The following is a 576,716-nucleotide window of genomic DNA, read 5'->3' on the forward strand; positions in this document are numbered from 1 at the left end:
AGTATAAGCTACCGCTGATGCTTTTCAGGTTTGCTGGGAGCTGGAACCTATCCCAGCTGACTCTGCCATGGCAGACTACACCCCAGACTGGTCACCTATCAGTCGCAGGGCCACACATAGAGATCGAAGACCATTCACTTTTTCATTAACACTGTTACTGAACAGGAACTGAACCCATACTGGCAGCACAAAGATCAGGCAAATGTACCACTGCACAGTGACTTATGCCAAAACATTATATCTATATATCATACATCATGTATTACACAAAACGAATAGCATTTTAAACAGCGGTAGTAAGTACAGTGAGTGTGCAAAGCATAAAATAACAATGTTGTTACATGTTTACCTGTTTTGATATGTAACTTGGAGCCCTTGAGCACTGTATGTCTCTAAATGCCAAATATCGGGGTCAAACAAACAAAACTTTGTTTTTTTTAAATATTAAAGACAGGCAAATATCCACATTTTCAATGCCGTAACCAACTACAAATGCAATACTTGCATACTAAATTGTATGTGATGGATTAACAGGGGCAGCATGGTGTTGTAGTAGTGGTCTGCCTCACTGTCAAGAGGTCCCGGATCAGAATCTTGACTGAGGCGCAGTTTGCATGTTTTCCCCGTCTGGTTACTTCGGATTCCTCCCACATTTCTAAAAACATCCATCCAAGGTTAACCGAAGACTCTACATTGTGGATCGTTGTTTCTTATTGGAAATTGATGGATGCACGCTGCACTATTTGCATATCTGTTGTTGACCAATACTGGCCACTCATGCCAGAGTAGCATCTGCACCACTTGCACACTGACTGAGGAGTATCTGCAACATTTGCACAATCGACATTGTCCCAGATTATCGCGCTACTAGTCACTTTAAACTGCATACATTCCTTGAAGTCTCGGCGCCCTTTGCACAATGATCGTTGCACCGGACTATTGCTATATTAGTCATTCAAACTGCTCTACGTGCGACAGGACTTCTTTTTGCACAATTGTCAAAATAAATTCATAAATGTAAACAAAATTATTTGTACCGGCATTACCAGATAACTAGCAACCCTTTATTGCTCAGTGACTGTTTTTCTCAATGTCTTTATGTCTCAAAAGTGTTCTCTGTCAATTGACTGTCTGTTGTCGTACTAGAGCGGCTCCAACTCCCGTAGACAAATTCCTTGTGTGTTTTTTGGACATACTTGGCAAATAAAGATGATTCAGATTCGGATTCAGATTCTGATTCATTCACTAGTGTCAATGAAAGTGACCATCAAATTAGATGAGACTGAATAGTTCTTAACAATGTCCTTACAGATTGGTAAATCAAATGCATTATATAATATATAATCCAATTTCCACTTGGCACTAACTATAACTGTAGATCAAAATACGTCATTAGAGCGGTGTGTAGCCTTGAATCTGGAGCCTTATTAAATAGATTGTTTTGCTTCAACCTCAAAGCATTTATCCAAATACCATATAATATCAGAGGTTGGATTTACCGGTAGTCTGAATCGCAAGTCTGTTGCACAATTGAGACTCTGTTCTGTTCTGGTTTGGTTCACTTATTTCAACACTTGACCCTCTTCCTGAGGTCACTGAGTGGCATCAACTTTAACCCTGCGGGGAGCAAGGAAGACAGGAGGGCAGGAGAAGTGTCAGTATCATGCAGGGTGACTTGCCGTCTAACAACCAACAACATAACATCATTTAACCTTTACAACATGTGTATCGATCCATCTGGTTGTTATCATGCCGCGATCACAGCTCAGCTCGGGTGGCTCAGCTTCACGGGCTGGTTGAGCCGACCTTACAATATTACTGGGAGACGAAGAGATCAGGTGACCTTTTTCAGCTTGTCCTTCGATCATCCTTTATTGAAATGCTTTATTGCAAATGCTGTTACCATTACAGTTCCAAAATGTAGAGGATGCAAAACTGTACAATGTAAATATGCAGTACATACTAGTATGTGATCAAGACACTCATTTATGTTTAATGTTACTTCCTAGGTCTTCTTTTTAAGAATGTTTCAAACTCTTGATTTGGCCTCCCCCAAGGTTTTTGCTATCACTCTTGAAGATTTATGTTCTTTTTCAGTCTAATGATGGTTTACTGCACTTGCATTTGCTTGTTAGTCCTGATACCTTTTAACTGTGACTCGTATTTCTAGTGCTAAAAAAATATTCCTAGTTTGCGATACCTCAAACAGGATTTTACCCATAGATTGTTATACTTCAATGAAGAATAGGTCAGGTCACGATGAAACTTCTTTTATGACTGTTTAAAAGCAGCGCTATGTGCTTCCCTTGTGGCTAGCACATATTGCCATCTAACTATTGAGGTTTCGTTTCGAATCTGTGTGTAGTTTGCATGTTTTCCCCGTGCCTGCGTGGGTTTTCTCCGGCTACTCCAGATTCCTCCCACATTCCAAAAACATGAATGTTAGGTTAACTCGAGTCGCTAAACTGTCCATAGGTGTGAATGTGAAGGTGCGTGATCTGTAATTATGTGCCCTGCAATTAGCTGGAAACCAGTCCAGGGTATACCCCACCTCTCACCCAAAGACAGCTGGCATCGTCTCCAGCCGAATAATGCCACATGTTGACCATGCAAATGAGCTCCATAGCAGAAGCAATCTCATAGCAAATAGTGTTTCTGATAGTCTTGATACTTTTAATTGCATAATGCATATTGTAGAGTTGCATAGTAGAAAATAATTATGCACACTATATAATTTTCTTTTCAAACAAATGAGTATTAAAGTACTGCTGATATCACCTTTACTGGGAATGTGAGAAATGTAAAATGCTGCTTTAATAGAGTTTTTAACTGTAGATCTAGAACAGAAAATTGGACATACATTCTAATTGAATACCTGGTTGAAAATGCACCCTGCACACCATTATAAATCATCTGGAATCAGTTTTCCTGAACTCCTCTCTTCCTCTTGCCCACTTTGTGAACACAGAGCAAGGCTTTTTCAGCTTCTGATAAGTGTTAATAAATTACCTGAATTTGAAAATTAATGGCTAGCTGCCTGCTTGAGGGAGATATCATTGTGCTTCATGAATATTTTGATTTTGTGATTAGATCAAAATGTGGTGAATTCCTAAACAGCCCCCTTGTCCGGGCTTTCCTGATCATAAACTCTTCAATTCTTAAAAAAAAAAAAAAAAAAAAAAAAAAAAAAAACATTCCATGCAAATGTGCTGATATGGAATAATTAGAATGAGTTTTGCCTGTATTTCTTTGCAGAAATATTTGCATGTCTTTAGATCTTGCCTGACTGATCTGCTCCAAGCTGAGGAAAAATATGTTTTTGTGCAGCATACCCATAGCAATCCACCCCCAATCCCACCTCCATAAAAAAATTTACCTTGCCAGGCGAGATAATGGCTCATATTGTGATGTTAAAGAGGCTTGTATTTACAAAAAGAAACAAAGGCGAGGCATGTGCCAGCCCTGGAGAACATTGATTAGGCTCTTCCTGTCTCTTTCTATTCACACACTGTATCAGTGGCATTCCAGCTCTGTGTGCTGATGGGGATCAAATAGATTTCCACATTTTCTCACATTTACAGGTTTGACAAGGTGATGAAGGAAAAGCGTGAAAAGCTATGCAAACATTTATGACATTTACGAATGCATTTCTCTGTTAATTTCTGTAAAATCTCATTACTCGTGTCACCATTAGATTTAGAACATTCGTATTGTGAATATGCATAAATAAATGAATGAAACCCTCGAATAATGACAGAAGATGGACACGAATTTAATCAGCTGTTGGATTCAACCCCTTAGTTTCTCTTCAGTTTTAAGGCGAATGATGGTGAATGGTCTCCTCTCGATGTGAAGGAGCAACGGCTCTACTCTGAGATCCTCCCGGATGACTGAGCTTCTCACCTCATCTCTAAGGGAGAGCCCGGACACCCTGCGGAGGAAACTCGTTTCGGTCGCTTGTATCCTGGATCTTGTTCTTTCGATCACGACCCACAGCTCGTGACCATAGGTGAGGGTAGGAACGTAGATCGACCGGTAAATCGAGAGCTTCGCCTTTCGGCTTAGCTCCTTCTTTACCACAACGGATCGATACAAACTCCGCATCACTGCAGACGCTGCACCGATCCGCCTGTCTATCTCCCGTTCCATTTTTCCTTCACTCGTGAAGAAGACCCCAAGATACTTGAACTCCTCCACTTGGGGCAGGATCTCATCCCCGACCTGAAGAGGGCACGCCACCCTTTTCCGACTGAGTACCATGGTCTCAGATTTGGAGGTGCTGATTCTCATCCCAGCCGCTTCCCACTCGGCTGCGAACTGGAAGTCACGTCTTGATGAAGCCAACAGAACCACATCAACTGCAAAAAGCAGAGATGCAATACTGAGGCCACCAAACCGGACCCCCTCTACGCCTCGGCTGCGCCTAGAAATTCTGCCCATAAAAGTTATGAACAGAATCGGTGACAAAGGTAAGCCTTGGTGGAGTCCAACCCTCACCGGAAACGACTTACTGCCGGATATGCGGACCAAACTCTGACTCCGATCGCACAGGGACCGAACAGCCCATATCAGGGGGTTCGGTACCCCGTACTCCCGAAGCAACCCCCACAGGCGCTATTATATGGCGCTGTTAATGATTTTTAATAATTCCGTTGTGCTCCAAATTTTCTGTCCCATCATGATCGTACCCAAGTACATGAAGTAATTGTTGGATCAGTTTGGTGTGGAAGAACAGGACTGGCATCTAAGCACCGACCTCAAACCTATTAAACACCACCCATCCATTTTCGATCTTGCTTGTCCGCATTAGGGTCACGGGTCAGCTGGAGCCTATCCCAACTTACTTTGCATGAAAGACAGGCTACACCCTGGACTGGTCACTCGTCATTTGCAGGACACCTATTGTATAAAAAGACAACCATTCACACCCACATTCACACCTTTGGACGATTCCTCAATTAACATGCATGTTTTTGGAATGTTGGAAGTCAGAGAATACCCGGAGGAAAAGTAGCAGGTAAAAGTTGGGGGGTTGAGGCCACACTCCAATGTTAATAATACTAATACTAATACTTTTTTTGTTAGTTTCTGTAGGTATGGTGTTCGTGGACAAGTATTACTTTGCTTCCTTATTTACTACTCTTGTCGAATGGCACATGCATAATTTTGACGTGGAAGGAAATCAAAGAAGAAGAAACATCTGTATTGTCGGAACATATATGCATACAAGTATATTCAAGAAATCTGACCTCTGCTTTTAATCCATCATAGTAGTAAACACCGCAAATACACAGTTTGTGGCACACACTGGAACAAGGGGGCTACTTTAACATTCGGGGAGCAGTTTATGGTATAGATGTCTTGCGCATGGACACAATAGCGATTTTAACCACTTGGCCATAGTGTAAAAGATAATACAGTTTTCAAAACTATTTGTACTAATAAACATTCGAAAAGCCTGGTGGTTATGTCTGGGTGCCATGTGATTTTGAATGCTAGTTTGTGGATATATCTGCCATGCTATGCCCACTGTCAGTTGGGCTAGGCTCCAGCTCACCCGCGACCCTAATGAGGGCAAGCGGCAGGGGCAATTCTAGGATCAGAGCTTTCGGAGGGCTGAGCTCCCCGCCAGGCCAGATAAGATAAAACTTCACTGTTTAGTACATTTCAATGCCATTTCATTTCCTAATTTATGAAAGAAAAGTGCAATACCTTTTGGATAAAGTCAAATCTGATAATGGTTATTTAAATGGGCAACAGCAAAAGAGCTTTGGAATCATAAAATCAACATATTGTAGCCTTAATTTCTGAGCGAAGACAACTCATTTTGATACATCAGTTCCTCTAAATATACAGTTTGCATTTTTATCCTAAAGTAAACCAAATATGGTCCATGGATTTCTATTTTTGAGGACTATTTTTTGTCATGTGGAACAAATTGAGTAATTGAGAATGGATTGAAATTGAGAATGATGACTACTTGGAAAATAGTATGTGAACGCTTCTCTCTCTGTCCAATAAGGAGTAATAATGTTAATGGACTTGTTAAAATTAAATTAAATTCCTAATTCCAATTCAAATAGAGAACAGTGTTACTGTCTGACCACCTGAATAATTTCCTAACTAGGAAAGACGTCAGCTAACTCCATCCTTACTAACAAACACTTATCTACAATTAAATGCAGCAAAAATGAGGGCTGGTAATGATAATAGTGTGTTGGTATTGAGTGGGTGAAATTAAGAAATGTGCCACATATTGTGGTTTGAGCCGTGTATTTACATCATATATTTGGAAGGTAGCATATTGTCCTGTGCGGGTAGAGCACTCAACAGCAAAGGGTCTGAATACTTGATATTTCAGTTTTTCTTTTTTAATAAATCAGCAAAAATGTCAACAATTCTCTTTTTTGTCTGTCAATACGGGGTGCTGTGTGTACATTCATGAGGGGGGGGGGGGGGGGGAATAACTTAAATGACTTTAACAAATGGCTGCAATATAACAAAGAGTGAAAAATGTAAGGGGGCCTGAAAACCTTCCGTACCCACTGTATATCCAGCCATCCCTTTGGTGTAGTGCAGGGGTGGCCAACCCGCGGCGAGCGAGCCTCATGCGGCTCTTTAACGAGTTTCATGCGGCTCTTCAGGAGCTGTCACATGACATGCGTCAAAAATGAACTGAGAGTTTGTGTGTGTGAGACAGTGCACACAATGTTAACTGTTGAAAATTACTGATATTATCATGTCTAATTTTCATTAGATCTGGCTGAGCAGAGGTCTGTGTATGCGTGCATACATGATTAAAAGATGATGTTCATGTGTACCCATGTGTATGATGTGGCTCTTTGCAGTAACACAGAAAAAAAAGTGGCTCTTAGTCTCTGACTAGTTGGCCACCCCTGGTGTAGTGGTTCCCTTGCTTGACTTCCGTGCAGGCAGGGAGAGCGCAGTTCCCACTCTGTGATGATGTGAGTGTGAATGGTTATCTCGTTCTTTATGTGGCATGCGATTCACTAGTGTCCAGTCGAGGGTGTAGTCTGCCTTTTGCCCAGAGTCATCTGGGATAGGCTCTTGCTCCCTGCAACCTTGAACAGAGTATGTCGCATAGAAAATGGATGGATGAATGGATAGTCAGAAGTTATAATATATTGAAAACATGAAAAAAACATAATGCCAGTGTGACTTTTATGCACTCCAATCATGTTTTGGGCAGCCATGCTACAGTATATGTTCTCAGATGTATTCAAATCCATTTATTATGTGATTTTAGGCTTTTTTCTTCTTCCACACTAATGTTGGCACTGCTGCATTCGACACGCAGGACATTATGTGGTACAAGAGGATGGCAGATTCTCAATGGGAAGTTTTGTGATTTCAGATCTTACAGTAGTATTCCTTCAAACGTAGTTTGAAGCTGGGCGCTGTGTGTGCCCACATATGCGGGTGCCCGGCAGCTGTATGGGGCTCAAGGGACCGGCCTGTGTAGATTGGGTCTCCTTACTCCACAGCTCATTAGTGGAGAGTGAAAGGAATCCGCACAGATGGCTGTCAATGTTCCAAAAAAAAAAACGTCAGCTCCGTGAGGCGTGTCAGTTGAGGTTTAAATTCCTTCTGCACATTTCTGTGACATTGCAGAATTCTAACAATAAAAAAACCATAAAAACCCGAAAGCACGGTGACATCTGTTTTTTTAATAAACGCTCAGCCTACTGAACAGTAGCCTGCACTTGTCAGTCATCACCATAAATTACTCTTACCAGTCTGACATTTGTTCAGTGCTACAGATGATGGGCTTGTCTGTTCAGCAGAATGGCGGACTGGAAATACGGCGTGGAACAATCTGCTGAGTTCAATTAGATTGTTTACCTGTCAAAGTTGGAACGGAGGCCAGCTACTGTCACGGCTGCTCGTGATTTTCACTTCAATACTGTCAGCAGCTCCTGTTACTGTTATTAATGCAACTGAAGGCCCACTTACAACAGTATAGCCACACAACTAGGATATACTGTACAGTATTTATCTTGGCTTGTTCTCATTATATGCTACACTGTAATTGTATACAAATGGTCTTGACCTCATGAAATATTTAAACACACACGATGAAAGTACTTTAAAACATATAATGTTATGTTTTGACTGCAGGGCGATTACGTATTTTAATAATGCATTTTTTTGAAGACTGATATGGGCATGATATAATTTATCCAATTAACAACAGAAACAAAACATTTCAACAAACCGCAGCAATAAATGATGCATGAGATACAGAACTGCATTGGAGTGATTGACACTACCAAAGGGATATTTATTTAGCAAAGTGTTCATAATTACGCCAGAGAATCGGCACAACATCATACAGTGACTGCCATACGTTTATTTTGGGAGCGGCCAGTGAATATAGGCAATGCCGCCGTACCTAATTAAGTGGCCATTGGGTTTTGTGTGCTAACTACAGTGTATAAAATGGAGGTGGGACAATAATAAAATGTACCTGTATTGGGTAAAAGCAACAACACAAGAGTGTACATCAAACTCCTTGTGGATTAAAAGCGGTTGTTTTAAATTAGTAGGAGAGGAACCGACTCCTTCAGTCACTCCAGCATGGATTAAAAGTTGCTCTGGTCCAGAGATGCTACTTTTCAGTCATTGTACATAACAGCAATGTGAATGCCACTTGAGCTGACCTACTTATGGGGCTCAGAAACTTTCTATCCTGCAGCCAAGTCTAAAAATAACCCTGTGGCCAGTTTTAGATTCATCTCAATGGAAACCCTGACGGTTTTACAGAGTGCCAGCGACAGAGTCCTGCTAAGCAGCAGTGGTCCGCGACATCTTACACACTCTTCACTTCGTTGTTAGAGTCGTTCCTGAATTTTTGAGGAATTACATTGTCATAAACTTGTATTTTTAATGTGCATGTGAATTCGTTTTTTCTAATGAAGTGAAGATCTAGGGCTGTTTAAAACACCTCAGTACAGTTAAAAGGATCATTTCCGTTTTGAGTTACAGTTGTGCTTCTTGTTGTGATGTAACACTTCCGTGTTCCTTTAGTGTGAATAGCAGTAAAATGATTGTGGAAATAAATGAGTTTCACGTCCAGGCATGTTTTGGGATGGCTTTACTCTCCCCATCCATTTCTTTTTGTGGGTGTGACTCTCATTGAATCGGAATCTTCTCTTGTTGTACGCATGGCTCCTTTAAGATGATTGAGAATTAAAGGCTTTTTATATAGCCCATGTTATGTGGCTTGGTGGCACTCTTCAGTATTAGTCGGAATCAAAGAGGACAGCATTCCATGGAGCCACACAATGATGTGACAGCATGCGTTTTGACAAATACTGTTGATAGCAAATCCACCACTAACTGCACCAGCCAGTGCAAAAGGTAATGGGAGGATAATAGAGGGATAGATGTCTTCTTCGCAGCTTGTTCAGGCTTTTTCTTGACATTATGTGACTTTCATTCGAATAATTACAATAATAGTATTATATATTATGTGTTTTCCTAATCTTTAATCATATGGACTGTATATGTATATATACTGTAGAAAACTGTGTGTGTTTGTTGAATAAAGCGGAATCAGGACCAAATATTGCCCATGCGTAGCGCCCACCTTTTTAAAAAAAAAAAACATGTTTTGAAAATAAAATCTGTGTTCTCCTTCCGTCCCTCTTGCAACTTCCTCTCCTCTAGTGTTCCTTCTCTCAGAGCATCTTGGGAGCTTTGAGCTCAGACAGCAGGATTAGTCAAGGATCCATCTTGAGACGCAGATAATGTTTTGCACACAGACTTCCATTCCCTCCATTGCAGCGTCTGCGGCACTGATTAGAACTCTAAACTACCAGAAATTACTATTTGTTCTTAAGCTGTTTTTTCCCCTCCCTTTGTTGTGCTGGTTTTGTCAGCCATCCTTCCAATTCAGTGCAATAACAAATTACTAGTAGGTCAAGACAATGGAAGCAGCCAGCATTTGCTGGTCTCACAGTGGACTGACAACAACATGGAAGAGCCACAGGGCTGTTTAAATATGCTCTTGGCCCCCCTCGCACTTGTTAAATGGCTGCAAGTGGGTCGCATTGCTACAAGGTTTTTTTTTTTTTCTTCCAAGATTCAATTATTCAGATTATATCTATTGGGGGGCTTTGTTTGAGTTCATAGTATAAGAGCCGAAAAGTTCCATACCGAGTTTGTTTTATCATTTTAACACACATATTTACACAGCAGTGTACGCAAAGAATTCTGCAAAGAACTGTCGCCTCACCTGCCTGTCAATGTGAGTGACAGGCGATTAGTGGAGTTGTTTTGGGGGAGTCTCACACACGCACAAACACACGCTTGGAAAGGGTGCACTGACAGTCGCATAAAGGTACACTGTACTCATCATTTATTTGGTTCACTCTTGTGTCGAGATATACCTCTAGCAATTTGCTGTTAAAATTATTTGCATTCCAAAAAGATGGAATAGAAATGTACCCCCAAAACAATATCGTGTATAACATTGACATTGACATGTCTCTGCACACCATTATTTGAGGTAAAGCAGCAAAGATAAAAGACACAATAAATACAAAAAAGAAAAAAGAAGAGGTCTTGAACCCTGAAAAGGCTGTTTAGTGCCAATTTAAACCTCACAATTACTGAAATCAAACAAGCTGACATTTAAATATTAATAGTCTCCATTTATGCACATGAAACTATTAAATGTTTTGTGTAATTGTCAAGAGGGGTGAAAAGCGCTTCAGTTTCAATCACACACAATGCAACACTGAGGCTGAGCGTGTGCGAATTTAATTTAGAGACAGTCTCTCCTTCCCTCCATATCATGGGCTTTTAAGACACTGAAGTGACTGTTCTTCTTTGCCCGTAAAAGAAAAAAAAAAAAGAAGCCCATTATCAAAGCATTAAGATATGATTAAACTGACATTTTCTTAAGGAAAATGAAAAGAGTTGGAAATAAAGGGAAGGAAAGAACTACATACTCCAGATCTTATCAGTGGAGAGGTGGGAGGGGTTGAGGGGCGGCATAAAGGCTGATCTCTGAAGGGGCTTATTACCGAGCAAGTTAAGAAGACAAGCACAGTGGTGTACAGATCACAGGTATGCAAGCCAAATGCACCTGCTAGATTTCACTATCATTCACAGTGTCAGTCAGTGCTGAGGCCCCCAACGGCAGCTCGCGCAAGCCGCTGAGGTCGTACTACAAAAAAATTGTCCAGCTTCTGAAACCATTTTTACAAATATAGATTTTGGTCAGCAAAACGTCTCACACGAAGTCGCACAAGGACATCCCCTCTTTTTGTAAACAACATGTCAACTTAGGAAACAAGAAAAAAATATGTCTTCCCAATCATATTTATGGTAAACGTCGGACAAAGATAACCCAAGTCAACAAAATCCAATTTTTAAATGGTGATTTTATTTATTAGGGGAGAAAAAGTTCAAAGCTACCTTGCCTTGTGTGAAGAAGTCATTGCCCCCTAAACCTAATTACTGGTTGGGCCATCCTTACCAGAAACAACTGAAATCAGATGTTTTCTACAGGTATAACTGGCAATGAGTCTTTTACATTTCTATGGAGATATTTTGGTCCACTCTTCCTTGCAGAATTTTTTAATACAGCAACAATGCAGCGTTTTCAAGCTTCAACGTTTTTTTTTGTTTTTGTTTTTTTTTTAAAAACAGCATTTTAATCAGATTTGAGTCTAGACATTGACTAGGCCATTCCAAAATCTTCATTATGTTTTTTTCCCACCAGAACATAGTTAAACAACAGGAACGAAAATAATACTCACTAAATCGTTGAAGTTCTTTATCAGCTACAGATGGTAATGTTATCTGCTGCAAATCAATTTGAAATGAACAAAACAGTCAACAAAACCTTTGCTGAAAAAGCTACTTCAACACAATACTGCCAACCCCTCAGTAAGGAAAATAGTTATTGGGTAATAGTTATAATAGTGCTGTCTTTCTACCATCCACATTCATAATATGGTCACGGAATAAATTACAATAGTTTCCAATAACAGCATAGAAAATGTAAAGATTAATTTAAAAAAAGAAAGATTTGCTGGACGGGCCCGAATAGTGACTAAGTTGCAAACACTAAACAGCAACTTTTGAGTTAAATGTCTTGACTCAGTAACATTCAGCACATAAACTCTACTTTCATTTTCATTATGTTTTCTTTTTCTGGTTGTTTTATGCTTTCATTTGATATATTTAAGATGTTATTTCCTGGACAAAAGTACACAAGTTTAAGCAAATGTGGGAAGCACTTCGTTACTATACTTAAGTAGAGTTTTCAGGTATCTGGACTTAACTTGAATGTTTATTTTTCGAGCGACTTTTCACTTTTACTGCATCCATCCATCCATTTTCTGTACTGCTTATCCTCAATAGGGTTGCGGGTATGCTGGAGCTTATCCCAGCTATCTTCGGGCGAGAGGCGCAGTACACCCTGAACTGGTCGGCAGCCAATCGCAGGGCACATAGAAACAAACAACCGTTCGCACTCACATTCACACCTACGGCCAATTTAGAGTCTTCAATCAACCTACCACGTATGTGGGAGGAAACCGGAGTATCCGGAGAAAACCCACGCAGGCACGGGGAGAACATACAAACTCCACACAGGCGGGGCCGGATTTGAAACTCAGCCCTCAGAACTGTGAGGCAGATGTGCTAACCAGTCTTCCACCGTGCTGCCTACTTTTACTCCTTACTTTTTAAACACAAGTATCTGTACTTTCTACTCCTTAAAACGAGCGTGTTACTTTTAAAACTTTCTCAAATTAGACACAACATAAAGAGCAGAACGCCAAAAAACTGGAAGTAAGCCAGTCAAGCACATTAATCTTAGACATTGTAGATACGACCCTCCCCTTTGAGCCGTGTGCCTATGGCGACACTAAGCTAGTGGGGGCAAAGTGTCGCCGTATTCCATGTTCGTGGACGGACGACATGGTCGGAAACCAAAATAACAAGGAGGCCTGCACATTGTGCTGCATACGGTTGCACACACATTATACAAACACAACAAGGGAACTCACAACTGGGAATAACCTTTCATACGTAAGAATATTTTTGGGCTGTTTTTGCAAAACTGCAAACAATCGTCACCAAAATGTATGTGGACATCACAAATTATGACCCCTCCCCCATCTGGACATATCAGAACAAAATTTATATTATTTTTTTATTTTATGGACGTTGAGTATTTTCCTAACCATAGACGGTCACTATACGATAAAAGCTTAACGTCGCTTATTGTCACAAAACTGCAACGAATTGTCGCCAAAATTTATGTGGGCATCTCTAATTATGCCCTCTTTAACCTCTGAAAATAGCAGAATGAAATCCCACACACTTTGGACACACATTTTATATCAATATGGGCCTGCGAGCAGGCTAAGCTTCTCGGGTAAGCAGCAAAAATGTGCTGTAAGACAGTATATATATATTTTTAACATGAGACATTACATATCATATTGGAATGAAAACAAATTCTTTTTCACAGCCCCTAGGTACCGGTATAGGTTTATACAATGTGGAAGATTTAATTTTTTTTTTAACATGTTCCTTATACCTATGTATAATGTGCTTTATCGAATTTTCATGAACTTCTGGTGAAAGAAAATGCGCAATATACCCGATAAATTACAATAGTTGGTTTATTATGTTTGTTTTATTTGTGCCATATATACTATGTTAAAATAATAAGATACGACATAATATACAAATTATTTTGAGGACCCCTGAGCAACGGGTCGTGAACTGGTGGGGGTACCCAGACCTTAGTGTGAGAATCACTCTTCTCGAAGACATCATCCTCCCAACTTGAATGAAGTCCTGCCACTTGCAAGAAAGACCCATATTTCACAGCAGCACAACTTTTTTTTTATGGGAAAGGTCTTCGCTGCTAGTTCGACCTTATTTGTGGTGTTTTTTGATTTAGATCTGTGCTATCCAAGAGAGCATTTTAAATTGAATCTTTCTGCGGTACACTTGATTTTGATCCAATGCCAAGTTGCAAGCAGCATTCTGTCAAAAGATCTGAATGGAGATATTAGAGGCACATTTTGATTTATAGTCTGGTCAATTTGGTCTTTCTCCTGTGTGAGCTGCTTGATACTTGGCGTTAATTATACCTTCCTCTTTGTCTCTCAGAGTTCACATACTTATCCGAGAGGATGGTCTCATCTAAGGTCACGAGGTGAATCAGTGACCAACAAACAACATCAACAAACAAATCTTCCCTTCCCAGTGTTGTGACATCATGAATGAATTGGTGGGTGGAGTGGAGTTGCACAAAGTGTTGCATTGTTACAGTTTTCCACAGTTCTGACACACTCCTGCTGAGTTAATAAATCTGACCTCTGCTTAATTAGAATAACAGAGCATCCTCCACTGAGGAAAAAAATCAGCATGAGAATATTTTGAACTAATCACTAATTAAGATTATACATACAGAAAAAAAACATGTCAATTAAGATGCTAAATTTTGCAATGGGAGAAGAACCTCCACATGGAGCTTCGAAAATGTCTGCCTGCGGAGGAGAAATATATTCACAGTGAATCACTGAGCAGAAAATCAAGCATACCATTTTATAACACATCATTTTCTAAATACAGTGTAGCTTTGCTTCTTTAATTGCTAATTTTGTAGCATTGCTCTTTTGACCAAATGAGGTGAACAGGGCCAGAAACACAGCCACAACATCATAATTGTGCTGTAATAACTGTGGTTCCACTCTAGTCTTGAATCTTGGCCCCTGCTGCTGTGAGGGCTGTAATTCTGCAGCAAGGAGTGTTAAGAGGATATCATTATCATGTGTTTTCACCAGTAAGCTACAGATTTAGTTAAATATAGTAGGCATTTTTGTTTCCTCTCCTTTTCAGTTTTGCATTAAAGCTGGGTCAAGCCGACCCCTCCCATGGCAATTCTTTGCAAACAGAGCTGCCAAAGCGCCTCTTCTGCCACAAATGTAGCCAATATCGATGCCATGCTCGAAAACTGATTGAAAGGAGACTTACATGTTTCAAAGCATGCTGGGAGCTGGGGGCCAGGCGAAAGCCCAAAGTATTAAAGCAGAGATAGGCACTAGTACAGCTATAAAAAGGGGACATACAGTATGCCCATATGTCCGAGAGTGCACTTTATAGTAGTCGACATAATTTTTTTCAATTCTAATACTGCTCAGTGATTATTTTTTTTAATGTAAATGTTAAATTTTGAAAATTATTGTTTTTATATGCTTAAATATTTATCAATAAGTCATACAGTCAAGCATGATTTCATTTGTACCCCCCAAAAAACAGGTAATTAAGTCCTGATGATCATATATATATATTCGAGGGACAGATGGTGGTAGACTTTGCAAAAAGGATGCAAATGGCTAGTAGTGAACACTTTTTTCCCCAGAAGAGGCAGGAAACATAGGGTGACCTACAAGAGCGGAGGTAGAAGCACGCAGGTGGATTACATCTTCTGCAGACGATGTAATCTGAAGGAGGTTACCGACTGTAAGGTTGTGGTAGGGGAGAGTGTGGCTAGACAGCATAGGATGGTGGTGTGTAACATGATTCTGGTGGTAGGGAGGAAGATTAGGAAGACAAAGGCAGTGCAGAGAACCATGTGGTGGAAGTTGAGACAGGACGAATGTTGTGCAGCTTTTCGGGAAGAGGTGAGACAGGCTCTCGGTGGACGGGAGGAGCTTCCAGAAGACTGGACCACTACAGCCAAGGTGATCAGAGAGGCAGGCAGGAGAGTACTTGGTGTATCTTCTGGCAGGAAAGGAAAGAAGGCGACTTGGTGGTGGAACCTCACAGTACAGGAAATCATAGAAGGAAAGAGGTTAGCTAAGAAGAAGTGGGACACCGAGAGGACCGAGGAGAGGCGAAAGGAATACATTGAGATGCGACACAGGGCAAAGGTAGAGGTGGCAAAGGCCAAACAAGAGGCATATGATGACATGTATGGCAGGTTGGACACTAAAGAAAGACAAAAGGATCTCTACAGGTTGGCCAGACAGAGGGATAGAGAAATGAAGGATGTGCACCAGGTTAGGGTGATTAAGGAGAGAGATGGAAATATGTTGACTGGTGCCAGTAATGTGCTCCATAGATGGAAAGAATACTTCGAGGAGTTGATGAATGAGGAAAATGAGAGAGAAGGGAGAGTAGAAGAGGCAAGTGTGGTGGAGCCAGGAAGTGGCAATGATTAGTAAGTTAGAAAGGCATTAAAGAGAATGAAAAATGGAAAGGCAGTTGGTCCTGATGACATTCCTGTGGAGGTATGGAAGCATCTAGGAGAGGTGGCTGTGGAGTTTTTGACCAGCTTGTTCAATAGAATTCTAGCGCGTGAGAAGATCCCTGAGAAATTGAGTAAAAGTGTGCTGGTGCCCATTTTTAAGAACAAGGGTGATGTGCAGAGCTGTGGGAACTACAGAATAAAGTGATGGGAAAGAGTAGTGGAGGCTAGACTCAGGACAGAAGTGAGTATTTGCAAGCAACAGTATGGTTTCATGCCTAGAAAGAGTACCACAGATGCATTATTTGCCTTGAGGATGTTGATGGAAAAGTACAGAGAAGGTCAGAAGGATCTACATTGTGTAGGAGGAACGAAGGATGAGGCTACAGGGAGAAGAGATAGCAAGGGTGGAGGAATTTAAATACTTGGGGTCAACAGTGCAGAGCAATGGTGAGTGTGGTCAGGAAGTGAGGAAACGGGTCCAAGCAGGTTGCAACGGGTGGAGGATGGTGTCAGGTGTGTTATATGACAGAAGAGTCTCTGCTAGGATGAAGGGCAAAGTTTATAAAACAGTGGTGAGGCCAGCCATGATGTATGGATTAGAGACAGTGGCACTGAAGAGACAACCGGAAGCAGAGCTGGAGGTGGCGGAAATTAAGATGTTGAGGTTCTCTAGGAGTGACCATGTTGGATAGGATTAGAAATGAGCTCATCAGAGGGACAGCCAAGATTCGATGTTTTGGAGACAAAGTTAGAGAGAGCAGACTGAGATGGTTTGGACACATCCAGGGAGAAATAGTGAGTATATTGGTAGAAGGATGATGAGGATGGAGCTGACAGGCAAGAGAGCTCGAGGAAGACCAAAGAGAAGGTTGATGGATGTCGTGAGAGAAGAAATGAGGGCAGTTGGTGTTCGAGAGGAGGATGCAGGAGATAGGCTTACATGGAACAGGATGACGCGCTGTGGCGACCCCTAAAGGGACAAACCGAAAGGAAAAGAAGAAGAAGATATATAGTATTATATATATTAGCGGTGCAACAATACATGTGTCTATATTGAGTCGTTCAATACAGTGGTCACGGTTCGGTACGCACTAAATGACAATACGTCATTTTATATTTACTGTACAAACCCTCTGAGGATGAGCAGAGGGTTTCATAACATGATGCATGGACACTTGAGCCCCGTTATAAGAACATGCTGCTTTGACCTCAGAAGGCTGAACGTCGAGAGCTACGTACAGTTACTTGACTTAATTATGGAACGATATTACTGCGGAATGTAAGATGAAAAGCAACGCTCTTCAGACACGCCCCCTCGACAGTCATGCTTCTGATGATTTAACCAAAGGTCTGACAGAAGATGTGGAGGATTGGAAGTTCGTGCGACCAAATGTACAAAGGTACATCTCAATAAATTAGACTATTGTAGGAAAGTCTACTTATTTCAGTATGCACACATTAGATTTATAGATTTATTTCACACTTGGGCAAATACTTTTCAGAGTGCAAATTCCTGCCTACATTTTCGACATTCATTTTCATTGTTTCTTGATGTATTGTTACGTAAAATTCTAGTTTCTAGAGATACTGAATTTGGGGTTTTTGTTTGCTGTAAGCTATAAGCATCAAAATTATACTGTACGTATAATATGAAAAAGAAAAATTATGAAATATTTCACTCTTTCACCAAAGTAAATTAAGCTTTTGACACGATTTTAATTCTTGAGCTGTACTTGTAACCATAGCTGCGACAATTGACAATGCCAGGAATATAGATCATGCTGTCACTGCTGCTGGGCTAATTATGGTATAACTTTTATTTTCTAAGGAGCTATTTATTGGCAAAATATGCTCTGTTGCTAAGAATGCACAGAAGATACAGATGTTTTTTTTCCATATTATTTTTACATTTTGGTAATTTCATTGAGAATGTATTTTTTTTTTTGTTAAAAAGGCAAGAAAATTCTTCTTTTGTAATCGACAAAAATATCGAACCGTGACACGTAAGTATGCGCAACATTGCTCCCCTAATGTACTGTTCGCTTGTAAATCCCCAAGCATAATAGAAATTCCGTGGTGCCATGTTGAGGTGCACGCCGTCTTTGCATATTCATTCAACTGCCTTATCTATCAGTGCAGATTATCAGAGGAGATAAACTAGCAAGATGAGGCAATAAAAGAACTTGCTGATAGGCTGCCACTGATACGGGTGTGTTCTTGAAAACACCAGAACATAGTTAAACAACAGCAACAAAAATAATACTCACTAAATGCTTGAAGTTCTATACGAGCTACAGATGATAATGTAATCTGCTGCAAATCAAATTTAAATTATCCAAACATTCAACAAATCCTGAAAAATCTACTTCAACGCAATGCTGCCAACCCCTCGGTAAGGAAAATAGTTATTGGGTAAGTAGTTATGATAGTGCTGTTTTTCTACCATCCACGTTCATAATATGGTCACGGAATAAATTAGAAACATTTCGAATAACAGCATAGAAAATTTATAGATTAATAAAACAAAAAAATACTTGCTGGAGGTGTCTGAATAGTCACTAAGGGTTAATGTTCTTGTCTCAGTAACGTTCTGCACATAAACTCACTAAATTGGCTCCACTTACAGACTTCCATCGAATGACGACACGATCAAAAATTGTGACTTGACAAGATGGCCAGTTATGATCAACACTATTACGCCCACTGCTACTACAAAAGGTATTCTGTATTCATTTAATATATTTATTACATGGGGTTGTAATTTGCAGGGAGGTGGGGGGGGGGGGGGGGGGGGTAGATTTGTACATTTTTGGTAGTCAATGTTTATAATATTTATCGCCTTATGGTGGGGCAAAATAATTGAAAATACCTCTCATAATATGCAATACAGTCCTACACCAATACAAACTAATAACGTGTATATTGTTGAATTCATAACAATTAGCATACTGTACTGTACAGTCTTTATAAAGACATATAATTGTTGTGGCTATGAATGTACAGTACATTATTCGTGCAATTCCAACACACATATATGAAGGCTGCACACTCGTAAACGTAACTAATAAAATATTATTGAAATGACTTCTCTCATAAAAGCAACAATGTCAGAAGACAGGCAGGATGCTATAAATCCAGCAGGCGCCCTCATGGGAAAGTACAATCCGTGACATTTTGTGAAAGAAGCCTCTCTCAGGTCACTGTTGATACCTGTTGTGGAGGGGGGGGGGGGGGGGGGGGGGGGAACACACGCACAAAAAAATGAATCATTATCACGGGAGCGGGGAGATTGGAAAATGGCTCCTTTTGATTGACACCGGGCACATGCAAATAGCAATAGCTTTTTCCAACAGCATCCTCCTTGTACTTGTTGAAAACATCCTGACCTTTTATTTCACCGCAGTAACACTTAGAAGACATTCATCTACACGTGAGGGTATCATGGAGCTCCGCGTGTCATCTATTCCTCAAATGCACGTGCAGCCTCTCCGCGAGGACACTGAAGGACAGTTAATTGAACAATATTGAGGCCAGAATGGCAGGCGTGAGGAGAAACTCTGCTCAATGGTGCCACCTAGTGTACATTTCAATAACAGCCAGTGGTCCAGTAACGTTGCCCCCTGTTACTGCTGAGGAAGTTTGAATAACAATGATCTGTTGTATTTGCATGAATGTGATTACTCTGCGCGCAGATTCATCTGCAATTATAAAGAGCAGCATTAAAGCACGAATTCATTAACTCAATTGCGACAAGATAGATTAATTCTTGACAAATATGAGATCCCAACAAGTAAATGAGCTCTGGAGTGCCGATGCATGCGGGAGTGCTGCCGCAGAAGTCATTTTGATTAGCTGCCAGAGACATGTAGTTGCAAATCTTTTAATTAACAAAGGCACTATGTGGGTTACTTGGGCGGCCGTCCTCTTTATTACTTGGACTAAGAATGTGGTCAATTTAAAAAAACAAACAAACAAAAAAAACGAAGGACTTTGAGACAGTGATTGAGAGGCATCTCAGTTCTAAATTAGTCCACGGCTTTGTTATTGGAGCAGAGGTTGTTCGCAATTCTTGAGTACGCGTGCTTGCAACAAAAAAAAAAAAAGAGGTTTGACACTAGAACATCACGCACACACACACACACACGCGCACACACACACACACGCACACACACACACAAAGAGACAACCAAATTAGGATGAAAACAAAGCAGGTGGTCGCATAAATCATCATCATGTGGTGTTGGACTGACGCCTTCGTTGCAGAACAATCAACATTCACGAGGTGCTATTTAAAAAAAAAAAATTAAAAATGCTGTCGCAAGAGAAAAAGCTCATAATTGCGCTGCTGGCGAGATCATATGATTTGTCATATATATATATATATATATATATATATATATATATATATATATATATATGACAAATCAGCTATATGACAAAAAGCCATGTCTCCTCGGTATTAATAATATATATATATATATTAATACTGAGGAGACATGGCTTTCAAACATTTGCAGGTGCTTGTGTTCGGTTGTTTTGTTTTGACCCCTCTTATTAGAAATACATTTCCGATCTTTATCAAGACCCCTGCGTTAAATGTAAGGTGAATTATTAAAAGCTTGCTTTTTTTTTCTTTCTTTCTTTCTTTCTTTCCATTGTGCTGTCTTGCATCTGAATATGCGGGAAAGCTTAATCAGAGATACTATTAATACTTCAGCGATGTAATGCCGTTTTTAATTGGATAGAAGCCCATTATTTTCAATACAGAAGGGGCACTGAGGCACATAAAGCTCTTGAATCTTTTGCAAGTCATGTTCAACGGCATAATGGTTTTAGCACAGCACTATAAATTTGCCTCACCAAATCAAACGCAAACTTCACCCAAAGCATCATTGAATTGTTTCCCTTCCCCTTCTCTGCCTTCGATTGTGGGAAGCTTCACATTTTTTCATTTTTTTTTGTTTTTTTTTTTTGCTGCTGCCTTCTGACGCTTGAGCTGCAACAAAATGACTGACACGTTCAGATTATGTCACATTTGAAGGCTATAAATGCTCAGTATTTATTCAAGTACTGGAAACCGCCACTAAATACGACATATAACTGTACATTCGGTATACATAACTTTGGATTAAAAATTAAAAACCTTTCATTAGAAGTTACAACATCATTCTTTAATGATCAATTTGATTTAAATATTGCTCGGATGAAATTCTGGCATAGGTGCGTTGATATGAATCAATATAAATATATTATGCGCACCATTTCCAAATACAGCACCGTACAAATAAATAATGGGTGCTTTTTTTTTTTTTTTTTTTATTGAGAGCTCGTTGTGTTGACAGAAACCTGAAGGGAACACTGCCATCTGGGTGTCGATCGCTGGTAATGCAACCAGTAACCATTTCTTGCATGATGGCAATCATCATCTTACCATTGTAAAGAAAATACACTCACATGTGTTTATTTGAAAATGTACCCGTGGTGACCTAATGGATGAGGCGTGTGTTCAGCCAAAGGTCGTCACAAATGCAATGACATCCTTTCTTTTTGTGTGTTTGTTTGTTTGTTTTCCGGCCTGCAACTGTGTGTGACGAGACAAGAGCTCCGAATTACTATATTAGAGAGTGGGAGGGGGGGAAAAAAACAAAAAACTACACTAAATCAAGTCAAGGAAGGATGCGATACAGATCATCTGATGACTTTTCTGATGTTTGTTTCTTCTGGTTTTCACTCCGCATCAAGGTGACAGACTTGTAATGAAGAATTGATGATATGCAGTATGCTCATGAAAGAAGACATTGTTTCTCATAGCTTCGCAGAAAACGATAGAAATGTGATTCACTGAAAAAACTATCACTGCAGCAGTCAGCGACGGACGTCTTTGTGAAGTGTTGCCCTTCCAGTGCCAGAACCGAGCATATTCGCGGCCATGCTCAGTAACTTTCATAATGCTGCTGGAAGAAATGAAATGATAACACGTGCCTGCTTTTAAATCCTGCGGAATCATAACTTTTCTCTTTCAGCAACACAACACGGATACTTTTGAGGAGATGCCATTGCTGCCTCATTGCTTTTTCACTCCCTCTGATTACTCCTCTCATCTTATGTAAATCCTCTTAAGTCACATGTTATTGTTTATTGCAGCTGTGAAGGTTAGGTGTTCCTAAGCCCCATGCGTGCGCTTATCTCACCAACACATGCATCTTTGTCTCTCCAATGTGTGTTGCTTTGCTAATACACTAATGGATGAGGAAAGTTGTCTCTCTTGATGCGGCGTAGACAACCAATCTACTGCAGTAAAAAGCTAATCTCTCCCATTGGCTAACAACTCCTCATGAAAGGGAGGAAGACGCATGCAGCAGGGATATCTCAGCATTATCAGGGCCCTATTGTTTGGAGGGGGGGGGGGGGATTTGAAAAGAATGTCACGTTATGAACAAAACCAAAACAGACAAGTGAATTTTGAAGACACGCTGCTCGCCTTACACAGCTAGACTGAAGTAATATTTAGCTTGCTCAAACGATCAACTCTCTTTTTTTTTTTTTTTTTTTTTTTTTTTTTTTGTTGAACTACTCTACTTTCACTACCGGAATGTAACCGTATTTACAGTTTAAACCTGCAGATTTGATGATATATGGATTTTTTGAGTACACCCGCAGTCTGTGCCGATCAAAGTACATAGCTTGCTTTCACACAAATTGTACTGTCACACACCAGCCTAAAACCGCCATCCGCTTAAATGGAGAGTTATTGATTGAATAATGTTCATCACACATGCAGTGATGTCGAGTTGCACTGTATCATGCAGACAGGCAGGAAGGTAGACGTATGAGAAGGGCTTTCTCATCTGCATGATGCAGTGCAGTTCTACATACACCACGACAAACAACAATCACAGTCATAATTGGTATCATCTTAAAGGATTACTTCCCGTAAACTCAACATTATTTTCTTTGTAAATGCAAATATTTGGATACGCCTGTGCCTAATGAAGTGGTCAGTGGGAATACATTTCAGGATTTTCTTGGCCTTTGCAGACGTACAAGAAACAGTCGAATGAACACAATCAAATCGTTATTTTTTTTTTTTTTTTTTGTTACACTATCATTTGATCAAATTATGACATGGTGATGATTCCATTCACCTGCAACTAGAACAAAGTCACCAAATAGCTTCAGTCCTGTGTCTGGATGCACACATTTGGAGTCAAACTGCATATCATGGGGATTTATTCAGCAACTATTGGATTGGAGGACAGATTGAAAGAATGAAAAGCTGCTTAATATGGCAATAACACCCATATGAATATGAAAGGCATTTCTTTAAGCAAATGATCGTTCGCGTGCCAAAAATGATAACTTGAACTGCTTGCAGTAAAAATCAGATTGAACCGTTCCCCATTTGGCTGGATTAAGTGATAGCAAATTGCAGAAACACTGTGTGCTGCCTGCAGATACCAAAATCATCAAAGTCACTGCCAAGAAGGTGGATCCATCTTTCCAATATTTCCTGAAAAAAAGAAAAATCACTCCCAGTTCGGTGGACCTGCGTACTTTGCGAAAATTTGGAGGTTATGTGTTTTCTAGATAAAGAAATACTGCAAGGGATATGAATGTGTTAAATAAAGTAGAAATTTGAGGTAACTATACTTCACTGGAGTGTTGACTTTTCAGCCCTACTTTTTACTTCTACTCCTTACATTTTCACGCAAATATCTGTACCTTACATTCTACTCCATACACTAAAAAAAAAAAAAAAAAAAAAAAGCCTCATTCTATTTCATTTTGCTTTGTGTTCATTCCGGCTTGTCGCGATTTGAAAAACACATACAGAAAATGTATCGGGATCAATCGCGCCATGGAGTTAGAGATATAAACAACATACAGTCATGCCATTTCAAAACCCTGTTGGTTGGTACGTGAAGGTATTGCTCAGCGTTGAGTTTTGAATTTGTGTTTTATTTTTTATTCTCAATCACTTGGATTAATCGCTCACTTTGACAGCACTTATGTCTACTTATGTCTTAGTGCGCAATACGTCCCTGTGATGATCCCTTTTACACTTTAGGTAGTTATGAAAACATTACTTTTCGACTTGAGAAAAAAGAGATAAAATGCAACAAATTATCATTTTGAGAAGTCATGCTGTGTGCTGTTCAAGAAAAGATTAGCGAACGAGGCATTTTTCTTGAAAAGTGAGTGAGTGAGTGAGTGAGTCTCTGCAAAGTGAAAATAAATGTCTTTTAAATTTGACACACCACAGAGAAGTGTTGTTAACAAACCTGCCAAATTGGAATGATTACAAACAACTGACAAGTATAGAAAATGAGGCTTCAAAGTCATGAAAAATCTAGCTCATCACTGAGCTCTCAGACACTCGGGGCGTGTCTGCCGAATGTGCTGAAAGCACAATCAAATTCCATTTCTACAACCTGGAAAAATGCTTGCAACTATGTCGAGCGTCTTTCTAATGTCTACATGTAACCACGTTTGAACCGCGAAAATATATCCGCTTAAAACCACCGGTGGCTGGATTATATCCCACCGGGTCGTCACAGGGGTTTTCCATGCCGCAACAACGAGGCGCTCTACAGCGGCAACACCAAAGCGAAGTCCCTATCCACACGCTGGCTGTCACGTCTGACTTCCCTCCCCCTCGCTCTTCCGCCTTCTCTCTGTGACTTGCGGGCACTCACGGCCAACCAATAGGCACTCTAAAGTGTCCACGCCAGCCTGAAGCCCTGCTCCATACACTAGCTTGTCATGTCAGACTTTTTTCTTCCTTGCTTTTCTTGTCTTTCTCAGCGTGACATGCCCACACTCGTGCCAGACAGCGAGGCGTTCTAAACATCTTTCTCCATCTTTCCTTTTCGGGGTGTAGGCATAGCCAGTAAAGTTCTTACAGTACATAGTGGGAGAGCCGGGACTCGTGCTCGAGCCGAAGTGCGTCCCACAGCGGTGTTTTAGTCGCACCCAAAACAATCAGCAAAAACTGAAATTGCAGAAAAACGTTTCACGCTATAGCTCCGCTGTTAAGTCGCTCATAGTTCTCAGTCTTTGCACGTTTTCAGCAATTATTGTATCTTTAAACATGTACAATGTATTTGGAAACAAACCTCTGAATCCAATTTACGGGGTCTATAACGAATTGTGAATGAGCGCCTTTGTATCCAATTGCATTCAAGAAAATGTACCGGATAAAGCAAAGCAAAGTAAGAGACAATAGGTAAAGGTCACAGAATAGGTAAGGTCACATAACTTTTACTGTAAAGTATACAGCGGGCTAATTTGCTTTGAATCCGTTCAAAACAGAGGAATGGTCTTTGTGGATCATTAAACAATTCAATCAATGAACAATTATAAAGATGAATTATCTTCTAAAGCACTGGATGCACTCATGAAGCTAATTACTAAAAACAGTGAGTAAAAGTATATAAAGCTCACTAAAAATAATGACCATTACATTATTAAATACACTAATTGTTAATAACAGTATGTAATGCTTAAATCCATCCATCCATTTGTCCTCATTAGGGTTACGGGTGGACTGGAGTCTATCATAACTGTGGCGAGAGGCGGGGTACACTCTGGACTGGACACTGAAAGCAATATCCATATTTTTGGCATATTCAACAATGATCCAGTTTGTGTGCAGTTTATTTGCACTCTTTCATCAACAATTCGTCTTGAACCTGAAGAATCGTAGTATAATGATTGATATAGGTCGGCTCTATCCCTTGATTTACTTGCGCCTGCAGCATCGAACTTGTGGTGACTGAGTCAAACGCTTTTCATAGTCGATGAAGGCCATACACGGAGGCATTTCATACTCGTTGTGTCGTTCGATTATACGTTGAATTGTCTGTATGTGGTCCATAGTATTAAAACCGCTACGAAAACCCGCTTGTTCTCTCGGCTGTGCTTCACTGAGTTTGTTTCCAATTCGTTTGTCCAATATCTTTGCAAAGACTTTGTAAATCGTTGCGCGCAGGCTTGTTGGGCGACAATTCCTCAGGTCCATTTTATCGCCTGATTTATGTAGCCAAATGATTTCTGTGTCGAATAGCATTTTCAACCTCTTCATTCAGGATACATGGAACTGGGTCTGCTTCGAGCTTTTCACTGTATAGGTTTGTATCAAATTATTTAACTCGTTGTACGATTTCTTGGCAGCTGTGACATATCGTTCCATCTTCCATTTTCAAATCAAAGATTCTTTTCTAGTGACGAATTAATGCACGTTTTACGTTTTTTTATTCCACGTCCCGTGGTCTTGTGGATGATAGAGTCAATGTTAAATCAATGTTTCAACGAAGATGATGCAAGATAGTTATCCATCCTCCTAAAATATATATACTGATATATCTTTTGACCTCAGCTACCTTAAACATATTGAATGAATATCAGCAACGTGACCCCGGCCTAAAAAAAAAACATGCTATGTTTCAAATGGCATAATGTATCTGTAAAATATGTCCATATTTGTATATAGCTAAACGAATACTGTATGCTGTGAAAGACCCGCACACTCACAATACGGCAAGTGAAGAAGGACACTTTTGGAAAGGCGAGCCACAAAACGGTCCAAGTCAGTCATTGTCGGTAGTATGGGAAATTTGCGCCCTCTGGCGGAGTCGTCCTATATTGCTCTCACGCTTGCAGTCAGAGTGGATCAATATTTATTTCATGTTTCTACGTCACATCCTACCTCTGCTATTTTAATCCACGGACTATGAGACTATAAATGTCCATATATATGTCCACATATGTTACTTATGGGGATAATGTTTTCTAAAATTGTTTTCTGCCCCTATAATCGTTTTTTTTTTTTTTTAGGTTATCATTGTGCTTCCGGTTTTATTAGCTGTAGTTTGAGCCAGTTCAAAGCTGGTACACAACATGTAGCAGTCAGAATCAGAACTGAAAGAATAGACATTAATTTAGACACATTGTATAATATTCCATACCTTTGCATTCTGTATACACTTATACTTATAGAGAGAGAGCCAATTTATTTTATAATCCCATGAATAAATTTGGATGTTATTTTCTTTCCCCCCAATATATGGCAAAAGGGGGAGGACCGTGATGTGCCAGCCCACACTGCTATGAGCAAAGATGAGGAGGAAGACGACAATCGGGATTCGGGTTTTGGGGAATCATTGAGGGGCCCCGCACAGGGCATCCTTCAAGCTTGCACCGCCCCTGGCCCGGTTGTCCAACTTTTGGACCTAATATTACTGCGGCAAAGGTATTTGATGACGCAGTAACAAAGTCATACTTTCCAATAAATACGTGTATGAAAAACACCTCTTGGCAGTAAATATTAAACAATCAAATAAACAACCGTAAACTAAACATGCCTTCTTGCACTAAGCTTGACGACGTATTTCTACATTCATTTTATTTATTTATTTATTTGTTTGTTTATTCATACAGTAATGAAAATAATGAAACGTGGCATAATTGTGTTCTGGCAAAAACGTGGAAAGCGAGCTATTTTGGGAAATGTTGATTTGGCTCCCTCTAGTGGCTGGGTTTATCTATAACGTGTAGTCAAAGCCTGCTAAATGTGAACTTCATTGGCCTTCATGTCGCCCAAAGTCAGTCCTCGAACTCTTCGCCAAATGGGACAGTTTGTTGAGTTCACGGCCACAAGGGTTGTATAAGGACAGGCGTATTTGCTTGGGGTCCTATGACCTTTGGAACAGACACAAGTTGTTACTTATTGCAGACAGCTATCGTGTGTGTATGCGCTCTGCAAACCCTCTCTTTCGTCATTCTCGTACAGACGTTCATCAGTCCTACAGCAGGATGGCGGAGCCCCGTGGAATCCTGATAAAAGGAGGCAAAGTTGTGAACGAAGACTTCTCTGTGATCTGTGACGTCTATATTGAACATGGGAAAATAGTGGACGTTGGGCTGAATCTTCACATTCCAGAGGGAGTGAGAATTATTGATGCCGGTGGTAAACTGGTGATCCCGGGCGGCATTGACACGCACACACACATGGAGCTGGCGTTCATGGGCACAAAGACTGTGGATGACTTCCATATTGGAACGAAGGTAAACGCATCAGGCGCTTCAATCTGATAGCTTTCTTACAGCGCATTCATGCCCAATTATTGTATGAATATCATTCTTGAGACGAGTTATGACTTCAATCAGGGTAGCATGGTGAAATAGTGGTAAACATCTGCCTCACAGTCGAGGTGCTCTGGGTTTGAAACCTGTGTGGAGTTTACATTTTCTCCATTTTCTATAATGCATGTCCTCACAAGGGTTGTGGGTGTGCCGGAGCCTATCCCAGCTGACTTTGGGCAGGAGGTGGAGTACGCCATGGACTAGTTGCCAGCTAATCACAGGGCCATCAACACTCACATTCGCACCTATGGGCAATTTACAGTCTTCAATTAACCTACTGTATTATGTGTGTTTTTGCAATGTGGAAGGAAGCCGGAGTAACTGGAGAAAACCCACACAGGCACAAGAACAGGCAAACCCACACAAGGGGGCCTAGCTGAGATTTACTGTACATTATTTCGCAAGTAATATTAAAAAGATGGGAAAATATGTACTGCCCTGAATGTCCCTAATGCAGAGTACCCACTGAAAACTGAAACTGACCATTTGCATCCATCCGTTTTTTATAGCGCTTGTCTTCATGAGAAAAAAACCCTGCTTATAATAGGGTGTCTTTGGTCTACTGCATATATTAGCGCTTCTCTATTCCATTCAACAGTAATTGGCTGGCGATGTACGATGCCAATTAGCTCAGAATGCCACTCGGCTTTGGTTTAGATCCCATTGGTTAAGGCGCATTGCTTCTCTACTGTCGTCCTTGCACTCTCTGCAATGTTTTAAAGCTAAACTATGTAACTATTTTTTTGGGGGGGTTTAAAAAAAAGACCAAGCCACTACTAGAGGAGATGACAAAATGCCGATTAAGCCTGTCCGCTCCTAACATCTCTTTTTTCTTTCAGTATTTGATTTTTTTATACTTAGTGTCAGGCAGCACAGCGGACGACTGGTTAGCACATCTGCCTCACAGGTCTGAGGTCCAGAGTTCAATCCGCGGCCTCGCCTGTGTGGAGTTTGTATGATCCCCCCGTGCCTGCGTGGGTTTTAATTTTCAACTTGGCACGTCGTGATCATGTGTATCTGAGCAGGCTGCTCTAGCAGGAGGGACCACGATGATCGTGGACTTTGTCATCCCCCAAAAAGGCAAGTCTCTTCTGGAGGCCTACAACTCTTGGCGCAAGACGGCGGACAGCAAAGTGTGCTGTGACTACTCATTGCATGTCGCTGTCACGTGGTGGAGTGACCAGGTGCTTACTCACGCAAAACTATGACACTACAGAGATGTGGACATGGCTGACAATTTGGTTATTATTTTTGTGTGTGTGTCGAGTCCATTTTCATTAGGCTTCTAATCTACTTGACATTTGGACAAATATATAAAGGTGTATGGAGGAACAACTTCTTTCAAAGCCTGAGGTTTTAGCCATGTTTGAAATTAACATCAAAGTGGTATCCTGTTCCGTGCCAGATCTAGCTTTGTTATTACAATAATCTTTAGTTATTTTGACGTAGTAAAAGGTAAACTAGCAGGACGGATAGCATCATGGTCCTAAAAATGGTCTTCATGAAACCGATCCCCTCCGGTATGATAACACCCATTAGTTCATCATCCTTCATGTACTAAGAAGTAGCCTGCTAAAACCTGCACAAATGGACAAACAAATATAAATATGAGACCCGTTGAATTTGTTTTACTTTGTTAATAGTTAAATGTTTGACCTTGGCGGATATTTTTGCTCTAGTGACATTGTTGTACACTACATAATCATTATTGCGTTGCCAAAACAATGACTATATTGTTACCAGTATGTATTATTTATTAGACTTTACACCAATTTAATCGGCCTTATCGGTATCGGCCGATAATTAGCATTTAAATGCTGATCGACCGATCGGCTTGAATGTCATAATTCTCCGATCAATGATGCCATTGCTCTGCAAAAGACATTTACTCCGCGTCGTCATCGTGCAAAGTATGTTTGAATCCAAAAGCTGGTTTATTTTTAGCCTTGTCGCGTGTCTTTTGTATCTTTTTTGTCTTTTGTTGCAGCCATAAAATTCCAAGTTAATGATTATTTGCTAAAAACAATCAAATTGATCACTTTGAACATTAAATATCTTGTCTTTGTAGTGTATTCAATTAAATATAGGTTGAACATGGTTTGCAAATCATTGTATTCTGTTTTTATTTATATTTAACACAACGTCCCAACTTCATTGGAATTGGGGTTGTACATACAAACATACAGGAATCTCGTCCTGCATCTGAGACACACAAAATTGAGCAGGGAAGCATAAGGTAAGATCAGTATGCAATGCTTTGGCTTAGTATACCGGCTTGGTGGCTGAAAACCAGTGTATGGATCATTATTATTATTTTTTTCATATAAGACAGGGCTAAATAAAATAATGTTTGCCCAGCCATATGAGGAAGAAAACAAAATCCACGACTTGAAAACAGACACATGAAACCCATCTGGTCTCTAAACCAATCAGCCATAGTGAAGGGCAGAAGGAACCCTCCCCTCTCCCTCTTATTGGCTGTGTGCGCTCTTGCACGTACGTGTGTGCGCACGTGTGTGTGCTTTTTAAATGCAGGCACTTGCGTACTCAAACCAAGGTTTTCTGACGGCGAGCCGGCAGCGGCACAGTTCCAGAAAGTTGAGCGGCAGAAATGGAATTAGTTCCAAAACCTCACGCCACCGCGATGATCGCGGCCTAACATCGAGATGGTATGTCGAATTTGGATGAAGTCGCTATAAAGTCGCTTTATAAGTGACAAAATCCATTTTAAACACAACCATGCCACCCAATTTCTTGAGCTGGGAACAACAAAGCACGATAGGACAGTTGCCGTTTCCCGTCAGCTTGCTATTATGGAACCCTTTTGCCCAACATTGCAAATACAAACGTGACAGCGTATACGGCGCACGTATGCTCACATTGTATACAGTATAGCGTGACTCACCATAGTAAGAGATGTAGCCACTTAACATGTCGTCCAAGCAGTGTTTAAAGAAAGGCTGAAGACTTTTAAAAAGTAGTACAAAACTTGACTCAAAACAGGTTGGTTTGATCTACTTGTTGTGCTGTTATTAATGTTGCTATACTTGGCACTTTTTCCGAACCAACTGGAAACTTGCTTCCCGCCCGAAGATAGCTGGGAGAGGCTCCCGCAGCCCACGACCCTAGTGAGGATAAGCTGTAAAAAAAAAAAAAAAAATGGATGGATATTTTATTTTTTGTTCTACATTACAATGCCAATGCTCAATATATTCTTTGAGTTAATTGTTCTTTAAAAGGATGTACTTGAATTATTATGCGCTAATATCATTGTATTTGTGGTGATAGTTTGTGGGAAAAGAAATTGTCCTTAAAACATTCATACTAAAAAAACTAAACACGTAATGCATTGAGAGAGAGAGAGAGAGAGAGCGAGAGAGAGCATTGGATTTTGTACAAACAACATAAAAAATAGAAGAACAACTGTATTAAAAAAATATATAGTGCGACAGCGAAGCAAGAACCGTAATGCCTGTTAGTTTTTCTACTGTTTTTTTATTGAAATGCAATTACATAAATTTTTCCAAGGTTAAACATATTCCTGTCTGTGTCAATTGATTTGACCTCAGTCGTCCACAAAAGTCAGTTGAGATTAAAGCAAGTTGCTTTTTAGGGCAAATATTGTTATACGATTAAAGATAGATCAAGCCTCTAATTTATTAGATACATTATACCATTCACCTTAAGGTTTACACCTATGGACAATTTAGAGTATTCAGTTAACATGCATGTTTTTGAAAAGGGGGAGGAAGCCGGAGTACCTGGAGAAAAACCCACGCAGACACGCACGGCGAGAAGATGCCAACTTCACACTTACTTTCTTCAGAACTGCAACAATGAAGTTGTTATTTTTCTCCTTCTTAGGTGAAGAAAGAAATGGAGATTATTGCCAAAGAAAGAGGGGTGAATTCCTTCAAGATGTTTATGGCCTATAGAGACGTGTTCATGCTGCGGGATTCGGAACTTTACGCTGCCTTTTCGCAATGTAAGACCATTGGTGCAATAGCTCAAGTGCATGCTGAGAATGGAGACCTGATTGCTGAGGTTGGTGGGACAAATTAAACATAGACACGTGCACAAACTAAAGTTTAGATCAGATATCTAGTAGCACTGTATACATCTTTTTATACTGATGCTATAGTGGGAAACACCACTAGAAGGCAGCAGATCTTTAAAATACAGAACAGTAACTTGAACAGTGGGGCAATTTGGCGCTTGACGAGTGTTTTGAGGCTTTATGAAAGTTCATGTTCTTAATGCTTCCAGCAATATGTGTAAGGTCACAGTTTTATGTGATTGGAATTGGTGATTTTCAGCTCTTTTTTTTTTAGGGCATTTGTGGGGCTAGTTGATTTATAGACATTGTGGTTGTTGCCCAGTTGTTCTCCATCCATCACCATGGTCCCGTTTGTTGTTCTCCACTCCATCGGGACACAACAGGGGGCTCAGAAGATGCTGTCCATGGGCATCACAGGGCCTGAGGGTCACGAACTGTGTCGGCCGGAGGAGGTCGAGGCTGAGGCCACCCAGAGAGCCATCACCATTGCCAGTGCTGTCAACTGCCCTCTCTATGTGGTCCATGTCATGAGCAAATCTGCCGCCAAGGTGGTGTCCAATGCACGCAGAGACGGTGGGTGACACATCGACAATTTGCGTGAGAAGAAATTTTACAATTCTCTTACACATATGTATAAAATGTATCGAATCCTTTCATGTGGTATTTGTTGTCTTAGGAGGAAAGCTACTGTATTACTCTTCTCTAAAGAATGATGCCTAAAACTCTTCCGTCAAGCTGAAGTGAAGTCTTTCATCTCCTACCAGGGCGAGTAGTGTTTGGAGAGCCCATTGCAGCCGGACTGGGAACCGACGGGAGTCACTACTGGCACAAGGACTGGGCCCATGCGGCTTCATTCGTCATGGGTCCTCCCCTTAGACCTGACCCCAGCACTCCTGGCTACCTCATGGATCTGCTGGCCAAGTAGGTGGTGCTAAAAACTGGAAGTAACTGGAATTATGCAGCTGTGATGCTTTCACTAGGGCAGCTCGGTGGGTAGGTGGGTTATGTGTGATAATATGGATTTTTTTTTTTTGCTTTGTAATATAAGAGTAGCTATAAAACATTTTGTTAATATAGTCAGCCAGAGCTGCGAGGAATGCAAAGGTATCAATGTCTAAGACTAAGTACTACAGTCCTGTTTTTGTTTTAATTCCTCATTTAAAAAAAAAAACACCATTCAACAAACACGTGTGCTGGCTACTAGTGTGGACTAAATGGGTGGCAACAATGGAGAAATTAAATGCCAGTATTTTGTAGGGCAATAGCCCGTCAGCGATTTACAATATTAAAAAATAATAATCATAATAACTGAACAAGTACATTTTTGGACTGGTGAACTTAGTTAAAAATGTTGAATTATAAACTATGAGCTGAACTGCTTCATTTTTGGAATTGTGAACTGAACTTCAAACTAGTTCGTGTAGAAAATGAACTTTCCCAACACTGTTTCTCTGTTATTTCGCAATACATATCGCAGGTTTGAACAAAAAAAAATAAAAATCAGAATGTCATTTTTTCCTAATATCATGCAGCCCTAGAATGGATTCAAACAGACTGGTGGATGGATATACTCTCAAAGCTCTGTCTTGGTGTATCCACCAACATGTTTATGTGACCTTTTGAACCCTCAACACTATTACTGTAACATCTGAAAGGGAAAATCAATACAATGATTAAAATCATGACTATAACACATCATACGATTCCCATTAAAACGGAGACATCCTTGAATTGACAAGTGAAGAACCTCATTTGAATGATCTTATTATCATTCTACACACCTATTCGGTCATTCATTCATATATTTGTCCCCTAATTGTGTCGTTAGCGATGACCTCAGTGTGACGGGGACCGACAACTGTACTTTCTCAGTGTGTCAAAAGGCCCTCGGAAAAGACGACTTCACCAAGATCCCCAACGGGGTGAATGGCGTGGAGGATAGGATGTCCGTCATTTGGGAGAAGGGAGTGGTATGTCCACATCACATGCCCACACTTATACTCACTGACTCATATCGTCAGACAGTGTACAACAAAAGAACACATTTTAACCTCTGAAGTCCACTTTTTACGGGTGTCCAGCTGCACTCCCTCATGATTCAGTGTATTTCTCCACAACTATCAAAAACACTTTTGTGCGCACAATTTAGACAAAATATTAGTTACAGTATAAACCTTAATCAGAAGAAAGATGTGATGATTTGATGAATTTAAACAAATGAAGAATTTATATTATGTCTGTGAACCTGTACTACTACAAACACTCATTATTTGAATGTCTCTGTGGTTTTCCTCCAAAGTAACACAGCACATAATCATTTACTTCTTTGTCATATTGCTTATTCTTTTCACAAGACATTTGACTAGTGAACACAAAATGATTGACTAAATAGTTCTACTTTCTCCTGCCAGGTTATACTGTATTGTCATATATTAAACAAACAGATAGTGTTGTGTCATTGAAAAATGTGCACATTCATTTAACAGTACAGTATACTTATTATTGTGATTGTATTTTGCTGTCTAGAATTGGTTCATGGTGTCAAACTTCGGTTAGGAGGGTGGTGGTTGAGAGGGGGGTTTGTAGGATTTTACTTACTTTTTTTTTGCATATATGAAATAGGTTGTGATACATGAGCATAAACATTTCTATTCACACATTTAAGCACTGATTCCCAACCAGGTATGCATGAGATCTCATCAGCGGTGCCGGAGGAAATTATCCAATTTCACTTCCAGAATTGATCAGAAAACAATTAAATGCTCTTCCATTAGATGTCAAAAGATACAATAACCTGTGTATCCAGCTGTTGCCATTCACACAAAAGAATAAGTCATGGCACTGTGTTCAATTAAACCGGCTCACATTTCACACTGTGTAAGTACATTCAGGAGTCAAGATCTTCATTATTTCAATATTCATACTTTTTGTGACATTTTAGTTTGGTAGTGTGCCATAAGAGTTTTCTAATGTATAGATAGGCACATGTTCAACTATTAACAATGCATTAAAGTAAAAACACAACAAAACATGAAATGTGTATTAAAGCCACTTGTGAAATCAATCTCTCATCTATACCCTGAGCTGGATTAAGACGGCCCACGGGCAACACCCCATTAAAACCGCATCATCCCGAAATTGACATCATCATGGCATCCATCCAAATATGACGCAATCACGTTTTAATACGATCAAATAAAAAAAAATTTCCATGGCCATATTGGGGCCATACAGTTTGTGTGGACCCCAAGCTTCAGATAGTGCAAACCTGTGGATTAACCCATTGCTTATTCATGAAAGCTATCCCTTATCCTTTTAACGTATATTCAACTGAATATACTACAAAGACAAGATAGTTATTGTTCAAACTGGTGAACCTTTTCACATTTTTTGCAAATATTCTCTCATTTTGAGTTTGATACTTTTGAATTTGAACTTGATCAAAGCCCCCAAAAAAGATGGGACAGATGTAACAAGAGACTGGGAAAGTTGAGGAATGCTCAAAAAACAGCTGTTTGGAAAATTCCACAGGTGATCAGTGTTAATTGGAAGTCGGTGAGTTTCCTGATTGGGTAAAAAAGAAGCATCCCTGAAAGGCTCAGTTTTTCATAAGCAAGTACTTTGTGCACAACTGCACAAGCAAATAGTCCGGCAGTTTAAGAGTTTCAGTTTGTCAATGTACAGTTGCCAGGAATGTATGGATTTCATCATCTACGGTCCATAATATCATCAAAAGATTCAGAGAATTTGGAGAAATCCCTGCACGTAAGCGGCAAGGCCGAAAACCAACATTGAATGCCCGTGACCTTCAATTCCACAGGCGGCACTGCATTAAAAACCGGCATCATTGTCTAAAGGATATTGCCACGTGAGCTCAGGACCACTTCAGAAAACCCTCAGTTTACACAGTTTGTCGCTACATCTACAAATGCAAGTTAAAACTCTACCATGAAAAGCAAAAGCAATATATCATCCAGAAATGCCACTGGCCGGCTTCTCTAGGCCCGAGTTCATGGACTGAGATGGACTGACATAAAAGTCAGGAAAAGTGAAAAAAGTGTGCTGTAGTCTGACGAGTCCACATTTCAAATTGTATCTGGAAATAATGGACTTTGTGTCCTCCGGGCCAAAGACGAAAAGGACTGGCTGGATTTTTATCAGCCCAAAGTTCAAAGGCCAACATCTGTGAACTTCAAAAGCCAACATCTGTGATGGTATGGGATTGTGTTAGTGCCCTTGGCATGGGTGACTTGCACATCTGTGAAGGGACCAATAATGCTAAATGGTACGTACAGGTTTTGACGCAACCTATGATGCCATCCAAACAATGTATTTTTCAGGGATGTCTCAGCTTCTTTCAGCAAGACAATGCCAAGCCACATTCTGCATGTCTTACAAGAGCATGGCTTCGTAGCAAAAAAGTACAAGTATTAGACTAGCCTGCCAGCAGTCCAGACCTGTCTCCCATTAAAAATGTATGCCACATTATAAAGTGCAAAATTGGACAACGGGGACCCAGGACTGTTGAGCAACTGAAGTTGTACATCAAACAAGAATGGAAAAGAATTCCACCTCCAAAACTTCAACAATTAGTGTCATCATTTCCCTCCCAAATGCTTATTGAGTGTTGTTAAAAGGAAAGGTCATGTAACACAGTGTTAAATATGCTGCTGTCACACAGCTTTTTTGGAACGTGTTGCTGTCATCAAATTCAAAATGAGTGAATATTTGCCAAAAAAAAACAAAGTTTCTCAGTTTGAACATGAAATAGCTTGTCTTTGTAGCGTATTCAATTGAATATGGGTTGAGAAAGATTTGCAAATAATTGTATTCTCTTTTTATTTATGTTTAACACAATATCCCAACTTCATTGGAATTGGCGTTTGTATGTTTTACACAAGGTCCCGACATCATTGGAATTGGGGTTTGTATGTACAGTATGTATGTAGAATTGTAGAGCACAGGTCACCATTTGATTTTAAACATTTATAACTGTACTACCAGTACTTCATTCCAACATGGGTCAAAAATGTTGTTTTACTTTGACATATGTTTGACATTTTTGCTGTGTATCAAACATTTTGTGAAACTGCATATTTTTCAACTTGGTACAGCAATGATAGTATACATTTTGCATTTCTCCACTTACAATAAAAAACAATTATTGTGGTCGACATATACGTAGGCCATTGATTCTGATTCACTTGCAACATTTCAACACCTCTTCCATTAAATGTAGGTGCAAATGAGGCACTGTTTCCGCAAACAGTAAAGAGCGCAAACAGAGATAAAAATATAAATTTACAGAATTGACAATGCTTTTTCTTGGTGTAGATGCCAACAATTTACTTTGTAGTGCTTTCAAATCACATATTGTCTTGCCTCACATTGACTTCTGTCTGTTAATTGTATATAGTGCTATCAACTGTGCTCTCTCACTCAGATTTGTGTATTTCTAACTTCCCAGCACAGCGGCAAAATGGACGAGAATCGATTCGTAGCTGTCACCAGCAGCAACGCAGCGAAAATCTTCAACTTCTACCCTCAAAAAGGCCGGATCGCCAAGAACTCAGATGCTGATGTGGTTATTTGGGATCCCAAGTCATCAAGGTGAGGGCCATTCAGCATTCAAGAGAGAGCTGTGAGAAGCAGCAAAATGAAGTATGTGTGTGTGTGTGTCTGTTTGTGTTTGTGTGTCTCTGTCTGTGCGTTTGTTTGTGTAAATTCAAAATACATCGAGTGCTATTTTTAAACCATCATCTTTCATGGAGACATGTCTCGCACATCATCACTCTTAACTGCACGTGGTCTTAGAAGAGTGAGCATACATATACAGTACATGAACTCAGACTGTCGACGCTGGCAGCTGAAAACGGGATGTGCCGCCTTTTTTTCTTTTTGCCACCCAGAAGATGCCATGTAGTTACTACGTAAGCTGATTTTGTCTATTGCAACTGTGCAATATGTCACTTTTCTGCAGCTATAAAGGGTGACACTAATAACAAATAACATTCATCAGATCTTCAGAAAAGATCTTTTTAAATGTTAGAGGATTTTATATTTTAAATCCCAATGACTTAAACGTTTATATAAGCTTGACACCGTCAAACCTGCTGGGATGTCAGTGATGAGTCATGTTGAGGATTTTAAGACTGAGGAAGCATTCACATGGGAGCTCATCCCATTTTCTTAAGAGAGAATTAACTTTTATTAAAGCTCTTTTCAGGAAATGCCTCAGAATTTGCACTTTGTTGTTTGGCAAAATATGACAGTTGTGCATTGCAGAGTAAACTGGCGAATGAGCAAAAGATATTTCTTCTCCCCAAAAGTAACACAAACAATACCATGAACATTGTTGTGTTCCAATGTGCTAATTATCATTCAAATTCAACAGATATGACGTCACGGCATCATGTAAAAAAAGAGCAAATTCAATCTGATTTTGGTATTGTCTCCTTAAGTAAAGGCAATCCGAACACATGGGTTTCTTCATAAGGAGCAAGTTGAGATCAAACACACGCACACGCTTATGTAATCCAAATTAGACTGTGCTGTTCTACTTGCAAGAGAATCTGGGCTGAGGCCCTGAGGGAGGTCGCTATGCACTGATGTGATTTGGAGAAGAACTCATTCTGAACCAATGTCCTGAAATTTACTGTAAGTCAATATGCTCATGTCTGTGGTTTGCGTGGTTGTTACAGTGGACTGTTTTGCAGTTAGACAGGCTTCTTGTAAATTACTCTCTCTATAGATAGAGTGTACTATTTCCTTATTTAAGCACAGGGGTGCGTCGTGTTTAATTGCTGCTCCCATGAATTCATCTGTAAAACTGCGTAATTAATTGCTCTCAGTGCAAGTGTCACTCCGTAACATCCGGCGCCAGAGGCTACACGCCGTTGCATAACGCGGAGCAAACTCAGTCAATGGCCTCATGTCGCATAAATAGGCTTCTTGGATGATGGCGATTCAACTGTTTGTCTCAGTTTTAGCGAAATTTTATAACCAGAACAGTTGAGATGCAATCGATTCAAAGAATGAGAATATTCACAGGCTAGCAAAATATGAATTTCATTATTCTTTTTTTTTTTAATCAGCAGCTGATTCACTTGAGTTATTGCGGTGATATGCAATCTGTACGGACTTGACTAAGGGAGCAGAGGGTTGAAACTTCAAGTTGGGCTGTGGAATAATGTGGTATAACACAGTACAGACCTGTATATATGAGGCTGTTTGTTAGAGAGACGGTTCATCTGTAGTGTAAGGTGCTATCCTATCATTCTCATTTCATTTGCAAGTTTTGCCACACTCACATAAATGTAAATTGCTGGGCGGCTGTGGGATGCAGGGGGCGGGGCATAGGTACAGATATTAGAAGATGTCTGGAGTGACAGCAGGATGTGATGTCTGTTCTTGTTTTTTTTGTTCGTTTATTTTTGTATGAGTCCTTTGTGCATAAAATCATTGCGTGTATGAATGGTTATTGGCGTTTTCGTCTGTATGTTTCTGTATCATTCCCAGAGGCCATGAACCTAGACAAGGTGAGTTTCTACAATCTGAAAAATGAGGATGGATATTATGCTCAAGACTGTTGCCTTGACAGTGGAAACATAAATTGTAAACAATATGCACCTGAGCAAATGAACTCCCTAAACACAGAGACCTAGTTTTCCCTCAGTTATCTAAATATTAGAAGCTTATCTAAACACAGTGATGATCTTGCTTCTTTACTTACAACTACTGGGTGTAAATATGACATTAGGATGCTGTGAAACTTGGTTAAACGACTAGACATATATTGATATTCTCAAATTAAAGGGTTACAAGAATAGAATCTGGAAATTAGTTGGAGGAGTGTGTCTTAATGTGAACTTCAGACTACTACCAAATATGATATTAATGTGATGATAAAATGTCTAAATGGTAAAAAAAAAAAAAACTATAGTTGGAATAATTTATCGCTCCCCTGATTCTAACATGGATGTCTTCAGGGATAAATTAGAAGATCTTTTATATTCCATAATCAAAAAATATCACAACTGTATTCTAATTGGTGATTTTAACATCCAGTCGATACCGTAGCTCCAAAGAAGATACAACCAAAAATGATGTTATCAACACATGACATTCCTTCTCCTTCTTTCCAATGATAAACATCTACATAGGAGTAACACAATTGTCCAAGTCAATCATTGATATTTCAATTTTCAAAACACCAAGCTGGAGTCTGGAGTGGTACAATCTGATATAGCTGACCATTTTCCCATAATGCGGTAAAAAATTGTAAATTTTAGTCAGAGAATTATCCGATTCTATTCGTTATACTATCCCCGAAAAGACTGCCGCATGCAGAGCCAAAGTTCGTAACCCTTGCCTCACAAAAGGGATACTAACTTCCATAAAACAGAAAAACAAACTTTATAAACAGTACATCAAAAACCCCACCATCTTTAACAAAAATAAATATAATGCATACAGATAAGGATAGCTAAGGGTGACTCTAAGAAGACTTAGTAAGTCCTGAACAATGTCTTCAACAGGGATAAAAAAAAAAGAAAAAAAAAACATCAGTTCTTCCTGTTTATAAAAACTGTTTTGACCGAAATTTGCCAATCGATTTAATAATTACTTCGTCTCCATTGGAAATACCTGGCAAATGAAATCCGTCCTCCTCAAGGCATGTTTTAGAACCAGTATCTTACAGGAGACTATCCTAACTCTTTTTTCATGACCCCAACCAATCATGATGAAGTTTATGAAAACATCTTGAATCTTAACAACTCTCATACAGCTGGCGCGGACGGTCTTTGTAGCAAAATCTTGAACGCTATTGGTCCTACTGTAGCAAAAACCACATGCACATTGCATAAATTTACCTTTACTCTCTTACTCTCTAAAGATGACCAGAATTGCAAGAATAACACCAATTTACAAATCTGGTGATAAAAATAATAACACCAATTATCATCCGATATCTCTTTTGCCTGTTATTTTAAAGATTTTAGAGGGAGTTGTTTTTCCATCCATCCATCCATTTTCCGAGCCGCTTCTCCTCACTAGGGTCGCGGGAGTGCTGCAGCCTATCACAGCTATTGTCGGGCAGGAGGCGGGGTACACCCTGAACTGGTTGCCAGGCAATCGCAGGGGAGTTGTTTTTAAAAGACTGTAAATATCTTGAGTAGCTTAACATATTCACTAGGGGGTTGGGGGCGTGCGTCTTGCTCTTCTGGGGTTGGAGGGGTGGGGTGTGGGGTGGCTGGGGGGGTGGCATGGGGTCCCTGCGGCCCCCACCTGGTAGACGGTTGTCAGTGCGCCTCGGTGGGGCCGGCGGACCGCCCTGGGTCCCTCGGTGTGGGACGTGAAATGTCTCTTGCATGTAGGGCAGGGTGATATGGCCTTGAAATAAAATCTCTCATTTTTTCCCCCACTTCACTTGTTATAAACCAGTTTTGATCCCTTCCTCTGTTGTGATTTTCTTTATTTCTCCGGATAGAATTTTTTTCCAGCATTAGCTTGCATTAACTTACAAAAACATAATGGAATTAAAAAAAATAATAATAAATTCCAGATAATGTGCAAATAAATGTTTCCTCTTGGGGAAACAAAATATTTGTTTCAGCTGTCAGCAAACCTGTGCTTGCACCTTTGTGTCTTGACAGGAAAATATCAGCCAAGACGCACCACCAGGCTGTGGACTACAACATCTTTGAGGGCATGGAGTGTCATGGAGTGCCGGTGATCACCATTTCCAGGGGCAAAGTGGTCTACGAGGATGGACAATTGAAGACGACACCTGGCTGGGGCAGATTCATCCACAGAAAACCCTTCTCTGAATTTGTCTATAAAAGAATCAAGCAGAGGGACCAGGTCAGTCAAGATTTGTTTTTGTTTTTTAAAGAAAAATACATGCGCTAATAACAGTACTTGGTGCACACTCATTTATAGGCAGGCATTAACATGCCGAAGCAAACTTGCAAGTCCATATTATTTAACTAGTTTTAATTCTCCCGATCCTTGTTCAACCGCAGTACACTTGAGACAGGTGTGATTTGGCATGGTGGTTGATAATGCACAAGCACAGGCATGCAACGTAGTTCAATTATTAGAGTTATAAACTCATGAATAACAGCCATCACTTTGCATAGTCAAGATAGAAACTTAAAATAAACAACAAAGCCAGGAAAGTTGCAGTATTGCTTTAACTTACTCCAATATTACACCTGAAATTACTGTATAGTATATAAAATCGGCATTTTGACATTCAGACGAACTGACCATTCGCTTACATTGACATTATGTTATTAAAAACACAGAGTGTAGTCGAGAGCTTCTAAGTTTGAATCTTGGCTCAGGAATTGGCATGTTCTCACCATGCTTTTCGTGTGTTTTCTGTTTCCAAAAACATACTGTATGGTAGGTTAATTTAAGACTACATTCTTTATCATTTTGTGAATGTGAGTGTTTCATAGTTGTTTGCCAAATGTGCCCTGCAATAGGCTGGCGGGCCAGTCCAGGCTGTATCCAACCTAGGGGTGCTCAAAAGTATAAGATATGGCTTTGAATGTTTGTAAAGGTTTTGAACAAATGACGAAAAAGTATAAAAATGTGTTCACAGGGCATTGAATCAATCGCAAATGGATTGCTCTCTTTGTCTTAGAAGACATTTCGCTCTCATCCGAGCAGGCTTCATTAGTTCATGCAACAAGGCTTAGTTAGGATGCACTATCTAGTGTTTGTGTGGAAAAGTCAACTGTACGTGGTGTGGGGCATGCCTCTAAGTTGGAGCATAAATAGTTGAGTTTTCCACACAAGCACTGAGACAAGACAAGACAAAAAGAACAGTCTAGTTCCAATCGATTCAATGCCATGAGAATGAAATGACCTGGGTGAATGAGAATATTCACATGCATATAAACGTGAAACAAATGCGTTTGTGACATTTGCCACGTTTGAGTTACAGCAGGCAACTATAAACATAAATATCGAAAAGGCTTAGGCCCAGGTACACACATAAAGAAGAATCGGGCTGTGTTTGCCCTGATTTTGCCCCTACCTGACGAAGGATGCCAAGCGCCAGACTATTTTATGTCTTATAAGATTATCCTGAGGTCTGAGATGCGTGAATAATGAATTTGTCCCGATAATACGGGGCCGACAATTCTTAAGAATTAAACATGTTTGATATTAATGACCCAAAATCTTCATGTGTGTTGGGAAAGCCGATGACTCCCAAGTCATGACGACATGAATTGTGACACGAAATGGAATGGAGCCCATTAAGAAGCAACCTGACTGAGGAACAAGGAAGCGGTCGTAAATAAAAACAAACCCATGTCCTACCATGTCCGTGTCCTACCCGATCTCGTATTTTGTATAAACGGGTCCACTAGGGGCAAGAAGTGTTTTCCAAAGCCAGTCTTTAACGACGACATCATCATTCTACAACATTCCCACCTCCTGTCCTTTCGGCAACACTCGTCGCTACAGAGCCAGTACTGTTTCTTCTTCTTTGTTTTGTTAGATCACGTTTGATCGTGCGAGAGGCCTGTCTTGGAGGTCTGGATTCTAGATCTGTGGTGGAACAGAATATTTATGTGTATGGTGTTCTGTGTTTAGTTTATCAGAGCACACCACACACAGTACGACCAAAACTATTAAATACCTGATTTTTTTCATCGATATGTGTGGTTTGTAACTGAAAAAATTAACCTTTAAGAGTTGACAAATCCTTATATGTGTACCAGATCTAAAAAGTGCTGCGCAGCAAACATAGGGTTGTCTGGTGACCACATTGCCACCTGTCATTTAGATTACGTGTAATCTTTCTCTCTTCTTTGGCTTTTGTCTGCAGGTGGGCCAACCTATCGCTGTGATCAGACAGCCGTATGACGGAAAAGTCATTTCAGTGTGAGCAAGTGAAAGCTACTACATGAAAGCTCGTTGGAGTCTGTCTTGATGTCCTTGCACACACACCGCCGTCAGCGCCTGAACAAGTCAACAATTTTTCTCCAATACAAATAGCAATACCTACACATTTTAGATACAGTACTGTACATCAACATTTGTGCAATTTGTTGTTATTTTAATACATCTATCAAGCTAGGAGCAGATGGATTTAGGTCAATTCAGCATCAAGGTAAACAGTTTTATAAAATTAAAATGATCACTATCTTTATTATATTTGCAAAAAAATAAAAGTGGAAGTGGCTAACAGGAAACTGTTGTTTAATCCTTTATACAGCACTACTATTGTTGTACCCAATGAACACTTGCCTGAAATGGTTGTTGTAGTCTCAACCTTTATATTTAATGGAAGAGTCATTTCATAGACTTGGAGAAACAGTTCATCGACTGACAGTAATTAGATTTTCGTTGAGCCACAATGACTCTGCATTTGCATATTCAGCAGGATGGCACATTATCATATCCACTCCATCTATGCCCATAAATGGAGCGCAGTCCTTCCCTCCCGTGGTAAAAAAAAAGTCTGCGGCTGTCTGCGAGCATCATGTGGGAGCTTGCTGTCGGGCTGGCATGCTGACGTGGTTTTCTGCCACGGGGCCCGCTGAGACATAATGTGAGTTTATCAGGTTGCCTTATGGGTCAGTGGCAGCGTGTGACTCACACAAGGCCTATGCTTTCTTCAGCTATACCACTTCCTCTTACGGTTGACTATGGAAATGATAGTGCCACTCGGGAAAGAAGGATTCTGAAGCTTCTTCGTAGCTTCAGAATAGATTCTGAAGCTACCGTATGCGATTTACAGTACCGTGAAAGTATGAGACACTATACATTATACAGCATGTGTTCATTAAACATTTGCTAAAACAACAAATATGCTGTACTCCAGTATTTCAGATTTACTGTAGATGTACTATAGTCTTGCACACGACTGTACGATGTAATACATGTGCATGTATAATTTAACATACTGCAAATAGGTCCTGTTTACAGTTTAATGTAGTCAATGATAAATGAAACAAAAACTTCATAAAAGTATTTTGGGCGACTTTGCGTATCATGAAAAGCGCTATTTCATGGTCTGTGTTTTGGTTTGGGTTGTTTCATGTTTTCCTGTGTTCCATGTTTATCTTGTGTGCTCCTTTAGTTATCGTATCCACTTGTTCTCATCAACTTTCGACCTTGTGTCGACCAATCAGCTCCCTCCAGCCACTCGTGTCTTGTCCAGGTGTTCCTCATTGCCTCGTCAATCTGTTTGTGTTTAGTTGCCTGGTTTCGTTTCAGTTCTTGTCGCTTCATTGTTGTTGTCAGGTGTCTTTGTCTCTGTCTGTGCCACGTCTTATTTACCAGTCATGTTTTTTTTCCAGTTTTAGGTTTATTCAAGTGTTTCTTTGTTACTTTGGTTATCTGTTGTGGGACCTTGTTGAGTTTGCTTTATCCATGTTCCTTGTTTGCCCTTTTTCTGGAAATTAAATACAATTTTTGAGACTGCTGCACTCCTGCCTTGCCTCCCTGCTTCCCTGCACTTGGGCCCTCCACGTTTTCTTTAGCCTTGCCTTCCTCGCCTTCCAAAAACAATTGTGACATCCCCTCTATTATTATTCTCATTAATTTAATGTACTGTGTTACTTCAGGTACGAGTTGCAACCAATGCATACTGTATTTATGAATGGGTACTATGAAAGTCAAAAACAAAGCAAAAGGATCATTCTCAGTTATCTGAAGAATGCAAGGGTCTAAGTGCCACTGTTCTCTGAAACACCTGCACGCTGTGACAATGCATAGTGACAGTACTGTACAAGAGGAAGGAGGAGTGTGCTGTTGTGCTGTTCACTGCACATGCAAGGGACATCTGTCTTGAATTATGTAAGTACAGAGTCCTTGTCTATGCAAACACGCACAGAAGGCGTCTTTATTTTGGCTTATTAAAGCTTGTTCTGTGCTTTTGGTATGCGAAGAGTCACAAGAAGAAATTGCTGATTATGTAAAGATGAGGAAGATGATGTGTGCGTAATTCCTCTTGCAGGAAATGTGACAGTTTTATTTGCTGTATCATTGCTCACACTAACTTATCAATTCATGTTCTTCTCAGTTATTATCAGCAAGAGTATGTCTCTTCTATAAACCGGATATTTCTTGTGTAGACAGGTAATAAGTTAAATCGTAATGTTTTGGGCTAGACACTAGAAATGCATGGTCATAGACGACTGCAATGTACACCACAGGGCATTCATTATTTTATTACATATTCATTACGTGTTACCAATTTATGCAGAAATGCGGGAAAGGGTTCCTTGCAACTGCGTGTATAAAATAAACACCAATTGTTCCTGCCATTATAAAAAGTATACACATTGTTTAAATGCCATCTTTTTGTAATCTAAAAGAAAAATCTATCAACAATCAAACAGCAATCCAGCCCCTTGTCAGTGAAAATGAATATCAGCTGGTTCAGTCCTAATTGATGGCCTACAAAAAGGTCTCATTGCCAAGGTGGGAGTCAAGACACATCTCATGATGGGTAAGAGCAGAGAGCTGTCTCAAGAACATCGCAAAGTAATTGTTGCAAAACATAACTATGGCATTGGTTACAGGCGCATATCTAAGCTTCTGAATGCTCAAGTGAGCACGGATGGGGCCATAATACGCAAGTGGAAAGCCAATCGTACCACCATAAATTTGCCTCGATCAGGTGCTACCCGCAAGATTACTGAGAGCGGTGCAAAGAATAATCAGAAGGGTTGTCCAAGAGCCAAGGACCACCTGTGGAGAGCTTCAGAAAGACTTGGAATTAGCAGGTACAGTTGTCACAAGGAAAACAGTGAGTAATGCACTCCGCCGCCATGGCCTGTATGCACGCTCACCACGCAAGACCTCATTGCTGGAAAACAAAAACTTGAAAGTTTTCTGAACATTTGGACAAGCCAGTTAAATACTGGGGCTGATAGTCTGGTCTGATGAGAGCAAAATTGAACTGTTTGGATGCCATAATGCACACCACATTTGGAGGAGAAATGGCACTGCACATCACTCTAAAAAAAACCATACCAACAGTGGAGTTCGGAGGTGGGAACATGATGGTGTGGGGCTGCTTTTCACCAAATGGTACTGGTAAACTTGCATTATTGAAGGATGAATGGGCAAGTGTACCGAGACATTCTTGACAAAATCTGCTGCCATCTACAAGGATGATGAAAATGAAACGAGGGTGGACATTTCAGCAGGATAATGATCCAAAACATACTGCCAAGGAAACTCTTAATTTGTTTTAAAAAAAAAAAAAAAAAAAAAAGAGAATGTCCCAGCCAATCACCTAACTTGAATCCAATTGAAAATCTATGGAAAGAAGTGAAACTCAAGGTCCATAAAAGAAGCCCACAGAACCGTCACGATTTCAAGACTGCTTGTGTGGAGGAAAGGGCCAAAATATATTTAGTGAGAAAAATGGTGACATGTTAAATATTTATTTCAGCCGCTGTATAGCCACTGTAAAAAACCAACAACACAACAATCATGTTACAATGAGGTCAGCTACAAATATGTTGTTCTGTGAATGATGTTTAATCTATAAAGGGGAAAAAAATGTCCGTCATAACATTAAATAGTTAAATAAAGACATACAATTGTTGATCCAAGTTGACATTAGTATTGTAACAAACTATAATACAAATACAATGTCTGAAAAATATACATTATATAAAATGTTTTATGTCAGTCAGTGATGTGCAGTTGTTGCACATATTTTTGTCAGAATTATTATGTAACAAGTTTCAACCATCCATCCATCCATCCATTTTCTGAGCCGCTACTCCTCACTCGGGTCGCGGGCGTGCTGCAGCCTATCCCAGCCATCATCGGGCAGGAGGCGGGGTACATCCTGAACTGGTTGCCATCCAATCGCAGAAGTTTCAACCAGTTTAAACCAATTCCCATAAAGACGATTGCAAGAGACATTTGAGTAAAAAAAAAGAAGAAAAAAAAGGCAACTTTTGAGCTTTGAAATTAAAGGAATTAATAATAATAATAATTATTATTATTATTATTATAATAAATTATCTCTTTGTAAATTGACCAACTTCAGCTAATGTAAGTTAAGAAGTCACCAACAGAACATCATGGATTCTGTATGAAGAAAACTTCACACAACGTTGACCTCTTCTGGGAAAACCAATGGACACCAGAAATGTGGCTGTTGTGTGAAGAGAGAGAGAAAAAAAGGTTTAACAATCAACATCACCGTTTCATTTTATTTTATTTGAACAATTATGCATTATTATGTGACCCATACCTTAGTGATGAGTGCTGTAAAACTATTGCTGTTTTCTTTCTCCCTCGTCCTTTTTAACCTCTTCCTCAAAATTTTGGCGTGCAAGTACTTGATCCTCTCCTCTGCAGCAGTGGAGTAGAATCTCTCACACACCATGAGCCTGATCTGGACTACCTTGGCCGCCACTGGGGCCATAATAAGCAAGGTCAGCAGGATTCCAGCCAGTGGGATGACAGAGTTGTTGAGCAGCAGTTTGGGTTTGGGGAGGCACTGCTTCTCAAACAGTGTCACAGAATAAGAAAAGTCCTTTTGGTGGTTCTCCTCACCCAACTGTACACCAATTAAGGTCACAACACCCTGAAAAAAGCAACTCATATTTAGTAACTTTATTGCTTACATTTTTTTATATTATTTACACTACTGTACTGTATATATGTGTTATTGTTTAATCTTTATATGTAACTAAATCGATATCACAATTTATTCTGCTGGCTGTCTGAAAGAACTCAGACAGTTGCTGCTATTGCATCATTGTGAGGCGTGGAGGTTGCGTGATCGCCCATGCAGCTTTTAGTAGGAAATGGAATCATATTTGGTTACCCGAGTGGGTGTTTCAATGCATCACTATGAGGCGGCTGAATTGTCATCCAATCAGCATAAAATTGTAATCATAATTTTGAAAACTATAAATTAAATAGTGTGTTATTGTATATGACTATATTTTCATGAAATGACTTACTTTGAGGCTCAAAAGCAGAGGGACGTGGAATGGTTCCATCTCTGATAGCTTGGTTGTTATTATAGCAACAAAACAGTACAACAAGGCATCCACAGTTATAAATATGACCCAAGCAACCAAATGGGAGATGATGGGAAAGCCGAATTTGAACAGCGCTTTTCCTTCCTGCGCAATGGGACGGAGGGAAGGGAGAGAGGGGTAAAGCTTCTCCTCCTCTGACGTGAGCGGAAGCACATGTTGCTTTCCTTCCTCCTTTTGCTTCTTGTCAAAATGAATGAATTTGTTGCTGATAAAATGATTTTTGTACTTCGTGTCGCTGCAGTAATTTCTTACGTGTGAGGCTATAAAGATCACGAGCACCAGGAAGCTGATGGTCGGATAAACACGTTCCTTCACAGAGGAGACTGTGTTTATAAAGGTCACTGCATATTTTACACTTTGATTAAGCTTTAGTTCTGCTTGGGTGAGTCGATCCCTAAAATGTTCCAAGTCCACCTTGGGTGAAATGTTGAGCTGGGAGTCCAGGTTGACCACTCCGAAGTCCGTCACCCCTTGCAATATGTTAGCCAGCCATTTCAACATGTCCACGTAATTTCTGAAGGGCGCAATGACCGATGCCTTCTTGGCCCTCAGGTTACAAATCATGCTCCTGACCAAGCCTGTGAGGTTCTCCAAAGTGTTGTGAATATTCCCAAGGACAACTACACTTGTCCCAGCGGTGAGCAGCAGACTGCGAGTCTTCTTGGTGAAAATAGATACGACAAATAGTGTGAACAAGCATCGTACTCTCTGCGAAAAGAAGAGGGCAAATGTCAACACCACCCCATGGAGGGCAGCGATCCCCCCAGACACTGCGGGGTCACAAGTCAGAGTATAGAGGAGATACAGGAGAAGCAAGGCACTGACGAAGAGGCTTGGGAAGACACATATGAGGAGGAGGATGGTGGTTCTCTTCAAGCCCTCTCTGTTACCACTGATGAAAACATCCACAGCCAAAATCCTCATGTCAAGCAAGCCCTTGGTGATCATTGTCCACACTTCCAAAGAAGAGCTCTGGAGTAAGATGAATCAGATGGCTCTGCCGTATATTAAGTACTAACCTGATACGTGGACCCAGCATCTATTATTATGTGTGTTGTTAGCCTCCGCCTTAAATAATGTTGGAACAGGATGTGGCTGCAAACCTCAGTCATTCGTCATGGTACTGTACAGTCATCTGCATTTTATTTTTTTTTTTCTCAAATGAAAAAGAAGAAGGAAGCAACAAGTATGAGGAGGACATGGGGGTTTGGACATGTGTGGAATGACGCTTTTGTTCATTTGTTTTAAAAAGGTGTGCATCATTTTAAAGGCAGGATGCATGAAACTGATTTGAACAACTGTCAATCGTTGCAAATGTTTCATAGTAAACTAATAATAAAACTGTACTGTAACCAAATCTAATCATCTCTCCAAACATCAATAGCACAAATTGCACAAACAATGATGGTATGCCAGTATTATTGCTGCTGATACGACCACCATTACTACTTCTACGAGCACTACTATTAGTACTACTACTCACGCACGTGCCTCATTCAAGTCCGCTTATGTGTAATTCACCTATGTATACGCCACAGAAATTTACACACTTGTAAAAGTAATTATATGTATATATATATATATATATATATATATATATATATATATTATATATATACTCTTATATTACAAAACAAAATAAATTCCCTTATTTTCATTTCTGAAAGGTGGCAACCTAATTATGGTAGCAAATGTCTCCCAACAACTCAAATGCTTGTGAAAGAGGAAGGCAGCCAAAACCACTCATACAGTAACAGATGGGAGCGCAGTGTCCTCGTGAGATATTAATTTAATCCAGCGGTGCCTGCCTGCTCACGTGCAGCAGAATTAAGGACCAGCTGAGTCTATCAGGAGACTCTTTGCAGCAGCCTGTTGCTGAGGAATGTAGTAATCTTGCCAGCAGGTAACAAATCATGCTATTTAACTCTCTAAACTTTGTCTTGGAGAAATGGATGGAACATGGATGTGGACAGATTTACAATGTCTTCTGTGGCTTTTGTAACACTGAGGAATTCATTCAGCATAATTATTTTCTCTAATGTCTCCAAACTGACATCATTTTGGCTTCTTGCACACAACGAATTTGCTACAGGAGCTTCCCAAAGCTGGGTACGAGGCCTGAATGACACGAGGCTGGCCATGTGAGGAGGCTACGTCCAACAACACAAGTTTGTGTTGCATTGTGGGAAATTTCAGGAAGCCAAACCAAACAATTCATATATTGCTAAACACAACGCTTAAGGACTAGCATTTACTTTTTAATTCTTTGTATACAAATAGTTGGGTCTATCGAGTGCCTGCCCACCCATCAAGTTTGAAATAAAAAAATCTGGCTATATCTGAAAATGTTTCCGCGATTGAATTATTCTGCACTACCCAACTGCTTTGTAACCGTGGGGCTTATTTACATCGTAAGCGAGTTGCTCCTCTCCTCACATACAAAACTGAATTGCCTTTCTGGGACGAATAAAGTCTTCTGAATCTGATACACATAAGAGTAGAAGAGAACAGGGTATGAACTTCTGCATCCACAAATTGGAATGCTAATATTGTATTTACGAGCACTCACTTTTCTTTTCTTTCTAAAGTCAACTAGAAAAGGCTCCAGCTCACTTATGATCATAATAATGAGAAGCAGTACAGAAAATGGAAAGATCCCCCACTTTAAATTTAATTTCTGAGGAAACCAAAAAGTTAAGAGAGTGTATGGTCTATGTGTGTTTGTGCTCACACCTAGAGTCACACAACAATCAGCATTAATGTAATATCATTTTTTTATTTTTAATTTGAAAAATAACTTACATAAATCTCTGTACTCAACCATACTTACCAAGACATAGCCTTGGCATTAACACATTGCACAAAAAAAAGAGAAAATTAAAAGGCATTCCAAAAGGATAAAATAACGTCTTTTTCCTCGTGAGGCATTTTTCCTGCTCCAGAAGAGTGTCATGAAGGTATTGTGTTTATTTAAATTCTGACATCTATGTATGTATGTACAATGGAAATCAAAAAGTAAAATATATACTGCAGCTTGTTACAGCGACAAAAAAATCCTTGGACATTAAAATTCATCATCTCCATGTGGAAAAGGAATAATGCCCCAGTTCAATTTCATTCAGACATACTGCGGCTATACGATTCATATGCCTCCCAGACATGAGACGTTTTTATAATTACTAAAATTAGAAAATAAAAAATAATCAGGTCTTGGCTTTTAAAAGAAAACTAACAAAAATATAGTAAATCAGTCATTTTCAGTAAAACAAGACAAAAAAAAAAGACAAAAAAAATTCTGTGGCAATATTCCATGATATTTGAACTCGTGATTAGCTCATCTCATAAACAGTGCTTGTATTGAATGCCAGCAAATCATCTTCTTTTTGTCGGTTTGCTGCCTCTTGATTTCATAGAGACCTTTTGCTGTACCAATACAGAATATTTTTGCATGTTTGTCAACAATGCTGAAATAAAATACACTTCTCACCCCCTATTAAGTAGAAAATATTGTCCTTGTCTCTTTTTTTCCCCACAATATCCTCAAAGAAAATATGACCCTGTGAGTGGAATGTTTGTTAAAAAACGTCAATAATTGGTCATTGGACGACTGAAAACAAATTTAGTGAAGTGCTGACATGAGGGAGAGAAATGAATGACGTTGACATGCACTGTACAAGAAACTGCAAAAATTCCAAATATCATCTTATATCAAAACATGCTGAGTTACTTTAAGGTGTGCCCAAGCCATGTTGCAGAGAATCCTTTTCAACATGCTTGTTAAAGAAATCAAATTTGAACTAAAATGCATATCAAAAACAATTTAGAACTGTAAAATAACCAGATCGAGACCAGACCAAATCTGGACCCTATCAGGGGACAATGATAGAAATGAACCGTACAATGTGAAGTACCCTGGGAGAAGGAATAAAAAGAGAAACATGTACAATGTTCACATAATCTTTATCTGAGCCTTTTTACAATGAAATAAATCATTTACATTTATTGTCATTATCACTTGTTTTGTCATAAAACATTATCTGTTAAATACTCCAAAAGGTTCCTTTAGTTTTCCTTATCTTACTGACTCATGAATGGTCTAAAGACTGATAAACAATGCCTTTTATCTTAATCATGATGTTGCATTCACTCTCCTTGGAAACCATGCATTGGTGAAATGTATTTTTAAAAACAATAAATTGTTGGAAATAGCTGATTTGTTTTATTTTTCTTCATCTCTTTGCAAGTTACAGCCTCAAGAAAACAATGCATTTTTTTTTGTATTCAGCTAAATTTGTATTCATGCAAATTAACTAAAAAGGGAAAGGATAATTTTCATACACTACTGTATATCAAAAGAGAAAGAATGAAACAAAGATGGTAGATCTTTTGACTGGGGTTTTGATTACTCATTATTGGTGATTTGTAGCCACTGCAATATTGCGTCTGATTACTGCTGTCTGGTGAGTTTCCAGCAGTTTGGTTGAGCACATAAACTGAGAGTCTGCAGGTGATTTTCTTGCAGGATGTGGGGGAGTGTGGATTGAAGCTGAAACAAACCTATGTCATGGTCTCCAAAACCCTCACCTACAGCTAGACCTGTTGGTGGGACATGACCAAGCATCAGGTGAAGAAATCCACTGTCACCCCTCCCCCCCCCTCCCCCCCTCGGCATAAAAAACAACAACAGGAAAAAGAAACAAATGAAACCAAATGAAATCAAAGCTAAACATTTATTTTTCATTCGAAAAAGGGTTTCTGTAGAACTCGTTTAGCGGTTCCCAGTACTGACCCCCATGGCTTCGAATTGGATGAAAACCTGGAAATGACAGATTCCTCGTGCTAAGGAGTTCATTCCAGTTTCCTCCCAGCAACAACAACAACATCGCCTGGCAATCCTGGCAGCCAGGCGCTTGCGATGCGCTTCACCACGTGCACTGTGTGTGCGCAACGTTTTTGCTCAAAATACAGGCTCACATTTGCTCCCCTAGAAACAGGCTCAGAAGACACAACATCAAGCATGCAGTGTAACAGGGGGGCGTGACCTTTCATCGCAACACCGGCTGCTACAACAACGCTATCAGTCCGCACGCTGCTATGACCGTGAGAAACTGTCCAGTGAGGACTGGGAAGCTCTTCTTGTCAGGGGGGCGAGAGTCGGGTCCACTAGCGAGGACGGAGGAAAGAGCTTGAACCAGCCAATCACCATGTTGGACAGGTCCAGCTCGTCTAACAGTATCTGAACTGCTCCCATGAAAGATTTATGGTCCATGCGTCCATAGTCGCCCCACACAATCACCTACAAAGAAGCCATGAAAAATGAGTGAGTCAAACAGACGGGACAAGGTAAGGTTATCGACTTGTACTTTTCTCTTGTGTTTTTCTCACCTGTAAAACTTTCCCTCCGGGGCTCTCCTCAAACGGCAGTTGCTGCTGGTACAGAGGGTCTAAGGTCTTTCTTGCTACTTTTGTTTTCTTTTTGGCAATGCAGACTCCGTTTTCCAAAAGGTAGACCTTAACATATGGTGCTGGGAGGAAAGGAACAGATAACGTGCGTCACTTTCAGAGTCCAAGAGAATTGTCATCATTATTTGTCAACATTACACGTTAGGGGCCCTATTTTCATGACTGGCATAAATCAGAAGCCAGAAGCGGGTCAGAACGGGGTTTGGTCATTTTGCCGACAAGCGCACGTCCGGCGGATCTAAAAGAGGGAGCTTTACGCCGCTGTGGGAGTGAAACACTTCAATAAGTCCAATCAAAGCGGCTCCTCTCATTCCCTTTAAATGTGGCACTGCACTTGTCACGCACTGACAGGTCTCTACATTGCGCAGACAACTGACTTTTTCTCAAGAAGAAACTGATCTGCTCGAGTCAAAGTGCACAAAGTATGTTTATATGGAGCTGCAAGCAGACCTCCACGGGCGGATGATGCAAAGTTGGCTCGGGAGGAGGTCACAGAAGCTGCTACTGGGAGACGGCCTCCCATCCCCGATTGTTTGTGTGCACCCCCAATTGCTGTGACGGTCGGTGGGATGATTTAAAAAAATATAATAGTGATAATAATAATGCGTTCATTGATTTCTCCAGTGATTCAGGGGTTTCACATATTTATGAATGGAATATGTCTACCAGACATCTCCACAGAGCTCAGAATCTGTCTGCCTGTGCCCTGATCAAATTGACCAAAGGTCCACCAGGATTTAGACTGTTTAGTCGTACATTGAGAGTGACTTTCTACCACCAAATTGTCACTCCGCTGGGCGCATCTCCAAGGACACACCCTCGCTGCGCCGGAACGCCCACTTTGTTGCAAATAGGTCTACCAAATTTATGAACACGCGCAGCGAGCTTTGCGCTTGCATGAAAATAAGGATACTTGGGCATTTGCACCCCTGCGCACATGCGCTGTCTACGAGAAGAGCCTGTTATTACCTGGCAGTGCCTTGGAACTTGGTTTTCCAACAAGGCCGCGAGCTCGAATGATTTCCACCTCCAGTGCTCCTTTCTTCTCCACCATGCCGATTTGGATGTCGCCTAAATAACGAGAAATATTTTTATTTCAAAGACTGACAAAAGAAACAGGTGCAGAGAGCTACTCAAAATGTTCCTAAGCTTCTGAAGAAGGAGGATTTTTATGTTTACCCATTGGCGGTGTAGCCAGGGTCTGTCGTCCGACTAGCTGGGCGGGCCCGAGTCCATCCAGGAAGTCACTAAACTGGGCTTCTGAGGACAGCCTCACCCCAGGGAAAATGAGACTACAACACAAATACACACTTATTACCATGGAGATAAACAGATATCCATGTCAAATAACATGAGGTAAACAGCTTGCTTCATTTAAAATTGAAGATTTTAAAAAAAAATTAAAAAAAATTAAAAAACCTCCAATAAAAGGCTTGGTCTGCTTACTTTCCCTCGGAGCTGTAGCTGTTCATGCTGCCGTCTGTGGATTCTCGGCTGGCCTGACGAGTCATCCTGCTCCTCATTTCCACTGCCAGGCCCGTCTCTGTGCTCCTCTGGATAGTGCTGCGCAACTTCTTGCCTCCCGCTTCTGGACACACAAAAAAAGACCGCACAAGAGAAAAGCATTTTTGGCATTGAACACTGCAGTGATGCCAAACTAAACACCAAACACACTCACCCCTCCATCAAGGCAAATTTGACACTTGGACAAACACACCAACAATTATTTAAAAAAAATAAATAAATAAATAACCTGTGGCTGCAAGTTGTAGCGGACAATCGCGACACTTCTCCACATACAAACATCCAGCATTTGCCTCGTCTGGCTGATCTAACATGACAGCTGACTGCTTCTGTCAGCCTGCCAACTCTCATTTGTTCAGATCTCCCAGTCTGCATGGATGCACCTGTGTTAGATGTACCTAAACTACATACATTACAAATGATCCACTAAAAGATGCCTGAGATGCAGTATGCATCAGAGCAATGTTCCACACGTTTGAGCTCCCCTGCAAAAGCTAAGTGTTTTGATTAGACATACTGGAGCTACATATTTAGCTCTGTGTGTATGCCAGCAAATGATAATACTGCATGTCACATGGCTATGGATGAATTAAATACTAATATAAGCATTGTAAAACCCACTGTGTCTCAGTGTATATGGAGTTAAATCAATACACACACATACATGGTGTTGTGTTAGTCCACAAAAGAACAACCAAGACAAAAGTTGTCGCAAAAATTCTGCCTTTACAAAGACAATACTGCAGTGGTGTTGAAATGCATTGCAGTATACTGAGAGCTGTTCCTAATGCTTAGGTTATCGAATTTGCAACATGACAAACAAAATATTAGAAACCGCCACGGTATGTTTTTACATTAACGTCCACTTTGTATAGCCAGAGTGGATTGTGCAAGTGTAGCAGTAAAGTGTATATTCAATCATTGATTCACGTAAATGAATATCATCAAGACTGCCTCAGAATGGGCTTACTATCTAGCAAGTCCTACATGATGTATTACACAGTTGCGGAAACAGATACTATACTATAGGAGGAACAGTGACAGAGACTGACTGACGTCTGGCTGGATTTTATCAATGAAGGCTATTTTGAAATAGAAGTATTCTTGCTGCGACAACTCTTATGAAAACACTAATGTCTGCGTTTATTGAAGCAACAGATCATATGCGGATATTTTTTGGCCAATCTGCTTCGTTAGATTCCTTTTCTGAATTACGTTGCAGCACATCAATGTTTCACAAACTATTTACTTTGTTTAGGAAACACAAGCAAAGACTAAAGACTATAAACACAATACCAGACCAATTTCCAGTGCTCCAGAGGAGATTGGGAGGTTGAAACATATTCATACTCATATGGGTGTGCAACACAACAATGTGAATCGCTTTCAAATTGTTGCTTGCAAATACTGCAGAATCACTATGACCATACAAATCAAATTTAGGGTCAACAACGTAGAGCATTCAGAAGTCTTCTTTGCCATAAAATTGTAAATATTAATGAAGTGAAGGAATTCAACAGTCAAAATTAGCGACAGGGGAGAGGGCCAAGCCTTTGGCAGATCCTCTGCATGCAAATCCGACTCCATAACTGATTGCGCTTCTTTGTAGTGTGAATATACTGCATGTAGCCCGTGAATTGAGATGAACAGTCATATTATCGTACCACATAAAGACCACATTAAAAATATTTACAGAACAAGCTAATGTGGGTTGCTTTGATTTTGAGAGCCTAGGTTGGCTTTGTTTTGTACTTTGTGTCAGCCTCGCGGCTTGATTCCAGTCACAGGCCAGCTACCCACCACAGCATATGCATCGTGTATTTTTAATAAAACCCCAATTCCAATGAAGTTGGGACGTGTTAAACATAAATAAACACAGAAGACAATGATTTGGACATCATGTTAACCCAACCTATATTTAATTGAATACACTACAAAGACAAGATATTCAATGTTCAAAACGGATAAACTTTATTGTTTTGAGCAAATAATCATTAACTTAGAATTTTATGGCTGCAACACATTCCAAAAATGTTGGGACAGGGTCATGTTTACCACTGTGTTACATCACCTTTTCTTTTAACAACATTCAACAAACGTTTGGGAACTGAGGACACTAATTGTTGAAGCTTTGTAGGTGGAATTCTTTCCCATTCTTGCTTGATGTACAGCTTCAGCCGTTCAACAGTATTTTACACTTCATAATGCGCCACAGATTTTCAATGGGAGACAGGTCTGGACTGCAGTCAGGCTAGTCTAGTACCCGCACTCTTTTACTAAGAAGCCACGCTGTTATAACACGTGCAGAATGTGGTTTGGCATTGTCTTGCTGAAATAAGCAGGGGCGTCCATGAAAAAGACGTTGCTTGGATGGCAGCATAGGTTTCTCCAAAACCTGTATGTACCTTTCAGCATTAATGGTGCCTTGACAGATGTCTAAGTTACCCATGCCATTGGCACTAACAAAGCCCCATACCATCACAGATGGTGGCTTTTGAACTTTGCGTCCTTAAAAGTCCGGATGGTTCTTTTCCTCTTTGGCCCGGAGGACACGACGTCCACAATTTCCAAAACTTCAAAGACTCGTCGGACCACAAAACACTTTTCCACTTTGCATCAGTCCATCTTAGATGAGATCGGGCCAAGAGAAGCCGGCAGCGTTTCTGGGTGTTGTTGATAAATGGCTTTTGCTTTGCCTCGTTTCAAGTTGCACTTACGGATGTAGCGCCTAACTGTATTTACTGACATTGGTTTTCTGAAGTGTTCCTGAGTCCATGTGGTGATATCCTTTACACATTGATGTCGGTTTTTGATGCAGTGAGGGATCGAAGGTCACAGGCATTCAATGTTGGTTTTCGGCCTTGCCGCTTACATGCAGTGATTTCTCCAGATTCTCTGAACCTTTTGATGATATTATGGCCCTTCGATGATGAAATCCCTAAATTCCTTGCAATTGTATGTTGAGGAACATTGTCCTTAAACTGTTCGACTATTTCCTCACCCACTTGTTCACAAAGAGGTGAACCTCGCCCCATCTTTGCTTGTGAATGACTAAGCAATTCAGGGAAGCTCCTTTTATACCCAATCATGGCACCCACCTGTTCCCAATTAGCCTGTTCACCTGTGGGATGTTCCAAACAGGTGTTTGATGAGCATTCATCAACTTTTTCAGTCTTTTTTGCCGCCTGTCCCATCTTTTTTGGAATGTGTTGCAGCCATAAAATTCTAAGTTAATGATTATTTGCTAAAAACAATAAAGCTTATCAGTTTGAACATTAAATATATTGTCTTTGTAGTGTATTCAATTAAATATAGGTTGAACATGATTTGCAAATCATTGTATTCTGTTTTTATTTATGTTGAACACAATGTCCCAACTTCATTGGAATTGGGGTTGTACATGCTTGAAAAGGGCCCCAGTAATTTGTAGGAATTATATTGCTTTTAACTATTTATGTGTACTCGACAACAAACAAGCCATGGTAACCTGAAATACTGGCGCTAAACTGAAGCTTAAATCAAAGAGCTTTAGTTATAAAGATTTTGAAAGTCACGGCAAGACATTTCTGGAGCATGTTTCAAGATTGAATAGTTTAGCCTCGTGAAAAAAAGTGAGCATTAGTTAATATGGATACTTAAATCACAATTCTTCATTGCATTCTGTAGCGCAGTTGAAAGGGAGAGTGGAGTCAAAACTGTCATGAGAGTCCTGGGCATGGCTGGGAATGGAAATGTACCCTATCATAAATGTAAGAATAATTTGACGAATAACAGTACGTAAAGTGGATGAAAATAAAATGACAGAAAACTTGTCTACTTTCTGCATTATAAGTACTTAAAATGGGAACCGTTTTTAAATAAATACTGTAATCTGTGTTCTGCGCCAATCAAATCTCAAATGCACAACTGTAAAAACCATGTGCTTTGGTAGGATCTCTACTGCACAGTACATTCTAGGCAGTCACTCATTCCAAACACTAAATGTTTGTCTTCCACTAGGTGAGTATTTCACTACAATTTGATAGCCTGGACGACGAACAGAATTGCACGTTGGCACAGGGACCGCACAATGTTAACTGAAGCACAACCGACTGACCTCACATGCGTCTCCCCTAAAGCACAGCATCCCTCAGTGTCGTCTTACCTCCATCGTCTTCATCAAAGGAGTTCATGCAGGGGAAGTAGACTGCCAGCGCTTCAAACGACGCAGACAAGCTCATCTTACTCTGGGAGCGTTGTATGCGCATCCCAGCAGAGGTTTCATGCCCCTGCCTGCCCATGGCGACTAGCAGTCGTCTTCAATGCAGTGAAGCGATCGATCGACAGGTCAAGCTTCAAAATTCAACCGAAATCTAATTTGCTTAACTAAGAATATTTGTTTGGCGATTCGATCTAGGCTGTCGGCTAATCTGTCTGTAGGTGCATCTCAGGGTGAGATCTGGATGTTTCCTCAGTGGCTGAGACTTGTGTTGCAGTGTGCCTGATGCTGCCTGCAGCACCTCTTTTTTCTAGGGGGGAGGGAAGAGAGCTGAGTCGCACTCCACCAATCAGAGGGCCAGGCTTCTTAAACCTCAGCTGACAGTATGGGTGAAGAAGCTCTACCCAGAGATAGGTATTGACGCCCCCTTTAATTCCAATGTTATCAATAAATTACCTTGCTTTCTCCATTTACTTGTACTTAGTCTTGTACTGTTCACCTTTTTGCTTCTTTGCACTATTCAACATTAGTATTTTCATTCATATTCATCAGTATTTCTTTCCATCCCTGGTATCACAATCCCCTCACCTCTCCAGCCTACCCACAGGGGCCAGTAAAAATAAGCTGTCGTTCCGTCTGCCAGCTGCCTTGCTGCGTGCGAGACGGCTTCAGCCACATAGCAGCCACTCCAATTGCACGTGCCAGATTCGGCTCCTTTATTGTTCCCCCTACCAATACTACCATAACACAGCTGTGTTGACTTGGGACGAATTCTGTTTGCACAAAAAGAGAAATCCAGAAGATGATCACAATCACATGCTCAACCTAAAAATGTCATCTACCATCCATCAATAGCCTCTTGTTCACTTTCCCTTGATCAATTGCATACCACGTGCCCACAAAAACAAAGAGTATTTTTTTCTCTGTTTAGATTACTGTGAAACTTATCCAAAAGTTATCCCTTTTTGATACACTTCTATCTTGAGGACATCTGAAGGTGACCCATTTAAATAGATTTTCCTGGTGGTCTGTTAAACATACTAGTCTGCATTCGCACAGCTTTAACTCAAATAAAACATGTCTTCATTTTTGGTCATGTACAGTAACGTAAATGGCTGACACTTGATGACAAAGCATCAGAAGCAGCTAGGGGTTCAATATTTTGCTCAGTGTTACTTCAACATGAGGGTTCAGGTGTCATACTATCAAGCTTCAGCACTTGCTTAATAGCCTTAACACATGAGCCCAAAAAAATCACAATGCAGTGCTGCAGGAGAAAACACCACTTATTTTTTGGGGTGGGGGGGCTTTGAATATATGGTACAATAACACATACTATAGCTCCTTGCAGTGTGAGCATTAATGCAAAAGTTGTCATCTCTGAGATGCAGCAACCTATTTCCACAAGTGAGACACTAAAAGTTTCATCTGAGTCAGCACAGCCAACAACTCTACACTTTCACATCTGTGCTAAGTTGGACAAAACACAGTAACGTTACAACGAGAGTAAGTGGGTCATATTTAATGACTCCTCTTCTTGTGCTTCTTTGCGAAGGCATATCCATTTGCACCCTAGGTCTAGACTGCTTACTGTAAGAACAACACTGTACACTTTAATTGGTTTTCAGCTTCTCCTGCGGCTGGAAAGAGTCAGTCTGATAGTCCCCCATTTCTGTCCACACTGAGATACTTTGTCAAACTGGCTGGAGTTTTGAATTGACTATAACTATTCATCATGTGGTGAAAGGTGAAAGATTCTTCTGGAATTCTTGCCATCCAATTTCTTCACTCATTCATGTTCCTTTCAAAATGAGATATTGTGATGTCTTTAATTTTCCAAGTTTGATTGGTATTTGCTTGTTCACCTACTCTCCCCTCCAACTTTATTGGGACAGTAAGACCAACATCTTTGGTGTTTGACATCAAAAGATGAATATGAGACCAAAGATACAGTAAACATCCATCCATCCATCCATTTTCTGAGCCGCTTCTCCTCATTAGGGTCGCAGGCATGCTGGAGCCTATCCCTGCTATCATCGGGCAGGAGGCGGGATACACCCTGAACTGATTGCCAGCCAATCGCAGGGCACATACAAACAAAGAACCAGTCACACTCACAGTCACACCTACGGGCAATTTAGAGTCTCCAATTAATGCATGTTTTTGGGATGTGGGAGGAAACCGGAGTGCCCGGAGAAAACCCACGCAGGCACGGGGAGAACATGCAAACTCCACACAGGCGGGGCCGGGGATTGACCCCAGCTGCTCAGAACTGTGAGGCTGACGCTCTAACCAGTCGTCCACCGTGACGCCTACAGTAAACATTTCAAGCTTTTATTTCCAGATATCAAACACCAAAATTTTAGGTGAGCAAAAGTATTGGAAAATACAAACTTCAAATACACTGTGAATAAGTGAATAAGACTTAATACAGGATACAGGCAAACCATTTCCTTGCAATAGCTGCACCAAACCTGTGAGGTAATGCCATCACCAAACCTTTGCCTTCTTCTTTGCAATGCTTTGAAAGGCTTTCATTGCAGCCTGAGGTTGGTGTTGTTGTTTTGGGTGGTTGTATTTTTGGGATAATAATCTTGTTGCATGATGGAAGACCTCCCAATCATGATTGTTGGATATTTCTCTAAATTAGTAGACAAAATGTTTCTGTACATTTTTAAGTTCCTTTTGCTGCTGCCGTCATGTGTTGTCATCAATGAAAATTATCTCCACTGAGATTACCTCCACCGTGCTTCACAAATGAGCTTGTATATTTAGGATCATAGGCACCCTTTGCGTTCTCCAAACTTCTGTCACTTTGGTAAAGGCTAATCTCCATCTCATCATCTTTGTCACAGCAATTTTTAGGCTTGTCTCGCTATATACTTTTGGCAAACTCCAGCTTGGCCTTCCTGCTCCTCTTGTTGATGAAAGTTTTGCATATTGTACAGCAACAGTATATTTGTTTATGGTCTGATGTTGATATCAATAGCAGCTGTTTTAGGGTCTTTGTTTACAGCTCTCAACATGTTTCCGTTGTCAACAGATGTTTTCCTCGGTTGGTGCTTTCTTTCTTCCTGACATTCCAAATGGTTGTATTGACCGTGCTCTGCTTGATATTCCTTCTTTTCTCAGCTAGACAATTACTTGATTTTCATCCATGGACAGCTGTCTGATTTTCATGTTGGTTACACATCAAACTGTTATAAATGTAGTCTTTCCACGCAAAACCCAAATCTAAAATTGAGAATAGACATTACAACATTATATATTGTTTAGATAGCAAATGTGACACACCAGGGCAAAGAAACACAACTTTTAGTCAGGTGTTAATACTTTTGCTCACATGAAAAATGAGTGGGTCCAAGCAATCTTTATCCAAGTTGTGACTAATTCAGATGGAAATGCAAAGTTGAACTGTTGATCACCTGTTTCATATAAATTTTTTGATATCAAACAAATATTTTCAGTCTACAGCAAAAATAGTAGGAATTTGGCTCACAGTTCCAATACTTTTGGATGTGGAGTTTATTTTCCCTGTTACTAAAGTTCCCACTATTTTGTTTCCCATAATTTTGACACACTCGCTGTGAGTGAGTAGTGAAAAAAAAGTAATTTAAATGTAACTGTCAAATCATTTACATCACAAATCTTAGCTGTTTTGACTCAAATTCATCACAAATGAATGAATGTAGACCATTAAACTGGTCCTTTTCCATTGTTTTACATAGTTTGTTCTGTAGAGGTTCCTTCTTCTGATTATTGGGGTTAAGGTATATGATGTCGTACATTTGATTAGAATTAAATAGAATTATAGTCATTGACATTAGGCAGTGAAAGAAAGAGGGGCAATATGCTATTCTCACAACAGCGAGAACAGAGTAATGATCCGAGTCAAGCAAGAAAGATACAATAATTAGTCTCCCATCTGCCTCGGTCTCCCCCGCCAAGTGCGTCAAAGGACACGTGGCAACAGTAGATGGCATTCAGTCAGACAACACATTCAGCACGTGATGTTTCAACTTTTGCACTTCTGAAGTTTATTCTTACCCATCTACCTACTGCACATGTGCACATGGACAGAAGAGGAAATGGGCTTTACAAGATTTCCAGTAATACAAACATGGCACAAAATATTTACTGATAATAGATGTGTTTACCTCACTAAGGGTGGTTACAATGAACTATTATTTTGCCTACTACTGTTGTTTTTGAAGCATTCAGTGTTTTTGAGGTTACTCACCAGTTCATTTATAACAGAGGCAGAAGGTGAATTGATGTCTTGATGAAAGCCCATCTATTAGTTAGTTTTAGGGTATGTTTTTTTAGACCAGCTAAATTAGGTTTTAAGTTCTTTAATTGCGGTTGAATTCCAGTTTCGCAAAAGCATGTCTAATAGAGGTCACCGTAAAAGCATAGCGTGTGACGTGTTCCCAGTCCAGACCAAAAGGACAGCAACGACTTAACTGGAAATCATAAGCACCTCACAGGACAGGAATCTGAAGAATTCTGTCCGTTCTACCACAACAGGAGAAGAGCGTAATATCCCAGAAGTGCGGTGCGGAAATCATCCTGATTGATGAGGCCAGGGACTAGGCTGAGCGTCACAAAGGAACTCATGTCCCAGGCACTTTAAACACAACTTAAGGGAGTGATATCAGCCAGACACACCAAGTTGTACGCTCACAAACACATTTACAACATTACACTTACTATTGCCGATCTTGATGTGAAGCCAGTTTTACAAGCTACAGCCCCTCCTTTATACCTCCTTCTAATTGCATTGCAAAATGAAATAATTTTATTCACAGCATGAAGATAAGTTTGTTTAAGTACCAGTTATCAAAGTTTAAAAACAAGTTCATGTTGACTATATTTTTTAGATCTGGACTGTTCTATTTAATGTTGACCTACATAGTATTAAATGTGTTAAAATCTCAAAGCGCTATAGTAAATAATGAAAGAAGACCATATTATATTATGACATCCAATGAATGAGTATTATTTTTTTTTTGCATAGGGATGGATGGATGAAAATCATGCCATGCCTTCCCATACCAAAAAAAGGAAATAGACCCAACTTACCACTGTCTTTTGTTCATTTGTCATCAAGCTTCCTCACTGACTGAAAGCTTTTGGAAGACAAGGTAGTATGAGGAAGTCTATTTTTGGGTCTGTGGTTAGAAGTCTAAAAATATAAAATTGGAAGTTCATATTTAGTCACACACAAGCATGGTGGTTCTGGTAGTCAGGGTATAAACTGACCCTTTAGAACTCTATTTAACGACACAATGCTAGTTACTATTTGTAAGGAGTCTATGTATGTTATGTTGTTATTGTAAATATTGTTAAGAATGTCTAACGCAGGGAAGCACGGTGGGATAGTGGTTAGCACGCCTACCTCACCGTCAAGAGGTTCTATGATCTTGGCTTAGGACCTCGTGTGTGGAGTTTGCATGTTCTCCCCGTGGTTGCATGGGTTAGTGGTTGAAACCTAGACTTTTTTGGCGCAGTATACGTGTGTATCCTGTGCTTGTGTGAGTTGCCCCAAAGTAATCATGTTTCCCAAGTGCATAGTTGATAGGAAAATTAAGGGTGTAAATGGGATTGTGAATAGCTCAGGGGTTGAACCGAATAGTAGACTCCACATCGTTTAAACCCTGAAGTCAAATAATCGCTAATCATGAGTTGGAGAATTTTGTCTTCCAATCGGCCAATTTACAGAGGACTTTGGACTTGCCCGTAACACTTGTCACAGTATAGTATATGCCCGTACTATGCTATAACCATGTGGAAATATTTGACATAAAATGAGGCCCGTAGCATGATCACTTGAAAAATATGCACGTATACACTCAAATACGATAAATGCAAAGGTGAAATACAAACAGTGAAACAGCGAATGCTTATTTTTTTGGGAGCCTGGCTGCGATGTCCCATCTTACAACACGCTATGCTATGGAACACAAAATGAGACTGGTTGGGGAAAAAAAAGAGTTAAACAGAGCTTCGACGAAATTACAACAACTACATTCAGTGTAATGGTGAGTTGTATTTTATAATCATTTGTTTTTATTTGCTTCTATGCCACGGCGGTCATTTGAAATCAGGGATCTACTGGGCCCACAATTCAGCCCAGGAATTTAGACGGAGAGGCCCCCAGTGAACACAACCAAAGACCAAATATTTTGTTCCTCCGGTCCCTGAATACTAACCAATGAGCGGTGACCGTGATGTTAGGTCTCATCATTTTTGCTGTATACACTGTATGCATATTACAATTGCCTACCCACTACGGCAGCCTTACACACGACATCTCTACCTGTCTGATTATTGCTGCTTCCTGTTCCATTCTCTTCCTTCTCCCCCAATAAGACCATCAGATCGTCCTCCTCCTCCTCGTTCACCAAGATCAGCACCACCACTGTCACCATAGGGTCACCCAGTCCCTCAATAACACCTCTGTTAGTGACCTTCACCCCTGATGATGATGTTGCTAATAAGAATAATAACAACAACAATAATAATCATAACAAGACTTATGTTCTTCATACACAAAGGAAATCCATGAAAGAAAATGCCATATATCACACACACACACGGACACGCAGGCATGCATGCACACATACACAACTGCATGTGAGCACATGCTAACTTATTTCTTCTCCATCCCAAATTATACAAGTAGCTCATGTCATATTTGAGGGTTTACACTATTTCATATCAGAGTAATCCAGCTCATTTTTTTACATATCAAATAATATGTAAGTATCCCTTCATTGCTTAAAGTGTAAATCACAAAGTCAGGTCACAGAGACTTGATCATTTTCTGATGGCGAGCAACAACAACAATCAATGAAACTTGGAATACATGAGGACTAAAGTATTTAACAATTTTGTATCCCAAATCATTTACATAACAAATGCACGGTCTGCTAGGTCTAATATTTTGCTATTTTCCCACTGTGCCCACCTGTAGTCGTCCTGCTGGATCCCTCGACCACTGAAAAGATCTGTCAGCTTTGCACATTTTGGTTCACGTCTGGTGTGGGGGTAGGGTCGCAGAGATGACCCGCTTAGGGATTCTCCGCCGCTTAACAACAATTGTTGGTCGCACCGCGCACAGCACAACAGCTAGGGTCCTATGAAGTCACGAATCATAAATACATGCTGCAGCCTGCAGGCTATAATCTATACCGGTACTCTACTTTGGCTTTAAAGTGTCCGGGACACTGGGCTTGCGTGCAAGGCGCACATGGTGTACACGGCTTTGTTGACACATAAGGCTACCCCGTATGTCGTCTTGTATTTGTTGAATAGCAGTCTATAATTATGTTTTGTCAAACGATAGCTGGGTGTCCATCCATCCATCCATTTTCATAAGAGCTTATCCTCACTAGGGTCGTGGGCTGCTGAAGCCTATCCCAGCTATCTTCGGGCGGGAGGCGGGGTACACCCTGAACCGGTCGGCAGCCAATCGCAGGGCACATAGAAACAAACAGTCGCACTCACATTCAGAAGTCAGGCGAATGCACCACTACAGCATGAGTGACTGGTTGAAACATTGCAAAGTAAAATAGTCCGTAGTGCAAAAAAGGTAACCGTGCTGAAAAAGTATCAGTGATGTCATCTATTAATCGACTTCGACTCAACTTTCATCACATTAGATACAAATTCTTTAGTCATTCAACACCTAGAATGGCTTCCTTTCTCTCTGTATCAACTCTGTATTTGACTGGAAGCAAGTCAGGTTCTAAACCTCTCCATCCTGAATAGGATAAGCAGTGTCATGTGGAAGGAGTTTGGAATCGAAGGTTCTGTTGCCGCTGGAGAAAAATTGTTGGAGAGATGTTAGTCTGCTTCTTGACTACTGTTGAAGGACCAATCTCCTCCTAAACTCGGGGCACAGCACAGTTTGCACGCCCCATCACTCTGACATTTCCAGAGGTGGGTAGTAACACTACATTTAGTCCATTACATTTACACAAGTATCATTTTGGATAAATTGTACTTAATTGTAGTTTTAATACTGCATACTATTTACTTTTACTCAAGTATTTATGTTAAATGCCATTCGCTACTGTTATTCATCAATTATTTCTTATTTAGCAACTATTTCGTGCGCGACCTATCTGTTTAGACAATGACTTCGACTTCCGCATTGGCCGCTGTTTGCTCCAATCCAATTTAAGCGCTAGTGACGTTTAAGTTTAGTTCACCAATTAAACGACACAATGAAGTCTCATGACTGCACACATCTACTATTGGGCTTCCCGAGCAAAGGTATTAACACTAGATATGCCAGCCCGGCTAATCGAAGCGCCTACGTGGTGACCATGTTGGGAAGGTCGTCGTTACCACTGAAAGCAACGGCGCGCGACTCGTGTTTACATTTAGACAAAGAAAATCAACAGCTTTCATGTATTTTAGTATTTGTCTGGCACTGTCTGGCCAAATGTGGATATTTCAGCCCACTTCTAACTTGAGAAAATAACTTGCGGTAAATTGCAAATGTTTAGTTGTTGTTTTGGCTGTGGATATTAGCCCACATGAGCCCTATTTTATCACAAGTGACTGTAAAACATGCCTCACTTGGGCTACGTGCTAATCTCACTCACAATGTACACACGCACACACATACACACACACACAGCAATATCAGAATTTGCACATTCACATTTTATTTTCATCCATCCATTTTCTGTACCGGTTCTCCTCACTAGGGTCGCGGGCGTGCTGGAGCCTATCCCAGCTATCTTTGGGCGAGAGGCAGGGTACGCCCTGAACTGGTCACCAGCCAATCCACATTTGATTTTGTTATTTTTATTTCATTGATGTTAATGCGGCGGCAGGGTGGACGACTGGTTAGAGCGTCAGCCTCACAGTTCTGAGGACCGGGGTTCAATCCCCGGCCCCGCCTGTGTGGAGTTTGCATGTTCTCCCCGTGCCTGCGTGGGTTTTCTCCGGGCACTCCGGTTTCCTCCCACATCCCAAAAACATGCATTAATTGAAGACTCTAAATTGCCCGTAGGCATGACTGTGAGTGCGAATGGTTGTTTGTTTCTATGTGCCCTGCGATTGGCTGGCAACCAGTTCAGGGTGTACCCCGCCTCCTGCCCGATGACACCTGGGATAGGCTCCAGCACGCCCGCGACCCTAGTGAGGAGAAGCGGCTCAGAAAATGGATGGATGGATGGATGATGTTAATGCTCTGTTTAATTTTTTTTTTTTTTTTTTTACCAAAGTTACCATTTACTCAGTACTTGAGTAGTTTTTTCACTGTGCACACAACTTTTTACTTCACAGTCACATTATTGTCAAGTAACAGTACTGTTACTTGAGTACAATATGTGACTACTCTACCCACCTCTGGACATATCTCCCTGCATGCCTGTATGTGTGGGGTCTGGTTCTCCGTGTGGTATGAAAAAATATAATATAAATAATGTAAATTGAATTTCCCTTTGAGGGATTACAAATAAATAAATGGATGACAAATGGATGTTTGTATACTGGTCTAGTTAAAATGTCAAAACTAAAGGTCATCAAATGTTTTTCTTTAATGGTTGGGCACAAGAAGACGCATACATAACCTTGACTGCTAGCAAAGAGCGCAGTTGGTGAAGTATGACACGGTAGATAACAAACATCTGCAGCTCATTAGTCAATATTTATTGACTACAATAGATACAGTGGTAGTATAATACTGTATTTTCTTAACATACAGTATCTTATTGTGGGCCATTAGATGACTGTTTGTAAGCTTGTGCCTCCACCCTTCATTGATCCCCTTTGCACTAACTGTACAAATATACCTATAGCATAAATAAACTATATTTATTACTTACCATATAGCAGTGCTTCTCAACTGGTGAGTACGGATCAGAAAGTGGGTCGCAGATCAGTATGGGTTGGTCACGGACAGAGAGTAAAGAACTGCAAGGGATTCTCAGTTTACAAAATACGAAACCTAGATAATGTTTTGAATTAATAAAAATAAATATAAAAGTATTTAAAGTTGTTGTGTCAGTTTTTCTTCCACTGTTTTTCCTGTTGTTTTGGATTTTTGCCGTGGTATCGTTTCATTACCAGTATCGAAGTACTTTATGCAGGCAGAGTATCGACGTCAGAATTTTGGTATTGTCACACTACTAGGTGGGATACTTGTATGGGCTGGTATTGTTAAAGATGAGCCGGTTGGACCTTTTTGGGTTGAAGATGGGCTCAAAATGAACTTCCAAACATTGTGTCCGTTTTTAGAAGGCACTTTCTTCAGGCAGTGGTACAGGAAGTCTGCATATTTCAAAAAGACAATGATTTTTATGGAGGACAATTCCCCATCCCATGCATCCAAGAACTCATCTGCATGGCTGACCAGTAAAGGCTTGAGAGACAAAAAAACGATGACATGGCCCCCTTCCTCACCTGACCTGAATACAGTTGAGAACTTGTGAGCAGTGCTTAAACGGGAGATAAACGTACACCTCTCGGAACAATGTATGGGAGGCAGTGCTTTCTACTGCACAAAAACATGATCAATACAAATCAAGAAACTGAAAGAATCCATGGATGGAAGGCTGATGTCACGGTTTCTATAATCAGTTTCTATCCATTTCTGTAGGAAAGTTTTGTTTTTTGTTTATAAACAAATGAAAATAAAGTGAGATGATAAAGTGTTTTTCATTTAGTTAGCAAAATAATTCTGCACACCAATAGTTTCCTAATAATTGTCCACATATTGATATTCTCAAGAAAGCCTAAACCTCACTTTTAATTTCTTAAACATTCTTGTTTGAGGTTTATTAACGTTTTGTATTAAAAGAGATAAATAGATTCTCCACATGGTATAGTAAAGCTATCATTCGTCCTTCCTCTATCTATACCTGTTTACATTCATATACAGTACTGGTCATGTGTATCGCTAACCTCTCCATCCCCTTGTAATAGGTGCTCCTGCTTCCAGCGCCGTAATCAACAACACTGCTACAACATTCGTGTTTTGTAGTCTGAGTAAATATTAAAATAGCAATAGTCCAGTTGGGTAGAGCACACTGCTTGTACGAACATCAAGGTGAAAGCGATCAATATGTGAACTGATCTCTCAAACCCGTTATGTAGTAAACGCTGACATCATAATGCCGCATGTGTTGTTGATGCGCACATATTTACATGCCGACCGTCACCATTCTATTTAAAATGGTCCTTGAACAACACCTTCGTCTCTTGCTGTTTACGTACTCTTTTGAATTATTCAGCAGCCATTTAGGCAGCACACCCTTGTTGGTTGCTGCCAAGTCATGAAATCCATTCTGCCACATTGCTTGACGAAAACAAAACTAACCTCATTGATATGAATTTTACATTAATATAATTCAACAGGAACACAATGTTAATGAGGTTTGATACAAACGCCCTCATTTTATTCCTGTGAGGCAACAGTGCTAGCCACTATTCCATTGTTATACCCTGACGTTTTATTAATACAGAATAGCACTGACTCAGGCAACTTAACGCATGTAAAACGAGATGAGAGCAAGGAGGCCCAAAGTGAAAAAAAAAAGCAAAGGCTGTAACTACTGCAGGATTCAATTATATAGCCTAATATAAAGACATATTTCTCATCTAAAAATTGAAAACCAAAAACATTCCAAGCAATCTCAATTTAAAAAAATGGTGTTTGAAATAACACCACATAACACATTTACACCGAGACAACCAGCAATATGAGGCAGCTTTTATAAATACCAATGGCATATTCAAATGAGCGTCAGAAGACTGACAGCAACGTCAAGAACTTGGCAAGAAGAACAAAGTGCAAACAGCTGTGACACATATTCCAAAATAAAATGACCAATGATTACTGTAGAAGGAGCAGGCATTATCAGCATAATTCATGAAGACTCTACAGCAGTAATGGAATAAGACATATAACAATAAGCAATGAGGAAGCAGCAGAGGAGTTTCCAGGAGTTGACATAGCCTAGAGGAAAGAAGAAGACATGAGGAAAAGGTCACATTGTTGGCTTCAACTCCAGCAAACAAACGCCTTTGCCAAGTCCAAAGCCTGTCTATGTAAAAAGTTGTGCAAAGGAAGTGCTGGATAAAATATCAGTGTACACATCACTGCAAGAGACGCACAGTAACAACAAAAGAGGACCGCAGGACAAATGCACATAGACACAAAGGGATAAGTGAGTGAGGATGATTGGTGATGCCCTACCTGTTTGGCTGAGTTGAGAGGTGCTCCGGCTCTTGCGTGAGATGCCAACCATGGCCTGCATTTTGGCACCGATGCTGGAGCGCCTCTTCTTGTCGTCAGTGCCTACCGTGCCGACCGCCGTGTCTGACTGGCTGCCGTCTGTCTTTTCCAGGTTACACATGTCACCGCTGATGCTGGTGCTCTTCGTCATATTCACGCCGCCCGACGAGCCCATCTGCCTGTTTTTCATTTTGGATGCAAAGTCACTGTCAGCCACCACCATTGAGAGGGGGAGGCAGGAGAGAACAGAGAAGAGAGAACAGGCCAAAGGACAGGATGAGGCCAGCGGAAAGGATGTAATGAGAGAAAAGAGGGAGACAGAAAGTGAAGGAAAAGATGAAAGCAGAAGGGCAGATGACAGGAGAGTGAAAGGAGATGGGGAGGTGTGGGGTAAAAAGGAGAAAAGGACAGAGTTCAGGTACAGGAATTCATGACTTACAGTATAGATGATTACGGGCTCAGAGTGTACCTGCATGCTAAAAGTGTGCCTGTGTATAATGAATTTTACATGCATCACCCTTTCCAACTAAGACTACACATTGTAAGTAGGACATTTGGTAGGATGCCGGTTTACTTTAAAAGCGAAGATTAAAAAAGAATCAAAGCATAGAAAGTATGTGAATATCAATATTCAGTGTTTTTCGTCTCGCTCCAAAGTAATTACTGCAGTAATTACGTGGTAAATTCTGGGATATGAATGATTCAAGACAACCACTAAATACTTGTATGGTAAATTTGTGGTTGGTTGTTTTTGTCAGCTGCTGTTTCCAAACTCAGTGGAGAGCTTTTAAAAACCTCCGATGTCCTCACAGCATTTAGAAAAATCTCTATCACCTCTAATCATGTGGATTACCTGATTGACAGTTTTCAGTTTACATGATCACCGCTTTATCCACATGCCATAAAGGTAACAACTAATAGTGGATGCCAAGTCATACATTATATCTCTAGTATTTCTTGGTCATAGATTTATATCTGTTTTCATATCTTACACTGATCTACAATTTGGTCTGCCTTGAGAGTTAATTCTCAAGTCAAGTGCTTCTTATCTAGGCCACAACCCAAATTAAGATCTTATTTTAGCTCATCCGGTTATGTTACGTCAAAGAGACAAATTATATTTTGTGGCATGGGGATTTGCATCGCTGATGAGAAGAATTACACGAAGAATCCTTGATCCTAGTGATCACAACTCATAATGTTTAACCTTAACCATGTTTTGAAGAGAATTCAAGGTGTCACATGCAGTTTGATAGTCCATTCTATCAACTACTTGAATTGGATCTGCAAAATCACGTACAGATCATTTAAACTGGAAAAAGGCTAATCCCTATCATTCTGCCTGTCTTTGGAACTGTATGGACTGGCATGTTTGGATCCCAACAAAATATTCCATTGAGGTTTGGTTATTTCTAAATCTCATTTTGGTTGCCTGCTGCTGGTGAAATAAGACAGATGACCACACTGCAGACAACACAGCGCCTTGCTCTGCATTTTAAAACTGTTTATGTCAGTGCCCGTGCCGATGGGCTCTGCTATGGATCAGTCTGGGCTCCCTCTGTACATAGAGTGCCGTGGAAAAGGATTGGCCCCCTTCTCAAATTCTTATATTTTTGCATCGTTTCCCCACTGTAACGTTCAAGATCATCAAACAAATGGAAATATCAGACAAATGTAACCCAAGTGAACTTAAAATGCTGTTTTTAAAAGTGATTTCATTCATTAAGGTAAAAACTAAAGAGGCTCTAAACAGATATGTAACAGTAACAGTAACTTTGAATAGTCTTTGTTCCTTAGTAAATGAAATCATTTAAAAACAGCATTTTAAGTGGTGTTATATTAGTCTATCCACATTTGTTTGATTATCTTAAACAAAGTGGGGAAACTACGCAAAAATATAAGAATTTGAGAAGGTGGCCAATACCTTTTCACGGCGCTGTATTTAATATTAATATACTTTTAACCTTATGCCCCTGTTCTCAGGTGGATATTCAGTGACATACTAATTCGTCACTGTGTGGCATCCTGTGTCGCTGTGTGTCATTTTCTCTCCAGTTAATTTGCCTCCTGTTTTGCTGTTCAAATCTGGTTACTCTCCGCGAAAACGCGGTTGTAGCCGGACCTATGTGACAAGTGTACTGTATCGCCCAATCACTTATTTAGGTGTTTTACGATAACATGTCACAATAGCTTAGCAATTAGCATGGCCTCCCCAGCTTCTCCTGTTAATTACTCATTCGTACTCCCTGGGTGATAACGATACTTTCAGAAGTGTTGCTTATTCGCTGCCATGGAGGTGATGATTAGTGACTTCTGCTGCGTTGACATGAAGCAAACTTTCGCCTCTGCAGCCTAGTCGGCGTTAAATAATGTGCACCAAGCATTCTCAATTGATTTATAAAAATATCTTTGGGAGAGGAAGTAAAAATAAATACAAAAATAGTCCCAAAAAAATAATGCCACCATGTTTCAGTGTAGCTATGGTGTTGTTTTGGTGCCGAGTGGTGTTGTGTTTGCGCTAAACATGCCCTTTGTAAATTATGGCCCAAAAAGTTCAAACTTTGATTCATCAGACCATAACTCATTGTGCCACGCGTTTGGAAGAATATAAGTATTCCAGTTGTCTATTTTTACTTCCCCTCTTGAAAATATATATTTTAAAAAAATCAATAAATCAATTGAGTTGTTTTTACAATGCATTGACAGTGGAGGCAAAGACAACTTTCGCCTCCACGACTTGGCAGCTGTGGGGTTTAATAAAAAAGCGTGCACCAAGCAGCTGCTCAATGTGGATGCGACAGTAATGTCAGATGCTTAATTTCCCCCCCAATATCCGGAACAATCAGTGATACAGCCGCAACGAGTCAACGTTCAGTGATTTCTGTCATAAAATACGGACGTTCCGTAACATTTGACAGTGCTGCATAAATTATGCAAAAAGTGTACATAAGAAATAAAGTCTAATTAAAGTCTATAATTCTTTTTTAAATGACTCACCCCAGAACCATAACTTCTTCTAGGTTCATTGGACCAGTTGTTGTTGAAATGGCATGGATAGACCAGGGTTTAAAGTAAACATTACGTCCTTTTAGTAATGATAAGCCCCTGTCCTTGAACACACTGGCCGTTACGCTTACTCACATAAATGAGCCGTTACGAAGGCAACAATATTGGCAAAACAGATTCGAAGAAGGGGAGATGGGAGATCTAAAAGCACTAATGGAAACCGTATGTCATCTCAGAGGCAAATGGTCACAGACTGTGTGAGTGGATATGTCGATGAGCAAGTGTGTCGGTGTTTTGCGTCTCCGTGAAACAGAAGTTCTCATAAGACTAAAACCACATTTGGCTCTTATGGTGTTTACACACCGAGCCAATGTGAGCAGGCCCATTTAATGTGTAGTAGATGTATATTTACACTGTGGCCTGAATACATAGGGGATGAGTCACAAGCAAATGTACCTTGTAGCGATGTTTCTGTTGAATCACTTTGCTTCAGTGCTTTCATGGTTTGAGCATGGCTGAGCAATGAACAAACATTTTATAAATTGAGGGAAGCTGTATCTTCCTTTCAATATACAGATCTGGCTGAATTCAGTAATTAAAATGTTGATCTTAAGGCTCTCAATGAGGTATCATTTTGTGCATACAGTAAGTTAGTTCATTGTGTAGGCGAATGTGAGTTTTGTAATATTGCAGACCACTCAACTTCTAACACACTTGCTTTTCTACATTGCGGAGAGTTGGAAATAAATACTAAAATAGAATCATAAATCTAAATGCAGTTTAACAAATGGATTAAAATGCTTAAAACATGTCTGCTTGTTGTTGTTGTTGTTTTTTTTAATCAGTGTCAAACTGAAGAGTTTCTTAAGTTTGGTTACGGGCCGCACGGTGGCCGACTGGTTAGCACATCTGCCACACTTTTCTGAGGGCCCGGATTCAAATCCGGCCTCGCCTGTGTGGAGGTTGCATGTTTTCCCTGTGCCTGCGTGGGTTTTCGCCGGATACTCCGGTTTCCTCCCACATCCCCAAAACATGCGTGGTTGGTTAATTGAAGACTTTAATTTGCCCCTAAGTGTGAATGGTTGTTTGTTTAAATGTGCCCTGCGTTTGGCTGTTGACCAGTTCAGGGTGTACCCCGCCTCTCACCCAGAGTCAGCTGGGATAGGCTCCAGCATCCCCACGATCCTAGTGAGGATAAGCGGTACGGAAAATGGATGGATGGATGGAAGTTTGGTGTTTGCATGTACGAACATTAACAAAATTGTACGTAAACTTCCATTAAATAAACAAAACCCTAGAATAGTTACTGAAATAAATTTGAATGAATCAGGCAATGCTTTATTTTTATGTCAAAAATAAGGATGGTACCTTTATCATGATCATGATCATATATCATCATATTTGGTTGCACAAACTATTGAGGCAATTACAACGCCAATTCCAATGAAGTTGGGATGTTGTGTTAAAGAATGTACTGTGCAGTAGAGATCCTACCAAAACACATTGCTTTTACAGTTGTGCATTTGAGATTTGATTGGCGCAGAACACAGATTACAGTATTTATTTAAAAACGGTTCCCATTTTAAGTACTTATAATGCAGAAAGTAGACACATTTTCTGTCATTCTATTTTCATCCACTTTACGTATTGTTATTCGTCAAATTATTCTTACATTTATGATAGGTCCCAGGACTCTCATGACAGTTTTGACTCCACTCTCCCTTTCAACTGAGCTACAGAATGCAATGAAGAATTGTGATTTAAGTATCCATATTAACACACCAACTAATGCTCACTTTTTTTTCACGAGGCTAAACTATTCAATCTTGAAACATGCTCCAGAAATGTCTTGCCGTGACTTTCAAAATCTTTATAACTAAAGGTCTGTGATTTAAGCTTCAGTTTAGCGCCAGTACTTCAGGTTACCATGTCTTGTTTGTTGTCTAGTACACATAAATAGTTAAAAGCAATATTATTCCTACAAATTACTGGGGCCCTTTTCAAGCATGTACAACCCCAATTCCAATGAAGTTGGGACGTTGTGTTCAACATAAATAAAAACAGAATACAATGATTTGCAAATCATGTTCAACCTATATTTAATTGAATACACTACAAAGACAATATATTTAATGTTCAAACTGATAAGCTTTATTGTTTTTAGCAAATAATCATTAACTTAGAATTTTATGGCTGCAACACGTTCCAAAAAAGATGGGACAGGCGGCAAAAAAGACTGAAAAAGTTGATGAATGCTCATCAAACACCTGTTTGGAACATCCCACAGGTGAACAGGCTAATTGGGAACAGGTGAGTGCCATGATTGGGGATAAAAGGAGCTTCCCTGAATTGCTCAGTCATTCACAAGCAAAGATGGGGCGAGGTTCACCTCTTTGTGAACAAGTGCGTGAGAAAATAATCGAACAGTTTAAGGACAATGTTCCTCAATGTACAATTGCAAGGAATTTAGGGATTTCATCATTTACGGTCCATAATATCATCAAAAGATTCAGAGAATCTGGAGAAATCACTGCATGTAAGCGGCAAGGCCGAAAACCAACATTGAATGCCCGTGACCTTCGAGCCCTCAGGCGATCCTGCATCAAAAAGCGACAACAATGTGTAAAGGATATCACCACATGGGCTCAAGAACATTTCAGAAAACCAATGTCAGTAAATACAATTCAGCGCTACATCCGGAAGTGCAACTTGAAACTCGACTATGCAAAACAAAAGCCATTTATCAACAACACCCAGAAACGCCACTGGCTTCTCTGGGCCCAAGCTCATCTAAGATGGACTGATGCAAAGTGGAAAAGTGTTCTGTGGTCCGACGAGTCTTGGAAGTTTTGGAAATTGTGGCCGTCGTGTCCTCCGGTCCAAAGAGGAAAAGAACCATCCGGACTGTTATGGACGCAAAGTTCAAAAGCCAGCATCTGTGATGGTATGGGTGTGTGTTAGCGCTGATGCCATGGGTAACTTACACATCTGTGAAGGCACCATTAATGCTGAAAGGTACATACAGGTTTTGGAGAAACATATGCTGCTATCCAAGCAACATCTTTGTCATGGACGCCCCTGCTTATTTCAGCAAGACAATGCCAAACCACATTCTGCACGTGTTACAACAGCGTGGCTTCGTAGTAAAAGAGTGCGGGTACTAGACTGGCCTGCCTGCAGTCCAGACCTGTCTCCCATTGAAAATGTGTGGCGCATTATAAACCGTAATATATGACAACGGAGACCCCGGACTGTTGAACAGCTGAAGCTGTACATCAAGCAAGAATGGGAAAGAATTCCACCTACAAAGCTTCAACAATTAGTGTCCTCAGTTCCCAAACGTTTATTGAATGTTATTAAAAGAAAAGGTGATGTAACACATTGGTAAACATGACCCTGTCACAGCTTTTTTGGAACGTGTTGCAGCCATAAAATTCTAAGTTAATGATTATTTGCTAAAAACCATAAAGTTTACCAGTTTGAATATTAGGGTTAGGGTCGAACATGATTTACAAATCATTGTATTCTGTTTTTATAAATGTTTAACACAACGTCCCAACTTCTCTGGAATTTGGGTTGTATATTCATACCAATAATCTAACAGAGTTACTGTGTAATGATTAAAGATGGATTATTGTGTGATTTTGAACAAAAAGCACAAATTGCAGCAATTTGTGGCCCGAATTTATACTGTTGCTGTCATGAATGACACTGTTTTCAGTCTGTTAAAAGCGAGAGAGATTCATCCAGCTCACTTTCAGTCAGGTCTTAAAATTCTGCTTGAAAACAGAATGACTAAGGATGTTGAGTTAATTTGCTCATGTGTTATTTAAAATGTGTCTTCACAAACTTCTTGCTCTTTCCTGAAAGTGAACTGACAGACAATAATCATGGCTGTAGCATTGCTGGAAAATAAGTTGGTGTGATTTGGGGGAATGTTGGGGAGTATTTTGAACAATGGAAGTGGCAGGCATACAGTCAACAATGAGGGATTAAGACACATTTTTGACACTACACAGTCAACGTACAACACTGAGCAGCACAGATAAACAGGGAAGCAACACACAGAGTACAGCCATAAAAGTAAAACAAGGGACAACGGTCTCTATATTCCAGGGTGATCATTTACGTTTAACCTGTAAATAGCAAAACATTGCATCTACTTTGCTCATTTCACTAGGTCTGCATCTTTCTTTCTGAAATGTGTTTTTGCGGTCAGCCTGTCAGACACTGGTGCCATCTAAAGCCCATAAAAGGGGGCACTGATTTTATCTTAATTTGTTTTGCTCAAGTCCAAGGAGATACTGCGCATTACTTGTGTTGAAAAGTAGAACTAATGTGGCTCCTGCTGTGAATTCTACTTGATAGTTGGGACAGCGTAGTCTTTCTCCAGAACTATAAATACATTTGTTCTGGTTTGGTCTTGGCATACTTTTTCTGTCAAACATGAATACTCTCTTGTGGCCACAGTATAGAGGCCATCACTGAATATACTGTACCCAAAATAACTAGGGTCTTGCGCTGACACACAAAACAAAAATCTCGAGGATATTGTTTGAGAAGTGGTGAAATGTCCCCATTTGAACTTTGACCGTAGCCAATTTGGATCAGTTTAAATTGCAACCTGCACAGAGCTGACAAACCTACACACATATGTACAGTACAGTATATAGATGTGGAGCGCTGCGGTTGCATTGTGGGGTCTTCCAGTAACACCAAAGTCAGATCTGAGATCTCTCTCTTGGTTTCTCGTTAAACACCACAAGCACCGTGTTTAAATCACTCATAGAGTCAAATATCTGGTTGACTTATAACGGGGCATTTTTCTTAAATGTCGGATAATATTGATAATATTTGGTAATATTTATTTGGCTGTTTTGTCCTCCGTGTCTCCACTCGAGCTTCAACATCATTAGGTAAGCATCCACATTGGTGATGCTTAACCGAAAAGTAAGTGGGCAACACAGCGAATGGAGGTTTATATTGATGAGTGGTAGTCTGCAGTTCGAGGCTGCCACGCTTGTTACCTGAGGTCAGTCTCTGAGATACTCCTCTGGTGCAAGTCGTCTTCTTTCATCAGCATTTCTTCATGAGGCTGCTTGTCTTTGTCTACTTTGTCCCCTGATCCCTTTCTCTCTCCCTGCATGATCCCCACTCTATTGACCCTTGTACCTCTCCTGCCTGTCCCTTCCTCTTCTTCAACTAAATGCTCATCCCCCTCCCGCGACTGGCTCCTTGATCGCAAATGGCTGTAGATGGAGACAGAAGCATGACAGCAGCACATGCACAGCAGAAAGAAAACCAAACAAGAGCATGAGAAGTGGCAAGTGACAAAAATAAAGCCAAACACAGAAATATTGCAGCCAAGATCAAAAGCATACAGAAAAAAAAACAAAAGACAGAATTGCAGACCTACTGCTAAGTGTCATGCAAGATGTTTTTTTTTTGGTTTTTGTTTATGATGCAATGTGTTTTGATTTTTTTTTCCAGCAATTGTGACCAGTTGTGGACAAGCTTCTCCCACAGCTTGAAAGCAGCAGAGTTCAACCATTTGGTTCGAGATTTTTCTACAACAGAGCCAAACCTGAACTCATTGGGGTGAGAAAATGACACAGTATGCTATCTGGTGCATTTTCCTCTTGAGGCTCAACCAGGTGCAAACAATTTCAGTGTGGAAAATGTCTGGACGTGGGAACATCTACAGGAATAAAACAATTCAGTTGTGGGGAATTTGTCCACTTGTGAAAACAATAGGTTGGGTTTATAGTGAAAACAAGTTCACTGCTCACGAAAGCGGCGGTCAACCTACCGGATCTTGCGGTTTCCTTGAGGCCTTTCAGACTGGACAGACATGTAGCTCGTGCTGCTGAACCGAGAGGCACTACTGGTTCTCGACACAGCGGACACGTCGCTAACATCACTGTCTGAGGACTTGGCGGACAGGTTATCTGAACCCCGTGGATCCCTGCCGGAATGCTGAAATGAGGAGAAAACAGGTTACTCTCTTTCTGTTGTTTGGATTGACCACAACATCTGATTCATGGTGGTCAAAGTGGACGGATGAGCAGTTTCAAGTACCAGTCAGTGTTAGTTAGCACAAAACCATTAGGCTACTCCTGGAAAGCAATAAATAAATAAATACATATGTCAGGAAAAGCCTACTAGACCATCTGAACTTCATTTGGGTTATTCAGTGGCACTTTAAATGGTGGCAAGTGTGTACTGACTCCCATTTAACGTGAGTTTGAAAGTGATTCGTTAATTCTGAACACAGCCACATTTTCATTTATGAGAGGGTGTCCACACCTCTGCAACCACATTATCTCAGTTGATTATTTTTACTCCCCCTCTGTAAAATATTTTTTTTCTTAATTGAGTTGTATAGGTTATACTGTAGGTGACAACCGTTACATGAATGATGGAAAAATCTCTGTTCTGGCATTTGAACAGGGGTGTGAAAACTTTTTGTAGCCACGATAGTGTGTGTGTGTGCGTGTGTGTGTGTGTGTGTGTGTGTGTGCGTGTGAGGATGTTCATCGTTGGTAGTTGTACTCATTAGAATGAACTGGAGCCTTTGCCAGCTGACCTTGAGTGAGAGGCCAATCACAGGGCACATTCAATCATTTGAATTCTCATTCACACCTATGGGCAAATTAGAGTCTTTATTTAACCAAACAGACATCCATCCATCCATTTTCTGTACCGCTTCTCCTCACTAGGGTCGCGGGCGTGCTGGAGCCTATCCCAGCTGTCATCGGGCAGGAGGCGGGGTACACCCTGAACTGGTCGTCAGCCAATCGCAGGGCACATAGAAACGAACAACCATTCCTCAGAACTGTGAGGCAGACGTGCTAACAAGTCGACCACCGTGCCGCCTACCTAACAGACATGTTTTTGGAATTTGGAAGGAAGCTGGAGTGCGCAGAGAAAACCCACGTAAGCGGGAGAAGAACATGTAAGCTCGAATACAGTACGTAGGAAGGCCCTAGCTGACGGCCTTGATGGTAAAGCTGCTGTGTTCCCCGAGTGTCTGGATGTGCAAATTGTGAATAATATCAATGACAAAGTCTTTGAGGAATGTTTATTATTGAATTGAATGTTGTGTGTGACTAAGAGTAGGTACTCACAAGTCTTCTTTGGGAATTTGGAATGTTGTTTTGTCAGTGAAGCTTTCCGTGAAGGATATTATTCAACAAGACAACAGACAACTCATAAACTGGTCTGCTTTTTACAGCATGCTGAGCACACTGCTTCTAAAGTGAGAGTGTTCATAACACAGACATAAAAGGAAAGCTGGGCAGCGACTCTTGAGTTTATCCCAAACACTTGGGAGACAGCAGGATGTGGCCAAGCTTTCTAAACATGTCCGTGATCACTTTAGAGAGTAGTAAACGGCTTGACTCTGCAAACTGTCAAAGCCACGTTTCCTTCACTTTACAATAGTAAAACCTCTGTACCTAGAGAAAGTGCATTTCATTCAAATAATTGTGTTATCACTTTCCTTTGAACTGTGTATGTTGGAAAAACACAATTTGTGCAGGTATTGACTCCCATTTTCACATACTTTTCGCAACTGTTAACATCCATCCATTTGTCAGTGTTGCCGCAGTTACCTTGAAAAGGTGTTTTGATTACTGAGTAATCCTTTGAAAAAGTGACATAGTTACTTTACTAATTATTAGATTTTGAAAGTAACTAAGTTAGATTACAAGTTCATTTATTAGTTGCACTCAGCAGCTGCTGACAACAACCCCCACTGCCTCAACGATGGATGGATGGGTACACAATCATGACACTCAAATGTGAATGCCGCATTCTTCTTTAAAAGTACTGGAGTGGGAGTAAAGAACACATTTGTTCTGAGGAAAGATTTGTTTAAATTGTCTGATATGATGCTATTGTATGGTATAGTACTATTGCAGGACTGATTACGTGTGTCATATGGCAGTAAAGCAGAGGTGTATGGTATTACCATGAATCTCATGTACAGGTGGATACATACAGTGCATGTATGGACATCTTTTCACCTTGTGGTAGTCTTGCTCTAGCCTTGAGTCGGAGCCAGCTCCCTGCTTGTACTTGTTTATCTTCATCTTCATCTGCCTTGTCCTCTCCTCCATGTCAATACCTGAGCAGAGAATGACAGTTGTCAGTTGACATATTAACAATGAGTAAAAAGCATGGCGGTGGGAAACACTGCAGTGATGGGAGACAAAGCTTCTGCTGTGCTATGAGTCATGAGCTATGACAAGGACCGATAAAATGGGAGCTGAGTGGTCTGCTTGGAAATCATCAACATACTGAGGAAAGAAAGAAGTTTTGTAACACATTTAACAGTTGTAATTCTTCAATATCCTTCAATCCCAGTGTTCATGGAAAACAAGGATTTACAGTACTGCATGTTTTCATGACATACCAGATAAACAGCACTCTTACTTAACCAACTCATATCGAACATTTCGGTGCTAAATTGCATTTTCGGATTACCAACATTTTCGCTTAAATGCACCTCGTCTGCAGTCACCACTGAAAGGAGACTGCACCACCCCACCCCGCCCACCACCTCTCCTTCTTCTCACCCATAATCACAGCTGACCTCTTTGAAATTCTCTCTAGCATGAAAACAGCCACCTGCCCACTGGACCCCATCTCCTTCACCCTGTCTCACTTCTCTTGCCCCACTCCTCACTAACACCAGCAACTCCTCCCTTACCTCTGGCACTGTTGTCCAACTGCTTAAGCTAGCTGCCATAACTCCTCTCCTCAAAAAAGACCCCGACGACCCCTTCTCCAGACTCCTGTTCCTCGCAAGAATCTTGGAAAGAGCTGTCGCAACAAAACTCAAGAGATATCCACTCTCAAACAACCTTTATGAAACATTCCAATCTGTTTCCCGATGCCACTATAGCACTGAAACAGCCCTATTCAAACTCACCAATGACCTAATTCTCCTCCTCTGACACCTCACTGTTCTCTTCCAACTTGACCTCACTGACGCTTACGATTCCATCAATCACTCTATCGTCATACGCCGCCTGCAATCCAATGGAATCACCAACTCTGCACGCTCTTAGTTCACGTCACACCTCTGACAGATCCACTACATCTCCATCAATAAAAAAAACATCCAACAGCACCACAGTCTTAAACGGAGTGCCTCAAGGCTTGGTGCTCGGTCTCATTCAATACATTTTCTTACTCAGTCACCACATCACTGTGGAATATATATCTACACCCAAACCATCACCCCTATCATTCTCTCTGCCCTCAACTACTGCCTCACCGACATAAAACCTGAATGGCCAACAACTTTCTGAAACTAAACCGCAATAAAAATGGAAACCATCTTAAGCCCAAAATCCCTCCTTCCACAACATCTCACACTGTATCGACAATCACTCAATCACTCGCTACTGCCTGGTCGAAACATTGGCATCATCATGGAGCCTACCCTCTTGCTTCAAGTCGCACATCAACCACCTCACCAAAAAAATGTCTTTCTTCCCCCTCTGTAATATAGCATGCCTCCACCCCACCATTTCCACCTCAGATACAGACAGTCACCCCCTGCCTTCATCACTGTCATCCAAAAGAGTCAATATGTTCACAACTGAGCTGCTCTGTTACTCACCCACTGCTGCCCCAGAGAACACTACCCTATAATCCCTATCCTCTGTCACCTTCACTTTCTCCCAATAAGCAATGTATAAAGAAGATCTTCCTCATCACCTACAAATCTCTGAACAACCTCGCCCCTCATAACTGAGTGATCTCCTCCATCGCCATACCCCCATTTGTCGCCTCCATTCAGCTGACACCAACCTTCTTACCCCCATCACCAAGACAAAGTACCGCACTGTGGGACACAGGGCCTATGCCAACGCTGCCCAAAGGTCCTGGAACTCGCTGCCCCTTGATTTTCAGAACTCACACACACCCACAAACTCACCTCATTTAAAAGTCCACTCACATCCCACACCTATTCAAGATCACCCACAACATCTGAGGATCCTCCTGCACCCCCCCCCACCCCCCCTTAATGTTAGCATTAACTGTTTTTTGCCTCTTTGTTTGTTGTAAAGCGTCTTCGAGTATTAAGAAAAGCGCTATGCAAATCTGAACCACAAGTGGAACTGGTGGTCTCATGGCTCATCAGGTGACAGCTAACGATCGCACTCAATGTACTACTGTAGTCATTACATGGCACGTTCATGTTCTGCTTGTACATGCTTTTAAAAGCTTTTATGTTTTTCACATCCATTATTATTATTAGTAGTAGTAGTAGTAGTAGTAGTAGTGGTGGTAGTATCAAATCCATCCATCCATTTTCAAAACTGCTTGTCTTCATTAGCGCTTTGGGTGAGCTGGAGCCTACCCCAGCTAATTTTGGGCGAGAGGCGGGGTACACCCTGGATTTGTTGCCAGCCAACTCCAGGCAGTCAAACAAAATAGAAATGCAATTATAAAGCTCATGTAAAATCCCCTCTGCTCTCTCCAATGATAATGCCAGGATGAATAAAGTGTCATGCACACACACACACCAGGCTTAGTTTTACACACACATACGCGCATACGCACGTGTGCGCACACACAAGCGAACAATGACAGAGAAAGGTGAGCAAATTATTACTATTAAATTATAACTACTTTTAGCAAGAATTTTCTTTCTGTTTACTGGTACCACAGTCCAAATCAACAAGATTTTTCTTTTCATAACACAGAGGCAGCGTTATTGTATATGTATATTATATATACTCTGTAGCAATCTGATTTGTGAACAATATTGCTTAAGTTAAATTTATAATCTAATTGGAGACATTGCTGTTTTTTAAACAAACTTTGTAACTGCAGCCCTGCAACTGTGTCTGACACTATCACTATCTATCATTTATGTGTTGCTGCTTATTACTGGGTAATAATCTATAATATGGTTTTGCTAAATAACTTCAGTACTGAGTTACATTTTTGGTAAACACATTAAGGTGGAGACAGTACTGTATTTCTCCACAAGATATTTTTCTTGGATGTTCCTTTTTTTTTTTTTTCCTAAAAAGAATGGTGTATGGCAAGCTCTGCAACAAGGCTGCAGTAAGATGATTTTTTGCTGAAGTCACACAGTCAGAATGTAAAAACATACATAAATAAATGAAGGAATGGATGACCAATAAAGTGTGCAAATGTCGAGCAAAGCGAAAAAGATGACTGAGTTCAGTGGATGTGGGTGGCAAGGGCAAGCCAGGGGGATCCATGGGGTGGGGCAAGCAGAATTAAAGAAGGAAGAAGATGATAAAGAAAAAGGCAGACCTGAGTTCGTCCAACTTGGTGAGGCCGTGTCTTCCGGGATCACATCCAGAATGGACAGACACAGACAGAGGAGAGGAAGATGGATGTGAGAGGATGCAAGAAGGGGTTGGGGTGAAGACGGAAAGAGGGTGACACCACCACTGTTATCACAGAAACGGCCACTGTATGGAGGGTCAGGGTGAGAGGATGAAGGCTCGGGGAAGGGCGGGACACAACACAACAATACTACACAACAATGACGGGACAATGGTCAACAGCGAACATAGAACACTGAGGCTGAGGTAGAAGCTGAGTTTTTCATTAGAGATAACTGGAGAGGAGTTGTAATTGGGGAAGGCTCTGTGCTTTCAAGGAAAACAAGCTGTAATAATAAATACATGTTAATGCACCGAAACAGACAGAAACTTGAGCCGTCTGGAGTTGGAGGAGTGAAACGAGGGTCGGTAAGAGGGGAGGGAGCGGTCAATTGAGCCTGTATAAGTCAAGTCTGGAAAAGAGCTGTAAAATTGGAAATAAAAGACACACAAGCATTGACCTACAATCAGGTAAGCACAAAAAGGAAAGAGCACAGGAAAATATACCAGGAGTAAGTTGACGGATCAACACACACAGAGGCATTGACTAGTGAAAGAAAGTGATTCGACACATCTGCTGCCTGCTTTCAGGTTGTTCTTTTTTTCCCATTCCATTTTTCTCCCTTTCTTCATTTCAGCCAACTTCAAATGAAGCCTGAAATATTCTGGCAAATATTTGCTGTCTCTTCAGTGAATAAATGTTTTTGAATCAAAACGTAACGCGTGACTTAATTCCCACAGGTTTTGTTTAACTTTTGTCTCCTTCCTTTGTGTCGCAAAATGAAAACGTAGCTAATGACCGCAGATAGCTAAAAAAACAAAAAAGTCTTATCCAGACCAAATCCTTTTGGATGGCTTGAATTAAGCTCATGAGTTCAAAATTCAGGTCAATAGTGTCACATTTATTAAAATACTTTGTTAGACTTGTGAAGTGGCTGATCCGCTTTCATCTCTTTGTGCATGCTAATGGCGTTAGAGTTAAAATTAAAAAAAATAAATAAATAACAAAAAATTGCCTCAGTGACTGAAATTTTAGGTCACTTCATTAAACCTCATGTAATTGAGCTTAGGATGCTATGATTTAAACGCAGTATATCCAAACATAAAGTACTGTATTGATATTAAGATTAACAGATAGTGAAAATATGATCTACGACTGCTATTACTACTATTACTACTACTACTATTACTGTGAGTTTTACCAAAGGTTTGATTCACCAACACTCCGACTACTACTACTACTACTAGTATATCGAACCTTGAAGACAATGACAAAGGCTTTCTTTACAGCTTGGTGATGAGTGTTATGGCATGAATCAATTAATTATGAAAGCTGGCGACCTCATGGGATGTTTGATTCAGTGAAGGACCGGTGATCACGGGGCAAACTTTTTTTCAATCATGAAAAATGGTTTCCATCCTCTTCATGACACTCTGCAGCAGCAGAGGAGCTCTTTCTCCAACAGACTTATTCAGCTTCGCTGCCGGAAACACCGGTTCAAATCCTCTTTTACACGCTTCCCTATTCACTTATATAACAACTCTCAACTGTGTGTGAGACTTCTGGACAGTCCATACAGTCAATATTATTCATATTAAAATATATGCTCTTCATATTATTATCCATATTTATTCCTCTCAATTTGTACTCATTGTTCAAATATGACCTTTAATGTGCAATATTATGCATACATGTTATGCATATCAACAGTTTCACTGATATTGGGTGTAGTATAATTTATTTATTTTTTGTCATTGTTTCATATTTCAAGGTTCCGAATGGAGCACAAAGATGGTATGCATATCAAGAATACGAATACGTGGTATGTACCACGTAAGAATACGTGGTACATACAAGAAGGCATGCTCAGTTTCCCTTGTGCTATCTATGTATCTTTCCATCTGTCTACGTCTATCTAGCTAGCTATCTGTTGTGGCAACACATGACCATTATGTATTTACACTCTATATACATATATACAGTATGTGTATATATATATATATATATACACACACACACACACACACACACACACACACGATATATATATATATATATATATATATGGCAACCAGTTCAGGGTGTAGTCTATCTTTCACCCAAAGTCAGCTGGGCTAGGCTCCAGCACCCAACAGCCTTGAACAGGATAAGTGGTGTACTGGATGGATGGATATTTACTATTATCATCATCCATCCATCCTTTTTTTTTTACTCTGCTTGTTTTCATGAGTGTCAGGGATGAGCTGGAGCCTATCCCAGCTGACCTTGGGAGAAAGACAGGGTGCACCCTGGACTGGTCACCTGTCAACTGCAGGAAACAAATGTGTAGACGAACAACCATTCAAACTCACATTCACACATGTGGACAGGGCCTTCAATTAACCTTTCATGCATGTTTTTTTTTTTGTATGTGTGAGGAAGTCAGAGTCATCGGAGAAAAGCGGGGGCAGGACATGCAAACGCCACACAGGAGTGCTTGAGCTTGATATTTGAAACACAAACCTTAGAACTGTGAGGCAGACATGCTATACACTAGTTCACCATGCTGCCCTATTATTATTATTACCCAAATCTAACAACTCCATGCAGCACCGCAACACCACACAAAAACAAGAAAGCCAAACTAAAGGATGCCACCCAGAGGCTATATGTTCACATTTAAAACACAAGCCAATGGTTGTGCTACCTCAAAAAGGGTTAACATCTGATATAGAGCTGACATTACTAGATCTTTTGTTTCTTTGTTGGCAAGTGGATGGACGTGAATGGAGGCCAATCCTCCGTGAAACTGACACAGGGTGTTAAAAGAGGCAGAATTGCACAACCAGACCAACAAACCTGTGACAATGAGGGAGGGATGCATCCCTTCATCAGTCAGCGAGCCATTAAGCCCTCGCTGCTGGTCCTCCCAAGTTACTTCTACGGCGAGACATAAACAATACACAAAAAGACCTGAGGCAAGATGAAATAACAAGGACACATACCCACATTGATCCAAGTTCTAAAATAAGACGATTTCATATATCTTCTTAAAATGAGCCAAAGTGTACGGGTGTTAAAACGCTGAGCTAAAAACAAACAAGAGCGACGAAGCTCTTTTCCTCTTCAGCACCTACATAATGGACAGTTCCCCTGTGATGTATTTTTGCATTTATTAAGTAGGACATGCGCGCCATCTCCTGGTCACTTGCTGTAATGGGGTACAAGTATTTGCTTCTAAAACAAATAATTAAGAATTTGTCTCCTGTAATAAAAAAAAAGGAGCTGTTTTTGAGATAAATATTTTGCGATTATTTTAAATTTAATATTTCTCACTAAAATTTAAATGGTTTGCAATTTGCTATGTAGACGGTGTTTTTGAGGTGAAGGTGAGAATTAAGTCTTGGATGTCGTACGGGTGCAGCAAAAATCCAAATTACAGGGCTCTGTCAATATTAAATTTAAATTCAAGTAATAACCAACCACTCACGCATCTAATTTGATCGTATGACATATTGGTTACTGCACAATGGAATGCATAAAAAGGCAGAGTAGCAAAGTAAAGAACGCCACACACAAAGAACTTGATTAGACGACTGCCTTATTGAGAAAATCACACACAATCACACATGGCCAGACGACTTGCCTTTCCTCCCATTTAGCGGTGCACCTTGAATCGTTTCTGTACAAAATGCTATTGGTGGAAACACAGAAGGCGGCTCAGAGAGGGTCATAAATTGCAAACATTGAGAACATTTGACAAAACTACAATATTAAAGGAGTTCATACTTTTAGTGTAAATAAAATAGCTAAATCGATCTGCCAACAAATTTGCCTCCACAGGCGATACGTTGCATGGGCATGCTATCGACTCCTGACTCCAAGGTCAATATATCCAAAGGTCACTTGGCACTCCAGATGGCACTGTATTGTTGTACTGATACCACGTCACCAAAGGACAGATGCATGACATATAAACAGGCAGTACAATGTAGAAATGGAAAAATCACTTTAAAAAAATGCAAAAAGGAAATAAGCTGACCAGCACATTTGATTACATATTTCAAGAGAATGACGGATTAAACTGGGTCTGGGTCTGTTTCTCTTGGGATAAACACACCTGAGCCACTATCCTGAGGTCCAAGTGACCCAAATTCCTCTACTGTGTCTTCTAATGGAAAGAAGGAATTTTTCAGCAGAATTGTGATGGTTGACAAACACACACACGCGCGCACACACACACACACACACACACACACACACCAAGTTGCTGATGTCTCAAAATGTATGGTTGAGAGAAACACAAAGTAACAGACATGAAGAAAAGGTAGAGGGATAAGGACAGATGGAGTAAAAAATGAGAATTGAAAAGGGTAGGTAGGAGTGGTCCAGACAGCGGGAGTACTACTAAAAGTGCTTGGAAAGAATTACCGACGGAAGGCAGGACTCAGAGAGCAACAGAGAGAAGAGCTGTATAGAGAAGACAAGGAGAGCCCTAATCGACTCTGACAATGATGAAAGAGTTTTGCAAATGCTCTGACAAGTCCTACAGGACTGTCTGTGCTTTTTAATTCCTGCAAACTTTGTCCCAGTCCTACCCTCCAATCACTGTAAGCCACACCAACTCTTTCGTCTCAGAAAATTTGAATTGAAAAAACACACTTGCACATCAACGTTTGCAGCACATGACAAGAGTCAACACATATTTTAAAAGAGCGGTGACAATGTATGTTTATATATCTTACAAATGTCACTTTACAAGTGTAAGAATGATGCAGAAGCTGATGATAGGTTAGATAATTGTGTCTGAAGCACAAGTGGAAAATTCAAATTCATCCAAATCTTTAACATAAATCAATAAGACTGACTCGAGACAAAGACACACCATAAAGGAACATTAATAATGGGATCCAGACAGGCCAACACAGAGGAACAATATTATGACAAAACAGGAGTTCACACTACGCTACATACAGTACACGACTGTACATCAAACATATCTGCAAGCACCGTTGCAGACAGGGTTTTAGTGTTCAGCGTGAGGTGTGGCTCCAGCACTACTCACTCTGAAGACGTAACCCCGTGCACACAGGTACAGACCTTCACGAGGCTCGGTTCCTTCGTCTCCATCTTCTACGGGGGAAATAGGAAGGGAACCGAGTAGACATGTTATGAAACTTCCTTCATGTATGATTTCATTCCGACCACAAGAAAGAAGAACAAAGAAACATTTATTCTATCTTTCACCTACCCAAAGTGAAGTGTGGGAGTCAAAACAAAATCTGTGAGATATTGCGCAGCTAACCCACAATATGAAAGACTGTCACTTAAGGAACATAATTTGCACATACAGTACTAACAAAGCTAATGAACACGACTTACTTCTGTCCTTCCCACTTGATGGAATCTGGGGCAGTTGCCGTCCTCGTCTGTTGGACACTGGCGTACTGCTTGGGCTGGTCTGGACCGATCCACTATGAGGGTGCGCCCTGTATGACACAAAGTTGGAGAAAGCGTGGTAAGACACAAATCAGTGGTCATATGGATGCAGCTTGTGCTACATGGCGCACCCACCTAAAACTTTAGGCAGAAACCTGTTGGTTTACTTGAGTCTATGAATAATGATAATCCATAAAGTAAAGCTAAAAATGTGTAACACAAATTTATCATCCTCAATCTGACAATGTCAATGTGATCAATACATTAATTCAAATGCTTGCTTTGACCAAAATTAGGATCAGCGTGAGGTAGTTGACAACACAATCACGAGATCAATCTAGAATTCAGTGCATTTTGCATTCGAAAGAGGAGGCTCGCAACAATGACGTTTGGCACATGGCATGAGAGTGAAGGGACGCATCAACTGTTTGGAACTGAGCTGCAAAAAAAAAAAAAAAAAAAAAAAAAAAAAAAAATGGCGTTGAAACGCATGTGCAGTCGTCAAGCTGCAAGAAGAAAAAAGTTCAATGCAGAATCAGCAGACCATTGCGACCATGCGTTCGGACCGTCTCCAAAAGGGCTTGAACTCAAATCAGAAAGGAAAACAAAGGATGCGATCAAAGGGGTAAAAGCATCAGTCGATATTAGTAAGTAAACAAAAGAAAAGTTGGCTCAACACTGCTATACTCACAAAGGTGTATGAGCGGTGTTCCGAAATGAAAATGAAACAGCACTGTATCTGGTGCCAGGATTAGCGTGCTTTGGACATGTCAAGAAAATGCAGCATCAGTACTCTTGTGAACAAAACAGAAATAAATGGGCAAGGGGGGTTCATTGAGATGAAAAGGAAAGGGAGCAGGTATTGGGATTGGGTGTGTTGGGTGGTGGTGAAATGATCTCCCTCATTCAAGTTAGTTGGCTCAGGGTGAGTGGTAACTTCTGGGGTTAGTATTTGCGTTTAGTTTATTCAACAAATGTTTTAATCAGGCAAATATTTCAAAGAGGTGGAATTAACCTTCTTTGTTGACATTCCAGGGCTAAAGTAACATATTATTAACATTTTGGTATCTTACAAACCCCAATTCCAATAAAGTTGGGACATTGTGTAAAATGTCAATAAAAACAGAGAACAATAATTTGCAAATCCTATTCAACCTATTTTCAATTGAATACACTGCAAAAAACAAGATATTGTTCAAACTGATTAAGTTTAACTTATACTAATAATTTGATTCATCTATATGTAGTAGTCTGATAACTGTAAAAAAAAAAAAAAAAAAAAAAAAACCTGCTGTACCACAAACTGATGCTGTTTGTTTACATTCCCAGATAGCCGTATTCTGTATTATCTTCACTGTACGTTATTTAATATACAAATGCTAAAAATCCTAACTTAATTTTAGGTTTATTTTCCCAGTCTTTCAATTAAAATGCCTCAGGGAAGTCACTGTCTAACGAAGGCCAGAGTCTGAAATTGTAATGAGTTGGTTGATGACTCCAGTCTGGGTCACACCTCGTCATGGCAGGTGAGGGAGGGGCTGACCTCCCAGAAGGTAGCGACGGCATGGACCTCATCATCGATGAGTCGTGGGGGCGTTCAGTGGAGCGTGATCGGGATGCGGGGCGCTCTATTGTGGGCCGCTGGTCTGCAGATCGGGACCTGCTGTGATACTCGTGTCTATCCATGGCTCCGTGGTTCCTATAGAGGTTATTGAGAGATAGGCAGGAACTCAGTGGGGCCCCATGGGGCAGGGACAGTAGGATGGAAGGGAGGTCAGCGTGTATGCCAGCGGTTACCCTCCAATAGGTGCATTTGTTTACGGACCACACCGGTGGTTGGTCATGTGTTCAGTAAGGACCACACGTGCTTTTGTGTGCAGTTTTTACTTTACACTTTTCATTAGATTACAGGCACATGTTAAATGCATTCCAACCTGAGAACAGAGAATCGACATGAACATGAAGAGGGCTGCAGTAATTATCACATCGCTGTGTCTAGTAATTAGTCTTTTCATAACAGTATGAAAATATTCTTATAACAACACACTAGGCGCAGGGGTGTCAAACTCATTTTTGTTGTAGTTACGATTTCCCTCAGATGGGCGTTATGACTGTGAAACCATATAAATGGTTAATCGCCTCATATTATTGCATATACACAACAAATAGATGAATAACCAATTCTGAAATCAGAATTCAAGGATACTATGTTGTTCAGTTACTGTAAAAAAAAAAAAAAAAGGTTGGAGGGTAACAAAAAAATGCTTGCAATATTTTAACATTATTTATTGCATATAACAATTTCAAATTTCGGTACAGATTTTAGCAATAATCACAGATGTTGATGCACATGATTTGCTTTCGTGGGCCACATAAAATGATGTGGCGGGCCAGATCTGCCCCCCAGGCCTTGAGTTTGACACGTGCGCTAGCGGTCCACAGTATCGAATTATTTAAGTGTATATTTATTGTTCCATTATTCATTCTGCAGATGGACACCAAATGCTGTACTGTATTTCAATAAATAAGTAACTGAACATACAAAAATACAAGTGTGGTCCTTTAAGGGGGCAATTACAAAAATAAAATCAAATAAATAAATCAGATGATTCAGCAACTGAGAACAGTAACTAGGATTTAAATTTCTTATATGATTCCAATTACGGTACATGCAACAATTAAGCCTTGTCGACAATGCTCTCAGAGTAGTTGAATTACTAAATTAGGCGGATTAACTGTTTGCCTTACTATTCGATGCCTCTGTTTTGTTATGGGCAATATGTAGTGAAATAGCTGTACAGTGTGCCAGGTATAACACTCTGTGCTCATGCTAGTGGCTCAGTTTGAGGTACCAAAGTGCTCTGTGAGGTAAATGTAACGGTTATATTCATATTACATTCAGTTGTTATTCTCAGCAGAAAAAAAACATATTATTTCGGCAAACAGAGTACAAATACAATTTGAGGAGCTGTAAATAAAAACAATTAGTTACCAACAATAATGATACATACATTAAAAAAAAAGAAAGAAAGAAAAAACACACCCAAGTACGAAAATTAAGAATGAACACATCGTGGCACAATACTGGGTTTTTGAACATGCATAATCTTTAAAAAAAAAAAAAAAAAAGGTTTGTTGCTTGTTTAAATAATAATCTTTAAAACTGTCCGTAATCAGTTTTAAACATGTGATAACAAATATAAACTTTAATGAACTAATAAAAGCCATGTTAATACCTATTAACATATATGTAGATGTGTCTTCGTATTATGCAGGGAGATACCAAAATGATGAAAATATGTCCTGTAGAGAAAGTTTCAGTACAAAGTTAATCGGTTAGTAACCTTACAAAGGCTTTACACCTTTAAAAAATATTTACAGTAATGGCCACCATAATCATGAGCTGTTAGCATGGTAGAAAACAAGCTGTATTATGATTATATTCACTCTTGGGAATAGCACCTAATTATTTGTTTGATTGCCTGTTATAATGCTATACAACAGCTTTGTCCCGCTCAAGCTGCACTCTGTGGCAGCGCACTTCAACACGAGTACCATTTCCTCAATCCATGTCTTACGGCGATGTCGTCTCAATAAGCCTATCAAAAAGCAAAAAGTCCCCAAATGCTTGTATTTACTCACGTCTGTCTATATTACCCCATGACTTTTTCTCTTTCGTGTGCCTTCATCCAGCTTCAAGCCTTTAAGCTGATTTGCCTCTGACTGAATGCTAACAAACAAACCGTATCGAGATATGGAGTCAGGGGCATCGGATTCTTCAGCGAGTGAATGTTTTTCTTTCTATGCCGCGTTAAAAGATAATGTGACAAGGAGCTTTTGTTAATAATTATCTGTGCTGATTTTGAGTCCAGCTGAGCCTTGGGGAGATTTTTCGACACTTCAATAAAGTCATTCAAACGTTTTGAAAGAGTTCTGAGAACTCATCAGTTGTTGTTGTCGCCCCCCCCCCCCCCCCCCCCAACCCAGAGGAAGAACAGAAATGCACAAGTGCAATTCCTGACTGAAAGTCAGATGGCAGAAGATTGAGTGGTCATTTACAATGTTTCATGGAAAAGGAACATGAGAGAGAATTGATTTTATTTTTTCCACTGGGGCACTGGCATTGGTCCTGGGAGTATTGTACTGTTATCAGCCCAATATCACATTCTGGCCAGACACCAGAATTCAAAGGGCAAGTAGGACAGAAATCACAGAGTTACTTAGCTGTTCCAAGCAATGCAACCCAGATACCTAAGTATTGGTGTGCAAAAAGTAGCTGCCAATTCAATTTAAAGAAGTATATTAAGAATCATGCACAGCATGTATCGGCATACAGCTGCTTGCACAATGTAAATGGGAAACATAAACAAAGACATCAACAAAGCAACAGTCACGTGCTGGCCAGCAATTTACAGAAAAGTCATACAGCTGACAGCAGCAACATAAATAGCTCTGAGCCTCAGCCTACAAAGCACAGAGGCAGTTGTGTACAACTCATGTACATATACACAACTTCAGAGCAGTGATGTCTCCTCGGCAGAAACCGATATCCAGCAGGATATCATTTTCTGGCATCACAGTCACAGATAACCCAACAACGGAGACATGGCGGATGCACAGATGCAGTAGCACTGCATGTCAATACCTCTCAAAGTCATAGTCAGAAGAGTAGGTGCCCTCTGAAAAGGCACGGGATATCCTAGTGGAACGCAGTAACCTGACTGCTTCCTCACGGCAGATTGGGTACACACGGTGGTTTCGGCTGGGAAAAAATATCACAGCTGGTCAGAATTGGTTGTTTTTACACCCCCCGCCCCCCACCCACCCACACCCCCCGCGAGGGTTGGCAACAAAAGAGAGAAGGTGGAACTTCGTAGGGAACCGCTAAGGTACCAGATCATTTGCATACACTCCTTCATGTGACTTCATAATGAACTGAGGGCTATTCTGCAATCATGCATACCTGAAGGACTTCATGACCAATTTCGGGTGGGAAATAAGATGACTGTTTGTACGATAACAATTAAGATGATGAAAATACTGAATGTGCAAATTGCTGATGATGGATGGGAGGTGTTTGGTTGTTGATCTTTTCTATCCTGTTTAACTGAAAACTACAGTATGTGTTCAACCATTTGAAGACACAGTACACATACACTGTCAACATAAGATTGATGGCCCTCAAAATGTTCACTCCAAAAATATGCAAATGCTAATTTGGTTACACAATACTTTTATTTTAATCAAGTTACAGTATTAAAACGTATATACAACCCCAAGTCCAATGAAGTTGGGACGTTGTGTTAAACAAATAAAAACAGAATATAATGATTTGCAAATCATGTTCAACCTATATTTAATTGAATACACTACAAAGACAAGATATTTCATGTTCAAACTGATAAACTTTATTGTTTTTAGCAAATAATCATTAACTTAAAATGTTATGGCTGCAACACATTCCAAAAAGGTGGGGAGAGGTGGCAAAAAAGACTGAGAAAGTTGAGGAATGCTCATCAAACACCTGTTTGGAACATCCCACAGGTGAACAGGCTAATTGGGAACATCTGGGTGCCATGATTGGGTATAAAAGGAGCTTCCTTGAATTGCTCAGTCATTCACAAGCAAAGATGGGGCGAGGCTCACCTCTTTGTGAACAAGTGCGTGAGAAAAAAGTCGAACAGTTTAAGGACTATGTTCCTCAATGTACAATTGCAAGGAATTTGGGGATTTCTTCATCTACTGTCCATAATATCATCAAAGGGTTCAGAGAATCTGGAGAAATCACTGCATGTAAGCGGCAAGGCCGAAAACTAACATTGAATGCCCGTGACCTTCGATCCCTCAGGCGGTACTGCATCAAAAACGACATCAATGTGTAAAGGATATCACCACATGGACTCAGGAACACTTCAGAAAACCAATGTCAGTAAATACAGTTCAGCGCTACATCCGGAAGTGCGACTTAAAACACTACTATGCGAAGCAAAAGCCATTTATCAAAAACACCCAGAAATGCCGCCGGCTTCTCTGGGCCCGAGCTCATCTAAGACGAATTGATGCAAAGTGGAAAAGTGTTCTGTGGTCCGACGATTCCACATTTAAAATTGTTTTTGGAAATTTTGGACGTCGTGTCCTCCGGGCCAAAGACGAAAAGAACCATCCGGACTGTTATGGACGCAAATTTCAAAAGCCAGCATCTGTGATGGTATAGGGCTGTGTTAGTGCCAATGGCATGGGTAATTTACACATCCGTGAAGGCACCCTTAATGTTGAAAGGTACACAGGTTTTGGAGAAACATATGCTGCCATCTAAGCAACGTCTTTTTCATGGATGCCCTTGCTTATTTCAGCAAGACAATGCCAAACCACATTCTGCACGTCTTACAACAGCGTGGCTTCGTAGTAAAAGAGTGCGGGTACTAGACTGGCCTGCCTGCAGTCCAGACCTGTCTCCCATTGAAAATATGTGGTGCATTATGAAGCGTAAAATACGACAACAGAGACCCCGGACTGTTGAACAGCTGAAGCTGTACATCAAGCAAGAATGGGAAAGAATTCCACCTACAAAGCTTCAACAATTAGTGTCCTCAGTTCCCAAACGTTTCTTGAATGTTGTTAAAAGAAAAGGTGATGTAACACAGTGGTAAACATGATCCTGTCCCAGCTTTTTCGGAACGTGTTGCAGCCATAAAATTCTAAGTTAATGATTATTTGTTAAAAACAATCAAGTTTATCAGTTTGAACATAAAATATCTTGTCTTTCTAGTGTATTCAATTAAATATAGGTCAAACATGATTGACAAATCATTGTATTCTGTTTTTATTTATGTTTAACACAACGTCCTAACTTCATTGGAATTGGGGTTGTAATTTACATTTATGTGATGTAGGACAATCAAACAAGTCACAGTGTCAGCATAAAGTATTCCACACTCAGATGGGAGTTGTATTGGAGAAGTGAAAAAAAAGACTATAAATTGAAGGTTTGCAGTTGAATGGGTTGAAACATGTTTAGTGGGATTACATTCAAGTGTGGGTTATCATCTACATGGGTTCCTATTGAGAAGCAACACTAGTCTGAGTGTGTCTGGTTCGAGGAAGGGTGAGAAAATGGCTTGGACCACATGGATGGAGGAGAGAAGACAGAGATGGATCTGAGATGGTGTTAAAGAGGGAGCAGAGATGGACAATCGGAAGTAGAGGATGCTGGAGGTGCGCAAACCCACAGTGAAGCAGATGAGAAAATTATAGGGGAAAGTATATTTTTGTTCATTGAACACAATGGCCAGATTTTTTTCACATATACCAAAAAGGATGAATAAAATTTTTTTTGTCATTTACAAATTCTTAAACGGAATGTTGTTGGTAAAAGAAAATGATTTAGTATACTTCTCAACAATTTAGGTAAGTGTGTTTGCTCTGTCAGTGACACTGATTTAGAGCAAACCTCAGGAAAATACAAAACCATGATTGGACAAGAGGAAAGTAGCTATGGTCTGACGGTACCAAAGCTGTGACTGGACACTTCGAGAAACATATTCCAACGCTCAGAGCAAATAATAGAGTATCAAGGGTTACTGGTCACTTTTCCTCCCTTCCAAGATCTTGGTAGTGTGTGCTGTCTTTGCATGTTTTTAGCCTCTATAAAGATTTACCCCAACTTCCTTGTCAAACTGAAAAAAAAAAATTGTGTTCAGTTTTTATGGAATACACTGATTGAAATCAGGAACTCAGAGCAACAGATCATATCTGACGAAATTATCGGCTTTTTCTCAAAACATTCACATAAGCCAGAGAATCCTAAAGACATGATGAGGCGTACACAGATTGTATACGCTTGCTTCTATACACAGGCTAAACCGAAGTAATGATCTGAGATTTTTTTCACCATTCAATTGAAGTAAGAATGGATTAACTATGTATGATCACATACTGTAGGTAAGGTCACAAATGAACAACTAAAGACAGGCAGTAAAAACAAACAAGAAAATAAAGAGGTTATTCCAATCGTATATTAACTGATAGTTACCTGGCAGGCGGGGGAACGCTGGGGGAGCGTGAACGTGCTCTATGTATTTCAGCAGACCGGGAACAGTGGTTAGAAGACATCACCTGTTCTGGGACAGACAAAGTGGAGCTCTGGAAGTCTCTGCCATTTGGTCGGTAGTCTGTGAACATGCCCAAGAAAGAAGGGGCGACACAAATCCATTAGGAATTTGGATGTAGTGGTGTTTTTAAAGCATGTCGACTACACCAACAAAACCTAGCATGGTCTCCATTTTTAGCGATAAAGCTTTGTGGGCCGGCACGGTGGACGACTGGTAAGCACATCTGCCTCACAGTTCTGGGGACCGGGTTTCAAATCCCGGCCCCGCCTGTGTAAGTTTGCATGTTCTTCCCGTGCCTGGGTGGGTTTTCTCCGGGCGCTCCGGTTTCCTCCCACATCCCAAAAACATGCGTGGTAGGTTGATTGAAGACTCTAAATTGCCTGTAGGTGTGTGTGTGTGAGTGTGAATGGTTGTGATTGGCTGGCGACCAGTTCAGGGTATACCCCGCTTCCCGCCTGAAGATAGCTGGGAGGGGCTCCGGCAGCCCGCGACCCTAGTGAGGATAAGCGGTAAAGAAAATGGATGGATGGATGGAAGCTTTGTGGATTTGGTGGCTACAAATATCTATCTCTGACAGCCCAGTAACATCAAATTCTGAAACATCCCTTCATCAATGCGCCTTTTTATGGTACACCCCCAAATAGTGCAACTTTAAGGGCTCTATTTTCGTGACTGATTTTTCATGACTGGCGTAAATTCAGTGTGGCTCGTGGTGTAACTCTGCATGGAGGCGGGTTAGGGCCAGTGTTTCATGGAATTTCATGGACCGGCATACCCCAGTACATTTAAGCGAGGGACCTCTGTGCTGGTGTGGGCATGATCACAGCCGGCTTCCAACCTGTCCAATCGCAGCGGCCTCTCTCATTCCTTTACAGGTGGCGTGGAAGTGGCACATTGACAGTCTTTGACATAGCCGAAGAACAATCTAATTTGCCTGAGTCTGGGAGGTCGACGCGCGCAAGGTACATTTATATAGAACTGCCTACAGACCTCCACGGGAGGATGATGTAAAGTTGGCTATTGAGGAGATCACAGATCTGCACAGTGAAGTGAGCTCTTGGAGAGGTTGGTTCTTCACAGTAGGTCCTTTTTCAATCTATTATAGCAGAGCAGAGAGGGGCTAGTGGAGGAGTTCTGCTCTCCTTTGTCGAAGTAAATACACACAGTGCTGTTTTCGACAGCAGTCTTTCTGCACATTTAGACATTACACAATGTGGACAGCTGAATTTCCAAAGAAGTTGCGATATGTATCGAGCGGGTGGTTACTACATTATGACAAATCTACCATATGAACAGTTTTGCCGTCTGCAATATTACAAAATAAACCCAAGGTTGCTGCACTTCAAGTACAAATGTATTTCTCATAGGGACATTCTGTGGTTTTAGGCTCGCATTCTGATGTTGAGCATGGCTGTTCTGCTGGAGCCTTGGCGAGAACAGACAAACAGCAAGTTGCAGTGCAGAGGCAGACAAAAACTCACTGCTCCCTCTTGTTGCTGCTGTTGTGGCTGTTATTGGGTGCACAGTCTCAATCCACTCATCTTATTCATATTTCACTTTGTAAAATGCGGAGGCTAATCTTTCATGTTCGGGACAACTCAGGCAGAAGTATATAATATCAATATGAGCTGAGTATATTACCTGTTATTACCCCGACGCCATCTTCACAATCATAGTCTGAGATTTCGCCATCACTTAACCTCTGGGATCCTTTGAGATAGACAAAAGTGGAATAGGTGAGTCGGGAATGGGCAGCGCAAGTAAAGGATGAAAAAGGGTTGAATGTGTTTGAACTAAAGGCTTAAGTATAACATCACAGTGCACTAAATAAAGACACTGTCAGTGATGTTCGATCATTTACATAAGAAAATGAAAAAAAGCAGATGTTCAATGAGTTCAATTTCTGAGTTCAATGAGACTGTTAAGCATCACCACACTGGAAAATTCTACGCACCACACAGATAAACACATCCACACTGTGTTTTCAGTCGTCAGTCATAGCTGAGTCAGATCAAGTGGACATTTCCATTTTTCTTTTTTCTATTATTATAAATGACAAGGGCTGCACTTTGCAATGCTGCTCCCGACCTTTCACCCCAGTTTGTCACAAACTTTTCACAGCTGTCAGCATTTTCAACACTGTAGTAGTAGCTACCATCAGGTACCCACAAAATGCCTTTTGTGAAAAAACTGTCGAGACTACAGCATTTGTTGAAAGTAACAAAAACAGAGGAGGCAGAGGAGACGTAAGAAAAACAAATATAATTTCCATAAAGATTTTCACAAAGCTTTTAATAGGCTATACTCGCATCTAATGTATCTACTATATCCTCTGTCAGCTTAATGAACCATCACATTCAAAACACACAAATGCAAGCAGAGCAAAATGAGACAGTAATTGTGCTTTTCATTTTAAGGTACCTACTTGTAACGGACAACATCACAAAGGAAAAGCAAGTGGTTTTTATCAGTCAGGACTGTGAGATTGGGAGTTTATAGCATTTTTAGAGCACAACATTAAAATAAGTTTTCGCAGGGAAAAAGTTGTAGGTTGCAGGGTGAGACTGTTATATATTTAATAGGCGGAGACGTTTATGTTGACAGGGGTCCTATGTCTGCTTCCCTGTGTGGATTTCAAAAGCGGAGCACCAGTAACTAACACACCAGCTCGCAACTTTGCAACAGATGTGAGGGAGCAGAAGCATGCACCCTTCATGGGTGTGGGCTACAGAATCAAGCCACAAGAATGCATCATTCGAGAGGACAGCAGACACTCAAATGCATCACAGAAAGGTGCTGCCTAGGAGTGTAGGACCATTACCTGAGTATGAATATGATCCTTTGTCTGTAAAAGCAAAAGCAGTATGGTTGATGTGACACACAGGACACAAGTGCTCATCGTAAATTCGCAGGGCTTTATAACACGTGTGTGTGAAAGAGTTGGCACGTACTCTGAAGCCGCCGTGTCGGGCTTTCTCCATGAAGCTGCCTACGTTGCGTGTTAGGGGAGGCGCGGGGGAGTGGGATGGAGGACACGTCATGGGTCTGTAGCTTGTACCAGTGAGGCTCGTCATCCAGAAGCGCCGTCTCCAGTTCAATGAGTATCTAGCCATGTGAAAAGCCACAGTCGGGTTGGAGACTTTGTCAAACACTCATTGAGCAATTCATAATAATTAAATCAAAACCTTTCCTCTTGGCAAAGCATTTATCTTTCAATTATACAATTGTATTTCCAATGGACAAAGCTTTCGAACGCACAACATGTTGAGAAAGATACACGTCTTTTATCACGCAAAAAACAGAAAGTGAAAAGTGACAACAAAACAATTAGAAGCAGAATAAATTGGCGAGATGTAGAATTAAGATGTAGGGGTCTAACCCAACTCCTGATAATGAATAACGTGATAATGTAGAGTGTTCCAAAAAATGTGTCTGCATAGTGTAAGCACTGGTGAGATGTTTGTTTCTTTGTCTTTCTTACCTCTCCCAAGAATTCACTCTCTTCTTCCCTCACTCTGGCTTGGTCCCACAACGTGATCTCCAACATACGCTCCCGAAATTCCCGCCGATGTACCGGTGAATACATAAAGGTCTGATTCCATTTAGGCTCTAAGGATTTCTTGACTGTTTTTGTTCTCCTCTTGCTTTTGTCGCTGGGGGAACAACAATGCCAACAATTGTTTTACAATCGTAACACGAAAGAGCCACGAACACGACAGACACTGTGGTACGGTGCGTACAACTGTTGAATTAAGGGAGTGTGGCACTGAACGAGTCAGCAAATTTTAGCACCACATATTAACATGAAACGGAACGCTCACCTTCTATCAGGGAGGAAGTAGATTTTCACGTAAGGATTCCTGGGCCGACCATCTTCCCTGGGTGGCAGGTCTTTGGCTCCCAGTATGGTGACTATTAGTTGATGGCCGACTTTGTCGTACCAAAGTTTGACCTGCAAGTACAGAACAGAAACATAATTTAGTCACAGTGATCTGAGGCAGTAGTTGTGAAAATGCACAAGGTGAAAAAAATGTGGAGAAGACAACTTCACCCGGCTCAATTTAGTCTTGGCATGCACTATTATTTCCTCTATATAGGACAATTGTTGACTACAGTTTGGGGTCCTCTCCTGTATATACCTAAGATGACTATATGATAAAAGTCGCATTCTTAAAACTATTTAATTAGAATATACAGTGAGATCATTAAAACATGGATAGCGCTGGCATTTCCATATTACAAGATCTACAGATGCCTATTAACCTTATATTTTACTATTTTAAATTTAGGAGCCCCCAGTAAACAAATGTGTATGAATGTGACTGCTAATCAAACTATATAGTCGTATGGCTGTGTATGTTGAACTTGTGCGCATAAGTGTGATTGTTTGTGTCTGGTCTGATCATTCATCATGCAGTATTTCTCTTGGACGGATGAATAAATATTATGGAAAGGAAATTGGCTGTAATTCATCTGGATTTCATTTAACCAAAAGTGAAGAGAAATACTACAAGAAATATGCTCTACCATTGCTAGCAGGGAATAATGCGACCTAGCAGTGATGATGTTGTCTGTAATAATGTCTCCGATACTGGACAAAGGGCACTGATATTGACAAATCAATCATGCTCTTGCAAGAGTAATCAAAGGTGGTAAAAAGGAAGTATGGACGCCAAAAGCAGACACTTAGAAGGGGTAAAACTTGTAACAGTGGCCTTAAAGCAATTGGATGAAATGAAAAAAAAAGACATCTTCTAAGTTTTTGTCCATACTTCATCAAGAATATGATAATGGAGCGCCAGCAAGTAAATCTACCAGCTAACCATGCAGCATTGTAAAAGAATGTAGCCAAGACCAGTTTGTCGAGAAAATGTGAAAACAGACGGGAGCGTATGACCCAAAAGGTTGTTCAACCCACATAAATTGAATCATACTGCTATAAGAATACTACATGTTAATCAATATGACATGATCATATATTGAAGAGAAAATGTATTAGAAACCGATTAAACAGAATGAATAATAACAGAGTCAAAAGACAAGACATCAACAAACTATACAATGTCTCTGCGGCTATACATAAGAGTGTAACAGTCTGATTTAAACACTATGCTATTTGATAATGAAATGTACCAATTTTAGATTTTAATCTATCAATTAAAAATGCACATACCTTATTTAAAGGCGTCACAATACCGCTCTGTGCATCATAACAATTGGAAGCATTCACCAGCAGTTCTTAAAATGTTGTCAATAAGTTCTAATGTTGCACTTTTTTTAAGATTAGATAATACCAACACACATACATATAAGTGCTGACATGGTTGGGCAATATACCTGGTTATTCAGAATTCTACGTCTACAGTTGTACATATTTAGCTCTATATCCACTATTAAATAAATCTTACCTTTTACAAACCTTTATGGGTTCACTTAGAATTTGATCAATTCTTTTTCATTTTCATGAGCTTTCCATTGAAGTAGCTTCACGCTTTTTTAATCGTTCCCTTTAAGTTGTGTGTCTTACAAACAACCATGTTGTCTGATGTGATTCTATGGGGCATATTACTTGGGATCAACCAACACATGCTTGCAACTTTGCAGCAAATTAGTTGGATACAAAAAAATGTCCATGGGTCCCGTGAAAGGTTATTATTAATAATCTGATTATATACACATTTATGGAGTTTACAATTTTTTGTTTTGAAATCCCACACTGAATTTTCCAAAGGACTTATTGAGGGACTCTGATATTCTGTCAATGAGCTCAGTTGTCAGAGAGAATTTATACATATTTTTTGTGCAAAACGGTGGAACAAAATTAACAATCCAAATGTGTGAACCCCAAGTCCGTCAAATGTCATAGCATTATAGAAGTACATTACTGCTATCCGTGATAGCAGAGAGTAGCCCTTGATGTCAAGAACAGGCTCTACATCTTTGTTTTAGTGGAATTTAAAATAAATGTGCAATATTCTTGTGCACGGTACAGCTATCGTTTGGCTGTAAAACTAAACATTCAACTTTTTTTCGCTGCAAAATAATGCCACAAATAAGTTAAACAAAACTAGATTGATGATGATGATTTATACTTCTGCATCACGAGAACACAAAAAAGGAAGAGTTTTTCAGGAGATGTGTGTGATTATGGAGTTATGTACTGTCTAAAGGGAGGTTCATTTTGCATTGAAGTGGAAAATAAGTCCAGTCCTATGTCCTTAAAACGCCCTCCTTCAAAACCTTTGTCAAGATCCCATATGTATGACAAAATATTTCATATCAGCAACTTGAACAAGGCAATGGAAACTGTTTCTGATGTTGATTAGTTGGGCATGCGCTACCGAGGCAAACGGAAATGAATGGGTTAAAATGAGCAATACATAATAAGTCCAATCAAAATGGTGATAGCAAGAAATCATATGGAAGAATGTAACACAAGGCACTGCACTGACAGGGAAACATGAAGCTTTAATTTCCCTGAAAATGCAATTTCCCAAGTATGGAAACAGAAAAAGGCCAGTCAACAGTCAAAGAGCAAAGACCAAATAGAGGGTGCCCTTCAGACAGGGCCCATTACCTGGACCCTAGGGGGAATAGGCGGTGTTCTTCTACTAAGGCTTTGGCTCTGGATAAGCAAAATTAATAACAAGAAAGGAAATGCAATAAAACCAAAATTCACAATACACCCAAACACTAAAACAGATGTTTGCACTTTTAGGAGACTATTCTTTTTTTTTTTCTTTTTGCCTCTCATTTGTATCTTTAAGATTTTTTTTCCAGAGATAATTTGTCTCTTCACTGCTTATTTGATGTTACGGATACATAATTATTAACCTTATTTTAGTTCCAAGCCTGCCATCTTGTGTCATTAGCCCCACAAACTTTAAAAAGTTTGAAGACTGCTTAAAAATACTGTTGTAATATTGTTTTGGCCTTACCCAAATCTAGCATTTTTGTTACATGAAAATTTTTATTAATTTGTATTACTTAAAACACACACACACACACACACACACACACACACACATACACACATACATGCAGGCACGCACCCACAACTGCATGTTAGCACATGCTAATTTATTTATTCTACATCTCAAATTATATAAGTAGCTGATGTCATATTTCAGTACAATTGTTTAACCCATTCATCCCAGGAGGGTTTTGGTTCTTAAACTAGAAAATGGACACATCGCACCACTGATAATCCAGAGCGGGTATGGTAAAAAGGTCAGCGAAATAGAAGTGACTCTGTGACCGTTTTAACAAAGTCACACACCATTTTTTAGATTTGTGTCCATGTGCACATTGAAAATTATGCAAAAGAAAAAAAAAAAAGATATATCTACATTGTATATCGGTTGGATGTGGATCATGTGCATAACACATCTGGACACAGACAAGGCCATTTATCACTAAGGATAGCTCACAGTCCATATGTCACTGTAAGGTCACTTACTGAAAGCTGTCCTGACAAGTACTGGGGAGCATCCCTCAGCATGTTGGGACTCATGGGGGAGGTGACAGAAATGGACGGGCGCTCCATCTTTTGGGACTCAAAAGAACTTGAACCTGAAAGAAGACATGAAGCAACCATTTAGGAAATACTACTGTGGTTTTAGTGAAGAAAATGTATGATAACAGAGAAATGATAAGGAATTTAGGGAACGATGGAAACGCGAGGGAGGGAGAAAGGAGCAAGAAATTCAGAGAGGCAGTGTGAATGAAGAAATTCATTCAGATTTAGGCTTGGGTGATTAGTTGGACACAGTAGGATTATGTAATAGACAAGGATTGTTAAATGTTGAAGACTCACTTGATTCCAGTTGTGCATGTGTGCTGTCTGGTATCCTTGGAATATCTCTGTGGGGATGGAAGTGGGGGGGGGGGGGGGTAAGAAGTGTGAGGGTGAGAGAAAAGGATGAGGTCAAGTGAATCAATAACCTAATGCTGAATGTGCTGCGCTTCAGTGACTTCAAGTACATTAGTCTTCATTCACACAGCACTCCTTAGTACAAACCAGGAGAGAGAAATTGACTTATTTTGTGCCCGCGTTTCAAAGGCAGGCACGCACGCACGCACACACAAACCAGACAGACACGCACACGGCCAATCAGATGGAGGGTCCCCGCCCTTCACTATTGTCATGGGTGTGTGTTCTGGTTGTTGTTTTCCCCCATGTCTCGTACACACCTGCTCCTGAGAGCATCTTCCCCACCTGTGTCTCGCTTACCCTAATTACCCCATGCATTTAACCTCCTGTCTCATTCTTTCTGGTCGCCAGTTCGTTGTACCTTGTTGTCAGGTTCCAGCAATCCTTGTTTCCACGTCACCCACTCATAGTCAGACGACACCCTGTTCTGATTATTGACCTTGCCTTTTTGCCTCACGTTTTTTGGATATTGCCTGCCTGTGTACCAGCCTCTGCCCGTTTATTAAACCTCTCTTTTTTAAACTGTCCATTTGAATTGGAGTCGTGCACTTTGGGTCCTGTCCTTTGTTCCGTTCATGACAACTATCTCTGATTGCTTTAGAGACCACGATGGGTTTCATGTGTCTGCTTTCAGGTCGTGGAAATGTTTTTTTCTGCCTCAATTGATTGGCCACCTGTCAGTCCCCCCCACCCCCGGCACCATTCAGAAATTTGGGCCCATTTGCGACCAAATTAGTTGCACGTTAGAGTCCTGTCTCGTCGGGGGGGGGGGGAATTTTAAAAAATCATGCGCCGGCTTTCCAGCACCACGCCAGAGTCCTAAGCCATAGCTCTGCATCCTAAGACGCAGACTGATCTTACTTTATGCGTCCCTGCTATCCTGAATGAGATGCCTGCATTAATTTTTGACCTTACAGCAAACATTTGTCCTTGTGAGTGAGCATTGATTAGTGGTGGCCGAAATAAAGTGGTTGAATTTGCCATTAATCTATATAATTAAATATTGATCATTCTGTGATCTTAACAAATGTAATAATAATATTAATAATAATAATAAAAACAATAATAATAATCATACTAAGCGGCATGGTGTCTGACTGTTTAGCACATCTGCCTCACAGTTCTGAGGAACCGGGTTCAGATCCGGCCTCGCCTGTGTGGAGTTTGCATGTTCTTCCTGTGCCTTCGTGAGTTTTCTCCGGTTACTTCGGTTTCCACCCACATCCGAAAAACAAGCATGGTAGGTTAATTTAAGACTCTAAATTGCCCGTAGGTGTGAATGTGAGTGCGAATGGTTTATATGTGCCCTGCGATTGGCTGGCGACCAGTTCAAGGTGTATCCCGGCTCTCGCACAGAGTCGGCTGGGATAGGCTCCAGCACGCCCGCTAGCCTAATGAGAATAAGCGGTACGGAAAATGGATGGATGGATAATAATAATAATAATAATATTTGATGTGAAAATCATAAAAGCCTTTGAAAGCATGTACAAAAACACTCAGAACAAAGACCTGTCATGTGTGAGGACTATAGTACTACATTGAATGTGGTTGTGAGGTCTCACCCGATGGGCCGTGAGACCACGAGTTCCACTTGTGGTTCAGGCTTGGATTCTAGAATTATATTGTAAACTTCTTTAAATGTGGCTCCTTGTAAAAGCCTGCCATTCCATTCCAGCACCTGGTCACCTGTAAAATCATCAGTTTTTATTAAACACACATACAACATTTAGTTTAATAAGATCTTCATGTTTGAGGAATTATGAATACCTGGTCTGAGGTGCCCAACAGTATCTGCTAGACTTCCTTTTCTCACTTTAGTGATGAAAGCACAAAGCCTACCAGATTCTGTCATCTTGCCTCCGACCACCTGTGGTGAAGAAGAGAGGTGAATGTAAGAGCAACTACGCATTGATGGATATGAAACCACTTTCGAGGATAACCTGTGAGCAGTTTACCTCTATTTACAATACATACTCCTGTTTGTTTACAGCTGTAAATCTTTTTTTCTTACAGTTTACAGTTTTCAAGTATGATAATACAGTAAAGCTTTTCAAATGGAAAGTCTGAGATAAAAGTTTTTATTCTTTGTTTTCTTTCAGTTTTTAATGTCTAGGGTAATGCTTTAGTCCTATGTACTGTTACTGTGGTTCTGTAACAGTGCAAGCCTGTGGGCTAGAAGTGTCCTGTAGTCAAGATGCCATACTCCACCCTCATCATACAAATAAAATCCTGCTTAATGGAGGCTGAATGCCAACATACAAAGGAGCTTAGGGAAGTCTGCTAAATGAAATGGCTTTATGTAACCGGCTGAGGCCGAAGCGGGGGCCTCAAAGAAGAGAACAGAGAGGGATGGGCTGCGAGGGCAAAGCTGGCAGCCTGAATGATGGACTGACTGGCTGGACTACTGAGTGTATTTGCTGCTGCTGAGGAGACAGAAATGCACAAAGGCACTGAGCAAACACAAACGTGCATTTTTAGGAGGCTCATTTAATCAATAATGATTTTTTTCCCCCTCATGTTGCTGCTCTTTGTTCACTTTCCTTCTGGTCCTCTATCTGCCTGGACTTAAGTTGTTTTTGAGCCATATGGAATGATCTTATTCATGTATGCAAGGGACAACAATAGCACTTTACAGTATGTGGAGATGCTAGCAAAACATGTACTCCAACATGTAACTTAATCATTTTAGTGGTATTAGTTTCGAGCATGCTGATATTATACAATGGTATTGATTATGACCAGAGTCAAGTCCCATTGAATACTAATACAGAATCAGGTTGTGATGTAATGAGATATTGAGAGTAGCACAGGAAAATCACACAAAAAGTATATGATCAACCCATTACTACAGTAAGCTCACCTTAAGACCAAGCAGAGCTCCTGAGTCTCGAGGCACACTTCCATCTTTCATTCTCTTATTGAGCAAAATGCGCCCTATGAGGCGATCCCCGTCTTTGGACGGCTGCCACGTCACCGGATGCTATGAGGTCAGAGCAACAACACACTTCGTGTTTACAAACTTGAATGTGATCACTTCAGATAAGTTCAGTGAATGGGGGCATTTGGGGAAGTGTTCATTCACTTAGAGCAGGGGTGTCAAACTCATTTTTGTCACGGGCCACATTGTAGTTACGGTTTCCCTCAGAGGGCCGTTATTACTGTGAAACCATACAAATCTTTAATCACTTCATAATTTTTTTTATTTTTTTTTTGTCCTGTTTGGCTGTAGCAGCCTAACAGCTGAATCACCTCATCATATTATTATTACACCCAAAATTTATAAAATTGTTTTGCAATCAGAAATCAAGGGTTATGGGTTTTTCAACTATTGTTCATATTTGGTAACACAAAAATGCTTACAAAATCTCAATGTTATTTACAAAATAGGACAATTTGAAATCTTGGTACAGATTTGAACCAGAATCATGGAAGTTGACACGCATGATTTGCCTTCGCGGGCCACATAAAATCATGTGGCGGGCCGGATCTGGCCCCCGGGCCTCGAATTTGACACCCATGATTTACCGGGAGAACGTTCACACAAGCTCGCTACTCAAGTGGAGTGTAATAAAAAGATATTTTTAATGTTTAATTTGATTTTTAAAAATAGCATTTCCTCAGAAAATGAATACTTTGATATATTATGATAAATGTGAAATATAACAAATTCGCAATAGCATTGTTATTTCCAGAGCTTATGTGAACCTGCCAGAGTGAGGGGTGCCGTAAGCGTCATGCAGTGCCCTATGCAGAGTAAAGCAAGCAGCCCCAGTATTACTGAACCAGCGCATTGTGGGACAGAAAGTCAGTGTCTCATGCAAAAGATTCACGACACACATACAACCACTTTTTAATAGGAGTTGTTGAAGGGATAGCAGACTATGAAAAGGGTTAAAAGGGTCATTTTGGATAGAATAACCAAATTAGAGAAATGATTAAAAAAGATGAAAAGCAAAAGAAGCAGTGAGACACACACGGGGTGAAAACAGACACAGCAGTGGAAGGGAAAAAAGAAAAACATAAAAACACACACACACAAAAAAATTAAATCTTCTCTATTAGGTGTGCTGACAATTAGTTGGGGTTTTGTATAAACGTGGGTGGAATATTGGCCAGGGGAAGGTTTTATCTGGACTGGTTGCTGTGGGGGAGGGCAGCAGAGTGTGAGGGACGGCCTAAGGTTTGCCTGTCGCTCTAACAGGACCGCTGCAGAGGAACAACACAAAATACGAAAACGAGCATGCAACTAGGAGAGACACACATTCCTTTTTGCCATGACAAACAGAGAAGTTGAGTGTCAGTGGTCTGCTTTACTACTACAACTGTATGGTGTGGGTTTTTTCTATTGGGGAGGAAAACAGCAAGTACAAGTAGCAAGCAAAGAGGTTTTCCCTGCAAGTTTTTTTCCCAGCCACACCAAGCAAGGTGCAACCATAATTAACCCAAAACAAAAAGGAACAAAATCGTAAAAGAAATAGATTTCGACGTCATATAAAACGCAAAAAAAGAAACATCTCACCTATGTACACTTAGTGACACAGAGCAAACAAAGACGGGGAGGTCATAGATAGATTTGTTTTTTGAAATGCAGGCTACATTGTCTCAGTACCTTCTCACTATGGCTATGCTCCTCGTTTAGGGTAGTGCTACTGCACGTATCAACTCCTGAGTCTTTAACTTGCGGTTCACACCACGCCAAGTCCTCTTCAAATGAGTGTCCCCCAAAGCGCACCATTTTCTTTTGCCTCTCAGATAAGGTGTGTGCCGGCTCAGACATAAATGCGTGCTCAATTGTTTTTCTTTTTCCCCTTTGACTGTCCCCTAAAGGTGTGGGATAAAAACAGAAAGAAAACAGAAAAAGAACATGCAAAGGTGTAAATAAAACAAAGGAAATGTGAAATGACAATAGACTCTGGAATACAGGGAATGAGGGGAGGAGAAGGAGAAAGAGAAAGATAGAGGTTACGAGGCAGGAGGGAGGGGGCTCCACATGTCTCACCAAAGACATTGGGGAGGCCTCGCTGCTATGCCAAGATGCATGGTCCCACCAATGGCCATCCAAATCTCCTGTAAGGTTGGGGGAGGGTGTACGTACATAAGAGAGGACAGCAAGAGGGAGCAGTGAGGACATCACAAACCACAACATAGACACAACCTGACGAGTTCGTACGCACACAGACTCAAGTATATACAAAGACCCCAATGCACATACCGTAATTTCTCGCGTATAATGCCCATTTTTTCCCCAAAAAAATTGTCAAACGTCAATAGTGCGTATTATACAGAGGCAAATGGGGGGGGGGGGGGGGGGGGGAAATCATATTTTTTCATAAATGTATGCCGCCATCGAGAGGTTATGAAAAAGCTGCACACTTTCATTCCAAAATGTCACCGCGACCTAGAGGTTATGAGAAAGGTTTACACGTTCATTCTAATATGCCACCGCCACCTAGTGGTTATGAAAAATGTGTAGCCTACACTTTCATTCCAATATGACTGCATATATGTACAGTTGTGCTCATGAGTTTACATACCCTGGCAGAATTGGTGAAATATTATTATTATTTTTATTTTTTTTAAATATGACTGATGACTGAACAACAACCATCATTAATTATGTTTTTATTTGTTTTTGTCTCTATGGTTATGTTTTGTTTAATGATAATGCTTTTCTGAAATGCTTGACCGTTTAATTCGAATCCCATTAAAATAAAATGAAATGTGTTTCACATGGCCCTTCATGTTTTATTTCAAGAATTGTACCCATCTTACAAATTATGCCTGGGTAATCAAACATATAAGCACAACTGCGTGTTTTCTAATTTACTAAATAAAAGTAGGGCTGTGATTTTCAAAATAAGAGCAAGTAAATAAAAGAGAATTCCGTGTTCAAACAAAGTGCTTAACTTCAGAATACTTAGTTGAAAAAACTAATAAAATACAGATAAACCTTCATGTTTTGATCATATGGGTAGAAGCAAAATCATGCATTGTAAAAACGCATTATACATAGGTTGAAGGGTTTTCCAGAATTTTGAGGTCAACTTTGGGGGGTGCGTATAATACATGGGTGCGCATTATACACGTGAAATTACGGTATTCCACAAATTCTCAGAACCATATATGATCCCTATGGAAAAAGCAAAATGGCAGTTGTGGTTATAACAAAAAAGGTACTGACCAACATAAGGAAAACACACGCTCAGATCAAAGAACCATAAAAGCTAATTGTTATGAGACATGTTTGTCTTCCCCAGAGTTGTAACAAAGCATCATTATCATAATCATTACCACCATCAATATAACCATCAGATGTTAGTGTGAAAACAAATTATGCATTTTGATAAAACACTATGAGTGTCCCTTGACAGGCTTTAGCCCCGGTGACCCTCTAACAACAGCTGACAACAGTGATTATCCTCCCCAGCTGCTTTAGTGTCAGCAGCATAAACACTAGAGAGCATTTCAGCATGGTAGACAAACTCTATTTAACAAATCACTTGCCTAGGGCCAATTTTTTTTTAAACAACTTTATATTCAGGTTTTCCAGTTACAAAGACATTGAACAGTTGTTTTATATAAATATCTATATTTATCTATATCTATATCTAATATATCATAAATATTATGCAGATACCCCCGTAGGCTCAACCGAAAAGAAATCAAAAACCTAATAAAAGAATACACAGTATATTGCAACATATAATACAAAAATAAAAATAAATAAATACAAACATACATACATACAGTGGGTATGGAAAGTATTGCAGCAATTTGCTAAAATCATTTAAGTTATTTTTTTTCCTCAATGTGAACAGGCTAAGCGGTATAAAAAATGGATGACGGCTAAATCTTACAAGTTCTTCTGGATGAACAGACCAAAGAAAATCCTACAAACTCTCCAAAAACTTAAGTCTTTACAGAACAGTTGAAACTGTTATAATTACAAAGAAGAGATATACTCATCCATCTATCCATTTCCTTTACCACTTATCCTCATTAGGCAATAATATGATTTTTAATATTTAATTCTTGTTGGTGTATGTACAGTGTACGATATCTATACAGTATACCTCACAGTATACCGGTTTTCCAAGGCCATCCTCCACATTTGTTAAAACGAGTGGGCACAGGTGTCAGCATGCAGTATTCCTTTTCTGAGCTCTCAAGCTATATTAACAATGGCACTTCACAATTGGGCACTTATCCCCAACAAGGCACTGTGTGGTTTTTAAGGCAGGAGGAAACTCATCACGCTAGTGAATTGTGAGCATCAGAAGTCTATGCCCAGCCCTGCCTGTTCGCCTTGACTCCTAGGCCCCACAAAGTGATGATTCAGGATGGAGGCAGCATGCAGGCAGTGGTGGAGTTCACCACCAGCACTCTCTCCATCACTTTGACAGCTCAATAAAAAAACTGTGTAAACTATTAATTGGATCAATAATTATTGATGCTGGTTTTACTATAACTCAAGCAGTGCAGAAAAGAGGCATGTGTGAAACTGTGGACAGTATGTTACCAAGGTGATAGAGTCGCAGAAAGTGACATATAGGCCCATCCATCCATTTTCTTTACCGCTTATCCTCACTAGTGTCGCGGGCTGCTGGAGCCTATCCCAGCTATCTCCGGGCAGGAGGCAGGGTACACCCTAAACTGGTCCCCAGCCAATCGCAGGGCACATAGAAACAAACAACCATTCGCACACACATTCACTCCTACGGGCAGTTTCAATCAACCTACCACGCATGTTTTGGGGATGTGGGAGGAAACCAGAGAGCCCGGAGAAAACCCATGCAGGGACGGGGAGAACATGCAAACTCCACACAGGCGGGGCTGGGATTTGAACCCCTGTACCCAGAACTGTGAGGCAGATGTGCTAACCAGTCGTTCACTGTGCCGGCGACATATAGACCCTTTCCAAAAAAATAGAATATAAAGGAAAAGTTTATTTATTGATTTATTTTAAAGTAAGTGAGCCTTTCATTCGGGAATCAACGTCCAAGGGTTTGAAGGAAGACGGGTGAAGAACAGAACCCAAGCTGCTTCAGCTCCAGTGTGAAATATCCAAAGTCAGTCATGATTTGGGGTGCAATGTCCAGTGCAGGTGTCGGTAAACTCTGCTTTCTTAAATCTAAGGTCACCGCAACAGTCTATCAGACTGTTTTAGAGGACTTCATGATTCCTTCTGCTGAGGATGTATGGAGATGCAGATTTCCTCTTCCAGCAGGACCTGGCCCCTAACCATACCGCCAGAAGCACCAAAACCTGGTTTGATGCCCGTGCCATCACAGTGCTTGACTGGCTAGCCAACTCGCCGGATCTAAACCCCATTGAGAATCTATGGGGTATTATTAAGAGGAAAATGAGGGGCAGCAGACCCAAAAACAAAGAAGAACTGACAGAAAGTATGAAGGAAATCTGGGCTTCCATAACTCCCAGGCAATGCCACAGGCTGGTTGCCTCAATGCCATGGTGCATCGAGGCAGCGATTAAAGCAAAGGGATTCCCAACCAAGTAGTGAAGATTAACATCGTTTTGAAAGTACCATATTTTGATTGATTTAATGTGACCCTAATTTCTTTCTTTTTTCTCTCCAAAAACTGAGGAGTAAATGCTGAGTTCTTCACAGTATTCTAATTTTTTAAATTCCTGATACCGTTGGTTTTATGAGCTGGAAGCCCAAATGATGTAAAAGTAAAACAAATAAATAGTTGAAATTGTTTAAATTGTGGGCCCTGAATCTGTAATTTTAAAGTTTAACTTTTTGAATGGAATTATGGAAATAAAACTTTTCCATGATATCAATTTTTTTGGGAAAGGGTATGTGTTTGCAAGAGATCACATAGTTTAGCTATTAAAATACTCTGTAATGAATTTTTCTCATTAAGAGTTAATTAAGATGAGTAACTATCTCAGAGTTACTCCCATTAAACTGCACAGGCTCGCTCGAAGTGAGCTGGAGCCCAACCCAACTGACTTACAGCGCAAGGTGGACTTCACCCTGGATTGATTGCCATTCACTCATATAGACAGGCCACCATTCACACTTACATTCAACCGTCACTGAGTGGCACATGAACCCCCGCTGACTGCACAGACGTCAAGCAAATGAAACACGACACTATCAGCAACTAGTTGAATAAAATACTTTCAAGTTGTCTAATAGCTCCACAGGGTTGGAAAAACAGATTTCCACAGCGATGAATCATGAATGTTTGGCTCTCAGTGTACAACGCTCACCTCACTGCTGTAGTTAGTCATCCAGTCCCCTTTTCTGTCTGTTCGGCACGATTATGAGACTGCATGTCAGGGGAATCAATAGAGAGTAAAACACAGGGAGAGGTTCATAGCCGGAAATCAGTAACCTTCTCTCATAGGCACAAGCCAGACCCATTACAGCTGGCACACCCTCTTGCCTCCTAACTCCCCTTCTTCTCATTCCATCCAACCCTCCTCCCTCCAGGGGTACCCTTGGGGTTATGAAGGTTTGAGAGTATAAAAAGCACCCTGCCTAGCCTGCTATTACATCTCATCTCCTCACCCAGGCAAGCTGAGTACACAAACCCTGAGATGCTGACAGAACACATACGGCCAAAAGGTGCTTTGCGCCCTCTTTTCTGTCTCTTTGCCGATCTGGCCTTAGGTGCACGCAGGTCGATTGTTTTAGTTTTGCTTTGGCCACAGAACAGAAGAGAACAGTCGAGGTCAACTTTTTGAGCTTAACAGTGAATGATAATCATGGTCAATATCATTCTGGGGACAACTTAAAAACAGGTGTATCTATGGCTGGCTTTCCTGTCACCTTTACAATTTTTTATCTATTAGTGTTGTTACATAATTACACATTATTCTGAATTTAAATAATGTTAATGCATATTAATTTGTTAGCAAAATGATTCAGTGGGTCAGTTCACTATTTATTTGGGTCAATCACCAAACCCGCTGAAAGCATACATTTGCAACAGCTGTAATTGTCATCAGAAAGTAGAACAGTCAATTATAAAAATGAAATAAATCCATGTAAACTGGCTAAGAAAAATTGGTTTCTAAAACAGTCTAATTCAGTTCAAATCCTATACAGACTGGCATGTGGAAGTGGCAGACACATGCAAACAGAATCAACACAAACCCTGACCCGAAAACAGCCTGACTTCCTCCCTACTTGTGTTGAGGGGCTACCTGGAAAGCCTCACATCAATAATATATCACCAGCTGTGTTTCGCAGTGAGAAGAACAGTTAATAGAACAAAGCAAGATGAAGACGAAATATATCGGTCATGTGGCAGGTGTTCACAGAGGTGTGCGTGACACACAGAGACAATCTGCCTTGATTCTATTGGCCCGTTGCACCAAGCTGGTGTGGAAAAAGATGTGACACGGACCACCGACCCTGAGAGCAAGCTGAAAGACACTGTGCTTCTACATTAGTCTGCAAAGCCGCCGAGCCGAACGGTGTCGTCAACAAGTCGAGGTAACGTCAGACACGATTGTGACGCACTCAAACGACTTAACTTCAAATAGAAAGTTTAATGAGTGTGAATTATTTTGTGACAAGCAAGCTTGTTGCCCATTTGGTTGCATTAGCCTACATTTTAGACACACTATAACTATGTAAGTGTATTGTTTACCATCAATACGCTCAAACAGAGGAATCCCCCACACCATGATAAAGCTTTTATGGGCCAGTTACGTACCCAGGGTAAAACATTTATCAACGCACCATACAAGTGTTAACATTGAATTTGCATAACATTGAATTTGCATAACTGTCAAACGGTTGTACTTCATGTATTTCCTAACATTATTAGCTGTCCGTCCTGTGACTCAAATGAGGAGTTGGGCCAATCCACATTTTGAGTAGTTTCAATACATTAGAAATTACACAGGACATAACACGCAACATTTATACAACAAATAAAAATAAAGACTGAAAAATAACAGTAATATTAAAATGTATGGCATCTGATTTAAAAACCGTGACAAAGCCCAAATGCTTTCGACTATATAAAAGTTGTTTTTTTTATTCATTCAAATTTGGCAGGCAAGACATTCTTTGGGCCTCTTTAGTGGGTTAATGACTCTATACCTATGTGCCAAATGTTTAATATTTTTTAAGTACAGTTTTTGTGAACAGAGCCTGATTTATTTACTTATGTTTTATTTATCTAAGATATTGTGTTTATTCTTCTACATTCAATACCAATGTTCTTTAGAATTGAAGGTTAATTGCGCTTAAAAAGGATGTACTTGAATTATTATGTTCTGTATTATCATTATATCAGTGACATTACAAAAACCTTCAACGATACTATCGTTTATCGTGATAGTTTTTGGAAAAATATATCGTCCCAAAACAATTTGCTATCATAGCAGGATGAAACATAAAATATTGAGAGAGAGCGCAACACCAACGGATAATCCAAAAATACTGTACAAATTGTACAAATAGAAATCTGCAATGTAGCGGGACCACGAAGCAACAACCGCCATCTAGCGGAGGATTACTGTAATTATATTCCATGACAATCAATTGCAAGGATTCATTGTTCCAGGGCTGGGACTCACTGTTTCAAGACTTGTGCATCTTGTGACTCAAATAGCCTCAAGTGTAAAATAATCTGTGTATGAGTACTAAAATACCAGACGTGCAAAAACCAAAGGCACGAAAAAGGTGACCAAAAAAAAAAAAAAATTTTTAGGAGGGTTCTGGGGGGATCCGCCAAGCCCCATCAAATAATCTTTTTATTTTATTTTAATATAAATTAAGCAATCTGGAAGACTCTGAAGAGTACAATAAGGCAAAAAAAAAAAAAAAAAAAAATTCTTCACGCAGAAAAAAAATTATTTACAGCGCTCAAGTACATGTTGATGTACAAATTTAAGATTAAAATTAAATTTGCCTAATTTCTTTTCTTTTTTGTTCTGGCCTCCAATTTTAACCAGGCCCATCTCCACTTGCACCTGATGCCTGCTTCAAGCTGTGCCACATGAATAGCATCCTCCTCTTTAAGCACTCATTCTGGAAAAGAATTGACTATAATCATTGTTTGTTTCACTTCATTTTTCACTATTACCAACTTCAAAGGCTGATCCCAAATGCATCCTCCAGAAAATATTAAGTACAACATTTTTCAGTTTTTATTGGCCATTTCTGAATTTGAAGTGAGTTCATTCTGTGTTGTGAAATAATCCTTAACATCGCTCCGTCACTTAATACATTTAACATTAACATCCGTAAACTAATTAGATAATTGTAGCCGGGTTTCATAATTAATACAAGATTTACGAGGCGGCACGGTGGACGACTGGTTAGAGCGTCAGCCTCACAGTTCTGAGGACCCGGGTTCAATCTCCGGCCCCGTCTGTGTGGAGTTTGCATGTTCTCCCCGTGCCTGCGTGGGTTTTCTCCGGGCACTCCGGTTTCCTCCCACATCCCAAAAACATGCATTAATTGGAGACTCTAAAACTGCCCGTAGGTGTGAGTGTGAATGGTTGTTTGTTTGTATGTGCCCTGCGATTGGCTGGGGACCAGTTTAGCGTGTACCCTGCCTCCTGCCCGGAGATAGCTGGGATAGGTTCCAGCAGCCCGCGACACTAGTGAGGATAAGCGGTAAAGAAAATGGATGGATGGGCCTATATGTCACTTTCTGCGACTCTATCACCTTGGTAACATACTGTCCACAGTTTCACACATGCCTCTTTTCTGCACTGCTTGAGTTATAGTAAAACCAGCATCAATAATTATTGATCCAATTAATAGTTCACACATTTTTTTTATTGAGCTGTCAAAGTGATGGAGAGCGTGCTGGTGGTGAACTTTTTTTTATTTTTTTGAACTTTTTTTTAATTTTTATTTATTTATTATTATTATTATTTATTTATTTATTTATTTTTCCGTGGGGTGGGGGAGTGGATAGGTTCACAAAATCCGGGGTTCAGTTCGTATCTCAGTTTTGTGGTGACGGTATACGTTGATTCTTAACATATCTATCTTAAATTAAGATATCATAATTATTATGTCTTGAATATTTTATATTAATTTTATTAATCATAAATATATCTGTTCGTCTATCTATGCCAGCAGCGTTTAGTTAGAGGCAGGACAATCAATGCTCTTGAATTGGATGGCAAAAGGTACAAAAAAGCTGTGTAACCACTTGCTCTTCATATAACATACAACCCCAATTCCAATGAAGTTGGGACATTGTGTTAAACATAAATAAAAACAGAATACAATGATTTGTAAAGCATGTTCGACCTATATTTAATTGTATACACTACAAAGACAAGATATTTAATGATCAAACTGATAAACTTCATTGTTTTTAGCAAATAATCATTAACTTGGAATTTTATGGCTGCAACACGTTCCAAAAAAGCTGGAACAAGGTCATCTTTAGCACTGTGTTACATCACCTTTTCTTTTAACAACATTCAACAAACATTTGGAAACTGAGGACACTAATTGTTGAAGCTTTGTAGGTGGAATTCTTTCCCATTCTTGCTTGATGTACAGCTTCAGCTGTTCAACAGTCTGGGGTCTCTGTTGTCGTATTTTACACTTCATAATGCGCCACACATTTTCAATGGGAGACAGGTCTGGACTGCAGGCAGGCCAGTCTAGTACCTGCACTCTTTTACTACGAAGCCACGCTGTTGTAAAACGTCCAGAATGTGGTTTGGCATTGTCTTGCTGAAATAAGCAGGGGCGGCCATGAAAAAGACGTTGCTTGGATGGCAGCATATGTTTCCAAAACCTGTATGTACCTTTCAGCATTTATGGTGCCTTCACAGATGTGTAAGTTACCCATGCCATTGGCACAAACACAGCCCCATACCATCACAGATGCTGGCTTTTGACCTTTGCGTCCATAACAGTCCGGATGGTTCTTTTCCTCTTTGGCCCGGAGGACACGACGTCCAAAATTTCCAAAAACAATCAGAACACTTTTCCACTTTGCATCAGTCCGTCGTAGATGAGCTCGGGCCCAGAGAAGCCGGCGTCGTTTCTGGGTGTTGTTGATAAATGGCTTTTGCTTTGCATAGTAGAGTTTCAAGTTGCACTTACGGATGTAGCGCTGAACTATATTTACTGACAATGTTTTTATGAAGTGTTCCTGAGCACATGTGGTGATATCCTTTACACATTGTTGTCGCTTTTTGATGCAGTGCCGTCTGAGGGATCGAAGGTCACGGGCATTCCATGTTGGTTTTCGGCCTTGCCGCTTACATAGAGTGATTTCTCCAGATTCTCTGAACCTTTTGATGATATTATGGACCGTAGATAATGAAATCCCTAAATTCCTTGCAATTGTTCATTGAGGAACATTGTCCTTAAACTGTTCGACTATTTTCACACGCACTTGTTCACAAAGAGGTGAACCTCGCCCCATTTTTGCTTGTGAATGACTGAGCAATTCAGGGAAGCTCCTTTTATACCCAATCATGGCACCCACCTGTTCCCAATTAGCCTGTTCACCTGTGGGATGTCCCGAACAGGTGTTTGATGAGCATTCCTCAACTTTCTCAGTCTTTTTTGCCACCTGTCCCAGCTTTTTGGAACGTGTTGCAGCCATAAAATTCACAGTGATTATGATTATGTGCTAAAAACAATAAAGTTTATCAGTTTGAACATTAAATATCTTGTAAATTAAGTATCTTGTCTTTGTAGTGTATTCAATTAAATATAGGTTTAACATGATTTGAAAATCATTGTATTCTGTTTTTGTTTCACATAACGTCCCAACTTCATTGAAATTGGGGTTGTAATAGGTTGGCTTTGTATTCAACTAAACAAGCCCAGATTTCTCAGAGTAAAGTGCATTTGTGACTAAATTAGTCAAGATTTCAGTATTCATACATTTTATTTTAAAGTTCTCTCTATAAATTTCATCTTTATGTTACTAGCAGCATTGATTTGTGCTTCCAGTCAGGTCCATAAAAATTGGGACATGAACACAATTGTCATCATTTCGGATAAAACAGCACCGCAACGGATTTGAAATGAAAGAAACAAGATGTGCTTGCTGCAGACTTTCACCTTCAAATTGAGGCTATTTACATCCAAATCAGGTAAACGGTGTCAGACAGTTCTTGTTTATGCCTCCCACTTTTTAAAGGCTAGCTCGTTACATGTTACCATCGCATATCCTTGGTTGAAGCAAAGTTTCCGTGTTAATCAAAACACAAACATAGCGATATAACTTTGATATGATGATTCTTGGCTGAAGACACACACGCACGCACGCGCCCACACACACACACACACACACACACACACACACGCACACACAGACTCACTGTTTTCCATCTTAAGTGTTCATGGCAAGTTGCTATAGTGATAGAATCTTCAGTATAAAACGCATCCATCCATCCATTTTCTGAGCCGCTTCTCCTCACGAGGGTCGCGGGCGTGCTGGAGCCTATCCCAGCTGTCATCGGGCAGGAGGCGGGGTACACCTTGAACTGGTTGCCAGCCAATCGCAGGGCACATACAAACAAACAATTCACACTCACAGTCACAGTCACACCTACGGTCATTTTTTGGAGTCTCCAATCAATGCATGTTTTGGGGATGTGGGAGGAAACCGGAGTGCCCGGAGAAACCCCACGCAGGCACGGGGAGAACATGCAAACTCCACACAGGCGGGACCGGGTATTGAACCCGGGTCCTCAGAAATGTGAGGCTGACGCTCTAACCAGTCGGCCACCGTGCCGCCTATAAAACGCATATTAATGCAAATATACTGTTATGCAAAATCATTCTATAAAGAAAATCAAATAGTTTGTTTTTGTTTTTTGTAAAAAGGAAAACAATGAGCCATAAACATACAAGACATACAAGAGTAAAGGTGGAGCATAAAGAGAAAGCACATAGTAGACTGAAGGTTATACCTGACAGCTAAAGCTACATATACACAATCAATCAATATAAACATGAAACAACAGTAACCAAATCTGCCTTCTCTGAAAAAAAAAACATGATATTAATAGAATTAGAATTGAGGTTGAACAGGGGAAAAGGGGGAAAAATACATCGTAAATATGGAGAGAGTGACGCTAAAGGTGTGTGTGCGTACCTTTCTCACTGACTGACTCACTCTCTATCTCGACATCCTCACAGCTGGTGTACTCCGGCGTAGTTGCCAGCTCCTCCTCTGAGCTGCTCAGTGACACCTGCCGCATCTTCCCTCCCTTTTTGGTTTTGTGGGGCTTGGGTGGTGGAGGACGCACCGACTCTGATTGATCAGAGCTCAGAGAGTCATTCCTCAACATGCTTTCCATCTTCTCCCTCTTGGTCTTGCGGACAGCTGAGTTGGGGTCCAAGTGATGCTGTTGTCTCCTCATAGATTCCCCTCCTCCGCCCATGTCACCTCTCTGCAGATCCCCAGGTCGGTCACCCAGCACAGGGCTGCGGTGGGGTGTTGGGGGGCTGTGGTTTGATGTTCTGTGGCCTCCAAGGCCAGGACCCATGGGCCCTGCGGTGGAGCGGTCAACAGAGTAAGATCGCTGTCCCACCATAGGCGGACGGCGCTCAGTGAGATGTTGACGTGACAGCCGGATGGGAGCCGGTTCGTCCTGCTCGGTGTAAGCTAGCGAGACATCGCTATGACGTCGCTCATGCCTGAGGCGGCCCACCTCCGCATGCATTCTCATCTGCTCTTCGTAGGGCTGCGGCTTAACAGGATAGCGTGCCAGGTTGGGGTCGCTGCGATAGCGTGTCTGGAACTCCTCCTGTCGCTGTCTCTGGAGCTCATATTCATTGTGTGGCCCATCTAGCTCCTGGTCCAGAGGGTATTCCTGGGAGTGCCAGCGTCCAGGACCCTGTCGGTCTCTGTAGCCAATCCATGCTGCATTTACGTCTGGATACAAATGTGGGCCCCGCGGAGCCCGCCGAGGGTCCCCATCCCCATAGTCAGACGGTGATCTGGGCATGCTTCCGTCTGTCGGGGCATAATGTGAATGGTCACCCCCCTCCCTTTGGTCGTATTTTTGGTTTGGATCCCTGGATGCAGATGGACTTCGTTTCCTGTGGATCACAAGAGAAGAATTTATATTCAAATAATAAATGTAGTTTATTTTAATAGTTTCTTTTTTTTTTTTTAATAGTTTTCTTTTAATCTTATTTGTTCTAAAATACTTTTGGAAAAAAAAAATATTTTTGTCCAAACGTGACAATCTACATCAGTTTTTGAAGTGTTGGCTTTCAATACAAACTACCGAGAGTTTTTTTTTGAAATTGTTTTTATTTCATAGAATGACTCTGTTGACAAGGTGCTTCAGAGCTGTCAAATATTACGGAATGTCCGTATTTTGTTACGGAAATCACTGAACGCTGACTTGTTACGTCCGTAACACCGATTGATCTACACACACACACACACACACACACACACACACACACGCATAGATAGATAAACACTAAAATGGGTAAGTTAACTGTTTATAAACCATTACCACAGCGGCACACGTTATCAATATTCAAGCAGTAGTTGACTTCAGCAAACTAATTTTCAGCGTCATTTGACAGGTGCAGATCGCATAGTCCAGCAGCTTGAGCGTGGACCTTAGTTAACATTTTATTTATCATTTATTGAACCAGGTAAAAGCCTATTGAGAGTTTAATTTATTTTTCAAAAGCCAAGAGACAGCAGAAATTATACAGGCAGCAGAACTTATACAGTACGTATACAGTATGTAACACGACAACATTCATACAAGAAATAAAAATAAAGACTCAAAAAAATGATAGTAATATTAACATGTATGGCATGTGATTTAAAACAGTAAGAAATCCCAAATGCTTTTGAGTGCCTACATTGTTCATTCAAATTTGGCAGGCTTTAAGAATTTTTTTGGGGCCTGTTTTGTGGGTTAATAAGTCTGATTCTATGTGACAAATGTTTAATATTTGATTAAGTACAATTTTTGAGAACAGAGGCTGAGTCTGATTTTTTTTATCCATCCATCCATTTTCTGAGCCGCTTCTCCTCACTAGGGTCGCGGGCGTGCTGGAGCCTATCCCAGCTGTCATCGGGCAGGAGGCAGGGTACACCCTGAACTGGTTGCCAGCCAATCGCAGGGCACATAGGAACAAACAACCATTCGCACTCACAGTCATGCCTACGGGCAATTTAGAGTCTCCAATTCATGCATGTTTTTGGGATGTGGGAGGAAACCGGAGTGCCCGGAGAAAACCCACGCAGGCACGGGGAGAACATGCAAACTCCACACAGGCGGGGCCGGGGATTGAACCCGGGTCCTCAGAACTGTGAGGCTGACGCTCTAACCAGTCGGCCACCGTGCCGCCCTGATTTTTTTTAAATATTTAAATATTTTTAACTCAAAGTTAATTGTTCTTAAAAGAATGTACCTGAATTATTATGCTCTGTAATATCATGATATCAGTGGCATAAAAAAATAAAACAACGATACTATCGTTTATCATGATAGTTTTTGGGCAACTATATTGTCCTAAAAAAATGCTATCATGGCAGGATGGAACATAATACATTGACAGAGAGCAAGAGCAATGGATAACACAAAAATCCATCCATCCATTCTCCATATCGCTTATCCTCACTAGGGTCGCGGGCGTGCTAGAGCCTATCCCAGCTGACTCCAGGCGAGAGGCAGGATACACCCTGGACTGGTCGCCAGCCAATCGCAGGGCACAGATAGCAAAACAACCATTCGCATTCACATTCAGACCTACGGGCAATTTAGAGTCTTCAATTAAGATTTTTCAATTAAGATTATTTTTGGGAGATGGGAGGAAACTGGGGTACCCGGAGAAAACCCATGCAGGCACAGGGAGAACATGCAAACTCCACACAGGCGGGGGCGGGATTTGAACCCCGGTCCTCAGAAACTATAAGGCAGATGTGTTAACCAGTCGTACCACTGTGCCGCCCCAACACAAAAATATTACACAAATTGTACAAATAAAAATCCAACAACCATCATAGCGGAGAATTATTGTATCTGTATGCCATGATCATAGTGTTCATAAGTTGCAGGGACTCATTGTTCCAGGGCTGGGACTCATTGTTTTCAGATATGTGCATTCTGGAATTCACAGTCTCAACTGTAAAGTGATCTATGATTATGTATTAATATATATGTATACTACATGCATATTATGAAATATTGGCTCATCTTAGGGGTGCAGTGCGCGCGTGTGTATGATGAGTATTTGTTTTATGATTTTGATTTACCTTTAATTATTATTTTGTATGTTAGTGATTACACATACTGTAATTTCTCATGTATAATACGCATCCCCAAAGTTGATCTCTACATTCTGGAAAACCCTTCTCCCTATGTAGAATGGATTTTTACAATGCATAAGTTTGCTTCGACCCTTATTATCAAAACATGAAGTATTATCTGTATTTTGTTGTTTTTTTTTCAAAGAATTATTCTACAGTTAAGTACTTTATTTGAACACGTAATACTTTATTTTTATTTACTCTTATTTGCTCTTATTTTGAAAATTCACAGGCCAACTTTCATTTAGTAAATGAGAAAACATACAGTTCTGCTCATATGTTTGATTATGCAGGCAGAATTTGTAAGATGGGTACAATTCTTTAAAGAAAACATGAAGGGGCCAGTGGGCCATTTTGGGCCATTTTCGGAGGCCCGATCGGGCCAGTGTCTGTATGTAGGTGGTGGCCCGAGACAGCGGCGTAGTGGCCCCGCGCCACTGTTAATGTCGGACCTTTTTCTGTTTCGACTTTTGCGGAAAAGTAGCTCATAAGACAGATGGATATTGATTAATTGTATTTTCTCTGTGGAATTGAATTTGGTGGGAAAAACAAATCAATAATGTGACTTTAATTTAGTATTCAAATACCGAGTGTCCTCATGGCCAGCATAGTGCTACAATATACAGAACAAAAATATACGTTTTTATAAAGAAATAATCTGGTGATACAGTGGTTAAATCTCTGACTTGAATGAATGTATTGTCTGTCTCTACATGTAATCTGCGATTGACTGGCGACCAGTCCAGGGTGTAGTCTGCCTTTCGCCCGAGCCTAGTTATGATGAGCTCACTTGTGAACCTGAACAGGATAAGCAATATAGAAAATGGATGAATGGAGACGAGCAGGAGTGGCAGAAATACAGTACTGTATATGACTAATACACGAATACTAAATGACTTCATTGTAACACTAATACTAAAAAGGGGTTATTATAATAATAATAAAAAAAGATGAGTCACTTATTAACAGATGCTTCACTTATAATTATTTTGGAAGTGGGTCACTTTACTTTAAACTAAGACAACAAAAGGCCATTTACAGTATGTCACTTTAGTATCCAATGCCAAAAGCAGTCTCACTCGTTACTCAGATGAAGCTGGAGGAACAAATGAGTGGTTTGTTACATTATTCATGAATGGCTCCTGGTAAAAAAGTGAACTAAATTCATTCACAAATCCAAAGTCAAAAAGCAGCTGGAATAAAAACCATGGAACAGACTTTGGATTGAGAAACAGTGGTACCTGAGCGTGTGTAGCACATGGCGTGTGACTGATGATCTGACTCTTGAGATGTGTATTTATGTTGAGATGTCCATATGTATTTATGACGAAGGATTTATTCAACATATTTCATTTTGTTTGTTTAATTTGCTCCTTAATGGAATTATTCCATTGTGGGCCAACCAAGTCTTCGTAGCTTCCTGAATCCTTCCCAATAAGGTGATCTTGAAAACCCAGAGGACACACAGCTGTCGTACAAGCACAATACCTTCAACAACTTTAGCTTTGCATATCTTAAACACATCAAGGCAAACGTATTGTTTCTCTGCTCTCATTCAGCCTTGTGTGTCCATATTTTCTAAACAGAGACATCTCAACAGCAGCTAGCAAACAGGCTAACACTGTCCATCAGCATGCATGATGTTGATACTAACGGGCACTAAACCAGCTTTTGGCAAGTACGAAAGAGCAATGGCATGGCACAGTAGCAACTACTCAGCTATCAGTTGATATTTACTGAGACACATGCATCAGAACAGAGTCCAATCACACTGTAGGTACATTTGTAAGAATCTTTCAAAAGGAGCCAGCTAAAAATTGATTCACTGGCTATGGTTTGTGAGAGGTTTAGGCATGAAGCAGCAGGATGCCCAAAATGCAGCACTGAGGTTTGACTGCTGCAGCAATTGAATCACAACGCACACAGTGATGTTCTTCCTCAAATTCATACCCCCTTATAAGGAAAGATGCAGATGTGATGTCACCATAGGCTGAGACACAGGCCAGAGAATGAGGTGGGTTGTGTACAGCAGATCGGCCAGTAGTGAATCATCTGAACAGACGGACAACAGGCATATTTGCAGTCTGCATTTCAAAGAGTGAAAATGAAATCCTATGAAATTTATAGTTAATTACATAAATCCATCCTCTGCTGTGACATCCACATTGACCATGTGATTTCATTAATCGGTACACAAGGACAATGGCAACATATAGGGACTAGGAACGTGGCGCTCCTACATGACAGGCACCCAAGTCTACCAGGCATAGACATTCTTTTTTGTTTCGTTCCAAAGCAAACAATTTATAAAATATTAAATATTAAATATTACAAGACTTAGGCATCTTCTAAAGCAGTCTTTTAGGTGAGCTTTCCCAAAGATGGGCATATACATCCAATTGTCATGCACTGAGGATGAGTTAAATTCAACAAAACATGGCTTTTATGTGGTTGGTGGCTTTCCAAAATTATCAGAAGGATCCATTTGTTTATATTTGTAATTGATGTTTGTTTGCCTCTTCCAGTAACAATTTCAATTCCATCACTTCAAACTATGTTTTGCGCTTGTGGTGCTCTCCCTAATATTCCATGGTGAAAACCATTGGAGCTCCCAAAAGCGTGAAACTATCTTTTAAATACAGCGGTCTCTCCACTTTCACAACCTGTAGCTCACAGCGCACGTAATCTGTTAGTGAGTAAACGTGCAATTTAGCGCCAGCTATTTGGGATTTTACAAGCTAAATCAGGCTCTAAGGGGAGATGTTAAAGTTTGATAAAGGTGTTAAATGGTGTATGTGTCAACTATTATCATGAAGTAGGAGTTGAACTTTTTTTTGTCATCGATGCTGAGGTGATGATAGTCGAGTCGAAGGCGACTGATCGATAGCGTCATTGTTATTTTTCACCAACTCGCTGAGAATGCCAATGTTTAAAAAAAAAAGATCCCTGTCAAAACTCCAGTCATATGCCTGGATCAGACTACAACACAAATTTGATCCTTTACAATCCCACAATTTCACACTATTGCCATCGCCGTACCTCGGTCAGACAGTGGCAACACTATACAACATGTATTCCGATTCCACCGTTGCCTGTCTTTTACAATCACTGGGCTTTATCTTTCCAAATCACTGCCCGGGAGGCGTGACCAGAAAACGTGCCACCTTTCAACAAAACTGGATACCACCATTACCATGGTGACATTGTTGTCAAACAATGGATTGCTGCGGGAATGTTTGGAATGTTTTGGGCAATCCATTCAAGGATTGCTTGAGGTATATTCATGTGCTTTAACTACGACACGACACACAAGCAGGCAACAAAACATTATGGAGCCCAGCAAGCTAGGGGTAGCGCTAACGTTTGATGTATGCATGCCGACTTTCTGTCGAACATTTACTAAAACTTCAGTATACATTGGTTTGTGCGCATGAATAAATGTTGACAACGACAAGCACGGGAGGCAATGCACCAGTCATAATACGCAATCCTATTGGTTGACGTCAAAGTGCGCTGTTGGAGAGTTGTCGTTGATATGTCACACAATATAGATATCCCCAAAATCAAACATGCTAGACTTTTCATTTTGGCATCATAGGGCTATCATAGGGCCAAAGGGTCGTGGATTATGTCACACTACAAGACGTTCCTGACAAAATATGTCGGGCTCGATCTGGGAAACCGCCCGTGATAGCTAATCGGGGCAATATCTGAGCTAAAGCTAGAGCCTGCAGTCGGATATAGGCATTATCCTCCCTGCAAGGCTGCTGCTTTCTGTCTACTGAATGCACTCCCCAAGCTTGTTTATTGAGTCACATTCATCTACTTTCAAAGTACAGTTGGATTTTGTACAACTCTGACAACAATTGATTTGTTCATCAATCCAACACAACAACAGGATCACTACTTTCTACAGTATATAAGAATAGCAGGGAGTTTAAAAAAAGAGGAGACAATGGTTTTCAACAATGTATTTACTTTAGCAAAATGTCAGTTGTGTTCCAAAGATTTCTGCAAGAGCTTATAAATGTTTTTCAAGTTTTCAAGCCAGGGGAGGTCCCTGTGTGTGCATGCCGTGCTCACTCACTATGCTCACTCAGAAAGAGGGACAGCAACAGACTGCAAATACGAGGAGATGGCAGTTGACTGGTTTCTTTGACACATTAACCATTCATTTTGATAATAGAGAGGTTATCTATCGACCGTGGCTGACGTCCTTGTGTGCAGATGCTAATCTATTTTGTCCTTTTACTGTGAACAGGATGGGGTGTGCCAGTGGTGAAGCTGATCTTCAGCTAGCGTTAGTACGCGTAGATAGCAATTGTGCATTTCTTATATTTCAGAATGAACTTTCATATTTAACAGGTGACCTTCCTTACCAGTCTAATTTTGAGTCAAATATTGCCAAATGCTTGAAGCACTGCTGCTAGTTTGCTACGTGAATCCAACACCTGTTGATTTCAGCAAGGTGTCTTGTGTCCAAATCATGTGACTGGTGATTAATCGACCTCAAGCTAAAATCGCAGTGGCAAAGTCGATGTGTCGATTAGTCGACGAATTGGTTCAACCCCTATCAAGAAGCGAATATACATTACGAAGATAACTCTTTACTTTTGATCATTTAATTTTGCTGACACTAGTTTTCTTCAAAGTATTATTATTAACACAGTAGTTGCTAATGCCGAATTAAGGAACTGAACCTAGGAGTTCACCACTGCCACAGCTCTCAACTGAGTTGTACAACATTTTTAATGTTCACTCGCGTATCTTTCAATGCAATAATTAAACTGTAGGATAACCATGTGAACCTTTTGAGAAGATATAATATCATCATATAATTCATGAAATGTTGAATCGAGCAATGAAATTCAGCTCAAATCACCACACAAACACAAGAGCAGTGTTGATCACACCAGACAACTCAGGTTCACTATCCAGGGAAGAGAATCAGAATCAGAATCATTTTTATTTTGCCAAGTATGTCCAAAACACACAAGGAATTTGTCTCCGGTAGTTGGAGTCACTCTAGTACGACAACGGACAGTCAATTGGCAGAGAACACTTTGGAGACGTAAAGACATTGACAAAAACAGTCACTGAAGAACAAAGGGTTGCTAGTTATCTGGTAATGCTGGTACAATTTTTTTTTTTTTGTTTCTTTTTGTTTTTTTTTTACAATTGTGCAAAGGGTCCTGTAGCACTTAGAGCAGTTTGAATGACTAATATAGCAATAGTCCGGTACAATGACCATTGTGCAAAGGGCGCAGAGACTTCAAAGAGTGTATGCAGTTTAAAGTGACTAGTAGTACGATAGTCTGGGACAATGCTGATTGTGCAAATGTTGCAGATACTCCTCAGTGTGCAAGTGGGGCAGATGCTACTTTGGCATGAGTGGCCAGTATTGGTCAACAACAGATGTGCAAATAGTGCAGCATGGCGAGACTGCTCACTGTAGTAGTCATACGAGTAATGTATAATTGGCCCGACAGAAATGTGTTCTTCCAATCATCCTTCAAGTGGGCCCTATAAAGTGACTTTTTTTGTTGTTTTTGTCTATAGATGATAAGAACCCCAGCAGCAGCAAATGCATTAATCCAGTTTGACTCAATAGCCTGTGCGATGCAAGCTCTGTGCTCTTTGCTTATTCTGCTGCTGGAGACACTTGTTAAGTAAAAAAGGCAAAACTATTCATTGGGAAAAAGCAACACCAGTCCAATGGGTATAGTGCCACCTCTACTTTGTGTATAATGGAGAGAAGTCAAATGAAAACAAATGAGTGACACCATGGTGCAGAGCGCTTTCCTTGAGAGACAATCTGGTCTACTAATGACAACAATACCTCTTGGGAGGGTCACTATTAAAACAAGATAACCAAAAAGAAAAGAGCAACCTGGATGTGTTAGTGTGAGCTCAAGCATTAAAGACGAGAGAAGCAATAATGACTAATGGTCCATTGACATTTACGAATCATCATTTATTCCTTCAATAGTTCTCGCCACTGACTGTGTACCTGCGAGACCCCTCAAAATAAAAGAAATATAGCCAAGCATATTGGTGTTACCATATATGATAAAAAACATGCTATAGCATCAGCACGGTCTGCTTTTTTCTGCCAGTCTGCTGTACAGAAAGTTTCCTTCCCCTTACTGTATATAGCTAGAGAGCACAATTTATAACTGCTGCGGAAGGTCCTGGAGGTCGAAAGAGAGCTCACTTTCAAGATTAACACCATCATCATTTGACTGCTATGAATGGGTGGAGGTCAAGCAGCAATGATGCTCAACCTGCCAGAAAGAACAACATTCATCACCAAGCACAAGCAGAGGAAGTTGTGCAAGCTTATCTAATTCAGCATTAGGGCCTAATATTATATAGTTTATTTGGTTTTATACAGATAATGCATGCTTGGCAGAGAGGCAATAGAAAGGCGAAAGAGGAGGGGTAGACAGCGATTGGAAGTCCAGGTGGGTAAAAAATTCTCTACCTCATCATTTCTATGCATTATAATTATGCAAATACTCTACATGTCTCCCAGGCGTGGCACTTTGATGATGTAGCTGGTTTTCAGTGACTTGGTTTGAGTTTGATCTGGTCTATTCTGTGGGGATTTGTGCATGTGTGTTAAGATTGACTGCGTATAGTTGAGGCGTTACAATCCAATATTGATTTCACATCTGTTACTGCGATTGTCCAATCATGTTTCCCCATTGAGCTACAAAGGACAATTGTTGAGAGTGGATGTGACAGCAGACTGATGTGTGCAATCACATGATAGCAGGAGGGGTGGATTCAGCACACAAGGGTTGAGGTTAAGGTTAATAGAAAAGATCCTGTTTAGTTATGTTGATCACCATGAAAGGTATGACAATTAAAAAAAAAATCATAAATGCGGATGAAACCATGCTTTATTTGGTAGAGAGGGCCATGCAATGCATTATCCATTCCATCCATTTGCTTCACCGCTTATCCTCACTAGGTTCGCGGGTATACTGGATCCTATCCCAGCTAACTACGAGCAGGAACAGAAACAGCCTTCTTCGTCGATGAAAAAAAAAAACTTCTCTTAGTTGTTTCAAAGGGTGTTTGTCCTCCTCCTCCTCTGCCTCCTCCTCAGGTACAAACTGTCCTGTGAAGATTTGTTCTGTATTTCCACTCCTGCACATCAGGTCCACTTAGTGCCCAAACTTGACACTGACGCAGTTTAGGGACATCAGCTTCTGCTCCTTCAAGAGTCATGCCACTGATATTAATGGTGCAGGACTGCAAGACTAAAGCTGGACAAGAAACTTTGAGGACACTACGTACTTGGAGACTTGAATAATTTGGTGCTGCAAACACAGTAGTGAAGTTTTTGAAAACTACTAACAAACCTATCATTCCACGCTTATCTTTTAGTGTTGTAGAAATTTTACACAGACATTCAGGATCTGGGTTACGCTACACACAGGTTATTTAAATCAAATTAGCCTTTTATGGACTGATGAAAACCAAGATTAAACATTTACCAAAATGATGCCCTGAAGAACAAATAAACTACTGATGAACGAACAGATATCGAATGGGTCGATCAAGGAAAATAGGAGCAGTTGATGCCAAACGTGACAGCAGTAAATTGCGCCCGAAACCAATTGTTCATCTGCAACAACCATCAGTGGAGGGCCATCAGTGAAGGTATCACAATCTAATGTTTGCAGATGACGTCATGAACAGACGACACCAGAAGAGACAAACAACTCATTAGCATGAAGAATAGGAAGGCCAGGCTGGAATTTGTCTAAAAGTACAGAGATTAACCTAAAAGAACTCTGGGATAATGACAAAAAGATTCAACTTTACCAATAAAAGTTATAAAAGCGATAAAAGCAGAAGTTTAAGTAAAAAAAATAAAATAAAATAAAAAAGTTTATGATCTCAATATACACGCTCATCTGTGAAATTCAGTGGAGGAAATGTCATGGCTTTAAAACAAAACAACAATGAACTCGGAAGTCTACAGAAGAAAAAAAAGGCAATTTAAAGAAATCGGCAACTTAACTGAATGGGAAATCCTCCATCATTCGGCAAGCTAATGACTCAAAACATACAAGCCACAAAGAAGATCTATCCATTCCTTTTCTATACAGCTTATCTTCATTAGGGTCATTGGTGAGATGGAGCCTATCGCAACAGACAGATGGGCAAGATTGGACTCACCCACCAACCACAGGGAACATTCATATAGAGAAACAATCCTTCACATTCACACCCAAGGACCATTTATAACGGGGGTCTCCAAACATTTTCTTCTAGGGTCTGTATATAAAAACAAAGAATGCAAGGGCTACTTCACTTCACTTGACCTTTAATTTTGTTAATACCTCAAAAACAGTTTTGCATTCGCAAATACATTTGAAAAAAAAATAAAACTGCTTTAAGTCTATTTATCCCAATAATTTTGCTCACAAAAAATATATATATTCTAAATTGTGTAGACGATTCAGGTGCAAATACCTGGGAGGAAAAATGAACTGTTCACCTCTTATCCAATATCCATGTTGTAATGTCATACCCAAATGGTTTGAGAAAATGTCTCAAATAAAGGCCTTTATCAATTTAGTTGTATAGATTTGAATACTATCCATAGGTGGGCAGTCTAATTTGACGAAACACAGAGCCACAACCCATCTCCTTGTGCTGTTTTTTTTTTTTTTTTTTTTTTAAATAAATAAAAAACTGAATTTGGACTGAATGTAGTGAAAATATGAGTAATTGGCAAGCAGTAACACATCCTCCCTTCCATAAGCACACCGACCAGTGTGCCGTGTTTGTTCTTGCTGCTTATACTGTGTATGGTTAATACAGCCTCTGCACTGCACCGCCTGTTAGGTCTCCTTTTTAGGAAAAGGCACGGCTAGCATTCAATGTAGGCCAAGCCCCAACAGACTATGCCATCAAGATTACAGTAGATACAAGTCAGAACTACTACACTGCTGCTTCCTGTTCCTCTCTGCAGAAAAAAAGTTAAAAGAGCAAATAATGTACTGTATATTTTCTTTATCACACCAAAAAGGCTAGAATGCATGAAAAATTTCCTTACTGCTGGAACTTAATGCAACACCTCTAGAAGCACAGAGAGAGGCACAAATTATGTGTTTGCTTGATCTTAAAGGTAATACAGATGACTTTCAAAAAATGGGCTGGGTGTAATCTAAACAGCCTGCGTGTAATCAAAAAAACACCTCACCCAGCAAAGATTGGTAATGCGCAATTGAATACATAAAGAGATACATGCAATTGTAAATGATGTGTGACTTGACCTCACTGCAACATGACCACTTTGTAAGGCATCCTCATTGACACATCAAAAGAAAACACATTCCTACAAAATGCAGGTATTTGACTTTTATTTGACAATAACATCTGAAATGAATTAAGCCATGCCAGTTTCAGTGTCTGGGCTTGGTTTGTGCTGGCTCACTGTCATCCAACCATACCTTGTTTAGCCTGGAAAACAAAGCAGCCCACACACTCACCGCTACTTTTGGTCCCCCTCAACAGCTGCCCAGAAACAACGCAGTCATTTACAGCCAACAGGAGAACCACTGAGGGATTTTAATAAACATCTGAGATGGCTAACAGTTATGTCAAATTCAAGATTGTGACAATACTAAATACCATCAAATATTAACTGCTAAAGAAATAGACTTGGAGGCTGTTGATCAGAAGATGTAAATTTCGATTAAATGGTGTCAAGCTGAAAAGGGGAATGTAAGTTGATAAAATAAGATCTGTTTGGAAAATGAAGAGGTAACATCACCATTTTCTCTTGTGATTGCTTTGGGTCTGATGAAAAAAGATGCCTCTGATAACGTGGCGATTCCACTCAATTCTCTCATCTTTTATACCATCATCGGTGTCATATACTGCCCTGCAGTTCCATTATTGGTGCCGGGAGGGCGCTTTGTGTCCTCCCCCCCCCCTCTCTGTTTTCAGCAGCTGTCTTCAATCAGCCTCATCGCCACTGGTGTATATAAACCTGCCTGTTCCCGGAAATCCTCGCCAAAGTATTCCAGGCTCTCCTACAGGTACCACGGCCCACCTTATGTCAAGTAAGCTATACTGTTCCTCGCTTCCCTCGTTAACTCTTCTGTCTCCTCCTTCCCAGTGCTCCCCCGTGTTCCTGACCCACATCATTCCTGCCACCAAGCCAGCTGCCTGTTCTGTCCACTGCCTGCCACCTGTCCACGCCGCCGCCTGCCAACACATCCAGGACCACCTTCATAACCTTTCCTCAATAAACTGTCCATCATTATACATCTGCCTCCGCCTGCTCTTGGGTCCAGCTACTCCCCAACACGTGACAATAGGGTTTGCCTTTATTTAACAATGTAAAGCAATAAAGAACATAACATTATCTGTGCACATGTCTTAGTTCAAGTATGTAAATGGAATTTGCTAAAATATTTTGGTGTTCTTTATTTGTAATGTAAAACGACTTGCTAGCATGTGACGTGACTCACAACATGTCAGCAACAAAACCAAGTGCATGTGTAATGTGTGTAGTAGTAATCCTGAAATTACTTTTTTTTTCCCATATTAATACAAACTAATTGCATTATTGTGTTAGAGCGCTCTGACAGACCAGTTGTTTATTCTAAATTATGTAAATATTTCATAATATAATTGTATAAACAACTGACTTGAAACGAGACAACATATCCCCACCAAAATCTGTGCAGTACTTATTACAACATGAAAGTGTACAAGATGGAAATTTTAAATGCGCTATACAGTACATTTCTAAAGAATTATGGTCCGACAACAGCAAAGTATGAAAAGTTCAAACAAATAACCGTTGGTATGATGACTGTCCCAAATGTTGACTTTGTTGTCATAACACATTTCTATCCCATGCAGGATAAAATCAGTCACTTAATCAGTCCATCTCAAATGTATCGGTTGCAGTCACTTTAAGTAAGTGACCAGTTGACTGTATTCCCAACTCGGCAATGTATACCAGCAGACTGCATAGATGGCATATATTTTCATTTGCATAGATTTACATTAGCCTCTCATTACTCACTCAAAGCCACCATTTTTACACAACTTTTTTTTTTTTTTTTTATCTGAAATTCCACAATTTACCTAGAGACCCTCTTTTCATGCATGCTTCTTTGTCGACTGCATAGTACTTGCCATGTGTTTTCCTTTTGGTGTTACTGAGTTACCCTGAATAGTAAAATGTTTTATATTGAATTTTTGTTTTTGTCACTTCCTTGCAATAGAATTCAACTTCTGTCCTTTCTCTCCCTCACACAGAAACACACACAGGCACGCACCAACTCTTTTGGATTTGCTAAGTCTGCAGTTTTCATAACAATGAGCGTGCTGCATTAGAAATCAGAGGCAGTGACGCTGTCGGGCTCTCTGGTGATACAAGTGGGGAGGTAATGAAAAAGCTGAGGGGTGAGTCAGAGGAGGCTTTAATCATTCTTGCCGACCAAAATAACATCTCTCGGGTTGAACCTAGCGGCTGGGCTGGGCTGGACTCCTCACACCAATCCGTAAGCAAGGACTAAGCAAGGTGGCTGTGAATGCAGGAGCGGACAAGCTACAGGAAGTGAGATCCTGTCAGCGGTAGGTAGGGAGATGGAGGTGTTGTCAAGGTGAGCAGCGCTCCATTGTTTGTCCAATCATTGCTGACAAATGATGATGTGGTTCAGGTTAAACAGCTCTTCATGTGGGGTTGAAGGTTGTGGGGAGCAGCTGTCTCATATAACACCTCACCTTGTCTGCCTCCAAAGAAAGAATGAACCCATCGTCTGGGCTTACCAATGCCAGTCTCATATTTTTACACTGATCCTTCCCACTCACTTAACATTCTGAAGACATTCTTGACATTCTCACCTAATCCTGCTAATGCGCAGAACATTTATCTTTCAGGCAAAGAAAGCTATCATCGAAAAGTGCATGAAACTACAGCCAACTATTAATGGACAGTACATCCTGTGGCTGGGAACTAAAGCCATGGGAATCTTTCACAAACAATTCCTGACATTTTAGTTTCAAAACTACTGTAGATTCTGAAAGAGATATTTAAACAAATTGGTAATGAATACATGTTGATTGGTTGACTGCATAACACTTAGCCAGAGGTTGGTAGAGGAACTAAAAAATGTAGTCAAGTTCGGGTACTGTTACTTTAGAAAAACATGACGCGAGAAAAGTAAAAAGTAGTCCTCCAAAAAATTACTTAAGAATAAATAAGTACTCATGTAATAAGTAACTTATAAGTAACTTTTATTTTTTATTTTTTTTTTAAATCAGTGCAGGAAAGTCAAAAAGAAAAAATATCAAATGGAAATTTGAAACGGTATATTGCCGAACAATATCACTTTAACTAAATAAATAACATACATGAAGGCAAATTCAGCCACAAGAAATGGTCTTAAATACATTTTCTTTGTGTGCGCTCGTGAAACATCAACTCTTCGCGGAAGTCTTTTAGCTCCTCAACAGTGATGTCTAAAAATGGGTGTGTAGCAGCTGGATCGTACTCAGAGTAGGACTAATGAATTAAATAGTATAGTTCTGTTGCTTTTGTTATTCTTTGATTATTTTAGTTTAAACACTGTATACAGACAGTAATTCATTAAGCCTCTTTTATTTTGGGAATTTCATACCAAAATGTATTCATTATTTGAACACATGGTGACTAGGCAATAAAAGTCTAAGAATTAGGATGTAATTAATGTTAAATGCATTTTGTCCACATCAGGAAAATTAAGAACAAAGGGTTATATATATGTTTGTATTGCTAACAGCATAATAATAATCATGGAATAACTGATCCAACTTTCATTAACGACGCTTATCATTTGACTGTGCAGAACAAAATAACACAGATGGCGTTTATAGCTTAATTGTCTACCTGGGCAGAAAGTTAGAACTACATTAATTTTACATCGCTGTGTGCAGCCATGTAAACGAAATGCTCTGTTCTGCTTTGCCGAACACATCAAATGTAGAGAGGGAGTTGGTGGATACTGTCACTGAAAGATGAATATGTAAATTCCTAGATTTAGCTTAATGTTGGAGTAACTGCAGGTGCAATAACAGTTATTACAGTATATTTCAATTGGTAGTTAAACTTGAAAGTGAGTAGGTTTTATGTATTCTTGCTAACACAAAAAAAGGGGAGGGTTAGAAAGGTAAGTTTGGAGACCAGTGCAGGCCAGTGGGTAAGAGAGTGGGCGGGATGCACCACTGTGGGAGTGTTTATAGGCGACTTCATTCGCCATCAATCAAAGTAGCTCCTCTCATTCCCTTGAAATGTGACGCAATGACAGTCTCGACGGAGACATCTCTGTGCAGAAGAGGACGATGCGTAATCGCAGCGATTACGCATCATTGTCACTGCTCCTGGACGGTGTGGCAACAGACAATGTGAGCAGGTACCCGTATTTAAACACAGAATGAGCTGGTGATATCAGCTGGCAACTTCAATATGTCTGCGGATCTCAGTATCTGTCTGCCTGTGCCCAAATTCACCAAAATCGCATTTGACCAGCAGTCCAGCCTGTGCCGGCAGTTCGACTGCCTGGTCTGAGCAACCATAAATATATATTGACTTTCTGCGACCAAATTGTCACTCCATCAGGCACATGTCCAGGCTCACTCCCTTTGCTGTGCCAGAACGCCCAGCTCGGGTCAGAGTGGTCTGCCAAACTGGCAAACACACACGGCTTGCACGATCTGTGGCAGGGCGCAGATGTGCTGTGTATGAAAATAAGTCTGAAATCATTCATAAAAATCTTCTTATCATAATTACTGATAATGTCACAAGCACTAGACGGCCGTCATATTAGAAATATGATTCTGAGAAATAATATCGTTCTCAAAATGTACAGCAGAAAAAAAACCTCGTCACTCAGATGCAAAGATACAATTTTGTTCTTTTGTTCATCATTAACAAATGCACACTAACCTCCACTCGTCATGTCATGATAAAGCTATTTGCCGGCACCTGTGTGATCAGCATAGGGACCTTTTCGTCTGTGCTCAGCGGCACTGACAAGTTAACGTCTCAATCGAGCGGCACACAACCAGACATTTGGAGCGTAAAACTCAGACTAAAGGTCTCCATGGGTTAATTGTAATTGTACAGGACAGCATGTGTGACAAATGCCTGAAAGAAAAGACACTGGGGCATAATTCACCGACAATAGTGGTTATCTTCAAGCATCAAGAAAAACTCCTCATCTGTGTAGCAAGTAGATCGGTAATTAAATGATTTGATCGGTGATGATCCTTCAGGTTCATATATACAAATGTGAGAAAATGCAATGAAGAAGACGATGGAGATGGGATGAATGCAAGATTATTGATAGTCTTGTTACAAGAATGTGAAATGTCAATAAATTGACGAAAACACCACCAGTGGACAAAAGGAAATTGTGCAACTGAGCTTCTCTTTTGGGAGGCAGGGAGATCAACTACTATCCTAAAACCTAATGAACGAGTAAATACTGGCGATTAAATGCATATTACATGGTGCTTCATTAATACTAGCCACCAGACAGTCAAAAATAATGAAGGCATAAGAAGTGGATGTAGAAGGAGGTTACTGCAGCTTCTTCTTCTCTGTTTACTCAGCATCTGTATGCCAGAGTAGGAATCTTTTGATCAATCCTTGGCTGAGTTCTCTTCTCCGCTGTATGGCAGAAGAGGCCCAGTGAGACCGCCGAGTATCGCGAGGGCCGACTCATTTGCAACCCAAATGAACGGAGCTAATTGTACACGTTCAGGCAGACAGGGGAACCGCACACGGTGCAGTCTTTGCAAAATATGCAGATAATTAATCTCACTGAGTTTGTGGAATACCATTAGTGCGCCAAAAGAGGATTTGAGAACAAGCTAGGGATGAGATGGATGACGACAGCAATGGGCTGGATAGACGCAGATGTTAGATTAAGCTTTTTCATGATTCTGTTGTCACACGGCTTCTTAAAGTGTATTTTTGGTAATTTAATAAATTGGAGCATGAAATTGGTTTGCATTTTCTCCACGGCGACAGGATTACGTGAAAAGCAGCCTCCTAGCTATTTATGAAACAATGCAGAGAGATAATCAGAATAATGTAATGATATAAGGTACGTATATATAATTATATCAGGTCCATTTTGTATTCCTTATGAGAGGGAGAAATAGGAGCAGGATTTCTCATTTACTAAACAATAACTACAGCATACCGTATGCTAGACACTTTACATTGACCAACTCCAACATTATGATGACTTGCACAATCGAATGACATCCAATTTATTTAGATACAGTATATAACATCATTCAACTATCTTTTTAACTGAATTATTCCACGACATTCACATTATAAAAGGTATTTGTACCCCTTTAATGTAGGATTTCTGACACATTCTTAAAGGGAAGATGAGAAGGATTGGCTGAAGTATACATATATTGAAAATATGCAGAATTTTGATACGTAAATTACCATAGTCATCAGCCAGAATTACACTGAATTAGTCAAATCTTTGTCGGATTTTCGCTTTCAAATGTGCCGCCCTAAACGATGACGTTGCTTCTTCCGGTTTGACATGTGACGTCATCAGATGACAGGAAGTTGCATTGTTTACTAGCTCATCCCGTAGTAGTTCCGCAAAGCGAGTAGTTATGTTTCAGACAAGTTAAGATGCCGAAACGTTGCGTGGCTGCAGGATGTTCCAACGAGACTGGAGAAAACGTTAGCCTGTTTAAACTCCCAAAGGACCCCCGACTTAAGCAGGAATGGACAAGACAAGTCGAGAGAACGCCTACACCCTACCAGGTGCTGTGCAGTGCACATTTCACTCAGGACTGCTTCAAAACAGTACCTGCACTCCAAGAATCCCTTGGCTTTAACGTACAGCACAAGAGGAAGCTAACAAAAAAAGAATGAAAAAAGTCCTTAATTTGATCATGTACATCAGTTATACAGTACATGATTAAAATGTGGTAAACTTTTTTTCTTCAGTGTGACAGATAAAGAAAGATCTGTGCTCAAATGGAGGGAGTAAAAGAAAAAAGTACAAAATAAAATGAAATACTATATAATATACACTGGAATTTGTTATGTCTGATTACAAACATTTTGGACATATTTAAAATGTATTACTTTGAACAAAGGCAGTAGTGATGTGATGGGAAAAGGATCCAACACACACTGTGCCACGCTTGACTGCCGTACAGGTCAACAGACAATAATCCAATCGCGTGCAACTCAGCCCAAAAACAGTTCCACTAGTCAATCGGCAATAGCCGGATGTGATGTCGGCTCCATGATGGGAGGGTGCATTCCTCCGTAGGCGTTGGAAATGAACGCCTGACTATGCTTCGACTGAGAGCCCATGTGTGCGCAGATAAGCGAACATTTTTACTCACTGTATACTAGTATTTATCCTTTTCATCTGAAATATGATATACAATAAATATACTTTGAAATATTTTTGTTTCATTTTCACTATCTAATTTTTGTTTTTATTCATGGTGACGAAGCTAAGCCGTGGGGTCGCACCTTAGCGCCCTCTATTGACCAGACGCCAATGGTGATAATACTCACTTTTGATCAAAAAATGGACATTGGTAGTGTAAATGGTACATGTTACTCCCTTTTTGACGTTCAAGTTACTGTGTTTGGTTCTTGGCCAATACCCAAACACCCAGCCATTGGAGATCGACAGCGCGGGTCCCAAGCCCAGAAATCGGGAGGACGACATCTAAAAGGGCATCCGTCCTGCATAAAAACCGAGCCATTCAATTGATGCAATGTAGACAACCTCTGATGGGAGAACTGAAAGAGAAGAAGCAGTAATCTAACAATATCCTTAGCATTGTTGCTGCAGTTCACAGTGGTAGAGAACTGCAATGCATACCGAAAGCTGTTCTGATATTGTGCAATGTCATTAAACTAATTACCATACTAATTCATTGAGCATTGTTATTTTGTATGTGTATAATCCACCTGATTTCGTAAAGTAAATATGTAATCCCTTGCTCCATTGAGTCACCAATAGTGTCACATTTTGTGTATGCTACATGGGTCTCTAAGAAAACTCACTTAATCAATACATCTGAAGTGAAAACAAAATAATGACGTTATGTAACATATTTTAAGGTTAATAAGCAACATAGAGCAACGCCACAAGAGGATTTGTGAAATAACCTTTGTAGCTACCCTTCCACAAAGGCCCTACGCTGACAGCAGGCAATAAGAGCATCCATCCATCCATTTTCTGCACCGCTTATGCTCACTAGGGTCACGGGCGTGCTGGAGCCTATCCCAGCTATCTTCGGGCGTACACCCTGAACTGATCGCCAGCCAATCGCAGGGCGCATATAAACAAACAACCATTCGCACTCACATTCACACCTACGGGCAATTTAGAGTCTTCAATCAACTTACCACGCATGTTTTTGGGATGTGGGAGGAAACCGGAGTACCCAGAGAAACCCCACGCAGGCACAGGGAGGCCATGCAAACTCCACACAGGCGAGGCCAGGACCTGAACGCCGGTCCTCAGAACTGTTAGGCAAATGTGCTAACCAGTCGGCCACTGTGCCGCCGCAATAACAGCAAAGTCAGGCAAATTTAGGCCCGCTTCAAACTACTAAATACTTCCTGACATTGACAAATAATATCACACATTGGGGCATATGGTTGAAGGAAAAGCACCATCCATGCAGTTAATCTTCTCCCTTCTGGCTATCAAAAAACAAATGACATCAGACATCAGTGTGAGCAGAAAAAAAAGATGGATTTTCAGAAAGCAATAGAGCTCATAGGGATTGGACTGCAGATGCATGGCAAACCACTAGTGCTACCCTAAACACAAATGGAGGAACACACTTTTATGTCACACGTGTGTCCTCTCTTTAGTCCAGACAAGAGGAGGGTTGTTTAGGAAGTACCCTCTATGGTGAAATTGAAATGGTGTTTTACGTTGTGAACTCTACAGCTACTGTCACTCAACCGTGAATATTTATGGTCAAGGGTCACACACACACAAATGCACCCACATGTGCCTTTTCAACCTTTGATGTAATCAGTTTGGCACCATGGGCATGGAAAGGATCCAGATGTCAGAGCTCTGTAAGGGCCAACATTTCTGTTGAAATGTATCTATTGTATTTGTTGCTGCCTTTATGTGCCTTGCACATCTTGTTTCACTGCTGCACTGAGGCAACCTGCAACCACAGTTGCCAAAGATAATTTCGCCTACCTCGCAGGGCAACATGATTAGAATCCAGGAAAGCAAACCAGGGATTGAGGGCATCAGCAGGATCCTTATCTTACTACAAGTATATGGTCTACTTTGAGCTACCAAACATCGACCTTCTTTCAGATCTTCAATAGATCTCTGGAACTGTGCAAAGTACCATCCTGTTTCAAACGCTTCACCATCATTCCAGTCCCCAAGAAACCTACCATCTCGGGTCTAAATGACTACAGACCTGTCGCCTTGACATCTGTGGTCATTAAGTCATTTGAAGGTCTCGTGCTGGACCACCTCAAGAGCGTTCAGACATTCCAAAAGCTTCTTCCCTCTTGACATCAACTTCTTAAACAGCTAACCTACAATTTCATTTCAACATGCTGCCATTTTCTTTGAGTTTGTTGTCACATTTGGCACATTTTGAGTTTGTTGTCACATTTCTGTCGGGCCAATTATACATTACTCGTCCACTCACTGTAGTCGCCACGCTGCACTATTTGCATATCTGTTGTTGACCAATACTGGCCGCTCATGCCAGAGTAGCATCTGCACCACTTGCACACTGACTGAAGAGTATCTGCAACATTTGCACAATCAACATTGTCCCAGATTATCGCGCTACTCGTCACTTTAAACTGCATACACTCCTTGAAGTCTCGGCGCCCTTTGCACAATGGTCATTGCACCGGACTATTGCCATATTAGTCATTCGAACTGCTCTAAGTGCTACAGGACTCTGCATCTTTTTGCACAATTGTCAAAACAAAACAAAATAATCAATTAAATACAATTTGTACCGGCATTACCAGATAACTAGCAATCCTTTATTGCTCAGTGTCTGTTCTTCTCAATGTCTTTATGTCTCAAAAGTGTTCTCTGTCAATTGATTATATGTCGTCATACTGGAGCAGCTCCAACTATCGGAGACAAATTCCTTGTGTGTTTTTTGAACATACTTGGCAAAATAAAGATGATTCTGATTCTCTCTAACCGTTTCTTCCTCACTCTTTCGCTTTGTGTCTGATTGTGAGATATTCTTTTGTGAAAGCTGAAGAGCTGGGTGGACTCAAACATTTTGATTCACTATCTACACTTTCACTCATCGACTTTCTTCTGCACTGCAACCTTTTTTATTTTAGCTTTCTTCTTTATTGCGATCTTTAGCACTTTCTTTTTCCCTCTCCAGTGTGCAATCATCAAAACTCCTCTCGTAGATGCCCAGGCAATAAACCGGGGCCTCCCTTATTCCCGCATACATCTCCCGTGGCGAGGACAAAGCCAATAAAAGGCTGGTTTAATTACAGCAGCTGAGCGCTGCCAACACCCAGGTACAACACCACGGGGTTGAGGGGCACAGACATGGGCTGAATGTGGCGCAGTGTAACTGGATGGAAAGTCGTATCTAACAGAGAATAACGTACCTGTTGTCACTGTTGGTGTCAACGGAATCGAAATCTGTACCAGACACTTTCAGGAAACCGATCATAACCGAAGAAGCCGTTTGGATAAAAGGTAAAACGAATAAGTAAAATCGCTTTTATTCAACTTTTGCAACATGTCGTGGATGATTGAGGATCGATACACTCTGTTGGACGCATGAACTGTGTTGTAAATGCACACTTTATTGAGTGAGCATAAAAGTTATAAAAGCATGTGTTCCACCATTGGTACATGCCGAGACTGCAGATCTATGGTTTTCAGCATTCATAAGGAAACAATACACAATCTTTGCATTTTCAAGCTCCAACATCCAAAATACACACTTGTGGTACAGCCTTGAGATACTAGTTGAATTTCTTCTTTGACTATGCTGATGAGTCAAAACACCCATATCTCAATTATTGTCCTCAGTTCCCAAGCGTTTGTTGAATGTTGTTAAAAGAAAAGATGATGTAACACAGTGGTAAACATGACCCTGTCTCAGCTTTTTCGGGAACGTGTTGCAGCCATAAAATTCCAAGTTAATGGTTATTTTCTAAAAACAATCAAGTTTGTCCGTTTGAACATGAAATATCTCGTCTTTGTAGTGTATTCAATTGAATACTGGTTGAACATGATTTGCAAATCATTGTTTTCTGTTTTTATTTATGTTTAACACAACGTCCCAACTTCATTGGAATTGGGGTTGTAAATAATTTTTAGTTTTATTCAAAAGGGAACACCTGGTGAAATTAGGCAAAACTGCGGTACACTTATAAGACTACTTACGACATAATTGCAGTTGTTCTTGAATCACATGTCTTGTCATAAGGAAGTTATCCAATCCTTGGATATAGTGTATGTTTCCCCACAAAAAAACAAATGTACATTATTGTTGTTATTTCCTTCAAACACCTATCTTTGCAATCAGTCCCAAACACAAGGAAATAAAAGCCAGAAGCAATAATCACCAGTTAAAGTAGTATATTAGCCGATCACCACTGCAACACTATTGTTGTCAGGAAGAGAGGAAGTAGGGCTGAGGAAAATAGAAAAGTTGTCTTTTCCTCATGTCCTTAACTGTACATGTTGTAGTGCTCATAAAAGGTCAGAAGGCAGTGCACAGTTGCAAATATGCTTTCACTATGGAAAACAATATGATACTGGGAGCTGGAGTGAACAGCTGAGAGTAGGAGGATGAGTTATAAAAGCATACCAAAGATCACCGAGCTGGGTTTGAAGTGAAAAAAAGAGCAGCACTACAGATGTATTTGGTACGATTTGAAACACAGTACTGCATCCATTCCAGTGCACCTCAGATGTCACCATTTAAAGGTAACAGCACTAATCACTATACTTACAATACAAAATCATCTATGAAAAGAATAAAACCATGTGCATGTAAAGATCGACAGTCCCTTCAGTGAAGACGGAAAAAGTTGAAGTTGTGTTGCGTGTGTGTGTGTGTGTGTTAAATGTAGGGAGCACTCAATTCAGAATAATTGAAGCCTTCTAAGAACAGATCCCCACACCCCATTAGGACCTCGGCTGACACGCACATACATAATACATGGAAGCTGGACCTAAAAGCATGCAGCCCATTAGCAGGCATGTTATGGGCAAGCGAGTCACAAAAAAGAGAAAGAAAAGGAGACCTCGGACACAAACAGCCAAGCTGTGCAGCAAGTTATGTTGTTGTATGGTAATCACAGTCAAAATAATTCAGCGGGTATAAACAATTTGCTGGCTTCAGGGTCATCGAGTACACATTTTCGACGGTTGTTAGTTGAAGCAGTACACCGACTGTGGTGCCCGTGAAACAGGGGCGTCGCTAGGTTTTGACGCTAGGGGTTGCTTAGCCCCCCCAAAAAATTGTCGACAGGATGTTGATGGAAAAATATAGTGCCCCAAATTGTAATTGGCGACAGGTGGGGGTGTGTGGATTGGGGGGGGGGGGGGGGGTGATGGAAATAGATTTTTTCCCAAAATGTAATTGTCTCGTCAATTTGCGTGTATTTAGTTCCCTGGTCGCTTCCAGACTTTGTCAGTTCTTTATATACCACTTTAGATACCATGTTGACCTCATGACAAACGTGCACAACCCAGATTTGTGAATGTTTCATAATATTGTCCAAAATTATAAAGATGAGACTGTTCAAAAGTCAATGCTCTTTTCTGTCCAAAACTGTCTAAGTTTAACCTTTTCAAAAATCTCCGACAAACTAATAGATTTCACCACATGGCAGCGCTTCAAGGTCATCCATCCATCCATCCATTTTCTTACCACTTTGGAAAAATATGTCATGTTTGACGCTATACACAATACCACACGACCAGAGAGAGCCAATCACAAGCGTGGGCTCCAGAAGGAGGAAGTGATGTTGAAAAAAAAACAAAAGCTTTTGCAGCTATTTTTCAAATGTGACGAAAATTATACTCATGGACATTTCCAAAAGCCACTGTAATTATGAATGAAATATTTTCTCCCAGTAATGGAATGGTTTACATTTACATACATTTTGAGATTAAAGTACGTAATTTCGTTACATGTAATTAGTTACTCCCCAACACCGGTGATTAGATACATGGAAAGGACACATTTTGTGAAAATGCAGGAAATTACTGCCCATTGCAACTGGGTTCTTTTTCCTCAACTGCAAGCAAGTGTTAAATCTTGGGCAGTTGATTGAGATTGGAGTGTGAAAACGTGATGATTGAGTGAAGAAAAGAAAATGACTTTAATCTGTTAGACGAGATAATTTCTTGCAGATCTTTGTTTCCGAGCAAAGAGTGCCCGTTCAACTCTTCCATTTGTTGAGTGTTATGCTCATGTCGTGCGGCAGAGAGCCTAAGCAATCCTGTATATGACTGTATTACTAATTTTAGGGTCGGGGCAGGACCACAATGCGGGGATAAAGAATAAGATGAGGGAAAATAGTGTTCTTGGAACTCTGAGCCCCTTCCACAGCCTGTATAAAGTGTCTGTCATGGCAATCTTGCCAGAATGACCAGCGGCCTCACTGTGAGTGAAACAAGCATTTAGCAGGCTAATCATAACATGCTCCAGTGCATTGAAGCCAGATCCAGCTTCTCTTGACACACCACACAAGCAGCCTTCTCTCTAGCTATCATTTGACATGTTCAGGCGCTTAAATGTCTGTCGATTCCCACCAGAGCCATAGCAACTTGTTTAAAAGCCATCGAGTTGAATCCGGATGAAGAATATGCAATGAAGGAAACAAAATCCAAACAATCGAGGTGCCGGTATGATTTTCCAGGTATTACTATGCGTAGCAGTAGACTGTTTTTATTATTTTCCAATAAACACATTCATGTGGTTTCAGCTATCAATGTATTTAATAGTGAATGCATTTTTTTTTTTTTTTTTTTTTTATTTAGTGGACTTGTGCGGGATGCTTGTCAGTGTGCTCCTGTGACATACTGGAACGAGAGCACAATGTCATGCGGGAGGATGTGACTGTTTGGCTCTGCAGTGTATACTTCTTTCCTGGGTCGAACTACACCGGTCCTCGACTCCCTCATGTTCTCCTCTCAGCGAGCACAGCACAGCGGCTGCGAGGCGCGCACACACGCTGCAGCAGCGGTGCGCTGGAGCATGCACGCACCCGCAGGCACGAGGGCAATACGTCGCACCTCGTCGTGATGCACAACCCGCAAGCTGGTTACCATTTGAACCTGGAGGTGGTGATACACGCGCGCGCGCTCACGCACACGCTTCCAAGCACCGTGCGCACGTGCACACCCACAAGTATAGCGCACGGGAGCAGCGTGGCTGATATTAGCTGGCAGGAAAGAGCTGCAGCGGCGGCGGCGAGCTCATTTCTCTGCCGGCGGCGGCTGCTAATCAATAAACGCAATAATCCTCCCACCACCAACACCGGCTCGCCTCAGTAACGGGGAAGCCCTTCCTCGTAAATTAGGGCACGTCTTTGCTCAGGAAGCACTCACCCTATGTTGCTCAGCGCCTGCTCCAGCAGCTCGGTCTGCAAGATGTTCTGAGGCGCCGAGAAAGCCCCATTGAAATGGGATAGAACCGCGCTACAGAACTGACGCAACGTCTCAAACTGCATTTTCGCCTTCCTGCCTTCTTTCTTTTGTGTTCGACAGCAGCTCGCCTCTTTGCAGGGTTGTTGTTTTTGGTTTTTTGGGTTTTTTTTTGGGGGGGGGGGGGGGGGGGGGGGTTCACCCACAATACATCCCAAAGCCTCCGTCCGCTTCACATTCTCCTCGGTTTGTGTTGATGTTAATTTTCCGGGGCGCACTGAACGCGACGACGCCGATCAAGTTCCATATTTCTCCACGAGCAGCTCCTCGCCGAACGTGTCTTTAGACGAGACGCATTCCGGGTGGCATCCTTCGGTCATACTGTCATTCTTGGGACTTGCAGTCAGAGCGCGGCGCGGGTACGCGAAAGGCGTCCACCCGTGCACCAGCTGCCTCACCAACTCATATTTTTGCCGAAGAACGCCGTCTCGCTCGCACACGCACGCACGCACGGACGCTGCTGCACTGGGATGCAACCCACTCTATGTCATCCTGCGCGCTCCAGCAGCAGATAAATCGCAAAAAAGACCAGAGTCTGCATGGGGCCACACCACCAGCCCATCATTACAATGCAGTGACGTCCTGACAGCAACGCCTCACAAGTGGGAATGTGTGTTTTCGCGACACGAACGGACACGCGCGCGCGCGGTGGGTGGAGGGCGGGAAGCTCTGGAGATGAGGGGCACTATCCCTTACGGGAAAAAAAAAAAAAAAAAAAAAAAAAAGATTTCAATGAACTTGAAATTGGTCTGTCATAACGTACGTGGATTGGGTGAACATAATTCATTATGGTTGATTTAACTTAATTACTAGGATTGGGTCCAACTTAACTTACTTGGGTTGAATACAATTAATGTATTCAGGGTAGTACAGCTTGCTTATATAGGTTTGGTCAATTAAAGTTGAACTAAACTCATTGTCGTGGTTTGTTTCTAAATACATTAAAGATGTTTCAAGGTAAATGCTGAAAACATGCAAAGACTGACAACAATTTTGTTCTGAATTGTTGAGATATAGCTTCTTTCTTTTTTTTTTTTTTTTTTTTTTTTAAATCTTCTCAGTTGGCCTGAATTTTTGGGAGTGGCGGTGTATACTTTCTGGCATGAGGCCCTCCCCCACTATATAAACTCCGAGCCCCTTACTCAACGCAGTGGCCATTCGGCAGAATTCCCGCTTCCTCATTCATTATAACCTGACCCATTACTACCAGTCTAGCGTGCAATTGGCCATCCCCGTGGCCCCTTTCCAGCCCGACAGTGGTAAGCGTAGCCGCCGGAGGTCTGACACAACAGCGTAAGGGCAGTCAGCCCCACAATTGCTGGCCACACGCCGTGGGGCGAGGAGGAGGAGGAGGGAAAAAAGTCATCCAAGGGGACCGGTGCGTGTCGCGCTATATGGCCACTTATGTTCCACACTTCAGTGGCCACAGAATCCGCATTGTCCCGCTGAATTTCCAAGGAGGGAAAGTTGTCCCGGCGGCACGGCTGCTTCTCTGCGGCCTGTGAGAGGGTGTGTAATGTCCGTCAATGGGAATTCTACTCCCTGCCAGTGTTGCCACAGTTAACATGAAAAAGTAAATTGGTTACTTTAGTGATGACTTGATTTTAAAAGTAACAAAGTTAGATTACAAGTAACTTCATGAGTAACAATCAGCAGATGCCGACAACTCCGCCTCATCATAAAAATTATTATGGTTTTGCCAATACTTTATTGGAAGTGCATTTTCAACAATAATGTTTCATAAAGTTATTATATATATATATATATATATATATATATATATATATATATATATATATATATATATATATGTATAATTTTTTAAAATGTTAACATTTTCCTGCCGTTCACAAACATGGAATGCGCTGACACTTTGCCCCCACTAGCTTTGAGTCGTATTAGCCATGCAGCTACCTAAGGTCCACATCTACGGATGGGACTTTCTCTTTAAACTTCAATGTAAATGTGCAACTCGAAACGTTTCTTCAAAACTGGCGTAATGCTTTCCAAGCGATATCACACTTTGTCGACAGCACAGCGTGTACAATGAACTTCAATAATTTCATCTTTAGCTGAGACACAGTCAAAATAGTGACACCCTGAAAACACGAGCGTCTCCCCTTCGTCCAGTGTTGACTGACCGCTTGTCTGCAATCATATTATCGCTTGTCCCACAGAAGGGAGAACGTGACCTCCCAGAATGCCTCAAAGCGCCGTTTCTTTACCTCTCGCCTTTGTTTCATAATATACAGGTTTTTTGTTTGGCTTTGAGTGAGGAATAGTTAATAATAGTGTTTTATTATTTGTAAAGAAAAAAAAAGTCTGAGTCTATCTAAACATATGACATGCACTCTCAGTGAAAGATGTCTTGTTCCATTAGATGCCTCATGTTACTCTCTACTGCAACCTAGCGGCAACTGTCTGTATGTGTTAATTTTAAATTGAAACGTGTCACATCATTGACATGATACAGTAACTCTCTACTGCAACCTAGTGGCAACTGTCAGTATTTGTTAATTTTAAATTGAAACGTGTCACATCACTGATATACAGTAACGCCCAGTTGAATATACAAGTAACTGTAATCTGATTACTATGGTTTAAGGAGTAACGCATTACTTGGCTAGTGATGTCATAAAGGCACAAAAGATTACTGCAAGACTTCCCCCCACTTAGGAGCCATAAAAGAAGGCACCTCAGCATCTGGAAGCTGAAAGAACATCTCAATTATTGACCATTTTGAAGCCTGATTTCACATACTTTGCGATTTTTTTAAATTAATTCATTCATTGTCCGGCTTGTGAACAAGATTCTATTCTGTGATGTGTCAAATGTATAGGACATTTTTTAAATCTGTTTGGTTTTACTTTAACGATAATCCAGGTAAAATTCACACAACAGACAATTTAAGAGTCTTCAGTTTACCTACCATGCATGTTTTTGGAATGTCTTTTTGGAAGCTGGAGTAGCCAGAGATAACCCACACATGCAGGTTAGGGAGAAGATGTAAACTACACACAGGAAGACCGGAGCCTGGATTTGAACCCACAACCTCAGAACTGTGAGGCAGATGTGCTCACCAGAGGTTCACCGTGCCACAGTTATTCTTTTTAATGAAATGGAATTACTTTCCATGACCAAGTTCAACAAATGTAACCATGAAAAAGAAGTCTCCAGTCCGGTTTGTAGTCAAGGATGGAAATCTAACACAAAACAAACAGGAGATATTGAAATGAAATTGTATTGCAAGCACCAATATTGATACTATGGCCATTATAATTATTCCCAAAAAAAGGATTTGAAAAAAAAAAACTATTCAGTAAAAAGTCAACCTTTAACATTTGCACAACATATGATGGTGAGAAAAAAAACATGGTGAGATGATTCTCACTGACTGGGATTAAATTGCTCACGTGCAGGGGTGGTTTTTAATATGGACAATATTGTCTGGTGGTCGGCAATTGTTTCAAGATAGAAAAGGGGGTTATAATATATGTATATGTATATATATATATCCATCCATCCATTTTCTGAGCCGCTTCTCCTCACTAGGGTCGCGGGGGTGCTGGAGCCTATCCCAGCTATCATCGGGCAGGAGGCGGGGTACACCCTGAACTGGTTGCCAGCCAATCGCAGGGCACATACAAACAAACAACCATTCGCACTCGCACCTACGGGCAATTTAGAATCTCCAATTCATCCATGTTTTTGGGATGTGGGAGGAAACCGGAGTGCCCGGAGGAAGCCCACGCAACACGTGGGTTTTATATATGTATATATATGTATATATATATATATATATATATATATATATATATATATATATAGACACGCATACACACACTAACACATCTTACAACACCCCAATTCGAATGAAGTTGGAACATTGTGTTGAAAATAAATAAAAACAGAATACAATGATTTGCAAATCATGTTCAACCTATATTTAATTGAATACACTACAAAGACAAGATATTTAATGTTCAAACTGATAAACTTTTTTGTTTTTAGCAAATAATCATTAACTCTGAATTATATGACTGCAACACGTTCCAAAAACGCTGGGACAGGTGGCAAAAAAGACTGAGAACGTTGAGGAATGCTCATCAAGCACCTGTTTGGAACATCCCACAGGTGAACAGGCTAATTGGGAACAGGTGGGTGCCATGATTGGGTATAAAAGGAGCTTCCCTGAATTGCTCAGTCATTTAGAATTTAGGGTTTTCATCATCTACGGTCCATAATATCATCAAAAGGTTCAGAGAATCTGGAGAAATCACTGCATGTAAGCGGCAAGGCCCAAAACCAACATTGAATGCCTGTGACCTTTGATCCCTCAGGCGGCACTGTATCAAAAACCGACATAAATGTGTAAAGGATATCACCACATGGGCTCAGGAACACTTCAGAAAACCAATGTCAGTAAATACAGTTCGGCGCTTCATCCGGAAGTGCAACTTGAAACTCTACTATGCAAAGCAAAAGCCATTTATCAACAACACCCAGAAACGCCGCCAGCTTCTCTGGGCCCAAGCTCATCTAAGATGGACTGATGCAAAGTGGAAAAGTGTTCTGTGGTCCGACGAGTCATATGCTGCCATCCAAGCAACGTATTTTTCATGGACGCCCCTGCTTATTGCAGCAAGACAATGCCAGACCACATTCTGCATATGTTACAACAGCGTGGCTTCGTAGTAAAATAGTACGGGTTCTAGACTGGCCTGCCTGCAGTCCAGACCTGTCTCCCATTGAAAATGTGTGGCGCATTATGAAGCGTGAAATACAACAATGGAGACCCCGGACTGTTGAACAGCTGAAGCTGTACATCATGCAAGAATGGGAAAGCATTCCACCTACAAAGCTTCAACAATTAGTGTCCTCAGTTCCCAAACGTTTATTGAATGTCGTTAAAAGAAAAGGTGATGGTAAACATGAACCTGTCCCAGCTTTTTTGGAATGTGTTGCAGCCATAAAATTCTAAGTTCATGATTATTTGCTAAAAACAATAAAGTTTATCAGTTTGAACATTAAATATCTTGTCTTTGTAGTGTATTTAATTAAATATAGGTTGAACATGATTTGCAAATCATTCTATTCTGTTTTTATTGATGTTTAACACAACATCCCAACTTCATTGGAATTGGGGTTGTATATAGAGTCGTGTTCAATTACACTTTAATTTTTTTAATTTTTTTATGGAAATGTACCAAACTTAATAAATCCAAAGTAATTTAAAGAAGATACATATTTTTTTCAACTTACATATTGTAATTTCAAGGACAAAAAATGATAACGTGCAGCAATATTAGCACCCCTCAATCACTGCCAGCACTCCCAGTTAACATGGATATTTGATTTTTAAAGCCGTCAATGGCAGTGAATGTGTTAAATATATTTACAAAGATGCTATTGACATGAAAATTTCACCACATGTTGGGAACAACCCAAGTCATCCACACATAAAAAGAAAATAAACAAATACGATCAGAAATTAAGTTGTGTGTAATAATGTGAAATGACACAGGGAAAAGGTATTGAACGTGCCAACTGGTATTTATTTAATACTTTGTACAAAAGCCTTTGTTTGCAATGACTTCAGGACGCCTCCTGTGTGAAGAAAGTAGTCGCATGCATTGCTCTGGTGTGATTTTGGCCCAATCCTCCACACAAGCAGTCTTCAAATCTTGAAGGTTCCGTGGGCTTCTTCTATGGACCTTTAGTTTCAGTTCTTTCCATACATTTTCCATTGGATTCAAGTCAGGTGATTGACTGGGCCATTCTAGCAGCTTTATTTTTTTTCTTTGAAACCTATTGAGACTTTCCTTGGCAGTATGTTTTGGATCATGAGCCTGCTGAAATGTCCACCCTCGTTTCATTTTCATCCTCCTCGTCGATGGAAGCAGATTTTTGTCAAGAATGTTTCGGTACATTTGCCCATTCATCCTTCCTTCAACAATATGAAATTTACCAGTACCATTTGCTGAAAAGCAGCCCCACACCATCATGTTCCCACCTCTGAACTTCACTGTTCGTATGGTCTTTTTAGCGTGATGTGCAGTCCCATTTCTCCTCCAAACGTTAACCAGTTGTAGTTAAACATACTGTACTTTCATCATACTTTGTTTTTATGAACTTTTTATGAGCAGTGTGGTTTAATCACTGTATGTCATTTTTGCTGGACACAAAATACTAAACCACAATGGTGGATAGGAGAATGAATAAAGATAGTAATAAAGCCTGTATATATTTGTACAGGAGCTTCTCAGAAATGACTTGACCCGAGGAACCCGGCAGTTGTAGCCCACCTCCCGGAATGCGTCTGAATTTGGTGTTTTTCGATAATCCGCTGAAGCCCACGGTCATCTCTTTTTCTGGTGCATCTTTTTCCTGCCACAGTTTGTCCTTCCACGAGACTTTCCATTGATATGTTCACTCTGTGAACAGCCAGCCTGCTTTGCTCTGAACTTTTGTGGTTTACCCATCCTATGGAGGGTATCAATGATGGTCTTCTGGCCAGTCATCAAGTCTGCGTTCAAATGTTTTAAATTCCTGATTTCATGGGTTTAACAAGCTGGAAGCCCAAATTATGTAAAGATAAACAAATAAATACTTGAAATAGTTTAAATTGTGGGCCCTGATTTTATAATCTATGAAAGTTTAACTTTTTGAATAGAATTATGGAAATAAATGAACTTTTCCATGCTATACTAAGTTTTTTTGGAAAGGGTCTGTGTGTGTACGTCTGTGTGTGTGTGTGTGTGTGTGTGTGTGTGTGTGTGTGTGTGTGTGTGTGTATATATATATATATATATATATATATATATATATATATATATATATATGGCGGCACGGTGACCAACCGGTTAGAGTGTCTGCCTCACAGTTCTGCGGACCGGGGTACAATCCCCGGCCCCACCTGTGTGGAGTGGTGTGCCCCACCTGTGTGGAGTTTGCATGTCTTCCCCGTGCCTGCGTGGGTTTTCTCCGGGCACTCCGGTTTCCTCCCACATCCAAAAAACATGCACGGTAGGTTAATTGAAGACTCTAAATTGCCCGTAGGTGTGAATGTGAGTCCAAATGTGTCATCATAGTTGCTTGTTTGTATGTGCCCTGCGATTGGCTGGCAACGAATTCAGGGTGTACCCCGCCTCCTGCCTGATGATAGCTAGGATAGGCTCCAGCACCCTTGTGAGGATAAGCGGCTCAGAAATTGTGTGTGTGCGTGTGTGTGTGTGTGTGTGTGTGTATATATATATATATATATATATATATATATATATATATATATATATATATATATATATATATATATATATATATAGTGAACAAGTGGCACTCTCGATAACAGGTGTCAAACTCAAGGCCCGGGGGCCAAATCTGGCCCGCCAACTCATTTTATGTGGCCCACGAAAGCAAATCAAAGTTGACACAGATGATTCTTGCTCAAATTCTCATATATAGCAAATCGTATTGTTGAGCTATTGCAAGCATTTTCTGTTTACAGTAACTAAGTTGAACAAACTATTACCATTGAATTCTGATTTCAAAACTAGGTATCCATCAATTTGTTGTGTGTATGTAATAGTATTATGAGGTGGCTAAACAGTTATATGGTTTCACAGTCAACGGCCCTCTGAGGGAAACCATGACTAAAATGTGGACCGCGACAAAAATGAGTTGGACACACCTGCTCTAGAATGATATCTGACAGCAAATACAGTAAATCCCTTAGGGAGAAGAAAGAGTAAGGATCCACCATGTGGACATAAACTGCCTTACATGGTGCCAATATCAAGACATGAAACTAAATTACCATCCCTGCAAAGCACAGCATGGCAGCGTTTCTCTGGAAGGAATTATTTAGCGCACATGAAATAAGAAAAAGTATTCTGCACAGTCATCACACCGTTTCTCACTTTTATAGCCCCAAAAATTGCAATGAAGTATAATCCCTAAAGCCTTGTGAAAACTTAAACTGGCCAACATGGTTGAAACAGAAAAACGGGTAGATATCCGTGACCTTTCCGGAAGAAGAAAAAATAAAAATAAATAAATAAATCGACAGAAGACTTTCATACTTGTTCTGGCAGCAGCCCACCATAGCTGTTTTCCTACATATGTTTTCTGGTGTGGGTAAGTGGGTTGGGTGGATAGCTGTCGAAGAATTGCTGAGAGATATAGTATCTGTGTCTGTTTTGCCTTTGTTGGTCTCATGGGGTCCACGTACAAGCAGTTTTATATGTAGTGTCTTGACTGGCTTGCAAGGAGAGACAGCTTGAATAATTGCTCAGTGCCAACCTATACAACAGTCACACACCAGCGCTTGTGTTGAGACTTCTGTTCTTTCAGCCAGACAGATCCATGAAGCAGCTGTATAGTATAGTTTACCTTATTCATTTTGAATATATGTAACAAAAACAACTCTTAAACAGACCTTAAGGACATATTATATGGTACAACATGCATACTGTATGCACTTGTCATTCATCCATCCACTGCATTCAAAAACTAACCTGTCTATGGGTGCATCGCCATGTCCAGAGTGCCTCAGCGAGCCGTTGTCGAGGGACACCTGCCTGGGCAGGAGTCCGCCGTGACGTCTGCTTCTGTCTGATGTTGGTGTCAAGTCCCCTGAGGCTCCCTGGTAAGGGTACAACGACGGGTGCTGTAGTTTAGCCTTCTTCCCCTGTGGCCCACCTTCAAACACAGCCCGCACTTGAGCAGGCACCGAGCCATAAAACCATGCCCCCGATTTGGTGAGGATTTCTTGTTGTTTTCGGCACAAGTTGCATACCCACATCACCTACAGGACGGAAAAGGGTCAATGTTAGTGGCGTAGGAAATAATGGACAGTGGATATAAAAAGTCTACACACCCAAGTTCAAATGCAAGGTCTTTATCATGTAAAAATAATGAGAAGAAGACAATTAATTTCAAAGCTTTTTCCTGTACAACTTAATGGGAAAAAAAGTAAAGTAAGTAAAACAAAATATCTGCAATAAAGTGGTTGCACAAGTATGTACACCATCTTATAACTGCGGATGTGACTGTGTTGAGAATTAACCAATAACATTCAAATTCATGTTAAATGGGAGTCAGATCACACCTGCCACCATTTCAACTGCCTCTGAATTACCCCAAACAAATTTTCTTTGTTCTAGCAAGCTTTTCCTGACATTTTTTTTCTTTCTAGCATAAGCCTGAAGGTTTAACACTGACTGGCATTTGGAATTTTCATAATTCCCTCTATTTGACTAAGGCCCAGTCCCAGATGAAGAAAAACAGCTGGAAAAAACATGATTCTGCCACCACCATGCTTCACTGTTGGTATGGTGTTCTTTTGGTGATGAGCCATGTGTTAGGCCTGAATATACCTTTTGGAATCATGGCCAAAAAGTACAACCTTGGCTTCATCAGATCATAAACACATTTCTGCACATACATTTGGGAGATTTCAAGTGTGTTTTGGTGAAATGTAGCCCAGCTTGGATATTTTTCTTCGTAAGCTAAGGCTTACTACCCTACCCGAAAGCCCAGATATATGAAGAAGACGGGAGATTGTTGTCACATGTACTAAACAGCCACCAGTTGCCTAGAATTCCTGCAACTCCTTCAATGTAGCTGTCAGATTTTTGTCAGACCAGTTTTGTTCTCATCTTTTTCATAAATTATGAGAAAACATCTAGTTCTTGGTAATGTCACTGTTGTGTCATATTTTCTCCACTTGAAGACATTGTCATTGTGTTCCACGGTGGTATAGTTAATACCTTGGAAATTCTTGTGTATTCTTATCCTGACTGATATCTTTGAACAATGAGATCCTTCTGATGTCGTGGACCATGGCTTGTGCAGTCAGAGGTGACTACAAAAATGTCAAGAAAAGCCTGACAAAAAAAAGAAAAGCTTGACAAAAATGTCAAGAAAAAATGTCAAGAACATCAAAACTTTATTGGGGGTTAATCAGAGAACATTCCCAGTGATAGGAGGGTGTGCACACTTTTGTAATCATATCTCGGTTGCTTATTTTTACTTCACCTCAATGCATTTTTTCCAGTTGAGTTTTTCAGGTTACACAGTGCATTAATGGTGGAATGATGAATGATACATCTTGGTCTATTTTTTTTTGTATCACATACTGTAAACTTGGCATTTGAACAAGACTGTATAATTTTTATATTCACTCACTGTATTTTATATTGTCGATGATGAGGTGTCATGGAGTAATTTGTGAATGTCCATCCATCCATCCATCCATTTTCTGAGCCCCCTATCCTTACAAGAGTCGCGGAAGTGCTGGAGCCTATCCCAGCTATCATCGGGCAAGAGGTAGGGTACACGCTGAACTGGTTGCCAGCCAATCGCAGGGCACATAGAAACAAAGAGCCACTTGCACTCACATTCACACTTACGGTCAATTTAGAGTCTTCAATTAACCTACCATGCATGTTTTGGGGATGTGGAAGGAAACCGGAGTGCCCGGAGAAAACCCACGCAGGCACGGGGAGAACATGCAAACTCCACACAGGCGGGGCCGGGGATTGAACCCCGGTCCTCAGAACTGTGAGGCAGACGCTCTAAACAGTCGACCACTGGGCCGCTAATTTGGGAATGTATGCTAAGTAAATAGTTCAAAAAACAAAGGCATACCATGGGTGAAAAACTTTTCAAATCCAAAATATCATTGACTAAAGTCACATGTGACTTAATTACTTTTAAAATCTAAATCCAAGGTTTTCACTCCACAGAAACAAAATTCAGGTATTGACAGTTTGTGTTGATGAGGTGACAGATGATTTATTGTACACATGCAGCAGCCTTACACACAATTGAAAAGCTTTCTTTTTATTAGTTTTTGACATTTTGCGTTTGTGAGTCTTCTGTACATCTCTCACCATAGCTTAACCTTGCTTGATCGGCATGTGGCTAAGGCTGTTTCTCTCTCTCTCTCTCTCTCTCTCTCTCTCTCTCTCTCTCTCTATCAAGTTATTATTAAACTCACTTTTCTGATTCACATACTGCATCAGCAAAGAACCTGAACATGAAAATTGATTGCAGAGATTAGTTAATAAAGGTGCAGTATACTGTATACATGCGGGGTGGCATGCAATGCAATTGCAGTTAATATTCTTTACTATGACAAATGGAAAAGAATAGAAACGTGTTCCTTTTGTTAAACGCTCCAAAGACTAGAGAGATGGAGGTTTTTACTACAGTGTGATGCCGTGCCTTTATCTGCTCTACTTTGCAGCCGCAGCAGCCAGCTCACCACATTAGCCTCATAAATCCAAGAGCAGACAGCTGCCCTGATCACTATGCACACACACACACACACACACACACACACGCACGCACGCACGCACGTACGCACGCACACACACACACAAGGCCTGTACCTTCTGGTACAGTGTAATGTGACTGTATGTCTGGTACAGGTGACCACATCTAGTCAACATTAACTTATTTTGAAGTGTGTCCGTAAAGACGAGGAGAAAGGCAAATCATTGACAGGCCAGTCGGCCAGTGAACTGCCCAACAGCTAGAATTCCACCACACAGACACACACGCGCAGGCACACACACACACACACACACACACACACACATACAAAGACTCGCAACCAAATCACCCGTCTTAAAAGTCTCAGTGCTGAGTCAGTGCATTACTGTTATTAGTGCGAGCCGGACTTGAATGCTGCCTCTCCCGCTATCTGAGCTGCCCATGTTTTAAAGCTGACTTGGCATCAGTGATCAAATAGCATCTGTATGTAATGTGCAGTGGTCTTCCCAGAGGATTCCTGTAATGCCCAAATACTGTGTGCCGGTACATCAACAATACAGGAAAGTATAATGTATGTTGTACACTCAGAAGATATTGGTGTTTTTTTTTTTTTCCTCAAGGAGACCACAGCCGTGGGTCCCGGGGAATGTTGAGGGTCAATGGTCCATTGCTGCACGCTGTCAAGATGACGGATTTTTTTTGTTTGTTTTGTTTTTTGATCACATTCTTCTGTTTGCCAGTAACTTGGTCCCCACGGTGGCAGGCAACGAGCCTAACCACTTGAACACGGCTGCCCATCTGTAAAAGCAGCTGTTTTTGCTTTAAATTCTTATAAATCCCACAAATTAAAAACTAGAGGGCTTCTAATTCGAGACTGAATGGCATCTCAAGAAAACATTTCAGAAAACCCCTTGCTTTTGTCAAACGAGTGTCCAGAAAAGGCCCCTCTGACAGCTACTTCTGTTTGACCCAGTTTTGTATCCGCTTTGTCCATATTTGGCTAAGACCGCCCCATTTCCTCTGCTTGGTTGCCTCCATGTAGAAGACCCACTTGTGAGAGCACATGTTTGTTATGTTGACAGTGCTGACTCAGGAGCCAAGAAGAAGGCGGGGATCTTCGCTAGTGACGCAGATAAGCTCCAGAAATGCGAACGACCTGATTTCAGCTTCTCGGCAGAAAGACGTCTGGAACTCAGTAATGCGTGGTTGATTTTATTTTATATTTCACATGTTTACTGAGGCCTCGTAGAGTTAATTTTACATCCCAAATACGAGAAAAAAAAAGTTGGTTTGGTAAAATATGCCACCTTTAACAGCAATTTGCCAGAGTGTGGTTGTTGTAGGATCGAAATTCACTAAGAACAATGGAATCAACGGCTTTAAATTTGCAGTTGTGCATGTGTATTTGGACTCATATCTCTAGGACTTTGGAACCTATCATGTACCAGTTATGCAAATTAAACCCAAATGAAAGCTATGGAAACATTGACAAAAATGTGCAGATAAAGGAAGAATACAGCAGGCTGGATGGATGGATGTGGCTACTTGTTTAATGGCAACTATCAACAAAAATGAACTATTTAAGTTGTATTTTCAATTCAGACACTCGCACACTAGCCTTTGTGATATCGACCCATGAGGCATCTATGACCAACTGTCAATGTTACAGATGGGACTATAACTGTACTGACACACAATGGAAGCTGAGAGGCTACAAATTGTCCCAGTGGAGTGTAGTCAGTGAGGCCATGAGTACGTCTTTAACCGAGGTCATGGTGAGAGCTCTTCAGTCAAACATTAGTCATCGGCTAACACCCACGAGTCACCCGGGCCAGTTTTCCTTGCTGATCAACCACATTCTACTTTTTCCAAAGCATGTACAAACTGAATAGTATAACTGAGAACATTAACTCAAATGAGGCAGTCTGTCTAAAAACAATTATTTTAATCTGTAAAATTGTGTCTCAGCAATTTCAATAGCACTGACACATCACTCACATTTAGAAAGAAATCTCTCAATATACAGTACCAGCCATGTTGTAATTACATCATACAGGGTGGAAATAATACCGAAGAAAGGGTGACAGACAAGTGGGTACGTTCACGTTTAACTTAAGTACAAACATAATTCTTATGTGTTATCTTGTTTTGATTTCACCCACGAATACATTCAATATCATCCGAGGATTCAGAAATTAGGACGAAACTAAGTTGCTGCAATTATATAATAAAAAAATCTTTCCATTTTGAAAAAAATATTCATATTAGGTATATTGAAGACTCTAAATTGCCCATAGGTGTGAAATAATTGTCTATATACCTTACGTGTATATGGAGACAAATGCAGGGTGCACCTGCTTCTTACCAAAGTTCACTGGGATAGGCTTCAGCTCAACCGCAACACTTATGAAAACAAGCAGAATAGAAAATGGATGGATGGGTGCATAATTTATGCTGCACAACATTCATTCATTCATTCATTCATTCATCTTCCGTTTCGCTTATCCCCATTTCCTCACTAGGGTCGCAGGCGAGCTGGAGCCTATCACAGCAATCTTCGGGCGAGAGGCGGGGTACACCCTGAAAACCCACGCAGGCACGAGGAGAACATGCAAACTCCACACAGGCGGGGCCGGGATTTGAACCCCGGACCTCAGAACTGTGAGACAGATGTGTTGACCAGTCTTCACCGTTCCACCGCTGCACAATGTGTATAATAATAATCAATCATAAACGTAAACAAAACAAAACAGGAAACAGCAGATTGGATTTTGCCCAAAAACATCCTACCTTAAGAAAGAAAACCAAATGTTTACAACAAATTTGTTTTTCTAGTAACATCTGAACTTTTGAAAATGGGGATAGCATATGAAAATTGTTGTTTATTTCCTAGATTTTTAAACCAATATTTCTGTTGTGCACCTTGAACTCAAGCTAAAACACGACACCTTTACACATTTCGTTCTTATCCACTGTGGTGGTGCACAGAAGCAAACATATGGTAATGGCATCACTGCCCCGACACTAATGGACATGACTGTATACATACACATATGGGCGCGTACATATGTGCACACACACATGCAGGCAGGCAGGCAGGCACACACGCACACGCACACACACACTCTCCTTCATCTTAACTCTTCATGGCTGAGTGCAGGAAGGGGGTTGGGGGCTGCAGGCCTCAGGGAGGGCCATTTCTCCTTGTGTTTGCACATTTCAGAGTCATTGAACCTGCAGCTAAAAATAGAAAGCTAAAAACCAAGCACTACCACACAAAACAACCGCTACAATTTATACTGTATACCCTACAAATGAGCTATAGAAGATTTAGTGAGGCACAGAACAACCACACACATCCTATGGCAAAATAATATTGAAACACGCTCCACTGTTGTTCAGGCTGTTTTAGGATTAAAGCATGTATGTAACAATGGCAAAAGTAGCTAATGCTGTTCTGAATGACAGATTCTTTAAGAACACTGATGTTTCAAATTGATATGAGCCCCACAACATACCCATATACTTGTCCAATGACAAAAGAAAGCTTGTTTGCAACCTACAACAAAGCTCCTTCTTTTATAGTCTTTAATATTTCACATTGAAGTTCGTTTTACTTGACTTTTTAGCATGAGAAGCAGCGGAGAGCAGTGAGCAACTCCTTGTGGCCAATAAACTGCACTACAACATTACTTCAAATGAGCTGAGGGTGAATCAGCAGTACTCATACAAGAAATTCACTGTGTGATCCGATTGAGAGCCAGTTGCAGTGTCAAATCAAATAACTAACATTCTTTTAGATGTATAAGGGAGCTTATGTATTCATTGCCCTTTTGATTAGTTTACTTTTGGCAAGATTTTGCAGAGGCACCGTCAGTTGCTTTATGGGACTACTGAAACAAAACAATATGGAAAAATATTATTTTATAACAATGATAAATTCATAAATATTTTAGACATAGTTGCATATTTACTTACTTATTTACAGAGCATAGTTTACTTGCATATACTGTAATCAAGCAATGCATCAATGGCCTTGGTGAAAATCTGTCTTTTGACATTTCTTACGTAAAAACCATTCATGCAACATTTTTTTGAAAGGACAATGTCGTAATTATCATCAGTCCTGAATTAATGTAACTTAAAAAGTGAAGGCGAGCTAGAATTTTCCAGAATAGGTATCACATAGTGAGAGAGAAATGTGATGAGCGACATCTTTGTGAGGAAGTCAAAAAATAATTAAACAAAGAAGTGAGGTCAAGAGTGGAGATGGCATATGCTGCAATATTGATGGGGCGTTAAATGAGCTGTCATAGGTATCATATTGCCTTGCCGTAACTCTCCTTCACCTGCACTGAGGTGAGCTGAGCGCTTCATTAAAAGTCTCATTGTTCAGGGAGTGGAGCCCTTCTCGGAACATTCCGGGCTGGACCACGCTCAGACTGAGCTGCAATCATCAATAAGGATAGTAGCTAATACACTCCAGAAAGAAAGAAAAAATACTGCCACAGCTGTGGGAACTGCAGTCACTTTATGGTGCTTGTTCAGCCAATGAATAATGAATTGAAAGGATTAGCATTGTATACAGATTCACAGAGCATTTTTGTTACAGGGCCTAGCTAGCTACATAAACACAAATACTACACTGTTTTAAGCTTAGTTTGTTATTTACTTATTTAATTTTTTTCTGCCAATAAATCAGGCTTTAGGGGCATTTTCAAGAGCACAAAGTCTTCATGACACTTGACTGTAGTGCGATGCATTGCATGTGCTGCTGATAAAAATAAGGCAGGCTGCTACATTCACATGCTCCTACGCTGGATGCACGTGGTGAATTACATTTTTATGAGTTTCTATTTTTAGAGTGCACGCCAGCAATAATAATAGACTTCATGAATATTTATGTCCCCTGTTTGAAGCTCAGAGACACGGCGAGGAGGAGGGGAATACAATTGCAACATTATTGTACATATATGTATAATATGTGGATTACCCACACTCCCCATGAGCAACCGTTTTTTTTTTTTTTTTCTTTTGGAGGGGGGATATTATTTAGGTTTACATGTTTCGACGGTTATAATAAGACATTAACATATGAACTGGCTGTTTTCAATGGGTGCATGCAACTATGCATGTATGCAGTAAATTGAATTCAGAGCATAAAATATTAACATAGTCACAGTCGCCAGCTTACCCATTGTGTTGCTGAGAGAAAAACGGAGCGTTCAATTCAGTCACGCCGTAAGGTGGGCTGTCTGCCGCTCTCCTGACAAACAAGCCAGCTACTCCGACCTTCAGAACCGCGGACAGCTCCAAGTCCAGACATCAGCGGCTGGGAGCAACGTGAAGGTTACACCGGAGACTCGATCGGCCACATTCGCTCAGATCAAACCACCAACAACAACGCAGTCTCTGCCCTAGTTTCTATCGCCAGTGTGATGTCAGAATCCGAATACTGAATGCGTTTGACTGAAAAACACAGATTTCCAGTTCCAGCCAATCCGAAAAGATTGTCAGGACCGCTCTAGGAGAGAGGCATTTGAATCAAGCAACAACCCGCCAAATGAGGTTATGCATCCCACCACCGCTGCATTAGTTCATCCATGACACACGGTCAGCCTGCCGTTTACATCAGAGAGCCTCATTTATATGCGGCAACCCCCTCCATCCAGCAATAAGAGAGAGCGACGCGGTAGCGCCGAATGCCGACTGAAAATGTTTCTGTTCCCGTTAAGCACACTTTGTCATTCGCTGTGTGCAGCGACCACTCTTGTTGGCACCAGATCACAGTGCATTTGGTCCTCACATAACCGCAAGAGAAGGATGTCACAGTGACAAAAATATGACGTAAAGTTACAGGAATAATGCTGCATTTACGTGTGGTAAAAATAATATTGTTCAATTCCCTTATACTCCCAGAATCAAACAAAATAAATCAGAGATTTCAGGGCACTTCCCCACATTATTCTATGTATTTTAAAACAATTAATTGCTTCCAGGCTCCCTATAAAGCTAAGTCAGTTGTTGTGTCAAGCTAACCTAGGTGAAAATACTTAAATATAATATTGGGACCCGCGACCCTTGTGAGGCTAAGCGGAACAGAAGATGGATGAATGAATGAATGATATTGGGAAGACATAGGTATTTTTGGGGCCTGATAAAATATGCCTGTTATTCTCTTCTTACGGAAGGCACAGCTTCTTTCAAATTTCTGTTAGTCATTCATCTTTCACCCATGAATGATTATATACATAACAAATATCAAATGTCCTAACTTCAAGTTGGAAGAAAATAAAGTCACAGAGGTAGGACAGAATCTAAAGATGCCAAGAAATGCAAACAGAAAAACGTTTTGTCTTGAAATATAAGGTTGAATGCTGACTCGGGAATGGTCTCAATTCTGGTCTTGTTGGATCTCAGTGTGGCTTTTGATACGGTAGATCATAATATACTGCTGAACAGGTTGGAAACGTGGCTAGGACTAAATGGAACAGTCCTTAAATGGTCCGACCTGGAGGAAAGGAGTTATTTTGTAATCATTGGAAGTGTTCAATCTCATCAACTGGCAATGACCTATGGGGTCCCAAGAGTCAGTTCTTGGACCCCTCCTGTTCAGTCTGTATATGCTACCCTTGGGTCAAAATTTTCAGAAGTTTAATTTTGACTATCATAGCGATGCAGATGACATACAGTTACATCTAGCAATGTCTCCAGATGACTACAGTTCAATTGAGGTGTTGTGTCACTGTCTAAAACAGAGAAATAACTGGATGAGCCAACATTTTCTTCACCTTGGCGTTCTGATAGATTCCGACCTGACTTTGAACAGTCATATCAAATCAATTACTAAAACTGCCTTCTACCATCTCAAGAACATATCCAGAGTTAAGGCTTGCATGTGTAAACCAGACCAGGAGAAGCTCATCCATGCTTTTATCTCAAGTAGACTTGACTATTGTAATGGTCTTCTGACTGTACTCCCTATAAAGAACATTAAACAGCTTCAGCTCATTCAGAATGTTGCCGCTCTGGTTCTGACCAGAACAAAGAGGTCAGAGCATATTACTCCAATTTTAAAGTCTTTACACTGGCTTCCAGTCAGCTTCAGAATAGATTTTAAAGTTCTGCTGCTGGTCTATGAATCAATAAATGGTCTAGGTCCTGAATACATGTAAGAAATGCTAATGGACTATAAACCCAGTAGGGCTCTGAGATCGGCAGACTCAGGTCGAATAGTGGAGCACAGAGTCCAAAGCAAAGATGCTGAAGCAGCATTTAGCTATTATGCTGCACACAAATGGAATAAGTTGCCAACAGAAGTGACGTCAGCCCCAAGTGTGAATGTTTTTAAGCCCAGGTTAAAAACTCTTCTTTTTTTCTCATGCTTTTTAGAGTATTTCCACTTTTAAATGATATTTCTTGCATTGTACGCTGTTTTAATTGTACTTTTATTTTGTTTTTTCTCTTTGTTTTAAATGTTTACAAGCTAATTTTTTTCTTTGTTTTTAAATGCTTTTAATCATGTAAAGCACATTGAGTTGCCTTGTGTATGAAATGCGCTATATAAATAAATTTGCTTTGCTTAAAAAGGGACAACATTGTTCATCCCAACAATTGGTATACAGTATGTTTTTTTTACAACACTGTATAATGTATGCGCTCAAAACAAGACTTTAATCAAAAATATGTTAGTTGATTTTGAATATGCTGAACAAAACAACACGGAAAAAATCCCCGGTGGCATTAGGAATGATATCTGTTCCTATGCTGTGTTCTAATGCATCAAATAGTTTCCGTGGGGATCTAAAATTCCACACTAAGTTCACTAAATGCTCTTTCAGATATAATCCTACAATGGGAGAAAGAAAAAACGAGGGGCAAGAAGCACATGTAGTGACTTCAAGAGTTGCTTTAATCACAAATGACTTTCTCCCTGGAGACTGTAGGTTCCTCAGGCTCTTTTGAAGCCACATTAGAGGAAGCATGAGGGGACTGGTGGTGAACTCCACCAGGACGTGACGGCATTCTGAGGTCTTCACAACACTGGCATATTGTAACATTACAGCAACTGTTTTTTGTTCATCCAAATGTCACTGCTTTATTCAAAAACTATGCATTTCAAGATTGATTCATCTGTGTTTTTAGTTTGACAAAATGTTGTAAGTCAAGTAACAAATGGCGACTGTTCACTGAAGGAGCCTTCAGATTTCAGACATACACTTAGACTCGTAAATATTCCACACTGTTTCACAGAACAAGATCTCTCTCCCCATGGTTGTCACCACTGTGAGTGAGAGAAAGAATAGACGGGTAGGGAAAAGTGCAAATTTCGCCAATGTTCCCTGTTTCACTGACACACAATACAAGTTAAATGGCCTGCCCAAGGTATGGCGGGGCAGAGCAATCAAAGCTGCTGTTCATCCCACAAAAGGAACACCGAAGTCAGCTATGTGAAACACACTTCCAACCTGAACTGACTAACTATGCAAGCTGAGAAAAAAGAGGTGGGAACTAAAACCAAGCTCAGCCATAGTGCCAGTCGTTGTACTGTTTGGTAGATCCTTTTCTAGATGGTGTATGCTATTATACAAAAACAACGGGCGTTTGCCTAAATAGAAGAATCGAGCTACAGTATATGTGTCATTTTCTGACATTATTTGATTCAGCCATTTTATATCCCTTTACAATGATGTCTGACTAAAATAGCACTGGAACCCTGTAAAACTGAGCACACTAATATATAAGTCGGACCTACTGAACAAAAACAAAATCTGAACATTTGTCACACATGAAATGCATTGGTTTCTAAACCGCACATATGAAAGAAACTGTGCTGCCCCCTCTGTTGTGCATGCCCTAGCACCCTGACAGTGACTGGAGTGCAGCAGAAGTAGAGTGGATTGACGATGTCAAGAAGAAATGGGCAATTTTATGCTCGTATAAAGCTTAATGCCAAAATACTCTAACACAAACCTCTCATTTGAGAACTGTTAGCTAGCTACCGAACTGAACACTGCATGATAAGGGTCTGTGCTTGAATGATGCGAATGCTTCCATGTGTGCTGATTTGATTTTAAAACATGAACGCTTAACACTTCAACATGGAGTTCTTTGAAAAACATGAATAGTACAGTAAATACGATATTGGTGAACGAAGGAGAAGCCAAGAATAGACGATCTGGGAATAAGCTACATCAATGAGCCACAGGGGTTAAAGCTTGGGGGAAATATTGCGGTTTGTGTCTGACCTTTACAGTATACAGTGGTGCCTTGAGATACGAGTTTAATTCGTTCCGTGACCATGTTTTTCTCTCAAAACGCTCGTATCTCCAAACATATTTCTCCGTTAGAATTAATGGAAATGCAATTAATCCAGTCCAGTCCCCCCAAAAAAACACCATCATTTTTTTCAACGTTTTTAAAAAAGACAAGGAGCAATATATTGTAAAAGTGTCGTATAGTATGTCTGGTATGTATAGTCACAAAAACATAGTAGAAGAAAATGTAAACATATTAAGTTGTTTTATGACGTGTAATCAAGCCAAAAGTCTCACATGCACATACACACCCTGAAGTTTAATTTGCGTGCTTCTGCCTTTAAATGTGGCTCTCTCTCTCTCTCTCTCTCTCTCTCTCTCTCTGTCTCTCTCTCTCTCTCTCTCTCTCTCTCTCTCTCTCTCTCTGTTTCTCTCACACACACACACATACAGAAAGTGCAGAAAATGTTCACTCAACAGTACGATATTGTTTACAAACCCGCAGTAACAACATTTGCACCCTACATGACATTTAGTTCTTCTTTAATAATGTTACGCGAGCCGATCTGCTTTTTGTGTGAATCCTCCACACCGATGTCTCACGTCTCCGTCGTAATAGATTTCTTGTCCACAGCTTCAAATTGTTTTAAAAATCCAAAATCGACGGCTTGTATCTTGAGGCACCACTGTATCATTTTCCCTTTACAATATAAATGGACTGTATGATCATAAAGCAATTATGTTATGTACAGTATAATGTGTAAAACAGCTAGAATAAAGAACTGTCCCATGTGTGCGTGTGTGTGTGTACCATACAAACGAATGCTTGAATGATGGTAAAATGTCAAGTCTTGTAATGCTTACGCATTTCCCAAGAGTTGTAGCTGTAGTTGTCTCTGTACACATCAACCCATTCATGAGATTCTATTTTGCACCACATCACATTAATATTTAACACCAGCATCCACAGTGTGTATAGATGGTTGACCTTGAAGGTAAAAAGACCATGGCACTAATTAGTGAGAGGTGTCTTTGCCTCTATTTACTAAGTGGCACTTCCTTCAGACCATTTGCCAACCCCTCCAACTAGCCATGGCCTGCCCGCCGATCTCCCAACGACTTTACCTCCTAAAAGCAACAAAACACCCTCGAGTGTTTTTCTTGTTGCTGCAGATTTTCTTTCCAGTACACCAAAACAGTTGGAGTACTCTTTACAGGCAAAAGGCAAATACAACCCAAAGGTTAGAAGGTTAGAAGTACGAATATTATCGGAATCTACAGTATGTTTCTCAGATGAATCTCCACCTGCACCTTGATGCTACATCTGCTCATACATACAAACAAAATGATCACACATCATATATTTCAAAACAAAATGATCACACATCATATATTTCCATTCTAATCTATGCTCTATGCTAATCACAGTTAGGACATCATATTAGCATTCAATTCTCATGTATTCTTTTTTTTTTTTTCATAACCACATGAGAGGTTAACTGTAGGTTTGATTTCAGTTTTATTCCATTTCAAACCTGAGCTGCATTTCTCCATGATGACACTTTTTACATCAGCTTTGGTGAGATAAATTACAATAAAATTGCATACAGTATATACCACTGATTGTTCTGATTGGGATGTGGTATTGATTCTAGCATTAGGTGATACACTCACAAGAGACTGCTGTTTAGTATTCTTGTTGTTGGTTTAAGATTGTTTTTGGCTGCTGTATGTGCAAGTGTACGTAACAGCAATGGAACAACAATGCTTCAAGCACACTCCCAGCAAATGCAAAAAAAGGATGTCGCTAACCACTTTGTCCTCCTGTTGCAATTCCATGAAATCAGGAATGCAGCAGAAAGAAAACAAAAGGGAAGAAGAAAGAGGGAAAGAGTGGGAGCAAGAACGATTGTGAGTGCCAACAATAGGTCCTGGCAGTACTGTCACATAATTTAACAGCAATTGGATTGCATAGAAACATTTAAGATCATGATTAAAATCTACACCAATCAGATACTAAAATCTTGGGTTTACTCAGTTTTTTATTTATTTATTTTTTATTTTTGGGGGGGGGGGGGGCGTTGGAGTGCATAGCAAAGCACAAAGATGCAGCGATGTAGTTCCCCGGTGGGGGGGGGGGGAAGGAAAAATTGTTCCCTCAAGTGGTGAAATACAGTAGAACAACTGTTGTTAAAGTCAACATGAATAATGAAAATCAACGCTGAAAAAGACTAACACATTGACTTAACAGTGAGCATTAATCACAACATAAATGTTGCACACAGTCTTTTGTAGAGGGCAAAATACTGAAAAACATGTTACTGTGAGAGACACCGCTGGCTCAATTCCCAGATTATGATTTCACTGTGTAGCGCAGGGAGAAATTTGCCTGAGGGCAGGACATCTGTATGTGTGTCCTTATAAATGGATAGTTCCAAGCATGCAAACCAGCATTACCTTATTTGACCGCAGAGACACTCGTCCTCCGCACCGAGCACAGAATTTCGTTTGGCAATATGAACAGAGGTGGCCACAGCCGTCAGCAAACTTGGTTTTGTGGCATATCCCGCAGGTTGGGGCTTCGCTCTTCTGTTCCTGAGCCTGCTTTGTCTCATCACCCATCTTTTTGACCTGGTCCTTGTATGACTCAAACTGCTGATGCAACTTCCTGTGGACAGATCGGAGGACACATGTTAAACAGGTGTTATAATGACTAAGACACCAGATTTAAAAATGACGTCATTGCATCCAGTGGTGTTGAGTTGGAGTCTTTTAGAAAATGTTCTCTTTTAGTTTCGTCATGCATTCAGAAGGGTTTTTAAATACAATATATATTTGAGTGAAAGAATCCCATTGTGAGCACAATCTACATTTATCACGGTTTAAAATAATTCACATAAATATCCTATTTTCAAGTCTCAAACTGGTATAACTTTGTATTAGTGACGATGATCTTTGTTGGGGGAATATAGTGTAAGTGTACACCACAAGATCAGAAGCTTGATCACAACCTCCCCACCACAAAAAACATCCAAGAGCCTTCACATAAAATACAAATGAGAGTAACGCGACAGTTTGGGTCATAGCGGGCAGACATGCATTCAGTGGGACACCTGGCTTCTGCCTAATTGCGGTACCATCACTGTCCCTTAGATGGCCTCCTACTGATGCACAACACGTGATCTTTTGCAGGTGATGCTAAACACGTCCTGAGAGGCTAGCGAAAACACACGGGCTCTTCACATGCATTTTGTATGACACATGTCAATTGAGCGTCTCCTTAGAAACTAAACACTGAGCTGACTTCATAAAATGGCGATTAGAATTGGTTTCGCCCCACATATCCCCTGCAACATTCATTAGTGCTTGTGAATTATTGAGTAGCGCTATCCTTTTACCACATAGAGGTTTGTGTTTGAGTGAAACGTGCTTTCTTTACCCTCAGCCAGTGCTTTGGACCCTATGTATATCAGCCATCCACACAACCTGATGAGTAACGTGTGTGTGCGCACTTTGTTTTCTGTGTGCATGTGGCATCAAAACATGACAGTGCGCCAACAGCGTGTCCCTCGTTGCACCGCGGGATTAGAAGTGCCGCAGCCTTTGTGTGATAACCAAGCAGAGATTAGTGTGTCGCCTTGTTCAACAGATCTCACTAAATCTCATTTGCTGACAGAAGGTCTGATAAAAGGGTGTAGAAAACTGTTATGCAAGTTAAATGGCCACTGTCAAAGAGGATCAGAGAAATAAGACTACAAACGACCCTCTTTAACTGTAACTCCATCTGCTATTTCAGTCAAATGCTTAAGCGGCCAGCCTTGTATCAATAGAAACGGTGGCTGGTGATTCAACACATTTAACACAGCCAATGACTACTATGCCCATCACTACGACTACACTGTCCTCCAATGGCAACACCAGACACTTCATCTACAAATTAGAATGCGATCGCCGAATATCATGCTCAGAAGAGATGCAGGCAACGTGGAATCAGTTCCCACTCAGTGACGGGTGAATTTCTGTGTGAATGAGTGTCTGTCTCTGTATGTGCCCTCTGATTAGGGTAGCAAAATTCAGGAAATTTTCAGAGTAGGGAACTTTCCATGGGAATAAGCGGGAATAAGTAAGTAAGTAAGTAAATAAATAAATACACACAGTGGCTGAAATAAACAACACATCACCATTTCTCCTCACTAAATATATTTCCAAAGGTGCTATTGACATGAAATTTTCACCAAATGTTGGGAACAACCCAAGTAATCCATACATACAAAGAAAGTAGAACAAATAAGATCAGAAATGAAGTTGTTATAATGTGAAATGACACAGGGAAAAAGTACTGAACACATGACGAAAGGGAGGTGGAAAAAGGCATGGAAAGCCAAGACAACACCTAAAATCTATCAATAATCAAACAGCAATCCAGCCCCTTGTCAGTGCAAATGAATATCAGATGGTTAATTAATGGTCTGCAAAAAGGTCTCATTGCCAAGATGTGAGTCAAGACACATCTCATGATGGACTAAGAGCAGAGAGCTGTCTCAAGACCATCGAAAAAGTAATGATTGCAAAACATAACGATGGCATTGGTTACAGACACGTATCTGAGCTTCTGAACATTCCAGTGAGCACGGTTGTGTCATGGTCTGTGTTTTGGTTTGGGTTGTGTTTAGTTTTGTTCCATGTTTTCCTGTGTTCCATGTTTGTCGTGTGCTCATTAGGTTGTTGTGTCCACCTGTTCTCGTCTACTTTGTGTCGGCCAATCAGCTCTCTCCAGCCACTCGTGTCTTGTCCAGGTGTTCCTCGTTGTCTCGTCAATCTGTTTGTATTTCGTTCCCTGGTTTCTTTCAGCTCTTGTCGGTCCATTGTCGTTGTCACATGTCTTTGCCATGTCATCGTCGGCCAGTTGTCTTTATCATTGTGGTATGTCATTGTCAGGTGTCATTCTCCCTTTCTATTCCACGTCTTACTCACAGGTCATTGTTTGTTTCCAGTTTTAGATATTTGAGTGTTTCTTTGTTACTTTGATTTGATTGGTATCTGTTGTGGGACTTTGTTCAGTTTTCCCTTTTTGAAGAATAAATATTTTGAGACTCCCTCACTCCTGCCTTGACTCTCTGCTTCCCTGCAATTGGGTCCACCATGTTCTTGCCTTGCGTTACTCGGCCTCGCCCCTAACCACGTACGTGACAGGTTGGGCCATAATACGCAAGTGGAAAGCCAATCCACCATAGATTTGCTTCGATCAGGTGCTCCTTGCAAGATTTCTGACAGAGGAGTGCAAAGATTAATCATAAGAGTTGTTCGAGAGCCAAGGACCACCGGTGGAGAACTTCAAAAAGACCTGGAATTAGCAGATACTGTTGTCACAAGGGAAACAGTGAGTAATGCACTCTGCCGCCATGCCCTGTCTGCACGCTCACCACGCCCCCATTGCTGAAACGAAAAAGCATGTCAAAGTTTGTTTAAAGTGAAAAATAAATACTGGGAGAATATAGTATGGTCTGATGAGAGCAAAATTTAGCTCTTTGGATCCCATAATACACGACGACGTTTGGCACTGCACATCACCCTAAAAACACCATACCAACAGCAAGGTTTGGAGGTGGGAACATGATAGTGTGGGGCTGCTTTTCAGCAAATGGTACTGGTAAACTTCACTTTATTGAAGGAAGGATGAATGGGCAAGAGACATTCTTGACAAAAATCTGCTGCCATTTATGAGGATGATGAAAATGAAACCATTTCAGCAGGATAATGATACAAAACATAATGCCAAATAAACTGTCAATTGGTTTCAAGAGAAAAAAAATAAAGCTGCTAGAATGGCCCAGCCAATCACCTGACTTGAATCCAATTGGAAATCAATGGAAAGAACTGAAACTCAAGGTCCATAAAAGAAGCCCACGCAGCCTTCAAGATTTGAAGACTGCTTGCATGGAGGACTGGGCCAAAATCACACCAGAGCAATGCATGCGACTAATTTCTCCATACAGGAGGCGTCTTGAAGCTGTCATTGCAAACAAAGGCTTTTGTACAAAGTATTAAATAAATACCAGTTGGCGTGCTCAAAACTTTTTCCCTGTGTCATTTCACATTATTACACACAACTTAATTGCTGATCTTATTTGTTGTACTTTCTTTGTATGTGTGGGTTACTTGGGTTGTTCCCAACATCTGGAGAAATGTTCATGTCAATAGCACCTTTGGAAATATATGTAGTGATCAAAATGGTGACGTGTTCAATACTTATTTCAGCCGCTGTGTGTGTGTATATATATATATATATATATATATATATATATATATATATATATAGTTGGTGAAATTATATTTCAGCACAGTTGGTGAAATTATATTCCAGCATGATTACCAGATTTCTTTCAAACACAGTTAACTGGACTTTGCTCCAATTTACAGGTTTTCGAGTTACGAGCAGCTGTTTGCTAGATTTGTTTTGTGTGTGTGTGTGTGTGTGTGTGTGTTGCAAGCCAAAATTGGAGTTTAGCCTCTCAAGGGTAGTGAAAAAAAAGAGCAAATAAAGATGGGCGATCTATCTATTTTGCACTAATGTTTATGACAAACAAAATGTTCATATTTATGCTTGAATGTGATACCTTTCCATTACCTTCAATTCGCATTAGTTCCAATAATTCCCATGGAAAGTTTACAATTTGGAGTAGTTCCAAAATCCCCCAGATTAACACAAAATTACACATGACTTCCCATAAAATTTCCAGCCCTTTGAAACCCTACCTGTGATTGACTGGCAACCAGTCTAGAGTGCAGGATGTACTAAAGGGATTACTATTAGGCTGCCTTTTGCCTGAAGTCAGCTGGGATAGGCTCTAGCTCCCTGCGACCCTGAACAGAACAAGTGTTATGGAAAATGGATGGACGGCTAGGTTTCTAATATGTTGAGGACCTTATTTAACTACAAGAGTGAAATAAAATACTGTATTAAACACACTTCTCATTATAATCCATTGGAGTTCTACACCACTGTGCAGTATACAACTGCACAATATGTCCATAGCCAGGGTGAACTACACACTACTATGAAGCTGATGTTCCCCAATGGGATTAATAAAGTATTAATAAAGTACTTTGTACTATTCGTCTACCCGTCATAATCATGATGGAACAGGAGCAATAAACTGGAATGGCTTAAATTGATCAAACACTACATAGAGTAGAGGAACATTTCTGTCTTTCAATGTCATGGACACAATAATCAGAATTATTATTCATTTTGTGTAAAGTGGGCTACACACATACCAACTGGCAACATTTGACAATTTTTCCATTCAACAGAGGCCCAATTGTCAAAGACAGAATGTCCTTCTTTTGTTAGGTGATTCCCCCCCGATCAATCGTAAACATCAAACCTGTTTAATATCTTATGATCGCAAATCGTTACATCACACGTGGTTAACAGCGTACGGTGGAGCCACGGATTCTGTGATTGGGATGTATAAGGAACAACCGCCAATTAGGAAGCGACCTGATGCTCTCGCTGTTGCCGGGCTCAAATGGAGAAGCAATTGGATGTTTTGAGTGCTAGAATTATGGGTCACCCGAGTCACTCACCACAATATAAATGACAAGGAGACGAGTTTGTGACAACAATCTAGTTACCAAATAAGCTAACAGTGAGCCTAGCCTTTTCTATTCCTTCTACCACTTGTACTACTACTAGTAGTCTTTCTTTTTCGTTGTATCTTTCTGCACTGTTTCAGTGTTTTATTGTTTTTATTTGTATTATATTGTTAGTAATTTGACCTATGTTTTACATGGTTTATTTGTATATAATGTACGGCACTTTGTGTGCAGCCGTGGCTGTTTTAAAGTGATCTACAAATAAAGCTGAGTTGAGCTGTGTTTGTATTTTTCGGCAGTATAAGATGGCCTGTGGCACCATGCTGCCTCTCACAGGTCAGTCCTGGTACTATGGCAGACATCTGGTTTGTGGATGATGACCCTTCGTTGTCCATCTTTGGAGTGTTTGCCTGCTCCCTGATTTGTTGTTGTTGCATATTTATCACATTTAAAACATTTCGGATGATCAAACCAAATTTAATACTAGCTTACAAAGACAACCCAAGTAAATACAAAATCCACTTCCAAACCTTTCTGATCCCATGTGCAAAAGGAATAGCCCCCTTGTAAAATCATGAGTTAAGCGCACTTAACCACAGTTTTAGGAAAGCTGAATTCCATTTGACTGGCCACATGATTCCTGCCTGATTTGTTGAGATCTAAAAAAGAAATTCATCATGACAGGATTCACCCCCAAAAAAAACAATGTGACTGAAGCCTAGAAAAGGTTACAAAAAAATAGAAACAGTGGTGAACCTTCCCAGGAGGGATCGGCCAACAAAGAAATAGTCCAAGAGTGCAACGACGACTCATCCAGGAGATTACAAAAGAACCCAGGCTGACAACTGCAGGCTTCACTATCCTCGGTTAAAATAAATGTTCATGACTCAACAATAAGAAAGACACTGGCAAAAAATGGCATGCATGGAATTGTTCCAAGAAAAAGGAGAACTTTTTGGAGGCTGTGCGGCCCGTTAAATTTGGTGTAATGGTAAAAATAACACTGTATTTGATAAAAACAATATTATGCCATATCGGTCATGGGTGTGTGTTCTGGTTGTTGTTTTCCCCGTGTCTCCATCCATCCATCCATCCATTTTCTGAGCCGCTTCTCCTCACTCGGGTCGCGGGCGTGCTGGAGCCTATCCCAGCTGTCATCGGGCAGGAGGCGGGATACACCCTGAAATGGTTGCCAGCCAATCGCAGGGCACATACAAACAACCAACCATTCGCACACACATTCACACCTACAGGGCAATTTAGAGTCTCCAATTAATGCATGTTTTTGGGATGTGGGAGAAAACCGGAGTGCCCGGAGAAAACCCACGCAGGCACGGGGAGAACATGCAAACTCCACACAGGCGGGGCCAGGGATTGAACCCCGGTCCTCAGAACTGTGAGGCTGACGCTCTAACCAGTCGGCCACCGTGCCGCTCACCTGTGCCTCGTTCACCCTAATTACCCCATGCATTTAACCTCGTGTCTCATTCTTTCTCATCGCCAGTTCGTTGTATCTTATCGTCGCGTTCCAGCAAGACTAGACCCTGTTCCGATTATCGACCTTGCCTTTTTGCCTCACATTTTTGGATACTGTTGCCTTTTCGGGTTGCCTGCCTGTGTACTGACCTCGGCCTGTATATTAAACCTCTCTTTTTGAAACTGTCCATTTGTAGTGGAGTCATGCATTTTTGGGTCCTATCCTCTGGTCCGTTCATGACAATATCAAACATGGTAGTGGCTGTGTGATGTGTCTGGGGTTGCTTCTCTTATTCAGGACCTGGATGACTTGCTGTGATTAATGGAACACTAACTCTGCTGTCTTCCAAAAAAAAATCCTGCAGGCAAACATGCCCTCAGGCTAAATCACTCTTGGGTCATGCAGCAGAATTCCTTTTTCATATACGGCCAGATAACCCTTAACAAAGAAAAAACTAACAAACAAAAACAACAACAAAAAAATCATCATTTAGAAACTACATTTTATATTTAATTGGGCTGCCTTTGTGAGATATTAAAATTGATTTGATGATCTGAAGCATTTAAGTGTGATAAATATGCAAAAAAAAATCTGAAATTTTCATGGTGTATGTATCATACATTATATGGCAAGAATAACAGTAAGCATATATAACTGTTCCTCCACTGCATAGCATGTCGTGTCACACCACAATCATTACGAGTTGAACATTTTTAAAAGTTTGCTTCACCAACACATGGAAAATGTGCAAATCACACTCACTCACGCAGTACTGTGCTGTGCTGTGCTGTGTAGGGTTGTATGGTTGTGACTGCTGGGAGAAGATCAAACTATGTTTGATCTATTACTTACGCGTCTGGCTCGGGCTCCTTGTCATTTTGGGACTTTTGCTGTGGCTGAAGAACATTATTTACCAGCTCAGTAATCCCACTAAAGGGAAACCACCTGTTCAAATAAGCAAATAAGCGTGACAGGTACAGCGCAGCGAGTCATCACGTGAGAAAACAATCTATCCTGTGAGGTATTTTGAGAAGCAGGGGTATGATTTCCAGAAAGTGAACAATACTTGGGTACATTCACTACAACCAGAGCAGAGAGAGAGAAGGCCAAGACATGGCAGAGAAGCAACTAGTGTCCTAAAGCTAGCAATAGTGGAATAGAAATCCAGAAACAGAGGGAAAGCTGAAGCAAGAAAGCTCTACAGCCAATGGAAATGAGAGCAGCCTCAAATGCTCAGCTGAGGAAAGGAGACACTATAGGGGTCAAGTTCGTCCAACAAGTACAGAAGATTTGGTTAAGGTGCATCCACAGTACAGAAACGTAGCATCTGGGTAGAACTAGTGATCGTATTTCAAGGCTACACAAGCCAGTCCAGGTGCAGACAACACACAGGGTGAGAAACATAGCCATAGATGGGGGGGGGGGGGGGGGGGGTTGTAGGACTTGGGTTTTAACAATAATGTTGGAAAGGAAAAGGCATTGTCATAAATGTCATGGAAGTCATCGCTTTAGCATCATTACAAAGTTCTTTTCGTACCACAGCTGCATGCCATGAATTTAGTGACAGTTCTTTCCTCCTCCTCTCAGACACAGAGGGAAGATTCACATGAAGCACATAACAACAAATGGCAGGAAGAAGTGTCAAAGCCTAAAGCACTCTGGGTAATGCAGTTTACTTACTGTGCTGACTGAGGCTTTGGTCCTTCTTTGATCCTAAAACATAAATCAAAAAAGGTGTGCAACTCAGTGCATAAAGAACACAAATGGATGAGGAAAACATAAGCAACAAAATACAAAAATCTAAAACTAGTATAAAAAGGTATGCATGACATATGAAAATAAAAATACATATGATGTTATAGATGGTGATTGAAAGAGACGATGATAATGGCAATTACAATACTGTATTGGGGTGAGGGTGATTTTAACAAGGATGAAAAACATGTTGATGTGAGCAGTACCCTTACAGTATATACGTTACTCACTACAGTGTAAATATATCAAATATCGGTGGACCCTATTAACCAAGAGTCCACCAATACAGGGAAAACAAGCCAAAGTATCCAGCAAGAACACTAGCTTAGTGACATCAGAGCACAGCACGCAATGACACAAATAGCAAACACAAACAAATTGAGAACAGAATAGAATGTGCGTATCTACTTCTTGTAAGAGCAAAAAATACAGTGATACCGGCTTCAAATTTGGAAGTGTCCTTGTGCATTTGTCATCATGCATCAAGCATAAAAGGATTACTGCTTTGGCCCCAGGTTAGTTATAAAAGATATGAGCTCAACAATAATGTTAAACTAAGCCTCACATTTGCAAATAATAATTCATAGCAGGTCATGGTGACACCGCAGGAACAGATATTTTTAAAAAATATGAAGAAATAGCTTGAACTGGCCAAATGTGGGTGAGCCCACTGTTGTAATTTATGTATAACTTTAACATGACCAAGAGTCAAATAAATTGCGTTTATAAAGAGGCATATGGGGCATTTCTAAAACCACGCTTCTCACGCATTTAAGAAAACAAACTGGACAATATTATTAAAGTAAAGCGAGATGAAAAAACAATCCGAATAGTAAAATAATAACCTACGACACAGCATCCAGTAAGCTGCCTCTAAATCACAAGTCAGCACGCAACATCTCCGGTAATATTCTTTTACAATGGTGAGAGAGAGAACACGCAAGAGAAGATATACTGTAGTCCTGTTTAGCCCTCAGTCTTGCTGCTCTGTTTCCGGATGAGCCAGTCCATATCTATCCTCTCGCTGTGTTCTCCCAGTGACCTACAACGTTGTTCTTTATTGATCCCATCAGCCTCGTCTCTCTGGCCGCATTACAAGCCTCATATTTATCTGATTGAGCCTTCTCATTGCCAGCATGTCAAATGGACAGAAAGTGTGAGAATCTCCTCCAAAGCACGAGCCTCTGTGGACCCAGATCCCACGTGTGCCATGTGCTCATATACTTTACTGAATGTGTGTACAGGCTCGTATGGGAGCAGTGTATTATTTGCCATGGGGCAGTAGAATGAGTGAGTGTAAAATGTCACAAGTGAAACAGTAGGTATCCTGCCTGCTGAGGAGGGCAGCGCAAAATATAGTATTTTTTTTTCTGTTTGTTTTCAGCCAGTTCTGACTATGTCTGATGCTACACTGCTCTCTAGTGGACATGTGACCTGCAAAATAAAATAAAATAACAAGATGTGCATATGTTAATGTGTTTATGTATACACAGAGTGCGGTACACTTGCACAGCCATGCATTCATCTATATTCTATATGGCTTAACCTTTACAACCCATCCCAGGGTGCTCCCTGGACTAATCACCAGTCGGGACCAATAAAGAGACAAAGACCCTTTCACACCAAGAGGCAATTTAGTCTTCAATTAAATCTTACATACATGTGTTGAATTGTGGGAGGAAGTGGAGAGAAAACCTAAACGAGGAGTTGAAGAAGATTCAAACCAAGAACCTTCTTGTGTGAGGTGGTACTCATCAGTGCACCACTGTGTTGAAATGATACAATAAAAGAGCTGGATAAAAAAAATACAAAATTTCCCTGATACGATTGTTGAATTTTGACTAACACTACAAGAGAGGTATTAATAACAATATGCTTCTTCTTCTTGTTGAATACTAAAGTGATATGTTTTTAACATAAGGCGTAATACTGTGTAGTACCAACGATTGGGGGGAAAAAAAGGATTCATCCCCAGTCCCTTACCAGTTTGACTTGACCAGCTGAATGAGCTGTAGAAATGTAAAAACACTATTTTTTTACCACAAAAATAATTACATTTACATTTTGGGCAGTCAAGGTTCAGGTTATTTTCATGAGATTAAAAATAATCTACAGGCTGTTCGGTCCCTGTACAACCGGTGTCAGAGTTTGGTCCGCATTGGCGGCAGTAAATCGAACTCGTTTCCGGTGAGGGTTGGACACCGCCAAGGCTGCCCTTTGTCACCGATTCTGTTCATAATTTCTACAGACAGAATTTCTAGGCCCAGCCAAGGCGTAAAGGGGGTCCGGTTTGGTGGCCTCAGTATTGTATCACTGCTTTTTTGCAGATGATGTGGTACTGTTGGCTTCATTAAGCCATGATCTCCAACTCCCACTGGAGCGGTTCGCAGGAGAGTGAAGCAGTTGGAATGAAAATCAGCACCTCCAAATCTGAGACCATGGTCCTCAGTTGGAAAAGGATGGAGTGCCCGCTCCATGTCGGGGATGAGATCCTGCCCCAAGTGGAGGAGATCAAGTATCTTGGGGTCTTGTTCACGAGTGAGGGAAGAATGGAAAGGGAGATCGACAGGTGGATCGGTGCAGCGTCTGCAGTGATGCAGACTTTGTATCGGTCCGCTGTGGTGATGAAAGAGCTAAGCCGAAAGGCGAAGCTTTCAATTTACCAGTCGATCTACGTTCCTACCCTCATTTACGGTCACGAGCTGTGGGTCGTGACCGAAAGAACAAGGTCTTCCGCAGGGTGTCTGGCCTCTCCCTTAGAGATAGTGAGAAACTGTGAGAGAAACTCGGTCATCCGGGATGGGCTCAGAGTAGAGCCGCCGCTCCTCCACATTGAGAGGAACCAGCTGAGGTGGCTCGGGGATCTGATTGGGATGCCTCCTGGACGCCTCCTTTGTGAGGTGTTCCGGGCATGTCCCACCGGGAGGAGACCCCAGGGACGACCCAGGAAACACTGGATAGACTATGTCTCCCGGCTAGCCTGGGAACGCCTCGGGATCCCCCCGGAAGAGCTGGATGAAGTGGCTGGGGAGAGGGAAGTCTGGACTTCCCTGCTAAAGCTACTGCCCCTGCAACCCGATCTCGGATAAGCAGAAGACAATGAATGGATGGATGGATAAGAATAATCTCACAAACTGTAAAATGTGGCTTGTCTAATAATTATACATTTTTGTTGGATATAAAGGCGGCATTAGAGCGTCAGCCTCACAGTTCTGAGGAGCGGGGTTCAATCCCCGGCCCCGCCTGTGTGGAGTTTGCATGTTCTCCCCGTGCCTGCGCGGTTTCCTCCCACTTTCCAAAAACAGGTTAATTGAGGTTGCTAGGTTAATTGAAAACTCTAAATTGCCCGTAGGTATGAATGTGACTGCGAATGGTTGTTTGTTCCTATGTGCCCTGCGATTGGCTGGCAACCAGTTCAGGGTGTACCCCGCCTCCTGCCCGCAGTTAGCTGGGATATGCTCCATCATACCCGCGTCTCTAGTGAGGATAGGTGGTGTAGAAAATGGATGGATGGATAAAATTCACCAGAGAGGAAAAAAAGTAGAAAGAGCAGTCACACATACTTTCCTCTTTAGTGGTATATATAATCTCTCCGCTACTCACCTATAAACCAGCTGCTTCAGAGGAACATTGATGTGACAGCTCTAAGAGCTGTGAATCATCACTTTTCCCCACTGCTGAGACAAGGTCAGCAACATGTCACATGCACATCAGCAGATCTAACAACTTCTGATTGGCAGTGCAAACAGAAGGAAGCTTGCTAGCCCGAGACCTGGCGCATGGGGCACTTTCACTATTAGAGGACATACATTTTTTTTTTTTTTTTTAAATCAGGGCTGGAATGAATGTGAAAATTTGTAGACCAACAAAAAACTGACCTACTCATATACTGAAGCTTTATATTAGAAACAAGTCTCAAGATAATGTAGTGTAGTTCTCCACCTCTGAAAAGTACAACCAGGCAAAATTTGTTATGCATCATTTTTGTACTGGATCTCATTGTGCAGGTGTACTTAATGTTGTGAGCGTTACGTTATTGTACTGTGAACTGACAAAAAAGATTAGCTGCAGCTAATTATTACAAAACCTCTAAAATCCCTTAGTTTCGAGTATTTTATTATGAACATTTTAAAACAAATACTGAGATGCAACTTCATCTTGTCATCTACAGCAGGCAGTCTGTAATAAAGGATCTCATGCCTAACTAAGGCAGAGAACCCTCAAAGCCCTCTGCGTCCACCACAGATCGAGTGATAATTGGATCATAAGGGAGTAATCTGGCTCAGTGGGTAAATACCAACTACATACATCATTAACACAGACCCAGCCAGACAGCTATGTCAGGAGATGAGGTTAATAATAGCCTGAAATCATTTCGAGGCCAGTGACCAACAGGGAAACGTGTCACTGAAGTCTGCTGGAATATGGGTGTAATGTTGACAAATATGAGATCAATATGCATGACATGAGGATACTTTTGCATCAATGTGCAAGAGTGGAAACAAAGTTTATTGTAAAACAGTCTTTAAAACATTGAAAATAAATGAAATACAAGTGAACCCCCCAAAATACAAACATCCCAATTGTCGTAGAATTCGAAATGGACCAAAATTTGGGGGGAAGAAATACACCTCTAAAGTGCAACAAAAACCTGGAAGTTGAAGCGGCATGATGTACACTTTCATGATGTCAGCATGTCTCTTAAGGCTTCAGAAAATCTGAAGATATCTCATCATGCTTCCTTAGACCTCACGTAACCCTACATTTGCACGTTTTCCTTTTTCTTTGGCTTTCTGCAACACTGATTCTAAAAGAAGACTCACACTCTAACCAAACACATGATTCGCAATGACGCATACAGCGGTTTCAAGTTTTCTTCTAGCGAGAGATGCTGTGACTTTCAATCAGAGTTGTTTACCAGTAGCCTCAGAGATAGGTTTGTAGAAGGAACAGAGTGAAAATACAGAACCTGTGAGCACTAGCCACCGACTGGTTAGTTGCTATACTGTCATCCCTTGGTAGAGTGTTTTATTGTTTTATGATTAGGCTGACTTCTTTTAATATGTCACTTTCCATAACTGCAAAATGGGTTGCCAAGATGAGTCGACTAGTCACGATTACGTGGTCGGGCAAAACTGTCCACAATTAATTTAATAATCCATGTCTTTGTTTATTTTTTTTAAGCTTTATGTCTTTTTGTTTGTCTAACCCGGGGCTCGGCAAACCGCGACTCTTTTGCGCCACCTTCGTGGCTTCCTGGAGCTTTTTCAAAAATGTATGGAAATGGAAAAACATGGGGGAGATGGTTTCTGTCGGAGGACAAACATGACACAAACATTCTTAACATTTTCCAATGCTGTAAAAATGTGTGGAACAAATATTGAATTTCAACATTTCTGTCAACAAAAATTTGAGTCATAGCCTGACGCGCGGTTCTTTGAGCTCGGCGTGGCATGTGGTTGTCGCAAACAAACCGGCGGGTGTGTGATGGGCCATGGATGGCAAAGGGAAAAAGAGAAAGACAGCTGAGGAGAACAGAGGATTCCACAGTTCCTGGACTGAATCATTTGCTTTCTTGCCAACGCGGAAGGTTTGTCTACATGTCTGCTTTGTAATGAGAAGTTAAAAAAAAGTTTGTCAAATAACAAAAAGATTAATATGGAAAGACATTTCCAGGGAAGGCATGTTACATTTGCAGCCGAGTACCCAGTTGGGAGTGAGAGAAAAAGTGCAATTGCTTTACTTCTGGAGAAATTAGAGGAGCGCAAAGATAGATTTAAGAAATGGATTGCATCTCCAAACTCCACTACAGCTGCTCGTTTTGTTGCAACCCGAGAGATAATAAAGCGTGGAAAACCGTTCACAGATGGCGACTCCATGAAGGATTCATTCATTAAAATATCAGAACACTTATTTTCAGACTTCAACAACAAAACCGAGAAAATACAGAAAATTAAAGACACGCCTCTCCATTTCCTGTTCCATTTTTGAATGCTCAAAATAAAAATGACATAAAAAAATCAGTTTTCTTTATTATATTTCTATAATTCCATCAATGCAACAAAACATAACACATCAATAATGGAAGTTAAACTTAAAACACCATCGTACAGCAGAGTCGTCACGTGGTGCGTCATTCTCTCCAGGATGCGCTGCAGGAAAAATAAACATTTAATGATGAATGCTCATTATGCCATTTGGATAGTAGGCTAAAATAGACACTTACAGCACGTGTTGCCTTCATTATAAGGCTTATATAAGGGTTTTATTTTTTTTGCAGCTCCAGACAGATTTGTTTTTCGTTTTTTTTGGTCCGATATGGCTCTTTCAACATTTTGGGTTGCCGACCCCTGGTCTAACCCCTTCTGGCTGTGATGCACATGCGCCGTAGTGGTACTACTCCAAGTCAGCTATGCAGTAGCCAGAAGAACTACAGCTAACCGGCGTTAGAAACGGCGCCCGAAGGTTTGAGCAGTTTGCCAAAAATACTCAAGAGGAATGCAATGCGATTGGCTGGCAACCAGTTCAGGGTGTACCCTGCCTCCTGCCCGCAGTTAGCTGGGATAGGCTCCAGTATACCTGCGACCCTAGTGAGGATAAGCGGTGTAGATAATGGATGGATGGAATGCAATGCAAAACTTGCAAGACAAAATGCGTCTTTCATGGCAGCACGACAGTGACACACGAGCATCGAAAAAGGAAGCACATTTCTGGCATGATTCAGTTTCTGTCGAAGAGGGACAGTCATCTCGGTAAGCTATATGGCTAGTTAGCGTTCTAATATTCGCGCCAACGGCAGTGAGCTACTTTCTTAAAGTTGTAAACGTTAACATTAGCTTAAACCTAACGATGAGCATTTCATTAGACTTAGCACACAGGTTATGTGTTTGATGTTACGTTTAACCACTGATATGAATAGAAGATAAATATACTGTAGCGGGCAGGCTTATCAACATGCCTACATGGCGGCTACATCGGCAGGGGTAACGTTCCCGTCAAAGCCAATGTTTGTACATTGAAAATAAATTAGAATGTGCACATTTCTCAACTGACTTTCATGAGTTTTACTTTTTTTGTCAATGTCAAAGCATGTCCTATTAATCCAGAATATTTGAAAAAGAAGAGCTCCCCAAAATCTTGCCTAGAAAGGTTCCCTCAGGCGGCACTGCATCAAAAACCGACATCAAGGTGTAAAGGATATCACCACATGGGCTCAGGAACACTTCAGAAAACCAATGTCAGTAAATACAGTTCAGCGCTACATCCGTAAGTGCAACTTGAAACTACTATGCAAAGCAAAAGCCATTTATCAACACCCGGAAACGCCGCCAGCTTCTCTGGGCCCGAGCTCATCTACGATGGACTGATGCAAAGTGGAAAAGTGTTCTGTGGTCCGACGAGTCCACATTTCAAATTGTTTTTGGAAATTGTGGACGTTCGTGTCCTCCGGGCCAAAGAGGAAAATAACCATCCGGACTGTTATGGACGCAAAGGTCAAAAGCCAGCATCTGTGATGGTATGGGGTGTGTTAGTGCCAATGGCATGGGTAACTTACACATCTGTAAAGGCACCATTGATGCTAAGCTAATGATGTTTGTATAAGAGCAGCTGCTTGCTGGTGCGATATCTGCAATTTAAATATGAACTGAATCTGACTAGTCGACAAATCGCAAAAATAATCGGTGACCAGTCGACTATAGAAATAATCATTTGTGGCAGCCCTAATATCAGCACAATAATTCCTTAGAAAATGTATCACATTTTGTAGTCAGCCACAGGATATATGGACAGAAATCCTTGATTTAACCCTCCTGTCCCTTTCCAGCAAATCCAAAAGAAAAGGAGTGCACTGAAAATAGCGACTCATTAAAAGACATAATTCATACATGCTCAATCTACTGTATGTACAGATAGTAGGCATAAGTGCTACTTTTCCTCTTCATACAGGCAGTGCTGTTGACTTCCTCTAGCACAGGGGGCTGTTAATAGCAAGAGTGGCAAGAGGCACCGTGGGGTGGTTATTGGCCTTAGAAAACACAGATAGAATTGAATCCACAGGGCAAACTCATCGGAACAGGTAACATAACACTACACAGGTCAGACCTCCTGACCAAGGACTAACATTCAGAATGTTGAACAGGAGCTGGCAATGCCAGGTTTTATGCACAACAGGGAAGTGGTTAATCTGTTGCCATATATAACTAAAATCCATCTGTTTCCTTAGATTACTTGCCAGGTTTCAAAACAGCTCCATCATGTCTCCTCTCTTTGATTCCTATCTGATTACCCGGCAGCTCACACATTCACAAGTTCATTTCCAAACCGAGACTTAGGAAACACTGACTAGGGAACTGATGCAAAATTAAATGGCTCACAGCTAGTTGATTTAAAAAATTCTGATGTAGCTCACTGTATCAGCTACAGATCCAATACATTAAAAAAATCTACCATACAGTTTAGTGTAGATGTAGATTTATTTTATTGTGTTTCACCTTTCTGACTCTCTGATGCACTGGCGACTAGTCCAAGGTGTAGTCTACCTTTTGCCCTCAGTTGGGAAAGGCTATAGAAAATGGTTCAGTCGATGTTTTACTTTTTTGTGGCATCATAATGAGATGTGTCTTTAATATTTTGTCCATCTCATAGAGCAATGCAAGGTGGCCAACATATTAGAAACATATTTACAACATTCGGCCACACAGCAAATTTGCAAAGAAATTTAACAACATCAGAGCTGAAATAGACACTCGCCCAGAGTTTACATAGCAACCACTGGTTCCAAGTTAAATCAACACTTTTAAAAGTGTTCACATTTATAACATGACACCCGCAGGTAGCTAGGATAGGCTCCAGCACAAGGATAAGCGGTGTGTGTGTGTATGCTACCCATATTCAAACAAAAGCACACCAAATAAATCTCCATGAGGCTGTTGTTTCTGGCTGGGTGCAGCAGGTGGTCTCTACTCACTCGGGGCTATGATAATAGCAGAGGCATTTCTAACAATTGAATTGTAATAGACACCCTGCCTATTGTTGTCCTAGTCTTCTCTACTCCTTCTTGTGCCATTTGATTATTACTCCCCATCAGGGGCAAAACTTTTTTTTAAAAATGAACCTTAGTAGTGCTCAGCCCTTAATCCAAATTTCAGACACATTTCAAGTAACAAATAATACAACAACACACAAAAAACATCTTAAACATGGCCGCATGAGCGATAACAAGTGACTGAACTGCCAAAGGAGAAGTAGGGGACAACACCAGCAACTGCAATGCAATTTGATATAATGACTGTCCAGCTCAAACAGATCATAATATAATGTGTTATCAAAATAAAAGCACACTGTGCTTGAGCATCCCAAAACAGGGTCTAAGTAGACCTTTGCTGGCCATCATTACTGGTCCGCTTAACGAATACAGTGTACACAGGCAGACAAGCAGAAGGGCTATTGAATACCTATGTACAAACTATATGGTGAAATCATCATATTGTTCATAGGCAATAGAAGGAGTGTTAAAGTTTGGGAAAAATATTAGTCAAAAGTATTCATACCAACCAATTGTGAGTTCTTTTATATGAGGAAAGACCAATGAAGTTCCAGGAGACCAAATGGACAGTTATCTGTCATTTATTGGCAAAGCGTAACAACGCGATGGAGACAAATAGTTGCACGAGTTGGGAGACTAAGTGTCTGCTTAAACAAAGGGGCGCTATCTATCTTATACTCTGAAAAGGGGGTAGAGTGGGAGGTGCCAGAAGGTTCCACTCCTTATAAGGAAAACAGATGTTACAACCTTCAGAAATAAGCCCAGACAAATGACTTTTCTGTTCCTTCTCCCAGGCTCCGCCTGTCTAGATCTCACACAACCTTTTTTATTTATTTCGATATGCAGGCATTCTATCGCTATAAAAATACTGTATATCAGGAGTTTTAGTCAAACACTGTGCCTTACAATAGAAAATAATTTGACCTTGATGGTTTTGAACATCTGTCTGGAGACAGAATGGCCTGTTGAACTTTGTTGTAGCAAAGTACCAAATCAAAGGATTCCCTTGCATTAGCTGTCATACTGCACAGATGGAAAGCTATGCGATTAACAGCAGTTAACCTGCTTAGTAAATTGCTAAACAATGTTAAACATGCCAGGAAATTCACCATAGATTGTATGTATCGTTCTGAGGTTTGCTGTCATTCTGTACCACTGCCACCCTGGCCTCATTTCACTTCAAAACAACCAGGCATCGCAATGTGTAGCTCAGTGGGACGAATAATATTAAGGGATTAGCGGGAGACCCTCCATCAGACTTTGGTCGTAGGGCGTGATCCTGAGATCACTGCATGAGCTCTCTCTGTCCCTCCAGCCAGATGATGGGAATGAAAAAAGGCCTCCTCAGTTATTTTCATACTGGCTCATGTAGACAAAACCACACATTTTAAGCATAGACACATGCAGACACTCCTTCTGTGGAATGGTGCATTTAATGCATCAACAAAGCTACCTTCACCCCTCAGCAGGGTGAGAAAGAGACCAGACTCAACAATGTGCAGTAGTATGTCTGAGTGAAGGTTCCATGCACCCGGTGCGTTTGTATGAAGTATATGAAGACTGACCCACGGCTACATTTGTCATGTCATGTGAATCGCTATTCTTTATCCTCCTTTATTTATGGCAATATTATTTATCCTCCATTATTTTATGGCAATCAGGAGCATCCATAATCTACCTAAAGCAAGCGGCATGTTCTCAACATGCACCAAAATACTGTAATGCGACTCAACATCAAACCCTAAGATCTTTGGTGGATGTAAAAGACCATTATCTCACTTGGATCAAGACTAGTTGGCGACCTAATCGTAACTTGAGTCTCCGCTGGTCGCAGAGATGTCTCTGTGACGTCTCCTAGAGAATAGCGGTGTAGCCAAGGAGTCGCGTTCGATTTCATTGGAGATGTTTTGGCAACTTTTCCAAGTCTCTAAAAAGTCTCAGTGACATCCCGCAAAGTAATCCTCTCTGCGACCGGGGAGATTGAAGTCCTAGGAAGTGGACTGTAAACGATGTGTGTACACCAAAGTGTATGTAACCGTTTATTGGGGAAGAAGCATATATTGATTACTACTTCAAATTGAACCCTGAATAGTACCCGGAGTACCCGGAGAAAACCCACGCAGGCAACGGGGAGAACATGAAAACTCCACACAGGCGAGGCCCGGATTTGAACGCGGGGCCTTAGAACTGTGAGACAGATGTGCTAACCAGTCGTCCACTGTGCCTCAAAAAATATTGGTTATAATAAAATATTTATACATACAAATTTTATTTTAATTTGGATAGAATACAATTTGGATAGAATTAAAAAATATATATAATTATAAAACATTTTGGAAAATGTCGTACACGTTAATTTGCTTATTAGAAGAGCTGAGTAGGTGGCAGCTATGTGTTTGAGTCACCAGTTTCCACCTGCTTCAAACAGCCTGAATGAGCAGAATGCGAAGAAGAATGCAAAGAGATTATACAGCCTTGTGTAAACTACCACTAGTAAACACAGCCCGACATTTGATTGTGTGTGTGTTTGCATATAATACCAAAACAAACATGTAGTGTCACACACACAAAACTATTTATTTCATACATAGTGAAAGAGTTTACAAGTTCATTGGGAAATTGTGTGTATTGACCTTCTAGCGTGCTGTCCGTGGGTGCCAGCTGACCCCTTGTGGGTGTCTTGTTCTGTCTTCTGGCTTGAGCAGCAATTTCCTTGAGGAGGGGCTTTTCTGTCACTCCTCGAGCCCTCCTCCTCCTCTTCCCACTACCCTTTGTGCTATGTTGCGGTTAGGGTTGGGCATCGAGAATCGAGAACCGATTGGAACAGGGACATTCCCGCTCTTCCGTAATCGTTCATATTAAAAACTTTCGGTTCCCAGTTTCGATGCCAACAGTCCGCCGACCCCGAAGAAGAAAGTGGCGAAAGCCAACGAAGAAGAACGCACACGAAGACGTTCTTGTGCCCAATGGCGGCGCCGAACATAAAGTGTCTTTAACTTTGTTAAAATTAATGACCAGTTGCCTCAGTGCAACACTTGGAATAAGATTATATTGTGCAAAGTAGGATTTCACGATGTGTAGAAGTCTGACGTGCTCCCTCCCGCTTCGAGCCTCAGCCTACACCGCGCAGAACTTCAGTCAAGTCAAATTGGGTGAGTGAAACAATAAAATACATCTATGCCAACATTGAGGCAGCTAACAAATTAAAAGGTGGGTTGCACTCTTTCACCGATGGCTTTTAGCCATCTTCAAACCAACGTAAGCGCTGATGACAGGAAAAAAAAAAAAAAAAAAAAGATTAACGCTGAGCTAAAACTTCGCCAAAGGTCAAACTAGCAACTTTACATCACAATGAATTGGGACAAAATTCACAAAAGCGTCTCACAGTATCATAAAGACTAACCTTGTGCCTCATCGGTGGTTAGGAAAAGGAATCATTTATAGCATTTTGTTCCATTCATTACTCTTTTTCTTGCCGTTTAGGTTTACTTTCGTATTCAAAATTCACCTGTGACGTGTGAAGTTACTTTTAGTGCCAAAATGCTGAGTTACGGTATGTTACCCTTCAAAATCAAAGGCTAAAAGCTTAGAACAGAAAATGAAGCTAAAACCTGCACATATAAACCATTTGATGTGATAAAACAGAAAAAAATAAAATAAAATAAATGATTTTTCATTCATTCATTCATCTTCCATTCCGCTTATCCTCACTCGGGTCACGGGCAATAACGATTTTAACAATACTATATTTAACTTTTAGCTGAAACATTAATTAATGAAGATTAAGTCAATTGGGTTAGTTCCACACACATTTCCTTTTAGTTCATAGGTTTGATATTGATACTGGTTATAAAGAACCCCAAGTCAAATGTTGATTTTAGTCGATGCTGCAGGCTGCTACGAAAATGGATATTCATAATTTGGACACCCTTTACTTAAACCATGCAAACTTTTTTAACCTAGCCCCCTAAAAGAATCGGAATCGAGAATTGTTTGGAAAAAGGAATCTTAATGATCGGACACCGGAATGGCTCAAATTCAAACCATGCCCAACCGTAGTTGCAGTATTGGGGTGTTGCTGCCCACGAGCCTTGTGACCTGTTTAGAGACTGGGGCTGTCCCATCCCTCCATGGTCGTCTGGCTGAAGTTGGGGCTCTTATATCACAAGTCACACTGAAATTATTCATCGCAAGGCACTTTTACTCCCGGAGGCCTGTTTTGGATGCTTCAATGGTGCTGCTAGTGGCACTGTATTGTGATGCTATCTGCATATATTGAGCCAGGTCCTACTGGATATTGATATCATAAGCTCTTGCCAAGTAGATGTTAACAAACGCACTGCTCTTGTGCCAAACAAATTGCTCCAGTATTCGTATCGGTTACTTGACATCCCATGTCTTTACTGATGACAAAATTCACAGAAAGGTCCTGTCAAAACATCTCGGGATATACAGCATTTAGCAATGGTGTGGCTTCCAAAACGCACTCACAAAGAAGTCACAGACTTCAAGGACTCCATTCAATACGCAACGCAAAGAAATCTACAACACTATTATACGTACATATTTAACTTAACTCAATAAATCAATCAACTAGTGTCAAAGTGCAATGGCAGAACATCAAGCAGTCCTTATGATTTTGTACATTGGATGAATGAATTATGGATACCACAAGCCTCATGTCATGTCTGGATTTAAATCCATCCATCCATCCATCCATCCATTATCCGTACTGCTTATCCTCACTAGGGCCGCAGGCGTGCTGGAGCCTATCCCAGCTATCTTCGGGCGAGAGGCGGGGTACATCCTGAACTGGTCGCCAGCCAATCGCAGGGCACGTATACACAAACAACCATTCACACTCACATTCACACCTATGGGCCATTTAGAGTCTTCAATTTACCTACCATGCATGTTTTTTGGGATGTGTGAGGAAACCGGAGTTTCTCACTCCAACGGGCGAGCCCAGATTTGAACCCGGGTCCTCAGGACTGTGAGGCAGATGTGCTAAACAGTCGCCGACCATGCCGCCCTGGATTTGAAGTGTTTATTTATTTATTTAAATGAGTGCTTCATAAAGGTTGAAGAGGGACATTTGGGGTAAATTTGACTTATTACTTGCTTGTATAATCTCTGGAGTGCCTCCTCACCCTTCAAGTGTGAAACTACATAAACCAAGAAAATTATTGGTGAATTGCCTATTTACAAAAAAACATATCTGTGGGCAAGTCCTTCTGAATTTTGCCAGATTGGGAACTAACAATGTTGCTAAATTACATTATACCACCGCAAAACCAAGTTTCTCCGCACATGACTTGGCACGTAGGCTGGGCAAAAAGCTGCTATTTTCCAACGGCAGGTGGACCACATGTACTGTAAAGACTATGACGTCAAAGTCAAAAACTAAGCAGAGCTGAAGTGAGTGTTGTTGGGAGCACAGATTAGCTAACAGCATTACCAGTCTTAGCTTTTTATAAGCTTGTCAAATGTTCTGACAAGCACATGTAAAACTTGCATTTTCTCAATCATTCCTTCATTCATTTTATATACTGATAAACTTGTCCTATTTGGCATAGGCAGTGCAGACTATAAACATTCTCATTAAGTACCATCATCTTGAGATGGCCTGGCACCATGATCCATCTTTAAAAACTGTCACTTTATCTTACTCTCATTTAAGACAAAAGGTTACAGCTGGAAACAACCTAGTGTCTTGAGTCTATTCCAATCTAACTGGTAAAATCTCATCATTGTAGTCTGGTTACAAGAAAGCCTGCAGAGATAACTATCTTTTCTCTGACCCTACAGACAATAAAACAAATATAAAACAAACACACAGGGCATTATCACAGATGATAAAGTGATACATCACCTGGCTCAGGCAAATCTTTGTCATAAAAAAAAAATGTAAAAAATCCCAAAAATTATATTTTTTAATTGTTGGGTCAAAAAAGAAAAAGTGTGTTACGTTGAATTAAATTCCAATGTTGGTCTTGGGAGCAGACAGCCCAGCTTCGTTCAGAGGTTCAGAACAGCTTTAAGAAGATCAATCTTCTTCTTAAGGCATTTCTCAGTCACCTTTTTAAACACAACTTAATTATATAGTACTAATAAAAACAGGACTCTAAATTGCCCATAGGTGTGAATGTGAGTGCAAATGGTTTTTTGTTTCTATGTGCCCTGCGATTGGCTGGCGACCAGTTCAGGGTGTACTCTGCCTCTCGCCCAGAGTTAGCTGGGATAGGCTCCAATACGCCCTTGACCCTAGTGAGGATAAGCAGTATGGAAAATGAATGTAATAAAAACAGTTAACTGCAGATAGTTAACTCATTTACTTATCTACTACGTTTCCTAGTCTTTGCCATTATTTAAAGTACAGCTGACGTCCTCTGATCGCTAAAAATGACACTCCGTGTCACGTGTTGATGCTTATCTCTGAATCAACAGCACATGTTGTGTGCAGAGTAGCACGTTCGCAAGTCAGCTCTAGATTAGGAGAAATTCACTACTCAGAACCTGAACGCTCACAAGTCCCTTCCTAATAATATAATCAAAATAATAGGGGGAAAAAAAACACCTCAGGTGCAGGCCTACAAATTACAACCACAATAATAAACATATTGATACCTCACCGACAGAACAAAACATGAGCATGGCCGCTTGTCCAAGGAAAGTGACACATTGCATCAAATTTTTATTTTCACTAATAGTCAAGATAAGCTGTTTTTATTTGCCGAAACTGCTTCAAGTCAGATTGAGGTCCACCTATGCATTCATCCATTTTCTATACATCTTATTCTGTTCAGGGTTGTGGAGAGGTGGAGACTATCGCAGCTGACTTCAGGCAAAAGGGACACTACACACTTTACTCCTCGGCAGTCAATCACAGGGAACATATAGAGACAGAAAACTACTCACACCGTCACACCACTACAGAGTTGGAACTGAACCCACTCTATCTGCAAGGAAGTCCGGGGAGTGAACCACTAACCACTACACTACGCTGTCAGTGACATGATGTTCTGTCAATCAATTAACAGACCATACACAGTAAACATCGTGCCCAGGATCAGAAAACACAATATATCATACAATGTGTCCATCTATTCTGTATCACAAATTACTTGTCAGGGTAAAATATTTTTTTGACAGTCATGTTTCGCCAAGGGCATTTCAAACTGCAGCACCAGGGACAGGAAAATCCCTTCAAACTTTGCTAGAGGGATAAGAGCCCAGAAGAGAATAAATTCTATGCTGACGAGTGCAGATGTTATTTAGAACAAAGCCTGCGAGACAATGGAGTCTGATGTGCCAAGCATGCTATGGGAGATGGCTGATGCTTGTCAGTGGGGACTGAGGCTGTCATATCAGCAACAAGACCTGATAGCATCTCAGACGTCAATGTCTCTCCTCTTGTTTTCTCTTCTCATTTCCTCTACTCGCTCCTATACTAACACTACCAAACTTTCCACTTGCTTTTCCCTCTTCTGTCCTTTCCTTATCTTCACACCCTCTGCTCCAACAAGGATAACTTGAGAGGCTCTTCATCAGAACAAACCATAATCAGTATGACACATCTGATAAATTATATATATATATATATATATATATATATATATATATATATTTATAAACACACACAGTGGGTACGGAAAGTATTCAGACGCTCTTAAAATGTTCACTATTATATTGCAGCTATTTGCTAAAATCATTTAAGTTAATTTCCCCCCCTCCTTAATGTATACACAGCACTCCATGTTGACAGAGAGAAATGGAATTGTTGACATTTTTGCAGAAAAAAAAAACAAAACAAAAAAAACTGAAATATCACACAGCCATAAGTATTCAGACCCTTTGCTGTGACACTCATACATTTAACTCGGGTGCTGTCCCATTTCTTCTGATCATCCTTGAGACGGTTCTACACCTTCATTGGAGTCCAGCTGTGTTTATACGGATTGGACTTGATTAGGAAAGCTACACACCTGTCTATATAAGACCTTAAAGCTCACAGTGCATGTCAGAGCAAATGAGAATAATGAGGTAAAAGGAACTGCCTGAGGCGGCACGGTGGGCGACTGGTTAGCGCGTCAGCCTCACAGTTCTGAGGTGCGGGGTTCAATCCCCGTCCCCGCCTGTGTGGAATTTGCATGTTCTCCCCGTGCCTGCGTGGGTTTTCTCCGGGCGCTTTTCTCCATCCATTTTCTTCACCACTTGTCCTCACTAGGGTCGCGGGTGTGCCTATCCCAGCTATCATCGAGCAGGAGGCGGGGTACACCCTGAACTGGTTGCCAGCCAATCGCAGGGCACATATAAACAAACAACCATTCACACTCACATTCAGACCTATGGGCAATTTAGAGTCTTCAATTAACCTATCAATATATACTAGAATATATAAAATAGATATATTTAAAGCACTGTCCTCATAAGGGTCATGGCTGAGCTGGAGCATAACACAACTAACTGACTTCATGCAGGAGGCAGGGTACATCTTGGACTGGTTGCCAGTCAATCGCAAGGCACATACAAACAACCATTCACACTCACCTTCACCCCTCTAGACAATTTAGTCTTCAGTGGCCCGAAGATGCATGTTCTTGGAATGTGGAAGGATAATACCTAGAAAAAACCTACACATATATGCAAATTCCACACGGTAGACCGCAGCCGAGATTCAAATCCCTGATCTCACAACTGTAAGACAGACATGCTAACCAGTAGGACACTGTGCTGCCCCTGTTCAAAAATATCCATCCATCCATCCACCCTGAACTGGTCGCCAGCCAATCACAGGGTACATATAAACAAACAACCATTCGTGCACACATTCACACCTACGAGCAATTTACAGTCTTGAATCAATCTACCACGCATGTTTTTGGGATGTGGGAGGAAACCGGAGTTCCCGGAGAAAACATGCAAACTCCAGACAGGTGGGGCCAGGTTTTGAACCCTGGTCCTCGGAACTGTGAGGCGGATGTGCTAACCAGCCGCTGTTCGAAAAACTATTATATTTAATTGTTTTAAGATAATTATAATTATGACATTTTTGCTGATTGGCAGAAATGGTGTTATCATGAGGCATGTAAAGCGTAAGCGACACAAAAATTATTTTGACAAATTGTCTCTACAGGGATTCAATTGTAGAGCTGAATGATCTTAAAGCTGACTGCCAGTCACAAATGACAAGAGTTCCTTTCAACTCTTTATTTCCTTGCGTCTGGATCATTTAAACACACTGTGATAACTGTTTGGTGCTGGCCTCTCCCAGAGCCGTTTTTCGGGTGTGCTGTCCAACATTTTAAATGCATGATGAGCACTCTGAAGGAATTAAATAATAATAATTTTAAAAAGAAAAACATGGTTAAGCGCTTGCTGGCATCACCAAAATGTATTTATTCCGTTAGTTATTATTAATATCCATCCATCCATCCATTTTCTTTACCACTTATTCTTACTAGGGGCGTGGGCTGCTGGAGCCTATCCCAGCTACCATGCCGGTATTATTATTATTATTATATATACAATTTTAAGGCGGCACGGTGGACGACTGGTCAGCACATACGTCTCACAGTTCTGAGGACCGGGGTTCAATCCCCGGCCCCGCCTGTGCGGAGTTTGCATGTTCTCCCCGTGCCTGTGTGAGTTTTCTCTGGGCACTTCGGTTTCCTCCCACATCCCAAAAACATGCATGGTAGGTTTATTGAAGACTCACCCGAAGATGGCCGGGATAGCATCCCAGGGTCCAGGATGCCCACGACCCTAGTGAGGATAAGCGGTTTGGAAAATGGATGGTGTATTTTAATATAACTCACTTTTACATTGTCAAAAGATGTCAGACGTATTCTACGTAAAGCACAAAACGCTCCTTACAGAGTTCGTCACCACTTTTGCACCTGTTGGCAACAGTGCATGCAATCTGTTAGAGAAAGTGAATACAAAATTTAGCCACAGCTATTTTGGATCTTCGTCAAAGATCGCAATATTGGTAAACCACGCGCAACAAATCCACCAACAGTGTGCGCAATCAGTTAGAGTCAACATGCAATTTAGCACCGGCTATTTGGGATCTTAATAAATTAGGTCCTAAGAGTCTTAAAGTCCAGGCTGTCTTTCCTGTGGAGTCATCATATGATAACCACTTGATTTGATCTGTTTGGGGCTAAAAGGCACTGTTTATTTGTTCAATGTAAATGGCAGATGAAGACAGACACTTGAGCCTCTGTAACATATCACTGGTGTCGGGCTGAAACCTCCTATGCCCAAATTTGGTCAATTTCTTATTTTTTCACAAATCAATACAATTGGTCAGTCCCCGTGTGGGTATTTTATTTTGACAAATTATGGACCACGCTAAAGTGTTGAAAATAACTTGCTCTCTTTGAAGATGCAATATTAATGCTTTAATTAATATTAATATTAATGCTTCAACAAACATGCCATTTTTTGGATTTCCTGAAAAGTAATGATTTTGGAATACAGGGATTCCACCCAGTGCCAGCGACACTTTAGCACTGCTCCTCTGAGATGTATGGTGTGCATGTGTAGCAGCCTCAAGGGAACATAGAGCTTCTGTCTCGCTCTGACCACAGCTGGTGGCACAGGTGTCAAGTAATGAAATAAAAGTACTTTATTACTGTACTCAAGTACATTTTTCAGCTATTTATTTATTTTTCTGGTGACTTTTTATTTTTAATCCTTACTTTTTAAAACAAATATCTGTACTTTCTACTCCTTACGTTTTAAGACTGAGGTCGTTACTTTCAAAACATTCTAAGGTTTGCGATAATAAGGCGTAAACTACAGCGGCGGGGTGGCGATTGGGAAAACAGCCAACTTGTGCCAACGTTTTTTGTTTCTTTGTTTGTTTTTAAATAGACCTCAATTCCTATAAAACGGGTATCTTCAAATGGCTGGCATCGTCACACAGCCGTTTTTCTCTCACATACGACCCTGTCACAGACTGTCGATATTGAGTATTATGGTAGTGTCGCGTTTATGGAATGAAAAAAGAATTGTACTTGATTTAGAAGGAAACGATGAGTTGGAAGCGGCGCCTGCGACACTTCCGGGTTATCGTAATTTTAAATTACAGCATTATAAATCAAGATATTTTATATATATGAGGGGCACCACGTCATATTTTTACAAGTTTAACTTGAGGCGAAATGACGACAAACCTTTGTAATCAGTCTCTTATCGGAAGGTGGCTACATTTTAGAAACTTTGAGTTCTAGACTTTCTAGAGGTTTCGTTCCAAACCAAAAAACACACATAATCAATGCAAGTGGTGAATTTTATAGAAAATTTAATAATAAAAAGGGGTTTCTACAGGATAAAACACTGACAAACACAAAACAAACAAGGTACAGACGAACATTGGCGAAGGAAGGGATTTGTGACGTGAGATGAGCAGAATGGGCGTGTAGTGAATGCGTATGGCTGAGGACTCCTGGTCTCGTTAATATAAACCTAAATATGCACTAATTTGTACTTTTAGTAGACCGCAATGTTGGACTTACGTGTCTGGAACACGTTTGAGGCAGGCGAGTCAGGCACCCGAGTGTTCGGCCGGTCCGGTCAGCACCGGGAACAGGTGTATTCGACGGAAAGGAGGAAGGAAAAAAAGGAGGAAAAGCAGGAGGCCAACGAGTTCCCAGGCAGGACGTCTTGTGGGTGTCTCTGTTTGCCACGACTTTCGGAGCGGTCGCATTGCGTCCGCCTCCGTTCCCTCGGACTGAGTTCGGGCCCCAAATCAGGGTGGCTCGGCGCGCTTGCAGGAGGCTCTGTAGCCGGGGATCATCCGATGCATCCTTGCCACCTAGGGTGAGGTGGGCGTCCTGCCTGGCCCGGTCGTCGGCGAGTTGATCGGGGTGAGACCAAAGGAAGACTTCTCCACCAAAACTCCCAAAGCTTATTTTTTGTCCCAGCTCCGGCCCCTTTTATCTGTCTTATGAACCCATGTCTGTAGTGTCATTCCGTCGCCCATGGGTATCGCTGTTCCAACTCCCACGTGGTGGTACTCAACAGAGTGGAGGTGCCTTTGTTGGTGCGATCCTTCGACTGGCGGGGAGTTAATTAACTTTGTGTCCGGGGCGTACTCGGCATCCTTGGGTCTCCGATTTGAAGGGCCAGGCAGCTGTGATTCACTTAGCGTCGGCATGGCAAAGCAAATGCCTGTGTCTTGTTGAAGATAGTTTATGGTGTTGATCCGTTTAGAGTCTGCGTGTGACTCTGGAGCTAACGTCTACCTCGGGGGGGGAGCGGCGGTAGTGCGAGGCTGGGGTGCCGGGTGGCATCTTTTGCTTGGCATGTCCGCTATAGTAGTTAGGTCCTGTTGTGATCATGTGACTATAAAAGGCCAATCAGGTTTTCCGGAAAAGATTTGCGTGATTGACACAGCCGGCCGGTATGGCTTGCTCAAAAGTTCTGAAAGCTGACTCAAAAAGAGTTTTTAAAAAGGAATTCTTCCATAAGCCAGCTCAAAACCGTTGTGTCATGTTGTGAGACCATTACTTTATTAAGACTAACCCACTCTCCAAATGAAAGACATATCCTCCAACCAAACAGCTAATGGCCAGACCTCCGAAGTGCAAATGAATGTCCCCTCCGGGTAGCGTGGATTTAGGGGCAACGACGAGCATTTAGCAAAGATTCGGTCATACAGGAATGTAAAGGAATGTGTCAATGCAGCTGCCATGGGCCGACTATTCGAAGGTAAACTAAATATATTTTTACTTGATATTGTGCATCAACTTGTTCCTATTTACTCGAGAGTTAGTCTTAATACCAGCAATCCTTTGGTGGGTGAACTATAACAGTTTTATTGTTATTTATTTATTCTAAGAAAGCTTACTTATTGAAGTCTTGCTTGCTGGCAGTAAATTATGTCACGTTTGAGCATTAACATAATATTTCAAACACATTCATTTCATTGGGAAAATGTCGAAAACATCCATCCATCCATCCAACCATTTTCCAAACCGCTTATCCTCACTAGGGTCGCGGATGTGCTGGAGCCTATCCCAGCTATCATCGGGCAGGAGGTGGGGTACACCATGAACTGGCCGCCAGCCAATCGCAGGGCACATGTAAACAAACAACCATTCACGTTCACATTCACACCGACAGGCAATTAAGAGTCTTCAATTAACCTACCGTGCATGTTTTTGGGATGAGGGAGGAAATCGGAGAACCCATGCAGGCACAGGGAGAACATGCAAACTCCACAAAGGCGAGGCCAGATTTTAACCCGGGTCCTCAGAACTGTGAGACGGATGTGCTAACCAGTCGCCCACCATGTCTGAAACAATGTAGCTTTTTTATTTTTAACAATTTATGTTATATATAACTTTATTTTTTATTCAACTTTAAAATACAAGCTTACCTGTTTTTATTATGTCAATTGTTGTCCCCAGAGAAAGCATGCCAATCATCAAGAGATACAAAAATACATATTTACAAAAATCTCTCTGAATGTATTTTATTATTGGGCTTGAAAATATCAATTTACTTTTCATTTTATTATTTTTTTACTTAAGTACATTTATAAGTGTGCAGTTTTGCACTTTTACTTAAGTAAGGGGGTGGGTTCAGTACTTTTACTTTTACCAGAGTAGTATCAGTACTTTTACTTACCGGTACGTATACCAGAATATCAGTAGTTTTGACACTTCTGGGTGGTACACCAAACTCTTTAGTACGATCAGATAAGTGAGTATACGAGTGTGGTTGAGTTATAGAGGGGTATACAGAAAAAGGAAATAGGATATGATAAATCAAAGCTAATTCTAGGCTCTCCATGGTGAACACACTTTCAAACAACAACCCCTTACATATCTCACAATGTGTTTACATGAGAAATTGGAAATATGATAAGGGACATCTAGAGTCATTATAAAAGCAGCTGATTTTATATTTTGACATGAAAACTCAGTGGAGGTCATCTCTTCATACTGTGATATCCTGGTTTTGATTGCGTGAAACACAGGCATGTCCGTCAGCCATATTCGATAGAGAACAAATGGAATGCTGATGAAATTGCATAATTTGAATGGTAGGATACAGCGGCTAGCTGAGAAATTCTCAGTAATTTATGGTACAAGTACACTGGGTTTTTATTTAATCGATAACAGACGTCCTAATGATTATGATGAGGTATGAGGAAAAACAAGATTAAATATGACACGTTAATCTCTCCAATGTTTGATTTGGATCCCTAAACATACCTTCTCATCCGTGTGTCTCTTGAGACAAATGAGACTGAGGAAGACCATGCAACTCGGTGACAGAATATGCGACACCTCAGAGCCCTAAAATAGATGCATCTCAGAGGGATTCGCTCCTATAAGACAGCCATAATAATTAACACCTCAAAGGAGGTCCCTGAGCAAATAATTTGAATCCCTATGATCGTTGAACAGCAGGGAGCGGGCACACTGAAAAAAGTATAACAAAACAGTCATTTGTTTTTTTTAGTCAAATTGATAAAAAAATATTTGTTTGTTCGTTTCCATCCATCCATCCATTTTCTTGCGCGTATCCAAGGCCGGGTCACGAGGGCAGTACATTTAGCAGGGAAGCCCAGACTTCTCTCTCACCAGCCACCTCATCCAGCTCTCCCGAGGGGATCCCGAGGCGTTCCCAGGGCAGCCGAACAACAGTCTCCCCAGCGTGTCCTTGGTCGTCCCTGGGGTCTCCTTCCGGAGAGCAGCGGCTCGACTCTGAGCACCTCCCAGATGACCGAGCTTCTCACCCTACCACTAAGGGAGAGCGCAGACACCCTGCGGAGGAAACTCATTTCGGTCGCTTGTATCCAGGATCTTGTTATTTCGTTTATGACCCACAACTCGTGACCATAGTTGAGGGTAGGAACGTAGATCGTCCGGCAAATTGAGAGCTTCGCCTTACGGCTTAGCTCCTTCACCACAACAACGGACAAAGTCTACATCACTGCAGATGCTGCACTGGTCCGCCTGTCAATCTCCCGTTCTAGTCTTCCCTCACTCATGAACAAGACCCCGAGATACTTGAAGTCCTCCACTGGGGGCAGTACCTCATTTCCATCCTGGAGAGAGCACTCCACCCTTTTCCAACGGAGGACCATGGTCTCAGATTTGGAGGTGCTGATTTTCATCCCCACCGCTTCCCACTCGGCTGTGAACTGCTCCAGTGAGAGTTGGAGAAGATGAAGCCAACAGAAACACATCATCTGCAAAAATCAGAGATGCAATAGTGAGGCCACCAAACCGGACCCCCTGTATACCTCGGCTGTGGCTAGAAATTCTGTCCATAAAAGTTATGAACAGAATCGGTGACAAGGGCAGCCTTGCCGGAGTCCAACCCTCACTGTAAACAAATCCAACTTACTGCCGGCACTGCGGACCAAACTCTGACACTGGTCATACAGGGACCAAACAGACCATATCAGGGGGTTCGGTACCCAATACTCCTGAAATACCCCCCACAGAACTCCCCGAGGTACACAATTGAATGCCTTCTCCAAGTCTACAAAACACATGTAGACTGGTTGGGCAAATTCCCATGTACCCTTGAGGACCTTGCCGAGGGTGTAGAGCTGGTCCACTGTTCCACGGCCAGGATGAAAACCACACTGCTCCCAACTTCCCAACTGACCCTCCTCTCCAGCACCCCTGAATAGACCTTATCAGGGAGGCTGAGGAGTGTGATCCTCCTGTAGTTGGAACACCAGCCCAGTCTGCCAATCCAGTGGCACTGTCCATGATGTCCACGCGATGTTGCAGAGGTGTGTCAACCAGGATAGCCCCACAACATCCAGTGCTATTAAGAACTCTGGGCAAATCACATCCACCCCGAGGCCTTGCCACAGAGGAGCTTTTTTACCACCTCGGTGTCCTCAACCCTGGCGATAGGAGAGCCCGCCTCAGAGATCCCAGACTCTCCTTCCTCATGGGAACGCAAGTCGGTGGAATTGAGGAGGTCTTCAAAGTATTCTCCCCACCGACTCACAATGTCCCGAGTCGAGGTCAGCAGCGCCCCGTCCCCACTATACACAGTGTTAATGGTGCAATGCTTCGCGCCCACCTGAAACGCCGGCTGGTGGACCAGAATTTCCTCAAAGCCATCTGGAAGTCTTTCTCCATGGCCTCACTGAACTCCTCCCATGGTCGGGTTTTTGCCTCAGCGACCACCAAAGCTGCATTCTGCTTGGCCAGCCGGTACCCATCAGTTGCCTCAGGAGTCCCACAGGCTAAAAATGCCCTAAAGGACTCCTTCTTCAGCTTGACGGCATCCCTCACCGCTGGTGTCCACCAACAGGTTCAGGGGTTGCGGCCACGACAGGCACCGACTACCTTACCGCCACAGCTCCGGTCGCCGAATCAACAATGGAGGCATGGAACATGGTCCACTCGGACTCAATGTCCCCCGCCTCCCCCGGGACGTCAGTGAAGTTCTGCCGGAGGTGGAAGTTGAAACGCCTTCGGACAGAGGATTCTGCCAGACGTTCCCAGCAGACCCCCACAATACGTTTGGGCCTGCCAGGTCGGATCGGCATCTTCCCCCACCATCGGAGCCAAAACACCACCAGGTGGTGATAAGTTGACACCTACGCCCCTCTCTTCACTCGAGTGTCCAAGATATGCGGCCAAAAGTCCGATGACACGACCACCAAGTCGATGATCGAACTGCGCCCTTGGGTGTCCTGGTGCCAAGTCCACATATGGACAGCCTTATGCTTGAACATGGTGTTCGTTGAGGACAATCCGTGATAAGAACAGAAGTCCAATAACAGAACATCACTCGGGTTCTGATCGGGGGGGGGGCGTTCCTTCAAATCACGTCCTTCCAGGTCTCACTGTCATTGCCCACGTGAGGATTGAAGTCACCCAGCAAAATGACGTCCGCAGCGGGAGCACTCTCCAGCACCCCCTCCAAGAACTCTAAAAAGGGTGGGTACTCTGAACTTCTGTTTGGTGCATAGTGTTTGGTGCAACAGTTAGGACCCATCCCCCCACCTGAAAGCGGAGGGAGGCGACCCTCTCGCCCACTGGGGGTGAACCACAATATACAGGTGCAAAGCCGGGGAGCAATAAGTATACCCACCCCTGCTCGGCGCCTCTCACGGTGAGAGGCAACTCCAGAGTGGAACAGAGTCCACTCCTCTTGAGAGGACTGGTACCAGAGCCCAAGCTAAGCTGTGTGTAGAGGCAAGCCCGACTATGTCGAGTCAGAAGTTCTCGACCTCGCACACCAGCTCGGGCTCCTTCCCTGCCAGAGAGGTGACATTCCAAGTCCCTAGAGCCAGCTTCTGTAGCCAGGGATCGGATTGCCAAGGTTAAACATTATCTGTCTTTGACTGGACATAATATTTAGCCATCAAATCTGGCACACTATTGTCCAGAGAGTGCAGGCCAGGTATACGACGGTAGCCTACCAACACTGGGGACGGAAGGAGCTGCTGCTTAAACGTATTTCTCTCAGATACACCAGAAAGATGCCATAAAACATTGTTAAATAAAAACGGTAATAGCCTGTGCCTTGTGTGAAGCTTGTACTCGTATGAGTTTGTGAATGTGTATGAGCACTGAAACTCGCTGCTGTGTTTCTAAACTGAATTACGTTAGCAAGAGCTAACATTTTGGCTGACACAGGTAATGCTTGTGGCAACATTCAAACATGGTTTACATGAAATAAAAAAAAAATCAGGTTAAACTTTCAGGATATACCAAATTAATCATTTTTGATTGAATCAAGGCTAAAATATTAAATGTGACAGACTATTTCTCTCTTTTTTTCTTTTTTTTTTTAGTTATGCAGCTAAGAGAATCTTTTTACAATACATTCTAACAATATGTGGTGGATAAGTGAGCTTATTTATGATTGACTCAGAGGATAAACCACAGCTAATGTAACACTATGGAGAGAAAGGTAAATAGTGGAAGTGATATGATAGGGAGGTAAAGCAGGAAACTAGCCAAACTGTCTCTCCCTTTGTTCTTAGCTACCAAGCAGAAACAGGAAGTACCTATAGGTTAGAGGAAGAAAGAAGAAGTGGAGCCCGTGGCATTCTGTGGGTCACCCCATCACAGGCAGATGATGCTTGCTTCCATTACAAACCAGGTCTGGATGGGTGGGGGATGGGGGTCCTATGGCCATCATAACCATTCTCTCAGAGATGCACTGATGCATGGAATGCCGAGCTAGCTGATAGCTTCAGAAGATTTAATGGTGCAAACACTACTCGAGCCACGCTTCATAATTGCTTTGTTCACGTTTGTATGAGTAGCGCGTTCTACAAAAGGTATCTGCATGGCTGCATCCCTCTTTGGACATGCTCATACACAGGTCTGCTCAGAAGTAAGAACCTAGCAGATTCATGCAACTCAGCCCTGCAGCTGAAGGCTTTGCTCTCTGTCCTCCATCCCTTCATCCTACCAGGATTTCCTCTGTTGATTACACACTTGGATGTTCAAACAGCTACTTTCTTGAAATACCAACCAAGCTTCTGTGGGATTGGTCCGTGACTGTGCAGATGCACAAGCTGTAACAGTTGGCTACACAGTGGCGTCGGTGTTTGATTTGGAAACCGCTAGCAATGCGACGAATCATTCAAAGACAAGCTAATCGGTTGCAGCTCGAGCATATGAGCATATGAATGTTGCCTTAATATATGCATTAATCCATGCGAGTGTGATTCATGGGTAAAGAAAATGGTTATTTACTTATTTGATGACTCACGATGACTCCACTTGTCCACTTAGACAATGCAACTAGACCGACTGACTAGGTCTGACTGAATGACACACTAAATGAAAAAAAAATTTGACTATGAGAAATGTGTCTTGCCACAAACCAAAACAGCAGGTGAACTCTTAATGATTACCTGATATCTTTTATCAGGAGGTATGTATCTGCAGTATAGTATTAGCAGTAGTATACAAGAGTTAAGCTACACCAGTCACATCATTCTAGTGTTACCTGACATTATACTGAGACACTCATTAATGAGAAAGCTTGATCAAACCTTGAGCAACAAAAACTAATCCATTTTACGTCAGAGAAAGGTAAACGTGGCAAACACTCAATTAGTGGGGGTTTACTGTAATGGAGAGATGACAACGATAACAACAAAGGGTGGGTGGGGGGCCAGAGAAAAAAAACTGTGTGATTCACACAGTACACAGCACAGCAGCTGAGGTAGCTCTATCTTGGAGTAGATGAGTCATGTTTCTCATGCAGTTGCGCTAGGTACGGATTGCATGACTTTCTTTCCATTACGAAAGCTGCCTTAGTGCAAATATTTACCTGGTGATGGAAAACAACAGCTCTAATGCATCATAAAAGCTTACACGAAAGTCTCTGGGCAAGCTTTGAAGCAAACAGGAATAGAGCACAGGTGAGCCAGGCCACTATGGGGCAGTTATACTCATTTGGTTATCAGAGACAAAGTCCTCTCACTGGATATTTCATTAGGTACACCTGCACAGTCCGAGAACTTGTACAAGAGCTGTATCAAAATGCTGCCTTTGAAATGATTATACACTGTCATAGCAGTATTACTTTAACAATGTACTTATGCGCAGTGTTGAGGAGTAACTAATTACATATAACTAGATGATGCAATTTAATTTCAAGATTTATGTACCGTAATTTCTCGTGTACGTTGTATAATGCACATTTCCCCCCAAAAAAATGTCTCCCCCCCAAAAATGTAATTTCCCCCACCCAAAAATGTAAAAAGTCAGTGGTGCGCATTATACATAGGTATATGGGGGCAGTGGGGGGGAGGGAACTTTCCCAATTTATAAATGTATGCCGCCATCTAGAGGTTATGAAAAAGCGGTACATGTTCATTTCAATATGTCACTGCCACCTAGACGTTATGAGAAAAGTGCACACTTTCATTCTAATATGCCAGCACCACCTAGAGGCTATGAAAAAGGTATAGCATACACTTTCATTCCAATATGACAGGGGTATGCATAATATGTAAAGTTGGGCTCATAATTTTACATACCCTGGCAAAATTTGTGAAATATTGCTTTGTTTTTGATTTTTTAAACACGACTGATGACTGAACAACAACCTTCATTAATTTATTTATGGTTATGTTTTTTTAAGTGTACACATCTTACAAATTCTGCCTGGGTAATCAAACATATGAGCACAACTGTGTGTTTTATCATAAAAGTAGGGCTGTGAATTTCCAAATAAGAGCAAGAAAATACAAAGAAAGTATTATGTCTTTAAATAAAGTGTCTTTAAATAAAGTGTCTTTAAATAAAGTGCTTAACTTCAGAATAATTATTTGAAAAAAATAACAAAATACAGATAATACATGTTTTGATCATATGGGTAGAAGCAAAATCATGCATTGTAAAAATGCATTATACATAGATAGAAGGGTTTTCCAGAATTTAGAGATCAACTTTAGGGGTGCATGTTATACATGGGTGCGCATTATTCATTCATTCATTTCCCGAACCACTTATCCTCCCTAGGGTCGCGGCGTGCTGGAGCCTATCCCGGCTATCTTCGGGCGAGAGGCGGGGTACACCCTAAACTGCTCGCCAGCCAATCGCATGGCACATAGAAACAAACAACCATTCGCACTCACATTCACACCTACGGGCAATTTAGACTCTTCAATCAACCTACCATGCATGTTTTTGGGATGAGGGAGGAAACCAGAGTGCCCGGAGAAGGCACGGGGAGAACATGCAAACTCCACACAGGCGGGGCCGGGATTTGAACCCCAGACCTCAGAACTGTGAGGCAGGTGTGCTAACCAGTCGCCCACCGTGCCGCCGGGGTCGCATTATACACGAAAAATTATGGTAATTGTAATCATTACATTACTGTGAGAAAATATATTATTAAATTACAGTTGCTTTTGGAAACACAATATCCATCCATCCATCCATTTTCTGAGCCGCTTATCCTCAGAAGGGTCGCGGGGGTGCTGGAGGCTATCCCAGCTATCATCAGGAGGCGGGGTACACCCTGAACTGGTTGCCAGCCAATCACAGAGCACATAGAAACAAACAACCATTCGCACTCACATTCACACCTATGGGCAATTTAGGGTCTTCAATTAACCTACCACGCATGTTTTTGGGAAGTGGGAGGAAACCGGAGTGCCCGGAGAAAACCCACACAGGCACGGGGAGAATATGCAAACTCGGTCCTCAGAACTGTGAGGATTTGAACCCCGGTCCTCAAAACTGTGAGGCAGATGTGCTAACAAGTCGTCAACCTTGCCCAAACAGGACATATTTTTCCATACATGACCTCGAAGCGCCACCTTGTGGTACAATCTATTAGTTTGTCTTAAATTTTGAAAAGGTTTGACTTGTAGTTAAACTTTTGAACACGAAAAAACTTTTAAACCTTTTTGTCTTCACAATTTTGGAGTTTTTATGTATCTGGGTTGTCATCCATCCATCTTCTGTACCGCTTATCCTCACTAGGGTCGTCATATGATATGATATTGTCTAAATTGTGCACATTAGAGCAACATGGTATGGTATGGTGGTTTTCCACATAGTGTACACATAATGCAACAACCCTTTTTTTTTTATTATGTACGTATTTATATTTCAACTTGTTTTCTTATTATTTTACTATTTCTTGGAAGACCAAATGTGTGGTAAATTCCAAACTAACTAGAGGAAACATCCAAGGATCCTGTTAATGCATTATTTAAAATAGAAAATGCGATAAAATGTAACTACTTGTATTATTTGGAGAAAGTCATTGAAATAGTTACACTACCATTTCATTTTCAACAGGGTAACTTTAACGTTAATTTTAACGAACTACATTTCCAAAGTAATCTTCCCAACACTGCAGATTAGTGTGGTTACAGATCACAACTGTGGAGAGCTGCACTGCATCATACTCAGCGTTGTTTCTTATATTATGATCACCTTATACAGTAGTATAAGGAAACATCACACAATATGATGCAGTGCAAATAGCCATGATAAAAATAAACATATTGCTAATTTAACAACGCAACCAGTCAATTCTGACCAGTATTTTCTTTGTACATGTAGACTTTTGATATAACTCTTGAACTGCATCTCACATAGCATTCGGAGGTGTTTTTACCTATGAGCACAGTAAAAGTAATACCATACACTGGGACTCAGATCATATTAAGAAGGAAAACTAAAAGAAAAAAACAACAACCGGATGGAACATTTAAAACCGCAATATCCTGCATTATTCTTTTCTTTTATTTATTGTATTTGTTTTAATTTTGTTTAACAATGCATCAGCTGCATGTGTTTTTATAACCTAGACAAGATCAATAAGAGACAATATCCCACTATAAAGCAGACTTATGGCTCCCATGTAAAGGTTAACCGAATCAATGACGGAAATCCTCCTGGTCCACCTTAAAATTTTTTTTTTTTTTTTTTTTTTTTTTTTTTTTTTTTTTTAGAAAGAACAAAATACTACGAGCCGTCAACGGACAGCGCCTGGTGCTGAAAGGCTCTAAGCGACATCTGTGCACCGGAGGAGTGTCTGTCTGTGCTCTCATACACGCGTGCCTGGCCGCCACAGAGGACACCTTAAATGATCTTTCCGGTGACATATTGTGTAATGCCAATGACGTGACGGGTAAAGGTGAAGCAACTTGGCCTGTTTTGACGTGAAAATGGCGCCCGTTGCCGCCGCTCGCCCAACCCATTATAGTGTCATAGCATTTAATTTTATTTTATTTCTTTAAATAAAGAGTGAAGAACTGTTGAGGAAAATGCCGAGCACACGTCGACTATTTCAGCCGTGGCTTGGATGTCAAGAGGCAACATGACCCACGACACACCAACAAACTATAGCTAGCACCCACATCAGCAATGCGAATAATCACACTGAATGGCAATTTCCTTACTTTAACATGGACTGTTCCTTCGCCTCCTCCTTCTTTTGTCGGTCCATGACACCGAGGATGATCTTCCTCTCCTCCTCGGTGAGGTGGCTGAGGTCCGGCATCTCCGGCATGGCGCCGGCCGCTGAGGCAGCAGGGCCAGGACCGCCCCTGGGCCCTTGTGGCGCGGACATCTTTTACTCACAGCGGCTACAAACACCAGAAAAGAATTACCATCAAACAGAAGCTTTTTTCTTTGCTTGTTAGCTTTATTTATTTTTTTTTAATAACGATTATATTTCGTGTCGTGAACAAATTCTAAATATGCAGTTGGAGCCTGTCGAGGCTAACAGATAACACGACGGCTCATGCACATAATGGTGTGCTGCAGAATTAAAAGTCAAAATATTAGCTGTTTAGAGTAAAAGCTCCTGATGGGGTTTCGGTGGCCTCGTGTGACGTGAGTCGAGGCTTAAGGCGGAGGATTGGTTGCATTTTAGATATTGCAGGTTGAATTCAACACATAAACATTAGTGCTCTCGAGAAAGCACTCAGGATTAGAAATGGATGCTTTGAATAGAAGCGAACGCTGCAGGCTGAAGCCTCCATGTAGTGATCCAAATAGCCATCCGTTCACGGGGTGGCACAAAAGTTGAAACGAAAGGTGAAAATGAACGCATGTCTTGCCTTTTATTTTGCAGTCATGTTAAATCCTGTCTAACCCATCGCTGCCATCCCTCAGAAAGGTTTCACTCGCATGTTAGAATAAATTACGTTAGGTCCGTCCGCATTTGCTTTTGGGGTCCTACTGCCTCCTCTGTCACTATTTGGCTTGTTTTCATCCAGGTTGGTAATACATGGAGATTTCGTGAATGCACAAAAAATGGATGCAATGAGAGAGGGATGAAGAGGGGAGAGAGATGGGAGGCGGAGGGCAAAAGAGGCGGGGCGACGGGACCACGTAGAAGAATCAAACGGAGGACGCTTGGATGTTCATTGACAGCAGGCGTAAAGCAGCACGGGAAACACGGAACGGAGCCAGTGTGGATTGCAGTAGGAGCATGATAAAGCTTTATTCTCGCGGCATGATTATGACAAGTGGCGTAAACGCACATACATCTAGTAGCTATGTACAGTACATTGTACATGTAATATAAATATAACGTCTCCACATGAATTTTTAACAAGGATGTAGATTTTTATTTCAATTCCTTGTTTTATTACCAATAGTTTTTTTAAAACCACATAACTTCAGGTACGAAGTTAATCACTCTGGCCTCAGCTGTGCTCAGGTAGAGGTGCTGATGGGATTTAAACGACAGCTTTAAGAGGATAGAGTATATACATCACAAGGGCTGTAAGTAAATTAGTACAAAGTCAAACAACAGGTAGCTGAAGTGATTGAAATCAAACACTGACAGGTTGGCTCATGACATTTAAATAAAACATGGGAGAAAAAATTATACAGTGCTGTGAAAAATTACTGGCTCTGTTCTCAAATTCCTATATTTTTGCAGTTTCCCCACCAATGTTTAAGATCATCAAATAAATGTACATTTAAAAAAAAAACTGCTGTTTTTAAATGGTGATTTCATTTATTAAGAAAAAAAAAGTTACCTGGCTCTGTGTTAAAAAAAACCCACCATGTTAAATCATGATTTAACTGTGGCTAATCACAATTTTTGGTTAATTTTCACTGATCACACCGAAGCCTTATTACCTCCAGACCTGTTCAATCAAGCCCTAGAATATTATATGGACGAGATGAAAGTTGAGCTTTTTGGAAGGTGTGTGTCTCGTTACATCTGGCGTAAATGAAGCACAGCATTTCAGAAAAAGAAAATCATTGCAACAGTCAAACGTGGTGGTGATATTCTGATGATCTTTGGGCTGCTTTGCTCCTTCAGGTCCTGGACAACTCTGATTGATGGAACCATGAATTCTGCTCTTTAACAGAAAATCCTGAAGGAGAATGTTCCTCCACCAGTTTGTGACCTCAAGCTGAAGCACAATTGGGTCCTGAAGCAGGATAACGATCCAAAACACAACTGGAAGTCAACTTCTGAATGGCTTAAAAACACAAAATTGAGATTTTGTAGTGGCCTCGTCAAAGTCTGAATCTGATAGAAATGCAGTGACATGACCTTAAAAAGGCCGTTCATGCTCGAAAATCCTCTATTTTTGCTCAATTCAAACAATTCTACAAGGAAGAGTGGGCCAACATATCTCCAGATATGTGAATAACTCTTTGCTAGTTAAAGAAAACGGTTGATTTCAGTTGTTGCTACTGAGAATGGCCCAACCAGTTATGATTGTTGTTTTGATGATCTTAAATTGGTGAAACTATGCAAAAAATATAAGAATTTGAGACGGGGGGCCAATACACAATAATCACAGCACTGTATACACACACACCAGGAAATAATGAAAGTACAGATTTTGAGTTAATTTTAAGTGATTTTCCTTAACCAATTTAGGGATTTCTAAACCATTTCAAGAGAACAGACCAGACAAAATATGGTTGCATTACAAACCTCATAAAGCATAGTGGAAGTTAAATTCTGCGTGTTACACATGGGGACCTTCAAACCATCGTACAACAGCAGAAAGATTTGTGAACCTCATTGAGGGAAACAAAGCAATTGAGGGATTTTCTTTATTTTTGTTTAATTTAGACAAACAGGTCTTCAGCTCACCCCCCACCCCAAATGAGAACAAGCGCTGTGGAAAATGGATTGAGTCTCAAGGAATTGGTGATTCTCTACTCACATCCATTGGTTGACATTGACAGTATAGAGATTGTGATTGCTTTAAAGCAATGTGTCCCAACATATTTTGAGTCAAGGCAACCATTTGACATTGGAAAAATCTCAGGGAACACCACCAAACAATAATGTCTCAAGTAGTATAAACTGAACTGAACACAAAGTTGAGATACTCGCATGAAGCAATGAGTTATTCTGTCATGAATGGCAAAAGGTGGTACCTTCTGCCATGTAATGGAAAATTGTTCTGCCTGGCGTATAGAGATGAACAATTACAAATGTGTAATTAATAAATCATTATTTTCAGACAACTTGGGTGAAAGAAGATAATTTTCCACAGCACCCCTAATGATCTCTCACAGCAGACTAGTAGTGGGTCATGGCACCCTGGTTGGGAATCACTGCTTTAAAGGAAAAAAAATCAACGTCACTTCTGAAAAGGCATAATCAAATACGATTTGAAAGGTGCAAGATGAATGCTTTGACTTGTAAAAACATGCTCAGTGAGAAGGTGCTTGCAAGATTGGAAAGCAAGAGCAGTCTGATCAAACCCTGTATATGTGTGATGAATCTCCAGTGTTGTGTATTAATTCTCTTTTTTTATTTGACCACAGACACAACATGCTTCTCTTTCTCAGACAAGACAGGCACACTTCCTGGTTTGCTGTGCGTGCGAACGTTCTTCTCCCTGAAAGACAAGGATGAAAGATGATGAGAAAAACCTGATGGTGACAATATACTGTAAGGGATGGAAGATTAGGAGGTGCATAAACAGGAAAAAGGAAGAGAAGACATTGCTCAAACACCTAACTTACTGACAACTACACTAATGTTCTTTCAAAATATCACAAACCATACATAGTAAATCTACACACAAATCTGTTCTCTGAGGAAACTGTTGGTTTAAAAGAAAAAATGTACAGTATGCTATGGCTTTTGGCAGCAGGGTGAAGTGGAACAATTAATTCCCCATCCAAACAGTAAATGAGTATGTATGAGAACATATCACGGGGGGATTTTCCATGAGGTGGGTGGGACAACAAAAGGCATAACCTGGCATCAGCCCAAGGCACCATAAGCCACACAAGTGGACATCATGGCTATCCTGCAAAAATCAATATGGAACGAGATCTGAAATAAAAACTCACTTTCTGCGGCAAGCCTCCTTCATTGTCCTTAGCTCCATAGACTGGTGGTAAAGGGCCTTGGGGAGATGTCGATGCTGAGCAATGCGCCTGATCTGTGGGAAGTGCTTAAACTTCTCTCTCAGTTTATGTCGGTAGTTGGTGGCCTCCCTCTCTCGGGGTGCGAGCTACAAAACGTGGGAGACTGTTATGTTGGATTAGAGGCACAGCACAAAGATACAGGGTTTATACAGTACCAAGGGAGGAAAAATACAACCCAGTGAGTGACCTATGAAAGTAGGATGGCAAACATAAGACAACTGAAAGAAAAATAAATTGCAATAAAATTTAAGTTTGGAGACCTCTAAACAATGGACATGTTTGTGCATGACTAGAGAGAGAGACTGCCAGAGAGACTGCAAAATCTTAATATACAATGTGAATGTACTAGCATAATTTTTATTTGTGCATCAAAAGCATTTAAGCAATTCTAGACCAGTCTTGGCTTAATACAGTGTCATGTTACACGTTTTGTTGCAGAACTATTTATGAGCTCGACAAGACCCACATTACTGACCATTTGTACAATCAAACAGGATGCAGAAAAGCTGAGTTTAGATTGACACGGTGGGGGAGGTATTATTAAAGCAACAGGTTTATTATTGTGGTCGTAGTTTGCAGTAGTGTAGAACTGTACAGTACTTCATCATCCTGAGAGCTGTCGACAATATTTTGATTATATGGTAACCAAACTCTAGCAGTGCAGTTGTACACCACTTCTATTGGCCAAGGCTGCCATCCTTAAGATTTTATTCTAATTAAAAGCAATGATTTGTATATATTTAGTTTGTAAGAACTGTGATATGCTGATCCTTCTCGACTTCACTAATTCTTTATTTAGTCGGTTAGAATCTCACTAACGCACAGTGGTAGGATTTGTATATAAGACAATCATATTCAGTCAGGTGATGAACAAATATTTAAGAAGTCACGAAGAGTGATATCACTAGTAATTGGGAACATGCCGGCACAGGCAGTGAGTACCAGAGACTAAAGAAAATAGGCAACATTTTGGTCACTGAGCAATAAGATTCTGAACTGTAGTATACAGTGGGCAGATTCACGCTGAAGCACAAAAGTTTCCTTCAAAAATGGGAAGCATAGATTTTTCCAAAATGCCTTGGTAAATGAAGAATTCAGATTCAAGGGGAACTTGCTCTGAGCTAAACCCCTTAATAATTTACTAATTGATTTAGGGGTCTGTCTTAATGGTTTGGCATCTTAATGCTTAGCAATCGCAGCAGATTTCCCAGATCGAGCCCGACATATTTTGTCCGGAACAACAAAACGTCTTGTAGTCTGAGATAATCCACGACCAAAGATCTGCCTCGACAACAGCCCTATGACGCCAAAATGAAAAGTCTAGCATGTTTGAATATCTTCCATGTAGTGTGACATACCAACGTCAACTTTCCGACAACGGACCTTGACGTTGACCAATAGGATTGCATATTTTGACCAGCGCAACGCCTCCTGTTGCCGTTGTCAACGTACTTGCACACCGTAATCATCATTTATTCAACGCATAAAACAATGTTTACCAAAGCTTTAGAGCATTATTCAACAAAACGCCGGCATGTTTATGTATAACTGTTAGTGCTAGCACTAGCTTGTTAGGCTACATAACATTTTGTTCCCTGCTTGTGAGTTGTACCATATTAAAAGTACGTGAACATACTTTAAGAAATCATTAAATTAAAGTCCTCTCACCAATGACCACCACCTCATGTTTTTCCTCCACAGAATGTAACATCATTAGGACAGTTGGCATATTCTCATTCGTCAGTCCTAATAATTAAAAGACTATTCGTGGGCTTTATCATTTTCGGTCATGTACTATATCTAAAGGAAATCCATTCTACCCATTTGTTTATGAGCACACTTACATTGCACAGCATTGAATGCTAAATAAAGTTTTCAAACAAAAAAGTGAAATGTAGCAACTAAAAGAAGTAATCTGTGATGACTTGATTCAGCATTTCAGTATTTCTTTATAATGAACGACGCCCTTAGTCCAGCTTGATTGTTAATGCATCATTATGTTGCGAGCGGTCCGGTTTAAGTGATTGGCTGATTTAAACTGCTGATAGGAGCAGGCTCCGTCTGATCTCTTTAAGTGGAATACTTGCGGATAAATCTTCTCTTACACAGCAACAGTAAAACAACTGCCAAGTGAGGCAATTTTCCAAAAAGGAAGCAGCATAAAGAGAATAAGCAGAAGTGACTCTGATTTGGAATGAAAGATGGCTGCTTGAAATGGGGGCAAGACACCATTGATCATTATTATACAGCCATAACTGATATTTGGAACATTAGAACACTTGAACGGGCATTAAAGGAGCTTTTTTTCCAACAGTTGAGCACAACAACTATGGAACTTCTATGATAACAGACTGCACTAACTAACTGGGTAAATTTGTTTAAAAAAAAAAAAAAAACGCAACTCCTGAAGTTATATTATTCTTTAATATTTTGTCAAGGAACTGCACAGGTGAGTGACTTGCTTTTGGGCTTCCTCCTGCTGGTACATTTCACTTAATGAGAGTGATTCTGCCCTAAATCAGAATGTTTGGCATCTCCTGACAAAGACAAGGTGGGTGTGCCGTCAAAAGCAACCATCTAATGAGTCAGGTAATCAATCAGAAGGTTGTGGCACATATCTGACATATGAGGAAGATTGAACTGCTTAGTATAAAAGTGTGTAGTGTACTTTCTTGAGCATATGTCCCAACTTTCACCTAAGTAAAAAAGCCGTATTGGTGATGTTCTTGTTCTCATTGTTACTACAGTGGACAAGGATAAAACGTGGTACACTTACCACTCCTAATTTCTCTGAAGCATTCGCTTTCCAGAGACGGATATTCATTTCGTCTGACCCACTCAGAATGTAGCGGTTATCGGCTGACCACTTTACGCAGATGACATGCTGCATGCGTTTGGTGTGGTAGACTTCCCTTGTTGGAGAAGGACAAGTTAACACAGGTGCAAATAAAGTCAATGAGCAAATAAAGCAGTCAAACCCACAGAGTTTTCATCAAATCTGTGATTTTGACTTCTACTGGTCAACAGTTTGAGCTCAGGTGCATCTCAACATATATTTGATAAATTATTTTTTTCTATAAGTTTCTTTATCTTTAAATCTCAATTTGAAGTTATGTTACATGAAATTAATGCAGGCTGATACTGACCTACTACGGCCAGCACCCTTGCGGAAGATGCGGATGGTCTTGTCAAAACTGGCAGACACAAACTCTCTGCCAGTGGGGGAATAGTCAACATCCAGCACTGCAGACACGTGGTCAGTGTGTACAGTGACCGGCTGGTTCAAGCGTCTCATGTCATATGTGTAAAGACTGCAGAGACAGGGACACAAGGACATAATTTACTTGGAATAAGAAACATGTCAAAACATTGTGTCAAAGAACAATAGTGTGTGAATTCTCCGATGGTCTTATCTGTTCACTTACTTATAGTCTTCATTACAAGATGTGAAGTAATAAGCCTCCATTGGATTCCAACACAATGTGTTGCTCCTCATCGTCATGATAACCTAAGGACAAGAAAATAGCTAAAATACTCTTGCAGAGGGCAAAAAAAGATTGAAAACTGCAGCTAGGGAGGGTGTCACTACTTTTTTAAGCGGAGCTGCTTCTCTCATGTCATACAGTACGATGCTTCTGTCAGAGGCGCAGCTTGCAAGAAGTTCAGTCTGACAAAACAGTCACACATGGTCAACACAACAGTATCAACACAATTTCAAAGCCTGAGCTGTTTTTTCCTAAATGCTTCCCATCACCCAGTGGACCAGACTTAACTTAGGGAAACCTGTCTCACTTTTAAAGCATGAACCTAACCCAAACTCAGGCTGCATTTACACTGCATGGTTCAAGTGAGGCAATTTAATTCACTATTCAAATGTGGGTCATGGCACAAAAACATCAAATCATTGTCTGAATAACGAACTCTTCCAAAAGTTGATTAAAAATGTGACAGGAATGAGGAATTTGCTATTTTCTAATGCAACTGCACAGTAACCTAAAATACACCCCATCAATGCAAACGTTGCAACTGAAATACCGTACTGTGATCAGTGCTTTGAAAAAGTATTTGCCCCCTTCCTGAGTTCTGATTTTATATTTTTTGCATTCATCACTGAAATGTTTCAAACCATCGAGCAATTTTATCTCGCAAAGATAACCCAAATAAACACTAAATTGAGATTCTAAATGATGATTTGAATTATCAAGCATATAAAAAAATCCCCAACTTTCTGGTCTTATGTAAATAGGTAATTACCCCCAATTGTTAAACCATGAGTTAACTGTGATTAACAAGAGTTGTTTGGAAAGGCAAAAAATACTGCTGGCAAAAAAAAGAACACAAACAGTGATGCCGAAACTCCCAAATTCCGCCATTTTGAGAAACGAGCAAAGTAACGCGTTACTTTCCCCGGGACCGTAATCAGACTACAGTTACTTTTTCAAACCAGCAATAGTTACTTTTGAGTCATCAATGTCTCTGACCAAGTACTGATTTGGGGCTGGTGACCTGAAAAAAAAACGCAGTACAGCTATTCAATGCGATTTAACCATGAATGGAGACCGCTGATTTCTCAATAAGCGTAAGGAAGAAAGCGATTGGGAGGTGATTGTTGATACACCATAAAAGTGCAAAGAAATGCACGATTTCACTATCACCACACTATTTTTGTAATTTTCCTTTGTAAAAAAAAGTGTATTTGATTGTTGTTATTTTTTTATTTACACATTAAGAATACAATTTTACTGGTGTGTTAAGTGCACAATGAATTGTGGGTTAATTATTCATCAGAATTAGAATCATCTTTATCTGCCAAGTATGTCCAAAAAACACACAAGGAATTTGTCTCCGGTAATTGGAGCCGTACTCATACTGAGTGTGCGGTCACAAATCAGTCATGGAGGTTCAGGGCTGACTCAATGAAGGACTTACAATACTTAAATGATATCTACACTGAAAAGTGAGAAGTTTAAAGTTTGTCTGTAGACCGGACTGTGAGCTTGTGTAAGTAAGCGCTTTTCCCCTCCGTCAATCACCCACAGCTTTGCTAGTTAAACAGTTGCGTAATCTTGTCACCTTTTCTCGCTCTTCGTATCAAAATTACTATGGTAGGAGCAATGGTTTGTGTGCGTGTTTGTATGCCCCCAATATCAAACCGACACCCACTTTAACATTTACGTGCACGCACATACACACACAAACACGCACACGCTTCCATGGACCACAATCGGCATCTATCTATCTATCAGTTAAGAGTCTTGAGAGAAGTGTACTGAGAATGGTGTGCTTGTTTAGGTACTTACTGTTTCTGTGTTGCCATGTCAAGTCTGCCCAAAGTTGCTGATTTAATGTGGCTTCAACTACGCTAATATTTAAGTTATTGGTTCATGTTGATGACATCATTATGTAATTTGTGTGGCGTACATTACCAATGGGTACGGTTAAGTTAATGCTTTTTTGTACTGTGGATAAGTGATATTCCTGCCACTTGGCAGCTGCTGAAAGAAACTAAAAAGTTACTTTTTTCTTAGTTACTTTTGAAATCAAGTAACTGCCAACACTGAACGCAAAGGCTCGTTTCACATTTGCCAAGAAACATCTTGATGCCCAAGACTTGAGGAAAAGTATTCTCTGGACAGACGAGACTAAAGTTGAACTTTTGGGAAAGTGTTCAGCTGTTATATCTACCGTAAAAGATTTTGCATTGCATTTCATAAAAAGAACACCGATCATGTTATGCTTGAGACTGTAAGTCCCAGAATGCACATGTCATAGAAACAATGAGTCCTAGCCCTGTACAATGAGTCCCTGCAATTTAGAATCACAGAATACAGATACAGTAATCCTCCGCTAAATCGCGGTTCTTAATTCACGGTCCCACTATATTGCAGATTTTTATGACAGTTATTAACCTTGAATCTTTTATACTGTTTGTACAATATTTGTGTGATCTTTGATCTTGATCTCTGTCAATATATTATGTGTTTAGGCCTGCCACAATAGCAAATTTTTAAGAACAATATATTTTCCCAAAAGGTTTCAAGATAAACAATAGTACTGTTTAGTTTTTTTTCTATGCCACTGATATAATGATAGCGCATAATAAAGAATTGTACAAATCTTACAAATCATTTGTCCCCGAAGGGCAACTGGTTCTACAGCAGGACGACTTCTTTTCCTTTCAGCTTGTCCCGTTAGGGGTCGCCACAGTGTGTCATCCTTTTCCATGTAAGTTTATCTCCTGCATCCTCCTCTTTAACAGCAGCTGCCCTCCTGTCTTCTCTCACTACGACTTCCCTCACTCATTTCTAATACTATACAACCTGCTCACTCCTAGAGAGAACCTCAACATCTTCATTTCCGTCACTTCCTTACCACACTCACCATTGCTCTGGACTGCTGAATCTTTTAAAATCCTCCACCCTCGCTCTCTCTTCTCCCTGTAGCCTCACTCTCCCCCCTCTGCCCCTTTCATTTATGCAAATATATTCTGTCAGACCGTTCTCCTTTCTAGTGCATGCCTCCAAGTTTTTTACTGTTCCTACACCTGCTCCCTGCTTTCACTGCATATCACAATGTCATCTGCGAACATAATGGTCCACAGGGATTCCAGTCTAACCTCATCTGTCAGCCTATCCATCACCAATGCAAATAGGAAGGGGCTCAGGTCTGATCCCTGATGCAGTCCCACCTACACCTTACACTCCTTTTTCATAGCGGCTATGCCACACAGGTAGGATGTGACTTAGAGGTGAGCCTCATCACTCGTTCTGATACTCTTTCACCTCCAAGACATTCTTAGCTAACTCTTCCTTTAAAATAAACCCTACTTCATTTCTCTTCCCATCTACACCATGGTAAAATAATTTGAACCCTGCCCCTAAACGTCTAGGTTTACTGCCTTTCCACTTGCTTTCCTGGACACACAATATATCAATCTTTCTCCTAATCATCATGTCAACCAACGTCTGAGCTTTTCCTGTTTAAAAAAAAACAAAACAACAAAAACACCTCCAATATGACTGAGTTAAAACCATTCTTCGAATAAGAGTGGGCCAGAGTTCCTCCACAGCGATGCGAAGGACTCATCTCCAGTTATCGCAAACGGCCACAACCAGTTGTTAGCTTCAGGGGGCAATTACTTTTTCGCAAAGGACCAGATAGGTTTGGGTTTTCCTGTCCTCAATAAATCAATTAGAATGTGCATTTATGAGACATTAAATTTGGTTTGAGGATCTGAAACAGCGTGATAAATATGCATATAAAACAGTATGGTAGCACGGCAGAGTAGAGACATGCTTGTCTGCACAAACAATACAAATACAGTGGACCCCTGCTATTTGCGGGGAAAAGGGACTGCGCCGGACCGTGAATAGCGAAACTCTGTGGATAATCGACGACCATTAGAAATTACAAACTGCAAGTGTGCGGGGGTCCGCTGTAATGTAACGCACACGTCAATCAATCTGAGGTTAGAGCTCCACAATCTAATATTTGAGCATCGTCATTGCAATGTATGTGTACGCAATAGTCAGATCGCAGGGTCCTGTGCAATGTTGGGGTATTGATATGCAGTCAATCAACTGTAATATTAACAAATGACCAGCAGAGGGACCTTGTTGGACATGCTGATAAGATTGGTACCGATATTAAGTTAAATTATAACCCATCAAACAACACACATGGAGCAGCCCAGGGTGTCATACACTTATTTTTTTAAATTATAACTATTAATGAGGGCACGGTGAGCGACTGGTTAGCGCATTTGCCTCACAGTTCTGAGGACCGCCTGTGTGGAGTTTGCATGTTCTCCCCGTGCCTGGGTGGGTTTTCTCTGGGCACTCGGGTTTCCTCCGACATCCCCAAAACATGCGTGGTAGGTCGATTGAAGACTCTAAAATTGCCCGTAGGTGTGAATGTGAGTGCGAATGGTTGTTTGTTTATATATGCCCTGCGATTGGCTGTCGACCGCTTCAGGGTGTACACCGCCTCCCGCCCGAAGGTAGCTGGGATCGGTTCCAGCAGCCCGCAACCCTATTGAGGATAAGCTGTAAAGAAGATGGATGGATGAAACTATTAATGAGGACACAGGAAACAATTACACGCCTGCATTTACTGTATCTCTCTTCAAAATGTGACGAATTAATGCATGTCTGAACAGATTACACTTGGGGAAAGGGCTATCCCCATCTTAAAAAAAAGAAGAAAAAAGTTGCAATAAAACCTGATTAAACTTGTTTTTCACAGATTAAGAAGAATATATACATGTGAGTATTGTTATATTGTCTGTCCGTATGTGTTACTATGGCGTTTGTGTGTAAATATTCATTATTTGAATGTAAATCCCTTTTTGTGTTTTTCGTCCGTCTTTGGAGACTTACACAAGGGGAGACCTGCTAACCATCAAGGAGGCCACTCCGGACTTTCTGTCACCAACTTTCGCAAATCCGCTCAGTTTTTTCCCCGAGTTACTCACCGGAGCGGCGTCCGCGGTTTTCGGCACGTGGAGACGGAAGCGGCGCCACAGAGGGAAACGGGGCGGCATTCAGGTGAAACTCCGCAAGAGAGGACACAGATTGGCGTTCCCGTCGATCCACCTCGCGAATGTACGCTCCCTACCCAACAAAATGGACGAGCTTTATCTTCTGTTAAAGACCAGTAAAGACTTCGGACGTTCCGCGGCCATGTGCTTCACGGAGACCTGGCTTTGCGACGCTGTACCCGATGGCGCAGTGATGCTTCCCGGCTTCCACATTCATCGAGCGGACCGCGACATGGAATCATCGGGGATAACAAAGGGCGGCGGGATATGCCTCTATATAAACGAAAAATGGTGTACGGACGTCACGGAGCTCAGCACACACTGCAGCCCGCATTTGGAGTCGCTATTTTTAAACTGTAAACCATTCTACTTGCCACGTGAGTTCCCATCGTTCATACTGGCTGGAGTCTACATACCGCCTCAAGCTAACACGAACGCCGCACTGCTAACGCTCGCCGAACAAGTCAACGAAATTGAAAAAAAACACCCGGACTCACCCCTCATTATTCTCGGGGACTTTAACAAAGCGAAACCAGCTGACTAAAGAAATTAACATTGCAAAGAGGATCTATGCAGCAAAGTTGGAAAATCAGTTTAGCGCAAACGACTCTAAATCAGTCTGGCATGCGTTCCAATCGCTGACTAATTACAAGCGACGATCCCCCCAAGCTGAGAACAATAGCACACTAGCCAACGACTTGAATACCTTCTACTGCACATTTGAAAAGGACAGTTTCACAGTTTCAGTTTCCACCTGCGACCACAATCACACCTGACTTCTGCGTTAAACCATCCATGAACAGGATGTGAGACGCATCGTCAAACAACAAAAGATTAACAAAGCGGCAGGCCCGGACCATGTGTCCCCATCCTGCCTCAAAGTCTGCGCGGACCAGCTCGCTCCAGTCTTCACTCAGATCTTCAATAGATCTCTGGAAATGTGCGAAGTTCCATCCTGTTTCAAACGCTCCACCATCATTCCAGTCCCCAAGAAACCTGCAATCTCGGGTCTGAATGACTACAGGCCTGTCGCTTTGACATCTGTGGTCATGAAGTCCTTTGAACGTCTCGTGCTGGACCACCTCAAGAGTGTCACAGGTCCCCTGCTGGACCCCCTGCAGTTTGCTTACCAAGCGAACAGGTCTGCGGATGATGCAGTCAACATGGGAATGCACTTCATCCTAGAACACCTCGACAGTCCAGGGACCTACGCGAGGATCCTGTTCGTGGACTTCAGCTCAGCGTTCAACACCATCCTCCCTGAACTCCTTTCATCCAAGCTTCTCCAGCTCAGCGTCTCACCTGCCATCTGCCAGTGGATTTACACCTTTCTGACGGGCAGGACACAGCAGGTCAGGCTGGGGGAGGCCTCCTCATCCACACGCAGCATCAGCACAGGGGCGCCCCAAGGTTGTGTCCTCTCTCCGCTGCTCTTCTCTCTCTACACGAACGACTGCACCTCAGCGAACCCGACTGTCAAACTCCTGAAGTTTGCAGATGACACCACTGTCATCGGCCTCATCAAGGACGGTGACGAGTCTGCATATCGACAAGAAGCGGAGCGGCTGGAGCTGTGGTGCGGCCGACACAACCTGGAGCTGAACACGCTCAAGACTGTAGAGATGATCGTGGACTTCAGGAGGCATCCTTCGCCACAGCTGCCCCTCACGCTGTCCAGCTGCCTTGTGTCAACCGTCGAGACCTTCACGTTCCTGGGAATTACAATCTCTCAGGACCTGAAGTGGTCGACCAACATCAACTTCGTCCTCAAAAAGGCCCAGCAGAGGATGTACTTCCTTCCCACGGCCTGCCACCGGAGCTGCGGAGACAGTTCTACACAGCGGTCATCGAATCAGTCCTATGTTCTTCCATCACAGTCTGGTTTGGTGCTGCTACAAAAAAAGGACAAATTCCGACTGCAACGGACAATCAAAACTGCTGAAAGGATTGTCGGTACCCCCCTACCCACACTTGAGGACTTGCACGCTGCCAGAACTAAGACAAGGGCGTGCAAAATCCTCTCGGACCCTCCGTACCCCGGTCACCAGCTCTTCCAGCTCCTTCCCTCAGGTAGGCGCTACCGATCAATGCAAACTAGAACTAGAACCAACAGCTTCTTCCCTCTTGCAATCAACTTCTTAAACAGCTAACCTATAATTCCATCACAACAAGCTGGCAATTTTTTGACTTGTGTTCGTTGTCACATTTCTGTGGGGCCAATTATGCATTACTCGTGCACTCACTGTAGTTGTTTCGCCATGCTGCACTATTTGCATATACTGGCCACTCATGCCAGAGTAGCATCTGCTCCATAAGCACACTGATTGAGGAGTATCTGTAACATTTGCACAACCAACATTTTCCCAGATTAACGTACTACTCATCACTTTAAACCGCATACACTCCTTGAAGTCTCAGCGCCCTTTGCACAATGGTCATTGCACCAGACTATTGCAATATTAGTAATTCGAACTGCTCTAAGTTCTAGAGGACTCTGCATCTTTTTGCACAACTGTTTTTTGTCAATGTCTTTATGTCTCCAAAGTGTTCTGTAAATTGACTGTCTGTTGTACTAGAGCGGCTCCAACTACCGGAGACAAATTCCTTGTGTGTTTTGGACATACTTGGCAAATAAAGATGATTCTGATTTAATTATACAATGTGCGTAATAATTTTTGTTGTATGTTTAGTTTCACAGTTAACTCCAACTGGGGTCTCAATAAACAGCTTAAAGCACGCTCAAGGAGGGGAGAACAAAATGTGTCACACGCTTTCTACAAGCAACACAGGGGACTTTTCAGGAACTTGCAACTGGTGCTGCAGCACATTAATCGTTTCTCTTTGATTATGCACATTAATCGTCTCTCTTTGATTTTATGATCGTGAAAAGACAAAATCAAAATCCCGATTACATTTTGAACAAGCATGTAATGAGGCCAATTCTGTAAACCTTTTTTCTCTATGTGACAGAATTAAGCTCAAGTTGATATATTGTTTAGACTCACCTCCACTGGGTTAAAACGGACAGAGCTGAAGCTGTCCACACCCCAGGTAAAAGAACGGATGGGGCTGCTCCTTTTCTCATCCCAAATGTCCACCTGCTGGCCGCATGTTGCAAACACACCTTCTTTCTGATGATGGTCAAGCCCTGTGAATACTGTCTGCAATGGACAAGCACCTCTTTTCACTATGTAATTTTTCTCAACTTTATAGATTTGTATACATGTATACCTTTTCAGGACAGATTCGTCCGTTATTATAGAAAAACACAAGAAGTTCCTCCTCCACATACCTTGCCCAGAATTGTATTAAGTGGCTCCTCTGCCTCACCATAACCTGGGGCCTCCATTTTCCATTGTTTGATTGTTTTATCATCACCAACCTTTAACAGAGATTTTTTTTTCCTGTTAGAACTAAAATTAAAAAACTGTGGGGAAAATATTTAATAGCCATCTTTGGCATAATAAAAGCACAGGTCACCGTGAAGAACGAAGTTCCACAGAAGCGGACAGCGATTCCACGGACAAAACCTTCATGGGCTTGGAATGTGCGGAGGGATTCACGTTTGGAAAGATTCCATACTTTAACCTAAGGATACAATTAAACAAACGTTTGAGTGTTGCCACACAGCTCTGCATAACACACAACTATCTGGACAACATAAATACATATGTAAACAGCGAGTAAATTACCTCCCCATCACAAGAGCCAGACAGCAATGTGGAGAGGCTCTTGGTGTGCTTGGCCATGCAGTTCACTCCATCTCTGTGTCCATCCAATGAGGCCAGAAAAGGCTTTGCAAACACCCTATCCAGTTTAGTGGCATTAAGGGCCCGGGTGTATTCTCGGCACACCTCAAATGGATGAAGTGTAGGGTCATAGTTTCTGGGAACTGGCAGCAACAACAGAATGAGCAACAAAGTCAAATAATTTTATTTGACACGACTTTTCGCCCAATGCGTATACTTTTGGGACCAACAAAATACACAAGTGCAATTCACTTCAGATTTCAAACATTTTCCTTAGATTTCCTAACCCTAAATGTATATTATGCATTCACAAGTGTTAAAACTTACTATTTTGCTAATTTATTAATAGCTCGGGTCATTCAATATAATTAAAAATCTATGTTTAAGTGCAGTCTCAGTTAAGTGGTCTTTGTATGTCACGTCAAAACACAGAGCTGTGTCACAACCATTGTCCTCTTGTAAAGATTGGATTTAAAAAACATCAGTATGGTTAGCAACAATGGCTAGTAGCAGCTAGCTTAGCCCGGTTTACTTTACTTACCACGCTGAATATCAAGTTTGGTCTCCCGGACGTAGTCGTCTGGGTTTCTCGATAGGACTTTTACTTTCATCTTAAGGTGAAAAGAATAATACTGAAACACACTTACATTTGGTATGAAAATGAACAATATAAACAATCACTACTACAGCAGCCCATGTGTTAGGTGGGTTGAAAGTAAACGGAAACAGCGGTGCATTGTGGGACGTCGATCCCTGCTCTCCTGCCTACGTCAGAGGGAGTATGCCACAGTGGTAGTCGACAACTCGTCATCTCTGGCGACTATCGAAAGTGAACGTATGCGCCCATAGCATTTGTTTAGTATGCTTAGACAGGACCCACAGCTAAAACTTCAAAATCATACTTGGAGGAAGGTGTGAGAAATATATGACGACACAGACGTCACGAAAACACTGCCTCAAGTTCCTAAATTCAGAGCAAAATTAAGCAACGTGTTTTTCAAAGTAAATGTATTGTTGGTTAGGCCCCTGACTAAAACCAAATGTTTTGTTAAATATAATCAAAAGTATTAATTAAAATACATGGAGTGAATTTAAATTACGGGTTTGAATAGGATATACAGTAGTTGTATTTTATTTGTATGGTAAGTTTTAAATTGAAATTCAAACTCGGATGTACTACAATATTAAAATACGCTCATTTGAACCTCCGAGCAAGGTCGACCAGTGGTGGCTGCTTGACATTTTGGTCGGATATTGTCACGCAGTCGTTTTTGACACCGCATGTCAAAAACGTGGGTCACTCGCTAACATGGGTTCACAATGAGAGCATTACAAAGACGTTGTTTCGTGACGCCATTATACCTGCAACTATGACTTGTCTGGTAGATCTATTGAATACTTGTTATCACGTGTTGTAAACACTGTTAGCTTTTGCGAGCTACAGCTAAAGTTGGTAAACATGAGCACCGGCCCGGATTCCGGTGCCGTCGGCGTTAGTGATGGTAAACCGAGGTCTGCTGTGTCACTCGCCGGGCATGTCCAGGTTTTCAGACATGTCAAGGTAGAAAATCTGGTGGCGGGACTAAGCGGAGGAGTTGTGTCAACGCTGGTGCTTCATCCTCTCGACCTGGTCAAAATCAGGTTTGCAGGTGAGCCACGACACTCTCGTACTACCAAGACAATTCAGTCTACGAGTAGAACGACGTTTTCCCCACGAATGTACGACATTTTGGCCCCTCAGTAGGACAAATACAGGTAAATTACACGTTAGTAGTGACTAAACTGACAGCTCTACAAGTAGTACTTCATGTTAACAAGCAAAATGTGTTACTAGTAATACTAATAATGTAGCACGCAGTTGTCATCTAGTGCAAAGTTTATTCCTCACTAGGAATACAGTTGTTCTAATAGTATGCCAAAGGTTGTCCTCGCGTGCAGGAAGTCCATACATGTATGGACTACTGCAGTAGTGGAAAAAGAGCAAACTAGCACATGGACCTTAAGCTGGATATCAAATAAATGCTCAAACGGTTTTATGGAAAGTCGTTTGAGCCTTTATTAGACTTATTATGATCAATTCAATTTTGAAAGGGTTTTAATAAAAGCTGTTTATGTGCCTGTTCAATATCGAGGCTATTGAAACTGTTGAGCATTTATTTGATATCCTTTATGTCCACCTTAAGGTTGTATTAGTCGCCCTTCTACCAATATACTCACTCTCTCTCCTCTGGACGTGTCCAAACCATCTCAGTCTGCTCTCTCTAACTTTGTCTCCAAAACATGTAACCTTGGCTGTCCCTCTGATTAGCTCATTTCTAATTTTATCCAACCTGTTCACTCCGAGAGCGAACCTCAACATCTTCATTTCCGCCCCCTCCAGCTCTGCTTCCTGTTGTCTCTTCAGTGCCACTGTCTCTAATCCGTACATCATGGCTGGCCTCACCACTGTTTTATAAACTTTGTCCTTCATCCTAGCAGAGACTCTTCTGTCACATAACACCTGACACCTTCCTCCACCCGTTCCAACCTGCTTGGACCCGTTTCTTCACTTCCTGACTACACTCACCATTGCTCTGGACTGGACACTAGTGTGCCGTGGCACACTCTAGACCCACAAAGACACAATGACACTCCTTCTGACCTTCTCTGTACTTTTCCATCAACATGCTGAAGGCAAATAATGCATCTGAGGTACTCTTTCGACGCATTAAACCATATTGTTGCTCACAAATACTCACTTCTGTCCTGAGTCTAGCCTCCACTACTCTTTCCCATAACTAAATTGCGTGGCTCATCAACTTTATTCCTCTATAGTTCCCACAGCTCTGCAGATCACCCTTGTTCTTATAAATGGGCACCAGCACACTTTACCTCCATTCCGCAGGAATCTTCTCACCCAGTAGAATTATGCTGAACAAGCTGGTCAAAAACTCCACAGCCACCTCTCCTAGATACTTCCATACCTCCACAGGAATGTCATCAGGACCAACTGCCTTTCCATTTTTCATCCTCTTCAGTGCCTTTCTAACTTCCCCCTTACTAATCATTGCCACTTCCTGGTCCACCACACTTGCCTCTTCTACTCTTCCTTCTCTCTCATATTCCTCATTCATCAACTCTTCGAAGTATTCTTTCTATCTGCCCAGCACCCTATTGGCACCAGTCAACACATTCCCATCTCTATCCTTAATCACTCTAACCTGCTGCACATCCTTCCTTTCTCTATCCCTCTGTCTGGCCAACCTGTAGAGATCATGTTGTCCTTCTTTAGTGTGTAACCTGGCATACATGTCATCATATGGCTCTTGCTTGGCCTTTGCCACCTCTACCTTTGCCCTACGTCGCATCTCAATCTATTCCTTTCTCCTCTCTTTGGTCCGCTCAGTGTCCCACTTCTTCTTAGCTAACCTCTTTCCTTCTATGATTTCCTGTACTGTGAGGTTCCACCACCGAGTCTGCTTCTCTCCATTCCTGCCAGAAGATACACCAAGTACTCTCCTGCCTGTCTCTCTGATCACCTTGGCTGTAGTGGTCCAGTCTTCTGGAAGCTCCTCCTGTCTCAGCTCTTCTCAAAAAGCCACACAACAGTCTTCCTTTCTCTGCTTCCACCACATTGTTCTCTGCTCTGCCTTCTTAATCTTCCTCTCCACCAACAGGGTCATTTTACACACCACCATCCTATGCTGTGTAGCCACACTCTCCCCTACCACTACCTTACAGTCTGCAACCTCCTTCAGATTACATCGCCTGCACAAGATGTAATCCACCTGCATGCTTCTACCTCCGCTCTTGTAGGTCACCCTATGTTCCTGCCTCTTCTGGAAAAGGTGTTCACTACAGCCATTTCCATCCTTTTTGCAAAGTCTACCACCATCTGTCCCTCCAAGTTCCTTTCCCGGATGCCATACTTACCCATTCAGTTCTTCATTACCCCATGTTTCCTTCACCAACATGTCCATTACAATCTGCACCAATTACGACTCTCTCTCTGTCTGGGATGCTCAGAACTACTTTGTCTAGCTCCTTCCAGAATTTCTCTTTCACCTCTCGGTCACATCGTACCTGTAGGGCATAGTCGCTAATCACATTATACATAACGCCCTCAATTTCAAGTTTCAGCCTCATCATCGATCTGATACTCTTTTCACCTCCAAGACATTCTTGGCTAACTCTTCCCTTAAAATAACCCCTACTCCATTTCTCTTCCCATCTATACCATGGTAAAATAATTTAAACCCTGCCCCTAAACTTCTAGCCTTACTGCCTTTCCACTTGCTTTCCTGGACACACAATATACCAACCTTTCTCCTAATCATCATGTCAACCAACTCCTGAGATTTTCCTATCATAGTCCCAACATTCAAAGTCCATCCATCCATTTTCTGAGCCGCTTCTCCTCACAAGGGTCGCGGGAGTGCTAGAGCCAATCCCAGCTATCATCGGGCAGGAGGCGGGGTACACCCTGAACTGGTTGTTAGCCAACCGCAGGGCACATATAAACAGACAACCATTCGCACTCACATTCACACCTACGGGCAATTTAGAGTCTTCAATCAACCTACCATCCATGTTTTTGGGGTATGGGAGGAAACCGGAGTGCCCGGAGAAAACCCACGCAGGCACGGGAAGAACATGGAAACTCCACACAGGCGGGGCCGGGGATTGTATCCCGGTCCTCAGAACTGTGAGGCAGATGCACTAACCAGTCCCCCACCGTGGGACACACGGTGGGGGACTGGTTAGTGCATCTGCCTCACAGTTCAATTCTAGGCTCTGTGCTTTCCTCTTCTCTTTCTGCCGAAGAACCCGCTTTATACCTCTCTTTCAGCTTTATGATTATCAGCATAAAACATTAACAAACCCTTTATGGGTGTTATGATTGTTTTCTGTGATGGACCATGCATCTCTTGCAAAACAAGACTTAATGCACTTTAATGTGTTTTTACTGCAGTGAGTGATGGTCTGGAATTGAGACCCAAATATAATGGCATACTACATTGCATGAAGAGTGTGTGGCACCAGGAGGGAGTGAAGGGGCTCTATCAAGGAGTAACCCCCAACGTGTGGGGTGCTGGAGCCTCTTGGGGTCTTTACTTTTTCTTGTAAGTCTGTTTTTTGTTTTTTTTTTCCAGCATTTAAAAAAAAAAAGATTTTTTTTTTTCGGGTCCATGATACACTGTCTGATCCACAGCTACAATGCAATCAAAGCATATGTAAAGGAAGGCCGCCGGACAGAACTGAGTGCTACGGAACATCTGGTGTCTGCAGCCGAAGCAGGTTAGTTTGAACTATACTGTACGTGTTGGCACGCTACCTAGTTCGTAGCTTCAACAGTAATCACGTAGTAATGCTCTGTCATGACATCGTTCTGCCTTCATTAAGTTAGGCATCTCAAAATGTTCATGAATTTAAACTGCTGGAAAGAATGCTGAAATTGCTCGAACAATCTAATCTTTGTCCCTCTCTCTACAGGAATTCTAACGCTCACCATCACAAACCCCATCTGGGTGACCAAAACAAGGCTTGTACTGCAGTACAGCTCTGACCCAACCCATAAACAATACAAAGGGATGCTGGACGCCTTGTTCAAGATCTACCGCATGGAGGGGGTGTCAGGCCTCTACAAGGTCAGTATTTATTTGTTAAACACTTCAAAAATAAAAATGGAATAAGTTGCCAACAGAAGTGATGTCAGCCCCAAGTATGAATGTTTTTAAATCCAGGTTAAAAATTCTTCTTTTTTTCCCTCATGCTTTTTAGAGCATTTCCAGTTTTAAATGCTATTTCTTGCACTGTAAGCAGTTTTAATTGTACTTTGTTTTAAACTTTTTATCTTTGTTTTTAAATGCTTTTAATCATGTACAGCACATTGGGTTACCTTGTGTATGAAGTGCACTATACAAATAAAATTTCTTTGCTTTGTAGCTGTTAACAGCTAATACATTTAAGCAAACAGCATTGTGACTACAACTAAATTTGACTGCTCTTTCAACAATCACCACTAGAGGGAAACAATACGACACTTTTGTGGTGGCCCTTTTTTTGTTCTAATGTTATTTCCAAAAGGAAATTAAACGTTCACTCCACTGTACAGTGTGTCACATACTTTACACCACACAGAGAACCAAGCCACACAATAGCAGGCAAGGGAGAGATGGCATGGCAATTACCATACAGTATTTTGTCTCCATCTTTATATAATAATAGTAATACTATACCACACTACATAGTGTACATCTATCCATCCATTTTCAAGGCACATATTTTACATTAGAAAAAATCTCAGCACACTACTAAACAAAAATGTCACAGAAAGTGGATGCACAGGTTAATTATGTACCTCATGCTATCTAGTAGAAGAGCATTTAATTGTTTGTCACTATATGCCACTAGTACAGATAGATGAAAAAAGACACATTTATTGTTGTTAATAAATATTTTTGGGACCAATTAAAGGTGCCAAATTTGACCAGACCAACTTTTTCTACTATTTGGATTGTAATATTGGCTCTATGGTGCCTCAGTAAACATGAAATACAAATTTAAATCGTCAACACATTCCTGAGTTCCACACGTTTTTTCTGCAGGGAGGTCTAAAATCAGGTCCTTTGAATTTCTCCAGGTTATCTATGTGACTAGTGAAGATCTCCGCCTATCTCTCCGCTCCCGAGCCAGCGCTGTCAACAGAACAAACACGTGTGGTCTCACAATTCGGTCTTCGACATGGAGACGACCAATCAGAGAAAAAGGGGCGGTCTTAGCCAAATATGGACCACAAGAGTTTTGATTGGTGAATTAGACACGCGGCAAAGAAGACTGTTGTTTAACAAATTTTCCAAATTTTAATGATGAAAGGCGGCAAGGTGACCGACTGGTTAGAGCTTCAGCCTCACAGTTCTGTGGACCTGGGTTCAATCCCCGGCCCCGCCTGTGTGGAGTTTGCGTGTTCTCCCCGTGCCTGCGTCGGTTTTCTCCGGGCACTCCAGTTTCCTCCCACATCCCAAAAACATGCATTAATTGGAGAATAAATTGCCCGTAGGTGTGAATGTGAGTGTGAATGGTTGTTTGTTTGTATGTGCCCTGCGATTGGCTGGCAACCAGTTCAGGGTGTACCCCGCCTCCTGCCCAAAGATAGCTGGGATAGGCTCCAGCACGCCCACGACTCTAGTGAGGAGAAGCGGCTCAGAAAATCAATGGATGGATGAATGATGGGGAAAAAAAACTCACCAAGTGTAAAAAAATAAGCTTCAAAATGGTGAAAGATTATGTGGGTGTGTCCACTGAATGCGTTAAATCCCTGCACCGCTCAACTGATAACTGTCAATCAAATACCACTACTGTAGATACCAGTGTATACATGAAAAATGAAAACAATGGTACCTTACACAATGTAAAAGCACATTAAGAGGCTTACTTTAAAAGTTGAATTGTTACTGTGGACTGTAACTATGAAATAAGCACACAAGCCAACTTACACTCATTTCATTTTCTGAGCCGCTTCTCCTCACTAGGGTCGCGGGCGTGCTGGAGCCTATCCCAGCTGTCATCGGGCAGGAGGCGAGGTACACCCTGAACTGGTTGCCAGCCAATCGCAGGGCACATACAAACAACCATTTGCACTCACATTGACACCTACGGGCAATTTAGAGTCTCCAATTAATGCATGTTTTTGGGATGTGGGAGGAAACCGGAGTGCCCAGAGAAAACCCACGCAGGCACGGGGAGAACATGCAAACTCCACACAGTCGGGGCCGGGATTGAACCCGGGTCCTCAAAACTGTGAGGCTGACGCTCTAACCAGTCGGCCACTGCGCCGCCCCAACTTACACTCATTAGTGGAAATATAATGTGACTGATGACCGGTCACCTAACTCGGGGCGACTCATGCACCGGGTGTGTGCCAATTGTGACACTGGGCACCATTTTGCCAAACCCAAAAAAATCAGGAAAAACGAAATGGTGAAAAACTGTTTAATGCTATACCTCCACAATATAGTAATACATAGTTCTCAGTCTTTGCATATGTTTTCAACAATGGACCAAATGCGTACAAATACGTATTATTATTATTAGTAGGATTCAAATTGTTTAAATTCCCGATTTTTTTGGGTTTTATGAGCTGGAAGCCCAACTTATGTATAAATAAATAAATAATTGAAATTGTTTAAAGTGTGGGTCCTGAATCTATAATCTATGAAAGTTTAACTTTTGAATCGAATTATGGAAATCAACTTTTCCATGATATAATTTTTTTTTTATCTGTATATGCCTGTGGGTATTGTTATATTACCTGTCTGTACATGGTGGTACGGCATTTGTGTGTAAATATTCGTGTCATTGAATATTTTAAAGCACCCTAAGGGAGGGTAGAATAACATGCGTCACAGGCTTGCTGCAACCAACTCTGGGTGTGCGGTTATGGTCATGTAGCTTTGTGTGGCACAGAACATCCATTCATTCCCTGTGATTGTGTCTGATTCAGCCTTTAGCCATGTTTCATCCTCTCTTCCGCTCTCCTCGTGTAGTAGAACTAGCAGTATTAGCCTAGCCAGTAGCCACAGGTTTGATAACTTGGCTCACCAGAAAGGTAGTCCCATGACATGCGCTGGAGGAGGCTTGATGAAGAAATGCATCTTCAATCTTGTCTTAGGGTTTATTTCATTAACTTACGTAATAATAACAATAATAATAATTGTTCTTATTACTGTCATATGAATTGTGTTAGTGGCGGCACGGTGGTGACTGGTTAGCACATCTGCCTCACAGTTCATGTCCGGCCTCCCCTGCATGTTCTCCCCGTGCCTGCCTGGGTTTTCTCCGGGTACTCCGGTTTCCTCCCACATTCCAATAACATGCATTGGCAAGTTAATTGAAGACTCTAAATGGCCCATAGGTTTGAATGTGAGTCTGAATGATTGTTTGTCTATATGTGCCCTGCAATTGACTGGTGACTAGTTCAGGGAGTACCCCGCCTCTCGCTCAGTGTTAGCTGAGATAGGCGCCACCACGTCCACGACCCTAGTGAGGAAAAGCAGTACGGAAAAGGGATAAATAGAAGTTTGGAAGCAGTAAGCGCATATGGCTGTGTGTGGAGTGGATGTACACAGTTGAAGGGACGTGTCGGGGTTCTGCCATTTCAAAGACGACATGGGTTTGTGTATTTGAAAACAGCGATTTTTGGTTTCGATGCAAAGTCATTACAGCTATAGCAAATAGCGGGGTCCACTGTATTTTGGTATTAGATGAGTGTAATTTGCAGTGGTGTAGAACGGTACTGCATCTAACTGACAATTGTTGTATACCGTCTAAGTGAGTGAACTAAAGATTAGATTTGCAATTGGTCGTAATGTTGTGTTGTCGGTTGTTGTATTGTTGTATTCAGTGTTTCATCCACCACTGTATTTAGCTAATTACTATAGATTCCCCGGCGACTGTAAGTAGGCAACGATAAATATTGTATGTTGTGTTTTGCTTTTGAAGGATATTTGAGAAAGTCAATCAAATCACTTACAAGACATAATCTTTAAAGGGTTATGTTCCTGGTCTCTTTGGAACATCTCATGGTGCACTGCAGTTCATGGCCTACGAGGAGCTGAAGAGAGACTACAGTAAATACAAGAAAGTTCCTTCAGATGCAAAGCTGGTGAGTCATTTAACCCCATGAGCCGCAGACAGCCTCGAAAGAGTTTAATAGCACTCAGACCTTTCAGTTGAATCAGAGGCAGACCACTATGGATGGACTTATGTTGTATGCATCACTACTGTACCTGAGACATCGATCGCTCTGTCCATTCCACAGAATGCGTTGGAATACATCACAATGGCTGCACTATCCAAAATATTCGCTGTGGCTACTACATACCCATATCAAGTGGTGCGAGCGCGACTGCAAGACCAGCACAATAGATACAACGGTGTTGTCGATGTCATCAGACGGACTTGGAGGTATGGTAGTGGCTCGATACGATAATGGTCCACCAGTGATGCTTCCTACTAGTCTGACCTCGCGCTGAGTAGATTAGAAAGATTCTCTGTGTGTATGTGTGTGTGTGTGTGTGTGTGTGTGTGTGTGTATAATTGGTCCCTGCTCTCTCTGCAGGAATGAAGGTGCCACTGGGTTCTACAAAGGCATCATCCCCAACCTGATTCGTGTCACTCCAGCATGCTGCATTACATTTGTAGTTTATGAAAATGTCTCCCGCTTCCTACTTGGCTCAAGTTAACAAGGTCTAACAGAAAAAAAGGAAAAGGACACAATTACACTGATGTGCCAAGCACAGCAAGAGTGACTGAAAGGTCAGAGTGTCAGAATTGGAACCTCAGTGTATGTACTGAGTGTTACACTGAAAAGCATTGCAACAAGTCTCCTTGTTGAACCTGAGTGGTTGATTGATTCCTGGCCAGTGCTGCATGTTTGTACACCCTTAAAGATGCAAAACTGATGTAAAAGTTTTGTTTTTACACAGATGAATAAATGTATCCAAAGGACTTTCATAAATTAGAAATGTCATAGCTAAGTTTGCTTTTTGTACTTTCTGTCTGAAGGAGAAAAGTGCTGAACCTTTTTTTACATTAAGTTGTTAAAAATACACATCTGCTTGATATAACATTTGTATATTTATGTATAGAATGTCACATGTTGGCCACAAGGATTTTTTTGTTTTCTTACAAACTTGGAACTGCACACAAGCATGAATTATCTCGTTGAGTCTTCTGCACATTACAACAACAACAAACAACGTAAGACTGATAACCTCCAGATCCAAAACACACCAGTAAATCAACTTGCGAATGGCTGAATAAAACAAAATGAAGGTTTTGACATGGCCTAGTCAAAGTCCGGACTTTAATACGATTGAAATGCAGTGGCATGACCTTAAAAATGCCGTTCATGGTCAAAAACCCTCCATTTGTTTGCTGAATTAAAAAAATTCTGCAAGGAAGAGTGGGCCAAAATATCTCCACAGAGATGTGAAAGACTCATTGCCGGTTATAGAAAACGCTTGATTTCAGTTGTTGCTGCTGAGGATGGCCCAATCAGTTATTAGGGTTAGGGGGCCATTACGTTTTCCACACAGGACCAGGTAAATTTGATTATTTTTTTTTTTTAGCCCTTAATAAATGAAATCACCATTTTAAAAACAGCATTTTAAGTTCACTTGGGTTATATTTGATGTTTAATTTTGTTTGGTGATCTTAAACATTAAACTGGGCAAACTATGCAAAAATATAAGAATTTGACAAAGGGGCCAATACTTTTTGACAGCGCGGTATTTTATATAGTTAGTCTGCCTCAGTTGAAGTACTGGGTCCAAATTTCAGCTTGGGCTAGTATATCTTACTGAAATCCAAAATCAAGGAGAGTTTTGTGAAACTATGCACAAATGTGTTTGCAAGTATGCAAATACAGTTTGACTGATTGCAAAACTATATTTGAGAGCATGCATGGTCGCCTTTAGAAACCTTATAAAAGATTGCTTTATTAACAGTTGAAAAAAAGCATATAAAAAAAGTCAAACAAGCACTTATTGGCAATGACTGCCGACAGCACCAGCGAGCAGAAAAATTACAGTACAATACAGTTTTTTTCCTGGTAAAGTGAATGGCCTGTCAAATAGAGAATTGTGTCAACAAAACATTAAAAACAAAAGTTCCCATCCGTGATGTTGTGAGGCCTCAGCAAACTGTACCTGCTCATTTGGGAAGACCAGATAACATACTGTTATACTACCAGGGCTGACCTCATTCCTCTTATGTAACTATTTGGGAAGCTCTTCAATGATAATCCTGGAAACTGAATTCCACCCTGTGGATGCATCACCGCGGGGATAGTCGGCGCAGGTCCCCACCCATACGGCCACGTCCACCAACCCTGCTTTGACACCCTCACACAGTCCTTCAACTGAGACAGAAAAGAACACAAAGACAGGAAACATAAATTGTAGGGAACACCCAGAATGCATGGCCACAAAACTGTGTTTTGTTTTGTTTTTTTCCCCACGCTGTGTTGTTTGAACGCGGCATGCTCCTCCATGTGTACATTCTTCAGGTGCCCGATCAAATTAGTTGTGTTGAAGCATTTAGATGACGTTCCCCACGACGTACTTTAGTTGTGCACAGACTGCAAATAACCTGTTTGTCTGATACACCGCAAAATAGTCCCACAACCGATGACGTGTTTTTTCACCGACAAGATTGAAAAAACTTTATTGGCTGTCAGATAGTTACAGTCCTACGCCGCAAGACACGTGACGAGGCTAGAAATAAACTAGCTTTTGCATTCATACGTGACGACGACACGGAGTTAAATGTCTTGTGTGGAGCCGATCGATGACGTCATTGATCGGATCGGCGAATTATGACATCAAAGCCGATCAGCCGATGAGCGTAAAAGGCTAATTATCGGCCGATACCGATCAAACCGATCAGATCTGCGTAAAGTCTACTAGTCATTGCTGTTGAAGTCCAAGTCGGCTTGCAAGTCTTTTAACATATTGTCAAGTTGAGTCTAAGGTCATCCAATCCATGACTCGAGCCACATGACTTAGACCACTACTCTGATGCCTTGTTACATGTCAAGTCCACCAATGTTCTAAATGTCCATAATGTGTTATCAAATGTCTTTGCAATCATTACTTTCAAAGTCGGTTGCTCTCCTTTTTTGTACGCCATTGATATCGATAAACTGACCATTTTTCAAAATTTCACCGAATATAGTTGGCCGCTTAGCTCTCTTCCTGCTTCACTGTGCCTACGCTGCCCATTTAGGAGTCCCATTCCGACATCATGGCCGTTACCAGCTATGAGCTCTCCGAGGATGATGTGGTTTTGAGATGAATGAATGAACGAAGGTGTTTTGATGCCATTTGTAAACATCACTATGTTGGAAGAAATCATTTAAGCACATGAGACATTACAATACCGTAGTTATCGTCTATGTAGCCTGGTTGTTGCGTCATTTTTTGTATTTTTTATATTTTTTTCCCCTTTCATATTCCAATGTAACCTTTGTAATCATACCTGAAGACGTTCTGTGAATATTGATGGTTGAGTTGAGCTCTGGACTGCCTTGATCCAGGTATATGATGGACTCTATGGGCAGTGGCGCTGTGCACTCTGCTCCATTGAAGGTGAAGTACCACCTTTGGCAACATGCGTTCTTGCACTTAAGTCTGAGGGAGCCACTGAAGAGGACTCTGAGGGAACTGTCTGAGCGCAGTTTGGTGAATGTACAGTCCTACAAAACAGAATGGCATGTTTGAGGTCACTATCTCGCTAGCTCGCTATCTGTCTCCTGTATGAGGTAGTCTTCCACTTTCTGTGTCTGTCTGTCTGCCTGTCGCTCTCTCGCTCTCTGCTCCTGTTGTCTTGCTCTTGTACGTGAATTGTGCACATTTAAAAAGCATCTGAAGTAGAGTCGTGCATATTTGGTGTGCTATAGCCAGGTTGTGGGTGGCAAGACAGGAGGGGAGGTAGTGGACAGAGTTCAGCATTCTGACAGCCTGATCGGACTGTATAATGTGAAACTATGTACAGTGCTTCTATGTATTTGTCTGATATTTAACAGCCACGCCCAGAAAACATGTTGTCTTGTACATCATTGAACACAGACATCTATGCCTAACCATTATTAAAAAGCCTCACGTTCCATGAAGACATTTTAACGAAGCACACTCGACCAAATTAATAGCTTGAATATGACTAACAGCCAGACATGACCATTTAACTCATTTACAGAAGCCGGGTGTTCCGGCTCTGGTTTGACTGAATAGCTGCTGAGACTGAGGATGCTCTAACTTCCCTTCTAGGATCTTCATCCAGTCATTTCAATGTGTGCAGTTCTCATGTTCTACCTGCAACATTTTCCAGCTAATAACTGGAAAAGAATGTCAGCGTATCAAGTGCTTTCAAGACATTTTCATACTAATGTATACACTAAATGCATTTCACACATACATTTTGTCTTGCATGCAATTGTACTTACAGCTATTTTTCCCAGGTCGATCCCATAATTCAAGGAGTTCCAGGCACACTGCTTGTAGTTTGGCCTCCAGGGCTCCTCGAAGATCTCATTGATACATTCGCCCTTCTCACCTTTGAGTCCATCGCGTCCGGGGATGCCCGGCGTTCCCGGGATGCCGTTGGCCCCGGGGTTACCGTCTCTGCCGGGAGTTCCTGCTGGACCCTGCATGCAGCTGCCGTACTACAGGAACAAGCAAGTCGGGGGAAAATGTGGATGTTGAGAACGAAATCGGTAGAGTTCATTATGCAATGAATTCCTGCTTCCTGACTATTCAATGTTCATGCAGAGTAGTCACCTGAAATTAGCCAGCTGTTTTGTCATTAAGCAGCTAGAATATTTTAAATTCATGGAACCAAACAAACTACCACGATGCAAGGGGACCAACAACTATGAAGCAAGCAAATGAGATACAGTATTACCATGTTGTTAATGGGAACTGAAAGCTTGGTAATGATGTCTGTTCTTTGTCTGACCACGCATGTGTGTTTGATTCATGGTCCTGCTGTTTTATATAAACACATGCCACATCTTACTCAATCTGACTCAAATACATACACAGGCCTGCTAAAAACAGACATTGAAAATGAAAGCCCTGCATGCCTTTGTACAATTTCCCTTTGTCCTGAATATTGCAGAGTGCGCATCCATACAATACATGTACAGTACTGCATACAATTTTGGTCTTTTTAGCTGAAAGTTAAATGTTTACTGATATAGTCACAATATATGTATGATTTCCTTCCATAAGGAAAAGAAACACAAACTGACCTGTTGATATGGAACAGTTTTGGCCCAAGACCATATATCGATGCCTAAGGGACTTGGGCCATTAATGCATTTTTCTTCACAAGCAAATGTGTAACCATTAGGAGTACATGACCAAAAGACATTAAGTTAAAAAAAAAAAAATTATAATAATAAGCAGAACATGAGAACAAAGAGCTTTTACTCCACATTCAATGACATTTCTCAGTTTGAATCCCTCGGGTGGAGTCTGAAACTGTACTTCAGAAGATGAACATCTGAAAAAATGCCTTCATGTAAATGGATTTGTGGTGTTCTCATGTCAGCTGGGGAAACAGATGGCCCGGGTTCTGTTTTAGCCATTTGGATTGATCTGCTGATGTGCCATCAGTTCCGAAAGAAACTAGGAAGCCTGTGGTCAGAAGCAGCAGACTAAGTATTTGCTGGTCGGTACACCTGAAATTTGGACCCACTATTTGACTAAGTATGAGGTGGGTAAAATATTTCAGTGGTTGTTTGATTTACAACAAAATTAAGAAGGCATCTTAGAGTTTTCTGAGCAGACTAATGAAAGGATCCACTGTCTACTTGGCTACACAGCTGACTTTTATACCAGCTTCCAGCCGAAAGTTTGGTGCTGCCTGAATGAATCATACTGAATATTCCGAACACACAGCCAGTTACTGTACATGAAACATAAAGGCTTTCATGCTTAAGCGGAAACACAGTGAAGGGAGGACTGCAGCTTTCCAAAGTGAATAGAATGCTTGGCTTCTCAGGATGATGCAAAAAAAGGGATTTTATGATACCCATGGTTTTTTTAACGAAAAGATCGTCGTCCTCAGATAGTTGAGTGCAGTTTGGGTTTCCAATGGCACATTTTATTATGGAACAACATGCCGTTCATCCTATCCTTCCACTGTGGTGAGAAAAGTGCAGTACTGATGTACTAAATGTCTTTGGAAGATTGTCAAAGACAAATGGTGTCTGTAGGCCAGGGGTGGACAAACTACGGCCTCGGGGCCATTTGTGCCCCACTGTCCATTTTTGTAGTGGCCCGTAGCCGTGGCGATACAAAAAACTAAGTTTACACGGCCTTCAACACGATTGTGTGTGCGTGGTGGGGTTGGGGGGGTGGAGGGATGGGTGTGACGCCGCTGACAACTACTACGACTATCGTACTACTAATAATTGGTTTTATATACAGCTTTTCTGTATATGCAAAGAAACTATTTACAACTAAAACAGTAACAACATTTCTCTTTATAATGCGTCGTGAATAAAGATAATTCAGTTTCAGAAGCAAAATTGTTTTCCTGCACTTTCTGCTCTGTCCCAAGGTCTGATTTTTGAGATCACATTAATGATTAATTGTGCTCCTCAATCAAAGAGCTTAAACGATGTCAGTTTATTACGGATGGCTGCTGTTTTAGTTCGAATATGGAGATCTATTCTAGTGAGATATGGAGCTGCGGGCCACCCCTAAATAATGAAAAAATCCCAAACTATTTACCTGATCACCATTCACAGAAAACTGTGATGTAGCAGTTTCTCGAAATATATATAATTGCTCGATGGATTGGTTTTGGCATGTTAAAAAAAAGTCGAAGAATGTCAAAGTGCTCATCCTTCATTTTTTCTGTACGCGGCCCTCAAAGGAAAACGTTTGGACACCCTTGCTCCAGGCTTCTCAACATGAATGTAGCCTTCTAATGGGAACCTGAGTGAGGTCTGGAAAGTCTTAGCAAAATAAACAGTTTCACTTTCATTTGATGGATTCCCACGAGAGGACAGAGAATATGTGTGCATTCTATCCCACCAGTGGCCACCCACGACAGTAGTTACAAGTCGTGTTAATGCAAGGATTTAGCCAGACTCTGAGAGGTCCTAACAAATAAGAGAGATATACATATAAAGAATGTCTTTGTATTTTTGTCCTACTTATGACCTCAAAACATATATATTTAGACAAATACAATATAGACTAGATAGAAGCAGACCGTGTGCTTGCTGTTCGGCTTTATTCCTTCCACCAAACCTAGCTGGAATAATAATGGAAAACCCGCTTGACACTATTTCCAAAACTGCAGCGCATAATTCTAGAGGCCAGAAACAATTCAGTGCGGAGATGTGGATATTTTTACCCCATGGGCTTTTATATGTATCAGCAAAATGATCTCAAACATAAACGTGCGCTTTAATGACTGGCAACAAATAACATGTAAGACTCATCTGGGAAATAACAAGACTCGTCCACAAGGAAATGCCACATCGCTTTACTATGATGTGGCCAGAGTTCTTTGCAATCTGTCTTACCTTGTCAGCGTCAGGATCCTTTCGGTATCCTCTACTTCTCACCTTTTCCACGCCATACACGGGTAACGTCAAGCAGACGAGCAGCAGCAAAAGGCGCCGAGCTGGAAGAGACATCATACGCTGCAACTGGGCGCTCTGAACTGGGAACCTTAGAAGCGTCAATGCGCCTCCAAAACTTTCACTTTTTTTCAGTCCAGGGGAGGGCAGGACCAGCGGGAAGGAGCCAGTCAACGCGCAAGAATGAAAACCGTTCCAAAGCAAACAGCCCAACAACATTCATGCTGTTCTTGTCGGCACGACACTGATAAATCTAAGGACATGGAGCGTATATCAAATGTCGCGTCATCCTTGTTCAAAATTGACCTCCGTTTATTTGAACCTCTCCAACCAAAATACCTGTACATGCAAACAAAAACGTGGCCAGTTTAAAAAGTTGACCTGATTAAGCAAAACCAATGTGATATTTGGATTAATCACATCAGTCGTCCTCCATCAGCTAAAAGAAAAGAAAATGAGATAAAATAAACCAGCGTTATTGAATATAAGACAAAAGGGTATGTCTACGCATGCAGTACAATCTTTTATTCTCTCATCTTTTTTATATAAAAAATGTTGATATACAGTAATAAAAATGAGAAACGCTACATTCAAAACACAAAAGCAGCAGCATGACATAAAAAGCTATAGGCCACTGTCAGCATCCCTAACAGATTGTTACACAAGGGTTCCCTTTTAGACGAGATGACCCTGACACCTAAAGAGCAAGTTAAGGATATTTAAAAAAAAAAAAAAAAAAAAAAAAAAAATATATATATATATATATATATATATATATATATATATATATAGACACACACACACTCCTTGCACAGCAAATTTGAAAATAAATCAAAATATAGATCAGAAGTACTTTTAAAGTGTCATGGTTTAGAAATAACCCCCAAAAACAAATCTGCAAATGATAATTTTTCAATTCCATTTTAAAATAAGTAGCTTCTGGATGCAAAGTTTTGTCTCCACATACTGATTTTATGACAGTGATGCCAACGCTGAGATCACTGAACCACACATGTAAAACATCTGGGTTTACGTTTAAAAAGACATCCTTCTCAAATTAAAGACGCATTTAAAATAACATTCACAGGACCAACCAACAGCATAAGAGCCACACAACAGAAACCGGCAGGAAAAAAATACATTAAGAAAACTACAAACTAAACAAATTGAGCTAGCCTTCTTCTATCATGTCTTTTTAAAGTAGTAAAACTGTATGATACTTGGTTGATGAGAGAGACAAATACCCTCTGTAAAGGAACGGACAACAACAACAACAAAAACAGTGACACATCGCTCACGTTAAAGGCTTGGAAACATCATGACCTCACTTTAAAATGCCCAGTGTAGTGAGTAATGCAGTCAGTGAAGGGGGGGGGGGGAATAGACAATCACATTAAAAGTTCCATTGCGCTTGTCATATAAGAGAAGACGACTTCAGGTTTCAAGTCAGTCCACAAGTAATATACTAGTTGGCATAGAGCTGTATAGATAAAAATGGCTAAATGATTACATCTCTCACATTCTGTCTGCATGCAGATACAAAAATATTACACCGTAGCAGTGGACATGAAATAACTCACAACTAAATGATACAATCAGGGTCGAGTGAACCCAAGAGCCTGCTGTCAGTAGTTTGTCGACCTGTGTCTCAGCACTTGCTGTTCGTTGTGTCCTTTCTCTCCTCAGACACCTTGGGGTCCTGCTGGTGGGTGGAGTCTTCGACGCTCTGAGATGGGCTTAAAGCTGAATGCTGCGGTGCGATTGGAACTGGTCTGACCTCTGACTGCTCACTCTTCGGTGTCATCCTGGGACACACCCAAACAATGTAATAAATAAATAAAATAAAAAGTCCTTGGACGTGTAAGATTTCTTTATGTATAACAGGCAACAATAGAGAGTAACATGGTGGCTTCAATGCAGTGGCGTGTAAAGCTCCGCTGATGCTGGAGGCGCACTGGTGAAGTGTATGCCCTCGAAACCAATACGTTCGCCGATCGCCTACGCAACTTTTATGGTGCTGAAACCAACCCTCAAGGTGGAGATTGGGGGTATTTGGATGCTGCTGCCCCCCTCCCTTGCACACCGCTACTACAATATCCTGCGTACAGTTTAACTTTTAAAGTCGGACAATTTGTAATCGCAATAACTGTTTTATTGTGGTTAACGTCTTACGTGACACTTGTGTGATAAATACGACAGTTTAAAAAGTGTGTGAGAGGTGGATCTGGAATCTCATATGCATTTATCTTTAAAGTTAGGGTTTCATTGTTTTACATCATAAGAGCTACAGTAGTTAGTTAACTTATTTTCACATTTGTAAGGTTCGAATGTGACTTCAAATTGTGTCTGTATCACGAATAAAGGTCTCAGGATGGCAATGGTTTGGACATGGAATGGATTCATTAAATTTTCACGGCTTGTGTGAACCCAGAAAAGACAAAATAGTCTTTCAACAATTAAATTAACTTCTGTTACAATTGTGCCTTCAAAATAAATGCACTCATTGGAGGATAAATGTGAAAAAAATTAAAAAATACTTGCCTTGCATCCAGTACTCTGCTGTGTAAACTCCCCGACTGGCAGCTAACTTTACCGGAACTACCCTCTTTACTGCGTCTCTCTCTCCCTTCTCGGTCTCTCTCCCTGTCTTCACGTCTGGAGCTTCGGCTAGAATTGCCCTTGTCCAGCTGCTCCCTCACAGAGCCCTGGGTGTGGAGCTCATGATTTCCAAGAGGTGAGGTTCCGGCGCCAATGGAGGCATTGGTTGGTGTCGCGCCAGTGCTTGTGCCCATAGACTTTGAGATGACCTTGAGTTTGTGTGAGGTTGACTTGTAGTGCTTCTTCTTGTGTTGGACACGGCTGTTATGCTTGAGGAAGAACTCGCAGGACTCCTGGAGCACCCTGCGGCTCTCACTGATGGGACTGTGGATCACAAAGCGTAGAGAAGTGAGGAAAATCAACTAAAAATGTCCACCATCAATGCCAAAATAAAAAGGTAACCAAAATGTCCTTACTCTCTGTTGCGGGTCCTGTTGAAGAAGTAGGCCCACTCAGAGCATGTCTTTTTGCTGCTGACCCAGAACACTGCAGATATTCCTACAACCAGGGTCATCAAGTACTTTACCAGGAACAGAGAGAGGTCAGGACGCTCATGCTCGGTTGTCTGAGATGGGGGAAAGGGGAAAAAAAAAAAAAGGTATTCAACGAGCATGTGAACACGTAACATTTATACAGTGAAGTGTCAGGTTATGGCACTTGGCTAAAACTTAGTTTCCATCCAAAACATTTCTTAGAAAGAGTGGTCAGCACATCCGGCTCACAGTTCTGAGGTTGGGGGTTTGAAGCCGGGCTCCGGCATTCCTGTGTGGAGTTTGCATGTTCGCTCCGTGCTTGTGTGGTGTTCTCCGGGTACTCTGGCTTTCTCCCATCAATCAATCCATACATTTTCTGTACCGCTTATCCTCACTAGGATTGCGGGCGTGCTGGAGCCTATCCCAGCTAATTGCGGGCAGGAGGTGGGGTACACCATGAACTGGTTGTCAGTCAGTCGCAGGGCACATGTAAACAAACAACCATCCGCACTCACATTCATACCTACGGGCAATTTAGAGTCTTCAATTAACCTACCACGCAAGTTTTGGGGATGTGGGAAGAAACTGGAGTACCTGGAGAAAACCCACACAGGCACAGGGAGAACATGCAAACTCCGCATAGGCGAGGCCGGGATTTGAACCCCAGTCCTCAGAACTGTGAGGCAGACGTGCTAACCAGTTCGTCCACCGTGCCGCCTGGCTTTCTCCCACATTCCTAAAACATGCTTCTTAGGTTAACTGAAGACTGTCTTGTCCTTGTATGAATGGCTGTTTGTTCAGGGTGTACATCTCGCTGAAAGTCAGCTGGTAGCCAGCTCACCTGTGACCCTAGTGAGGCTAAGCAGTGAAACAAAATATTCTACAGTTAAATCAAGAGGATGCCTTCAAAAGCAGCAAGAAGAATTGCTATTGAGTTGGGCTCGCCACATTTCTATCAAGCAGCTCAGTTCAGATCTATTCCTTTAATTTTAATATAGGTTCAGCTTTCCATAATATATATACATATATATATATACACACACACACACTAAATATATTATTGTAACTGAGTACCAATAAAAGTTTGTGGAATTACAGTACAGTCAAATGTGTTGTGCATGTGCATGATCTTAACTCAGCTGAGTACGGCATGCACAGCAAACTAAATATTGATTGCATGCATTCAGTCAGCTAAATGGTGTGACACCATACCAGGACAGTATAATACACCAATGTTTTCAGCAAAGAACAGGAACACATAGCCTTCACAACCTTTGGCAAAGGAAACAAACTCAATCTCATTTATTTTCTTGCCTTCCTTTTCTTTTGAAAAAAGTGGCTTCCTGAAGTGAGGCAATGACCCTTTGAAGCAAAGATCTTTGTTGATTAGTCAAATTGACTCCAGCTTTTCTTCACTCCAAGAAATTTAGAAAAAGTAAAAAGAGCAGAATGCACCTCCAAAGAGTGCTACACTTACCTTGTATGAGCAAGGGATGCTGTATTCTTGGCAGCGGTCGTTGATCCATGTGTTGTCCCAGGTGCTGCGTTGATTCTGTTCATAGGTGTAGCATGCTAAGAGGGTGACCAGTGGGACCAGATAGAGGCAGCTGAACACACCGATGCGGATCATGAACTTCTTCAGTTTCTCCTGGTTGCGCTCGTCGTGCTGGATAACCTGCCGCACGTGGTTAAGAGAAATGATGCCCGCGAGAATGAGGAAGAGCCCGACTATGACGCCCACACACAGGGGAGCGATAACAAAGTAGCGCAGGGCCTCCAGATCGTACAGTCCCACGAAGCAAACCCCGCTAATGTTGTCCCCTTCAACCTTGTCCAGAGCTAGCAGCATGACAGTTAGCGCTCCAGGGATTCCCCATGCAACAGAGTGGAACCACACCTAAAAAACAGAGCACACAGGAGACCTTTGAACAGCATGCAGCATTACCCTTTAAGCATATTAAAGCCTCTCACTTCTGAGCAAATTTAAAGCCTCAAATTAATTTCAGTCTTGTCAGAACAGGGCCAAATCTTTTCATCTGTTCGCTTTTAGACAATCTTTTAATCTTACCGCTTTCTTCTCTATGGCTTCACAGCTCCATTTGGGTCCAGCTGCCAGGAACCAGGTGATGGTGAGTATGACCCACCAGATGATTCCAGCGATTGAGAAGAAGTAGAGAAGCATAAAAAGCAGAGTGCAGCCTTTGCTCTGCGAGCCCAAGACGACGGTGTCCACACTAGTAGGATGGACTGCCTTGCTACAGGCTGCACTGTTGCCCAGCAGGAAGCCAATAAAATATATGAGTGAAACAAAACTGTAGCAAACTGCATAGAAGATTATAGGTCGCTCAGGGTAGCGAAAGCGTTTGACATCGATGAGGAAAGTAAGGAAGGTAAAGAGCGTGGCACCCAAGCAGATGACTGAGCATACGCCAATAAAGCTCTTGGCAAATTCAATGTCGTGGGTTTTAAAATACATATTGGAACAAGGTGGAGCACAGTCCGGTGCTCCCAGGAATGATGCACCATGGCCAGGTTTGGCTTTCAACTGCAGTGGGCACCAAAAGCCCAAGTCCCTCTTGGCAGATGTGGAGGTCATTGGGGTGGTTGCAGGAAGCTTGGAATCATCTCGAAGGTCACATGAGTCAAGTCTAGAACAGAATAAATCTTTAAATGGACTGATATTACATGATTCCTTTGGATGTGTATTCCTTACTTGTCACACTGTAGCTCAGGAGGCCAGAGGATGCCAAAAATCCGAATGTTCTCCTGACAATCTGACATAACAGCCTCACATTCCTCTTGGCAAGGCTGGAGCACTGTGTTCTCCTCAGTGCAGGCTGGGAAAAAGGCCTGGCACAGGAAGTGGTGGACATTTGGGGAACAATGAAGACTTGCCAAGGGCATGAATGGCTGTAATGACAATGAAACAATGTTCAGAAAAACTGCTGCAGTAAATTGTTCAGACTAAAATAAAAATGTGTTTTGTCACAAATTTGGTTTCTACTCACTTAGTTCACAATGGCTTCTTTACCCTTGGATCAAAAGTTCCCCAGTAAAAAGCATAGTGGCACGCACACATACATTATCAATAAGTCCGGTCAGCAAACAGCTTCTTCATTCAGTCATTTAAGTGAATAAAGCAAATGTTTCTGTAGGGCCTAAGGTATGTGTTGTTGGTTTTTGGGCAGTTCAAAATTGAAACGGTAGCAGGTGTGAGTGGACTCCCATATATTACAATTATTCTTATTTTACCCCTCCTTGAGCCGTCACCTTATCGTGGTGGAGGAGTTTGTGTCCCCCAATTATCCTAGGAGCTAAGTTGTCTGGGGCTTCACGCCCCTGGTAGGGTCACCCATGGCAAACAGGTCGGAGGAGAAGGACTAGAAGTAGCATGGCTCCAAAAAAACCCGTCAGAAGAAGTTTCAACTCCCACCTCTGGCAGAACTTCACCCACGTCTCTGGGGAGGTTGGGGACATTGAGTCCGAGTTGACCATGTTCCGCGCCTCCATAGCAGAGGCGGCCGACCGGCGCTGGGGCCGTAAGGTAGTGGGTGCCTGTCCTGGTGGCAATCCTTGAACCCATTGGTGGACACCAACGGTGAGGGATGCCGTCAAGATGAAGAAGGAGTCCTACAGGGCCTTTTTGGCATGTGGCACTCCGGATGCCTGGAAATGGGAGGAGTTCGTTGAGGCCATGGAGAACAATTTCCGGACGGCTTGAAGGAAATTCTGGTCCACCATCTGGCTCTCAGGAGGGGGAAACAGTGTACCACCAACACTGTGTATAGTGACGATGGGGCACTGCTGAGTTGTTGTGAGTTGGTGGGGAAGACTACTGAGAATACTTCGAAGACCTCCTCAATTCCACCGACACGCCTTCCCAAGAGGAAGCAGAGTCTGGGGTCTCTGAGGCGGGCTCTCCTTTCTCTGGGGTTGAGATGACAGCGGTAGTTAAAAAGCTCCTCGGTGCCAGGGCCCCAGGAGTAGGGTGGTGTTATAGTGTTACTGGGGTGGTGGTCCCCCTTTTTAAAAAGGGGGACCGGAGGGTGTGTTCCAACTACAGGGGGGTCACACTCCTTAGTCTCCCTGGTAAGGTCTATTCAGGGGTGCTGGACAGGAGGGTCCGTCAGGAAGTTGAATCTCAGATTCAGGAGGAGCAGTGTGGTTTTCGTCCTGGCCGTGGAACAGTGGACCAGCTCTACACCCTCGGCAGGGTCCTCAAGGGTGCATGGGAGTTTGCCCAACCAGTCTACGTGCGTTTTGTGGACATGGCGAAGGCGTTCGACTGTGTCCTTCGGGGAATTCTGTGGGGGGTGCTTCGGGAGTATCAGGTACCGAACCCCCAGATATGGGGTGTTCGGGCCCTGTACGACCAGTGTCACAGTTTTGGTCAGCATTGCTGGCAGTAAGTTGGACTCGTTTCCAGTGAGGGTTCGACTCCACCAAGACTGCCCTTTGTTACGTATTCTGTTCATAACTTTTATGGACAGAAAATAGGCGCAGCCTGAGACGTAGAGGGGTCCAGTTTGGTGACCTTAGTATTCTCTGCTTCTTACAAATAATGTGGTTCTGTTTGACTTCATCAAGCCGTGATCTCCAACTCTCACTGGAGCGGTTCGCAGCAGAGTGTGAGGAGGTCAATTATCTTGGGGTCTTGTTCATGAGTGAGGGAAGAATGGAACGGGAGATCGAAAGGCAGATACTTCATATCGGTCTGCTGTGGTGAAGAAGGAGCTAAGCCAAAAGGCGAAGCCTTCAATTTACCGGTCAATCTACATTCCTACCCTCACCTATGGTCACGAGCTGTGGGTTGTGACCGAAAGAACAAGATCCCGGATACAAGCGGCCAAAATGAGTTTCCTCCACAGGGTGTCCTGGCTCTCCCTTAGAGATGGGGTGAGAAGCTCAGTCATACAGGAGAGGAGGGCCTCAGAGTAGCGCCGCTGCTCCTCCGCATTGAGAGGAGCCAGATGAGATGGCTCGGGCATCTGATTAGGATGCCTCCTGGACGCCTCCCTGGTGAAGTGTTCCGGGCAGATCCCACCGGAAGGAGACCCTGGGGACGACCCAGGACACCCTGGAGAGACTATGTCTCTCAGCTGGCCTGAGAACACCTTGGGATCCCCTCGGAAGAGCTAGAAGAAGTGGCTGGGGCGAGGGAAGTCTGGGCTTCTATCCTAAAGCTACTGCCCCCACGACCCGACCTCAGGTAAGCGGAAGAAAATGGATGGATGGATATTTTTATTTTGACGTTCATGCTAAGATTTTTTTTTTTTTTTTAAAGGCAGTTACTCATCACTATTGAGCAGTTTTTTTTTCACTGAGTACTTTCTTACTCATGTAAATATTTGGAGGACTACTTTTTACTTTTATTTGAGTTATATCATTCTAAAGTAACAGTACTCTTACATGAGTACAATGTTTGGCTACTCTACCCACCTCTGGTTATCACTATCCTAGTCCCTGCCCTGGTGCGTAATTCTAAAAATGCTCCATTATGCTGTGATGTATTAACTAGGGTTATGGTCCCCAATTTTGCTTTATTGACATTTCCGCTGAGTTAAAAAAAATTGCACACATTTTTTGACAGAATTGTAACGTTTAGTTTTCTGAAAATGTGCATACTGTCCAAATGAAAAGCTCTTCCTATAAATAAATTACTTTGAAAAGAAGGCCTCCAAGCAATCCAGCCCCTTGTCTGTGCAAGGCGTTAGCCTGTCTATGGAGTTTCAAATCACATGTAAGCAGGCAGACTTTTGTTAGATGAAATTAAATACTTTGTTTGAACAATTAGTGTTTAAACACAAAAGACAAAAAAATTCTCTTATGTGTCAGTTTTAGAGTGAACTGAGTGACAGCTTTGAAGCAAGCATGCTTTGCATCTTATTTAGAGAACTGTGTAAGTGAGAAGTGAGAACACGCACCAAGGAATAGTAGAGTGTGGTTTAATAAGTTTAGGCGTATTTTAATAAGAAATGCATTTAAGTCATGCAGGAGGGGTAAAACAACAAAATTACATAGTCTCTCCATCTCTAAATTGCAGGTAGGCCTGGAACACATCTACCATAACAATCAAGGGTTTATAGCATAAAATGAGGTTGGGACATAGCTCCAGATTTAAGTATTTACTAAGATTAAGCTGTTGTTCTCAACAGCACCTCACAAGGGGGTAACTTACTGTTTGGGATCTATATTTTTCTGTTACTGTATAGGTGGCAGGAAATGAGTTTACAGACTGTATGGCCAAGAGGTTCTTGGCTAGCACAGTGCTTGTAATGTATTTGACATCATGCACAGCACATCACCAGTTATACTGTTTTATCATAACAAATGGAATATTTAGAATAATTGGGAAATCATAAACTATTTACCCTAAGCCATTGCCAGTCCACTAATAATATTTGTAACCATAAAGACATCAACACAGACTGCTATTCAATATATATATTTTTTTCTTTGCTGAAATCCAGTCTGGCAGTCCACATCTCTGGGGCCTGTGGGCCCTTCTCACAGTAAGTGTCCTTGTTTCGCCCTAATTGAGCTTGAGGAATCCCTGTCAGTGAGCTCCTCTTGCAAAGTTAAGTACAAACTGTCCTTATGGGGTCAGCAGTTGGATTTTCTATTCTATTCTATTTTCTATTCACTCTTCGAATTTGAGGAGTCTCAAAGATCCCTCTTTGTTACAGTATGTCACCTGGCTGATTCAATCCCCTTTGTATTCTGATACTTCTCATTTTCAAATACAGTTGAATGCTGGTGGAATTTTGGGCCGTGGGCTAAACGAGGGAAGCTCTACTCTCGAAAATCCTTTGTGGTAGTCTGAGCTGGGCTCAGGCTGAATCTGAAGCCAGGTTGATTACACGTCCGTACTTTGATACGACGCTGCATACTTTCTTAGAAGAGGTATGACTGTGTACAGGAGATGAAGCCAGTGAGTGATGAAAAGAGAGCGAGTGTATTCATTGTGGTATGCAGCACAGGTTTTGTGTGACTCTGGGCGTGTCCATCCCCTTCCTAAACATATCAAAGGCTCCACACAACAAAGTCGATGATTAGTTGCCTATGGCTGAGCCTGATGTGAAATCAGAAGCCTTTACCTTTGCCAGATGACACACAAAAGATTCCCTCAGCATGTAACTGTTCATGTTTGCCACTCTAACGTGTGCAACCCAATCCTATAGCCTTTGGGAAGGTGACATGATGTAACTATTGGAGAAAATAAGTTCTACCAAGAGACAAGGCAACATATCACATCATTAGCACTCATACTGTAAAATGCAATGCACGTTCTAATTTCAGAGAAATTGAACAGGAGTGCATAAATGTACACAGATATACATATTATACACACACACACACATACACACAGAGCGGCTGAAATAAGTATTTAACGTCACAATTTTTCTGACTAAATATACTTCCAAAGGTGCTATTGACCTGAAGATTTCACCGGATGTTGGGAACAACCCAAGTAATGCATAAATATTGTACAAATAAAGTAGAACAAATAGGATCAGAAATTAAGTTGTGTAAAAATGTGAAATGACACAGTGAAAAAGTACTGAACACATGAAGGGAGGTGCAAAAAGGCATGGAAAGCCAAGACAACACGTAAAAATCTATCAATAATCAAACAGCAATTCAGCCCCTTGTCAGTGTAAATGAGTATCAGCTGGTTCAGTCCTAAGTGATGGTCTACAAAAAGGTCTGATTGCCAAGGTGTGAGTCAAGACACATCTCATGATGGGTAAGAGCAGAGAGCTTTCTCAAGACCATCGCAAACCAAACCAAAACATAACGATGGTATTAGTTACAGGAGCATATCTAAGCTTCTGAATGTTCCAGTCAGCATGGTTGGGGCCATAATGCATAAGTGGAAAGCCAATCATACCACCATAAATTTGCCTCGATCAGGTGCTCCTCGCAAGATTTCTGACAGAGGATTGCAAAGAATAATCAGAAGAGTTATCCAAGAGCCACGGACCATCTGTGGAGACCTTAAAAAAGACCTGTAATGTGCAGGTACTGTTGTCACAAAGACAGTGAGTAATGTACTCCACTGCCAAGGCCTGTATGCATGTTCACCATGCAAGACCCCTTTGCTGGGGAGAAAAAAAAAACAAAAAACTTGTCAAAGCTCATTTGAAGTTTGCTGAACAACATTTGGACAAGCGAGTTAAATACTGAGAGAATATAGTCTGGTCGGATGAGCGCAAAATTGGATGCCATAATGTACATCAAGTTTGGAAGAGAACTGGCACTGCACATCACCAACATATATATGCATTGCCTACGTCTGATTGAAGAGATGGCTCTGCTCTTTTTTTGTACTGCACAATTTGAGCTGAGGTGGGTGCCAAAGGTTACATGCTATAGCTTTAAGTGACAAATGGAAACAATTTCTGGACACATTGTTCAGTCCCAACGGTCCGTTTGATCCAATATCCGTTATACCGGAGTCCGTTTTATCGAGTTTCCACTGTATATATATTAGGGCTATCAATCGATTATTTTTTTATAATCAGATTAATCACACTTTCGAATTTTGATGAATTACGATTAGTCACAGGCGCCAAATATAGCACACACAATACCACATTTTGCTTTGACATGGTATTTTAAACTTGTGCTTCGATGAAAGCAATTCAGCGTTGCACTACATGCAAATTACCTTTGTGTGTTTTACCTTACGTGTGTTTGATTATACTGATTGGACTTGATTAGGAAACCCACACACCTGTCTATACAAGACCTTACAGCTCACAGTGCATGTCAGAGCAAATGAGAATCATTAGGTCAAAAGAACTGCCTGAAGAGCTCAGAGAGAGCATTGTGGCAAGGCACAGATCTGGCCAAGGTTACAAAAAAAATCTCTGCTGCACTTAAGGTTCCTAAGAGCACAGTGGCCTCCATAATCCTTAAATGGAAGACGTTTGGGACGACCAGAACCCTTTCTTGAGCTGGCCGTCCGGCCAAACTGAGCAATCTGGGCAGAAGAGCCTTGGTGAGAGAGGCAAAGAGGAACCCAAAGATCACTGTGGCTGAGCTCCAGAGATGCAGTCGGGAGATGGGAGAAAGTTCTAGAAAGTCAACCATCACTGCAGCCCTCCACCAGTCGGGGCTTTTTTTTTGGGGGGGGGGGCAGAGTGGCCCGATGAAAGCCTCTCCTCAGTGCAAGACACATGAAAGCCCACATAGAGTTTGCTAAAAAAAATACCAGAAAGACTCCAAGATGGTGAGAAATAAGATTCTATGGTCTGATGAGAAAGACTGAAGAGTACAAGATGGCAAAATAAAAAAATTTCTTCACGCAGAAAAACATTTTCAACAACACTGCTCAAGTACATGTTGATGTACAAACCCCTAATTCCAATTCCAATGAAGTTGGGACGTTGTGTTAAACATAAATAAAAACAGAATACGATGATTTGCAAATCATGTTCAACCTATATTTAATTGAATACACTACAAAGACAAGATATTTAATGTTGAAACTGATAAACTTGTTTTTAGCAAATAATCATTAACTTAGACTTTTATGGCTGCAACACGTTCCCAAAAAGCTGGGACAGGGTCATGTTGACCACTGTGTTACATCACCTTTTCTTTTAACAACGTTCAATAAATGTTTGGGAACTGAGGACACTAATTGTTGAAGCTCTGTAGGTGGAATTATTTACCATTCTTGCTTGATGTACAGCTTCAGCTGTTGAACAGCCCAGGGTCTCCGTTGTTGTATTTTACGCTTCATAATGTGCCACACATTTTCAATGGGAGACAGTTCTGGACTGCAGGCAGGCCAGTCTAGTACCCGCACTCTTTTACTACAAAGTCACGATTTTGTAACACGTGCAGAATGTGGTTTGGCATTGTCTTGCTGAAATAAGCAGGGGCGTCCACGAAAAAGACGTTGCTTGGATGGCAGCATATTTTTCTCCAAAATCTGTATGTACCGTTCAGCATTAATGGTGCCTTCACAGATGTGTAAGTTATCCATGCCATTGGCACTAACACAGCCCCATACCATCACAGATGCTGGCTTTTGAACTTTGCGTCCATAACAGTCCGGAAGGTTCTTTTCCTCTTTGGCCCGGAGGACACGACATCCACAATTTTCAAAAACAATTTGAAATGTGGACTCGTCGGACCACAGAACACTTTTCCACTTTGCATCAGTCCATTAGATGAGCTCGGGCCCAGAGAAGCCGGCGGCATTTCTGGGTGTTGTTGATAAATGACTTGCTTTCCATTGTAGAGTTTGAAGTTGCACTTCCGGATGTAGCGCCGAACTGTATTTACTGCAATTGGTTTTCTGAAGTGTTCCTGAGCCCATGTGGTGATATCCTTTACACATTGATGTGGTTTTTGATGCAGTGCCGTCTGAGGGATCGAAGGTCACTGGCATTCAATGTTGGTTTTCGGCCTTGCTGCTTACATGCAGTGATTTCTTCAGATTCTCTGAACCTTTTGATGATATTATGGAACGGAGATGATGAAATCCCTAAATTCCTTGCAATTGTACGTTGAGGAACATTGTCCTTAAACTGTTTGACTATTTTCTCACGCACTTGTTCCCAAAGAGGTGAACCTGGCCCCATCTTTGCTTGTGAATGACTGAGCAATTCAGGGAAGCTCCTTTTGTACCCAATCATGGCACCCACCTGTTTCCCCAATTAGCCTGTTCACCTGTGGGATGTTCCAAACAGGTGTTTGATGAGCATTCCTCAACTTTCTCAGTCTTTCTTGCCACCTGTCCCAGCTTTTTTGGAACGTGTTGCAGCCATAAAATTCTAAGTTAATGATTATTTGCTAAAAACAATAAGGTTTGTCAGTTTCGACATTAAATATCTTGTCTTTATAGTGTATTCAATGAACTATAGGTTGAACATGATTTGCAAATCATTGTATTCTGTTTTTATTTATGTTTGACACAACGTCCCAACTTCGTTGGAATTGGGGTTGTACAAATTTAAGATTACAATTCAATTTGCCTCATTTCTTTGCTTTTTTGTTAAGGGCCTCCAACTTAAGCCAGGCCCATCTCCACCTGCACCTGATGTCGGCTTCAACCTGTGCCAGATGAATAGTATCCTCCTCTTTAAGCACTCTCCTTCTGGAGAATAATTGACCAAAATCAGTGTCTCGCTCACTTTATTTTTTACTATTAACTTCAAAGGCTAATCCCAAATGCATCCTCCAGGAAAATATTAAGTACAATATTTTTCTGTTTTTATTGGCCATTTCTGAATTTGAAGTTAGTTAATTCTGTGTTGTGACATAATCCCTAACATCGCTCCGTCGCTTAATACATTTAACAATAACATCCATAAACTAATTAGATAACTGTACACGCGTTTCGGCAACGCGTGTACAGTTACAGTCGGCAACGAGAGCGGATCAGCTCTCGTTGCCGATGTTACGTGTGCTTCGCAGTTCCGTTGGGACCGCAACCAGGGCCACGACCCGCAGCACCTCAGCGCGAAAATACAAAAGACCAGTGCAACAAATACGACACTGGCTGATCTGATGAGCAAAAATGTTGTTTAAATGTAAGAGCATCAATAGAGGATCTCCGCTCCAGAGGTGGGTCGAGTAGCCCAATATTGTACTCAAGTAAGATTACTGTTACTTGACAATAATGGGACTCAAGTAATAGTCCTAAAGAAAAAAAATATATATATAATAATTACTGAAGTACTGGGTAAATAGCACAAAAAATTTAAATAAAACAAACAAAAACATTTGCAATTTACTGCACGGTGTTTTCTCAAGTTGTCAGCGAGCTGAAATACCCACGTTTGGGCAAACAGTACCAGACAAATACTACAATATATAAAAGCTGTTGATTTTGTTCGTCTAATGTAAAACAAGAGTAGCGCGCCATTGCCTTCACAGTAATGAAGACTTTCCCAAAATTGGCGCCGCGTTGGCACGACAATCAGCCGGGCTGGCTTATCTAGTGTTAATACCTATGCCCGGGAAGCCCAATAGAAGACGTTGTGTGAGGTCATGTGACTTTGTGTCGTTTGATTGGTGAACTAGATTTAAACGTCACTCGCGCTTAAATTAGAACAGCGCCCAATGCGGAAGTCGAAGATGTAGTCTAGCGCACGAAATAGTTGATAAGTAAGAAATAATTGATAAATAAAAGCGGCATTTAGATCATTGTAACGGAGTAAAAGCACCGTTACTTCTGAGCAGCAGAAGCAGAGGAAGGGTTTTTTCTGGTCTCGTCAACTCCTGTGACGGCGAACTCCACGCAGAAAGGCGACTGATTTGCATGTATGCTATGTGTGACAGTTATTAATGTTTTAAAAAAAATTGCATGAGGCCCATAGGTGATGCAATTCACCTTTGCTTGACACCTTTTTCACTCATTAAATTAAGAGAATGTCAGAATGTTTGGTTGTTTTGACAAAAAACACTCACCTCCATTTTATAGGCTGCAACATCCTGATCGTAGTGCTCCATGATGTTGGGAAAGAAAGTCATGTTGTAGGACAGCCCCATACACCGATGAACCTCGATTGGCTCGCAGGTGAAGAGGCTGTGAGCACTGCCGCGTTGCAGACAAAGTAGACCCAACCACACAAGCATCGTCATTGTGAGGACAAACTAGAAATTTCAGGATATTTGTTTTCCCGTTGTGAATAACTTGTTTCTTTTCGGGTCAATATTGAGGATATTCATTCAATTAGCCCAAATATTGAATTCCCCTGGCTCTCACTGTTCCACCTATCTTGGTGTCATCTCAGTGGAGGCAATGGCAGTAGGAGAGGGTGCAGCTTCTCCATCAGCCCGCTGCATGTGTTTTTACATTCGTGAGAGGTATCCAATAGGACTGAAATTAGAAGAAAATAGTGCAGGGGTTACACATCCAGCAGTATGCATTGTTGTTGTAGTTAATCAAAGTCATGCAAGCACACAACTTCAGGGCAGACGCATGTAGAAGGACTGTTATCTCACCAATCATACCCAATACCCTCATTGTGCTACCATCAATAAGATTAAACGTAACACCTCTTTTCTCTATCTGCAACACAAAGAACCTGCTTTGACAGATTAGATAGAATAGCACAATCATGTATGTTTCTCCGTACACCATTTGCAATTACGGTGGGAATTTTAAAAATCCACAGTGATTCAGTCGAATAAGTCGTAGCTTGTTTGGACACAGCGAACATGAACATTTCGAAATGAATGCACAACCATACTTGCAATATTAACCTGGAAAACTGAATGGTTGAGAATACTACTCTCGTAAATTTATGCAAAGTACACGCTATTAGTTAATTATTGTGACAAAGGTAATTTGACTGATCGGTTGATGTATAAATTACTACCATGTCTGCATCGTAAGAGTGGAGACTCTTTGATGCATTGATCCTCTTAGTACAGTACAATATATTTACAAAGGTGGTCGAATAAAGGATATTTATATCAAGGAAATATTTAAAACGCAGTTTCAAAATACGGTCTCCCGGAAATTCCGTCAATAAAGCACCAACTTGATGGGAGTGTGCAGTAAACATCGCTGCCTTGATTCGTTAACTATGGAAAGGGCTCCCAAAACAACTTGGGTAGGCACAGAAAAGTTGACAAAAGTCAAAAGGGAGGCATAAACAAACTTACCAACTGATATGAACCGAGTTTGTGCTGAAGCTGACTACATGTATAGAATTTGGAGAAAATTCCGAGTGAAATTCGATAGCGTGTTTCCTGAAAAGATTGAACGCCACTCCCACTGCTTTGTGCAATCTCGTGTTGCCTTTGGATACATGGGAAAGTTGTGCTTTCCAACATTACAATATTATACGTTCATGTTAAAAATACCATGGTTTAGCGTTTAAAAAGCACTTAAAAAGGGGAAAACACGTGGAAGTTTCCGTTGGAGGGCAAACGTCCACAGTACAACATTTTATCCACTCACAACATTGTGTCCTGGAACATGAGCGATGACCGCGAATACAACATGTTGACTGATGTGGATCGGTCGATCCGCTGCGGAAAGATACGGCAACGGGTTGTCACGAATGCAATTTTGGGTTTCCATGAACTTTTTGTCACAGGAACAAATGTAGCAGAAAACAAAAGGTTCCTAGTCATTTTGTTTTGTCAGGTGCAGCAGGGCATCTGAAATTTCGACAGGCAGTGATCCTTTTCGAAACCCCACGAGGACCCCTGTCGTCCAGAGTGCAGACGCTGCAATACCCTTATTCCCCACTTGGAGACGCTAGGTCCACATTCACGTGACCACCGGGGAGGCGGGGTTTTGTTGAAACATTTGAGGTGCTACACCGCCGCCAACACAGATCAAGTGTTGTTGACAGACGCGTATTTCCCCCCCCCCCCCCCCCACCGTCGTCGTGCTTCCTTCTTGATGGTGCAGAGGAGCTTCTATAGCGGCGGGCTCGGATAATCTCATTTGTAAATCAAAGAGGAGTCGGACGACGCCAGGACACTGACGTATGAGGTGCGTGAGCTGTGGAGCGCACGTCAGGCTGACAGCCATGCATTCCTGTTGTGCGAGTGTCTACAATGTATATCGTGTATGATGGGAGTAAGAGGCTTTACTCCGTGGAGCAAGGCGCTGGCCTGTTGCTAGGAAACCCCTTGACAGCTGCAAGCTTTTGGAAAGTGATAGTCAGTGCAACAGTGGTGTCTACTAACTGCCAACTCAAACCTTAACCATCATTGATCATTTCATGTTGTTTTCTAGTCTAAATCCGTATTGTGTATGGTCTGTGACATTTAGTATCTTTTCCGTGGTTGTTGTCAGTCAAGGGACTGTTATGGTTTGCAGAAAAATGGCGAACATCTTGTGATCATTTCCACCAAATGACTCAATGAAGTATCTGTATACAATTACAAAAAGACAGGACATGTCATCACATGGCGTGATGGCGATCTAAAAACCTGGATACTTTGTAGAATGGCACTGACCTTTGCCTCCTGCTGTTATTTAACTGAATTTATTTAATGTGACAATATTGGTCTTCATTGGAGATGCAAGTCGGCTCCTTTTCCACCTCATCTCTCAGATGCATTTGCCTGTGACCATGTATTTAAAGGTCCATCTTGAATGGATCGATAACTACATCTTGCCGGGAACTCCTCTCTCAAGGAAGATGAGACGCATACATATGTTTGCATATATGTAGTAAGCAGCTTTTGAATAGCCATGTTAAAAAGCCTTTGGTTTGGAATTATTCCAGCACAGTATTTAGATCACTGTGGGATAGAGTACAGCTGTGCAACGCAACAACTCTGTGGTTGTAGCTACTGATAATCAGAATTGATTTGTGTAATTTTGGCTCCCAGGTTTTCAAAGTGCTTATTTTTCCATTCTCAGGTCACACTTTTCATGAACACCCCCCACCCAGGAAAATTTAAGAAATATAATAGTTAAGGTGTGAGTGAAGTGAGAAGTTGGCACGATGCTTGATGTGCAGTTGCATCTTTTCACACGTCACGCAGAGGGTTGCCAGACTGCATTTGAGTGAATTAGATGGACTGACGAAAGCTGACACTCTGTTGTGTCCTATCAGGCTGATGTATGTTGCCGGCGAGGAGACTTCAGTCCTCAGGAGACCTCCACTCGCCCTCCACAAGAGTCCTTTCATCCTGCATCCAGGGGCATGCCTCCTGAACCCGGCCACAGGTAAATGACCTAGTCAGACTCACTCCACACATTCTGAACACTAAAAAGGAACATTCGTTTCAGTTTAAATCAATGTATGGGATGTGGTGTATGGTACTCACTGTGAAAGCAGGTGATTACTGGTTGTCACCTATAATATTAATTTAAGTTCAATTACGTTTTAATTTGTTATATTTTTATAATCCCTCAACGTATTAAATTTGGGCAGTCTTCTGAGGAGAACGTAAGCTACTATAATGACATTGTGGTTTAAGTAAAACCAATGTAAGTCTCAATTCAGCCCATTTACATTTTGCTAAGGCTTGCAGTCATGCGTAAAGCTAGCTCAGCCATCCCAAACCAATGTCACAGGTGCAAATGTTGCAGTGAGCTCACAAATGCATGAAGACTAATGACTGCCAAGCTACTTTGGATGATCCAGATCATGGATGGGTGGACCATGTCCCAACAAGGCTGTGCAAGGATGTGGCGGAGTAATGTTTTGCTCTGGAAAAATGGCCAGTGAGATGGTAGGCCTATTTATGGTGCCTGACTATGTGGATAATATGTGGAGTTTTTTACTGACCATTTCCTGCCATGTTATAAAAAAAAAAAAAAGAACTATGGCTTCCACAATGAAATTATTCTCATGCAAAACATCATAATATGCCATGCTGCATCTCCTGATCTTAACACTTTTGAGAGCATATGGATTTGTTTTTATTAAACCACGTAGGTCAATTGAGAAGCAGTTATCATTTACAATGATGGCCTGGCCAAAAGGCAGGACAAGAGGCAACTATATGAAAATGATCAAAACAAAACAACCTATACAACAACATTCATTCATCCATTCATCTTCCGTTCCACTTCTCCTCACTAGGGTCGCGGGCGTGCTGGAGCCTATCCCAGCAATCTTCGGGCGAGAGGCGGGGTACACCCTGAACTGGTCGCCAGTTTTTAGTCTTTCCACAAATTCTGCATCGTACACATCTCTCATTGGGGTTTTTAAATGCTTTCAATTCCTTTCACTTCAATGCAGCAAATCTCCTTGGGCTCTTCCAAACAGATGCCAATCTCCAAACACCCTGACTCATCAGTCATCTCACATACACACGCACACACACACACGCATTCAAACCCCCACACCCATTATTTTTTTGTCTTGCATCCCAACACTACAGAGTGTGTTGGCTGACTTGCTGCTGCATTCGAATGGACAGAGATGGATTTGGTTGGACAGTGTGGTATGCTGATGATGGAGGCATACAAGAGGACAGTCTCTGAGGATTTTAGAAAACATGGCCTGACTACTTAAGCCCATAGCACTCCCTGTCAGCCATTTAGACACTCAGTCACTCTGACACACTGAATTTCCCAAGGTAGTGTATAACCTTCATTAAATAATTTAACGGTGGAATATGGTTGCTAATGAGGGTCAAATAACATGGTCAAACAATGAATGACAAGACGTCAGCAAGATGTTATTTCGTTTCGTAATTGTGTTACTACCGAAGTAAATGCTGCTTGAATCATCCATCCAGTTTCCGCACCGCTTATCCTCATTAGGGTCGCAGGCGTACTGGAGCCTACACTGTAAAAAAACATCCATCCATCCATCCATTTTCTGTACCGCTTTATCCTCACCAGGGTCGCGGGCGTGCTGGAGCCTATCCCAGCTAACTTTGGGCGAGAGGCGGGATACACCCTGAACTGGTCGCCAGCCAATCACAGGGCACATATAAACAAACAACCATTCGCGCACACATTCAAACCTAAGGGCAATTTAGAGTCTTCAATCAACCTACCACGCATGCAAACTCCACACAGGCGGGGCCGCGATTTGAACCCCAGTCCTCAGAACTGTGAGGCAGATGTGCTAACCAGTCGAACACCGTGCCGCCCTGTAAATAATAATAATAATAAAAACCTAGAGAATTTACCCAATAAATGTAGGGAACAATTTGAAGCCACTTGAATTGGCTAAATGTAAACCACATATTTTGGGTGAAGAATACCTTAATTCAATTGCGATAAAATACTTACAAAACTTGGATAAAGTTTACCACACATTTCTGGTTACATTTCAACCACAGTGGCTGAGTTGAGGTGGGGCTAGTATACTTTGTGTTCCCTCTTAGTGTATTTATTTCACTAATGCAGGTCTGCCTATTTTCAAATGCCAATTGACATTTAGAGCACCTCAACTGTCCACTCAGTGAAATGCCTACACTGATACCTTGTACAGTTTTCATAAGGAAGGCCGAGAAATCATTGTTTTCCATACAATCCCCAGACACGGTTCTATGAAATGCAATACACATATAGCCTGTTAACCTTACCTGACACACTCATGATACAAGCAGGAACAAATGTAAGTAATGATCACCGTTTAGCTAACCTTATTTTACCAGCGAGTGCATTTTTATTTGTCGTTTTGTTTGCTTTTGTGCTGATTCGCTAGCTAACAACCAATCAGAGTGGTCAGCGATCACAGTGATCGGTGACGCCATTTTGTGTTGATGAGCCGATGACATGTCAGCCAATTAGTGCGGCATGAATATATCACGTGATGCATATTTTAGTAGCAATGGCTTTGAGGTGGATTTTAATTAACTTTTTATTGTTGTCAAATAGGTAGTGTAGGTAAAATTTACCTGCATTTTTAGGGTAAATCTAAAATAGTAATGTAAATTTTAGATGATTTTCATGGATTATATTTACCATTCTCCAAAATAATTTTTTACAGTGTATCCCAGCTATCTTTGGGCGAGAGGCAGGGTACACCCTGAACTGATCGCCAGCCAATCGCAGGGCACAAAGAAATAAACAACCGTTCACACTCACATTCATACCTACAGGCAATTTTGAGTCTTCAATTAACCTACCATGCATGTTTTTTGGGATGTGGGAGGAAACCGGAGTACCCGGAGAAAACCCATGCTTGGATGGGGAGAACATGCAAACTCCACACAGGCGGGGCCGGGTTTTGAACTCCGGTCCACATAACTGTGAGGCAGATGTGCTAACCAGTTGGTCACCACTGCTAGATTTTGTTTGATTATATTTTAACATTATGTATTCATCAAGTCTAATAAACAGCAAGAAGTGAAAAATACAAGTGCTTTGGTCTCTGGAGGTGAGGAAAAATTCCAAGAGCTTTGTCCTGAGTTTAAGTGTGTGTGTGCATACGTGTGTGTGCGTGCGTGTGTTTCCATCAGCAGGGAGATGCTGACAGGACATAGACTCTGCCAATCCAAGTCCCATCAGGACTCCGTCCTGTCTGCCCTCAACCAGCAGAGGAAAGATGGACTTCTGTGTGACGTCACCCTGGTGGCCGGGGAGGAAAAGTTCCATGCTCACAAAGCCATTCTGGCAGCATGCAGTGATTACTTCCGGGTGAGTGTAGAATATAATAAATACTGTATATCGTTAAAATAATGCAATGTTTGGCAAACTATATCTTCAAACAAAATGTCTCATAAATAAATAATGCTAAATAATGCTTTCTGGGGCATTATCTCGATCGGAGGGACAGCCACCAACATGTTCACCTTCTTAAGATCCAATCTTACTCAAAACGTTTTGATTAGATTTTTTTTTCTTTTTAGGTGTTTGTGGATCAAAACTTCAGTCACCTGCATTTCTTGCATTTCTTCACAGACACACACGTGATAGACTTACATACTTACAGTTGAACACACTCATGCATGCACAAGAATGGTGATGTCAGAATTAGGCTCAGTGCAAACCGTGTCGCAGTTCAATGGCTTGCTTAAGGGTAACAGATGTGGTTCCGCTTTGAAAACAACTTGCATCCAGCTACCAGGGTCCATTCTCAGTATTTTTGTGAATATGGCCGTCTTACGCTCTTAAGGGTTTTCTTTTCTTTTTTTCTGGCTATGGAGGCACACATACAATTTTCCACTACGGACGGATGCCCCAAAATGCCTGTGACAAATCCATCCCTTGCAATGTACAGTATGAATTGCACTGAGGGCGCATGCACCAACTCTTTGTCATTTCTTACCCATTTTTAGAAGTTTGTATTTTCAATCACAATGGGCCTCATTTACTAATAAATGTGTAGGAATGTTCTCACTCACTTGACGCAAAATCACCGTCAGATTCATGACCTGTTCGTACCACCGGCCAATTTTCTTTGCACCACCGTGTCTATGTTAATGAATCAGAATTCATTCTATGTGACGTGCTTGTGCACACGACCTGCAATCTGCATAAAGATGCTGCCATTTCCCTATAACGGGATGTCCGTCTGATGCATATAAGCCAATACGTGGAGGTAGGAGCGATAGCTGATGCAAATCTTTAATAACATTCTTAATCTTTATCCTATCTTCAAAACATTGGTATCATTAGAAAGCTTGCCAAACATAGAAACTGACAACATTTACCCCTATAATCATGTTAATCATTTTAATTACATAATTCCAAAGTTAAATTAGATAATCTATAGCAAGTACAAAACAAACTGACAACATTTACCCCAATAATCATCCATCCATCCATCCATTTTCTGAGCCGCTTCTCCTCACTAGGGTCGCGGGCGTGCTGGAGCCTATCCCAGTTGTCATCGGGCAGGAGGCGGGGTACACCCTGAACTGGTTGCCAGCCAATCGCAGGGCACATAGGAACAAACAACCATTCGCACTCACAGTCATGCCTACGGGCAATTTAGAGTCTCCAATTCATGCATGTTTTTGGGATGTGGGAGGAAACCGGAGTGCCCGGAGAAAACCCACGCAGGCACGGGGAGAACATACAAACTCCACACAGGCGGGGCCGGGGATTGAACCCGGGTCCTCAGAACTGTGAGGCTGACGCTCTAACCAGTCCCCCACCGTGCCGCCCCCCAATAATCATGTTAATAATTTTAATTACGTAATTACAAAGTTAAATTAGAGAATATGTTGCAAGTACAAAACATACTGTACATATAGGATATCTATACAAAAGAAAATATATAAGCCATTTGCCGATCGGAGTACACCACAATTCAACCATGCAAGCGGTGAGTGTGACTGTGAATTGATCAATTTATGTCAGATTTACACATGCAGAATCACAGAAAACTATATAAATCAGATAATCATAGGGATTAGAAAGAATACTGAAGCCTTGAAAAATCTAGGAAATACAAGCTGTCTGACCACTCCCCTGTTGAATGAAAACATCGGACTGCACGCAGACAGCGGGCAAGGGACATGCATATCCTACTGTACGAGGCGACGAGGGTAAAAGTGATCAGAAGTCTCCTTTTCATCATTATATAGGACAATCAACCCATTACCAAATCCCTGGTTTGAGTTATTATTGTCAAAGCTATTATAATTGTTTTTTTATGAATGACTGTAGTTCCAATACAGAGGTAAAGTGTGATGTTTGACAGTTTTTGGAAAGCTGATCTTGCATTATTTGTCCTTACGCATAGTCTGAGGTCGTTTCAAATTTGGTCACAGAGTACGCACACAAACAAGTACGAGCATATTGATAAAAACCAAGTTATTCACCGGGGGGCGGCTGCGGTCTGTGGCGCACGGAGACGTAGGCGACGAAGGGGGAAGCACGCCGCTATCCAAGTGAAGTTCCGCAAGAGAGGATACAGATTGATGCTCCTGTCAAGCCACCTGGCGAATCTTCGCTCCCTACCCAACAAAATGGATGAGCTTCATCTTCTGACAAAGACTTTGGACGTTTTTTCGCGGAGAAAAAGGTACCTTTGGAAAACTGGTATCGGTATCTACAGACGGGGCTCCTGCTATGATCGGCCGACATACGGGAGTGTTTGCTCTCTGAAAAGAGACACACAGTACCCAATGTTTCGGCATTACCACTACATCATTCAAAAGTGATCGGCTTTGAACACAGTATGACTCCTGTTGTGAAGATCACAAACAGAATCCACTCCAGAGCTAAACAGCACAGAATATTCAAGGTGCTTTTGAAGGAGCTATCAACTGAATATAACCTTTTACTACACACACACACACACACAAATCTGATGATTGCATGATGCATTTTGGTTCGTTTTTTTTTTTTTTTCACTTTTGAGAGACATCAAAGAGTTCATGAAATCCAAAGACACCTTGCTGCTGGAGGACACTGAGCGGAAACTTGACCTTGCATTTTTACCAGACATTACTTTACACACGCATACACTGGAGCCTATTGGATCAGGGTGAGGTTGAAGGGGTGCAAGGCTGACCCTGGTGCTCAGTCTAAATCTTCGTCTTCTATCTGGTGCAGTCCTCTTAGCTCTCTTAACATGAATGGTGGACCCATACAGGCATGTGGATTCAGACTAGCACTGTTCTTTTTCATGGTTGTAAGAACCACTAAAACTGATCAAGTATAATGACTGATAAGCAAAGTAGACCACAGGGGATTGTTATAACTAAAAAACTGTTATAACTGTAAAGTTTGACCTAAAGGTTTTTTGATGCTGCCACAAATCAAGAGAGAGATATTTAAGAAAGTACACTTTCCTGACCTTTCACTTGCTACAGTTTTCATTTACAGTAGTTATTGTACATAAACATTGGCAAATTCAAAGGTTACAACATGTTTCTGCAGCTGATTGGATCTCCATTGTTTCTTGCCAAGTTACAGTCAAGTTAAGGTTGAACTGATATCTGCTGTCAGGCAGCCAGATAGAGATGGACTGCACAAGAAAAGTGCCCCAATGAGACTTGCTTTAGAGAGGAGAGACAGAACAGCATTAGGAAATCAAAACTAATCCCCCTCAAAAATGAAAGGCAGATTGAATTCATCCAAGTTGCCCTGTAGGATTTCTCCTGTGTGAGTCCAGGTTATTTTTACCTCTCTCAGGACAAAGGGTGGATGAGTGAGTCAAATCCCTCTTCTCCTCCTTTCAACCCCATGCCGAGTACTATCAGAGGCAAATTGGTGTACTGGTCAGGACTTGGATTATTAGATTAACCCACTACAGTCAATAGTGACCGTGTTTTCACCTTCCCTCACCTACTTTCTGTCACCAGTCATCCCCCCCCCCCACACATACAGTTGACATAGTACTAAAGTGAACACAATATCCATGTCAAGAGTTTGCGTGTAAATGTTAAAGGATCCCAAGGCAGCCAACAAGATGGAGTAAGAATAAACATCCATCCATCCATTTTCTGAGCCGCTTCTCCTCACTAGGGTCGTGGGCATGCTGGAGCCTATCGCAGCTGTCATCGGATAGGAGGCGGGGTACACCCTGAACTGGTTGTCAGCCAATCGCAGAGCACATACAAACAAACAAACAACCATTCGCACTCACAGTCACACCTACGGCAATTTAGAGTCTCCAATTCATGCATGTTTTTGGGATGTGGGAGGAAACCGGAGTGCCTGGAGAAAGCCCACGCAGGCACGGGGAGAACATGCAAACTCCACACAGTCGGGGCCAGGGATTGAACCCGGGTCCTCAGAACTGTGAGGCTGACGCTCTAACCAGTCGTCCACCGTGCCGCCAAGAATAAACATAGTATTTTAATAAACAAAAGACACAATAAATGTGGATACAACAATACAAATGTACAACCAAAAGCGACAGCGAAGAAGGTACCTTATGAGGCGAGTTACACCACACAAAAAGAAACTAAGGGCACGCTGGTGGACAGAGCCACAGCGGAAAGGAGTGGTCTAATAAACAATAAATCCTACACAAGTATATAGGCAAACTACAATGGCAAAGTCACTCCTGGATGACATGCCACCTTGGAAGAGTGCCCCCACAGCAAAAGCTCCAGGCGTAACTCCACCGGAACAAACAACTTGTCTGTCGGGCATCCATCCAAAATCTGCGTCCCTCACTGCGCAGACCACCTTCCTCTACACCTCCCAATGGAGCACTACCACCACTCTACCCACAGATATTATAGTCTCTGGCACCGATGCGTCAGTGGGAGACTAATAAATCCGAGACAGAGCGTCGGGTTTGGCATTCTGGGACCCTGGACGATAAGTGATGGTAAAGTCAAAACTCGTCAGAAACAGGGCCCAACGTGCTTGACAGGAATTAAGCCTGCGAGCGGATAGAATATAGGCCAAGTTTTTATGATCTGTATAAACTTGGGAATTTTCCAGAGCGCCCTCCAGCCAGTGCTTCTACTCCTGAAGAGCCAACAAAATGGCCAGCAAATCCCTATTTCCAACATCATAATTATTCTCGGCCGAACTAAGGTGACGTGAGGAAACATGCGCAGGGGTGCAGCCGCTGGTCGACTAGGGAGCGCTGAGACAACCCCGCCCCCACTCCTGTATCCGATGCGTCCACTTATACAGCAAAAAGGAGATCGGTGTTAGAATGAATGAGGACAGGTGAACTAGACAACAATTTTTTTCAGCCAAACGAATGCAACTTCAGCTTCCAGAGTCCAAACAAACGGTAACTTACTGTATGTAAGCCTTGTCAGCTGTTCAGCCACCATGCTGAAATTACGGATGAACCATCTGTAAAAATAGGCAAAACCCAAGAAGCTCTGCAAGTGCTTCTTTGATATAGGAGAAGGGCAGTCAACCACAGCCTGTATTTAGGCTGGATCAGCTCTCAGTTTACCCTGCTCTATAATGAACCCCAAGAACTCAACAGAAGTGGAGTAACATTTCTCTGCTTTCACATAAAGCTGGTTTTCCAGCAGACGTTGTAACACAAGCCGGACATTTTGTTCAAATCAGAATATCATCAAGATGCACGAAACAGAATTGGTTTGTCATATCTCGCGGAACGTTGTTTATCAAAGTTCGAAACACTCCGGGTGCATTAGAAAGATGAAACAGCATGACTAGATATTCAAAATAGTGAACGCAGAATCCAATAAAGGCAACGGGTATTTGTTCTTCACAGTGATTTCGTTAAGCCCCCCAAAATCAATACACGGCCTCAGCGTCTTGTCCTTTTTGTCAATAAAAAAACAAACAAAATAAAAAAAAACCTGCCCCCACTGGTGAGGATGACGGACGAATGAGGCTTCCTCCAATGGATGTAGCGATATAGTCCCTGAGCGCTTCTTGTTCCGGCTTTGAAATCTGATACAGTTTAGCATTTGGTACTGGGGTGTTTGGAATCAGATCAATTGCACAATCATAGGGCCGGTGAGGAGGAAGAGACTCAGCACGATCTTTACTAAATACCAACCGCAAATCATGGTCAGTCAACTCAGTCATCCCCTCCATAAATTGGCACAATGACTGATCATGTAATCCTATAAATTATCTGTGGCTTGACCATGCCTGACGGACATGATCGGCGTCTGCGGGATCCATTTGGTCAGATTATTATGTCAAGAGTGTATGTGTAAATGGTAAAGGATCCCAAGGCAGACAACAAGCAAGAGTAAGAATAAATATGGTATTTTAATAAACAACAGACGGACAAGAAACCTGGATACAAACAATACAAATCATCAAGGGAACTGAAAGACGATGAAACCAAATGAACAGCAACACCAAGTAGGAACGTAACAATCTGACTCGGTGGTCAGTGATTGTAATGAAATATTTTACCTAACCAAGCGTGAGTTATTTATGTGTCACCTGCCTCTGCCAATGTTGTCACATTACTAAAACATCTAGAAAATAAATCAGTCATGCCATGATCACGCACACATGGATGGCCCCCCCCACACCCCCCCCAGACAAATGTGGAAGAGGGGCCAAATTTATGTATTACTCTTTTTATAACTCTTCGAAACACATTACACACAGTAAGTACTTTAGAATAGCAAAACAACTGGATATAAGAGGAACAAGACAAAACCCTCTACTTTTACCCTGGACTCGCTTCGGCCCTGGAACAATGAGGTTGCCTGGTAACAAGCAGATTGGCATGGAAATACTACTTAAACCATCATTAGTTTTTGTGTGTGCAGGTTAGTCAAACAAGATGCAATGATGTGCTCAAAACAAACTTTTATGTGAAACTTTTGGTTAAACGAAGCATTTCCAGACCTTATCCTAGAAGCAAAGCAAAGCAAATTTATTTATACAGCACATTTCCTACACAAGGTAACTCAATGTGCTTTACGTGATTAAATGCATTTAAAAACAAAGACAAAAACAGAAACATTTAAAACAGAGAAAAAAAATAACAGTACAATTAAAACAGCGTACAGTGCAAGAAATATAATTTAAAAGTGGAAATGCTCTAAAAAGCATGAGAAAAAAGAAGAGGTTTTTAACCTTGACTTGAAAACATTCACATTTGGGGCTGACGTTACTTCTGTTGGCAACTTATTCCATTTGTGCGCAGCATAATAGCTAAATGCTGCTTCACCATGTTTGCTTTAGGCTCTGTGCTCCACTATTTGACCTGAGTCTGTCGATCTCAGAGCCCTACTGGTTTTATATCCCATTAGCATTTCCTTCATGTTTTCAGGACCTAAAGGAAAACAAGATAATGTACAGTCAGAACAATAAAACTAGCTACAAGTCCTATTCCACACAGTGTTTTCCTTCCTTACATATCACTTATTTCTGGTAAGCAAGGTACCCCATATTGTATAATATAAAGAGATTTGAAGATACAACTAATGTTGTGTCTGGTGAGTCAATACTGTATCAGGCCTAAAGAATCCGGATTTGTCTGATGGTCAAATGAGGACTCATACAGTAAACTGTATGTGTATTTAACGACATGTCATCTGAAATTCAGACCACACTGAGTTGTAAGCAACACTTATTTCATTAGCGTTATTATTGGAACTTGTGGCTCCAGTTCGTGTCTGAGCATTGGTTTCGTCTGTACTTAGGAAGTTGGCACCTGTGGTCGTGTCGGTAGCGGATGTGGCTTTGGAGGCTGAGCCTATGGTGGAATAGTCATGGTCAGAAGTCACATGGTAAAGTGGGTGGGGGACGTGGTTGGTAAAATCTTTGTAGTTTTCGTTTATCTTCATCTCGTTGTGTCCTGGCCCTCTCGTATGTGTCTGTGCCATTCCAGGTTTTTCTTCTCCGAGCTGTTCTGTTGGTGGCAAGTTCTTCCCAAGGTCTCAGGTCAATACTAGTTTGCTTCAGCGAGCATTTTAGCTGGTTCTTGTCTTGCAGATTTGGCCTTCCGTGAGATCTTTTTCCTGTATCAAGTCATGAGTCGAGGTAATCTGGTGGGGTCCATCCGTATGACATGTCCTATCCAGTGAAGGCGGTATTGCAAGATGGTGGCTTCCACACTAGGCAGCAGAGCATGCTTGAGGATTTCATTGTATGAAACCCGATCCTCCCAGCGAATGCCAAGTATTTGTCTTAGCTTCCTCTGTTGGAAGCTTTCATGGCGCTTGACGTCGCTTCGGCACAAGGTCCAAGTTTCACAGGCGTGGAGAAGGATGGAAAGAACAACATGCTAGAAGACCATGAATCTGGACCAAGTACAAACAAAATGAGAAGGTTGTCAAAGGGAACCATCCTGGTAGACCAAGGAAGACCTCAAAGATAGAAAAGTTAAAGCAATGTCTTGAAATTAGAAAATGCACAACAAAATAAATGAGGTACAAATGGACAGAAACTGGAGTCAAAGGTCTGTGACTGAACTGTAAGAAACCGCTTAAAGGAAATGGGATTTACATACAGAAATGCCAAACGAAACCCATCCTTAACACCGAAACACAAAAAAAACCAAGGTGACAGTGGGCTAAAGAAAAGCAATCGCGGACTGTGGTTGACTGGATAAAAGTGATAGTAAATGATGAAACTTGAATCTGTATTGGGCAAGGTGATAATGCTGGAACTTTTGTTTGGTGCCGTTCCAATTAGAGTTATGAAGATGACTGCCTGAAGAAAACATGCACATTTCCACAGTCATTGTTGATATGGGGCTGCATGTTAGGTAAAGGCAGAGGGGAGATGGCAGTCATTACATCTTCAATAATTGCACAAGTTTACATAGAGATTTTCCACACTTCTGATTGGATCGATTGAACGGTTGTTATAGCGATGACAAAATTTTTCAAGATGATAATGTATCTTGCAATAGAGCAAAAACATCCTTAAATAAAGACATATAATGTCAATGTCATGGGCTGCAAATTCAATCAAAAAACTGTGGTGTAAATAAAAGAAAATGGTCAATGACAAGGCTCTAACCTGCAAAGCTGAGCTCGGAACAGCAATCAGAGGAATTTGGAGCCAGATTGATGAAGAATACTGTTTGTCACTGGTCAGGTCGATGTCTCAGAGACTGCAAACTGTTATAAAAGCCAAAGCTGGCGCAACAAAGTACAAGTGGTGTAGTAGTTGTTGTTTTTTTTCACCATGTTGCCCTGAGCTCATCTCAATTTACTTAAAAAAATATTTACTCAGTGTGCAATCTGGGCCTGTTTAGTTGAACACAAAGCTGATATACTGCACGCACAGAGATCTTAAATATTCATTTTCTGACCCAATTAAGTGAAATTGGATAATTTCCCATAGACACACCTGACACATTAGTTTGTGAATCACTGCTCTCTAAATAAAGTTGGGTGCTTATTGGATTCATGCGCTTTAATGGTCACACAAGCAGTCATATTTTGCCAGAACGTCAGGCTAAATGTAGCACTGCTCTCCTGCTGCAGCATCATGAGGAAAAGACTGCAGTGAGCAGGACTTAGGATTCTGTAGCCCAAATCGACAGAGCCATCCATCATAAGCACCTACATCAAGATCAGGAACAGTCATGCTAGGGACAGACAGCTCCGCAAACACTCTCAGTGCCCACAGTATTGAAACAATGGAGGGTCCTGCACAGTGTACCTTTTTCCTTTTCGCTCATCTGTGCAGGCAAACTACAGCAGTATTATCATGATTCCTCAGATTGTACCACATGACTCACTGTGCCTAATGGACCAGTGTATTTTTAATTGACTCAGTGGTAAATCAACTAGGTTGTGCAATCACTGGACAAAATTAGGCACAAATTCAAGTTGTTCCTACTCTCGAGTGGCCATTTGCCGAAGGAGACGGGGGTGATGCCGAGTTAAAGTTCATGTGCACCATGAATCATCAAAAACTAAATTGGAGTTTTGGCACGAATGCACTTTCTTTTTGTGACAGAAAGAAGATGCTTTAACTTCTCTGCCTTTGGGCCTTTGACGCGTATGAGGAGATTATGCACGCACACTGAAATTTTGTCGAATTATCATGTAGCTACAAAGGTACCTGAAATGTTAGAATCAACTGTCAATATAATGTAATGCAGGTCTATACCATTACAAACACAGTTAAAAACATTTTTTTAATTGACATCTCTCGCTCACTGTCAATTAAAACAGTGCCGTATTATTTGTGCTAAGGCAGAACTCTTGTTTTGAGTCCCTTAAATTAAATAGCCTCATTAGTAGATCACCAGAGAGAATGAATCAGAGGGGAAACAATTTACGTATATGAAATTAGGCGATATTTATTACGTCCTTGTTTGAAATATCACTGTTTCGTTCTTTACTGTCACACTGCAGCACTGGTCCCCTGATCAATGGGTGACATCCCATCATGGCATGACAGCAATCAATAGAGTCGATGAGCAGATGCAAATGTGACCTCAGCAGGGTCCGACTGCAGGCACCACGGCCACTGCTTTGATTTTGCAAAGATGTTGGTGTGCATGCTTTTGTGCACCCATTACAAGGAGAGAAAGACAAGAGGTGCTGCATATCACAATGTACTGATATGTGCTATATATACAATATTTATGCTGAGCTTTGGGGTTGAGGGAGGCAATCAATACCGAAAGTTTGTTCGCTGTTGTGTTTGGCAGGCTTTGATTAACTGTGTTGTTATGTTTTCAGCAGCTCTCCAACTCATTTTGCAGTGCAGCTACAACTCACATAAAATACTAATAAGTAGCCATTGATAGTTTGGAAAAATTCCAGTTGAAAAAAATAAAAAAGCAAAGTATGGAGTCCCTCATCTGACCTCCATGTTTTGTTGCATCATCAGGCCATGTTCAGCTTGTGCATGGTGGAGAGCGTGGCAGATGAAGTGACTCTTCAAGGAGTGACCAGTGTTGGACTGAAGCATGCCTTGGACTTTGCCTACACTGGACAGGTAACAAGAGACACACCCGTCAGCAAATGCAGTAGATAGACTTCTGTAAGGGATACTTAGATGAAAAAAGGAAAGAGCATTTTTTATAATTTTATTTATTTATTTGTTCAATTACTCATACATACAGAAAATAACACAGTGAAAGCACCCATTGTTTTGCCGCAATGGGGAATATGTTAGGTTTTCACTTTAATTGCACATTATCTTCATAGCTAACAATTAATGTTATATCCTTTTTCCTTAATTTTCAGTTTTAATCTCATACTATTCAATCCTTGTTTCTTCAATTATTTCTTCATTGTTCCCTATTTTCTCTTTAATACTTTTGTAATTGTCCTTTTGATGTTTTGAAAATTGCTGTAGAAATCAGAGATATTACGATTATTTCTGATGCATAGTGTACATGTACAGTATTTAGGTATTTTTAGCAGCCAGTGGGTTAAATGTCCTGAGCTGCAGCTTTCATTCATTTCATACCCCTTTCACTATTCACTTCTCCCTTTTTTACTAATACTGTTGTTAATTCTTTAATAATTTTTAATCCTGTTATGAGTGAATTTGCAAATTATTATTTTTTTAAATACAAAGACACATAGTGGAAATTATTTGGCATTACAGATGAGCCTTTTAAAATGGGCATTCCTCTTTGTGGTTTTGTAATGCAGCCAACTACATAATCGAGCTAAATCATAAAAAAAAAATTTCCGATTAGTACTTTAATCTCAACACGGTAAATTTATTCAGCAGCATGGTTATAGATCTGGTAGTGGAGATGATTGTGTTTTCAATCAGACTGGACCACAAATAATCACGTTTGTTGTCAACATCCTGGAGGTGGGGCTCGAAGGCGAGGGCCTTGTGCTGGGCCTGCACCCATGGGGCCCGAACGGGCACAGACCGAAAGGTTAACGTGAGTCCCCCTTCCCATGGGCTCACCACCTATGGGAGGGGCCATAGGGTCACGTGCAGCGTGAGCTGGGCAGTGGCCGAAGGCAGGGACCTTGGAGGTCTGTAAAGCTCTCACTTTACAGGTCGATCTACGTTCAGATCAGAAACAGAATCATCTTTATTTGCCAAGTATGTCCAAAAAAACCCACACAAGGAATTTGTCTCCGGTAGTTGCAGCCGCTCTAGTACGAAAACAGACAGTCAATTGACAGAGAACAGTTTTGTGACATAAAGACATTGACAAAAAGAAAAAAAACAGTTACTGATCAATAAAGGGTTGCTAGTTCCTACCTCACCTATGATCACGAGCTGTGGGTTGTGACCAAAAGAAAAAGATCCCGGATACAATATGAAATGATTTTCCTCCGCAAGGTGTCCAGGTTCTTCCTTAGAGATAGGGTGAGAAGCTTGGTCATCCTGGAGGGGCTCAGGGTAGAGCCGCTGCTCCTCCACATTGAGAGGAGCCAGATGAGGTGGCTCAGGCATCTGATTAGGATGCCTCCTGGACGCCACCCTTGGTGAGGTGTTCCGGGCACATCCCACCGGGAGGAGACCCCGTGGACGGCCCAGGACACGCTGGATAGACTCTGTCTCGTTGCTGGCCAGGGAACGTCTGGGGATCCTTCCTGAAGAACTGGATGTAGTGACTGGGGAGAGGGAAGTCTGGGCTTCCCATGCTAAAGCTACTGCCCCCACAACCCAACCTCGGATAAGCGGAAGAAAATGGATGAATGTTGTCAACACTGAGCGGAGCATTACTGTCAGATACACTTTATTAGTTTTTTGCTGTTCACATACTCTCACCAGTCACAATTGTCTGACCATGTCATTCGACCTTTACCCTTGTACCATCAGCAATTTTCAGTCCAACAAGCAACCGAGCGGCTTATATTGGATACCAAGAGGCCGTGAACTCAAATTGTAATTACTCTCTTATGGTATTTCCACAGTGGAAATGAGCAAGTAGTAGTTGGTTAGGGAGTGTAAGTAGGTCAACAGCAGGCTTGCAAGCCGCCTGCATCAGTTGGCTCAGCTATCCGTCTGCCCAGAGGAGATGATAGCAGATGAGATGAGGTCAATATGCTTATCCCCACACCGTAAATAATGACCCACTAAAATCCTTCAGCCACATGTCATACAGGCCTGCAGGTTGATGAGAAATGCTGTCACGGGATGTTTTTGCCATGACTATAAAATGTTGTTGCAACTCATGCTTTTGCTGTGTTTTAAGCTTTTTTTAAACAGTTGAACTTCAAAGCCAAAACACAATACAATACATTGCACACAGTAAAAACCTTCAATATTTGTATAGGCAATGCTCAAGTAAGAGTTGAACATTCTTAACCGTAATGCAAGTTAAATAATATTATTTTTAATTTAAAAACAATTAAACAATAGCTCTTCTTTAATTTTGATGATGCCTGACTAACAAGTTTGGGGAAATTCAGAGGGAGAAGCTCCAAAGTCAACCTCAGTCATTTTTGTCTTTTTTTTCTAATTTCAAAACAATATTTTTCATTTATTCAGTTCAAATTGTAATAATGTCTTATAGCGTCAAACTGTTAGCATCATAAACATCATCAGCATTTTTTTTCCCATTACCAAATCATCTATTCAACATTTTACCATAACTGTCATTGAAGTGTAACATAAATGGAACCACTTTATGTTAAGATTGAAATATAGGAAAATTAACTGCTAGAGGCTTGGTGAAGTAAGATGGCTTCAGACACACTAGACTCACTTTTTAAAATGTTTTAACTGTCACACAACTATATAAATGAGTATACCATGGTACAGTAGGGCTGTCACCATCAACGAATAACATTATTTTTTATATATATTTTTTGCATAATAGCAAAATCTTTTTTTTTTCAATTATTGTTTATTAACTTGCAATTGGCTGGCGACTGGTTCAGGGTGTACCCTGCCTCCCGCCCGAAGATAGCTGGGATAGGCTCCAGGTGCCCGCGACCCTAATGAGAAGTGGTAAAAGAAAATGGATGGATGGATAGATGTTTATTAACTGATTATTCTTTTTTTTACTTTTTTTTTTTTTTTTACTGAGTAAACAAAACAAAATGAACAATGATACAATATCACAATGTCATCATGGTCCATTGGGATTCCAGTCTAACCTCATCTGTCAGCCTGTCCATCACTAACAAACAGGAAGTTGCTTAGAGGTGGTCCCTGATGCAGTCCCACCTCCACCCGAAAAACCTAGGTCACACCCACAGCACACCTCACCACTGTTCTCTAGATCTTATACAAGTCCTGTACTATTTTAACATACTTCTATGTCGCTCCAGACTTCCTTGTGCAGCACCACAATTCCTCTCTAGATACCCTGTCATAGGCTTTCTTTACAGCTACAAAAACACAATGCTGCTCCTTCTGAACTTCTCTGTACTTCTCCATCAACACTCTGAAGGAAAAAGGTACATCTATGGCGGTCTATGAAACCATACTGCTGCTTACAAATACTCACTTCTGCCCTGAGTCTAGCCTCCACTACTCCTTCCCAAATTGTTGTCGCATGACTAAGTGCTAATTTTATACCTCTCAAATTCCCACAACTCTGCACAAGGCATTGTTCTTAAAATGGGCTCCAGCACACTTTTCTTTTATTCCTAAGGCATCATCTCGCTCCCTCAGATTCTACGGAACAACCTGGTCAAAATCTACACAGACGCCTCTCTTTTAGACACTTCCATACCTCCACAGGTATGACATCAGGACACACCGCCTTTCCGTTTTTTATCCCATTTAGCGACTTTCTAACATCCCTCTTACCAATCATTGCTACTTCTTGGTCCACAATAATCATCTCTCTTTTCTCTTTTCTTTCCTCTCTCATTTTCTTCATTCATCAGCTCCTCAAATTATTCTTATCTATCCAGCACAGTACTGCCACCAGTCAAAACATTTCCATCTTTATCCTTAATCACCCTAAGCTGCTGCACATCTTTCCCATCTCTCTCTCTCTCTCTCTCTTGCTCTCTCTCTCTCTCTGTCTGGTCAACCTGAATATGGATAGTTCTCTCCCTCTTTACTGTCTAACTTGGTCTACAATTAATCATAAAACTCATTTGGCTTTTGCCACGTCTACCCTCGCCTTACGTTGCATCTACTTTTTTATTGCCTCTCACCTCAGTCCTCTCAGTATTACACTTCTTTGCAAACCTCTTTCCCAGTATACTTTGCTTGACTTTCTGGTTCCACCACAATTTTTCTTTCTCCCTTTTTCTATACGAAGAAACCAAGTATCCTCCGGCCTGTCCCTCTGATCACCTTGGCTGTCGTGGTCCACCAACAGCCGATCTCAAGTCCTCCCTGAAAGCCACACAACACCTTTCCTTTCTCAGCTTCCACCACCTGGTTCTCTGATCTGCCTTTATAAATTTCTTCCTCACCACCACCAGAGTCATCTTACACACCAGCATCCTATGCTGTCTGGCTACACTCTCCCCTGTGAGTACCTTTCAGTCACTGATCTTCTACAGAATACATTGTCTGCACACGATATGGTCTACCTGTGTGCTTCTCCCTCAGCTCTTGTAGGTCACCCTATGTTGCTGCCTATTCTGGAAGAAAGTCTCGACTAAGTTCCTGTCCTAGATACCAAACCTACCTGTCACTTCTTCATCGCCCATTTCCTTCACCAACATGTCCATTAAAGTCTCCACCAATCACTACTCCCTTTCTGCCTGGAATACTCAGAACTACTTTGCTCCTTCCAGAATTTCTCTGTCTCTTCTAGTTCCAATCAGCCATTAATAAATAACACCCTTAATTTTAAGATTTAGCCTTTACCCTCACATAATCTGACTGCTCACCTCCAGACCATTTTTAACTAACTCTTCATTTCAGATAACCCCTACTTAATTTCTCTACCTATCTACACCATGGTAAAATAATTTGAACCATGCTCCTAAGCTTCTAGCCTTACTACCTTTCCACCTGCTCACCTGGACTTACTTACTTTCTGTTCACCTTCATGTCAACCAACCCCCTAGCGTTTCATGCCATAGTCCCAGCATTCAAAGTCCCTACAGGTTTCATGCTTTGTGCTTTCCTCTTCTCTTTCTTCCCGTGGAGAGACGTTCCTCCATTGGTATGACATTCTTAGGATCTTCTTGTTCCTTTAGACTAAAAAAATGGAGCACAAGGCAGCAACCACACCCCACCAATAAATTTGGTTTTGAGCAGTTTTTCTTCAGCTAGCTGAGCCCATGTTTGTCCGGTTTTCTTGGCTGCACTCTCTAATGATCTTCTCCAAGTTTGTCATGGCCACCCCACTTTCCACTTCCCTTTTGAATTCCAGTCAAGTGCCTGCCTTGTTATATTGTCTGTTGCTTTTCGTAAAATGTTTTCTATCCATGCCCACTTTCTTCTCATCACATCCTGACTGGTGGGCTTCTGGTCCGTTCTTTCCCGTAGGGGATCCTTTTCGGCCATCTGATGTTCAGGATGTGTCTTAGGCACTTGTTGATGAAAGTCTGTAGTTTGTTGGTGGTTGGAGTGGTCAGATCCATATAGGAAGACTGCCTTGACTTTGGTATTGAATATCTTGATCTTGTTATGAATGGAAAACGGAGTCCAAGATGGGTTGCAGTGTGTTATAGGCGTGTTTTGCCTTGTTTTTCCGGTTCTTGATGTCCTGGTCTGATCCACCATCTTGTCAGACTATGCTTCCTAGATATGTGAATTGGTTTCCTTGATGTTCTCTCCCTGTTGGTTGATCAGTGCTTCCTGCTTGTTGTTTATTTGCATATTTATTGTCTTTGTCTTGTTTATCTTCAGGCCCTTCTTAGCTCCCTCTTAACAGAATCATGTAACATTTTGATTGTATGTGTTGGTGCTGATGGGACAATAGACTGATCTGCATCATCTGCAAAATCTAGGTCTTCCATATGTTTTGTGAGCATCCAATGAATTCCTATCTTCTTTGTCATGGTTGTTTGTCTCATGATCCATTCGATGACCATTAAAAAGATTGTTGGAGACTATTCTTAAGGTGAATGCTAATAATTTTGTTTATTTTAAAGTTTTACTCCTGATGCCCTTCCTGATGCAACCCTTTGCATTTATCCGGGTTGATCTTTGCATTTATCTGGGTTGATTTTTGTGTGACTGTAAAACTTACAGTCTCACAAAAATCATAATTAATTTATCATAATTAATTAAACTATAATTTCTCTTCAGATATTAAGGTAAAATTCTGCGGTGTTTGACGAGCAATTTACCCAGAAAAATAAAAAACATTTGCAAATATTATGTAAATGTTGAGTGACGCACCTAGAACAAAAGTGTTTACAGTATCATTATTAATTTTTTTCCTCCCCAGTTGAAAGCTTGCAAGTACTTGCCGGAATAAAAAATAAAGAGCAAAAAGAGCTCTCTGCACTCCCACACTGAGCCAGCCAATATGTTGCAGAACACAGATTTTGGCTGTGTGTTTCAAGTGTTTTAAATGCAGCATGGCTGTGGAGTGGATAAGATATGAAGAACATTTGCATATATATATTTTTTATTATTATTATTTTGGGTTGCCTTCATTGCGTTTTCTGAAAAAAATAGCATTCATCATGGGCATCATTTCCAATTAAAAAAAAATAATAATTTAAATAAAAATTTAAAAAATCTTCTTAAAAAGGGGGACCACCACTCAGGTCTGCCAATCCAGAGGCACTGTCCCCGATTTCCTCGCGATGTTGTAGAGGCGTGTTAACCAGGTCAGCCCCACAACATCCAGAGGCTTTAGGGAGTCCGGGGGGCCTGCCACCGAGGAGCTCTTTAACTACCTCAGTGAGCCCGCCTCAGAGTCCCCAGACTTTGTTTCCTCATGGGAAGGCATGTCGGTGGAATTGAGGAGGTCTTCAAAGTATTCAGCCCACCGACTCACAATGCAAGTTGAGGTCAGCAGCGCCTCATCCCCACCATACACATTGTTGATGGTGCTCTGCTTCCCCCTCCTGAGACGGCAGACAGTGGATCAGATTTTCCTTATAGCCGTCCAGAAGTCGTCTCCCTGGCCTCACCAAACCTCTCCCACGTCTGAGTTTTTGCCACAGCGATTACCAAAGCTGCGTTCTGCTTGGCCAGCCAGTACCCATCAGCTGCCTCCGGAATCCCATAGGCCAAAAAAATCCAATAGGACTCGGTCAGCTTGATGACATCCCTTACTGCGAGGGGACTCTGCCAGACGTTTCCAACTGCTGGTGTCCACCAACGGATTCAAGGATTGCCGCCACGACAAGCACCAACCATCTCACAGCCACAGCCACGGTCAGCCGCCTCAATATTGGAGGTGCGGAATATGGTCCAGTTGGACCCAATGTCCCCTGCCTCTCCCGGGACATGGGCAAAGTTCTGCTGGAGGCAGGAGTTGAAGCGCCTTCTGACAGGGTACTCTGCCAGACGTGCACACCAGACCCTCACAATACGTTTGGGTCTGCCAGGTCGGACCAGCATCTTCCTCCACTTTTGGCGCCAACACACCACCAGGTGGTGATCAGTTGACAGCTCCACCCCTCTCTTCACCCGAGTGTTCAAGACACGGGGCCGCAAGTCAGATGACACGACCACAAAGTCTATTATCGAACTGCGGCCACGGGTGTCCTGGTTCTAAGTGCACAGATGAAAAACAACTTCCCCCTCTGCTACTCAGACTTATAAATCATGAGAAAAATTTAACAAAAAAATAATAACCATGTTTGTTGAACCACATACTGTAATGGAATAACGGCCCATAACGTAATGAATTTTGCCTCTTTTTTTTATTATAGGCCCATAAAGTAATAACTGGCCAATAACTTTATAAAAGTCCTGAACCTATAATGTCCCAACTTTTGGCCAGTAATGTAATAGCTTAATAGCATTGGCTGGTTATTACGTTATTGGACTGGTAAAAAGAAATTTGAAAAATTGCAAAGGTAATAACTAAGCTCATAATGTAATAATATACTAATATCACTTCATTTATTTTTGGAGATAACTCTGAACATGCATACTCTCACCATCTCTGTCTCTCTCACGCTTCATCTCTCTCTGGATTTGTCTATTTAACTTGATGGTTAGCATGATCTCTAGTCGTTTCTGCTGCTCCTTACCCTTTCAAACTACCTCCATACGTAGTGGACATTGTAGGCTCAGGACTTCGACTACGGCGGCTGTGGATCGGTAGGTAGAGCGGGTCGTCCAGTGACTGAAGGGTAGCTGGTTCGAGTCCCGGCTCCAACTGTTCGCATGTCGAAGTGTCCTTGGGCAAGACACTGAACCCTAATTTGCTCCCACTGGGCCTGGCAGGATGGCAGCAGTCGCCCATTGGTTTATGAATGTGTGTGTGAATGGGTGAATGTGAGGCTTTGTAAAGTTTGACAGTGTAGATAAAGCGCTATATACTGTAAATGCAGTCCTTTCACCTTTTACATAATTGGCCAGTTATGTCATGGGCCGATTGCATTATTTTTTTTAAAAGCTAATTCATTACGTTATGGGCTGTTATTACATTAAGGGCTGTTTTTACATTATTACACACTTTTAACGCTAACCCTAACCAATTAATAATGGCCCTTAATGAATTTTCCCCTTTTTAAATGTAGTTATATTGGCTGAAATTAAAATGTAATTAATTTGGAAAAAGATACAAAGGAAGGTAAACGCCTGTGTTCACTTCCGGGTTAGTCCGATTTACGCTTTAATCGTTAAAATCAAACTAATTTGTCTCGTAAAGGGGAATCACATCACTTTTTATATGTATAAAATTTAGGGAAAGTGACGAGAAACCTTTTTATCAGTCTCGTAATCTGAAGGTAGCTAAATTTTATGAAATACAAGTTCTAGATGACAGAGGCTTACTTAAAATTAGAACACACACAAAACACAACGAAGAGTGGAATTTTTAGTATATTTAATGACATCTACAAGGCATCTAGAGGGAAACACTCAAAGGGGTCTAAATAAATAAATAAATAAAATAACACTAATAATGCTAAAAAGAAGAAAAATAGGCATACGAAAAGGGAAATAGAACACCGTGTGTTGGACTAAAGTTGAAAACGCGAGTGTTTAATACGTCCAGTCTGGACAGGAGACAGAGAGGACAAAGTTAGGATTTGGTGTTAAGATAGTAATTTCCCCAAAATTATTAGGCACTAATATTTTACAGTCTGCAAACACTGGTGTTACTCACAAACGTAGATCAGCTGGTGTGTGGGTGGGGGTCGGGAAGCACGGAGACAGGTTTGGTCGAATGAGAAAAAGGATGCAGAATAATGAAACAAAACAAAAGAGGCAGAAGACAAAAATTGTTGTTTGGAGAATATGACCGTCTCTCTCCCCGCCTGCTTTTCGGAATCCGCTAGCAAGTTCAGAGAACTCTTGTTTGGCTGGGAGCGTATCTGGTAGCTCAGCAGCAACTTTTCTGGAGGCTTAGCAGCGGCGATATGCGAAGGCTAGGGAGCCTGGTTTCAATCACCAAGGCCCCCGGTTACCGAGCCGTGTGCCAGAACAAAGAAAGGGGAGTGGGGAGAGGTGGCCGAGGCGAAGAGAGAAAGAAAACACGAGAGGGCAAGAAGGAGGGAGTCAAGAGTTAAATACCCCGGGGGCGTGTCGAAGAGCACTGAGGACCAGACAAAACCACACCCATCAGCTTGAATCTAGTCTACAATTTTGACCCGGGCAGTACGGAGTCACTGTGTCACCTGATGTGGCGGGAGCGCGTCCGTTACATAAAATATAATAGTCCCATAACAGTTTGTAACTGCATTAGAATTGTTCTCTTGGATATGAATGTGCAGATCAAGTACAGCAGGAAGCAGAAGGAAGCTTTCAGCTGACATTTCCTGCTGCTGTTCATTCAACTAAATAGGATGAATTTGATTAACGAGTCACTGTCAAGAGAATGACCAGAATATGTGGTTATGCAAAGAGAACAATTTGGTTAGTTTATGGAAAATATAAAAATGATTATTTGAGATTATTTTTTTCAATCTTTTTTCTGTATCTGTCTCCACTTTTAAAATGATAGCTATATATAAGTATATTCATTCTTAATGAAGTCAAATTTGCAAATAATTCTTCAAATTGACCTCTAAGGCGATGTAAATTGTCACAAAATTACAGTTATTAATTTTCATACTGAAATTTTTTTTAACCACTATTAAACAAAACCTTCTGTCATTTGACCAAAGCAGAGCGATTAAGAAAACGGCTTGTAATTTACATTTCAACTGGTAAATTGATTAAAAAAATAGGCATATCCTGACCCAACTTTTTCATTTCCGATTCATTCATCCATCCATTTTCAACACCACTTAGCCTGGTTAGGGTCACGGAGCACTCGAACCTAACCCAGCTGACCTTGGGCGAAAGGCGGACTACACCCCGAACTGTTGGCCAGTCAGTCGCAGGGCACATATAGACACGGACAACCATTCGCACTCACATTCACACCGTCACTGAGTGGGAACTCAATCCACGCTTCCCACACCAAAGTCAGGCGAGTGTACCACTACACCATCACTGACCATTTCCAATCAGATACCAATATTGCAGCTAGGGTTGGGCATCGAGAATCGAGAACCGATTGGAACCGGAACGTTAGTTCCGGTTCTCCCAGAACCATCCATCCATCCATTTTCTGAGCCGCTTCTCCTCACTAGGGTCACGGGCGTGCTGGAGCCTATCCCAGCTGTCATCGGGCAGGAGGCGGGGTACACCCTGAACTGGTTCCCAGCCAATCACAGTTCTCCCAGAACCGTTACAATTAAAAAACTTCGGTTCCCAGTTTCGATGCATACACTCCGCCGATCCCGAAGAAGTGGTGAAAACCAACAAAGAAGAATGCGCACGAAGACATGCTTGTGCCCAACGGCGGCGACGCACAAAAAATTCAACAATTGGAATACGATTATATTTTGCAAAGGAAACTTTCACGAAGGCGGCACGATGGATGACTGGTTAGAGCGTCAGCCTCACAGTTCTGAGGACCCGGGTTCAATCCCCGGCCCCGCCTGTGTCCGGGCACTCCGGCTTCCTCCCACATCCCAAAAACATGCATGAATTGGAGACTCTAAATTGCCCGTAGGTGTGAATGTGAGTGCGAATGGTTGTTTGTTTGTGTGTGCCCTGCGATTGGCTGGCAACCAGTTCAGGGTGTACCCCGCCTCCTGCCCGATGGCAGCTGGGATTGGCTCCAGCACGCCCGCGACCCTAGTGAGGAGAAGCGGCTCAGAAAATGGATGGATGGATGGAAGCTCTCACGATGTGTAGAAGTCTGACGTGCTCTCTCCCACTCCGAGCCTCAGCTCACACCGCGCGGAGCTTCAGTGAAATCAACTCTCAGTCAATTGGGTGAGTGAAACAATAAAATGCATCTATGCCAACATTGAGATAGCTAACAAGGTAAACGCTTGGTTGCACTTTTCGACTGATAGATTTTAGCGTTAATTTTAGTCTTCAAACCAACGTAAGAGCCGATGACAGAAAAAAAACAACTTAACATTGAGCTAAAACTTCACCATAAGAACTTTACATCACAATGAATTGGGACAAAATTCACATAACGTTGTGTCACAGTATCACAAACACTAACCTTGTGCCTCATCGGTGGGTAGGGAAAGGAATCAGCCTTTTATAGCATTTGGTTCCATTCATTAAAAAAATGGCCTCCTTTTCAGATACCAGTTCCAGTTCCCACAGGGGCTCCTTATCAGACTGATTCTTGCCTGTTCTCAGCCTGAATGTTTTGAAAGCTTCAGTATGTCTGTAGTGCGTGTGTGTGCGTGTTTGTGTGTGTGTTCATAACATAGTGTGGTCAGTTTTAACAAACTAAAACTAGTGTAGGGCCCCTAGTGTCCTGTAAGTAGGAGCATAGAAACATATACTATGTCTGTTTAGTTTTACAGTGAATTTCAGCTGCAGTGTCAATAAACGACTCGATGCAAGCAAGATTCACTCTTACTCCTTGCTACTATGGTAGCACCTTAGCAACCTGTTGTTGTGATCACGCGTGATCGGCCATGCCATCCGGGCGCCGCTGGATAAAAGTGCTGGAGCAGAGCATAGAATGGATTGCTTGTATAAGTGTGGTAAAATCTGATCCGATTCGATCATTGTTGTTGTTTTTTTGCTGACATCGGACCGATATCAATGATCGGATCGGGACACCACTAAAAAAAAAAAATATAACAACTAAAACTAGACATAGCGGAAATTTAGACATAGTTAACATCATAATTGAAGGACTGGCTAATTAATTGACTTTTCTGTTGCTTGGATTAATAGCACAAATGTGCTCTTTTGAGGGCAAAATCAATAGCGTGCTGTGGCACTGATGTTAGCGAACAAGCTAGCCTTTATTTTTTGCTACATTACGCAAAGGCAATTTAAGCAAACATTTTATGTGTAAGAAAATTTGAGAAAATGTCTTCCACAAACCCAATGTTGGAGGTTTGGTTCCCGCAGAGTATTCGTACACCGCCGCTTGGCAGACGATCTTCTGTTTGCAACTATTTGCGACAATCACTTCATTCAATCATTTTAGGAAAAGAAATAGGAGAAGAAGAAAAAACAACCCTTTTGGGCTAAAATCTGGTGGTACAACCCCAAACACAAGTTTTTAGTCATCGGTCAGTCTTCAGTCGTCAGTTCAGTTCCAGTGGTAGTCACTCGCTTTCTGCCACCCAGAAGTACCCTGGCACTTTACATACAACCATTATAAAAAGGCCTTTAGCAAACTTATTCAAGTTCAACAGGCTCATTTGATGTTTTAAATGTGCTCTCAATTGCTAATTACTGTCACCCTTGAACTTTACAACACAAGCTTAAATATTTTGAATGCATATTTTCATGCTTCGGCACGGTGGAAGACTGGTTAGCACATCTGGGACCCGGGTTCAAATCCAGTCTCCCTGTGTGGAGTTTGCGTGTTCTCCCCTTGCCTGCGTGGGTTTTCTCCGGGTATTCCGGTTTCCTCCCACATCCCAAAAACATGTATGGTAGGTTAATTTAAGACTCTAAATTGCCCGTAGGTGTGAATGTGTGTGCGAATGATTGTTTGTTTATATATGCCCTGCGATTGGCTTGGGACCAGTTAAGGCTGTACCTTGCCTCTCGCCTAGACTCAGCTGGGATAGGCTCCAGCATGCCGTGACCCAAGTGAGGATCAGCAGTATGGAAAATGAATGGATGGATGTTTCATGCTTTATATTGAACACACGGTTGATGAAATTAAAATACTGCAGTTAATAATCTGTTGATACGATACTAACAAAATGCTAATTAATCAAAAAGAATCAGGGCATTTTATTAAACGTGAACAAGACACAGTCCAACCCAGTTAATGCAAACTCGAGCACTGACATAGTCCACCCTGACACTTGGAAAGCATAACGAGGCATCTTGAAATAGGACAAAACTGGTGTCATTTAAACACAGATGAACAATCATGAACGAAAAGAGCAGCAGGTGAAAAAACTAATAGGGCATGAAATAACTTGCACTTTATTAACAGAGCGAAAAACCACCAAAGAAGACAGCACACAAGTGTGTACAATAGTCTAATCCCCAAAGTCTGCATCCTATTTGAATTCTACCTCAGTGCTAAAGATGATTGAGTCCATTAGACATATCCATCATTGTTGTTCACTTTTACATTCCACATTTACTGTACGTATTATGTTAGAACAAAGCGGACACAGACATCATCAAAAATGTTTAGCTCAAGAAGGGCATCAGTAACTCTTATGTAAATGATGTCATGGTGAAACAGTAAGAAGAGGAGTCAGTCAGATTCATCGTCTCGTGTTAGAACTTTGTTTGGGACAAATTGCTACAATTCCTAAAAATGTGCATTCTGTTTCAACTAGAGCTGGGCGATTGATCAAGTTTTATTGTTAAATTCAACTTGACTGATCAAGTAAATTTTTTGTGATACAATTTTTTTCTTTGCGACTTCTATGGTTCAAAGCGCATCCTAAAGTGACGTGTTTCGCTTGCACTCACAATATGACTGAAAAGAGGAGAGCTAGTTTACAAAAGCAGTCAGTGTAGTGATGAAGATGGGTATGACTGAACATGCCTGGTTCATCACAGACACAATTAAAAAAAAATGTATTCAGTTAGGTGGGCATGGTGGGCGAGTGGTGAGCACGTTCATCTCACAGTTCTGTGGTTGAGGGTTTTCTTTGGGCACTCTGGCTTTCTCTCACATTCCAAAAACATTAGATTAGATTGTAATTGTAATTGAAGAGTCTAAATCGTCCTTAGGTGTACCGTAATTTCTCGTGTATAATGCGCACCCATGTATAATACGCACCCCCAAAGTTGACCTCAAAATTCTGGAAAACCCTTCTCCCTATCTATAATGCATTTTTACAATGCATGATTTGGCTTCTACCCATATGATCAAAACATGAAGTATGATCTGTTTTGTTTTTTTCAAATAATTATTCTGAAGTTAAGCACTTTACTGGAAGATGTAATACTTTTTTAAAATTTACTTTCTCTTATTTTGAAATTCACAGCCCTACTTTTATTTAGTAAATTAGAAAACACACAGTTGTGCTCTTATATTTGATTACCCAGGCAGAATTTGTAAGATGGGTACAATTCTTTAAAGAAAACATGAATGACCTGGCAAAATACATTTAATTTTATTTTAATGGAATTCAAATTAAACGGTCAAGCATTTCAGAAAACCATTATCATCAAACAAAACATAACCATAAATAAATTAATGATGGTTATTGTTCAGTTAGCAGTCATATTAAAAAAAAAAAAAACAACAGCAAAAATATTTCACAAATTCTGCCAGGGTATGTAAACTTATGAGCACAACTGTACATATATGCACTCATACATACCCCTGTCACATTGGAATGAAAGTGTAGGCTACACCTTTTTTATAACCACTAGGTGGCGGTGGCATACTAGAATGCAAGTGTACACCTTTCTCATAACCTCTAGGGGGCGGTGCCGTTTTGGAATGAACGTGTACAGCTTTTTTATAACCACTAGATGGCGGCATACATTTATAAAATGTGCAAGTTTTTTTCTATTTGCCCTATACCTATATTTTTCCATTTGCCCTATTGACTTTTGACAATTCTTTGGGCAAAAAAACTCGCATTATACACGAGAAATTATGGTAAATGTGAGTGTGAATAGTTGTTTGTCACCGCAAGTGCCGTCCCATTGACTGCCGACCATTTCATGGTGGGCTGGGAGAGGCTTCAGATCACTCGTAACCCTAATGAGCATACGCAATATATGGATGGCTGGCTATATTCAGCTAATTTCACATTTTGATGCTGTAAAAACAAAATCATGACAATTAGTTTTGATTGAATTATTAAACGACAACATTTTCTGTATTTCTAGTTGTTTTTTTCTTGCCAATAGACATACGGTAAATATTTGAAGTTTTATTATGGCACATATGACTAAAACAATCTTCTGTGTGGACAGATTGTGCTGGAGCCAGCAGTGATCCAGGATGTTTTGTCTGCTGGCAGCCACCTTCAGCTGCTGGAGCTCCTCAGCATCTGCTCCCACTACCTCATTCAGGTAGACAAACGTGGGCTATTTACAGTAATCCCCGTTATATCACGGTTCACGCTTCGCGGACCCGCTATATTGCAGATTTTTTTTTTTTTAAAAGTGTTGTTACAGTTTTTACTCTTTTTTAAACTGTACAATATTTTTGTGTTGTCTATTGCTTTTGTTCTCTTTCAATGGATGTTTAAATGTGTTTGTTATGTTTTAAAAGTGTGTTGAAAGACCTTAAAAGCATTTTAAGTACCATAAATGCTAAAGAAAAAATATAAGCCTCGGGTGTATTTAAAAGGGGTATTTCTCTACTTATTGCGGGTGTTTTCTGGAACGTAACCCCAGGGATGGAATGGGGATTACAGTAGATCAAAACAATTATGGGGGAAATTTATGACAGATAGGGTATTTTTTTTTTTCCTAAATCTTAATCAGTGAAGAAAAAAAATAGGCTCTAGCAGAAAGGACACTTTTCTCATTCAGGGCAAAAGGGCTGGTGCGGGTGCACCACTAGCGGTCTATTTGTGCATGAATGTGCTTGTGTGTATAATATTGCTTTTTGTTGTCCCTCCACACTGGGGCCCACGTTTCAATGACGCTTCTTCGCCGGATACGGTCATTCTGTCGGCCTGGCACACAGTTATTAAAATAATAGTACTACACGCCGAACTTGCATTGAATAAACCTTTAATTGACATAGCTTGACATCATACAGATTGCATTTTCCTCTTTCTAGTCTAATGCAATTATCAACAAAAAATGTAACGCTTTTCCCATCCCGGGCATTAAGTGATGGGACAAATTGTCCCGAGGCCTCGAAGCGTGTGTTGATAAATCCAGGAACTAATTTATGGAGGACGTATGATTGACGCGTGATTCGTCATATACCAACATGACATCAGTTGATGTCAAATGAAGCCTTGCTGTTTTGAGAAGTGGTTCATGTGTTGGCCCGAATAATGAACAAACCAGAAAAAAAGCGTAATGGATCCACGGTAATTTAGTGCGGTAGTTGTCATGTTGGAGCTTGGTCAATTTCCTGTAACATTTGTTCTTCATCGATTCTGCTTAAAAAAAAAAAAAATTTCCCATGTATGGCAACGCTTTGAGTACCGGTAGATCTCTCCAAATAACAGATCACCCATCATATGGCTGTATGTAGTGAAATATGCTACGACTATAATTTCGTTAAGTTTTAGTTTAGTTAAGTTTGTGTTATTCTCCAATTTGGTTTTGGAGTTATAACCTCATTTTTTAAAATTTAAATTAAAGATTTAGAAGTGCAGCGACACCTCACATAACCCAACATTGGCAAAATGCTTTATTATGAGTGTAATAAGTTAAAATTAAATTGGAAAAAAAAATAATAGGTGTATATATCCAAGCCAATACAAGCACAAAATAGGTTCTTCATTTTAAAAAAAGCATTCACCAGCACACAATTTCACATCTTTTATAAACCCTACAACTGTGATACAACTACAATAGTACATACAAATTGATAACATACATTTACCATGTCCTATTGGATTTGTTTATTTCGTACCATAGCATTAACCACAAATGAATTCTAAACAGATTACATGAATGAATCCCACAAGATCTAATTATAGTGTTCAATTTTGGTGAGTATCCATGTGGACAGTGTTGAAAGCCATTACACTTGTAGTATTTCAAATGGCAATCAAGGTTTTTGCCTGTAGGTGGGGTTTAGTGCACATGAAGCCTCGAGAAATGAACCTTTTTGTGAACCAGTTGGATGGAAAACGTTGTCTTCATAAGGCTTTATCTGGCCATCACTACCACTTTCTACCCTTGTGTGGTGGTGTCCTTGCCAGCTGTTCTAGCTGGACCGACTCCATCGACAGATCGCGACCAGACAAAGACGTTTCCCCCTCGGCCTCAGCACTGAATGACTGAACTGCACTAATACCTCCAGGTTGACTGATTCCATCAACAGGAAGCGAACTGACAGTGAGTCTTCAACTTGGCCTCAACCTCCACTTATTCTTCATCACTGTCAATAACCTTTTCTCTGGAAACATTTCTCAGTACAGCTTATTTGGGTGACCCAAAAACAAATATATTGTAAAAAAAAAAAAATTTAAATGACCCACTATCTGGAAGTATTTAAATTTGATCCAAGTTCTGGCCTTGAAACTTCGCTAATCATCCCTGTTCAAGTGCCATCAAAACTTAAATTGACTTTGGCAAGCTGCATGGGCTTCTCGGGGAGCCGATAGGTTTCTTGACAGGCTCTTACGTAATGCCCAAGGAAATTGGTCAGCTGGTCCATCTCATTGCAGTGAGTCTGAACCAAAGATAGGGGTCAATGCTCCTGGTCTTGCAAAGAGGTATTGGTTGTCTTGAAGTACACCACAGGACTGTTTCTGCTCCAAATGGAGCTGTAATGCACTCATCATTTTGGATGTCAGGCGAATTGGGGTAGGATGGCCACACTTCGCCCGACACAAGTGCCAGCAAAGCTTTCTCTCCACCTGCGAGAGCACCACGTCCAAGTCTGTGTGGGGATCAGCGGTGTCTTTGGCCAAAAATGCAGATAAAGGGCATGGCCGCAACCTCGCCTCCTGCCACAGGTTGAAGAGAGTCATCTGGCTGAGACACACCTGGCTGGACATCTTCAGTAAAATGCATTAGCGTGGGGATAGTTCACTCCTGGATGTTTCTCAGCGCTGTAGCCATAATCAACTCATTCCACATTTCCCGGTGGACTTCTTGAAATGCACTGGCATTATTAACAAGGTCTTCATTGTCCATGCTTAAACCTTGAGGCTTAACGAAAGGCGTGCCCAATTTTGTTGGCTAGTGTTGGGATAATGAATTCATTATCTCCTGTCTTACTGTCTTATGGTGTTGACAGTTTAAGCCACCTGCATGTACATCTGTGCGCCATTGAGGTCTTTCACACTATTTAACGAGGTGACCTTCGAACATGTCGCCACGAGGCCAACAAAATCTGCACAGTGCATGAATTCACTTTCTTAGGCGTCTTTAAACACTCTAAAGACATCCATGACATGGGAATTGTGAGCAAAATTCTCCCTGTCTTCATTAGCAAAGCAAAGCTAATTTATTTATATAGCGCATTTCATACATAAGGTAACTCAAATGTGCTTTACAGAATTAAAAGCATTTAAAAACAAAAACAAAACAAAAAACATCTTATGAACATTTAAAACAAAGAGAAAAATAAAAGTACAATTAGAACAGCATACAGGGCAAGAAATATCATTTATAAGGGGAAATGCTCTAAAAACCATGAGAAAAAAAGAAGAGGTTTTTAACCAGGGCTTAAAAACATTCACACTTGGGGCTGACGTCACTTCTGTTGGCAACTTCTTCAATTAGTGTGCATCGTAATAGCTAAATGCTGCTTCACCATGTTTGCTTTGGGCTCATTAGGACAAGTAATCAACCACAGGTGTGAGAAGTGGGGTGATGTGGTGATTTTATATGGGTGGGCGGAGCCCTACTGCACAGGTATGTCAAGAACAGTGGATCGATTAGTTTCAAATTGTTTCCCAAACGGGGACCTGATTTTTGGTCCCCACACCGCCAAAGGTACCCATGAGTGATGGTGGAAACCGATCTACGTATGTCCGCAAAACATGATGAATAGTAATACAAATGCACACCTGCTCCTCTTAATTGCGGGTACATGTCACCTACTGTACCTCAGTCCAGATTAGGTACTTATTCAGGACTTGTGTTTTATCACATAGGACGTTGTTACTCTCCTCATGTTAGAGCCATTCCTATGTGTATTGTAATGGCCTCTCAGATGCATAACACACATTTAAAAAAAAAAATCCCCCTCTTAAATACTTTCATGTGTGAGTACAAGGTCAGTGTATCCAGAAACACCGGTCACCCCATTAAAATACACAACTGTAGTTTATCATGCATGTTTTACTCTCGGTTAAATCCCGATGGCAAATATTGCTCTTGCGAGACATCTGGTGGTTTCGCAGTGTTATGGAGGGACACAGGAGCAGCACTTATCATTTTAAACCGACGCGCTGAAGTCCTTGTTTATTAATGTCAGTAACAATAAACGCACATACGCATACTTACATATGACTCAAGTTGCACCAGATGTTTCATTAGAGGTGTCGGTAGGAGGCAAGGTCGAATGATTACTATTGATTAGCGAGTGCGCATTGCATCAATACTGGCATTAAAAAATCCAATTGAGTAGGGTGTCACTCTGGCTCACCACCATAATTGTGAATAATGATACGCAGTGAATACTAAATCGATCAAAACCATTCTTGCTGTGTACAGTTTATTCACTTAATTAAAAGCACACCAGTCATAATAACTGTCATTTCATAAATTCAAATAAAATAAAATCCATATGATTAAAATGTGACTATAGTGCATCCTGTGAAGAATATATCCATGATTAGCAGGTACTACACAGCTACCCCGTACTGTATATGCAGTACTGTACAACATTCCGGATTTACACTGCTGTATTCACTGATTCCAGAAGGTGGCAGTCGTATCCCACATTTTCAAACTACTTTGATTTTTTTTTTTTTTTTTTTTTTTTTTTTTCCTCGCCCCAACACTTATTGCCTTTCTCCCTCACTGCTTTTTCATTACACTGTGAGATTGAAATCAGCTTATGCTTAATGTAAAAACTGCACATTTGTGGATAGTCTGATAAAGCACATGCGCTCTATAATAAATGTTTGGCAAATGGGAATGTGAAGTATTTGTTCTTAAATAGAACTCCGAGCATGTTGTACTGAATGGATGCTAATAGCACATTTTAGCATGGTAAGAGATGGCCATTCATTCCGCATACTTACCTTCAATTGTACAAAATAGTTTAGTCCATTATGTGTTTAAGAGCAGTGGACTCAGTTTTTCCTTGCGTGGCCATCAAAGGTCCCGGAATATAAACCCTCTCTCTGCGTGTCTGCAGGAAATGAGCAGTGCCAACTACTTAGAGCTCTACCGTGTGGCCGACCTCTTCCACCTTCCTTCCTTGGAGGAGGCTGCGGTGGACTTCTTGGTGGGTCACCTTTCTGAGCTGAGCCAGACGCGGCAGGAGGAGGCCCTGCAGCTGCCGTTTCGCCTTCTCAAGGAAGTCCTCAAGAGTGACCGTCTCACCTCGCTGAGTGAAGAAGAGATATGGAAGGTATGGAAATGTGTGTGGGTGTTCATGTACCTGTACTCGTAAAATCACAAATATAAATTTCAATCAGATACTTTGCTTCCTTATCATTTTTAAAAAATGACACTCATATATTCTGTTATTAATATAACAACAATAATTAATAAAATGCAACTCAACATTATGCAGAATCAGTGGGCGCCCTTGCCCGACATTCCCATCTGAGTGTGTTGGGACTCTCAAGTTGTCATTTTTCAAAATGTAAGCAGGGGATGTAAGCAAATGAGATGGATCACAAGTTCTGTAACCTTGATCGAGACTCTTCTCCTCAAGTATTTTTGCTCTAGACTGAAAATGTTTAAGTTTGACATCAAACTATGGATATGAGACAAGAGATAAACATATTCTTTTTCAGGTATTTCCATCTGAATCTGAAACACAACTTAGAAGATAGCACCTTTTTTGGGATCCACCTAGTTTTCATGTGAGCTAAAGTACTGAAACGTGACTGACAGGTGTGTCCTGTTGTCCAGGTGTGTCCTATTACATTGATCATTTAAGCAACGAATAGCGCTGAAAGTCTCTGCTCATTTTAAGATGTAAGTTTTGCCTGTGAAAACTATACTAGTTAGAGGTGTAACGGACATGAAAACCAAAGAGCTATCTATGGGTGAAAAACAAGCAATTGTGAAGCAGGTTGAAAATCAGTCAGAGCCTTTGCAAAAAAAAATGGTCATAGCAAATAAAAGGATTTGGAATGTCCTGGAGAATAAATAAAACACTTGTGAATCAGGTAAGAGATGTCGAACGTGTAGATTAAAGAAAGCAACAGCAGTTGATGACAAAAACATTGTGAGAGCTGTAAAACCCCAAAACAAATGGCAGTGACATCAGCAACAACCTCCGGAGGCCAGCATTGAAGGTATCATACACTGTTGGCAGAAGACTTCATTCACAAAAGAACAGATTCTTCACTAGAATTCGCAAACAACTTATTAGCAGGATAAAGAGGAGGGGTAGGCTGGGATTTGCCAAAAAGCAACGCATTTTTTTTATTTGTGTAGAGGTAATGTTAAGGCCTGGGCCTGCAATGCCTCTTCTGAGTTGGGCTCATTAATCGTCATTGATATAACAGGTGATGGCAGACGCAAACAGAATGAAGAAACATTTTGTCTGCCAATTTAAAAAGTGATTGGGAGATCGCGTAGCACAACAAAACCCCACAACACACTTCCAAAATAACAAAATATTTCATCGGGAGAAAAGGTGGACAGCTTTAGTCTGGCTCAGTAAATTTCCAGACTTAAACCCTACAAAGCATGGATTTTACCTGCAAACGAGGGGACAAATGGAGTAACCGCTCCCAAAAGAAACAGCAGCTGAAAGTGGCTGATGTGAAGAATTCCAAAGTGTGCAATTACTGCAAGCAAAATATTTGCATCTAAATAGTAAGTCTTATTCCCTTCATCCATTTTCTCTACCGCTTAGCCTCACTAGAGTCACAGGTGAGCTGGAGCCTATCCCAGCTGACTTTGGGCGAAAGATGATGTAAACCCTGGACTGGTCAACAGTCAATCACAGCGCACATGCAGATAAACAAGCGTTCACTTTCACAATCACACCCAAGCACAATTGAGAGTCTTCAGTTAACTAAATAATGTGGGCGTAAGATGGACTACCTGGAGAAAACACAAGCATGGGGAGACCAAGTAAACGCCAGCCTGTGCCACCGTTATTCACTTCAGCCTAATTTAATTATCTTTTCCAATACTGTTGTATACTTAAACGTGGTTTTATTAATTGTGTATCGGATTGAGATGGAAACACATGGGGAAAAAAAGCTCCATTGTTGGTCTCTTGTCTCATCTTCATCGTTGTAATAAAATTGTTTCAGTCCACAGCAAAAATAAAGGAACTGTCCTCCCTGTTTCAATACTTTTAGGGGGCGTGTATAATAGGCTCCTGATAAAGGATCAAAGATGATGGACAGTGATGCACAATAAAATGCAATACAGATCACAGAGATGGAAATTAATGATGCATCTTTTTACAATCTGCGGCACGGCGGATAACTGGTTAGCACGTCTGCCTCACAGTGCCGAGGACCCGGGTTCCAATCCGGCGTGTGTGGAGTTTGCATGTTCTCCCCATGCCTGCGTGTCTTCCTCCCACATCCCAAAAACATGCATGGTAGGTTAATTGAAGACTCTAAATGGCCCGCAGGTGTGACTGTGAGTGCGAATGGTTGTTTGTTTATATGTGCCCTGCGATTGACTGGCGACCAGTTCAGGGTGTCGCCCGGAGTTAACTGGGAGAGGCTCCAGCATGCCCCGCGACCCTAGTGAGGAGAAGCGGTTAAGAGAATGGATGGATTTTTCGCAATCACAAAAAAACATGCAAGAACAAATGGTCAGAGGTCAACATTTAAAGGTTAAAGACTGTTACAACTTAAGTGCACAATCCATAGACCTTGAAAGAAAACAATTAAACATACATTTATTGCATTTAGACACCTAGGAAGGTTGCATTTGACTCCTTCACTCCCACTGCCAACACCACTCTGATGTTGAAGGGAATCAAACCAGGGGTCCTGAGGTCACATGCCACATTCTCATTCACTTGATGAAGCCGCCCCAATGTCTAAAAATGAGGAGCAATGTCACAGCTAATTGCATCTTAGTGCACAACTAGACAATACACAACTAGAAACGATTGACACAAGACAAGGAAAACGCACAGCTAATAGAACAAATTAAACACTGCCATCTGCATCTCCTTTACTCTTTGTTTGTGTTGACCTGCAATCACAATGGTCTTTTTCTGAATGTGTATGTGATTGATTGCCATCCATTCATGCATGTGTGTAAGCAAGCAAGCATGGGTGTGTGTGCCTGTCTGATGAAGTGTCAAGGTGTGTGCGTAGACTGTGGCGTGAGGCGGTTGTGCGGCGTGAGGACTTGCCATTTTGACTGTTCATTTGCGCCAATCAGCCTCCCCCCAATGTGCCCTCCCTCCTTCCACCGCCCTCGCTCCCTTTCTCTCTTTCTCCCCTTCTCTTTTCTGATTAGGCCCTCCGCGCCTCCATCAGGGCCCCAATCCCCCAGCTGTCAGTCGCCCGCTCTTCTGATTGAAAACAATCAGGCCTCTGATGGCACAATTACGCTGACCCCTTAACCAGCCGCCGCCGCCATAATCAGTCTCTGATTAGGCTGCTTTAGGCCTCCTTCACTGCGCCCAGAAGGTTAATTTGAGCATCAGACGGAAGCGGACAGGAAGCGGGGGCCATCGTCCGAAAATGTGAGGCGGGGGTGGACGCACCAATATTGGACCGATATAGCTCAGCTGTCAATCATTGTCACCCTGAGTTTTCTTAGAGACTCTCACGCTCAGAAAATCACATTTTCTCTGGCTTTGTTCTCCCTTCTTCTTTCTTGCCATCCTTTGCTCTGCCTTCATGTAGCTCACCCCCTTCCCTCCCCTCTCTCCCTCACTATCTCTTTCCCTCACTTTACCCTTTTTACACACACACAAACACACACACGCTCTTGCTCTTTCAGCGTGGAGCGGAAGCAGTTGATTTATTCTGTGCCCTGAGGAAGTTGTGTGATGCAGCGTGACCTTCACAGTCAGCTGCCGCCGTGCAAACACACACACATGCACGTACTCACGCACACACGCTGTCACTTCCAAGCTATGAAGAGGAGAAAAGCGGGGTGAGCGACGGCAAAGACAGTACAGTTACCGCAAAATGATGTGTGTGTTTGTTGCAGTTTTCCACCTTTACCACGTGTCTGTCATCTCAGCAGTGACACAATTTGACTGATATTGCATATAAATATATATAATCTACGAAGTCGTCTTCACAGCAAAATCACTTTGCGTATGTGATAATGAAATCCGTAATCTCCAAGACATCTTGCCCACATTCACACCTCACAGCAGCTAAATAACCTTCCACAGCTCTCAAGTTCAATTACCCAGTTCGCCTGCATTAAACAAAAGAGTGTGCCTGTGGATATTTACAGTCATGACTTTTGGATGTTGTGTTGGTTTGACTGAGTCTTTCATAATAGCCTGTAGGTATCTTGAAAAATAATTATGATTAGGAGCCATTGTTTCTTCCCTTCAAATCCCCACTGCACTTTTTTATTCATTAACCAGTGTGTTCGCCTTCTTTTACTGTTTTTCTTATATGTTGATGCTGTTTTGAACGTACCCACTCAAGGACTTGTAATTGATTATTTAATCTGTCTTTCGTGGGTGCGAAGCGTCAAGAATTACCACAAATGTGTCATACATTGATTGTTTTACCATTACAATAATCCTGCAATGGATATGAACTGAGAACACAACTTGCATCTTGGTTAGGCTGGGAGAGGGATTTCTCAAGACTTATTTATACCAAAATATTGTACTTTTTCTCCAAAGTATAATGAACAAAACAAAATCAATACGAGAGCAATGATTTCATGCAAATAGACACACCGCTGCTTCCCTTATTATTTGCTACGATTCTGAATAGGGAACAATTAGCTGCCTGCCACTGTCATCCATACAGTGTGAATTAATTCCATTTAAAAAGTCAAGGAATGTGAAGCAAAACATGAATTTAAAGAGGACTGCAGTACCTCTTATTAGAAGGGAGGATTTCTTTATTCCTTTATTTTTGTCGAGGAATAAACTAGAATAGGCCTTTATGCTGGAGCTGCTCAGTGCTTTGTTGGCGTCCTGCACTTAGTGGGAGTATTGTCCATCAGAGAACATAGCTCTCCCCTCGCACTCACCTCCTATTTCAGGAACATCCAGATACCCAAGTCTCTCAATGATCTTTCCATGGATGTTCACCTTTGTTGATCGGGTCTGGCTGCGCCTGTGAATCCAGCTCCTTTGTCTTCCTGAGTTGATGAGGTGGTTCCTCTGTCCTGCCTTTCACCATCATCATCATCCTTGATGAAGCTGATGATGGCAGGGCCATCAGAGAACTGGAGCTGTACATGAAACCTGCAGTGCAAAGAGAAACAGTGTCAGAACTGTTCCCTGCAGGGCTCCAGGTCAGAAACACAGCTCCCTGACCACAAAACTGGCAATTTGTGAGGTTATCCAGTATTCAGTTGCAGAGGTGCTGGTCCACTTGTGTGCGCTCCAGAAGTCCAGGCTGGATGAACACGATCCTCACAGTGCACCCAGTCTTCTCCAGATGGAAAAGAGCTTACTGGAGGATGATAGCATCCGTTACTGGGATGCCATGCTGTTATGCGAACTGCAGCAGGAGCATAAATGGTCTCACCAGACAACAGCGATGGTTCAGAATGGGAATAGGGAGCCTGTCTTTGCTTTGCTGTACAGAGCCGTCGCATTTGAACTCTTCAAAGCAAGGGTAAAATTTCAGATCAGTTTATGTGACTGCTTACAAGGTGAACTTTTCAGCACAAAGTTAAGAGTTTCCCCCCCCCTTTAGTCAGAGATGCCATTCGTTTTGTCACCGCACTTTGTCATAAGTGTGGGAATATTGTTTTTTGGGGAAGTGAACTAGGTAAAAGATCAATCCGTTCATGAGTCACATACAAGCCACAAGATTATGTACACATGCACAACTATTCATCCATCCGTCCATCCATTTTCTATACCGCTTATCCTGTGCATGGTTGCAGGGAGTTGGAGCGCATCCCAGCTGGTTGCCAGTCAATCACAGGGCACATAGCGACAGACAAACATTCACAGTTAAATTGACTGTCCCTGAGTGGGAACTCAACCCATCCGGCCTGCACGAAAGACAGGCGAATGTACGCCATCAGACATGCACAACCGAGATCCAGTATAAGAGCTGTATTCTTCACCTTGCATAGTGCTCACTTTCATTGACACTGCAAGAAAGACATTTATTTAACAATTTGGTGTGTTTATCGTTGTAGCTGTAGTTTGCCGTGTTGCACCGAATAGCAAGTGTACAGGTCTACCTAATATTTTGATTAGATATAAGTTACTGTTACCATGTAAGGATTTAAAAAAAATATTGTAAATTCCCGATATATTAAGGATATACAGAACAACCAAAATGTTGTTTCCCTCTCTCTCTCTCGTAACAAAGTAACAATATATAACGACCAAAGATAAAAATATGTGTGCAAAAGATGTATAAAATTAGAACGATGAACAGGCTGTGGACACAGTGGAGTAGTTCTGGATTGTTTAGCTCAGTGATTCCCAACCAGAGGGTAATGGCACACTCAGGTGCCGTGAGAGCTCATCAGGGGTGCCACGGGAACATTGTGTACAGATAAACAGGCTCAGAATTCACACTGAGGAAGTCTATTTGTAAGTGAATCGAGACAAGAACATTATTATTTCAGTATTCATAGTTATTGTGACATTATTGTTTGGTTGGGGTGCCATGTGGCTTGTCTAATGTAAATGGGTGCCTTTGCTCAATACAGGTGGAGTGCAATGTATAGCAGCATGTCTGCAGTTGAACGCAGACAGATGTGCAAATTAGTTATGAGTTATGAGTTAGAGCGCAACTGCGGTAAAATGTTGTGGGTATTATAGTCCAGTCAAGGGTGGCAGAGTTCAGCATCTTGACAGCCTCATGGCACCTAATCCTTGAAGGCAGGAGGCTGAAGAAGGTGTATGATGGGTGGGCGGTTTTACCAGCGATGCTGATGGCTCCGTGGGTGAGGCGGGCGAGATACATGTCTGTTGTTTGGGGGAGAGGAGCATCGATGGTCTTGCTGGCTGTATTCACTTTGGGTTACAGAGTCTTCAGTCAGGCTGAAGTGCAGCCTCCATACCACACAGCAATGGTGCCTTGGTAGAAGGAGCACATGATGGAGGGTGAAACTCGGCACATCCCTCAGTTTGCGGAGGAAGTAGAGGCAAGTCTGACCCTTCTTCCTGGACAGTGATGTGGTGTTCTTATTCCTGGAGAGGTCCTCCGAGAGGAGCACCCCCAGAAAGCTGGTTCCTCGCTCTCTCCAACAGCAGCACTGTCGATGGTCGGGGCCAATTGGAGGGTGCTGTTCTTGAAGTCTACAACCATATCTTTAGTTTATATGTCCTCATCCTTATTGGTAATGAGGCCCACCGCCGTTGTGTTTTCCGCAAACTTAGCAGGCTGAGGACACACCCTTGTGGGGCTTCCTGTGCTTAGCGTGATGGTACTGGAGAAGCTGCTGCCAACTCGCACGCTTTGGGATCTTATACACTCCCTGCTCTAGTGTATAGTGCTTAAGTGACACCAACAACCAGCAACACATGCCTTGTGAGTTGAACAAACTTGGCAATAGAACTGATCCTGTTTCTAATAAAAATTGACGCATGACATTTTTCTTCTGCTTCTTGATAATTGTCTCTGTATGGTTACATATCATTACCTTTTTCGTCACGCTTTTGTGTTATCTTTTTTTAGTTTGTTGTCATGTGGTTGGAACATGACTGCCGCTACCAGTACACTGAAGATCTTCTGCAACATGTCCGCTATGGCCTGATGGACGTCTCGACCCTGCATCACCTAGCCTGTAGCCACCCTCTGGTGCAGTCCAGCTCCACTGTTGCGGCTCTAGTAGATGAAGCCCTGGATTACAACCATGCCAAATTTGCACAGCCTCTTAACCAGTCAGCCCGTACCAGGCCTCGCTTCAAGTCCCTCACCCTCTACATTGCTGGTGGAAGAAAGCGGGAGGTGTGCAGAGTCCGGGAGCTGCGTTACTTCAATCCAACTGCACAGGAGCACATACGTGTGGCGGGAGGATCGAACTGGAGCGAGTTGGCACCCATGCCCACTGGGCGCAGCCACCATTGTGTGGCTGTAATGGGGAACTTCCTCTTTGTTGTGGGTGGGGAGATGGAGCACACCAGTGGGAGGACATGTGCGGTTAGGACTGCTTGTCGATATGACCCCAGGGCAAACCGCTGGACTGAGATAGCCTCCATGAAGGCCTGCAGAGAACACTTTGTACTAGGAGCTTTGGGTCAGTACCTGTATGCAGTGGGCGGCAGGAACGAGCTGAGGCAGGTCCTCCCCTCAGTAGAGCGCTACTGTCCTAAAAAGAATAAGTGGATGTATGTGCAACCCTTCGACCGCTCGCTTTCATGTCACGCAGGCTGTGTGGCTGAAAACCTGCTCTGGGTCTCAGGTAAACACCAATATGGATTGTACATTGTATCACATGTATTACTGTGACCTTCATGCTACACTTTCCGGTATTGAAGCACACCTACTCGTCGAATAATAAATCCATTCACCCATTTTCTGAACCGCTTTATCCTCACAAGGTTTGCGGCCGTGTTGGAGCCTATCCCAGCTATCTAAAATTCTTAAGATTACCAGCATGTTTGTGATTAGTCAAACGAGCTAAGTCAATCAAGGCATAGTTGGGTGAGTTTGAGATGACCGAGGATGAGGTTTTCCAGGCTCCACTAGATAAATGGACAAAAAAACCAAAACAAAGACATACTCCAAAGTCTCATAGCATACTTTGCCATGAGTGGAAGTTATTATAGCAGCAAAGAGAGATCAAAGGCATGTTTTCTTCCATGTTCACTTGGGAATTTAAAGTTTTGTGTTCATGTGCTCCGTTACTTAAGTACAGATTATATCCAGTCCACACAAAAACACAGTTCTGCATTTGCCTTTAAATACTTTAGTGTTTGTGAAAAGTATTTTATTTTGTTTCACAGGTGGGGTGACAAACACAGCTCAGTACCAGAATCGCCTGATGGTATACGAGCCAGAACAGGTAACTATTTGCACTGTCACATTAGTGGCCAAAATGGTTGTGTAATCATTTTTTTGTTGGTCATTTCAATCCAAACAGTTGTACAAATAGTGTGCAAGACAGCAACCCAATATAACATATCTCATTAAAATTACACTTTAGATGGGAATGAATCTTATTTTCTAAATGTGTTGAGGCGTACTACAACCCCAATTCCAATGAAGTTGGGACGTTGTGTTAAACATAAATAAAAACAGAATACAATGATTTGCAAATCACGTTCGACCTGTATTTAATTGAATACACCACAAAGACAAGATATTTAATGTTCAAACTGATAAACTTTATTGGTTGTAGCAAATAATGTATTGGTTGTAGCAAATAACCAAATGTGTGGCGGATTATGAAGCGTAAAATACGACAACGGAGACCCCGGACTGTTGAACAGCTGAAGCTGTACATCAAGCAAGAATGGGAAAGAATTCCACCGACAAAGCTTCAACAATTAGTGTCCTCCGTTCCCAAACGTTAATTGAATGTTGTTAAAAGAAAAGGTGATGTAACACCGTGGTAAACATGACCCTGTCCCAGCTTTTTTGGAACATGTTGCAGCCATACAATTCCAAGTTAATGATTATTTGCTAAAAACAATCAAGTTTATCACTTTGAACATTGAATACCTTGTCTTTGTTGTGTGTTCAATTAAATATAGGTTGAACATGATTTGCAAATCATTGTATTCTGTTTTTATGTTTAACACAACGTCCCAACTTCATTGGAATTGGGGTTGTAGGACACAGTGCCTCTTTACTCTCCAGTTAACTTGCTCAGACATGTTTAAGAGCAAAATCAATCAGCGATCAATAAAACTTAGAATGAAGTCTTTTGCTCGTAAGTATTATCAATATAAACATAGCACAAAAAGTAGGGAATTTGATGTTAGTTAGATGATTTCTTTCTCGTAACAATGCTTCTTGGTAATACATTTTATACCTTTGGAAAGCCTATTCATCATGCTTTCAAATGGTGCCACATTTGGAAGGGACGTGCTTTTGAGGGATGAGCAGCAGAGGTGATTATGTCAGGTGCACCCATGAAAAAATGGTCAAATGTTCTCTATGCCAAACAGCTTACTTTGCTGTTTCCATTGAGTCTTGTTTGGTGTTTGGTAGACTGGATTATTGAAGTTTAAAGAAACATGACATTATTGCAATTTATCAATGTATTCATTTAACAACCAGAAGCCTCAGTAGCATGTGAAAGAACCATGCACAGCCAGCCATGCACCCAGGGCCGGTTCGAGGAACACATGCTTGAGGGGGCAGGCAGAAATGTTGAGTGGGCATCATGGCACAGCATTTTTTTTTTTTTTTCATTTTATTATCAATATTAGGGGCGGCACGGTGGAAGACTGGTTAGAGCGTCTGCCTCACAGTTCTGAGGACCGGGGTTCAAGCCAGCCAAATAAATTTATAGTTGTGTACACTATCTTCCACCATCTGCTTATATATACACACACACACACACATACATACACGCACACTGTAGTTGTGTGGGTGTGGTTTTCTAAGAAAGAAAAAAAAAAAAAAAAAAAAAAGTAGAAATTGGCCAGCACACACAACATAGGCTCAGTAAGTACACTTCTATTCTGTTTTATCAAAATGAACCAGTATTTCAACCAACCAGTATTTCTCGCAAGTCCACCAAAGTGGTTGTGTTTGTCACTCAGGCGCGAACAGCACACCCAAGCTGATCGCACAACTGCTAAATGGGGTTGAGGTCAGGACTGCTGGCAAGCCAGTCCATCGTCCTCGCTCTCAACTTCTGGCGGTAGTGTCTGATGAACCCTGTTCTTTGTGTTGAGTCTTGTTGCAGACTGTGGAGCTATGGAATTGCCACTGGTTGTAGAAACCAATGATGACGAGCCTCGTTCTTTCAGTGAGGGAGAATCCGCTCCATTCCATCACAGTGCCTTCTCCAAAACGTGTCCTTGCATCGCTGCAGCCAGCAATCAGCATATCGTTGTCTGTGTCTTCTCCACGCTTTGACCCTACGGTCCAAGTGCCGTAGGAAGAATCTGGACTCATCACTGAGCGACACCACACGTTCAGGTTTCAATGCATGTGTCGCAGACACAAGTAAAAGCTCAAAACAAGTCAGAAGTATCAGCGAAACAAGCTGTTGGACATTGGCAGAGAAGATTTGGTACATTTTTCAGGGCGCAACCCACATACTCCGCTCTGCTGCTCATCCCACAAATACATATTCCTTCCAAATGTGGCACCATTTGAAAGGCTTTCCAACGCCATAAGATTTATTGTCATGAAATATTGTTAAAATGAGGAATTTATCCTCCTACCACATTTCAAAAATTGTCAAGAAATATTATTACAATGAAGAAATAATCTTCCTACCACAATTGAAAAATCAAGTTAACGAGGAACATTTCATTACCAACGTGCTCATTTCTCACAATTCATAAATCTTCACTGCAGTATGAAATCAAACACTGCAGTCAAATACAATTTTAAATACAATATTCACATACAGCCAATTACAGTGAAACATAGTGAGTCGCAGTGTGTTTGTGTATGCATATGAACCAGCTGTTGTCTTTGTAAGGCTGCACATAATGTGGAGGTATGCGGCATGTTTACATGTGAGGCGCACATCCATATGGGTCTATGTTTGTTCATGTTGGCCTGGAAGCAAGGGAGGGAGGCACGAGAGAAAGGCTCATTTGTATTCACCACGAAGCTACATTCACCTGCCAGAGCAACAGCAACCCCCCCACCCACTATACCCTCAACAGATGGCCACCCGTCAACACACACACACACACACACACACACGTACACACTCTCTGTGCCTCAATCAAGCCCTCTCTCTCTTTCACACACACACACACACACACACATTCTCTAACGAAATCAGCTTCAATACACTTAGTGAAATGAGCAAGCACTGGCTAAAATATATGATTAGAAAAGGGAGGAAAGGCATTAGTACAAAGTGGAACTCCAGTGCCACATTATTTATCGAGTATAGTGAGCATACATCAATACCCAAAGAGCATATATGCTTGAATATTAATCTCAGTCATCGCCTTCACTCCTTCTCCTCTCTTCCTTTTAACCTCTTATTCACGCTCCTCTCCAGGACCAGTGGTTAGCACGCAGTCCCATGTTGCAGAGGCGGGTGTACCACGTCATGGCAGCGGTGAGAAGGAAGCTTTACGTGCTTGGGGGGAATGACCTGGACTACAATAACGACCGCATTCTGGTGCGCCACATCGACTCTTACAACCTGGACGTGGACCAGTGGACACGTTGCTCCTTCAGCCTACTCACAGGTGGGGAAAGTGGAGAACGCTCACAACACACAGATACATTTAGCGGAGAGGAATACAGAACATTTACTGGTTGATTTTCACCAAGGTCTGCATTACTCTTTACTCAAATTAACATTTACCCTCACATAAGGTCCACCTTTTCAAAGAGAGGGGCAAATATAGTATTTGTGCAGTTTTACACCACTGTGAAATCACAAGAATGAACAGATTGATTGATTGGGCAGGCATAATCCTTTGTTTTGAATCTCAGGGCATGTTCACATATTACCTCATGTTGTGGCCAATCAGTGTATATCAGACATCTTAAAATGCAAGCCATGTAAAACATGCACAATTGCACACTATTGAATAACTATCGTCGTACTCCCATTTAAAGGATGTACGTTTTCAAACTGCTGCTGCCGGGGTCGGACGCGGATGCGCAACGTTACTTAAAATGTTACCTGTTTGATGTGTTTTATTGGGGAATGCGTAATCAATTAAAAGTATAAGAGAAGTGATCAACTTACCCGATGACTCGGTGAGAACGCCGAAAGTGACGTACGCGGTGGTTTTCCAAGCTCCGCCACGCAGCCGTCCCCTTTTAGGACACACACCACCATTCTATATCGTTCCCTTTGATTTGAAGGAGAGCGCTGTCCAATTCCTTCTTTTTCACTTTTGTTGTTAATCGGAGTTAAATAATCTGGCAAAGTCTTCTTTTACGTGAGGCTGCTGTGTTTTCCACCCACCCTATGAGGCTTGTGTGCACGTGAGCAAAAGATAGGTTGAGTATACGGTCACGCCTCCTGTCAATACATTCTCTGATTGGCTATTCTTGTCCAACCATCCCTAGTTATAAAATGATAATTAATAATACAATAAAATTCGAGGCAATAGATGCTGCCAGAGAGGGGTGATTTTTCAAACATAATAATGCTGGCCTTTAGCTCATATATACAGTATGACAAAAAGTGGTGGTGTTGTTTTTTTTTTTTTTAAACTGCAAATTGTCCCGTTAAAGAACAAGTGATACAAACAGGTAGAGATGTAAGTAATTCTATTTGTTAATATTCTAAGGGAAGCTCATAGAGTTAACTACCATACGTAAGTCATATTGTAGTGCTTATCTTATTCAGGGTCGCACGTGAGCTGTTGTCCATGCCCTCTGACTTTGAGCGAGAGGCGCAGTACACGCTTGACGGGTCGCCAGTCAATCACTAACTCCACACAGGGAGCCCTGAGCCGAGATCCGAACCCAGAACCTATCGCTAACCAACAAATGCTCCACCGTGCCGCCGAAGTATTTTGCAGATCTTCAAAGTGTGGCAGTCGTAATATCTGACAACAGCCTGCTCAGATCGGGAAAATAGGGCCATTAAGAGTCCCTGTAAAGCTAACTGAAACACAATTATGTCAAGAACAGTACAAAACATAAGCGTGCATGACCAAAAAATAAATACTGACTCATTGACAATATAAGATGATCAAAAAGTGACAAACTCTTTGATTAATCCAGCCATTTCGATGGCCCCAACTTGTAACTACTTGTGACAAGTGCCTAGATCCGACGAGAGGATTTTATCCCCAATTTCCCAGATCAGGCCCGACATATTTTGTCGGGAACGACAAAACCTCTTGTAGTGTGACATAATCCACGACCAATGATTTGGCCCTACGATAGTCCTATGACGCCAAAATGAAAAGTCTACCATGTTTGATTTTTGAGCATGTCTTCCACGTAGTGTGACGTATCAACGACAACTCTCCGACATCGCACCTTGACGTCGACCAATAGGATTGCGTAATATGACCGGCGCATCGTCTCCCGTGCTTGCTGTTGTCAACATACTTTGGTCGCCTTTGTCAACATTTATTCACACACACTGACCAATGTTTACCGAAGCTTTAGACCATGATTTGCCATATTTAGGTACAAATATTAGTGCTAACACTAGCCCGGTAGGCTACGTAACCTTTTATTGCCTGCTTCCAAGCCGTATTGTATTAAAAGTATGTGAATATACATCAAGCTATCCTTGAACGGATAGCCCAAAACATTCCCAACATTTCCGCAGCGATCCATTGTTTGAAAACAACTTGTCGTCGCCATGGTAACGGTTGCATCGGGGTGCGGTGAAGGGCCACACCTTTTTTGGTCACGCCTCCCCGACAGTGTTTGATTTCACAAGGTAAAGCCCAGCGATCGTAAAAGACGGCATACGGAGGTACCGGAATACACGTTGTGTAGTGTCGCCGATGTCTGACCGAGATAGGGCAAGATTTGATGACAGTAGTCTGACATAGTGCAATCGTGAAAGACCAAATTTGTCTTTTAGTCTGATCCAGGCAGTAACGTACTAACCTTTGACACAAGAGTTGACGACATAGGAAAATTGTTCGGATTTTATAATGTTTATTAAACAGTTAGTTTATAAAGTCATACATTTAAATTGAATTACATTTATCTTCATTTGGATTTATTTTTTTATAAAGGTAAAACACAACACAAAGCAATGCTCATTTAGTGATTTAAGCCAGTACTAGTCCTCAGTCGGCCACGAGGAACCCCCGATCTTACTGTATCTGCTTTATTATACACACAGTTAGCACTATTAGCTCAATTGTGGTTAAAACTAATTGATGACGTGTCAAACGGCACGGTGGGCGACTGGTTAGCACATCTATCTCAAAGTTCATTGAACCCGCGTTCAAATCCGGCCTCGGCTGTGTGGAGTTTGCATGTTCTTTCCGTGCCTGCGTGGGTTTTCTCCAGGTGCTCCGGTTTCCTCCCACATTCCAAAAACACGCATGCTAGGCTAATTGATGACTCTAAATTGCCCGAACGTCTGCATGTGAGTGTGAATGATTGTCTGTCTATGTGGGCCCTGCGATTGACTGGCGACCAGTTCAGGGTGCAGCCCGCCTCTCATCCACAGTTACCGGAGATAAGCGCCAACACGCCTGCAACCCTAAGTGAGGATAAGTGGGATGGAAAATTGATGGACGGGTGACTCGTGTTACTATGTACTGTGACCTACTGAAATTGAAATATACTTCAGTCGTTTCGATGATAACAAATTGCTATTCATCCGGAGCACTTGAGTGTCTTACATACCGGTACTGTATAAAACAACAAGCTTTCTACTTCATCCTAGCTTATTTACTTTATATACCTTTTCCTAAAGCATATACACTTGAAAATGTAGATCGCATGAGTTCACGCCTTTCCTCTGCCCCTTATGATTTCTTATGTGCAATACAGTACACTGCATGTGTTCTTGTATTATGTCTGCAAAAGTTCAAGACTGGTCTCTCCAAACAACTCCGCCGACCTGTGCCCTCTTCTGCGTGTTTATCTCTCATTGAGTCCTCGTGTGGGAGTTGAGACTGTCAGAGTGTCCTCAGCTTGGCTCTTCGAAGCTCTTCTCTCCTCAGGTCAAAATGAGTCTGGAGTGGCGGTCCACGATGACAGGATCTATGTGGTTGGAGGGTACTCTATTTGGACCAATGAGCCTCTGGCATGCATTCAGGTGAGGGAGGACTTAAAACATTTAAAACTTTTCAAAAATCTGAGATACTGTAGTTAGAAGTCATTCCTTTCTATTATTCAGCCAAATTGAATGTTTTATGACCATTGACAATACGTATCAAACCTTTCATGAAATTCCAAGGCTGTGTGTCATTTTAAGACATGCATTGGTCAATAAATCAAATTAGTACAAAAATCATTTGACCCTACAGATCCTGTCTCAAACTACCTCAGTGGTGGTGGTGGTGTTTTTTTTTTTTTTTTTTTTTTTATAAATTAGATGCATAATACTGCTCAGTACAACAATGTAGAACCAATTTAAATTGCAGACACAAAAACAGAGGCTGTCAAGTTAGTGAAACACTAAATTTGATTTACTGCCAAAACATTTGGTCATGGCTGTATTGACAAACATGAAACTTTGGAGCAATTTTTTTCCCATTTGTATTTCAGCTCAACAAAAGCATTTCTAGTGAGCCCTTTGTCATCAGGTTTTCATTATCAGAACAATACAGCCTTGTGTACAAATCTAGGAGTTTATCTTAATGTTCTCTTAAAATGTTTTTTAAATTAACATAGATGAGATATATATATATATATATCTATATATAAGATGTCGAGATATATATATATATATATATATATATCTATATATATCTATATATATCTCGACATCTTTACACATCAACAATTCAAGTAATTCGGTTTTGAAACCCCGTACAAATGTTTGTATGTTCTGTTTCAGGTGCTGGATCTCAGTCGAGAGGGAAAAGAGGAAGTTTTCTACGGGCCAACATTGCCGTTTGCCTCAAATGGGATAGCAACTTGTTTCCTCCCAGCTCCATATTTCACATGCCCCAACCTTCAGACACTCCAAGTACCCCATCACAGGATTGGTGCTGTTTAAACCACTGGTGAAACTGTCTGTCAGGATGGAAATAGGATTGAGGGACAGCCTTTCCTTGGACAGTCAATATTTGAAAATGTGATTTGAAAATAACGATAATGACAGTATTTCTGTTACAAAGGAGATCATCTCTCCTGACTTGCTGCTCTCCTATCTTTGTTGTGTTTCCCTAAAATGCAAACCAGCCATCCTGGTGTCGAGTGATTACACACAAACACACACACACACAAAAAGGCATAAAACAGTGTATGGAGGCACTAAATGCAACCCCTGGAGAACAACTATTTTACCCTGCTTAATTATTTACTATGTAATTTGAGCAGCAAGATGTTTTTCCAAACCTCGAATAGAAACCACTGCGGCAATGTACGTTATCACCCTCTGTAATGTGAGATTCATAACATGTTCAAGACCCAATATATGTTTATTGTTAAACTATATGCTTAGTATTCTATTCAGTATGTAAATGCACAGATACACATGTGGACAAAATTGTTGGCACCCCTCTGTTAATGAAAGAAAAAAAAAACACACTGCTCACCGAAATTACTTGTATCTGACAAAAAGAATTTCAAAAAAAATCACGAAACTTAACCAATGAAAATCAGACAATGCTTGTGAATTGTGGTTCAACAGAATTATTTTCAAAACAAACTGATGGTACCCTTAATATTTTGTTGCACAACCATTTGAGGCTATCACTGCGATCAAACGATTTTTATAACTTTCAATAAGACTTCTGCACCTCTCAGTAAGTATTTTGGCCCACTCTGGAGGAAACTGCTACAATTGTCTCAGGTTTGAAGGGTGCATTCTCCAGACGGCATGTCTCGGCTCCTTCCACAGATGTTCAATAGGGCTCATACGTAGAAGGCCACGTCAGAATAGTCCAATGTTTTGCTCTTATAGCTGTGTGTTTTGGGTCATTATTGTGTCGCAAGACGCATGACCTGCGACTGAGACCGAGCTTTCTGATACCGGGTGGCACATTTCTCTCTCGAATGCCATGATAGTCTTGAGAGTTCATTGTACTCTCCACATATTCGAGACACCCTGTGCCAGATGTAGCAATGCAGCCCCAGAACATAACAGAGCCACTTCCATGTTTCATAGTAGGGACAGTGTTCATTTCTTGGTATGCTTCAATTTTGCAGTGTGACAAATTCCAGTCTGGCTTTTTGTATGGCTGTATTTTCAACAGTGGTGTTCTCCTGGGCTGTCTCCCATGAAGTCCACTTTGGCGCAAACAACGACCGATTGTGAGATCTGACACTGATGTACTTTGACCTTGGAGTTCACCTTTAATTTCCTTGGAGGTTGTTCTGGGCTTTTTGTTACCATTTGTATTATCCGTCACTTCAATTTGTCATCAATGTTCCTCCTGCGGCCACGTCCAGGGAAGTTGGCTACAGTCCCGTGGATGTTAAATTTCTGAATAATATGTGCAACTGTAGTCACAGGAACATCAAGCTGATTGGAGATGGTCTTGTAGCCTTTACCTATAACGTACTTGTCTATCATTTTCTTTCTAATCTCCTGAGGCCAGTCTCTCCTTCGCTTCCTCTGGTCCATGCTTGGTGTGCTACACAACATGTCACCAAAAACCACAGTGATTATTTGTCACCCTTTAAATAGGCCGACTGAGTGATTACTAGTTTGAAGAGACTAATTAGGGGGGGGACACACCTTGTTTGAATATGTCCATATGGTTATTATTTTCAATCCTTTCCAGGATTACCATCATTTTGTCCATGCCAGTTTCATGAGTTTGTTTTTTTAAAATAATTATTTTAAACCACAAGTCAAAAGCAATGCCTGATTTGCATTGGTTAGTTTTCCTTATTTATTTTTATATTTATTGTTACTTTTGCCAGATTCAAGTTGTCTATTTCTGTGATTTTTTTTTCATTAACAGAGGGGTACCGACAATTTTATCCACGAGTAACTATATCATGCCGATTTTCAAAGCAGTATGTTTGAACCAAAATAATTATGTGCAATACTGAAATTCCCTTATCAGTCTTTGAGCAAATACTGTATATCGACGTTTCAAAAATAAATACAAATAACTTGTAAATGTGATCTACGCATTATTAATGTCATAGCTGAAATGTCTGTAGAAAACGAGGGATTAGTCTCCTTGATCATTGAGCAGCAATAGATATGTGAAAAGTAAATTGAGGCAATGCATGAATTCTTCAACCACCACAAAGTGAAGCATGAAGCAATCCAGCAGAATCTCACTGATGTGAGAAGAAAAGCAATGCAGTGAAGTGAAGCCGGAAAATGACCGAGAAAAAAAAAAAGGGATTTGGTTATTGTAGCAGACAGAAGCGAGACGCTGTGATTAAGAGGAAACTTAAAGTCTTATTGCAACAAATTGCTGTGGCTTGCAGTGGGACATAACATATTCTCGCCTTTACACACTGTTATTTTTCATGCCAATAGGAACTGTAATATTGCCTAAGACCATCTTTACATCTGAGATCCAGCACGTCTGTCTGTCTGTGCTCACTACATAAATCATACTAGAACTCATCTGAAATGAATTTCAAATTTAATTGCAATGGATATGTTTGCACAAATTTCTTTACAGTATATACAGTATAATACAACCTCTTCATACATTTTACATTGCATGATTAAATGTACATTCAACAGGGATTAACACTCAGTATTGATCCCGTAGACTTCAGTAATGTAGCAACTGAGGGAGAGGGTCAAAATGTGAGAAACCGCTCTCACCACTGCAGTTCTACACAACTGCAAATTACATCCACAATATCTTTTAATACTCCTTTGACATTAGCAATCAAAACATAGCTTTTATTTATATTTATTTATTTTGGGGGATACAGCTAATGTATTGGATTTTGATCATGCAAGTGAACATACAGTAAAACTAGTCTTTTTCTGGAACTGGTAGACTAAATAGTCAATATTGCAAATGGAACAATATTATGTAGCCAACTTAGTCCCATGCAATGTGTTAGTTCATCACAAAAGAGTTAATACAGCATTGACTACATTTTTGTGTTTAACTAACAAAATGCATTTGTGTGGAATTTTTTTTTTTTTTTTATTTAAGTTTGAGCATTTGTGTAGCTATTTTTGTTGATCATATCAATTTGGCAACAAATAATTATAATTGAAAAAGATGCTTGGAGCAGATTTTAGGTCTTGACACTTCAGTCTGATTCCAAACTTGATATTTCTGCCTGCCCACTCTCTCCGAGAAGACAAAGCAGTTTTGTGTATGTACTTCTGTTTAAACAGAAAGATGAAGTTGTCAAATTATATTTAGCAACAACAATGCAGTGTCATTCATGTGCTGGCTCACCTTAAGGTGGCGTTCTTGCCCAGTCCTCTCTTGTGTTCGTTGTTTCTCAGTATGGTAGACAGGCTGGGAATAAGGGCTTGAACGACAGGAGGATCTAAAACAGCCACCGTCTCCAGAACAGTGTAAACCTGTCTGTCGTAGACTCCCTCATTCTCTGCCACAAATGACCTTGGAACATAAAAGAAAACGGTACCAAGTACAATCCAAAACATAGGGCTGTGCTAATTGCCACTATGGTGTCCTGTGGTTTACTGCAACACATTAATAACAGTTACCTTAAGACAGATAACATCTGCTTGCATGGTCCTTGTGCAGACGCTGCAGCACATCGCTCTACCACAAGTTGCACTGCATCTGTGCTCGTCTTCCTCACTGCACAAAAATATCATGGATTGAACTCCACTCAAAAATTTCCAGTTGACACAGAAGTAGTCTTTTCCTGCTTCATTATGTTGATAACTAAATTAGACAAAGTTTCTAAAGTTCATTTATTTCAGTAGTTCTGAAGAAACAAAAGTCATTTTTCATCCATTATACATACGTTTAAGGAAAGTCAATTGCTACCTAATTTCTATATTTAAAAAAATCATGTAAATCAGTAACATTGAAATTTCTTGAGATAGTAAAATTGGGGTTTTCATTCGCTGTAAACTATAATCCTCAAATTAAAAACAATCAAATCACAAAATATTTCACTTTGTGTCTTGTAAATCTGTAGTATATCACTTTTTGAATTGAACTACTGAAATAAATAAAATTTTCCATTCACCCGTTGATTTTCTGTAGTGTTTGTCCTTATGGTTGCTGTTTAACGAGAGCGTGATCCTGTTAACTTTGTGCAAGAGGTGGGGTACACCCTGGACTGCTTGCCGGCCAATTGCAGGGCACATACAGTAGACAGACAACTGTTCACACTCACAATCTACACCTATGGGCAATTTAGAGCAGGGGTCTCAAACTAATTTTTGTCACAGGCCATAGGGAAGGTATCGTTTCCCTCAGAGGGCCGTTATGACTGTGAACATCACCTCATTATATTATTACATAAATGTGGCCCTGGGTTTGATTATCATATCGTCAGGATTTTTTTGTGCAACACATTAAATTTGCAATCAGAGACCATGGAAAATAGTGACAAGCCAATATATATAAGTAGACACGTTTTTTATTATTCCTATTTGTTTAACTAGGTAAGGCAACTGAGAACAGTTTCTTATTTACAATACTGACCTGGAGACAATTTAGGATTCATTGTTTTAGTAAAGGACACTTGGACAGCAGTCATAGCAGGGAGAATTTGCAAATTTGGTACAGATTATCTGTCCAAATGAAAGAAACAAATCCATTTTGCGAGAAACGTGAAGGAGACTTTATTTGGTTCATGGGCCACATAACATAAAATGATGTGTCGGGTCGGGTCTGGCCCCCACTTAAGTTTGGGACCTGAGATTTAGTCTTCAGTTAACCTAACATGTTTTTAATGTGGTCGGAAGCCCAAGTACCCTGATAAAACTCACACGAGCATGGAGACTATGCGAACTCCACAATTTCGTTGAAAAATCTAATTTATTGAGATGCACCCGGATAGTAAAAAGTAAAAAAAATAAATAAAAAAACTGAACCTCACCCTGAGGGTCATTGACCAGCATCAAGCAGCGCAGTAGACAAGGAAGCGGCAGAGTGAGGAGGGCGGGGTCTGAGTCACTGTTGCGTCTCAGAAGTTCAAACAGGAATAAGAGGACTGGCAGTAGGCGAGGTGGAGGACAATGACCTTTGAACTGCAGGAAGCTCTCGCTAATAGGGGAAAGAAAGTTTAAACATTGTTAGAGCAGGTTTCAGCAATCTATTTCAAATTAAAGGGGTTAAAATTTCAACTTGAAGCAGATTTCATTTTGGAGACCTACCAGAGCACCTGCAGGACGGCCTTTCTCAGCGAGGCCCCGGGGCCGTTTTGGATCGCCTCGCATGCACCGAGAAGCACAGGATGATTGGCAATGCTGCCCAATGAAGATGAGGCAGGAAGGAAATGGTCGAGATATCTTCGGATGACAGCGTGCAGCTGCTGCTTCAGGTACCCTCCTTGCGACTGGGACACACCAGAAGCCACTGACAGCCCCTGCAGGGACATGTGTGTTAACGGAGGCATCATCTCCTCTGCTCAAACAAATGTCTTCAACATTAAAACAAGATGGCTGAGTTTCATGTTTCTCTGACCGGAATATGGGAGAAAGTCAGACTACCCGAGGAAAACCCACAAGCACGCGAAAACATGCAAACTCCACACAGGGAGGCATCCAAATGTTGTATAATATACATACATATGTGTATGTACAGCGGCTGAAATAAATACTTAACGTCACCATTTTTTTCACTAAATAACTTGAAAATTCCCCCAGATGTCGGGAACAACCCAATTAATCCATACATACAAAGAAAGTAGAACAAATAAGATCAGAAATTAAGTTGTGTGTAAAAATGTGAAATGACACAGGGAAAAAGTATTGAACACATGAAGGGAGGTGCAAAAAGGCACGGAAAGCCAAGACAACACCTTAAATCTATCAACAATCAAAAGCAATCCAGCCCCTTGTCAGTGCAAATGAATATCAGCTGGTTCAGTCCTAATTGATGGCCTACAAAAAGGTCTCATTTCCAAGGTGTGAGTCAAGACACATCTCATGATGGGTAAGAGCAGGGAGCTCTCAAGACCATCGCAAACATAGTTGCTAAACATAACCATGGCATTGGTTACAGGCGCATATCTAGGATTCTGAATGTTCCAGTGAGCACGGTTGGGGCCATAATACGTAAGTGGAAAGCCAATCATACCACCATAAATATTCCACGATAAGGTGCTCCTTGCAAGATTTCTGACAAGAGGAGTGCAAAGAATAATCAGAAGAGTTGTCCAAGAGCCAAGGATCACCTGTGGAGAGCTCCAAAAATACCTGGAATTAGCAGGTACTGATGTCACAAGGAAAACAGTGAGTAATGCACTCCGCCGTCATGGCCTGTATGCAAGTCCACCACGCAAGACCCCATTGCTGAAAAAAAAGCATGTCAAAGCCTGTTTCAAGTTTGCTGAACAACATTTGGACAAGCCAGCTAAATACTGGGAGATTATAGTCTGGTCTGATGAGAGCAAAATTGAACTCTTTGTATACCATAATGCACACCACATTTGGAGCAGAGATGCCACTGCACATCACTCTAAAAACACCATAGCAACAGTGAAGTTCGGCGGAAGATGATGAAAATGAAACGAGGGTGGACATTTCAGCAGGATAATGATCCGAAACATTCTGCCAAGGAAACTCTCAATTGGTTTCAACGAAAAAAAATAAAGCTGCTAGAATGGCCTAGCCAATCACCTGACTTGAATCCAATCAAAAATCTCTGGAAATAATATTGGAGGGGGTGCTGGAGAGTGCTCCCGCTGAGGACTCCATCGTTCTGCTGGGGGACTTCAATGCTCCCGTGGGCAATGACACTGAGACCTGGAAGAGTGTGATTGGGAGGAACGCCCCCCCCCCCACCCCGATCAGAACCCGAGCGGTGTTCTGTTATTGGACTTCTGTCTTCATCACGGATTGTCCATAACGAACACCATGTTTAAGCATAAGGGTGTCCACACGTGCACTTGGCACCAGGACACCCTAGGTCGTAGTTCGATGATCGACTTTGCGGTCGTGTCATCGGACTTGTGGCCGCATGTCTTGGACACTCGGGTGAAGAGAGGGGCGGAGCTGTCAACTGATTACCACCTGGTGGTGAGTTGGCTCCGATGGTGGGGGAAGATGTCGGTCCGACGTGGCAGGCCCAAACGTATTGTAAGGGTCTGCTGGGAACGTCTGGCAGAATCCCCTGTCAGAAGGAGTTTCAACTCCCACCTCCGACAGACTTTTGCTCACGTTCCGGGAGAGGCGGGGGACATCGAGTCCGAGTGGACCATGTTCTGCGCTTCCATTGCTGAGGCGGCCGACCGGAGCTGTGGCAGTAAGGTGGTCGGTGCCTGTCGTGGCGTCAATCCCCGAACCCGTTGGTGGACACCAACGGTGAGGGATACCGTCAAGCTGAAGAAGGAGTCTATCGGGCTTTTTTGGCCTGTGAGACTCCTGAGGCAGCTGATTGGTACTGGCTGGCCAAGCGGAATGCAGCTTTGATGGTCGCTGAAACAAAAACTCGGGCATGGGAGGAGTTCGGTGAATTCATGGAGAAAGACTTCCGGACGGCTTCGAGGAAATTCTGGTCCACCATCCGGCGTCTCAGGAGGGGGAATCAGTGCACCATTAACACTTTGTATAGTGGGGATGGGGCGCTGCTGACCTCGACTCGGGACGTCGTGAGTTGGGTGGGGAGAATACTTCGAAGACCTCCTCAATTCGAACGACACGCCATCCCATGAGGAAGTAGAGTCTGGGGTCTCTGAGGCGGGCTCTCCTATCTCTGGGGTTGAGGTCACTGAGGTGGTTAAAAAGCTCCTCGGTGGCAAGGCGGTGGATGAGATTCGCCCGGAGTTCCTAAAGGCTCTGGATGTTGTGGGACTTGGCAGGCCTCTGCAACATCGCATGGACATCAGGGACAGTGCCTCTGGATTGGCAGACTGGGGTATTGGTTCCACTTTTTAAGAAGGGCGACCGGAGAGTGTGTTCCAACTACAAGGGGATCACACACCTCAGCCTCCCTGGTAAGGTCTAATCAGGGGTGCTGGAAAGGAGGGTCCATCGGGAAGTCGAATCTAAGATTGAGGAGGAGCAGTGTGTTTTTCGTCCTGGCCGTGGAACAGTGGACCAGCTCTACACCCTCGGCAGGGTCCTTGAGGGTGCATGGTAGTTCGCCCAACCAGTCTAAATGTGTTTTGTGGACTTGGAGAAAGCGTTCGACCGTGTCCCTCCGGGAGTCCTGTGGGGGGTGCTTTGGGAGAATGGGGTACCGAACCCCCTGATACGGGCTGTTTGGTCCCTGTATGACCAGTGTCAGAGTTTAGTCCGCATTGCTGGTCGTAAGTCGGACTCGTTTCCGGTGAGGGTTGGACTCTGCCAAGGCTGTCCTTTGTCACCGATTCTGTTCATAACTTTTATGGACACAATTTCTAGGCGCAGCAGAGGCGTAGAGAGGGTTCGATTTGGTGGCCTCAGTATTGCATATTTGTTTTTTTCCAGATGATGTGGTTCTGTTGGCTCCATCAAGCAGTGATCTCCAACTCTCACTGGAGCGGTTCGCAGCAGTGTGTGAAACAGCTGGGATGAAAATCAGCACCTCCAAATCTGAGACCATGTCCCTCAGTCAGAAAAGAGTGGCGTCCCCTCTCCAGGTCGGGGATGAGATCCTGTCCCAAGTGGAGGAGTTCAAGGTCTTGTTCACGAGAGAGGGAAAAATGGAACAGGAGATCGTCAGGCGGATCGGTGCAGCGTCTGCAGTGATGCAGACTTTTTATCGGTCTGTTGTGGTAAAGAAGTAACTAAGCCAAAAGGCAAAGCTCTCAATTTACCAGTCCATCTATGTTCCTACCCTCACCGATGGTCACGAGTCGTGACCGAAAGAACAAGATCCCAGATACAAGCAGCCGAAATGAGTTTCCTCCGCAGGGTGTACTGGCTATCCCTTAGCGATAGGGTGAGCAGATGGGTAATCCCAGAGGAGCTCAGAGTAGAGCCGCTGCTCCTCCACATTGAGAGGAGCCAGATGAGGTGGCCGGGGCATCTGATTTGAATACCTCCTGGACGCTTCCCTGGTGAGGTGTTCCGGGCATGTCCCACCAGGAGGAGACCCCGTGGTTGACCCAGGACACGCTGGAGAGACTACGTCTTTCGGCTGGCCTGGGAACGCCTCGGGATCCCCCGGAAGAGCTAAGTGAAGTGGCTGGGGAGAGGGAAGTCTGGGCGTCTCTGCTAAAGCTACTGCCCCCGCGACCCGACCTCGGATAAGCGGTAGAAAATGGACGGATGGATGGTTTATAATGACAGTCCATGCAGCTACGTAATTGGTGGAAACGTCACGTACGTGAAGTCACTAATCTACAAACGACACTACTGATTTATGACCTCGTTAAATGCAAAAGTTTGCTTGTCACAAAATAATTCACACTTGGTAAACTTCTATTTGAAGTTGTCTGAATGCGTCAAAATTGCTAACCCTGTCTGTCGCTCTTTGACGAAGCCGTTCAGCGAGGCTGCTTTGCAGACTATTTAGAAATATCTTTTGGGTTGCTCTGAGTCCCGGTTAATCATAATATAATCACCTTGTGTCTTCTTGTATCAACCAGCGTGAAAGAAGCTTTCTTTCTTAATTCAAAATAGTTTTGTGACAAAGATGGTGCCGACAGCGCGCTGTGTTGCAGCGGGCAGGTTGTGTGTGTGTGTGTGTGTGTGTGTGTGTGTGTGTGTGTGTGTGCGCGTGCATGCGTGAAGTAGTTAACTTTACGCACAGTTATGGGAATGGTCTCAAGGTACATTTATTTACCTGCAGGATTTACAGTACACGTACTGGGCTGACTAACTATGAAATAGTAACTAAAACCTATTCATACATAATTTTACAGTTGAGACTATGTGAGGATACACGTTATGGAAACAATGAATCCCTGCAATTTATCATTACGGAATACAGATATTGTAATCCTCCGCTCTGTCACGGTTTTTGCTTCGCGGTCCCACTATATTGCAGATTTTTAATCACAATTCACAATTTTATTCACAATATTTTTGTTATCCATTGCTCTTACTCTCGCTCAATATATTGTGTTTAGGCCTGCCATGATAGCAAATTCTGCGACTGACTGGCGCCCAGTTCAGGGTGTAATCTGCCTTTCGCCCGAAGTCACCTGGGATAGGTTCCAGCGCCCCGCGAACCTAACCAGGATATGCTGTGTTGAGAATGGGTGGTATGGATGGGGAAAAGTCTGTTGTACTTTTGGAACGATAACCCGCCCTCCTCTCCCTCTGATTGGCTAGCAACAAGACAGGACTCCTTTTTGTGGATAATGATTGGCTGAAGGCACTTCAGCAACACACAGGCGCGTACGCACACACATGCACGCGCACACATACACACGCAGGTAAGCAATGCTGGGCGTCTGAGCGTCGATGGACCCAGACTGATCATGTTTTATGCGTCCCTGCTCATTTTTGTGCATCTTAGACACGGGACGGACATCAAACGAGATCCTTGATTTCTGTATGTAGAGTAGCAAATTAAAGTGAAGTGTTAGGGAAGGTAACAATAAATGGTTACTGACTTTTATAGTTTTCTTCAAAGATACTTTGTTTTCTGACTGTAAAGTGATGATGGATGTGTACATGTATTGTACATTGGACCCAAACCTGTAGATAGAGTGGCAGGCTGTCCCGGAGAGCTTTGTCTTGCTGAGTGACATTGTGGGGGAGTAGCAGTCGATCCACAATGCGGAAGAGCAACTGCTGCGCTTTGGATGTGACCAGCAGGAGGCTCCAATGCTTCACTACACAGCCTGGCTCACAAGGTTCAAGAAAGACAGACAAACAACTGATTGTTTCTTGACTCCACAGGTACTTTCTGAATTGTATCATGTGACTCTTACCAACAGCCCAATATGCCAGTTGAATTCCTTTCTGATTCTTGCTGACCAAAGAGGGTTTAATATGTTTAAGGATGTCTCCCATGTAGTCCAGCGCTCTGGTCACCATGGCAGAACGCTCAGACAAAACCTGCAGTCTGCTGTAAACGATGCCTACAGCCTGACGCAAGAAAGAAGCAGATGAACGATTGAAAAGTTTGGAAACCTTGTGCTGCACTACCGTTGACCAGATATGGCACGAACATTTTCAGAATGAATGAATGAACGGACGGATGGACAGACAGACAGACAGAAAAAAGGTCAGGTATGAATTTCACAATACAGTGGTACCTTGACTTACAAGATTATTTTTTTCATTACCAAGCTCCTAACTCAATTTACTTGTATATCACTTGAAACTCAAATTTTGACTCGCAACACAAAGCAAAAAAAAAATCCACCAGGTGACAGCTCGTAACTCAGGGGCATTCGTGAGTCAAGGTATCACAGCGTGTTTAAAGACCCTGTAAAGTAATTTCTGTTTGTTTTTTTCCCCGAAATAGATTTATGTTGGAAGCTATGTGTTAAAAACGTGAAAAGACTGAGAACAATTTTGTATTGATTTGCTGATCTGAAAACTTTTTTTCACCTTCTCTGTTGTTGGTTTGGGCAGGGCTAAAACAGGAGCGCACTGACACAACCAGGGAAGAGCATGAGTCGGCTCTCCCGCACTATATAAGTATCGAGTGCCTTCAGTGGCTATTTGGCTCAATTACCATTTCCTCATTCATAATAACTTGGTCCATTTCTACCACTACAGTGTGCAGTTGACCATCAAGCTATGCCTACAACCCAAAAAAAAAAAAGGATCTTCCTTGAAATGTTATGTGTTTTGTGTTGAGCTACAGCATCTCTGCCACGTGCCCTCATGCCCACTCTGAGCAACACCGCGGTGAACCCGACAGTTCCGCCGCCGCACACGAGACTGCTAGTTAGCAGCAACCCGCAGTCCAGCACAACAGCGTTGGGACCTGTCCAACTCGCAACAGCTGCGCCCTGCAAGGGCCCTCACAACAGAGACACTTCAGGGAAAGGTGACTATTTATTATATGCACTAGAGCACAAGCTAACTGGCTAGCATGCTAACAAGGCAGCGAGCTCGCCAGTACGGAGTTGCCTTGTTCAAGAAGTTACCACCTCACTTGGTTTCGTGCTGTGTACCGCCACATAACAGTGCGACATCAGGGAAACTTAACTGTTTATTAGACACAATGACATCCAGCTTGTGGCTGTGTGAGCCACACATTGTCTGTGTGACACAGATACAAATTTGTTTGATTGTCATGTCAAATTTGATTGACAGCTGAAGCAGAGCATTCAGTAGGCCCGCCCACACAGTCCTGCAGCTCAAGGGCGAGCGATATTTTTCATGATTTGGGAGACTTATTTTATATACTGTAATTTCACATGTGTAATGTGCATTTCTTTCTGCAAAACATTGCCAAAAGTTGATGGAGCGTATTATACATGGGTATAATGAAACGTTTGACAGCATCAGATTAGCATTTTAGTTTACTGGGCATATTTATTTTATGTACCACCACTTCACAGAGCAAATCTCTGAAGTTAAAAATATGTTGAGGAAAAGAACCCTTTATGTTATTCGGAAAAAAAACACCGAAGTCGACCAGAAGTCTGGCACACCAAAAACTACACCTGTGGAACACATTATTCAACCCTTAGGTAACTTATGTCAACCCACCACCACAGAACATTTATTCCAATATGAAATTTAATATCTAAAGTTACAAATGTATATATACTACGGCAAATTTTTGCTGCTAACCCAAGAAGGTGACAAAATCTTTTATCATTTTTTTTTTTTTTTTAACATAAATTAAGCAAATTGGAAGACCAACAAATATCGGATCAACTCTTGTCACCAATGGTACGTGTGCTTCGCGGTTCCGCTGGGAGCGCAACCAGGGCCACGACCCGAAGCACCTCAACGACAAAATACAAAAGACCAGTGCAACAAATATGACATTGGCTGATCTGATGAGCAAAAATGTTGCTTGGACGAATGGTTAGAGCATGATTCGCATGTATGATGATTCGCATCATACATGCGAATCATGTATGATGATTCGCATGTATGATATTGCTGAGTTGCGGTCCACTCAGCGGGGAAAGTCTCCCGACCTTCTTCTCGGCTGCTATGTCCCTACTTCCAAACATGGAATGGCTGCACCCCGTTGCCATCGTCGTTTCACACTGACCAAGTTCAGTGTGCCAAGGCCTTTATACTCGAGAGCGTATTACAGTAGAAATGAGAAATTACGGAAGTTGCCGTTTTTTTTTAATCATTCAAATTTGGCACACACAAATTCTGTGTCAAATTTAAAAGATATTTTTTGGTCCTTTTACAGGGTCGTTAAATCTGAATGCTGCCTTGTTTGCATGAGACTTGCAATTCACAGGAGGAGGTTAATCTGAGAGTAAATTCCTTTAAAATCTAAAGACATGCTTGTTGCTTTAGCTAAAGTAGAGCGCATACCTTTACAAACGTCTCCAGCGCTGAGACGGGCTTTGTCATGGTGGCCGTTGGACAGAGGTTTGCTCTCTGCAGAAGACTGTCCACCTCAGGAAGCATCAGCACCAGGCGAGTCAGTTCACACAGCTGCTCCTCCAAAGCCCGGTCTACAGAGAAAGTCAGGCCCAAATACCATACAGTAGGTTTTGAACTTCAGATATAATGCAAAGCGAACAGAATATTTGAAGTGGAAGGAAAAGCAACAAAAGAAAAGAAAGTTATCAACTTGATTTGACTATTCATAGTAACCATAAAAAATATTTATTAAATCATAGAAAGATAGAATTGTAAACACAAGTAGACACAATATATACAGTTCTGTGCAAAATCCCCCCCCATTTGATTTTTTTGTTTGCTTTTATAACAATGTAAGACTAGAAATGTATAGAGCTCATTCTGTTGAGCTGAGACTGGTTGAACTGGGGGGTGTTCCAGAAGTAGGTTATGTGAAAACTCGGAGTACGCTAACCCTGAGATAAGGTAAATTGCAAGTTCGTCACGATGGTAACAGACTGTGAACCTAACCTCCTTGCTGGCAGGTTTTGTATGCTAACCCTCAGACCGCAAAATAAAAAAATAAATATGTCTAACTTCTAGTAAAACTGTACTTATTATAAGACAGTTTTGACTTTTTTTCCCCCTTAATTTTCAGCAGGACGAAAAGTCTTGCTTTAAGATACAAGATCTTATTTTAAGAATCTTATCAACTCAATTCATACTACTTGCATTGGCAGACTTTTTCACTTATTTTAGGGACAAAATGTCTTGTTTTTAATATTTTCTGGACTTGTTTTGAGGAGATATTTTTTCCCCAGTGCTGATTTCATACCCGTCTCCTCCGACCTACAGAAAACATGGCTTGCCCGTTTCTCTGCAGTCCCTTCAATATTGAGGCACAACTAAATCTAAAATGATATGCTGGCATCACCAGATTAATTTCTGATCCAACAGTATAGCTTTTCATCAAACACAATCATGTATGTATCTTAATATTCTCCAGCCATATACCGAAGCTCTCATCCCAAACACCTCGGACGTGTGCTGACATAAAAGATTTATTGAAGACTAAATCATGTCTCAAACTTAAGGCCCGGGTGCCAGACACGGCCCGCCACATCATTTTATGAGGCCCATAAAACTCAGATTTTATCGAATATAGTACCTTTTCACCTATATGTGATTTAAAGTGTGGCTTAAGGCCAGGGCTCGAGATTAACTTTTTTCAGTTTGCACAACTTTTTTACTTGGTTGCACCAAGCACAAAAGTTAGGTGCACCCAAATTTTCGCCCAGATCGCATTCAAGACCACAGACTTACAGGTTCACTCCTGTCTTTTTAGGCAACATTGACTGGTAAATGATTAACTCACAATCTGGTCAACATAAAGTTCTTTATTTGAAGCACAATTCTACAAGACAGGGAACTTACTGAAAAGTGTTTGTGCTTATTGTGCGCCATGTCAAAGAGTTGTTTCGGACTTTTGGGCTTAATTTAACATTCTTCACGAAGAAGTTGTCAACCATTCTTTTCATCGCATCATCCGTGGCTATTTCCACTCGAAATCTGATGGGCCTAGGCCACTTACCTGTCACAATAACACATTTTGTAGGACAGTATATTTTTCCCAGAATCATAATAAATAATAGTATTGTTGATTTTGTTGTTGTTTCTATTCCACTGATACGTTATTAGAGCATAATACATTCTTTATAGGAGCAATTAACATTTTAATTCTCAAGAATATTGACCATTGGCATTGAAATGTAGAACAATAAAAAAATATCTTGGAAAAATAAAAAAAATGAAAAAAAAAAAAAATTTAATTTGGTTTCCCAGCTCCAGGAGTCGCAGCGATTGATCACTACCAGCAGTCTCGGCAACATCTCCGCCAGTGAGAAAGGGGTCGAACCAGACATTTTATTTCTCTGTTGCCATAGTGAATCGACATATCGAGGCCCCATCGATGATTTCTTTTTGCTGTGGTCATGCACATGTTTAGCTCAAGGTGAACATACTACGAGTTGATATGAAGTAATTCACATCAGCTGTTCTAAAACCAAAGACTCACAGTTTTTGATTTCAGAAGTCAACACAGAGCTCAGCTTTACACTAAGCGTGTGTTGAACCTCCTTTATTGAATCCCCCTTTGTTAGCAAGTAAATGTGAAAAAACATTCGTGGGACAATTTAAGTTTGTTTGTTCAAGTTAGCACAGTTCTATCGATTCCATATAACAGTGACATCCAGCCACTTTCTTCCTTACTTAGGCTAGTAGCTGCTGACTTTGGGCGAAAGGCAGACTACACCCTGGACTGATTGGCAGTTTCTCACAAGGCATTTATGAATGGGGCAATGAGTAGGAATTTATACCACATCAGCTGCATAAAGGTCAGCTATGTGAACTGCTACACTAGAAATAGAACAGTAGAAACAGCATAGAGTGACTGTGCATCCACTGTTTTATGGACTATTGCTATAAAACCTAGAGTTAGGCCTTTTTGTCTAACAGCAAAGTGACCAAGCTATGAAACATTAAACATGCAGCGTCCATGACAGTCAGACGTTATCGGCACTTTGTGCTATATGAAGTATACTACACAAAATGGAACAATCCATTACTGCAAAACATAGTACTGGAGAAGAAATGAAACCTTTGAGAAAGAGTTGCGTTACCTGCTCTGCTATCAGATCCATCAGGGCTCTTGTGAAGGTATTGCTGTAGAACACATCTGAACCAGGCCCTGACTGACATACTTTGTGATGAACCTGAGACAATGATGCCACGATCACCGCTGAGTGAAGACACGAGCGCTCTGAAAAAGTGCAGAACGTTTACTAGAACTGAGCCACTGATGCACACTGCGCGATTTTTTTGCATGAACGCTCATTAGTGTGTGACAGACCAGATCTGAAGTGATTTTTTTTCAAGGTTCTGTATCAAATGTATGGTCACAGTGGGTAGTACTTGAATGCTAATTTGTACCTGTTTTGGAGTAGATGTGGAAGGTACCGCGTGACAACAAGTGGATCAACCAAGTCATCCCAGCAGAAGCATTGCAAAATGGACTGAACTGGATTGGGTTGAAGGTCCTGGGGTGCAGAAGTGGGCAGCTCAAAGGCCAGAAGAGTGAAGCCTGAGAGCATGAAATAATAATTCGGAATAATAAAGCCGCCCATTTTTCAGCTTGTACTGTACATGCAAGATCTTCTCTTTTTGTAACCAACTATCACAGATACAAATTCACCTTGCTCACACTTCATTTATTCACGTTTTAGATCGATTCATCAAAATCAAATCAAAATTTGATATTGCTTTAATTCTTCTCAGAGCTCTTTTTTTTCAGCCTCCATTCACCTTCTCGCCCCTGATGATTATAACACCGATACTGACCTGCAGCCGCATCTGCAAACTGGGCCGGAGGAGTCTGAGAGAGGCGTAAATCGCGAAGGAATGGAAAGAAGTGGGCCCAGAGTGCAGCTGCTACCGCTAGGTGGGGCTCTTTCACAACATTGCTGGTAGTCATCCAGGTCAAGGTGGGGCCTGACTGGACACAGCGTTGATGCGCCAGTCTGGAAAAACACAGATAAACAAATCCGTCCAATGCAAAAGTCAAACCTAGTGTACAAGATTACAACCCCACCTTTTGATTATTATTATTAATCCTGTATCTCCACTGTTCCTCTCTCACTGCTTCTTAAGTGTTTTCTTTCTTCCCTCCTGGGGGATTACTGGGGGCTGTGGTCTGCTGCGGTGTGGAGCAGCAGAGTGTAGGATGAGATCGGGAAAGAGAAAAGGATATTATGGGTATAGAGGGGGAGCCTGGTGCTGATCCTCTGTACACACAATGTACTTTGGCTCTTCTGGCTCATCCCTGGCCCTAGCCACAGCCTCGCGCGCAGCCCCACAGTGGCTGGCATTAGCCCAGATAAGCAGCTGAAGAAGCTGTAATCTCATTTAGACTGGAGGTGATCCTCCTGTCCCCCTCATCTGCCCAGACGGGGGTGTGGGGAAGCAGGGGTTGAGATGTACTGCGAGCACAGGGTAGCAACCCCCTCCTTCATACACACACTATCCCATCTCCATTTGTACACACATGCACGTATGCACGCAGGCATTCACTCACACACACGCATTTCACTTCTTCCCTTCCAGCAAGGTTGCATCTAATCCAGAGAGACCTGAGACAATCGATTAGACTCTGAATTCATTAGCCTCGTTACTACTGCGGAATGGGCCTCTCACACCCATCAGCCCTCATTGTACAAGGCATCGTCAGAGACCCTACTTAATCCTGCTAACTAAGACTCCTTACACAGCGTGTACCCACAAACACACACATACAATAAACATGGTGCCATTGCCAAGACACCAGGAGGACACTGTTCGATCACCTCTTCCACTTATGCACTTTACAAACACATGAAAGACAAGTCACAATCTCTTTTAACTGTGAAACAAAATACACCACACACCATAGACACCAATAAATGTTTTTCGCAGACAAGGCCGACTATCCACACTACAGAGGGGGAAATAATGGCATATTCAGCTCAGCAAAAAATTACAAAAAGGACGATCATCTTGTCATTTCCAGCTAAATGATACCCTTTGAACGAAGAAATTATTAAATAAACACATTCAATTGAACTAATATTTGGCTAGGGTATGAATAATTTTCAGTTTTACTGTTTTGAAACAGTCGGATGTTGGGAGATACATAGAATTCATTAATTAATTAAAATTATAATGTTCCTTGTCGAAATTGAGATCCATTGATTTGACTTCGGCGGTACGGTATACGACTGGTTAGCACATCCGCCTCGTTAGCACATCTGGCTCACAGTTCTGAGGACCGGGGTTCAAATCCTGGCCTCGTCTGTGTGGAGTTTGCATGCTCCGGGTACTCCAGTTTCGTCCCTCATCCCAAAAACATGCAGGGTAGGTTAATTGAGGACTCTGAATTGCCCGTAGGTGTGAATGTGAGTGCGAACGGTTGTTTGTTTATACGTGCGCTGCAATTGGCCGGCAACCAGTTCAGGGTGTACGCCACCTCTCGCCTGAAGTTAGCTGGGATAGGCTCCATCACACAACCCTAGTGAGGATAAGCGGAATGGAAGATGAATGAATGAATGAATGATTTGACTTCAGAGATGTGCACCACATTGTCCTGACAACAGCAAAAGGGTAGACATCAAGTGAGAGGTTGTTATGACCTCAAAGGAAGGCCTGCCTTCTATCAAGCCGAGGTGATTGGAGTTAATTGTTTCTGCACAAAACAGATCCAACAGGTTGTGCTACTGCCAGCTCACCTCATCAACCAGTGACACCCCCCCACCTGACCACAGCCGAGAGGCATGGGAAGGAATAAAACTGAGGAATTATGCTTGGGACTGGCTTCTTGTCTAAGTGCCATCAAGGGTGAACAGTCGGATGCTCCACTTCCTCACCCATCGGCGCAATAATCATCTTAATGTGTGCAGATTCCACATGGCTCTTAATGGGTATAATGATGCACGTTAAATTTGCCAGTCAACAAAATTATCACAATTATTAATCAATTCTGTAACCGGGAAAGTGATAACCACAAAGGTATGAGAATTGCTAAGCTGAATAATTATTTTTAAATTGGGGGAGTACCAAGAACACAAAGGTTAATATTTTTTTTGCTGGTTAAATCGGTCAGCGTAGGCTGGACCATACCACAGGGTACCTCTGGGTTTTCTCTTCTACACTCTCATCTTGGCCATTAATGTGCGCCCTCCTAACCCTGTGATGCGAGATGTAAAGTTAGGGAATTAAGTGCACTAACAAGATCATGTGTTATAGGAGCCAGACATTCATATACGAGAGTACACCAAGGTTAGGTTTCACTTTTAGTGTGTGTCGGTTTGTAGCATTGTGTGTGCATGGTGGAGAAATGTGATTTATACACTTAAGAAGTAAAATATCATAACCAGTCTGCAACTCAACGCTTTAGCATATACTTCATGCCAGTTTTCTACTGTTTGAAGCCGATTTAAAATACAAGGGTACAATACTAGAAGTAATGTGACACCTTCTGTGACCAGTAAAGTGAGAACCGTTCAATCGGTTCATTTAAACAGCAGATGAAATTACTGGAAAAACTGAGACGAAACTAACAAACTCTGCAGTTCACCTCATCTCCAGAAGCATTTTTTATCATTCATGCCTAATATGGAGAAAATAAATTGCACACACACAGGTCGTAAAAATCATCTCCTACTTGCAATAAAAACAAGAAACAAAAGGGATATTCAGAATCAGCCGTTCCTGGACATCGGCGGGAGCCCAAAATGTTCAGTTTTTATTGGTTACCAGTTGTCAAGAGTAAAATTCTGTATGTGATCATCAAGCACTTACAAAATGTTAGTATTTGGCAAATTGGTTGCAATAAATTATTTCTAAAATATAATGTGTTTACATTTAGGCCCTGGGGAGGAACCAAATACTTAAATTGTGTCTCCTTTTGACAAGGTTTTGCAACCGTGTTCTGAATACAGTAGAGCCTCGAAAAAAACGGACCAAGATCCGGATATCGGATAAAAGGGACCGTAGGGGTTGAACAATGTGTCCAAAAATAGTTTCCATTTGTCACTTAAAATGCCACTTACAATGTCTGTGAGGCCCAGCATTGGCCGCTGTTGTTTACTGGCGCTGTGGCGCAATGCAGGCAGAGAATGGGACTGACATATTTTTGTGTCACAGATATACAATAATACTGGACGTGGTGGCCATGTGACGAGGATTGTGTCTATTGATTATTACACGGAGCAGAGATAGAGCGGCATGGCTGCAGCATTAACTATGAGGAGTACAAAACAGAAGTCTTTGGAGTCTGGAACATGCTCTTTTGGTACAGGAATTATTATTATTATTTTTGTCAAGCCATTCGCTTTTAGCAACATATTTGGAATTAGGAAGCACACGAATTCCTCGCGGCTCATGAAAGCGACTCGCCTATGATGAGTACTGTACAACAACGTCACCATGACCAAGCACATCTGCGTGGTAAGTTTGGATAAAATGTGAAACTTTCAAACATTTCCAAGCTTTTTTATATTTATTCACAATAACGTTGTACTGTACTGCACTGGGCGTTTAAGAGAACACACAACAAACATACAAAACAAAAATTTTGTACTGTACAGTAATACGGGTGACAGACAATCGGCTATATCAGACGACCCCCCGCCCCTTTTGGTCCATTCTAGCGAGGTTCCGCTGTAAATGAATACTATCATTCATCTAGTTTTACCTCTGCTACATCCCCGTTGTGGCTATCACCTTAAAACCCACGCAGGCACGGGGAGAACATACAAACTCCACACAGGCGGAGCCGGGAATTGAACCCCGCTCCCCAGAACTGTGAGGCAGATGTGCTAACCAGTCGTCCACCATGCGGTGGGTTTTCTCCGGGAACTCCGGTTTCCTCCCACATCCCAAAAACATAGGTTGATTGAAGACTCTAAATTGCCCTTAGGTGTGAATGTGAGTACGAATGCTTGTTTGTTTATATGTGCCCTGCTATTTGCTGGTAACCAGTTCAAAGTGTACCCCACCTCTCCCCCGAAGATAGCTGGGATAGGCTCCGAACCTTATAAATCTGAACAATTCCAGGAGATTCTAATCGATTCTCTATACTAAATGCCCAACCCTATATAGAGCCAAATTACCACTGAATTACTTACTGATCGGTCATGTCTTTCACGTACCTCCAATGTCCACCATTAATATTAAAACTACTATACAGCGTACCATATACTGTAGCAGCTCAATTGTTACTTAAAATCTAGTAGGAATGGCTACCAAGCCCCGGTATTCAATTATCCCTGGGACTAAATTATTAAAGACTGGAGTATCGATAAGGTCCAACCTTTAATTTATTTTTTTATTTATTTTGGCTATATAGTATGAACGTTACTTTGCACCTTTTACCTCTCCGGTGTTGCTTCTAACTTGCAATCGTTCCCATCGCCGTGCGCGAGAGGTATAGCTGGATCCTTAGTGTGCCCCTGTTGTGCTGTGCAATCGTATTATAATATGATTCATAGTATTATATAAAACCGTCAGTCATGCCATACAACCCTATCGTCGAGGCCACTAACTGGCGGAAGTAGTCCCATACGGACCCACAACTATAGCCATAAAAGAAAGGTTATGATTTGAGACATAATGGGCGTTTATATTTTAAGCGGTGCAGCATTACAGTGTAAACAGTGTACACAAAATACTACAGTGTGAACGTAATTTGAGTTAAACATGGAAAAACGGAGAAACAGACAAATTAGTGATAAAGCAAGAGCAAATTTGGAACAAATTGCACTCTCCAAAACAACTGAAGCGGAACTACCCGAGCCATTTTTGATTATACTATTGCAGTTATTAAAAGTGCATACTGTTCATGAAACTCCATTAGGAGCCAAAACAAAGTTTTGAACAAACCTAACCTCTAACACTGTTCAATATTTTAATGGGCTTAAATCAGGCATTTCAGAAAAGTAAAACCATTAAACAAAACAAAAATAAAGAAAATAATGAGATGGTTCTTGTTCAGTCATCAACCACATTTAAACTAATATTCCAAACATTCTGCTAGGGCAAACTTATGAGCACAACAGTACATACTGTATCAGCTGTCATACATAGTAGTTGTTACTGTTACTTGACAATAATAAATGCCAAAAGGTTTTTCAATTGTAATGAATCGTTTCGATTTGACTGAGGTATTGATTCCAAGCAGACGTAGACACGATGACTACACAGCCTACTTAATTATATATCACAATAAAAAGACGCTATATGATCTTCTGGACCTTTGCTTCACAAAATGTTCTCGATCTGGACCTTTTTAAATCTTATTTGAATACCCCTGGTTTATATAATGTGTAACAATATGGCAGTGATTTTTTCACATTTATTTGTCTAGAAATCATTTATTTATGTATTTTACATTAATGTTGTTCCAGTTGCAAGACAATTTAATTTATTGACCATCAATAAAGCAGTGTTAATTCTGATATATTAGCGTTAGAAAAGTGGAGCCTATCCCTGACTGGTCGCCAGCCAATCGCAGGGCGCATATAAACAAACAACCATTCGGTTTTAAAACAATAATTAAAATAAAATTCTAGGCATAAAATGGTGTCAGAGAGGGATGATTTTTAAAAACATAATTTTCATAATATTCTACTCTCATAATGTTCATCTGTTCTACTATTCTACTGTACATACAGACAACAGTTTGCCTGTCAACTTTTTTTTCACTTTTTAATGTTTGCCTTCAGCATTTACTTTTGAGCTCTTTGCAAACTCCCAGTGGCTCTTTTCAACAGCGAGTAAATATGACTAATTGATATTGCCGTGAGATGTAAGATGTGAATTAGTAGTGTTTTGCTTATTTCTTTTGAATAATATTTTGGATATTAAAATAATAAGTTTTCATGTACAGTATATATCCTGTGTATACCAATGTTCTTACTTCATATATCGGCTGATATATTGGTTATCCATCAATATATCAGATATTTACTTTTTTAACACCCAGTATCGGTATTGCCCTCAAAAATCCCATCCCCATAGGTATATAATTGTGGCACCACTAGGTAGGCGGGCATTTATTCACTAGTCCCTTTCAGACAAAATTCATTCATTGTGTCCAAAAGCACAGATAATTAGATGTGTGGTGACATCAGTACCAGCGTCTGAGACAACAACGATTGCTTATAACACAAAGGGCCATGAGCAATGATTCCTGGTAGCAAAATTTCCCACTTTCTGGTGGCATTCCAGGTGTATTACTATTTCAAAAGCTGGAAAATTTGCAGGTAGATTTCAAGCCTGTAACCTACACAGATGGCTAATGTGAAAGGGGCTTACAGAGTGAGAATAGTTATCAGTGGAAGAAAGAAAACATGAGAAATCCTGTGAGATGCTTATTCTCTCACCTGAGCTGGGCGAGGACAGTCTGGAGAAAGCCAAGTACAGAGTTTAGTTCGTGCTGACGGCAGGCTGGCAGCAACCAAACAAAGCCTTCATTGAGAAGTTTTTCCTCTGATAGGTTGAGCCTGGTGGTTGTTTCGAACACTTCAGCCACCCCCTCCAGGTATGATCCAAGAGGCCCCCAGAGGGCAAGTTTACGAGACATCTCTGTAGTTTTATTGTAGAACTCCTTAGCGGTATCATTGAATGATGAGGCCAGCCCACTAGCTAGTGGACCAACATCCAAGCCCTTCTCCTGGATCAACACAAAGTTTGAAAAGTCTTGCACAGATGATTAAAATGTTCCTTATTGGACCACGTTTCAAAATTAGTCAGCAGCTACTTTTGTTTATTGTTTTTTGATGATTCAAGATACCTGAAATAACAACACCAGTGCCAGTTGTCCCTTCCACACCAGCGTGCGGTGTCCTGGGGGACAGTCAGATGGCAGGAAACCTAGCAGCTCACAGGTTTTACTGGCAACATCCTCCAGCTCCACCTTCCTGGCAATCACCAGAAACAGTAGCAGGAAGTTCATGAGGCCAGCCTCCGACAGCTCCTGCATCTTCTTTGAGGAAAACTTAGAGAAAATCCTGAAAAAGGACAGTAATACTAGTGATAGGGCATAAGAACAGTGAACACATCATTTTATAGTGTGGTTCACTAAAAGACAGCTTTAAAAAAATAGTGTGACATTAAAGGCAAAATTCGCAAATGTTCAATTTCAATTTAGTTCCACTCATGCGCTTTTTTTTAGTTTACGGTCACTAAAATTTCCAGTCCCATGATATTCTCTACCACCTGCCTCCATCACTCTAACAGCACTGAGGTGAAAATCTGGGCTGGCCGGCCCGCCTTGTGTGTGTGTGTTTGGGGATGGGGGGCAGGAGGCATGAATAAAGTGGGAGAGAGAAAAAGAATAGCGAAACACCCAGCATGCTGTTAGATCCTGGGGGCACTGTGGAGAAATGCCTTTAAAGATCATGTTAAATGTCAGAGACACTCAGACACACAGCAGTAGGCGCTTGGTCCCTCTCTACGGCCAAACCAATTTACTGCAACACCAGAGAAGGATCGATAAAAACACACAAACATACACGTACACACACTCTGCCACGCTTCCCGTTCGCATTCTGCTCACCAGGTAAGAAAAAAAATTGAGCCTACATTCCACCATCCCAAAGCCACATACAAACAGACATATGAGCCTACAGGAATGAGTTTTGATGCTGCTAGGGTCAAAATACCAACAATGACCTGTCCCAAGAAAAACTAGTGTCAGAAGTACTGGTATAATTGAAATAGTAGAAGTAAGAGAAGTAATGAAGTAATGATTTTTCATAATTTATTTATTTAAAATCTCCCGGTCACCTTAGCTTGGGGAGTTCACGTTGTCCGGTGGGGGTGTGACAGCTTGGCAAGAGTCTCACGGCTCAACAGATGGATAAATAGGCACTTTATTAATCCCAATGAATGAATTTCAATGGAGAAAATTGATTTTATATACAGTACAAGTAAATGGGCTTCATCATGGAACAAATTCAACTCTGAAGTCAAGGTACCACTGTATTTGGACTGTAAAAGGAGTAGTGAGTAGCCAGACATTTCAATAGAAGAACATCTGACACCAAATGAGATATCATTGATATAGTAGGGATTGTTGGTGTTTTCCCCATTTTTCTTTTTGTTTATTTCCAAGCAGTCAGGCAGATGTTCCAAATTCCTGTTTCTGGAGATCAACATGGCCCACGTATCTCACATTAACGTGGCCATCATAGATGTCTCATTAGCCCAGTCGAGATTACCCAAATATTGTAGGGATACTGTTGAGTCTCCTAAGGGGGGAAAGGAGGGAGCAATACAGGAGCCTTGGTTGAAGGAATGGAAGGAAGGGGGGGATCTGGACGTGTTCCAGCCTAGTCTGGCTTAGCACACACATCCTACAGCCCGCCACCACACAAGCCCCCCTTGCTATCCATGTTGGAAAGCACCACAGCTTTGCTAAGGCGACTTAACCACCACGCTCGTTAGCTAATTAGCCCCCATGTCTGCAATGCTACTGAGCACATTCCAGACAGAGGGAAGTCATTAGGCAGACTTATCTATGGCTGCCTCAATTTGGTACCCAGCCTGTATGTACTATTCAATGAACCAGGACTCTGTGATTGGCTTTCTTACACACACATGACTATCACTTCGAACAGTGCTTCGCAACCCCAAGGCACCAATTTTTCATGAGAAAAATCCCACAGCACAACACCAAACAAAAATGTCAACAAAATGTATGAATACTGAAATAATGATCATGATTTCATCTCAATTTACTCACAAATGTAACGAGTGTGAAATCTGGGCCTGTTTAATTGAAAACCAAGCTATGCAAGTGCAGGAAGCCATGACTTATTCTCTCGTTTGAATGGCAACAGGTGGATACACAAGTTAGTTGTACCGTCTGCCATCTAATTGAAGAGCATTTAATTTTTCTGCACGTATACAGTGCTGGCATAGATAGATGAACAAAGACACATTGTAATTAATAAATAAACATTTTGGGACAAATTAAGTGAAACTGTTTCATTTTCCATGGTACCCATGAATAGTAATGCAGCCTGATGGCACAAGCCAGTGCAAACTGTAGGCCGGTCCCAAGCCTGGATAAATGAAGAGGGTTGCGACAGGAACCATCCGGCTGAAAAATTTGCCAAACAAATATGAGCATTCATCCAAAGAATTCCATACCGGATTGGTCGTGGCCTGAGTTAAAGTCTGCCACCGGCGCCGTTAACCTAGAGGGCGCCGGTGGAAATTCGACTACTGTGGATCGAAGACAAAGGAGAGGTGGAAAGTGGGTTCTTAAGGCAGGAAGAGAAGGGGAAAGCAGAGTCTAGAACTGAATGTGGGGACTTTGAATGTTGGGACTATGACAGGAAACGCTCGGGAGTTGGTTGACATGATGATTAGGAAAAAGGTTGAACAAATTGTGTGTCCAGGAGACCCGGTGGAAAGGGAGTAAGGCTAGAAGTTTAGGGGCAGGGTTCAAATTATTTTGATTGGTGAACTAGACTTAAACATCACTCGCGCTTAAACTGGATTGGCGCAAACAGCGCCCGATGCGGAAGTCGAAGTAGAGTCTCGCGCACAAAATAGTTGATAAATAAGCAATAATTGATAAATGAAAGTAGCGAGCGACATTTAGATCATTATAACGGAGTAAAAGTACCGTTAATTCTTAAGAGCAGAAGCGGCTGAAGTATTTTTTCTGGTCTCGTCAACTCCTGTGACTTACCCAAACCAGGTCCGAGCGCACAGGCGGGACCTCAGGCTGCGTATTAGTCCGCTGCAGAGTTATAGTCACAATTACATCTGTGTGTGGATGGTGAATGTGTGGAATGGATCTACCTGCCAGCGTTCAAGGACTACGAAACAGCCTATGAATGAATGAATGGTTCTAATAGTACAGTGCTAAGGCACTCTGGTTGAGAATCAGAAACCTAGAAGAGGACACTCTCTGAAAGCACGCCACAATTCTATTTTGTTTCTCTGGAATGAAGAGCAGGGGGTTGACTCCCGAAACACCTACTCCACTGGGAGACCAAGTAAACAAAAGATGCATGAAAGCAAGGATCTTCCCATTAAGACTGAAAAGTACAGTAATATGCCATTATTGTATTAAGCAGTATGTTGGTTCTGTTGTGTTTATGCACATTGACACAATGAGATTTGGTTTCGTGTCAACGTTCAAGAATTACCTTGCTTTGATCTGTCTCTGTGGTACTCCCCCAACCCTGTCCTGAGACAGGCACAGGGAGAGCACTCGCAGGAAGATGTGGAATGAACTGGCTGAAAGGTACAACTGGGTGTGTCCTGAGGAGCGGAGGGGAGAAGGCACACAACAGTTGCGTGCCTGCTCCAACAGAGACAGGGGTGTCTTACACAAAGTGCCCAGGCCGCTCACTCCAAGCCACGGCACAGTGAATGAGGCACCCTGGATTGGGGAGACAGAACAGGAAATCAAAATATATAAGACTTTGGAAATTACATCAAAGTGGCTATAAACATTTTAAATTGAGCAAATCAACAAAATGTTAATAAATGTGTCCAGAAAGAAAGGAAAAAAAATAAATAAATAGCTTTGTCATGACTAGTGAAAATTTGTAAATAATTGAAGCCCCCCTCCCAAAGGTTTATAATTGCCTATTGCTCCTACAAGATGGCGTCAAATTAAGAATTTCATATTTGACGGAACTTTGGCCTGAGCTAAATTAAAGTGAATAACAGTTTTTCAGCAAAACAACGGAAGATAGGCTCCAAAAAGATCGGCAAATGGGTGAATTCATGAGTAGTGAATAATGATTATTGCAGGGAAACACTAATAATAAATTCTCGGGCTACAACTAATGATTATTTTAATAAAGCGATTAATCTGATCATTATATTTTTCAATTTATCGATGAAGTTAAAAATAAAAAACGTCGCGCTGTAGGGCTGCACGCTATTTTGTTTGAGCATCGTCATCGCGATGTACGTGCTTGTTGCCCCCAGTGTGCGCAAAAGTCACATCGCAGGGTCTGCTGCAATGTTGGTGTCCTGGAATATACAGTGAATCAACTGTAATATTAAAAGTGACCACCAGCAGGGAACTGTTTGGATATGATAATAGAAAGAATGTATGGCTGCTGCAATTCCTATTTTCGCTCTTCAGAATGAAAGTAGACAAGCACGCGGGAGCTACGCTGAGTCCCGGAGGTGCGTTCAGGGACACTGCATAAATGGGAGTGAATGTATTCTTTTGTAACACAGTACATAATTGTAAAAATTTATTATCAGGAAAATAATTATTTGTATCAGAACGCTTTAGTTAAAACAATGTACGATCACACTGATAATATGCAATTTATTTTGTTTTGTAATATAAGAGTAGACAGGGCTGCACCATTATGGCCAAAATAATAATCACGATAATTTTGATCAATATTGCAATGACAATTATTAATCACGATTATTCCTCATGTCAGGGAAAAAGCTTTATTTTTATTGCACTACTTTTCAACAAACAATATGTAAGTTTTCAGTGGAAAATTAATCTTTATATAATAAATAAACTTTACCATGGGCTAACTGACACAAATTGCAACTTATGGAAGTAAATACAGTTAATGCATAAAACGGCATTTAATTTTGAAAATTCCCGTCAATATAGTGAACTGGCAAGGAAGGGTACGTCTCCGTTGTTCTGCTTGACCATTGGTCAGTCGTGCACGGTCACACACTGCAAAGAACTCGACATGTTGTGATTGCCCTCTCTATTTACTTTCGGCCGTTTTTCTACTTCGGTCAGGCCAGCCGAAAAGTTGAAGTCAACGCAGCCGCAACAGCAATTGTTAATAATGTCCAAAGCTGCCAACTGTTACGGAACCTCCGTATTTTAATATGGAAATCACTGAAAGTTGACTCGTTATGGCTGTAACACTGATTGTTCCAGATATTAGGGGTGGAAAAAAAATCCAGTGTCTGACTTTACAGGCCACATTGAACTGCTGCTTGGTGCACGCTATTTTATTACGCCCACTGGCTTTGCAGTAAGTTTTCTTTGCTTCCGGTTTCAATGCACTATAAGTCACTGATCAAAGCCTCCATGGTGGCGAATAAGCTAGACTTCTTACCATGCTTCTTACAAAAGTGTCATGAAGGGAGGACGAAGAGTGGATAGGCAAAGACGTCAAAGCTAATTACTAACTTATCGTCACAAGCAGTCGCAAAACATCGAAATAAGTGATTTGGTGCAACAATACACTTGTCACATAGGTCTGGATGGAACCACTTTTTCGCGGAGAGGAACCAACCTTGAACAACAAAATAACAGGCCAATTATTAAGTGTTTAGAGATATAAAGATAAAATGATACGCGTCCACACAGAACGCCATGTCTGAACAGGTTAATTGGGAACAGGTGGGTGCCATGATTGGGTATAAAAGGAGCTTCCCTGAATTGCTCAGTCATTCACAGGCAACGATGGGGTGAGGTTCACCTCTTTGTGAACAAGTGCGTGAGAATATAGTCGAACAGTTTAAGGACAGTGTTCCTCAACGTACAATTGCAAGGAATTTAGAGATTTCATCATCTACGGTCCATAATATCATCAAAAGGCTTATGTTTTTGAGATTGTAGGGTGACAGCTGCAGCTGGCTATTAGTGCGGACTGAATGGGTGGCAACAATGGCAAAATGAAATGCCAGTATTTTGATGGTAATAGCTCGTCAGCAACATATTGAAAAAAGTTAGTTTTTGGAGCAGTGAGCTTAGTTCCAAACTTTTAATTATGAACAGTGAATTTTTTGAGCTATGAACTGAACAAGTTTGTTTTTGGAATGATGAACTGAACTTTGAACTAGTTACCGTAGAAGATGAACTTTCCCAACACTAATCCTGTATTAAATCACATCGCAATATATATTTCAGGTTAATATAATTTTTTCACAATATCATGCAGCCCTAACACACACAAACACACACCCACGCACACACACATACACTTTTATACACATACATACACACACATGTAACGATTGATTAATTATGATCCTTTGAAAAGTGCGCAGGGGATCATGGGAGATGTGCATGCGCAGTGCAGAAAATATCGCAGTACATTGAGCATAGTGCTAAACTTAACCAGTCGGATGTCCTACGAAGCTTAAATCAGAAATATAGACGCATTTTGGTTTTGCAGTCATCAAAATCAATCGAGGATAAAACATGACGGACATGCAAAACAGTGTTTGTCGACCGGGGTTGTCTGCAAGATGGGGAATAGGAGTAATAAGAGAACTTGAAGCCATTAAAGCCGGCCGGTGTACGACCGGTTAGCACATCTGCCTCACAGTTCTGGAGACTGGCGTTCAAATCCCGGCCCCACCTGTGTGGAGTTAGCATGTTCTCCCCATGCCTCGGTGGGTTTTCTCCGGACACTCCGGTTTCCTTCCACATCCCAAAAACATGCATGGTAGCTTAATTGAAGACTCGAAATTGCCCGTGTGTGAATGGTTGTTTGTTTCTATGTGCCCTGCGATTGGCTGACGACCGGTTCAGGGTGTACCCCGCCTTCCTGCCCGAAGATAGCTGGGATAGGCTCCAGCAGCCCGCGACCCTAGTGAGGATAGGCGGTGAAAGAAAATGGAGGGCTGGATGGATGGAAGCCACTAAATTGATGTTCAGTCACCGGGAACCAAGAAGCGATCGAGGCAAAAATCAATTCATGAGACATTTCAATCAGGTTCTCGTGATGACAGCATGAGAGCTAAAAGGTTGAGCCAAGGTACAAAATTCCATCACGGACATACTTCACCAAAACACTAACACGACAGATAGTTGTGCTGTCACAAGCTTCTCAGACTTCCGTAACCATTATGGCACACATTGTGACAGAAAGTCAATAAATAAATAAATATGATTAGAACATTTTAGCATTACGTATTTTGTGTTCAATTACTGTAAGTGTGTTTTATTCTTAACATTTGTATTTAATTTCTATCTTGAAAAACAAAATCAGTAGTGGCAGGTAAACCTGTTAATCCAAGATGAAGAGATGTGAGTTGCACTTTATTCAAATAAAGTGTGAATGCATTTGCCATTCATGGTTATTTATTGGATATGCATAATTAGTTTTACCTATAGCTTTATAAAAAACTAAAGGAATTTAGGAAATGTCAAAAATTTTCAATAACGGGAAATGTCCCGCTGTGTTTTTTTTTTCCCAGCTGAAGAAATTGCATTGGATGGTTGTGCTGAAAATGGATTTTGTCCACTTTGAGGATTGAAGTTGTGTTGTTGCGACTTCATACAAATTCGACATACCAGCTCGTTGGTGTTCGCGAGATGACCGCAATCATCTGGCTTGAATGCAAAATGTTCCCACATCGTCACCATGGCGTTAGGCTTTGAAATGAATGCCCTTAATTTCATTGACTGTGAAGCTACTGGCTCACCGCCAGAAAACTTAGTGTACGCAAGTGACCGCATTTCAAAAGCAAACGCACATGTAGACAGGCACACGGCCAATCAGACGGAGGATCCCCACCCTTCACTATCTCTGATTGGTTTAGAGACCACAATGGGTTTCATGTGTGTGCTTTCAAGTCATGGAAATGTTTTTTTCTTCCTGTTACTGGGCACCCGTACGCAGCGTACGTACAATGGGGTACTAAGCCATAGCTTTGCTTCCTAAAAACAGACTGATTGTGCTTTATACATCCCTGCTAATTTTTGTGTGTCTCAGACATGGGACCCACATCAAACAAGATCCCTGCACGCAACACATTATGACAAGAACGATGGTGAAACGACATTGATACCTTTGCATGCCTTGCAGCTCTGGTTGACTATATTAACAAAATATTTTATCTATTCTTATAAATGGTGTCCCGATCCGATCTTTGAGCTCGGAAATTGGTCCGATGTCAGCAAAAAACGAAAAATAAATAAAATAAGATAAAAATAAATTTACAAAAAACAACTGTATCAAATCAGATAGGACTGGATCGACAAGCTCAGATTTTACCAAGCTTATACCAGCAGTCCATTACATGCGCCACTCCAGCACTTGTATCCAGCAGCGCCCTGAGGGCATGCAGAGCACACGTGATCACAATTACAGGTTTCTAAGGTGCTAACATAGTAGCAAGCCATAAGAGTAAATGTTGCTTGCTTAAAGTCGTTTATTGACACTACGGTTGAAGTTCACTGTAAATCTAAACACACATAAAATAATTACACCTATTGAATGTTCAAATAAATCACAGCCTTTGTTTCCTTCTTCATTTTTGTTCACAAAAATCGCTAGCTCAAAGCTAGCACATAAGGAATATAAAACACTATTGACGAGGTAACAAATATTGGCATCAAACTCACGGCACTTATATTTCTCAAAAGAGGCTCCAGCACGCCCGCGACCCTAGTGAGGAGAAGCGGTGAAGAAAATGGATGGATGAAATTACACAGCCATAAATATTCAGACCCTTTGCTCTGTATTTAGTAGAAGACCCCTTTTGACCCCTTTTGAGCTAATACAGCCATGAGTCTTTTTGGGGATGATGCAAGTTTTTCACACCTGGATTTGGGGATCCCCTGCCATTCCTCCTTGCAGATCCTCTCCAGTTCTGTCAGGTTGGATGGTGAATTTTGGTGGACAGCCATTTTCAGGTCTCTCCAGAGATGTTCAATTGGGTTTAAGTCAGGGCTCTGGCTGGGACATTCAAGAACAGTTACAGAGTTGTTCTGAAGCCACTCCTTTGTTATTTTAGCTGTGTGCTTAGGGTCATTGTCTTGTTGGAAGGTGAACCTTCGGCCCAGTCTGAGCACTCTGGAGAAGGTTTTCGTCCAGGTTATCCCTGCACTTGACCGCATTCATCTTTTCTTCGATTGCAACCAGTCGTCCTGTCCCTGCAGCTGAAAAACACCCCAGCAGCATGATGCTGCCACCACCATGCTTCACTGTTGGGACTGTATTGGACAGGTGATGAGCAGCGCCTGGTTTTCTCCACACATACTGCTTAGAATTAAGGCCAAAATGTTCTATCTTGGTCTCATCAGACCAGAGAATCTTATTTCTCACCATCTTGGAGTACTCCAGTTGTTTTTTAAGCAAACTCCATGCGGGCTTTCATGTGTTTTGCACTGAGGAGAGGCTTCCGTCGGGCCACTCTGCCATAAAGCCCCGACTGGTGGAAGCCTGCAGTCATGGTTGACTTTCTAGAACTTTCGCCCATCTCCTACCTGCATGTCTGGAGCTCAGCTACAGTGATCTTTGGGTTCTACTTTACATCTCTCACCAAGGCTCTTCTCCCCCGATTGCTCAGTTTGGCCAGACGGCCAGCTTCAGGAAGGGTTCTGGTAATCCCAAACGTCTTCCATTTAAGGATTATGGAGGTCACTTTGCTCCTGGGAACCTCAAGCGCACCAGATCTGTGCCTTGCCATAATTCTGTGAATTGAATGTTCATTTCTCTCCTACAAGCTCCAAAGGCGTTTCAGACAATTTGACAGTACATCCAACCTGCCTCACAACCGCAGACCACGTGTAACCACTTTCGTTTTTACTGGTGTCGTGTGAAGTTATTTTTCGTGCCAAAATGCTGCGTTCCGGTGCGTACCCTTCCAAATAAAAAGTCTACATGCTTAAAACAGGAAGTCAAGTTAAAACTTGCACATATTAACCATTAAACATGACATAACAGTCACAAATAATGATTTTAACAGTGCTATATTTAACTTTTAGCTGAAACAATAATTAATTAATATTATGTCAATTGGTTTAGTTCCATACACATTGCCTTTTCGTTCATAGGCTTGATATTGATACTGGATATAAAGAACCCCGACTCAAATGTCCATTTTAGTTTATGCTGTGGGCTGCTAAGAAAATGGATGTTCATAATTTGGACATTCTTTATTTAAACCATGCAAGCTTTTTTGACCCAGCCCCCTAAAAGAATCTGAATCGAGAATCATTTGGAATCGGAATCGGGACCGGAATCTCTCAAATTCAAATGATGCCCAACCTACAACCGATGTATCTAAGGATTCCTGGCAAATTTTGTCTCGATAACAGAGTCTGCTCCCAATACAGTCATATCTCTCGCCTTTAGGAACGGCTATCTAGTTGCATCGGTTTATTGTTCCCAACCCTACTATGGATGTAAAGTATTTCACTGAACAAAATATTTTCAACTGACCAGGTTTTTGCTGTAGTAGTCCCAGAGGGTGGAGACGGCAGTGGTACTGGGGATCCAGAGGAGACACAGAGAAAGACAGCAGTGCACATGCATCCTGACTTGCTCCTCTCCAAGGTCTCGCTGTGTTTGTACAAACACATACATAAAGAGTGGTGCAGTTATTAACATAGACCAAATAAAAATACTTTTTTCCCCAACAGATTTGACAGAAGAAGACGCTGACCTGTGGCTTACAAGTGAATTTAAGCAACTCTTCCACGAATGTCCAGTTGTCATCTAGGGATTTCTACAAGCATGGATTAAAAAGTACAAAACACAAAAAAATTGTATTGAAAAACAATTACTATTTAGATACTATTAGGCCTGTCACGATAATTTTTCGATGGAGATCTTGTTTTTAACTACTTATGTTGTTTTTAATCAAGCATTTTTTTAAATAAACATAAAAATAATCCCAACTACTGTGCTGAATAGACGACTCCATCTTGATTAATGACATGACGTTCACGACGATGTGCGCATGTCACACAGCTGTACCGATTAAATGTAGTGGACATGTATACACCCAATCGGAAGATAGATCACATCACATGTAAACAGTTGACCAGAGATCTTCTACTGTGTGGTTGGTCCACTGAAGACGAGCCCTACACCTGTCAATCAAATATACGTTGGCGTGCGCTGTAGTCAATTATTGGCTGAAAAACGTCCCACTGACGTTATGCTGGATAAACAGTTAACGTTCCCGTATTTATGTTAATTGGGGACTAACACACACAACAACTCGGAGAGGCACTGACATTTTAAACGACTTCGCTGCGGTGGAGCAAGCTGTTTAGCTCCTTTACTCACTCGCTCGTTAGCTCGCTCGCGGCCGGGCTAGCAAACACAATAAACAGTTAACTTTCCCTTAAGTGTCTATGTTGTGTGAATCTACATGCTGCATATGGAGCAAGACTGTGGAGTATTGGACGTAGCCAACACCGGCAAGTGTGTACCACTCCACCGGCCCCTCAAGGTTGTGTGTTGAGCCCCCTCCTCTTACCCTCTTACTGCGCACCGACATACAGCTCCAACCTCTTCATCAAGTTTGCAGATGACACAACTGTGGTAGGTCTCATCAGCAACAGGGACGAGACAGACTACAGGTGTTAGGTGACCCGCCTGGCCTGGTGGCTCAGGGACAACAATCTCTCCCTGAGCGTGGAAAAAAACAAGGGGATTGTTGTGGACTTCAGGAGAGCGCACTCTCAGCATGCTCCCCTGAAAATCAACAGTGCTTCGGTGGAGAGGGTGTGCAGTTCCCAGGAGTGCACATCACCGACTACCTCTCCTGGACCACCAACATCTCATCACTGAAAAGCTCACCAGTCTCTCTATTTCCTGCGCAAGCTGAGAAGGGCCAGAGCCCCAACCCCCATCGTGTGCTTGTTCTACAGAGGGACCATAGAGAGCATCTTGACCAACTGCATCACCGTGTGGTACGGTACCTGCACTGCATCCTGCCGCAAGACTCTCCATCGCATAGAGAGGGCAGCAAGATCATCGGAACCTCTCTTCCCTCCCTGCAGAACATCTACAGCACCCGCCTCACCCGCAAAGCCCTCCGCACAGCGGGGGATGCCACCCATCCGTCACACAGCCTCTTCAGTCTGTTGCCATCAGGCAGGAGACTGCGGAGTCTGCGGGCCAGGACGAGCCAACTCATTCATCAGGCTGTCAGGAGTCTGAACTCTCTGCCCGCTCTTCCCCCTTTATCTCTTCTGTCCTCTACCTACCTGAAAGTGGCTGGTGCGACCAGCCACTTTTGCAGCATTGGGATTTTGTAACCTAATTTATAAATGTCTTATTTGCCTTGGTTCTCTGACCTTGACTATGTTGCACACGTCACCTGACCTTTGATATTTGCACATTCAATTAATACTTTTTATACTGTACATACTATAGTTTATTTATTTGTTATATTGTTACTATTTGTACTGTCTTTTGTAGCACCATGGGTCCTTGAGTACCGTAATTTCAAATCCTCTCGGTGTTACGCATATTGAAGAATTGACAATAAAAGTACTTAATTGTAATGAGTCCAATAGCATCTAATGATTCAACCGTCCAACTCTGTCAGTTCACTTTGTGATCCGCAACGCCGGCTCACCACAACAATGACCATTTATTGAGTCCAGAAAAACTATCATTGACCATTTTATTTTCGAACAATCAGTCGATATACTAATTATCGTGACAGGCCTACATACTATTATTAATATAAAACATGCAAACACCAAAGGCATGGAAAAGGTGACCAAAAAAAAAAAACACTGTAGGGGAATCTGGGGGGGATCCCCCGAGCTCCCGCAGAGGATGTTTTTGATTTTAACATAAATTAAGCAATCTGGAAGACTCTGAAGAGAACAATACGGCAAAATAAAAATAAAAATATTCACACGGAAAAAAACATTTATTTACACCACTCAAGTACATATTGATGTACAAATTTAGGATTAAAATTCTATTTGCCTCATTTCTTTGCTTTTTTTTTGTTTTGGCCTCCAACTTAAGCCAGGCCCATCTCCACCTGCTTCCAGCTGTGCCACATGAATAGCAACCACCTCTTTAAGCACTCTCATTCTGGAGAAGAATTTACCAAAATCATTGTCTCTTTCACTTTATTTTTCACTATTAACAACTTCAAAGGCTAATCCCAAATGCATCCTCCAGGAAAATATTAAGTACAATATTTTTTGGTTTTTATTGTCCATTTCTGAATTTGAAGTGAGTTCATTCTGTGTTGTGACCTTATCCCAAAAATCGCTGCGTCGCTTAATACATTTAACTTTAACATCCGTAAACTAATTTGATAAATGTAGGCGCGTTTCCTAATTAATGCAACATGTACTAGCGAATCAATTTGTTTTGTTTTGTTTTGTGTGCGTTTTGTGTGCTTTACACACAAGGTTTTGTGTGCTTTACTGTTCCACTGGTACCACAACCAGGGCCACGACCTCCAGCACTTCAACAAATACCACACTGGCTGATCTGATGAGCAAAAATGTTGCTTCAACGTAAGAGTAACAATAGAGAATGGGGTGGGTAGAGTAGCCAAATATTGTACTCAAATAAGAATACTGTTACTTGACAATAATATGACTCAAACAAAAGGAAAAAGTAGTCCTCCAAAAAATTACTTGAGTAAGAGTAAAAAGTAAACTGAAATAATTACTCAAGTACTGAGTAAACGGTGAGTAACATTTAATTTGTTTTTAACCACAGCATTAACATCAATTAAAAGAATAATAATAATAATTACAAAGTAAAATGCAAATTCTGATTTTGCTGTGTGTGTATGCGCAGTCAAAACTACAACAAAATGTCTGCAATTTACTGCACGGTGTGTTCTCAAGTTATAAGTGAGCTGAAATATCCACGTTTGGGTAGGCAGTGCCAGACAAATACTATAAAACATGAAAGCTTTTGTTTTTGGTCATCTAAATGTAAACACGGCGAGTTGCGCGCCATTGCCATCAAGGTAACGACGACCTTCCCAACATGGCCACCACGTAGGCGCTGAAGGAGTATGAAACAGTCTATGACGACAGCAACGGCGACCCCCCCCCCCCCACCCCTCAGAAAAACGCATCGGATCTGTATGATTCACGGAGATGGCCTATTTTGAGTTTTAATCGGCGAATTTCACTGATTTGCATGTATGAACAACCCCAATTCCAATGAAGTTGGGACGTTGTGTTAAACATAAATAAAAACAGAATACAATGATTTGCAAATCATGTTTGACCTATATTTAATTGAATACACTACAAAGACAAGATATTTAATCTTCTAGCTGATAAACTTTATTGTTTTTAGCAAATAATCATTGACTTAGAATTTTATGGCTGCAACACGTTCCAAAAAAGCTGAGAAAGGGTCATGTTTACCACTGTGTTACATCACCTTTTCTTTTAACAACGTTCAACAAACGTTTGGGAACTGAGGACACTAATTGTTGAAGCTTTGTAGGTGGAATTATTTCCCATTCTTGCTTGGTGTACAGCTTCAGCTGTTCAACAGTTTGGGGTCGCCGTTGTCGTATTTTACGCTTCATACAGCGCCACACATTTTCAATGGGAGACAGGTCTGGATTGCAGGCAGGCCAGTCTAGTACCCGCACTCTTTTACTACGAAGCCACGCTGTTGTAACACGTGCAGAATGTGGTTTGGCATTGTCTTGTTGAAATAAGCAGGGGCATCCATGAAAAAGACGTTGCTTGGATGGAAGCATATGTTTCTCCAAAACCTCTATGTACCTTTCAGCATTAATGTTGCCTTCACAGATGTGTAAGTTACCCATGCCATTGGCACTAACACAGCTCCATACCATCACAGATGCTGGCTTTTGAACTTTGCGTCTATAATCAGTCTGGCATGCATTCCAATCGCTGACTAATTACAAGCGACGATCCCCCCAAGCTGAGAACAATAGCACACTAGCCAACAACTTGAATACCTTCTACTGCAGATTTGAAAAGGTGTTGGATTTATCTCACCAAACATTATAATGAATAAACACAAAAGGAATGAAGACGTTGGTCATTTTACTCATGAGGAGGGCGCATGGGAGATTGTTCAGGTTACAGCCTCTCAACACGCTCTAAACAATCTCTCCCGTCGCTCCTGCATTTATTTGAAAATAGGGAGGTTTCTAAGTTTACAAGACATAACGTACTAAGCTACAAGACACAACACACTAAGGGTAGGGTTTCAAGGTGAAAACATGGCACCTGCCACGTCCCGGCCACGTCCTTCTCTCAGATGATTCCTGCTGAGTCATCTTCTTGAAGGCGAGACATCTTTCTTTCTAAACATTGTCCATAATACTAATGCAAGCTAAGCAAATAAATGATAACTTCTACAATATATGTAACAAAAGGACAGTTTCACACCACACACCCACCCGGCCGCACCCGCGACCACAACCACACTTCTGACTTCTGCGTTAACCATCCATGAACAGGATGTGAGACGCATCTTCAAACAACAGAAGATTAACAAAGCGGCAGGCCCGGACCATGTGTCCCCATCCTGCCTCAAAATCTGCGCGGACCAGCTCGCTCCAGTCTTCACTCAGATCTTCAACAGATCTTTGGAAATGTGCAAAGTTCCATCCTGTTTCAAACGCTCCACCATCATTCCAGTCCCCAATAAACCTGCAATCGCTGGTCTGAATGACTACAGGCCTGTCGCTTTGACATCTGTGGTCATGAAGTCCTTTGAACGTCTCGTGCTGGACCACCTCAAGAGTGTCACAGGTCCCCTGCTGGACCCCCTGCAGTTTGCCTACCGAGCGAACAGGTCTGCAGATGATGCAGTCAACATGGGACTGCACTTCATCCTAGAACACCTCGACAGTGCAGGGACCTACGCGAGGATCCTGTTCGTGGACTTCAGCTCAGCGTTCAACACCATCATCCCTGAACTCCTTTCAACCAAGCTTCTCCAGCTCAGCGTCTCACCTGCCATCATTTACAGCTTTCTGACGGGCAGGACACAGCAGGTCAGGCTGGGGGAGGCCACCTCATCCACACGCAGCATCAGCACAGGGGCGCCCCAAGGTTGTGTCCTCTCTCCGCTGCTCTTCTCTCTCTACACGAACGACTGCACCTCAGCGAACCAGACTGTCAAACTCCTGAAGTTTGCAGATGACACCACTGTCATCGGCCTCATCAAGGCCGGTGACGAGTCTGCATATTGACAGGAAGCGGAGCGGCTGGAGCTGTGGTGCGGCCGACACAACCTGGAGCTGAACAAGCTCAAGACTGTAGAGATGATCTTGGACTTCAGGAGGCATCCTTCGCCACAGCTGCCCCTCACGTTGTCCAGCTGCCTTGTGTCAACCGTCGAGACCTTCAAGTTCCTGGGAATTACAATCTCTCAGGACCTGAAGTGGGCGACCAACATCAACTCCGTCCTCAAAAAGGCCCAGCAGAGGATGTACTTCCTGCGGCTTCTGAGAAAGCACAGCCTGCCACCGGAGCTGCTGAGACAGTTCTACACAGCGGTCATCGAATCAGTCCTGTGTTCTTCCATCACAGTCTGGTTTGGTGCTGCTACAAAAAAGGACAAACTCCGACTGCAACGGACAATCAAAACTGCTGAAAGGATTGTCGGTACCTCCCTACCCACCATTGAGGACTTGCACGCTGCCAGAACTAAGACAAGGGCGTGCAAAATCCTCTCGGACCCTCCGCACCCCGGTCACCAGCTCCTTCCCTCAGGTAGGCGCTACCGATCAATGCAAACTAGAACTAGTCGACATTCCAACAGCTTCTTCCCTCTTGCGATCAACTTCGTAAACACCTAACCTATAATTCCATTACAATAAGATGGCAATTTTTTGACTTGAGTTCGTTGTCACATTTCTGTGGGGCCAATTATGTATTACTCGTGCACTCACTGTAGTTGTCTCGGCATGCTGCACTATTTGCATATACTGGCCACTCATGCCAGAGTAGCATCTGCTCCATTTGCACACTGATTGAGGAGTATCTGTAACATTTGCACAACCAACATTGTCCCAGATTATCGCACTACTCGTCACTTTAAACCGCATACACTCCTTGAAGTCTCAGCGCCCTTTGCACAATGGTCATTGCACCGGACTATTGCAATATTAGTCATTCGAACTGCTCTAAGTGCTAGAGGACTCTGCATCTTTTTGCACAACAGTTTTTTGTCAATTTCTTTATGTCTCCAAAGTGTTCTGTAAATTGACTGTCTGTTGTACTAGAGCGGCTCCAACTACCGGAGACAAATTCCTTGTGTGTTTTGGACATATTTGGCAAATAAAGATGATTCTGATTCTGATAACAGTCCGGATGGTTCTTTTCCTCTTTGGCCCGGAGGATATTGACGTCCACCATTTCCAAAAACAATTTGAAATGTGGACTTGTCGGACCACAGAACATTTTTCATCAGTACATCTTAGATGAGATCGGGCCCAGAGAAGCCGGCGGCGTTTCTGGGTGTTGTTGATAAATGGCTTTTGCTTTGCATAGTAGAGTTTCAAGTTGCACTTACAGATGTAGCGCCGAACTGTATTTACTGACATTGGTTTTCTGAAGTGTTCCTGAGCCCATGCGGTGATATCTTTTACACATTGATGTCGGTTTTTGATGCAGTGCCGCCTGAGGGATCGATGGTCAAGGGCATTCAATGTTTGTTTTCGGACTTGCCGCTTACATGCAGTGATTTCTCCAGATTCTCTGAACCTTTTGATGATATTATGGACCGTAGATGATGAAATCCCTTAATTCCTTGCAATTGCACGTGGAAGAACATTGTCCTTAAACTGTTCGACTATTTTCTCACGCGCTTGTTCACAAAGAGGTGAACCTCGCCCCATCTTTGCTTGTGAAAGACTGAGCAATTCAGGGAAGCTTCTTTTATGCCCAATCATGGCACTCACCTGTGCCCAATTAGTCTGTTCACCTATGGGATGTTCCAAACAGGTGTTTGATGAGCATTCCTCAACTTTCCCAGTCTTTTTTGCCACCTGTCCCAGCTTTTTTGGAACGTGTTGCAGCCATAAAATTCTAAGTTAATGATTATTTGCTAAAAACAATGAAGTTTATTAATTTCAACATTAAATATCTTGTCTATGTAGTTAATTCAATTAAATATAGGTTGAACATGATTTAGAGATCACTGTATTCTGTTTTTATTTATTTTTAACACAACGTCTCAACTTCATTAGAATTGGGGTTGTAATACCTTTATGATCGTGTCAATAAAAACTGAGCATTAGAATCTTTGTTGTACTGAATCATATTCAATTGTGTAGGTATACATAACAAAATGCCAGTGAATTATGTTATGTACATGTTATATCATTGTGATGTCTTGCCACTTACCTCATACGAGATTGTTCCATTTTGATTGTATTGGCCTAAGATTGCTAAATGAGTGAGCAGCCACCACGTGAAGCCTAGAGGGTCCTTGCAGTGTGTAGGGAGGCCACTGAACCGTTCAGCTGCAGGTTTTCCTGATATCAGAGGCCTCAACAATGAGTTCATATAGCTCCAAAAAGACTAGGGGGAAAGGAGAAACAAGCCAATGAATACATATACACATTATTTGTGCAAATAAATAAATAAATATATAAAAATAAACACATTTGCATGTAAATCACCTGTGAGTGTAGCCTTTTATTCCGAAATTGCAAAAGGTGAATGACTAGGATCCACAGCTCTTTGGTGCAGGAGCAGAGGTAATGATGAATGCTAAGAACCTCTGTCGGCCTCACCTAAAAAAAAATAGTAAGCTTAAGAAGCCACTGGTGTGGTGGGCCCAGAACAAGGACAGGTTTCCTGTTTGACCAAGTTGTGTAAACTTGTAAACTTTGGTGTGTGAGCTGCCCATTGGCAGTGAATACAGATGTTTGCAAAGCATGCCCTCCTTCTGTGATTTTTTTTTTTAATTATAGTACTGGAGTGAGAATAAGTGGAACGCAAGATGAATGGATGAATGAGTACTGGAGTGAAAAAATCATTAGCAACTCGTCAAGGTTGTTTCGGCTTTCATCATTATGGAATTAATTTTAATCACAATACTTGGTAGAGCATCTCTTCTCTATAACAAAAATATAACTTAAATCCCCTTTAGCTATATCTTAACAATTGATACAAACCAGAAATACCACTGGTACAACTCAAAACAAAGATGTAACGCATTACTGCTTAACACCCACCTTGCTGTACTTGCCCATGGCCAGGCCAGTAAGGTCACACAGGAGGCTGCACAGGTGCTCCTCAAACAGAATGGTATCAGTCAAGTTCTCTCCAGTCAGGTTCACAAACTGGTGTGCATAAACCACCTGGCCTGGGCAGAAGAATAGCTAAAATGGTTAGGACTCACCGTTGCGAAAGGTCAGAGAACTGTAGCCTGTACTGCTAGCTGCACAACACATCACACCGTCCTCAATGCAAATCACCTACTGGAAGATAGAAACTACGATATACTGTCCACAAAACAGTTGCTGGTGTGTCTTTTAAATCCATCCATCCATTTTCTGAGTCGCTTCTCCTCACTAGGGTCGCGGGCGTGCTGGAGCCTATCCCTGTGATCCCTATCTTCGGGCAGGAGGCAGGGTACACCCTGAACTGGTTGCCAGCCAATCACAGGTCTTTTAAATAGTGTCACATTTTCCTTGCAATAAGGTTTTCTCCTATATGTTTTAATGTGTAACAATGAAATCATTGATGCAACATCTCATATTTCAACATATTTTACCAAGCCAGAGTACCGTATTTTCATGACCATAGGCGCACTTACAAGTCTTGAATTTTTTTCCAACGGGACGGGGCGCCTTATAATGTGACGCGCCTTATGTGTGCACAGAGTTCCAAAATCTGTAAATGTTGTTGTGTGACTTCGATGAGCGCTCCGTTTGACTGACTGGGAGTATTTCCTGGCGACACGCTGCTTATATAGAGGAAAGGCGGGCGTGACTGAGTACAGATTACGGACGTAAAGGGGGAAGTGGAGAAAGCAGGAAAACGAGCTTCGCCAAGTCAAGAAGACGACGCTGAGTTTCCGCGGAAACAAGGCGAGGTGGCCCGAGTTGGAAGACCAACTCGAGCAATGGATTAAAGAACAAAGAACAGCCGGGAAAAGCGTCTCTGCAGTCACCATTCGACTGAGGGCAATAACGCTTGCAGAAGAAATGAAAATCTAACATTTTCAAGGAGGTCCGTCTTGGTGCTTTCGTTTTATGAAACGGCGCCATCTATCCATCTGGGCAAGGTCTACCATGGCACAGCAACTTCCGGCGGATTACAAGGAAAAGCTGGCCATCTTCTGCTCCTACTGCAGTAAAAAGATTGCCGACAAACACATCCAGCCCAACCACATCACCAACATGGACGAGGTGTCGCTCACTTTCGACATTCCGGTGAACCACACTGTAGAGAAGAAGGGGACCACCATGGTAGCAATACGCACAACGGGGCACGAGAAGTTGGCTTTTGCTGTTGTGCTTGGTTGCCATGGTAATGGACAGAAACTGCTACCTAAAGAAAAGTTTCCAGCCGAAGTCATCGTTAAGGCCAATCAAAAACGCTGGATGGACGAGTAGAAAATGAGAGAGTGGCTGAGTGAGGTGTACGTAAAGAGACCGGATGTTTTTTTTCCACGCGTCGCCGTCCCTGTTGATCTGTGACTCATGCGCGCCCATCTCACAGCCACTGTGAAAAACCAAGTGCAACTAAGACTGGGAGACAACTCGGGCGAGTTACGCCACCATATGTGAATGGATTGTGGATGCTTGGGCTAAGGTATCTGCTTTGACTGTCGTCCGAGCTTTCGCAAAAGCCGGCATCATTGCTGAAGAGCCCCCTGGCAACAAGACTGACTGACAATGACGAGAGGGAAACTGGCGTGTTTGATGGAGAACTTGCCCATCTGTTCATTTCGGATACAGAAGATGAGGACTTTGATGGATTTGTGGATGAGGATTGATCAAAAAGTAACGTGAGTACATTGTTAAATACTTCAAAAGAGTACAACCGAACTCAGTTTTGCTCCCGCTGCCGTTTTAAAAACATTGTTTTGGCGTCCACGCATGCTACCGTATGTTTTAAGCTAGCATACCATTTACCATTAATACGGTGCGCCCTATGGTCGTGAAAATACGGTACGCTACTTCTTCCCCCCCACACTTTATTGGTTGCTCCTATTTTTTATGTATTTGTGAATATTGCTCCTTCTGTAACACTAATTTCCCTCACAGCATAAATAAAGTATCAGTCTATCTACCTGCAGCGGCTAAAATAAGTATTTAACACATCATCATTTTTCTCACCAAATATATTTCCAAAGGTGCTATTGAACTGCAAATTTCACCAGATGGGAACAACCAAAGTAATCCATACATACAAAACAAGTAGAACAAATAAGATCAGAAATTAAGTGAAAATGCAAAATGGCACAGGGAAAAAGTATTGAATACATGAAGAAAGGGAGGTGCAAAAAGCCATTGACAGCCAAGACAATACCTAAATTTTATCCATAATCAAACAGCAATCCAACCCCTTGTCAGTGCAAATGAATATCAGCTGGTTCAGTCCTAATTGATGTTCTAGTGAGCACGGTTGGGGCCATAATACGTAAGTGGAAAGCCCATCATACCACCATAAATTTGCCTGTATCAGGTGCCCCTCGCAAGATTTCTGACAAAGGAGTGCAAAGAATAATCCAAAAGAGTTGTCCAAGAGCCAAGGACCACCTGTGGGGAGTTTCAAAAAGACAGTGAAGTTCGGAGGTGGGAACATAATGGTGTGGGGCTGATGTTCAGCAAATGGTACTGGTAAACTTCAAATTATCGAAGGAAGGATGAATGGGCATATGTACAGAGACATTCTTGACAAAAATCTGCAGCCCTCTCGGAAGATGATGAAAATGAAACGAGGGTGGATATTTCAGCAAGATAATTATCCAAAACATGCTGCCAAGGAAACTCTCAATTGGTTTCAAAGAAAAAAAAAATAAAGCTGCTAGAATGGGCCAGACAATCACCTAACTTGAATCCAATCGAAAATCAATGGAAAGAACTGAAACTCAAGGTCCATAAAAGAAGCCCACAGAACCTTCAAGATTTGAAGACTGCTTGTGTGGAGGACTGGGCCAAAATCACACTAGAGCAATGCATGCAACTAGTTTCTCCATAAAGAAGGCGTCTTGAAGCTGTCATTGCAAACAAAGGCTTTCGTACAAAGTATTAAATAAATACCAGTTGGCATGTTCAATACTTTTTCCCTGTGTCGTTTATTTATTCTACAACCCCAATTCCAATGAATTCTACAACCCCAATTCCAATGAAGTTTCGTGTCTAGTTTTACTACGAAGCCATGCTGTTGTAACACGTGCAGAATGTGGTTTGGCATTGTCTTGCTGAACTAAGCAGGGGCGTCCATGAAAAAGACGTTGCTTGGATGGCAGCATATGTTTCTCCAAAACCTGTATGTACCTTTCAACATTAATGGTGCCTTCACAGATGTGTAAATTACCCATGCCATTGGCAATAACCCAGCCCCATACCATCACAGATGTTGGCTTTTTAACTTTGTGTCCATAACAGTCCGGATGGTTCTTTTCCTCTTTGGCCCGGAGGACACGACGTCCACAATTTCCCAAAACAATTTTAAATGTGGACTCATCGGACCGCAGAACACTTTTCCACATTGCATCGGTCCATCTTAGATGAGCTCGGGCCCAGAGAAGCCGGTGGCGTTTCTGAGTGTTGTTGATAAATGGCTTTTGCTTTGCATAGTAGTGTTTCAAGTTGCACTTACGGAAGTAGCGCCGAACTGTGTTTACTGACATTGGTTTTTTGAAGTGTTCCTGAGTGTGGTGATATCCTTTACACATTGATGTCGGTTTTTGATGCAGTCCCGCCTGAGGGATCGAAGGTCACGGGCATTCAATGTTGGTTTTCGGCCTTGCTGCTTACATGCAGTGATTTCTCCAGATTCTCTGAACCTTTTGATGATATTATGGACCGTAGATGATGAAATCCCTAAATTCCTTGCAATTGCACGATGAGGATCACTGTCCTTTAACTGTTCGACTATTTTGTGGCGCACTTATTCACAAAGAGGTGAACCTCGCCCCATCTTTGCTTGTGAAAGACTGAGCAATTCAGGGAAGCTCCTTTTATCCGCAATCATGGCACCCACCTTTCCCCAATTAGCCTGTTCACCTGTGGGATGTTCCAAACAGGTGTTTGATGAGCATTCCTCAACTTTCTCAGTCTTTTTTTCCCCACTTGTCCCAGCTTTTTTGGAACGTGTTAAAGCCATAAAATTCCAAGTTAATGATTATTTGCTAAAAACAATAAAGGTTATCAGTTTGAACATTAAATATCTTGTCTTTGTAGTGTATTCAATTAAATATAGGTTGAACATGATTTGCAAATCATTGTATTCTGTTTTTATTTATGTTTAGCACAACGCCCCAACTTCATTGGAATTGGGGTTTTACTTTGTATGTATGGTTTACTTGGGTTGTTCCCAACATCTGGTGAAATTTCCATGTCAATAGCACCTTTGGAAGTATATTTAATTAGAAAAATGGTGACGCGTTAAATACTTATTTGAGCCACTGTATCTATCTATCTACCTACCTACCTACCAACCTTCCTATATACTCTATTTCAGAGTACCCCAACATACCTTGCATCTTATGGCCAAATAGGTGGAGGATCTCTAAGACTGACCAGTGGATGTCAAGGTGAAGGTGCAACAAATGCCAAACGGGAGGAAAGATCTGTGGAGACAACACAAAATATATCTCACCACCAGTTAAATAGAGCACCGGACAATCTTTGAACTTCTAGCCCTTACAGTATGTGTTGGTTGTGTGCCTATGTGCATGTGTAAATGAAGTATACTCACATAAGTCATGAATACTGTATTTCATATTTGTCTTTCAGTTGTAAAGTCTGCAGCAAGTACAAACTTATAGTATGCATTTCTTTACAGCTGTGCCCTGTAACGAAGGTAACCCTACATTACATAAATCCTAACTATTAGGGGTACCTTTCCAGGGTTCTGTATCGTGACAGCATTCTGAATGTCGGTAGGCAGGTCTTTAAGACGCCCAATGAGGAAAATGATGCCAAACAACTCCTCTATTAGAACAGATGGAACTTGACCCTCCAACTCCTCATAAGGGTGGGATGGATTTTCATCAAGGCGACAGGAAACCTTCAGGTATCTGAACAAATACATTTAAGTTAAATACATGACAGAGACATTACACAGAAACCCTGCTAAGTGCTATGGCTAGGATTAGTGGTGGAAAGATTACCTGTGTAGGAAGACTTTAACATATTGAAGAAATGAAACACACTGCTGTCTGATCTCAGAGGCCTCAGAGTGAAGGTTGCCTCTTTGACCTAAAACACACAAGGGATGTTTCAGCATAGTGTGCACAGTTTTTATGTAACCAATATACAGTATATTCCACAGGGTTGAACTTTTAACAGGCAATTTCTGTCCAGTATCCAATTAATTTTACCTTGGTCAGCCTGAAAACAAAATGCTATATACTGTTATTTAAAGTCATTTGTTCCAATGACTTTAACTGGATTATGGATCACCAATTACATTCAGTGCATGTTTGACAGTTAACAGACTGTACAACAAAGGTACAGCATGGAGACTAAATTTGAGATACAGATAGATACAGATATGTTAACACTATGTGTTCCCTGAGTGCCTTCTAGTAACAATAATTAGACTGAATTGCACAATACATTTTCAATCAATAAATCCCCCAATCAATCAAATTGTATCTATACACGACTTCTCATTTTAAAAAATGCAACCTAAAGTGCTTCACAGAGACAAAAAAAGACAAATAGCACAAAACTTACACAAACCCACCCCTCCCATCCCCAAATATAAATGCAAACACACCCATATGAACACACACACTTCACATTTTCTTCAAATTTTCATGCTAGGATAACCCACATTTTAACCAGTGATTCAATTCAAATGAATCAATGATCCCACATTGGAGTGAGCCAGTTTAAAAATAGCGAGCATTTTTCTTCCGATATGTAAATACTGCGATATTTATGGCTGTTATGAGCAAATAAATTTTGCCATATTTTCTGAGAGCCAAAACATTAGCTGCACTGCAGGATAAATATAGAATCATGCTTACCAAAGTCATGTGAGATGGATTGTGCCATCGTCTCAAGCCTGTATATCTTTTGCCTGAAATATAACCAAAAGCAGTGAAAAGTATACAAGTGAAACCTGATCGAGGGTTTTATGTTGATTACAAATTATACCTACATTAATTGTTTTATTATTTTACCAACTTGAGTCATAAAATAATTACTTAAATCAAATGTTTCTTCAGATATGATGCTTGTGTGGGCTTTCTCTGGGTACCCTGATTTCCTTTTACATAATTACAAAACCACGGGTTCATTTAAAAGTGAATTGTCCATAGGTGGAAATGTGAGTGCAAATGGTTGTTGGTCTAGATGTGCATTGTGACTGACTGGCGACCAACCTAGCTCACTTGTGAGCCGAATAAGGACAAGTAGTACAGGAAACAGATGAATGCATGGATGCTTCTTTGAAAATGCAAAATGAACTGAGCTTTGTAAGTTGGTTTACCTGAGTAAGCCAAAGAGCAGCCTTGTTGATTCAACCAATGCGGTCTCTGTAACCCAGGTTAAACCAAAGAGCTCCACTGTGTCGCTATCATAGTCTGCGGGGGCTGGATCTAGACACAGCAGCAGCCTGCGTAGTGGGTCCATATCATTTAATCATGATGTAATATTCGATTTTGAACAATAAGTCAGCAAAAAGCTTTTTAATGATATAACAATTCATTTTCACCTTTTCACTGAACCTCTAGCAGTGTATCCCTCATTTGAGAGTGCTCCAGTTGGATCCTCCTTAGCGTCAGAGCAGCAGAACCATGGTGGTCTGGCTGGGGAAAGCTCGCACAGACCATCTGGAGGGGAGACTGGAGGGGTGAGGGATTGGTTGAAGTCGTCGTCTGCCATGCTGCTCGTCACTGTCTCCTTTAATAATAATAGAAAGCAATGCGGTATACACTAAATGTCACACAAATGTTGCAGTAAATTCAGGTTTATATTAATGTAATAGGTTTACAGTGAAACCGCAGATTAAATAAAACGTGTCCACGCTTTGGAGAAAAATAAATGTTTGGTTATGGTTAGGGTACGGTACTTTACGTGAACCCGATCAGCGTTTGTTATGATAAAACACGTATATATCTATCAAAAGCAACCAGCGGACAATCAAACTGCACTAAAACATGAACAAACCTTTCCTTGTTGTCTCGGTTTGTTAAGTAATATTTGCTACCTTTGTTTCAAAGTACGGAGCTTTCCCAAACGTTAGCCTTCCACTGTTTGTCTTCCGGGACGGTCCCGCGCGTTCGCACTGCGCATGCGGAAAGCCAACGTTCAGCTCTTTGATTGGTCCAAAGTTTAACACGGGGTGTGGCTTTATCCTGACTCGAACGTAAACAAACAAGGTCCCGCACAAAACAAGCATGAGGAAAATAATTATTTTATTTATTTTATTTCCCGATTTGTGTTAAATAAACACTTAGTAGGAAATTAGATAAAGGCTCGTTTTGCGTTTTTAAATGTCCAATTTTCAAACAAGAAACGGGAGATGACTCGTTTCCCATTTTTTGTTTACATATATTTAAAAAAACGAAATTAGTAGGTCGTTTCCCTTTTTTTTTGTTTTCCCACCTCAGAAGGAAAAACGAATGTCCGAAAAGTACAGGGACTATTAGACTAGGAGAGAGCAAACCTTTTGTGCTCAAGGACTATATTGAAGTTCTTTAAATGGACAGATGGGTCAGGTCATTTGCAGATGAGGTAAAAAGAAATAGTTAATGTCGATCAAAAATGTTTTTTTTTCTAATAACAAAACAATAATTTGTTGTAGAATAATATTGTTTTATTTCATTCACAATAAATCAATTAACCAATTATCTATCCATCCATCCATTTTCCGTAGTGCTTATCCTCACGAGGGTCGCGGGCGTGCTGGAGCCTATCCCAGCTGACTTTGGGCGAGAGGCGGGGTACACCCTGAACTGGTCGCCAGCCAATCGCAGGGCAGGTATGCTGTAAACAAACAACCATTTGCACTCACATTCACACCTACAGGCAATTTAGAGTCATCAACCTGCATGCATGTTTTGGGGATGTGAGTGGAAACAGTACCTGCAGAAAACCCACGCAGGCACAATGAGAACATGCAAACTCCACACAGGCGAAGCCGGATTTGAACACGGGTCCTCAGAACTGTGAGGCAGATGTGCTAACCTGTTGTCCTCCATGCCGCCCACCAATTATTTAATTAGATAAATTAATACAACAACTAAAATGTCATATTTTTACCAAAAATGCTCATTCCAATTTGATTATTTAGACTAAAATTTAAAAATAATTAACCAATTATTTGTTAAAACAGACAAAACATTGTTAAATGTGTATGTATTTAATTATATTATTATTCAACCAATCAACCAATTATTCAATGAGAGAAATCAATACAAAATAAATAAAATGAAAAAAATACATTTAATGAACCCATTTTAAGAAACTACCTCAGTACTATACTATGCCCATCTCTGAATGTTAATGTTAATCAGTTTATTTGAAAGGGGACAATAATTGGACTGGTCCCAGTCTGAGGAGCAGCACGTCCATCATCATTTTATAATTTCATAAAACATAAATTTGGGGCTTTTAAATTTAAAGCATTAAGTCATGATTAATCACAAAAAATATCGCATTACTGTAAGCATGTATAAACTCAGATGAATCACACAATTTATTTTGACCACACACGCTCCTCTACGTCAACCGCGGATTGATATCTGAAATGCGGTGCAGGCTGCTATACGGTCAGTGATCTGGTCAGTGCTTACGCCAGTGCAGATGAGTGAGGAGACGCAGACTGGTGTGCTCTGCTCCAATTTTTGCGACAAAAGTCTCCCAGATGGGACTTTCGAAAAAAAAAAGAAGGTAATTTGCATATAGTGCAGCGCTGACCTCTCTTTTCATCGAAGCGCAACAAGTTTAAAATACCACCTCAAAGGAAAATGTGGTACTATTTGTTGTAAATTTGGCACTTGTGATTAATTGTGATTAATCTAAATTAAAATTTACTATTAATCGGATTTAAAAAAAAATATTGATTGACAGCCCAACGCAAAATATGAGTTTGGATAAATGACATCAAATTCTACATCAAACATATCTCAAAGCAAAATGTGGTACTATTTGTGGTATATTTGGCACCTGTGATTAATCGGGATTAATACAAATTCCAAAGTATGATTGATCTGATTTAAAAAATTTATCGCTTGACAGCAATTAATAAAATATGAGTTCAGCTACAGTAAATGATTTCTACTGTACATCAAACACTTGCAATCCTGTGGAATTATTCCTCTTACACCATTACAGTTAACAAGTGTTTAACTGAAAGAGTGACTTTTCTCACCGGACACATCGTTGTGTTTACACAATTTCAGCAGTATATTCATTCATCAGCCGTATCATAATATCTGGATAGCCTAGAAGAGGGACACAATTGAATAACTGTTTTAATATAGCATGCAGCTAAGTAAATAAAATTACTGAATGAAGCACAAAATACGACAACGGAAACGCCGGACTGTTGACCAAATGAAGTTGTACATCAAGCAAGAATGGGAAAGAATTCTACCTCGACCTTCAACAAGTTTCCTCACTTTCCAAATGCTTATTGAGTTTTGTTAAAAGTAAAGATGATGTAACACAGTGGTAAACATGCCCTCTCCCAGCTTTTTTTGGAACGTTTTGCAGGCATCAAATTCAAAATGAGTGAATATTTGAAAAAAAAAAAAAACGATAAAGTTTATCCTTTTGAACATTACTCTGGTCTTTCTTGTGTATTCAATTGACTATAGGTTGAGAATTAAAACTAAAACTATTTACAGAGAGGGAGCTACAACTTGAGGGGTTCTCTGGACTTTAAACTCCAAGTAGTAAGAACAACCAGGAAAGGTCTACATGTGGGTCAAATTGTGGAATGGGTTGGGAATAAAGGCTAAGCAACGCCCAGATATTTATCAGTTCAAAATAGCAGCGTACTATTAACCAATCTGGTATCTCTTATCAAAGGTGATTGTTCAGATCTTTTCAATATGACGCAACTACAAGCACAATGGAAAAACTTTTTGGAAGTTAATACATTGCATGAATTAGTATTTGACAGTGTAAACAAACAAAACTCTCAGGCAAAATTGTGATTTGATGAAATAATGATCACAATCTGTTGTGCAGGTGTACCGAATGTCACTTGCGGCGGTTGTGTATGTGTATAGTTTGGAGAGGGTTGTGAGCTACACTACACTTGTTTTGGGTAATACAAGTATTTCGGACTCTCTTTTTATATTTTGTATCACTAAAATTAGAACGTTGCTTGATAGGAGGGTCTGTATTGTCTTTTCGTGTACGTACAGTATACCTTTTATGTGGTCAATGTAAAAATTTAAAGTTCTTCAAGTGCAGAAAAAGACAAGTGACCATACATTATCTTTCCATGAAGGACTTATGGATTTGAATGCGACATTTTATCTCCTGTCACAGCCCTCTGAGATCATGGTTTGAGGTTTCAATTACCACTGGTGTACTTGCTTGTATATGTGAGAGTCACTTTTAGTCAGATTTGGCAGTGACCAGTAGCAGACACAGTGTGGAGTCGGAAAATGACATTGTTGAATGCACAGGAAAGGTCAGGTAGACAGTAGGGTAGTTTTTCTGTTTGATTGCTAAATAAATCGGTTCAACTGAACCTTTTGTTGCTTGCTCTTTTCACATACAATTCAGTGTTGTTGACGTAAAAAGTAAAGTACTGCACCGCATTCAGGCTGAGAGTTAAGCAGGATCATATCGGGTGAAATTGTATTTAAAAGAAAGGGGGAAATTAATCATGTGTGGTGACATGATTGTTTTAGGTTTCTGTTATCGCAAACAATATTGATGCAATACCATCAGGGTTTTTTTTCATTTGGAGTAAATAGCTAAACACTGTTTAACAGTGCAAACTATAAACTGTACAGGAATGAGAATGGGAAGTGCATCATTCTTAAAAGGAAACACCCCAATATATCTTACATATCCCAGAAGGCAATGACACAGAAAGTAAAAAAAAATAAAAAATAAAAGACCACGTGATACTGTATACTCACAATGTTGAAAACGGTGAGATTATGTGAGAGAATTTGACCCAGCCACAGATACAACTAAAGAAAGTCTACTCAGTGTTGCCACTGCAAGCTTTGTCACTATATTTAGCAACCCCTGCAGCAACTGTTTTGTTGTTGTTTGTTTTTTCAAAAAGCTGCTAGCAAAACATGTTGCAACTTTTTTGTTATTCGAGACGCCCTACCAACCTCTTCACATAAAATGAAATAAAGTATATATTGTACTGGTTCTGCCAATTTTGTTATGAGATTGTTGTCACATCTCTGTCGGGCCAATTGTACATTATTCGTGCACTCACTGTACAGTAGTAGTCTCGCCACTCTGCACTATTTGAATATCTGTCGTTGACCAATACTGGCCACTTGTGCTTGAGACGTATCTGCACGATTTGCACAATTGACATTGTTCCAGATTATCGCACTACTAGTCACTTTAAACTGCTTACATTTTTCTGCGCTATTTGCACAATGGTCACTGCATCAGATTATCGCTCTATTAGTAATTCCAAACTGCTCTAAATTGCTAGAGGATTCTGCATCATTTGAACAAGTAAAAATAATAATAATAATAATAATTGTATTGGCATTACCACCGTTCATTGCTCATTGACTCTGTACTGTGTTCTTATGTTTTTATGTCTCAAAAGTATTTTCTGTCAAATGGCTGTGTTAGAGGTTAGGATAAGAGACCAAGGAAAAATCGCGGCCTGGGTATAACCTGCCGGCCGTACAAACCTCTATTAACTGGTTCTTTTATTCTGGTCGAGCTAAAACTTCAATGATTAGGCCGGATGGAAGATACAAAGTCAAAAAATACAAAGTCAAACAATAAGTTTGGAGTAGGTTCAGCGCTGGGCTCTCTTGTACATGGCTCAGAACAGTGTCCGTGGTGAAGAGACTGCAGAAATTCATGTCCGCTTGTTTTGTGGCCAAAACCGCTTCCCATTATGACGCCATGCAGTCTTGGATCAATCCTAGCTTCGCCTGTATATGAGAGCCATTAGAAAATTCAGTCCGTTGCTCCCATCGCGCCCCGAGACCGCGGCACCCAGACACAGTGTACTCCACTTTCTATAACTTTACTAATGAACGGGTTGGCTATTGGTAGGGATACGTCAGTACATCCTCCATATTGATTGTGTCAGTTTTACTTGTATCGAGTGGCACACACACTAACAACGCTCTGATTTACAGAAGGTTCCGGGGTACGGAGAGTGCGCCTAGAGTGAACTTCCCAAGGCACCCTATGTTGATATGTCATGCCTATATGTCTATTTCAGTTTGCAAATGGTAAATGGATTAATTATTATTATTAATCTACACCATACAGTGCCAAAAGCACTTTACAAAGCCCCACATTCACCCATTCATACACCGATGCTGCATCTGCACTACATCTGCCCCTTGCAAACATTTGCAAGCAAAAATGCAGTAGTTGCAACCGAATCTGCAGTGTCTCTGCTGGTCGCAGCGAAGTTATGCACTCCATTTAGCCTCAATTTCTTCAACAAAAAATTAATCAACTGAATTCCACAGCAACAGATTTTTTTATATCAAGCAATCTTTCTTTAGTGTTCAAATACTGTACCAATAGGAATTTATGTAACGGATCCTCAGTTTAAAACCGAGTTCCATTCTTACAACACTAACAGTAACCCGACTTTGAATTTAAGTCAGAACGCATATCACTAACCTATGCTTAATGTAGTAGTAAAATTCATAATTATAGTAGATATTTGTATAAAAAACCTTTCTAGACCATATATAAAACATGAAAAACAGAACTGTTGGATTTATCTCACCAAACATTATTATGAATAAACACAAAAGGAATGAAGACGTTGGTCATTTTACTCATGAGGAGGGCGCATGGGAGATTGTTCAGGTTACAGCCTCTCAACACGCTCTAAACAATCTCCCCCGTCGCTCCTACATTTATTTGAAAATAGGAGGGTTCTACAAGACATAATATTCTAAGCATTAAGACACAACACAAAACATAGGACCAGACGACACCTGTCCCGTCCCCGACCACATCCGATCACGTCCTTGGTCAAGGCGCCCTTCCATCAAATGTTGCTGAGTCATCTTCTTGAAGGCGAGACATCTTTCTATCTAAATATTGTCCATAATACTAATGCAGGCTACTAATGCAAAATACTAATGCAAGCTAAGCAAATAAATGATAACTACTAAGATATATCTAACAAGAACTTAAAAAAAGGATAATTGCTGTGGTTGGCTTGCACACCAGAAGGAGTACAAACCTTCCATGTTCTCAAAAGGACACCATATTAACCCCCCCCCCCCCCAAAAAAAAAGCCAACATGTTACTACACCGCCGGCACAGTTAACAACTGGTTAGCACATCTGCCTTACAATTCTGGGGACCGGGGTTCAAATCCCGACCCCGCCTGTGTGGAATTTGCATGTTCGCCCCGTGCCTGCGTGGGTTTTCCCCGGGCTCGCTGGTTTCCTCCCACATCCCAAAAACATGCGTCGTCGGTTGATTGAGGACTCTAAATTGCCCGTAGGTGTGAATCTGAGTGTGGATGGTTGTTTGTTTCTATGTGCCCTGCGATTGTCTGGCGACCTGTTCAGGGTGTACCCCGCCTCCCGCCGAAGATAGCTGGGATAGGCTCCAGCAGCCCGCGACACTAGTGAGGATAAGCGGTAAAGAAAACGGATGGATGGATGTTGCTATTCCTTTTTAATTAGCCATATATTTGAGTTTGACTGCAAAATGGTTATCTTTACATTTTAGTGCAATAATCTTCTGAAACAATGTTATCGTTTTACTGGTCGTTTGACCTCTGGAAATCCTTACGATACAATTTTACTATTAACTCCCTCTCTTTAAGTAGAATAGTTGGAGGCCAGTAATGACTTTGCATAATGAGTTACCTTTTTTCTTTTTCATTGAGTCCGCTTTCTAAAAGATCTCCGTATTGTACAGGCGAAAGTGGTAGTCCCTTTTATCTCCAGAAAAAAAAAAAAAAAAACCTTGTGGCTACAGCTTGATCAATTAAACTCTTGAAAGCACCCCGCCCCTCATTCCTCTGCCTGAGAGGAATATAAAGTTATCAGTCTTCCCAAGCGATATGTGGACAGAAATAAGTAGTTTGTCTATAAAAATGTCCAGGTACTTTTTCACCATCCCAGTAGACCCTGAGGCATGAGCACTGTTCAATGTACCCCCGCGGTCTTTCTCCCCACTTCTCCCTGTCTACTTTGTCTCTGCCCGTGGTCCGCTCCTTGCAGGGTGTGTGTACGCTGATGGGCCTTCACCTCAGTGGGATTTGCTGGGGCTCGAGCCCCGAGTTAGGTAATCGATTTCAATCAGAGACTTGAGAGATTGGAGCTGAAAGGTGCTGTAGACTTAAAACATGTCCACTCTTTTAAAACACTGCAGGTGGGCTGCAGTTGATTTTTAATTGAAGTGAGTTAATGTAGTAACAGAATGGACTGCATTGGACCAAATTGTGTGTATTCACATATTGCACATGAAAATTCTCGTTGATGAGGAATTTTGCACCATCACCACAAGCGCAAGGTAAGGTAGAGAATGACAAATAACGTTTGCAGCCCTTTGTGCTTTATGAAGGGAGTGAGTGCACACGATGAAATAACTGCTGTTGTTGCTCTCAGAAGCATTTGCATCAAGGCTGGATTGGGGAGCCCTGTTGCCAAAGTTCTAGATTTAATCAAACTGGGTGAAAGATTTCTTCTGGATTTTTCACTTTCTCTGGCTACAGGAGGGTAGTTCTCATGCTGTAGCTGTAGATTTCAAACAAATGTACAGAGGACGTGTCTGTGATGGCCTGGGGACATTGTTTGTACAGTTGCCAGTGGTTCAGTACCCTTGTTTGAAAAGTCTGTGTGATAGGCAAATTTTAGGCATTTGAAGAAGAAGAAACTCATATGTGCATATATACTGTACATTGGTCACCTTGTGAGCACTGTCACTTCAAATCCAGAAGATTCTTGAATCTTTGCTGATCCAACCTTCTGTATGCAGTTTGCCTTTTCTCTATGTCTTCTCCATATATATCAGGTTCTTCCTTCAATCCGTCACCAACCTTCTCGATGACAGGCAGCAGTGGTTTTAAATGGGAAACTTTATACTATAATAACTAATGCCGTCAATACTGGACATTAAAAAAAAACAAAAATTTTACTCTGAAAATTTGTGAAAAACTTCATTTGTATGTTTCAAATGATTACTAACACAAGGATTGCTGTTTGGATAACCAACCAAAAGTTTACACTGTAATTTTAAACACAATAAAACTGACATTGGAATAATGGCAAAATTTTTTATTCGGTTTATTATTACTATTTTTTTTTTTTTTTTTTTTTAAACCAGAATTAATGTTCTCTTTCAGTCACTGGTGTGTAGTGGTTCACTCGCCAGACTTCCAGGCAGGCAGTGTGGGTTTGGTTCCCACTAAGTGACAGTGAATGGTTGTCTGTGTCTATGTAATCTGTGACTGACTATTCCAGAGTGTAGTATGTCTTTTGCCTGAAGTCATCTGGGATCGGCTCCAGCTCCCCGCAACCCTGAACAGTGTAAGTAGTATAGGAAATGAATAGATGGATGTTCTTTTGCTGTATCCTTTATTTTGATACTTGGCTGCCTCATGCAGTGTAATCCATTGGCCACAGAGAGGCATCATGGGACCTACTGCCATGGTTTGCTTGGCTATAGATGGAGGCCTCCAAGCTGCATCGTTGTCAAGAGATCACTGCATATTTAAAATATATCACTTACAAAAACAAAAAAAAACATTTAAAAAATACTTTTTTTTAAAAAAGTGAATTCTCTAAAGGTTTGATTTAGTCATTTTTGCCTGCATTGGACTGATGGTCATTCTTGGTATGGAATTTTCACACACATACGACTTAAGCCGGCGGCACGGTGGGTGTCTGGTTAGAGCATCTGCCTCACAGTTCTGAGGACCGGGGTTCAATCCCCGGTCCCACCTGTGTGGAGTTTGCATGTTCTCCCCGTGCCTGCGTGGGTTTTCTCTGGGCACTCCGGTTTCCTCCCACATCCCAAAAACATGCATGGTAGGTTAATTGAAGACTCTGAATTGCCCGTAGGTGCTAATGTGAGTGCGAATGGTTGTTTGTTTATATGTGCCCTGCGATTGGCTGGCAACCAGTTCAGGGTGTACCCCGCCTCCTGCCCGATGATAGCTGGGATAGGCTCCAGCGCTCCTGTGACCCTTGTGAGGATAAGCGGCTCAGATAATGGATGGATGGATAGACGACTTAAGCCATATATGCAAAAGTAAGTCATTTAATTTTCATTAGAAGTGGAGGGAAATCTACAAAGCACTCAGAGCATCGAGAAATGAAGCAATAAAACATTTAGATCTTTCAAATGTGGGATTTTGCCTACTGTTGTTTTGCAAATATGTCTGGTGTGGTTTTATGTTCTGTCAATTTAAAGTGAGGTCTTTAGGGGCAGTATTCGTACAATGATTTTTTTTGTGGCACACCGCCTAAAATTGCGGCATAAAGTGACTGATTAATGATACCGGGTGTGGGTGAACGTATTGTTATTGTTGATAAGTATGTGTCAGTGTGTGCTGGCCTCGTGTGTGAAGCGACGTGCAGCATTGGCTCAGGGGAATCAGGATGCAAGCTCATTTTAACCTTGGCCCTGGCGCTGTTGCTGCCTCTGTCGCCTGAATCATGAATAAAACATCTCTGACCTTTAACAGTAGTATGTTGGACAGTGCATCCCTGCCTCTGTCTTCCTCTCACATTGTCCTTAATGTATGCACACAAACATCCTTTTGCATTACACTGTGTGCTTTTAACACACAAATCCCCTTGCACATGAAGACGGATTTTTGTAAACAAACGAAACACATTCACATAAACAGTATTTATTCATGGTCACAGACAGTGCTGCCAAAATAACATACTGGAAATCTTAGTTTGTTTTATGGTTTTTCACTTTGTTTGGACACGGAATTAAAGTGTGATTTTCAATTTGACCGTTGTCAAGCAAGCACAGTTAATAAGTTAGTTAATCAAGTGCTTAGTCCAAGAAAATCTCCAACAAGCCCCCACTTTTACATTCAATCTGCTGACTGGCCTCCTCTCTGTCACGAGAGGCGCAAATATCACTTGACACTAAATCGCCTTAGTTAAGTCAAACCTATTTTAATTGTGTCTGTGATTTGTGCCTTCCATCTACAGCAAATACTGCATATATCAAGAGAGAGCAGGCGCCTCACGATTTGCTGTGATTTATTTATTTAAAACACTGAAGTGCAATGAGACGTCTGACAAGCACAACACCTGCTTCGGGGGATTTTGATGTCTGTTGGATTTCCAGTGGTAATGCTGCATGAGTGGAATGAGAATAAAATCTCTCCATGCTGATACTCGACATATTGTTGCTCTCTTTGATTTAGTGTGCATCACTCTGGAAAATATCTTTGTGCCTCTCAGGCAGAGTATATTCTTCATCTAATTGTAAGACACAAAGGGAAACACTGCAAAATGACCAGGATCATTTTTGTCTTTATTTACACTACTGTGCTGTATCGCAGATGCCTTTTGCATGAGATCTGACAAAATGGCAATAATTATTTACAATACAGTTGACAGAATTAATTCCCCAACATGTAACGTTTACTTGGCTTAACATCGCCAATCAACAACTCTTAAGAGGTTCTAAGACTCAATTTATCAGCATTTCTTTCAATTAAACAGCTCATTTGGTTGTGGCATAGCTAAATACGGAAGAGTAACCATACCAAATGCAGAGCTGCCATTAAACGCACACAACACTTGTAACGGATATGACGAATCACTGACGTGGCTCGACCATCGGTATAATGACGGCTATCATCACCAACCAAGGCTGGAGTGGTGGATGTGCAATCAGTGGGAGGCACAGAGAGTGGGGGGCAGGTAATGGCAGCCATCACAGGTACTGGTGTCACAGACAATGACAAGAAAAACAGAACCCTGGTAGTGATCTAAAATAGATGATTTTCTGTTTTGATTTCACAGTATAGAACATCAGCAACTCACTGTAACACCAACTTACTTTTTGCTTGGTCAGAACTTGTGGTTTATTATTATTAATTCGCAAAGATGTTGTTAGATGTTAGATGTTGCACTGCTATTAAAATTCTCTGAGCGCAATTCTTCTACAAGTGATTGCTAAGGTGTCTAAATTTGTGTACGCGCATGCAATAGTGGGTGTGGGTTTTTATCTTGAACTCTGACATCACAAAGTCCTCGGTCTTCAACCAATGGTGAAAGGCCTCTCAGATTCCCCTTCTCTCCTGTGAGGAAGAATACTGCTGGCAGATTACCATATCATTACCATATCATTAGCATAACATTGCTGCAGCACAGCTTGGCTCAGTGTCTTGCTATCAACTCATCGAGAGATTCAATCTCCAATCCGCTCCATGCGAGTAACCCACAATATCCCCTCCCTCCCCCCTCTCCTTTGTGTGTACACTAGAGGTGTGTTTTCCATCCGAGTAAAGCAAATGTAATTGAGGTAGAGTTCTGGATTTACCAGTTTAATGGAATCACACAAATGTCTCATGTTCTAAGAAATTCAAACAGCTCTGAAACCTCATACATCGACAATTCTTTTAGAATATTTTACATCCTTTGGAGAAAAAAAAGCCTCAGTCAGATGCCAAGATGTTTTAAATCCTACTTTTGCAGGATCACTCCAGGCTGTCATGACCATCGTGTGTACAGTAAACGTGTGCGCATGTGTAAAATGAAAAAGCAGAGCACTGGCACCCAGGGGCACAAGAGAGGGACACCAATCCTCTAATGGTTGATCATGGGTCCATTCCATTAGGTAGGGAGCCCCAGAGTTCAGTCAGACTCCCCAGCACAAAGAGAGCAGAGGCAGTGAAATTAAGGAAGGTTCTGGCCAGGGGCAGCATGGAGGGCAACCCTTGCACCAGATGCATGCTGGGAAATGCAGCCCATTTGGCTGCCCCCTCTCATACGTCTGTGTCGATTTCTATTTTCTATTTTCTAATTGGGCTTTATTAAACCCGTCCCAATTAACTTCACAAACTCGTTTTTAACTGCACATGTGCACGTTTGTAAATGAAATTACTTAACAAACAATACATGATATGATACATAAGTACAGTACATGATATGATACCTATAAAGGCATTGCTTCACACAAAATTTCACTCTCTTGTGGCGTATGGATTGGAGGCTTGCCCTGCCGCACTGAAAGTTTACCTATAACAACATCCACCCATCTGCTCATCTTACTCTACGTATCTGGGGTTGGGCCGCGGGAGTCAACAACCTAAGCATAGAAGCCCAGACTTCCCTCTCCCCAGCTGCTTCGTCATGTTCTTGCGGGGGTGTTCCGAGACCTTTCCAGGCCAGCCCAGTATGTCCTGCATCTATCTTCCCTGGGGTCTCCTCCTGTTGGGATGTGCCCGGTACACCTCACTAGGGAGCAACAGCTCTGCACTGAGCCCCTCCCGGATGACCAAGCTTTTCACCCTATCTCCAAAGAAGAGCCCAGAGACACAGTGGAGGAAACACATTTTGTCCGTTTGCATCTGCAATGTTGTTCTTTCAGTCACACCCAAAAGCTTGTGATCATAGGTGAGGGTAGGAGTATGATTGACCGGTAAATTGAGAGCTTTCTATTTTGGCTCTGGTACGTCTTCATCACAACAGACCGATGCAGAGTCCACATCACTGCACTGCAGACACTGCACTAATCCACGCCATTCTTCCCTCGCTCATGAAGATACTTGAAAGCCTCAACTTGCAGGGGCAGGATCTCATCCCCGATCCAGATAGGGCACTCCACCCTTTTTTGCGATTGAGGACCATGGCTTCAGATTTGGAGGTGCTAATTCTCATCCCAACCGCTTCGCACTCAGCTGTGAGCTGTTCAGCAAAAATTGAAGATCACGGCTTGATGAAGCCAACAAAACCATATTATTTGCAAAAAGCCAAGACGCAATACTGAGGCCACCAAACTGGACTCCTTCAACACCTCTGATGCACCTACAAATTCTCTCCATAAAAGTTATGAACAGAATTGGTGACAAAGGGCAGCCTAGGCAGAGTCCAACCCTCACTGTTAATGGATCCGGCTTACTGCTGGTAATGTGGACCAAACTGACACCGGTTGTGCAGGGGACAAACAGCGCATATAAAGCGGGCCAGTTCCCCATACCGCATATAAAGCGGGCCAGTACCCCATACCCTCGGCGTACCCCCCACAGGAATCTCTGAGGAACACAGTTGAACACCTTCTCCAAGTCCACAAAGCACAGACTGGTTGGTGAATTCCCATGCACCCTGCAGGACCCTTCTGAGGGTGTAGAGATGGTCCACTGTTCCATGGCCAGGACAAAAACCACACTGGTCTGAATCTGTGGTTGGACTTTCCGATGGACCCTCCTCTCCGGATCCCCCCGAATAGACATTTCCAGAGAGGCTGAGGAGTGTGTGCATTGAACTTGGACCCGCCTCCCCAGGGACATGGTGAAAGTTCTTTTGAAAGTGGGAGTTGGAACTCTTGACAGGGGAATATGCCAGATGTCCCCAGTAGACCCTCAGAATATGTTTTGGTCTGCCATGCCTAGGTAGCATCCTACCCCACCATTAGAGCAAACAGCTTCTTCCTCTCCTGGGGGTGGAGGGGTGGGGTGGCGGGGCGTGTCGGCCGTTGGTTGGGGTGGGGGGTTTGGTTTTCGGGGGGTGTTATTGGGTTCCTGAGTCCCCCACCGGCTGGCCAGTTGTCGGGGCGCCTCGTGGGGCCGGTGGACCGCCCTGGGTCTCTCTGTGTGGTACGTGTCCCGTCCGTCGGGCTGCTCTCGGGTGGACCCCTGGGCCTGATCCCGCGCCTCGATTGATTGGGTGGGGGTCCTTAGCCACCGCAGTGCGGCCACAGCAATTACAGGACACTTCTCAGTCTTTGTGCACGTAAAATGGTATCAATTCACTTGCATGTATCTGCAGACACACACCCCTAGGACTCTTTCACTGGGTGTGGGGTCACGCACTTACTTGTCTGTTCTAGCTTGTCCTGTCCTTCCCTCACAGGGTGTAGCACTACAGCCCCATGCAACAATCCTATTTAATGTTTCATTGTTGTAGATAATATAATGATTGACTTCTCTCATCCTGTTTACAATTAGTGCTTTGTCTTTTGTCCTTGTTTCTCTCTCCCTTCTAGAAACTTTGTTCTGTTTGACTGATTCTCAATAAACCTCAATTATAATACCACAGCGGAAGCTTAAAAACTCCACTGTGACACAATAAAACTGTTCCGGCATGAAAGGGATACGGACTTTCCATTCTGCTTGACCTAACAGCTGAACAGGACAAAAAAAACACCCCAAAAAACCCACAAATATTTTCTCATGCAAGATGCACACATGCAACCTGTGAATGAAGTATGCAGACACACTCACATGCTGTCTTCCTATCAGCCACTTTCGTCCCCCAATTTAATTCATTCCATTGAGCTTTTCTCCAGTTTCCTTATCTTTTTCTCCCTCCCTGCCTCTCTCTTAGCTCCACACAATTCATTCATTTTTGCCTATCTCCATCTCTTTCATATTTGCTCTCTCTCTTTGCTTACTGTCCTACATCGCAGACTCCCTTCACTAGCTCACATCCCCAACGCCCCCCATACCCTCACCCACCCCCATCACCACGCTCCTGGCCTGACTTATACCTCACTCTTCATTTGGAAATGAAGGAATCTTGGAGAGTGAGGACTTGACTGTAGAGAAGATATGTTCTCTGTCCCAGATGGGCAACTCTGATGGGAAATGAAGGTCGGAAAGCGGGAGAAGGAAGTGTAGGATGGAGGAGGCCAAGGGGGGGACAGTAGCCAACCACCCCAGCCGCCCTGCTTTCTGGCTAAGATGATGTATAGCTCCAAAGGCCACATGTTGGCTATGTGATGGATTGAAGCACTTTGTAGGAAAATTGCAGCGAGAGCCTTTGCACACAGGGGTCTAGCCTCCAATAAAACTGTTCAATATTGAAATAAAAAGAAAGAGAGAGGTAAAAAAGATAACTGCAGATGATGAACATGGGCACACCCAAATGGGCACTGTGATATATCTTTCTTTATAGCTGTACAGAAAATGGATGGATGTGCATTGAATCGATAGCAGCAGGACTATTCTGGTTGTCTGAGAAGACATTTCGCCTCTCATCTGAGCAGGCTTCATCAGTTCTTGCACAAGGGTAGTTAGGACAGCACTACACTAGACTGGATGTGGGTCCGCAAAACTAACTATTTATCCTCCAACTTAGATGCACACCCCAAACCGCGAATGGTATCACTCTCTTGGGATGTAAAATGGAAGTCATTATGATGCCTTGTGGAGAGGCCTCTGCCCGTGAACAGCAGTCAGTGGGTGGAAAGTCCCTCGCTAATGTACTATTCAGTTGTAAAAACGTTTGTGGAGCTACTTCAATTCCAATTGAGGCTGTGTTGTTTGTTAGTTAGAAGCAGAATTATTAAGTCTCTTTGGAAGGGACAAAAAGACGGCATTGTACAGTATTCGGCAGATAGGTGGTGTCATGTGCCGCCTCCTCTGTTTAGAGATGGTCTTTCAACTTTAACATACGTAGATGGCCTCTCTCACTCCTCTTTCAAACCATCTGTCTTCCCTGTCCACAATATGGATTTTTTGACCTGAAGAGTTAGCCCATCATGCCATCCACCTGCTCAGTGGTTGCTTGGTTTCCCCAAAACAAAGCATATCATTCCATTCCTCGCTGCACTTGACCGCATATACCAGATTACTTTTCTTGGTATGGGGTGTCCGGTCTTTGGGTTATACCAGCCTTTGTCGCAATATGTTACCAGATTTGAAGTGTACTGGAATGTTGGGCTGGTTGAAAATCATTATTTTTTTAAAAATATATTGTACCTCCAAAAATACTCAGGACTTCAAACTAGTGCTGTTGTGTTAATATTTTTCTACATTCATTGAACTGTTGAGTGAAAATATTTCTTATATTTTTCTTTATTTATTTGATTTCATTTGCCTTATTTGCTTAGTATGGTATTATCATGTTGGGGTGACTGTTTTAAATATTGACTAGGAGGAGTGTTGTTAACGAAAGGCGTTAACAAAATGAACTACTGTCTAGCTTATTTAGTTTTCAGTATAGATGCTTCAAAACTGGCTATTAAAAAAAGTTTTAAAACAATATAAAAAAAATTGTGATAATAATATAGATCGGACGATATGAAAAAAATGTAATTAATTAAAACTAAATTAAATACTTGATAATACATAAATACTCATTCATTCATTCATTCATCTTGTGTTCCGCTAATCCTCACTAGGGTCGTAGGCATGCTGGAGCCTATCCCAGTTCTCTTCGGGCGAAAGGCGGGGTACACCCTGAACTGGTCGTCAGCCAGTCACAGGGCAAATAGAAACAAACAACCATTAATACTCACATTCACACCTACGGGCAATGTAGAGTCTCCAATTAATGCATGTTTTTGGGATGTGGGAGGAAACATGCAAACTCCCTACAGGCGGGGCCGGGAATTGAACCCCGGTCCTCAGAACTGTGAGGCAGATGTGCTAACGGCTACCGTGCCGCATAAATACTCAAGTAAAAGTCAAAAGTATGGTTCATTCAAACTACTCTCACGTACAATTTATCCAAAATGTTACTTGAGTAAATGTAACAGAGTAACATTTACACCACTTTTCCACTCGCTCTCTCTCCCTTCCCCTCTCTCTTCGCAGTAATCAACACCTCCTTGGCCGCGCAACTGTCACCAATCAGCCTTCATTACCACCTGCATTAAATCCTGCCAGATCCTGGAAATCCTCGCCAGAGTATTAGCGTTCTGCGGTACAATGGTTCTCAAACTTGCACGTAAGCTACGCCAATCTTAGATCCTTCTGACCTCCGTGTTCTTCCTTCTCCTTAGTGCTCCTTCCGTGTTCCAAACAACGAATCTATATGAGGTTAGCATTAGTCTGCACAAACAATTACTAACCCCTCTCCAACTATTAGCTAGCACCAAAGTAGCTTGTAGCTTGCGTCTCACTAAAGAAGTGACTTTCAGCTTTTCCCTGTCAGGGGTCACCGCCACAGCGAGTCACTTGCATGATTTTTTTGTCTAATGTAACCCAACCATTTTTTAAATTGGGCTTTATTAAACCCGTCCCAATTAACTTCACAAACTCGTTTTTAACTGCACATGCACATTTGTACGTGAAATTAGTTAACAAACAATATATGATATGATACATAAGTACAGTACATGATATGATACCTATAAAGGCATTGCTTCACACAAAATTTCACTCTCTTGTGGCGTATGGATTGGAGGCTTGCCCTGCCGCACTGAAAGTTTACCTATAACAACATCCAGCCATCTGCTCATCTTACTCTACGTATCTGGGGTTGGGCCGCGGGAGTCAACAACCTAAGCAGAGAAGCCCAGGCTTCCCTCTCCCCAGCTGCTTCGTCATGTTCTTGCAGGGGTGTTCCGAGACCTTTCCAGGCTAGCCCAGTGTGTCCTGAATCTTCCCTGGGGTATCCTCCCGTTGGAATGTGCCCGGAACACCTCACCAGGGAGGCATCCAGGAGGCCTACTTAACCAGATGCACTAGCCACCTCATCTGGCTCCTCTTAATGTGGAGGAGCATTTCACCCTATCTCCAAAGAAGAGCCCAGAGTCACAGCGGAGGAAACAAATTTTGTCCATTCGTATGTGCAAGGTTGTTCTTTCAGTCACACCCAACAGCTCGTGATCATAGGTGAGGGTAGGAGTTTGTTTGACCGGTAAATTGAGAGCTTTCTATTTTGGCTCTGCTACGTCTTCATCACAACAGACCGATGCAGAGTCCACATCACTGCAGACACTGCATTAATCTGCCTGCCGATCTTCCAAGCCATTCTTCCCTCGCTCATGAAGACACTTGAAAGCCTCAACTTGCAGGGGCAGGATTTCATCCCCGATCCAGATAGGGCACTCCACCCTTTTTGCGGTTAAGGACCATGGCTTCAGATTTGGAGGTGCTAATTCTCATCCCAACCGCTTCACACTCAGCTGTGAGCTGTTCAGCAAAAGTTGAAGATCACGGCTTGATGAAGCCAACAAAACCATATTATTTGCAAAAAGCCGAGACGCAATACTGAGGCCACCAAACTGGACTCCTTCAACACCTCTGATGCACCTACAAATTCTCTCCATAAAAGTTATGAACAGAATTGGTGACAAAGGGAAGCCTGGGCAGAATCCAAACCCTCACTGTTAACGGATCCGGCTTACTGCTGGTAATGTGGACCAAACTGACACCGGTTGTGCAGGGGCCAAACAGCGCATATAAAGCGGACCAGTACCCCATACCCTCGGCATACCCCCCAAAGGAATCTCTGAGGAATACAGTTGAACACCTTCTCCAAGTCCACAAAGCACATGTAGACTGGTTGGTGAATTCCCATGCACCCTGCAGGACCCTTCTCAGGGTGTAGAGCTGGTCCACTATTCCATGGCCAGAACAAAAACCACACTGGTCCTCCTAAATCTGAGGTTGAACTTTACGATGGACCTTTCTCTCCGGATCTCCCCGACTAGACCTTTCCAGAGGGGCTGAGGAGTGTGATCCCCTGTAGTTGGAACACACCCTCTGGTCCCCCTTCTTAAAAAGGAGGATCACAACCACAGTCTGCCAATCCAGTCCACAATGCCCACACGATGTTGCAGAGGCATGTCAACCAAGACAGCCCCACAACATCAGGAGCCTTTAGGACCTTCGGGCGGATCTCATCAACCCCTTCATCCATCCATCCATCCATCCATCCATCCTCAACACCGCTTATCCTTGTTAGGGTCACAGGGCGCTGGAGTCTATCCTAGCTGACTTCAAGCGAAAGGCAGACTACACCCTGGACTGGTTGCCAGTAAGTCGCACGGCAGATATAATTCATACCATCACTGAGTGGGAACCGAACCCATGCTGCCCGCACCAAAGTCAGACGAGTGTACCACGACACCATCAGTGACTCCTCCTGTTGTTTTCAAACATTGTAAAATTTACTATATATTATTTTGCAACGATTACTTTCTGTGTTTGAACACAGTGGTTGGCTGATGGGTTTTCTCCTACTGTTTGCTGTGTCAAGCAGGCTCAGCGTCCGCATTGGAGAACAGGAGTGAAGGATTGGATAATTGGTAGTGACAAGGCACTCCCAGGCTTAATTGCAGCTGGTGAATTAGATTACCTTTTCAAAGAGCTTTCATTAGTTGGGAGAGAGCCATACCAGTGGTCCCTTGATTAGCCTCATATTGTTTTCCTGTTACCCTTCTTGGCCAAGGCATAAGGATATGTGTGTTTGTTTCAAGTGCTACCTAATTGTACTTTTGTAGCCAACTGACATGCAAAACAGCATCAACAATAGCATGGTGACAATGACAGTTCAACAGAAAGTTTTCTACGCTCTTAAATCTTCAAGATTTGCTTTACGTTTGGGGACTGGGGACGTTTTGTGTCAAGATTTTCTCCTATTCACAACCAAACTGAAACAAAAAGTGTTCTTTTTTTTTTTAGGTCTCCCTCATATTTTTTTTGTAATGTATGAAGCTAAAATGGTAGCACATTCCATTTTCATATTACTTTTATGTATGCCTGCCCAGACCCCATCATCATAATAGTCATCACGTATCTCCCTTTCTTACATTTTTTACATTCTTGAAATTGCTTCTCCAGGATTCACAGTTTAGTCAAGCTTTCAGCTGTGTACAAATGAACACCCAATAGGCTAAAGGAGAAAATAGTTTTTTTTTTTTTTTTAGTGAAGGCTCAGAGGGGCCATGATTAAAAGCAGGCATAGTGGCATGTCCATAAACGTTCATGCACAAAGTCCAAAACTGTAACTAGTTTTCATCTCCTGTAGTCCACATTTCAACTTTGCCATTTACTCTTATTCCATTCCCACATTTACAGTCTCTCTGGTTAGTGTTCCATCACGATTCCTCTCTCCACCCCTAGTACCCCCATCCCAGGAACATACTTGTACTGTATCCCCATCTTCTTCTTGTGCTTCACCCATGGCCCCAGTCAATCTCTAGCCTCCCTGCTGAGTGTAATGGAGTCTATCAGCATCAGGGATGGCGGATGCGCTCAACTTGGCTCAGCTGGACTGGCAGCATGAAAAAACTTACTTTGTGATTATTGTTGGAGCGAGGCTTCACCACACAGGAGGTCTCTGCTGATGGGTACCATGTCACATTGTATCCATAAATGATGCCAGTTCATTTACTAGAAATGAACTGGGATCAAGGGAGAAAATGTATAAAACAGACATGCAAACACCAAAGGCATGAAAAAGGTGACAAAAAAGAAATAAATTGTAGGGACTTGGGGGATCCCCGGGCCCCCAAAGAGATTTTTTTTTTTTTTAATTTTAACATAAATTAAGCAATCTGGAAGACTCTTAAGAGTATAATAAGGCAAAAAAAACAAAACAATTCTTCACGCAGAAAAATCTATTTACACTTTTATTTATTGTCCATTCCTGAATTTAAACATTAGTTCATTCTGTGGTGTGACATAATCCCTAACATCGCGCCGTCAGTTTAATCATTTAACATTAACATCCGTAAACTAATTAGATAATTCTAGCTGCGTTTCCTAATTAATACAAGATGTACTAGCGGATCAACTCTTGTCGCCGATGTTACGTGTGCTTTGCGGTTCCGCTGGGACCACAATCAGGGCCACGACCCGCAGCACCTCAATGTGAAACTACAAAAGACTACTGCAACAAATACGACACTGGCTGCTCTGATGAGCAAAACATTTGCTTAAACATAAGATTAGCAATACAGGATGTCTGCTCCAGATGTGGGTAGAGTAGCCCAATATTGTACTCAAGTAAGAGTACTGTACTTTAGTAATTACAAAATAAAATGTGAATGTGCAAATTCTGATGTTGCCGTACGTGTGTGTGCGCGTATGCATAGTCTCAACAACACATCTGCAATTTACTGCAGCGTGTTTTCTAAAGTTATAAGTGAGCTGAAATATCCACGTTTGAGTAGACAGTGCCAGACAAGTACTACAATATATGAAAGCTGTTGTTTTTGTTCGTCTAAATGTAAACAAGGGTAGTGCGCTGTTGCCTTCATAGTAATGACGACCTTCCCAAAATAGTGGCCACTTTGGCATGACGATCAGCTGGGCTGGTTTATCTAGTGTTAACACCTATGCCCGGGAAGCCCAATAGAACACGTTGAGTGTGGTCAAGTGACTTTGTCTTGTTGGATTGGTGAACTTGACTTAAATGCCACTAGCGCTTAAATTGGATTGGTGCAAACAGCGCCCAATGCGGAAGTCGAAGTTGTAGTCTCACGCACGAAATAGTTGATAAATAAGCAAAAATTGATAAATAAACATAGTGAATGACATTTAGATTATTGTAACGGAGTAAAAGTACCATTACTTCTTAACAGCAGAAGCGGTGGAAAGGTTTTTTTCGTAAACTCCTGTGACTTAGCCAAACCAGGTCCCGAGCGCACAGGCGGGACCTCAGGCCGCATACTAGTCCGCTGCGGAGGAATATTCACAATTACATCTGTGTGTGGATGGTGGATGTGTGGAATGGATCTAGCTGCCAGTGTTCAAGGAGTACGAAATAGTCTATGACGGCAGCAAAGGTGGAAGCGATGGCGAAAACGGTGAATTTCACCGAAAGGCAAAATTTGCCTGTATGATAAAAAGATGGGGAAGAAACACCACAATTAAGAATCAACAAGGGGAAAATTCAAGCCAAGCAAAGGAAATGTTTATTCATAGCAGACAAAGACACAAGGAGACAATGAGATAATCACATAAAACAGGAGAAGTAGAAGTATAATGTGCTCCTTGAAGACAGAGAGGCAGAAGGGAAATTTACAAGGGAGAAAATGGAGAGACGGAAAGCGAAGTGAAAGGTAAAGAGAGAAATTAGTGTGAAAATTTAGCAAGTGATGTATTCTTTGATTTTATTTTCTCTCTCTTTCTGTCCCCCTCTCTGTCTCTCTCTAAATGGTCATGATGTCACCTGTATCTGCTAGCAAAAAGGAACTCAATTTGGGACAATTTACTCAGCAGTCCCAGCCCTGATGCACCTCAGGGACAAAGAATAGAGCGAATGAAAGTGAAGGAAGATAGAATCAGTAAGGCACACACACACACACAGACGCACACACAAACACACACACAAACACATATACGATGTGCACCTTGCGCACAATTGCAGCTGAGTAGATTTCACTTAGTTAGCTCTAACTCTCTCAGGCAGTCAATACGATTGAGTTTATAAAGCTTGGAAATGAAAGGCCCAGGATGAGGTTAAATAAACTGTGTGCTTTTTTTCATTTTTATTTCAGTGTACCTCTTACAAAACCCCCATATAAAACAGTGTCAGAGTGGATACCCTTAAATTATGTTGTGCAAATGGTTCAAAAGTGAATATGATTGGCCACATTTGTATAAATATCTTGATCTCTTTATATTGCTGAGAATTGCGTCTCCCCCTCATTGCATTATTTGATGGTACCTGACATAAGCCCATATTTTACAAAATCAGAAAGTGAGTGACCATATCTTTTAACCATTATATTTCTGCCAATGCCAGCACAGACGGGTAAGAAGCTTGGAGTGTCTGTTAGCATTAAAAGACAGCAGGGGGTGCCCTGACAGAGAAATAACTGGCAACTGCTGCAAGGGTGTATGCATTTCATTCATTCATTCATCTTCCATTTTGCTTATACTCACTCGGGTCGCGGGCGTGCTGGAGCCTATCCAAGCAATCTTCGGGCGAGAGGCGGGGTACACCCTGAACTGGTCGCCAGCCAATCGCAGGGCACATAGAAACAAACAACCATTTGGACACACATTCACACCTCAGGGCAATTTAGAGTCTTCAATCAACCTCCCATGCATGTTTTGGGGATGGGGGAGGAAACCGGAGTGCCTGGAGAAAACCCACGCAGGCATGGGGAGAACATGCAAACTCCACACAGGCGGGGCCGGGATTTGAGGCAGATGTGCTAACCAGACGTCCACCGTGCCGCCGTAAAAATTTCAACTGTGCTAATAAATAAGCAGTGCTGAATATGATTCTCCTTGCATGTAAGAATCTAGAGAGTGGATGAAGCTAAAGAAGCCACTCAGTTTTTTTATTTTTTATTTTTTATTATTACCTGATTGGGATTCTCTGTAACACAGCAGGAAGTAGATTTGTAACTCCAGCAAATCACTGTCATCAGCTACTTAGACATGACTGTGGGATACATTTGCATGGCCACCTTAAGACAAAGTCACACCATCACTTTGATTCTGATTTTACACAGCATGTATATGCAAATTTAATTCATTTGGACAGCTGTTTTTTTTAATCAGTGTCTAGTGTTGATTAGGAAGACATGGAGAAAAAAAAGAGTCACGTGACTAATAACTGAAAGTTGTTTACTCCTCCTGTGGATGACTTTTGGCCCTTCTCTTGCCACCTTCAACCAAGCTACTTCTACTACTTGCTGTGCACAATACAGCACCTTACAGGGCTTATGTTACCAAGGAAACCGTCACTCTCCGAGACATCCCATGACAGCACAGGGTGAGAGGAGAAATGGGAGGAAAGGGTCAAAGCTCTGGCCTTGTGCTTTCTCCAGGGTGCTCCAGAACTCTGGCCTCTCCCCAACACACCCATCTACATAACACACACCAAATACATTAAACTACATGCAAGGAGGCAAATGTGAATGCAAAACCAACTGAACCAAGAGAGGGAAAATGATAAAGTCCAAATAAAATGTACCTTGTCATCGTTAATTCAAGAAATTCAGAAATTGGTCCCTGGGTGCTACATGGCTGTGACCCATCTCTCCTCAGGGCTGGGTAAAATGATGTATGTTGTTGTACACACGACAAGTAGCTTCACCTTAATATAACACACACAACATGGTGAAAGAGCACACAAATACTGGTTTATAAAAGGCATGTTCAATCAAACTTTGAAGGTGATTCGGCAATCATTCCGGGCCAATTAGGCCAGTAAATTGGCAAGTGTCAAACAGTACCGGTAATAGACCTCTCGCTAGACTAGCAAATTGAGTTGTTGCTGAAGCCGATGGGGTAAAATGTTATAAAAACATAATTTTCACCAAGAAAAGTCTTTAGTGCCTTTCCTCTTTTGCTCATCTTTCATGTAGAAATCTTCACCCTTTTTCCTCAAATTATTCAAATAGCAGCCCCCACATGTATCACTGTGGGGGTAGCTAATGGTAACAAGCTTAATGTAAATTAACTCAGAGGACACATAATGGACTCACTCATGGTGCACTGGTTCATTCGCCTGGCTTCCATGCAGGCGGAGTCGGTTCAGCTCTCATTCACTGATGCTGTGAATGTGCATGCTTTGTGATTGACTGGCGACCATTCCCAGAGTGTAAGCTGCCTTTTGCCAGAAGTCAGCGAGGTTAGTATACAGCTCCCCATGACCCTTAACAGGATAAGTGGTATGGAGAATGGATGGATGGACGCTAAATGGGTAAAGAATTTCTTGACAAACCACAGTTGTTTCAATCAGTGTTGGCAAGATAGTTTTGTGAAATGACATACCTGGGAAACATACTTAGACTTAGGTGCCCCTATGCCCTGGGGCATATTGGGCAAGGAATTTTCTCAATTTTTCACGATTAGCCGTGTACAGTGTCTCATTTCAACCTGATTCTATGAACTCTTCTTTGATAGGTTGATTGCCATCTGACATTTGCAAAATCCTGTATGTCGAATAAACTTAATGCGCCTATCTTGGAAAGTTTCAATCAGCCACTGTTTATATCTTTTCAGCAATCAGTATCTCTTCATTGGTAATTCTATTACAGAAGGTGATTTTGAGAAAAACACTCCGATGTTAATAGAAATTTGTTGAAATTGACATCCCCATGAAATGACGACATCGAGGAGCGAACATCTCATTTCGCCAAACAGTTGTCCTTCCTCGCTCCTCTGTGGTTCTCATTGTCTCCTTTATGGAATCTCTACAAGTTGAGGATGGAGGACCGTGGAGGTGGCAAGAAATTAAATTTAGCCAAGACAAGGTGGATAATTCACGTGAAGCATGGCAGAAATCTAGGTTGACCTTACAGACTACGAAAAAGAAAAGCTATGTCACGTCTATGTCTGCGTTTGCAAAATTGTATGCTCTGTGGAATGAAACCAGTGGGTCAACCACAGCACATGAATGTCAAATTGCAGTTCCTCCGACGCAATCAGAGCTCTCTGTTCTTTGCTGTAGAAACGGTTGTGCGCAGGGAGAATAATCAATCTGCAATATATGTACAACACTGGTGTTAAAGACATAAGTTGGGAGAACTCATATTATTTTTGAGTAATGAAACAGATATAAGCATTGCTGATAAATGTGGGTAAATTCCCAAATTGTAGTAATTTTTGTTTTAACAATATATACTTAATAATTTCTGCCTGGAGAGCCTATTTTGATGTTTTATGAGGGCAAACAAAGTGAATTTAAAACCACTTCTTGTGGCTGAATTTGCCTTAATTTATGTTGAAAACAATAGTGATATAAAAGTGATATTGTTTGGCAATAACTAAATTTGCACATTCCCATTTTATATCTTGTCTATTATTAATTATGCACTGATTATATGCTCTTATTAATTATACTCTGATTTTAAAAAAAAGTCTCTCACTTGTTAGTTTCATACTTGAGTAAATTTTAATTCACTGAATACTTCAGTAGTTTTTTGGAATACTACATTTTACTTTTACTTGAGACTGTATTGTGGAAAGCCAATCATACCGCCATAGATTTGCCTCGATCAGGTGCTCCTCGCAAGATTTCTGACAAAGGAGTGCAAAGAATAATCAGAAGTGTTATCAGAGCCAAGGACCACCTGTGGAGAGCTAAAAACACCTGGAATTAGCAGGTAATGTTGTCACAAGGAAAACAATAAGTAATGCCCTCCGCCGCCATGGCCTGTAGGCACGCTCAACACGCGAGATCCCATTGCTGAAAAAAAAAGCATGTCAAAGCTCATTTAGATTTTGGTGAACAACATTTGGAAAAAGCAAGTTAAATACTGGAAGAATATAGTCTGGTCGGGTGAGAGCAAAATTGAACTCTTTGTATGCCATAATGCTCACCACGTTTGGAGGAGAAATGGCACTGCACATCACCCTAAAAAACTATTCCAACAGTGAAGTTCAGAGGTGGGAACATGATGGTGTGGGGCTGCTTTTCAGCAAATGGTACTGGTAAACTTCACATTATTGAAGGAAGGATGAATGGGCAAATGTACCGAAACATTCTTGACAAAAATCTGCTGCCATCTACGAGGATGATGAAAATGAAACGAGGGTAGACATTTCAGCAGGATAATGATCCAAAACATACTGCCAAGGAAACTCTTAATTGGGTTCAAAGAAAAAAAATAAAGCTGCCAGAATGGCTCAGCCAATCACCTGACTTGAATCCAATCAAACATTTCTGGAAATAACTGAAAATCAAGGTCCATTGAAGAAGCCCACGGAACCTTCAAGATTTGAAGACTGCTTGTATGGAGGAATGGGCCAAAATCACACCAGAGCAATGCATGCAACTAGTTTCTCCATGCAGGAGGCGTCTTGAAGCTGTCATTGCAAACAAAGGCTTTTGTAGAAAGCATTAAATAAATATCAGTTGGCGTGTTCAATACCTTTTCCCTGTGTCATTTCACATTATTCCAAAAAACTCAGCTCATTTGTATGTATGGATTACTAGCGTTGTATGTATGGATTACTAGCGTTGTTCCCAACATCTGGTGGAATGTTCAGGTCAATAGAACCTTTGGAAATATATTTAATGAGAAAAATGGCGACATGTTAAATACTGATTTCAGCCGCTGTATGTATCGCCAGACAAAGTGTGTTAGCTACAGTATTTGGCACATTGCCAAAGGCTAAACTGTTTTCATCCACCCACATTTGCATCGAAAAGTTCAGTTACACAACCTGATTTTCTTGCAAATTTTTGAATAAACCTGTTAAAATCATCAAGGATCACTGTGACGATACCCATTTTGGACAATCCAGATCAAAATATCAGAAATTTATTACAAATATAGTGTAGGGTGGAATTGAACAGTCTTTCAAATGGAATGTATCACCATGTGCCAATTACTTACTAAGCAAATGAATATGACTATGAAGTGCCTTTAAGTGACATGCATTTGCAGTCGTACTAGTCCAGTACAATGATAAGTTTGTTAAAGTGTGTTTCCTTCATTTCATACCATTCTGTTTTTCATTGGCTGTATGTGATTTTGGCATGTGCCACACTCTGCTCTGCTTACTACGTTGTGTGTATGTAAACGCCTCTCGCCCGAAGATAGCGACACCAGCGACCCTAATGAGGATAAGCGGTATGGAAAATGGAAAGTGATTTTGATCATGTATATTCTATTTTTATTAATCATATCGAACATTTTGCATGTGTTGCATTTCTGTCCACCCCATCATTATGAGGTTACTGCCTCTTTAAGAATCCTTCTGATGTTTTCAGTGACATGATGACCAACATTTAGTTTTTCTTCAAAAATAAACATTTATTAAACAGCACACAGCCACCGTGCCAATAATATGTGCTCAATAAAGGCTCACATTAGCAAAAAAAAAATTACCACCCTGTCATTGTCCATCCTGTCAGCAAACTCAAATTTGAAATTATTGAAAGGCCGCGTAAAAACAAAAATCTTAGTCTTGCAGACCTTTTAAAATTTTTACTGATCTGAAAACCTCAGCAAAGGTGATAAAGACCTCCACAGATTGGGAATAACTGTTTGGAAAGCATGTTCCCTCGGCAATCCTTACAACTGTCACCACGTGTTTTTAGGTGGGTACTGATACGCATTACAATATGTATTGTTTATTATAACATAGTTTATTTAGGAACTAATTATTTACAGTGCATTGAATAATCATTGTAGCTGGTCTGTGCTAGAATAGAAGACTAAACCTATCCATGTTAAAGACTTTTCACCTCTATAATAAGCTAATTATGTTGTAGTAATGTTTTTAGGAGAAGGACACCCTCCATAAATCAATGCAGTGTGCAGCAGCTTCTCTAGTTCCTACCAAATGCTGGTTTATTTCCAGTGGTGCATGAGAATGCAGCATTGAGGCATACATGCAGAAAGCTGTACAACAACCCATTGTTTACAACAAACACATAATTGAGGTCCATGGTGGTTTCTCAGAGGAGGCAGAGGTTTTGCCACCATGTAATCCCAATTGATCTGGCCCGCAGTTAGCAAGGCAACAATGAGCTGTTGTAATAATCACGCTGCTAATAACATAATTAGCAAGGCTATGGAAAACAGCTCTATATTAATATAGAGGCCCTCTAAGATAACTCACAGAAGAGACCACAACACATATACATTGCAGTTAATAGCATAGTGGGCACATACAGTACCTATATGAGTTGCAACGCAAATGAACCGAAATCATACACATAGTAACTTATACATCACAACAACAAAACACTATGGGACTGATTTACTAAACGTTTGTGCATGCAAAAGCAGCCATAAACTTGACGGCGCACACAAACACGTGAAAGGTGATCCAATAACCGGGCACAACCAGGATTGCGTCAGCAAAACGCGTTTAATTGGCAGGCAGTTCATTTTGTGTGTTGCGGGAGGAGCATGGGCAAACAGATGATTAGCTTGTGTTATGTGACTTATCAAACCCGAGACAAATTGCACTGGCTGATTTTGCATCTTTAAATAGCGCACCTGAAATACAGGCGCAAACTAAGTTCTAAGCGATGGCAGCATAGCACAAGCAAAATAAAACTAAACCTAAAATACAAAAACTAACTTTTCCACTTGTGTAAACAGTTTTAAATGCTAGAAACAAAGATTGTGCAACATGCATACGTATTTCATCCATCAATCCATCCATTTTCTTTACCACCTATCCTCACTATGGTCGAGGGCCTATCCCAGCTATCTTCGGGGGAAGGGGGGGGTACACCCTGAACCGGTCGCCAGCCAATCGCAGTGTATACGTATTTATCAATGCAATTTTGGAGCTTCTGTATGATCAATGGACTGACTTGGAGCCAGTCACAAGAAGGAGTCATGTCATATCACCTATGACAAAACTTCTTACAACTCTATATTCTGATTCTGGTTTTGGAGCCACATATGCTGACATCCAAGCAACGTCTTTTTCATGCACGTCCCTACTTATTTCAGCAAGACATTGCCAAGCCACATTTTTGCATGTGTTAGCAACAGTGTGGCTTCGTAGTAAAAGAGTGCTAGTACTAGACTGGCCTGCCAGCAGTCCAGACCTATCTTCCACTGAAAATGCGTGACATATTATGAAGTGCACAATACGACAACAGTGACCCTGGACTGTTAAGCAATTTAAGTTTTACATCATGTAAGAATGGGAAAGAATTCCACCTGGAAAGCTTCAATAATTAGTGTCCTCAGTTCCCAAATTCATATGAAGTGTTGTTAAAGGGAAAGGTGATGTAACACAGTAGTAAATATTCCCCTGTCCCAGCTATTTTGGAACATTTTGCAGGTATCAAATTCAAAATGAGTGAATATTTCCCAAAAACAACGTTTATCAGTTTGAACATAAAATATCTTCTTTGTAATATATTCAATTGAATATAGGTTGAAAGGATTTGCAAATCATTGCATTCTGTTTTTATTTACATTTTACACAATATCCCAGTGCCATTGGAATTGGGGTTTGCAATTGAAAGCGACTGACCAACTTCAGTCAGCCAGCCAAGGGGCAGTGTTGTCCGTGGGTGCAGTGATGCAACCATGACAGTACAGGTATACCCAATGTACATAGCTGTTTGAGAGAGAGAAAACTATTCCTCCTTGCTATTCACTGATATATTTATGTTGAGTTGTTCGTGCAACATTCCAATGTTGCATGAAATCAGGTGGTGAGCCTGAGAGCTCTTCAGAAGCACTCTCTCTTTTTATTTTCTGTCTGTCTCTTTACCACCTACTCCATGTCTACACAAGACAGAAATAACATTAAAATTTCTCCTCAATGTTTCCTCAGTGCAGCATTTGTGTGCTTTTTTTCCCCACCCCTCGCTCTCTTCTTTTTTTTCTCTCATTTTGCTATTTCTCCAAAGACTCCAGTCACATCCCCAATCCCGCAGCCCTATAAGGAGCTTTCACGCTTTTTGGTTTGCTTTAGATGTTTAATACCCCCTCTCTTTTGTGTCAGGGAGCTGGAGAGGCGTTAAGAAGCGCTGATAAACCCCACTTAGATCCCTTCCTGGCCCGTCACCCCGGCCTGCCGGGCCGCTTTAGCAGGGAACTGATCTGTGACGGCCTGCCACTCAAACTGAGCACTTCTGAAGGCTGACACAATAGAGTGAGCAACACCAGAGGGCCCAGGGGTGGGCAGGAGAAAGGGGAGGGAGAGAAGGCCAAGAGGTGCTCTGATAGAAGGCGAGAGGAGGGGCTAGAGTGTATCTCAGCGTTATCTTTCTCCTCTCTTTTACTTTATGCATTTTCTATCTCCTCACTGCTCAGTGCTGAAGAACTCTCATTTCTCTAGTCTCTCCGTCTTCGTTATCATTTTGCTCTTCATCTTCTTCGTACACAGACACATACAGACACATACACACACATGCACACACACACACACACACACACACATACACACACATACACACAGGGGGTGATTTCGGCTCCAGATATGGATAAGGAGTACATCAGGGTCTAGGTCGTGGTAGGGTGAATCATGAGGTGCATTCAATTCTGCAAGTCAAAATGGCAGCTATGGTCTTTGGCAATGGACCATCAGAAAGGACAGCTTTGTGATTGACAAGTGAGGTGGAGAAAAGGGGGTGTAGGCGTGTGGCCACTGACACTGCCATCGCCATCACTTTCCCAGGAGGCAGTGGGCGGGTGGCAAAGCCCAAAATGTCAGCGCTAATATCTCTGCAACTTGGCTCGTATCACGCTGCTGCAGCTGCCTTCTCGCCTCCATATTCTCTCATTCATGGAGAAACAATGCACACATGCAAACATTTCTCTTTGTTTCCTCCTGACCTTGCTCAATCACTCATGCTTCCTTCACACGCATACAATGTAGTCAGAAAATTCACTCACACACCTGTCTGTCTGTTCACTGTCTTACTTCTCCTCTGTACAGTCACATTGTGGATCTGTCAGCTCTTCTTCTGCCAGTCAAACACACAACTGATCTGGCTCTTAGGTTTTAAAGTCCAGATTTATTATGAAATCTATTCTTGTACTTCTCTGACTTTGCCTGGACCTAAAGATAATCTGTCATTATTTGTGCTTTGGCTCAGCTTGGTTGCTCATGCACGTCTTTTGCCGTCTTTTTAAGTGTTGTATCAACACTTAAAAATCGTCCCTCCTGCTAGTTATTAATGATAATAATAATAATCTTCCATAATTGTAATAAGGGATGTCCTGATCCAACATTTTCACTTCCGATCCAATACCGATATTGCACCCTTGAGTTTTGGCCTATACTGATATCCGTCCGATCCGATTTCAGCAATAATCGTACGTACTTTACTTATTTTGTAGTTTGGAATGTTATGAAAGGCTTGATGAAGTGATACTACTAAAACAGAGAACAATAATCAGCAACAGTAGGTAAGAGAAAAATGTGCACTTTTTTTAACCAATGGGTAACACAAAGTAACTTTAAAAATAAGTATGTACTACAATTTAATTAAATAATCACTGCTTAACTTAAACACGTTTCTACATTTGAAAAGATTAAATACAAAATAAAATAATAATCATAAAAAAGTTAGAAAACCATCAAAAATAATCTCACTGGTTTACTGTCGTACATATATGGTAGGAACATCATTTGCTCTCGCCACATGTGCGGGAATACACTTTTGGACTTGTTAATGCAATTGGAGTTTAGTTTTATTGACAATCGCGGATCTTGTTGTGCATGTCTTGGCCTCTGAGGGGCAGTATGATACACGCAATGAGATACACACTTGCAGTAACAAAGGAAATAGAAGAAATCACAATCAAATATTGTTATTATAACTAGTTTTTCACAGAGTTTGAAGAATATATGCCAGAGAGTATTGTTATTTTTCCTGTTGGTATGTGTTTATACAGCGTTTATGTACCAATATTCATTATTTTGAGAGATGTAAGTGCCATGAATTCATTGCTAATTTTTGTTAGCTCGTCTATGGTGTTTTTCATTCATTGAGTTTTAGCTTTGAGCTAGCGATTTTTGTGAACAAAAACAAAGAAAGAAACGAAGGCTGTGATTTATTTGAACCTTCTATAGGTGTCATTCTTTTGTTATATGTGTTTAGTTTGCGTTAACGACTTTAAGCAAACAACATTCACTCTTACTCCTTGCTACTATGTTAGGACCTTAGCAAGCTGTTGCTGCGGTTGCGTGGGCTCTCCATGCCGTCCGGGTGCTGCTGGATATAAGTACTGGACCCACACATGGAATGGACTGCTTGTGTAAGAGTGGTAAAATCGGAGATTTTAGATCCAGGCCGATTTGATACTCATTTTTTTGGGGGGGGGGGGGGGGTTTGTTGTGTGCATGTTTGTTGGTGCGCTTGTGCTGTCTATATGTCACAGCTGGATGATGAATGTGCTGACAGTGGAGGGGTCAGTGTCATAGACAGTATGGTCAATTGCCCCGGATCCCCTGAGTCTAACCTTGAGGAACACTCCCTCAGGAGTGTCTGTCTGCCATTAAGGCACACACATGCTCACATGCACACACACACGCACCACACACACGCACATGCACGCACACACACTCACAAATGCACAAACACTCCCCTGTGAGTTTGTGCTATTAGTAGCCGTCAGGCCCTGGTTTGGCGTAGAGCGATTAGCTTCCTATCATGTGTATTGATCAGTGTGTCCTGGCAGCTCCTCCAGCTTTTTACAAAGTAGTTAGGGCACACATACTTATGCAGACACACACACGGTGATTTGTGTGTAATTTATTGATGTAAGCAACATTTTCCAAGCAGTTTTTTATATTATTGTCTGGAATAATTCACAACTAAATGTGGTTTGAGAGAGTCCCCCCAAAAATGCTGGTAGCTATTATTTCAAGTGTACAAGCATCAATTGCAGTATTTGAGTTCACCAGTTTCCAACAGAGTTCTGTTGCTACAGCAGCAACATAATATGAGTTAATGACATTCCATCACTAAATCCATGAATACGTATTAAACATTTAAATGGAAAAACATTAAGTACGGTGGTAACTGAGCACGCTTTCTTGTGACGCAAGGCAACATTTTCCTACATCACGGCGCAAACTAGTTCATTCTTTGCTGTTTGTAACACCGAAAGGTCATAATTACAGAAATGATGTTTTAGAAAAACACAAATGAAAAATAGTAAAAACGGCAATAATTAAGTGTGTCTACTAATGCCGTGTGATGATTTGTTCTTATGCCATGCGCCATTTGTAACCTTGACATGCTGTATGTAAACTCCCTGTACTGCCTTCAAATATATATATATATATATATATATATATATATGAAGAAAAAACTTCACCAAGAATGTTACTCAGCAGACTGATGATCAAACAATTACGTATGTTTAACTTGTTAGATTAAAAAAAAAAAAAAAAAAAAAAACATGATTTGCAACATAATACTCTTATACTCTGGTCCTGTAGGTGGAAGTAATGTGCCTTTATAGTTGGCACCAAATAGCCAAAGCTTTTTTACCACAGTCAAAAAATGCTTGATCTTGTGGGTCACTGCTGCAATGAAAGTAGTACATAATAGTGCACAGTGAATAGAAGTTCCTCAATTGGCATGCTTATCATATATTTTAATTGGCTTTAGCAGGGCTGGCAGGAGAGCGTTTTCTCCGTAGATGCACACAACTGGGACAAAGGGAAAGTTAACTTTTTATTACATTTGCTAGCCTGTGCGCTAATGAGCTACCAAGCTAAGGGCTGCGTCAGCACTCGAACTTGTGTGTGTGATCCCCACATAATACACACACACGCACACACACACACACACACACACACACACACATATGACCACGGTCAATCATTGAAGGGTCCCACTCTTCACTATCTCTGATTGCTTCAGAGACCACAATGGGTTTCATGTGTTTGTTTTAAAATTTGCAGAGATTTCCCCCCCCTAAAATATCTGGCCATACCAGTGCACCTATTTTATGATTATTATTTCTTTAAGAGGACCTTTCAGAAATTAGGACGCATATGCGACCAAATCAGTTGCACTCTAGAACCCGATTTATTTATTTATTGTGATGCCACTGCAGAAAGGGTACTTGAATTGACAAAGAGGTGAACCGTAATTACAACTATAATCCGAGAAATGGCCATGCAACATGGAAAAATGGTGCAAGTGTCTCTGTCCTTGCTGCCGCAGTGCAATGACCAGCTAACAGATTTTCATCACTCCTTTTCTTTATTTCAAAACAAGTGCTTTGAAACAGTTCCCAGGTCATTTTTTTATTGGCTCGTCGATTGTCAGAGTGAAAAGCTGTAAGCTATTTTATTGATCATCAAACAGACAAAGGGCTGCAGAAAGGCCAAAACCTAGATCCCAATCTGTCCAATTTAAAATGTCAGCAGCAGCTCATACACACACACACACACACACACACACACACACTCAGAGACATGCACACAAGCATTATGATATTCAAAGTGAGTGTTTCAAGAGACTGTTGTTATCGTGATGAGGAAAGAGAGAGGAGCGGAGGAAATAATACAATTGCAAAAGAGCAGCTCAGTTGGGGGTAGAGTGTGGGAATATGGGTGTGTATGTGTGTGTTTGAGGTGGTTACAACAAGGGAGCAGTGCTGCTTTGTAGTGGGGCAGAATAAAAATGAATGAAATGAGCGAGCAAACTACTGAAGCTCTCAATTTACCGGTCGATCTACGTTCCTACCCTCACCTATAGTCAAGAGCTGTGGGTCGTGACCGAAAGAACAAGATCCCGGATACAAGCGGTCAAAATGAGTTTCCTCTGCAGGGTGTCCGGGCTCTCCCTTAGAGATAGGGTGAGAAGCTCGGTCATCCGGGAGGGGCTCAGAGTAGAGCTGCTGCTCCTCTGCATTGAGAGGAGCCAGATGAGGTGGCTCAGGCACCTGATTAGGATGCCTCCTGGACGCCTCCTTGGTGAGGTGTTCTGGGCACGTCCCACTGGGAGGAGACCCCGGAGACAACCCAGGACACGCTGGAGAGACAACGTCTCCCGGCTGGCCTCGGAGTGCCTTGGGTTACCCCCAGAAGAGCTAGATGAAGTGGCTGGGGAGAGGGAAGTCTAGGCTTCCTGCAAAAGCTACTGCCCCGGTGGCCCGACCTTGGATAAGCGGAAGAAATTGACTGGGTGGTTGGACAGAGGGAACTCCAGAGTTGGTTCACGTCACACAGTCATGAAATGGAAGTCTCCCATGCAAGCTCTTAAACACACAAATGTATATACACTGAACAAAAACATAAACACAATAAGGTTTTTGCTCCCATTTTTCATGAGCTGGACTCAAAGATCTAAAACGTTTTCTACATACACAAAAGGCCATTTTCCTCAAATATTGTTCACAAATCTGTCTAAATCTGTGTTAGTGAGCATTTCTCCTTTGTCGAGATAATCCATCCCACCTCACAGGTGTGGCATATCAAGATGCTGATTAGACAGCATAATTATTGCGCAGGTGTGCCTTAGACTGGCCACAATAAAAGACCACTCTGAAATGTGCTGTTTTGCTTTATTGTGGGGGTCGGGAGAGGTCAGAAAACCAGTCAGTATCTGGTGTGACCACCATTTGTCTCACGCAATGCAACACATCTCCTTCGCATAGAGTTGATCAGGTTGTTGATTGTGGCATGTGGAAAGTTGGTCCACTCCTCTTCAATGGCTGTGCAAAAGTGCTGGATATTGGCAAGAACTGGAACACGCTGTCGTATATGTCGATCCAGAGCATCCCAAACATGCTCAATGGGTGACATGTTTGGGTAGTATGCTAGCCATGCAAGAACTTTTCAGCTTCCAGGAATTGTGTACAGATCCTTGCATCATGGGGAGAATGGGCCTCAGGATCTCGTCCCGGTATCTCTGTGTGTTCAAAATCTCATCAATAAAATGCACCTGTGTTCGTTGCCCATAACATACGCCTGCCCATACCATAACCCCACCGCCACGATGGGCCCCTCGATCCACAACGTTGACATCAGGAAACCGCTCACCCACACGACGCCACACAAGCTATCTGCCATCTGCCCTGAACAGTGAAAACTGGGATTCATCCGTGAAGAGAACACCTCTCCAACATGCCAGACGCCATCGAATGTGAACATTTGCCCAGTCAAGTCGAACTGCAGTCAGGTCGAAACCCCGCTGAGCCACGACGAGCATGCAGATGAGCTTACCTGAGACGGTTTCTGACAGTTTGTGCAGAAATTCTTTGATTATGCAAACCGATTGTTGCAGCAGCTGTTCGAGTGGCTGGTCTCAGACGATCTTGGAGGTGAACATGCTGGATGTGGAGGTCCTGGGCTGGTGTGGTTACACGTGGTTTGCGGTTGTGAGGCCGGTTGGATGTACTGCCAAATTGACTGAAACACCTTTGGAGATGGCTTATGGTAGGGAAATGAACATACAATTCACTGGCAACAGCTCTGGTGGACATTCCTGCAGTCAGCATGCCAATTGCACGCTCCCTCAGAGCTTGCGGCATCTGTGGCATTGTGTTGTGTGATAAAACTGCACATTTCAGAGTGGCCTTTTATTGTGGCCAGCCTATGGGACACAATAATCATGTGTGCCATAGGCTGATTAGCATCTTGATATGTGACACCTGTTAGGAGGGATGGATTATCTCGACAAAGGAGAAATGCGTTGTATGTCGTAGTATGTCGTTCCTTGCGCAAACGAATCACTCATAATACTAGTGCATCGCTCCTTTGCGTATCACACACGAAGAAATTGAACAAACGAATCCCTCGTGTTTAACAGATCACGAACGATAAATTCAACCAATGACTCACTCTTCAGTTCTTCAGTCCACCAGGACACCAGTTCACTTAAGTGCCTCCCCTGAACGAATCACTCTTCAGTTCTTCAGTACACCAGTTCACTGAACGAATCACTAAGTTCACTTAAGTCCCACCCCCGCCTGCACGGCGCAGCCTGACGCTGGCTGCTTATTGGTCATTCGCCGAAGTGAGTGACAACGCTGGCGAATCACAAATCACACGGCAGTACGTTAAATGAAGTCCTGCCTGCACGCCATTCTGAGTGTACAGGGAAATTAACTGAAAACTGTAACCCTGACCATCTACGAAGGTCATACACATGGCCAACAAGGAAAAAATGGGCAACCTTCTCGCCAATATAGATTTGCTCCCAACAGGAATGCACATTACACATATCCCTGGAACTGGTTGTAACATTTGTTATTTGTTTTTTTTCATTTATGAAATTTTCACCATGGAAACAATTATGATGAATTATGAATAATTGTGATTGTCTCAAATAATTGTGATTAGATGATTATCTAATAATTGTGACGTCACCTGGCACATTCCTGTTCAAATTCGGTGCAGGCGCAAGGCACACTCTAGTTCTGAGGACCCATTTTGCAGTTTCAGCACTCTTGTGAAAGAGGACCCCAGTTCCAGTGTACCGTCAAGCCTCAATAAAAATATGAACAAAATAATGAGTTCTTGACACTATAACTGCCATCACTGTCTCATCATCCAAACATTCTGTCCATAGCCCTGCATACACCTCATGAAAAAATTACCGGTACATTACTGTTTGCCTTTTAATCTTTTTAATCTGAAATTGCACAGTGTAAAATAGGTGAAATACAGTATACAAAAAAATTAAATAAATAATCACATATATATATATATATATATATATATATAATAATAATGCATCAGTTATAGAGCTACTATTTCTGCTTTTTTATGTATAAAAAGTTTTTTCGAAATGGAAACAATAAGGACAAAACAATTGTAATCTGAAATTGCACAGTGTAAATTAGGTGAATTACAGTATACAAATAAGATAAAATAAATTATATATATATATATATATATATATATATATATATATATATATATATATATATATATATATATTACAATGCATCAGTTATAGAGCTACAATTTCTGCTTTTTTATGTATGAAAAGTTTTTCGAAATGGAAACGATAACGACAAAACAATTGTGACAGGCCAGCATGTATGAGCCTGAAATAATTTCCTTTTTCTTTTCTGATTTCTTCTTCAGCCTGGAACAAACCTGGTGCAGTACCTAGCCACAGCAATCACAAAGTACCATTTCATTCGTATGGTTTGGGGCAGCCTTGAAGCACCCATCCCTTGGTGGGTGTTTCAAAGCATTTTAGGTCTTTGATATCATTTACCCCGAATTGTACACCCAGATTTGGGAGTTCATTCAGAATGTCATCTTTACATATGCCAGGAAGTGAATCAAGTTCAGTTAAAGGTGTTATATTTTACCAAACCAACTTTTTCAAGTATTTGGGATGTAATATTGGCTCTATGGCGCCTCACTTGTCATGAGCTGTGCCCTGCAGTTCCGTTGTTGGAGCTTGGGTGGTGCTTTGCGCCCCTCCCCCCCCCCCCCCCCCACCCTCTCTCTCTCTCTCTCTCTCTCTCTCTCTCCTCCCAGTAATCAGCACCACCTCGGCTGCGCACCTGTTGTCAATCAGCCTTCCTCACCTGCATTTAAACCTGCCAGATCCAAGACTCCACTGCCAGAATATTAACGTTCACCCGTGGTACACGGCTCTGTAATTACACGTAAGCTACGCCAGACCTCGCAATATTTCTGATCTCCATGTACTTCCTTGTCCTCAGTGCTCCTTCCGTGTTCCCCGCCCTGCTGACTTCTTCCACCACGCCGTCAAGCAAGCCACTTGCTCACGCCACCACCTGCCACACGCTCCCTGTCTTGACGACCCGCCAGTACGCCTCAAGGATCCACCTCCGAATCCTTTCTCAATAAACCATTCTCCACAAAACTTATTCAGCCTCCTTCTGCTTCTGGGTCCAGTTAAAATCAGATTGTGACATTAGTAAACATATGAAATATAAATTAAATCATCCACACATTCCTGGTTTCCAGACATCTTTCTGCCAAGAGGCCTGAAATAAGGTCATTTGAATTTCTCGAGCTTATCTACGTCACCAGCTAAGATCCCCACCTTCTTCTTGATTCTGGAGTCAGTGCTGTCAACATAACAAACACGTGTCTCTCACAAGTGGGTCTTCTACACGGTGGCGGCAACCAATCAGAGCAAAGGGGGCAGTCTTATCCAAATATGGAAAAAGCGGATACAAAACTGGGTCAAACAGAAGTAGCCGTCAGTGGCCATAGACACTCGTATGACAAAACCAATCCCCGGCCCCGCCTGTGTGGAGTTTGCATTTTCTCCCCGTGCCTGCATGGGTTTTCTCCCAGCATCTTTATTTTATACAAAGCACATCGTGCATGGTCCAGTGCTACCAATAGAAAAGTTAGTGTCGAGTCCTGTGAGTGTTTGATTTTACATTTTATATTAATATCTTTGTATGTATGTATGTATGTATGTACATATGTATGGACGTATAAATGCATGTATTTATTTATGCAATTGTATTTTTTCATTTAAATATTTTAATTTATTATCAGATATTCTGTAAGTGTTCGTTTAAATTTAACCCCCACACCCCACACCTCAAAACCCCTGGCCAGCCGCCGGATACCCCCCACTACAAATAGATTCCGGTCCTGTGGGAAACACTGGTATCGGATGATGCCACAGAACCACTCCCGAAGTACTGGGACGCCAAAAGAGACTTTCCCACCCCAAACAAACAATAACAAACCCGCGCCTGTTCAGACTCAAACAACGTGGCGCTTCGACACTGTGCACCTGCCTGGCAAGTGCCAGGAACCACGCAGCTGATGCCACCTCAAGACATCCTTCTCCCTTGGGCTCAGCGAATAGACTGTCGCTGAGGTCACGTAGCATGCCTGATGCCGTGGAGTCAGCACTTACGGCCTCCACAAAAACTCGGAGCAGTATCATGGTCCCGCCTCAACCAGGCGACGGCAGCGGATGCATGCTTCGTCCACATCCTGTACTTCATTGAGCACGAGGGGAGGATTGACGCTAATGACCTTGCCTTGGTGGGACTGTCACCAGTCTGCGAATCCATCTATGCGCAAGATGGCATCCTGCTATACGAGGATCGTGTCGTGGTTTCTCCATCCCACCGAGGGCGAGTCTTTCAGCACCTCCTTGCTGCCCACCAGGCTCGGCTGGCCTAGATTGCGACCTCTGCACCTTCTTCGCTACCTTTGGTGTACCTGAGGAACTTTGTCACACTGATGGCTGCCTCCGCCTGTGGCACGTCAGGCATCGTGTGTCCTTGGTCGCTTTTCAACTGTCGAATGGGAGAGCGGAGGTTGCTGTGAAGTCTGCTAAGCTCTTCCTGATGTCCAATACCAGCCCAACTGGTAGCCTCGATCACGACCGCTTTTTGCGTGCCATGTAACAGTTCCGCAACACTCCCGACCCCGAATGCAACCTCTCCAAGCGCAAATTGTTTTCGCCCCACTCTTCGTGATTCGCTCTCTTTTGTCAACAGACTGGAGAAGTTGTCGAACCCACACGTCCGTCCTCTCTGGGACCAGGCATGGGTGGCGTAGGTGGACGCACCCCGGATCTGGATGTGCCAGACTACTGAGTCTCTGAGGGATCACTCAAGACCTCTCTGCCCGTTAGCACTTGGCAAGATGGTGTTCCTCCAGAATCAGCTGGGCCCGAGATCTGGGAAGAAGGGAGAGGTCAGGGGTGGTGGTGGAGTTCCTGGCTCACGATCAGTATCATATCAGGGTCAACGGTTCGGGATGCCTGACTTTGCGCAACCGATGTTTCCTCCGCCCCTTCATGCCAGCCACCCCCTATCCCGGATGGCAACCGGCTGTTTCATTGCCACCACCCTCTACTCTGGGACATGAGCCCCTTCCGGTTTATCTGGGCCCAGTGATGCCTCATGGAGTCACTCCACAATCGGCAGATGGTCCCCTTGACACGCCTTAAGACACATCTGTACCCGCACCCGGTGATGGGTCAGCCTCTGGCCACGTGACCCACGGGGTCCCCGTCTCTGCGTCCTCCCCGGCATCACAGTCGCCGCCCTAGTTGCCCCAGCCCCCTCGGCTGCAGCCTCCAGAAGGCTGCCCAAATGCTGTGAACCTGAGTCTGTCTACCTATTTCAGCTTGTAGGTTTCCAGACTGGAGGGATGGAGAGGTCATTTTGTTGTGGAGGTTTTTCATTTGTGTTTATTATTTTTGCTCATGTTGTCGATCTCCCTTGTTTCAATAAATCCTTGTTTGTTTATTCTTACTGATGTGTCTCAGCTTTAGGGTCCAATAGTCTGCGTCCTCGTTTACAACACTTAATGTGTCATTAATGTGTCATTTCATCATATGGACACATCTGGAGGTTTTGGTGCCCTCCGGGGCTTTTTTTTAAATGTAAAATTAAAGGTTCCACTGCTGTTGTACTGTATATCCAATATCACGTGTTCTGTGTTGTGTCATGCTGGCCGTCGTCTTTGGTGGAAAGTCTACCACGTGTTTCTTTGTTACTTTGTATTTTGGACTTTATTCTGCTAGCCTGTACTTTTATTTTGCCTTTTAGTAAATAAATATTTACCACGGCTTCCCTGCCTTGCCTATCTTACTTCCCTGTGCTTGGGTCCACCTATGCCTCCATATCACCATGTCAAAAATCCCGAACCAGCCAATCATGACAGACTGAGGTTTCCCAAAGCAATAATATGATAATACAATGCTAATGATATGAAAATATATTTAACGATTGGTTAGAGAACACAGACCCAGATCTTATGGTCAAGAGTTGAAGACATGGAAATCAAAATATGTACACACACATATGGTCATGTGATGACTCTCTGTTGTTGTAGGGTCCCAGAGGACAGGCAATACTGACAGGCAGTCTGAGGAGATGAATAGTGACCAGTCCCTCACCTTAAATAACCCGTCGTGGCCCATGTAGAGGGAAGTCTATTTACCAGGCTTTTGGGGAAGTCTCCACTTTCCCTGTCTGATATTGTCCACACGGTGAAGGATGTTTCTCTGACAGGCAAGTCAGACAGGTTTCATGTGTGACTGGAGAGGAAGACACAAGAGATCTAGGTTGAAAGTTTTGATGTTTTCCAGAATTTTGAGGTCAACTTTGGGGGTACGTATTATACATGGATGCTCATTACGGTAATAAATATTTTCAAAATGGTATTTTCTGTTGAGTTTTTATTACGCAATACTTATCTTTTTTTTTTATCTCACCCTTGACAAATACAACAAATAAAAAAGTAAAACTAATACTGAAACTAATAAAAACTAAACTAAAATTAAGCATTTAAAAAAAAATACAAACTTATGAAAACCTGCTTTAAAAACTAATTAAAATTGTATTTAAAAAAGGAAAGTCAAAACAATGCGGCACGGTGAACGACTGGTTAGCATATCTGCCTCACAGTTCTGAGGACTCGGGTTCAAATCTCGGCCCCGCCTGTGTGGAGTTTGCATGTTCTCCCCGTGCCTGCGTGGTTATTCTCCGGGTACTCCGGTTTCCTCCCACATCCCCAAATCATGCAGGGTAGGTTAATTGAATACTCTAAATTGCCCATAGGTGTGAATGTGAGTGTTTCTATGTGCCCTGCGATTGGCTGGCGACCAGTTCAGAGTGTAACCCCGCCTCTCGCCCGAAGATAGCTGGGATAGGCTCCAGCATGCCCACGACCCTAGTGAGAATAAGCAGAACGAAAGATGAATTAATGAATGAAGTCAAAACAACAACAAAACAACTAACTACAATTGAAACTTACAGTTTTTTTGTGGTATGACAGTAATTATCCTTCGACCCTGCTACTGCAATAATAAAGATTGACAGTGACTCGAGTGATATCTGACAAATATTTTACTGTGAATATGAAGTTTGTTTGCAACAAGCAGTGGCTGACTAAACAGTTCATTTCTTTTATATAATTTTAAAAGACAATGGAAACATATTCATGTTCACTTGAAAGGCATGCATGTGCTTACATGTATTCTATGTATTCTTTTTTTAAAATACTTTTTATAAATGCTGTACTTAAATTAACATAACGGCAGCATAAATTTAAATTAATGTCAGCATACATGGAGGAGGGTTTGAATTAATGGAAAAAAACAATGAGTGTGATTTGAATATAAACTGTTTATTTGTTAACAAATGAGCAGGACTTGAGTTTTGGTAACAATGTAGTTTTTTCAAAACACGCAGTACTGTACATAAAATTACAACAAGATACTTTTGTTGGAACTTTTTCCAAATTATTTAAATGAAGAACTTAACTTGTGGATTTACAGTACGAGTACTTTGTCAGTATGAAGTGAAGTGGGACGCTGAGCTGATGCTGCCTTATATTAATGGTGGACATGAGACCTTATTTGTGTCACAAAGATAATTTACATAACTGTAAAACTGTATAATTGTGGAGGAAGAAGGAGTCAACGGACTTAGGTTACGTGTGTGTGTGGGGGTGGGGGGTGGTGGGGGGCTCAAAGTGTCCTCAAAGTCAGAGAGGGCAGCATCAGAACACCAGTTGTAGCCTTCCCCAGAAGACAGGAAACCTTGTGGTGCTCTGGTGTAATGCCAGGGGACGAAGGGTGTTATAGAGGTGATCAGATGACGAGCCGCAAAGGGGTACACTTTGGTAGGTATTTCAGGCACCTGTGATGGTTTTCCAGGTGTTCTTCGGGATACTACCCGCAAGGTGGAATGGGGATTCAGTAGCGAAAGTCTCACGTTGGCAAATCTTGTTGAGAGTTGAGAGGTCCACTGTCCTGTGGGGGGAGCCATCATGTTTATGAGTGACTACCATATGATGGCACCAAGTTACCAGTTCGTCGTAAGGCACCTGCTCAATGACACCATGGGTTTCGTCCGGTAGGAGGTCATCATCGACTCTTTGCTGCCAGTGTAGAGGCACGGCGGCGGTGGTGTGGCATGCTTTTGGTGTGGCTCCCAGGTCCACGTGTATTTCGATGGGTGGCCCGTCCATGCATAGCAATGCCTGATGAGGGCAGGTGTTGAACATAGAGGAGGCGTATCTGTCAAGCAGCCAGTCTTTATTATCTGCTGTGCAAGAGAATGGTAACTCGGCAGGGCGAGATAGAGGGGCCATGCCTTCATCACGTTCCTGGTTCCTGGTGCAACTGAAGCAGCTCGGTGCGCAGGACACATGGCCATTGGAATGACAGCAAGTGAACGCATGGCGGTGATGAGATCCGGCAATGGTTCGGAAGCGGCATTGCGATTAGCATTTAACAGGCTGGGTCCTAGTTCGGGCCCAGCGGCACTAAAACAGCTGGAAAGGGGCCTGGGCATCTCCTATGACTGAGCCAGTGCGGAAGACATCCCAGCGACGGGTAAACACGTTCCATTCCTCTATCGATATGCCAATGTCCACTCTCGGTCGATTGAGCTTTGGGCCATTGAAGAGTCGATGCTTGGACTAGAGCCTGGGCGGGCAGGGTTTGTTGGACGAATCCATGATTTATCAGCAGAGCGATGGCGAGGGCTTCAGACACATCTTCGGTTTTGAAGGCACAGCAAGGAACACAGCATTCGTCAACAACCATGGCGCCGTCATGAAGAAATATAGTCCTCGATCTCAACTTATATATTTAACAGACTTTACACCAATCTGATTGGCTTGATTGGCATCGGCAGATAATTAACTTTTTATGCTGATCGGCTGATCGGTTTTAATGTCATAATTCGCCGATCCGATCAGTGACGTTTATTATCATCATCATCATCATCATCATCATCATCATCATCATAAGGCGTACAGAATATTTTAAGCCATAAACTAGTTTAGTATTTTCCTTGTCGCATGTCTTTTGACGTAGTACTGTAGATATCGGACCGCCAATACATTTCTTTTTTAAAAAACATGTTGGCGGTGTGGGACAAACAACATGTCCGAGACAGACAACACGTAATGCCTGGATCAGACTACGAGACAAATTTGGTCTTTCACGATCGCACTATGTCAGACTACTGAAATAAAATCTTGTATTCCGATACCACCGCATCCCGTCTTTTACGATCACTGGGCTTTATCTTGTCAACTCAAACGGGACTGGATACACTTGTTACCATGGTGACGACAACAACAATGGATCGCGCTGCATGTATTGTAAGAACTAAATGGGGGAAAATGTGCGCTGGTGGTCACTGGTGAGAGGGTTTTCATTCACGGATTGCTTGAGGTACGTTCACGTACTTTTTATAAAATACGGCTCGCAAGCGGGTGACAAAATGTTATGTAGCCTAGTAAGCTAGTGCTAGCACTAACGGTTGTATGTAAAGATGCCGGCATTCTGTGGAATCGTGCTCTAACCTTTTGGTGTGTGTGAACTAATTTAATTACAATAAAGTAATTATAGTAAGTTAGCACCCATTATTTCTGTCATGTTGTAATGTTGGTTTGACCTGACTGATTAGAATACATGACCTGACTCGAGAATACTTTTGAAGATATTCAGTGTACAGTACACAAGTGTATCTACAGTAAAGGAACAAGTCATTTAATAGACACATTGCTCCATCTCGTGATCGGATCGGTGATCGGTTATCGGTTTTTAAAACTCGGTGATTGGTGACCAGCCCCAAAAACCGTGATCGTGTAAAGCCTAATATTTAATGAGAATGATGAAGGAGACCTGTAGCAATGCAACAACATATTTGAGCTAAGGCTAACAACTCTTACATAAATATATGGTAAGGGTTCTAAACGTAACTAGAAAGCTATCCATCCATTTCCTTTACCACTTATCCTCACTTGGGTCGCGGGCGTGCTGGAGCCTATCCCAGCTATCTTCGGGCGGGAGGCGGGGTACACCTGAACTGGTTGCCAGCCAATTGCAGGAAAGCTCACTAGTAATATACAAATATCATTTTTAACTGTGCACTTACAGGAATAAAGTAAGCAGACTAATGAAACCACTGTGACATGAACATTTAAGGGAGACAAAATGGCTCCCTACTGTCTGAGACGGTCCTAACCAGAACTAATCCCCTAGTGACCCCTAGTGGCTGGACGAAACCTCTCCAAAAACATTTGATCTCTTAAGCTTGTCATTCACGAACAACACAAAACTACTTGCATCCCAACTCCCTGCTCCGCTCCCAAAAAGAAAAAATTTTTTTCCTTTTGTTCAGTCTCTCTTTGTGGCCCGGTTATTGGGGACCCAGAGGGTGCGGTGGTGCACAGAATATGTGTACGTAAGGGAATCCCCAATATCGATCATCAGATGTATTTTAAACTTCTACGTACGGCTCCATCACTGCATACCGACACTAATTTTGTCTTCCGCTCTGCTAAACCACAAGTATAAAACAGTTGGACAAGTCCATCTACTATGCCCTTCACTGTTCGATTAGCCACAAAATGAATGTATCCCAAAAAATATGAAATGGCTCATACTTCTTACTGCAAAATGTTTAGTATGCAAATGTGCAGTAACATACTTGAATCTGGTACTCTTTTAAATTTTTCAGTGCAGCTGCGCACCACTTATGTGCCCCATATGTTAAATGTCCTTAGCAGGTAACTCTGGTAACAGAGTGTTTGCTCCTCCTTGGTTCAAAGAATAGTCTCTTGCTCCTTGCTTTACATTTCTATTTTCTGGGTTAAGCGCAATCAAAGACGCTTACCGAACCAACACTTCTCCATAACACAGCACATATGCATACACACGGTTTCTTGCCTTGGTCGATGCCTGCAGTTTTGAATCTGATAAGAGGGTGGTGCACTGGAAAATGGCTGCAGTTAATCAAATAGACGAGTTATGCGCACACACACACACACACACACACACACACACACACATGCACACACACTCACACACACATTCTGTATGTACACGCGTACACACACATCAGTCCAAGGCCATTGTGGTATCATGCCAATACATTTTTACACTTAAATTACAGGTGACGACGTTCGTAATAAATGTACTGCAATTGAGAGTTAGCTGCAGTCTTTTATGAAGTCTGTTTGCATCCAGCTCTCAGCCCCCCACATTTATGTACTTCTATTAAAACATCCAGACCAAAATATCTGGAGTTTTGCACTGCAAGTACAGGCAGACCCCATAAGTAGAACACACACCAAGCAGAAGATGGTGTGTGTACTGATACCTGAATGTAATTAAATGGAAATTCCTGTGGCTTATTAGGGATGGGAGAAAATCAAATATGCAAGCACTTGAGTATCTTCAATCTTTTTATTTTTTTATTTCCTGTAATCAAAATTTAATTACTTCATTTCTCTTCATCACTCGTTACACACTATATTTTACTGTCCACAATATGTACCCCCACAAGAACAAGCTTGAGCAGTGGTCGCAAACAATTTTAATTTTTGCACATAGCACATTTGTTTCCCCATGATGATGATAAGGACGATTTTGAAATTCCCAAATTTTACTATCCATTCAAATGATCAGATTACCTTATTACTTCTACATCCACTAATCATTAATAATGTGAGGTGAGAGGTTGAGTTAATACTTCTTATTCAGAAACGAAATATCTGATTTTCATGAAACTTTGTAGAGTGGTACTAAAGCACAGATCGTTTTACAGACGATGTGAGTCCCAGGATGCACTGGAAACAATGAGTCACAGCCCTGGAACAGTGAGTACCTGGAATTTATCATCACAGACTACAGATACAATCATCCTCTGCTATATGACATTTATTGTTTCACTGTCCTGTTATATTGCAGGTTTGTATTTGTACAATTTGTACAATATTTTTGTGTTATCCATTGCTCTTGCTCTCTCTCAGCATATTATGATACAGCCTGCCACAATAGCATTTTTTTAAGGATGGAAATATAGGCTTTTCCCCAAAACTATGATGATAAAACAATAGTATCAATGTTTTTTTCTTTTTATGCCACTGATTAAATGCTCGCGGCTTGGTGGAAGACTGGTTAGCCTCACAGGTCTGAGGACGTGCGTGCGTGCATTTGAAATCCGGCCGCCAGCGTACTCAAGCTAAGCTTTCTGACGGCTAGCATGTACTGTAGCTGTACAAGTACAGAAAGTTGAGCGGCAGAAATGGAATTAGTTCCAACGCCTAATGCCACTGTGTTGCTTTGGGACCATTTTAGATTCAAGCCAAATGAATACGGCCATCCCACTAATGGCAATGAGCTGGTACGTCAAATTGTTATGAAGTCGCAACAAAGACAACACAACTTAATCTCAAAGTGACAAAATCCATTTAAACATAACCATCCTAGCCAATTTTTTCAGCTTGGAACAAAAAACATGCTTTCCCGTCAGCTTCCAATTAAGTAAGCCTTTGCCCAACAATGCAAATACAAACGTGACAGCGTATATGGCGCACATATGCTCGCATTATATACTGTACTGTACAACAAAGCATTACTCGTTATAGAGATGAGCCATTGGCTATGTCGACAAGCAGCGTTTAAAGGAATGCTTCAGACTTTTGAAAAGTAGTGCAAATCTTGATGCAAAACAAGTTGCTTTGATCTACATGTGGTGCTGTTATTAATGTTGCTACTTTGGAAACTTGATTGGCAGTATATTGCTTGTTAAGGCATTAATTTAATGACTCTTTATGCCTCTGTGCCAAATATTTCCTATTTGTTTAATTGCAATTTTTGTGAACAGGGTCTCAGTCTGTTTTAATCCAGCCCTATGGGTGGCACAAGCCATTGCAAACTGTAGGCCGGTTCCAAGCCCGGATAAATGCAAAGGGTTGCATCAGGAAGGGCATCTGACTTAAAACTTTGCCAAACAAATATGACCGTTCATCTCAAGAATTCCATACGGGATCGGTTGTTAAGAACGTCCGCCCCCAGCACCGTTAACCTGCAGGGCGCCGGTGTAAATTCAGCTACGGTGGGTCGATAACGAAGGAGAGGTGGAAAGCAGGTTCTTAGGCAGAAAGAGAAGAGGAAAGCACAGAGCCGAGAATTGAATGTGAGGACTTTGAATGTTGGGACAATGACAGGAAAATCTCGGGAGTTGGTTGACATGATGATTAGGAGAAAGGTTGAAAAAATTGTGTGTCGAGGAGACCAGGTGGAAAGGCAGTAAGGCTAGAAGTTTAGGGGCAGGGTTAAACTTATTTTACCATGGTGTAGATGGGAAGATAAATGGAGTAGGGGTTATTTTAAAGAGTTAGCTAAGAATGTCTTGGAGGTGGAAAGATTATCAAATCGAGTGATGAGGCTGAAACTTGAAATTGAGGGTGTTATGTATGATGTGATTTGCGGCAAGTAGGATGTGACCTAAAGGTGAAAGAGAAATTCTGGAAGGAGCTAGACGAAGTAGTGATGAGCATCCTAGACAGAGAGAGTCGTGATTGGTGCAGATTGTAATGGACATCTTGTTGAAGGAAACAGGGGTGATGAAGAAGTGATGGGTAAGTAAGGCATCCAGGAAAGGAACCTGGAGGGACAGATGGTGGTAGACTTTGCAAAAAGGATGGAAATGGCTTTAGTGAACACTTTTTTCCAAAAGAGGCAGGAATATAGGGTAGCGGTAGAAGCACGCAGGTGGATTTCATCTTGTGCAGATGATGTAATCTGAAGGAGGATACCGACTGTAAGGTGGTGGTAGGGGAGAGTGTGGCTAGATAGCATAGGATAGTGGTGTGTAAGGTGACTCTGGTGGTGGGGAGGAAGATTAAGAAGACAAAGGCAGAGCAGAGAACCATGTGGTGGCAGCTGAAAAAGGAAGAGTGTTGTGCGGCTTTTCGGGAAGAGGTGAGACAGGCTCTCGGTAGACGGGAGGAGCTTCCAGAAGACTGGACCACTACAGCCAAGGTGATCAGAAAGACAGGCAGGAGAGTACTTGATGTATCTTCTGGCAGGAAAGGCGAGAAGGTGGTGGAAACTCACAGTACAGGGAATCATACAAGGAAAGAGGTTAGCTAAGAAGGAGTGGGACACTGAGAGGACCGAGGAGAGGTGAAGTGAATACATTGAGATGCGATGTAGGGCAAAGGTAGAGGTGGCAAAGTCCAAACAAGAGACATCGGATGAAATGTATGCCAGGTTGGACACTAAAGGAGAAAATTATCTATACATGTTGGCCAGACAGGGATAGAGATAGGAAGGATATGCAGCAGGTTAGGGTGATTAAGGATAGAGATGGAAAGGTGTTGACTGATGCCAGTAGTGTGCTTGACAGATGGAAAGAATAGTTTGAGGAGTTGATGAATGAGGAAAATGAGAAAGAAGGAAGAGTGGAAGAGGCGGTATAAGTGTGGTGGACCAGGAAGTGGCAATGAGGAAGGAGGACAATATCAAGGGTGATGTGCAGAACTATAGAGGAATAAAGTTGATGAGGCACACAATGAAGTTATCCACCATCTACCCTTTTGTGCCAGTCACACCCATGGGTCCAGCTACGTCCATACAAACTGATCCCCACGGCACAGTTCTCTTGATTGTGAGTCCGTCCACTCTGTGTCCTCGGTATCCTGCATTGTATTTGTTGCATAATTCACAGTCCTGTAAGGTGGCACGAGTAGCTCTCTGGGAGACCCAAAGCTCCAATTCTTTCAACTCCCTCCGTTAAGAAATTGGGCCAACATGGCCTAGCGCTTCATGTACAGCCTGCACCACCTTCCCCACCTACTCTTCTGTGACTGCCTTTCCATTTTCTGAACGTACAACTATAATTCTCATCTGTTGGACGTATTGATGTACTTTATTATTCCCTTGCCAGTGGGCCCCCTCCTTGACGTGGGCTTTCTGTTGGACAACATCGATGTTCAAATTTAGCCTCAGTTCGGCTATTTTCTTCCAGAAATCACAGTGAGCGATTTCCTTTCCCTTTTCTCTCCCTCGTAGCCATTTTCTTCCCATAGGGCTAAATCTTCTTTGATGACTTGGAAGCAATATTGACTGTCAGTTACAATCCTTACACGTCCGATGTGTCGATTAATAACTTCCAGTAGTCAGTTGTTTGTACTTTGCGACGACACCGCTCCTCACCATTCTGCTTAAGGATGAAGCCGCAGTGAGCATGTTGGTCTCCACCCTTTATTGAGCCATCAGTGTAGGGGACACATTCAAATGGCCGGGCCTTAGCTCAGTCAGGCACCACTCGCTTCTGGGCGGAGGTTGTCGCTGGTCCAAGTTCGAGGTCAGGATCTGATGGGATATCTTCCCATCTTCCCCATCTCACCTTGGTTGCTCTGGTGCCTTCTATGGTAGTTTTCCACAGGAATCGATGAACCTGACTCTGTCTAACCACGTTGATGGCTTGCCCTAGAGCGAGTTCCTTTAGGGCACTCCAGTATTTGGCCAAAACGGCCAGTTCTTTCTCTTCCTGTGGGAATTTCTTTCCAGTGACGACAGGGTGTAGCTCCAAAGGGCCAGTAGTCCTATTCCTTTGTTGCTTACCAACACCACCGCATCGTCATCTTCACAGCTCACCTCAGCAACCAGTCTGTCTCCTCGGCTTCTGGGTTCTAGTTTCATGGCCTCTTTTACAGCTTGTTTCAGGTTCTCCAAATTTACTTTGTCCTGAGCTGTTCAAGGCTAATTCCTTGTCACTTCTTCCTCAGGGTTCTTCCTGAGACGTGTATACAGAGGTTTTGCATGTTTTTGGTCGTAGGGAAACATGATCTCGAACATAGGTACACAACCCCAGTATCCTTCTGGCTTGGTGTAGATGTAACTGGGCTTAGCGCACCAGCACTTAGGTTGCAGCTCTTTACAAAGCTGTTTCCTAATCCATCTACGACGGCGAATGTAACTGTCAGTGGCGGTGGTGTCTCCCTCTGTTTTGATTACCTTCATTTCCTTGGTCTCGGTTGGGGGGACAGCCTCTGGTTAAGCCTCTTTTATCCGTTGTTCATGCTGTTATTGTGATATTACTATCACGGCTGTGGCTCAGTAGGTAGAGGGGGTCGTCCCGTCACCGGTCACTGGTTCAAATCCCGGCTACGACTGTCCGCCTTTCGAAGTGTCCTTGGGCAAGACACTGAACCCTAATTTGCTCCCAGTGGGCCTGGCAGTGCCTTGCATGGCACCATTTGCCCATTGATGTATAAATCTGTGTGTGAGTGGGTGAATGTGAGGCTTTGTAAAGTGCTTTGGCCACTGTGATGGTGTAGATAAATCGCTATACACTGTAAGTGCAGTCCATTTACTATTTACCATTTATTAACTCTTGCCCGCTTAGGGATTACAGGGTGTAGCTACCTGCACTCTCATGGCCCACACTGCTGCTCATTCCCCTTCTTCCCAGGCCAGATTGTGAGAACGTAGCCCATTAACATCGACTATCAGGATGGTCAGTAGGTCCATGGGCATTTTACTGGAGAGGAACTATTGCCGTTGTCTTTGATATAAAATAGTTATCTTCTTTGTGGGACGCCTATTTCCAGTCTTCCCTCATTGTATTCTGTTTTTATTTATGTTTAACACAAAGTCCCAACTTCATTGGAATTGGGGTTGTACTTCCTTGTTCATTCCGCTGTCTTGTAAGCTCTTCGCCTGTCAGCGAGTCCCATACCCCTCGCCTTCAAGTGAGCTCCCCGACCACACTTGGTTTCAAGGCCTATAGGCCCCCTTGTCTTAGCCATTCTCCTCAGAATTGTTATACCCTTTTCTTCTCCTGTACGTGCAAAATCAAGAGCTAAGACGAGGGGGAAGGGCTAAGGGGTAGAATTGGGATTTGCCCTAAGACTTAACTTCTGTGTTTGGAATCTTCCTGAGAATCAGAGCAGCACTGTTTTGGCTGTAATGTAGCAGCACTTTATGGTAAGGTTCAACATGGGAGGTTCCCGGTATGTGTAATCCAGTCTGTAGTACGTTGGAGTTTTCTGTTTACTCCCTATATCACAATGTAGTCATTTATACTCAATAGGTAGTTTTCAGGAAGTTCTAGCATGTCCCTCAAAAGCATTACACATAAGGTGGTGTTGTGATTAGGCAGGAGGCTCCTGATGATGACTGGAATGGGAGTTTAATGGCGTAATCACATGAGGCTATTTGAACCGTGCCATCCCATCACTCACTTATCCCCCACTCACGCTCGCTCACACTGCCTTTTAAGCATTCGGCCTTGAGACCGTTTTGGTGTACCATTATCATGCAATTGCTGCATTTTGTATACTTCTATTCTTAAAGTGGTCATTATCATTTATAACTGCGTGAATGTACATGTACATTGCACATGTCTGTGTGACTGAGCATACCATGGACTTTTTGATACACACTAAGAAATGTGTAGAAAAACATGCCTTAATGCACCAATCAGTAATCGAGGTGAATGTTAGCGCTTTGAATCGTAATCGAATTTGTGAGGTGGTAAAAGGTTTGTACCTCCAGTCCTCCAGATGTCCCTGCAGTCAATTAAGTCCTCCAAAACACCAATAAGACCACCCCCCACTACCCTACGCCCCTCCACCTTGGGCCGGATCTCACTGTGAACCTATACTGATCGCCACTCACTTCACTGTCACTACATGTCAGCCGTACACAGTGAAACAGGGGACAAACATTTGACTTGAAAATGAGGGGAAAATGATTCATGAATGGATGAAGAGAGAAGAGGTGAAAAATAAACGTTTACACCAAGAAGAGTGAGCAGTGTGATAGAAAAGAGAACAGATGTTTCTAATGCAGGGATGTTTTGTGGCAGAAATTTGAATAACCTTCGATTCTGTTTGTCTTTACTGCACCCAATGGTATTTTTTTCAGTCATAATATCATAATTACAGACTGAGAAAATAAGCAATGTATTATCAAGGCAGTATGTTAGAATAGTACAGTACATGTCTGAGGGTACCAGAAGAGTGGTGAGGCGTGCTGTAGTTGTGACAGTTAATTTAAGGTGGAGGTGGGACAGCAGGGATCAGCCCGAGTCCCTTCCTGTTTGCAGTGGTGACGCATAGGCTGACAGATTAGGTTAGACTGAAATCCCCGTGGACCGTGATGTTCGCAGATGACACTGTGAATCTGCAGTGAAAGCAGGGAGCAGTTGGAAGAAGAGTTAGAAAAGGTGGAGGCATGCAGGAGAAGAATGAAGATTAGCTGAAGTAAGACAGAATATATGTGCATGAATGAGAGGGGTGGAGCGGGAAGAGTGAGGCTACAGGGAGAAGAGATAGTGAGGGTGGAGGACTTTAAATACTTGGGGTCAACAGTCCAGAGCAATAGTGAGTGTGGTAAGGCAGTGCAGAAACAGGTCCAAGCAGGTTGGAGGAAGGTGTCAGGTGTGTTGTGTGACAGAAGAGTCTCTGCTCGGATGAAGGGCAAAGTTTATAAAACAGTGGTGAGGCCAGCCATGATGTACGGATTAGAGACAGTGGCATTGAAGCGGGAACAGGAAGCAGAACTGGAGGTGGCGGAAATGAAGATGTTAAGGTTCTCTCTAGGAGTGAGTAGGTTGGATAGGATTAGAAATGAGCTCATTAGAGGGGCAGCCAAGGTTAGATGTTTTGGAGACAACGTTAGAGAGAGCAGACTTCGATGGTTTGGACACGTCCAGAGGAGAGTTAGTGGTTGTATTCGTAGAAGGGTGATGAGGATGGAACTGCCAGGTAGAGAGAGCTAGAGGATGACCAAAAAGAAGTTTGCTAGATATAGTAAGGGAAGACATGAGGGCAGTTAGTGTTAGAGAGGACGATGCAGGAAATGGTTAAATTTAATCCACTTATCCAGGCTGGAAGTGCCGCCTCCATATTGGATGTCCCTGGTCCAGGATGGATGTCCCAGCTCCAGGCTGGGAGTGCCAGCTCCAAAAGAATGAAATCTGAATGAATAAATAAGAAATTTAAAATGGAAAATATAGTATATGTCCCAGTACCAGACTGGAAGTGCCAGCTCCGAATGAATGAATTCTGAATCAATTTCAATATCATCCAACCATTTTCCCTACTGACTCAATAGGGTCGCGGGTGTGCTGGAGCCTATCACAGCTGACTCTGTGCAAGAGGCGGGGTACACCCGAACTCGTCGCCAGCCAATTGTAGGGCACATATAAACGAACAACCATTCACACTCACAGTCACACCTATGGGCAATTTAGAGTCTTCAATAAACCTACCACGTACCTTTTTGGGATGTGGGAGGAAACCAGCGTACCTGGAGAAAACCCACAAAGGCATGTGGAGAACATGCAAACACACAGGCGAGGCCACATTTGAATTCTCAAAACTGTGAGTCAGATGTGTAACCAGTTGCCCAACGTGCTGCCCAACGTGCTGCCCAACGTGCTGCCTTATATGAATGGGGTGGCAGGGCAGCCGACTGGTTAGAGCGTCTGCCTCACAGTTCTGATGACCGGGGTTCAATTCCCGGCCCCGCCTGTGTGGAGTTTGCATGTTCTTCCCGTGCCTCCCAAAAACATGCATTGAAGGTTAATTGACAACTCTAAATTGCCCGTCGGTGTGAATGTGAGTGCAAATGGTTGTTTGTCTCTCTGTGCCCTGCGATTGGCTGGCAACCAGTTCAGGGTGTACCCCGCCTCCTGCCCGATGATAGCTGGGATATGCTCCAGCACGCCCGCGGTCCTAGTGAGGAGAAGCGGCTCAGAAAATGAATGGATATATATGAGTGTCTATTGCTCCAGGTATGCACAGTATTTACAGGCTGTTTACCAGGTGTAAACTGGCTCAGACTAAGACATACAATATAACGTAAGGCACATGCAAAAACACCTAAAAGGAAAAGAAACTGTTCTTAGGTCATTACGCAAGCAAAAAAAGTTGGATTCCTCTATACAACAAATACAACAAAGAAGTAAGTAACAAATATGACGTATGTCTGCAAATGGACATGTTCATCTAGTGAGGTTGGTGGGTCATGAAAAAAATGAGCATCAAGCATTAACATCTGGTGCTCATTTTTAAAGCAGACCAAAATTGTTATGTGCACCCCTGATTATGAGTGATATGTGATTACCTTCATACATTTATACTAAATTTGAAAGAAAAACAATTTGGTTGCAGACAGAAAATATCACCTGCAATAATTTAAGAAAAATGGCAACAAAAAAATTCATTTCAGTTAAGCCTTTTTAAGTACGGTATATATATTTTTAGGATATGTATCTGTGTCTTTACATCAGTTCCTCGAAATACTGTGTGTTTGTATGCTCATGGTATGTGTGCATCCACTCAGACTCACTCCTGGCTGCGGTCTAATGATTGTTGTAAGCCTGCATACATGTATATTTGCTGCGGGCTGCTTGGTAGAGATGACACTGGCCGGCCATGTAAAAGTGTGTCTGACAGGGGGGAGCGACAGAGTCAGCGCTTTTTTTCCTCCCTTCTTGCACCCCGCTGTTCAATCCATCCAGCTGCTGTCACCACAGGGGAGCAGACAATCTATCAAGGCATCAGGATGCATTCTCCTCACCTGCGCCGCGGCTTTAATGAACAGCCAACATGATCCCGTCTGACAAGCAGGAAATGGATGTAATAAGGATTGTTTCTGCATGCTCTTTGCATCCCTGATAAATCACCTCACTGTGCAACAGATTTGGGAGCTTCATGGAAATTTGATTTCACACTGTAAGGGGGAGGATGAAGAGAGCAGTGGGGGAAAAAAAGAGCTGTAGGGTCACTCAATTTTATTTCCCTTTTCTCTCCAGTGGAGCAGTGGAGCGAAGGGGGTGAGGGTTGAAGGGGAGTGAAGGAGGAAGGGTATTTTTTATTTCTCTTTCACTGGATTGTTTTTTTTATCCTCCAAATGCGCGGTTAAGCTTGGAACGCGCGTTTTCTGTCTCTCTAAGTCTATAAACAATAATAATATATCATTCACACAAATGTCCCCGACTTGGATTTAACCAACCGTATCAGGATGTACGTTGAAAATCCCAACACCAACACATCAGAGGTTTCAAGTGTTGCTGGATTTGGTTTTCAATGAACCAGATGTGTTTGAGTCACAGGAATGGCTACACTATACATTGCCATACACAAACGCCATACACAAAATTTAACTCTTTGCCTTTGTGTTTATTCTAAGAACTCAATCTATTGAAATCCTGTTCAAGAGCTGCAGAAACATATTGTCTCAACCAAGGCAATAATAACACTGGCAGAGTTATCAATTTCTCCATATGGTAATTGTGCGTCTAGTTTGCATACACAGAAAGACAAGACATGGACCATTTTAAATCAAAGGAGTTCAATTCAGTTGTTTAAGCACATACCTCTCCAAACAGGAATTGTTGTTGAAGGGGACTATTTGCTATTGGATGTTACAAGCTTGCTTCACTTCTTTTCGACCAAAGATTAAATTCTGATTGAAAATGATTTATTAAAACAGAGTTGCTACTACCATGCTACTACCCGCGCTCTAATTCACTGTGGCTTTTAAATAAAAATGCCATCACAGATGTTTTTTTGATTAAAATTCTGAGACAGATTAGCACGTCCCACACTTGGACACTAACACTGCGCTGTTGCCAAAAAACACTGGAGCTGCGCTCCATTGTGGTGTGTGGTGATGGAGAAAAAGAGGAGGGAAATGGGGGGAAATAATAGTGGAGAAGTGGGAAAAATACATGTGCAATGGAAGAGAAGAAAGGGAGTGCGAGGATAGAGTGGGATGGGGGGGATGCAGATATGGGGGTCGGTGGGTAATTTATGATTTAATCTAATGCAGTCTGGACCTGCTGTAAGTCACACAGGCCTCAGCTGGGAGAGTGAGCGAAGAGTTGGGGGGGGGGGATTCAGAAATCGAGAGAGAGAGACATTAATCTTTCCTTGAAGCAAGTGTGTATGGGGCTGTTTTATCTGACCGTCATCCACCTTGTAAACCTTTTCGCCTCTCCACCTCTTCCGATCTTTGGTTTAGCTTCACCAGCTGCCACTCTGTCCTCGCTGGTACAGTTTGTGGCATCTCATAATTAGTTAGTTTGTGTCATTGATCAATATGCCATTTGAGTGACACATATTTTATATGCGATGGTCTCAGCACATCAGCTGTGTGAGCATTCAGACAAAAGGGAACACACAACTGTCACACAACTGGCCACAAAGTTTCATTCATGAGTATTTGCAGAGCAACATCAATAGAAGCACAGTGAAGCTGGAGACAAAACTCTTTTGAAAATGTCACAAGCACACTGGAGTGCAAAAAAAAAGAAAAGAAAAAGATAAACATAATGTACTCTTCTCAACCATAGTATTAATGTAAGCAGAATGATTCATTGACTGCCTATTTTATTTCCGGCTAAGTAAATAATCACTGACGGTATAGTGGTTCACTTGCCTGACTTCCATGCAGGCAGTGCGGCTTCAATTCCCACTCAGTGTTGGTGTGAGTCAGAGTAGTTGTCTGTATCTATATGTGGACTAACTGGTGACCAGTCCAGGGTGTAGTCTGCCTTCTGCTCCCGGCAATAGGATAAGTGGTAAAGAAAATAGATGGATGGATAAATGTTCCCAGCTCATATGGGTCATTTTCATATAATTTGATCAATAATGGTAAAGACTGAATTTTGTTTTGAAAATCTATAAATTTTACTGATATAAGTATTTGAATTATTGGGAGTTGTTATCCATCAAGAGATCATAATTGTTTCTAAGGGGGAAAAAAATGTCAAAATGTCTTTTCTGTTAGATGTCCAAAATAAATGATTTGCAACATGTTTTCTGAAGATCCGAATTACATTTTTGGATGCATGGGATTATTTTCCTATTGCTTAATATGCCTTTTTTATGAAAACTAAAAATACATCTTAGTGTCTTCAGAGTTCCATTCTTTTTTTTTTCTTTTACAAACGGTCCTTCTTTGCCACTGAAGCTGTCTTTCCCGTTAATGCCACTGGAAAGAGTCTCATTATGTTGTTGCAAAACACCAGAGGAATCTGTGAGCTGAAGTGCCAGGATGAGGCAGCCATTTTACATTCACACAATAGCAAACAGCAAAATAAAAATGGTGTTATTTCTGAGATATGAATATGTATGAATTTGTGAACGTGTCAGAACTGTTGTATGTCTTTACCTTTATTACGATTGCATAAAGACAAGAGTGTAATGGGTTAAATGAGGAGTTGGAATCATTGATGCACTTGTATCTGCAATGTTTGAAGGGCAACAATTTTTATGAAGCTGTTTATGTATTTGCTATGTTAATAAGGACTGTCTTTACTATGAATGCCTAAATATTGAAACCATCAGTAACTTTTTGAAAAGTGGACTTTTAGCGTGCCTATTTCAGCATGGGAGACACTTACCCCTATAAATCCAATGCAAAATTTTTTGAAATGTGTCTTTACTGTTATTGATCAATCCATCCATCCATCCATTTTCTGAGCCGCTTCTCCTCACAAGGGTCACGGGAGTGCTGGAGCCTATCCCAGCTATCATCGGGCATGGAGGCGGGGTACACTCTGAACTGGTTGCCAGCCAATCGCAGGGCACATATGAACAAAAAACCATCCGCACACCCATTCACACTTACGGGCAATTTAGAGTCTTCAATTAACTTACCATGCATGTTTCTGGGATATGGGAGGAAACCAGACTGCCCGCAGAAAACCCACGCAGGCACGGGGAGAACATGCAAACTCCACACAGGCGGGGCCGGGGATTGAACCCCGTTCCTCAGAACTGTGAGGCAGACGCTCTAACCAGTTCGTCCACCGTGCCGCCGTTATTGATCAAATTATCAAAATTGTTTTTTTTTGGTCCTGTCAAATTATATGAATGACCTACAGTATATATGCAAAAAAAGTGTTTGGATTTATGGCATTGTTTTAGTGTTGCTGTAACAATGTCTGCAATTGTTGGAAATTATGGACGAGTGTGCGTGTGTGCGTATGCAATGCTTTATGCTATGATTTGACCAGGATTGTGGTCATCCAGCAGCAATCGCATATACTGTATGTACAAGTATAAACACTTTATTTATCATAGACTGTATTTCTACAATGAGCCCTTATGCGCAGCATGTGTCTGCCGTTCAACAGTTGGATTGCACATGATTCAGCTGTGTGGATACTTTTGTATATCTTGTCAAATTACTGCAGCCAAACATAACACTTTGTTGTCCCAGAGGACTCATAGGACAGTTTGTATAATTGTGGCTTTGAGGACAATGAAAAGTAACACTCATTACAGAATATAACAAATCCCTCAAAGTTTAAGAGTGTGATTAAGTTCAGACTTTGAGCAACCTACTGTATGAACTACCTGAAAATTTAAATCATTAGACCCACACCATTCATCCACCTAGACGAACAATTGTGAGGTCCAATGGCACTGATGTTAAATGAGTGGACCTGTCTCTTAGTCTTCTTCTAGTGCACGTCAAAGGTACAGTATTTCATAGGGTTGAGGTCAAGGCTCTGTGCAGGTCAGGAGATTCTTACAAACCAAACTAATCCAATCATGCATTTGAGAACAGAAAAGTATATTCCCCCGAATTTGGTGTTAACTATACTTTTGTAAATGTCATAAATGTTCAAAATCAGTTATGAACAAACACAGTGAAAATGTCCGTTCGTGAACAACTCCAAAGCAATTTCTGATACACTGTGTGGTTGGGACGCATAATCGCCTGTTTCCATCTGCTGGGGAAGCGTTCAATTAGCAATTTTGCATGTCTGTGCTCTGAAAAGTCTTGCCGGGGGATTTCCAGTGTGAAAAATACAAGTACATCCTGTCTATATATTAAGTGTTCTTCTGAATTAACCAATTGTGTCAGTTACTTCCTTGTAAAAAAAATAAATAGCAACAGTCCAATGACAATGTGAGCGACCTAATGAACTGTTGGCTGCACCAGCGCCTCCTACTGGAGCGCAACTCTTGCGTCTGCAATCATCATCGCTCTCATGAGAACCATTTACTTGGATAAATATTGGTTTTGCGTTGGCCCTCGTAATGGCACACTGTGCAGGCGGCATGGCCCCTAAGTGACGCTGTCTGTCTCACTGATGGCAGACCGGCGGGGGAGTCAACGGCACATTGTTGGGTCTCTCCAATGCTCATTTGAATTCGCTCGTCCCCAATCATGCCTCTACACTCAGCGACTACACACTTCCACACTCCACTTACACACACTACTCCCACTACCTGTTTGGGCGCTGGTTCTCTCATTTGCATTAAATAAGATGGAAATGGAGCCCTTATTTATGCCAACAGAATTGGAGTGTGTTATTAAGGGCACTATTGTGCAAAAGAGACTATGGCAGTAAGCATATATTACAGGGGCTATTTCTGGAGTGGCTCGAGTCACACAGAGGCTAATGCTTTACAGGTCCATGATGACTCCAGTCTGGGCGCCAACACTCTGTGGTCCTTGTTTATTGGCATTTTATATGCGGTTGTGTGTCTGTCTATTTGCTGATGTCTATCACCCAGTGCATTATGCTTGTGTTAATTGTTGTGTAAATGCAATCTTGTTAGTGTGGCCGTGGTTTCAACGGTGAAAAAAGTTTATCATATCTTTGACTTGGTGTTTTGTTCCCTAGTCAGTCATTTTCATGTGTCCTTGAGGACAACATTGAACTCTGAGTTTCACATACAGCAGCTCTGCCACCGTCAATTAGTAAATAAACGAATAAATACCAGTAAAGGAGTGTGTACAAAGTCATTTTATAGTGTGTTTAGAACTGTTAAGGTAAATGAAATAATAAATGATTACGTTGGTGGATGACGTAATCTGACATGGCAAAAAAGTTCTAAAAGGTGCTGTCATTCATTCATTCATTCATCTATCCATTCAAGGTTCAAGCTACAAGGTGCTTTTATTGTCAATTCTTCAATATGCGTAACACATACAGAGGATTTAAATTTCGGTACTCAAGGGCCCGCGGTGCTACAAAAGACTACAAATAATAACATCAACATAAAAAGCTATAAAAAAAACTATGGTATATAAAGTATAAAAAGTAGGAATTGAATGTGCAAATATCAAAGATCAGGTGACGTGTGCAACATAGTCGAGGTCAGAGAACTCAGGCAAATAAGACATACTGTATATACAGAAAATTAGATGACAATATCCCAATGCTGCTGAAGTGGCTGGTGCGACCCTGAGTCTGGTGTGTCTGTGCGTATTGATGTGTATGTGTGTGTGTGTGTGTCTGTCTCATAATGTTCTCAAAGTAATGTACTTACATTGAAAACATTTTATTGGTGAAATCATTTTTATTGGTGAAATAAGCCACCTCACCTACACACAGCAATCAGGTTGACCAGAAATATACCTTTATTGTCAGTCATCAGATCAAAACATTACTGGCATAATCCAAGGTTGTCGATGCTAAGGCTGTTTAAAAAAGTTATTTAATAGTTACAGTACTGTATTTCACTTAATTATTCCATTTCAGGTACTTTAGGAAGCCCTGGTTGAAAGCAGTCAAATGGAATTTCGTTTTTCCTTCCAGTTTTGTGTGAAAATAAACAATATACAGCGGCTATAAAAAGAAAATAATTACCATAATTTCTCGTGTATAATGCGCACCCATGAGTAATACGCACCCCCAGAGTTGACCTGAAAATTCTGGAAAGCCCTTCTACCTATGTGTAATGCATTTTTACAATGCATGATTTTGCTTATACCCATATGATCAAAACATGAAGCATTATCTGTATTTTTTTAGTTTTTTTCAAAGAATTATTCAGAATCACTTGATTTGAACACATAATACTTTTTTTAATTGACTTGCTCTTATTTTGAAATTCACAGCCCTACTTCTATTTTGTAAATGAGAAAACACACAGTTGTGCTCATTTGTTTGATTACCCAGGCAGAATTTGTCAGATGGGTGCAATTCTTTAAAGAGAACATGAAGGGCCAGGCGAAACACATTTAATTTTATCTTAATGGGATTCAAATTAAACGCTCAAGCATTTCAGAAAAGCATTATCATTCAACAAAACATAACCATAAAGAAATTAATGATGGTTGTTGTTCAGTCATCAGTCATATTTAAAAAAAAAAAACAATATTTCACAAATTCTGCCATTGTATGTAAATTTATGAGCACAAATGTACATATATGCAGTCATACGTACCCCTGTCATATTGGAATGAATGTGTAAGCTACACCTTTTTGTATAACCACTAGGTGGCGGTGGCATTTTGAAATGAAAGTGTACAGCTTTTTCATAACCACTAGATGGTGGCAAACATTTATAAAATGTGAAAGTTTTTTTCCATTTGCCCAGATACCTATGTATAATGCGCAGTATTGACGTTTGACATTTTTTTGGGGGGAGAAAATGCACATTATACACACGAAATTACAGTATATGTATTAAATGTATGTACGTATGTATGTACAGTATTTACGTATACACTGAATGTACATATGTATGTATATATGTACGTATGAACTATGATCAGTGTTGTATCTGAACGAGTTCAATGAATGAAAGTTCATGAACAAGTTCATATTTTGGGTGAACGTGAATTGAACTCAGTTCATTTCAGTCTGATGAACGTTATTGAGAACGCGCTCATTCTGGCGTCAAAGAACAGTCTTCAAACAAAAGGGCGTCAAAGAACAGTTTTCAAACAAAAGTTCCTTTTCATTCAAGAGTGCCATGTTTTGCTCGGGACGTCTAGGACAAAACCTGCCTGGACACATTATATACGAGCCTGGATACAGTATGTTGGGGATTAACGCTGTATTTGGCAACAGCCATTCATGTTTACATCCATCCATCCATTTTCTGAGCCGCTTCTCCTCACTAGGGTCACGGGCATGCTGGAGCCTATCCCAGCTGTCATCGGGCAGGAGGCGGGGTACACCCTGAACTGGTTGCCAGCCAATCGCAGGGCACATACAAACAGACAACCATTCGCACTCACATGCACACCTACGGGCAATTTAGAGTATCCAATTTATGCATGTTTTTGGGATGTGGGAGGAAACCGGAGTGCCCGGAGAAAACCCACGCAGGCACGGGGAGAACATGCAAACTCCACACAGGCGGGGACGGAGATTGAACCCGGGTTCTCAGAACTGTGAGGCTGACGCTCTAACCAGTCGGCCACCGTGCTACCTTCATGTTTACATTTAAATGTAAATGGGAGTGAATGTGTTCTTTGTAATACAGTCCATAACTGTAAAAATGAATTACTCGGAAAATAATATTATTTGTATCAAGATGCTTTAGTTAAAACACTGTTACGGTCACACTGTGATAATATGGAATTTATTTTGTTTTGTAGTATAAGAGTAAATACATTATTTTGTTAATATAGTCACCCAGAGCTGCGAGGAATGCAAAGTTATCAGTCCGTTTACCATCATTCCTGTCATACTGAGTTTCTGTGACAGAGCAAATCTAGGGTAACTAATATGAGGCCCTTAATCAGGTTAACCTTTCAGTACGTGGTAATAAATGGCACTTTGTGTGCACACGTAAGAAAACGGTAAATGTGTGATTTCCCTCTGCTTTGATGGTCATATAGGTGGATAGTATAATAACCATCCATTTATCAACTTTCTGTACCGCTTATCCTCAGTAGGGTCACGGGCGTGCTGGCGCCAATCTCAGCTAACTCTGGGCGAGAGGCAGGCAATTACAGAGTATAATATTTATTATATTCATCGGTGTGTGTCCATCGTGTACTGTAACGGGGATTAGTGAGGTGTCTTATTTGTGTGGTTGTTTTTTTTTTTTTTTTGCAGCAGCAGTTATTTTGGTTTTAAGCTTGTAATGGAGTTTATTAGCATGTGCATATACCTCCTGAAGGGTTGCCACATTCAGAACTACATGCTAATACAAGAGTCTTGACAAAAATATTGCATTAGCTGGAAATTCCGCCCTCCCAGGACTAAATTTGGGTGAATAGTATTGTTTGACTCTCTCAGTCAAACGATACATAGAATGTCATTTGGCTGATGGCTTCAGTTTTCTCGATCCAGGCAGACATATTTTTATGACAAGTCTGTTCCAACACTGCCCCTAACCACTGGACTGTGTTACTGGCCTCATATAGCATTTGTCATATGGCGTGTGTGTGCGTATAGCGGTGTGTGTCTGTGTTCACAAATATTTAACAGAAGAAAAAATAAAAACAATTGACGCAAGTACAATGAAAAGAAAAGAAATATGGTCAAGTGCAGAGAGCACTGCTGTTGGGAAACTACACATCCAATATGCTAATATTAAGTCCAGTGTGATCCCATAACTTCTCCATTCAACTAAAGGTCAAACTGAGGTCAAGCTCTATCGATTTCTTCCCAGGCTTTGTGGCAGTATTTCTCCACTAATATTCTGCTAAATCCTGGCCACATAATTTATTTGACACACACAAAAAAAATTGTAGTTGAAAAACAAAGATTTGTACCTGACTCATCAGGTTTGAATTTTTAAACTTTTGATAAATTACGTATACAAAGTTTCAATCAAACTAGATTTTTTGTTCACTTTGATAACACATTTTAATTTGCAAGGTCTTAATTTTTTTCTTTTACTGATCTATTCAGTCTACATAGTTACGAATAATATTTTTTTACTTTCCTACTTTTAGCTCGGATTTGGTGCTAGAGCTTGGTGTGTGGAAAAAACTGTTCAATGCACCCCATGCATAATGTAAATGATTTGTAGTCATTAAATTGTGTCCAACACTTACTGTACATTGTACAATGAATTTAACTTCCTATATCATAATGGTCTAAGTCAATTTTTTGACTAAAATGTCTTTTTTAGCCTAAATCATTTCCTCACAATGCTGGTCACCTCTGCTAAAATCAACAATGCAAATATACCCCTGAAATGAAATTATTAATAAATATACGAGATAGCTAATACCCCTAGTCTGACTGTGCCTCAGGTGGTGTCCATTTCAGCTTTTCACATGTAAATTTATTGATTGGGTGAGTTTTTGCCACTAATTGAAATTCTGTGTGCTGTGCAGAAAATAAAATCAGAGCGCTCTCAGTACTCGCTCATTGAAGGCAATATGAATGAGACAGGTTCGAGGAAGCAGTCAATTATTACTCCACACCCTAATGCCAAAATTACGCCAAAAGTCTGAAGGTGAAAAATGATGACGATGATGAAGTGGTTAAAAAAACTCAAAACAGCACAATAAGACCTTGAAATTTTTAAATTACGTATACTTTACAGTCAAGCCTCTCTCTCTTTGTCGGAGGTTAGGGATCAACAGCAAAAAGCAAAAATGTGCGAATTGTACCACAACTAGTAGGCACCACCCTAATCCACTTGGCCAAGGCAGACATTTTTCCTTCTTTGAGCATATGCAGGAGGTTTAACTTCTCAGGGATCTCAAGGCGTTACAAAAAGAGCACAATGATACTGTAGGTGCGAATAAGTGTGTTTTCCAGCGAAATGCTTAAGTTTGTTTCAAAAGGAAATTTCGTAAGTAGGTAAGTTAATGTATGGGGGAAAACTGGTTCACTTTACATCAAAAACAGTATCAACGTTCAAAATAAAAACCTGATCCTCCAGTTAAAAATATTGGTTTCTTCCATCCATTAATTTTCTATACTACTTGTCCTCATCAGGGTTATGGGTGAGCTGGAGCCTATCCCAGCTCAGATTGGGTGAGTGGACTGGTAGCCAGGGGCCTTTCTAGCCCCCACCCCCCGATTAAAAAAAAAAAAAAAAAAAAAAAGAATCCTGTATGAATGTGCCATCATGTCGTGATTGTCTTCCTCAAGGTGACGCTCAAGTCCTAAGTTTGATATTGCTAGAAAAAATACAGTATTTATAATATAAGTTGCAAGGTGGATTCATGGACACTCCGTACATGGGAAAAAATGTGTTCTTTGTTAGGAAAATTATTTGTATCAGAATGCTTTAGTTAAAACACTGCATGATCACTGTCATAATATGGAATCCATTTTGTTTTGGAATATAAGACTAGATAAGATAAAAGATAAGATAAACTGCGATTGGCTGGAGACCAGTTCAGGGTTTACCCCGCCTCTCGCCCAAAGATAGCTGGGTTAGGCTCCAGCACACCCACAACCCTAGTGAGGATGGAAAATGGATGGATGGATGGACGATAAGATAAAATATTTTGTTAATGTAGTCAGCCAGAGCTGCGGGGAATGCAAAGTTATCAATGTCCTTTCACAATTGTTCCTGTCATACTGTGTTGCGTGTTTTTGTTTAAACATTAAGGATAAAAGTTCTATTTTTGTTTTAATTCCTCATTAAAAAAAAAAAAAAAACAGAACAGAACGATGAACGAGTTCATTTTTGGAACAGTAAACCTAGTTCAAAAATTTGAACTAAGAACTATGAACGGAACTAGTTAATTTTTGGAGGAGTGAACTTAGTTCCAAATTTTGAATTATGAACTGAAGTAGTTCATTTTTGTAATGGTGAAATGAACTTTTAACTAGTTTGCATAGAAAATGGACTTTCCCAACACTGCAATCACATCTCAGGGAAACTCTACCTTCCAGTTATTGAATCCTCCTTTGATGAGTCACGCCTCATGGACGGTTACGCACATATTCACTTTGTACAGGCAGGGGACTGTCAGAAGGCATATACGGGAGAATTGGCGCACCTTGACAGCGCACAAGCAAAAAAAGCAGACTTACACACCAACGGGATAATATGGCCCAATGTACACCCGCTGTGCTCGAAGACCAGGAAATTCTCACCCACACAACAACAAAAAAAACAACCTTACTGATATGTTTAATGAAGCTGGGAAATACAGGCTTTTTGGCCAATGCTTTTCAGATGTTAGCAACTGCCAGCCGATGTGCCTTCCTCAAGCCGACGTTGGTGTGACATACAATATGTTAGCTGGGATCTTTTTTTTTTTTTCAACTACATGCATTTTTTTCTGACAAACAAAAGTCACAGACTCAACTTAGCACCATACACTGATAGCATATGCAGGGCTTCTTCATCATTGAAGGTGATTTCATTGAAAAGGAGAGAACAGAAGAGAACAATCTGTGGATATTGAAAACAAACCACCATATTGGTGTGTTCTTGTCCTTACTGGCATACAGTGATGGATGGCAGCAGTTCCCTGTTTACCTAGCCTCATGATTTCCTGTGCGTGCATGTAACAAGTGGAGTTTGGCAGGATTAATGAGCATGCAGCTTGCTGAACGGGTGTTTGGCTCTGTGAAGCAGTCCATCAGGGCCTAATGCTGAGGCTGGCCATTCACTCAGATCCACACAAACACGCATGCAGACACACACACACACACACATGCACACGCACTCACACTCTTTGTAACTTAACCACTTACACTTGCTCTTAATTGCAAATGCTTAGCCCCATCCTGTTTAGCTCCACCCCTAATGCCAGACACATGCATTCAAATGTATACATACACAGTCCTCCCACCCTGCAGCTTGCAGGAGGCAAATTGTTACACTGAATATTTACACGTGACAGACATTGAGGAAGTCATACTTTTTCTCAACAGAATTTGTCAACCTACAACCAAATGTGTTGAGACATCAAATATGCCTGGTGTGTCTATGATGGCTGGACTCCTGCAAGGCTGCCCTTCATCATCGATTCTGGTGTCAGTATTATATCTCTGCTTTTTGCAGATGTGTTTCTGTTGGCTTCATCAATCTGTGATCTTCTCCTCTTGCTGGAGCAGTTCGCAGCCGTGGCTGAAGTAGTTGGGATGAGACTCGGCACCTCCAAATCTGAGGCCATGGTCCTTAGGCCTGGTACACACAAGGATTTTTAAAATCAAAAGATTACAGAAGCTGAAGTAAGTATTTAACACGTCACCATTTTTCTCACTAAATATTTTTCCAAAGGTGCTGTTGACATGAAAATTTCACCAGATGTTGGGAATAACCCAAGTAATCCATACATACAAAGAAAGTAGAACAAATATGCTCAGAAATTATGTGTAATGTGAAATGACACAGAGAAAAAGTATTGAACATGCAACTGGTATTTATTTAATACTTTGTACAAAAGCCTTTGTTTGCATTTTTGCTACGACAAGTTCAAGATGCCTCCTGTATGGAGAAACTAGTCGCATGCATTGCTCTGGTGTGATTTTGGCCCATTCCTCCACACAAGCAGTCTTCAAATCTTGAAGGTTCCATGGGCTTACTTTATGGACCTTGAGTTTCAGTTATTTCCATAGATTTTCGATTGGATTCAAGTCAGGTGATTGGCTGGACCAATTGAGAGTTTCCTTGGATCATTATCCTGCTAAACTGTCCACCCTCGTTTCATTTTCATCATCCTCGTAGATGGCAGCAGATTTTTGTCAAGAATGTCTCGGTACATTTGCCCATTCATCCTTCCTTCAATAATGTGAAGTTTACCAGTACCATTTTCTGAAAAGCAGCCCCACACCATCATGTTCCCACCTCCGAACTTCACTGTTGGTATGGTGTTTTTTTGGGTGATGTGCAGTGCCATTTCTCCTCCAAACATGGTGTGCATTATGGCATCCAAAGAGTTCAATTTTGCTCTCATCAGACCAGACTATATTCTCCCAGTATTTAACTGGCTTGTCCAAATGTTCAGCAAACTTTAACAAGCTTTGACAGGCTTTTTTTCTCAGGAATGGGGTCTTATGTGCTGAGCGTGCATACAGGCCATGGCGGAGGAGTAGATTACTCACTGTTTTCATTGTGACAACAGAACCTGCTAATTCCAGGTCCTTTTGAAGCTCTCCACATGTGGTCATTGGACAACTCTTCAGATTATTCTTTGCAATCCTTTGTCAGAAATCTTGTGAGGAGCACATGATTGAGGCAAATTTATGGTGGTATGATTGGATTTCCACTATTATGGCCCCAACCGTACTCACTGGAATATTCAGAAGCTTAGATATGCGCCTGTAACCAATGCCATCGTTATGTTTTGCAAGAATTACTTTGTGATGGTCTTGAGACAGCTCTTTGCTCCGACCCATCATGACATGTGTCTTAACTTGGCCTTTTTGTAGGCCACCAATTAGGACTGAACAGGCTGATATTCATTTGCACTGACAAGGGGCTGGATTTATGTTTGATTATTGATAGATTTTAGGTGTTGTCTTGTGTTTCCATGCCTTTTTGCACCTCCATTTCTTCATGTGTTCAATACTTTTTCCCTGTGTCATTTCACATTATTGCACGCTTGTTCTACTTTATTTGTATGTATGGATTACTTGGGTTGTTCGCAAGTCGTTGGGCAGTCATGGCCCAATGGTTAAGATCATCCCCTGCCATTGTGGGGGACCTAGGTTCAAGACCCCGACTGGGCCATCTGCCACCATCCCCCAGACTCAGGGCTGTGGTGTCCTTGAGCAAGCCACTGATACCCCGAACTGCTCCTCAGGTGCTTTAGCTGCACCCTGCTCAAGTGTGTTCCACTAACAAGTGTGTGTGTGTTCACTGTGATAGGTAAAATGCAGAGAAAAAAATTCATATGTTCATGACAATAAAGGTGATTCTTTTTCTTCTACATCTGGTGAAATTTTCACGTCAATACCACCTTTGGAAATATATTTTGGGAGAAAAATGGTCATGTGTTAAATACTTATTTCAGCCGCTGTATTTAGCTGTTACAGACCCCACACATGAAGACAAAAACAAAATAGAGATTTAACAGTTTTGTTCGTACTGTGTGTGGTGTGCTCTGATAATCTCAACACAGAACACCACACATCTAAAGATTCTGTTCTACCACCTATCTGAAAACTAGTCCGCCATGGCCAAAATCTCAGGCGATCAAATGTGGTGTAACAAAACGAAGAAGAACAAGCATGGTAACGCAACGCAGACTGTGCAAAAAATTCGCAGAGACATTAAATAAGCACTCTCGGACTTCCCACAGCTCCATTAGCTGGTCCTCCACTTCTGAGGTCCACCAGACTTTTGTGTTTTTTGTGGGTGAACCGTGTTGTTTTACTGGTATGCTTTTATTTTGAATGCCTGATTTGACAGGCTACTGGATATGTTGCGCCCTAGTTTCCGGACTGTTGCCGAAGGGACCAAAGGTGGGAGTGTTGTAGAATGCTGATGTTGTCAATATAGACTTGCTTTGGAAAATAGTTCTTGCCATCTGGTGAACACACTTATACAAAATACTACATTAGGTACGTCATTTATTTCCAGCTGCTTCCTTGTTCCTCAGTCAGGTTGCTTCTTGATTGGCTACATTCCGTTTCACATCACAATGTCATGGGGTCATGGCGCGGGAGTAGTTGGCTTTCCCCACAAACTAAGATTTTTTTTGTCGTAAATATTCAACATGTTTAAATTTTAAGATTATTGGCCCCGACCCGTTTCGGACCGTATTTTCAGGACAATGCAAACTAAGACAAGCAGACATTCCAACAGCTCTAATTGAATCAGATGCAGCTTACGCAGCCCCGGAGAGGCAAGACTAGGGTTGGGCATCGATTGAATTTGAGCGATTCCGGTTCCTCATTTCAATTCCGGTTCCAAACGACTCTCGATTCCGATTCTTTTAGGGGACTGGGTCAAAAAAAGTTAGCATGTTTTAAATAAAGGGTGTCCAAATTATGAACATCCATTTTCTTAGCAGCCTGCAGCATAGACTAAAATGAACATTTGACTCTGGGTTCTTTTCATCAGTATCAATATCAAACCTATGAACTAAAAGGCAATGTGTGTGGAACTAACACATTAATGTGTCAGCTAAAAGTTAAATATAGCATTGTTAAAATAGTTACTTGTGACTGTTTTATCACGTCAAATGTTTTATATGTGCAAGTTTTAACTTGACTTCCTGTTTTAAGCATTTTATTTTTTTATTTACCCACCGGAACTCAGCATTTTGGCACAAAAATTACATTCACACATTTAAAATTATTATTATTATTTTTTTTAATGAACGGAAGTAAATGCTGTAGTAGGTGGACGACTGGTTAGTACATCTGCCTCACAGTTCTGAGGACACAGATTTGGGTCTTTTGTGACTGGTGTTGTGCGTTTCAGTTCCATCTGTTTGTGATGTTCGACAAGGAACACGATGAAGAAGCACCCTAGCCACCAGCTCCTGTATTGGATCCACTGCAATTAAATTAGACAAGGAGTGTATGTTCTCAATGATGTGGCTGGTGAGTGTGTGTACACTTTCAAAATTTAAGTCATCATCATATGCTGGCAAAATGGTTTGTTGTGTAATTGTAAGCATCAATGTCAGGGAATGTGTCATACAGTATGTACATTTGATCTGTTGTATTCAGCCTGTATGATAGAAGGAATGCATTAGTCAGATATCATCTTGGATTATACACATCTAATGTCACATGAGGGTTGTTTATGAGGTTAGCTTTTATTAGTGAAGATTAGTAAGACGCTCAATACTGAATACTAATGACTAAAGCTTGATACAGAACAAAATACAATTCATCAGCTTCTCGGTTCAGCATACAGTAAATTTGATATGTACATGTGCATGTACTAGTGTGTGTATGAATGATTATTATTGAGGTTTTGTAATAAGAGTTGCACATCAAAGTTTTTTATTCTGCGTTATATGTTTATGTGTGCGTGTGAGGCACTAAAAGAGGCTGGCAGAGAGAAATACAGAAGGGTAGAGCAGAAATCAAATCACTTAATTGCTGCATTTTTCATCTCCATCTTTTGTTCCGCGGTGGCCGGCGAGCGCTCTGGGTGTGATTCATGGACGCGAGGGAGGCCTGTAAGCAGAACTATCCCTCATTGGCCCCCGGCCGCTTGGGTACCCAGGCCACCCACACAATTACAGTGATTAATATGACTTGTTTTGGTTGTTTGTTTATTTTTCCATTCTCTTACTTCACTACCATCATGTTTTCACTGGGAATGGGTGTGTGTGTAATGCCACACAGATTTGTCAGAAATAAACAATTTACCATTTCAAGCTCATGCCTCCCTCCTTACTTTCACCTAGTGGGATTCTAGCCCAGTGAGAATAAGTGGGAGAGAGGGAGCGCAAAGAATTGAGTAGGCAAGGAGGGAGAAATCCAGATAAAAATGAGATAAATATAGGGAGAGAAGGAAGAATGTGTTTATAGATGCTCCGAGGAGATGAAAGAAGGATATCAAAATGTAAAGAGGGAGTGCAGATGTTGAGAAAGCGTAAGGAACACAAAGGAGGAACAAGATGAGATTCTGAGACATAAGTTGCATCAGAGAGAGCGAGAGAGCTGTAAACAAGGAGAAGGAGCTGGATAAGTAAAAGGGGAATGTTCGGTGTCAGTCATGCGCCAACTTCCTGCTCTGTGCTTTTTACACACTGACATTTCTTTTTAATAGAAGTCGCACTATTGTACGAATGTGTGTGTGTATAGATAGACAGACAGACAGCCAATATGGAGGTATTGTAATTACTAATAATTCCGTTATTTTATTTTCAACGTCACATTTTGAATTTCTGCATTGTACTGTTTGAGTTTTCTGAACATAAAGATGCTGTTCAATTTATGATAATGTTTGTAATATATTTGTTTGTCTGGGTAATATACTCACCTTTGTTAGTGAATGTTAATTGAAGGTGACATTTGGAAAATGGATTTCTTATATCCAAATAGTTAGGTCTCTTGAGTGCCTGCCTGCCCATCAAGTATAAAATTAGGCAAACCAATAAATGTTTTGTTAGCTGCCTATTTCCGAAAATGTGTCTGTGAGCAAGCCTTTCTGCATTTTGCCAGATTGTTACGTAACACTGCAGCTAATTAACACAGTGTAGAGTGTCGTCACTGGTGCTCGGGAGAGGACGTTCATTCAAGGATTGCGTGATGTATGTTCACTTACTTTTAATACGTTACGGCTCAAAAGCAGGCAACAAAATGTTACGTAGCCTAGCAAGCTCGTGTTAGCACTAACGCTTGTACGTAAACATGCCTGCCTTCTGTCGAATCATGCTATAAAGCGTCGGTTAACATTGGTTCGTGCGTGTGAATAAATGTTGACAACGGCGTGCAAGTATGTTGACAACCGCAAGCACGAGAGGTGATGTGCTAGTCACAATACGTAATCCTTGTGGTCGACGTTGAGGTCGGAGCGTTATCGGTGATATGTCACACTTCACGGAAGAAATCCCAAAAAATCAATCATGCTCGACTTTTCATTTTGGCGTCGTAGGGCTATCGCAGGGCCAAATCGTTGGTCGTGGATTATGTTACACGTCAAGAAGTTTGGGTTCCCGACAAAATACGTCGGGTCCAAGCAGGGAAATCGGCGGCGATAGCTAATCGCGCCAATATCGGGGTTAAAATCCTGTAGTCCGATCAAGGCATAAGTGTGTGTGGTAGATACTGTATTAAGTGTCCTGGAATTCTTCATCTTCAAGAATATCAGAGACCTTTACTTAAATGCATTGCACTATTTTAAATTTCATAATTGCACAATATGCTTCGTTATTAATGCAATTTGTCATGTTATTTAGCTTTCTTGTTCCTACTAACACTCAAGGTGGTGAAGTAAATACTCCAAAGGCAACATTTCCTGCTGTTGCTCCTTCACCTGATGAAATGCTCGGTGGTTTTACCAGTGTGAAGCACAGTGTGATATTTGCAGAAATCAACACTGACAATGATCGGTTTTCAATACTACTCTTATTTTCTGCATCAAACTGTAGTCACAATTATTTTATCTGACATCTAAAAACATGATTTTGTTTGGTTCCTCGTGCTATTTCTCTATTGTATTTTCAACAAAACAGCTGTTATGTGACTGCTTTTGTTGTATTAATGGCACCTCCACAGTAACCAGAAGATGTGAAAAATCCCGGGGTCTGCAATCTTAACTATTTTCAGCAGTATGAAACTATAATTATATATGAATTATTGCCTCAAAATATACATGTATTCATATTTGTTCAGAGTAAGCAGTTTCAATTGCTTTTTTTTTTTTTACTCTGGACTGCCTTTATATATTGTATATATGTGATCAAGTATTGAGTCTGTATTATTTTTCCTAATATGTTTATTGTTTCAAAGGTGTAGGTAGAACTGCCCTTCATATTGATATTGTCTAATATTTTGCGTTCTTTTCTTGAGATCAAAATATTCGAAATATCTCTCAGTATGATATAGTGCAGCTGGACAGCACTGCAAATGACAACAATAATGAGCATTCCGTTTATCTTTTTTTAAAACATTCTTTTGCATTCTCAAGCATAATTTACAGTACATATAGGTGAATTATAGTTTCATCAAACCTTTTCAGTTTAAATAATAATAATAATAATAATAAATTTGTCAGTGTTAAGAGCTCAAGTTGTTCTAAACACTTAAAATGTGAACAGAATTATTCAGGAAAACAAAATCTGTTTTTACCCATCTTGGTAAAAAAAAAAGAAAATCTTTGGAAATATTTTTTTTAATGCTCATTTTGTGCATGTGTACCTAATGTTGCATGTGTATATCAGATTCCTGCATAATCTGTGTGTATATCATCTTCCTGCATAATCTCATTGCACTGATTCTTTGACCTTACACAAAAGTATATTTTACAGGTTTATGTATTTGGGATTGAATATTATCTGTGTTGTCTATCAGACCAACAATCACCCTTCCGCAGGAAGTTATTTGAGTGAATATACAAACACATTTATAGATTACAAGAACAGTCATTCACATCCACATGTTCCGAAATGTGCAGTGTAGTAACACAATCATGGAAGATACGTACTGTGACAAAAAATTCAATCGTCAGGTTTCATAATTTTCAGGCGAGCATAATAAGGAATAGCATTTACGATATTGGAATGAAGCAGGGCGGCACGGTGGACGACTGGTTAGAGCGTCAGCCTCACAGTTCTGAAGTGCAGGGTTCAATCCCCGTCCCCGCCTGTGTGGAGTTTGCATGTTCTCCCTGTGCCAGCGTGGGTTTTCTCCGGGCACTCTAGTTTCCTCCCACATCCCAAAAACATGCATTAATAACTCTAAATTGCCCGTAGGCATGACTGTGAGTGCGAATGGTTGTTTGTTTCTATGTGCCCTGCGATTGGCTGGCAACCAGTTCAGGGTGTACCCCGCCTCCTGACCGATGACAGCTGGGATAGGCTCCAGCACGCCCGCCACCCTAGTGAGGAGAAGCGGTTCAGAAAATGGATGGATGGATGGAATGAAGCAGTAAAAGTTGTTTGGATGCATTTAAAATTTAAAATAATAATACATTTAAAATAATTAGTGACCACTTCCTAAACAGAAAGAGAACACTATGGTGCCTCACTTAACATGTGAAATATGAATTAAAATTGCCCACACATTCCCGAGTTGTTTGCCAAGACGCCTGAAATCAGGTCATTCAAATTCTTCGATCTGATCTACGTCACAACCGAATGCAGCCCGATGGGGGGCACAAGCCAGTGCAAACTGTAGGCCGGTCCTAAACCCGGATAAATGTTAATGGTTGCGTCAGGAAGGGCATCCGCCTTAAACTTTTGCCAAACAAATATGACCGCTCATCTAAAGAATTCCATACGGGATCGGTTGTTAACAATGTCCGCCCCCAGCACCGTTAGCCTGCAGGGCGCCGGTGTAAATTCAGCTACGGTGGGTCTAAGACGAAGGAGAGGTTCTTAGGCAGAAAGAGAAGAGGAAAGCACAGAGCCTAGACTTGAATGTGGGGACTTTGAATGTTGGGACTATGACAGGAAAATCTCGGGAGTTGGTTGGCATGATGATTAGGAGAAAGATTAATGTATTGTGTGTCCAGGACACCAGGTGGAAAGGCAGTAAGGCTAGAAGTTTAGGGGCAGGGTTTAAATTATTTTACCATGGTGTAGATGGGAAGAGAAATGGAGTAGGGGTTATTTTAAAGAGTTAGCTAAGAATGTCTTGGAGGTGGAAAGATTATCAAATTGAGTGATGAGGCCGAAACTTGAAATTGAGGGTGTTATGTATAATGTGATTAGCGGCTATGCCCCACAGGTAGGATGTGACTTAGAGGTGAAAGAGAAATTCTGGAAGGAGCTCGACGAAGTAGTTCTGAGCATCCCAGACAGAGAGAGAGAGTCGTGATTGGTGCAGATTGTAATGAACATGTTGGTGAAGAAAACAGGGGTGATGAAGAAGTGATGGGTAAGTACGAGATCCAGGAAAGGAACTTGGAGGGACAGATTGTGGTAGACTTTGCAAAAAGGAAGGAAATGCAGTAAACACATTTTTCCAGAAGAGGCAGGAACATAGGGTTCAAGAGCAGAGGTAGAAGCACGCAGGTGGATTACATTTTGTGCAGGCGATGTAATCTGAAGATGAATTACAGTCTTATGAATCCGACTGTAAAATAGTGGCGGGGGGGGAGAGTGTGGTTAGACAGCATAGGATGGTGGTGTGTAACATGACTCTGGTTGTGGGTGAGGAAGATTAAGAAGACAAAGGCAGAGTAGAGAACCATGTGATGGAAGCTGAGAAAGGAAGAGTGTGGCTTTTCTGGAAGAGTTTAGACAGGCTCTCGGTGGACAAGAGGATCTTCCAGAAGACTGGACCATTACAGCCAAGGTGATCAAAGAGACAGGCAGGAGAGTACTTGGTGTATCGTCTGGCAGGAAATGAGAGGAGACTTGGTGGTGCAACCTCACAGTACAGGAACTCATACAAGGAAAGAGGCTGGCTAAGAAGAAGTCGGACACTGAGAGGACAGCAGAGAGGCGAAAGAAATACATTGAAATGCTACGTAGGGCAAAGGTAGAGCTGGCAAAGGCCAAAGAGGCATATGATGACATGTATGCAAGGTTGGACACTAAAGAAGGAGAAAAGGATCTATACAGGTTGGCCAGACAGAGGGATATACATGGGAAGAATGTGCAGCAGGATAGGGTGATTAAGGATAGAGATGGAAATGTGTTGACTGGTGCCAGGAGTGTGGTGGACAGATGGAAAGAATACTTTGAGGAGTTGATGAATGAGGAAAATGAGAGAGAAGGAAGAGTAGAAGAGGCAAATGTGGTGGACCAGGAACTGGCAATGATTAGTAAGGGCGACGTTAGAAAGGCATTAAAGAGGTTGAAAAATGGGAAGGCAGTTGGTCCTGATGACATTCCTGTGGAGGTATGGAAGCATCTAGGAGAGGTGGCTGTGGAGTTTTTGACCAGCTTGTTCAATAGAATTCTAGCGCGTGAGAAGATGCCTGAGGAATGGAGGAAAGGCGTGCTGGTGCCCATTCTTAAGAACAAGGGTGATGTGCAGAGCTGTGTGAACTATAGAAGTTGATGAGGCACACACTGACGTTATGGGAACGAGTAGTGGAGGCTAGACTCGGGACAGAAGTGAGTATTTGCAAGCAACAGCATGGTTTCATGCCTAGAAAGAGTACCACAGATGCATTATTTGCCTTGAGGATGTTGATGGAAAAGTACGGAGAAGGTCACATTGTGTCTTTGTGGATCAAGAGAAAGACTATGACAGAGTACCCACAGAGGAACTATGGACGTCTGGAGTGGCAGAGAAGTATGTTAGAATAATACAGGACATGTACGAGGGCAGCAGAACAGTGGTGAGGTGTGTTGTAGGTGTGACAGAGCAGTTTAAGGTGGAGGTGGGGACTGGTGGGACTGCATCAAGGATCAACCCTAAGCCCCTTCCTGTTTGCAATGGTGATGGATACGCTGACAGATGAGGTTAGACTGGAATCCCCGTGGAGCATGATGTTAGCAGATGACATTGTGATCTGCAGTGAAAGCAGGGAGCAGGTGCAGCAACATTTAGAAAGGTGGCGGCATGCACTGGAAAAGAGAGGAATGAAGATTAACCGAAGTAAGATATGTGAATGAATGAGAGGGGTGGAGGGGGGAGAGTTAGGCTACAGGGAGGAGATAGCAAGGCTGGAGGAGTTGAAATACTTGGGGTCAACAGTCCAGAGCAATGGTGAGTGTGGTAAGAAAGTGAAGAAACGGGTCCAAGTAGGTTGGAACAGGTGGCAGAAGATGTCAGGTGTGTTATGTGACAGAAGAGCCTCTGGTCGGACGAAGGGCAAAGTTTACAAGACAGTGGTGAGGCCAGCCATGATGTATGGATTAGAGACAGTGGCACTGAAAAGACAACAGGAAGCAGAGCTGGAAGTGGTGGAAATGAAGATGTTGAGGTTGACTCTTGGAGTGACCTTCTTCTTCTTTTCCTTTCGGCTTGTCCCTTTTGGGGTCGCCACAGCGCGTCATCCTTTTCCATGTAAGCCTATCTCCTGCATCCTCCTCTCAAACACCAACTGCCCTCATGTCTTCTCTCATGACATCCATCAACCTTTATGGTCTTCCTCTAGCTCTCTTGCCTGACAGCTCCATCCTCATCATCCTTCTACCAATATACTCACTATTTCTCCTCTGGACGTGACCAAACCATCGAAGTCTGCTCTCTCTAATTTGTCTCCAAAACATCGAACCTTGGCTGTTCCTCTGATGAGCTCATTTCTAATTTTATCCAACCTGGTCACTCCGAGAGCGAACCTCAACATCTTCATTTCCGCCCCCTCCAGCTCTGCTTCCTGTTGTCTCTTCAGTGCCACTGTCTCTAATCCGTACATCATGCCTGGCCTCACCACTGTCTTGTAAACTTTGCCCTTCATCCGACCAGAGGCTCTTCTGTCACATAACACACCTGACATCTTCTGCCACCTGTTCCAACCTACTTGGACCAGTTTCTTCACTTCCTGACCACACTCCCCATTGCTCTGGACGGTTGACCCCAAGTATTTAAAGTCCTCCACCCTTGCTATCTCTTCTCCCTGAAGCCTCACTCTTCCCCCACCACCCGTCTCATTCATGCACATATATTCTGTCTTACTTCGGGTAATCTTCATTCCTCTGCTTTCCAGTGCATGCCTCCATCTTTCTAACTGTTCCTCCACCTGCTCCCTGCTTTTCCTGAAGATCACAATGTCATCTGCAAACATCATGGTCCACGGGGATTCCAGTCTAACCTCATCTGTCAGCGTATCCATCACCACTGCAATCAGGAAGGGGCTCAGGGCTGATCCCTGATCCAGTCCCACGTCCACCTTAAATTTGTCTGTCACATCTACAGCACACCTCACCGCTGTTCTGCTGCCCTCGTACCAGGTTGGATAAAATTAAAAATGAGCTCATCAGAGGGACAGCCAAGGTTAGATCTTTTGGAGACAAAGTTAGAGAGAGCAGACTTCGATGGTTTGGACACATCAAGAGGAGAGATAGTGAGTATATCGGTAGAAAGGTGATGAGGATGGAGCTGCCAGGCAAGAGAGCGAGAGAAAGACCAAAGAGAAGATTGATGCATGTTGTGAGATCAGAGACGAGGGCAGTTGATATTAGAGAGGAGGAAGCAGGAGATAGGCTTACATGGAAAAGGATGACATGCAGTGGCATCCCCTAACGGGACAAGCCGAAAGGAAAAGATCTCCATCATAACCAAATCGCTCCACTTTCCCTTTCCGCTCCCAAGCCAGCCGTGTCAATATTACAAACAGATGTGTTTTCAAGTGGGTCGTCTCCACGGAGGCAGCCAATCAGAGGAAAGGGGGCAATCTTAGCAAAATATGGACAAAACGGATACAAAACTGGGTCAAACAGAAGTATTTCTCATTGGGGCCTTTTCTGGACACTCATGACAAAACGAAGGTGTTTTTTTAAATGACATTGACACTTTTATACTAAGTCCATTTTAGAGGGTCACTCTAAAAAAATATATGGGACCTTTAAAAATGATTTGTCTTTCATACAGAAAGTACCAACAATACAATACAGCAATACATTTGTATTAAATGGACCTTTCAGGCAACCAAACGTTCTGATACATAGAAATGCTGCTTTTTATTAAGTATACATCCATCCATCCATTATCTTTACCGTTTATCCGGAGTGCCCGGAGAAAACCCACCCAGGCACGGGGGTAACATGTAAACTCCACACAGGCGGGGCCGGGATTTGAACCCCGGTCACCAGATCTGTGAGGCAGATGTGCTAACCAGTCGTATACCGTGCAGAGAGTATACATACAGTAAGTATATAATATAAATGTACCTTGAGTGGTATAAGCAGTATTTATCCATACATGGATCACAACAGGCAGTTAATGAGGAAGACTTCACTTCACCCAAGGCCTCAGGGCACACCATGATCAGTGTGTACTTGATGTGTATCGGTGTATAGACTGGAGTTGGATTTTAAATATTAATCTCAAGGTCAAAGGGACGAAGCTTTTTGATATTCATGCAGGGTTCTGTATCCTCTGCCTGGTGCTGAAGCACTCCCCCCGCTGCAGCTTTTCTCACTGGGTCATTATGTCTGCTTCACTTTCTTTCTCTTACTGGGATGTGTTCGCACAATGTTGAACCTGACTCTGTGTGCTCAGAGGCTCACAACGTATGCAGTCATTAAAAGGTGGTAACATGTACGGTAGAAGAAACATTGAAAATCATTTTGACATTAAAGAATGAGTCGTCACATGCATCGGAACCTCGATTACAATCTATGATGCTGATCGTCTTCGAGCTTGTTATTTCTTTTTTCTAAAACATCATTTCATTAAATCAGATATTAAACTAAAAATGAGTGTCACTGCTGGGGTGGCATATCCAAAAACAAAGAAATACAAAACAATAAAAAAATAAAATAATATATAAATATATATCCATCCATCCATCCATTTTCTGAGCCGCTTCTCCTCACTAGGGTCACGGGCATGCTGGAGCCTATCCCAGCTATCATCGGGCAGGAGGCGGGGTACACCCTGAACTGGTTGCCAGCCAATCGCAGGGCACACATACAAACAAAAAACCATCCGCACTCACATTCACACTCACACTTACGGGTAATTTAGAGTCTCCAATTAATGCATGTTTTTGGGATATGGGAGGAAACCGGAGTGCCTGGAGAAAACCTACGCAGGCACGGGGAGAACATGCAAACTCCACACAGGCGGGGCCGGGGATTGAACCCAGGTGCTCAGAACTGCGAGGCTGACACTCTAACCAGTCGCCTACTGTGCCGCCACAATTATTTTAAACAAATAAAATATAAATCTTCGCAAAATTACAGAAGATAATAAAACAACATAACATGGAACACCATAGTTAGAAATAAATACAGTAAATTAAACAAAGAGCGGCGGCACAGTGGACGACTGGTTAGAGCGTCTGCCTTACAGTTCTGAAGACTGGGGTTCAATCCCTGGCCCCGGCTGTGTGGAGATTGCATGCTCTCCCTGTGCCTGCGTGGGTTTTCTGCGGGCAGTCTGGTTTCCTCCCACATCCCAAAAACATGCACAGTAGGTTGATTGAAGACTCTAAATTGCCCGTAGGTGTGAATGTGAGTGCAAATGTTTGTTTGTTTGTATGTGCCCTGCGATTGGCTGGCGACCAGTTCAGGGTGTACCCCGCCTCCTGCCCGATGATAGCTGGGATAGGCTACAGCATGCCCACGACCCTAGTGAGGAGAAGCGGCTCAGAAAATGGATGGATGGATAAACAAAAAGCTTGTAACTCTTCATGCATGCTCAGGGAACGCCAAGGAGATGAAGTGTTTAGAACCTATAGAAATCCAGTGTTATCCTACATGTGAGCACATCATCACATTCAATGACCAAATCAGCCTTGAACCACCTCTCCAGTTTTACACAGATCTAAGACTTGATATCAAAGCCTGATCAAAATTAGCACTTACACGTACTTCAAAATTCTCTTGATTTTGCATAAGAGCATTAAAAGGTTCAGGTCAAAGAGAGGAGAATTCTAATACTACTACATTGCAGTATAGTTTTAGTTCTTCAGCTTGTTCAACTTTAACATGTGCCTATAGTCTTCAGTAAGTAATTGCCACAAGCTTGGTGTTTACTTCTAGTTCTCTCATCTGTCAGACTCACATCCCCAATTCAATAACTGTCACCTTCATACAGTACAATGGAGCTTGTCGATTTTCCTTGGTTCTGAGTTCAAATATTTGTTTTGCAAGCCTGGCCATGTCACAGGACATGTATCTGTCATTGTGTTTTAACAGACTAACTTCTGGCTTACCCCTCAGTGTCAATGTGACATCCTAGCTCTGATATGTACAACACTCAGGTATGTAACTGACTGCTTGGCTTCCACATAATTACACTGTGAGCTTGACGTAGTATGGATGCCTTGTATGTGTGTGTGTGGATGAGTGCGTCTTTTCACCCTCTGCAGAAACATGTCATTTCATGCTCCTGTCCTTCTGGTAGACAGATACAATATTAAGAGCTACAAATCTGAGTGTGAGCTGAGAGGAGACGTGGCGTAGGTATGGGGGATGGGTAGACAAAGTGAGAGAACGTGGAGAAATGACAGTAATAATAGGACATAGACAATTGTCAGGGAAGGAGGCGGCAGCAATTGTGCGCAGTCGTTGAAGTCGTGTCGAAAGACAAGGTGAAGACAAAACGGATATCAGAGAAATCTGGGGATGTCATGGCAGAAAAAGCTAAATCCTGTGCTGTTGTTTTTTCTCAGTATATTTATAGAGTATTTTATCCACAATATGTATTGCCAATGCTTTTTCAGGTTGCTATTGAAAATAAAAATACAGTAGAACCTTTAATTAAAAGTCTGTGCCAGAAGCCTTCTTGACTTCCATTGTGTTGTTGCTTTGTCCATCGGAAATAATAGAAATGTAATCAATAATGTAATGTGTTAAAAATTCAAAACTGTTACCATTCCATTTTAAGGAACATTCTTAACAGCCTTAAAAATGTTACCCGCAGGACATTAACCACTGGTAACATTGAAAAATGTACTAAAAATAAATTATGTCATGATACTTTGCAGTGTCTTCCAGCTCTCTTGTTTATGTCATGGCCAGTACCCATCTGTGGTGGTATCACAAATTCTAATTGTACTTTCATAGCATGTTTCGATTTATTTGTATATATATTCACATATTACATGTACACCCCACCACAATGAGTCCTATAGATGTCTGAAGGGACAGTCAGTGAAAGGCTGCCCGTCTTAAGCAGTTATTCTTAATTTCCATATTGCACGATGGTTCCTAGACTTGTCGTCTTCCAATCCTTAAGTCTTTACAGACAGCGCTACCGTGTACGGCATCTTGTTTAGCAGTGACATAAAGTAGTAATAGCCTTGACAATATTTACATTAGACTGTTAGGAAAGAAAACTAATTTTATGAAAGAACTAAGTAGAGCTTGTTTAACGACAGCTAAGGAATAAAAAAAAATCAATGTATTGTAACTGATACACCTAAACATACAACGAAAGAACATCAGTAAGATTGTAGATTCATTTTAGATCTCTATCATAGTATTAAAAAGTGGTAATTGCTATATTTGTCTATTAATAATGCCACAATTTCAGTACTAGCTGACTTATAAATGCTCTTTTCAGGGCCACATACAGTATTATCTCTTGCCAATGTTAAGATGCATGACATCCCTATTCAATTCACATTCATCATGCCAGTCTTCGACCAGAAGATTGACATCAGCTGTATCAATATATGATATCTTCTATTGCCAACTTTTATAGTTAGACAGTACATTTCTCCGACCACGTAGTAAAAATTGATTAGAATATTGATAATTTTAACATTCAATTAGAGCCTTTCATCCCTACTCTTTTTATACACTATAAAGCTGATGACTATGGTTTCTTGAATCCCCCATTGTTATCTATATTATTTATAATCTCCTCTGAAATCTGATTTATTTGGTTTAACCTTAAACTATGGTCCAATATCAGCTATCCTATTGACATGCTCATATCATATTCAAGTTAAATTGTAGCACTGTCAGGAGTAGCTTTATAGCACTCCTGAGTATACCTCTCAAGGGTACCACTGTGTATACCACACCAATGGGACATTTTCCTAACCAGACCAATTTATGTGGACATAAACTGGAACGGTGGCGGCACGGTGGCGACTGGTTAGAGTATCAGCCTCACAGTTCTGAGGACCTGGGTTCAATCCCCGGCCCCGCCTGTGTGGAGTTTGCATGTTCTCCCTGTACCTGTGTGGGTTTTCTCCGGGCACTCCGGTTTCCTCCCACATCCCAAAAACATGCATTAATTGGAGACTCTAAATTGCCTGTAGGTCTGAATGTGAGTGCGCATGGTTGTTTGTTTGTTTGTATGTGCCCTGCGATTGGCTGGCAACCATTTCAGGGTGTACCCCGCCTCCTGCCCGATGACAGCTGGGATAGGCTCCAGCAAGCCCGCGACCCTAGTGAGGAGAAGCGGCTCAGAAAATGGATGGATGGATGGATGGATGGATAAACTGAAATGTTGCTCCACCACACAATGCTGTGGAAGAGTTGATGTGTACTGTACAGTTTTTAAATACAAACCCAATTCCAATGAAGTTGGGATGTTGTGCTAAACATACATAAAACAGAATCAATGATTTGCAAATCATGTTCAACCTAGATTTAATTCTATATAATAAATAATAAAAAAAAAAATCATATATTTTTTGTTCCAAAAAAGCTGGGACAGGTGGCAAAAAAGACTGAGAAAGTTGAGGAAAGCTCATCTGACACCTGTTTGGAACATAACACAGGTGAACAAGCTAACAAGTGGGTGCCATGATTGGGTATAAAAAGAGGTTCCCTGAATTGCTCAGTCATTCACAAGCAAAGATGGGGCGAGGTTCACCTCTTTGTGAACAAGTGTGTGAGAAAATAGTCGAACAGTTTAAGGAAAGGCCGAAAACCAACAATGAATGCCTGTGACCTTCGACCCCTCAGGCCGCATTGCATCAAAAACCAACATCAATGTGTAAAGGATATCACCACATGGGCTCAAGAACACTCCAGAAAACCAATGTCAGTAAATACAGTTCGGCGCTACATCCGTAAGTGCCACTTGAAACTCTACTATGCAAAGCAAAAGCCATTTATCAACAACACCCAGAAACGCCGCCGGCTTCTCTGGGCCCGAGCTCATCTCAGATGGACTGATGCAAAGTGGAAAAGTGTTCTGTGGGCCGACGAGTCCACATTTCAAATTGATTTTGGAAATTGTGGACGTCGTGTCCTCCGGGCCAACGAGGAAAAGAACCATCCAGACTGTTATGGACGCAAAGTTAAAAAACCAGCATTTGTGATGGTATGGGGCTGTGTTAGTGCCAATGGCATGGGTAACTTACACATCTGTGAAGGCACCATTAATGCTGAAAGGTAAATACAGGTTTTGGAGTCTTTTTCATGGACGCCCCTGCTTATTTCAGCAAGACAATGCCAAACCACATTCTGCACGTGTTACAACAGCGTGGCTTTGTAGTAAAAGAGTGCGGGTACTAGACTGGCCTGCCTGCAGTCCAGACCTGTCTCCCATTGAAAATGTGTGGCACATTATGAAGCGTAAAATACAACAACGCAGACTCCGGGCTGTTGAACAGCTGAAGTTGTACATCAAGCAAGAATGGGAAAGAATTCCACCAACAAAGCTTCAACAATTAGTGTCCTCAGTTCCCAAACGTTAATTGAATGTTGTTAAAAGAAAAGGTGATGTAACACAGTGGTAAACATGACCCAGTCCCAGCTTTTTTGGAACGTGTTGCTGCCATAAAATTCAAAATTAATGATTATTTGCTAAAAGCAATGAAGTTTATCAGTTTGAACATTAAATATCTTGTCTTTTTAGTGTGTTCAATTAAAAATAGGTTGAATATGATTTGCAAATCATTGTTTTATGTTTTTATTTATGTTTAACACAACATCCCAACTTCATTGCAATTGGGTTGTACATTAAATCAGTGTTCTCAAAAACAAGCCCACATTCCAACAGTGGTACGTGCACCACACTTTGAGAACCATTACATTAAATTATGAATAGAGTCAAATGTAAAGCAGAATAACTATGAATAACAGTTTAATTATGTGGAATATATGGAACATGCATAACCTATTGTGATTGTTTTTCAAATTGTTTTTGTAAGGCAGATTTTGACTGATGTGAGTTACTGATGGGTGCAAAGTCCTCTGTAACTTACTTTTTAAAGACTCTCTAAAGTCCATTTTATTTTGCTTTGTTTTGAAAGGCATACATTACAGCTAAACATTTATTTATGCTGATAGCATCAGACAAATAACTGGTCATCTTTCGGTGAAGAGAAAAGTGCTGAGTCATTTATTATTATTATTATTATTATTATTATTGCAACTAGTTTAGCAGACAGGTTGAACAGACATACCTGTCTGGTATTTTTGCAACAGGGAAGTCAACCTTTGCTGCATCTGCAGAAACCAAAACGAGTGACGTACCCCATTTTATGCTCTCTCTCTCTCTCACACACACACACACGCACATGCACACACACACACACACGCACACACACGCACACACACACGCACACATACACACACACACACACACACACTGGTACTGACTGACTGGCCCCAAACCACCAAGCCCCCTGTACCACCTGCTGAGCACGGAGCCCCACTGCACAGCCAGTCTGCTGTTCCATAGGTCACATCAGAGGCTGGGATACTGTAGCCCTGTTGACAACTTGTTGTTTACAGTATGTGCACCCAGCATGGGGTAGACACTCCAGATCTTGGGCCTGGTGGGAGGCGGATATCACGATGGGAGTGTGCGCAACATATTTTGTGTGTAGGTGTGTGTGTGTGTGTGTGTGGGGGGGGGGGGGGGTCATGGAGGTGCATTGGCTTCGTGATGGGGGGTTTGATACTGGCGGGGGGTCTGGGTGCAGGTTGCATAGCATGGAGCCCCTGGCCCAGCAGTCTTTGATGCTCGCTGGTTCTGAGAGAAAGAGGCAACAGAGGGAGAGAGGGGAGGAGAGAGGAGAAAGAAAATGAGGAATGAAAGAGGAAAAAGGTTACCTGTGAATCAGTCAACCTTCAGCACAGAAGGGTGGGGGGAAGTCGGGACTTTGATTTAAGTCCAGGTTTTGTAGGAGACAATTGATCGCAGGAGGAAAGGATAGTGTGCAGAGGAGGTTTCGATGACATGATCATGGCTAGAGTTTAACTGTAGCAACAACTTTCCAGAGCAGAAGGCTATGAGCTGAGACTCTATGTTGTAGCTGCTGTGGGACTCGGGGGAAATAAAATGTGTTAACAACGTACTGTATGTATCAATAGTGAACCTGGGAGTTTTCCAATGAATTTGAAAACAACTTTTTTCATGCTCTCTGCTTGGAATATAAGTGTCTATCTTCCATTTGACTCCCTTTTCTACGTGCGAGCAAGCAGGAGAGAGAGAGCGAGAGAAAGAGAAAGAGAGAGAGTAGGTGTGTGTTTGTAACATCGGCAGTCACACAACCCATAACACCCACTGGGTCTAGCACTCTCCACAAAACATGCCAGCTCCCGCAATGCATCTGTGGTTCAAAGCTTCACATCCCAGGAGACTTTGCGAACAGTGAGGTATCTCCTACTAGGAAGTGACACACTCCCCTGCTGAGACTCAACTCTGACAATGGCTCCCAAAGACATATATGCAACATATTTGCTCCTGTTGGAGGCATGTTACTTTGCCTCTGTCTGCCTGGTGTTACCCGTATGCATATTTTCCTCTCACCACACTATCCCTTCTCTTTCCTACTTTAAAAGAATAGTTTCCATCTTGAGCTCATAGTTTAGGTTTATCATGTTGGGTTAAAGGTTTGATGGGAAGAACAAAAATAGAGCCTTGCGCACCTCCAAGAGGTTTAACACTAACCCCATGGCAGACTGACAGACTTTATCACATCTTTGATCTAATGGCCAGTTTACAGTGGATGTAGAAGAGGATTACACTCAGAGTACAGCTGGGGTACTTCAGCGTGATTGGGAGGAATTTCTAGTTGCAGCCATGGTGATTAGGGTTTTCTGGTTTGGTGACATCAGTATCACATCGCTGCTTTTCGCAGATGATGTAGCTCTGATGGCTTCATCAGGCCGTGAATTCAAACTCTCGCTGGAACGGTTCTCAGCAGAATGTGCTGAGAACTTTGAATTTTATTCTGGGATGAAAAACAGCACCTCCAAATCTGAGGACGTGGTCCTCAGTTGGAAAAGGGTGGAATGTCCTCTCCTGGTCAGGGAGGGGCTCCTGCCCCAAGTGGAGGAGTTTAAGTATCTTGGGGTCTTGTTCACAAGTGAGGGAAGAACGGAACGGGAGATCGACAGGCGGATCGGTGCAGCGTCTGCAGTGATGCAGACAAGTGACTAAGTCTCTTGGCTGGCCTGGGAACGCCTCAGGATCCCCCCGGAAGAGCTGGATGAAGTCTTTGCAGAGGGAAGTCTGGGCTTACCTGCTTAAGCTGCTGCCCCCGCGACCAGACCTCAGATAAGCGGAAGAAAAAAATGGATGGATGGAAGTACGTGGAAGCATTCTCCTATAAGTGGAACAGTGGAAAGTTCATTTAGGGTGAATTCAATATTTAGTCATGTTTAGCCAGAAACAGATGTTCTTTTTCATAATCTCTAAGGCATTGGTGTCAAACTCAAGGCCCGGGGGCCAGATGCCCACGAAAGCAAATCTTGCTAGTCAATTTCTATGATTTTTGATAAAATCTATGCCCAAATTCCAAAATTGTCATAATAATAAACATTAATATTGCATTTTTACCAAACCCTTCTTCTACCGTAACTTAAACAATACTTGAACAAATGATTATCAGAATCAGAATCAGAATCATCTTTATTTGCCAAGTATGTCCAAAACACACAAGGAATTTGTCTCCGGTAGTTGGAGCCGCTCTAGTACAACAAACAGTCAATTTACAGAACACTTTGGGGACATAAAGACATTGACAAAAAACAATTGTGCAAAAAGATGCAGAGTCCTCTAGCACTTAGAGCAGTTCGAACGACTAATATTGCAATAGTCCGGTGCAATGACCATTGTGCAAAGGGCGCTGAGACTTCAAGGAGTGTATGCGGTTTAAAGTGACGAGTAGTGCGATCATCTGGGACAATGTCGGTTGTGCAAATGTTACAGATACTCCTCAATCAGTGTGCAAATGGAGCAGATGCTACTCTGGCATGAGTGGCCAGTATATGCAAATAGTGCAGCATGGCGAGACAACTACAGTGAGTGCACAAGTAATAAATAATTGGCCCCACAGAAATGTGACAACGAACTCAAGTCAAAAAATTGCCAGCTTGTTGTAATGGAATTATAGGTTAGGTGTTTAAGAAGTTGATCGCAAGAGGGAAGAAGCTGTTGGAATGTCTACTAGTTCTAGTTTGCGTTGATCGGTAGCGCCTACCTGAGGGAAGGAGCTGGAAGAGCTGGTGACCGGGGTGCAGACGGTCCGAGAGGATTTTGCACGCCCTTGTCTTAGTTCTGGCAGCGTGCAAGTCCTCAATGGTGGGTAGGGGGGTACCGACAATCCTTTCAGCAGTTTTGATTGTCCGTTGCAGTCGGAGTTTGTCCTTTTTTGTAGCAGCACCAAACCAGACTGTGATGGAAGAACACAGGACCGATTCGATGACCGCTGTGTAGAACTGTCTCAGCAGCTCCGGTGGCAGGCCGTGCTTTCTCAGAAGCCGCAGGAAGTACATCCTCTGCTGGGCCTTTTTGAGGACGGAGTTGATGTTGTTCGCCCACTTCAGGTCCTGAGAGATTGTAATTCCCAGGAACTTGAAGGTCTCGACGGTTGACACAAGGCAGCTGGACAACGTGAGGGGCAGCTGTGGCGAAGGATGCCTCCTGAAGTCCACGATCATCTCTACCGTCTTGAGCGTGTTCAGCTCCAGGTTGTGTCGCCCGCACCACAGCTCCAGCCGCTCCGCTTCCTGTCGATATGCAGACTCGTCACCGTCCTTGATGAGGCCGATGACAGTGGTGTCATCTGCAAACTTCAGGAGCTTGACAGTCGGGTTCGCTGAGGTGCAGTCGTTCGTGTAGAGAGAGAAGAGCAGCGGAGAGAGGACACAACCTTGGGGCGCCCCAGTGCTGATGCTGCGTGTGGATGAGGTTGTCTCCCCCAGCCTGACCTGCTGTGTCCTGCCCGTCAGAAAGCTGTAAATCCACTGGCAGATGGCAGGTGAGACGCTGAGCTGGAGAAGCTTGGTTGAAAGGAGTTCAGGGATCATGGTGTTGAACGCTGAGCTGAAGTCCACGAACAGGATCCTCGCGTAGGTCCCTGCACTGTCGAGGTGTTCTAGGATGAAGTGCAGTCCCATGTTGACTGCATCATCCGCAGACCTGTTCGCTTGGTAGGCAAACTGCAGGGGGTCCAGCAGGGGACCTGTGACACTCTTGAGGTGGTCCAGCACGAGACGTTCAAAGGACTTCATGACCACAGATGTCAAAGCGACAGGCCTGTAGTCATTCAGACTAGAGATTGCAGGTTTCTTGGGGACTGGAATGATGGTGGAGCGTTTGAAGCAGGATGGAACTTCGCACATTTCTAAAGATCTGTTAAAGATCTGAGTGAAGACTGGAGCGAGCTGGTCCGCGCAGACTTTGAGGCAGGATGGGGACACATGGTCCGGTCCTGTTGCTTTGTTAATCTTCTGTTGTTTGAAGATGCGTCTCACATCCTGTTCATGGATGGTTAACGCAGAAGTCAGAGGTGTGGTTGTGGTCGCGGGTGCGGCCGGGTGGGTGTGTGGAGTGAAACTGTCCTTTTCAAATCTGCAATAGAAGGTATTCAAGTCGTTGGCTAGTGTGCTATTGTTCTCAGCTTGGGGGGATCGTCGCTTGTAATTAGTCAGCGATTGGAATGCACGCCAGACTGATTTCGAGTCGTTCGCGCTAAACTGTTTTTCCAACTTTGCTGCATAGATCCTCTTTGCAATGTTAATTTCTTTAGTAAGCTGGTTTCTAGCTCGATTATACAGGGCCCTGTCCCCGCTCTGATATGCATCTTCCTTAGCTTGGCGAAGCTGCTTAAGTTTAGCAGTGAACCACGGCTTGTTGTTGTTGAATGTCCGAAATGATTTTGTTGGTACACAAACCTCTTCACAGAAACTGATATAGGATGTGACAGTGTCCGTATATTCATCCAGGCTGCCAGCTGAATTTTCAAAGACACTCCAGTCTGTGCAGTCTAAACAGCTTTGAAGTTCCATCTTTGCTTCATTGGTCCACTTTTTGACTGTTTTCACTGTAGGCTTCGCACATTTAAGTACTTGCTTGTACGTCGGTATTAAGTGAATTAAGCAGTGATCAGACGAGCCCAGGGCTGCACGAGGTATAGCACGGTATGCGTTTTTTACCGTAGTGTAGCAGTGGTCTAAAGTATTATTTTCCCTGGTAGGACAGTCGATGTGCTGCTTGTATTTAGGGAGTTCGTGGTTGAGTTTAGCTTTGTTAAAGTCCCCGAGAATAATGAGGGGTGAGTCAGGGTGTTTTTTTTCAATTTCGTTGACTTGTTCGGCGAGCATTAGCAATGCGGCGCTCGTGTTAGCTTGCGGTGTGATATAGACTCCAGCCAGTATAAACGATGCAAACTCACGTGGCGCGTAAAATGGTTTACAGTTCAGAAACAGCGACTCCAAATGCGGGCTGCAGTGTGAGCTGAGCACCGTGACGTCCGTACACCATTTTTCGTTTATATGGAGGCATATCCCGCCGCCCTTCGTTTTTCCCGATGATTCCATGTCGCGGTCCGCTCGATGAATGTTGAAGCCGGGAAGCGTGACGGCGCCATCGGGTACGGCGTCGCAAAGCCAGGTCTCCGTGAAGCACATGGCCGCGGAACGTCCGAAGTCTTTACTGGTCTTTAACAGAAGATGAAGCTCGTCCATTTTGTTGGGTAGGGAGCGTACATTCGCGAGGTGGATCGACGGGAACGCCAATCTGTGTCCTCTCTTGCGGAGTTTCACCTGAATTCCGGCTCGTTTTCCTCTGTGGCGCCGCTTCCGCATCCATGCGCCGAAAACCGCAGACGCCGCTCCGGTGAGTAACTCGGGGAAAAAACTGAGCGGATTTTCGAAAGTTGGTGACAGAAAGTCCGGAGTAGCCTCCTTGATGGTTAGCAGGTCTCCCCTTGTGTAAGTGAGTCGTGTAAGGTCTCCAAAGACGGACGAAAAACACAAAAACAAAGACAATACTAGAGAGCGCGTTACCGAGGCGGCCACACTGGTAGGCGCCATCTTGATTATCCTTGTCTTCTGATTTCAAAACTAGTTATCCCTCAATTTGTTGCGTCATGGTAATAACATGTTTTGTTGATGACTAAACATTTATAGGGTTTTACTGTTCTAATGGCCATTTGAGGGAAATCATAACCACAATGCGGCCCAAGACAGAAAAAAGAGTTTGATACCCCTGCTCTAAGGTAGCCATAGATGAAACTACTGAATTTAAGAACAGGCTTACAATTTTAAAGATATTTAACGGGCAGATGGGTCTCTTCAAATGACAAACCAAGTTCAATGATGTAGTCTGTCTGTCTGTTATCTTTGATAAACAAACTCCACCGTTTTACAACAAACATGCATTTTTTAGAATTTTTGACGATGTGGTTTTAGCCAACATGACGATGATCTCTGATATGACAGGCTGTGCTTCTCCGTAGTGAGGGCTTTGACTGATTGACAGACTAATCCTCCAATCATGAGAGTACCATTCCAAGCATGCGGTCTCATACTGACACAATGTATTATAGCCTTATTGATGTTATATATTATTAATGTTTCAATTTATCGCTAAACCGGATATATAAAAGGAAAGATAATCAAGTCTGTCAAGTTGTCAAGTAAAGTCCTGAGTCTTTAATACCAACGTACAAGTCGAGTCTCATCCAGTTGTATACAGTTGTAGTGGACATGCCATGCAAAAGATGCCACCCGGCACCCAGCCTCGCACTACCGCCGCTCCCCGCCGAGGTAGACATTAACTCCAAAGTCCCACGCAGACTCTAAACGGATCAACACAATAAACTATCTTCAACAAGACACAGACATATGCTTTGCCATGCCGACGCTAAGTAAATCACGGCTGCCTGGCACTTCAAAGAGGAGACCCAAGGATGCCGAGTTCGCCCCTGGACGCTAAGTTAATTAACTTCCCGCCAGTCGAAGGATTGTACCAATAAAGGCGTCTCCAGTCGAGTCTGTGACATTTTAAGAACTTTACATGAACGCCACTAGTGACTGTATTGCTGCAAAGTTGAATGTCTAACGTCGAATATGTTGTTAACTGAATCAAAGGTAATGTTCTCCACATCACACAACATTTGAAACATTTATTACAGGTATTAAAGAGGATGAGCGTGGAACAATGCAGTGTGAGGAGATGGTCTCCTTATCTTAAATCCAATAATTAACATTTTATTCCACTGGTTTTAAACTACAAAATAATCCTAAAATGGAAAAATAACACCAAAAGGCAGTTCAGCCCCTCAGTGTTCGCGAAGGTGGTAGAAAAGGAGGGGGGTAAACACCCCCTTTTTGACCCGCTCCGGCCATAAAAGGGGCCGGAGCTGGGATCAGAGGAGAAGCTTTTGGGAGTTTTGGTGGAGAAGTCTTCCTTTGGTCACCCTGACCAACTCGCCAACGACCGGGCCAGGCAGGACGCCCACCTTACTCGAGGTGGCAAGGACGATGATCCCCGGCTGCAGAGCCTCCTGCAAGCGCTCCAAGCCACCCTGCTTGGGGACCCGAGCACAGTCGGAGGGAACATAGGCGGACACAACGCGATCGCTCCGAACGTCTGGCAAACAAAGACACCCGAGAGACGTCCTGCCTGGGAACTTGTTGGCCTCCCTTTTTCCTCCTTTTTTTCCTTCCTCCCTTCCATCGAATCCACCTGTTCCGGCCGAACACTCGGGAGCCTGACTCGCCTGCCTCAAACGTGTTCCAGACACGTAAGTCCAGCATTGCGGTCTACTAAAAGTACAAATTAGTGCATATTTGGGTTTATATTAACGAGACCAGGAGTCCTCAGCCATACGCATTCACTACACGCCCATTCATCTCATCTCACGTCACAAATCCCTTCCTTCGCAAATGTTCGTCTGTACCTTGTTTGTTTTGTGTTTGTCTGTGTTTTATCCTGTAGAAACCCCTTTTTATTATTAAATTTTCTATAAAATTCACCAATTGCATTGATTATGTGTTTGGATTCGGAATGAAACCTCTAAAAAGTCTGGAACTCAACGTTTCTAAAATGTGGGACCACCTTCCGATAAGAGACTGATTACAAAGGTTTGTCGTCATTTCGCCTCAAGTTAAACTTGTAAAAATATGACGTGGTGCCCCTCATATATATCAAATATCTTGATTTATAATGCTGTAATTTAAAATTACGATAACCCGGAAGTGACGCAGGCGCCGCTTCCAACTCATCGCTTCCTTCCAAATTAAGCACAATTCTTATGTCATCCCATAAACGCTACAGAGTACTTGGTTTTAAGACACAGCAACCTTTTCCCTTGTCCTTCACGGGCTAGTGACTAGACTAGGGGCTTATTGGAAGAGTTTAATTCGCGTAATAACTTGGTCCTTCTGTGAAACCAAACAAAAGGACAGCATGTTTAACAGATATCTTAATGTTGAATATTGTCCTTGGGGAAACACAGTACAGCAATCCTGTCTCACTATTGAAGCCACTGCCCTCGTATTTAACCTTTTTAGCTGATGTGAACGAATCATAGTAGGGATTCAAAGGTTAATTATAGATCTTGTCAGAACTTGGACCTGGCCAGCTCAATAAGGGGCTTTAGTTATTGGCTTGCCAGCTTGTTTGTATGTGATTGTGACGCTTGTGGATGCATACGGCTACTGGTTGTCTTCCGGCATCGGCTTTGGTGTTGACCCAGGGCCACCTCTGCTTCTCCACACACTCTGTATTGACACATCTCAGAGTCCAAGGATGAATCTGAGGCTTAGAGGCCTCCACGCACTTGTGAGATGCTGAGAAAGCTGAAAAACCCGAGTTCTATGTTGCTGCTAAAGTAATTAACAAATTAAGCCTTCATTGCCATTATTTTACAGTTATATGTTGTTTTTACATTTTTGTCACTGCTCATAATTTCAAGTTTTTATATGGCATTGCCAGCATCGCTACTGACGCCTGTGTGTTTTCCAATGCGTCGGCATTTCTCACAATCATAAATCGATGTGTCAAACCGAGATTCACTATCTAATCTTTATCTTCGACTCAAAAGCTGTGCTGATCTTCCACGCCTTCCCGTTGAAAAACATACTCGACGAATATACAGTATTCGTCAGTGGCATTAAACGGTTGGATTCCCGTTCATGAATGTAAACATCCACGGCAGTGAATGAGTTAAAGACAACTTGTTCAACTAAATTTGAGACTGTGTTGTGTGAAAAAAACGCATTTCATTCTCACTTATAATGTCTTTTCAGGTGTCTGTGTGTGTTTTAAATCCTGCTACTCACTTACGCACCTACGAAAAAAACAGACCTGCAGAAACACACCACAACCTCCATCTCTGTTGACAGGATAAATTGTACAAAAAGCTTTTAAGGCATCGCTGCTTTGTGTGTGTGTGTGTGTGTGTGTGTGTGTGTGTATGCGTGTGTGTGTGTCTGCAGCTGATTTTGCACATATATGTGAATTTTACACAGCCTGTTCAATTTCAAATGCAAATGTAATTGTTACAAACACTGAAGAGCTTTACTGTTGTCTTATTTTCTAACTTTTTCAAATAATAATAGAAGACAAAAAATGAATGCCAATCAATGTGCTGCTGAAGACATTTCTGTGTATTGCTCCTTATTAATAGTTTTATCACAACGCTGCAAGTCACATGCCATGGCACAAATTGTTTTTGAACCGTTTGCTGGAAACAAGCTGATATTTCCATATCATATGGAGTTCATATCTTGGTCATCATCATTACTTGATCTCGTGTTTAAAATCTGGTTGGAATTTGTTGTAGGCCCAAGGAAGGAATGTTTTTTTTCTCCTTAAACAAATGTATTAACAGAGAAGCGTGAAAAGTAATTTAAAAACTGTTTTATAGTGTTCATATGAATATCAATTTATGGTATCACAAATCTTACTCTATATGCTTAGCTTTTTGTTAACATTTCCAATAGGTATTATTCTATTTTTGACAGACTAAAGTCTGACAGTTAATTTATAAACTTAGTGAAAATAGTATAAAAAAAACTCAAAGCACTTGGAGTGTGCATGTGTGTGTGTGCGTGCGCGCGCGCAAATGTGTGTTTCAAAGAGTTAATTACTCTATGTGGAACACTAGAGCATAACTGGCTTTGAAGAAGGCAGAACTGAGAGCAGTACATTATTGATGAGTGACACACATTGCTGATACAGTCACAAACATAAATATAGACGTGGGCATGTGCTGTGTCACTCTAGCAAAGCTTTTAATAAACACACAGACACACTTATACAAGTAGCGACAGACACACAAATACTGTATACATACTGTATGTTTTGCAATCATCCTTTACTCAGCCCCAGAGTATTTAACAGCAGTTGTTGACATACTTACAGCACCTACTATATATTAGTCTTCCCTCATTTCTCTCTGCTGTCCATGAGGGACAGCAATTGGCGCTCCTTGCTACATTATTTAAGAGAGCAGCCATCTGATCCCTGAACTTGTACTGATCTCAATTCGTCATTAATGCCAAAATTAAGTTGGAACCAGAGCATGCATTCAACCATGTATTTACAGTGCACACACAAGCCTCCACACATGCATCAGACGTGTTCTTGCTATGATCATGTAAGTAAGGCTTCCTAAATTAAAATTGCATGGTTATTTCTTCGGTTGAACTCTGCTGGTTTGGTTACAGCTGCAAGACAACCTATTTTAATTCTCGTTCCAGTCATATTTTATTCTTCTCTTCAAAGTAGCATTTCTATAATATGTCATATGACTCAATTGGAAAATAAAACACCTGAGGCTGTTTTACAGTTTGTTTAGGGGATTCAGTCTTTCGATTTTTTTTCCCCTTGCCTTGTTCATTTTGATTTTAGTTTAATCCTTGAATTTTGATTGAGACGATTTGTATTATTTATAATGGTTTCAATCGTCTTCAAATGAGTTGACCAAGACAACAGAGGCTGGCTTTTCTAGCTACTGTATGTTCGAGCTTCATCATAACTATCTTTGCCCCCCACTCTTGAGTATGGCTGTGTCCGTGTTGCCTTCCTGGGTGATGCCGATCCTGGGATTGCTCTCCGTCCCCTGGTGCTGGGGTGGTACCCTTTGGCCCCACTCTGGTGGTCTCGTCCTGGTCTCTGGGTGGGGGCTTGGGGGCCATGCTGCTGCGTCCCAGTCCTGTGCCATACGCTTCTCTCCTCTGGGCTGTGTGGGGGTCCCCTGCTGACTTGGGGCTTATGGTGTGTGTCAGCGCCTTCCGCCTCAGTCGGGCCCCCCTTCTGGCCCTGTTCTGGTCACTGGGCTATGGTTGGTTTGGGGGTGAGAAGGGGCCGGACCCGCAGGAGTCGAGCCTCTTACTTCACACACACTGCACATTTTTAGTACTCACACTGTACATACTCCGCACATTAGCACACTCATATCTCAGTCAGGGTCCCCTGGGGGACGGGCACCCTGGTTGGCCTGGTGGGGGTGACGGTTGCGGGTCAGTATTGCCCTGTGACTGTCTCCCATCACCCCCATCAGTTTCTCCAATTTGAATGCACTACACCACTCCACACACAATCATGGTACAGGAATAATGGTTGCCAGTCGGGGACCTGGTGACCATAGTAATAGGGCGGGTGGTGGGTTTTTCACGTTTCTCTTGGCTGGACTCCTGAGGCCTGCGTCCCCCACCCTACCTCCCTTTCCAGTTGTCAGGCCGCGGAGGGGTTGGGGTCCTCCAACTCCCTCACCTCTGCCTTCCTCTCCTCTCTCTTGGCACCCTCACCCACCCTTGTTGGGTTTCCTGCTGGGCGGGCTCGCTGACTTGGTCCCCCCTACAAATGCATGCAAGGGCCACTGTGAAATTGTTTGACTTTAATTCATTAAACACGCAAAAATTATCGATCAATCACTCAAGCAATGTTATATTGTTTTTATATACAGTATATTATATGAGGTAGTCGTTTACAAAAGCTGGTAGACCACAACTTTCTGTTAAAAGTGATAAGACAACGAATTATTCAGAATATTGGGGTGGCCCACGTCCCTGTATCCTACTAGAATAGAGCCGCACTGAGCAGTAGGTGAATCTCATTTCCACATTCAGAATCAAAATAGGAGCAATCAGTAGTAATTTGTCCATACTTGAGAATCATTAGTGTGATATGTTCAAAAATAAGACCTTGACACAGTGCAGAAACTGGATTTTTTTTTTTTTTTTTTCTGAAACGGAACTCTTTATTCACCACAGTGTGATGAAGAGGAATGCTGTTGCTATTTTAGTTTTAAATCTATTTGTGTCTGCATATCTACAAAAGCTTTATTATTAGTAGTAGTGTTATAGTCCCATCACTCACATCCTCATATTTAGTAGACACCCACACTTCTCTTGCTGCCGACCACCACCTTTTTAAAATAGTAATGCCGAATGTTATCAGTATATACTGCAGGCCACCAAAAAAAATTGAAGGCACGCCAAATATGGCCTTCAGGCCGTAATTTGGACACCCCTGGTTTAGGGTCATCAATGAACCGAGGAAGCATTTTTGGGGATGTGTGAAGAAACCGGAGTACTCTGAGAAAAGCCAGCCATGCACAAGAACATGCCAACCCCACACAGATGTTTCTACTGACGTTCAAACAAGAATAATCATTTATTTCTGTTAAATCATCTTTTTAATCTTCTCACGACTGAAATAATCCATTCTAGTCGCGCCACTGAATTCTCCCCAGAACAACACCAAGTTGTATTATTTTTGACACCATGCACATATCATTAGACAAAGAAACAATTTTGGACCCAATATTGAACTTTAGGGGACACCACAAGCAATGTTTAACCATTATGAGGCTTTTTCTCCCAACTTCACACAGGGCTCGAGACTGCGACCAATTTTTTTTCAGCTTGTGCTATTAAAAATTTCATCTTGTCGCACTTGCACGAGTGCATATTTTAATGGTTGAAAGTCAGTCTACTGCAATCTCCGCCTCTTGCACGAGAGAGAGAGAGAGAGAGTGAGAGCTGTGACGCCGTCTCAGTCATTGTTATGAATACCATTTGACTTAAAAGCGACCCGCTGCAATATGATTGGCTGCCTGCTGCAATGTATTTGACTGCTTCTTCCGGATAGAACACACACACTATTATCACAGCACCATCACATACATGCACATCACATTTGCGTGTCACAGACAGGCCAATTCGCAGTTGTGTCTGGCCAGTGGCCACCACGTACCTATATTGACGTTGGCCCACTAATTCATTTTAAATGACAAGTGTAAGCTGTCAACTCACCTGGGCTACTGGTGAGCAAGCTAGCTAGCCCGCACCTACCTTGGAAAGACCAGTAAGCAGGTACACTCATCCCGCCGCAAGTCAACTACAGCTTTTCTTTTTACACACATTATACCACTAACAGCAAAGATTGCCTGCTTAATTTGCGTGTCATTTTCATTTCACTCATTATTACAAACACAGTCATGTGCAAAGCTTTTAATAAATTTGTTATTTATCTAAACCCTGTTTATAGCATAGCATATGCGTAAATGTAAACATATTGCACAAAGTTCAAAAGCCCAGACTCCTTTAAAGAGGTTTGTGTAGGAAAGCAAACATTAAAATAAAGGGCAATAATTGCAGTAGTAATGATTGATCCATGTTCTGTTTGGGACTATGATTTTCAATGGGTAAATTTGTTTGTTTTGCTAGTAAATTTGCAAAATAGTGTGAATAATCATAATTTGGTAGTACACTTTTGCAATCGTTTTTAAATCTGTTCATCATATGGTTGTGGTAATGCTCTAAATTAAGTGTTCTTTATAGAGGAAGAGGGTTAGGAGCCCTCACTATAAGAGCTGGCTGCTGCCCACTCCGAGTCGAACAAAAGATCATATCATATATATATTTTTTATTTTTTTTATTTAATTGACCTGTTTTGTCTGCTACTGCTTGTTGCGGACAAACTTCTTGTTCACAGTAACATATTTTGCAAATATCATGTATTAAAAACAGTGTTAAAAATTATCTTACGCAGTCTTAAACTTTGATTAGCGTTCAAGTGGACTCTGACGTGATCACTTCACAATGTGTTTCCATGTTTATGTCAGTCAAACTCCACTTTCACTTGACAATGCAAACTGTAATACACTGATAACATGCTGTGCTATTATTTCCTATAAGACTCATGCCCATCTTTTATCCTCCGTGTCCCCCAAAGAATGATATAAATAACGTATTCCCTCAAATTATACCCATTCCTCTTATAGACAGCCCAATTAGTCTCCAAGTGCAGATGCATCATCCATGTAAGACAAAGTTGGCATCTTTAACGTTTAGCATTCCAGTAGACTCTGGTATGTGATCACACCAGTTCATAAAACCCACAAAATCAGGAATTCTAAAAAATAGAAAACTGAAAAAATAATTTACTTTGTAGGAAAAAAAAAAAAAAAAGAAATTAGGGTCACATTAAAAATCAATCAAAATAGGGTACTTTCAAAACGATTTGTTAATCTTCAAGGCGAGTTGGCTGGCCAGTCAAGCACTGTGATGGCATGGGCATCAAACCAGGTTTTGGTGCTTCTGGCGGTATGGGCAGGGGCCAGGTCCTGCTGGAAGATGAAATCAACATCTCCATACAGATCCTCAGCAGAAGGAATCATGAAGTCCTCTAAAACATTCTGGTAGGCTGTTGCGGTGACCTTGGATTTAAGAAAGCAGAGTTTACCAACACCTGCATTGGACATTGCATCCCAAATCATGACTGATTGAATATTTCACTCTGGCCATCAAGCATTTTGGGTTCTGTTATTCACCTCTTTTCCTCCAAACTCTTGGACCTTGAGTACCAAATGAAAGGCACACTTTACTTTCATCGGAAAAGAGGACTTTGGACCACTGGCCAACAGTCCAATACTTCTTCTCCGTGGCCAGTTGAGAAGCTTGAAGTGGCTTGACCCAGTTTTAGCCCATATCCCGGATGAGTCTGAATGTGGTGGTTTTTCAAGCTGTGACTCCCACCTCATTCCACTCTTTCTGGATCTCTGCTAGATTTTGGAATCTTCTCTGTTTGAAAATCCGCTGAAGCCCACAGTCATCTATTTTGCTTGTACAGCTTCTGCTGCCACATTTTGTCCTTCCACTCGACTTCCCTTTGTAAATGCTTGGTCACAGCGCTCTGTGAACAGCCAGCCTCCTTAGCTATGAACGTTTGTGGCTACAAGGAGTTTCAACTTGCACCTCTGGCAGAACTTCGACCATGTCTTGGAGGAGGCGGGGGACTTTACTGAGGCGGTCGACCGGAGCTGTGGCCGTAACGTGGTTGGTGCTTTTCATGGCGTCAATCCCCAAGCCTGTTGGTGGACACCAGCAGGAAGGGATGCCGTCACACTGAAAAAGGAGTCCTATTGGCCCTTCTTGGCCTGTGAGACACAGCTTTGGTGGTCGCTGAGGCAAAACCTAAGGCATGGGAGGAGTACGGTCAGGCCATCAAGAATGACTTCCTAATGGGTTCGAAAAAATTCCTGTCCACCATCTCCTAAAGCTGCCCTTTGTCACTGATTTTGGTCATAACTTATGACAATTTCTAGGTGCAGCCAAGGCATTGAGAGGTTCTGGTTTGGTTACCTCAGTATTACGTTTCTGCCTTTTGCAGTTGTTTTTGTTTGCTTCATCAAGCTGTGATCAACTCTCACTGGAGTCGTTCGCAGCCAAGGGGTTGGGATTAGAATCAGCATCTCCAAATCTGAGACCACGGTACTTAGCTGGAAAAGGGTGGAGTGCCCTCTCCTGGTCAGGAATGAGATCTTGCCCCAAGTGGAAGAGTTAAAGTAGCTTGGGGTTTTGTTCATGATTGAAGCAAGAATTGAGCGGGAGATTGACAGGCGGAACGGTGCAGCGTCTGCAGTGATGCAGACTCTTTATCGGTCTGTGATTGTGACGAAGATTTACCGGTCCATCTAGGTTCCTACCCTCACTTATGGTCTTGAACTGCAATAATAATAATTAGTAGTATTAGTATTTTAAAAACGGTTCCAAAAAACCTAACTGATACTGATAACAGGCTCACTTTGAGGTGTTATTTTTGCTTCAGTTCAGTAGATCAGTGGAGACGGGGACACATACTTTTCCATCGTCAAATTATGGTTTTATCATGGTCTAGGGTCAACCACTTATACCCTCAACACTAGCCTCCGATCAATACTGTATCGAGCTTCCCAAGGACCAGAAGTATTGATTAATGAATATGTGTAAATCTCATGTTGAAGTAATATATTTCTCTCTCTCTCTCTCTCACACACACACACAAAAGTAATTGCACACTATGTATCTAAATGCTTCCAACTCATGATGTCCAGTATGTATGTGAGGCATATGCCCAGTCAGATATGAACACTAGCTTCAAGAAGCTTATGTTTCCAGACAAAAGTGTTTGACACTTTGTGCATTTGTGCTTATGTCCCCTTTTCCAATTCATGGAAATTCCAGAAGATCAAGTTGATGCTGTATTGATCTTTTCCCGTCACCTTCCGTTAACATCTTCATTTCTGTACCACTAACCTTTTGGATTGAACTGTAATTTGTACCAAGTGACAATTACCTTATTATTTAAATTCTTGCCAAAAAAACAACAATGTCTTTGAAAACCAAAACAAACAAACAAACAAACAAAAAAAGCATAATTTAGAGTTCAACCAAAATCCTCTGCAATAAAATAGATAAAACTGAAGTTGAGGTCAGGGTAATCGTAAAAAATTTAAAAAGTGTCAAAGCGTTGGCTTTTTCTTTGGCTTTTCTTTGTTTCTGTAATGCCACCACACAAGGGGGTAACACTGATTGCAAAGAGGAAAAATATAATCATGACCATAAAACTACAAATGGAACTTAGTGCGACACAGGAAACATATCTGTCTGCTCTATCCAATATCAGCAATACAATTAATTATCCATCAATTTTCTGTACAGCGTATCCTCACTAGGGTCGCAGGCATGCTGGAGCCTATCCCAGCTATCTTTGGGGTACACCCTGATCTGGTCGCCAGCCAATCTCAGGGCACATATAAATAACCATTCGCAATCACACCCACACCTACGGGCAATTTAGAGTCTTCAATCAACCTACCACGCATGTTTTTAGGATGTGGGAGGACACCGGAGTACCTGGAGAAAACTCACGCATCAACAATTACTGTACATAATTTTATCAAGCTGAAACTTCAGCGTAACCATAATCACAAAAGCTAACGACTAGCATGAAAATGACCAGACAAGCTTTAAACGTGTAGGCCTATTTGTTCTATTTCCCAATCAGCATGGCAAATTGGTTTACAATTCAGCGGAATTGTAAACCAATTTACCGGACCCCAATTTAACAGATATTGTGAGTAATGGACCGTCTGGACAGTACATGTGTCCAAAAATGATGGCACTCAAACCAGTGTTGACAAAGTCTGTTAGTTCCACAATTGGCCACTGTTGTTTGCTGGTACTGTGGCGCAAAATAGACAGAGAGTGGGACACTTTTATACGGGTCACATATATACAATTTGAGTAGACCCAACGAACAGACGTGCCTCACTTGCCTACGTGACGGCCATTTTGAATGTGGTAACATTCCCTCAAAGGCAATGCATTGACATTTGCAGGCCATGCATTTATGGGGCGGCCATGATGGCAGTAGTTCCATCTATTGTCGCCGAGAGCTCTGATCAGAGAGAGCAGCATGGCGGCGGTGTTAACTTTAAAGGACAAATGTGAAGCAACATTTGAAAATTTAGCTGTCATTTTGATGCAGAAAGCCATCAGGAAAACATTTTCAAAACAGTATTTGCAATTTACCCAGTATTTTTAGAGTTTGGACCATAGCAACGATGTTACAAAAAAATAAATAAATAAATAAATTCTCTATAATCTTTGGCAGTGACGTCACTTCCAGGGGACTCATTGTCCACCACGCTGGTTATAGTGTAGAAAGCTAGTTATTATCTTCCTCTTTAATGCGTTATTTATCTGTGTTCCTGAGAAGCTGCATCCTTGTGTTGCTATGCATTGTTCCCATTGGGCAATTCAGTTTGCGTGGCCAAAGGACAAAGTTGCAGCAGCAAAGTGGACTGGTTTTGTAAAAGCAAGGTGGGTGACTTTTTCACCCATATAGTATTATTTCACATTCTCACATTAAGAAAAATACAACACAAGTCTCTGGAGTCTGGAACATTGTTTTTGGTACAGTAACAGTTTATTTGACAAGCCGTTCATCTATGGCAACAGATTTGGAAATAGGAAGCACACTAATTCCTCACAGCTCATGAAAGCGACCTGCCATGACTCACCTATGAGTACAACATATCACCATCAAGCACACCAGTGTGGTAAGTTTGGATACAATTTTAAACATTCAAGTTTTTATATTTACAACCCCAATTCAAATGAAGTTGGGGCGTTGTGTTAAACGTGAATAAAAACAGAAAAAAATGATTTGCCAAGCATGCTCGACCTATATTTAAATGAATACACTCCAAAGACAAGATATTTAATGTTCAAACTGATAAACTTTATTGTTTTTATCAAATAATTGTTAACTTAGAATTTTATGGCTCCACAATGTTCCAAAAAAGCTGAGACGGGGTCATGTTTACCATTGTGTTACATCACCTTTTCTTTTAACAACATTCAATAAACGGTTGGGAACTGAGGACACTAATTGTTGAAGCTTTGTAGGTGGAATTCTTTCCCATTCTTGCATGATGTACAGCTTCAGCTCTTCAACAGTCAGGGGTCACCGTTGCACAACGTCCCAACTTCATTGGAATTGGGGTTGTACAATAACATACTGTACTGGCTGTTTTAGGCCACAAAAAAAAGTACAACACTATAATTTTGTACTATACAGTAATGTGGGTGCGTATGCACAAAACAAAAAGTGCTTCAATGTAACGGACAATCGGCTGTAACGGATGTCCCTCTGGCCCTAGTAGTCTGTTAAATAAAGGTTCCACTGTTGTACATACAAATAAAAAAAACACATACATTGTGATAAATTTACCCGAACCATCTTTGTTACTCGTTATGACAACATTAAATCACAGGAATTTTGTTGTTGTCAAAATACCTGAACCGCAGAGCACAAACACATCTACTGCTGACTCTTTCGGCTCACATCTCCAGCAGCAGATCCATCCATCCATCCATTTTCTGAGCCGCTTCTCCTCACTAGGGTCGCGGGCGTGCTGGAGCCTATCCCAGCTATCAGCGGGCAGGAGGCGGGGTACACCCTGAACTGGTTGCCAGCTAATCGCAGGGCACATACAAACAAACAACCATTCGCACTCACATTCACACCTAGGGGCAATTTATAGTCTTCAATTAATGCATGTTTTTGGGATGTGGGAGGAAACCAGAGTGCCTGGAGAAAACCCACGCAGGCACGGGGAGAACATGCAAACTCCACACAGGCGGGGCCGGGGATTGAACCCCGGTCCTCAGAACTGTGAGGCTGACGCTTTAACTAGTCGTCCACCGTGCCGCCTCCAGCAGCAGATGACAACAACAACAACAAAAAAACTACAATGGTGAACTCCAAGGTGGTGATGAGGATAACATTACAGATCCATCCATCCATTTTCTGAGCCGCTGCTCCTCACTAGGGTCGCGGGCGCACTGGAGCCTATCCCAGCTATCATGGGGCAGGAGGCGGGTACACCCTGAACACTGGTTGCCAGCCAATCGCAGACGTTACAGATCCATAGGTGTATTTACAGGAAAGATTTTCGTGCACTGGATGAAGTGCCTCTTTTGCCTACCTAAAGTGACAGAAATGTAACGGACACGCCGGACACACCCAGCACCCCTGCTGCCGCCGCTCTCCCCGCCGAGGTAGACGACCACCGAGTGGCGAGATTCAATTTATGGCCGGAGCTACGCTCTCTCGGGGTCAGCTCTTGTCTCATGCGACCAACTTGCCGAAGACTGGCTCAGCCAGGACGCCCACCGGGCCGGCCGAACACCCAGAAGCTCGACCTGTCTGCCTCAATCATGTTCAATACATGTAAGCCCAACATTGCTAAAAGTACAGATTATTGCATATTTGGGTTTATATTAACGAGAACTGGAATCCCCAGCTATATGCATTTTCACTACACGCTCATACCAATCTCACATCACAAGTCAGTTTCCTGTGCCAATGTTCATCAAATGTTCAAAGAGTTTGACACCCCTGCTCTAATTGATTACAAAAATCTTCAGATGTGGGATCAGGCTACCACCACCAACTCGGGAACCATCCTAAAACAGGTGCCTGGTGTTGGACCACTCGGAGGACGGCGACCTGTCAGGGCACACTCCTTCAAGTGGCGACACCACCATCGACGACACCGCCGAGTCCCCTGTAGCCACCTCACCCCCGCTGAACCAACTTAGAGAACTTGACACGTTTCCCTGCCATCTTGTCCAACCACCGCACAAAGAGCGTGACTGCCCAAATGTTGCTGGCGGGATTAATTTGCATAACTGCCTGACGGACGACATCATCCTGGCCGTGTGGGCTGACAAATCAGCAATTTCTCAGACACTGTTTGACACCCTACGACTGAAGCATCCTGACCTTCAATTAACGCTGAAAACTTTCGCTTTCCCGTTAATACCGTGTCGCCGTCTGCCGTCACTGCAGCGGGCGTACGCGCCCTGTACCTGCAATGGAACCATCGCTCACTAACTCACTGCTTCCTCGTAGTCCCCAATTTGCTGCATGAAACTTATGTAGGCGCGGATGTACTTGTCCGACTGGCTGTTCAAGTTGACACCATTAACAATATTTTATGGTCGTGCGGCAATACCTCCACTAACCGTGTTTTTCAACCGTTAAACCTTAAGTCGGGACAAACCCCGACCCTATATGTTTTGAGCGAAGACGAAGTTATAGTAAAAGCGTCGACTGTTAATGTCCCTATTTGACTGGTCGCGCGCTAACCAATCAGTAACCGGTCCACATTTGTTCTTTCAGCCTTCGCCAGAGTTTATCGACCTGGGTTTGTCGCTGCATGCCACACCCCTCCTAGACGCTTCCAGGGGCCCGGCTAATTCACAACCACACACACGGAACAACATCCACATCCCCAGATCTACTAGGTTTGGCCTCTTGATCTGCTCCAACTTCCATGAGTTCAATCTCACTGACCCCGTGATTGATCACCTCCCACCAGACCTCTCCCCATTGCCTAGCTCTGGGGGAGTACAACTCACTGTTCCTTCGCGACACATTGCTCTCGTTCCAGTGGAACTTACTGAGGGTGATGACATCATCAGCGTGGACCTGGACCCAAACCAACACCTGGAAATCCATACGCTCAGTACAATCCCAACTGCACCCGAAAGCGCGTCTCCCGCAACTCCTCCCACTTCCTCGGACTTCTCGCGAACCAATTTGCGGCACAGGTAACACCGTGTGCTAGTCGCCCGCTACCTTACCCTGACTTTGAAACCCATGTGCAGCAGGTCCTAGCGGATGCTGATGCCCTAAGTTCTGATGACAAACGACAGCGTTTGAGAGAGGTGCTAATCAAACACGCCGCGTCATTCGCTAAAGACTCACTCGATGGCAGCCTAACTGACGTGAACATGGTCCGCACTCCGACCTCTCCAAAACAACCGCAACCAGTTGACGATCTTACAAAAGGGGTGATCTTACAAAACAGGGCCACCAGGGGTTGCTCTTGTGACACAGGACCTTCCCTCAACCTTTTGAGCACACTCGACCCCCTAACAAATAGTAAAGTTGCACCCTTTGAAACGCATTTTGTGGACTCTGTCCCTAGACAATGGACTTCAATGATCGCTAAGTCATCTTGCTTCTTTCGTGACTTCTTTCGTGACTTTCCCACATGCATGGCTTCAACAGCACAGGACATGTAGGTTTTGTTTCCCCTTGAAGACCTCGGACTTCCCATGCACTGCTTCTCTGGACCTTGCAAAGTGCACCTCTGTGACACACATCATTGAATGGCGAGATTCAACTTCGCATACAGACGCTAAGTGAATTACAAGCCAGGAGCATCAAAGTGAGACACAGACATCTGGTTTTGCACACCGACGCTAAGTGAATTACCAGCACCAGGAGCATCAAAGCGGTGACAAAAGACACCTGGTTTTGCACCAGAACGCTAAATTAATTAACTTCCACCACTGGCCAGCCTGAAGAGCCTCACCAACAAAGACGTCTCCTCCCTGCTGCGTTCCACGACACCTCCTAGCTAGACCGGGACAATGGACGGGGTACTAGCGACACCCACACGCAGCAGAACTTTACTGCAAATGCAGGTTCACTAACCACAGTTTTCACTGGGATCTAATATTTTAAGAACTTTACATGAACGCTACTATCAATCCATCCATCCATTTTCTGAGCTGCTTATCCTCACTAGGGTCGCGGGAGTGCTGGAGCCTATCCCAAATATCATCGGGCAGAAGGCGGGGTACACCCTGAACTGGTTGCCAGTTCAGGGTGTTGACATTCACACCTACGGGCAATTTAGAGTCTTCAATCAACCTACCACGCATGGTTTTGGGATGTGGGAGGAAACCGGAGTCCCCGGAGAAAACCCACCCAGGCACGGGGAGAACATGCAAACTCCACACAGGCGGAGCTGGGATTTGAACCCTGGTCCCCAGAACTGAGGCAGATGTGCTAACCAGTCATCCACCGTGCCGGCTATCTTAAATCCAATAATTAATATTTTATTCCACTGGGTGTAAACCACGAAATAATCGTAAAATGGAAAAGTAACACTCAGAGGCGGTCCAGCTTCCCTTTTGGACCAGAAGGTGGTAGGAAAGGAAGGAAGGGGGGAAACCACCCCCTTTGTTTCACTCAGGCCATAAAAAGGCTCGTCTCGTCTGACCAACTTGCCGAAGACTGGCCCAGCCAGGATGCCTACCTCACCACGGGGTGGCGAGGACACATCGGACCATCCCCGACTGCAGAACATCCAGCAAGCACTCCCAGCTAGCCTTTTTGACGGTCTGAGCACACCCCGTGGGGGCGGAAGTGGGCACCACTCGTCCGCTCTGAATGTCTTGGGAGCAGAGACACCCGGGCTCTGGCCGTCCTGCCTGGGAGTCTTTTGTGCTCCCTTTTTCTTCCTCCTTTCCACCAAATCCACCTGTTCCCGTGCTGACCGGGCCGGCCGAACACCCGGAAGCCTGCCTCAATACTGTTCAACACACGCCGTCTACTAAAAGTACAGATTAGTGCATATTTGTGTTTAAATTAACGAGAACATGAATCCCCAGCTATATGGATTGTCACTACACACTCATACCAATCTCACATCACAAGTCCGTTTCCTTTGCCAATGTTAGTCTGTACTTTGTTTGTTTTGTGTTTTTCTGTATTGCTCGCTGTAGATTCCCCATGTTAGATTATTACATTTTCCATAAAATTCACTACCTGCATTGTTGTGTGTGTTTGGGTCTCGAGGAAAGAAACCTCTGGCAATCTAGAACTCAATGTAGCAGTGTAGCAACCTTCAGATTACGAGACTAATAAAAAGGTTTCTCGTCACTTCCCCGAAATTTTATCCACATAAAAAGTGACGTGGTGCCCCCTTTAGTAGTTAAAATAGCTTGATTTATAACACTGTAATTTAAAATTATGCTAAACCGGAAGTTACGCAGGCGTCGCTTCCAGCTCATTCTTTTCTCCTAAATTACATTTTTATTTAACCCATACGCTACAGAAACATTGGCATTCAAAAACTACCCCGTCAAACCTGAAGCACATCAAGGTAACTTAATTCAGTGAAGCTAAAATGTCAATGATCCTTTAGTTATTATTAACTTCATATGGTTAATGCTAATTTTGCTCATTAGCAAACACACCTCTTTCACCACCGTACACCACTAATGTAAACTAAACCAAATAATTTATTTAAATAAATAAAAACATAATCCAAGTTCTAAACATTAAAAAAAAAACACTATTACTTATACTCAAATACATTTATTATCACAAAATTACTATTGATACGTTAGTACGGCAAATGTTAGATACTTTTGTCGATTTAAGTTTCAGGGTTTGCGACCCCAAAGTAGCAAAGCAGGATGAATCTCAAAAAGGGTTTATTTTCAAAAACTCAAAAGAGGCAAACAAGCCCAGAAAAAGATAAATACTAAATTAACAAAAGTCTCAAAAAACAAGGTTCAAAGTAACAAAGAGCGTAAACTTACAATGACATAAAAAACAAACATGTTGAGAGACACGACTTTCAGTAACATACTGCAAATGACAATGATCCGACCAGGACTAAAAGAAACCAGGGAACGAAATACAAGCAAACTAACAAGACAATGAGGAACACCTGGACATGGCACGAGTGGCTGGAGGGAGCTGATTGGTTGACACAAAGTAGAGGGGCTGACGAGAACAGCTGGAAACAAAAACCTAACGAGCATGACAAGCCATTAACAACATGGGACACAGGAAAACATGAAAACAAAGCTAAACAATCTAAAACAAAGACACAGACCATGACATTAAGTCTAGAAATAGAATAGAAAGTGACTTTTACATCTTCTAACGCTATTTTCTGTTCAGATACTTGTACTCTTACCCCGCATTTAGGTACTTTGTACAAGACTGTAAATGGTACAGTACTACTAAATCTTACCAGTAGAGTTAATGAAGGTTTTATGAATCCGTCTGGAATTATGTGATTTTCTATGGGATAAAGTCAATCAACGTCGTGAAGAACTAACCACAGTGAAAAGGTCTTTTGAATTCGCTTAATTCGAACATGTACATAGGTGGCACACTATTCAAATGCCTTACACGAACATATAAAAGTATTATTCTATTATTTTCAAGGAGCCGAGGGGAAAACTATGTCAGTTAACCACATTTAAATCACGTGAAACCGATGTACATGATAAAATTAAGTACTTTTTTTCCAGTGTATGATCTACTTCTGAGTTTTCACTGTATTTTAAGCAAATTACGATGCAACTGTGATCCAAACATTTACCATCATCAGTGGTATGTATTACGAGCGAGGAACAACCCATGACCCAATGTTACGATGTTACTATTCACTACACCACTCAGCAAACCTCCATTACACATGCAAGTCACAGACGTGCATGTGGAGATCAATAGCCACCTGAGTATTACCCTGACACATGCTACTGCTGCAAAAGGACCATCCCACTGTTATGTTATGCAGTGATGGAACACCCATTCAAAACACTATATCACCATCATGTCCATTATAGTCATACCCTGGTGCCATTATGACGAAGGAATCTCACTTCATAATTCAGAGTAACACATCAGTTGCTCACATTACCATTTTTCCCACAAGAAAGGAAGTTGAGACACCATCATCTGCATTGTGACACAACAACATTGGCGAGAAATGGTGCAGTGTGTAGTTGCACATCAGTGTGAACAATGCAGTGTGCTCACCATACAAAAAAGGGGGCCATGCCACTTTTAATACAGAGGCTATCGCTTTCTCTCTGTCTTTGTTTCTAAACAAAAGTCAAGTCAAACATTGTGGAAGATATTTAATGACCCCAGTACTCTGTCTTTGTCTTTGCTCTTTTTTTATCGGCTGCCTATCTCTCACTGCCTCTGCTGTCACCCATCACACTAAGCTAGAGTGTCATGACCAGTCCTTGGTTGCTATGGTGACAGTCTCAGTGGTACGGCAACAGTGGCAAAGGCAGTGACAGTCATTTTGCACTTATAATTTTTTTGTGTGTGTCTGTACTTAGAGGTGTAAGTTACCAAGTGGTGGTAGAATGTCTAGTTATGTGTAATGCTGTTTGTCTGTGTGTGTGCACGCACGTGTACAAAGGCATGTTGCGTTGTTGCCACCTGCAGATATTCTCTGCCCTCGGTGCCTCCTGCCAGCTGCTCCGCCCCCAGAAAACACACGCACACAACACACACACATGCATACTCTTCTTTTAATTAAGAGACCTGTGCCATTGTGGTACTCAACAGAGGCGTGATGAGTTACACACATCAGTGTGTCTTTTTTTGCCATTTATGTGCGTGTGTGTGTGTGTGTGTGTGTGGAGCTGCTCTGCTGTTTTATTCCTGTGGTTCTGGTAGTGGAGGTACTGGTAAACTTGCTTACTCTTGTTAAATAATGCAGAGAAAAGTTGAGTAATTTATGAAGTTGTTGGTAGAACTGCTGGAGTAAATGAAATGGCACTTTGGAGCAGTATCATATCATAACAATGGGCTGGTTCACTGTGATGCGTGACTGCTTATGATATTACCTTTGTAATGCTGTGAACATTTGCACTTGTTCCATAGTTCTTGATTTAAAAACAATGTTCGCAGAAAAAAATTCCCCCCAAAATAGATTCAGTTGTAATTTCAGGCTTGTTTTATGATTAAATATTTGATTTTCAGCAAGATTATGTACTGCCCACATTTTGGTCGAAAACGACACGTCAGCATTGCAAGATGAGGACATTTCCTCATTAAACTATCATGTGTTCTGATGTGTAATCGCCCGACAGCGACGTAATATAAAATATAAGCAAATAAGAATATATATGTAAAAGAGTGAATACTGCCACTTTATAATATAGTACACTCCTTTGTCCACAACAGCTATGAAGTGAATTTGGTCTCCAGTTCCGTCGCTGATGTCAAACAAAAACATGGCAACATATTGATTTTGGTGATGAAAAATGGGGAATTCCCAGGGCAATTAGTTATTTAGCGATTGCTCCAAAACTGATTGACATCAATGGAAAAGAGTGCCAGTTTCATTTTCTTGAGCCAAAAAATATGTAAAGAGAAAATGTTAGTAAACTGTTGGACATCTGGATATTATAGGTGCTTTAAAGTGGAATGTTACACAATCTGTACTTTTGCTGATTTGTTTGTATTTCTAAAATCTTTTAACAAATAACTGGGTAAATCTCATACTCGATAGTGTAAAGTTCAATGCTGTAGAACAACATAAAAACAAAAACAAAATAAATGTATTCATTCTGTGATTCATGTAGATTTTGATTCTAATTTAGTCATATTTTACTGAGCAGCTACAAAAAAGGCTTGCGCTTTCCTAGGTTGCAATAACTTCCACTCTAATTCTATGGTTGTCATCACATTCTTCGGCTTTGCCACTGGTGGCCTGACATCAAGCACAATGACAGTTCAAGGTCTTTTTTAGTCACATCCCACCCCCCTCCCCATTTTGGTTGATTTCTAAATTGAACAACCCTTACGGCATTCGAAAATTAAAGTTCCACAGAGTCATCTTTTGTCCAATCTGGATATTTCACTTGCTAACATTGAAACACCCACACCATTGGATCTTTATATCAATTTGTCAGTCCGTAACTCTCATAGCTTGTATTTCATCGTCTCACCGTTCTTCCTTCCCTGCTCTGTCAGTTCCTCTTCTCTTCTTCACAACGCTCTTCGACAAGACAGATCACAACAGATAGTTAATAATTATCTAATTTACACTCTTCACGGAATGTAAAAATTGTCACAGATAACCTGATTTATCAGTCGACAATCAGAATGTGGAGCAGGGGTATTGCTGTGTTGGACCTTAACGTGCAGATTGCTTAATTCACGCCAGAGGATGAATAGATTTCAGAATTAATTTGTTAGTTAACAGTTTTATAATGTGAAGATAATGAGACCAATATGAGCAAAGCACTGGGAGAGGACAAAACAGTTTTGCAATGAAGTTGGGATGTTGTGTTTGACATAAATAAAGACAGAATACAATGCTTTGCAAATCATGTTCAACCTATATTTAATCGAATACACTACAAAGACAAGATATTTAATGTTTAAACTGAAAAACTTTATTGTTTTTATCAAATAATCATTAACTTAGAATTTTATGGCTGCAACAAGTTCCAAGTGCCAATCGCATGGGTAAGTTACACCTCAGTGAAGGCATCATTAATGCTGAAAGGTACATACAGGCTTTGGAGAAACATATGCTGCCATCCAAGCAACGTCTTTTTCATGGACACCCCTGCTTATTTCAGCAAGACAATGCCAAACCACATTCTGCACGTGTTACAACAGCGTGGCTTCATAGTAAAAGACTGTGGGTACTAGACTGGCCTGCCTGCAGTCCAGACCTGTCTCCCATTGAAAATGTGTGACGCATTATGATGCGTAAAATACGACAACGGAGACCCCCGTACTGCCATAAAATTCTAAGTTAATGATTATTTGCTAAAAACAATCACGTTTATCAGTTTGAACATTAAATATCTTGTCCTTGTAGTGTATTCAATTAAATATAGGTTGAACATGATTTGCAAATCATTGTATTCTGTTTTTATTTACGTTTAACACAACGTCTTAACTTAATTGGAATTGGGGTTGTATATATAGTATAAAGCATACTCTATAGTGTATCACTATCTTTTTTTCAACCAAGTTAAAACCAAGTTAAACTAATTAGCTCTTATCACTAATAATTTCAAGTCCATTTATATACACAATATTTGATTTGATTATTGATAGTAAGAAAAATAGAGTCCCACTCCATCTAATAAAAATCAAACTAATATTTCGGCAATACTAAAACTAACACCATTTTGTTACTTTGCATATTCTATACTACGTTCCCTCGTCCCAGCAGTAGTCCATTTACACAGAAGAATTGTGAGAATGTGAGAAAAACAAATTTAATCTTGAATTTGTCACAGTGAATACATGATTGGAAATTTAAGGTAGACAGGGGCAAAAAGAAAGAAAAAAATCTTATATGCATTTATACACATCATATAAAATGCTATATCTTTTACAGTTGTATGTAATAATTAACACTACATGTCTGCATAATTCTGAAATGATGTAAAACAAAGTGATGCATGACTTCGCTGTTTCTTTGTGGTTTCAGTCATGATTCATTAATTTGGTCCACTGGTTCTTGAACATGCATTTTTTATTTTATTTTGCTTACTGGACTGCAAGCTATTTAGTTTCCTTAATCTGAATATCAGTACATGGTAATGTACAGTACATGCTTACAATGATATTTCAGTTAGAAAAATATACTCTCATAAACACTGCTCATTTTTTAATACAAGCATTTGCGTCTGCCACATGCCACTCTGTGTTTGGGTCCTCGGCAGGAGGAGAATTGGCCGCTGGGCAGACAAGGTAGCAGAGCGTGGTCAGGGTGGTAGCGGCGTGTGTGAACGGCTGTAGCCTGAATACTAATGTGCCGATTTGGAAGTCAAACTCTACTCCATCCCCACACCTCCTGCTTGGTCCCTTCCCCGCCTTGGCCCTCCATCCCCTCTCTTCCTCTTTTCTGCCTTTCTTTCCTCACCTTCCCCGTTCCTCTCCTCCTCCAGCTTGTTTCATCTGCCTTCTCACTTATGTTCCCTTTCCTTTTTTTTCCCTCGTTCAAGGCTTTCCATCCCTCCTACACAGGAAAAGACAGCTAATTACAAGTTACAAGTGTCCACTCCAGCACTTCTTAAACAGAGCTACGGAGCTGATTAGCCAGACAGAAGTGCAGGGCAAAGAAATCTCAGGGCTACATACCCTTCACAGTCTCTCACACTTTCAACACACCTTTTTATTTTATGTTCACACGAGAGCACAAATTATCAATGTACAGTCTTCATATTGAAATGGTAGCAGTGTTTAATACCATATCTCCTTTATGTGGCTTCCTCATTTTAGTCACAGCAGAAGCCTGTTGACCTTTGCTCTGTCTTTTTTCTCTTTTTTTTAACATTGATGTTCAGTAGGTAAGGGGAGCAATACAGGAAAGGGATGGAGAAAAGTCGAGGTGGAGTTGGAGCCTCTTCTCTCAAGTGATGCTCATTTTCTCAGAAGCAGCAAAGGAATGACTCACCAGCATCTTAGACTGGCCTCCAAGACATCTCTGTCTCTGATTTGTGTGTGCGTTTGACCCTGAGGACCAGCGTGAATGCTGTGGGAGCAGAGCGTGCAGCTGCTTCGACTGAATGTTTCCACACAAGCGGCGCACCAACATACACTCGCACAAGAACAATCGAGACTGGGTCGGCCAGGTTCAAAGCATTTGTATTCCCAAAAGGTTTTGCATTGGCTCCACCACCTACAGTTCTTCATCTAAACTGTGGGACGTGGTTTTCAACTTTCACCTTCAGAAGAACTTGACAGAGCTGGAGTGGGTTTATGGCTGCACATAAGCCAGGCATGGCCCTAAATGAATAGTTACGACATGGATCTCACTTCATACCCAATTTTTTTGATCGACCGTTACATCTGTGCTGTTACGTCACGGTTTGCCTACTGTTTAAATTTCGAATCGCAGAAAAACTAGGGGCCGGCAGTCAGTCACTCATAAAAACGTGTTGAACACTGTGCCACAGTTAAAACGCCCGGTGTGCGGCGGGCCGTAGCCTTTTTCCCTTAGCTGGGAGGTGTGGCACCAGATGACCAATAACCAATAATTGCTTCCTGAGAACACAGAGAACCGGCTTGATGTGTTTCAGCTCTGCAAGGCTCTACTCACCCCCGTTAAGGGTCATCAGTATTCCGATCCAAATTGTATAAAGTACATTCAATTTCCAAGTGTTTTTGTAATGTTATTGACCATCAGTCAAAAAATGCAGGGACACAACTGCCACAGGTATTTAAAGTGAAAAGCTTTGCCATCAGTGATCTCACCCTTAAGTGATCAATCACCACCCATCCATTCAAGTTGATTGTACACTCTGCTTTTTTGTGCTTACCAATTAATACAAATTGCCATGTGGGTATTCCTAAGCATTTTTTCTTTCAACTTCTTTCAAGATAAAATAGATGTGTTTTACATACACAATATCATGACAGTAACCCCTCCTTATCATGGGCAATACGTTGCAGACCCACCTTCATACATTTTAACCACATTTAAACTTATTAGCACAGACTTAAATATATTAAAACACACTTTTCAATGTCTGTTGCTCACACAGTTCTCCAAATAAGAGGCAAAGCTTGCTTGCGTCAAGCTGTTCATTTGTCACTCCCAATTAGAGTTTACTATTAAACTTGACACATAAAACAAAGTAGAGTTCAACACTGTATATTGAAACACCAAAATGTTGAACCAATACATATATTTTTGCACGACAAAAGTTTGCTAGCTTAGTGCCAACATATGATGTGAAACTCCATTGACAGGCTAATGGAATTAGCATAGATGCTACGAAAATTATAAATCTTCAAACAAATACTACTTCGGCACAATGAAGCTGCAACAAATACACAAAGAGCATATAACAATTCTCACTGGCATATAATCTCTTTGCTCTGTGGGAACGACGATTTACTATTACTACTGGGGATTGCAGACCTTCACTTCCTCTCCGTCTTGCTTCTTAATTCTGCTGCATTTTGCCCTGTGCAACGTAGTACTACACTACAAGTACTACACTACAATTTGGACTTGCCCATATACTCTAAAACCCCATTAAAAAAACAAAAGAACAATTGCTTAAAAATCCGCGATACAGCGGGGTCGTGAACAATGAACCATGATATACCTGGAAACTACACTGGCACTGGCACATGCTCTAAATCCATGATCTGCATGGCAATGCAATTCAGGCAAAGGTGACTGACTGAATCTTACAAATAAATGTTCAACATTGATTTTGAAAAGGTTTAGTAGGCTAGTTAAAAAAAACAGAAAGACGCTGTTTGATACTTTATAGAATAGTGTACTGTAGGATGAGAGGGAAAATATGGCAGTAGTTATGCAGAGGACATCAGAGTCTAACCTGGCGTGGCATGAACAATATGACATGGGATGGCGGGCTCCAATGAGGCTGAACGCACCTGGGGCGCCATCCTGCCTAAGCTCAACACAATCAGTTCTTAACAGCAAATCCAACTGCAGGTTACCATGACAACCCATAGGTAGTGCCTGCGTGGGACAAAGACAGGCCAGTTGTGCGAGTATGCATGATTGAGAGGGAGCGGGTGAGCGATGTGTGGTAGAGCAGGCGCTGCCCTCCCAGGGCCAAGATTCGTTTGCCTCTCACTGAGACCACAGGAGCCATAGTGGAGATGGACAAGAGGAGGGGGTGTGGAGAAGGGGCCGGACAAGTGAAAGATGCACAACTGATGTGTAAAGAAGAATGGATGGGGGAAAAAAAGTGGTAGATTACACAATATCCTAAAGCTTTTTGTTCATCAATCAGTACTGGATCGCAACAAAATCTCAAATAAACACAGTTGTGTCTTTCTGGTTTTCTAACACGACAATTTCAGGTGACATTGAAATAACACAACATTCGTAATTATAAGACAATACTTGGCCTGTTTAGGTCCACAATTATTTGGACAGTATTGTAAATGTTTATGGTTTTGTATTTGTACTTCACGACAATGGATTTGTGAATGGTGGATGGATTTTGAGTTGCTGAAAAGCATGTTTTATTGGGTTGAGATCAAGTGACTGACGTGGCCATTAAAAACATTTTGCCTCCAAAATGTCTAGTCTGTTAAGGGTTATTATCTAAACTATGAAGCAGCAGCACATACATTTTGTAGTCTCTGGCTAGATGTGAGCAGATAGTAGAGCCCTCTAAAATGCCATACAGCTTGTTCCATTTTGCAGGCATTCAGGTCCACGCCATAACACTACCTCCACCATTTCGGAAATATGATCTTATATGCTTGGATCATGAACAGTTCTTTTACTTCTCCATGCTTTTCTCTTGTAATTATTCTGATCCAAGATGACCTTGGTATCTTCTTGATTCTATAAGACAGTGCTTTTTAGATGTTTTCGAAGTCTAATCTGGCTTTCATGTACTTGAATGCTACTAGTCGTCATAAAGCTTCGGATATGTTTGTCTACCTTCTCCTGAGTATTCTGGACTGCTGTTAATGTGAACAGGCTTTTCTTCACCAGGAAAAGCATTTTGCAAACATCCACTTTAGTTGTCTTCCAGGCTTTTAGCTCATCCATGCTTTATGTCAAGAATTTGTGTAGCCTATCTCCTACAGATTTTTGTTGTTGTTTTTTTCAGCTTACTGATGCCCTCATTTCCTTGGATCACGATCACCTTGGACTTCCTTTTGGTTGTTGTAGAAGCCCATAACATAATAACGGCCCGTAACGTAATATATTTGGCCTTTTTAAAAAGTAATTGGCCGTAATAAAAATCCTGAACCTATAACGTATTAAATTTTGTCCAGTAACATAATAACGTTATTGGCTGGTTATTAAGTTACTGGCCTGGTAAAAAAGAATTATTTGCAACTGAGCCCTTAACGTAATAATATACTAATATCCATTATCCGTACCGCTTAACCTCACTTGGATCACGACCGTGCTGGAGCCTATCCCCAGTTATCCTCGGGTGAGTGAGCGGGGTACGCCCTGAATTATCCATCCATTATCTACACCGCCTATCCTCACAAGGGTCGCTCGTATGCTGGAGCCCATCCCAGCTAACTGCGGGCAGGAGGCGAGGTAGACCCTGAAGTGGTTGCCAGCCAATCGCAGGGCACATATAAACAAACAACCATTCAGACTCACATTCACACCTACGGGCAATTTAGAGTCCCCAATTAACCTACCGTGCATATTTTGGGGATGTGGGAGGAAACCAGAGTACCCGGAGAAAACCCATGCAGGCACGGGGAGAACATGCAAACTCCACACAGGCGAGGCCGGATTTGAAAACCGGGTCCTCAGAACTGTGAGGCAGATGTGCTCACCAGTCACCCACCGTGCCTATACTAATATCACTTTATTTAACGTTTTAGTTATTTTTTGATATAACTGTGAAGAAAAGTTTTCTATGACAATGGGAACAGTCCAGTTGCAATCCATTCAATGCCATGAGAAAGAAAGTAAGATAAGTGGTACGGAAAATTAATGAATGAATGAATGATCAACATACCTCTAATATACAAGTACCATATCTGAACAAACAATATTTAACTGTCAGTGCTTTGATTTAGATTTACAGCAGGTCTTTTTTTAATATCTTTTTTTCTATTTTTTGAGCGAAGTTGGATGTTTATTGGTCACGGTGATGTGAAGCTTGTATTAATGAGGTATAGCCGGTCTGTGCATTTGTAATGCAGTCACATCAGCAAATATCCGATACGCGTCATATTTTTATCCACATTTAGAAGAGGCCTAATTCCGATCGAAGGATATTCGATTCCCAAGCCATGATATATTTCCGAATTGTACCACTTAGAAGCAAAAAAATCTGAATTGTGTCACTTGAACTATGCCTAAGTAATGCTTCTTTCTGGTTCACAGTCGCATTGCGAAAAATACATTGTTCTTAAAAAGTCAAAAACTCATTGTTTTGAGGAGCACAACAACAGTGCTATGGTCCTCCATTGCTGTAGTCACGCATGCCTACACACTACCCTTGACATGCGTTCTATATGGTGACACCAACATTACCCTTAAATAGAAATGCACTTTGAGACCTATTTTAAAGTTTGCAATGGCGCTTCAAAACACTGTTATGTTTGTCTCTCTTCCTCAATTTATAAACACTGATGTTTTGAAGATTTTTTTTTAGCGATATACCTTACGTATGTGCTTTGTCTCAGTATGTGGGTAACATATCATCATCGTGTCTTATAGAAAAGTACTGTACCTGTTGTGCAGAGGAAATTACCTTGGAGGACAGCAACTCCCACTGTGGCGTGTGCATCGCCATACAGTAAATACAAAAACAGTTGGTGCCAATGCAATGTGCTTGTTCTTTGGTGACCAGGATTATGACATGACATTAAGAGTAAGGCCTGAGGCAGAGGAGTTGACTGCAGTTATTTGTTATCAAAACATAAATCCTCACTATGGATTATTTGTGTGTGTGGTACTGAAACAATGTTTAACAGTATGTAATGAGCTATATTGGTATGTGTATCTTGTATAGGCTGAAGTCCTCGCAGGGGAAGGGCAAAACCAAATACGTAACAAACCGAATTTTGTAAATAAATAGATAAAAAAAGCAATATTGTTTCATAGTGTGGTTAATCACCTACTGGGAAAAAAAACAGTATATGTTTGAATAAGACCATTCAGAGATTTGTGCCTCTCAAATAGAATTGATGTGGGGATGTAATGGGTATGAAATGTGGACTTTGAGAACAGGAATTCATCAGTTGCCAAACACGTGAACTGTGTGATCTGTAACGTCTGATACTCCCTCATTTGTCAAAGGTGGTGGACAGCCTGATGTAGAAATGGAATAAAATACTATTCAAAGCAAGACCTGAAATTATGTTTGAGTATTATTTTAAGAGTCTGTTTTTTCATGACTAATAAACAGAATGTAGCACACAAAAGTTGAAAGGGTAAGAACCAAATTAAATATGCATGTTGACATCCTGGCTGTTGTTGAAGCCTGTGCTTGTTGTTGGCTTTGAATTAATTATGCCTTTCTTAGCCTCACTATCACTGGTTAGTGTGAGCATAAGCCCTATCAACTGTGTTTATCATTAATGAGGGTCCATGTAAGGGTTGCATGTCACATGTGCATGTGCCTTTGGCTCCTATGAACTCTGGGAAGGTTGTTAAAGAGCAACCACCAGTGTGATGTTTATACAGGCCTGGAAAATGACCTAAGTGAAACACAATGGCACACACAGGCTAAGGAGTGCTAATGGGAGGTAATCTTGGCAGTGGAGGCAAAGAGAAGGAAAGAAAGAAGTGTATGTTTTGATATGGTGTTAAAGGTGAAAAGCATGGAAGAAATGCAGGAAACAGAGATTTTAAAGGGAAATTCTATCTGATATCTGCTTTTCAGTGATGGGAGAAACAGCATTATAAAGATGAGCGCAACTATCGTGTTACTTTTTTCAGAAATGTGTAATCTAATTTCTGATGCTTTTAATAACGTTGACTCCATCGCTCACACCTTCCCAAATATGTGACTTCTGACCTACAGTGACTAGGACTTATTTTTCACATACTTACACAAAGCCGAACATGAGCTCCTACTACAGTAGTGCAAAGGGTAAAAAAAAAGGTTCAATACTGGACTGGTGGAAAAGATCCATGTTGGTTAAATGGTGAAAATAATTGACCTGTGTGTTGGTACTGGGAACTCACACTCTACAAGTGGAATGAATACACAAATTCACCACTTCAGGTTGTCACAGCAGCACAGGCTATCTAGCATTATTATACGTCATTTTCAAAGATTTTGTGCATATTTTGATTAAATGATTACAAATATAATTCGTTTTTATTTTAAAAAAAGACTTTTGATTGATAGATTATTAAAGGAGAACAATGTTGTATTAAGAAAATAATGATGTTGCATCTATGTATCTAATAGTTAGGATTCAGGAACAAAACTCAGTACTGATTGACACTATCAGATATTATGAAAAATACATCATACATATTAGTGAACTGGAGCCGATCCCAGTTGACTTTGGGCAAGAGGTGGAGTAAATCCTTGGACTGGTCTCCAGCCAATTGCACGGCACATATAGACAAACTGCCATTCACACACATTCACACTAATGACCAATTTATAGTCTTCGATTAATCTAACATGCATATTCTGGAATGGAGGAGTATCTGGTGAAATGGTAGTCATTGTAACGAAAGCCACTGTCCCAGCACTTATGTGGGGCGGGATGAGCGCTGGCTCACTGCAGAACCGTCCCTAAAAGAAGCCAATTTCACCAAGGCAAGAAATATGCTGCAAAAATATGTCTGACTCCTGGGATATTTTGACAAAAGCATGCTACAGACATGTTATTAAAAGATCTTGCAATTGTCTTGAATTGTGGAAAATTCCATAACATAGCCTTTAATGTAGAAGTTTAATTTTTCAGATATTTGCATATACATTGAGTATTAGCTACATACAGTATGACTACATTTACGTGCCTCATGCAACTGAACAAGAGCTTGCTGTGACAACCCATAAAAAGAGACTATACATCCTTTCCCTCCTTTGTCTCTTCTGCTTCTTCCAGCAATTTTCCAAGCCCATTTTTTTCCTCATGCCTCTTAACTCGCCAGCTGTCGCGTGGCCTCAGGCCTGGTGTTTTGTGGTGGTATCAGTGACGTCTACGCCTCCTTCATGTTATAGATGGTACTAGAGGCCAGCTTTAATGCTCCAGCTGTCATGCCACAACGTCTCAGTCTCAGTCGCTTGGCTGTAAAATGGAGCGCCGGTCCCCTGGGCAAAGCAACTCCCAGGACATTACTGTTAAAGGCTTTGTTGTGACCTCTGCTACTGACTTAACTATATATCACCTCACTGGCTTGCATCCACAACATTCTGCTCACGTCTTTAAAGAGCTTCATTCTCTCGCTCTTTCTAGCTTGGTTTTCTCTGTCTTCCTCATTCCATCTTCCACATTTTTAACACACACACACACACACACACACACACACACACGCACACACACACACACACACACACACACAAGCACTTATTTTGATGGATTTTTTTCTTTCGTTATTGTTGCCATAAAATTGTAAGCATTTCAATGTATTGGAAGGCAATTATGTTACAGCTAACTGTATCATTTTAGGTGAGGACCCAAACATGAAGAAGAGACGGTGGACGAAGAGTAATGGTGGTGTTTAATGAAAGAAAAGGAGCACAGGTGACCAACGTCAAAAAGGGGTGCGAGACTGGCAGTGGCTGGATGAAGCGTGAAGCTTGGAAACAGAAAACAAGACGGAGGGACACTCCAATAGTTCCGTGAAAGGATGAGAGACTGGAGGGGGTAATGTGAAGCCAGGCTGGGCGAGGGGGACAGCAGCATGCTGACGGGAGAGACTTGTAAGAAGACACAGGGAGTGACACAGGGAACACTCAAGAGGGCTATACACAGCTAAGCTAAGCACACTCGAGACGGCCAATACACCGCTGTTGCTACCGAAATCATCTGGCTGGTCATAAACTAAAGAGTTGATTCCTGATCGGCTGCAGGTGCGAGAGAATGAGTGAGTGTCCGCCAGGAGCCGCTCCGCCCAGCCTTTAGACAAGAAAGTCCCCCAGGAACTGGGCCCGCCAGAATACAATAACATACGAGTCAGCGTATAAACGTCACACAATTATTTATTATTTTTCTTTTGGTACATTGTAGATTTCAGCAATAGTTATAATAGATTCACCTTTACATTTTGTTTTCATACTCTTTTATGTACATTTAGACACTATTGTCTTTACTTTATGACAGTTGCTCATCCATAAGGCCTTTGGCTTCGGGACCAGAGGGTCATGGTTTGAGTCTCATGGTGGACAAATAATAAAAATGTCAACTAATTGTGTGAGAGATGCTAGTCTGCTTCATATCAACTGTTGAGGTGTGCTTGAGCAAGATGCAGAAAAGGTTTTTGTATTTAGTGTGTAGTGTGTCCAAATGTACATTTAAATTGATAGAATTTCAATCACATTAAAACATGTTAAATGGGAGTCAGCACACACCTGTCACCATTTCAAGTGCCTCAGATTAACTTCATCCATACATCAATTTTCTGAGCCTCTTCTCCTCACGAGGGTCGTGGGCGATGTGGAGCCTATCCCAGCTATCTTCAGGCAGGAGGCGGGGTACACCCTGAACTGGTTGTTGTTATAAACAAACAACCATTCGCACTCTCATTCACACCTACGGGCAATTTAGCGTTTTCTATTAACCCCAGATTAACTTCAAATAAAGTGAAATTGTTTGTCTGTTCCTGACATTTTTGCAATCACATCTACAAACCCAATTCTAAGGAAGTTGGGATGTTGTGTTAAACATAAATAAAAACAGAATACAATGATTTGCAAATCATGTTCAACCTATATTTAATTGAATACACTACAAAGACAAGATATTTAATGTTCAAACTGATAAACTTGATTGTGAACAAGTGCGTGAGAAAATAGTCGAACAGTTTAAGGACAATGTTCCTCAACATACAATTGCAAGGAATTTAGGGATTTCATCATCTACGGTCCATAATATCATCAAAAGGTTCAGAGAATCTGGAGAAAAGAGTACGGGTACTAGACTGGCCTGCCTGCTGTCCAGACCTGTCACCCATTGAAAATGTGTGGCGCATTATGCAGCTTAAAATACGACAACGGAGACCCCGGACTGTTGAACAGCTGCAGCTGTACATCAAGCAAGAATGGGAAAGAATTCCACCTACAAAGCTTCAACAATTAGTATCCTCAGTTCCCAAACGTTTATTGAAAGTTGTTAAAAGAAAAGGTGATGTAACACAGTGCTAAACATGACCTTGTCCCAGCTTTTTTTGGAACGTGTTGAAGCCATAAAATTCTAAGTTAATAATTATTTGCTAAAAAACAATAAAGTTTATCAGTTTTAACATGTAAAATGTTGTCTTTGTAGTGCATTCAATTAAATATAGGTCGAACATGATTTGCAAGTCATTGTGTTCTGTTTTTTTTTATGTTTAACACAACGTCCCAACTTCTTTGAAATTGGGGTTGTACAATACAAGCCATGTTCTACAGAGAGCTTCCATGACATGAGATGGACCTTGTTCAAAAGTATACTCATCCGAGCTACATATTGCAAAAACACCATTGAAATCTTCCAAATGCTTGTGGGGAAACTTTGTTATGGTTCGATGAAACTCAGGTTGACGTTTTTGGACATAATTCCAAAAGATATGTTTGCCGCACACACAGCACTGCTCATCACCAAAAAAAACACCGTAGTGAAGCATATTAGTGGCAGCATCATGCATTGGGGATATTTTTCTTCAGCTGGAACTGGGGCCTTAGCAGAGGTTGAGTAAATTATAAACAGTTCCAAATATCAGTCAGACTTTGCACAAAACACAAAGAGAAAAGAATTGATTAAAATCACAACCATGGAAATTTCCAAAAGTAATAGTAATTTAATTACACATTTTCTCACAGTAATGAAATGGCTAAAAAGTATAGAAAGTTTGTAATAAATTATGCAATCCAGTTAAATGCAATTACTTACTCCCCAACACTGGCAGTACCATAGCGACAGAAACTAACAATAAACTTGACATTTGCCTGCATTTAAGATACACGGCTCCCAGTCAGCTTGGTCTCTTTCGAAAGTCCTCATTTTACACTTGAGACTATGAGAGTCCCAGAATGGACAAGTCATGGAAACAATGAGTCCCGGCCCTGGAGCAATGAGTCCCTGCAACTTATCATCACGGAATACAGATAGTGTTAACCTCTGCTCCATCGCGGTTCGTGCTTCACGGTCCCGCTATATTCTAGATTTTTATTACAGTTGTTACACTTTAATCTTTCATCTTGGCAGTCTGCAGCACTAACACTATTTTAGTAAAGTAGACTAACGTTAAGCCCACCGATTTGCGCTTTGTTAACTTCACCTTCGACACCGCGTCACACCCGGCGGAGAGAAAGATCCGTGTTACAACGAACGGGTGCTCGGCTTGCATTTCACTCTGAAATGCTACCACGCTTTCGCCATTTGTCTTTTTTCTCTCTTCTCAATTTCGCGTCGCATTTTTCAACCGCTGTCTTCCCGCTCATCAATCGAACGCTTCACTTCCGTGTCCACGCGTGTGACATAAGCGCGTTGTGTCATATACGCCATTGCCTGGTTCCGTCTCCGCGACCGTCTCCGCGGTAAACCTGATTTGCAGTTTTTCTTTTCAATGTGTTTTTTGATGTGGAAAATTTTGACCCACAAACGGCGGTGCGAGACCGCTTAATTCGAGCCTTGCCCACATACGTAGGTAAGCAATGTTGTGCGTCAATGGACGCAGATTCACAATGCTTTTTGCGTCCCTGATTAATTTTGTGCATCTAGGACGCGGGACGCACATCAGACGAGATCCCTGAGTTTGTCCCATAGTACACACATCTAAAGTATGTTCACCTGTTTGGTACAATATGGCTAAATAAACAATAAATTGACAACACTTCAAAGTGAGCTGTGTTTATGGAACGTGGAATCTTACATCTGGAGACCATGACTAATCATGTCTATACCGAATGAGATTTAAATCAAATTAATGTGGTACCTTGACCTAGTTTTTGAAGTTACGAGCCATCGCTTGGATGATTTTTTAGCACGCCAAAATTTTAATTATGAGTAAGCTTTAGATACGCTGCCGCTCGGGTGAAGTGGAAGTCTTAAATGCACTTTCAGCCATGTGTTGAATAGCGCAAACAATCAAACACACAAATACAAAATGGTAACACAAGTAAAGAGAATACAGTAGGCCAAAACGCACATGCAGACGCGCACACGAGGACGAATCATATCACGAATCTGATATCACTCACGAGGCCACGCCACTTAAAGGCAATATCAACATATTGTATCTTTATTTCAATGACTGCTAAACATTTGGTCAACTTTTATTCATCAATTTCCATATTATAGTATTGTATTTTGCATGAGCAAAAACACTATTGAGCTAGTACAACAACTCCATTGTTTACTGGAATAATGTCGTATTGTTGATGGTGATGCTTCTTAATGTTTGGGGGCTGACATTGTTTTCCTCTGACTCCTGATCTTTGTCTTTCTTCACCCCTTCATCTTTCCATCCCCTCGATTGGCAGTGGTTTGGCAATCCCTCCCTTGGGCTGAACACTTTGTCCTTCTACCACATTTCTCCCCCTCCTCTTCCTCCTCCTCTTTTTTTGCCCAATCCGAGTGTGAGTGATAAATTATTCGTGGGCATGCTCGAAGGGCCCAGGGCTGCTCATTCCAGCACATAGCGGACTAGCATTGATCCGGCCTGTGGTTCAACTTAATTGGAAACCTAGTTACACAGTCTACAGACACACTGTGACACCACACATACACAAGCATGTACACGCATAAGCGTACACTTGAGGACATACCTCCCAACCATAAAGCCTCACAATTAAACACAGAATGTATGTATTGGCTATACAATGTTGTGCCTGGGCATGGGTGCATGGATGATAGCTTAATTAACATAATTACTTAACAGACGCAGGCAATTCCCATGTGTATATCTGCATTAAAGCAATGTAGAACTAACATCTGCCTATGTATCAATTTAATGTATATGTTTAATATTTTAACAGTGCAGCAGTACACAATACATGCACATTCACTACATGAGCACATCCTGCATTCAAATGGGCACATATTCTTAAACAAGGACAACTAGGTACAGAACCACGCACACACACACACACACACAAACACACACACACACACAAACACGCACTAATACCCACACACTAACAAACATGGACACACACTTGCATGCACATTATAGTCACAAAGCCAGCATTCTAAGCAGTACTAAAGAGGAGTAACGGTCCACAGTGGAGCAATACGGAGGCTCAGGGTTATCGATTGGACTGAGACACTGACAATCATGCAGCTAATAGATTACATCAGACACATTGGGGCGACCCAGTCAATGAGGCCTGATCCTATTAAGTGGGATTTGTAAACAGTTGTGTGCTAACTGTGATGGCTGCTGTGCTGCTTTGTGAGCCTTGGCAAAGGGATGGAGGCGGCAATGGTTTGAATGAGGCTCATACTATGCTGCGCTCCGTCCCTGCAGCCTCTCTTCAGCTGCTGCCCAGTCATGGTGTCTACAGAACAACACACTGCACATACCCTCTAATTTTCACAACGTTACATAAAAATGGGAAATTATTTTAAAGCTTTAAATAAAAATGGGAAATTGGTATGGTATGGTATAGTACGGTAGCTTTTATGCTCATAGTGGAACATACAAAGCGTTGACATTTCTTCCTCAAGGGCCCAAAGTCTCAAAAACAATACAAAAAACAATAATAAATCATAACTAGCCACCAAAAACTTCTTCTCCATTCATAAATAGTATTTGTTGTTTAAAGTGTTTATAGTTGAAAGAGGAGATTTGTAGTCTCCCTTTCTCTGTGGATTATATTTCTCTGGCACAGCATGCATGACGTCATTCACGTTTGCTACAAGCTAAGTTTAGATCGAACAAGAAACTGTTGCGTTCAGCGATAAGTAACACACATACAGAAAGAGGCTCCATTCTCCAATCCTATCTAGATCCACCATAGTCTCAAGCGCCGGCTCTTTCTCCTCGCCACATCTCTTCCGGTCTCCATGTTGCCAACGCTCCTCGCTCAATTACCCCAGCCATCCATCCAGTCATAGGCCACAGTTGCAGGGAGTCCAACAACAGTGACATGTATGGGGCTGTTGCAAAAGTGCAGCCTATCAATGCACAAAAACAACAAGCTGCAGCAGTCGAACAGCGCCGTCATTCTCCCCATCAGAAACGGTGCTGCTGCAAGTATCCTGCCGAAAGGGTGCAACCATGAAGCACTGACATTCTCCTTCAATGAATGTGATGGCCAAACCGCTTTAAGCAGTCCACAACAGCTCCAAAAAGGAAAACGAACACCAAGTGACAAAACACAACAAACAAACAGCCGAGGTCTTTTGAATATGAACTTTACGGTGCCATCTGAAAAAAAAGAAGAAAAAAAAGAAGAAAAAAAAAGAAAGCGGCAATAGTCAAACAGCGCCTAAATTAAAATAGATTGTTTTGGTTGTGTCTACGTTAAATGTAAGTTTGAGTCTGATGCACCGCATAATGCAAAATAGTAGAGTCCCATCCATCTAATGCTAAGGTCTTGCATCTGTAACCTGCTAACCAATTAACATAAAGACAGAAAGAAATCCAGCGCCCCATGAAAATGTCCTTTTTAATTGGTAGTATACTAATAGCTGGGTCTCTGGAGTGCCTGCCTACCATTAAGCGTGAAACTAAATTGCTGCCTATTTACTACTGAAATATTTGTCTGTCAGCAAACTTCTCTGAATTAAGCAATTTAAGCAAGTATGAAACACTTTCATATCAAAGCGTCAAGGCAAGCACAGACGCATAGATTTTTGATGGGTGCACAGATTATTGTTACCTACCAGCATTATCTTCTGATAACTGGCACATACCTTGTACTTGAATACTCGGTGGAGTTGTTGACACTGCGGGTGTGGGGGGTTATTTGTCTTTGGCTGCATGATACCCCGCGTATTGATGCATATTGACAAGTGTATGGAGTACTGACTCCACAGGCTGTATTTTCTTGACTAGAGCAAATCCAGCGCTGTGCTTGCCGTAACACTGCAAGCAGGCGGTGTGGACGACACCACAGCCGACAATCAATCCTTTCCAATCTAAGGGGGTTCTGTCATTCCCTTTAAAAGCGGCGCAAACAGTCTTGCACTGAGACGTCTCTATATGCAGAAGAGCAATGAACAGCAATCTGTGCATGATTAGGGCATTAAAGGTTAACGGGTACCCATACAGAATGAGCTGCGTACGTGGGATAATTTGAAAAAATATAATAATGATGATAAAAATAATGCTTTCAATGAAATGATTTCTACAATTGTGCACGCTGTTCACATATTTATGAATGAAATACTGTATGTCTGACACATGTCCGCTGACATCTGTCTGCCTGCACCTCGATCAAATTCACCAAAATCGTGTTATACCAGCAGTCTAAATTGCGCCAATTTGGCGCAGACTGCTCTGCCACATTTGCAAGCACGTCAGCTCGCTTTGTGCCTGCATGAAAATCAAGATACGCCACCATTTGCATGCCGGCGCATGTTGCGCAGTCTACAAAAATAGAGGCCCAGAAATCAAAATGATTTCATTTTTTTTTTCATAGCCTGGGCTCCACTTTCGTTGAAATCGCTCTATTCAGCCTCCTTGCTCCGCCCCCAGTTGTTATGGAAGCTGAAAGCTGTACTCGACATTGGTTCCGCAGTAGAGCAGGCGGGGTTAGAGATTTTGGAGGCTTACAAAATGGGGTTTAAAGTTCCTTGGGGTATTTTGATAAAAGCATGTCAATGACATGTTATTAAGACACATGGAAACTGTTTTGAATTGCTCTATTTGCAAATACTCCTCCCAGAACGCACAAAATAACCTGCGCTGCAATGTTGATCATTGGCAGACGCAATCCTGAGTGTGTCCGATTAGTAGATCAGCTTCCACATTTTTTTTGCCCGAGCTATCAAGATTGAGTCTACTTTTGCACAAGCAAATCAGACCCGAAATGTAATAAATAACAATAAATTACACAAATATTCAGCGTTGGATGCAATTCAAAAAGCTGTGAATTTTTTACGTGTTTTTCTACCAAGGAAATGACCTGGAGTCTATTGTAGCTACCAAAGAGAGATAAAAAGTCCCTCTTCTATCTGAAGGAATCGCATATGTTACAAGCACAGTTAATCTAAAGAACATTACTTCTGCCTAACCAGCATGATATATTCTGGTCAAGGTCTTCCGATAAATTCTGTGACCTTAACCCATTCACATGTCCCTTCAGGGCCTGTGCAGCAAAGAGAGGTAAAAATAGATAACAAGAAACTGGGTTCAGAGCCAATTGTGTGTTTTAAGAGCAAAATGGCTTTTCCAAAATAAATAGATCTGTGTCGCAGACTGCTTGGAGAGAGGAAAGCCTTGGGTTCAATAATTAATTCCCGAGTCGAGTTTTGGAGAGCCGGTGATTGGGTTGATATTTTTTTTTCTTTTATTCTGTTATGATACAAAGGAGTTCGTTTGAAGTAATTTGTCCCAGAGAGAGTGGCTTGGCATATCATACATGCTTTGATTTAGCAAAGCAAATTTAATTTTGTTTGCTTTATGCAAACCAGCCAGGGCTACGGGGCTTTCTGTGATTCCACTAGAGGGGTGATGCAGGTGCCTGTTCTGATGATGATGGAGGTGAGGGAGGAGCATGGGGTGCAAAAAATAGATTCCCACTCTCACTTTTTATATGCACATACAGTTAACAGCAACAGTACAAATGTATGAAGCCTTATTTCTTTATTAAACACATAATAATCCCTTTGAAATAATAGCTTGAAATATATATCATTTATTTCAGTCTTTCTTTTATTTTTTTTTGCTAGAGTTAATTTTTTCCATATTGTATGTTAGTTTGGTGTCAGATACTTCCTGATGTTCATGCTCAGCTGTATCATGATAAAAAGGCTTTTTTTTTTTTTTTTTTTTGTAAAACATTAGCTTAATAGCAGTACTAAAATTTACGTACCCCTAGTGTATGCGTCGACATGTGTCATTAATGATTTGGAATGAATCCGCCATTAATCTCCTTGTTTCTGCTCCTCAGTACAGAGGAATCTACTCCCCATAAGTACAGATGTTGAGCCTATGGTGGTTTCTTCTGAAATGTGTTTCAGAATGGGTGGGCAAGTGATTTTCATATACAGTAGTCATTTCATGTATTTTTTAGCGAACAATAATAAGTGAATAAAAGCCGAAAAACCCAATTTCCTTTTGCTTTTATATTCATAAAAAGCTCACAATGACAGCCCTTTGGTCTTTTGTTATAGAAAACTGAGCTAATATCCTCCAGCTCTCTGCGCAGTTTAAAGGTCTTAATTGGATTCCATTAGTATATTGCTTGACATGACACTTGGGTCTGCTCTATTAGAATTCCCCTGTCTGGGATTAGAGGACTCTACCCGAACTCCTTCGATAAAGTCTCCAATATTCTTTGTTGAATTCCCAGTTTTAGTGACACCATTATTAAAACAGCAAGCTTGACTTAAACCAGGTCTTTTATATCCACAGGACCTGCTGTAAATGTAGGACAGTATCTCATTGCAGTATTTTATGAATCAATAAACCTCTACATTAATGCAGTACATTATTCATCAAATAGAATGTGCAGAAAGTCTCATAAAGTGACCCTCTCGTTTCGTTTTTCAGACAACCACAGTGTGTTGAGGAGCTCCCTACAGGTTTCATCTCTGAAGATCACAAGGTGTTGACATATTTCCACTTTGGTTTTTGTCTCTTTGGAACAAATGCTGAAGGAAAGTATTTGATAAATTCTGTTTCATATGTTTTGCGTAGTCCTTAGATGACATTGAAGATTTTCAGAATCTGTCCACGCGAGGATAAGCGGTACAGGAAATGAATGGACGGATGACTATCAAGACAGTGTACAGCCTGTTTCAGTGGGGAAAAAAAACCTTCATGACCTAGCTAAGAAATTAGGAGAATGTGTTTCACCGCAAATGGACATTTACTTGATTTTGTATTGTTCACATTTTTTCAGTAAAAATACATTTTTAAAAAAAGACATGTCATGGTTGTTTATATATATGCAATCTGTCTAGAAATTAATTAGGTAACCCATACAAAAGTCACAGGATAATTTGACATACAGAGGAACCTCTTAATTCAACACATTCCACTCCAATCTATTTTCCACACTGCTTGTTCTCATTAGGGTTGTGAGTGAGCTGGGGGCTGTCCCAGCCGGCTTTTGGCGATTGGCAGGTTACACCCAGGTCTATATATATATATATATATATATATATATATATATATATATATATATATATATAGATATATATAATAATCTCACAAATTATTTCAATGTGGCTCCTTGGAAACCACTCTCGACAACGTAGACTTCAAATGCATCCTTAGAAATTTACTCCTTGGTTCACAGATGAAACCGGAGAACTAAAACAAGCATGGCAGAAGCTTGAGCGCAAATGGTGGATGACTAAACTTGAGGTCTTCCGTCAGCAGAGGTGGGTGAGTATCCAAATATTGTACTGAAGTAAGATTACTGTTACTTGACGATAATGTGACTCAAGTAAAAAGTAGTCCTCCAAAAAATTACTTGAGTAAGAGTAAAAACACGGTGAAAAAACCTTAAGTACTGAGGTGAGTACATTCTGATTATTTTTAAATCGGAGCATGAACATCAATAATATAAAAACAACTCAATAAAATGTAAATCTGCAAATTCTGATATTGCTGTGTGTGTGTGTGTGTGTGTGCGTGCGCGTGTGTACAGTGTGAGCGATATTATCACGTACCCCAAGAGATGCATGTTTTACAGTTACTTGTGATAAAACAGGGCTTAAGTGGGCTAATATGCACAGCCAAAACAACAACAAGAGCTGCAATTTACCTGGGAGTTGTTTTCTCAAGTTAGAAATGGGCTGAAATATCCACATTAAGGCAGAGAGTGCCAGACAAATACTACACTACACAAAAACTTTTGTTTTTCTTCGTCTAAATGTAAACACGAGTCCCGCGCCGTTACATTCAATGGTAATGACGACCTTCCCAACATGTTCACCACGTAGGTGCTTCGATTAGCCGGGCTGGCTTATTTTGTGTTAATACCTACGCCCGTGAAGCCCAATAGAAGACGTGTGCGGTCATGTGACTTCCTTATGTTGCTTGACTGATGAACTAAACTTAAACGTCACTAGCTCTTAAATTGGATCGGAGCAAACAGTTCCCAATGTGGACATCGAAGTCGTGGTCTACACAGATAGGTCACGTGCGAAATAGTTGATAAATAAGCAATAATTGATAAAAGTAGCAAGCGGGATTTAGATCATTGTAACGGAGTAAAAGTACTGTTTCTTTTTAACATAAATACTCGAGTAAAGGTCAAACGTATGCTGTATTAAAACTACTTTGACTAGATCTTTATCCAAAATGCTACTTGAGTAAATGTAATGGAGTAAAAGCGCTGTACTACCCACCTCTGTCCGTCAGGAATATGGTAATAGTTTACTGAAATACAAACAAGCTCTCATTTCAGCTAAAACTAATTATTTTCCCCAAGTAATTCATCTTAATAAAAATTACCCTATATATTTATTTGCTACAGTAGCAATGCTAACCCAAAAGCAGCCTACTTGCAACAGCTCCTCCTTTTCAGCTGATGATTTCATGCAATTTTTTACTAAAAATTGAGCTCATTAGGAATGAGTTTAAGGACACCGTGTCTCAAACCCAGCTCCAACTCCCAGAGACAAATGCCTTGTGTATTTTTGACATACAACCTCAATTCCAAGGAAGTTGGGACATGTTAAACAAAAAAACAGAATACAATGATTTGCAAATCATGTTCAACCTATATTTAATTTAATACACTACAAAGACAAGATATTTAATGTTCAAACTGATAAACCTTATTGTTTTTAGCAAATAATCAATAACTTAGAATTTTATGGCTGCAAAACGTTCCAAAAAAGCTGGGAAAGGTGGACAAAAAAAGTTGAGGAATGCTCATCAAACACCTGTTTGGAACATCACAGAGGTGAACAGGCTAATTAGGAACAGGTGGGTGCCATGATTGGGTATAAAAGGAGCTTCCCTGAATTGCTCAGTCATTCACAAGCAAAGATGGGGCGAGGCTCACCTCTTTGTGAACAAGTGCGTGAGAAAATAGTCGAACAGTTTAAGGACAATGTTCCTCAACGTACAATTGCAAGGAATTTAGGGATTTCATCATCTACGGTCCATATCATCATCAAAAGGTTCAGAGAATCTGGGGAAATCACAGGTTTCATCTTCATCGCTCTTACGGAGGAAAGGAGAGTTTTATAACCTTTATGTAATAGTAACCTTTGCGATAGTGGTCCCAGCTCTCTTCAGGTCATTGACTAGGTCCCCCAGTGTAGTTTTGGGCTTATCTCTCCCCATTCTTAAGCTCATAGATACCACACAAGGTGAGATCTTGCTTCAAGCCCCAGGTCGATGGAGATGTCAGTCATCTTGTATTTGCTTCATCTTTTAATAATTGCGCCAACAGTTGATGTCTTCTAACCAAGCAGCTTGCTTATTGTAGATTAGCTCATCACAGCAGGTCTCCAATTTGGTTCCTGGCGTCCTCAGACAGCTCAATGGTCTTGGCCATAGTGGAGAGGTTGGAGTCTGACTGTTTGAGGGTGTGGACAGCAGTGTTGCCACAGTTACCATGAAAAAGCAAATTAGTTACTTTACTGATTACTTGAGCTTAAAAGTAACTTAGTTACTTTACTGATGACTTGATTTCAAAAGTAACTAAGAAAAAAGTAACTTTTTAGTTACTTTCAGCAGCTGCCAAGTGGCAGGAATATCACTTATCCACAGTACAAAATAAGCATTGACTTGACCGTACCCATTACTTGGTAATGTACGCCACACAAATTATAGAATGATGTCATCAACATGAACCAATAATTTAAATATTAGTGTAGTTCAAGCCACATTAAATGTGCAACTTAGTGCAGACTTGACATACCAACACAGTACAGTAAGTACCTAAGCGTAAACAAGCAAAATATTCTCAGGACACTTCACTAAAGACTCATAACTGATAGATAGATAGATGCCGATTGTGGTCCATGAAGGCAAACGTGTGCATGCGTTTGTGCCTGCGCGTATGTAAACGTGAAAGTGAGTGATACACACACACACACACACACACATACTATTGCTCCCACTATTATAATTTTAATGGAAGAGTGAGAAAAGGTGACAAGATTACGCACCTGTTTAACTAGCAAAGCTGTGGGTGATTGACGGAGGGACGGGGGCGCGCGCGAAGCACTAACTTACATGATGTCAGCCCTGCAGCGCCTTCAAGCAGCTCACAGAAATTGAAAGTTATCCCTTTTCATTGTAAGTATTTATTTAAGAAAAGTATTGTAAGTCCTTCAGTGAGTCGGTCACTTTTTACTCAGGAAAATAACAAAAATAGTGTGGCGATAGTGAAATTGTGCATTTCTTTGCACTTTTATGGTACTGTACCGTTACTGTGCATTGTAGAATAAACAATCACCTCCCAATCGCTTTCTCCTCTTAGTTGAGAAATGAAAAGTCCCTGTGTGAAGGGTTGAATGCTATTGAACAGTTGGAATGTGTTTTATTCAAATCACCAGCCACAAATTGTGCGATAAACGTGCGTGGGTTTTCTCCAGGTACTCTGATTTCCTGCCAGATCCCAAAAACATGCATGGTAGGTTAATTGAATACTCTAAATTCCCCGTGAGTGTGAATAGTTGTTTGTCTCTATGTGCCCTGCGATTTGTTGGCAGCAAGTTCAGGGTGTACCCGCCTCTCGCCCAGAGTCAGCTGGGATAGGCTCCAGCATGCAACAACTAACCAATAGAACAAGATGAGAGAGTACAGAAAAGGGGAGGACAGGATGTGGGGAAGGAGTAAGGCAGTGTTACTGAGGAATGGTTTGTATATGTTCCTGTGTTTATGACTGAAGAAATCACTGTTAGTAGGCAGTACTCAATTTGTAATGCTATTTTAAAAGAAATACGACAGTAAATACTATTAAATTGTTGAACAGACGATTTCTCAATGGACTGTTTTGTTATTGTGAGCATAGCATAATTGTTGCAGCAGCAATAATAGCGTTTTGGAGGTACAGTGTATGAATGTAAACGTTGGATGGACCAGGATAGAGTGCACGGTAGAATATGATTTGAAGCTGTCATTTTCACAAAAACCTGTGGGAAAACACAGAAACTACTAAACATGTATGTATTTATGTATACGTAGGTGTGTTTGTGTGTGTGTGCGTGTGTGTATGTGTGTAGTCCAGTCACTACTCTCTAAAATTGTCTTACAAGAAAAAAATGTCCACAGTGCAACACAAAAGTGCCAAATTAAAAATTGTCCTGCAGACACAGTGTTCTCTCATAAAAAGAAGGAAAGCAGACGTCTACTTTATGATAGTCGAGACAGGTGATCTTGTCCAGGGAGGAGTGACATTGTACTTCTCTAATGTTATTATCACGCCCACTGGGTGTCTGAGTGTCTGTACCTGCTCTGATTTATAGAGGCAGCCTGCAGCAAATGGATCTTCTTCTGAGCGAGTGTAGTATAAACGCCTTTACAATGCTTTTACACATCTCACATATGCAGGCTGTCTCTCTTTCCTTCCTTCCTGTTTCTCGCATCCACCCCCTCTTTCGCAGCATGTCACATGATAAAATACACTGTAATTACTGCATTGCTGTGAGAAGAACGGATTAATTAAAATTTAATGATGCCGATCACACCAGCGGGCATCTGGTGAAATCTGTCCATTTAGGGGCTCTGGCAGAGGACTTGTAATGCCCTGATCATACTGCAGCGGCCACGCTAATTATGAAGAATGGTTTATTACTTTGGTGAGGATGGATGGACGAGGGAATATGATGAACACCAAGTACCGTATTTTCACGACCATAAGGCGCTCTTAAAAGTCTTACATTTTCTCCAAAATGGACGGGGCACCTTATAATGCGGCGCGCCTTATGTGTGCACCGAGTTCCAAAATCTGTAAATGTTGTGTGTGACTTTGATGAGCGCTCCGCTTGACTGACTGGGAGCATTTCCTGCCGACACGCTGCTTATATAGAGGAAAGGGGAACATGACTGGGACAGCATGCGGACGAAAAGGTGGAAGGGTGCACATGAAGGAGGACGCTAAAGGCACGCCCCCAGTAGGTATATAGTATGTGCATTGTGCAAAATGACATCGGTTTGGCTAAGGACCCCCAAAAACGGCACCTACGAAGAGACACGCTTACGAAGCACAGTTTAAACTGCAAGTTACGCGGAGGAACATGGGAATCGAGCAGCCGATCAGACAATTCAAGATCAACAAATCCATGGTTCGCAAGTGGAGGAAGCAGGAAAACGGGCTTCGCCAAGTCAAGAAGACGAAGCTGAGTTTCCGCGGATACAAGGCGAGGTGGCCCGAGTTGGAAGACCAACTCAAGCAATGGATTAATGATCAAAGAACAGCCGGGAGAAGTGTCTCTACAGTCACCATTCGATTTGTTATTGTTTCTTTCTTGTTATTGTTTCTTTCCTAAGCATGGGAGATTGTGGAATATTAGTATTGTGGAATATTAGTATTGCAAGTAATTAAATTATTGTTGCAAGGCATTCATATTATGAATTATTCTTGTAGTGGTGTCCTTCACAAATAAGCCCAATGATCTGAATAGTGGAATGTGGGGACTCTTGGGCAAAACTCTGGTAGTCCTTACTTGAATAACAGTGGGTAACAACTGATTTAAAGGACAGCTGGGAGTCTGAAAGTGGCTCATTGTTACCAACAAGTCTGCTACATAGGTTAAACTCGGAAGACCTGTCAAAATTTGATTGTTTACGACTGTCAACTGTTCTATCAGCCCTGTTCTATCATTGCCTAATAGCGCCTCCAAGAGGGAGATGAATGCCATGACCACTTGTGATTACAGACACCAGTAGAAAGCGAGAAACTCTCAGTAACCAGTTGTATTGTAAGTTAAGATATCATTAAAAACTAAATATATATATGATTGTATTGCATGACCGCGACCCTTGTGAGGAGAAGCGGCTCAGAAAATGGATGGATGGATGGATGTATTGCATGACTCATCCATCCATTTTCTGAGCCGCTTCTCCTCACTAGGGTCTCGGGCGTGCTTGAGCCTATCCCAGCTATCATCGGGCAGGAGGCGGGGTCCACGCTGAACTGGTTGCCAGCCAATCGCAGGGCACATACAAACAAACAACCATTCGCACTCACATTCACACCTACGGGCAAGTTAGAGTTGTCAATTAACCTACCATGCATGTTTTTGGGATGTGGGAGGAAACCGGAGTGCCCGGAGAAACCCCATGCAGGCAAGGGGAGAACGGGGGCCGGGGATTGAACCCCGCTCCTCAGAACTGTGAGGCAGACGCTCCAACCTGTCGGTCACCGTGCCGCCTTGCATGACTCTATTATATTAAAAAAATATCAAGAGTGCTGAGACACGATTATAAACTAACAACTGAGGTAACTGTTGTGATACAATTAGAAACTATGCCATTTTAGGGAAACTTGGTTTGAGCCAATCAAGACCAATGGGAGGGTTTTAGTATGAGCTGGGCATGTTCCAGATGGAGTGGATATAAACCCGTGTCTTATTGGAACTGTTCAGTTGCCTCCAATAAACATCCAGTGATCAGCTCAAGCTACTTGTCTTCTAGCTTCATTTCAAGTCTTAGTCTAAGTTTATTTCTTAAACATTAGCAAGGTAAATTCAAATTCAAGTCCTTCGCTTGGCCATCATCTTCTGAGGAGAAGCAGCCTTGGGTGCAGAAGGAGAGCGGACAGAGGCCGGGAACAAGCACCTCACCTGACGGGTGCCACCCGACAAAGAAAGCGACAATTCGAGACACCACAGAGTACAAAGTTGGGAGTATTTTAGATTAATATACAATTTTTAAACCCATTCTTATGGGCCAAATTGTGGACTAAATCCAAGTCGATGGGTGTGGTCTTCTCCACTTCCTCCATTTCTTAGACACACCCCCTGTGTATTTAACCCTTGGACTAATCTCTTGCTTTGGCTCGCTCCTCTTCATGCTGAAAGTTACCTAAGCCCACGGTCCTGCCGTGTTGTGCTGCCCTCCCCCCCACCCCCTTTCTTTCATTCGACCTATGTGGTTCGGGCCATCGCGAAACCTGGGATGGCAACTCAGCTTCCCGGTCTGTACTTGTCCACCGCCAGGCAATCAGAGAAGCTTCTGATAAAAGTACAAGTTACGCTTCCAGCCAAGCGTGAGCTCTCTGATTTACCAGCGGGCCCATGAAATTGGCAGGAAGAAAAACGGTCGCATTCTCCCACAGAACGCGTGAACAACAACTTCTTTTTGTCTGTCTGTTCTTGCTTTCCTTTTTTTGTCCTTTTTCCTCATCGGAAGCTGCCTCTTTTTCCTCCTGTGATGCTCGGTGACAGACCATCCCCAAGGCCAACTGACCTACGGTCGTGAGTAGAGCATGACAATGAATGTACTTGTACAAAATTAATGTCTAATAATTTTGGGCTAAAATACCAGCTTCACACAAGTTCCAACTTTGTACGAGCTCACCACACTGTAACCTATTCATGTTCATTTTCAGTCCAGCCACACAGGCTGTATTATTTTTCTTTACATATGCATATTTTTCTATTACCATTATTATTATTATTTTCTTTGCGTAGTAAAATCCCTCTGCATTGTAATCCCATTTCCTGTTGTGCTTTGTGTGTGAGTGAAATTGTAAAAAACGCTGTCATTGAGAATTATTCATTTTTATTAATGTAGCGAGCCTTCTAATTACTGAGATTGATCGAGGTTTTTCGTCACTTTTCCGAAATTTTACAAATATAAAAAGAGACGTGGTGCCCTATACGAGACAAAGATAGTTTGATTATAACGTTAAACGTACGTCGAACTAAACCGGAAGTAGACGCAGGCATTAAACGTCTGACATATTTCTTTTCCAAATAAATTACCTTTTTATCCAAAACCAACGTACGCTACAATACAAATACACACACATCATATATATACACACACACAAACAAAAGAGGGACATAACTCTTTTATTGTTACCAACAGCCATGGCCCAGTCAGCAGCAGAAAAGGATCCTAAGGAGGGTGTAAGGGAATTTACCGCTGCCATAATCCCCTTGAACGTTTGCTCATTCTCTCCTACCAACCTCCCTTGATTGGTTAAAGCCAGGTGTAATGGCTGTGCTTCTGCTGTGTCCATGCTTTTGGCCGGAATATTCGATCGCGTGTACAGAACTGTGAACCCCACCCACCAAGGGTGCACAAACAATGTGAGCAAAGATCATTACAAAAACAAATACTACATATCAAAAGGCTGACGCGAACTAGAATAAACAAAACACACCCAGAGGACCGTGATGGAAGCTCGTCACTGATAAAACATCCATCCATTTTCTGTACCGCTTATCCTCACTAGGATCGCAGGTGTGCTGGCACCTGTCTCAGCTAACTCTGGGTGACAGGCGGTGTACACCCTGAACTGGTCACTAGCCAATCACAGGGCACACACAGACAAAAAAACATTCACACACACACATTTAAATCTACGGGCAATTTAGAGTCATCAATCAACCTTCCATGCATGTTTTTGGGATGTGGGAGAAAACCCACACAGGTACAGGGAGAACATGCAAATTCCACACGGGAGGCAGGATTTGAACCTGGATCCTCAGAACTGTGAGGCAGATGTGCTAAGCAGCTGGCCAGCGTGCCACCCGCCGATAAAATATAAGAGAAATAAAACAAACTAATGGAGCAGTTCCTGGACTATACAAGTCCTGAGAACTGAACAAAACAAGAAAACAAAAGTCTAATCTACACAAGAAAAGATCATACGAAGGGAATACCGGAAATACTTACAGGGGAAAACAAGTGTGAGGCAAAATGTGGAAGCAAAACATGATCGACCAGGCAACAATATTCTGGCAACTAGCTTGCATCTAGCCGGTGCTTAAGAGCCTAACTAATCATGATGCCAAGCAGGTGTGCACCGGAGGCTTCGACCAGCCACCATGGCCAGGGAATGGAAAAATAATGAATGTCAGCAGGCCCAGAGCCTGGAAAAATACAGTATCAGCAACAGAACACAAGATCATGACAGTGCTTAATCACTTCGTGTGCCAAGAAAAGAAATAAATTGATTAATTCTATTTTTTTTTCCCACGATGGTCTAATTCAGTCACATTCACCCACTTCGCTTAGCATACAACTGACTCAAAAGGCAGAGTGCCTACTGATGTTGGCTATAAAATAGGGGTTTCAAACACAACTTATGCGTAGGCCGCTGAAGATAACGTCAGGGTGAGTCTGTGCCACATCAAGTATTCCACAAAAAAATGGTTTCAAGTATTCAAAAAAGTACAACTAATGTAATCCCAATCTTTATTATTAACAGTTCAGAACAAGATAGGTGACCCGGTGCTCTCTCTCATCTCACTGGTGTTTTGCACATGCCTCAGCATCTCTAGTTGAGTAATGACATCTGATGTTGTACTTTTTGAGCACCACAAACTTTCCCTGTGCATATAAGACGCATCAGGGTGCCTCTGTGCTCAACAAAAAAAAAACATTTCGTGTCCCACTTTTCCTGAAATTGGCTGTGCTCGTTGCCAACCTTTCTCTTCATGGCAGGTTTTGAGAAAGCCAAGACTGGGAATGGGTGAGTGACTAATGTTGCTAATTCACTTTGACTAACTTGACAACAAACACAGCCAAAAGCTGTCATGAGCCTTAGCTGTGGTAGCTTATAAGTGCTAAAAAAATAAAATACTAAAAAAAAAAAACTCTCAGCAAAAATAATAATAATAATGATAATTAAAAAAATGCGCTGGTCGCACTAACACTATAAACTTGACGTCAAGTAGGACGCCGCAAAATATTGTCTCACTGGCCTCAATTGGCCCACAGGCCATGAGTTTGAGACCTCTGTTATAAAATGTGTTGTTCATGCTGCAATGGGTTGTAATGAATATGATGATTGAATGATTTGAATTTTGCAATATACATTTTACCACGAAAGCTACGTTGGGACACATGTCCGTAGTGTCACCTGCAACTGCAGTGCATGACTGAAGGGGGAAAAAAAACCAACTGTCATCAATGTTTGGCAAATTGGCATCGCTCTGTGTGTGTGTGTGGTGTTTTTGAGCTAATTTTGTGTGTGGACTGGATTGTCAACATCCCACAGTTTCCATCTGTTTGACTGCCTTATAGGCTAAGAGCTTTAGAAACTATGACGTCTGGGAACAACCACCCCACCACCTCCGTTCCTTCTCCTAGTGCCATGGCAACAATAAACATGTCAATCGCCACACGCCAGCACCATCTGCAATCAGATTTACTGTGCATGAAATATGGTGGTGCTTTTATTGGTCCAAAGGCTTGTCACTCATAATTTATTGGCTGTTGCCATGAGGCCTGTGATGTCAGTGAGTTCCCAGTACCCTCAGGAGAGTCAGAAGAGAGCGGGATGAAAGCGATAGGGGTGTGAGGAGCGGTGGTCGGGCGGGGGAGGGAGGGAGATGTAAAGAGACTGAAAATTTGTCACTTGTGCACAAGAGAGAGAGCGAGAGAGACAGAGGGACAGAGAGCGATAGATAGATAGAGAGACCGATAGATAGGGAGAGATCGAGAGAGAGAGAGAGAGAGAGAGAGAGAGACAGGTGAGAGAAAAGGGAATGATTGTGGAAAAGGTGACAAAGACAAGTGAAAGGAGTGGGGAAAATAACTTTCAGCTGTCCTGTTCTTCTCCATGGTGAATTTAGCAGGTTGCGGGAGTGAATTTTTCAGTGTTTTCTTTCCTTTCCTTTTCCTTTCCCCTCCACTGAACTCCTTCGTCAGTATCTTCACTAGATAGACTTAATTAATACAGTGCGCAGGATACAACACTGGCACACTTTTATCTAAAAGGCCATTTTGGGCAGATTAGCCACTTAAATTTGTTCTAAGCTTGTTCCTCATTTACAACATACTCACAATCTTAGATCCAGTAATTGTCTGTAGTTAAAGGTAACTTCAATATGGACTGAGGGTGGAAAGAGCAGTCTGTTTGACTATGGTCCTTGGTCCTGGAATGACCTCCAAACTAAACTCTCTTTTCACTCCATCATCAGTTAGGCTAGTTTCAAGCCAAAGATAGCAGCGATCTGTACCACTAACCGCTTTGCCATATTGTGCAATTTAGAGACTTTACACAGTTTTGATGTCTTATTGGTTTTATGCGTTGTTTATAATTTACATCTTCATCATTTGTTGTGTGGATATAGTGGATAATGCTGGTATCTAATTTTGTTGCATTGTATGTGATTGGGCGGCACGGTGGCCGACTGGTTAGAGCATCAGCCTCACAGTTCTGAGGACCCGGGTTCAATCCCCGGCCCCGACTGTGTGGAGTTTGCATGTTCTCCCTGTGCCTGCGTGGGTTTTCTCCGGGCACTCCGGTTTCCTCCCACATCCCAAAAACATGCATTAATTGGAGACTCTAAATTGCCCGTAGGCATGACTGTGAGTGCGAATGGTTGTCTGTTTGTATGTGCCCTGCGATTGGCTGGCAACCAGTTCAGGGTGTACCCCGCCTCCTGCCCGATGATAGCTGGGATAGGCTCCAGCACGCCCGCGACCCTAGTGAGGAGAAGCGGCTCAGAAAATGGATGGATGTATGTGATTGACTTGGACTTGACGTTTAACGTACTTCCTTTCTTGGCCAGGTCACCATTGCAAAAGAGATGCTCTGTCTCAACTGGACCACACTGAAATGAAATACATTTTAGAATTATGAGAGAACAAAAATTATGTTCTCATGTTATTTTTTTAGAAAAAGGTGCTTTGTTTTTTTCAAGGGAAAGGTCGTAATATTACGGTATCAAGTTATGATTTCATGAGTGAAAGTACAAATTCCCGTAAACCTAATAGTCTGAGACAAAAGAGTAAGGGTCCTGCCATGTATTCATTTGGTAAAATCATTCAATATTAAATCAACAGTGGTTTATGATCAAACCAAAAACCTTTATGCAATTGATCATACTGATGATTTTTTTTCTCTCATAATATTTTAATTTAGTCCTGTAATATGATTTTTTTTTTTTTTTTTTTTCTTATCGGTGTAGCCCTAATGCCTTTCACCAGAGCGAGATGATGGGCAAAAAAATAAACACCTCAACAGATTTCAATTTATATACTGTAATTTCTTGGATAACCTTTATGAAACCAGGGCACTAGTCAGTGGCATATTTAGAATAAAAATGAAAGAAGCACTGTCCTCTGCAAAGAGGAAGTCAAAATCAAGAGAATACACAAGTGGTGAAATGGCCGCGCTGTGGCATTAAACTATGAGATAAGATCGAATCCCTCCATTGAAAAATTATCCTGTGTTCCTAGAAAACTATCACACTGTTTACATTTGTGGCACTTTGTTCCATATCAAAATAATTAATTGCCTCCATTTTCAAATTAAAAGTACATTACAAGACAATTAACGATGCAAATGAGTCTGGGCCTGTCAAGAAGAGACAGAAAGTGAAAGGACTGACTGTGTTGATGTATGAGTGTTTGGATGAGTTTGTGTGTGTGTGTGTGTGTGTGCACGTGTGTATGTGTGTTCATTGTGCTGCAATGTATCTTTGTGTACAAGTGTGGTTGTGTGTATCTGAATAAAACAGTCCATTAACAGCAGTAAAGAGGCATGTGTTTTTTTTTTATATATACTCGAGGAAAGTTCTGCGTTAAAATTACATTAGCATATGTGGATAAATCAGAACTCTGCAATCATATTCAACAAGCATATTTCAATATTTTTCTCCCCTTTGTAACTAATTTGGCAGAAGAGTAGGCACAGTATTTGTGTGTAAGGAAAAGGACCGACACTCACCCATTTTACGCTGCCTTCCTCACAAGGGCTCTGACCTCCAATGACCCTGTTCCATGAACGATGTCTACATTGCGCAAGAAACTAGGGAGAGTAAAACATAATTTTGTCATAACCTCCTCTCTTTGAAGGGAAAACCTATATAAAAGTATATAGCCTGTGGTTTACTGCGAGTCCCCCTCACACAGCGTGGCAGCAGCATGCGGGGCTGATGGATGCGGGGCGTCAGCCAACTTTTAATTGCTCGTAAATTCTTTGATCCGGGGAAAACGCCACATTCTCCTTGTCCCCCGTTGACATGAGTGACAGAGACTCTCTGGGGGAATAACACCATCTCAGTGAGAGACACAGACAGAATGGGAGGCACAAAAAGTGGCTTACACAGAAATACTATCGCAATAAGGGACAGGCAACCATCGTGCATGGGGACAGGTGATTCATTGGGAAAGATATTTAGGTAGAAAAAAAACAATTAAGAAAATGAGAGCAAACAATCAAAGTTTCATTCCTGTCCATGTAGGTCTTTATTTTATTTCATTAACCATTCCATAGGTTGTATGAAACACTTTAAGAGCTCAGATGATTTTATTCCATTGAGTGTCAATGAATCTATGTATGACCTTTTATTCTGTTTACGGTGACATCATACAGAATACTGATGATGTGGCAATGAGGTAGATACAGTATGAACTCACAAATTTCTCAAGAAATGACTGTGTGAAATTGACGTAAAGAGGTGAGGTTCCATCATTTGCATATCCAGTCATTTTAGCCTTGCACACTGTGGAACAGGCCTTTAAATGCCTGCACGCCATTGACAGTAATGGAGATAAGATTGAAAAATGGGGTTTAAAATTGTCTCCGTAGGCTTGTCAGCGTCGCCAAGCCTAACAGATGCACATTTGATCAATGTCTTACCCATTTGTCTTCTTTCAGATGTCCAATAAAATCATATAAAAAGGGTTAGCCCACTATTTGCAAATGTGTGCAATAAGGTCCAACATTGTATTATTATTATTATTATTATTATTACTTTGTTTTCTGATCAGGTAACCCACTCACACACAGGTCAGCAGTATGAGGATACCATCTATAGAAACACCATACGAAGGGATGTATTGACTAACAGGGGCATAGCACCTAATTCTAGGCCCCCATACAACACCTTTATGGAGGGCGGATGGAAGGTTCCTTCCATGTAATTATTTCAGGGCCTGGGACAGTTGTCCCCTTTTCACCACCAGTTCAATGCTCCTGTTGACTGACATAAATTTTAAGGTTTATAATGTTACTGTTGTTATTGTTGCAGGTTTTCTGACACCCTACTCCTGCTCAACCAATTCAAACTATTCAAACTTCAAAAGATTTGCAAAATTCAGGACATGATCAGTAGGCTACCAATTTGTCATATCCCCCCCAAAAAAAACATTCAAGTGAATGACACAAAAATATTTACTCATCTTTTCTACTTCAACTTCAAATTGTTCAGCTCATTCTGGACATCGTGGGAACTACTTTGCGCATTGCCCTTATTCCCACATTTTTCATTAGTCCACATTTTCCATGACAACGTCCCCAAATTAATGTAGAAATGTTACATATTTTCCACCTCCTTCACATTTCTTGACCAGTTTAAACCATTCAACTTCAAACTGTTCAGGACATCTTGGAAAACTATTTATCACTTTCCCAAAATTCCCAAAGCTTTTCAGTATTCACACATAATTTCTACAGATATTCCACTTTCTATTTTCTCTATACAGTAGTATACACAGTATGTGCCTATCTGTATGTTGACTGAAACAGATCCCAAAGCTCATTTACAGTGGGCATACATGGAGAAAGATGGTCTTGCATGATAAACCCCGATAGTGTCAACCCAATTACTCATTCTCTTAGAGGGCTATTAAAGCATGATTGCCCAGCAATTTACATTCAAGTTAACATGAGCCCAAGATCATTGATTTATTTCTTCCATAAGCTCTTTCTTTCTTTCCTCTTTTTCTTTCTTGTTCTCTTTCTTCTTTCTTTCTTTCTTTCTCTTTCTCTCTTTCATTCTTTCTTTATTTCATTCTTTCTCTTGCTTTCTTTCTTTCTTTCATGCAGTGACTAAAAGTGTGAGTAGGAGAGAGAGGGAGAGACTGTAATTTCCTGAGTCAGTGAGAGAGGCATGTTGGCAGCCCTGTGTAATTGTTTAAACCCCACACTCAGACACCTTCCAGTAACCCCCTTTTAATCCTCGTTATCACTCTCATTAGCCCATGGTTAAAGGTCAGCCAGATCCCTCCAGAAACAAAAATGTATAACTGGGGCGATTAAAGAATTGATGGTGAGCTGGCTGAGGAATTTTTTTTATTGAAAATATGCATTTGTAATATTTTTGTGTTCAAATAAGTTCATTAAATTTGGTGGTATATTTCCCAACAAACTGCAAAGCTCGAATTAAGCGGTCTCGTACCACTATTTGCGAGGCAAAATTCGGATTTTGTGCCTTATAAAACACATTGAAAAGCAAAACTGTGAATCACAGATCGCTCGCTATGCTTGACGGACACACAGATTTGACAACGCGATTACATCATCACTGAAAAGGCAGAAGAGAGGCGAATCTTTGTTGCTGGCGCGGTAAGGGCTAAGCTGGCGATCAGACTGTCATAAAATGGAATTTATTTTGTAATAGAATAATAGCTCAGATAAGATACTTTGTTAGTCAGCCAGAGCTGCAAGGAATGCAAAGTTATCAATGTACTTTCTTTTTTTTTTGGCCTGCCCTGTTCAGCTCCATGGCCATGCAGAATGGTGGATCTGTATACCTTTTGTGCTGGAACAGATTTGCTGTACCACAGGGGAGTTTGAAATACTCCCTCTGCTTTTTTTTCATGTTTTAATTCTTCTGATGTTTATTGAAAATGCAGCCGGACAGAAAAGGGCTTTAGGGGACAGACGGACAAGTGGAATAGGGGTGCGACCCATAGTAGAAGAATAGTTAGTCTAGATATTTGAGCACAAGTAATAGTAATAGTAACAGTCAAATCGTGCTCTTGTTTGTGTATTGGGGGGAGACAACCGGTGAGAACATGCAACAGCTAACCAATAGGACAAGTTGAGAGAGGAAAGAAAAGGACAGGACAGGATGTGGGAAATGACCAAGGCATTGCCACTGATAAGTGGTGTGGTGGGATGCTTTTATAGTGTCTAAACACCTGTAAGAACCTGTGAGTATTGTAATATAACTCAATATCTTAATTAATATTGCAACGAAAAAATCAATTACATAATTACACCGATAGCTGGTCACCCTTCTTCAATATGCTGAATGTAGATCTATGATTCCTCTGCCTGGGTAGAGTGGCATCTGACAATAAAAATACTATAGCAGACACACACGATCAATAGATGGTACAGCCTGATGGGACAGGGTGCCAACGCGAATCCCCACAACTATTAAACTCTGCATTCTTCCCTGCTGTCCCGCTGAGCCAGACGGTCTCTGGAGGCCTGTTTTATGTCACCCATACCTTAAACTAATTAACAGCTCCCTGAGAAAACTGGGTTTCCATTCATCAAAGACCCCTTCTTGTGCAGAACTGAGATGCCAACCAAAATAACATTTGTTGTTTTCGGTTCAAAAGTGGCCAGGCCCTCTGGTACAGTTGATGGAACACAAGCAACACCCGCTGGTGTTTGAGAGTTACTGCAAGCCCGTGACTGTGCCCAGTTTTCACCAAACTTAAATGTCTGTTTTGTGATTTTAGGAACTTTGCATGAATGCTCTCAGTATATAGCATGTCACTAATGATTGTTTTTTTCACTGACTTTAAATGTCTGATGTTAAATCTGTTTGTCAACTGAATCAGATAAGATGTTCTACCTTACACAAGACAAATGTTACACCACAAATATGAAGTGTTCTTAGCCACGCCACCACATAAAATTGAAGCATCCATTGCATAGATTAACCAGGGTGTTTCTGTGTGACAATGCAGAAGCTGGGAATGAATGACTTAATCTCATATTTCCTCTGGTTTTAAAACCACAAATAATCCTAGGATGAAAATTAATAGAGGCGCGGTCTGTCTTCCTCTTGGTCCCTCCTTTGCATAAAAGGCCGGAGCCCACTTTTTGTGGGCCTCTTGTTTCTCCAGTCTGCCGAAGACACTGCCACAGCCAGGGAGCCTTGCCTCTCACCACGAGGCAGCGGAGACGCACTCAACCTTCCTCGCCGAGCATGGAGGGCAGAAACACTCTGCCCGTGCCCCAAAACTACACTTTTCTGTGTGTGGGGTAGCTTTTGGATAAAAGATCCGTCCTGAAGGCCCGTGACGAACACCGTCACCAAGGCGCTTCCGCAACCCTACACCTCCTTTTGCTGTGTTTTTCTTTTTTTTTCCTTTTTCTTCAAATACACCTGTTCAGCGACCTGGTCCTTCCATCTAGAAGACCGAGCAGCCTTGTCTAAATTCTGTTTTACACAACGTGAGTACAGCGTGTGGTTTCCGGAATATAAATTTAATAACGGTCACAGAAGTTCACAACTCTCACATTGTCACCGCACATGCTCATTCCACCCTCACGTCACAAGTTCAGTCATTCACCCTACATTTTGTTCTTTACGTACGTTTGCTTGTAATCTTTGTAGTCCAGTCCCTCTGCATTGTTTACCTGTAGTTTCCCCCCTTAGAAATAATTACATTTTCTATAAAATTCCACTTCCTGTGTCCTTTTTGTGTGTTTGAGTGCAAAAATAAACAGCTGAAATCCAACCATCCATCCATTTTTCGAGCCACTTATCCTCACAAGGGTTGCGGGAGTGCTGGAGCCTATCCCATCTATCTTCGGGCAGGAGGCGGGATACACCCTGAACTGGTTGCCAGCTAATCGCAGGGCACATAGAAACAAACAACCATTCGCACTCACATTCACACCTATGGCCAATTTAGAGTCTTCAATTAACCTACACCGCTGAAATCTAGAACGGTTATTTCGTCCATGTAGCAAACCTACCAGAATAGAGAGATTGATTAGAGGTTTTCGACACTTTTCCTAAAGTTTATGAATACAAAAAGAGACGTTGTGTCCCTTTACAAGACAAAAATAGTTTGATTATAATGTTAAACGTAAAATTGAGCTAAACCATAAGTAAATGGAGGTGTTGCTTCCGCCATAGTCTTTTCCTTAATTAATTACGTTTTTATCCAAAACCAATATACATTACAATACTGTATTGTAAATGTACAAGTTAACTTTTGCCTTCTGTATTCTTTGTTGTTAAGGTTGTTGTTGTTGCTTTATTCTTATTTATTTACTTTTCCTCTTTCTCACACTGTAGACTGATTTGCACGATGAAAAGACACATGCATGGCTTGGGGAATCTTCTCTTCTTGACCCTGTGCTTGCGGTCCTGGCATTTGTGGGCAAGACTTTCTTTACTCGTTCCCAACCTCTGAGGGGAAGGGCGGATTAGCTGGCGGGCCTCCCGGTGTGCATTGGTGGTGGATTCGCCCATGTTCCGCGGGTGCCGGGGTGTTGCCAGCTGGTGTCCGCCTTGATCCCTTGGTCTGGCTGGTGATTGAAGGCGGTGGGGCCCCCCTGTCACTCCTCGAGCCTGCTTCCTTGTCTTTTCTCCAGTCCCTGCGACCGGCCGAAGTCACCTGCTCCTCTTCTCGCGGGTTGGCTTTGGGATTTTCGGGGGATTTCGGTGGGACCGGTGGCCCACCCTGGATCCCTCGGTGTGGGAGGTGTCCCATCCACTGAGACAAAAAAGGATATCTTGATATAACCTGTGTTCTTGTTAGTTGTCCCAGCATAAGCAATTCAAGCCTACAGCGTGTCTATGATATGTATTGGTGAATGAACACCATATCACATGCATATTAGTTAACCGGTGTACGGAGTAGCTGAGCCGGCACATTGAGGAAGGGTGAGCCCGGCCCCCACCCCTATCCACAAAGGGGGGGGGGGGGGCAAGTCAGCAAGTCCCCCGTGGGATGGACTTGCTGGCTTGTCCCCCAGACCAACCGAAGCGCCCCGACCAGTCTCAAAGGAAGGGGCACAGGGACCAGATCACCACCCCCCACCCAGCTAACGCATGCGGGCTCCAACCACCGACAAGCCCCAATGCAGGAGACAGCTGCCACCCGAAACGGTCGCAGTCCGCCAAAAGCGAGCCCGTGTTAAGCACCAAAAGAGGAGAGGAAGGCAGGGACCCAATCGGGGTCATGATCATGTGTGGTGGGGTGTGGGTCAATGTCCTTTCACCATTGAGACACCAAGACAAATGTTCTGTTTTAATTCCTCATTAAAAAAATTAAAAAATAAACATTCAAGCAGCAGGTTTTTCTTCATGTTTTTGAGATTTTAGGGTGAAAGCTGCAGCTGGCTACTAGTGTGGACTGAATGGGTGGATACATGGGGGAAATGAAATGCCAGTATTTTAAGGGTAATGGCCCGTCAGCAAAATATTGAGAGAAAAAAACGAACTTTGAACTAGTTGATTTTTGGAACATTGAACTTAGTTCAACATTTTTAATTTTCTAGATTTCAGCGGTGTAGGTTAATTGAAGACTCTAAATTGGCCGTAGGTGTGAATGTGAGAAAATTTAAAATTTTGAACTATGAACCTGAACTACTTTATTTTTGGAACGGTGGACTGAACTTTGAATGAGTTTGCGTAGAAAATTAACGTTACCAACACTGATGTTTAGCGTATATTGGGTGAATAAAAATGTAATTAATTTAGGAGAAAAGAATAAGCCGGAAGCGACGCTTGCGTTACTTCCGGTTTACCGTAATTTTACGTTTAATTGTTAAAATCAAACTAATATGTCTCGTAAAGAGGCACCACGTCACTTTTTATAGGTATAAAATTTAGGGAAAGTGACGACAAACCTTTTTATCAGTCTCGTAATCTGAAGGTTGCTACACTTTATGAAATTTTGAGTTCTAGATGACAGAGGTTTACTTAAAGTCAGAACACACACAAAATACAACCAAGAGTGGAATTTTATTGTATATTTAATGACAACGAATCTAGAGGGAAACAAACAAAGGGGTCTAACTCAAGAAAGAAAATAACACTAACAATGATTAAAAAGAAGGAAAATAGGCATATGAAAAGGGAAATAGAACATTGTGTGTTGGACTAAAGTAGGAAGCATGAGTGTTTACTGCATCCAGTGCTGATGAAAGAGAGAGAGAGAGAGAGAGAGAGAGAGAGAGAGAGGACAAAGTTGAGATTTTGTCTGAAGCTAGTAATTTCCCTGAAATTATTAGGCACTAATATTGTACAGTCTGGCGAAGGTTTTGCAGCGTCTACTCACGGCCGTAGGCCCAAACTAGTGGATGGTCGTCTTGCTCTCTGGACGCGTCTCAGAAGAAGCAAGGGGACAGATTTGGTTGAAGAAGAAAAAGATGCACAAAAATTAAACGAAAACAAAAGAGGCGGAAGAAGAAAAATTGTTGTGTGTCACGCCTTCTTGGTCTCTCTCCCCGCCTACTTTCCGCTCACAAATTTGTAGGACTCACGCTTGGCTGGTAGCCGAACAAAAACTGTTCGGGAGGCTTAGCAGCGGGGTTCCACGGTGGTTAGGGAGCCGGATCTTGGATCCTCCCCCTTGGCCCTTTGAAAGAAAGGGCCAAGGGGGAGGGGTGGCCGAAACCAGTCGCCCACTTCAGGTCCTGAGAGATTGTAATTCCCAGGAACTTGAAGGTCTCGACGGTTGACACAAGGCAGCTGGACAACGTGAGGGGCAGCTGTGGCGAAGGATGCCTCCTGAAGTCCACAATCATCTCTACAGTCTTGAGCGTGTTCAGCTCCAGGTTGTGTCGGCCGCACCACAGCTCCAGCCGCTCCGCTTCCTGTCGATATGCAGACTCGTCACCGTCCTTGATGAGGCCGATGACAGTGGTGTCATCTGCAAACTTCAGGAGCTTGACAGTCGGGTTCGTTGAGGTGCAGTCGTTCGTGTAGAGAGAAAAGAGCAGCGGAGACAGGACACAACCTTGGTGCCCAGTGCTGATGCTGCGTGTGGATGAGGTGGCCTCCCCCAGCCTGACCTGCTGTGTCCTGCCCATCATCATTATTATCATCATCATTTGTATCATATTAAAAAATCCCTAAACAGAATAAGACATACAGGAAGTTGAAGCAATAAAAGTCATATTTTTGATGGGATACATATGCAGCAATAAAACCTTGTACCTTCTGAGAGACGACAATTTCTCATGTCAACAAGTCCCTAGCTGTGCAGGGACACTTTCCGAGCACAAAACCTGAAACAAGTTTGCAACATGCTGTTATGTGTCTGAGATGCGCGGACATGATGCAACTTTTCCCAGATACCTTTGGATAAGGGGCTTTATGAGGGCAGCTGAATGCAGTCCAGGTAGTTTTAATGGCTCTGATGTGAGACGCAACAAGTTATTGAGGAAGATGTTGTGCTCTGACACAATCACTTGCCTCCCTGCCTTGGCTGAGGCTGTTTGCGTCGCCGGTAATTGCTTAGTGGATTGATGCGGGACAGCGCGCCATCTCACGGACCATAATCAACCCTCATTATTCATTTGTTAGCATCCTAATCTGAGTGTTGGAGACACGATGGCTGACCCTGAAGAGTCTGAGCCTGATGACAGTGTGACCAGTTCTGCTTTCTCTCTTCCACTTCACTGCTCCAGCTTCACCGTCTCTTTGTCTCTTCTGAATCATCCACTCTCGTCATTTCCCTTTCACATCACGGCCTGCTACGCATCGCTCTTTCTCTCTCTTGCTCTCCTTCACTCACATCAAACACATCTCTTCCATCAAAACGCTCCTCCACTGCTTCAGTGGGTCTGAAATCATGGGAAGTGTCTTGATTCTCCTGCAAATGTCTCGCTTAGTTAACTTTTGTAACAATCACAGTCATCAGTGAATAACAGGGCTTTCAAAACGTCCATTCTTCTGCTCCTCGTCCACCAACCTCTCTTGGAAATCTAAAGGGGGTGACAAAGAGCTAATTTCTGCCATTATTACTATACAGACATTACGTCGTTAATCTGCAATAAGTGAAATTCATTATCCTGATGAAGGGGTCTTTCAGAGCAGCTCCGAGAGAGATGGGGAAAAGAGAAAGAAGAGAGCTAATCAATAACTCAATCTTGTGCCCTGCATGGGGCTCCATCTCCTCGCTCTCAGACTGTCAGAGTGTCTTAGGAGGAGAGCCACGAGCCGCAGCCCACACTGTCCACGTTCTAACTGCACATTGCTCGATCAATGGACACAATCTAATCAGCCTCTATCACCACCACTGACTTTTAGCATGTAGAGCCCTCCATAATAGCATTAGCAGAAGGGTGTGTGGAACTGAGGTGCACCACTAAAGTACAAGGTCATTGGGGGTGGGTGACAGAGTTAGAACAACACAACAAACAACAGTTCAATACAGAAGCTAAGAAGAGTTATTACTGAGGTAACTAAATAAAACTAGTAATGTTATTTGTTTTCAAATAAGTTATTAACTGGAAAGTTCACTATTTGGATTGAAAGTGTATAGAGGCTCCACCTTGTTTATTTTGTTCACACTTGTAATAAATGCCTTCAGCCTTTCACAAGTAGATTAACCTTTTATGATAAATAGTCATCTTGCGACCTTAACTTGATCTTAGGGGGTCTTGGCCCACAGCTAGGGAGTCACTATACTGCATTGAGTGAAGACTGGCTGTTTATTGAGTAATCAGTGGGTGCTTGTAAGAGATGTATCGATTGCATTTTAATTTCTGGTCCAAAATGTCACGTCTGTTATAATTTCATAGCTCAAAATGAAGGTGAACCATATTCCAAAAAACTAAATATTACCCAAAAGACCAAACATATGTTTAGGCTTGTTCCTCCACAGTTTACATTGGCCTTTACTGGACTTAACAAAGTGCAAATTGTTGTCTTGCTCTAGGTAACATGTATTAGCTGATAGTTTCACCCGCGCAATTTGACGACTGCGCCACACACATCATGTCAACCCAGAAAAAAAAGCTTTGATTTTGATGGCGAGAGAAGAGGAGGGAGTAGAATCCGCAGCTAAAGATCAATACAACAATAGAATGCATATTCAATCAGATTTCAGCCTAATAGAGACAAAATGTATGTTCTTTTCGCAAAGTTAAGGCAAGAGGCATACCCATTGCATGGGAAAATTAAAACATCACATTTTGGTCTGCAATAAAATAAGTCAGTGAAAGACATATTCCCATACCGAAATGGCCAAACAAGCAATATTTCTTTGGATGTATGGAAAGGTAATGCAAATAGTTAAAGCTAAGCCTCATGAAATCACCATTTGCCTTTCCCCACCTCAAAAAGCAGTGTAATGTAGAGTGACATTACATCAAAACATTTCTATTGTAGTTTTTTATTTCCTGTGTCAGTGTGATTTGTTACTTAAATTTGAAGTCCTAGCTGTTTCCAAGAAAAAACTAAATCAACCTTTCGATTGATGGTTGCCTGGAATTGGCTGGTGACCAGTCCAGCATGTACCACGCCTCTCGCCAAAGTGGCTGGCTGGATTGTAAAATTGTTTCCCTTTCTAAACGTCTTCCACAATGTACATTTGTCCATTGTGTGCCTTTAGTAAGAAGAGTGTGTTTTTCATCCACCTCCTTTATTCTGTTATTATACCGTGAGTGAATGTTCTGTCGTGTTTCGTGACTTGCTTCGTGTTGCTCACTGCAGCAAGCTAGTGGTGACTGGGTGCTATTGCCTAATCTAAGGTAAAGCTTTTTTTTCAGCAAAACTAAAGCGCCTCTCTCTCGTCCTTGCTACCCATCATCGCCACAATATAGTTAAGCATGTAAGGCTACACAGCAGAGGCCGATGGACGGGGGCAGCGTAACCCATGTGGGGTGGTTATTTCCAAGCATGCCGACACTGAGAAAAGCTAATAATACTTTCTTGCTTAGTCGTTTTGGTTTTAAGACTTTTTCACTCAATTTGAATAAAACAAACTGTCAACAAAAGAATACACAAACTATTTTTGCGTGTATTTTACTTAGTATAGTGCTCGGAATGAGTATTTCATCACTTATTTGAAGGTTTTTCTCTCTTTTGGAGAGTCATCATACAGTATTTTTCTTCCATCAATCCATCCATTTTCCGTACCGCTTCTCCTCACCAGGGTTGCGGGCGTGCTGGGCCCTATTCCAGCTATCTCTGGGCGAGAGGCGGGACACACCCTGAACTGGCAACGCATATTTTTCTTATTTCAAGACATCTTGCCAAGTGTAATTCTCTTACTGCACTGTTAGATAATGGCACTATTTTCTAGTCAGAAGCCTCTCAAAGCAAGTATATAGTTTTTATATTTAGACATGTAATAGTGCAGTGTGAATTAATGACTTAATAACTGAAAACTGGTTATAGCTTAGAAACCCCTTAGAAACACAGTGCAATTCTATATACAGTACTACAATAATACGCATTGAATCGATACCTCTTTGGGAGGACTATTTAAAACTTGTAAATCAGTAAATTAGTATTTTATTTGTTATATTTCTGGAATGGATTTGTATTGGATTATAGTATCCAGGTGTACTGAAGTCTCCAATGAGTGAGTTAGTATTAACAATGAGCAAGATATTTTTTTTTTTTTATAAGCATGAAGAAAACCAAAAGATCCAAACTTCTCATAAAGCTCAACATGTGGGTAAACAGGTCTTGTCATGCTAGTCTCTTTTAGTGATTAAATATATCCACCCCAGAGCTGTGCACCTATTAAATCCTATTGCTCGAAAGATCGATCGAGCCTGGTCCTGCTTCGTGGCCATAAACCTGCGTAGACATACATATATCTGATGGAGATTGCTGCAGAAAACAGGTTTACTCATGAACGAACATGGTGAAAATGACACATTATACTGGATGTGCTCTGCCATGTCAGTGAAACACTACTGAGTTGATCCATTTTCCAAGAAGACTCTGAGGCCTTTTCAGCTATTTTACCACCAGGAACGAAGACCCCAAGAGACCTGCACACAGCTGTATTCTGCAAACAGACACATGAGCAAGAATGTTCTACTAGGACACTGTTTACTAGTAATCAATGGAAATGTTCTTATTTGAAACTTTTACACAACCATGTTAAAATGTCTTTATGTTGAAGCCCACGCAATGTTATGCATATCAAGAAATTAGTCAAGAGAGCAGTCATCCAACTGTCAACTTCCTGCGTGGTCGGAAGGAGGTTGAGCCAAGTCTCGAAAGTGTGACAGCCGATCTTGTGTCCACACAGCACGGAGCATGTTAAAGCAGCAGTCCCCCGCCTCCGTACATATCAAATCTGCACCCTCGCATTTTCACCATCAACTCTCACTCCTAGACGGCTAACGCCCATGCAAGATCTACTCCCTCCTTTTTATCCATTAAGGAGAAGGCCACACCCCCCACCTCTCCATGGGGCCTCTTTGTAACTGTCAAGGAAGTCTTTTCACTTTTTGTTCTGCCTGCCCTCTCAGGTCCTTTCTCTGCTGATATTTACACCATCTGCCAGCAGCATGAGGAAGGTGCATACAACTCCCCCAGCATTGGAAGATCAATGTTTTATCCCACTTGTCTTGCATATTTGTATTAAAACACAGTTTTGACTATAATGCTTCAACCAAACAATTTTATTCTCACATTGCGGGAAACAAAGCTACATCAGTTCACTCATTGTTTGCAGTGGTATACGTCCCCAATAGAAGTGGCTGTAAAGAATCACTCAAGCCGCACTAAGCAGCTGCCTGCGAGTTAGGTCATTTTCCCAGGAGCCACAGAGTGGGCACTGGCAGGACCTCAAAAAGAAGGGACACCATCTGTTCAGCCCCTGAAAAGGTTAGTGACACCTTCTGTGGTACCAACAACTTCTAATTAAGTGGCCGAGAATGCAGCAGCAGACGCTCTTGTCCTGGATTGGTGGGCTTGCCTCACTTAGCCTGACGTCAACCTCGCCATCACAACTATGAAACAATGAAAAATATAATGTATCCGTATAGATTGATCAATAAAACACACAGGTAAGTGGTGGTCTTTGTTTTGTATGGTTTTTGACACTCCTTTGTAGCACCTAATTAAATGTCCAGCATCAGAAAAACCTGGCTGAGCCCCTTGGTCAAAACCCACCTTGATATGTTTCCATTATATCATACTAAACTAATTTGATTAACATTCAGAATTAAATGCAATGACAAATAGACTTAACAGCTTTCGGATTCTTATCACTCTAAGAGCTAGATCTGCTGCTCATTAGGCTTATTACGTAATTAAGAAGAGGTCTTGATTATATCGGGGCCATTGGGACCTGCATGGATGTACCCGTGAAATGTTGTGCTTGCACGCCCTGCCCAGTTTTGTGAGTTTAGCGAGTACAGAGTTTCAATCATTTTATACTGTTTAACCCTGAAGAGTTTTAGGCCCTTTGTCAACATTTGTCTGACGTATAATTGCAGACAAATAAAAAATTAAATCCAGACTCGGAAAGTCAAGCCAATTACCTTGCAAAGAGTGAAAAGCTTAATTAAATATTTTGTGGCAAGGAAATGAGAGGTTTGGCAGAGACATGGATTTAGTCTCAGGAGCAATCGCTCTCTCGCTGCCATCAGTCAAAGTAGCAGTCACCCATCCCCTTCTTTCTCCCAAGGAGACATCTCTGGAAGCCACAATGATCTATACTCCATGACCTAACTCTTCATGTCCGACATCCTTTGATTTGTAGCTCGAGGGTTATTCAAACACAAATTTAAAAGAGGATGGAATTCAGGAGAGCGCTTTTGTTGGACATACACCAAGGTAAAGTAAATTTAGATGGCATTGCCCCACTGGGAGAGAGAGAGAGAGAGAGAGAGAGGTAGAAAGTACAGCAAATGATTTCCTCTCTGGTACTGAATGATTTCCTTTCACTCCACACACATTTTCAAAGGCGGTCATAATCACTCAATTTTATCGCTTAGACTTAAAACAAAGAGTTAGATTTTTCTTTGGCCAGATGTGACACCTGCTATATGTCTTAATCCTTATAGTCACAACAATTTTTATTATTTCACTCCATAGATGTCATACAATCAAAGTATGGTTTAATATTGTTTATTAGATAATAGTTTTAATAATGAATAATGTTGGAAATCCTAACATTAATAATTCATAATTTAATGTCCATGAAGTCGCAAAATTTGAAATTCTGTGGAAAAATAAACCTAGGTAGTCACACCAAATGTTTGAACTGCTGCCATGTTTGCCTTTAAAAATTTGTGTCAGGCATCGGTACAACTTTCCAGATCTCAATCAAGAACCATAAAAGGATTATATTTTTGTAAATTTTGCTTGATAATTGGCTTTTGCAAGTCCTTCCAGTGGACTAGTTTCAACAAATTGTGTTCACTGATCAGAGGAGAATGTGAAGAGTTGCATGAAGCAAGCAGACTATCATTTGAAACAGTTAAGACTCCAGCGGGGTCCTAATACTTTTGGTCAGCATGGTGGCCTTGTCTGTCCTCTCTTGCTCTCAAAGTTAAGGCAGAGCATTTTGTTGTTTATTTGTGTCACACTTCAGAATGTTAAAAAGTGAGAAAACCTGCAAATCCACTTTGTTCTACGCATTTGTCATTGAAGTTAAGACGGAGTATGTCGCATGTTTTTGTTTTTTAATAGAGTTGCTTTACTTTGTGACAGTTTGACCATGGAATATTTTTTAGTATTATTTCCATAATGGGGAAAATATTTTTGAAATATAAACACATCAGAGTTCATCCACAATCCCTGAATAGACTTTTTGACTTAACAGGTTCCACAAGATCGTCAACCTCATGATCGAATTCAATAAGAGCAGAAGAATACGCAGCTCAACATGATACAGTCAGAATGCATGGATCGTTATGACACACCCCAAACCCACCCAGCCGCACCACCGACCACAATCACACCTCTGACTTCTTTGTTAACCATTCATGAACAGGATGTGAGACGCATCTTCAAACAACAAAAGATTAACAAAGCGGCAGGCCCAGACCATGTGTCCCCATCCTGCCTCAAAGTCTGTGCGGACCAGCTCGCTCCAGTCTTCACCCAGATCTTCAATAGATCTTTGGAACTGTGCAACGTACCATCCTGTTTCAAATGCTCCACTATCATTCCAGTCCCCAAGAAACCTACAATATCGGGTCTAAATGACGACAGGCCCGTCGCCTTGACATCTGTGGTCATGAAATCCTTTGAACGTCTCGTGCTGGACCACCTCAAGAGCGTCACAGGTCCCCTGCTGGACCCACTGCAGTTTCCCTACCGAGCGAACAGGTCTGCGGATGATGCAGTCAACATGGGACTGCACTTCATCCTAGAAAACGTCGACAGTGCAGGGACCTACACGAGGATCCTGTTCGTGGACTTCAGCTCAGTGTTCCACACCATCATCCCCAAACTCCTTTCCTCCAACCTTCTCCAGCTCAGTGTCTCGCCTGCTAGTCGATTTACAGCTTCCTGACGGACAGGACACAGCAGGTGAAGCTGGGAGAGACCACCTCATCCACACACAGCATCAGCACTGGGGCGCACCAAGGTTGTGTCCTCTCTCCGCTGCTCTTCTCTCTCTCCACGAACAACTGCACCTCAACGCACCCGGCTGTCAAACTCCTGAAGTTTGCAGATGACACCACTGTCATCAGCCTCATCAAGGACGTGACGAGTCTGCATATCGACAGGAAGTGTAGCAACTGGAGCTGTGGTGCGCCCGACACAACCTGGAGCTGAACACGCTCAAGACTGTAGAGATGATCGTGGACTTCAGGAGGCATCCTTCGCCACAGCTGCTCCTCACGCTGTCCAGCTGCCTTGTGTCACCCATCGAGACCTTCAAATTCCTGGGAATTGCACTCTCTCAGGACCTGAAGTGGGCGATCAACATCAACTCCGTCCTCAAAAAGGCCCAGCAGAGGATGTACTTCCTGCGGCTTCTGAGAAAGCACGGCCTGCCACAGGAGCTGCTGAGGCAGTTCTACACAGTGTGTTATGGGTGTGTGTTCCGGTTGTTGTTTTCCCCCTGTCTCGTACACACCTGCTCCTGAGAGCATCTTCACCACCTGTGCCTCGTTCACCCTACTTACGCCTTGCATTTAACCTAGTGTCTCATTCTTTCTAGTCTAAGACTATAGATCCTGTTCGACCTCGCCTTTTTTCCTCATGTTTTTGGATACTGTTGCCTATTTTGGATTGCTTGCCTGTGTACCGACCTCTGCCCGTATATTAAACCTCTCTTTTTTGAAACTGTCCATTTGTTTTGGAGTCATGCATTTTTGGGTCATATCCTCTGTTCCGTTCATGACAGAACGAACTGGCCATAACATGGAGCCCAGCAGACTCAGACCCAGTACACAAAGCTCTTCAAGCGCAGGGTCAACGCCTCTCAAAGCAGGATGAGCCGCTTGCTGCCCTCCACCTTCATCTAGAGGGACTGTCAGAGCATCAGGACAGAATGATGAGACGGGTGACCTCACAGTTTGAAGTTTTCATGTGAACCAGTTCCCATGCAGCCACCTGCCACCTCCGCTGCTGTCTGCCCAGAGCTCTCTCGACCGGAGAGGTTCTCTGGAGATTCTGGGAATATTAAACCATTCATCACTCAGTGTGAACTCCACTTTGAGCTGCAGGCAGCTGCCTTCCCCACCATGCGGGCAAAAATAGCTTTCGTCATTTCCACCTGACCGGTCGCGCGGAGGCGTGGGCTACTGCTGAATGGAGCCGCAATTCCGTCGCGTGTCATTCGTGGGCTTTTTTCGTAAAGACTATGGAGAAAAATTTTAAGTTTTCCACACCAGATCGTGAGGCAGCTCGCTCCCTTACACCAAGGCAAGCGCAGGGTGCCAGATTACGTGATTGAGTTTCGCATTCTAGCAGCTGAGAGTCAGTGGAAAAATAGGGCACTGCTCGATGCATTTTTTCAAGGACTATCCCCCGCCATCAAGGATCATTTGGTCCCAATAGACCTGCCTACCGACTTGGACACGCTCATCGCTCTCGCCATAAAAATCGACAAGAGGCTTTTGGATCATGAGCTGCGCGGAGTTCGGCGGAGGGCTGCGTCACCGCGCACTTAGAGGACGTACCTCAGTGAGCAGCCAAACCAAGGCAGATCCCCTGTTTCCAGTCTCAATCCACTCGCTAGCGTCACCACGGATGAACCCATGCAACTGGGCAGGTTCCATCTCTCCCCTGACGAACGTCAACGCCGGCTGAGGGAAGGGCGGTGCTTCTACTGTGGGCAGTTGGGTCATTCCGTGAGCAACTGTCACGTCAAGGTTGGCGGTGCCGGTAGCGAGGGCACGGGAGCGGTGAGTCTAAATTTCATTAAGGAAGACCCTACCCGGGTTCTTCTTAAAGTGACACTATGCTCTCCTGATCAAGAAATTCATACACCTGTATTAATTGACTTTGTTTCGGACGCAAACTTAATCAACTCCCTCCTCGTTAGACGGATGCACCTTATAACCTTTCAAATAAAACGCCACCACAACACCTATGCTGCAGACGGCAGTTTTATGGGTAAGATAACTCATCGCACCCAAACACTCACATTGACATTTCTTGATTCTCACTCGGAACGCATTAATTTTCCTTTTTTTGACGCCATGAATCATGACCTTATTTTAGGGAACCCATGGTTGAAATTACATAACCCCCATATTGACTGGTCCTCTGGGCAGGTTATGTCATGGGGCCGCAATTGCGCCCAGAACTGTTTCAAGCCTCCATGTGATGTTCAGGGCTATGTTTCAAATGATAATCCACAGACCCCATCTGGGGGTCCTGATTTATGTGCCCACCTGTTACCAGGACATTAAAGACATTTTTTCCCAGTCCAAGGCCAAATCCCTTCCACCCCACAGACCTTATGACTGTGCTGTTGACTTGCTGTCTGGAATCACACCCCCACAAGGGAGCTTATTCTCTCTTTCAGGGCCGGAACACAAGGCTATGAAGGAATATGTGGATGAATCACTGGCAGCCGGGATTATTCGCCCATCTTCATTTCCTGCGGGAGCCGGATTTTTCTTTGTGAACAAGAAGGACAAGAGTCTGTGACCCTGTATCGATTACCGGGGTCTCAACGACATAACTGTGAAAAACAGGTAATCTCTCCCTCTCATCTCCACCGCCTTTGAGTTCCTGGAGGGGGCCAAGGTTTTCTCCAAACTAGACTTAAGAAATGCATATCATCTAGTCAGGATAAGGGAGGGGGATGAATGGAAAACAGCATTCAACACACCAACGGGATATTATGAGTATTTGGTGATGCCTTTTGGACTAACTAACACTCCAGCTGTGTTCCAGAACTTTGTCAATGATGTCTTGCGTGACATGTTGAATATGTACGTTTTTGTATATTTGGACGATATTTTGATATTCTCCCTGGATGAGGAGACTCACATCATTCATGTCCGCTCTGTGTTGCAGCAGTTACTACAGAACAAACTTTATGTCAAGGCTGAGAAATGTGAGTTCCACAAGGTGTCCGTTTCATTTCTGGGGTTTGTGCTGGCTCCAGGTGAAATCAAAATGGACCCTTGCAAAGTTGATGCCGTGACTAATTGGCCCACTCCCACGTCACGCAAAGACATACAAAGTTTCTTAGGGTTCGCTAATTTCTACACAAAGTTCATTAGAAATTTCAGTTCTATAGCCTCGCCTTTGCATGAGCTTACCTCCCCACACAGACCTTTCGTATGGAACCCACTTTGTCAGGCAGCTTTTCAAAAACTTAAATCGAGCTTTACCTACGCTCCCATCCTCACTTTGCCAGATCTCAAACAGCAGTTTGTGGTAGAGGTTGATGTGTCTGATGCCGGTATAGGAGCAGTGCTATCCCAGAAATGTCTCAAGGATGGTAAGTTACATCCTTGTGCTTATCTTTCCAAAAAACTGACCCCAGCCGAAAGAAATTATGACATTGGTGACCGGGAACTGCTGGCAGTCAAGGTTGCTTTGGTGGACTGGAGGCACTGGCTAGAGGGGGCACATACTCCGTTTTTAGTATGGACTAATCACAAGAACCTGGAATATCTTAAGACTGCTACGACATCTTTTTGCACAATTGTCAAAAAACAAAATTAATAATTTGTACCAGCATTACCAGATAACTAGCAACCCTTTATTGCTCAGTGACTGTTTTTGTCAATGTCTTTATGTCTCAAAAGTGTTCTCTGTCAATTGACTGTCTGTTGTCGTACTAGAGCGGCTCCAACTACCGGAGACAAATTCTTTTGGACATACTTGGCAAATAAAGATCATTCTGATTCTGGTTTTAGAGTTTCGGAAAAGCAACAATATGGTTGCTTTTTAGGTGTATTAATTGGAATGGGGAAAACTGGACACTCTAATATCTTTATTTGTTAAATGCCAATTAGCGACTCATTGCAGGGCTGAGTTAAGCATATCTGCATGCATTGCCAAAACATAAATCTTCACAGGTGTGCATGTGTGTGAATGTTTGTTCATGAAAAAAACTAAATATAGGAGTGTATGTAAATTAAGTTTACTCAAATTTGCTGTATTATTAAATCAGAATAATGAGAGTGCAGAGGTTGTTGTGGAACTCTATTTTGGATTTTCGTCAGTTTTCTTTCCATCTCCCCCCAGCAAAATATCAAAATTGCTATTTACAGATGAATAATGCATGAGTGGTGGTTTGGAAGAGCACCAGGTCCCGGAAACAGACTCGCCCCTCTTGTAACACAGGAGGGTGGTTGGTGGTGATGGTGGTGTGTAGGGGTTTGGGTAGAGGCATATACAGGCACCCCTCTGTTTGCCTGCTGTACCCCCCTGCCGGGAGACACGGCACCCTCTGCAGCAGATGCGGAGCTCTGCTTCCCCCTGTCCCTTAGGCAAAAGGTTGTGTGTCATACACAAAAACACACACTACCAATATTCATCTTGGCTCTTGTGCTAACCCATCAATCAAACGTCTGTTTACCTGCACACTCATGCACACATGACATGCGCACTCTCCAAAAGACACATTCTCCCTTTATCAAAATGTAGACTGTTCACAGGTTCATTAATGTTGTAGTAGGTAAAAAAAAAAAAATATTCTAAAGTCTGTCGAATGAATTCATCTATATGACTGTTCCAGAGACACAAGGCCAGGTCCACATTAGTAGAGGGAGGGAGTGAGGGAGAACTCAAAAGACAAGAGGCCTGATATCACAAAATGGACCTGGTGTGTCTGTGTGCACATGTATCACAAACACATACAAATACAACATACAGTGGATAGAAAAAGTCAACACACTCCTGTTCAAATGGTAGGTTTTTGTGAGAAAAAAACAAATTACCAAAAAAAAAAAAACTTGATAAGCCCACGTCAAGACTGGTCAACAATCCATTTTGGGGCAGCTGACAAAACATGCAAAAACCTCCAACCACATACTCAGAAATTCTTTATAATTGAGTTTACATTTGGGAATTTCTCCCATACTGTACAGAGTGAATATCACATTCACAATTTGACATCATACTTAGTATTAATCGTATGTTGGCATGACATTCCGAACACAGCCATAGAGGGGAAATACATTCCCTCTGGGTAGCTGCAAAGAGGACTTTAAAACCCATCATGGCTGCCATTAAAAGACTACAAAACCCATAGTCAACAGGGCAGTCGGGGTAAAGGTTGTTGTCTAGTTGAAGCAGATGAGCTGATTGCGCTGGTGGGAAAAGTGTGTTAACAGAAGCAGTGCAGGCAGCAGAGAAAGGGACAGAGAGGGGAGTGTGTTTTATTTTTTCCTCTGTCGATATGATGGTCTAAGATTAGAGGATGAAATGATGCTGTGTTAACCCCTTTGAGACAAACCTTTTGTAAAAACAGGTTTTAGAAATAACATTGCCTTAATTTGCAGATAATTAGCCGACGAGAATCCTTTGATCTTTGTGTTTTCACCTTCTGTCTTCAGGCTGGTTAGGGTTAGGGTTAGGAGGAAGGAGGAAATGGCAAGAGGGGTTGATGTTGGCCTACTCTTCATGACCGGAGAAGCTGAGGATGGTGACATGCTCACAGACATTCTGGATGTTGCAGTGATACTGGAGGACAAAATCATCATCTGTCAGGCTAAAAAGTGTTCTAAATGCCTTTGCTGTCCTAATTGGCCTCCTTTATAGTCTCAACATTGACTATCCAGAGGGAGTGAAATACAGTTTTGAGATAATCCAGAACTTTTTCATGGACGTTGGCAGTGCAACATGTTCATCCAAAGTTCTTGCACTCATAAACAAGATTGTGCAACAAATAGTTTGATCACATCTCTTCAAAGGAGCCGTCTTTAGTTGTTTATGGATAGAGATGTGAGATCACTTCAATTGTTATGCATTTTTGGACTGCAACTGTTAAATGTGACCTGACTCAGTTCAAGTCTTGGTCTACAAATCTGTTGAAAGCTTTTGTTACTTCTGCAGCCTCTCTTGGGGTCTCATGTTCACTGCCATTGTTTCCTTTTCCATGATGTTTAGCATCATGGTCTCCATAGCAGCATGCCAACGATTCAGATGTTGTTGTTGTTTTTTTTTTTTAACATTTTCATTTATTTGATATTCTTCAGTGGTAAACTTTTTTTCTCTCTCTCGGTGCACTGAGGCACATTAGGTCGCAATTGTGGTTTCTGTAATCGGTAGTTTTTACAGGAGCCGATGATTGGCCTACTGCCCAATCCCAGCACCTGGTATTCCTACGTTGTCTCCTATCCAAGTACAAACCAGGACTGACCCTGCTTAGCTTCCCGAGATCAGACGAGATCGGGCATTCTCAGGGTAGTTCTGGGGGCGTGTTAAACATTGCATAGCTCAAATTCCTGGCCATATGCTTTAAGACTGTCACTTTGTTTGTCTGTATGTTAAGAGAATAAAGAAAGTACAGGGGAGTGAGAGAAGAGCAGCTGTTGACTAGAGATAAAAAATTGAAGGAGACAGATTTATAAAACATCGACATAATATGCCAAAATGAGTGTCAATGCATTTCAAACGGTACCTGTGTCAGTTCTCCATACATAGACATGACTTGCATTGTAAGTCATGGCTATTTTTTTGAGTGCAGCTGTTCAAAGCACCTTTAAATTTGCAACTGTTATCTTTTTAATTACATTTTCATTTTTTTATGAATTACTCTGGTTTCCTCCCACATCCCAAAAACATGCAGGGTAGGTTAATTGAAGACTCTAAATTGCGTGTAGGTGTGAATGTGAGTGCGAATGGTTATTTGTTTATATGTGCCCAGCGATTGTCTGGTGACCAGTTCAGGGTGTAGCCCGCCTCTCGCCCGAAGTCAGCTGGGATAGGCTCCAGCGCCCCGCGACCCTAACCAGGATAAGCAGTGTTGAGAATGGATGAATAGATGGACATTAAACAGACCTGTCACAAATAAGAATTTGTATCTAGTAGTCTTGCAATTAGTAATTGAGTATTCTACTGACAATTGTACCGGAATAATGAAGTACAAGGATAAAATTTATTTTTGCTAGATTACAGAGCAATTATGAATACATAAGAGAAAATGAGACATTTCACTTAATAACGAACGACCAATTGGTTTCCTCTTTTCGATAAACAGTATTTCAGAGGAGCGAATGACAAATGAAATGAGTCAGCACATTGAATTTCCCACACCCCTCCTTGCCCCATTGGAGCAAAGCCCAACACAAAACTCACTCTCTACTAGGCTAAATTCTCTGATAGGTGTGACGGATAGGATGAAGACGATTGTCAATATGGGAATCCAACGCACACCACGCCAAAATCTTCCTTCCATCCCCCCTCGCCTGAAACCACCGTCCACTAAGATGCGAAGGGCCCCTCCTCCACCCACGAAGAACCTTATCTGCGAATCTGACTGACATCTGCGGGGTCTTTTCCAGAATAAATCAGACCCCTATGGAGATCAAGCATTTTTACTCCCTGTAATTACAAGGGACAGAAAGTTGGTCAAAGAAATATGACGCAAAAAAAGTAGAACTACAAACTTAGTGAGGATAAAATGTTAATCTATCAAACCATTGTCTCCAGTTATCTCTGTGAGACTAGCTCTTTTCAACATCATTATAACCTATGATCTGGAGTTTTTGTTACTAAATGAAACGTGGTTAAGAGAAAGTAGCTGAAATACCATTTTAAATGAGGCAACACCAGCAAATTTTAATTTTATGAACATGTGTCGAATTGGGAAAAAAAGACAGCTGAGACAGTTGATGAACTTTTGGATAAAGTCAAATGTCATGAATGCTCTCGCTCCTATTAAAATTTAGACAATCTTGAGGCAACCTAGACCACCATGGAGGAGCACAATGATGGTAAAGACCTCTAAATCAAAGTGTAGGAAAGCAGTGCGTAAGTGGAGTAAAACTCAACTCCAAATTGACTATGACCTCTACAGACAAAGTCTTTGTAATTTTAACCCAGAGTTAGTCAGGGCTAGACAGCAACACTTCTGAAATCATCCGTAAAAACTTCAACAATACTCGCACTCTGTTTTCTGTGTTTGACAAGCTCACAGAACTCCTAACAGCAGATAAATGCAATGAATTTGCTTGTTATTTTAGTGAAAAAAGAAAAGAGAATAGCTGTTAGTAAATACCTGGAGTCACTCTCTTTAAAAACCTAAGACCAAGTCCGAAACCTTCGTGTTCTGATAGATTCCGACCTGACTTTCAACAGTCATATCAAATCAATTACTAAAACTGCCTTCTACCATCTGAAGAATATATCCAGAGTGAAGGCTTGTATGTGTAAACCAGACCAGGAGAAGCTCATCCATGCTTTTATCTCAAGTAGACTTGACTATTGTAATGGTCTTCTGACTGGACTCCCTAAAAAGAGCATTAAACAGCTGCAGCTCATTCAGAATGTTGCAACTCGGGTTCTGACCAGAACAAAGAGGTCAGAGCATATTACTCCAATTCTAAAGTCTTTACACTGGCTTCCAGTCAGCTTTAGAATAGATTTTAAAGTTCTGCTACTGGTCTATAAATCACTAAACGGTTTAGGTCCTGAATACATGAATGAAATGCTAATTGTATATAAACCCAGTAGGGCTCTGAGATCGACAGACTAAGGTCAAATGCAGTAGTGGAGCACAGAGTCCAAAGCAAACATGGTGAAGCAGCATTTAGCTTTTATGCTGCACACAAATGGAATAAGTTTCCAACAGAAGTGACATCAGCCCCAATTGTGCATGTTTTTAAGTTGTTGGATATATTGTAGAAGATATCATTTATTTGCTTAGCTTGCATTAGTATTATGGACAATTTTTAGAAAGAAAGATGTCTCGGCTTCAAGAAGATGACTCAGCAGGAATCATCAGAGAGAAGGACGTGGCCGGGACATGGCAGGTGTTGGTGCCATGTTTTCACCTTGAAACCCTCCCCTTAGTGTGTTGTGTCTTGTAAACTTAGAAACCTCCCTATTTTCAAATAAATGCAGGAGCGACGGGAGAGATTGTTTAGAGCGTGTTGAGAGGCTGTAATCTGAACAATCTCCCATCCGCCCTCCTCATGAGAAAAAGAAACCAGCGTCTTCATTCCTTTTGTGTCTATTTTTTATAATGTTGGGCAAGATAAATCCAACATAAGTCCAGGTTAAAAATTCTTAATTTTTCCCATGCTTTTTAGAGCATTTCCACTTTTAAATGATATTTCTTGCACTGTATGCTGTTTTAATTGTATTTTTATTTTATGTTTATTATTTTTATGTTTTTTTTTAATTTTATTGTTTTAAATTTTTATAAGCTGTTTTTTTTTTTTTTAAATGCTTTTAATAATGTGAAGCGCATATTGAGTTACCTTGTGTATGAAATGCCATCCATCCATCCATCCATTTTGTGAGCCGCTTCTCCTCACTAGGGTCGCGGGCGTGCTGGAGCCTATCCCAGTTATCATCGGGCTGGAGGCGGGGTACACCCTGAACTGGTTGCCAGCCAATCGTGCATGAAATGCGCTATATTAATAAATTTGCTTTGCTTTGCTATTTATCTTAAATTCACATCGTGAATATAGCAGGAGACTGCATTTTCTTCTCTACAAACATTTTAGTAAGGCAATTTCAAACACAAATAATAGTAGATTTCAGTTTAAATTTGGCATTTTTTGTGAGTATCAAAAACATAAGGCATTAATTTAAAACAAGAGGAACACAAGTTTCTGTGATTGGCTGGCAACCAGTTCAGGGTGTACCCCGCCTCCTGCCCGATGATAGCTGGGATAGGCTCCAGCACACCCGTGACCCTCGTGAGGAGAAGCGGTTCAGAAAATGGATGGATGGAACACAAGTTTGTTTTAAAATTTTATCCCACTGTTGTATCTTAGTCGGAAAACTAGGGGGCACTATGTAAAAATATAACATCAAAAAGAGGTGAAGAAAAGGACACGAAGAAGAATGTAGTTTCATGTCAATTAGATGCTAGCTGTGTGCTGATAAATTGGTAAAGTGAATAAAAAAAGAAATACAGTACGAGACTGATTCTTGAAAACACTACACTGACTAAACAGGGCTAAAAAAAAACTAGCTGCATATGCTAAAGAAAACAAGCATACATGACGTCAAGCTGCGCAATTGCCACAATGCAATGTAGTTTATTTTTTTTAATAATGAATGTCCTTACTGTCGCATTAAATGTCGTTGTCGTTTCTGTGTATGTTAACAGTGGTTCTTCAAATGTATACCTTATTTAGCTGTCACATTTATTGTTGATCGATGTTGCACAGTTTTTTGTTTTTAATGAAACCATTACTTTAAGTAGTGTGTTAAAGACCTCTTGTGTGTGACGTGATCTCTGGGTCACTTCTTCTACCAGAGCGTGCCTAACAGGGTGTTAACTGTTAAAAGATAATAAGAACTAACTACAAATTAGCAATAATGGCGTGGGACATTTTGACCTAATAAATAATCATTAAGACTTTCACCATTATGCACTTATCATATTTTCTGGTAGTAAAACAGTAAGTAGCACATAGAGCTATAGAAAGATAAGCTATACTGTGTTTGCACAACTATTCCCCTGGTCCATTCTGTCCCTCTGTCTGTCCCCTAAAACCCTTTTCTGCCCAGCTGCATTTTCAATAAACATCAGAATAATTAAAATAAAAAAAAAAAAATTTAAACAAGCATATGCGTATTTCAAACTGCCCTGCTGCACAGCATAATTGTTCTAGCACAAAAGACATACAATGTCACCATTCTGCATCGCCATGCAGCTGAACAGCACAGGTAAAAAAATCATAACAAAATAAATAAATGATAGATCATAATAAAAAAATACATGTACTCCATAAAATTAAACTTTACCAAGGGCTAGTTGAATAAATATGCTATGACAGAGTGCAAACACGAATTGCAACGTAATAGAAGCAAATACAGTTAATGCATAAAACACTATAACATTAAACTGTAAGCACCGAATTTTCATTTAAAATCCCCGTCAACATAGTGAATTGTCAAGGAAGCGTACGTCACCGTTTTTCTGCTTGATTCGTCACGGTCACAAACTGCAAAGAACTCGACAGTTGTGATTTCCCTCTCTATTTGCTTCTGCCATTTTTTACTGTGGTCAGGCCAGCTGAAAAGTTGAAATCAGGGCAGCCGCTACAAAGATTGTTAATAGTGTCTTACCGTGACACACCGCCTCTCCACCAATGTGCTGAGCGGGCCAACTTCAAAATAAAAGCTTCATATGGACATTGGACATCAATGCCATTTCAAGCCTTTATTTTGAAGATGGCGACAGAGCACGGTGCCGGCCCTTAATAACAATACATATTAACTAGTTTCGCAGTTTTACAAACCACTTCAATAATTATGACACAATTTATTGTTGTTGCTTTGGACTGGCCTCACCACTAGCAGTGGCTAACTGCTTATGCTACTTGCGCTGGCAACAGATAGTGACAGGCTGTACTCGGGCTGCACAATTAATCGGATTTTAATTAATTAATTAATTAATTATTTTTTTAAAATCGTGATAATAATTGCGATCGGACAATATGAACAAATAAATCGTTTGACAGTGCAAGCTAAAAACATTAAGATGAAGTCATAATACAACAATCAGCAGTTTTGCTAAGAAAAATCCAAACTCTTTAAAACCAAATGAATGAAACATCGACAGCCTGTTTCAGCCTCTAAGCTACTAAAAAGTCAATGATGATGAAAAACTAAACAGAAGCACATGTGCCAGGGAGTATGATTCCACGGAGGCTGTAACGCTTTTGCATGAGGACTGTGAGCCGAGACTAAATGGATATTAAATGAGCCTATATTTTCTTATTGCTGTTGTTTAATGTTGCTGTGACTTCTTCTCTCAGTTTGCATCCAACATAATACTATATTATAGAACTATGTGTAAAATTAGGGCGGCACACATATACGCATAACCCACGTGCCATTGTCACGACGACGCTATTTTTTCAATTCTGTGTGCAGCCCTATATAAAATTATTAAATATTTTGGCTGGTAAAAAATATCCTTGGCTTGGTGGATATTTTCATCCACCAGCCAACTTGGCCTGTAAGTCAAAAACTTAATTTCGGCCCCAGCATTAAAGCAAAGTGTATAATTGATACGTCCCATCCATCCATCCATCCATTTTCTACTGCTTATCCAGGTCGGGTCGCGGGGGCAGTAGCTTTAGCAGGGACGCCCAGACTTCCCTCTCCCCAGCCACTTCATCCAGCTCTTCCGGGGGGATCCCGAGGCGTTCCCAGGCCAGCCGAAGGACGTAGTCTCTCCAGCGTGTCCTGGGTCGTCCCCGGGGTGGGACGTGCCCGGTACACCTCACCAGGGAGGCGTCCGGGAGGCATCCGAATCAGATGCCCCAGCCACCTCATCGGGCTCCTCTCAATGCGGAGGAGCAGCGGCTCAACTCTGAGCACCTCCCGGATGAGCGAGCTTCTCACCCTACCACTAAAGGAGGACGCAGACACCCTGCGGAGGAAACTCATTTTGGCCGCTTGCATCCGGGATCTTGTTCTTTCGGTCACGACCCACAGCTCGTGACCATAGGTGAGGGTAGGAACGTAGATCGACCGGTAAATTGAGAGCTTCGCCTTTTGGCTTAGCTCCTTCTTCACCACAACGGATCGATACAAAGTCCGCACCACTGCAGACGCCGCACCGATCCGCCTGTCGATCTCCCGTTGATACGTCCCCTTACCTTTAAATTAATGCACACATAAGGTTAATGTAAAAGTTCACCCTACCTTTAAGTTAAAAAAATGTTTTTAAAAAAAGCTCAATACTTAAAGTTGATGTTTTAGGTATGATTCTTTTTTGTGTAAGAATGCTTCCACAGCATTTTAGGATTTCAGGATTTTATTAGCTAATTTCAAAAATCTAATTTGAAAAAAAAGATGTATGTACTAGTTTTAAGATTTGCCTTGATTTGTTGCAACAAAACAAGGCAATTTATTCTTAAAATAAGTGTTTTAAGCTTATTTTAAGATTCAATTGACTTGTTTTGTTGCTTAGAAAAAGTGTTTTAAGCTTATTTTAAGATTAAATTTCCTCGTTTTCATGCTTAGAATAAGTATGTCAAGCTTATTTTAAGCTTTATGTAGCTTGAGATATTTTTATTTCAAGAAATCAAAAATTCACATAATGAATGTCAGATTTTTCTAGGAAATTGACACTAAAAACATATATATACCTAGTATTTAGGAGATGTACTGTATTTTTGCAGTGTACTGTCATCAAGGAAAAATTAAGTCTCCACCACAAACTAAAACCGCACCCGATTGCAGGAGTAATCTAATACAACGAAGGCCAAAGTGCCAACACATGAGATCAGGTGACTCGAGTATGGCAGATCAGCAATACGACAGAACAAGTAATACTCTGACACCTTCCTCCAGCATGAGCCATCCTTAAATACACCCAAGAGCAAATTGCCGGCAGGTGCGACTCGGTGGCTCTGCCCACCTCTAAGCAATGCTGCAGGCAGAGAAGGGAAGGCATTACCCAACGTGATTTAGTGCTGTGAAAAGGAGGAGGACTACGTCCAGATGAAGACATAGCCTTACCTTCTTGTTAGTTCGTAACTTGTTACTTGTTATTCAAAGATGCAGTGTTATTTGTATGTGGTATTTTGTTTGATATTATATTTGTTGGTCAGCAGTTAATGTTTAATCAGATGCGTGAGGTGCAACAGTGACGTGTACTACCCATACTAATAATTGATCTCAATGGGAAAATTAGTTTTTGGTCGTTAAGGTTTCATTTTTTTTATGCCTTATTAAATGACTTATTTACCCAATACAATTATTATTATTTTACAAATAAAATGAAATACTTCAGAAGAATTGGGTGAATGGTCTAACATCAAAAGTCAGGTTTTTCTTCCCTACAGTACTAGACAGTATGACAAAATCAAGGTGCCATCCACCACCACCACCACCTCCAGCACCATTTTCCCATGTGTTGGCAGCAGTCAAGTCTGACAACAAGATGGGAAAATATAACACCCACAAATGTCAGCAGAGGAGGGAAGTGGCAGGTACAGGACATCTCTTCTGTGGTAAAAGAAGAGCAGATGGAAGTGGCAGGCACAAGTGGCACCTTTTGCTTTGACACAAATACCTGTGCTTACATGTGCGTGCTCACAATAAGTTGTTATGCAGTACATCACAAAATCTAAAAACACACTAAAATCAATCAAGAACAGGCTGCCTCTTGCCTACAGTAATGAAGTATCACGTCTGGAAATCAGCACTCTTTCCACACATGCACTAACAATATTTTAGTTGGACTCCCTCCCGTTAAAGGGCCCATATTCGCCAAACCAACTTTTTCTCGTATTTGGGATGTAATATTGTGGACAAAGCAGATACAAAACTGGGTCGAACAGAAGTAGCTGTCAAAGGGGCCTTTTGTGGACAGTCGTATGACAAAACCAAGGTGCTTTTTTAAATGAAATTGACACTTTTATACTAAGTCCATGTTACAGAGTTACTCTTTGGAGGTCTAAATAGCCAAAATATGGGACCCTTAAGGTGTTAGAAGGTGCAGGTCAGGCTACAAATAGCCCATCCACGGATGTATTCCTCCCATGCAAATATGTCTGAGAGTCCAATTCAGGTGTTGTTGTTGCCTTCTGACCTGTATTTTCAGGACATGGTATGAGCTAGTTCAACCACCAGCATTGGCAGTTTTAAAAGATAAAACCTCGAGTCATCACCTGACAGCCTGACAAACAGACAAGCCTAAGTACCTGGGTGGGTGACAGAGGAGGACTAAAATCTCCAGTGATGAGGAGAATTACAACCAAGAACACAGTTGGAAGCCCCGAGCTCCATCTTATCCCCCCTGAGTCATGGCTGCCATTTTGGCTGCATCTCAAGGCGATATGTTGCCTCTATCTCATGTCACTGCTCTGGCTGTCGTTCAATCTTCGCCCTGGCTCCTGTTCAGCCTCCAATCTGGCTCCGGTTCAAGCACCACAGTTGATGTGTTTCAGGGGCTTCATTGTGGCTCTGTTTCAGAAAAGCTCAACGCACAACAAACCCCCCCCCCCCCCCCCCCCCCCAACCCCCCATCCCCCCACACCCCCGCCCAACAAATCCACCCACCACCCTCACGCAGTTTCAGGACCCCAGGTAGCTGGCCCCATGCCCAGCCTGCAGATCAGTGGGAGATCCGGGCCCAGGCCTTTTGTTTGGGGTGGCATTTTGCCTTTGTTTTCCCATCTTGCCTCTAATCTAAACACCCAAAACATCTCATGCTTGACAAATCGGCTCTGAGACGAGGGAGCAGCTGAAGACAAATGGCTGGAAGCGGTTCAACCTCAGGCAGGAGTGATGGTGTCCGACTGGGCCTGACCTCCCAAAGGTTAAAGACACGTTCACTTACAAAGCAATCAATTACTCAGCCTGTGTGGGCGCTTTTAACCACTGCCCACCAACCCCCCATCACACCCCTTGCTGCCTTCCACACAGTCAGCGTTATTGATGAGGGTCCCTGTGTACAACACACTCAACCTAGTATGTGTATTACATATCACTTTTTAAATGAATCCCAAATTCCTGCTGGTCCACCTGAACCGCTTGCCTATTTCTTATTGTACCCATTCCCCCAACCCCCCACACCCCTTCCTAATCTCCACCTACCCTAGCTCTCTCTTCTCTGCGGGATGTTGTAGCAGGTTTATTCTGGTAGTTTGGCTCTGTGGGCCCCAGCAGGCCCCTCAGCTGTTCCGCTGGGTTTGTAATTACCATTTCATTAAGAATGACACTTTCGGGGGTTGAAGCGCCATTTCATCTGGGGCCTCTTGGGGAAGATGCTTGCCAAATTCCTAGTGTGAGTGGCAATTATCTAACTTTGTCTGCAAGTCACAATGTTGGACGAAAACACTTGACAATGACTGACAATATTTGGTTGGTAATAATGGTTCCAGAATCTTTATACTCAGTTTGACATGAAAATATTGATTATTATTGTTGTTATTATTACTATTATTATTACTATTATTATTATTATTATTATTATATGATGCGGTTGGGGACCGACCAGTCCAGGGTGGTACCCTGCCTCTTGCCCAAAGTCACCTTGGATAGGCTCCAGTTGACCCGTGAACGTCAAGCGGACAATTGCGGACTTTGATATATTGAGGCCAATCACAAATAACCTTGAAATATAGATAATGAGAGGTGCTAATCTTCATTTGAGGTCCCTGGTTAAAGGAATGTTCTGTTCTTGTTTACGTTGTTACAGCTTTGGCCCATGTGCAATTGTACTCTAAGGTATGAATGGAGACTAATGAGTAATAAAGATAAGGCTAACAATATGTGATGTCATTTTTACTTCCCTTAAAGCAGAACTATACGGATTGTGAGAAAATGGCCTCACACAATGCAATAATGAGGGGCATGAGGAGTCACAAAAACTGACTGACTTTGCATATTCATTAATATCCAATCGGCAGTAAGTGCACTAATGTGTGACTGTAACACGTATTCACTAAATGAATGGTGGAAGTACAAAAATACCTCTCAACATTGAAAACAACCGTATTACAACTCGCATAACATCATTTGTGTTTTACCCTTTCACCCACACATATTGCATAATATGATAATATTGTGTGCAATGCAATTTCACTGCATATATTAGAAGAAAAAGTTTATAACCTTTACCTCCACTACACATCAATTTACAGCTCTCCCACTTTACTGAGAAATGCTTGTCTAACTTGCATTTTAAGGCTGCTTTTATGCTATTTTAAATCTAATGTTGCATTTTGGTGACAGGTGGGTGGAGCAGAGTCTTGTGTACAGTGTAGACCACATTAGACAGCATGAAGGTTTTTTGCTCTTACACGGCATCACATATGTCAACTTTATTCTTTAAGACAGTACTTAATATAGATTTTTTTTTTTGGTATATGAACTTTACTTTTTTTTTTTTTTTTGACGACTTTTTACCTTTACTCCCAACATTTGAAAACACATATCTGTACTTTCTACCCCTTACTTGTTAAATTTACTTTTTTCAACCTCCACAGATGATAAAACAACATATTGAAGACATAAATAGAGAGAGGTGAAGTCAAATGCAGTTGGGATTTTGATTGATTGAGATCTTGGTGTCTTATATGGCAAAAAAAAAAAAAAAAAACAAGGATTGCAGCTACATGTAGAAATGTGAACCAGGAAAAAGTTACAATAACGGCACGAGATTCGGAGAACCAAGGTATTCCTCTTCCGTGGTCTTATTCAAGAGAATTGTTTGTTGTCGGCGCCAATAATGATTAGGGGCAAATGCATTGAATTGTGCAAGTTTAAAAGCATTTTCTGGCATTCAAAAATCTAATCTGAAAACAACACATTTGGGTGTCGTTTTACAGTTACCATATTAGGTAATTTCGTATTTTTATTATTCAGTTCGCATCATTAGCAAACAAAAGTTAGCATTAAAGCCTGAGCCAATGCTAGCGAGCATCCATCCATCCATTCATTGTCTTCCGCTTATCCGAGGTCGGGTCGCGGGGGCAGTAGCTTCAGCAGGAAAGCCCAGACTTCCCTGTCCACAGCCACTTCCTCCAGCTCTTCCGAGGGGACCCCGAGGCGTTCCCAGGCAAGCCAAGAGACGTAGTCTCTCCAGCGTGTCCTGGGGATACCCCAGGGTCTCCTCCCGGTGGGACGTGCCCAGAACACCTTACCAGGGAGGCGTCCAGGAGGCATCCTAAACAGATTCCCGAGCCACCTCATCTGGCTCTTGTCAATCCTTCTTCACCACAACGGACCAATACAAAGTCCGCATCACTGCAGATGCTGCACCGATCCACCTGTCAATCTCACATTCCATTCTTCCGTCACTCGTGAACAAGACCCCAAGATATTTGAACACCTCCACTTGGGGAAGGATCTCATCCACGACCTAAAGAGGGCACTCCACACTTTTCCCACAGGCCAAAAAGGCCCGATAGGACTCCTTCTTCAGCTTGACGGCATCCCTCTCCGTTGGTGTCCACCAATGTGTTTGGGGATTTCTGCCACGACAGGCACCGACCACGTTACGGCCACAGCTCCAGTCGGCCGCCTCGCCAATAGAAGCGCGGAACATGGTCCACTCTGACACAATGTCCCCCGCATCCCACGAGACGTGGGTGAAGTTCCTCCGGAGATGTAAGGTGAAACTCCTTCTGACAGGGGATTCTGCCAGAAGATCCCAGCAGACCCTCACAATACGTTTGGACCTGCCATGTCGGACCGGCATCTTCCCCCACCATCGGAGCCAACTCACCACCAGGTGGTGATCAGTTGGCAGCTCCGCCCCTCTCTTCACCCGATTGTCCAAGACGTGCGGCCGCAAGTCCGATGACACGACTAGAAAGTTGATAATCGAACGGCGACCTAGGGTGTCCTCGTGCCAAGTGCACGTGTGGACACCCTTATGCATGAACATGGTGTTCGTTATGGACAATGCATGGTGAGCACAGAAGTCTAATAACAGAACACCACTCGGGTTCTGATGGGGGGTGGGGTGCGTTCCTCCCAATTAGCCCCTTCCAGGTCTCACTGTCATTGCCCACGTGAGCATTGAAGTCCCCCAGCAGAATGATGGAGTCCTTAGTGGGGGTGCTGGAGAGGGTGGGTACTCTGAACTGCTGTTTGGTGCATAGGTGCAAATAACAGTCAGGGCCCGTCCCCCCCACCTGAAGGCGGAGGGAGGATACCCTCTCGTCCACCGGGGTGAACCCCAATGTACAGGCGCCGAGCCGGGGGGCAATAAGTATGCCCACACCTGCTCGGCCTGTCTCACCATGGGCAACTCCAGAGTGGAAAAGAGTCGAATATACTTACTCCACACAGGAAGGCTCGGATTCAAACTCCCAATCTTAGAACTGTGCGGTGGATGTGCTAACCACTCGATCACTATGTCGCCATGGTAATAACAATGAACCTCATTTTGTACTAGTAATCTGCCTGTTGTTAATGGATGGAAATCTTCATTTCATATTTAATTTTCAATGAGCAGTAAAATGTGAGTTATTTTTTATGTGCTTTGTATTGTAATTTTCAATTCGCTAAACCAACTTCATTCAAAATATACAAACCAAAAAGCAAATAAGATATTGTGTGACTATCAAGGCCTATTAGTCTATTATGTACTAATCAGTAGAATAATCAAATGCCAGAATAGCTTTTAGTGTCATCTCTTAACCTGGGGTGCTGGACATTATGAGGACACACTGCAGCTTCTTAACATACGATTAAGAATCATCAAGAAAAACCTTCAATCTATCATCACCTAACAGGCTTTGTAAATTAGTGAGCATCATATGTTAATGTTCATGTACCACTTTTCTGTACTGTGTCTGGATGACAGTAATAATAATTTTTTATAAAGTGATAATAAATTAGACTTTCACAGCACAGTGGACTATGACCTTTTAAGCTACACATTACCACTCTGGAATGTTACTTTACTGTTTTATATATATATATATATATATATATATATATATATATATATATATATATATATATATATATATATATATATACATATATATATATATATATACTCTAACTATAAATGTACCAGAGGTGTGAATGGTCCTTTGTCTGTATGTGCCCTGCGAATGGCTTGCGACCAGTCCATGATGTAGCCCGCCTTTTGCCCAAATTCAACTAGGATTGTCTCCAGCTCATCCATGACACTAAAGAGGACAAGCGGTAAAAAAAAAAAAAAACATGGATGGATGTTTGTTGGAGCCATTGGTAGTGCAGTGGTTCACATGGCTGATGTTTGGCTCAGCTGTGCCCTGGCACTTATTTCCACTCAATCCCTCATTAACAGTCGTTCTGAAATGGACTACACTCCACTGTGTAGTCTGTCTTCCTAAACCTGGAAGTGTAATTTTTAAATTCCAACATTGGCATGAGGGAAAGTCAAAGCTGACTGAAGTGCTCACATACTGGAGATCGATTGAGAGCTATGACTCTACTGCTCAAATCTGGTCGTTGCTACTTCCAATTGTCAAAACTATAAAATAAGATGTTTCTGTCATCTGGGTAACACAGGAATGTAAGGCATTACTAACATAATGATGGAAATATTATACCTGTTGCAATCTCATTAATGTATGTTATAATGCAATTTAACCATTGCCAATTTAACTCGACAATGCCTTTTCTCCAGACATTAACTTTTTGTGACCTATGCCACCGGGATTTTAAAATCAGGCTTTTCATTTTGTCTCTCGCTTTTCGGTGATTGTAGATAAATTAATGGACGTCATCATCACCATTACTGGTAAAAGTAACATATCAATCATATTGTAATATGAGCAATTACGCACTTATATACAGTAACTAGTAATATATATATAATCCAGTTGCATTTGCAGCTCAGTCAATGAGGATCATTTTGACAACATTATCATTTGTATGTGACACGATGAAATAAAAAGCCTAGTTTTTACTAGATTGTTCTCATCTCAATATGGTGTTTTCAGCTGGAATAGGTTCTTACCCCTGCCAACAGTATAATTGGTATACAATTATACAAAAATGATGGAAGGGTGGAGTGATTTTGTTTGTGTGTGCTATTGACATCATTAAAAATGCAGACCATGCCAGACATGCCTTCACTGACTTCTGGTCTTCGGTCATCACCTCGGTATTGAAAAGCATCTATAGAAGCAATTTGTCTGGCGATTGATTTTTCATCCTCGAGACATCGACCCGTTCTGTATTGCCACCTTTTGTAACATAACATTAAATTACATTTTGTTACATGCAATTCCTTTGTGTCATTTAGCAGATGCTGTTGTGCAAAGCAAACAATAAAATGTGCCATCACCCACTATAATTCAACTTTGCCTCCCACTTGTCACTGTTGTCTCTGAGTTACAAAGATAGGCAGTGAGGGAGCATCTTGAGTGCATGTATGTGTGTCCATTGATGTGTTTACTCCTCCCTCTTGAGAACATTAAAAAGGCAGGCTCAGTTTGGCTGAGAAATATAGTAACGTGACTCACGCCATGTCTACTGGAAGTTACGACTACAGCTCTAATTGCGTGTCCGGACTGAATGATGGGACACTTAATTCCTCAACATTGCACACTAGTGGAGTCCTGGGTAGCCAGTAAAGACTGACTGTGGACATATAAAGAGAGGCGAAACCTGGGCTTCCCATTTTATCCTGTGACATGCTACTGAAAGTACAGACTAGTACATGAAGTAACTCTTCGAATTCTAAAGACATATTTTGCCAACACTACACACACATAATGCATACACATCAAAGCATGACATGATGAGACTATAAGGGGACATCCATCCATCTATTTTCTACAATGCTGGTCCTCATTAGGCTCGCAGGTGAGCTGGAGCCTGTCCTAGCTAACTTTGGGCGAGAAGTGGTATACATCCTGGATTTGTTGCCAGCCAATGGCTAGACTAACAACTATTAACACTCACATTCACACATACAGTTTGGTCAATTTACAGTTGTGGGTTGTGACCGAAGGAACAAGTCACGGACACAAGTGGCCGAAATTATCTACCTCCGCAGGGTGTCCGGGCTCTCCCTTTAGAGATAGGGTGAGAAGCTCGGTCATCTGGGAGGGGCTCAGAGTCGAGCCGCTCCTCCTCCACATAGAGAGCAGCCAGATGAGGTGGCTCGAGCATCTGGTTATGATGCCCCCCAGACGCCTCCCTGATGAGGTGTTCCGGGCACGTCCCACCGGGAGAGGCCTTGGGGACGATCCAAGACACGCTAGAGAGATTATGTCTTCTGGCTGATTTAGGAACGGTTTGGGATCCCCCCGGAAGAGATGGCCGAAGTGGCCAGGAGAGGGAAGTCTGGGGTTCCCTGCATAAGCAGCTGCCCCCGTGACCTGACCTCGGATAAGTAGTTGGATGGATGGACAATTTAGAGTTTTTACTTACCTAATATGCATGTTATTGTAAAGTTGGAAGAAGCCAAGAGTAACCCACACAAGCGTAGGGAGACAATACAAACATCACACAAGAAGGCCTGAGCTGACATTCCAGCCCACTACCTCTCAACTGTGAGGCAGACATGCTAACCACTACTTCGTGCTGTAAAGGGGACATATAATGGAACATTTACATTTTAATTTCTTGTATGAAAATAATTATCTGTGAAATTAAACCAAATAAATCTTCCATTGCTTATTTTTAAAAATGTTTGTGAGCAATTGTAATTTTTTCAAATGGTGCCATCACAAACATGCTAATTTACATAATAACCACCCCCACACCGAAGCTAGGCAGTGTGAAGCCCCAAAACACTTTAAATCTAATTATGTTAATGCAAAAAGGTAAGCAGTGCTACACTGAGCTTTGCTGGATGCCGAGATTAGCATTAGCTAACAGCATTAGCTTTTGGTAAGCTTCACATATTTGATTGATTGGTGAAGTCTTCCAAGTTCTGGCGGTTGAGGGGTATTTGTGTTTGCCAATGTGTCTGCTCCTCCACGTATCAAATCCGCATACTATAATTGAAAAGTCTAATTTTGCAGGTTGGTGATGTAGGGTTGTCTCCACAAAGTAAAATGTAATCCATGCTGTCTTTAATTTAATAATTTCAAAAAATATCTATGAGAAATTCCAGTCTGGGTTTAAAGCTAAGCACAGTAGTGAGACTGCGCTTGTTAAAGGTCCCATATTTTGGCCATTTAGACCTTTATAGAGTGAATTATGGGCTGATGTATGTGCCACCAGGAATTGAATTTGAATTTACGAACTGAATTTGAAAAACATAATTTGAATTTGTATTAACTGAAGACCAATAAACTTGAAAGTCAATGTAAGAATTTTTTATCCGCAATGAAAATTCACATTATATATTTTCACTTTCAGTTTGATAATTTCTGATTCAGTTCAACAAATTTAATTTGAACTTAGTTGTGACAGAAATCCGGGACCTGAAAGGAATAGCAATCGATCGGCGATACACAGAGCTCATCTTTGGCCAATTAGCGTCTTCGTTTTTTATCACATGACATTGGGATTCTCCGGGAAGTCAAAACTTCTAACCGGCGACAGTATTTTAACCTTTATACTACCTTTCTTTAACCTTTGTGGAATGCATCATGCAGAGGGAAGTCTGAGCTTCCCTGCTGAGGCTGCTGCCCCCGCGACCCGACCTCGGATAAGTGGAGGAAAATGAATGAGTGGATGCACCAACGAAGCACGAGGAAGGAAGAATGTGTTCCGGTTTGTCATGGCTGGTGGGGGGTGAGTAAAGACGAGACAGGGCATCAAGTTTGCTGTTTTTGGAGCCAGGACGGAAGGAGAGATTGAAATTAAACCTGCTCATGAAGAGAGCGCGACGAGCTTGTCGGGGGTTAAGGTGTTTGGCAGAACGGAGGTAAGCGAGATTCTTGTGGTCTATCCAAATGATAAATGGTTGTTCAGCCCCCTCCAACCAGTGCCTCCACTCTTCCAAGGCCCATATAATGGCCAGCAGCTCTCGGTTGCCGACATCGTAGTTCCTCTCGGCAGGGGACAGAAGACGGGAAAAAAAGGCACAGGGGTGCAGTTTCTGGGTCGTGGGGTTCCGCTGGGAGTCTTGTCTTTTAAACCAGGGAATTCCAAGGACTAATGGGGTATCAGGAGAAGGGATAACAAAAAGGGAACTGTTTTCACAGTGATTTCCTGAAATAAGCAAGGTGAATAGCACAGTTTTGTGGGTAACAGCGGAGATGATACGGCCATACAGGGCTGTGACCTTCTTCGGAGACGGAAGCAGTTGGAGAGGAATTTGGAGCTGGTGAATTATGGCTTCATGAATGAAATTTTCATCTTCACCGGAATCAATCAGGGCAATGATGGGGATGTTAAGAGCCGAAACTATAATGCAAGCTGGAACGGTCATGCGAGAAGAAGAGCTTGAGGGGATGGAGGTTTGTCTCACCACGACACTTTCAGGTTGCGGTGAGCCTGGTCTTTTGGCCGGAGGGGACATAAGGAAATAAAGTGACCTGTTTATAAAGTGACCGGTTTGACTGCAGTAGATACATAGCTGCTGGGCGATACAACGCTGATGCTCCTGTGGATCTAGCCATGTCTTAGCAACTTGCATGGGCTCTTCAGTGGCTATGGGGAGTGATGGAAAGGCGGAAGACTGTGCAGGAGGCGGGTGTGAAGCTGACGGCGCAGCTCTCTGAGTGGGAGGGTTTTCGCGCTAGCGAACCCCCCTCTCTCATGTACGCTCTCGCAGTCTGTTATCCAGATGGATGGAAAGGCCGATAAGATCCTCGAGAGAGGGGGGCTCGTCCCGGACTGCTAGCTCATCCTTGAGCTGCTCGGAAAGGCCATTGGAAAAAATCCCCTGAAGTGCCGCGTCATCCCACCCACATTCACCCGCCAACATCCAGAACGCTACGGAATATTCCACTGCAGAACTAGCGCCCTGCGTGAGTGTGAGAAGATAACAGGTGGTTTCTTTGCCCTGAACGGGGTGATCAAACATTTTACGAAGTTCATCAGAAAAGGACTTGAATGAGTGGAGTACCGGGCAGGAGTTTAGCCATAAGGAAGTGGACCATTTAGCTGCTTTGCCGCAGAGGAGGTTAGTGACATACGCTACTTTGGATTGTTCGGTGGGATAACTGTATGGTTGAAGGTTGAAAACAAGTGAGCAATTGAGTAGAAACTGGCTACATGCACCTAGGTACCCGGAGTAGGGCTCGGGCGGCGAAACATCAGGTTCTTTATCCAGGAGGCATGGTGGTGCTGAGGCTGTGGGCTCGGAAGGCGTACTTACAGATGGATGGTTAGCAAGCATCGTTGAAGAAAGGAGGGATATATTTTTTTTTTCTCCATTTTCTGAGCCGCTTCTCCTCACAAGGGTTGCGGGAGTGCTGGAGCCTATCCCAGCTATCATCGGGCAGGAACACACCCTGAACTCGTTGCCAGCCAATTGCAAGGCACACATAAACAAACAATCATTCGCACTCACATTCACATTCACACCTAGGGGCAATTTAGAGACGTCAATTAACCTACCATGTATGTTTTTGGGATGTGGGAGGAAACCAGAGTGCCCGGAGAAAACCCACGCAGGTACAGGGAGAACATGCAAACTCCACACAGGCGGGGCCGGGGATTGAACCCCAGTCCTCAGAACTGTGAGGCAGACGCTCCAAGCAGTCGCCCACCGTGCTGCAAGAACAATACAGTTATTGTAAATAAATGTAAAAAAAATCTTTAACATTTTTGAAAAGTTTTAAATTTTACCCAGATTTACCATGCTGGGATTGTGCTTGATGGTGACACTGTTGACTTTGTCATCATAGGCGAATCGAGGTCACTTTCATGAGCCGTGAGGAATTCGTGTACTTCCAAGTTCCAGATCCGTTGCCATAGACAAACGGCTCGACAAAAAACTAAATAAATAAATAAGTAAAAGAAAACTGTTACTCTACATCAGAGACGTGTTTCGTATTCCTCAGTTATAACTGCAACTCTCTCTCTCTCTCTCTCTCTCTCTCTCTCTCTCTCTCTCTCTCTCTTTCACTGCCCAGCGCTCTCTGCACAATAGACAATTGATTAAACCACCATGGCCGCCACGACACATGCATGGCCTGCAAATGTGCCACATTCAACATGGCGGCCACGTATGCACAGAAAGAACGTCGTATGGTTGGATTTAGTCATATTGTATATCTGTGAACCACAAATACGCATGTCCCATTCTCTGCCTCTATTGCGCCACAGCACTGGTAAACAACAGTGGCCAATTGTGAAACTAACAGACTTTGTCAATGCCATTTTAAGTGACAAATGGAAACTTTTTAGACACATTGTTCAGTCCCTATAGTCTGTTTCATCCAATATCCATAATATCGGGGTCCATTTTATTGAGGTTCCACTGAACACCCTTTTTTAAGAACAAGTCACTTTCAGTTCTAAAGAACATTGAATGTTGGCATTGTAATGTAGAACAGTAACTAAAATATCTAGGTAAATAAAACAAAAAAGTCTGACTCAGGGTTAGTTCGCAAAAATTCCACTTCAACAAGTATTAAACATTTGGCACATAGATATTTATTTTTTAAATCAAATGCCATTTTAGTATTACTGTTATTTTTCAGTCTGATTATTTATTGTATAAATGCTGTCGGGTGACGAACTCTATAATTTCTGCTGCCTCTTGGCTTTTGAAAAAGAGATTTTAGCTCTCAATAAGCTTTTACCTGGTTAAATACATGATACATAAAATGTCAAATAAGGCCTGCCCTCAAGCTGCTGGACTATGATGTGAGACCGTTACCTGTCAATCAAATGATGCTGAAAATGAGTTCGCTGAAGTTAACTCCTTCCAGAATATTGATAACGTGTGCCGCTGTGATTATGGTTTATAAAATATATATATATATATATATATATATATATATATATATATATATATATATATATATATATATATGGGAAAATTAACTATATAGATAGATAGATAGATAGATAGATAGATAGATAGATAGATAGATAGATAGATAGATAGATAGATAGATAGATAGATAGATATACACATATACACGTGTGTGTGTGTGTGCGTGCCTGCCAGAGTGCGTGCGTGTAAACCATGTAAATTGAAAGAGGCTTCATCACTGCGAAGTGTGATTGATGTCCGTGTTGCCGTGGTAACACACTGTAAACAGGAGCAGGCTGTCTGTCTTTTTGCAGCATAGTGTTTTTTTCATGCCGATGTGCCATTGTCACACCAGATGTGCTGCCTGTGATGAACAGGGACAGCAAGAATGTTTACTAGGTGGAAATTGGGTGTTGGAAGTTCCCTGCAAAATTTTTTGTTTTCCTCTGCAGTCGGTAATGAGTAGACGATTGACTCCGTCTACCTATCACACATTTTCACTTGTCAATTTACCGTTAAAAAAAATAATGCTTGTGTATACAAAATTCCCGCCATACAGTTTCCCTTATCATGTTCACTTTGTGAATTGGGTTTATTGTCATTTTATATCATTCCCAATGTCAGAGTTTGTGGAGTTTAATGAGTTTGTGGCCAGCAATAACAACTGAATACTGACTCTCACAAAACAGGCCTCTTGACTATTCCTGGTGAGCAGACAAAACCGCTTTAAGCTTCTTGTGGATAATTTTTACGCAGAAATCTTTTGAGGGGCAAATTAATGAAACTAATGCTCAAATATAGTTTGTAGTTATTAACAAATGGTTACATGTTACGCATTGAACATATATGTAACATGTTGGATATAATAACGAGAAGCCTGGATATAATATCCAGCGGGCGTTTTTTTATTTTAGTCTTTATTTTTATTTTTTATATATATATATATATATATATTAAAGCAGCACAGTGGACAACTGGTTAGCACATCTGCCTCAGAGTTCAGAGGACCCGGGATCAAATCCGGCTTCGCCTGTGTGGAGTTTGCATCTTCTTCCTGTGCCTGCGTGGGTTTTCTCCGGGTGCTCCGGTTTCCTCCCACATACGAAAAACATGCGTGGTAGGTTGATTGAAGAGTCTAAATTGCCCGTAGGTGTGTCTGTGAGTGTGAATGGTTATTTGTTCATATGTGCCCTGTGATTGTTCCGTTCAGGGTGTACTCGGTGCTCTCGCCCGAAGATAGCTGGGATAGGCTCCACTACCCTCGTGACCCTTGTGAGGATAAGCGGTACAGAAAATGAATGAATGAATAAGAGAATCGATAAATAAATGAATCGTTAACCCGTATCGAAAATTGAATCAGAATCGTAAAAATCTTATCAATTCCCATCCCTAGTCGTGTGTATATACTATATACTGTTGTTGCTAAGATAATGCAGATTTGTTTTCCAATATTACAGTTCCCTTTATAGCCAAACATTATTATTTCCATTTTTGTAAATTCCTACATAATCCCCTTAATTGCAGTATATTGCCATTACCAGATCCTGAATTTTACAACTCTATTCTCACACAGTATTAAGTACTCAATACAGTATTTCACATACTATCTCTTATGATATAGAAATGACATGTTCCATAGTACAAATTTAGTTGTGGCATATATATAAGTTTAAAAATAGAACAGCTCAGCTCAACTTGGTTCAGTTCATTTTGCCACAGCAATGTGAATCATCCTTTACTTTCATCTCTGAGCTTCAGCCAAGCATGGCAATCTTCATCTTTCCTCCAGACACTCTTCTTTTCGTTTTTTTTTTTTCTGTTATAGATGTGCTGATGTTTGATACGGAGGAAGGCACTAAAATGGAAGGGAAATTAAGACTGGAAGGTTAAGTAACCTTGGCCAGGTTTGACAGACACAATACTGCCGGCATCTGATTAGAATCCATACTCACAGACGGTAGCGCGCTAAGGTCATTTACTGTATATGCGTGTGGGTGGTAGCAGTAAAGGTGGGGGCTGGCTCACTGTGTGTGTGTGTGTGTGTGTGCGCGTGTGTGTGCGTGTGTGTGTGTGTGGGCGTGTGTGTGCAGAAACAGGCAGCAGTCCTTGTAAACAGTTGGAAGAGAAAAAGTTGTGAAGATGAAAGACACCCACCCCCTGTCCTCTCTCACCTAGCTCTTCCTGTAAACTCACACAACACACACTCTTCCTTCGCTCTCCTTCTATGTGCCTCTCCCATGTCCTCGTGCAGATTTACTGTCCCCTCTGTGACCAATTACCAAGGCGCGGTGTGTCGCAGAGACGGGGAGGGAACACTGAGAAGCCGGGCCACACAACAGTGCTACTGCTCATTATAGGAGGGCTGGGACAAGTCACGGTGATGCTCGCAACACAAATTAACACTCACATCTGATGTGCCACATGCCTTAACACACTGCTAATCAGTGTACACACTCGGAGGGGTTTCACACAAGTTGTCAGCCTTGCAGGAGGTCACACAGAGAGACAACAGTATGAGGGGATGGACAAGGTTATACAGCGGCTGAAATAAGTATTTAACACCATTTTTCTCACTAACTATAAAAAAATTATTTCACCACAACCCAAGTAATCCAGCCATACAAAGAAAGGAGAACAAATAAACTCAGAAATAAAGTTCTGTGTAAAAATGTGAAATGACACGGAAAAGGTATTGAACACATGAAGAAAGGGAGGTGCAAAAAGGCACGAGAAGCCAATACAACACCTAAAGTCTATCATAATAATAATCACACAGCAATCCAGCCTCTTGTCAGTGCAAATGATGATCAGCTAGTTCAGTCCTAAATGATGGCCTACAAAAAGGTCTCATTGCCAAGGTTTGTAGTCAAGACATAGCTCATGATGGGTAAGAGCAGAGAGCTGTCTCAAGACCATCGCAAACTATTTGTTGCAAAACATAATAGCATTGGTTACAGGCACATATCTAAGCTTTTGAACGTTCAGTGAGTACGGTTGGAGCCATAATACGTAATGGAAAGCCAATCATGCCACCATAAATTTACCTGGATCAAGTGCTCCTCGCAAGATTTGTGACAGAGGAGTGCAAAGAATAATAAGAAGACTTGTCCAAGAGCCAAGGACCACCTGTGGACAGCTTCAAAAAGACCTGGAATTAGCAGGTACTGTTGTCATAAGGAAAACAGTGACTAATGCACTCCGCCGCCATGGCCTGTCTGCACGCTCACCACGCAAAATGGGCAAATGTACTGAGACATTCTTGACAAAGAATCTGCTGCCATCTACGAGGATGATGAAAATGAAATGAGGGTGGACATTTCAGCAGGATAATGATCCAAAACAGACTGCCAAGGAAACTCTCAATTGCTTTAAAAGAAAAAAAATAAATCTGCTAGAATGGCCCAGCCAATCACCTGACTTGAATCCAATCGAAAATCTATGGAAAGAATTAAGCTTTACACGATCAGGATGTTTGGGGTCAATCCCCGATCACTGATCAGCGAGTTTAAAAAAACGATAACCGATCATCAATCCGATCACATGATGGAGGAATGTGTCTATTTAAATGACCTGTTCATTTACTGTACATACTTGTGTATTTAATTACTCAAAAATTATATTTACAATAAATATTGTATCTTTGTTCCTCTATTTATGCCAGTGAGGCATAGTGACAGACAGACAAATGAATGGTCTTCTATTAGATGGCAGGAAGTAAATACAGTAATTAATGTATCCAATTTTTGTGACATTTTTGTTTTTTGGTCTGCCGTGAGATTTTTCAATTGTAAAATATGTTCCTTGGCTCCATAAAGGTTGGAAATCACTGCTCTAGTCAGATCGTGTATTCTCATCAGTCAGGTCAAACCAACATTACATGACAGAAATAATGGGTGCTAACTTACTGGAATTAAATTACTTTATACATCCATCAATTTTCTGAGCCGCTTCTCCTCACTAGGGGGCGTGCTGGAGGGCGGGCGTGCTGGAGCCTATCCCAGCAATCATCGGGCAGGAGGCGGGGTACACCCTGAACTGGTTGCCAGCCAATCACAGTGCACATATAAACAAACAACCATTTGCACTCACATTCACACCTACAAGGAGAACATGCAAACTCCACACAGGCGGGGCATTGAACCCCGGACCTCAGAACTGTGAGGCAAATAACTGAAATTACTTTATTTTTAATTAAATTACTTCACAAACACCAAAACTTTAGACCATGATTCGACAAAACGGCGGCATGTTTATGTCCAACCGGTCGTGCTAGCAGTAGCTTGCTAGGCTACATAACATTTTATTGCCTGCTTGTGAGCCGTATCGTATTCAAAGTACGTGAACATACCTCAAGCAAGCCTTAAACGAACGTTCTCTCCTGAGCACCGGTGACCACCAACACACGTTTTTACCCATTTTGTTCTTACAAACACACGGCGCGATCAATTATTGTTTTCGTCACCATGGTAACAGGTGTATCCGCTCACGTTTGCGTTGACACAATGAAGCCCAGTGATCGGAAAAAATGGGATGCGGTATTTTATTGCAGTAGTCTGACATGCAGTCGTGAAAGAGTAAATTTATTTTTAATACTCTACTAGCGTACTGATTGCTGCGATTACGTATCGTCCTCTTCCGTACAGAGATGTCTCTCTGCAAGACAATGCAAGACATTGAAAGGAAATGAGAGGAGACCCTAATCAAAACGGCTGAGTGAAATGAAATGAAATGAAACGAAGTCGGCTGTAAACACTCCCACAGTGGTCCAGCCCGCCCACTCTTGGATCTGTCAGAGGGCGCTGGGCTACAAAATTACCAACACCAGTCTAACCCGCCCCTGGCGCACGGTTGCACCGCCCGCCACACTGGATTTACGCAGGTGATGAAAATAGAGCCTATAGAGTTAAAGATAGAGTTAAACTGTTATTCATCATTTATTTTTTCCAGATTTTTTGGCCATGACTAAAACAGCACCCAGTGACATCCAGCATGAGTCGCCCCTCCTGCCTCGTGACAAAGTTGTGTCACCATTAATGTAATACGGTAGCGGTTTTGGATTGACAGTTAATAGTTGAGCAGTGCAGTGCAGTGCGCGCATTCAAGGGACATGCCCAAAGAGTTTGAGAGCGGAGACAATGGCTTGATTTATATATTTATATACATGTACAAGACTCTCTCTTCGGGATGACAAATTTATTCAAGCCATCTTTATTTTTGCTCGACAGGGTCTAATTTATTTTTTTAATTCATTACATGTGATTATCACAGCCCAGGGTGGCACAGTGGACGACCGGTTAGCAAATCAGCCTCACAGTTTTGAGGACCCGGGTTCAATCCCGGCCCCGACTGTGTGGAGTTTGCATGTTCTCCCCGTGCCTGCGTAGGTCTTCTCCGGGTACTCTGATTTCCTCCCACATCCCAAAAAACATGAATGGTAGGTTAATTGAAGACACTAAATTGCCCGTAGATGTGAATGTGAGTGCAACTGGTTGTTTGTCTATATGCGCCCATCGATTGGCTGGCGGCCAGTTCAGAGTATACCTAGAGTGAGCTGGGATAGGCTCCAGCACACTCGTGACTTTAATGAGGATAAGCGGTACGGAAAATTGATGCGTATCACTGCCACATGTGAGCGCCGTGCGCAAAATGGCCAGACTGATCAATACGTTAATGAGTCATGCAGGCAAACAATATAATATATAATGTATAAGAAAATTTTACATTTTGCAGCATATAGTGATTCTTCATATAACTTCCATGCCAATAGTCATAAACTAATTTAGGAGTGATGTGTCTGTTTCGAATGATGGCTCCTGATTAGGAACCGATTTAATGGGTTTTCTCATCTTTTTTTGGGAAGGGGTGGTTAAAGCCGCATGTGATTGGTCAAGACGTGTGGCTGTGTCCATGTGTCCACACTAAGCAGAACGGGGAAGGGGGAGGGTAAAGACACCCTGACCCAGCACGGTGACCACAAAAACCAGAGTGAAAGAGAGACCAGAGGGCGTGAGAAAGCAGTCTTTCTCTCTATAAAAAGAGAAAGACTACATGCAGTTAAAATGAAAAAATGAGCATAAAAAAAATGTGGAAACATTTTTAAGTTAATAGCTCGTGCAAGGGCAGAGAGCGAACTTTTATTGGGCGGGCTCCACAAACAACCTGCATTAGGCATATGTGTGCTGCTCACCTGTTACTTCAGTTAGAGGAGAAAAGTGCTGTTAATGAATCTGCCAGTGTGTCTACTCTAACTGTTATAGTTATATATAACTATATAAAAACTGTTATAATATAGTTCAACAAGACAAAAAAAATACTACATCTTTTTGATGGTCCTTTGGCTTGGTATTTTACAGATTATTTTTGTGTAGCACTCTGAGTATGTGAACTAATAAAGCTATATAAATAATGCGTAGTCGATATCTTGTAATTTTTTAAAATCAGTAATTCATTTGAAACATAATTTGCTTATAAATTCATTGATGAAACACAACAATCGAGGAGCCAAGTGAGAGCAAAAAGAGCGGGCTCCCTAAGCCTATGAACCAGCTCTCGAAAAAGAGCCAAAATTCCCATCGCTCTAAAAGAGCTTCTTGTATTATTTAGATTTTTTTTCTACTGAGTTCTACTGAACTTTTTGGGAGAGCAGGCTATCATATATTTTGTGATTTTAAGATATGGAGCATTACATGAAACAAGGCTAATAAAATGGAATCAAATACAGTATATAAAATAGAGGCTCTCAGAACAGGTCTTTCAAAGAAATATCTGCTTGATTCATGTTTGAAAACTCAAGGGCAGCACAGAAAGCTGCAGAGGGGAGTCTGTGGAGAGTTTATATTGATTTGTCATGAAGACGTTTGACAATGGTGCTGCTGAACGAAAAGTGGGGCTGCCGCAGAAGTGAAAAGAGAATTAGTGTTGGGCCTTTTGAGGCTCTTCTGACCTTCCAGAGTTGTGAAGGAGACAGGTCCACAAGGCTGGAAATACACATTCAGTGACTGTCCTTTCTGCTCTTTTCTTTCCCACGTTGGCTCTGCCACTGTCTCTTGCACCAAGATGATGATCAAACGTGACTATCCAGTTGAAGTAAAAGTCAGAAAAAGGTTTCCAGAGGTGAACCTGCGAAAGGATCTTAACTCCATTTGATGCCTCCAACAGCAAATCGATTAACTGTAACGCATAAGATTAAATTTAACCACAAATTATACATTTTTGGTTGGACGTCTGTGGAAATCACATCCCATAAATCAACACATGGACACAAATGCGAAAATGCAATCACAGTCATGAAAACTAGCAATTATTTTAATCAAGAGTCAGCATTACGCCAGAAGCTTGTTGATGACCTAAAAAAAAACAAAGCGTCCAAGACACTTGTTAAGGGTCATTTAACCTAAAATTGGTGCGGGTATACTATGGTGTACTGTATATTTCAACCCTGTGGGACATGAGAGAAAATACCAAATAAATCCCAACACGTGCAGCAAATTCTATTTTGGAAAACGAACTGAAGATGTATGTTGTATAATCATTCCCCCTGGAAAAAGAACACGAGCTATGGCTGGTACTGTAGATCATGTATTTACTGTCATCATTCCCACTGTTTGGAGTCAACACCACTGAAACTAAACACATACGATGATGCACCGCTATAATAATGAATTAGAATAATCATGATATTTCTTTTTGATCAGACTAGCCATAGAAACAATACTGAATGTGCAGTTTGTGTAAATGCATTAGTATTAGTTATAACTAAATTATCCATAACTTTATCACGAAATCTAGTGTCTGTTTTTGAACATACCGTGTATACAAGAGATGCAATAAGAAACCACCTTTTTGTTAACAAAAGAGTGACATATTATGGAAACTCGACTTCATAGTTTGGTCTCTGGAGTGCTTGCCCAACAATCTAGTGTTAAACTAAACAACAAGGTCAATCTTTTCAATGCCTCGTTCTAAAAAATGTCTCTGGAATCAACTCATTCTGAATTTTTCATGATGCAAAATAAAAGCTAAGCAGAGCTGCAGTGTTAGCACAGATTAGGGTCTGCTAACAGTATTTTCAGTGTTTGCTTCTGATAGTCAGCACATATTTCAATGTTTGGCTAAGTTGTCAACATGGGGGTGGAGGGCATTTGTGTTTGGCAATGTGTCCGCTGCATGCGCCACATGCACAGGCCTCCCTCATTGACAAGAGTAATTTGACCGCATGGCAATGAAGTGCTGCATTTAAGTGAAAATACAATTGAATATTTATGGCTGCTCGCTTTTTTTTTCATCACACCTTCGGCTAATAGTAGCCCTCGCTTGGTCAAAGCAACCCGAGCTCCGCCCGTCAATATTGTAACAAAAGCTGTACTCGGGATTGGCCCAGTTGTACGGGTGTACGGGGTGAGCAGTGGCGCATTTGCAGGAGACAGAACTACCCACAAACACAAGTTATTTATACAGAGCTACAAGTGGATATTAAGTGTCCTGTAATTCTTTATCCATTGTGTGTTTTGAATGAAAATATCTGCTTTATTGATTATTGGGAACAGTTGTCAATTGTGGAAAAAATGACTAATACATCTCCTGTAACTAATGTAATTCAATGTTGTTGTTTTAGATGTCTGCAATCATTAAGTTGTACCATTTACTGCTTATCATACATTTGTGTTGTTCCATAACAATGTGAGGTGCATAAGATAAGTCATACAGTACGTCCATTCTTATTGGCCTTATTTTGCAATATGGTGCAAATATGCTACATTTGGATTTGATAGTTTTTCGTGATTGTTTTTTTTTTTTTATTATTATTAAAGTCTTTTCTGTAACAGAAGGGGGGGAAAAAACAACCCTGCAAAAATTTCTCCACATTTTAATGCAATGGCATATACTGTTAAGCTCCCTGGAAACACTGCCAAAGCATCATTGGTTGTTCAGTGGAAACACATACACTCTTCCAGCCGTGTACTTTCACCCGCAAGCGCACACACTAACACTCTGGCCCAAGGTGCATTTCTAGAGGTGCATATATTTGCATATATATGCATTCTTAATGGGTTTTTGGAGATCAAGTGATCCAAGCGTCCCTTTGTGTATTTTCTTCATTTCTTTTGTGAAAGTGTGTTGGTGGGAGTCTCTCAGTAAATATCACCCGCTGTGTGCTGACACCCATCACAGATGGTACTGGGTGAGGGCACCCTGTGGGCACAGGGTACCTATTTCTGTTTGTCAGTGGGCATTTTGTGACACCGGAAGGCACAGAAAGTGTGATTATGTGCATTTGTGTGTGTTTTATGTTGTCTGCCCTTTGTCTGTTGTGCACATTTACTGCTCGTTTGTGTGTGTTTGTCTATCTGACTGAATGGCTGTTGTAGTGTAATCGCGTGTATGTATATGTGTGTGTGTGTGTGTGTGTGTGTGTTTGTTTGTGCGTTTACTGGCAAAGGTGTGTGTACTGGCACGGGTGTGTCTCCCAGCATGCAGTGTGGCTCTGACGGCCCTCTTTTGTATGATTGATGTGCTGGAGGGAGCAGGGGGGAACTCAGGTTGGGCCAAAGCGTCAGTCTAACACGCTGCTGCTTCCATGCTGTTTTACATATGTAGCCACAGCAAGACTCCACCTTCATTCCCATGTACGACTGCCTCCTGCCCCAAGTAAACCAGCATTCACTGCTTCATCAGGGGTCTTTAATTACAAGACATCATTGATTGAGAATTATAAGGCAGTGGTTTCTTACAAGAGAGACAGTCAGATCATTTCCTATTCTGTGGCCTCCTTCATTTTATATCTGAACTCTGCCTCCTTTCTCACTCCTAGATGCTCACCCATGTCGACATCCTGCCATCTCTCGCTCATCACTAATCCCCTCACCTATCTTTTATTCCTCTGTATTTTCTCACTCTGCCTTTGAAATCCTTCCCTTTCTAATCCTCTCATCTTTGTCTCTCTTTTGTCCAAAAGTCAGTTTCATTTCTCCTGCCTTTATATTATGCTTAGCTCATTTCATAATACTACGAGGACACTTCTGATGAGTTCAATAAGAGTTGTTTGAAATCAACTTGATTCGTGATTAATTTTCTGCCAGGCTCTTCCCCCTGCGAAGGTTTTTGCACTTTTATTCTCACAAGGCAGTGGACAATTTTATAATTTTTTTTTAAACTAATGTAGAAAATGTATATCCAGTATACATATTTAAGCGCCCTGCGATTGGCTGGCAACCAGTTCAGGGTGTACCCCGCCTCCTGCCCGAGGACAGCTGGGATATGCTCCAGCACGCCCGCGACCCTAGTGAGGAAAAGCGGCTCAGAAAATGGATGGATGGATGGATATTTAAGCATCAAGCTCAACAAGGAGATGAATAATAGTACTACCCTTAAACAGCAATTGACTGGCAATGGGATAAGGGATACGCTGTATGTAATGTAAAATGATTTCATCAATGTTTGATGAAGTACTACTAATTCAACGCACTTTTGACCAAATTCAAATGTCCCTATGGTGTTTGTGAGACCTTATTAGACCGCCTAGCACAGCTCCACACATTTTTGTTGTTGTTGTTGTTGTTATTTTTGCATTATGAAACTTATTCAAGAGACCACTAAGAGAAGAATATGCAAATAGGAATGCAAGAAGAATATGCACTGGAATTTATTTAACCATACTAGGATGATTGAGCAGGGGTAACAAGTGATGATTTGTGAGACTTAAAAGAAGTCCAGATAGTGGGGTTGACTGCTACTGATAGCTATGAACATTAGCCACTAACACTAGCTGCCATCTGGCTAGGTACTACAGTACAAGCTCCACTTCTTGACAAAGGTATGAAGTTTTATTGATTAAACTTTTTAAATTACATTTCTTCTTATTTTGATAGATGACATGACATGACAGATAATGTTGAAAACACATTATGCGTGAGATATATCTTTGATGCAAATGTTAGGGCCTGATTTGCACAGGTTTGCATGTAAAAAAAAATGGGCGCAAACATGACTACTCACACAAACAGATGTGGAAGCTGATCTACTAACCAGGCGAACCCGGCATTGCGCCCACAAAACGGGCAAAACTGCCTCACAGTTCACTGTGGGTGTTTTGGGAGGAATAGAATAGAAGAAAATAATTTAGCATGCAGAATACTGGAGGATTCCTCAAACCTCAGAGGAAATGCCATGACTGAATCAGACTCAAAATCCTCTTTAATTGCCAAGTATGTCAAAAACACACAAGGAATGTGTCTCCGGTAGTTGGAGCCGCTCTACTACGACAATAGACAGTCATTTTAATCAAAAATACTTTTGAGACATAAAAACACAAAAACACACTACAGAGAGTCAATATCTTGTATTTCCTCTAGCAATTTAATGGCAAGAGGGAAGAAGCTGTTGGAATGTCTGCTGGTTGTAGTTTGCATTGATCGATAGCGCTTACCTGAGGGAAGGAGCTGGGAGAGGTGGTGACCAGGATGTGCAGGGTCCAAGAGGATTTTGCATGCTCTTGTCTTAGTTCTGGCAGCATGCAAGTCCTCAAGGGGAGCTTGGGGGGTCTGTGCCACCATAGTGCAGGCAAAAATGAGAGGCTAAAACCTTTCAGCGCATGTAAACATTTTTGAAATGCCCCCAAACAAAAATTATCGCAACATATTATCTATTCAACAATGCAATTTTGGAGCTTCTTATTGATCCAAGGTGCTGATGTCATGTATTTATTGGTATTTATTTATTTCCTTTTGTCTGCATGGGTCATTTCAGTGCAAAGTGTTTGTTGTGTTTTAAACAATATTGTGAAGGATGGGCACATACATCCAATTGCCACGCACTTAGGACTAGTTAAATCAAAAACATAGCTGCTTGCTTCCCCAAAACTATCAGAGCAATGGATATACTCTGTAACTCAGTATTATGTTTGTTTACCTCTTTCACTAACACTTCCAATTTTAGCACTTCAAACTTAATTTTGTGCTTGGGGTGCTCTCCCCAATGATCCATGGTGAAAACTAGATCAGAGCTACCTTAAGGCTGGCTCACACTGTGCAAAACGCTTAAATCCTATTGGACCGGATCATCACACAAAAGCTTCTTCCCTCTTGCCATTAACTAATTAAACAGTTAACTTACAATTCCATTGTAACATGCTGCCAATTTTGTCTTGAGATTGTTGGCACATTTCTGTCGGGCCAATCATACATTACTTGTGCACTCACTGTAACAGTCTCACCACTCTGCACTATTTGCATATCTGTTGTTGACCAAAACTGGCCATTCATGTGCTTGAGAAGTATCTGCACCATTTGCACAATTGACACTGTTCCAATTATCGCAACTCAAGTCACTTTAAACTGCTTAAATTTCTTGAAGTCTGTGCCATTTGTACAATGTTCACTGGACAAGACTATTTCTCAGTCATTTCAAACTGCTCTAAATTGCTACTCTGCATCATTTGCACAGTTGTCAAAAAATAATAATAATAACGTTTCGGTGGTCGACTGGTTAGAGCGTCTGCCTCACAGTTCTGAAGATCGGGGTTTAATCCCCGGCCCCGCATGTGTGGAGTTTGCATGTTCTCCCCGTGCCTGTGTGGGTTTTCTCCGGGCACTCCGGTTTCCTCCCACATCCCAAAAACATGCAAGGTAGGTTAATTGACAACTCTAAATTGCCCGTAGGTGTGAATGTGAGTGCAAATGGTTGTTTGTTTGTGTGCCCTGCGATTGGCTGGCAACCAGTTCCGGGTGTACCCCACCTTCTCCCCGAAGATAGCTAGGATAGGCTCCAGCACTCCCGTGACCCTCGTGAGGATAAGCGGCTCAGAAAATGGATGGATGGCTGTTTCGGCATTATCACATTACTGTTAAGCTTTTATTGCTCAGTGACTCTCTGTCCTGTGTTTTTATGTTTTAATGTCTCAAAAGTATTTTCTTTCAAATGGCTGTCTGTTGTCGAACTACAGGGGCTCCAAATATGCATTCTCAACACTGCTTATCCCGGTTAGGGTCGCGGGAGCCTATCCTAGGTGACTTCGGGTGAAAGGTGTTCTACACCCTGAACTGGTCGCCAGTCAGTTGCAGGGCACATATAGACACAGATAAGCATTGGCACTCACATTCACACCATCACTGAGTGTGAACTGAACCCACGCTGCCCGCACCAAAGTCAGGCGAGTGTGACTTCGACTCCAACTACCGGAGACAATTTCCTTGTGTGTTTTTGACATACTTGGCAAAAATGATTCTGATTCTGATTAATAATTTAGGAAGAAGCGGGTTGCTGAAGAGAGACGACATGGGTGAGAATAAGAGCGTGAGTGTGGATATTTTAAAAGAGGCTTACTGGCTCCCATTCATTTCAACGAGTACATACTATTCGCGTAGATTTTGGCTACAAGCATTGCTTTTTTCATCCACAGGTACATTATAAATTATATATTTGATACTTTATATCGGCGGCACGGTGGGCAACTGGTTCTCATTAATTGGAGACTCTAAATTGCCCGTAGGTGTGAATGTGAGTGCGAATGGTTGTTTGTTTGTATGTGCCCTGCGATTGGCTGGCAACCAGTTCAGGGTGTACCTCGCCTTCTGCCCTGATGACAGCTGGGATAGGCTCCAGCACTCCCGCGACCCTAGTGAGGAGAAGCGGCTCAGAAAATGGATGGATGGATGGATACTTTATATCCTGTATTTGCATGATTTGGGGGCAGCACAACTGCTGCTCTGTCTCTCAATTAAAACCCAGAAATGTATTTTTAGCGTGAGTGAGAGCTGATGTGTATTTTGATTAGCTGTAATCTGTGACGTTGCGACAGCGTGCACAGCCGATTCAAATTTTGAATCACGGCAAAACCAATGGCCAATTAATCGGCCACTCATGAAAACAGTAGCGAAAGTCTGCACACTGCGCAGCCATTATTTAGGATCTTGATAAATCAGGCCTGAAGTAACTCAATATTATAGCTGTCAAATGATTTTTACACTTGTTTTGTTTCAAATAATGAGAATTGATAAGATTTTTACGACTCCAATTCCATTTTTTGATACTGCTTAACGATTCGATATTTTTATCGATTCTCAAATTTGGAGTTGAGGGGAGAAAAACCATCCAGGGGACTTAAAATAGATTTTAAAAAAAATCATGCATAAAATAATGGATGGATGGATGGATTAAGAAAGCCCACTTGATGTTATATCCAGGCTGCTCGTTATAACCTAATATACAAAGGTTATAATCGAAGAAAAACGACTAATGTGCCACGGCGTAGGTTCTATATGCAAGTTCCTGCGTTGAAAAAGCACCCTGGATGCATCCTATGTATCTTGCAGCAAGCATGTGACATATGTTCTTCTGCTAATGACACTTTCTACTGTAAAACCAAACACTCAACATAAATAATTACACACATTGTATATTTAAATACAAGACGCATCGTTTCAACAATCACTAGCTTAATGCTAACACACAATGGAAAACCCTATTGACGGGCTAGCTAAGATTAGCACTCACAGGTGGTATTTACCTTCAAATAACGAGTAATCACACACAAACGCCAAAGTAACACATAGAGACAGGTAATATAGCAATACTTACAGGCATATATTATTCTTAATCTGTGAAAAACAAGTTTATTAAAGTTCTTGACGTTCTCCATCTACTCTTTTTTTAATTTGACAGAAACGTGTAGCTCCAGGCATGCATAGCATCATACTGCCGCTAAGAGGCCAATGGAAACTTCCAGTCGCACTTTCTGGCAGGGTATATTTAAGCGTAACACACGGAAAATTTGCATGTGTTCTTTCCAAGAATGCATTGCAATAATTAAAATTGCTGTACCACGTTTTGACTGTGTTAAAATGCATCTTTGTGTTATTTAGTACAGACAGGGTTTAATAGTTAAAGTAGTGTTGTTTCTTGTCGTTTATAGTTAAATTGGTGTCATTTTTAGTCGTGTACTCAAATTAACTTAGTGTCGTATAGCATATTATTACTTGAGGTACAGTAGTTATGTGAAAGCCAGCTGACCTGTGCGATGCGCATGTTGTGTAACATGCATAATGATGCCATCAAGTCAAATAAAATTCAAAAGGGAATCCCTCGAAAATTCTACTCACGATTCCAAAGTGGGTTCCAACCCAATACCCGACTCTAACCATGGTTGTGCAGGAGTTTATCCTAGCTGACATCGGACGAGAAGTATGTTACATCCTGATCTGATCTCTAATCAATATCAGATCACATGTAGACAAATAACCATTTACACCTATGAACAATTTAGAGGGTTTTTAATTTAATTTAATTTAATTTAATTTAATTTAATTTAATTTAATTTAATTTAATTTAATTTAATTTAATTTAATTTAATTTACCCCTCACAAGTAGGCAAGATTCAAACCCAGAAATGTATGTACCCATGTAAACACGATTCCATACTGGCACAGTTTGCTGTCAAAACAAGTTTCCATACAGGTAATTATGGCAAGTTTAACCCTAAAGTGTTGAATTTCCCCTTGAGGGATTATAATGAGTATATTAAATTAAAAAAAATGTTTTTTAATTATTAATTCAATTACCATTCTTATTATGAAAAAGTTAGAGAAAGCAGACTTTGATGGTTTGGACACGTCCAGAGGAGTGATAGTGAGTATATTGGTAGAAGGGAGATGAGCATGGAGCTGCCAGGCAAGAGAGCGATAGGAAGACCAAAGAGAAGGTCGATGGATGTCGTGGGGGAAGACATGAGGGCAGTTGGTGTTAGAGAGGAGGAAACAGGAAAAGGATGACATGCTTTGGTGACACCTAACGGGACAAGCCGAAAGGAAAAAAAAAGAAGACCATTCATTCTTATCAGAAATTCTGAATTTTCTGAAATAAAGCAGCGTGCTGGAAGTGGACGATTCGGCTCCTCTGATAATACCAATGTGGAATTATACATTTGTATACTAAACAAGATGTTCTACTCAAGCCTAACAGGTTCTGTCCATGTGATCTATATTCCTCCAACACAGCAAAACCATGCAAATCAGATTAATTGGACACAAAATAAATTGCTCGTGATTAATTGTTCATCGGATCCATCTACAGCAGTCTTGCCTTTAAGGCTTAGAGCCCTCAGTTCTTTGTAGTATGGCTGCCAGCTGACATCATTACATACCTTTATGCTGTATGTGTGTCATACATACAGAGGTGGGTCGAGTAGCCAAATATTGTACTCAAGTAAGAGTACTGTTACTTTAGAATAACATGACTCAAGTAAAAGTAAAAAGTAGTCATCCAAATATTTACTTGAGTAAGAGTAAGAAAGTACTCCAAGAAAAAACTACTCAAGTAAAGAATACGTAACTTCAGATTTATTTAGTTTTAAATCAGAGCATGAACATAAAATAAAATTTAAAAAATAATAATATATGGAAGTTGACACACAGCTACCACCCTTTCAATTTTTAGCTGCCCAAAAACCAACAACACATACATTGGGCCCGACAGAAACATTATTTGCTTTATTCACGTAAATGAAGAAGCTGTTTGCTGTACAGACTTATTGATTGTGTGCGCGTGTGCGTGTGCGAAATAGGATAGTGCTAATGTTGCCATATCCACTGCCAAAGCGAGAAATAGAAACATCAAATGTACAGAATGGTATGTGTTCCACTGAGCCAAGTGTCAGAAGAGCATGATTAATTTGACCGCTCTTCAAACGGTCACAACATATTCAGTTTACAAGGTTTTCGTGCAGGTGACAACTTCTAGTAGAAGCATGTCAGTCGAGTAGGAAGGCATGCAAGGCATATCGATTCAACTATAACATCCAGCTGTTTGTTTCCCAACAACAAATCAATGAAGGCTCAGCCGGGGGCTGCCGTGCCGAGCCTCTGGTCAGATCAGAGCACTCATACACTCAGAACACACTCTGAGCATGTAGGAAGGTAGATAGTCTGTATGGTGTTGGGGTACGACTGTGAGCTAATGATGGAGATTCCTGCATGCTTAAAATGTTACATTAAGATATTGTTCTTCTTTCTATTCGTACAATGTCGGGAATACATCAAACAATGGCTCAGATCCATCAAAAGAATAGACCTGTGGTCAGAACACCATAGTAATCATCATTATAAAATGATTCAGAGTTAGATGCAGATATTCAGGAGACAGTAAAATTGCATAGTTTAGGTGTTGTTTTTTTTCCTCAACTCAGTCTCACAACATTGCTCATATGCCCCCGAGCAAATGAAAGAGTGATGGTTTTCCTAAATAGTTCTTGCTGTCTATGCTGGCGGTGAATAGAGATCCTCTGAAAATGACTCTCCCTTAAGTGATCAGGGACAAAATTACACACTTCTCATTCTGTGCGGGAAATGCATTCTAAGGTTCAGCAGAAGTTAATGTGAATCTTTTAGTCCCCAAAAAAAAAAAAAAATCACATTTTGCGTTGCAGCCACCACTGTGACTTGGCAAGTATATCTCATCTGTAGAAGGGAGGAATTTTGCACTATATGGATAAGACTGCAATCACATCCCTTTCAATGAAAATGTTGGACATGAATGTGTGGACTGTGCCTGTCCGACCCCATGAGTTTTTTTTTTTTTTTACATGCATATTCATGAAATGCGTTCTCTGCATTTAATCCTCCACAGTAGTGAGCACAGCAAGCACACACTGAAAGCTTGCTCATAGTAATAGGATACCTTTCCGAGATTTCAGTAGTTTGCTCAAAAGCACCGTGCCTCAATATGGCATATGGCAAGCAGAGTTCTTAACCACTCAGCCACAGTTGCCTTTTTTTTTTTTTTTTTTTTTTTTTCAACATAAATGCAACATAAATGAGCATTTTGTGAATTGGTGATATCCTGCAAAAGTACACCAACTATGAATGGGTATGTGAAATAATAGATAAACATGCTTTCATTTTGGCAGGCATCCACTAAAAATCCAAATTGTTTTTGGTTCTTTGTTTAGGACAAAGGCTTGTGACACTTTTTAATCAATGAATTATCATGGCCAGATGTTGGGATTGCCTGCTTATTTGGACATAATACTTGATTCATCATCCTTGGATATTTTTGACATTGCCATCCAACTTCTTGTGAACCAGATGACGAAGGCCCTTTTCTGTTCCAGCATTATTGTGCTCCAGTGCACAAAGCACCATCCGTAAAGACATGACTGGATTTATTTATTTGATGTAGAAGAATTTGAGGTCTCTAACCTCCCTCCAGACCAGACTCGTGAGCAAGACCGGAAGGACCAAATCCATATTTACTAACAATATTTTTAGTTCATAATGACTTTTGGGAGGGGCGGGTTAAGGATTAAAAAAAAAGTGATGTTTTGTCTAGAAAAGTGTTGCCTACCTTGAGCTCTGTCAAGCGGCGCTTGAGCATGACACCAATTCACCAAAATTGTTCAGGGGTGCAACATTTCCTGCATGCTCTTTTGTGCAATTGTGTGAATTTGTTTTGAGTGATGCAATGCAAGAAAAACTAAATATTACACTTTAACCTCATTGGACAAAAGATTAAAAGATTAATATTAGGAGGTCTTTTACCTCAAACTCAAATTCCCCTCGTGGGAACTGAAATTAATGTAATATATCATGCTCGAGAGACAGAGAGAGAGAGAGAAAGAGAGAGAGAGAAAGGCTGGTTGAAGGGCACATGTGAACAAAAAAACATTCACGCATATTTACACATATGAACCCCATGCAAGCACCGAGAGAACATGCTAACTCCACAGAGGAGACATCCCAACCGAAGACCACTCAACTGTGAGGTTGATGTGTCACGGCCCCTGAAACTTGCTTGAAAAAAACAACCATTTATATATATCTATATTTTTTTTTAAGCTAAACACACTGAAAATCAATTTTAAAAAGTGTCTTGATTCTCTTATTATTATTATTATTATTGTAGTTAGGTAAGTCGGTCAGTAAATATATTATTGATTATTGACTGATAACTACTCGAGCACTCAATATTTTAGTTTAGAAAACATTTGGTCTTTCTCCTTACATCATTAGCAAGTATTAGTATTGTCTGTTTCTCCAAATGGCCATGAATGCTCAGCAAAGATCACCTCGAGACCAAATGAAGAGGAGGCAGTCGGAGCCTTGCGAAGTGTAACGCTGCGCACTCTGCAACACTCGCCGCCCACACAGGACCATGCACATGCTGCTTGCATCACTTCGAACACATGCAAACTGAGGTAAGCTTCGAGCTGCAGCGGGTGGACAAATCTTGTCCTCGTGATGGGAAAAAACAACAACAACCCAACTTTAGCAACTATTCTGAATCGTATGTTCTATTCATTCACGCTTTTTAACTAACTAATCCTCCCCACACCACCAGCTATCTATACTTGCTTAACTGGACAGATGTAAACAGTCGAAGTTAGTCCAAGTTCGACCACTGACCGCAGAGACTGCGATGTGTACTTACGATGTGACCCCTTCGAAACCCCCAACCCCTCTTCCTTGGTGTGCGTCAGGTCCCCCGATGCCCGTGACCTC

The 576,716-nt window shown here is 41.7% G+C and overlaps 9 protein-coding genes across 39 annotated transcripts; 3 read left to right on the forward strand and 6 right to left on the reverse strand.

Moving 5' to 3' along the window:
- The first annotated feature begins 28,063 nt into the window (after positions 1 to 28,063).
- dpys (dihydropyrimidinase) lies at positions 28,064 to 44,440 on the forward strand. Its single transcript, XM_061675518.1, has 9 exons — positions 28,064 to 28,315; positions 29,419 to 29,577; positions 32,258 to 32,437; positions 32,834 to 33,023; positions 33,215 to 33,371; positions 34,279 to 34,420; positions 37,918 to 38,060; positions 42,107 to 42,314; positions 44,299 to 44,440. Exons 1-9 carry the CDS (start codon positions 28,064 to 28,066, stop codon positions 44,356 to 44,358), a joined length of 1,491 nt encoding a protein of 496 aa, XP_061531502.1. The 3' UTR covers positions 44,359 to 44,440.
- A 4,241-nt stretch (positions 44,441 to 48,681) lies between these two features.
- Positions 48,682 to 50,443, reverse strand: LOC133401914 (dendritic cell-specific transmembrane protein). Its single transcript, XM_061675445.1, has 2 exons — positions 49,415 to 50,443; positions 48,682 to 49,032 (listed from the first exon to the last, which is right to left on the reverse strand). The coding sequence occupies exons 1-2, from the start codon at positions 50,441 to 50,443 to the stop codon at positions 48,682 to 48,684; spliced, it is 1,380 nt and encodes a 459-aa protein (XP_061531429.1).
- Positions 50,444 to 52,309: 1,866 nt separating this feature from the next.
- Positions 52,310 to 215,978, reverse strand: rims2a (regulating synaptic membrane exocytosis 2a). 23 transcript variants are annotated; one of them, XM_061673759.1, is made up of 32 exons: positions 215,746 to 215,978; positions 215,083 to 215,268; positions 183,077 to 183,109; positions 182,249 to 182,341; positions 174,778 to 174,988; positions 160,300 to 160,589; positions 124,863 to 125,812; positions 113,393 to 113,604; positions 111,644 to 111,763; positions 110,551 to 110,650; positions 110,346 to 110,469; positions 108,667 to 108,713; positions 108,310 to 108,422; positions 104,672 to 104,802; positions 104,332 to 104,503; positions 103,802 to 103,955; positions 103,672 to 103,695; positions 102,492 to 102,560; positions 100,772 to 100,910; positions 97,385 to 97,501; positions 94,283 to 94,438; positions 92,683 to 92,789; positions 92,401 to 92,433; positions 83,970 to 84,070; positions 81,752 to 81,918; positions 80,970 to 81,191; positions 72,898 to 73,142; positions 56,405 to 56,546; positions 56,138 to 56,250; positions 55,928 to 56,029; positions 54,881 to 55,020; positions 52,310 to 54,791 (listed from the first exon to the last, which is right to left on the reverse strand). In XM_061673759.1, the coding sequence occupies exons 2-32, from the start codon at positions 215,250 to 215,252 to the stop codon at positions 54,588 to 54,590; spliced, it is 5,001 nt and encodes a 1,666-aa protein (XP_061529743.1). In that variant the 5' UTR covers positions 215,253 to 215,268; positions 215,746 to 215,978; the 3' UTR covers positions 52,310 to 54,587. The 23 variants fall into 23 exon arrangements, with proteins under 23 accessions (XP_061529743.1, XP_061529739.1, XP_061529742.1 ...); XM_061673755.1 differs by lacking the exon at positions 92,401 to 92,433 and adding an exon at positions 87,247 to 87,276 and having other exon boundaries at positions 94,253 to 94,438; XM_061673758.1 differs by having other exon boundaries at positions 72,898 to 73,115; positions 94,253 to 94,438.
- A 128-nt stretch (positions 215,979 to 216,106) lies between these two features.
- Positions 216,107 to 233,638, reverse strand: dcaf13 (ddb1 and cul4 associated factor 13). Of its 2 annotated transcripts, XM_061673780.1 has the most exons (12): positions 233,555 to 233,638; positions 231,879 to 231,948; positions 231,281 to 231,480; positions 231,069 to 231,176; positions 230,881 to 230,970; positions 230,594 to 230,749; positions 222,639 to 222,716; positions 222,475 to 222,557; positions 222,196 to 222,360; positions 221,826 to 221,961; positions 218,972 to 219,135; positions 216,107 to 218,511 (listed from the first exon to the last, which is right to left on the reverse strand). In XM_061673780.1, exons 2-12 carry the CDS (start codon positions 231,946 to 231,948, stop codon positions 218,424 to 218,426), a joined length of 1,338 nt encoding a protein of 445 aa, XP_061529764.1. In that variant the 5' UTR covers positions 233,555 to 233,638; the 3' UTR covers positions 216,107 to 218,423. The 2 variants fall into 2 exon arrangements, with proteins under 2 accessions (XP_061529764.1, XP_061529763.1); XM_061673779.1 differs by lacking the exon at positions 233,555 to 233,638 and having other exon boundaries at positions 231,879 to 232,244.
- On the forward strand, positions 232,558 to 242,281 carry LOC133401165 (solute carrier family 25 member 32-like). 2 transcript variants are annotated; one of them, XM_061673781.1, is made up of 7 exons: positions 232,558 to 232,986; positions 236,289 to 236,439; positions 236,529 to 236,614; positions 236,810 to 236,964; positions 240,867 to 240,980; positions 241,137 to 241,282; positions 241,437 to 242,281. In XM_061673781.1, exons 1-7 carry the CDS (start codon positions 232,797 to 232,799, stop codon positions 241,558 to 241,560), a joined length of 966 nt encoding a protein of 321 aa, XP_061529765.1. In that variant the 5' UTR covers positions 232,558 to 232,796; the 3' UTR covers positions 241,561 to 242,281. The 2 variants fall into 2 exon arrangements, with proteins under 2 accessions (XP_061529765.1, XP_061529766.1); XM_061673782.1 differs by having other exon boundaries at positions 241,445 to 242,281.
- Positions 242,282 to 242,797: 516 nt separating this feature from the next.
- cthrc1b (collagen triple helix repeat containing 1b) lies at positions 242,798 to 248,711 on the reverse strand. Of its 2 annotated transcripts, none has more exons than XM_061673784.1 (4): positions 248,463 to 248,711; positions 245,322 to 245,540; positions 244,358 to 244,574; positions 242,798 to 243,239 (listed from the first exon to the last, which is right to left on the reverse strand). In XM_061673784.1, the coding sequence occupies exons 1-4, from the start codon at positions 248,694 to 248,696 to the stop codon at positions 243,097 to 243,099; spliced, it is 813 nt and encodes a 270-aa protein (XP_061529768.1). In that variant the 5' UTR covers positions 248,697 to 248,711; the 3' UTR covers positions 242,798 to 243,096. The 2 variants fall into 2 exon arrangements, with proteins under 2 accessions (XP_061529768.1, XP_061529767.1); XM_061673783.1 differs by having other exon boundaries at positions 248,421 to 248,665.
- Positions 248,712 to 249,274: 563 nt separating this feature from the next.
- Positions 249,275 to 265,499, reverse strand: LOC133401168 (frizzled-6-like). 2 transcript variants are annotated; one of them, XM_061673785.1, is made up of 8 exons: positions 265,181 to 265,499; positions 263,978 to 264,389; positions 254,262 to 254,458; positions 253,617 to 254,196; positions 253,026 to 253,445; positions 251,492 to 251,640; positions 251,019 to 251,399; positions 249,275 to 250,282 (listed from the first exon to the last, which is right to left on the reverse strand). In XM_061673785.1, the coding sequence occupies exons 2-8, from the start codon at positions 264,149 to 264,151 to the stop codon at positions 250,126 to 250,128; spliced, it is 2,058 nt and encodes a 685-aa protein (XP_061529769.1). In that variant the 5' UTR covers positions 264,152 to 264,389; positions 265,181 to 265,499; the 3' UTR covers positions 249,275 to 250,125. The 2 variants fall into 2 exon arrangements, with proteins under 2 accessions (XP_061529769.1, XP_061529771.1); XM_061673787.1 differs by lacking the exon at positions 265,181 to 265,499 and having other exon boundaries at positions 253,617 to 254,212; positions 263,978 to 264,098.
- Positions 265,500 to 265,899: 400 nt separating this feature from the next.
- Positions 265,900 to 320,464, forward strand: klhl32 (kelch-like family member 32). Of its 5 annotated transcripts, XM_061673788.1 has the most exons (11): positions 265,900 to 266,021; positions 267,097 to 267,209; positions 270,410 to 270,587; positions 281,118 to 281,225; positions 296,649 to 296,747; positions 301,684 to 301,899; positions 309,281 to 310,007; positions 310,552 to 310,610; positions 313,749 to 313,941; positions 317,359 to 317,453; positions 318,198 to 320,464. In XM_061673788.1, exons 2-11 carry the CDS (start codon positions 267,187 to 267,189, stop codon positions 318,357 to 318,359), a joined length of 1,860 nt encoding a protein of 619 aa, XP_061529772.1. In that variant the 5' UTR covers positions 265,900 to 266,021; positions 267,097 to 267,186; the 3' UTR covers positions 318,360 to 320,464. The 5 variants fall into 5 exon arrangements, 4 of the variants coding, with proteins under 4 accessions (XP_061529772.1, XP_061529773.1, XP_061529774.1 ...); XM_061673789.1 differs by lacking the exon at positions 296,649 to 296,747; XM_061673790.1 differs by lacking the exon at positions 318,198 to 320,464 and having other exon boundaries at positions 317,222 to 317,445.
- A 570-nt stretch (positions 320,465 to 321,034) lies between these two features.
- mms22l (MMS22-like, DNA repair protein) lies at positions 321,035 to 368,501 on the reverse strand. Its single transcript, XM_061675519.1, has 26 exons — positions 368,418 to 368,501; positions 367,963 to 368,150; positions 367,738 to 367,863; positions 367,274 to 367,326; positions 366,410 to 366,497; positions 366,139 to 366,316; positions 365,773 to 365,866; positions 361,293 to 361,423; positions 360,735 to 360,848; positions 360,457 to 360,633; positions 352,776 to 352,838; positions 352,553 to 352,672; positions 345,575 to 345,810; positions 342,202 to 342,418; positions 341,792 to 342,081; positions 335,217 to 335,395; positions 334,809 to 334,959; positions 334,499 to 334,638; positions 331,791 to 331,933; positions 329,258 to 329,414; positions 329,022 to 329,167; positions 323,604 to 323,815; positions 323,327 to 323,493; positions 321,975 to 322,071; positions 321,700 to 321,867; positions 321,035 to 321,623 (listed from the first exon to the last, which is right to left on the reverse strand). The coding sequence occupies exons 2-26, from the start codon at positions 368,130 to 368,132 to the stop codon at positions 321,548 to 321,550; spliced, it is 3,693 nt and encodes a 1,230-aa protein (XP_061531503.1). The 5' UTR covers positions 368,133 to 368,150; positions 368,418 to 368,501; the 3' UTR covers positions 321,035 to 321,547.
- Positions 368,502 to 576,716: the final 208,215 nt, after the last annotated feature.

This window comes from Phycodurus eques, chromosome 4, assembly GCF_024500275.1.
Source record: "Phycodurus eques isolate BA_2022a chromosome 4, UOR_Pequ_1.1, whole genome shotgun sequence".
Lineage (NCBI taxonomy): Eukaryota > Metazoa > Chordata > Actinopteri > Syngnathiformes > Syngnathidae > Phycodurus > Phycodurus eques.

Coding starts and splice junctions, on each gene's coding strand:
- dpys (XM_061675518.1), top strand. CDS start 28,064: ATGGCGGAGCCCCGTGGAATCCTGATAAAAGGAGGCAAAGTTGTGAAC. Junction 34,421..37,917: donor TCATTTGGGAGAAGGGAGTG/GTATGTCCACAT, acceptor CTAACTTCCCAG/CACAGCGGCAAAATGGACGA. Junction 42,315..44,298: donor GAATCAAGCAGAGGGACCAG/GTCAGTCAAGAT, acceptor TTTTGTCTGCAG/GTGGGCCAACCTATCGCTGT.
- LOC133401914 (XM_061675445.1), bottom strand. CDS start 50,443: ATGATCACCAAGGGCTTGCTTGACATGAGGATTTTGGCTGTGGATGTT. Junction 49,033..49,414: donor CTCTGCTTTTGAGCCTCAAA/GTAAGTCATTTC, acceptor TGCTTTTTTCAG/GGTGTTGTGACCTTAATTGG.
- rims2a (XM_061673754.1), bottom strand. CDS start 215,252: ATGTCCGCGCCACAAGGGCCCAGGGGCGGTCCTGGCCCTGCTGCCTCA. Junction 104,504..104,671: donor TACTTCCTCCCTGATAGAAG/GTGAGCGTTCCG, acceptor TTGTTCCCCCAG/CGACAAAAGCAAGAGGAGAA. Junction 56,030..56,137: donor CCTGGCTACACCGCCAATGG/GTAAACATAAAA, acceptor CTCGTTATTTAG/GCGACATCCAAATCGGCATG.
- dcaf13 (XM_061673780.1), bottom strand. CDS start 231,948: ATGAAAGTAAAAGTCCTATCGAGAAACCCAGACGACTACGTCCGGGAG. Junction 231,481..231,878: donor CAAACTTGATATTCAGCGTG/GTAAGTAAAGTA, acceptor TGTTGCTGCCAG/TTCCCAGAAACTATGACCCT. Junction 221,962..222,195: donor AAGGGTGCTGGCCGTAGTAG/GTCAGTATCAGC, acceptor TTCTCCAACAAG/GGAAGTCTACCACACCAAAC.
- LOC133401165 (XM_061673781.1), top strand. CDS start 232,797: ATGAGCACCGGCCCGGATTCCGGTGCCGTCGGCGTTAGTGATGGTAAA. Junction 236,440..236,528: donor TGGGGTCTTTACTTTTTCTT/GTAAGTCTGTTT, acceptor TCTGATCCACAG/CTACAATGCAATCAAAGCAT. Junction 241,283..241,436: donor GTCATCAGACGGACTTGGAG/GTATGGTAGTGG, acceptor CTCTCTCTGCAG/GAATGAAGGTGCCACTGGGT.
- cthrc1b (XM_061673784.1), bottom strand. CDS start 248,696: ATGTTGTTGGGCTGTTTGCTTTGGAACGGTTTTCATTCTTGCGCGTTG. Junction 245,541..248,462: donor CCGTGTATGGCGTGGAAAAG/GTGAGAAGTAGA, acceptor TTGTTCCTGTAG/TACGGCAGCTGCATGCAGGG. Junction 243,240..244,357: donor TATTCACAGAACGTCTTCAG/GTATGATTACAA, acceptor TTTCTGTCTCAG/TTGAAGGACTGTGTGAGGGT.
- LOC133401168 (XM_061673785.1), bottom strand. CDS start 264,151: ATGACGATGCTTGTGTGGTTGGGTCTACTTTGTCTGCAACGCGGCAGT. Junction 253,446..253,616: donor AAGCCATAGAGAAGAAAGCG/GTAAGATTAAAA, acceptor TCTGTTTTTTAG/GTGTGGTTCCACTCTGTTGC. Junction 250,283..251,018: donor AGCAGAGTACTGGATGCAAG/GCAAGTATTTTT, acceptor GGTGTGTCCCAG/GATGACACCGAAGAGTGAGC.
- klhl32 (XM_061673788.1), top strand. CDS start 267,187: ATGCCTCCTGAACCCGGCCACAG. Junction 281,226..296,648: donor ACTTTGCCTACACTGGACAG/GTAACAAGAGAC, acceptor CTGTGTGGACAG/ATTGTGCTGGAGCCAGCAGT. Junction 310,611..313,748: donor TGGTATACGAGCCAGAACAG/GTAACTATTTGC, acceptor GCTCCTCTCCAG/GACCAGTGGTTAGCACGCAG.
- mms22l (XM_061675519.1), bottom strand. CDS start 368,132: ATGGCAGACGACGACTTCAACCAATCCCTCACCCCTCCAGTCTCCCCT. Junction 365,867..366,138: donor CGATACAGAACCCTGGAAAG/GTACCCCTAATA, acceptor TTGTCTCCACAG/ATCTTTCCTCCCGTTTGGCA. Junction 352,839..360,456: donor ATGGAACAATCTCGTATGAG/GTAAGTGGCAAG, acceptor CCATGCTTGTAG/AAATCCCTAGATGACAACTG.